The 576,716-nt window shown below is 37.7% G+C and overlaps 3 protein-coding genes across 7 annotated transcripts in view; 1 reads left to right on the top strand and 2 right to left on the bottom strand.

The window, feature by feature from the left end:
* LOC150077431 (uncharacterized) overlaps positions 1-258,689 on the bottom strand; it is a 284,193-nt gene extending 25,504 nt beyond the window's left edge. The window contains exons 1-13 of one of the 5 annotated variants that reach the window (XM_090386306.1): positions 258,472-258,689; positions 249,592-249,696; positions 209,188-209,253; positions 198,710-198,825; positions 170,556-171,035; positions 142,812-142,984; positions 120,995-121,078; positions 109,455-109,677; positions 81,943-82,100; positions 67,838-68,019; positions 56,556-56,699; positions 23,021-28,559; positions 2,275-2,403 (exon numbers count right to left, since the gene is read on the bottom strand). In XM_090386306.1, the coding sequence (XP_090242432.1) occupies positions 2,275-2,403; positions 23,021-28,559; positions 56,556-56,699; positions 67,838-68,019; positions 81,943-82,100; positions 109,455-109,677; positions 120,995-121,078; positions 142,812-142,984; positions 170,556-170,979 (7,056 nt within the window). In that variant the 5' untranslated portion in view covers positions 170,980-171,035; positions 198,710-198,825; positions 209,188-209,253; positions 249,592-249,696; positions 258,472-258,689. Of the gene's footprint in view, positions 1-2,274; positions 2,404-23,020; positions 28,560-56,555; positions 56,700-67,837; positions 68,020-81,942; positions 82,101-109,454; positions 109,678-120,994; positions 121,079-142,811; positions 142,985-170,555; positions 171,036-198,709; positions 198,826-209,187; positions 209,254-225,784; positions 226,067-249,591; positions 249,697-258,471 lie in introns of all 5 variants that reach the window. The other 4 variants (XM_090386304.1, XM_090386307.1, XM_090386305.1 and 1 more) reach the window with 4 other exon arrangements.
* A 9,814-nt stretch (positions 258,690-268,503) lies between these two features.
* LOC150077430 (irregular chiasm C-roughest protein-like) lies at positions 268,504-269,220 on the bottom strand. Its single transcript, XM_090385902.1, has one exon. It carries the CDS (start codon positions 269,218-269,220, stop codon positions 268,504-268,506), a length of 717 nt encoding a protein of 238 aa, XP_090242028.1.
* A 33,620-nt stretch (positions 269,221-302,840) lies between these two features.
* Positions 302,841-568,431, top strand: Cndp2 (Cytosolic non-specific dipeptidase 2). Its single transcript, XM_090386709.1, has 12 exons — positions 302,841-303,108; positions 381,391-381,514; positions 391,208-391,378; positions 401,001-401,156; positions 434,776-434,930; positions 462,583-462,657; positions 493,019-493,163; positions 519,272-519,371; positions 522,733-522,904; positions 539,315-539,400; positions 558,946-559,112; positions 568,226-568,431. Exons 1-12 carry the CDS (start codon positions 303,074-303,076, stop codon positions 568,271-568,273), a joined length of 1,434 nt encoding a protein of 477 aa, XP_090242835.1. The 5' UTR covers positions 302,841-303,073; the 3' UTR covers positions 568,274-568,431.
* The last annotated feature ends 8,285 nt before the right edge of the window (positions 568,432-576,716 follow it).

Raw genomic sequence — 576,716 nt, 5'->3', positions numbered from 1 at the left:
AATATACCACAATATACAGTACTTTCTATATGTAATTATTATATGATCAATAGCAATCATAAGAAATAATTTATGATAACGTATTTTATTTTCAATTTTACATAGCTAAATAGGCCCAAATTTTATTGTTTATGAGGTCTACACAATTCAAGGCAAAGTTGCATAAATGGGATAGATGTAATGCTTAGTGAATTTATATATTTTAGCAAATAGAAAATATTAATAATAAATAAAATGAAATCACTGAAAAAAAATCAAACTGCTAATGGGTTGTCAGGTTTGTTACAATGGGGTTTCCCAGCTTCCCTTTCATGAGATTAAAAAGCCACTGAAAGAGCAGGCTGAGGACACCTTATTACAAATAAATGGCAGCAATGCTTCTTGAAATGTAAATGAAATACTAAGGCAACCTGCATCAATAATATCACAATATTAGAAATCAATGATATTTTTTATAGCATTAGGGGAAAAAAAAACAAAAAAACCCAACTGATGTCTCTTTCTGTTCCAAACTTTTTCTTGAATGGATGTATTACTTAAAAATTGGATGTAAATATCCTTACTGATTAAAATGCACTTCACAGGTAGAAAGCCTAAAAATATTGACATACAGGTGACCCCCGCTTAACGCTGATCATTCGTTCCGGAAAAACAGAGCGCTAAGTGAATCCGCGCTAAGCGAGCGCTGCTTTCCCATAAGGTAACATATGTATTTATGAGCTGCGGTCCGTGCCATAGTATATTTCCTAATCAATAATAAACAGTAATGAAAAGATGCACAAATGTCGGTCAAAATATTTAATATTCAAATATTTGCACATATAAAATATTCTGCATTACATATGTATAATTATGTGGTAACTACTTGCGTATCAAAAGTAAACTTAAAATTCCAATTAAAATAATGAATTTAATTGATTTAATTTAATGGATGAATTTAATCATGAAAAATGTGTGGATTTTGAGTTGAACTTTGGCCCTCTTCCAAATAAACTAAAAGGGGTATTAATTTTAAATGGCCCGCAGCATTACCACCCAACAATGAAGTCAACTGATCCTTCGCCGCTTTGAAACCTGGCATGTTTTTTTCTTCTTTCAATATGAAACTTCTTTTAGGCATTCCTTTCCACAGAAGTCCTGCTTCATCTATGTTAAAAACTTGAGAAGTATAACACACAATACCCCTTTTCAATAATTTTAACAAGATCTTTTTTGAAAGTTTTGGCTCCTTGATCTGCACTGGTGGCTTCTCCCTGGATTTTAAATCTATTCAATCAGCCCTTACTAGTTTTAAATGGTTCCACATTTTTTTTTTTTTTTTAGGTGAGTTTTCTTCAGATCATCATATTGGCTAATCTTTTTCTCTTTCTCTCTCTATTTTTTTTTTTTTTTTTTTAATATTTAACTTAACTGAATTCTGCATTGCATATTATCTTCAATAAAATTAGTTAGTCTTTCCATTTCAATCCTAATAGCCGGCCTAGTCCTAGTTGCTTGCAGTGGAACAGTTATCTTTCCCGCTGCTAAAATTAATTCTTTATTTTTTTCTAATTGTTCTTACAGTTAAACTTGCAAGTCCTAAATTATGGCATGCATCCGCTTGTCTTTCACCGGATCGATTCGCTTCAAAACGTCTAATTTGATTTTCAAATTCAGTCTTTTTCTTACATTTATAGTCTTCGTACTGCGCCCAGACGTTGCTTTTTCATTCCTATCGGTCATTATTAGCTCTTCGAAAATGTAACCGCGTTGGTTGAATTAATTATGATACAATGTTCAAGTAAACTTTCCGTTACGCATGATGTCTAATACCGTACTGAGTGATGAGTAGACTTCGGATAAATGCATATAACGCAAATATTACAAGCAATATACTTGATCATTTTTAAAAATGTTGATCTTGGAACTACGTAACAAGTCACTGTACTCCAATTAAATTGGCGTGCGAGAAAATTTCACTGAGTGTGGGAAAATTTATCAAGTCGGCGTGGGAAACCAAACGTTTTAATGCTGTTTTGCTATTCATTTTCAAGCTATCGACTCCATCAAATGAAACGATTTCGTTAAATATGCCAAAAATGCAATCTGTAAAAGAGCGTTATAGTGATCTGTGACAGCGTTATAGTCAGATACGGGTTATAATATAAGAACAGCGTTATAGCGAATCCGCGTAAAGCGAACCGCGTTATAACGGGGGCCTGCTGTATATATATTGCAAAAATTATATACTATTTCACAGTAATTTTATTAAGAGTAATTAAAAACGAAACATACCTTTGGAACAGACTTTCTTAAAATCTCTTTATATTCATCTTTATTTATATCTCGTTTTGTGTAATATGGCTTCAAAGCCAACTTAACTTCTTCTACTACCCGTTCCTGGCGATTCAGTTTTTTCAAAAACTAAAATATAACAAAATTAAGATATATTAAATAGTTCATATATGATTCATACATATCACATCACATCAATTTCGAAGATTTTTTTCATATGCTATGTAATATGCCAAAAACATTACTGTTGAAAAGCATACAACAGTTAAAGGAATAAGACGTATTCTAATTTTTTTCAAAATATAATAATTATGCGGATTCAACATTATCAGCAATGAACCAATTCTGATTAGTTTTTCATATTCGGTTTCAAGCATTAAAAGGGATGTAAAATTTTACACTTTTTAAAACAAAATCATAAAATCTACCACACACCACCTCCTTTAATAATAAAATTTAAGGCAACCAACTTACTAGCATCCTATTTTTTTTTTTTTTTTTTTCTAATTTATGTGTTTATGACTTTGGTAAACCACTTCCTACTCTTCTCAGTACACTCCACTTGATGCATCCTGCCATCTTTCATCAGCAGAATCGGATGGAAAACAAAGAATTTGCAAACTCTGATATCAATTTTTCCATTTGTTCTTGAAACCTGCTCATGTTCTATGTTGCCTTTTTACACTTTCTTATTTGAATGGTGTTTTTTCTTCTGCTTGGAAATTTAGTCACATCCAGCCAGTACCTAAAAGGGTGACAATCCCTCCTATCCAATTATCACCAACTGCAACTTCCCTGCACTCTTTTCAAAGATGGAGAAAACCATCAATTGTCAACTCCTAAACTATCTCAAAACCTTCCATCTTGTAGATCGCCACTATGGATTCCTTTAGTGTCAATCCACTGGTGATATATTAGCTTATGTTACCTATCTGTGATCAAATTCAATGGCAAAGTTTGGTGAAACTCAAGCAACTTGACATCTCTAAAGCCTCTGATTTGAGTTTCTCATAAAGAGCTTCTAAACAAGCTCCAATCTTATGGACTGCCAACTTTTTTGCAAATGAATATCCAGTTTTCTCTGTGGGTAAAGAACTGAACTCCAAGGTTCAGTTCTTTTCCAATCTCCCTTCCTCTTGTATATTAATGACCTTCTTCCACTGCACTCACCTTCTAATTTGTGAAACTTTTGCTCTGCACAAACTGCTTCTTGTTTGTCCTTATACTGGCAGCTAATCATTCAGTAATGGCTGAAGGAACATAAGTAACAACAATACAAACATAAAACTATTAATTGTAGAAAAATATACTTTTATGCCTTATGGGTAAATATACAATGAAATAAGTACTTTTCTCCAAAATAACAGCATGTTACTTATGGTTCATATAATAAAAATTCTATGAAAGCAATGATTTTTTTTCATCACTTTGCTCATACTAGAATGACAGGCAGCTATTAACCAAAAAACACAACAAAATGAAAACTAATATTTTGTTGGCTCACCCCTTGCTTTGATGACTGCTGCACATCATCATGGCATCAACTGGATAACTTTCTGGATGTATTCCTGGGAAATCTCATGGTACCAAACACGGATTAATGTCCCCTGCAGCTCTCTAATTATTTTCGATTTCTTTTGCATTACTGAACACCCATTTTTTTCCAACAATTTATTGAGGTCTGGAATGTTCCCAGGCCATGTTACTGTGCAAATTGATTTATCCTTCAACCAGTTTTGCACATGCAGACAGTAAAGACAGCAAAATAAATTACATTTATTTAAGCAAGAGTGCAACATTTCACAAATTTTAAACTTTTGCTAATTTTATGAAGTAGTACTTATCATTTTGGCTCTATGACATGGAGCAGGTTGTCCTGAAAAATGCAGCTGGCAACATCCCCACAATGATCTCTAATTACAGGAAGTAATTTTGTCTCAAGAATGTCCTCGTACACCTCAGTATTCACTGTACCCTTCACAAATTCAAGATGACAAACTCTGCTACATGAAATACAGCTCCCATATCAATTGAGATTCAGAACGTTTCCATAGGGACACATTCTGCATCTCACACTTTCACAATGTTTCATTGGGAGACGATACAGTCAGGATGAAAATCTCCTCTTCTTCATCTAACAGTCTGCTGGTTGTCCAAACCACACAAGTTGAATTTTGATTCATCAGAGAAAATAACACATTTTATTTGTTACTGAGACCAACTAGCATGCTCTTTGCCCACTTTAGATCTTGGGTTTTCATTTTTTTGCATGAAATGTGGCTTTTTTCTTGGGTGACATGCTACTAATACTGATGACAAGTATGCTACAGTACTCGTCTACGTACAGAACTTCCCTTACTCCTATATCCTCCTCCCATGCTGTTTTGAGATCTGTCAATGAGGGTCTTCCGTTTCAAGTGCTAGCTTCTTGGAAATATCATAATTTAATAAATGGAAGAGATTTCATCCACGTGAAGAATCATCACCACAAGTAATACCAGCATCTGTTGTTTGTAGCGTTCTAACATCAACAGATGCATTTGAATGAGATTCAGAATTCTATTTCAGAAATTCTATTTGAATGAGATTAAGAATTCTATTTCAGAAATTCTATTTGAATGAGATTCAGAATTCTATTTTAGTATCACATGACATATTATAAAGAGCTGATCTCATCAGCTTCAACATACCATCCATCACCAGTGCTTTTTTGGTCCTGATATCTCATGGTGTGGATCCATTATAACAATCCATCAGGGTAAAGTTTTATAGGAAAACACTTTCTACACAAAGTTTTATCAGTAGACATACAGTAAGGATGATGTTTTGTTTTTTGCAAACTAAAGAATTAAAATTCAGCAGTCATAATCTTCAAAAATATTTACCTTTCTTCTTGTGGGAAATACTAAACTAGATAAAATAACCTCAATGTAAGCAAAGAGCATATGAAACTGTGAACCAGGTATACAGCTTTTATAGTGCTCTCTAAACAGTGCAATTGACATTAAGCAAAATCCCAGTTGTAATGCAAAATAGCCCACAGTTCAATCAGTGTACCAATATCGATCAGTTGTTCTTTTCATGTGCCTTTCCATTTATAGCACTCATTTAATGATTGCAATTGAATGGACACATATTTACATTAAGGCAGTGAACATGTTAAGTGGTATAAGTATGGCTACCACAGGGTTCAGCGTTGAGTCTATTGTGATTAATTTTTACTGATGATAGTGATGTTGATATTTCAAGTTTGGTGTCCAAGTTTGATGATGAGACAAAGGTGGACAGGGAGGTTAATGCCTTAGAGTATGCTACTTCAAGAAGTAGATATATAGAGTTGGCAACTGAGATTTAACACAGAAAATGCAAGGTCATCTGGGTAGAAGTAATACCAGAATAATACAGTAATACCCCGAAGTTACGCGATAGGTGGGTCCGACGAAAATCGCGTAAGTCGAATTCGCGTAAGTCGGGGTAAAACTTTGCATATAAATACATATAAATTTTGCTTAATTCGGACCAAGGACTAACAAAAACACTAGTTTAGAAGAAAAATATTAATAAAATTGCAGTTCTTTATACATATTAATACAAAATATGTGTTAAAAAAACAAATGACTTACGTAAAAAAGTTATTTCGATGTCGATGGCTTCATAAAATCTAACAAATTCGTCTGACGACACAGCGCCTTTTTTTCACGCAGAATTTCTTCGTAGCAAGCTAATAATTTTTTTATTCCTTGCTTTGTAGCTATAACGCGTTCTTCGTTGGAATCTATGTTTTCTAAAATTTTTAAGCCCTTTACAATTGAGTCCTTTTCAATTTTCAACCTGTCAAGTTTGCAATTGTCATATGCTTTTCGCCGTTGCTTCATTTAGGCCTGTAGCACGTGCAATATCACATGGTCTTTCATTTTGCTCAAAGCGTTTCACAATTTCATATTTTTTCTCTCGACAGAGGCGGACTGGCCATAAGCCTTACCGGGGAAACCCCGGTGGGCCAGTGTGATTTTGGCCATAAATCATAGTATGAGGCCACTATAAATTTTCCAGGGTAAGAATTTTTGACCCAGTCCGCCTCTGTTTATCGATAATTGCTTTTCTTTTTCTCTCTGAATCTGCAGTGTCTTCACCAGGACGCTTCCTTTTCACACCTTTTAATTAAGTATTTTACTAATTTTCAGGGAATAAAGCACAATTACAAAACGAGGAGGCACGCTTGATACGCATAAACAAAGCTGCGCGCATGTAGCAACTGAATAAACAACACCATAAAGGCAGAGATACGCTATTAACACCTCACATTTCTAGGGGTTACTACCATAAAACAATAAAAATCCAGTTGCGTTTCTGCTAGTGAAATCTGTTATAAACTGGTAGTAAACTTGATCTAATTGCATTTGCGATTATACCGATAGCTGGAATTGTGTTATTTTTTACGTTATTATGGTGAAATGTGTTTCTCCTTCACTGATATAAAAAACATAAAAGCAGCAAAGTTGAATTTTGTTCGTCTTTCGCTCTCATTCTCCGCCGTCGCACCGTATATCGATAACATATGAAAAACGACCTTGAAGATAGTGTGCGGCAGCGTTGCCAAACGAAAAAATCAAGAACCGCGTAACTCCGAGTTCGCGTAAGTCGGGGTATTACTGTATATCATTTGGTAGCAACAAACTCAAAGGAGTCAGTTGATAAGGAAAAAGACCTAGCACTAATTACACAATCTGGCATGAAATTCTCTGAGCAGTAGAGACAAACCTGATTTGATTTATTTAGATTTTACACAGAAATTTAATTTTTACTGAGATTTAAAACAGAAAATGCAAGGTCATCTGGGTAGAAGTAATACCAGAATAATATATCATTTGGTAGCAACAAACTCAAAGGAGTTAGTTGATAAGGAAAAAGACCTAGCACTAATTACACAATCTGGCATGAAATTCTCTGAGCAGTAGAAACAAACCTGATTTGATTTATTTAGATTTTACACAGAAATTTAATTTTTACTGAGATTTAAAACAGAAAATGCAAGGTGATCTGGGTAGCAGTAATACCAGAATAATATATCATTCTGGTAACTAATATAATATAAATATCTGGTAACTATTAAACCACCCATTGCTTGCCACGAACTCAAGTTCGTGGCAAGAAATGGGTGGTTTAATAGGTTCAAGCATTGAGCTGGTTTCCACAATGTTAAAGTATGTGGCGAAGTCGCCAGTGCCGATTCTGCAGCTGCAGAGAAATTTTGTGAAGTGTTGGAAAAAATTATTGATGAAGGCGGCTATTCAACGCAGCAAATTTTTGATGTTGACAAGACTATTCTGTATTGGAAAAAATGCTGGATCGAACATACATTGCTAAAGAGGAAAATATAAAGCCAGGTTTCAAGGCATCAAAAGATAGGGTCACGCTCTTGTTTGGGGCTAATGCAGCTGGAGATTAGATTAAATCCACTGTTTGTGTACCATTCTGGAAATTCTCATTCATTTAAGGGCATCAAGAACCAGATAACAATATATCTCTCTTTGAGGATTGGTTTAAATGCTGCTTCATTCCCAAGGTTGAAAAACATTGTAAAGACAACGATTTTGCTTCTATTAGATAATGCTCATGGACATCCTATGCATCTAGATGATCCTATGCAACAAAACCATGCTGTGTCCGAGCTATAACTGAAGTCTTGTCTAGATGATCCTGCAGTGCTTCTTTAACCAGTGTCTCCATTAATTTTCCTGGAACAGATGTTAAACTCACAGGACTATAATTACTTGTGTCAGCCTTTGATCCTCCTTTATGAATTGGGGTCCCATTTGCACATGTCCAGTCTATGGGTACCTCCCCTGAGTCCAAGGAAGCTCTCATAATTATGGCTAAGGGTTTTCTTACTTCCTTTGCGGCCTCCTTTAATATAACTGGATAGATCCCATCCACCCCAGGTGCCTTTCTTGTGTTTATCTTCAACAATTTCTCCTTCACTTTACTCTCAGTTATTACAAGATTATCTAGCTTACTGCCAGAGTTGAATATACCTCTGGCATTCCCCTTGCTGAATAACTCCTCATGTGTGAATGTCAATGCAAAATATTCATTTCGTTTGTTAGCTACCTGAGAAGGATCATCAACAGTTGAACCATCGATATCAAGTGGACCAACCTGATTCATCCCCTTCCTTCTAGAGTTAATATCAGTAAAGAACTCCTTGCTGTTTTTCTTTGCATCCTTTGCCAGAGATTTCTCGTAATCTGCCTTGGCCTGCCTAACCTCCTTTGTAACTTGGTCAACTTATATCTATCGTAGGCTTCTGTGTCACGTGTTAATTTATATGTATCCCAAGCATTTTTCTTCTCTGTCATATGTCTCATTAATTCATCTGATATCCATTTAGGCCTAAACCTTGAACAATATTTCTTAGTTGGTATGTAAAGCCTAGTATCTTCCAAGATAAGTTCTTTGAATGCTTCCCATTTTGAATTTGCTGTTGGTAACATCATCAGTTGGTCCCACTGTATAGAATTTAAATACTGTCTCAGACCATTGTAGTTGCCTTTACGAAAGCAATAACCCTTCCCTTTACCCCGATGGTAGTTACCTCTTTGAGTAAATCCCACTTCAGCACACTGTGATCACTGCCACCTAGTGGTTCCTCTATCTGCAGATTCTTAATGCATGAAGAATCACTACTGATAATCAAATCAAGAGTATTACTCCCTCTAGTTGTCTCCCAAACATGCTGATGTAGAAAACAATCATTCAATAAATCCACAAAAGCCTTGCTAGTGTATGAGTGACCAACCCACAAATTCCAGTCAATATCCAGGAAATTAAAATCCCCCATTATAAGACTCTCGGATTTACTGGCCCACTATTTCCCTGTACAGTTTCTTATTATACTCATCAGATCCATTAGGCCTAAAACACATACCTACTCTCATTTTACCTTTCCCAGTGCTTATGTCACACCAAACTGACTCGACACTGCACTGTCCAGCAATGTCGACTGGCTTCACTTCCTTGGATTTTATGTGTTTCTTAACTAATAGCATAACCCCTCCTCCCTTCCTATCCTGTCTATCCTCTCTGTAGACGTTGTACTCCCCAAATTCCAGTTCTGCATTCCTTATAATTGTGTGACACCACGTCTCTGATATCCCAACAATATCCGCCTTTGATGCTATGAGCAATACCTCAAATTCATCAAATTTATTTACCAAACTCCTAGCATTGGTGTACACGCAAGTATACATGCACCTGTTCTTTTTCTTAGTTACCCTAACACAATCCATGTGTTTACTTGTACCACAATGACTCCCAGCAGTCTCTGAAATATCCTGCATCTTGTTTTCCAGGCTTCTGCTCATTCCAATAGAAACAGTGCAAGAATCATTTTCACCTCTGCCAGTGGCTACTGTTAATGTATTAGTCCTTGTATCCCCCCCCAAGCTAGCAGTTTTCCGACCCACCTAACACTGCCTCGATAGCATCAGCAAATATTCTTGCACCCTTTCTATTTAAGTGTATTGCATCCCTGTAGAAGCAGTCCATTCTGTTAACAAGAATTGGTAGCAGAAGGGACTGCTTCCTTGAATAACTCCTGTGTGAATATAGAAGCAAAATACTCATTCAGTTTATCAGATGATCCCACTGCTTGAGTGGGATCATCAATAGTCCAACCATCTATGTTAAGTGGCCCAATCTGATTCATCCCCTTTCTTCTAGAGTTTACGTAAGTAAAGAACTCTTTGCTGTTTTCCTTTGCATCCTTTGCCAAAGATTTCTCGTAATCTGTTTTTGCCAGCCTAACCTCCTTTGTGACTTGATTACAGACTAGTTTCTATCTGCCGCAAGCTTCTGTGTCGCCTGATAATTTAAATGCATCCCATGCATTTTTCTTCTCTGCCACGGGCCTCTTTAATTCACTGACATTCATTTAGACCTTGAACAGTATTTCTTAATTAGCATGAAAAGCCTAGTAGCCTGCAAGATTAAGTCCCTGAAGGCTTCCCATTTAGAATTCACCGTTGGTAACATCATCAGTTGATCCTGCTGTACAGAATTTAAAAATCGTCTGAGACAACTGTGGTCACCTTTACGAAAGCAAAAACCCTTCCCTTTACCTTTGATGGTAGTTACATCCTTAAATAATTTCCACATCAGTACACTGTGATCACTGTCACCTAGTGGTTACTTTATCTGCAAATTCTTAATGCATGAATAATCACTGCTGATAATCAGATCAAGAGTATTATTCCCTCCGGTTGCGCTCAAACATGCTGCTGTAGAAAACAATTCTTCAATAAATCCACAAAAATCTTGCTAGCGTGCGAGTGACCAACCCACATGTTCCAGTCAATATCTGGAAAGTTAAAATTCCCCCATTACACGACATTCTGATTTACTGGCCCACTCTATTTCTCTGCACAACTGTTAGTTGTACTCATCAGAGTCATTAGGCCTATAACACAATCCTACTCTGATTTTTCCTTTCCCAGTGTTTATGTCACACCAAACAGACTCAACATTGCACTGTCCACCCATGTCAACTGGATGCACTTCCTTCGATTTTATGTGTTTCTTAACTAACAGCATAACCCCTCCTCCCTTCCTACCCTGTCTATCCTTTCTGTACTCCCCAAATTCCAATTCTGCACTGCTTATACTGTGTGACACCATGTTTCTGATATCCCAACAATATCTGCCTTTGATGCCTTGATCAGCACTTCAAATTCATTTACTATACTTCTAGCATTGGTGTACATGCAAGTATACATGCACCTGTTCTTATTCTTAGTTAACCTAACACAGCCCATGTATCTACTTGTTCCATGATGACTCCCAGCAGCTCTTGAAATCCCCAGAAACTTGCTCTCTAGGCTGCTGCTCATTACAATAGAAGCAGACCAAGAATCATTTTCGCCTCTGCCTACTGTTAATCTTTTAGTCTGTGAATCCCACAGACTAAAACTAGCGGTTTTCGACCCACCCAACACTACCTTAATAGCACCAGCAAATATTCTTGCACCCTGTCTATTTAAGTGTATCCCATCCCTGCAGAAGCAGCCTTTCTTGTTAGCAAGTACAGACCACGCTGAAGAAAATTCTATCCTGTGAGCCTTGTACAATCTCGCCAGGATCAAACTGATTGTTAAGGCTCTCATCACATACTCCCTCCTATCGTGCCTGGGCAGAATTGCAGACACTTTCAAATTTAACCCAACTGCAACTTCTTTTCAGCATTGGCTAGTTAAATAAATCTGAAGATCTCTTACTCTTAAAGTCATTAGTGCCAATGTGTACAACAACATCAACCGTTTCTGCCCTTAAAAGATGATATCTGCCCTACAATGTCATCAACTTTTGCCCCTGGCAGACATACCCTGCTGTTCCACCTATCCTTTTTACATAATACATTTGAATTTGGTTATAACGAGCATAAAAATAATAAGATCAAGGATGTAATGAGCAAAAAGTCATAATGATTTTATCTTTCATGTATTCCTATACAGTTGCTCACTGTTATAACGAGTGTACTACGTGGATATACCAAACAAATTTTGGTAACTATGCAAACATTCTTAATTGCTAGGGTATTCAGAAAAACCAAATTCTTGTAAAAGACAAAAATGAAAATGGTGACTTAGCTTTATGACTTTGACTTCCGGGGATGTGGGCTATACAATACTGCATTGGCATTCCACTTGTTGCATTACCCCAGTGGTTTTCAACCGGGGTGCCGCAACACCATTCCAGGGGTGCCATGTAATTTGGGTTTAAGTTACTTAAACTTATTATTATTTTTTAAAATTTATATTAAATGTTATTTCATTATAAAAAGGTGTACAGTATCTTTTTTTTGTGGTTATCTATAATTGATGCTTACTTAGTATCTCTATATAAAGAATAAAATTATTACAATTATATTATTGTAATAACTATCATATAACATATATTTTTTAATATTAGATATATACTCATATAACACACACACACAATAACTCCTGTGTGAGAGAGAGAATCAGATCTAACAGGCTGAAAATTGAGTAGGTGCTGCAAAATAAAATAAATTACTTAGGGGTGCTGTTATTAAAAAAAAAAAGGTTGAAAACCACTGCATTACCCTATTTACGGATTGTCTTGCATTCCACTGAACCATATATTTATTTCGGGACTTCTAAGAACTTTGTATGCAGATTGCTTTATCATTTTAAAGTAAAATCAGCTAGAAACGAACCCTTCCTTCGGAAACAAGTCTACTAACAAAAGAAAGTGTCTCTTGATTCGCGAAAAAGTTGAAATTATTCGTGAGTTAAATCGGTGCAAAAAATGTTGAAGCGTGTAAAAAGTTTTCTTTGTTCTTTTCAAGTGTATCGACATTGTGGAAGAATAAAGATGTTTACATATTGGCACTGGAAAAGAACATAACCAAAAAACACCTTTAGAAAGTGCGAGGTTACAAACGTTGAGGAAGCATTTGCTTCACCACACAAATAAGTGCTGGATTTTTAATAGAGGGTCTGATCTTGAAGGCTCAAGTGGAAAAATCTGCTAAACAATTTGGACACGGCAATTTTCTGTGTAACAACTGTTGGCTGGATCGATTTAAAAACCGACATAACATTGTTTATGCAAAAATTAGTGGAGAATCTTGAAGTGCAGATCCAATAATGGCAAATGAAGGGATTGACCGTGTTTGGGCAGAAATTAGGAGAGACTTCAATGATGAAGCAATCTACAGCAGTAGTGCTACTGTAATAGGATCTAGAAAACTTGGGCAGATGGGCTGAAAAGTGGCAACTGAAGTTTAACATTGACAAATGCAAAGTACTGCATATGGGTAGAAGTAACCCCAGAGGAACATACCAAATGTGTGGTACTACAAATTTGGTACATTTCTCTGTTCCAGGGAAAATAATGGAGTCACTTGTTATGTTGTTGTTGTGGTGGTAGTATTTTCTGGTGCAAGGACAACTTAGGCCATATTGCTACTCCCAAATCAAATGAATTTACATATAAGAACTGCTTGTACAGCAGTTAGAAGCAGTTATACATTTGAATTTGTTTTAAATAGAAAAAAGAATTCAGAGAGATTTGCTTCTTTAACTATGATGCTATTGAGAGATAGAGGTTGTTGTAGATCTGAAATGAAACTAAAGGCCGTTCGTCAGGTGTTGTTAAACAAGCTACATTCAAGTAGTATATGTTTTACTGTAAGTTGTTGCGAGCATTGCGCACACTGAGGAGGATCATTCCCTGTAAGCAGATATAGATGTGCGAGGTGAATGTGATCTATTCGGATTCTGGATAAGATTACTTCTGTTCTATTTTTACAAAGGCTAGAAGTCCATAATTGTGGTTCAGGTTTTATTTGGAATAGCTTGTTATTTGTTTGCATTTTCCACAGAAGTGTCCATTGTTCCATGCATGTTCTCCGTATATTGTGTCTATAATCAGGATATGGGACTAGATCATTTGTTGAAGCTATGTTGGAAGGATGCTTTGCAGTATCATCTGCACATTCATTTCCTGGAATACCACTGTTATATCCTCTATATCAAGGCATATCATGATGAGATGTTGATTTCTGATGAATGCGTTTCTTATGATTGATTCAGCTTTTGTCTTATGACAAAAGCTGAATCAATCTAGGGAAGATCTATTGTTTTGAAAACCAAACTGATTGTTACTGATTATGTTTTGGGATTCAAGATACCAGGTGAGATGATGGTGAACCACTTTTTCCAAAGTCTTACTCAAGCAGCTGGTTAGAGAAATTCGTCTATAATTGTGTGGAATCGAATGATCTTTTACAGGTTTCAGTATAGCTTTTATATAAGAATGTTGCCAGGAAGTGGGGAATATATGTTCTGAGAATATCCGATTGTAAAATTTTAGCATTGACGATAGTGATTTCTGATTAAGATGTTGAAGCATCATATAGTAAATTCCATCAGAGCCAGGAGCACTGTTTCTTGAGGTACATATAGATTCTTTCAGTTCATATATTGTAAATGGTTGGTTATAGAGTAAATGGCATGTAGCTTTGAAGTTAAATTTCCTTTTTTCAGCTTCATATTTAATTTTTTAGAAAGGCTGTTGATATGCACTTGAGGCGGACAATTCACAGAACATAGTTCCTAAGGCATTGGCAATCTCTTCAAGAGAAGAGATCTCTTTCCCATTCCAGTTAATAATAGGAGAAGGTGAAACATTATATTTCCTGCTTAGCTTCTTTATTTTTTCCCAGATTATTTGGGTATCACTATCTTTGTTGATTGGGGAGGCAAATTTTACCCATGAATCTTTTTTAGCCTTTCTCTGGATGAAATGAGCTTTGGCTCTCAGTCTCTTGAAGTTAATAAGGTTGGCAGTGGTGGGATATTTGCGGAAAGTGTTCCATGCTGTGTTTTTCTCCGTTTTCGCTTTATTGCAATCACCATTCCACCAGTGATTGATATGTCAATGGTTTCTTATTTGAGACTGTGGGATGGTGGCTGTTGCAACTGTTAGTATCTGCTTTGTGATATATTTGGTGGCAGCGTCAATAGCAGAAGATGTAATGACATCTTCATCAAAAGATACATGATTGATAAATTTTGTCCAGTTCGCTTTGGAAAATTTCCATTTCGTTTTTGTTTCTGTTTGTTTGGCCTGGGTGGTTTTAATGCTACAAATCAGTGGATAATGGTCACTGTTTAGAGGATTGTCGTGCACTGTCCACTCTATAGTTGGGAAGAGGATCGGAGAGCAGATTGAGAGATCTATAGCAGTGCTTGACCCAGTAGGAAAATGGATGTAGGTGGGTAAGCGAGTGTTCAACAGTGTCAGATTCTCTCTGTCAAGTAGCATTTCAATAAGCTCGCCACGTCCATCTGAGACCAGAGAAGACCACAATGGATGATGTCCACTGAAATCGCCTAATAGACAGATCGGAGATGGTAATTGAGAAATGAAGTTTTCCAGATCCTGAAATGTGCATGGACGGTTTGGCAGATGATATATCGAGACCACTGTCAATGTGATACCGATAACTATACGTGTAGCAACAGCTTCTAATGGTGTTTTCAAAGGAATGCGCCTGGACGGGACATGTGATTCCACGAGTACAGCTACTCCTCCATGGGGGCTGTTAGTTTCAGATCGATCTTTTCTGATGGTGAAATTTTTGACCGAAACGGAGATTTTTGGTGTTAAATTCATTTCTTGTAGGCACATGGCAGCAGGACTGAAATGGTGAATTAATTCATAGATATCGTCAATACTGCTGCAAAAACCTCTGCAATTACATTGTATGATTTGCTCCATAATTTAGTTTTGTGGGTGGAAGTTGAATCTGTCTGTTTTTGTAGGTGGCTTGTGGCTTGTTTACATCTGTCAAGTTTTGATTTTTCTTTTCTTGAAGAATTAGGACGTCCTGAGTCATTGCTTTCTTCCATATCGTCATCTGCATGTATTTCAAGCAGATCTTGGTTGGTTATGTAATCTGTGTCCATGCTTGATAGATGAGATTGCTTTGCCTCAACAGGATTTGATTTCTGCAAATTATCCAGTGCTTGACAACAGGGAAGTCTCTGGGATGGAACTGTCAGTGGTGTATTATTGCACTGGTCTACTACGTTTGGTGGTGATGGATGCTGGACTGAGAGGACTGATTGAGCCCAGTTGGAGATCGATGTGTCTGGAGGGATGGTCACTTCCGTCTGACATGCTATTGACTGGTGACTGTAAGTAGCAGAAGCATAGGTGTATTTGGCATACTTAAATTTATTTGTTTTCTTGACTCTTGGTAGGAAACCTTATTTTCAATTTTATATTTTTGTATTTTTTCCCCAACTTGCAGAGGTCGCAGTCTTTGGAATATGCCGGATGGTTGCCCTTGCAGTTTGGACACTGTGGAGTTGTTGCCTTACAATCTGTTTGTGTATGAGTTTTACACTCACAGTTTGCACCTCCATGGCATGCCATCTGGTAATGTCCAAATTTCTGGCATTTAAAACATCTTAGAGGGTTCGGGATATAGGGCCGAATCTGACAGTTTAAATATCCTGTCTTGACTGAAGAGGGTAGGTTTGGAGAACTGAAAGTTAAAATTATACTCCAGGTAAGGACTAAATTGCCATCTTTTTGGATCATGATCCTTTTTGCCTAAGTGATGTTTTGTTCTTTAAGTTCCTCAACTATTTCATCTTTGGTGACGTTCAATAACCCAGGGTCCTGAGCTGGATATCATCATTCTTCTCTTTCATGGTGATTCCCTTCTACTTCTGACTCTCTCTCTCTCTCTCTCTCTCTCTCTCTCTCTCTCTCTGTGGGTAATTCAGAAATTTTTTTTTTTTTTTTGCCTGGTACAGCATAAGCCTCAGGCTTCCTTGCACCATATGGCTGCTAATAATAATAATAATAATAATAATAATAGATCCCATTCAGTGATCACTCCCTTTGAAGAATTGAGTGTGGTATGTGGTGTGATTTGAACTGGGATTCCACTCAAGGATGTAAGGATGTCAGACATAGTAGTAGTTCAGAATGTCGAGAACTGGTGGTCTCTATTAACAAATCTCCAGATTGAAGACGTTTCACCATTTTTGGTGAACCTGTAGCATGTTCAAGGCATCTCTGAATGATGTAGGAGGAGAGCTTGCCAACAGGTTGCGTTGACAGAGAATATATATAATCACGAATGCTGGTAATTCCTGTCTGCCAGTGTATTTATTCATTCTCTTTGAGATAGAGAAGTCATGGTCAGCATCGTGTCAATTTATTGAGAGCTCTTTGGCTCTAAACATGGAAATTCATTTGTTTCCATCTCGGTTCCTTTTAGCCCTGAGGGTTGGTTTTTTCCCCAGGTTACCGGCCCCGCTATGTGGAGCCAGGAGCGGTATTATCAGTGACCAAGCGGTTGCTTAGATTAGTAGAGTTCATTAGTAATAAATATAAAGACTAAGAAAAGAAAGGTGGATGTCCTTACTTGGTTCTTACTTTTGACCTCTAAAGAGAAGAACCACTTCAAGTAAACAAAAGGATAAGCACACTAGAAAAGAAACAAAACTATATCACTTTAGAGAGCACTCTATTATCACAGTAAGAAAATTGCTTGGCACTTGGAGCCAGTCACTGGTTAAGGAGGTGATACAGGATCACCTAGACAAGACAGCAGCATGGGTTTATAAAGGGGAAATCTTGTCTCACCGATTTGATTGGACATTACAATGTGGTCACAAAGGAACTGGATGCAAAAAATAATTTCAATATCATCTACTTGGATTTCAGAAAAGCTTTTAATAGTGTTGCACATGGAAGACTGCAGTACAAATTGGAACGGTATGGCGTTAAGGGCAAGTTACTGCAATGGATAAAGGGATGATTGAGTGGAAGACGGCAGAGAGTGGTAATAAATAAACACTGCAGTACATGGACTAATATTATTAGCGGAGTCTCCCAGGGTTCAGTGCTGGGCCCATTGTTGTTTTGTGTATTTATCAATGATATTGATGAAGGTATATCAGGTTTAATGTCCAAGTTTGCAGATGATACAAAGGTTGGCAGGGTTGTTAATGACAGTAAAGACAGTATGCTACTGCAACAGGATCTAGAAAAGTTAGGCAGATGAGCTGAGAAGTGGCAATTGAAGTTTAACATTGACAAAAGTAAAGTACTCCATATGGGTAGAAGTAACCCAAGAGAAATGTACCAACTGTGTGGTACTACTCTCAGGGAGGTGGCGAATAAAAAAGACCTGGGGGTAATTGTGCAGTCAGATATGAAGTTCTCTGAACAGTGTAGATGAGCTGCCAGAGAAGGAAATGGAGTTTTGTCAATGATATATAGGAATTTTGCTAGCAGAGACAAGGAGGCATTATCTCTTTGTATAAGGCAATGGTCAGGCCACACCTTGAGCCCTGTATACAGGTCCGGAGATCTCATTTTAGGAAGGAGGTAGAGTTGCTAGAATGAGTACAGAGAAAGGCAACAAGATTGGCGAGAGGAACAAAGGGTGCGCTTATGAAGGCTTAAATTCTGCAAATTGTAGCTACTGGAGACTAGGCACCTGTGAGGTGATCTGATCGAGGTTTATAAGTCCTTGAATGGTTTGAGTAGGCTCAATGCTGATGGGATAATTCTGCCTGCTCAGATTAAGAACCTGAGGGGAGTATAGATTCAAATTGAGGAAAGACAGTTGTAGAATAGATGTGTGGAAGTTTGTCTTTAACCAGCTGGTAGTTGATTGCTGGAACAGACTTTCGTCTGTTGTTCAGGAAGTTGACAGCTTAAAGAAATTTAAGGCTGAACTAGACAAACATTTGGACTGACCAAATGGGAAGTTTTTTTTTTTTTTTTTTTGGCTGATGAGTTTGCTTTCTTGCATCATATGCCTCAACTAATGCTAGTGCTACACTTAGGGTGGTAGAAAATGAAAAGGACCTGGGAGTGATTGTGCAGTCAGATATGAATTTTTCTGAGCAGTGCAGACAGGCTGCCAAGCAGGTCATGGGTCAATTTTGCTAGTAGGGAAAAGGAGGTGATTATCCCTTTGTATAAAGCAATTGTCAGGCCACGTCTTGAGTACTGCATACAGGTCTGGACCCGACATTTTAGAAAGGATGCAGAGTTGCTTGAGTGAGTACAGAGAAGTGCAACAAGATTGGTTAGGGGAACGAAGGGGGTCCTCTTACCAAGAAAGGCTTAAGTTCTGCAAATTGTAGCTGCTGGAGACGAGGCACCTGCAAGGTGATCTGATTGAGGTGTATAAGGATATTTGAATGGGTTGAGCATGCTGAATTCTGATGGGATTCTTTCGCTTGCTCAGATTACAAACTTGAGGAGGCATAAATTCAAAATGAGGAAAGACAGTTGTAGAATAGATGTGTGGAAATTTGCTTTTAGCCAGCGGGTGGGTAATTGCTGGAACTAACTTCCATCTGTCGTTATCGAAGTTGATAGCATAAATAAATTCAAGGAGGAACTGGACAAACTTTTAGAGGGAATGTTTGTTGTGAAATCTTTTTTTTTTTTTTTTTGGCTGATGCTACATAAGCTCATATGCTTGCTTTCTTGCATCAAATGCCTCTATTACTCACCTGACAATTCATTTAAATTCAAAGGGGAAAAATGTGTTAGTGGAAAAAATCAAAGGCATGCTTGACAGTGCACGTATGCACAAACACGACAGGAACTGATAAAAAAAAAACCTGTCTGTTATCGGAAAATCGTAAAACCTCAGTGTTTAAAAAATGTAAAGAAACTTCCTGTAAATTACACTACAAACAAGAAATCTTGGATGATTTCGGATATTTTTTGGCAATACGTAAATGATTGGAATAAGGAGCTATTCACAAAGAATAAAAATATTTTATTGTTAGTTGGTAACTGCCCTGCACATCCCTAGCTTCAAAATTTGTCCAACATTAAGCTAGTGTTTCTGCCTCCTAATGCGACATCAATTTTACGACCAATGGACATAGGTGTAATCAAGGGTTTGAAAGGATTTTATAAAAGATTTCTAGCTATACATCTGATCAGTCAAAGAGAACAGAAACTTACCGAGTCTATATCGATATTGGATGCTATACATTTATTGAATGATGTGTGGAACAACATTACTTTGACAACCATATCAAATTGCTACAAGAAATCGAAATTAAATTCAAATGGAATTTCAATCGTAGATGAAGAAGATGGAAATGAAGAAAACAACTTAATATTATCCAAATGGTTGCTACGTAACAATGTTGTAAGTTTTAATACAGATAACACTGATGAATTTGTACAAGTCAACCACAAGTGGTCTTCCTAAAGAGAGTGACATTGCAGATGCTGTGCTCAACAAAGACAATAATGATGATGATTGTGATGATGATATGATGACAACTGAAAGTCTTACAAAATTAGTGACAACAGTCTCAAGGTGCAATGGACACAGTCAATTTTTGAGGCAAGTAATGAGACTTTTAAAATGTTGATTTTTTTTAAGGGGAAAACATTAAGTGTATGGTTTTAAAATTACAGACAAATAAATTGTCTTTAATATTACGTAAGTATATACATATATTATTTTTTTCTCTAATATTTCTTTTGTTTTTTGAATCTATCTTTTTATCAAGTTATTGAGAATTTAAAAAAAACAGGAGGTAGATTTAACTCATCACTGATATAAAGTGGTCATTGTTTAAAGGCCCCAGGGGTTCCCCACCTCCGCTCTCACTGATATAGCGGGTAACGGTTATAATGAGGAAAAAGCTGTTGGTCTCTTGATGCTCGTTATAACCAAGTTTGACTGTATATTCCCTGTCTCCCTGACAATAGAGACAACAGACCAACAATAACTACTTCCTGTGGGACTGGAAATTATAACCTTATGTGTGCACAATGTGCACACACAAGACAACTCACATCTGGTGAGTATGGGCTTGGCGCACCCAGGATCCTGAGCTGGATATCATCATTCTTCTCTTTCTTGGGGTTCCCCACCTCCGCTCTCACTGATATAGCGGGTAACGGTTATAATGAGGAAAAAGCTGTTGGTCTCTTGATGCTCGTTATAACCAAGTTTGACTGTATATTCCCTGTCTCCCTGACAATAGAGACAACAGACCAACAATAACTACTTCCTGTGGGACTGGAAATTATAACCTTATGTGTGCACAATGTGCACACACAAGACAACTCACATCTGGTGAGTATGGGCTTGGCGCACCCAGGATCCTGAGCTGGATATCATCATTCTTCTCTTTCTTGGTGATTCCCTTCTCTCTCTCTCTCTCTCACAGGGTAACTCAGAAATTTTTTTTGGTTGGTGCAGCATAAGCCTCAGGCTTCCTTGCATTATATGGCCTTGCATTATTATAATGCAATATAATAAGTTATTATATTGCATTATAATAACTTCCTCTTCATGATTCTCATGCAGACTTGCCATAACAGGATTGCAGGCTTAATCTTGAAGTCTGCCCACACCATGAATATTGCCACTGGAAAAACAACTTCATATTAATTTATAGTAATATAAGGGAATAGCAAGCAAAGCATACTTAGGGTCACTGTTGTTTTGACTGTGATGTCAGCCAGATCATTTCCCACTAAGTTTCTAAGCTGAAAGGGATCTAAGAGTACAAGCCAAGCAGTTTGGTACTGGGGACAATCAAGGAGGATGTATTGTACTACAAGGAGGGAATAACTGAAAATGATGAGGAGGGTTTTAATCTATTAATAAGTGGAAGCAGGTAAAAGGAGTGTGACCAATAGGCAGGCCTTTGCCAGGATAATCTATTTTCTGTGCAACCAGAAATAAGCTTGCCAGATTTGTGGAGCCTGCTTGATTTGTCACATTAATGTCCACTGGTTAGTACATGCTAGTGTTATTATTATTATTATCATTAGCCATATGGTGCAAGGAAGCCTGAGGCTTATGCTGTAACCAGCCAAAAAAAAAAAAATTCTGAGTTACCCTGTGTGTGTGTGTGTGTGTGTGTGAGAGAGAGAGAGAGAGAGAGAGAGAGAGAGAGAGAGAGAGAGAGAGAGAGAGAGAGAGAGAGAAGTAGAAAGGAATCACCAAGAAAGAGAAGAATGATGATATACACTCAGGACCCTGGGTGTGCCAAACCCATACTCACCAAATGTGAGCCCCTAGGGTTAACACAGCAAATGTGTACCAACACATTTGCTGTGTTATGGGTTTGTAATTCATACGTGGTACAAAGCAGCTTTTACCACGTATGAATTACTGTAAATTATTAGTAAATTAATAAGAGGAGTTTACCTCAATATAGTACGTGGAACACTTCCGTATGATACCCTCCAGATACGGAAGTGTTCCACGTACTATATTGAGGTAAACTCCTCTTATTAATTTACTAATATTATTATCAACGTAGAACATATTGAGTATTACAGCTCTGATTCATACTATCGAATTACTGTAAAATATTTTTTAAAGTGTTTTACCACGATATTCAGAGCTTTTTACTTATTACAATTTCACTTAATGCTGAATAACTGTTTGTCGAACTAATGGTTTTCAACACTTGAAAAGTATATTCTTTTGAAGGAGAAAAATTAACTGAAGTAAATTCACCCTTAACACAAATTTGTTATCAGGATCCAGATCAAGAAAATGAGTAAAATAAAAATCATTGGGGGGGGGATAAAAATCTCCCCACATAAATGGGAGAAGGGTAATGAAAAAGTTTGTGGACCATTAGCTTACTCTAGACAAATCAAGTAATCCTTGAACTGTTCTCAAATGCATAGCTTATCATTTACAAGGAATTTTTTCATGTGGCACTTTAAATAAAATTTAGTGCATATTAAGGCATGCACCATGTATACTCTAATACATGTTAGCCTTCCTTAATCATATTCAATTTAATTCACTTCCTCTCCCACCCACAACACAAACATACATTTAAACTTCCTGGGAAAATCATAATATTAATATTTGCAGCTTTATTCTACTGATTTCACACACATGAAATAATATTGCATGATGCTAGTATGAAAATACAGACTGGCACCTGAAATTAACACCTGTTGCCAAATTTAAAAAAAAAATGATATGGCTTTCAAAATTATGTCCTAAACAAAGAAAAAGAAAAAATTTGGGTTTAAATTCATATTTAAACCCAAATTTACAGTTTAAATATTAAGATCAATTTCATCCTTCTGAGTTAAGAATGTGACAAAACCTACAATATCCTAAATAAAGCTAAAAATTTTTTTCTGATGTGAAAAAGAGATAGGGAGATTTTACCTTTTCTTTCACTTGCATTTCTACAGCTGAACTTGGTAAATCATCAAGAATTTTCAATTGGCTCTCATCAAGTCTTATAATAACCTCTCTCTTTTCTGATGTTTTTGAGTCCTTCCTAGATGCTGTAGCTTTTGATTTTTCTGTTGTTTCCAGCCTTATGCTATGCTTGTTTTTATTTGTTTCCAACCTAGAATCCAATTTTTGTCTTTTGGCACCAGACGTTATGTTTTCTGTGGATTTTTCCCTATCAACAGATGATACAGAAATTAAGTTTTTTGCTTGCTGATTTCCACCAGCTGTACGTGCCTTTGATGCATTTTTATCTGTTAGAGGTTTAGCAAGTGAAAAGTCTTGGTTGCGTTTATCTGTGGTTCCTTGTCTTGTTCCAGCCAAAAGTGCATCGAAAGTATCTTTAGAACTGGTGGTTTTTAGCACTGGAGGTTGTGAAACTTTTTCATCAACTATACTGTCCAAGGAGGGTGAATCACCAGGAGAATATGGTGAATCCACATCCATGTCTACTACTTCATTTACATCTTGAGGGGTAGGTTTAATTATACTGCCATCTGTGGCAGCTGGAACTGTGGGTGGAACAGTAACAGGATGTGATGGCAATGGCAACTGGTTAGGGAGAGATATTGGCAAATGAGGTGGTGGCTGACTTAAATTAGGGAGAGGAATATGAGGAGGCAGAGGTATGTTTGGAGGTGGCACATTTGTAATTATCTGATTTGAAGGCAATGAAGAAGGTGCTCCTATAGGAGGAGGAGGAGGTCGAATCTGTGATAGAATGGCCATGGGAGTGGGTGGGGGCATAAGTGTGTTAATTTGTGACACAACAGATGGACTAGGTGCTGAAAAGGCTTGTGTTTGCATCTGTGATGGCACAAAACTTCCTCTCATCATAGATGGAACCTGAGAAGTAGGAAACATGAGAGGTGGAGGGTTCCCAACAGCCCAGTTGAGAGTTCTGATACCTGTAGTAGCAAGGGGAACTGTAACAGTGCTAACTGGGTTTCTAGGTATTGGCTGTGGAATAAAATTAGGTGGAGGGACTCTAATATTTGGCAGTGAAATAGATGGTACACCTGGAGCTTGACTGGCAAATGTCATTGTTTGTGGCATTACAGAACTGCCACTGGAGGCAATACAGAATTCAGGTGGACATAAACCCAGCTGTGCACCAGAAGGAGGAAATGCATTATGTATCATACCTTCTGCTGATGGAACAATTTCAGGTTCAGGTTCTGGAGGGAGAGGAGGTAGTTCAGGCGATGGTGGTGGCTTTGGTTTTTCTTGGCCGTTTCCAGATATACATGAAACTGGAAGAGAAAGGTGTGTTAAGGGTGATGGACTCATTGTAGGTTCACAAGGATCATAGCTATCATTATCTGGAGGTGATGGAGGAGAGGGTGAACGTGGGGTTCTCCTTAATTTTGAAAAGGAGCCCATTTCTTTGGACACACTGTTTTCATTTTCTATGGTAGAAATATTTCTTTCAGATTTTGGAGCTTTTTCTTGCAATTCCTCATCTTTACGCACATTTGTATTGTGTTGAGATTCATCAAGATCGCTATCAGATGAAACACAGTCATCTGCACCAAATATATCCATTGGATGATCATTATCATCATCGTCGTCGCTAAGATCTTTTCCTGCTTTGTCATCACTCGTCTGTGATTTTATATCACTCTCTTGCCAATAGCTTTCACCTACACATAATTTCTGTCCTAATTTTTGTTTTTCCTGTCTCTCAAAAGGAGGTGAAGCTGGTCTCTTAGAATTTAAAAGTTCCAGTTTCTCAGTTTCCTTTGAATATTTCTTTTTATCTGGATTCCTTGGATCATTTTTTTCCTCCAATTTATGTTCAATGCTGGATTTTTCTCTCAACCGATTAGATTTAGTTTCCCTCTGAAATGATTTCGGATCATCTGGAGTAATCACATCTTTGGATGTATTTCTGTTAAAATTTACATTAATTATAATGCTGTCTCCTTTAGTGAATATTTCTTTAGATTCTACTCCTCCTACTTCAGCATATGGACTTGATGGCAGGTCTTTTCTTCGATGCTCATGATGTCGATGAATCTCCTCACGATGTTTTTTCTCATGCTTGATGTCCCTCCGTTCTTGATGTTTTTCTGGTTTTTCCTTAGCTCTGTCTTTGTGTTCAACTACAATTTTTAGTTTGTCATCTATCTTTCTAACCTCTCTATCTTTTTGCTTATCAGAATAGCTATGGTCACGAGAATGGCTATGCCTGTGCTTATCTTTGTCTTGGACTCTTTCTTTGCTACTACTGCTGTCACTTTTGTATTCTTTGCTATCTTTGTGCTTGTATTTTCCATCCTTATAAGTTTCTTTATACTGTCGGTCATATTTTTCTTTATCTCTTTTTTCATGAACTCCCTTATCAAAGTTCCATTCCTTTGATTTTTCTGATCTTTCATAAACTGTATCTTTGGGTTTGTCATTTCTCTTTTCTCTGGATCGTTCATAATCACTTTTATCTTTTGCCTTTTCTGTTTCTCGCCTTCTTGAGTCATCTTTTCTTTTATCAGACTCAACTCTCCTTGGATCAGGTTCTGTTCGTCTTGCCCTATCATCTTTTTTATCTTTGCGAAATTCTCTTTCCCGGAATAAAACACGGTCATCTTTAGGTTTTCCATCACGGTAACTTCTTTCTCTTGTACTTTTAGAAAGTTTTTTCCAACTAATTTCGGATCCATTCCCCAGATCTACTCTACCTAACACACTGGTTCTTTTAGCTTCTAATGGAATTTCTTCAGTTGATTCTGTTTTCGATTTATCCCTCTTAATCTTAGGTATTCGAGGCAAATCTGATATATTTATTCTTGGTGTTAAATCTATATAATCATCTGGTTCATCTTGCGTGATTTGTTCATGTCTATGAACTTTATCTTTTCGTTTCATTGGCGGGATATCCTCAACAATTTCACCCTCTTCCCTATCATCATCTTGGATGATGTGGTCACTTTCTTTAGTTGAAATGCCAACTTTATTTACATCTTTACAAGTTTTATGTTGTGTTTCTTTGTTCATCTTTGATTCCAGTTCATATAATTTGGCATCTTTTGATTCACCAAATAATTTTGCAACTTTCTTTTCAACTTCATCCATAGTGTGTTCAGCACTGTTAAATTTTCCTCCCTGTTTTGAAGAGTCTTCTCTGCATATCAATCCTCCTTGGGTATCAACATCCATATCTTCACTTCTTTCAATGTGTTTCAAATCTTCACTGCCAGCTTCAGATATGTCTTCAATATCAAGATTTGATGTTTGTTCTTGATCTTCATTTGACACATATTCATTACTTGTATGGGCAGATTCACATTGGTCCTTTATTTTACTTTGGACTGTAGCAATTTCTTGAACAGGACTACTTTCAAAATAACTGTTTTCCACATTTGATCCAGTATCATAAGGTCTAAGCTGATGGTCATTTATATTTTCTTCTGGTTTTTCTAATTCTTCTTCACTCTGGTCCTGAATGATAAGTCTGTCCTTTTTTACTAAATTCTCTTCAGTCTGCCTTTTCTCGATAATAACTGATATTTCTTCAGATTGCCCCTCAATTATGTTCTTATCTTGATGGCTTAAAATTGTTTTATTAATGTCTCCATCAGTATCTTCCTCTTTTTCTAAATCTTCACTATCATTATCAATATTGTTTTCGCCATCATCATCCCCATCGTCATCATCATCATCACCATTATAATCATCATCTCCATCACCATCATCATCATCATCTTCATCACTTGGACCTTCTGCAAGATCTTGGTCTTCATTTCCTGGATTTTCATCACTTTGATTTTCAGTACATTCTTTATTAATACTTTTCACATGTTCATTTTGCTGAATTTCAACAGTATGCTTTTTCAGATGTTTTTCATTATTGTGATCTCTGATGACATCACTACTATTATCATCATCACCATCATCATCATCACCTTCTTCCCTATGACATTCTGTTTGCCTTTTTTTCCCTAGAGTGTCATCATCACTGTGATGTTTCTGAAGGCATGCATTACTTGCAATTTGCTTAGAATGGTTGCTAAACAGTTTATCTAAGCAAATTTCAGACTGTCCATTTCCATACTCATTATCACCTTCTTCATCTTCATCTTCTTCTTCAGAGTCACTCTGCTGTTTGATAGCTGATTCATCCAGTTCACTTTCATCTTTATTATCAGTATCATCATCATAATCCAACTTCTCTTGGATTTCTTCATCCTGGTGTTCAACTCCAAATTCCTCATCTTCATATTCTTCTACCTCTTCATCATGTTGTGCTCCATCATTGGATTTCCTTATCTCTTTTGGGAGTTGCTCTTCAGGATCTTCTATGGCCTGAGGTTGTTGAAATTCAATGTCATTATATGGACTACATTTATTAACTTTACTTCTCAGATAATTTTCTTCTTCTTCATCATCATCATCATCATCTTCTTCTTCTTCTTCTTCTTCTTCTTCTTCCTCAGACACACTATTTTCTTCTGACTGTTTTATTATATCAAGAGTTCTATCAACACTGTTATCTTCAACACTGGTATTTCCACCATCATCATCTAATTTATCACTGTTTAAATTCTGTACTTCAGTACATCTATCAAGGCTATTTTCTTCTTCCATAGCACCATAACTAAATCTATCTTCACTGTCCAAAGATTCGTGCAGTCCATATTTTGAAGGACTTTCGGATATTTCCTTATTAACTGGCAGTCCAGCATCGCTACTTCTGTCAGTGTCTTCTTCATCGTCGTCATCGTCTTCATCATCAGCAGCATTATCATCATCTGTACTACTGCTCTCTTTATGTATTTTATTACAAGTTGCAAGGATTTTAGTTTTAAATTTTTCACTGTTTTTTTTATTTTCATCATCATCTTCCTCAGCTTTGGCATCTTCATCAATTACTAATTCATTATCACTTGAATCACTGCCATCATCAAGGTTGTTCATGGGGGAACCACATTTAAAGATTTCCTTTGCTGCTTCATCTGGCGTGTCATCATCAACTGCATCTGGCACAGATTCGATATCACTATATATGTCTACTTCATCTTCACTATGACTTTTTTTTGTTTCTTTATTTGATGAAGCACTATGATTATTCTTCTTATTATAATCACTAAAAGAAACATTGCAATGGTTTTCAGACTGTAAAGCAGAATTATGACCATAATCATCTCCACTACTGCTATTGACTGCACATGGAGTGTAAGTACTATAGTTATGACTTGAACTACTCTGCCTGGAACTACTTGCAGCTCCTTCTGAATATGTTGAACTTTGAGTCGGAATGCTAGTTGTATTTTCTTGGGATGATGACGATGATGATGGATTTTGGGGCCGCTTATGAATTCCAGATGGAGTTTTCAAACCAAGAGAACCATCTCGATGGATAACGATATCTTGTGAATCAGAATGCAAAATACTTTGTGTTTCAAGAATGCTGCCAAGAAGATCAAATCCTTCAGGTAATGATGCCACTGGTGATGTCAAAGGTAATCCAGTCCTATGGAAATGAGAATGGGGATTAAAAAATTAAAAATGGAGGAGCTATTTATGATTCAGTGAAAGATAATAGTAACAAATTTATATATATATATATATATATATATGACTATTTCTAATGATGTTAAACATAATTATAATTACAGGATACAGTAACGAAATTAAAAAGAAACTTTGGTCATAAGACAGAACTGCTGGAAAAACACTTGTTGTGTGTACAGAATGATTAAATAGATCAGCAAGCAATAATACAAATATAATCTAAATGGAAAGCAAACTTCTGAGGGCGTATTTTCATTAAGAGATTTACTTTTGAATGGCTAACCACCAGAACTATGGGGGAGTGATTAACCAACAACAAAAGTGTATTTCAGAACTTATAAATAATGAAAGAAAAACTTCAAACAAGGTAGAGATCAGAATGACAGAAAACGTATCCATAAACAAACTGGGGTGCTTGTGACTCATGATTTCATGGTTTTTCCTATCTCACGAGCATATAGAAGACTGGTTCTACGCAAATTTTTTTTGCCTGTTCAATTGACATCCGAAAAATCAAGGATTTACTGTAATCATAATGAAGTAAGGACATGGAATAAGGAGAGAGTGTGTGTCAATCAGGTTAGTATTAAATGTGATTATACAAGTGATTATCAATAAACATCAAACAGTAAAATTAAAATTCAATTAACCCAAAATGAAAATCTTTAGTTAACGCATGTATCTATATGAATAAACATCACTAAAGGTGATGTTTATTCATTAACTAGTCCAAATTGTTGAAATAAAAAGATAAAGGAATTCACTAAGACAGAGAGAAAAAAACACTCATATGTGTAACTTACTTAACAGAGGAAAAGTTTGTTTTTGTTTTGTTTTATTTGGTTTTTTAGGAGCATTAGCAACTAAGGCCATATTGCTCCGGGGATATGCGGTGGTCATTCCCTGACCTTTCCGCATCCTCCGTATTTGGTGGTCATGGGCTCGAACCCCGGTCTAATCAAGAAGCATGTGCTTATAAATAATGAAGCTGCTGCTCCTGCTCACCTGGCTACGGAGGCACCACAGAGGAAAAGTAGTTATTGATTAACAAATACATTAAAGAAAAATGTCGTACAAAAAATTCTAAAAGTAAACAAAATGACTATTATAGAAGATTTTAATCTCGATTATGTATGGACTTTTTGCTAAATATCACAATTCTTAAGAAATCATGTTTCTTATTGCTCATCTTTCTTCTGATAAACTTACATTAATGTAACAAAGAACTTCAGGAATGAGTTCCTCATACGTAGACAATAAAAATATTTTATATCAACATAGTTCCGGAAATGCTTGGTTTCCGAGTTTTGAAGGTCTGTCTATGACGCTTAACTGTTCACATCACCTTATAGTAATTGTTCGAAATGTCCACCTTCTGCCTGAATACAGGCCTCACATCGACATCTCATGGACTTGCAAAGACGATGCCAAATCCCTGGCATGTTTCGTATTGTCTCATAACCTGGCAAAATTCGATTGCGGAGAGTTTCCACATCAGCTACTGGAGTTGAATACACATGACTTTAAATGTCCCCACAAGAAGAAATCTAGTGGGTTTAAATCAGATGAGTGTGGAGGATAGGCAGTTGGCCCAACACACCTATCCGCCGACCAGGAAACCTTCGATTTAGGTAATTGTGGGCTAGGTGGCTGAAATGTGCTTGTTGACGAATGATCAATGCCGTGTTGTCCAAGAAATCAGGCGTGTTGTTTTCCAGAAAGTTTCTGTACGCCCGTCCTGTGAGTCTGTTTGGAAGTCTGGTTGTTTTTTGGTGATAAATAACTTATCACCAAAAACAACCGCCCAGATGTTGAGGCTGGCTGAACCACTGTTGGTGATGTGGTGGAAGAATTGCATGTGGGTTTTCCTCAGCCCATACATGCTGATTGTGAAAGTTTTGGATTCCGTCTCGTGTGAACTGTGCTTCATCTGTGAATATCACTAAGGCAGGAAGGTGAGGAGTTGTACCACACTGCTGCAAGAACCACTGGCAGAACACTACTTGCGCAGGGTAATCTGCTGGTGACAAGGCCTGTACCCATCGCAGATGGTAAGGATACAGTTGGTGTTCTCGCAACACTCTCCAAATAGTCGAACGCTGAACAGCCAGATGCATTGCTATTCTGCGTGTGCTGATTCCAGGAGTGGCATGCACAACATCCAAAATCTCCTCCTCTACTTCAGGAGTCGTAGATCTTGGTCGTCCTCGGTCGGCAGTACAAGGTCTAAAGGTCCCATGTTCACAAAGGCAGTGATGGATACCTTCAAACGTTTTCCCATCTGGACATCTTTGTTCTGGGAACCTTTTGTGGTACAAACGACGAGACTCCAGAGTATTGCCGTCTGCCAAACCGTACATGGTCAGAATGGAAAACCACCAGATTCTGTCAGTATCTTGTGATGAAGGAAATCACCTGCAGGAGATAAGACATTCCGGTTAATAACTCAGGAACCAAGCATTTCCAGAACTATATTGATATAAAATATTTTTATTGTCTACATATGAGGAACTCATTCCTCAAGTTATGCCATGTATTTTTGAGACACTCTATATATATCCATTTTCATAATCAAATTTGCTGATTATTTATTTAATCACATATTTACATAGCTGCCAATTTTTGACACCTCTGAAAAGAAAAAGATTGGATAACTGCAAGCAGGAGTTTTGGAAAAAAGAGAAGGCAGATTTTTTCGAAAAATCTGCCTTCTCTTTTTTTCCTATCCACCAACCAGTACAGTATGCTTTTCACACATTAAATTACCTAGGATTTTTCCATATGTGATTTCTGTTAGGATTGTCTTTTACACATCAACTGATTATGATTGTTTCAAGAAAGATATTTCAGCAGCCTTTTCATTCGAGACTGTAACTAACCAATCTCAGGTAGAGGGAATAGGCTTTTTCTCCTGAGAGTTATTTCAGGCTTCTCAGCCTGCACAACATGCAAATTGGCATATGAACACACTTTTGTACAGGCACAATACACAATAGTGCAACATGGTCTAAGTTGCTGACCCAAAGCCAAACAGCATCAGCTGTTGCAGACTTTGCCCTCTACAGCAATGTTCAGTCCAAGTTTATTGATAATACTGACTAATTATAGCCCAATGATTTCTAGTTATTGTGCTTTACTAATCTAATATTAAAAAGAATCACTTGCTATTTTTAATATTAGTCCAAGTTTTCTTTACAACAACAGCCTTTCTGTCTAGACTTGGCTGTACAGAGTATTTCTAAAGTTTCATCAGGCACTACTATGAGGAATTGTTAAAATGCTAGGTATAAGTTGGGATAATTTATTATACTTAAAGCTTCCTAGTGCATGTATTGACTTCCCAACCAAGGACCATTGTACATCAATTTTTTTTCTTCCTTTGCACTAACATCTGGCAGACTCTTGCACTGAATTTGAGAAAACTGATGGCACAAAACATCTATTATTGGACACTTCTTTTAAGTTTTATTGCTTTTTAAACTGGGGAATGGTACCATCCTTGGGTCATGTTGTATGTGTTACACTGAAAATGAAAACCTGCAGAATAGTTGCTTTGTTTTTTAATTAGGTTTCTAACCTAACCTAAACAATTATGGAAATCTTTTCTCTGGTGTTTATTACTAATGTATTCATTATGTTTGCTGTTTTAATTATGTACTATATAGTTTTTTAATATTTTGATAAGTTCAACAGGCAAATGGGTACTGTATTAAATGTTTCCAAGCTACCGAGAACTTTGTTCTCAATTGCTGCTTCCCACCAAAGTTAAATAGCACAGTCAGACAATAGTATATGGAGGGTATCTGTACTAATTGGAAAGCTGGCTTGTCACATTCCATTTTAAGATAAATTTTTTGACATCTTGTAACAGCAAGAGTTTATGATTCTGCATTTTCAATAAAATGTATCATATTGCATTTTCTTCTCCAGAGTGACTTTTATTTTACTTAGAAGATTCTAGGGCAAGTGGAAAATGTTCTGACGAACATGTAACACTTTACCCATGATTGTAAAAATAATCTAAATGCATTTATATAGCTGCCAACTTTTGACTTTCAAAAAAAATTGAGCATGCTAAGTTTTGCAAATTACAGTATCTGGAGACTAGGCACCTGCGAGGTGATCTGATTGAGGTGTATAAAGCCTTGAATGGTTTGAGCATGCTCAATGCTGATGGGATTCTTCCTCTTGCTCAGAATAATCGCCTGAGAGGGCATAAATTCAAATTGAGGAAAGACGGTTGTAGGATAGATGTGCGGAAGTTTGCCTTTAGCCAGCTTGATTTCTTGCATCATGTGCTTCTCCTAATGCTAATGGAGATCAAGCAATTGTAAGCAGGGGAAAAACAGAAGATTTTTGGGTGAAAATAAATTTCACTGATATAACATACACATCTTATATTAAAATATACACACAGAATTGTTTACTAGTATAGTATATGCTTTTAAATATTAGCTTACCAACAATTTTTCTGTCTGTGAATTTCTATTTGGATATTCTGTTTGACAACCAATTTTGATTGCATCAAGAAAGACACTGTTGCAGACTCTGCCCCCTTCTGAAATGTTGAGTCAAAGTTTTCTTCATAATAATGGCCCTGATGTCTAGACTTGCATATCAGGAGCATTTCCAAAACTTCAACAGAAAGAGAGAAGCTGAACTCGGTTTTGTTTTTCAAACCAGGCTGAACATTCTCTCACACTTAACTATGAAGATTTTTTTTAATGCCAAGCATGACTTGGGATAACTTGTTATATTTCAAGCTTCTTGGTCAGTTCCTCAACCAAGGACCACTCTCATCAATATTCTTTCATAACAGTGTCTGGTAAGGTAAGTTCTCACAATGAACTGTTTAGGATTGCTTTCAAACCTTGGCAGCAGTAACTTTCTGGTTTAGCATGCTATGGTAATCAATTTCTAAATGGAAGTGGAAGATTTAAAAATTGCTGGTAAAATAAATTATCGCATAATGTTCTTCAACATATCCAGGAGTAATGATGTAAGTATGTGAATGTCAGATTAGGTTGGACTGAAGAGCTATGTTTGGATTTTTCAAGTTGGCATAGTATTTAAAAGTAACAAGGCTTGAATAAAGTAAACTGCTCATTCAAGCCAGAAGAGAGAAATACAAACAGAATTTCTGCACAAGCGAGGAAAACATGCCTAGAATTATCAGTTTGGTTGACCTGTTTAAGACTGCTTTCACCAGAAGTTTGTCATTCCAAAGTCTTTTTATTGAGTTTTGACTTCTTTCAAAAATTTCGGTCACAAACTGTATTTGTTCATAAATCAGTGCCACGTGATAGTGACTTTTGTTCTATTTTCAATTTGGTAACATGCTCATATAGTTCTAACCTCTTCTTTAAAACAGACCTAGTATTAGTAGTGGCAAAAGTGCAAGAAAACAAGCTTACACAGAATCAGCCAAAAAAAAAAAAAAAAAAAAGAAGAGAATCCCATATCACCTGTCCATCTTCTGTAATGGACACGTGATATGGTATTCTAGCTTTTGTCTAGTTTTTCTTGGATTTATTCAAACCATCCACTTCAACAACACCAGATGGAAGTTTTTTTTCAACAATCAACTACCCTCGTGTAGTCTGAGGAAGAAAGAGGATTTCATTTTTATTTAGCATACTCGATCCATTCAGTGCCTTAATCACTTCAATCAGATCTCGTCACAGGTGTCCAGTCTCCAGACGCTGCAATTTTCAGAACTGAAGCCTTTCCTGGTAAGAGTATCCTTTTCTTCCCCACACTGATCTTATTGCTCTTCTCTTCATCCACTCCAACAGATTTACATCTTCTGCAAATGAGGCTTCCAGACCTGTATGCAGTATACTCAAGATGTGGCCTAACCACTGCCTTATACAATGGGATAATCACCATCTCATCCCTACTAGTAAAATTTCCATGTATCATTGACAAAACCCCAAGGACTGTTCCAACAACCTGTCTGCACTGCTCAAAGAACTTTCATATCTGATCCCCAGACCTATTTATTCTTGACTACTCTGAGTGTGGTATCACACAGTCAGTACATTAATCTGGAATTACTGCTACCCATACAAAGTACCTTGCACTTGTCAATGTGAAACTTCAATTGCCATTTCCCAGCATATGTACTTAAATTATCTAAATCTTGTTGAAGTAGCATACCAGATTACTGTAATTAATCACCCTGCCAATCTTCATATCATTTGTAAACTAAGAAATTAGGCCTAATATGTCATTGTCAATATCATTAATAAATATTGATAACAAAAACAATCCCAGAATTGAAGGGATTCCATTAATAACATTTGTCCAAGAAGAGCAAGTGTCAATGATAAACACACACTGTCTTCTTCCACTCAACCATCCCTTTATTCACGGCAGTAACGTGCCCTTAATGCCACACTGCTCAAGTTTGTATAGCAGTATTTTACATCCAACAATATTAAAAGATTTTTCTGAAATTTAAGTATCTGATGTCAAAATTATTATTTTGCATCCAGTTCCTTTGTCACTGTGTCATAGTATCCAATCAGATTGTCAGACAAGACTGGCCCTTAAAAAATCTGCCCTGTGCAGGAACATCTAGCAGAAACACAGTATAAATACATTCCTGTCTAGTTGGCCCTGAAGTATACATTAAATTTACTATGATCACCATTAGCAGCATAGCATGTTAAAAGATGGCATTTTTTATTTCTTTTCCATTCATTGAATTGTAGTACTCACCGAATTGTTGCAGCCACCAACTGTATATTAACTGAATTTTGTAATAAATGAATGTTATGCAGAAAAGACTATCCTTTAACAAGGGGAATAATATGTGCTTTGTATAAATGAGGTTTTACTGTAATATAGCCAAAATAAAAGAAGGGGAGGCCCTAAAGTCATGTAACTGAACAACTGATACCACTGAATAGTCTTGAATGATATTCTGTCGAGGTGTACGATTGTACTCACATATTGGAGGAAAAAAGGAGCCTTTTCTGCTACATAATTTTCAACTAAATAAGTAGCCAGTTTTTGTATGACATCACCCTGGGGCCAAATTTCTCCAAACTCCAAACTGAAAGTCTCCAACTTCATGTAGCAGTAAAAAAAAAAGACAAATCAAACAAACAACACATCCATTTTCCAGCTTGGCTGTCTATATTTTTAAATTGCATTGGTGGTTCAAGATTTTGCATTTTACAAAATTATGTCTGTTCCAGAAGAAATCTACAGCCAATTACTAATGAATCTGGTTAAGACACTTGAAGGTGACTTTTTGATTGTCTGCAGCTACCACTTTTGGTGAAAATTTAAAATTTCAACACTTTTACATCCAGAAATATAAACATTTTGTAAGTCGCTCCTGTTTTTGTCTGGTAACAAATTGTACCATTAGAATATAGTGGCTGTTTTTTAATTATCTGCAGCATAAAACACTCCAAAAAATGTTTAGTGCAGTAATAAAAAGTACCTAAATAAATTCTTTTACTGGTGCACAGGTGTTTCACATTCTATCCACATGAAAAAAAATTTTCTCTGCTGTTAATAAAAGCTTTTCAAAATGACCTTGATAATCTTTTAATTTCTAATTTGAAAATTATTGGACACCAGTTGAATTCCAGGAAGAGTTGGTCTGCAATTTAGTGATACCCATAACCCTGTCACAGGGAAGGAAATTAAGTGACGATTATCAAACAATCATATATCTGCCTTAACTCCTTTAGGAGTTACTTCATGGAACTTGTGTGGAACACTAGTTTTCTTTTCTTATTGAACTTTCAAAATTTGTACATATGCTTTTAAGTTCTAATTTTTTTAAATTCAACTTGATTGCCCAATATTAGATTGAAATTATTGCAGAAAATTAAATCAATTTAAAAATAAAATTCTAATTAAAAAAAAAAATAAACAATATTTTAAATCATAAAAAAAAAATAATAATAATAAAAAAAAAAACTCTTGCCATAATTTTTTAACCATTTTCTTTTTAATGCCATAATGTAATTTGCATCTATTTATATATCAGTTGATTCAATTTCATCAACTACTAGATCTTTGAGTGAATTTTTATTTTTGTAACTCCAAATCACAAGTGGAAACAATGACTGACAAAGGTAATTTTTTATTATTATTATTTTTTTATGATTTCAAATCTGTTTTCTGTTGCCATCTATTACTAACTTTACATACAATTACTTGGAAACAGAGACAAAACACAGCAGTTTGAAACTGTCTTCAAAAACATTACACATGCATGCATGCATGCACATTTATGTATGTACGTACTCTATGGAGCTCAAACAAGATTTTGCAAGAAGCATATAATACGGTAAATTGAGTATAAAAGCATATATAAAAAAAGGCATTTGAGGCAGTTGAGTATAAAAGCATATATAAACTGCAGCCATTATCAACCCACTGCAGGATGGAGGCATCCATCCTGCAGTGGGTTGATCCATTATGATCCATTTCTCTCAACATGAATCATAATCTGCCACGCTGGTCCAGTGCAGGTTGGCAGATTAACCATATTTACTTAGCACTCAGGGGCCTGAACCCTGGTCTACTCATAAAGTGTGTGCTATGCTTCTGACCACTCGGCTACAGAGGCAGTTAAAATCATATATATGTATGCTATATATGTAGTAGTTGTTGGTGACTCCATTGTCAGGGAAACAGGGAACATGCTTTATAAAAAGGATAGGTGGAACAGGACCAGGGTATGTCTGCCAGGGGTAAAGGTTGATGACGTTGTAGAGCAGATAACATCTTTTAAGGGCACAAAAGGTGATATAGTTGTACACGTTGGCACTAAGGATATCAAGAGTAGGAGACTGGCAGAATTTCTTAACAAGTACAGGTCACTGTTGAAAAAAAGCCCAAATTCCGTGAATTAGGGTTGAATTTGAAAGTGTCTGCAATTCTGCCCAGACACGATAGGAGGGAGTATATGATGAGAGCCTTGTCGATCAATTCGGCCCTGGAAAGATTGTGCAAGGCTCAAGGGGTAGAATTTTTTTCAGCCTGGACTGTACTTGTTAACAGGAGAGATTGCTTCTACAGGGATGGGATACACTTAAATAGAAAGGGTGCAAGAATATTTGCTGATGCTATCGAGGCAGTGTTAGGTGGGTCGGAAAACTGCTAGCTTGGGGGGAGACAAAGACGAATAGATTAACAGTAGCCATTGGCAGAGGTGAAAGAGATTCTTGCACTGCTTCTATTGGAATGAGCAGAAGCCTGAAAAACAAGATGCAGGATATTTCAGAGACTGCTGGGAGTCATTGCGGCACAAGTAAACACATGGGTTGTGTTAGGGTAGCTAAGAATAGAAATAGGTGCAGAGGTGGTAGATGACTTTCATCAACCGGTGAAATACCACCACTTTGCTTATTGGAGACTTGAAGTGGCGAAATCCATGTTTAGTCTCTAGAGCAAAGTTTCCGGCACCCCCCCCCCCCCCCATACTTCTCCTTCAACCCATGCACGGTACTAAGTACTATAGGTTTTGATACCTTTCGTGTTCGGGGTTTTCATAAAAAAAAAAAAAAAAAACACCAATGCTAGGAGTTTAGTAAATAAATTTGATGAATTTGAGGTATTGCTCAAAACATCAAAGGCAGATATTGTTGGGATATCAGAGACGTGGTGTCACACAGATATAGCATTAGCATTAGTAGAGGCATATGATTCAAGAAAGCAAGCTTATTCACCATCAGCCAAAAAAAAAAAAAAAAAAAAAAACACACCACTCCCATTTCACCCCTCCGTTCGTTCGAAATACCTGTCCAGTTCAGCCTTAAATTTGTTTAGGCTATCAACTTCAACAACAAGTGATGGAAGTCGGTTCCACCAACCAACCACCCGCTGGCCAAAGGGAAATTTCCGCACATCTATCCGACATCCGTCCTTCCTCAATTTGAATTTATGCCCTCTGAGCTGATTATTCTGAGCAAGATGAAGAATCCCATTGGCATTGAGCATGCTCAAACCATTCAAAGCCTTATACACCTCTATCAGATCACCTCGCTGGTGCCTAGTCTCCAGACTCTGTAATTTGCAAAACTTAAGCCTTTCTTCGTAAGAGCAACCCTTTATTCCATTCACTAATCTTGTTGCCCTTCTCTGTACCCGTTCCAGCAGCTCTACATCCTTCTTGAAATGAGCCCTCCAGACCTGTATACAGTACTCAAGATGTGGCCTAACCATTGCCTTATACAAGGGAATAATCACCTCCTTATCCCTGCTAGAAAAATTCCTGTATATCATTGACAAGACACCATGAGCTACTCTTGCAGCTCATCTGCACTGCTGAGAACTTCATATCTGCCTGCACAATTACCCCCAGGTCCTTTTCATTCTCCACTACTGTCAGTGTAGTACCGCAGAGTTGATACGTTTCTCTGTGGTTACTGTTTCCCATATGTAGTACTTTACATTTGTCAATGTTAAACTTAATTTTCCACCTCTCAGCCCATCTGTTCAACCTTTCCAGATCCTGTTGCAGCAGCATAGCGTCAGTAGTGTCCTTAACAACCCTGCCAACCTTTGTATCATCTGCAAACTTGGACATTAAACTTGATATACCATCATCAAAATCATTCATAAACACCGAAAACAACAATGGACCCAACACTGAACCCTGAGGAACTCCACTAATAACATTAGTCCACGTTGAGCAGTGTCCATTGATTACCACTCTCTGTCTTCTGCCACTCAACCATCCCCTTATCCATAGCAGCAATTTGCCTGCAATGCCACACTGCTCCAATTTGTGCAGCAGTCTTTCATGTGCAACCGTATCAAAACCTTTCTAAGATCCAAATATATAATATCCAAGTTATTCCCTGCATCCAGTTCTTTTGTGACTACATCATAGTATCCAATCAAATTGGTCAGGCAAGACCTGCCCTTAACAAAACCATGCTGCGTCTGAGCTATAACTGAATTCTTGTCTAGATGATCCTGCAGTGCTTCTTTAACCAGCGCCTCCATTAATTTACCTGGAACAGAAATTAAACTAACAGGTCTATAATTACTTGTATCAGCCTTTGATCCTCCTTTGTGAATTGGGGTTACATTTGCACATCTCCAGTCTATGGGTACCTCCCCTGAGTCCAAAGAAGCTCTCATAATTATGGCTAGGGGTTTGCTTACTTCCTTTGCTGCCTCCTTTAATATAACTGGATAGATCCCATCCACCCCAGGTGCTTTTTTATGTTTATCCTCAACAATCTCTCCTCCACTTTCCTCTCAGTTATTACAAAATCATCTAGCTCACTGCCAATGTTTACTTTACCTACATCATTCTCCTTCCTGAATAACTCCTCATGCGTGAATGTAGATGCAAAATACTCGTTTAGATTGTTAGCCACCTGAGCAGGATCCTCAACTGTTGAACCATCAATATCCAGTGCACCAATCTGATTCATCCCTTTCCTTCTTGAGTTTAAATAGGTAAAGAACTCTTTTCTGTTTTTCTTTGCATCCTTTGCCAAGGATTTTTCGTAGTCTGCCTTTGCCTGCCTAATCTCCTTTGTGACTTGGTTACAGACCAACTTATATCTATCATAGGCTTACATGTCACCCATTAATTTGTATGTATTCCATGCATTTTTCTTCTCTGCCACATGTCTCATTAGTTCATCTGACAACCATTTAGGCCTAAACCTTGAACAATATTTCTTAGTTGGTATGTAAAGCCTGGTAGCTTCCAAGATTAGTTCCTTGAATGCTTTCCATTTTGAGTTTGCTGTTGGTAACATCATCGGCTGGTCCCACTGTATAGAATTTAAATACTGTCTCAGTCCATCGTAGTCGCCTTTACGAAAGCAATAACCCTTCCCTTTACCTCTGATGGTAGTTTCCTCCTTGAGTAAATCCCACTTCAACACACTGTGATCACTGCCACCTAGTGGTTCATTTATCTGCAGATTCTTAATGCATGAAGAATCACTACTGATAATCAGATTAAGAGTATTGCTCCCTCTTGTTCCCGCACGAACATGCTGATGTAGAAAACAATCATCCAATAAATCCACAAAAGCCTTGCTAGTGTGTGAGTGACCAACCCACAAATTCCAGTCAATATCTGGGAAATTAAAATCCCCCATTATAAGACTCTCTGATTTACTGGCCCACTCTATTTCCCTGTACAATATCTTATTATACTCATCAGAGTCATTAGGCCTATAGCACACTCCTACTCTCAATTTTGATTTCCCTATGCTTATGTCACACCAAACTGACTCGACACTGCCCTGTCCATTGATGTCGACTGGCTTCACTTCCTTGGATTTTATGTGTTTCTTAACTAATAGCATAACTTCTCCTCCCCTCCTGTCCTGTCTATCCTTTCTATACACATTGTATTCCCCAAATTCCAGTTCCGCATTCCTTATATCTGTGTGATACAACGTCTCTGATATCCCAACAATATCTGCCTTCGATGTTTTGAGCAATACCTCAAATTCATCAAATTTATTTACTAAACTCCTAGCATTGGTGTACACGCAGGTATATATGCACCTGTTTCTATTCCTAGCTACCCTAACACAACCCATGTGTTTACTTGTACCGCAATGACTCCCAGCAATCTCTGAAATATCCTGCATCTTGTTTTTCAGGCTTCTGCTCGTTTCGATAGAAGCAGTGCAAGAATAACTTCCACCTCTGCCAGTGGCTACTGTTAATTTATTAGTCCTTGTATCCCCCCCAACTAACAGTTTTCCGACCCTCCTAACATTGCCTCGACAGCATCAGCAAAAATTCTTGCACCCTTTCTATTTAAGTGTATCCCATCCCTGTAGAAGCAATCTCTCCTGTTAACAAGTACAGTCCAGGCTGAAAAAAATTCTACCCCTTGAGCTTTGCACAATCTTTCCAGGGCCGAATTGATCGACAAGGCTCTCATCATATACTCCCTCTTATCGTGTCTGGGCAGAATTGCAGACACTTTAAAATTCAACCCTAATTCACGGCTTTTTTTCAACAGTGACCTGTACTTGCTAAGTAATTCCGCCGGTCTCCTACTCTTAATATCTTCTACTCTACAACTGACTGGCATATAAGGAATGCAGAACTGGAATTTGGGGAGTACAGCGTCTACAGAAAGAATAGACTGGATAGGAAGGGAGGAGGGGTTATGCTATTAGTTAAGAAATACATCAAATCCAAGGAAGTGAAGCCAGTGGACATCGCTGGACAGTGCAGCGTCGAGTCAGTTTGGTGTGACATATGCATTGGGAGACCAAAATTGAGAGTAGCAGTGTGCTATAGGCCTAATGACTCTGATAAGTATAATAAGAAACTGTACAGGGAAATAGAGTGGGCCAGTAAATCAGAGAGTCTTATAATGGGAGATTTTAATTTCCCAGATATTGACTGGAATTTGGGGGCTGGGCACTCACACACTAGCAAGGCTTTTGTGGATTTATTGGATGATTGTTTTCTACATCAGCATGTTCGGGAGGCAACTAGAGGGAGGAATACTCTTGATTTGATTATCAGCAGTGATTCTTCATGCATTAAGAATCTGCAGATAAATGAACCACTAGGTGGCAGTGATCACAGTGTGCTCAGTGGGATTTACTCAAAGAGGTAACTACCATTAGGGGTAAAGGGAAGGGTTATTGCTTTCGTAAAGGCGACTACGATGGACTGAGACAGTATTTAAATTCTATACAGTGGGACCAACTGATGATGTTACCAAGAGCAAATGCAAAAGGGGAAGCATTCAAAGAACTTATCTTGGTAGCTACTAGGCTTTACATACCAACTAAGAAATATTGTTCAAGGTTTAGGCCTAAATGGATGTCAGATGAACTAATGAGGCATATGGCAGAGAAGAAACATGCATGGGATACATACAAATTAACACATGACACAGAAGCCTATGATAGATACAAGTTGATCTGTAACCAAGTCACAAAGGAGGTTAGGCAGGCGAAGGCAGATTACGAGAAATCTTTGGCAAGAGATGCAAAGAAAAACAGCAAAGAGTTCTTTACTTATGTACACTCTAGAAGAAAGAGGATGAATCAGATTGGTCCACTTGATATCGATGGGTCAACTGTTGATGATCCTGCTCAGGTAGCTAACAAACTAAATGAATATTTTGCATCGACATTCACACATGAGGAGTTATTTAGCAAGGGGAATGCCAGAGGTGTATTCAACTCTGGCAGTAAGCTAGAGAATGTTGTAATAACTGAGAGTAAAGTGGAGGAGAAATTGTTGAAGATAAACACAAGAAAGGCACCCGGGGTGGATGGGATCTATCCAGTTATATTAAAGGAGGCAGCAGAGGAAGTAAGCAAACCCTTAGCCATAATTATGAGATCTTCCCTGGACTCAGCGGAGGTACCCACAGACTGGAGATGTGCAAATGTGACCCCAATTCACAAAGGAGGATCAAAGGCTGACACAAGTAATTATAGACCTGCGAGTTTAACTTCTGTTCTAGGAAAATTAATGGAGGCACTAGATAAAGAAGCACTGCAGGATCATTTAGACAAGACTTCAGTTATAGCTTGGACACAGCATGGTTTTGTTAAGGGGAAGTCTTGCCTGACCAATTTGATTGGATACTATGATGCAGTCACAAAGGAACTGGATGCAGGGAATAACTTTGATATTATATACTTGGATCTTAGAAAGGCTTTTGATACTGTTGCACATGGAAGACTGCTGCACAAATTGGAGCAGTGTGACATTGGAGGCAAATTGCTGCTGTGGATAAAGGGGTGGTTGAGGGGGAGAAGACAGAGAGTGGTAATCAATGGACACTGCTCGTCGTGGACTAATGTTATTAGTGGAGTCCCTCAGGGATCAGTGTTGGGTCCATTATTTTTTCTGTATTTATAAATGATACTGATGATGGTATATCAAGCTTAATGTCGAAGTTTGCAGATGGTACAAAGGTAGGCAGGGTTGTCAAGGACACTACTGACACTATGCTGCTGCAACAGGATCTGGAAAGGTTGAACAGATGGGCTGAGAGGTGGCAAATGAAGTTTAACATTGACAAATATAAAGTACTACAGATGGGAAACAGCAACCCCAGAGCAACGTATCAACTCTGTGTTACTACACTGACAGTGGTAGAGAATGAAAGGGACCTGGGGGTGGTTGTGCAGGCAGATATGAAGTTCTCTGAGCAGTGCAGACGGGCTGCAAGAGTAGCTCTTGGTGTATTGTCAATGATATATAGGAATTTTTCTAGCAGGGATAAGGAGGTGATTATTCCCTTGTATAAGGCAATGGTCAGACCACACCTACAGTACTGTATACAGGTCTGGAGGCCTCATTTCATGAAGGATGTAGAGCTGCTGGAATGAGTACAGAGAAGGGCAACAAGATTAGTGAATGGAACAAAGGGGTGCTCTTACGAAGAAAGGCTTAAGTTTTGCAAATTACAGTGTCTGGAGACAAGGCACCAGCGAGGTGATCTGATAGAGGTGTATAAAGCCTTGAATGGTTTGAGCATGCTCAATGCTGATGGGATTATTCCCCTCGCTCAGAATAATCACCTGAGAGGGCATAAATTCAAATTGAGGAAAGACAGATGTAGGATAGATGTGCGGAAATTTGCCTTTAGCCAGCGGGTGGTTGGTTGGTGGAACAGACTTCCATCCCTTGTTGTGGAAGTTGATAGCCTAAATAAGTTTAAGGCTCAGCTGGACAGGTATTTCGAACAAACACAGGAGTGAAGTGGAAGTGTTTTTTTTTTTTTTTTCTTTTGGCTGATGCTGCATAAGCTTGCTTTCTTGCATCAAATGCCTCTACTAATGCTAATGCTAATGCAAAAACTATATATCAAAGGGCACAGGAGGCACTGTATGTACGCTTCTCAAGCACAGCATTTGAGAATCTTGTGGGAGAAGCCAAATATTTGCAGTTTTGCCTCAAATACGCTATTAACAATAAATGATAAAAAAAAAAAAAAATATATATATATATATATTACTATTGATAAGATGACGAATAATTTCAATATTTACTGCAATCCACTGCAATTTCAATAACAAAAGTTCATTATTGTGAAAGTAAATTTTGCGGCTTGCAAGTTGATCATGCAATCATACTTGCGTAATCAAACACTAACAGGGAGCTAAGGGATTTTGTAATAACAGAGAGCAAAGTGGAGGAGAAATAGTTGAAGTTAAACATAAGGAAAACACTTGGGGTGGATGGGATCTATCCAGTTATATTAAAGGTTGCAGCAAAGGAAGTAAGCAAACCCTTAGCCATAATTACGAAAGCTTCCTGGAATCAGGGGAGGTCCCCATGGATTAGTGATGTCCAAATGTGTCACCAATTCACAAAGGGGGGATAAAAGGGTGATACAGGTAATTACAGATACGTTACTCTACTTCTATTCCAGGGAAAATATTGGAGTCACTGGTTAAGGAAGCGATGCAGGATTATCTAGACAAGACGGCAGTTACAGACACAGCATGGGTTTAAGAGGAAGTCTTGTCTGACAAATTTGATTGGACACTGTGATGTGGATGCAAAGAATAATTTTGATATCATATAGTTGGATTTTAGGAAAGCTTTTGATACTGTGGCACATGGAAGACTATTGTACAAATTGGAGCAGTATTGCATTAATGGCAAGTTGCTACAATGGATGGTTGAGTGCGAAAAGACAGACAGTGGTTATCAATAAACACTGCTCTTCATGGATTAATGTTATTAGTGGAGTCCCCCAGAATTCCGTGTTGGGCCCATTGTTGTTTTCAGTATTTATCAATGATATTAATGAAGGTATATCAGGGTTCATGTCTAAGTTTGCAGACGATACAAAGGTTGGCAGGATTGTCAATGACAGTACACTACTGCAGGAGGATCTGGAAAAGTTGAGCAGATGGGCTAAGAGGTGGAAACTAAGTTTAACATTGGCAAATGTAAAGTACTGCATATGGGTAGCAGTAACCCCAGAGTAACGTATTAACTGGGTGGTACTACACTCAGGGTAGTGGAGAATGAAAAGGACCTGGGTGTAATTGTGCAGTGAGATATAAAGTTTTCTGAACAGTGCAAAAAGGCTGCAAGAGTTTGTTATTTGGTTTTTAGGAGCATTAGCAACTAAGGCCATATTTCTCTGGGAATATGCAGTGGTCATTCCCTTGACCTTTCCGCATCCTCCATATTTGGTGGTGACGGGCTTGAACCCCGGTCTAATCAAGAAGCGTGTGCTACGCACTGCTGCTCCTTCCCACCTGGCTATGGAGGCACCGCTGCAAGAGTAGCTCATGGTGTCTTGTCAATGATATACAGGAATTTTTCTAGTAGGGATAAGGAGGGGATTGTCCCCTTGTATAATGCAATAGTCAGGCCACACCTTGAGTACTGTATACAGGTCTGGAGGCCTTATTTTAGGAAAGATGTAGAGCTGCTGGAACGAGTACAGAGAAGGGCAATGAGATTGGTGAGGAACAAAGGGTTGGTGTTAGCAAGAAAGGCTTAAGTTCTGCAAATTGCAGCTTATGGAGACTAGGCACCTGTGAGGTGATCTAATTGAGGTGTATAAGGCCTTGAATGGATTGAGCAAGCTCAATGCTAATGGGATTCTTTCTTGTGCTCAGATCACTCACCTGAGGGGACATTCAAATTGAGGAAAGACAATGGTAGAATAGATGTGTGGAAATTTGCCTTTAGTCAGCAGGTGGTTGATATTTGGAACAAACTTCCAAATTAGGTGTAAACATTTAGGCGTAAATTTTGACCAATATTTCTTAATGAGTATTAAAAGCCTAGTGGCTTCCATGATTAGTTCCTTGAATTGGTCCACTTGATATCGATAGTTCGACTGTTGATGATCCTGCTCAGATGGCTGATAATCTGAATGGGTATTTTGCATCTTACATGAGCAGTTATTAAGGGAGGAAAATGCCAGAATTTTATCAAACTGTAACAGGGTGCTTAATGATTCTGTATTAACTGAGAGCAAAGTGGAGGAGAAATTGAAGTTAAACATAAGAAAGGTACCCGGGGCAGATGGGATTTATCCAGTTATAATAGAGGCGGCAAAGGAAGTAAGCAAACTCTGAGCTATAATTATGAGGGCATCCTTGGACTCAGGGGAAGTACCCACGGACTGGAGAAGTGAAAATGTACCCCCAATTCACAAAGGGAGATCTAATGGTGGCCAAGTAATTACACACCAGTTAGTTTAGCTTCTGTTCTGGGGAAAATAATGGAGTCACTGGTTAAAGATGCATTGCAAGATCATCTAGACAAGACTGCAGTAATAATTCAGACAGCATGGGTTTGTTAAGGGAAAGTCTTGTCTGACAAATTTGATTGGATACTATGATGTGGCTACAAAGGAACTGGATGCAAAAATTAATTTTGATATCATATACTTGGATTTCAGGAAAGCTTTTGACACTGTTGTGCATGGAAGACTTATACAAACTGGAGCAGAATGGTATTAAGGGTAAGATGCTACAATGGATAAAAGTGTGGTTGAGTGGGAGAAGACAGAGAGTGGTAATCAATGGATGCTAGTCTTTGTGGGCCAATGTTATTAGTGGAGTACCCCAGGGTTCGGTGTTGGGCCCACTGTTGTTTTGTATATTTATCAGTGATATCGAGGAAGGTATATCTGGCTTAATGTTGAAGTTTGCAGATGACACAAAGGTTGGTAGGGTTGTTAATGACAGTAACGGCAATGTGCTACTGCTAATACAATCTAGAAAATTTGGGCAGATGGGCTAAGAAGAGGCAACTGAAGTTTAACACTGTAAATGCAAAATACTGTTTATGGGCAGAGGTAATCCAAGAGAAATATACCAATTGTGAAACATACCTAACTGAACACTTAGGGTGAACACTTAGGTAGAAAATGAAAAAGATCTAGGAATAATTGTTAAGTCAGATATGAAGTTTTCTGAACAATGCAGACAGGCTGCCAGAGTAGGCCATGATTATTGTTAATGATATACAGTAATTTTGCTAGTATGGAAAAGGAGTTGATTATCCCTTTGTATAAGACAAAAAATGGTCAGGCCATGCTGTCAGTACTGCATACAGGTTTGGAGATCTTATTTTAGGAAAAATGTTGAGTTTCTTGAGTGTGTACAGAGAAGGGCAACAAGATTGGTGAGGGGAATGAAGGAGTCCTCTTACCAAGAAAGGATTAAGTTCTGCAAATTGCAGCGGCTGGAGACTAGGCACATGCGAGGTGATCTGATTGAGGTATATAAGGCCTTGAATGGGTTGATATACTGAATTTGATGGGATTTTTCCGTCTGCTCAGATTACAAATCTGAGGGGGCATAAATTCAAATGAGGAAAGATAGTTGTAGAATAGATGTGTGGAATTTTGCCTTTAGTCAGCGGGCTGTTAATTGCTGGAACAAACTTCCATCTGTCGTTATGGAAGTCAACAGCTTAAATAAATTCAAGGAGGAACTGGACAAACTTTTAGAGGAAATGAATGTGTGAAATTTTTTTTTTTTTTTGGACTGATGCTACATAAGTTTATACACTTGCTTTCTTGCATCATATGCCTCCATTACTACTACTGCTACCTAGGTGCCTTTCTTATGTTCAATTTGAATAATTTTTCCTCCACCTTGCTCTCAGTTATTAGAAAATTATTTAGCTCCCTGCCAAAGTTTGATAAGCTTCTGGCCTTCACTTCCCTACAGACTTCCTCAAGTGTGAATGTAGATGAAAAATACTTATTCAGTTTGTCAGCTACCTCAGCAGTTTCATCAACAATCAAAGCATCAGTGTCAAGTGGACCAATCTGATTCATCCCCTTCCTTCTAACCTCATTTGTGACTTGATTACAGACTAGTTGATATCTACCACAGTCTTCTGTGTCGCCTGATAATTTACATGCATCCCATGCATTTTTTTCTCTGCCACGAGTCTCATTAGTCCATCTGACATCCATTTACACCTAAACCTTGAACAGTATTTCTTAGTTGGTATGAAAAGCCTAGTAGCTTCCAAGATCACTTTCTTGAATGCATCCCATTTAGAATTTGCTGTTGGTAATGTCATCAGTTGGTCACATGGTATAGAATTTAAAAACTGTTTGAGACCACCATGGGCAACTTTACGAAAGCAAAAATCCTTCCCTTTACTCCTGATGGTAGTTACATCTTTAAGTAAATTCCACATCAACACACTGATCACTGCCACTTAGTAGATTTTATCTGTAGATTCTTAATGTATGAAGAATCATTGCTGATAATCAGATCAAGAGTATTACTCCCTCTAGTTGCTTCTCGAACATGCTGCTGTAGAAAACAACCATCCAATAAATCCATAAAAGCCTTGCTAGTGTGCGAGTGACCAATCTACAAGTTCCAGTCAATATTTGGGAAGTTAAAATCCACCATTACAAGACAATCTGATTTACTGGCCCACCATTTCTCTGTACAGTTTTTCATTGTACTCATCAGTCATTTGAACAATTTTTCCTCTACCTTGCTACTCCACACTCCTACTCTCAATTTTGCTTTCACAGTTCTTATGTCACACCAAATTGACTCAACATTGGACTGTTCACCCATGTCAGCTGGATGCACTTCCATAGATTTTGTGTGTTTCTTAACTAACAGCATAACCCCTCCTCCCTTCCTATTCTGTCTATTCTTTCTGCACACACTGTACTCCCTGAATTCCAATTCTGCATTGCTTATATCTCTGTTACACCATGTGTCTGATATCCCAACAATATTTGCCTTTGATGTCTTTACCAGCACCTCAAATTCATCAAATTTATTTACTAAACTCATAGCATTGGTGTACATGCAAGTACACACACACCTGTTGTTACACTTAGTTATCCTAACACAGCCCATGTATTTACTTGTTCATGATAACTCCCAGAAGTCCTGAAAATCCCCAGTAGCTTGCTTTCCAGGCTGCTGCTCATTTAAATAGAATCACTTTTACTACCTCTGCCAGCAGCTAGTGTTAATCTATTAGCCTATGAATCCTTCCAAGTTTTCAGTGGATTTGCCAAGTCAAATGTAGTGAGAAGTTAGTAAAGTTACTATCAATGATCAGAGTGGAATTTCAACCAGTAAAGTAACACTGACTGATTCAATTTTATGAACAAATATGTAGAAGACCTTGTTTGCATTTGATCACTTGATTAAACAATCAGATACCACTGCAACTCTAGTCATTTCTAAAGAATATGTTTTACACATTCTGCCTGAACTAGGGTATAAAAAGATATGTGTGCAAGTTGAATCGCCAAGAAGCTTGCAGAAAAAATAAAAAGAAAAGTGGAAGTTGTCAATCATTTCTGTCCCTGTATGAAAGTGAAGATGAATTTTTAAATGTTACTCAAAAAACAAGGTGCTCAAAAAGGTTTTAATTTTATCCAAAGTAAAAACCATCTGACTGAACGTACTTATTACACCTTTTTGAGTTTCTAAAAACAGTGAAGGTGCCTAAAGAGATGATGTTCAGTTTGTCCTTGTGAATTAATCACACTGTTTAAAAACACGATCACCATAGTCTTGATCTCGAACTTGATTTAAGTCCACTGCATGCTCTGACGCTTTGTCTCTAGGTTATATGGAAACACCCAACACTCATCTTCAGTGACAATTCACTCAAGTTAATTAGGATTGTCTTGAAAAGTCTGGATGAAGTATTTGGATGATGACACTGCATTGCTTCTGTTCACCTGTGAGGCTGTGGAGCACAAAGTTTGCACAGACCTTCCCCTTTCTCCAATTCATGCAAAATTTGACGAATTATTTCCTTATTCATATTCAACTCATCCGCCATCATTCTGAGGGTTAAACATTGATCTCTTGCACAATTTCTCGAACTTTTGCAACTCTGTCCTCATTTCGAGAGGTTGACAGATGTCCACTTCTTGGGTCATTGCAAGCATTCTCACGTCAGTCTTTGAATTACTTATACTGTTCAAACAAACTAGTATGACTCAACATTTCATTGTCATAAACAGTTTTTAACATTTTATACGTTTCTGTTGCAGATTTTCCCAATTTAAAACTAAATTTGATATTTTTTCATTGATCCAATGCAAAATCGTGACACAGAACATTAACGCTAAAGAAACTGGTTGTTATTTTCAATCTGTCAGCCTGCTGCACAATCTCTGTACCACCATTTGTTGGAGGAAGTCTGAACTACCATGTACCATTTTGGTTTATTTTCAAACTCATCGAATGTGACTGCAACAGGACAAGTCAGGGAACTTCCTTGCCACACCTCATATGTATATGTACATTTTTAAAGGTTGTTTCAAATAATGAAACACTTCCAATAGGAGCTGCCATCTCTTATCTGTGTTCCAAGTAATTGGAGACACATTTTACAATACAGTAAATTGCAAAATCTGGCACTTTACAATCTAGAATACTTTAAAATCCAGAAATATTAAGAAAGCAATCCAGCACTCCCGTATTTAAGATGGGATCTTTAAGAATCCATGTAAAAAAAGGTGATATTTCTCTCTTTATAAGATGCTTGCATTAGTGTTCTGTCCTTTAAATCTTTGACTGCAAAAACAGTTTAAGCATAGAAAATGAAATTATTACCTTAATTCTCAAAAAAATTAAGGCAATAATTTCCCAAAAAAAAAACCCAACACACTAGACTCAACAACAAGTTGCGCTGGTATTACTTTTAAACAGAAGGCCTCACCAATAAGTTAAATCGATCATTATTTTAAAAGAAAAGACTACTCTGCCAGCCTTTTTTGGGATGAGCTGGTCCCTGATTGCCAGTAAAGGCAACAAGCAGATAAAGCTAAAGCTATTTGTTTAGCTGTAACACAGCTAAAGCTATCTGTGTTCTGTTTTGAGTTTGGTCACTTCAAGCCATGTTCAGAAACAGACTGTCACAGCAGCCTCATCTTTTAAACAGTCAATCAAACTTTCAGCAAGGATGTGTGCTTAAAAGTAGTGCAATGTCAGGACAACTTGTTACAAAGGAAAGTTTGTTCTGCAAATATTTTATAATTATCTGAGGCCATACAGCTATATTAAAACTTGGTATCTCTCTTGTTTAATGGCATCTCTTATGCAGTAAACTTTATAATTTAGAGCGAATTTCTCTTGCAAATTACAGCAACATAGCTACAGGTCATACAGTACTTGTGTGAGCTGGTGACTTTGTCATCACTTTAGGACAACTATTAAGGAGAGAGATTGACCAGTGTGAGTACAGTGGAAAAAAATGTATGTGTCATTAAACTACAATTAATCTCTTCCAAAAGCAGCAACTTGCAGAAGTGCACCCGAGGTTAATTTTTTTAGTCTCCATTATAACTAGTCATGCAGCTTGTCAGTGTACAGCTAAAGCAGGGAATAAAAATAATGTGGCTCAAAGTCACTCACTCGGCTTCCAACTCCATACAAATACTATGGAAGAGAAGGCCTACTCAGTGACCTTGACCCGCCCGTTGTTTTTCACTCTGCTATAGTTAAACTGATGAAATAAACAAAACTTGGCAATCGATTTGATTACATATGAGAAATTGATCGAATTTCTTGATAATACATTATTGAAAGTAAAATATCATATAAATTGTGATAAAGACTGCCTTACAGTAATTATTCCTCAGGAAGAACAGTTAATTTTTTTATTATTCTCCACTGCAAAAGTACATTTTCTTTGAAGCACATCCACTGATATTCTGACAAACTGTTTTTCTAATATAAGTGGTTAAAATGTAAATAACAGTTCAGTTTAAAATTCAAATGTAACGAGAAGTGGACAACTACCTTTTAGTCAATATAAATGTTTACAGACGTAAATCAGTTCAGTTGTCCTTAACATTCAATTAAATCTCCAAAGCTGCTAAAAATAAGACTGGTGGACTTAAAAATGACACTTGAAGGTTAACACTGACAAATGCAAGGTACTGCATATGGATAATAATAAGCACAGATTAACATATCAACTGTCAGTCTGGTACTACACTAAACACAGTCAAAAATAATAAAAAAAAAATCCCCGAAATTCTCTGAGCAGTGCAGACATGCTGCCAGGTCAGCTCATGGGGTTTTGTCGATGATATATACAGGTTCTTTGCTAGCATGGATAAGGAAGTGATTATCCCTTTGTACAGAGCCATGGTTAGGCCACATCTTGAGTACCGTATATAGGCCTAAAGGCAGTGGTGGGATTCAGCTGGTTCGCACCGGTTCGGCATAACTGATACCTAATTTTTTGTTGAGTTCGGCGAACCGGTTGTTAAAAATGATTGTTATTAATTCAGCAAGAAATTTTCGTTTAGTATCGATAAAATGAATGTTCTGACTGATGTTTATCAATGGTATAAGCACAGTGCTTTGTTTATAAAAGTTTATGATATGACCACACGTGGACAGAACCAGTAAAAATATTCAAATATATAGGTACATATCCACTCCTGCTCTATAATATATTAAAATAAAACATTTTAAAAATTTTTTGCAGTAGTCCTTAAAAGGATGAAAAGGCAACAGAGTTTGAAAGATTTTTTCAATAAGAAACCAAAATCAGAATTTGTTGTATCAGAATTGGCCTTGGATGGTACAAAACAGTCACAAGCACAACCACTCCAACTTGAAGAAAGCAGCACATCAATTATTGAAATAAAAAACGATAACAACTCCAAAATTGAAAATAATCTTCCTGAATGCTGGACAGTGCAACAGTATAACAATTTTAATACAGTTTACAGCCTGGCAAAAAGATGTAAACCATTTTCAGACATAGAAGATGAGATAGAAGTGCAAATTAAAAATGGATTAGATATGGGAATAGGATTACATTCTCTTAAAACTGCTGTGAAAGTAGTTGATTTCATTGCAAAGGAAATTAAAAAAAAGAAATATTTAATAAAATTATTGAAAATAATCTGAAAATATGTTTGATTATTAATGAAGCTTCAATGATATCCTGCAAACCAATTATTATACTTTTCTTAAAAGTTGAGGATTCAGTTACATCACCAACAATTTTCGTTGAACTAGTTGAATTGGAAAAACAAGATGCAGAGACAATATGTTCTTCAGTTATGGAAAGTTTAAATAATGTTGGGCTTACTAAGAACTACCTAGAAAAAAATGTATAAATGTAATAGGATTTTGCTCTGATGGTGCCAGCGTTATGCTTGGGAGAAAATCTGGAGTGAGCACTAGGATTGCTGTTGTTGTTGTTGTTGTTTTGGTTTTTAGGAGCATTAGCAACTAAGGCCATATTGCTCCGGGATATGCGGTGGTCATTCCCTGACCTTTCCGCATCCTCCGTATTTGGTGGTGACGGGCTCGAACCCCGGTCTAATCCAGAAGCGTGTGCTGCGCACTGCTGCTCCTTCCCACCTGGCTACGGTGGCCCCCACTAGGATTGCAAAAGAGTTTCCAAACATAATAATATGGCACTGTTTAAATCATCGCCTCCATCTTGTTTTAGATGATTCAATAAAGGAAATAAAGCAAGTAAATCATTTTAAAATATTTATTGATAAGATATATACTATTTTTCATCAATCCAATAAAAACAAATTGAACTTTCCAAAATATCCGAACAACTTGGAATTGAAATTATAAAGATTGGAAGAATTTTGGGACCAAGATGGGCTGCCTGTAGTTAAGGTCAACCCTAGCTGTGTGGCATGCTTATCCAGCGCTACATCACTATTTTTATTCAAATAAAAAGTACTTAAGTATGGTTGCCCGTCTTGAAAATATATATTTTATAATTGATTTGGCATTGATGATTGATATTTTAAACGAAATTTCTCTTCTTTCAGATGCACTGCAAGCAAGAAATATAGACATAATAAAGGCTGAAAAACTCTTGATAAGATCTATTAAAGCATTTAAAATGCTTGGAAAGGAAAAGGGTATATACGAAAAAAAAGTTGATGAATTAATTACTTCAGAAACCTTCAAAAATATAAAATTTGTAGAAAATCATCGATTTGTCGGGCTTTCTCGGGAAATACGTTTAGAAAACATCGTAACGAATTTGAAAAAAAGACTAATGGATTGTGAACATTTAAAAGCAAGTTGTAGCCAATTTCAAGATAGGAATAAATTACAATGTCTCAATTTTTTGGAGCCAGGTTACTGGAATACTGAAGTACTACTAGTTCCATGGAAAGCAGCTGAAGAACATTGCACGTATTTAATGACATTTTTAATTACCAAATTGATATTAATGATTATCGAGATTTCATGGAAAACGTTTTAAAAAATTCCCAGAATTAAAAAGACCTAAAAATATTGTCAGAACAATTGCTGTAAGTTCAGCAGAAGCGGAAAGGGGTTTTTCAAAGATGAACATAATGTTCAGAGAAGAGAAGTCGCCTAACTGTTTCTAATATATCAAACACAATGACTATTAGTCTAATCGGCCCACCTCTAAAGGAATGGGATCCTACTCCTCCAGTGAAAAGATGGTTAAGGATAAATTATTCAACCGATGATGCTCGGATAAAAGCGAAGAAAATTGCAAGTAAGGATGCCAATCAAGAAGCAATATGGAAATATCTTAAATAACAGTTTTATTGTTTTTGTCAGGTATTATTTAATATTTTAAAACTCTTTCTTATAACATAATCTAGTTTTGTGGACCTCTTTTATTGTTCTTATTTAAGTATTAACTGCATGAAATAATAAACTACCTTTCGGTATATAGTTTTTTTATACTTAGAACGGTCATTAGGGCAGTGAACCGGTTGTTAAATTATTTGAATCCCACCACTGCCTAAAGGCCTCATTTTAGGAAGGATGTGGATCTGCTGGAATGTGTACAGAGAAGGTCAATGAGATTGGTGAAAGGAACAAAAGGGTGCACTTACCAAGAAATGCTTCAATTCTGCAAATTTTAGTTTCTGGAGATTAGACACCTATGAGGCGATCTGACTGAAGTGTTTAAGGACTTGAATGGATCAATTAAGTTCAATGTTGAGCATTCTTCCTCTTGCTGAGACTACACACGAGAAGACATAAATTCCAATTGAGGAAGGATGGTTGCAGGAAGTTTGCCTTCAGCTAGCAGGTGAAACAAACTTCCATCTGTTATTGTGGAAGTGGGCAGTTTGAATAAACTTAAGGGAATGGAGATGGGTGAGGTGTGTAGGTTTTTTTTTTTGACTGATGCCGTATAAGCTTGATTTCTTGCATCATTTGCCACTACTAATACTAACCACTAGGTATTCCTCTCTAAAATCCAGCACTTCCCAATCACTGGAGGTACGGGATTTTAAAAAATTTACTGTAGACAGCAACTTGAAAACAGATTATGCCTGTCAGCCATTATTGTTGAATTTTGGTTTACAAAAGCTGGAATTCAGATTTATAAGCTAAAAAAAAAGTAAAGTGCAGCCATTATCAACCCACTGCAGGATGGAAGCCTCCTCAACAACTCTGAGGGAAATGGACCATAATCTGCCACGCTGGTCCAGTGCGGGTTGGCAGATCGACCATATTCAGCAGTCAGGGGCTTGAACCCCGGTCTACTCAAAGAGCGTGTGCTACTGCACTCCCGCTCCTGCCCACTCGGCTACGGAGGCCGTATTACATTAAAAAAGAACTGATTTTTTTTATGTATTTGTTCATAATTTTTAAAAAATCTGATTTGATTTTTGATCATAATTTGTCACAATGTTAGGAAACCAAGTCAAAATAAGAAAAAAATTTTGTAAAGCATTCATGTACAAAAAGTTTTATTAATTTTTATGAATTTTCAAATTTTCACGAAGAAACTCGTTTCACAGAGCCCATCACTAGCAAAAAAAAAAAAAAAAAAAAAAAACCTTGATCCACAAAAACTAAATGCTTGAGATGTGTGCAATCAGAAGAAAGAGGCCTGAGGGAAGGAAAAATTTCTATGTGGCATTTCTGAAAGATGTTCACTGTACTGATAATTAATTTGAATAAATTATTATTTATTCAATTTAATAAATAAAAAAAAAAGAACACCACATATGCAATAATATCACATATTTCAATTACTGTATTACCTGTTGTCTAATGTTATCCTAGAAACAGAATTATCTGAATGGCTGGTAGAGAAAAGGAGTTCTTTATTATTATGAGCACTCATTCTTGGTGGTAATGCACTTGTTCTTACTGTTGATATCTCAGTTCCACTATCTTCTTCATAACTGGGGGAGAAAAAATTCAATAAATTTATCACCAACAAAAAATTTACATTCTTCAATAATTGTTATAGTTCAGAAAACTTCCAATAACTGGCACTATAGTCACTTTTGCAACTAATGCTATGAAAGATAAGCATTTATAATTCCGATGCATTTCAACATAAATTAATTTGATAATTTAAACAGTCAAGATACATCAACTATTTTTTTTTCTCTTTAATAAGAAGCTCTTAAGAAGTCTATAATATATTGTACTGTGTAACAGATCAGGGAAATTAGGGGTGTTTGTGATTGCAATTTAAGCAGATCACCATTGTTAAAATTCAAATGTAATGAGAAGTGGACAACTGACTGACACATTTGAACAGAAAAGATGCAAGTGTCCTTGCTGTTGCCACTGAACAGATTTCAAGGGTTCACAGACTGTTAGTAGGATGGATGGGAGAAGACAGAGGCATAAAAATGGCGGTTAATGGCATAGGTCACAACTGTGCTTGAACTCTTCTTGAGGGTTCAAAGTTCCTTAATTCACTTCTCTTATGCATGGAGAAGTGAATTAAGGTCCTAATGATCCATGGATAATCAGTCATTCATTTATTTTTGGAAGGAAGGAATAAAATTACTGCATGATAGGTTAGTGATGGCATAACATGTTTCAGAAGTTATAAGAGATGTATCGGGGAAGCGAATAACAGGCAAATACAAAGTTTCAACTATTTATACAGCAATGTAAGGAGTACTATTAATAAAATGGATGAATCTAAGCTACTGATCCACAGATGCTGATATGAAAAGGAGACTACTTACGGCCATCCTGATTTGAATGATAGGTTTAATTTTGGAACATATAATGTATATAGGAAGGATGGGTTAAGAACAAAAAGGGGATTTAGGATTCAGTTTTATTGGTACATCAGGGAAAAAGGCTATCGTGCACCTGACAGCTTTTTAAGGTTATAAAATGTTAAAAATAAGTACTGGTAACCAATGAAGGCAGTTACCTTCTCAAAAGGTTATATATGTACATATAAAGGAGTAAAAAGGCAATATATATAGATTAAAATAAATTTAGTGTTTTATATATGTGTATGCAAATCAATAAACTATAAAAATTTAAAAACATCTGATACACACTGTTATCAGATAAAAGTCTGATTAAGCATATAAAGCTTGGTCAGATGGTAAAAAGCAGTAAAATGTATATCATTAAAATGTGTACAGTTGACTAAAACACGACATACATTTTACTGCTTTTTAGGCATTTTAATAAGAACTTTTTAAGACGTCACAGGACTTACACATGGGGGAAGGGGGGGGGTCATCAGCCTTCAGAATAAAGGATTGTGTCAGATGACTATATCCTATGTGGACTCAAGAAAGAACAATTTCCTCTTTACGATTCCCGTGAAGAATACTGTTTCAATTATAGGCTCGATCTGATATAATTTATTTGTAGTCCGTTCAGCTTTAACAAGTAAAATACTTAAAATTAGTAAAAACGTTTGGGGTATAAAATCAAGTACATTAAAGCTATACTATACGTTTATTTTTGCCTATCATATGCTATGTGGCTTTAGAGTGGTTAATAGCATGCTGAAGGCCGCCGTAGCCTAGTGATCAGGCGTGCGGGTGCATAAGTACACGTGCCTTGAATGACCGGTGTTCAAGCCCGTGACTACTGAATACGGTGCTGTTTCTTGTATTCTGTGTATCTTGTAAACTCCTCTGACCGTTCGGTCGTCCCGGAGTATAAACAGAAAATTTATTTTTATCTTGCCATTTAGCAATATAATGAATTTTATTATTTGCCTGTAGTCTGTACATGGAACTACAGGCCAAGATTATTTGTGGAAACTGCTGATTTGGCTCAGGTATCAGCTAAACCATTTCCTCTAATCCCAACATAGCCAGAAACAAAGATAAAATTTATTCATAGAGAGAATGTATCACCCGCTGAATCCGAGATAGGATTAAAATTAGTGATTAGACATGAAAAACATGTCTCATTACTAATATAAAGTCTGCAATTAATGATGGGCATAATTGAATGATATAACTGAAATAATTGATTATCCCATCACTACCTGCACACACTCAAAGAAATGGTACATACACTCAGTGATTGCTCAATTATGACTACCTATCCAATACTGTGTTGAGCCACCATTCACATGGATAACAGCCGCTATTCACCTAGGCATTGACTCCACTAGATGTCTGTAGGATTTTGTAGCTATGTTGCCTACAAGGCTTTCCACATTGTTGGAGTAGATGAGTTGCTCGTCCATACACCCCACTTCGAGTTCCAAAACGCTCCACATGTTCAACCGGATTGAGGTCAGGCAAATGTGGAGGCCAATCAAGATGGGTGATATCTTCACTGTGTTCCTCAAACCGCTCGTGCACAGTGCAGGGCCAATAACACAGTGCATTACTGCTTTGGAAGATCCCATTTCTGTCTGGGAAAAAAAGTAAAATGGCAGGCAGACCTCACCAGTGAAATGTTGGTCCATACACAAGGTCCCTAATTCTTGCCAGAAAAACATGCCCCATATTAAGAAACCACTGCCACCTGCTGGGATAGCGGGTACCATGCACAATGGATTCATGGACTTGTGTTGTATCAGGTGTTTGAACTCATCTGACCAGCATTCTCAGTTCCAGTCCTCCAGTGTCCAACATGCTGTTGTCACCAAAGTATTCACAGTCAACGATGATCAGCAGTGAGGAGAGGGTGTCTCTTGAGTTGTCTGTGGAACCCCGTATATGTTTGAGTGTGTGGCATCATCATTTGGGATACTGTTCTTGCATTCCCCATATTGTATTGTGATGTCGACTCTCACACAGTGACCTGCTGTTGTGCCTGAACAATGAGATGCATTCTTTGCTCACCACGAACATCTACTTTATGTAATCATTTACAGTTCTGTCAGCAGGAACTTGTTCCACTCCTGTCCTGTATTTGTACACCTTAACCACGGTGGGCCCTGAGCAACTGACAAGACATGATTTTTGATAATGAAGCACCTGATGCACGAGCACTACAATCATGCTCTTCTCAAATTCTGTGATATCTTTACTATGTCCTATAACTGCTTCTTTATCACTTTGACTTGCATGACCAGATGCAAATTACCACTGTTTTGGTGTATGAAACTGTTCGGCTTTTATACTGTGCACTATATGTTATAATCTAATACAGATGACGAGGTGGTCACAATTCAGTGCTCACCGAGTTTATAATAATCTGTTGGTACTGATGAGTTTTTAAGTGATCCAAGGCTAACTCTACAGCATGGATCTGAGAAATGTATATGCTGTATTTCAGGGAGAATCTGTTTGGATATAGCAGTATTGGGAAAGACAGCAGGAAATCTTGTTCGTGTTTCTGACTTCAAGCTATCTGTGAAAACTGGCAAGAGGTCAGATTGTTCAGCTCTGTATACTGAATAGAGCTGAAGCAGATGGAGAATCAGACTTCAACCAGTTCTTAAGAGAGAAGTCACATGCTGGAATATGAGCATGTCAAGGTGGAAGGGTTTCCCTTAGGTGAATGGGCAACCTTGCCTTCTATGATGTGTAAATGTCAGCGTAGTTCTTGGACACATATACAGAAAGGAGGACTGGAAGTCTGATGGGTGTTATAAAAACTTCCAAATGTGGCCCGAAAAGAAATGGCCGCGTAGGATGGCCTGGCCTGCGATTTTTATTTAAAAGCATGCTGTAGAGACAACTGTTTCTACTGAAGTGATAATGATGGTTTATTTGCTTCCAAACATAGGCTCTGGACAGATGTTCAAAATGCTGCAACAGAAATATGAATAATCTGATGATGGATTGGATTAAGCCATCGAAGCACACTGTTTCTTGCTGTAATTGCTAATCACATGAGTAGGCCCTGCAATACCCTTGCCTCCAGTCAGGTTATTGTATGTCATAACATAAGCAATTTAAGAATCAATTCCACCTCTGCTTATGGCTGTCACCAGTCTGCATAGCCTCCATTAAACTCAATTTTCTTACACAACCAATACTGCCCCAATGGCATCAGCAAATATCCTTGCACCTTTTCTATTCAAGTGTGTCCCATCTCTATAAAAACAATCTTTGTAACAAGCACTGGCCATGCTGAGAAAAATTCTATCCCATCAGCCTGAACAATCTCTTCAGGGACAAAATGATCAACAAATCTCTCCTATTATGCCTTGGCAAAATTCCAAGTCCTTTTGACTTGTGACTTTTTCTCTACAATCCCCCCACACCTAATGCTTGTTAAGTGAAGCCTCAGATTGCCTGTACTTAACATCATGTGTACTTAAATGTACAACAATATCACCTTTTGCACTCTTAAAAGATAACTGTTCTATAATACCAACAACTTTTGTTTCCAGTCCTTTTCCTCTAATTCCCCTATTGCATAAAATATTTAGTTTCACTGACAATAGGGAGTTCAAGAATAACTCTGCACTGGGACTAGTACATCCTGCTTGTAGTGATCTCAACATGCAGCTGATTTATGAGGGTAGGCTCAAAAGTTGTGGGTGGCTCAGTACTATTTGATGGGTCTCTTATTTAATTCCTTTGAGGGCAATGACCCATTTCATCAAGCATTAGATAGAATTCATCCAAGAATATTAAATTTTTGTTTAATTTTCTCATCCTCTCTTTCTCTCTCTTTGGTGAAATTAAATTACATCCAATTAGTCAATGCTGCATACATACATACTATAAGTCCTGATTCATAAGAGAATTGCCTTTGGCCACTTTAGATAACTCATAAGTCATTTGCTTAACAGGATTCTTTCAAATGGAAATTGGTTCCATCAATCAACTGGTATAATCAAGAAATGAGCCCCTTATTTGGTTGGTGCTTCATTCGAGGCACTCAACCACTATGGACGTTGTTGTGCCAATACACAGCCATTCTAAAAGTTAAGTAATGACAAAAAATAATTTTGATATCATATACTTGGATTTCAGGAAAGCTTTTAACATTGTTGCGCATGAAAGACTACTGTACAAATTGGAGCAGAACGGTATTAAGGGTAAGTTGCTACAATGGATAAAAGGATGGTTGAGTGGGAGAAGACAGAGGTTGGTAATCAATGGTGCTGCTCTTCGTGGACTAATGTTATTAGTGGAATCCCACAGGGTTCGGTGTTGGGTCCACTGTTGTTTTGTATATTTATCAATGATATTGATGAAGGTATACCAGGCTTAGTGTCGAAGTTTGCAGATGATGCAAACATTGGCAGGGTTGTTAATGACAGTAATAGGACCTAGAAAATTTGGGCAGATGGGCTGAGAAGTGGCAACTGAAGTTTAACATTGACAAATGCAAAGTACTGCTTATGGGTAGAAGTAACCCCAGAGGAACGTACCAACTGTGTGGTACTACACTTAAGGTTGCAGAAAATGAAAAAGACCAGGGAGTTGTGCAGTCAGATATGAAGTTTTCTGAGTAATGCAGACAGGCTGCCAAGGCAGGTCATGGGGTTTTGTCAATGATATACAGGAATTTTGTTAGCAGAGAAAAGGAGATGATTGTCCCTCTGTAGGGACAATCATCTGCAGTATCAAATGTATGCAGTACCAAAGGCATGGTCAGGCCATGCCTTTGGTACTGCATACAGGTCTGGCGGCCTAATTTTAGGAAGGATGTAGATTTGCTTGAGTGTGCACAGAGAAGGGCAACAAGATTAGTGAGGGGAATGAAGGGATCCTCTTACCAAGAGAGGCTTAAGTTCTGAAAATTGCAGCAGCTGGAGACTAGGCAACTGCGAGGTGATCTGATCAAGGTGTATAAGGCCTTGAATGGGTTGAGCACGCTGAATTCTGATGGGATTCTTCCACTTGTTCAGATTACGAACCTAAGGGGCATAAATTCAAATTGAGGAAAGACAGATGTAGAATAGATGTGCGGAAATTTGCCTTTAGCCAGCAGGCGGTTAATTGCTGGAACAAACTTCCATCAGTCGTTGTGGAAGTTGATAGGTTAAATAAATTTAAGGAGGAACTGGACAAACATTTAGAGGGAATGGTTGTGTGAAATTTTTTTTTTTGGCTGATGCTACATAAGTTCATACGCTTGCTTTCTTGCGTCACATGACACTATTACTACTACTACATAATAACAATAATAATAATAACTAAGATGTTTTTTTTTTTTTTTTTTTTTTGATTTGGTAGTTGTTGGCGCATCGGCTTCTGTGGCCATATTGCACCTCCCAAGGTTTTTGCAGTACTTTGATCCAAGCCCGAGGCGGGAATCGAACCCGCGACCTTTGGGTTGCCGGGCAGGTACTTTACCCACTCGGCTAGCCCGGTCGGCAACTAAGATGTGCATTAGCTCTTACAGCTTAACAGGAGCAAACACATTCCATAAGCCTCTTGCTTGCCCTAACTCTTTTGGAAATTTCCCCTAACTTGAAGGAATTAAAAATGAGATACCATATTCCACAAACCATGCAAGAGTTAGCTGAAATCAATGAATCACTCACCGAGAATGATCTTAAGAATTATTCAGATCATTTGCTTTCTTTGAAAGGTGAAATGAAAAATAGATTTTTTTAGATTTATTTTCTTTTGAAGTGAAAGCCATGGATGCTAGATACAATTGGATGCGATGTAGGGTCTGCTAGTGAAGAAATTCAAGAACTCATTGAATTAAAATGTAATGGAAATATAAATTCAAAAAAGGTGGAATGGCTTAGTTGTGGGGATGAAAAAGAACTAAATTCTTTATTCAACAACGTGGTCTGAAATGGCCAAAGTACTTTTTTTTCCAACGCCTTATATGGTTGAGAGTTGTTTTAGTTCAGTAAAATGAAATATTAACAAAGGAAAATCAACAAAATTGATATATGTTCAAGAGAAGACATTAGAATTAAACTTACTAACATCATACCGAACATTGAACTTTTAGCTAAGAAGCATCAGGCTCTGGGATCCCACTGAATAAAAACAGTAAGTATAAAGTACTTTCTTGTTTAAAATTTCATGGGGAGCAAGTAGGGAAAAAAATTGTCTAAAAAAGCCCTTTAGGGGATAATAATTTAAAAAAGGTTAAGAAACACTAGTATAGTGGGACTCAGAATAATTTATTTTGAGTCCCACCGAGTCCCTCCTCGATGGTACCTTCATTCAGGTACCGTCACTGGTAGAGCCTCTTACATGAAACTAGCCATCATTGCTGACTAATTTCTCAGCAATTGGGTGAGCAGGAGAATTATCTAATAAAAGAAGAGCCTTTAAATCATTGGGAGCCACCTTTAAGACCTCTTGCTGATATCGACATACTTCGGGGACAAAATGCTTGAAAAACCAGTCAGAAAATATGCTGCCATTGAACCATGCCTTCTTTGAATGGTAGTAGATAACAGGCAACTGCATTATGTAATCTTTCAAAACATGTGGGCGTACTGATTTGCCTATGACAGCCAGCTTCAGGCGATGGAGGCCATCAGCACTTGCACAGTATAAAGCTGAAAAACTCCCCTTGCTCATTTTCTTTCCAGGAGTTTTGTCTTCGTTTCTGAAGGTGTGAATATTTTTTTGGTAGGGACCGCCAAAATAACTCGGTCTTGTTTCCATTATACACCTGAGATAAGAGCAGGAGTCTGAAAGGCTCAATTGAAAGTGTTGCAGCAGATCCAGCTTCACTGTGCTCTTTCCTGTTACACATGTCATGGTGATTTCTAAAATGGCACAGCCACCCATCACTAGCTTTGAAATTGTTAATGCCCATATATTTAGCTAGTTTCTCAGCTGCAGTATGTAAGGTAACACCAGTAACATTCACTCCACATGATCATTTCTGCATGTACCACTTGTAAACAGCTTCTTCTAGATCTTTATCATGAGTGATTTCTGACACTCATGGAACCCTTCAATCATGACATTCACAGAACCCATATTATACTTTAATGCAACGCTTGGGAGCTTTCCTTTGGTCTTGCGATTATCAGAAACAGTTTGCTTTTTAACTCCATACTGCGCATAAAGACTAGCCACTGAGGCACCACTCTCAAGCTTTTGACCAACACTCAAATGTACATTCTTTATTTTAAGACTTGTTTGTTTTGAAGCCATTACTGGTCACAAAAATGATTTGAAATAATACTAACAATGGATAAATGTTGATACAAAGTGCACTGTCCTCATGTGCACGGCAGCTAGGTGTAACAAAAACAATACTGCTGCTGTGCACGCTAACTGGTGAGCGTCTCGTGATTTACGGTCAGCATCCGGAAAATAGTACTAGGTGAGAAAAGAGTTTTTGTTATGAAAATTAAGTTGGTGCTCTGAAAATACTTGATAAAGGTGAGACAAAAAAAAAAAAAAAAAAGATTGCTGTTGATTTAGGTGTGGGTCAGACAACTGTAGAAGACTGGGGGGAAAAAATCATAAAAAAAAAAAAAAAAATTATGGAAGTATTTTACACTCAGTCTGTTTCTCAAGGAGCATTTAGTCCTTGCTCCACTTTAAAGAAACCAAAATTAGAAATGGTAGACAATGCATTATGGCTGTGGTTTATGCAAAAAAGACAACAAAGAACTTCAATCAGCAGATCCATAAAAGTAGCATAATAGTAGAGGCCTTGGCCTTCCAACAAAATATTAATAGTACACAAGTGACAAGTTTACAGCAAGCGACAGATGGCTTGTGTTAGAAAAACTGCCATGGTATTTGAGTGAATACCATGGCAGTTTTTCTAACTTACAAACCATGGTATTTGCATATTGAGAGGGGAGAGATTATCCACTGACCAGCCTGCTGCTCAAAAATTTACAGATTTAAGGTCATTTATCAAAAGAGAAAAATTGGTTGGAGGACAATCCTACAATATAATATGGCCAAAACAACTAAATTATAAAAATGTTAACTGCAAAAATGATGGGAAAAAAAAAAAAAAAAAACAGAGCCTGCTACAAAAATCCAAAGAGAGAATCACAAAAGCTGCATGCAGCAATATAACTAGAACTCATAAAATGATACAAATAATATAATTATAATGGTAATATAATTACACTTTTAGTAATGACCACTCATATACCACGTGAATATCAAGATAGTTTATTTAGTTAATAACTAAATTCCTATACATTAAGGTAAATAAACTATCTTAATATTCACATGGTATAAGACTGGTCATTACTAAAAGCATAATGTCCTTCCCCAACTATAATAAAATAAATTACAAAAATATGAATTGTGACTATGAACATGAAACATTTCCTACTCCTTGCAATAATCAGTTTGGATGGACACTGTATTAATTCAAAGAATGTTTTTTTTTTCTTGCCAGTTTTTGTACCTTCTGTAAAAGAAACACTTGAAGAAGATAAACATGTCTGAAAAAGGCTATTCTTTTTATGGATATGCTGTTTGACATCCCAACTGTAAGGAACTCAAAGATTTAAGGTCATAAAGGCTATGTTTTTGCCAGATAATGTAGCATCCTTGATCCAGTCTAGAGATCAAGGGAGGGAATTTATGAATGTCTAAAGAGACAACATATGTAAAAGTTTTTGAGTTAAATTTTTATGAAAAAAAATAGAAGACACAAATATAAGTCTTACAGAATTATTAAAAATCAGCAACATCAAAGATGTGTTTACCACACAGCACTAGCATGGAACAATATTCCAAGTTCAACATTTACTAAATCTTGGAAAAACTTTGGCTTGAGGTTGAACAGTGCTAATGAAAGTCAAACTAAAAGAAGACATAACTATGGATACAGCAATGTTTTCCAATAACTGGTGATGATTTGCTGGAAAACAAAGTTATGAATGAAGCAGATATCATACACACATTGTAATGGCAACAGGATCTAATTATAAATACTGAATCAAATGTAGGACCAAAAAAGCTTTAGATATAGTTTTTACATTATACTGAATAATAGCTTGATTATAATGAACAACAGTCAGTGATGTGAAATTTATAAAAAAATGGAAGGCTGACGCTGCAAAATGTCAATATTCATATAATGTATGACACATACAGGAATTCTTTACCAACCATGAGGATATATTCCTGAAAAGTACCACATTTGGCAAGAAGAAAACAAACAGGAAGTAACCATTTTATATACAGCCTGACCTCAATTAACGCAATTAATTCATCCCATGAGTGCATCGCGCAAAACGGTAACGTGTTGATTGAATATAATAATCAATTTTAAAAATACCTTTTTAACTGTATACCATGTAAAATATAATGAAAATAATTATGGAATTAAATGTTTATTGCATAAAACAGTGGTTACAAAACAGTGTGCCGCAGAATATTTTAAATTTTCGAGGGAAACACGACACTCGATATCTGTCGGACACCGTGTGAACTACTAGCTCGAGGTAGTTCACAGTTTCAACATTTCTTATTAAGTTGTTTGGACCTAACTACTTAATAAACGGAACTGTTAGATATTTCATTTGGTCTAGGTGCGCCATGAATCGAGAAAGTTCAGGAACCTCTGACATAAATTACACAATGAAGAAACAATTTGTTATGGAAATATTTGAACAGAGTCGTTTAAACAGTGTTGACTTTCTCTTTTCATCAATCAATTTCCAATAGATAACAACAATCTTCTCTGGGCCCTGGCAAAATAAATATCGCAGAGAACCTCAAACCTTTTGTTTGAGATTCTTTGTTATACGAAAGATTTCATCTAGTTCTTTTATCGTTATCTCCTTCGCGGTAACATTTTCATCTGGATCATTTAAAAATTAGAATTTTAAATTCAAATCTGCATTGGCTTTATTAGCGGGACACAAACAAGTAACACGTCTTCTTCCGATGGTTGATGAAACACATTGAGGCGAGCAGCAAGCAAACACTTCTTTATTGCCCGTCCGACGCTCAACGTGCGATTCAAATCTTTTTCAACTATTACATAAAAAAAAAAAAAAAAATCGCATTAACTGGAAATTTGCATCGTGCAGAGTAAAAAGTGGTATAATTTTTTCAAATAGCAGTAACTGAAAAACATGTTAATTGAACTCACGTTATGCGAGGCCTGGCTGTATTGTTGTTTGCAAGTTTATAAATTTGATTCATAAATTAAACATCCAAATCCATATTAGTTTCTATCAAAGTTTATAAAGATAAATAAAAACCTGCAGCAATCTTACCTATCATATAACAGTGGATACAATGTGCCATTGTATGTGGGACACATTACTGGAATATTCAGGTATTCACTCCCAAAAGATCTTGGTGCACTCTCATGATGTGATACAGACACTCTACAACTCGGCATTCGAAATCTTTCTTCCAGATGCTTTTTACCAGCTATGAAAGTTCTTTCCCTGACCTGTTGGGGGGGGGGAAGAAGAAAGATTAAATGCAATACTAATTAACTAAGAGAAGAAGCTTATGGTTTTCCTAAAATCTGTGTGTACTTTAATAAAAATTTCATAATTTAGGTTGCAGGTATGGCTGGAAAAAAAATCTATAAACCCACATTTTTATTATAGCAAATTTATTATATTTTAGGTCAATAAAAGTATACAATGCCTGACTTCAAAAAAACCCAAATTTCATGATGCTCTTCTCAAACCTATCATCCAATTTCTTCAATATGTTTTCCATCAGCAATTGAGTTATTGTACTTACTGCTTTAAGTTCCAAAGAACATGGGTTTGAAATAAAAAATAGTTTATAGGTCTAATAAAAAAAAAAAAAAACCAACGGCAACACAATAGGTGAATGAAGCAAATGTGAAGAGTGAATAGGCAGTCCACCCACCCATTCCTATCCCCTTTTTTGAGAAAACATCAATTAGCTTGTTAATTATAAATAAAGTCTAGCAGTGCAATCTTTGAACTATAATAAATTTACTTTTAAATGTCGCTTAGGGATTGTTGTTTCTGCCCTACCTACAACCTCAGTTATCAAATTTTTAAAGTGCACATGGACTTTATGAAGTCCTTGTATATAAACACACACACAAAAAAAAAAAAAAAAAAAAAATCTGAACAATATTGGTTTAATTAAAAAAAGTTCTGTTTATACACCAGCACAAGTACATAGGTCAGAGGAGCTTACAACTAATCATTTTAACAAGAAAAGAAGAAGACTGCCATATATGGCAAAACTCCTCTCAATTGATATAACCAGAAGCATCCCACCTCAGTGTCAGCCATTCACATTTGAGTTTATGCCAGTGGCCAAGTAATATCACTATTGTTCAAATATTACTATTACTATTGTTGATTTTGGTGAGATATGCTTGTCAAGAGAAAGCTCATATGAAACAACTGATGAATACTTCCAGCCAGACAACAATTTATCCCAAAAATTGCCTCAATTTTTAAACTATTCTAATTTTTGTCTCTCAGCCCAAAAATGTTATGGAAACAATTGAAAACCTGATAAAAAAAAAAAAAGTCCTACAGTAACTAGACATGACTTTTTTTTTTTTTTTTTTAATAAAAAAAATTTACTTCCATCATGATCTAGGGGAAAATGTACACAGAAGCAGATTATTTGCACATTATACGAATTCAAGTACATAAACTGCCATAAAAAGTATAATGGGCTGATTGCCAGGGAAAGGTGCAGGGCCCTGATTAAGTGTTATATCTATATTAACACTTAATATAGATATAACATTTTAATAGAGTTGTCTCCACAATAGTGCAGCTCAGTGTGGGTTTGCTATAGCACTCTGCATATTTCGACCCCCCCCCCCTCTGAGTTGCATGGTTCCCCAGGAATAGCACTATTTTCCGCTGAATGCCTTTGAAGAGTTACTCATTAGCAAGTATTTGGGTGACTGGAAGACCCAGCAAAAATTTTTTTTAATGCTCTTCAATCCAATTTTACAATGAACTATAATTCAAAATGCATGCTTTCAAAGGTATGTTCTTTAATTTTGCTATTAAAAATTGTACAATTTGTAAATGATGCTATGTGTGGTTATCCAAAGATTAATTTTGAAACAAACTACTCTTAGTTCAGGACACCCCAGAACAGTTAGACAAATTATGGTTAAAGAGCTGTTAATAGTCCTGTATGATCCAACAATAGGATTGAAGCAAGGATCCTGAAACACTACCTTTGTAATAAGTTTAGAAATTATGTCAAGAGCACTTAATTAATAAACTAACTATGTACTATCCACATGGTAAAAGAGAAGTTAATTTCAAAATTAATCTATTAAAAATTGAATTTTGACTAATAGTGTAATTAACATGAAAATGGAGGAATTATTGGCCAGCAAAGTTTTTTTCGTGTCTGTAAGTAATTTACATATCTCCATGTTAATTTTCTGTAGCTGTTTGTACTGGCACAAATTTCCTGTGTCCATAATTGTAAAAAATGCTATTTTCACATACACCATGTCTTGCATACCACAAAAATATTATTTTTTACATCCTCCCACTTGGTGGTGTTATGGGAAAGGGAGTGTCTGGTTGACAGTTCTAATTTACTGAAGTTTAGTGAAGTGTTGTTCATAAAACTTCTCTTTAGGAACTGTTGTTTCTTGACCAACAGTACGCTTCTACAGGGATGGAATACACTTAAATAGAAAGGGTGCAAGAATATTTGCTAATGCTATCGAGGCAGAGTTGGGTGAGTCGCAAAACTGCTAGCTTGGGGGGGGGGGTTACATGGACTAATAGATTAACAGTAGCCACTGGCAGAGGTAAAAGTGATTCTTGCACTACTTCTATTGAAATGCAATTGGGCAGCAGCCTGGAAAGCAAGGCAATGGGAATTTCCAGGACTGCTGGGAGTCATAGTGGAAAAAGTAAATACATGGGCTGTGTTAGGGTAACTAAGAGTAGAAACAGGTGCATGTATACTCGCATGTACACCAATGCTAGGAGTATAGTTAATAAATTCGATGAGCTTGAAGTGCTAGCCAAGACATCAAAGGCAGATATTGTTGGGATATCAGAGACATGGTGTCACACAGACATAAGAAGTGTAGAACTGGAATTTAGTGTAGAAAGGATCGACAGGACAGGAGGGGTTATGCTGTTAGTTAAGAAAAACAAAATCTAAGGAGGTGCATCCAATTAATGTTGGAGGACAATGCACTGTTGAGTCTGTTTGGTGTAACATAAGCACTGGGAAAGGAAAATGAGAGTAGGTATGGGTTATAGGCTTAATGAATCTGATGAGTATAATGAGTAATTGTGCAGAGAAATAGTGGGCTAGTAAATTAGAGTGTCTTATAATGGGGGATTTTAATTTCCTGGATATTGACTAGAATTTGTGGGTTCTTCACTCACACACTAGCAAGGCTTTTGTGGATTTATTGGATGATTGTTTTCTACAGCAGCATGTTCGGGAGGCAACTAGAGGGAGTAATTCTCTTGATCTGATTATCAGTAGTGATTCTTCATGCATCAAGAATCTGCAGATAAAGGAACCACTAGGTGGCAGTGATCACAGTGTGTTGAAGTGGGATTTACTCAAAGAGGTAACAACCATCAAGGGTAAAGGGAAGGGTTTTTGCTTTCGTAAAGGTGGTTACGGTGGTCTGAGACTATTTAAATTCTATACGGTGGAACCAACTGATGACGTTAAAAACAGCAAATTCAAAATGGGAAGCATTCAAAGAATTAATCTTGGAAGCCACTAGACTTTTCATTCCAACAAAGAAATATTGTTCAAGGTTTAGGCCTAAATGGATGTCAGATGAAATAATGAGACATATGGCAGAGAAGAAAAATGCATGGGATACATATAAATTAACAGGTGACACAGAAGCCTATGATAGATATAAGCTGGTCTGTAACCAAGTTACAAAGGAGGTTAGGCAGGCGAAGGCAGATTACAAGAAATCTTTGGCAAAGGATGCAAAGAAAAACAGCAAGGAGTTCTTTACTGATGTAAACTCTAGAAGGAAGGGGATGAATCAGATTGGTCCATTTGATATCGATGGTTCAACTGTCGATGATCCTGCTCAGGCAGCTAACAAACTAAATTAATATTTTGCACCGAAATTCACACGAGGAGTTATTCAGGGAGGGGAATGCCAGAGGTGTATTCAACTCTGGCAGTAAGCTAGATAATCTTGTAATAACTGAGAGTAAAGTGGAGGAGAAATTGTTGAAGATAAACACAAGAAAGGCAACTGGGGTGGATGAAATCCATCCAGTTATATTAAAGGCAGCAAAGGAAGTAAGCAAACCCTTAGCCATAATTATGAGAGCTTTCTTGGACTCAGGGGAGGTACCCATGGACTGGAGATGTGCAAATGTGACCCCAATCCACAAAGGCGGATCAAAGGGGGAGACAGGTTAAAAAAGCATTGTAGGATCATCTAGACAAGACTTCAGTTATAGCTCAGACACAGCATGGGTTTGTTAAAGGGAAGTCTTGTCTGACTAATTTGATTGGATACTATGATGTAGTCACAAAGAAACTCAATGCAAAACATAATTTTGATATCATATACTTGGATCTTAGAAAAGCCTTTGATACTGTTGCACATGGAAGACTGCTGCACAAATTGGCGCAGTGTGGCACTGAAGGCAAATTGCTGCTATGGATAAAGGGATGGTTCAGTGGGAGAAGACAGAGTGGTAATCAATGGACACTGCTCTTCGTGGACTAATGTTATTAGCGGAGTCTGTCAGGGTTCAGTGTTGGGTTCATCGTTGTTTTCTGTATTTATAAATGATATTGATGATGGTATATCAGGCTTAATGTCCAAGTTTGCAAACGATACGAAGGTTGACAGGATTGTTAATGACACTAATGACAGTACACTGCTGCAACAGGATCTAGAAAAGTTGAGCAGATGAACTGAGAGGCGGCAAATGAAGATTAACTTTGACAAATGTAAAGTACTACATATGGGATGCAGTAATCCCAGAGAAATGTATCAACTCTGTGGTACTACACTGACAGTGGTAGACAATGAAAAGGACCTGGGGGATAATTGTGCAGGCAGATATGAAGTTTTCTGAGCAGTGCAGACGATCTGCAAGAGTAGCTCATGGTGTCTTGTCAATGATATACAGAAAATTTTCCAGCAGGGATAAGGAGGTGATTATCCCCTTGTATAAGGCAATGGTCAGGCCACACCTTGAGTACTGTATATAGGTCTGGAGACCTCATTTTAAGAAGGATATAGAGCTGTTGGAACGAGTACAGAGAAGGGCAACAAGATTAGTGAACGGAACAAAGGCACCTGTGAGGTGATCTGATTGAGGTGTATAAAGCCTTGAATGGTTTGAGCATGCTCAATGCTGATGGGATTGTTCCTCTTGCTCAGAGTAATCATCTGAGAGGGCATAAATTCAAATTGAGGAAAGATGTTGTAGGATAGATGTGCGGTAGTTGCCTTTAGCCAGCGGGTGGTTGATTGCTGGAACAAACTTCCATCTGTCGTTGTAGAAGTTGATAGCTTAAATAGATTCAAGGCAGAACTTGACAAACATTTGGAGAGAGTGGATGGGTGAAATAAGGGCGTTTTTTTTTTTTTTTTTTTTTTTGGCTGATGCTGTATAAGTTTGCTTTCTTGCATCACGTGCCTTTGCTAATGCTCTCAGCAATGCTGTTTTGTTTAATTTTGGTTTCTAGTCAGCTTTCTATTAGGCAAGGAACATGCATATTATATAGTATGTATGTGCCTTTCCCCCCATCTCTACAGGGTACTTCTGTTTTTCAATGCAACAAGAATAAAGAAATAAAAATAGCAGTTAATTGAGTGCAATGTTAAAAGACATCATGAAATTTTTTTAAGAACTAAAATAAATACAGTAATTAATACAATGATCTCTGCATATAATTCTGACATTTGATTTTAACTGGTGCAATTCATTTAATACATACACTGCCCATCTGTTACATGTTTGGCATCTGCTCATGCAACTCTCTCTGATAGCTGACACATGCAGGTTTATTTACATATATGAGTACATCCTAAACTGTCACACCCCCACACTTCCCTTCTGGGTGGTTTGACAGTGGGTGATGTGATCCCAAAGACTTAGTTCCTAGGGGCTACAAGGCATTTTAATTTATCACTATTTTTCATTGCAGTCCATTGTAAATCTGTAGCGTTTATTGTCTAATATATTTTAAAGGCAGAGAATTTCAACATTGATGGAGGTAACTGAACTGTGAGCCTTCAAAGCCTCTATTTGATATGGAAGATCATATTCATTCCCAATTAACAAACTCATTAATTTTTTTTTTTAAAACATTATCAGTTTACTTAGTATTTTTTCTCTTGTATCTTCAGGGATGGTTGAAAATTGAACTTCTAACTGAATTTTCTCTACCTCTTCAATTGCACTACTCAAAGAAAGTCCTCATCTTTGAAGTTTGATTATAAAATTAGGTAACCAAACAAAATGAGCCTCAATGAATGGCAAATGTTTTCTAAGGAAAGAATCAGAAGAAAATACTGGCTGGTGCTTTGGATACCACAGATGCTGCAGCTATTGGCACTGCCAGTATTTAAAGCCAATGTCAATTTTTCTTTATAGAATCAGAATTTTTGCATAATACAGTACTGCATGTAATGATGATGTCTCTGTCTTATCAAAAGCGGCTCTGGTGAAAAAGGAAGACCAGGCTGCATATCTTTGTAAATAGTATGTGCATAGGAACTTTTATAGGGATCTTTTTACATGCAAGAAAAAAAAAAAAAAAAAAGCCCCACAATAACTAGACAACTTTTTTTTTTTTTCAAAAATTCAATATAAATATTTTTTTTATATATAAAAAAATTTAGTTTAATCATGATCTGGGGGAAATGTACACAGAAGCAGATTTGCACATTATACACGTTCAAGCACATACATTGCCATATAAAGTATAATGAGCTCATTGCTGGGGAAAAGTGCAGGGGCTGATCTATCTTAACCTCACATTTTGATAGTTGTCTCCATGATAGTACAGCTCCATGTGTGTTTGCTATAGCACTCTGTATGTTGGATACAAGACAAGATATAAAACAAGACTGAGTTTTAGAAGGGCTGAAAACAACTAAGTTGTCTTTGCCCCACTGGAGAATTACCTGAAGATCGGCATTTAAGGAACTGGTAGCAGATTGAGCAGGACAAGGTTTCTCAAAATGGAAAGTTGAATGCAATGTGCTATCATCGGCAAAGCTATGGATAGGATTTCCAGTCAATGGAAGAAGGTCATTGATATACAAGTGGAAAAGAGTGGGGGAAAGAACTGAATCTTGGGGGACACCGGCATTAGTGGAGAAGTTAGAAGACAGAGAGCCATCTACCATCACCCTCGGTGAGCGATCAGAGAGAAAACTGGATAACCAATTACTAAAAACAGTTGGCAAACCATAAGATGGAAGCTTGTTTAGAAGACCTTTATGCCAAACATGATCAAAAGCCTTTGAGATGTCAAGAGCAACTACTTGTGTTTCACCGAACCTTTCCATTGAATTAGTCCATAAATGGGTAACATAAGCCAGAATATCACCAGTGGATCGACACTGACAGAATCCATACTGGCGATCATTGATCAGACGGAAGGTTTCTAGGTAGTTTAAGAGTTGGCGGTAAATTGATTTCTCCATTACTTCAGAAAGAGTAGAAGTAATTGCAATGGGACAATAATTGGATGGGAGGGATTTGTCACCCTTTTTAGGAACTGGCTGGATATGAGCAAATTTCCAAGCAGAAGGGAAAAACACCTTTGGAATAAGAAAGTGAAAAAAGGCGGCAAAGAATAGGAGTAAGTTCAGGAGCACAGGTTTTGAGGACAAGTGGAGAAATACCATCAGGACCTGGAGCTTTCTTAGCATTAAGATTCATCAAAATCCTTCTGATATCCTTTTGATGGAAGACCACAGGGGGCATTAAATGGAGCGTGTTGGGAATGGTGGGAGGTGTTTTACCAAGATCATTAATACATGAGCTGGAAGAAAAATGGGATGCTAGCAGGTCAGCTTTATCCTTAGCTGAAGTGACAACAGAACTATCTGGTTTGGACAGAGTTGGGAGCAGAGATGGGCAAAAGTTACGACCAATGGCTTTGGCAAGAGGCCAGAATGCTCAGTTACGATTAGGGCAAGAAGCAAGTTTTCTACTCTTAGCCTGTTCAAACTCTAGTTTGGACTAATTAATAACTGCTTTACAATTGTTGCGAGCTTTGGTGTAGGTAGAAAATGAAACTGAAGAATTAGAAACAAGCCAATTACGATATGCAACATTCTTCTCTTGGACAGCCTTAGCACATTTATTGGAAAACCATGGTTTAGATAAAGGACGAGATTTTAAAGTGGAGTGTGGGATAAAGGATTCGATTCCTGCAAGAATAATTTCACTGACACGATCTGAGCAAACGTTGACATCAGAAGTTTTGAAACAGTATTCCGACCAAGGAAAAGAAGAAAAGAAGTCTCACAGGTCATCCCATTTTGCATTCTTGTAATGCCAAACAACACGAGGTTGGGAATAGCCATGAGATAAAGGTTCCATTGGAGAAGAGACAATCACCAAGCTGTGATCTAAAGTGCCTAAAGGACCTCTCACTTCGACCGTGTACTTAGAAGGGTTGTTTGTGAGAAAAAGATCAAGGGCTGTATGATTAGGATTGTCTGGTATTCTGGTAGGTAAATGAACAATCTGTGCTAGGTCATTAGTAATTGCAAAAGCCTCAGCATCTCGACCTGCTGGGTCGGTGTGACTAGAAAACGGAAGCCAGCTGGAGTTGTGAACATTAAAATCACCAAGGAAAATTACCTCACTGTTAGGAAAATTGGACTGGAGAAAGTCAAGTTGCAAAGAGAGAAAGTCAAAGAGCTCCAAGTGATTAGTGGAGTTGGGAGAATGGTAGACAACAGATGAATTTGACACAATAAGGTAGAGAGATTTTAGGCCAGAGAAGATCAAAGAGAGGAGATTCCAAATTGTCAAGTCTCTGACAGGGAATATCAGAACGGACATATGCACAAGTACCACCTTTGAGGCGAAAGGAATCATACACGAATAATTTGGGCATCTGAGATGAGCAGTAGTTGAATCAACCGATAACTGAGATTCTGTCGAAAAAGTACATGGGGTTTGGCGGACTGCAAGTGGAAATGGACATCGTTGAGATTAGAATTGAGACCACGTATATTTGTGAAATGAATTAGGAAGTCCTTGGGAGGTTTAGATCTTTTCGCAGATAAGCTTGCTCTATTAGTTTGACAATTCATGGTGTATTCAATAGTAAGAAAAAGTGGGTGAGACATGCTGTATGAAGTAATGAAATTTTAGGATATGGTGTACATGTGGTAAGAATATACCCAGATCCTTGACATAACGTGGCCTCGACAATGCTCCCAGCATACACACTACTCGGACTCCCTCCAGTCACTATCTGGCAGAGTAGAGGTAGCAAGATTATACACTAGCTGATCCGGAAGCCTCCAAAGAGTTACCAATAGGTTCGGTCCAGTGTACTAACTAGCGGCCGGCCTGCGAACACCCTTTTAGAGCTGTACCCTCGAAATGTAAGGAATATTGGATCTCGCCACAACGTTCATCATAACCTCAGAAGTCATCAATCATACTGCATGATGGAAGAGATAGGGAAGGGTTGACCGGAACTTTGCTCTAGAGACTAAACATGGGTTCTACCACTTCAAGCCTCCAATAAGCAAAGTGGTGGTATTTCACCGGTTGATGAGAGTCATCTACCACCTAGTACTGCCTGGTAACATAGAGGGGCGACATTCCTCCATGTGGTGTGGGCACCACACCTCGACCCCTGCTTACGTTGGTTCACACCTGGGTGGTCACCCACCATGTACTTGTGCATGGAGGTTATACCCAGGATTACTAACAGTTCCACCATCATGAAGGTGCAAGCAGAGGATTAGGCTGTCACAGACCGTCCAGACTTCGCCAAAATTGGGTCCACTTGACTTGAGTGTCACCCGAATATCAGTTCCATCAGCGTTTAGACTCCCAGATAGCAAGTACAGCTTGTCTGGCATATCTGAGAGAATGTCTGTGACAACCTCAAGGAGCCTAATTGCTCACGAGAAATAAAATGTAGTAAGAAGAAAAGCAGAAAGTAACAGAAATGGAGGTGAATAAAGTAGTGCTTGGGCAGTCCGGGGTTGCAAGCCCATACCACAGATGGTCCCTGGAGGGATGACTGGAAAATTGCCTCATATGTTTAAGTGAATAGTGGCAATGTTAAAGAAATTAAAATCAAAATATGAAAGATAAAAATACACATATACATATTGCTGTGGCTCCTACGATTTTCGCTGCCGACCCCTTGATGAAGTGGTTAAAGTCCTAGGACCCACAGCGTTAGGTGCTTACAATAATTATTAATTGCATTTTATTTTTATTTCAGTTAAATTGATTTTTTACTTACAGGTTCTTCCTATTCTTCCATGGTTATTACACCTGATAGCTTAACTCCCCTACCATATACACAAATATACTGATATTTACCCTTTTGCCTATTATTCATTATGGTTGCCGGTCCTTTCTGCATTTACTGTAGTACCTGGATCCATAACCTAGTCTTATATATATTTTATAAATTTTTGCATAAACTCTAACAGCTCATTCCTGTTTGATAAGACTTTCGTAATTTCATTGCATCTTTATTATTTTATATATATTTATTGAGATCAGTAGTAATATTAATGAATGTTACAATGGCCACTGATTAAATGCCCATTTCTAAAAGTTTTTGGTTTCTGTTCTGTTTGAGGCTGTTTCAATGATGATATTAGTGGTTCCTAGTAATATTTGTGTTATTTTCATTTGCATACAAAGGTGTATAATCTGATTTAGTGATCAATATTATGCAGATTATCCAGTACTCCCTCACTTTATAATGGGTATAATTTATAATTTATAATGGGTATAGAGTAGGAAAGCAGATAAAAAAATATATGGCAGAAGTTTTTTCCTGTGGAAAAATGCATGAGTATGCAGAGATGTTCTACTAGCCACCCTCTTTCATTTATTTGTGAAGATCCCCACAAAACGATGTCTATTAAAGTCACCCAACAAGCATAAAGGAGATGGAGTCGGTGATACGAGAACATCAGTCTTTAAGTACATTGAAATGACAGAATTCAAAAGATACCTGGTTCCCGGGAAATGCGACACTGTCACCCCCTCTCGGTGGGTTTGTCCACCCCAAAAGGTGGATGAACCCACCGCTTGGCAGGTATATAGGTACAGTGCACCACTGCATTCACATAGACAGTAATTCGATGTCAGTATGGATAAATGTTAACCGACTTTGAAAGAGGGTTGATAGTGGGTGCCCAACACATGGGTCACTCTATTGCAGAGGCAGTACAGAAATTGCACTATCCCTGTTCAACAGTATCAAGAGTGTATCGGGAAAATGCCATTTCCGGATCGTGGACAGTGCTGTGGGCGGAGAAAGTGGTGGATGAATGTGGCCGTCGAAGTCTGTCTCGCATTGTTTCAGCCAACTGGAGAGCGACAGTAGTACTGTAGGTGGTAGATGACTTTATCAACTGGTGAAATACCACCACTTTGCTTATTGGAGGCTTGAAGTGGTGAAGCCCATGTTTAGTCTCTAGAGCAAAGTTTCCGGCACCCCCCCTCCCCCCATACTTCTCCTTCAACCCATCCACGGTAAAAGTACTAGAGGTTTTGATACCTTTCGTGTTTGGGGTTTTCATAAAAAAAAAAAAAAAAAAAATCACTGCGACTTCAACGAGGGAGGTGCCAGAAATGTCTCCACCAAGACTACCAGGCAATCATTAGCCACAATAGGTTATAGTAGCTGCTGACTCACCAGAGTCCTATTGATAACACCATGACACATGACCTTGGATGATTGGAGACAGGTCTCCTGGTCTGATGAGTCCCGTTTCCAGTTATTTCAAGTGGACTGGAGAGTGTGTATCTGGGGAAAACTGCACGAAGCTATGCACCCGTCATGTCAACAAGGATCTGTTCAGGCAGGTGGATGGTCGGTAATGGTGTAGGGTGTGTTCAACTGGCACATGTTCGGACCTCTGGTACGTCTTGATGCATTGCTGAACGGTCCATCCTTGCAGACCATCTGCATCCCGTCATAGTCATTATGCACCCACAGGACAATGGACTCTTCCAGCAGGACAATGAGCCTCCTCACAGAGCCGTAGTGACTAGAGCATGGTTCAAAGAGCAGTCTGATTTTACCACCATGAAGGGCCTCCCCGTTCACCGGACATGAACCCTGTGGAACATTTTTCGGATGCTGTGGAAAGGTCTGTTCAAGCTTTGGATCCTCCACCCAGGAATGTGAAGGAATAACAGACAGCGGTGCAGCAAGCACGGATGGAAATACATGTGGAATGCTTTTGAACTAGTGGACTCAATGCCTTGTCATGTGACTGACCTTATCCAGACGAAAGGTGGGCCTATCCGTCACTAGGTAGGTATCCCAGATTTCTGTCCACTCTGTGTACATATTTGGTGGCAGATATATGGAGAGACAAGTGATAATTTTATTCCAAGTACTATTCAAATAGCAATGGCTTCTAATGTGGTTTGTAAAGAGATTTATAAACAAATGCCTGTTGATCAAAATTAAAAATTAGGTCACATAGTTTATTTGTATTAGTACATAGTTTTAGACAGTTCCAATTTAAGATACTCAACACTCTTTTGTTTTTGAAGAAAAATGGTGTTTCCTTTTTGAAGACAGATGATTAATGGCAATCTATTTTTGATTTTACTTTATTAGGAAAGACTGGGCGTCCATATTAACTTCAGAAACAGAATAAATTTTGTGAATGACAACAGCTGCCTATGCATGTTTTGTTGTATCTTGCATCATTTGTAGTCTTGATAAGTCATTTTATGTTCTACTTTATATATTTTTTTTATTTTCCTAAGTTTCCAGAGGTTGTAATTTCTGGAGTAATTGCCTGCAATTTCCTCTGCAATTTGCTGCAGAGGAAATTGCAGGGAAAATTTCCCTAATCTGCAATTAGGGAAATTTGTTCTGCAATTTCCGTAATTGCAGAGCAAATCTCCAGATTTGCTCTGCAATTAGGGAAATGTGATGATATTGCAAGGCAATCTGTGATCCTCAGATCCATACTTTTGGAGAAACTGTGTTTCCTTTGCAAGTTTGAGTACATTAGAATTACTGGCATTTATAGAATCAAAGGAGATTTGGGATATAAAGACAGAAATATAAGCCAAGATAATCCGGTTTTTACAGTACTTGACAAGTTTGCTGCATTAAAGGTCAGCATTATGCTATATGTTGGAATCAGATTATCATCTCTCCATGTCATAAATTCTCTTGGCCTGCATGGATTTCTGATCTTTATATATTTAGGGTTGTATGGGGTGAGAATTTAACAGAGATTCCTTCAAATGATATAGGTTGCAACAGTAATTCTGAATGTGGTTGCTAACAGCAAATACCCGGCTGTAATCTTACCAGCATTTTTAAGTAATCCAGCACCATTTTCTAAATATCACTGTATTACAAATGTAGAGTGTAATCACAGACTTGATTAGTACAATGTGGAAGGAAAGATATTGTCAATGTATGTTCTTTTCCAAGTGCTTAGGCTGAGTAATGTTGCAATCAGTTTTACAGTGGTCTATGGTTTAACAAGCCCTGAAAGCCTAATGGCACATATGTTTCATTTTACCTTTTTTCTTCTTCTGCTCCTGGGGATTATCTTTTTCACAAGGTTACCAGTTCTGTTTATGGGGAAGCAGAAGAGCAGCTACTTAGTGTTCATGCACAGTTAGTGGTTAGTAGAGTTATTAGAAATAAATGAAATTAAAGAAAATGATGCTTTCTTTTTTTCAGGCTTCATAGTACTTTTAAGTAAGCAGAGCTATGATTTATAACTGAACAAGGCAAAAATCAGATGCTGAAGAGAAAACACATATATGTATGCAGTGATCACTTGGCCTTGGAAACATTCAGCAGTACCTTAGAAGCTGCATTCAATTTGTGGTGTAACTTTTCCTAAATATCAAAATGTAATATATAGTGCGATTGACAATTTGATTAACATGTTTACTTTGCCATGCAAAGTAACAAGCCACCGAAATCAAAAAGGGCTAATTTCAGTGGCCTGTACACCCACTGGGTATAACAGATTTGGATGATGACAATGATCATAATTTAACTTTCCCTGACTAAAACAAAAAGAAAACCTATGTTGATGACTTATTAATTGCTAACAGATGCTTGACCGATTATCAGTACATAAAATGATTTTGATGCACAGAATCTGATCTAAACACAGCATTATGATCAAGTCATATCACAGTATCCATTTACTTACATCAGTAGTTTCCAACCGAGCTGCTCTGTGTCGCTGTATTCTACATCTCACTGTTTCACTTGCATGTGTACGTGCAAAACTCCTGTGTTGTACTCCTGGCCTGAAACGAGTCCTAAGTAATTCCTGAAACTCTGTGAGTACATCAACAGCCAAATATCCTATTAAAAAAAAAAAATGCTGAAGACATGTAGGCACACTGTGTTTGTAGTGTTTATAAAATTATGTTTTTTGTATGTTGAAATGTTCTAAAATTAACAAAAAACAGTTGAAAGTTTCAACACAACAACAACCTACATGCTTTTTTTAAGCATAATATATCACCATTAATGCTTGCTGATTCCAGAAAAAAAAGAAAAGAAAAGTTTCACTCGAAAGGGATAGTCTTTAATTCCTAACAACCAATATAAATATGAGTTTGCATACTCCATACAAATACATCCCCCTACTGTTTATGCTAGCTCCTGTCAACAAATAACTTCCGTCCATCCTTCATCTGCAAATCTATATCGATATCAGCAAAACTCATATTGATATCAACTTGTTTTACTAGTTTATAAATACTTGAATATTAATTATTTATATTAAAATAATTTAATTATATTACATTATTTAATTATAAGGGGCATTTGAAAAGTCTGTGGCTTACCAAAGAAAAACAAAGCAGTTTTTAAAAATGAATCAAGTTACTCAATTATCACATCTAAGAGCTACACTCTTGATGCAACGTTCCTTCATTTTTTCTAGACTCATATAGCAATCATTGCCTTAATCCTCTAACCACTCCTCAACAACTTGAATAACATCATTATTTGTTCTGAAGTTCCCCCCATTCAAATGTTTCTCAGTGCGGGTGACGGGAATTATCAGAAGGAGCCACATCTGTGTTGCTTTGTAAAAGCATATTGTGGAGTACAAATGTAATTAATTTAAACTCATTTCTCAATGAAAATAATTCATGAAAAAATGATTCTTTTAAAGTTTAATTAACTTAACATAATAGTTGCACAACAAAACCAGATATTTCAGGATCTACATTCCTATCTATGAAAAACATCTTAAACAACAATATTAAACTGCAAAAACTGTCCATAATTTGGAATTGCATATCGCTTCAGACAAAAAACAAAGGTCACTGAGAAGTTTACAACTGATGTAGTTACAGGACAAATGGATCACATTTGTCCTGTAATGGAGGTAGGCTGTGACTTCAGAACTGGCCGCCATTGTAGTTTGTCAGAGAAGCCAGAGCACTGCATGAGCTGACTCGGCCAGTAACTTTCACGGCTGTAGATGTAAAATGATTGCTTCTTCCTTGTGTACTCCACCAGATTGCTGGTTTTCTCCAATCAGGCGGAGTATGTGAGGTGTTATGGAAGAGGTGATCGATATTATTATGAATCACTTTCTTCCATATTATAGTAATCCCTCAAGGAAAACTTCTGTAATAGTAGTCGATTACATTCAGCATCCTTCAACTGGGCCCACAGTTATAGTGTAACGAACATTTCATTTGCATCCCATATTGTGCTCATCATTCATAACGAGTTGCCCATGTATTGCACTACCTCGAATAAGTAACACTTCACCAATAAAGAAAACTTGTTACTTATTCTCGGTAGCCACCATCCAGACGGCACCGTTTCAAAGCCAGTTGGCTTTTCATTGGTGGGTGGGCAGGTACCCTGGTATTGCAAGTGAAGCGTTACTTATTCGAGGTAGTGCAATACATAGGCAACTCGTTGTGAAGGATGAGCACAATATGAGATACAGATGAAACGATGCCTTTCACACTCTACCATAGTTTTTCTTTAAGAGTTGCCTATGGTGTATCTACACCAATATTATATAGATACAGAATCTTAAAATATTATGCCTAGTTGCATTTAGTTTTATTTAAATAAACATTACGAAAATTTGGTCCCCGTTTTAAGCGAAAATTTCTGGAACCAATTATCCTCGGATAACGAGGATCCCTTATACTTGCTATTGCAACATATCTAAATGCCTCTGGAAAACGGTGTCCATTGAGGTACCTGATACTTGTGACCCTTGTCTTTATTTTCTCAGATTTTTTTAGCTTTCGTTGTTGCTCAATACTCTCGAGAACACTTTGCACTTCACTTTGGCATTGTTGAATACTCAAATTTTATTTTAAAAAATTACTGACGTGTAAACATCTATAAAGGTAAAGTGCAGCCATTATCAACCCACTGCAGGATGGAAGCCTCCTCAACAATTCATGCTGAGGGAAATGGACCATAATCTGCCACGCTGGTCCAGTGCGGGTTGGCAGATCGACCATATTCAGCAGTCAGGAGCTTGAACCCCGGTCTACTCAAAGAGCGTGTGCTACTGCACTCCTGCTCCTGACCACTTGGCTACAGAGGCCTTAGGGGAACCTAACAATGGAATGTAACAAAAATGTAAAAAAAAAAAAAAAAAATTATCGACAAATATTTGTATTGTTGCAGTTATATGACATATATAAATCTGTTGGCATTCATAATGAGCAGACGTGATTTTGTAATGTTCTGGGATTAAGTGCGGATTAAGAGAGCATAGTGATTAGAGAAGTTAGATAATTGCATTTAGCTAATTTCTTTAATACATTGTAACGTTTATTATGATATATTTTTTTTTTTCTGTAATAGTTTGTAAATTTAATTTTTATAATGTTATAAATATAATTTTTTAAAAGTTACTTTCTTTAATATTTAGTAAATTTAATACAATGGTTGTGACAAGATCCACCTCGAATGCTTCGTTGGAGCGTATCACGACTCATACGAAAACAGTCGATGGTGATTTCCAGGTGAGTCATGATTTCATTGCAGAACCTGTGGCATGTATTTTAAGGTCGACCTAGTGGATAATTATAGCTCATCTTGTGATTCTTTTCTTTGTCACCATGGTATGGAGTGTACTGATCTAAAGTTAAAATTTGGTGCACTGCCAGAAGAATTTTAGTTACTGAAAAAAAAGGGGTGCTTGTCCTCGAGAATAATGTAACTGGGAACTCGTCAGGGACTCTAGTAAACCACCAATGATGCACTCCCAATTCGGCCCCAGAACAGAATAACCAAGTGCAAACTGCTCAGGTTCAAATGGACATAGTTCTATTAGGAGACTTCATTGTTAGGGAAACGGGAAATATTTTTTGTAACAAGGATAGGTAGACTAGAACCAGGGTATGTCTGCTGGGAGCAACAATTAATGATGTCACCAACAGATTGTCAGATTTTAAGGGGATAAAGAGAATATTATTATTCATATGGGGACTAATGGATACATGATCTGATAATTTGTTAGACAAACACAGGACCATGCTGAAGGAATGTCGTGAGTTAAGTCAGAATGTCTACGTGTCTGCAATTCTGCCCAGGCACAACAAGAGGGATTATATGCTGAAAGCCTTGTGGATTAACCCAAGACTTGGATTCTGCAAGGCTTTTGGGGGGAAAATTTTTATCAGCTTGACCCACACTTGTTGGTAAAAAGAATCTGTTTTGTAGACAGGATACATTTAAACAAAGGTGATGCAAGAGTTTTTGTCAGTATCACTGAGGATACCTTAAAGCAGTGGTTTTCAACCGGGGTGCTGCAACAACATTCCAGGGGTGCCACGTAATTTGGGTTTAAGTTACTTAAACTTATTATTTTTTTTAAAATTTATATGTTTATTTCATTATAAAACGGTGTATGTTTACTTAGTACCTCTATATAAAGAATAAAATTATTATATACTGTACATATAATAATTATAAAATGTAATTTTTATACATTTCATAATGCAATGTAATTTTTATAATCGCATGCACACACACACACGTGCGCGCACACACACACGCGCACACACACACACACGCGCGCACACACACACACGGACCTAGTTGAGGGAGGGGGAAGGGTAATATAGACAAGCGTTTATCTGATAATATTGGTCAAAGTAATGCTTGCACTTACTGCAAAAGTTCTTGTTTGTTACTGCAATAGATCGTATTAGCAAGGTGTTCTGAGTGCAAAAACCTTTCAAATGAGAGGGCAGCCAATGCCAGGGTAGTTAACTATACAAGAACAATAAGTTTTAATGGTTTATATAGTAATGTCGGAAGTGTCATCAATTAAATTAGTTAATTCGAACTACTGGTTAGGACAAGTAACGTTGACATAATAGGGCTTAAGGAAACCTGGTGCCAACAAGAAATAGGAGATGATACGTTTTAGTACGGTACGTACAATGCATTTAGAAAGGACAGAGAGGATAAAAGGGGTGGTGGGATTATGCTTCTTATCAAGAGCAGCCAGAGCACAATGAAAGCTTACCTGGATTCAGACATTTCACATGCTAATATTAGCATTAGCATTAGTAGAGGCATATGATGCAAGAAAGCAAGCTTATTCAGCATCAGCCAAAAAAAAAAAAAAAACAACCACTACTCCCATTTCACCCCTCCGTTCGTTCGAAATACCTGTCCAGCTGAGCCTTAAATTTATTTAGGCTATCAACTTCAACAACAAGCGATGGGAGTCTATTCCACAAACCAACTGCCCGCTGGCTAAAGGCAAATTTCCGCACATCTATCCGACATCCGTCCTTCCTCAATTTGAATTTATGCCCTCTCAGGTGATTATTCTGAGCAAGAGGACGAATCCCATCGGCATTGAGCATGCTCAAGCCATTCAAAGCCTTATACACCTCTATCAGATCACCTCGCCGATGCCTAGTCTCCAGGCTCTGTAATTTGCAAACCTTAAGCCTTTCTTCGTAACAGCAACCCTTTGTTCCATTCACTAATCTTGTTGCCCTTCTCTGTACTCGTTCGAGCAGCTCTACATCCTTCTTGAAATGAGGCCTCCAGACCTGTATACAGTACTCAAGGTGTGGCCTGACCAATGCCTTATACAGGCATTGGTCAGGCCACACCACATAATATAAACCAATGAGCCAAAACTTTATGACCAGCGAGTGGTTATGCAAATCGAAGCAAATGCAGGTGAACTACGGTGCATGCGCAGGTTGGGACACGGTATAAAAAACACCTGATACTGAGCTCCGTTAATCAGTGTTACTCTTGTTCTTCAGATGGGAAAGGCAGTGGACTTAAGCAAGTTTAACAAAGGCCAAATTGTAATGGACAGATGACCGGTTCAGAGCATATCCGAAACGGCATGGCTGGTGGGATGCTCATGGTCAGCCACGGTTGGTACCTACCAAAAGTGGTCCGAGGAGGGGGAACCCAGGAACCGCTGGCAAGGTGTTGGACGACCATAGCTCATCAATGCTCGAGGTGAGTGAAGGCTCTCCCAGATGGTACGTGGCAACAGAAGGGCAACTGTGGCACAACTCGCCATTAATTGGAATACTGGTTAAGGGAGTAATGTGTCACAACACACAGTACATCGAACCCTGCTGGCGCTGCATAGCCGCAGGCCACTATGAGTGTCCATGCTAACCACGGTTCACCTGTGACAGCGCCTACAATAAATAGGCATGCGAGCATCGAAACTGGACCCTGAGTGATTGGAAGAAGGTCGTCTGGTCCGATGAATCACGTTTCTGGTTGCACCCCCGTGGAAGGCCGGGTACGTGTGTGTCATTTACATGGGGAAGTGATGGCGCCTGGATGCACCATGGGATGAAAACAGGCCAGCAGCGGCAGTGTCCTGCTTTGGGCGATGTTCTGCTGGGATACCGTGGGTTCAGTCATCCACGTGCTGGGCACTCTGACATCTACCACCTACCTAAACATCAGGAGTTAAAATGGCTGCCTTCTTGGTAACACGTGCTGTAAATCGCTCCATGCATATTGATATAGTTTTAATCAGTTTAAAATAGTGCCAGCTTTTGGATTTGTGCCATGCAAGGGATCTTAAGGAAAAGGAATTCAGTGGTGAGATAAGTTTTTCGTTTTTCTGGGCCATTTTCATGCATTTCAACTTGTTCGTATCCAACGCTAGTAACAATGTGTCTGCCCACCTTAGCGGCATTGTTCTAGAATTGGAGAGTGTGGCGAACACATAAATCTGTTGCTACCACGGTTGAACTGCACTACTGACTGGGGAGGGTGACCCCTTGTGTGAGTGCAATCATAGTTGAAGGTCACTTGTTGCTTAAACTTCCCTTTAGTGAGCGATACCTAGTCGCACTCTACGCTTCTGGCAGTAATTGCCCTCTCACGACCACCTGCTTCTCACAGCATTCATCTCCCTACTACACTCAAATGAGAAAACAAAAACTTAAAAGATGTTACTGAATGTCGTGTGCCTCTGCATTACGACAAATACAGTTTCTCTTGTGACAAGGAAGTTGTCGGCGACACATTTGCACTGTGCCAGGATACTGGATGTGAACGGTTAATTTTGCCCCCACAGTTTCAGCAGAAATTAGAATTGTGCCACTTGATATAAATAATTTTGCAAGCTATAAATAATAATCACTGGTCTAACTTAATACCATTACAGAACCATGCTGAGGAAATGTCGCGAGCTAGGCCATAATGTCTATGTGTCTGCAATTCTGGACAGACACGATAGGAGGGATTATATGTTAAAAGCCTTGTGGATTAACTCAAGACTTGAAGGAATCTGCAAGGCTTTAGGGGGTAAATTTCTATCAGCATGGCCCACACTTGTAGGTAGAAGGAATTTGTTTTGTAGAGACGGGATACACTTAAACAAAGGTGGTGCAAAAGTTTTTGCCAGTATTATTGAGGATACCTTAAAGGTTCAGGGAAACTGCTAGTTAGGGGGGATGTGGGTAATACTGACATGCGTTTATCTGATAATATTGGTCAAAGTAACTCTTGCACATACCTCAAGAGTTCTTATCTGTTACCCCAACTGGACGTATTATCTAGATGTTCTGGGGGCACAAACGTTTCACGTGGGCGGGTAGCTAATGCCAGGGAAGAGAGCCTAAAAAACTTCAAGGGTTGTGTTAGGGTTGTTAAATATACAAGAACAGTAAATCTTAATTGTTTATACAGTAACGTTAGAAGTGTCGTCAATAAAATGAGCGAATTCGAACTGCTGGTTAAAACAAGTAACGCGGACATAATAGGGCTTACAGAGACGTGGTGCCACCCGGAAATTGGGGATGATGAGTTTCAGTACGGCTTGTATAATGTATTTAGGAAGGATAGGTTAGATAGAAGGTGTGGTGGGGTAATGCTTCTTATCAGAAGCAGCCTGAGTGTGACGATAGCTTTCCCGGATTCAGACGTTTCACATGCTAGTATAGAGACTGTATGGTGTGAGATAGTTGGAAACAAAGGTATAATGCGAGTAGGAGTAATCTACAGACCAGGTGATTGTGAAGATTATGACAAAAGCCTCTACATGCAAATGGAATGGGCAAGTAAGCGTCAATGCCTTATTATGGGTGATTTCAATCTGCCTCTAATTGATTGGAGTAAATGGGAAGGAAACTCGACATGGGGAACAAAATTTTTAAATCAACTAGATGACTGTTATTTGTATCAACATGTCAGGGAAAATACTAGAGAAAAGAATATCCTAGACCTCATCATCACACATGAATCAGATGACATAACAGGGCTGACAGTAGAGGAACCAGTAGCAGGAAGTGATCACGGAGTTCTACGGTGGATGATGACGAGAGAGGTAGCAGAAGTAAAAGGCAAAGGAATGGGTTTTAATTTCAGAAAAGGAAACTACGATGCCTTAAGGTACTACATGGCCTCTATTAACTGGGTAGATATCGCGCAGAGAATGAATACGATTGAACTGTGGTACGCTTTTAAAACATTAATCACAGATGCCTTGAATGCGTATATACCATTAAAAAAATACTCCACGAGGAGGGTTCCAAGTTGGATGACTAGTGAAGTTGCCGCATTACTTGAGCAGAAAAAGGTGGCATGGAAAGGTTACAGAACAATAAAAAGTACTGAAGCCTATAACAGCTACAAGGTGATGTGTAATAGAGCCACAGAAAAGGTTCGACAGGCAAAGGCAGTTTATGAGAAATCACTAGCAAACAGAGCAAAGAGGGGGGATAAAGAATTCTTCACATATATAAATGCCAAGAAGAGCAGGACAAACCAGATCGGACCTTTATGTAAGGGAAAGGGGATAGTAATAAATACACCAGCTGCCGTTGCAGATGAACTCAACAGTTATTTTGCATCGATATTTACAAATGAAAAGCCTTTTGTGGCAAAGGGAAATTGTGGGAGCGAAGTTAAAAAATATGTAATTAATGATATTGAAATTTCCCAAGATTATTTAATGAAAAAACTTTCGAGCCTACAGACCAGTAAGGCTCCTGGAGTTGATGGAATATACCCTATAATCTTAAGAGAGGCGGCAAGCGAGTGCATTGAACCATTGAGGCTAATTATGCGAGCATCATTAGACTCTGGGGAGATTCCCTTGGATTGGAAAAGTGCAAATGTATCTCCCATACATAAGGGTGGCTCTAAAAGTGAAGTTGGAAATTATCGACCTGTCAGTCTGACTTCAGTAGTAGGGAAAATCATGGAGGCAATGATCAAGGGTGGAATTCAGGATCATTTGGATCGAATTGAAATTCTCAAGGATACTCAGCATGGTTTCGTAAAGGGAAAATCATGTTTAACAAATCTGGTTCGCTATTTCGAAAGGGTCACTCACGAGCTGGATTTAGGGAATAATTTCGACATTGTTTATTTAGATTTCAGCAAAGCTTTTGACTCAGTCCCACATGAGCGGTTGCTTTATAAGCTGGAACAGGTTGGAATCACTGGGAAAATCCTTAGATGGATAGAAGGATGGCTTCAGGGCAGGAGGCAGAGGGTTGTGATAAATGGCTATTCCTCAGATTGGGTTGATGTAAGAAGTGGGGTTCCCCAAGGATCAGTATTAGGACCACTGTTGTTTTTAATTTTCATAAACGACATTGATGAAGGGATAGAGGGCGTGATGTCTAAATTTGCAGATGATGTTAAAATTGGGAGAGTAGTTAATGATCACTGTCAAGCTGAGCTTCTTCAGAGAGACCTAGATAGACTTCAGGAATGGTCAGAAAAATGCAGCTGTGCTTTAATCCAACAAAGTGTAAGGTATTACACCTGGGAAACAGTAATCCCAAAAAAACTTATTCACTTGGTGGAGTTCAACTAAAGCCAGTACTGGAGGAAAGGGACTTGGGTGTTACGATACGGTCAGACATGAAATTCTCTGAGCATTGTAAACAGGTTGCAAGGAAGGCCCATGGTGTCCTATCAATGATCTATTGAACTTTTGCAAGTAGAGATAGGGACGTGATAATCCCATTATATAAGGCTTATGTTAGACCACACTTGGAATACTGTGTTCAAGTATGGAGACCGCACCTAAAGAAAGACATCGAGCTTCTTGAAAGGGTGCAAAGAAGGGTAACTCGCCTGGTGAGATCGGCAAAAGGGCGTCCTTATGAAGAAAGACTTCGAATATGTGGGTTGCAGAGTTTGGAAACTAGACACCTTAGAGGAGATTTGATTGAGGTGTTTAAGGCTCTGAGAGGCATCAGTAAAATGAATGAGGACAAAATTTTCAAGATTATAAATGATGCTAGAACTAGGGGACATAAATTCAAGTTACGGGGGGAAATGTTTAGATTGGATTGCAGGAAGTTCTATTTTAGCCAGCGAGTTATAAATTACTGGAATAAGCTGCCTTCATGGGTGGTAGAGGCCGAGAGTTTGGGGAAATTCAAAGGTCATCTGGATAGTACTTTCGGGTAAGGGAAGCACATAGGATGATAGGTTTAATTTCCTTTTTATTATTTTTTATTTTATTAATTATTATTATTTAGTTATTTATTTTTATTTTTTTGTTTTTATTATTGTTTTGTTCGGATTTATTTTTTTATTTATTTTTTTTTGGCTGGTGCAGCATAAGCCATAGGCTTTCTTGCACCATGCGGCCGTTACTAATACTAATAATACTAATACTAATAATGACCATATGGATGTCATCCCAGGGCAAATAGCATGTGACTTATATTGTCAATCCTATTGGTGGTAGCTGTTCTTGTGTAGCACTTCATAAGTTGATTCACCTACTAACTTGCAGTGGGTATCATTTGCCCTCATTTTCTGAGCTCCTGTGAGACTGTCTTGCCACTCGCTCATCCGCAGTGAACTCGCCAATCCGTATATGCTCAAAATGGAGGGTAAATCGAGGAAATCAGCTGCAAACACAACCCTGCCCCAGTGACCGATAACCCTAAAATAGCAGAGCAACATGAAGAACATGAGGGGATCTCAAACCCCACATTAAGAACAAAAAACCAATCGGTACCAAATTTGACCGGGAAACCAGGTCAAAATCTCAAAACAGAGGGAACATGGAACACCCCTCTCCCAAACCGAGTACACAGACGAGACAACCTGACCTCCCCCTTGACCCCAACATGCCCGAGGGGACAGTTATCCAACAATCGCTACAACTCAAAGTAGCACTGGAGAACTTGCTCAAAGAGTCAACTAAGAGAGTTACAACATTTACAACACTCTTTAGGGCAGAAATCGTCACCCTATGGAATAAGCTGGAATCACTACTTATCCAGACTCACCTGGAAAGCGAAAAGGCAACTGCAAAATTGGAAGCCTACACTGACTGTGGAGTAAAACAAATGCGATAGTGCAACTCCACACATGCCCAAGTGCTGAGGAAGCCGCCACCGGACTTTATTCCTGAATCCCCGGAGCTGGGCTACCAGACAAACAATTCGGGTGCCAACCTACGTACTACACTGAAGAAAACGCTATCACCCAGACCTAACCTAGTTGTACTTAAACCCCTTACCAATGAAGGTCGTATGTCCAGTGAGGAGGTCAAGAAGACCATTGGACTCCTTGACAGATGACTTAAAGAACACTAAAATCAAGTCAATTAGCAAAATGTGAAATACAGGAGTAATTGTAGAAACAGCCACAAAAGAGGATGCTGAACTGATTGTTAAGAACCCTAAAATACCATCACTGGGACTCCTGGCCGAGCCCCCCCACAGACAAAGGGACCTTTGTATACTGGTACTAGGCATGGACAAGGATCTGCCTCCAGAGGACTTGCAAAGCGAAATTTTCCACAGAAACTTAAAAAAGGAACTCCCAGATGAAGAACTGACTTCTCACATAATCCCTAAATTCCAAACAAAAACCAGAGCTGGGCACACCACTAACTGGGTCTTTGAGCTATCACCCAAGGCCTGGAAGATCCTCTCCCAGCAAACAAGAATTTACATCAACTGGGGCAGCCACCGCTTTAGGAAGCATGTAGCCCTCCCCAAATGTTTCAGGTGCTGCCATTTTGCCCACACCATGCACACCTGTGGCCACTGTGCCAAAATGGGGCATGAGTACGCTACATGCCCAAAAAAGTCTCAACCTTCCACATGTGCCAATTGCAAGGCCCTAAAGGTGCCAGCCAACCATTCACTCCGTGACAGCAGTTGCCCAGTTTATCTCAAAGCCGGAAGCACTCAACAATCAAGAATAGAATATGGGGAGTAACAGATCAAACCTAAATATCCAAACCGTGAAAACAGCACAACATAACACTCAGAGGTCCAAGGCTGTTGCTGCACAACTGGTCAAAAAGGCAGATGAAGAGAACTTAGATGTGCTGTTCCTTCAGGAGCCATACACTCATAACAAGGAGGTAAAAGGCTACCCCTTGAGATTTAAAGTGGTCCAGGTTGATGATGACACACCCTGGGCTGCGATCGCCGTTTGCAATCCCGAACTGACTGTCACCAAAATCACTGATCTGTGTACTAGCTGGGCTGTGTGCGCCCATGTAATTTCACCATTGGGGCAATTCTACTTAGTTTTGATATACTGTCGACCGGGGGAAGATATTCTTCCTGTCACCCGATATCTACAGACTATCCAGCTACAAATGCCAAATGCAAAACTCATTGTAGGGGCTGATGTTAACTGCAGGTCTCCAGCCTGGCACAGCCGAACTCAAAAAATCACAGAGGAAATAGAAATGGCCAACGTCTTGAAGACTACTTGTCTAACAGCAACCTGGTTATTCTAAACAAACCTAACTGCCTGCCAACTTTCTCCAGCACCCTGTGGGAAGCTACCATAGATGTCACCTTAGCCTCAAGCTCCATTGTTCAGCACCTTGCTCCCAGGACAGTCTGTGAGGACTGGACAACCTCTGACCACAGGGTACTAACATTCCAACTACACCGTTCACTAGTCACTCAACCAACCAACTGAACTCAACGAAGAAGATATGCCCTGAATAAGGCTGACTGGAACCTTTTTTAAGGAGGAATTGACCAGTGCAGCCAGCCGCTTCAATCCTAGCTGCCTCAGCCCAGACCAGCATCAATGCGCAATTACACAGCTCATCACTAATGCTGCAAACAAGGCTATCAAAAAGAAGAGATTCACACGTGGTCCTGTCCCCTGGTGGTCACCAGAACACCAGGCTCTTAGACGCGAAGTCATTTACTGACGAAAATGCTATCAACGTGCAAGAAGAACATGGCCTCCTGAAGAAACAGAGGCTTTGCAGGAACCAGTACACCACAACAATAAAACAGTGCAAAAGGCGCTCATGGGAAGCCCTGGTAAGCACTGGAGGGAACGCCGACCCCTGGGGGATTGTGTACAAAGTGACCACTAACAAGCTTCCCAGAGGCGAGGTCGCATCAACCACAAAATTACCGAATGGACTCTACACCAGATCGTGGCAAGACACTATCAATAATATTCCAAACGCTACATTCCAGCAACCACACACAACGGAACAACTACAGCTCTGCATGGAAAATGAAACATATCGCACAACTGCAATTGAAGAACCCTTCACCCCAACCGAGTTCAACTTAGCTGCATCTAGAATCAGAAACAAGAAGGCTCCGGGCAGAGAGATGTTCGATTCAGAAATCGTCCAGATTGAACTTATTCCCACTACCATACTCAATCTGTTAAACCACTGTCTCCACCAAAGATTCTTTCCCGTACACACTACACCAGATCGTGGCAAGACCCTATCAATAATATTTCAGACGCTACATTCCAGCGGCCTGTTGACCCACACACAACGGAACAGCTACAGCCCTGCACGGAAAATGAAACATATCACACAACTGCAACTGAACAACCCTTCACACCCCAACCGAGCTCAACTTAGCTGCATCTAGAATCAGAAACAAGAAGGCTCCCGGCAGAGACATGCTTGATCCAGAAAGCCATTGAACTTATTCCCACTACCATACTCAATCTGTTATACCACTGTCTCCACCAAGGATTCTTCCCCACACACACACAGTAGAGGACCACAACCATTAGACTTATATTGAAGAATGCAACCAAACCACATGATCTGCCACAATCTTACCGGTCCATTGCACTGCTGCCAATCTTCAGCAAACTTTTTGAACGGATGATCTCCCATAGAATAGAAGCCCACTATAATGATGCTGGTCTCTCCTCGCCTAACCAGTACGGTTTCCAGAAAGGACGCTCCATGGTAGATGCACTGGAAACAATCATTGAGGCTACTACCAATTGCAACTCCAAATACTTTCTACTAATCTCCTTCAACTTTGCTGGTGTCATCGATTCCCTCTGGTGGCCCAGCGTCCTGGGCAGGTCCGGAAGGTGCAAGTCCCAGAAAACTTATATAAATGCATCAACACCTATCTCCAGGACCAACGAGTTATCGTGTCTGCTCCCCACTGCAGCATCTTCAGGGATGCCCTCAGGGGTCTGTCCTGGGGCCTCTCCTCTGGAATTTGGTGCTGGATGATTGAACACTAAACTCAATAATGTACAGACCCAGGCCTATGCAGATGACCTGGTCATGCTCTTTTCTGCCAATAACAGAGCCCAACTGCCAACTGGGCCATCCCCACCCTTCAAGCTTGGGCAGAGCATAACAACCTAAAGATCTCCCCAGAGAAAACCAATTCGATCCAAATACTTTCCACTAATCTCCTTCAACTTTGCTGGTGTCATCGATTCCCTCTGGTGGCCCAGCGTCCTGGGCAGGTCCGGAAGGCGCAAGTCCCAGAAAACTTATATAAATGCATCAACACCTATCTCCAGGACTGGCGAGTTATCGTGTCCGCTCCCCACTGCAGCGTCTTCAGACCAGTCTTCAGGGATGCCCTCAGGAGTCTGTCCTGGGGCCTCTCCTCTGGAATTTGGTGCTGGATGATTGAACACCAAACTCAATAATGTACAGACCCAGGCCTACGCAGATGACCTGGTCATGCTCTTTTCTGCCAATAACAGAGCCCAACTGCCAACCGGGCCATCCACACCCTTCAAGCTTGGGCAGAGCATAACAACCTAAAGATCTCCCCAGAGAAAACCAATTCGATCCTACTAAAAGGTACCCTTGATCTGAGAAGACCACCCCAAATCAAGGTCAACAGTGTTACAGTAAAACTAAAAACAGAGCTTAAATATCTAGGTTTGATCTTAGAAAAAAATCATTCCTTCACCTCTCATCTAGACTAACTCAGGATTAAGATCAGGAAGTATGCTGCCCAAGTCTCAAGAGTTGCCCGGAAGGACTGGGGCTTAAAGAAGAGAACGCTCTCCCTCTTCTATAAGGCAGTTTTCATCCCGGTTATCATCTATGCCTCTGGAGTCTGGTACAAGAAGGCCAATACAGTTGTAAACAGATCGTGCCTAGGAACTATCCAGTACTCTCTTCTCCTTCTGTCCTCGCATGCCTGTCGCACTGTCAGTACCCATGTGCTCCAGGTTCTCACTGGATCTCTTCCACTGGACCTGGAGATTGTTCTTCATGGGTTGCTCTACCAATTAGCCAAAGGAAGAGCAGTTATCTGCGCCGGTTTCACCACTGACCCAACAAATAATAGAAGCGCTGAAAAGACTTAATGAACATCTGACACCTGGCAAGAAAGATGGCAGACCTCAATTAAAGGCGCTGTTACCAAAATATTACTCCCGGATGACAGGGCCTCCTACTCCCTCACTGGACATGGCTCCTTCCAGAAAAAAAACTATGTGACTTCATAATTTCAGACTCACCCCGCTGTGGAGAGGACCAGACATGGGAGCACCTTGCCCAGAGCTGTGAAATCTAAGAGGACTTCAGGAAGATTCTAATAATGAAACTACGCTTCAACTACCAAAATCAAGAACACCTCACCCTACTGAATGAAGAAACTTACCGAGCCCTGACTCAATTTGCAATGAACCTATTTACCAGACAGAAAGCGCCACCACCACCACCATAGTATCCGAATCAAAGGTCAAAACAACCATGACTGCCATTGTTGGCAGTCAGTGATTGCTGCACATCACTGAGCCATGGATGCTAATGCCTTGGACCAGATGGTTTGTTGGTCAAGACTTGACCAACAAACCATCTGGAGTACAGAACCCAACTTGATCCCTCACATCTCAAGTAGTCAACTGGTCTCCCCACTTGGTTGGGACAACACTAGCAGTGCAATCAAAGACAGGGTCCACACACACCTTGACAAATTCCTCATCACTGATTCCTAGACCAACTTCTCCCCACCGGACGTGACACATCTCATTAAGAAGAGATTTATCATCGATCCCTGGACTTGACCATCATATCTTGGACTTCTGGTTTTGATCACTCCACTATTCGTTATCATGGACTACTGGACCAGCCTTCAGTCTGAATGTGACACAGGCTCACCAAACGGAGTCCCAATGATGACACCTGGACTAGACCTTCCCGAACATGACCCATCCACCATAGCAGCACTCAATGCTGCTGAATTTCCACCAAGTTGTCGACTCCTACTGACTGGCCGTGCTGGCTGTACCTACCCTGCACTTGTGAGGTACCTCTCGCTTTCTCTCTTTTTTTTTTTGGCTTCTTTCTTGTTTCCTACTATCTGTTCCTACTATATGTGCAGCAATCACTGACTGCCAACACATTGTTGGCAGTCAGTGATTGCTGCACATCACTGAGCCATGGATGCTAATGCCTTGGACCAACTTACACAAGACTTGACCAACAAACCATCTGGAGTACAGAACCCAACTTGATCCCTCACATCTCAAGTAGTCAACTGGTCTCCCCACTTGGTTGGGACAACACTAGCAGTGCAATCAAAGACAGGGTCCACACACACCTTGACAAATTCCTCATCACTGATTCCTAGACCAACTTCTCCCCACCGGACGTGACACATCTCATTAAGAAGAGATTTATCATCGATCCCTGGACTTGACCATCATATCTTGGACTTCTGGTTTTGATCACTCCACTATTCGTTATCATGGACTACTGGACCAGCCTTCAGTCTGAATGTGACACAGACTCACCAAACGGAGTCCCAATGATGACACCTGGACTAGACCTTCCCGAACATGCCCCATCCACCATAGCAGCACTCAATGCTGCTGAATTTCCACCAAGTTGTCGACTCCTACTGACTGGCCCTACTGACCTACCCTGCACTTGTGAGGTACCTCTCGCTTTCTCTCTTTTTTTTTTGGCTTCTTTCTTGTTTCCTACTAAAAGGTACCCTTGATCTGAGAAGACCACCCCAAATCAAGGTCAACAGTGTTACAGTAAAACTAAAAACAGAGCTTAAATATCTAGGTTTGATCTTAGAAAAAAATCATTCCTGAGTTAGTCTAGATGAGAGGTGAAGGAATGATTTTTTTCTAAGATCAAACCTAGATATTTAAGCTCTGTTTTTAGTTTTACTGTAACACTGTTGACCTTGATTTGGGGTGGTCTTCTCAGATCAAGGGTACCTTTTAGTAGGGAACAAGAAAGTCCTTCCCCCCCCCCCCAATTTTTCTCTTACACAATGATTTTTTTTTTTTTTTTGTGTGTGGGCGGTGGTTTTTTGTTCACCTGCCACTCCACTCTTCCCTCTGGTGAGGCACTGGGCATGCCACACTGTCATCAGGGGCCATCTTCCCTGTCGGTCTCTTCCTTCTGTTTCCTACCTAACAGTCTTCCGCCTCCCTCCCTTACTTTTCTCTTACACAATAGTGTTTTATATATATATAAAATATTTTGTATAATATTGAAGATAATAATATAGAAGGTAATTTAAGCAGACAATACCATGTTGGATTCAAAGAAACGCAAAGGATATATATATATATATATAAAAAAAAAAATATATATATATATATATATATATATATACACACACACACACACAGAACTTATCATTATCTACCCACAATCTAGATGACTTCAACTAGGGCCAACCACCCAGACTGAAGGCAAAAAATCACAAGGAGTTCTCTGTTTCTGTAATGATCAATATCTACTAAGATATATAAAATATAAAAAATCCAGAGATTAAGTAATTTGAATCTAAATCAAAAAAACGTAGCTAAAAATTTTTGAATCAAAAGGAAGATATTATAAATGTAATCATATATTGAACATTGTTGACCTGACAGAGAACATAATAATTAAAATAAGAATAAATGTAAAGTATAGGGCATATCTACCGTATCCAGAACATAATGTAACAACTAGTCGTTATGAAATAATAATCCCTCTAGTGAGTATATATGTGGTGACCCCTATGTGATGGATATGGTAAAAATAAATAAATAAATAATTAATTAATTAAAGTTAACGCAAAGACAAACATGCAGTTAGTAGGAAGAATAAAAACTAATAGCGTAGGAATAATAGAACCTGAACTGCATAAAGACAAAAATATAGTAGTACAAATAAGAAATAGTTTCTCCCACAGCCTCGGATTACCCTAATAATTTCAGAGAAATAAGAACGAAGGGTGTAGGACAGCTTAAAGACAATACAAGATATAAGTTGTAGCTCGGGTATGTCCAGGATCGCAAACCCAGACTTCTGTTCTGACTGACAGGTCGTATGTCAGCCATATATTTATTAACAGTATTTTTTAACCTTTCTAAACTTTTTATCATCTTTATAATTTATTTTTATAATCTTTTAAATTTTTATCATCTTTTATTTTTCAATACAGTAATGTTTTTATCTTTTACTTAGCGATACTGTACATACCTTCGTTTCTATGCCTAGGCTAACTCTCTCTATGAGGTTAAATTCAAACGTTCTCTGCATTTTAAATGGTTTATTATTCATACTGTTTATAAAAATACAAAACTACAATCTATAATTATATTATACATACAGTGAAAAATAATACTGCACATAATGTACTGTAAACACAAAATTACAATCTAAAATTAATGTAAAAATTAATACAAATGAAATTTACAAAATAAATTTTTAATCTTTGCTTGTGCTGGGTTGTGGATCGTCAGGGTCATGTTCTTGGGTTGAGGTAGGAGATGCTTTCTTGATGAGAAACATGCTGAGCTTTGTTTAAACAGTTTGTTTCTTTTTTTCTTCATATATCTCACGACAGCAACGCACAGCATCTTGAATGATATGTTCAACCTTTGTAAATCGTTTGACATTAGAGTCCATTGCTCCGAAATTGGCGAGAGCTTTATTCGGTTGCGAAAAAGAATCTGATAAACCCTTTGCAATGAATTTCTTTTCTGGCTCCTCTTCTTCCTCTCTCGCTTTTTCTTGTGCCACTCTCTGTGCTTCCAATTTAATCAACTCTTCATCTGAAAGTTCTTTTGTCTCACAATCTAGCAACTCCTCTACGTCTTCTATTTCTAAATTCCCGACATACAATTCTTTGCTACACATTCCCATGCGGCCGAAATATTCTTGATACACTGAAGAATGTTGTACTGCTTTCAAATGTCTCGCAAAGATAAATCAGCATCAGAATCTATCACTTCGATGGCTTGTGAGATAGTGAGCCTTGAATGCTGAAATAACCTGATCCATTGGTTGAATAAGAGCGGTTTATGTTAGGTGGCATAAAAACCACTATAACATCATGATGAAGGTTGTCCAGATGAGGGGGGGGGTGTAGTTATGGATAATGCCCCTGGCATTGTCCATAACCGCACAATATTCACGAGCCTGGGGAATGAAGCAGTTCATGAACCAGTCTTCGAACAGTGCTTGAGGCATCCAAGCTTTAGGGTTCGAATGGTAGTAAATGGGCAGTGTGTGCTTGTTGATGTGCTTAAATGCACGAGGGGTTTTCTGAATGATAAATGAGATAAGGCTTCAGCTTAAAACCCGCAGCATTCCCACCAAGCAACAAAGTTAACCGATCCTTAAAAGCTTTGAATCCTGGCATCCTTTTTGCTTCTTGGTGTATGTACATACGATTAGGCATGCGTTTCCATTGCAAGCTGGTTTCATCTACGTTGAATATTTGTTCCGGTAGATAACCTTCTTCTTTGATTAAAGAGTCGAAACTATCAACGAATTTTTTGGCTCCATCTTTATCTGCACTTCCTGCTTCTCCTGTGACATGTACATTATGCAAAGCAAATCTTTTTTTAAAACGCTTAAACCACCCAGTACTAGCCTGAAAATCTTCTGCATAATCGTCTCTGGCACGTGATTTTAAACTCTGAAACAAACTTCAAGCCTTCGCTTCCACTGTGTGAAGGCTCATGGGTGTATTTTTTTGTATTAAACCTTCCATTCACATAAACAACAATTTCTCCATTTCATGGATGGGTCCCTGTCGTTTGGTTAAAATTGTAGACTTAATAAGTGCAGGACCTTTCACAGCTTCCCGAATTCTTTCTTTGTCCTTAAATATCGTCGATACCAAAATATGATAAAGTAGATATCGAAATATGCTTCGCCGACTACACTCACTCCTCAAAACCATCTGGTGCACTGAACAAATTCCGTTAACATGGAGGAAAGCCATTATCGTACCAATCCACAAGAAAGGTGATAACCGGGACTGCAAGAACTACCGTGGCATCAGCCTCCTTTCCATCATTGGAAAGGTCTTTATGAAGATTATCCAGTCAAGACTGCAAAAACATCGCGAGCAAACCAGTCGAGAAGAACAGGCAGGATTTAGACCCGGGCGAGGATGCTGTGATCAAATCTTTGCCATTCGTCAGCTGATGGAGGAGAGGATCCGGTGTGGACAGCGAACCGTCATTGTTTTCATTGACTTTAAGTCTGCTTTCGACTGTGTCCACCGGCCTGCCTTATGGAAACTACTAGAGGTTGAACATGTACCTCGAAAAGTCATCACACTCCTCCAAACTGCATACAACGGTTTAACCAGCCAGGTGCGCATCCAGAACGATTTATCTGAGGAATTTACCATCCAAACTGGAGTCCGCCAAGGGGATGTAGCCTCCCGTTGCTTTTCAACATCGTGGTCGACGCCATTATGAGGCAAGCATTCAGAAACAGACAGGGCATACAATATGACAAGGATCACTATGTGACTGACCTGATGATTGCTGATGATAGTGCTATCCTTGCCGGTAACGACGCTGAAGCCACGGAAATCCTCTACGACATTGCCCGCATTGCCCGGCCATACGGTTTGAAGATCAATGCTGGTAAGACAAAGGCCCTGACAACAGATGGGTCGCAAGCCACCATCTATCTCGAAGGCGTCCAGATCGAGCAAGTGCAGAACTTTAAATACCTTGGGTCGCTGGTCCAGGAGAAGAAAGTTGCATCCACCATGGAAATTCACAGCAGAATTGGACAGGCGGCCACTGCGTTCGCCTCGCTCAAATGGTGTCTGTGGAAGAGGACCAACATTTCCACAAAGACTAAAATCCGACTCTTCCGGACTTTGATCCTGCCCATTCTTCTTTACGGATCGGAAACATGGATTTGTCTCAAGTTAGATTTGAACAAACTTGAGGTATTCCAAATGCGATGCCTGCGGCAGATCTTGGGCATCTCTCTTCGTGACCGCATCACTAATGATACCATCCGCGCCAGATGCCAACAGCAACCAACCATTGCCGACCAAATCCAGAAGCGAAGGCTCAGATGGTTTGGCCACGTATGTAGAATGGGCACGAACAGAATACCATCCACACTCCTTTGGAGACAACGACCCACCCAATGGAGCATCCAACGGACCGCACCTAGGAAATCGTGGGCCAAGCAAGTGGAAGATGACTTGAAGAGCCGACGTCTCGACCTTAACCAGGCCAGGACTGAAGCCATGGATCGTAAGGTATGGAAGAACATCACAGAGCAAGTCCGAAACCCTGCGGCACCTACAGCAGCATACTGGTTGCGTGGCCAACCGCCTCCCCCAGCTGCCAGCTAAGGACCAAAGAAGAAGAAGAATCGTCGATACCATGGAATGTGATAACTTCAAGTCACGTGCTATTGTATTCACTTTCTTTCCACCTTCATACTGCTGGATAACTTTAATTTTACACTCTAAATCAATAGTTTTCCTTGACTTCTTAGCTGGCATATATGTAGATGAATTCATTTTCCTTTAACTAAACATTTTATGGGTATTTCAGTAGAATTTTAATTAATACACCACACGCAACAGATGCTTGAAAGCGACTGAGTGTATGTGAGAGAGAGCAACTGAGTGTATGTGCCTAGTGGTGTCCTCAGGCCTCCGGTCATCGATGTGCTTCCTCACCTGGGTTATGGGTGTCCTCAGCAGTGACTTCCTGATTTATTATTAATTTATTTGTTTATTTATTATTTGTTTTTTTTTTTGTAGTCGTAAGTGCGGCCGGTCATACGTTGACGACCAAGTGTATGTGTGTTTTTCTGGCACAACATTCATATGTATATACCCCACAGGTCTAAATCTAAATACATCAAAGTTATTGCCCAACCTATTTGGTCCTAGAACAAGTTACCAGTGAACAACCCTACGATCTGTTAAAATTACAACTGTTGCTCAAGAAACAGCAATCATCTTATTCTCAAATCTGGTCCTAGCCACTGAAATCCCAGGAAAGTAGGTGGCAGGACTCGCCAGAGTACTCGAGCATCAGTGGTACACCCGGTCAGCCTCCCCATGGTACGGTGTGGTAACGCCAAGCCCCTAGTGGGACCCGGCGGCTAATAGATCGGAGGAACAAAGGGCACAACCCCCACACACTTCAAATCTCTAGCCCCGATATAATGTACACCCGCGGAGAGGGGAGAAATCCCAGGAGCCGCCAGACACTAACATACCTTACACCTTACCTAAACATCATTGCTAACCAGGTGCACCCTTTCATGAATGGTCTTCCCCTCTGGCGGTGGTATCTTTCAGCAGGATAATGTGCCATACCACTCGCCTGAGACTGGTTTGCAGAACATGAGGAAGATTTCTAGGTATTGCCTTGGCCTCCAAAATCCCCAGACATCAATCCCGTCGAGCATCTGTGGTCCGATCTGCGGCGTCTCAACCACAGACCTTACAGAAGTTAAAGGATCTGCTGGTTATGCGTTGGTACCAGATACCACAAGACACATTTAGAAATCTTGCAGTGTCCATGCCTTGCCAGGTACGAGCTGTTTTGGCTAATATGACCTACCTAATATGACCAACATCATATTAGGTAGGTGATCACGTTTTGGATCATCGGTGTAGAATCTGTATGGTGTGAGATAGTTGGAAACAAAGGTATAATGAGAATGGGAGTAATCGACAGGCCAAGTGATTATGAAGATTATGATGAGAGCCTCTACATGCAAATGGAATGGACAAATAAGTGTGAATGTCTTATTATGGTGATTTTAATTTGCCTCTAATTGATTGGAGCAAATGGGAAGGAAACTCGACATGGGGAACAAAATTTTAAAATCAACTAGATGATTGTTATTTGTATCATGTCAGGGAAAGTACAAGGGTAAAGAATATTCTAGACCTGATCATCACCCATGAACCAGATACTGTTAAAGATTTCTGTTGATTTAAAGGTAGAAGGGTGATTAATGACATAAACCAGGCCATTCTACTTCAAAATGACCTAAATGATCATCTGTCAGGAATATTGGCACAACATTTTTCTGGGATTCAAAGAGGATTTTCTTTGTTGACTACATGCTCCACAAGACTAGTGCCTGGTGAAGTTTATGTCTTACACAAGTTTGATTCTATTAAATGGCAATTGCAATAAGTGAAAATTGGAGGAATATTATCCACGGGCTATAAAAATGAAGATATAAAGTACAAATTTATACTTTTATTTTACCTTACCAATTAACAAAATTAAATGATACATGAAAATCGGAAGAATATTATCCACAGGTTAGCAAAATAAAAATAATTTATGCTTATGTACATACCTTAATTAATATAGATACAGTACTAACTAAACATAACACTTTGTAATCTGATATTTCTGTTGCCTGACATTTTTTTTTTTTTTTGGGTTGTAAAATCTAAAACAGTAAAAAAGATAAGCGTCAATCAATAACAAAGAACATGGCACACAGAAATTGCAACTAACACAATACAAGTGAGATACGGAGTAAAATGTTTATGAAGTTTGGATATAGGAATGAAGATTCTGAACATTTAGAGTTTTATTTTACAGTACTGTAGTTATGGTCTTCTTCTTCTTTGTCTTTAGCCAACAACTAAAGCCGTCTGTAAATTGCGTGTTCTGTGGTCAATTTTCTGTTTGCTGGACAAAAAAAAGGAAGCAGAAATTTTTAAAAATTAAATCAAAAATTGAGATTGTTAGCAAAATTTTATGAGGTTGGAAAGTCAACCATAACAGAAATTAAAAACAACAAGGAAAAATTTTTGAAGTTTACATCGAAACTTGATTCAGATGATGGTGCAAAAAAAAATTCACGAGAACAGCTAATGACCCATCCCTCGAAGATGGTTTGTTGTTGTTGTAGTTTGGTTCTGGGAGCATCAACAACTAAAGCCATATTGCTCTGTGTATACTGTCTGTAAATTGCGTGTTCTGTGGTCAATTTTCTGTTTGCTGGACAAAAAACCTGAGTTTCGGGGAGAAAACCAATCTAAACCTCACCTCAGACCGATTAATTAAGCCACCTTGTGAAAAAGGCCCATAAAAATTCCTCCTTTATCGACGGGACTTGAACTCAGGTCTTTTAAACCAGGGGTGGGGATGACGGTGATTCTACCAACTGTGCTACCCATGAGGGCTAGCTACAAGCAACAAGCTGAATACCGTCCAACTCAATTACTCTTGCTGAAAAGAGAGAAAGAGAGATCTGGCAACCAAGAAATGAAGTTTGAAAATGGTGCAGGAAAAAATAAGTAATTATTTTCCGTTAAAAGCCTATATATATGTGTTATTGTGGCTGAAAGTTCCATTTGTTTTGTTACCTATGAATAAAAATATGTAAGTACAACTTAGTGTTTTTTATTTCTAAACTTACTAAACCCTTTTTTTAGTCTCCAGAACTGTATATTTGATAAGTTTGAAAATCCGAACAAATTAGAAGCCCAAACTACCCTTGGTGCCAATTAGTTCCGATTATTGACGCTCTACTGTAATTAATGAAAGTAAATCAGAACTAAAGAGAGCATCTAACAAAATTCACACAAGGGAGAAGAGTATGGCTTGATATTAGACGTGAGCAAAACAAAAATAATGGCATTCAGTGAAAAAGAAAATTTAGAATGTAAAATTAGAAAAACTGGAAAGTTAGTAGAATAAGTGAGAAAATTTAGATACCTAGGAAGTTTGATAACAGTAGATGGAAAGAGCAGCAAAGAGATTCGTTCAAGAATTGGAATGGCAAAGGCAGTTTTTTGGAAACACAAAGCGCTGATGAGAAAGACTGTAAGCAGGGAAATAAAACTCCTTCAACTCACACCACTCAAATACTCATAAACTCTTTGAATAGGCAATGCTTCCCAAGTGGGGAAGACTGTTGTTACCTATTCTTGGAAACTCCGGACATCATCATCAGGCTCCCCCTGATGCCGTTTCAGGGCTATTTGGCCCTTCTTCAGTGGGTGGGTGGGTACCCAACGTTTTATTTCCAAACATAACTTTTCAACACAAATGTTGAAAATTTGTGTTTCAAAATGTTTAGTCTGTCTTCCTATATGGATATATAATTTATGTTTGGTCTGTCTTCCTATATGGGTGTGAAACTTGGATTCTGACAAAAGAAAGCAAAGTTAAGATAAATGCTTTTGATATGTGGCGTGCTAGAAGAATGCTGAAAATTGAATGGCTGATAAAATGAGGAATGAAATTTGGAGAAGAATGGGAAGTGATTACAGCTTATTGAAAGAAGTGATGAAAAGGTGGTGGTGTATGCTGGACACATTGCGAGAGGATCCTCTGGAAACAGACTAGTTACCCCAGGACAGAAAGCTCTGGGAATCACAGAGCAATGCAGTGACTGTGAACCTTTGACTTGAAGACCAGACCTGATAATGATTCACACATCAAGAATTCTTTAGGGAAAGGGATGTCAAAGTTTATTATTATTATTATTTTTATTGTATTACGGATCTATATTTTAATAATCCTTTATTAAAATCCTTAATCATTTAGCTCCCTTAGTAACAGGAAACTAAATGATTTTGTGATAACTGAAAGGAAAGGGGAAGATATATTGTTGAAGCTAAACATAAAAAAGGGACCTGAGGTGGATGAGATCTATCCAATTATATTAAGGGAGGCAGCAAAGGAAGTAAGCAAACCCCTAGTCATCATTATGAGAACATTTTTGGATTCAGGGGAGGTCCTTATAGACAGGAGATGTGTGAACATATCCCCAATTCACAAAGGGCGATCATGAATAATTATAGATCCGTTAGCATAACTTCTGTTGCAGGGAAAATAATGGAGTAAGCGGTTAAAGAAGTATGTAGGGCCATCTAGACAGGAATGCAATTAACTGCAGTCAGATCATGGATTTTTTAAGGATCAACGTTGTCTGATCAATCTGAGTGGATACTCTGATGCATTAACAAAGGAACTGGATGCAAAAAAATAATTTCAATATCGTGTACTTGGATTTCAGGAAAGATTTTGACACTGTTTCACACAAAAGACTTCTGTACAAATTGGAGCCATATAGCATTAAGGACAAGTTAATGCCATGGATAAAGTGATGCTTGAGTGGGAGAAGACAGAAGAGTGATTATTAATGAATACTGCTCTTTGTGGATTAATGTGTTCATTAGTGGAGTTATTAATGTGGTTATTAATGTGATTATTAGTGGAGTTCCCGAAGGTTTAGTGCTGGGCCCATTGTTGTTTTCTATATTTATTAATGATACAGATGAAGGTATACCACGCTTAATGTCTAATTGTGTAGATGATGCAAAGGTTGGCAGAGTGGTTAATTAGAGTAATCAAGGTATACTACTGTAACAATATCTAGAAACATTATGCAGACTGGCTGAAAAATGGCCACTGACATTTAACCCTGAAAAATGCAAGATACTGCATATGGGTAGCTGTAATCCTGGATTAATGTACCAACTGTGTAATACTACACTCAGGGTATCGGAAATTGACAAAAACCTGGAGCAATTGTGCAGTCAGATATGAAGTTCTGCGAGCAATGCAGACAGGCTTCCAGGACAACTCATTGGGTTTTGTCAATGATATACAGGAACTTTGCCAGCAGGGAGGAGGTGATTATCCATTTGCACAAAGTAAAGGTTAGGCTGCATCTTGAGTACTGCATATAGGTCAATGCAGAGAAGGGCAATGAGATTTTTGAAGTGAATGTAGGGTTCTTACCAAGAAAGGCTTCAGTTCTGCAAATTACAGCATATGGAGACTAGCACCTTCAAGGTAACCCGACTGAGGTGTTTAAGGCTTTGAACCGACTGAACAACTGAATCCTGATGGCATTCCTTCTCTTGCTCAGATTACACACATGAGAGCCATAAATTCAAATTTAGGAAGGATGGTACAGATTTTTTTTTTTTTTTTTTTTTTTTTTGATTTGGTAGTTGTTGGCGTATCGGCTTCTGTGGCCATATTGCACCTCCCAAGGTTTTTGCAGTACTTTGATCCAAGCCCGAGGCGGGAATCGAACCCGCGACCTTTGGGTTGCCGGGCAGGTACTTTACCCACTCGGCTAGCCCGGTCGGCAGGATGGTACAGGACAGATGGCAAAGATCAGTCAGCAGGTTGGAATAAACATCCATCTGTTGTTGTTGTACAAGTGGGTAGTTTGAATAAATTCAAGGAAGAACTAGACAAATTACTGAGTAGATGGACAGGTGACATGGGAAGTTTTTTTCCTTTTTTTTGGCTGATGCTTTATAAGCTTGTTTTCTTTCATCATATGCCATTACAAATACGAATAATAATAAAAAAAAAAGTTAGTTGTTTTTTTTTGTTCCTTCAACTAGTGAGCACATGGTAATAAACATAATACCAGTGCTTCATATACAATGCATGGCATATGGATAGCGATATTTCAAGAGTTATTTGGAATTTTTTGCAGTATTTCTAAATTTTTATTTATCTATGCCATGATTTTTCACGGAATCCCTGACGTTCTGCAGAACCCTGGTTGAGAAACACTGCATATGTACGTGGATAATATAGATGTTAAACAATTTCCAGTGTCGGCAGATGTTTTACAAAAGCAAAAGCAGCTATTTGAACACCTACCAGTACATAGTAGTATAGTATATGCAAAGATTTCTATTTTTTTTTAATGTGTGAAAATTGACTTATATGTAACCAAATATCATATTTAATAAATGTAATGACGTAACTTACTTTCTCTTCTCATACTGACATCACAATCTGGACAATACCATTCATGCAATGGAACGATATCAAGTGGTGGGTCTAGACATTCACAGTGATAGCCCAGGTCACATGCATCACAAAGAAGGAGATGGTCTTCACGATCACTTTGACCACAGACTTCACAATATGTAGGACTTTCATCATCATCTTGGGTAGCAGTTTCTTTACTTTTACATTTTTCTATAGGAATCTAATGATAATGCAATAAATATAATTTTGTGGCATCGCTATTTTATTTAGTTTATTTAGACTAACTTTTTTTTTTTAATTTTATGGTGTCAAGCATAATTATTATCAAAACTGCAAACTGAAATCTTTGATACCAGCTTTTGTGAATAATACCAAATATTCCCAAATTTTTAGCACTCTAAAAAAGAAAAGAACAATAGTAATAAAAAGATCTTAAGAGAGAGAGTTTGAGTCCTTGCATGTATAATTACTACTCAATAAAACTGTACCATAATTTCATCATAAAATGTCGGTGTTCTTTGAAAAGTGCTATTACAAGTTTACATCCAGCACAGACATTACCGTTTGTGCTTGGGAATTTACACAGAAACAAGAGCAAGCATTCCACCATAACAACCAACATTCTGTAGAAATAACAGCATAAATTTCACAGCCAATTCTAAGTTATTCATGAAGAAATTAATAATGATATTTTATCACTTGAATATTTGGTAAAAAGGTAAGAGGTTTACAGATAACACAAAACAATTTTCTCACACTGCTCCCTCAATATTGAATGCTAAATTGACTCTAGGGTAAAACAGATGAAAAATCACAGAGAAGTTTAACACTTTCACTACAGAGTGTATTACGCAACATACTCACAATACTGATACATTTGCGAAACATGTATGAGAATCATAAATTTATTCCCCCCCCCCTTTCTCCAGTTCATGTAATTAGATATAACTAAACACAAATAAAGATATTAATATTAAAAAATATATATTTTATTATAAGAAATACATACCTAACAAATATATATTGAATATATACGTAACACAAATTCATGTAAAATAAAAGAATATTCAGTTCTAATAAAGCAGGAAACATTACTTAAAATTATAATCAACGAAATAGTCTACTAAAAAGAGTCCTGGGAAAGTTCAGCATGCAATTCATTCATAAATAGTATTTTTTATTTATTTTTTTCAATTCTTGTATATCCATTCCTCTTTATTAGGTTCAAATATACACTTTTTTCTGTAGCCTTTATTTTGTTGCCTCTTTCTTCTTTTTTGAGATTAGAAACTGTTTTATGAGTTCATGATGGAATTCAGAATGATATCTTAATACTTGAATATCTTAAAAAGATAGGAGTTATTCAGCAGTAAAATCTGAATGATATCAAGCTCAATTTTTTTTTTATTACATGGAACTGTTTGCAGAATAAATTAATATTTGCAAAACAGTTCCACCTGGCTCTGCCAACATGCACATTTTAATGCCATATCTGTAACATTTTCCTTTGATACTGCTTAAAGAACAGACAATAACTATATTGTCTTATCCAAGGACAGCTCTTTTTCAGCTGCATTCATGGTATTTAGTTTCATGATGAAATAATACTGGCCAACAAATTTAAACATTTTTTGTTCCTGGAAGGGGTTTCACGCTTGTATCACATACCCTATTCACAATTTTAGTTTTACGCAAGAGGTTTGTGGACATCACACATATCCAAATAAGAATTCTCTTGGTGGCTGTTAGTATCAGCCCATTAATGATAATTTAGCTGATTAGAGAAACTATGTTCTAGATTACAGTTATAGAAACCTTGCCCTGCAGAAACAGCTTCAACTTTTCAAATATCCACCACCAATGCTTCCCCCCCCCCCATCTCCAACAATCAAGAAATTCTCCAATGGGGTAATATGGGGAAGAAAATTTTATTAAATTCAAATCCTTCTAAAACTCGGTTCTGTGAAAAAAAAAAAAAAAAAAAAAAGAGTAGAGGCATCTTTGATCTCACACAATTTATAGACAGGATTGCATATCTCTATTAGGGATTACCTTGACTTCTAATACCTCTTGGCAAATGCAGATCACAAATACTGCTTCCTTTGCATAAAAAAACAAACAAAAAAAAAAAAAAAACAACAACCGGGTTTTCATTTTTACTCTCAATGTTACTTTTTCTTCTAACAACTATTTACCCTGTAAAATCAAATTTGTAGAGAGTAAGCATTAGTTCATTCAACAATTAAGTCAGGTGGGGATATATCTGCAGCAATTTTTCTGAAATTTAGTTAATAACTGTTAACAGGGCATCTATCTAGCTTTCTTATGAAATTTGGATGCTGAATTAGATACTATTAGTTACTTCCATTTTCAAAGTTATTTCAAATTTCTTGTGATGTGAAGTCAGCAAAATTTCAAAATTATGCATATTTCAAAATGTGCACATTTTTGATTATGTACTGAAGGTAAAACATACACACACACATGCAATATAAATATTACATATATAAATTAAAATAGGTCTGTAAAACCTGCCACCTTTGCAGACTGAGAGGTGCTAAATGTTAAAATTTTCCAGATTTTAGAGAAGAATATCTAGTGGTTGTGCAGTTTTAAAGGAGCACACTTCAATGAATATTAAGCACAACTGAATTTATTTACATCTGAAAAAATTTGACTATCTTGTCCTTTTATCTGTTTTTACAAGCAGGATTTAAACTGTATGAATATTGCAATGTTCTGAATTCTCACAGCAGAGCAAAATTGTGTTTTGTAATAAGTTGAGCTAGTGCTCCATTAGTTTCAACAGACAGTTAGAACTACTGCAACTTTTAAAACTGATTTTTGTATACATGATAATTCACATTGAAATGCACTGTGTGTTATCACTAGAGACCACCTACTATCAGATGAGGGTTAAGTTAGTTCTGAAACAGGCTATCATAGCAGTCTCATCTTTTAGTTTTAGTATTAGTATTAGCAATGGCCACATGGCACAAGGAAGCCTATGGCTTATGCTGCACCAGCCAAAAATAATAATAAAATAAATAAATAAATAAATAAATAAATAAATAAAATAAAATAAAAAGAAGAAAATTGAAAAAAAAAAAAAAAAAAAATTAATAAGAGAAAAAGAAATAGACAACCTATGCGTTTCACTTCTCCTGTAGGTAATTATCCAGCTGACCTTTGAATTTCCACAAAACTGTCCACCTCTACCACCAATGTAGGTAACTTATTCCAGTAATTTATAAATCGCTGGCTAAAATAAAACTTCTTGCAACCCAGTCTAAACACCCCCCCACCCTCATAACTTGTAATTATAGCCCCTAGAATCATTTATAACCATGAAAATTTCGTCCTCATTCATTTTACTTATGCTTCTCAGAGACTTAAACACCTCAGTCGTCTCCTCTAAGGTGCCTATTTTCCAAGCTCTGCAACCCATAAGTCTTTCCTCTATGGACACCCTTTGGCCGATCTCACCAGGCAAGTTATCCATTTTTGGACCCTTTCAAGAAGCACAATGTCTTTGTTTAGATGCGGTTTCCATACACACTATTCCAAGTGGTCTAACAATAGCCTTATATAATGTGATTATGACGTCCTTATCTGTACTAGTAATTGTTCGATAAATCATTGATAGGACACCATGGGCCTTCCTTGCAACCTGTCTATAATGCTCAGAGAACTTCATGTCTGACCGTACTGTAACACCCTTTCCTCCACTACCAGCTTTAGTTTGACTCCACCAAGTGTATAAGATATTTTGGGGTTACTGTTCCCCAGGTGTAATACCTTACACTTTGCTGGATTAAACATAGCTGCCATTTTTCTGACCATTCCTGAAGTCTGTCTAGGTCACTCTGAAGAAGCTCTGCTTGGCAGTGATCATTAACTACTCTACCTATCTTTACATCATCTGCAATTTTAGACATCCCACCCTTTATCCCTTCATCAATGTCATTTATGAAAATCTAAAACAGTGGTCCTAATAGTGATCCTTGGAGAAGCCCACTTCTTACATCAACTCAATCTGAGGAATAACCATTTATCACAACCCTCTGCCCCTGTGCAGGTGGATAGCCATCCTGCTATTCATCTAGGGATTTTTCTGTGATTCCAACCTGTTCCAGCTTATAAAGTAACTGCTCACATGGGACTGAATCAAATGCTTTGCTGAAATACAAATAAACAATATAAAAATTATTCCTTAAATTCCAGCTCATGAAGCTGGATTTAAGGAATAATTTTGACAGTGATCCTGTCAAAATGGCTAACCAGATTTGTTAAATATGATTTTCCCTTTACAAAACCATGCTGAGTATCCTTCAGAATTTCATTTCTATCTAAATGATCCTGAATTCCACCTTTGATCACTGCCTCCGTGATTTTCCCTACTACTGAAGTTAGACTGACTGGTCAGTAATTTCCCACTTCACTCTTAGAACCTCCCTTATGTATTGGAGACAGACTGTCCTGCAAGCATTATTGTTGTTTATTGTTATTTGTTTTTTAGGAGCATTAGCAACTAAGGCCATATTGCTCCGGGGATATGCGGTGGTCATTCCCTGACCTTTCCGCATCCTCCGTATTTGGTGGACACGGGTTCGAACCTCGGGTCTAATCAAGAAGCGTGTGCTACGCACTGCTGCTCCTGCCCACCTGGCTACGGAGGCACCTCCGGCAAGCATTTTAAAAAGAAAGAAGTGTCACTCTTTTTTGCACGGTTTCTTAAAGACAAATGTTATTGTTTCTAAGATTGCTTTGTTAATACAGGGTGTCTATAAATGGTGGGAACACCTTCAATAATTTATTACACATGGAGCATGAGAGATACCATTTGCTTATTTATACCAGGTGAAAGAGAAAACATGAAAGTTTCCCAGTTGTTACTGCCGAGATGTGTAGTTCCATCATTCACCACCAGTTGGCATTACCTGTCATACCGCTACCACTGTAACTGGGCAATTCTACCTCGATATGCTGTAGCAATGGTTGATGCCTCAAGAGCTTAAAATGCCGAAAGTTAAGATGGAATATATGCACTTTAGTCAAAGCTTAAATAAAACCGACACTCACCCCATGATCCGTTTAGTTGCATGAATTATATATATAAAGGGGGGGGTTATGAGAAGATCTCAGATTAAAAACTAAAATCATAAGTTAAAAATTAAAATTAAGCTCAGAGGAGTAAGAGGTGCACTGCATCATCCTCTAGTTGTCATTTTTAAATCTTCAGTTGGCACTAGGGAAAAATGCATTTTTCCTTAGTGCCAACTGAAGACGTTTTTAACGAAAGTCTATCATTCACGACTATTGGCCTTATTCTCATTTAAACATAACTTTACTGTTTTATGTTTTAAAACTGACAACTAGAGGATGATGCTGTGCACTTTAACCCAAGATTTTTAACTTATGATTTTAGTTTTTAATCTGAGATCTTCTCATACCCCCCCCCCACATTTTTTTTATATAATTCATGCTACTAAACGGATCACGAGGTGAGTGCCAGTTTTATTTAAGCTTTGACTAAAGTGCATATTTTCCATTCGGGAAGAAGTGGTTACTTTATTTACCAGCAAGACAGGAGCCCTCCGCCACTTCCATAATGACGTTCGGGCCTACCTTAACACTGAGCTACACAAGCGCTGGATTGGATGTGCTGGAGAAAGGGACAAAAATTTCTTGAAATGGCCGCTGAGATCACCAGACTGAACTCCGTGTGATTTCTTCTTGTGGGGCTACATAAAGGATTGTGTTTATGTACTACCTTTGCCACATGATGTCCATGAACTAAAGCAGAGAATTGAAGAAGTTACCACCACGGTCACACAGGATATGCTGGACAGGGTATGTCAAGAGTTTGATTACCGTGTGGACATTTGCTGTGTCACACGTGGTTCCCACATTGAATCATTGCGAAGTGATGTGAATTAAAAAAACTTTGACATTTTCTCTTTCACAAGGTATGTATATGACACCACTGATATCTGTCCTAGTCTTTGTGCAATAAATCACTGAAAGTGTTCCCACCATTTATAAACACCCTGTATATCCAAATTGTAAAATGTTAATTTCAATTTTTTAAAATCCAGCAAATGTGCTGGATTTTAAAGTATTCCAGATTCTGAAGTGCTGTATTTTACAGAGTATATATAATAATAATTGAACAGAAAATTATTAATAGATGTGTGACTATACAGACACTTATACGGTTATAAAATATAAAGGAAATAAAAGTAACACCAAATAGTTAAAGTTAATTGCCTGGGGATAAATGAATAATTTAATAGCTTCAAAAAAAAAAAAAAAAACAATGCGGCTGAAATAAAAGAATTTACCCAGCTACAATGATGTTGGGATCAAAAAATGTTGAAGTTTGCCATAGCCTAAAAGGTTAGTTTATTTGCTTGCTTGAGAATTTTTTTTGGGTGCAATGCCTTTTCATTTTTTAACCTGTTTTTACCTTCTTTCTCTAATTCTCCAAGAAGAATCCTCTGAAGTTAAAACAACATTCTTGCCTTTTTATCTAGCCACCATTCATACAGTTAGATGAAACTCCATTTATGACATTTTAGATGTTCATTTCCTTACAAAATGTTTTACAGTTGGAGTCTGGCTATTATTTGCAGCAGTAAGGGGAAAAACAAACATCCAAATCAATGTGTTATTTTCTGATACTCTCAAAATGAAAATATTTATCTTTACAGCACTGTGCATATTTCATTATCTTGTTTATTTCTGTAAGCTGATGATAACTCAACCAGTATGATCAGTTGTCATCAGCTGTTTCACTGGATGTGTAAACAAAAATACAGAAATGAGGGCAATGTTAATCAGGTAATACTTGTACAATTTTTGGAAAATGTTTTTTTCATTCACCAGTTTGTTGTTTTTAAAATAACTCATTTTAATATCTAAATAAATATCTAAGTAATTACACTATCTAATTATCTTTACCTTATTATCTAAATAATTTGTTATGATCTATTTTGTATACTTTAAATTTGACTTGCCTTTTATCCAGAATAGAAGACTGTTTATGCCTTTGGCAGCAGGCTCTTTGTTAGCGCTGAATGTCCCATCGATAAGACGTGTGTATTTGCCCCCCCCACCCAAATACACACGTCAATATGCAATTGTGAAGGAACTGAGCTGTCCTTTTTTTGGAAAATAAACAAATGAGTGAGACTGTTTCTCTGAAATGAATTTTCAGTCATTCACCTGACAGTAGCCTTAACCACTATCCATTTCAGTTGTGCTAATTAATCACCTTGATTCCTTTCACTTCAAAGGAAAATGTACCTATGCATATATCTGCTCTAATATTCCTTGACAGAGACTACCTACTTTGGAATCTCATCTGGTTTAAAACTATCCATCCCATTCTGTCAAATTCATCTGTTGTCTCTACTACTCTTCCAACTTGAAACTGACTGAACTCTACTCACTAAGAACTGATTCCCCTTTCTATGAAACTTGACTTTCTCCAGTCTAACTTTCTAACATGCAATTTTCTGAGGCTTTTCCAATTATTAATGACCTCACACTCACATACCTACAAGAATACCAGACAATCCTAATGGCATACCTAAACACACTTGATGTTTTTCTCATGGACAGCCCTTCAAAGTACCACAGTCAATGTTAGTGACTTTGTATATACTTTGAAGGTGACCTTTAGGCACCTCAGTTCACAATTTGATAATGGTCTCTTCTCTAATGGGGCCTCTCTTGCTCATGGTCATTCCCAGCCTTGTGTCATTTGGCATTACAAAAATGTAAAATGGGATGACGCATGATTTCTATTCCACTTTTCCTTGGTTGGATTAGCATTTTAAATCTTCCAGTTTTAATGTTTGATCAGATGAAGGCAGCAAAATTATTCTTGTAAAGAAGAAATCCATTAATCCTCATTCCAACCCAAAATTTGTGACCTTTGTCTAAACCTTGGTTTTCCAATAGATGTGTTAAGGCTGTAAATAAAAAGAAAGAAGGGAAAAAAAAACAAAAAAACAAAAAAAAAAAAAAAAAACAGTACATTGCACTTAGATTGTATTCAAATCTCAAGCTTTACCTTCTGCCTACAGCAAAGCTCACAACAGTCATAAAACAATTATTAATCGATATCAACTTGATTTTTAATTGACTAAGGGAGCTTGCTTCTTTTCCAAATGGTAACAAGCTTTTTGGGCAGCAGGCTTTAATCCACCTATACCTCTGCTTCTCTTACAACCTAATAGTCTTATTGAACTCTCAGCTAAAGACAGAGACAACTTACTAGCATCTCACTTTTCTTCTAATACTGGTAGAACTAATAGACAGTAAACTTAAAAGAGCAAACGTATCTGAAAAAATGTATAAATTTCTCTCAAAACTTTGTCATTTATTTCACAAATATATGTGGTCTCAGTTCCAATCACAGTGAAGTCCATTTGCACCCACAGTCTGCCATGAGACATCACTTTTTCTGGCAGAATCCTTAACCACTACCCACCACAGCTATCCTAATTATTTGTTGTACAATTACTTTCACTTCAAAGGTGGGAACTGTTGTCTTCTCTGATATTTTCTGTGAAAGTATTAGTAATCTGCAATCTCCTCTGGCTTAAAATCTCTCTCTCTCTCTCTCTCTCTATACCTCATACTGTCGAATTCATTCAGAATTCCTTGACTTCCTTTCTTTTAAAGTCAACTTTCTCCAATCCAATGTTGCTAACAGTGAGATAATTTTACTTGGAGATGTTGAGGCTTTTGCTTTTGCAATTACTAATGACTTTGCACAATTGTTCATTTACCCACCAGGACCCCAAACACAAATCAAACATGCTTAATCTTTTTCTCACGAACACCCTTCAAGTGAGGTGAGTGGCCTTCTAGGCACCCCACATCACAACTTGGTGATGGCCTTCATTCAAATGGAGCCTTTCTCTCTTAGCCATTCTCAGCCTCGCAATGTTTGGCATTTCAAGAATGCTCAGATTGTGCCAGTGAAATTATTTTTGTAGGGATGAAATCCTTTATTCCACATTTCACTTTAAAAACTCATCCTCTGCTTCCCAATAAATGTGCTAAGGCTGTTCAAGAGAAGAACGTTGCATATCGTAATTGGCTTGTTTCCAAATCTTCAGTTTCATTTTTTGCCTACACCAAAGCTCACAATCAATTAATCAGTCCAAATTATATTTTGAACAGGCTACGAGTAGAAAACTTGCTTCTCTTCCAAATGGCAGTTGAGCATTCTGGTCTCGTGCCAAAGCTAATTGGCTGAAAGTTTTGCCCATTTATACTCCCGCACCCATTAAAACCTGATAGTTCTATTTTCTCCTCACCAATAACTCTTGATGAGGTTGGTAAACCACCTCCTACAATTCCCAGTACGCTTCACTCAATGCCCCACCTTGTGGTTTCCCATCAAAAGGATGTTGAATTTTGTAAAATCTTGAAGCCAAGAAGGTTCCAGGACCTGATGGTAATTATTTGTTTATTCTCAAAACTTGTGCTTCTGAACTTGCTCTTTTCTGTCACCTTTTTACATTTTCTTATTATACTGATATTTTTTTTTTCTTTTTGATAGGAGTTCCTAAAAAGGTTGAAAAATATTCCTATTTAATTAACATCTCATTGCACTCACTTATCACTATTCATTCCAAAGTAGTGGAGAAAACCATTAACAACCAACTCCTAAATTAAATTGAAAATGACCATCTAATCAATGATTCCAAACATGGATTCTGTTACTAGCATTATACTGGTTTATGTTAACTAACTACTGGAAAATTAATGGAAAAGTTTGCAAAACTAAAGCAGTTGCTCTTGACATTTCTAAGGTTTTTGATAGTGTTTGGCATAAAGGCCTTCTAAACAAGCTCCCATCTTATGGACTGCTGACTGTTTTTTTGAAAATGGGCATCCAGTTTTCTCTCTGCTCCCTGTTAAGTGTTGGTAGATGGCTCTCTGCTTCTAACTTCTCCACTAATGCTGGTGTTTCCCAAGGTTCTTTCTCCCACTCTTTTCCTCTTGTATATTAACAACTTTCTTCCACTGATTTTCAATACAATCCATACTGGATGTATGAGAAACTTAGCTGCACAAACAGTTTCAGCTTTTTGAATATCCACTGGAATTGATATTCTAGTGGATATTCAAGAATATCAATTCTTTAGATGCTGATCTTCAGGTCCAATGGGGCAGAGTTAACTTTATTTCAATACTTCTAAAACTCAGATCTATTTTTTATCACAAAAAGGTGTCTATTGCTCCTATGCTTTTCTCATGACACTCAGGTTTCTACACAAGATGACGTATCTCTATTAGGGATAACCCTGACTGCTAATTTTCCTTGGAATAAGAACATCACAAATATTGCCTCTTTTACATCTAAACAGAGGGTTTTCTCTTTTGCTCTCTGTATTTTATTTTTGAATAACTACCCAGTTGTACAAATTTCAAATCCACCACACCACACCACATCACACCATACCATGGAATATTGTTCAAATCTAGAGTTGTGTCCCCAAAACTTCTCTCCATCTTCTAAATTCCATCCAAAAGAGGGCAGTCAGGTTAATTAATAACCATCTCCCAAACTTTCTGCACTGTTTCAGACATTCTATTTCTGCTTCATGCCTTTTCTATAGATACTTCCATGGGCACTATTCTTTTAAACTGGCATCTATAATTTCCCCTCTCATTTCCAACTTTTCTTTTTTCTCATTTATTTCTTCAACTGCCATTTTTAGAACAACCTTCCTTCACATGTATTTTCTGAAAATTACAATCAGCAGAAATTCAAGTCCAATGTAGAATATTGAGTATTCTGGGTTCTAATACCTTTCACGTTCAGGGTTTTCATAAAAAAAACCCAGCCTTATAACCCAGCCAATACTTCATTCAATGCCTCCTGTAGTTTTCTGATTAAAGAATGTCAGAAGAATTCTGAACAATCTTGACACCAAGGAAGCTCCAGGTCGCCTCCACTCCTCAAAACCCTAACTCCTGTTCCATTCACCTTTGTGCACTTTCTTATTCCACAGGTGTTTTTCCTTCTTTTTGGAAATTTGATCATATTTAGCCAGTCCCTAAAAAGCTGTCTTTTTATGGACTGGCTTTTTTTGTCTGGTTATGCTTTAGGACCAGAGATGGTCCTAAAAGCTGAATGTTTCAGCACATATTATTCGCTTTTCTGTAAAGATTATTTGTAGATATGAGTGTTTGGGTATTAATGGTAGGGCAGTGTATTTGTCACAATATACAGACTATGGTATAATTATATATATATAATTTTTCTGGGGAGGGGGAGAGGCTTGCAGCTCTCAGGAATCCATTTTTTTTTATTATATTTTTCATGATTAATGTGTTAACTGCAGTTTGGCCTTCATCACAATTTGAAACAGTTTACCTTATCCGTTTATGATATTGGTATATGCTACACGGTGATTATTTGTGATGAACAACATATTTTTAAAATATGGAGCAGTTTATATACATAGCATTTATTAACTATTTAAAATAATAATTAAAAATGATCTTACCCTATATATAATTTTTCCTTCTAGTTCCTGTCGAACCATAATTAAATTAAACACTAGCCTGTCTACTGGACAAGTGTTCACTTTCTGCAAAACAAAAATGGAAAAAAATGTATATTTTTTAAATATCCAGTAAAATATACTAATCATATTATTCAGACTTGATGAAAAAGGTTTTAAAATAAGAAAGTATAACAGGAAATCACAGTTCCCGTTAATTGTATAAGAATTGTATTTCCATATGAAAAGAAAAAAAAGAAAAAAAATCAAAATTGTTTTAAAGTGAGAAAACTAAAATAATACATTTGACTCAGACCACTTATGCTTGGAGGAATATTTTGCTTGTAAATTTTTAACTGCAGAATAAAAAGAAAAAAAAAAAAAAAAAAATTTCTATCAATAGTATATAAGTGTATATCAACTGAAATGTGAATAAATTATATTATTTTCATTTTACTCTATAATACATATAAATTAGGCTTCAATCTGTTGTATTTATTTATAAATGACACATTCTAGAGAAAATACTTTCTAATATGGATATCCCTCAGGTTATGATTAATGTATTCCCTGAAATCAGCATTAGAATTAGCAGAGGCATATGATGCAAGAAAGCAAGTTATGTAGCATCATCCAAAAAAAAAAAAAAAAAACCTCTTCCCATTTCACGCATTCATTCACTTGATATGTTAGCATTAGCATATGCAAGAAAGCAAGCTTATATAGCATCAGCCAGGGGAAAAAAACAAAACAAAAAAAACCCTTATTTCACCCATCCACTTGCTCCAAATGTATGTCAAGTTCTGCCTTGAATCTATTTAAGCTATCAACTTCTACAATGACTAATGGAAGTTTGTTCCAGCAATCAACCACCCGCTGGCTAAAGGCAAACTTCTGCACATCTATTCTACTATCGTCTTTCCTCAATTTGAATTTAGGCCTTCTCAGGCAAATATTCTGAGGAAGAGGAAGAATCCCATCTGCATTGAGCATGCTAAAACCATTCAAGGCTTTATACACCTAAATCAGATAACCTCGCAGGTGCCTAGTCTCCAGACACTAATTTTCAAAACTTAAAGCCTTTCTTTGTAAGAGCAACCCTTCGTTCCATTCACCAATCTTGTTGCCCTTCTCTGTACTCGTTCCAACAGCTCTACAACCTTCTCAAAATGAGGCCTCCAGACCTGTATACAGTATTCAAGGTTGGCCTGACCATTGCCTTATACAAGGGGATAATCACCTCATTATCCCTGCTAGAAAAATTCCTGTATATCATTGACAAGACACACTGAGCTACTCTTGCAGATCGTCTGCACTGCTCAGAAAACTTCATATCTGCCTGCACAATTACTCCCAGGTAATTTTTATTCTATAACAGGTCCTTTTCATTCTCTACCACTGTCAGTGTGGTACCACAGAGTTGATACGTTACTCTGGGATTACTGCTTCCCATATGTAGTACTTTACATTTGTCAATGTTAAACTTCATTTACCACTTCTCAGCCCATCTGCTCAACTTTTCTAGATCCTGTTGCAGCAGTGTACTGTCATTAACAACCCTGCCAACCTTTGTACTGTCTGCAAACTTGAACATTAAGCCTGATATACCATCATCAATATCACTTATAAATACAGAAAACAACAATGGACCAACACTGAACCCTGAGGAACTCCACCAATAACATTAGTCCACGAAGAGCAGTGTCCATTGATTATCACTCTCTGTCTTCTCCCACTCAACCATCCCTTTATCCATAGCAGCAATTTGCCTCCAATGCCACACTACTCCAATTTGTGCAGCAGTCTTCCATGTGCAACAGTATCAAATGCTTTTCTCAGATGCAAATATATGATATCGAAGTTATTCTTTGCATCCAGTTCCTTTGTGACTACATCACAGTATCTGATCAAATTAGTCAGACAAGACTTCCCCTTAACAAACCCATGCCATGTCTGAGCTATAACTGAAGTCTTGTCTAGATGATCCTGCAATGCTTCTTTAACGAGTGCCTCCATTAATTTTCCTGGAACAGAAGTTAAACTAACAGGTGTGTAATTATCCGTGTCTCCCTTTGATCTTCCTTTGTGGATTGGGGTCACATTTGCACATCTCCAATCCATGGATACCTTCTCTGAGTCCAAGGAAGCTCTCATAATTATGGCTAAGGGTTTGCTTACTTCTTTTGCCACCTCCTTTAATATAACTGGATAGATTCCAACCACCCCAGGTGCCTTTCTTGTGTTTATCTTCAACAATTTCTCCTCCACTTTACTCTCAGTTATTACAAGATTATCTAGCTTACTGCCAGAGTTGAATACACCTCTGGCATTCCCCTCCCTGAATAACTCCTGATGTGTGAATATCGATGCAAAATATTCATTTAGTTTGTTAGCTACCTGAGGAGGATCATCAACAGTTGAACAATCGATATCAAATTGACCAATCCGATTCATCCCCTTCCTTCTAGAGTTTACATAAGTAAAGAACTCTTTGCTGTTTTCCTTTGCCAAAGATTTCTCGTAATCTGCCTTCGCCTGCCTAACCTCCTTTGTAACTTGGTTACAGACCAGCTTATATCTATTATAGGCTTCTGTGTCACATGTTTGTCTAGTTCTGCTTTCAACTTATTTAAGTTGTTGACCTCCACTACAACAGATGGAAGTGTGTTCCAACTATCAACCACCCACTGGCCACAAGCAAATTTCCACACAGCTGTTCTAAAATTGTCTTTCCTCAATTTGAATTTTTATCCACTAAGGTGAGTAATCTGATCAAGAGGAAGAACCCCATTAGCATTGAGCCTGCTCAAACCATTCAAGGCCTCAACTTTTCCCTATCTCTTCCATCATGCAGTATGACTGATGACTTTTGAGGTTATGATAAACATCATAGCTAGATCAAATCTTCCTTACATTTCGAGGGTACAGCTCTAAAATGGTGTTTGCAGGCTGCCTGTTAGTACACCGGACCGAACCTATTGGTAACTCTCTAGGAGGCTTCCGGATCAGCTAGTGTATAATCTTTCTACCTCTACTCTGCCACATGGTGACTGGAGGGAGTCCGAGTAGTGTGTATGCAGGGGGCATTGTTGACGCCACGTTATATCAAGGATATGGGTATATTCTTACCACGTGTACGCCATATCCAAAAATTTCATTACTTCATACAGTATGTTGTCCCCCCCCCACACTTTTTCATACTATTGAATATACCATGAATTGTCAAACTAATAGAACAAGCTTATCTGCGAAAAGATCTAAACCTCCCAACTTCCTAGTTCATTTCATAAATATACGTGGTCTCAATTCTAATCTCAACGATGTCCATTTCTACTTGCAGTCTGCCAAACCCCATGTACTTTTTCTGACAGAATCTCAGTTAACGGTTGATTCAAATACTGCTCATCTCAGTTGCCCAAATTATTCGCTGTGATTCTTTTCGCCTCAAGGGTGGTACTTGTGCATATGCCCGTTCCGATATTCCGTTAGAGAATTGGTAATCTGGAATCTTCTCTGGCTTAAAATCTCTACCTCATTGTGTCAAATTCATCTGCTGTCTCTACCGTTCCCCCAACTCCACTAATCACTTGGAGTTCTTTGACTTCCTTTGCAACTAGACTTTATCCAGTTCAACTTTTCTAACAGTGAGGTAATTTTCCTTGGTGATTTTAACGTTCATAACTCCAGCTGGCTTCCGTTTTCTAGTCACACCGACCCAGCTGGTCGAGATGCTGAGGCTTTTGAAATTTCTAATGACCATGCACAGATTGTACATTTACTTACAAGAATACCGGACAATCCTAACCATGCAGCCAACATGCCTGATCTTTTTCTCACGAACAACCCTTCTAAGTACACGGTCGAAGTGAGTGGTCCTTTAGGTACCTCAGATCACAACTTGGTGATTGTCTCTTCTCCAATGGAGCCTTTATCTCATGACTATTCCCAATCTCGTATTGTTTGGCATTACAAGAATACAAAATGGGATGACCTGCGAGATATCTTTTCTTCTTTTCCTTGGTCGGATTACTGTTTCAAAACTTCTGATGTCAACGTTTGCTCAGATCATGTCAGTGAAATTATTCTTGCAGGAATGGAATCCTTTATCCCACACTCCACTTTAAAATCTCGTCCTTTATTTAAACCTTGGTTTTCCAATAAATGTGCTAAGGCTGTTCAAGAGAAGAACGTTGCATATCATAATTGGCTTGTTTCCAATTCTTCAGTTTCTTTTTCTGCCTGCACCAAAGCTGGCAACAGTCTACAGAAGTTCAAGTCCAATTTCAACAAATATCTTCTTTCATCTTCTCAACCTCCAACCCAAGCAAGGTACTAAGTACTATAGGTTCTAATACCTCTCGTGTTCGAGGTTTTCATAAAGGAAAGAAAAAAAAAAAAAAAAAAAACACTTCAATTAGATCACCTAGTCTCCAGAAGCTGCACTTTGCAGAAAATAAGCCTTTCTTGGTAACACCAACCCTTTGTTTCACTCACAAATCTAACTGCCCTTCTCTGTACTAATTCGGCAGCTCTACATTATTCCTAAAATGAGGCCTCCAGACTTCTATGCAATACTCAAGGTGTGGTCTGATCATTGCCTTATACAAGGGGGCAATCACCCCCTTATCCGTGCTAGCAAAATTCCTGTATATCATTGACAAGACACCATGAGATACTCTTGCAGCCTGTCTGCACTGTTCAGAAAACTTCATATCTGACAGCACAATTACTGTAGGTCCATTTCATTCTCCATTACCCTGAGTGTAGTACCATCCAGTTGATACATTATTCTGAGGTTATTGCTACCCACATGCAGTACTTTACATTTGTTAATGTTCAACTTCATTTGCCACCTCTCAGCCAATCTGCTCAACTTTTCTAGATCCTGTTGCAGTAGCGTACTATTATTACTGTGATTAACAACCCTACCAACCTTCATATCGTGTGCAAACTTAGACATTAACCCTGACATACCTTCATCAATATCACTGATAAATACTGAAAACAACAATGGGCCCAACACCGAACCCCGGGGGACTCCACTAATAACACTAGTCCATGAAAAACAGTGTCCATTGATAACCACTCTATCTTCTCCCACTCACCATCCTTTTATCTATTGTAGCAACTTGTCGTTAATGCCATACTGCTCTAATTTGTACATTAGTCTTCCGTGTGCCACAGAACCAAAACCTTTCCTAAAATTCAAGTATACAATATCAAAATTATTTCTTGCATCCAGTTCCTTTGCAACCACATCATAGTATCAAATCAAATTTGCCAGACATGACTTCCCCTTAAAAAATCCATGCTGTGTCTGAACTGCAGTGTTGTCCAGATGATGCTGCATCGCTTCCTTAACCAGTGACTCCAATATTTTCCCTGGAACAGAAGTTAGACTAACAGGTCTGTAATTACTTGTGTCACCCTTTGGTCCCCCTTTGTGAACTGGGGACACATTTTCACATTTCCAGTCCGTGGGGACCACCCCTGAGTCCAATGAAGCTTTCATAATTATGACTAAGTATTTGCTTACTTCTTTTGCTGCTTATTACAAAATCATTTAGCTCCTTTCCACAGTTTGACAAGCTTCTGGCCTCCACTTCTCTACAGACCTCCCCATGTGTAAATGTAGATGCAAAATACTCATTTAGTTTGTGAGGCTACCCCAGCAGGTTCATCAACAATTGAACTGTCAATATCAAGTGGACCAATCTGATTCATTCACTTCCTTCTAGAGTTTAGGTAAGTAGAGAAGTCTTTATCTTTTTTCTTTGCTTTGTTTTCCAAAGATTTCTTGTTATCTGTTCTTGCTTGCCTAATGTCCTATTTGGCTTGATTACAGACTATCTTATATCTATCAGAGGCATCTGTGTCTTCTGATAATTTATATGCATCCCATATTAAACATATTTCTTCTCGGCCACGAGTCTCATTAGGTCATCTGACATCCATTTAGGCCTAAACCTTGAACAGTATATTTTAGTTGTTATGAAAAGCCTATGAACAGCTTCCAAGATTAATTCCTTGAATGCTTACCATTTTGAATTTTCTGTTGGTAACATCATCAGTTGGTCCCACTGTATAAAATTAAAAAAAATCTCTGAGACCACTGTAGTCACCTCTACAAAAGCAAAAATCCTTCCCTTTACCCTTGATGGTAGTTACATCTTTAAGTAAATCCCATATCAGTACACTATGATCACTGCCAACTAGTGGTTCCTTTATCTGCAGATTCTTAATGCATGAAGACTCACTGCTGATATCAGATCAAGAGTATTACTCTCTCTAGTTGCCTCTTGAACATGCTGATGTAGAAAACAATCATCCAATAAATCCACAAAAGCTTTGCTAGTGTGTGAGTGATCAGCCTACAAATTCCAGTCTATATCTGGAAAGTGAGACAAAGAAGTGAATCCCAGAAACAATGATGTAAAAGGCAGGGTTGTCTAAATCAGCCCGCCAGACTGTCCTACCCCTCCTAAATATATACTTCATGTTGATGTTTTATGAGTCTTTTGAACATTTAATCTGTATGTTTAATGTAATCACAGTACAAGTGACATCAAAAATAACTTAATATGTTATGTACTTCCTGTATATATTAAATATAATAATAACTCAAAAATCATGCAAAAATAGATTACTTTTAACAATAATGCTCAAACACCATGATTAATATGAAGGATGCAACAGCATTTAATAAACAAAATCAGGATAAAACGTGTGCATTCCAAGATGACAAAACTCAACAAATGCCTGAAGATGAGCAATTTTGCATTTCCAAAAAATCTTCTTTTCCTCCTGTAACAATTCAAAGCATTCTGGCACCTCCATAGCTCTGCCACTTCTGGACATCAGTAAGAGAATAGGGAACTATTCTCTTACTGATGCATATGGGAGTTTTATTTCTGAGTTGCTCAAATCAGTAACACTATTGCTGAAGCACAACCAACCACAACACTGCCTAACTGAGATTGGGAGTAATATCTTCATATCCAAATAACCTTATTTGGATATGAAGATATTACTGTGGTAGGTAACGGAAAATCCTTGAGCATAACCTCCCCTGCTATTCCCAGGACATGAGGCCTTGTGACTTTTATAGCAAAATGAAGAAACCATTCAGATAACACAAGGCATACTGCAAGCAACAGACTGCAGATAGTACTATCATCTGCAGCCTGTTTGGCCATGTCACCTGCAAAGCAGCAGCACATTGTGCAGTGGGTCCACTGATGAGTTAAGTGGATTTGGTCAGGCGCACAGGCACTAATGACTGGGAAAATTCTGTGCTGCTATGAGCAGAAACTTTAGTGAAATAAGAAATTCACTGTAATAAAAAATTACAAATACAAATAATAAAATGAAATAACACCAGGTTGTGCCATTTCATTTTCCTTCTTTCTGGGAAACTCTGTATAAAGACAGCTAAATTTATCTGGTATGATTATCATCAGAACTTTGACAGTAGTCCTTTAAAACAGTGCTTTGGCCAAAGTTAAACTTTAAACAACTTGCAAATAAAATTAAGGTTCTCTTTTATTTGTTATTGTTATTTGGTTTTTTTTTTTTTTAGGAGCATTAGCAACTAAGGCCATATTGCTCCGGGATATGCGGTGGTCATTCCCTGAATGACCTTTCCGCATCCTCCGTATTTGGTGGTGACGGGCTCGAACCCCGGTCTAATCAAGAAGCGTGTGCTACACACTGCTGCTCCTTCCCACCTGGCTACGGAGGCGCCATTCTCTTTTATCTCTCACTTAATTTATGTCTTGACAAACATTCAAATTGATCCCTATTGTGGAATTTGCTCAACTGCATGCATTAATCATAAATTTGGTAAACTAATATTGTATATGCCCTTCAGAAAATTTAAACACTTGCTGCAGTTATCATGGTTATTATGGAGTAAGCTCATGTTTACATGATATTTAGTTTTTCCACTTTGCTGATATATATTTTGATCTTGTGCATAAAAAATGTGTTCTAAAACCTGGATATAGGAAGATGTAATAGAATTTGTTTATTTATGGGATTCAACAGATGGAGAGACAATTGCACAAACTAAATACTAATCAGGAAAAAATGGAAAACTAGTTAATAAAATAAAAATTAATTCTTGAAATACTTTTATTGGGATATGCAGCAACTAGAAAGCATGGTGTAGGGGATTACAAGGCCTGTTGGGAATTCTCCTGTTAAGCAAATATATGGGCTGTGTTAGGGTTACCAACAGGCATACCCATTTGTTTATTTTTGATTTTCTATAGTTTTGTTTATTAAATAAAAGTTCTGCCTTTTTAATAAACACAAATACAGTTACTACATGGGTAACAAACCAACCAAATACATAAGCCGAGTCACACATACATAAGTTTACACAGCTTACAAGTGAATAAAATAAAATTCCCTTAAAAAACAAATCAGCAATTATTAAAAAGTTATTAATAATTATTCTATTAAAAAGTGTTATGAAATTTCATGTCAGCTGCATGGGGAAATATCACTTAATTTTAAATAAGTAGAAAGGCTTACATTAGAAATGTATCCTAAAGAAGGAGAATAATCAAGATCTGTAGTTTAGTTATTATAGCAATTTTAATAATTTCACTAAGCTTTTTAGAAAATTTCAATGAGAGAGAGAGAGAGGGGGGGGGGGAGGGGGGGATATAAAATCTGTATGCTTACTATGTTTAATTTTCAATCATGGGGTGCATTCATATCCCACCAAAGGGACCAAATACTTAGCATTAAGGTGCTTGGGCTTGTAGTCAATTTAGATGCAAATACCATTTCCTACAGTTCTGCCTAAGTTGTTGATATCTTTTTGAAGCTTACAGCATTACCAGAAAAGTTGAACCCACTGTACAGTTAAAAATATAAGATGACAAGGACAGTTGTTTCAAAGCTTACTGGCTTCTCATCAGTTGGCAGGTGGCCTCTATTAGCAAAATTATTTTGTCTAAGTGAACAGCCAAGAAGCGTATGGAAGTAAAACTTCAAACTAACAAAGGTGAAGAATCTTATGTGTGCCTTCAATCCCAAGAACTGGGCTGTGTTTTCACTATGCCATACAATGCTATACTAAGGGAGGAGTGGTATTTCATGCAACAGTTTGAACATCATGAGCAATTTTTCTGCTTATGAAACTTATTAATGATTTTTTATATATAATAATAAATTATATATAATTTATTATTATATATAAAATATAACAGTTTTTTATAACAGCTCTTTATAACAGTTCTTATAATTTATACTTTGTATGTAATTAATACTTACTCTCTGCTCTGTTGATCATCTGTTATGATGAAAGAGTGTTTTAACTCAGATAACTCACAAAATGAATAAATAATTAATAAATAAATAAATTTCAGAAGAGATTTATCTGCTAATGGAGGATCTAATATGCAACATCATTTTAATATGGTTTTAACAGAGATTGTTTCGCTCAAGCTTCAAATGTATTATATATTATTTCTACAAGTAGAATCCAAGGAAATTAAGGGAACAAAAGAAAATAAAATGTAGCATGTATCCTTTGATGGAAGTTTTTGTCAAACTTAGAGAGAATTTTTTTTTTTTTTTGAAGGTAGCCAACAAATCAAATTTGCTTAGGCTATAGAACTTATAGTTGTCAAAAAGAAAGTAACTGTAATTTAATGTACACTTATATTGAAGAATCTTAATGTAAAATATTGAATCGACTTATTTTCTAAAATATAATCCATTCAGGCTAATTTATTTGAAAAAAAAAAAAAAAAAAACTGTCTTGTACGCAAGAAAGCCATAGTTTTTAGGAGCATTAGCAACTAAGGCCATATTGCTCCGGGGGTATGCGGTGGTCATTCCCTGACCTTTCCGCATCCTCCGTATTTGGTGGTCACGGGCTTGAACCCCGGTCTAATCAATAAGCGTGTGCTACGCACTGCTGCTCCTGCCTACCTGGCTACGGAGGCACCAACTGTCTTGTGTTTTATTCTATACTAAGACAAGACAGTTTTTTTTTTTTTTTTTTTAAATTAGAGATGAAGTTCCAAAATGTTATTTGGAAACCCATTTTTGGCAAAAGTTTGGTTATTCTTGAATGAGGAATATTTGGTAAAGAAATTTTCTTATCCAATTTATATTAATTTAAATTAGTACTAGTATCAGCCACAAGGTGTAAGTAAGGAAGCCTGAGCCTTTCGTTGCATCAGCAAAAAAAAAAAAAAATAAATAAAATAAATAAATAAAATAAAAATCAAATAAAAATAAATACAAAAGAAAAAATAAAATCACATAAAGATTACAAATAAATTAAAATAAATTACCCATTTGACTTCTTTCTCATGAAGGTAGAACCCAAGTAGAATCCAGCTGACATTTCAATTTCCCCAAGATATCAGCCTGAACAGCTCATGAAGGCAACTTATCCCAATAATTAACTCACTGATTAAAAGAAAACTTCCTGCAATCCAGTCTAAATCTCTTCCCCTCTAATTTGAATTTATGGCCCCTAGTTCTGAAATCATTCAATAACAGTGTTCACCCTCATTCAAATCTCCTTGGTAAGGTGCCTCCTTAACAAGCACTATAGCCCACATATTTGAAGCTTTTCCTTGTATAGATGCTCTTTTGGTGTGTTGCCTATCTTTAGATCCTTTTTAAAACATTGATGCTTTTTAGGTGCAGTCTCCATATAATTTCAACATAGTATTCCAAGTGCAGTATTTCTTTTGCTGATCTCACCAGATGTGTTATGTATTGTTGGATCCTTTTAAAAATCTTGATGTCATTTTTTGGTGCAGTCTCTATACTCAACACAGTATTCCAAGTGCAGTCTTATTACTGCCTTATACAGTGGGATCATGGCCTCCCTCTACATCTACAAGCAAATGCATAGGCCATCCTCGCTGCCTTTCTACTCTGCTTGGAGAACCCTACATCAGACCACATTGTAATACCCAAAATCACTTTCTTCCTCAACCGTTTTTAATTCAACCCCACCTGTGTAATTCAACCTTGATAATTCCCAAGTGTAAAACCTTGCATTTTGCTGCAAGAAAACATAGCAGCCACTTTTCTGATGATTTTGAAGTTTATCTAAGTGTCCTGAAGAATTGCTGCTGCCGGGCACTAATCATTCACTATTCTACTGCTCTTGACATCATATCCTGTATTACTCCAGTAATTTTAGTAAATTAAAAACAACTGTGGTCACCACAATACCAATCCTTTGAGATGCCCACTTCTTAAGTTAGCCCATTCTGAAGTGTAACCATTAACTAAGACCTTCTGTCTCCTACTTGCAGCCACCTTGGAGTCCATCTACAGATTTTCCCTGCAATTCCAACATATCCAGCTTATACAGTAAGCTCTTCTGCAGGACTGAATCAAATCTTTGCTGAAATTATTTTCTACATCCAGCTTATGGGTTACTACATTAAAATAGCTAAGGTTGATTAAACATGATTTTCCCTTTACAAAAACTATGCTATGCTTTTAGAATTCCAGATCATTAGATCATTTCTATCGTTTGTTTGTTTGTTTTTTTGGTTTTTAGGAGCATTAGCAACTAAGGCCATATTGCTCCGGGATATGCGGGGTCATTCCCTGACCTTCCCGCATCCTCCGTATTTGGTGGTGACGGGCTCGAACCCCGGTCTAATCAAGAAGCGTGTGCTACGCACTGCTGCTCCTTCCCACCTGGCTACGGAGGCGCCCATCATTTCTATCAAAATGATCCTTTACTGCACTCTTTATCATTGCTTCATAATTTTTTCTACAACAGAAGTCAGACTAGCTGGTCAGTAGTTATCACTTCACTCTTAGAACCATCTTTATATATGGGTGATAACGCTGACACCTCTACAATCCAATGGAATCTCTCCTGAGTCAAACGATGTCCTTGTCATTAATCTTAATGGTTAAATATATTCTCTTGTTGCTTCCCTTAAAATTATTCAATATATGCTATGCAATCAACCCAGGAGCCTTTTTTGCAGTTAAGCTGTAAACTATTATAATAAATTATCTTCTGAAACTTCAATGCCGCTAATTTTGATTCCCTGTTTCACTCGTTTTTCTTCACCAAGAAGGGCCTTTTGTCTGTAAATATCGATGCAAAGTACCTGTTTAATTCATCTATAAGATAAACTAGGTTATCTAAGGATTTCCTGTACCCATTACAAAGACTGCAATCTAATTCATTCTTTTCTTCTTCTTTGTAATCAAGTATGTGAAAACTCCCTGCTCCCGTTGTTTACTTTCTTAACCCAGTAGCAGCATTCTGTCCACTCATAAGACCAGCAGAAAAATATTTACTGTTCTGTTTGGGAATTAGTAGTTGTTACTTTGTGTACCTCCTTATTGGTATCTTTAGTCTAGTCTAATTTATATTATTTTTCACTTTGTGTAAACTGTGTTTTCCTGTGAGAGACTGCCAAACCCTTTATACTACCCAGTTTTGGCTCACTACATACAGTTTGTCAGTAGTGGAACCCGTTCCTTTGTCACAATGCTAAGTTACATATCTTCACTTTTAAGTTTGAATTATTACATTAAAATGATATTATTATATAAATTATTATTTATATAATATCGGTGTAATACACCATAGTTTACCCATAAATTTAACTACATGAGTAGTGTAACGGCATTGTTTGATTTTATCTCATTGTGGCTACCTTCACAGCGAGATACAAGGTATTGCACTACTTCGAATAAACAACGCTTCTCTAGTAGAGGAGACTACTGTTATTTATTTTCAGTGGGCACCACCACCACCACCCAGATGCTTTTCAGAGCTTGTTGGCTCACTCATCGGTGGGTGGGCAGAGAGGTACACTGATAATGCAGACATGCCATCACGGTTGCGAAGTATGGTGTATTTACACCGATATTATATAGTTAATTTCAACCCATAACATATTATGCTTTGTGCATTTAGTCTTCAAAATATTATCATTATCTTCACCATTTGGCACCTCTCATATTGTGGAATTAACTTTGCAACTGTGATGGCATGTCTGCATTATCAGAGTACCTGCCCGCCCAACGATGAGTGGGCCAACAAGCTCCGAAACGCACCTGGGTGGTGCCCACTGAGAATAAATAACAGTAGTCATCTCTACCAGAGAAGCGTTATTTATTCGAAGTAGTGCAATACCTGGTATCTTGTTGTGAAGGTAGCAACAATGAGATAAAATCAAACAGTGTCGTTACACTACTTATGTAGTTAAATTTATGGGTAAACTATGGTGTATTTACACCGATATTATATACAGGAAACCCTTGATTAGTGCGGTTAATGAATCCTTGAAATATACCGCACATATTAAAACCACACTAATCAAACTTAAGAAACAATGGGAATAATTATAATGAATCCTTGAAAATTATAAAATTGTAAAAACATATTTTTTATTACTCAGTACGTACCTATAATGCACTGCATAGTTCTTAAATTATTAAGGAATAAATTTAAAAAAAGATAGTATGATTTAAATTTTATTTTTTGCAAAAAAACTTATCTAACTTCGATTGAACAGTGTGGTAGCTTTCTTCCTTTCCTCCATGATTTTGCGATAACAATCAATTTGCTTATCTAACCCTCGACGAACGTTCATGCTTCTCTCTGCATCTGGATCAATCTCTAGTATGAGTTCTTTTGCTTTTTCAAGTGTATTAAATGAAATTTCTTTGGGAGCAAACTGCTTTTCTTCTGCTTCATTTTCATCTTCTTCCTTGTATGCATGTTGATGTTCAATTTCAAGAAGATCGTCTTTTGAATGCGATTCCAATAATTCTCTAATGTTTTCTGAATCTACTTCCTCAAAGCCAAGGTCTTTTCCAATTGTAGTAATTTCATCAATAACTTTGTTGACAGGATTAATGAAACCACAAAAATCATTTGCACATTCAGGCAAAAGATTCTGCCAGACTGCTCTCATGCAGCTGTTTGTAATTTCTTCCCACGATTTGTGTATGTTCTTAACTGCTTCTTTAATATTGTATTTTTTCCAAAATTCATCGAGAGTGATTGCGTCATCTCCAGATGTAGCTTGAATTGCCCGAGCAAAAGTTCGTCTCAAATAATATGCTTTGAATGTAGAAATAACTCCTTGATCCATTGGCTGGAGTAAAGAAGTCGTATTTGGTGGTAGAAATATAACCTTCACATTGTTATTTAAATCAGTGAGTGAGGTAGGATATCCAGGGGCATTATCTAAAATTAAAAGAACTTTGAAATCTAAATTATTTGCCTTGCAGTATTTTTCGACTGCAGGACAAAAATGCATAGTGAACCATTCTTCAAACAACTGCTTTGTCACCCAAGCCCTTTTATTGATTTCCAAATTACTGGAAGGGATTGCTTTTACAGCCTTTTAACGCTCTTGGGTCCATTGTACGATAAATTAGCATCGGTTTCAATTTGCAATCTCCTTCAGCGTTACCTCCAAGTAGAAGTGTTAATCTATATTTGGATGCTTTATGAACTGGTGCGGTTGCTTCTTTTCTTGCCAAAAATGTTCTCGTTGGTATTTTTTTCCATAAAAGGCCAGTTTTGTTGACATTGAAAATCTGACGATAATCATACCCATTTTCTTCAATTATTCTCTTCAGTTCAATGGGATATTTGGCTGCTGCATCTTTATCGGCACTGGCTGCTTCACCTGTTAATTTAATATTTTTTATGCCAGATTGAGCTTTGAAATTTTCTAGCCAGCCTTTACTAGCCGAGAATGTTGAAGTATCCCCTTGATATTTGTTTTCTTTTAATGAAGAAAAAAGGCTCAAAGCTTTAATCTTGATGTTATTTCCATCAATAGGAATGCATTTCTGATTACAATCTTCTAACCAAATAAAAAGCAAATCTTCCATTTCAATCATTAATGGACTTCTATTCCTAGTGCATTGCATACTTAAAGATGCAGATGCCATTTTGCCTTTTTCCCGGTACTCACCTGCTTTGTTCAAAACGGCGAGTATGGTTGACTCGCCAAAGCCTAGTGCCCTACCTATGTTTGCTTTGCTTTCGCCATTATCAAATCTCTTAATGATATCAAGTTTAGTATCCAAATTGATGAATTTTCGTTTATTACCCTTTTTCCTGTCCATGGCTATGAAAGGTAATTTAAAAAAAAAATTGTTTTGGTAGGATGAGCGATAAGCCTGCCGCACTTCTACACTCGTCGAGGATTGCTGAGGAACTGCCCAGCAACTAGTGAGAACTTTACAGAGCACTTTCACACAGCTTTCATACAAGATGAAATTCGCGCCAGATCCTCGCTACTACACAGGAATCACTAAAATTGAACAAACTGCGAAAAATCAGAGCAAAAATAATACAGAATCAAACATACATCATGTACTACTTAAACTACATTAATTGTACATTTAGCATGATGATGTAATATCTGTGTTAACGTTAAAATTATATGAGTTACCAGAGTGTTTCAGAGTGGTATGGGGGCTGCTGTCGAGCGTTTCGGAGTCGATTCCAATGCATTTAAGTTGGAAGACCCTGGTGAGTGCGTGTCACGTATTTGCCGCTTCAGGTGCTGTTGTGAGTTGCCAAGCACCGCAAGAAAAAAAAAAAAAAAAAACAGCGCACTAATGAAATTTGATAACGCATTATTAAGGGGATAGTATCAAAAAAATTTTGCGCACTAATTAAAATCGCATTGTTTAAAACCGCATTAATCAAGGGTTTCCTGTAGTTAATTTCAACCCATAACATATTATGCCTTGTGCATTTAATCTTCAAAATAAATTATTATTATGCAAATATCATTATTATTATACATATAATATCTAATTTTCACGGGGCTTAGAGGGGAACAGGTATCCTGTGTGTTATCAGACACTCAGCCTAAAACACTGATGGATCCAATATCTCTCTATTACAGAAGATTTAGGAGAAGTCCGGTTGGCCTGCCTCCCTAAAATCCACTCATGCACACCTTCTCGATGGTAAGCCCTGTTACGTCACTTAGGTGGCAACGAACGTGTAGAGTGGTTCTCTTCAAGACGCCTGGTCAGCGTGAAGAGGAAAAGACCAAACCCTCCAGCAATGAGAGCACAACAATACAAATGGCCCTCAGTCCCCAGCAGCTTTCACTCTCCCTCTTATGGCAGCGAGAGGATCAGAGTGGAAGCAGAGGGTGCTAAGAATCTCTGGGTACAACCAGGCTGCCATGCACGGAAATTGAACTTGGCCTGTTATAACGTACGATCACTCATCGGTGAAGACAGGATATTAGAGCTGGAAAAGGAATTAGAAAATGTGAATTGGAATATCATCGGTTTGGCTGAAACAAGAAGAAGAAATGAATCACTTATAAGTTTATCAAGTGGAAATCTGCTGTACACCAATGGAAACAGTGAAAGGAGTGAAGGTGGAGTTGGGTTTCTGGTCCATAAAGATTTTAAAAACAACATTTTGGAATTCAAAGGTACATCACCAAGGGTGTCAAGACTAATACTCAAGATTTCTAAGAGGTACAAGCTAAAGATTATAATGATTTATGCACCAACATCGAGCCACGATGATGAAGAGGTTGAAGAAATGTACACTGAAATTGAGAGTCTTCTAGATGAGCAGAAAACCCACTACACTATTATTATGGGAGACTTCAATGCTAAGGTTGGAAAAAGGCAAAACAGCGCAGAAAGAGGAACTATAGGAAATTTTGGAATTGGTGAAAGAAATAAAAGAGGTGAAAGACTTGTGGAATTTGCAGAATCTCAAGGAATGTCAGTAATGAACACTTTTTTCAAGAAAAGGGTGAACAGAAAGTGGACATGGAAGAGTCCAAATGGATTAACAACTAATGAAATCGACTTCATCCTCACTAACAGAAGATATATTGTGAATGATGTTACCATCCTGAATAAGGTAAATGTTGGAAGTGATCACAGAATGGTAAGATTGATATATGATATAGAATGATATAGATGTAGGAAAGGAAAAAACTGACTCGAGTAAATAATACAAAGGTCTTTGAAATAACAGAGGAGGAGGAGAAAAAGCAGTATGTACTGGAACTTAAGAACAGGTTTGAGCTTCTGCAGACTGCTCAGGACCAAGATATCGACGAGGAATATTACAACTTTCTGAAAGTGATAAAGCCCAAGAAACCTATAGGGAAACAGAAATCCAAAGAAGAAAAAATTAGTCAAGAAACACTTGTCATGATGAACCGAAGACGACAAATGAAGAGCAAGAAAAACACTGACAGGGAGAAAATTGAGTATACTGAGTTATGCAAAGCCATTAGAAAGAGACTCAGAGAGGACATAAGAAGATTTAACACAAGAAAAGTAGAAAAAGCATTAAGGGAAAACAAAGGATTTAAATCAGCAGCCACGAGCAGTAATACAGAAAGACAAATGATACTGAAACTGAAGAATAGCGATGGTGTACTTATAAACAGCAGAGAAGGCATAATTCAAATAGCAGAAGACTACTATAGAGAATTATACAAGGAGCGAGGGAAAGATACCAGCAGTGGGGAAGATGGATTGCAAAGTAGCAACACATATGACATACCCGATATTCTTCCTGATGAGGTAGAACATGCATTGAAGAAAATGAGGAATCGGAAAGCCCCGGGGGAAGATGAAGTTACTGTAGAGTTGTTAAAATTGGGAGGAAGAGACATAACACAAAAACTGGCAAGGCTCTTCACAAAGTGCATTAGAAAAGGTGTGATGCCTAAGCAGTGGAATAATGCAATCATAGTTTTGCTGCATAAGAAAGGAGATAAATCAGAAATTGGAAATTATAGACCAATTAGCTTGTTATCCCATATCTACAAGTTGTTCACAAGGGTCATTACTAACAGATTAGAAAGAATACTTGATGAGAATCAACCGAAAGAGCAAGCTGGCTTTAGGACAGGATTCTCAACTATGGATCACCTTCACGTAATATCACAGCTAATGGAGAAAGCAAATGAATATAAAATACCATTATGCCTGGCATTTGTGGATTATGAAAAGGCATTTGACTCCATACAGCATAAGGCAATGTTTCGGGCACTGGAAAGACAAGGTATAGATACTCCATATATTATGATTTTGAAGAAAATATATGAGAGTGCTACATCCTTTATTAGACTAGACAAAGACGTTGTTGTTGTTGTTATTTGGTTTTTAGGAGCATTAGCAACTAAGGCCATATTGCTCCGGGATATGCGGTGGTCATTCCCTGAATGACCTTTCCGCATCCTCCGTATTTGGTGGTGACGGGCTCGAACCCCGGTCTAATCAAGAAGCGTGTGCTACGCACTGCTGCTCCTTCCCACCTGGCTACGGAGGCGCCTAGACAAAGACAGTAGCAAATTTAAAGTCGAGAAAGGAGTTCGACAAGGAGACACAATATCTCCGAAGCTGTTTACTGCTGCCCTTGAGGAAGCTTTCAGAAGATTAGACTGGTCGCAGAAAGGAGTCAATGTGAACGGAGAGTACCTAAACCATTTACGATTTGCAGATGACATTGTGGTCATAAGCCACGATCCCAAAGAATTAGAGGAAAATCTTAATCAGTTATGCACAGTTAGTAAGGATTTTGGACTAAAGATGAATATGGCTAAAACAAAAGTAATGATGAACAAGTATGCCATGGAAAGGGAAATAATGATTGAAGGAGCAGTAATTGAAAAGGTGGAGTCATATACTTATCTGGGACAAGTTATTAGCTGTAATAATGATAAATGGCTGGAACTCAAGAGAAGAATAAATTTTGGATGGATAGCATTCAGGAAATATAGTTACATACTGAAGAGCAATATCCCAGTTTGTCTGAAACGTAAAATAATGAATCAATGTATACTCCCCACCATGACTTATGGAAGTGAAACTTGGGCACTTACCAAAAGAATGGAAGAGAAGCTAAGAACTACAGAGCGAAGAATGGAATGAATTATATTGGGAATCAGACTGTTAGATAAGAAGAGAAACACATGGATTAGGCAGCAAACTCAAGTAAAGGACATTCTTATCAAAACTGAAGAACTAAAATGGTCTTGGGCAGGACACATAGCTCGAAGACATGATGACAGATGGACTAAGAAAATAACAGAATGGTACCCAAGAGGAGCTAGAAGAAAACCTGGAAGACAAAGGCGGAGATGGATAGATGAAATTCATGAGTTTTTGAGTAGTAAATGGATGGCCAGTGCTCAAAACAGAGGGAACTGGAAAGTTGCTGGAGAGGCCTTCATCCTGCAGTGGATTGAAAATGGCTGATGATGATGATGATGAATATCTAATTTTCATGCAATAAATAGCAACCACACATTAAAGTTTTAAATAATTATCATTTATAACTTTAAAAACTGAAAATTAAAATTTTAAAATATTTTCATTTATAGCAAGCCACACACACACACAGGCAGTTTTATCAGTGATTTTATCTTGCAGATCTGGACTGTGGTGGTCCAGGTCTGTGGGGAAAACCACCCTTACGTCGCTGCCAAATGTCACATGAACCTTGAAAAGAATATAAATTAATGATTTTATGTGATTACTTCAAGTTTACAATTTAGTTCTACACAGGAATAAATAATAATAATTTACTGTTATTATTTTCATTGAAAATTATTAATTTATTTTCCTGGATTAATTGTAGTGATGTAATAATGTCAAAGTTTTCTGACAATAAACATCTCTATAAATTTATATTTGGCAGTATTTAATAGTTTGTTTCTGTTTTGTGGTACCAACCTATTTTTAAAATTTTAAGCATAATTAGAAAACTTTTTATTTCACTAAAATTACCAAGTATTTCTAGTGGCCAAAAAACAGCATTTAAAAAAAGCTGATATATTAAAAAATAACAAACATACTTGAGTATTGCAATATACTGATAAAAGATCAAACATTAATGTAATAAAAGCACAACTGAAAATATTGAATACTTTTCTCAAAACTCAGGTCTTGTCAGACTCGGTTGTTATTTGATTTTTAGGAGTATTAGCAACTAAGGCCATATTGCTCCGGGGATAAGTGGTGGTCATTCCCTGACCTTCCCACATCCTCCGTATTTGGTGGTCACAGGCTCGAACCCCAGTCTAATCAAGGACCGTGTGCTACGCACTGCTGTCAGACTCGGATGAACTAGTGATTTCCCATAATTTGCCTTTGCCAGCCTAACCATTTCTATTGGGAGAGGGGTTAAAGCAGGTGAGACAACTAGGTCAGTATTATTCCAAAGAAACTCGTAGCTGTTATAGGCTTCAGTACTTTTCATCACTATCATTATCCCATGCCATTATTTTCTGCTCTACTAAACTGGCTAGCTTATTATTCATCCATCTGGCACTCTTCCTTGTGCTATATTTTCTTAACAGTATGCATGCATTCATGGCTTCTGTGACTATAGCTTTATAAAGATGTACCATAATTCTAATGTATTCATGCTCCGTATTTGTCTGTCTCCCAGTTGATAGAGGCCATGTAGCAATTAAACTATCATAATTCCCTTTTCTGAAATTTTAGCAACTGCCATCCCTCTCAGAATCAACCAACTTAGAACGCTATGATCACTCCCTGTGCTTAAGCTATCCAAACTTCTAGTCTGTCTCCTCCTACCCTTTCTATCTTCCCTATTCTTCCTGAACACGCTGTACACACACACACCACTCATCATCCCCAATTTATGGGTGACAACATGTTTCTGTTATCCCTATTGTTACTGTATATGTGTTCTAACCAGGAGTCTGAATTCACTCATTTGACTGTCAACACATCTCACATTATGTGTACACAGTTAAGGCTAGGGTGTTCTTGTATAGTTTGCTACCCTCAGAACACCTTGCAAATATTGGCTGTTATGGTAACAAATAATTCTTGAGATGTGTTTCGGCATTACTTGGACCATATTATCAAATAAAAATATCTATATTACCCTTCTCCTCACCCCTTAAGTAGAAGTTTCTCTGAGCCCTAAAGGTATCTTCCATGATACTAGCAAAGACCCACCTTTTGTTCAAATGAATCTCATTTTCAATTGAATACTGTTTCACCTATGATGCTCACTGTTTTTATAAGTTTTTTTTTATGAAGATGGATAAGGTGATATGCTAGGAAATTGTTAGTTAGTTATTTAGTTTTTAGGAGCATTAGCAACTAAGGCCATATTGCTCCGGGATATGCGGTGGTCATTCCCTGACCTTTCCACATCCTCCGTATTTGGTAGTGATGGGCTCGAACCCCGGTCTAATCAAGAAGCCTGTGCACTGCTGCTCCTTCCCACCTGGCTACGGAGGCGCCTTAGGAAATTGTAGTGTACATTTGTACTTTTGGTTTTTTTTTTTTTTTTTTTTGGTAGTTGTTGGCGTATCGGCTTCTGTGGCCATAATGCACCTCCCAAGGTTTTTGCAGTACTTTGATCCAAGCCCGAGGCGGGATTCGAACCCGCGACCTTTGGGTTGCCAGGCAGGCACTTTACCCACCTGGCTAGCCCGGTCGGCCTACTTTTGGTAAATCAGAGGTTTTATTTTATCAAACAAGATACAATATACATTACATAAATCAAACTTAAGTACATGCAAACACCTCAAAGCAAAAAGGATAAGCACCTACAATAAGATGAAATCAAATAACTGTACTCCCCGAAGACCGAGGCAAAGTACTTGGCATTAAGGCTTGGGCTTGTGTTCATCTCAGAGAGAAATACTGTTACTCACAGTTCTGCCAAGTTGCTAATATCATACAAATTTTATTTAAGCTACCCACATAGTAATAAAATCAATAAAAGTATAGTATTTGTTAAACAACTGCTAATGTGGAAAATGCACACATGAACTAGACAATTAAAAACACTTACCCGGGCCCATTCCTGAAGACATTCAAGACAAAATGCATGGTCACAGCTTTCTGGAGTTGCAATGTCTTGTCCTACAAATTTACTTAGGCAGATTGGGCACTTCTCACAACTGTTATTGCTGTTATCACTTTCACTATCTACATTTATACTGTCTGTTGTACTTAGACACTTTCCTGTATAATTAAAAAATAAAATTCAAGAAAACAGAACTTCTTATAAATACACTACACTCTTAAAAGTATTTGAATGCCTGTACTTTTTTTTTTTTTTTTTAAAATGGATGCATATTTGGGAAACTAATAACATGGGTCCATCATTGTCCTTAATGACAAATGTGATCCTTTTGGGAATACTTCTGATCAATTTATAACAATAGATGAATAATATTTTGTTCATCTACTATTATATAGTAGATGAACAAAATAAAGTAGTCCATCTACTATTATATAGTAAATAGCTAATATTTTGCTCCATTTTTACTTTAAAACAGTTGTTAGTTTCACAGTTAAGGAAGTCTATGACTATGGCCTAATAATGTTACAGCTTGTCCCAAGGATATATGTCAAATTCAGTTCAGAAATGCTAGTCATGCTACATTGACTTTTCTTCAGACAAAGTGATTATAAACCCTGCTTTATAGAATCATGAATTGGGGGGGAGCAATAAAAATTTCCTGAAGAATCATGTATGACCAAATAGAATAGCAGTTGAACTAACAAAGTTAAGTGTTTGCAATTTGAAAATACTTTTTATAGCTTCTGACAACAGCGCTGAATTATTTCTGCTTATTACTTTCAAAAGTGGAGAATTTCCTGTAGTAATTATAAGGTGGGTAAAGTAAAAAAGAAAAAAAAAAAAACCTCGATTAGTTAGAATTTCGAGTAGCAATACCAAAAGTGGGACAAACAGAAAGATTTTTGGTGATCCATAAAAAAAAAAAAAAAAATGTATTAATGGTTAGAATAAGTTTCTAATCAGAAAAAAGCAATTCTGATTGATTTTGTGATTTCTTTATCTCAATTACTCCAAAAAAATACTGAATAATAATAATATACAATAATGAATGTTTTCCAGCAATGCATTCCTGCCAATTCTTAGAAATTAGAATCCAGAAAACTTTCAATACAAATATATTTCAGCTAGAACATTTTTTTTTTTATGGGGTTATTATTATTATTATTAATATCCATATGATGCAAGGAAGCCTGAGGCTTATGCTGCACCAGGAAAAAAAAAAAAAAAAAAGTTCCCGAGTAACCCTGAGTGAGAGAGAGTCCTAAAACCCCAAGTGCCTATAGTACTTAGTAACATGCATTAGACTTGAACTTCTCAGAGTGTAATTATCAGGAAATAGGTATGAGGGAAAGGCTTTTCCAAAAAATTGACCTTGAATGAATAAATGACGAAAAAGAAAAGTTGGTTCTGTGAGTTTGAAGTTGGATAGTAAAAGGATGTCGAGTGGTGAGGGAAAATTATGCAGTCATTCTGAAATACAATAAGCTGTATTTTAAAAGCTATTTCTTTGTTTATATGTTCTAAAAGTACTTTAACCCTCCCCACCACCCCAATGTTCTATTATTTAGTAATGGCTACTGAAAAGCTTTGCATTTTTTTTCATTAGTGGGGAAAAAAAAGGAAAAAAAAAATGTAAATATATACTGTATTTGTCAGATAAGATCCAGAATTTCAGGAGAATTCAAGAGAAAATATTTTATTGCATACATTTGATATACAAATTAACAAGTAAAGATATCATTTTCTTGGGTAAGAGGATGATCAAAACGTCTCTTTCAGCTGTCCCTATTTTCACATCTTCCATAATTTAAAACCTTCAATTTGAAACTAACAGTACATGAAAACCTCTTTTAGCTTGTATTTCACCAGAATTACAAGTTCATAACAAATTAAACTACTATACTGCATGAAACACAGAAATGTGAGGGATTACTCATTCTGCAAGGTCATGGATAAGGTCAATCAACTGATTAATAACAATGGTAATTTTTGGACTGACTGTGCTGCTTATTGATGCATGCATAGATAAAGCAGCAGGATGGGGAGGGGGGTTGATGTTTCATATACTGAAGGTAAGGAAGGGCTACATGGTAATTCTCTATATATTTTCAGAAAAAGATTTCGATAAAGAAATACTGTTTATTGAGTCTTTTCATAGAAATAAAGGTTGAGTTCTAGTGATATATGTCTCACTATAACTCATCCTTTATTTCCATGAAATTGGCACATGGCTGCGAAACACATCAATTTTTTCTGCTTATCATGTTTTAAAAGTACGTACATCATGTGACATCCAGGGGCATGTGCATAAGCTACTGGAATCATTACTTCCCCCAACACCGATCAGTGCTACCAAATGTTTTTGCTAGATGTGTAACGGAATTATATATATGTAAGTGTTTGTAATAAAAAAAATTTAAACAATTTTATGTTTAAAATAAATTTAATATATAGGTCAATGAATAAATGTTTGTTTACGAAACTGGTGTAATCAGGAGTTCACTCACACTTTCCATGCAATAAATTAATAATGCTAAAAGTTGTAAATATGAAACTGTGGATTTTTGGTTGAAATCTGGGTTATAATTTTTGGCAGTAAAAGGTGAAATTTAAATTGTATAATAATTTCTGACTATTTATATTTCCTTTTTCACGTTACTTATGTCACTGGCAAGAGCTCCAGCAGGGTTGGCCAGACTTGTAATATGATTTGACCTGTTTTTAAAAAAAAAAAAAAAAAAAAAATCACTGCATGTAACATGGGAATTTTAGGCAAAATTTTCTGAGAGGGGCAAATCAAGGGCACCTTAGAGTCTGGCAAATATGGTATACAGAATGTAAAAAGGTGAAATGATTCACTGATGATAAATCCTTATTCAGTAAACTTTATTTCATAAAATGAAATCCAACATAAGCATGTAACATATTATTAAAACATGCAAAATATGACACTTGTTTCCTTACACTGTTTTGAGGTGAAACACTATAAATTGGTAACTGTAGTCATCACTCTTTTTTTATGAAATCTGCAGCACCAAACATTTATTTACAGGACTCTGAACCATAAAAGTCATGATTTGTAGAGATCTTCTAGAAAAATCAGAAAAGTTGGCAGGTATGGTAATTGTTCCTTTTGCTATATGGAAATGAGTTTAAAAAAAGTAAATAAATAAATAATTCAGATTACTGCATGTGTTCTGTGAACAATTTAATTATGAGGTTTGCAGCTTCTGTAAATAGATGTGGGGAGGAAGGGGAACAACTGGTCATGTAAACTTTGAGAACTAATTGGGACCCATACAATGATTTGGCAATGTGTTAGCAAAGTATAAGGTGTGTTAGGGCAGTGAGTTTAAATGACTTTATGCCAAAGTTAATAAAATTCCTTCATTATAACAATGCATCAAGTATAACATTAACACTCAACAACAATGAAAAATTTTAGTTTTTAGTTTCAGGTACTTAGATTTTTTGGTGCACTATTATAGTTGGCATGCTGACTGAGTAGTTCTAGGGTCAATAATTTTCTAGATTGTTCTGCAGTAATCTGTTTCTCAAAGTTCCTAGAGCAGTGATTTTCAACCAGAGTGATGCAACAACATTCCAGGGGTGCCGTGTAATTTGGTTTTAAGTTACTTAAACTTATTGAGGTGAAACACTATAAATAAAACGAGTACAGAGAAGGGCAACAAGATTAGTGAATGGAACAAAGGGGTGCTCTTACGAAGAAAGGCTTAAGTTTTGCAAATTACAGTGTCTGGAGACTAGGCACCGGCGAGGTGATCTGATAGAGGTGTATAAAGTCTTGAATGGTTTGAGCATGCTCAATGCTGATGGGATTCTTCCTCTTGCTCAGAATAATCACCTGAGAGGGCATAAATTCAAATTGAGAAAAGACAGATGTAGGATAGACGTGAGGAAATTTGCCTTTAGCCAGCGGGTGGTTGGTTGGTGGAATAGACTTCCATCCCTTGTCGTGGAAGTTGATAGCCTAAATAAGTTTAAGGCTCAGCTGGACAGGTATTTCGAACGAACAGAGGGGTGAAGTGGAAGTGGTTATTTTTTATTTATTTATTTTTTGGCTGATGCTGCATAAGCTTGCTTTCTTGCATCAAATGCCGCTACTAATGCTATTTTTAAAAAAAAATTATATATTATTAACTTATAAAAATTCCACTTAACATTATTAAAAAGCTCTGCGAATCACACCAGGCACAAACATCTCGTTAAAGTTACGTAAACCAAGTGTTTAAATACCTTCCATTGTACGATATCTTTTTAATTTTGTGGTGATCTATAACTGATGTTTATTTAGTACCCCTATATAAAGAATAAAATTATTATATAAGTATATATAATTTGTATTATGAATTGTAATTTTTTTTTATAATTATATTATTATAATAACTATAATATAACATTTTTTTAATATTATATACAGGGTGTTTCAAAAGTGATGGTCAATAATTTAAAGGTGAACTGTACAGACTTCAATATGCAAAAAAAAGCCTAGTAAACATGGGTCTTTAAGTGAACTGTTTTCGAGATATTGCACATTTCTAGTTGGGATCCACAACTGACAAGGTGAACTGTACAGTTGGGATCGACCACTGACTTGTTCTTTTAGGTTAGGTTATGCCATTCTCTCCATTTCCCCTCTCTCAATGCTCTGGGATGTAGCAGGAATACTAGTACTTGTCAAAGGATAGTCAACATGGAAAGAGGTTACAGCAACAAAGAGCATGCGGATATGCACTTCATGTATGGTAAAGCCAACAGCAGTGCATTCAAGGCTACATGTTTGTATCAAGAAGCATTTCCCTGCAAAAGGCAGCCCAACAGGCAAACATTCATTAGGGTACATCAACGCCTTAGAGAACATGGGTGCTTTGCACATGGAGTACGAGCAGGTAGGCCCAGAAGAATAACACCTGATGTTGAGGAAAGGGTGTTAGAAAGAACATCCTGTAACATGTAACGTCTGTAAAATCCTGTGGTGTTGAAACCAAAAATTCAAAATGTATTATCTTATGTTTAATAAAACCACCCTTAGCAAAGGATTCACAGCTTTTTATTAAACTAGTGCTCTCATAGTCAGTGACGGATCTTAACAGAAAATGTGCATTATCTCGAAAATGGTTCATTTGTGGCCCGATGTTCACTGGGACTTTTTTTGCTTATTTTAGTTATGTATGTACTTTTCACCTTTAAATTATTGACCATCATCTTTGAAACACCCTGTGTATGTACACACACACACACGCACGCACAGAATCAGATCTAACAGGCAGAAAATTAAATAGGGGTGCCACAAAATAAAAGAAAAAACTTAGGAGTGCCATTATTAAAAAAGGTCGTAAACCACTGTCCTAGACTATTCTATCCCCCACATGCTCCTTGAAAGTCAGACAGATATATAAAGCAAAAAACAATACAGATCAACCAGTCAGAGTTATAATTGTGAGTTAACACTGTTATATATTAATGAACTGATGCTCTTTAAGCATCAGTTTTCAGTATGTTTTCTTTTTCAATTCTTAATAAATACAGATAAATGTGCATTTAAAATATCACATCAATGCACTAATTCACCAGATAGCTTTTGATTTGTGTGTGTAGTAATTCAATCTCAAAGACAGTATTTGTAGCTTAGTGTCAGCATTATTATTAGCAAATAATGCAAGAAAGCAAGCTTATATAGCATTAGCAAGAAAAAATAACAACACCTTCCCATATCATCTGTCCATCCCCAATCTGTCAGTTCTTGAATTTATTCAACTTACCAATTTCTATACATCAGATGGAAGTTTATTCCAACAATCTAATAATCATGGGTTGAAGGCAAATTTTCACATCTCTATCCTGAAACCAACCAACCTTCCTCAATTTGAATTGATGTCTTCTTGTGTACAGTCTGAGCAAGAGGAAGGATTTCACCACAATGCATTTATTCAGTCCACCCATTTGCAGATGATGAGGCAGAAGGAATCTATTTTGTGGAGATGGTATTCATTTGAACAAAGGTGGTGTAAGGATTTTTGTCAGTATCACTCAGGAACTCCAAAGGATCAGGAAAACTGCTACTTATGAGTCTGCACTCGCTTCATAAATTCTTGTTTGTTGCCACAACAGCTGATGTTGATAAAATGAGGGGGAAGATAAAGCTTGGGATACAAACCTAAATAACTTCAAGGGATGTCAGGGTAGTAAACTATAGAAGATTACTTAGTATCCCCTGTGTCTTTTTAAATACTCCTGACAGTAATGTCAGGAGTATTGTCAATAAAATAGCTGAATTTTAACTTCTGGTTAGGACAATTTATGCTGATATAATAGGGCTAAAAGAAATGTGGTTCCACCCAGAAATTGGTGATGACGAGTTCCACTATGGTATATATAATATATTTAGGAAAGATAGAAGGGGTGGAGGGGCCATGCTTCTTATCAAAAGTACCCTGAGCACAAAAAGAGTTTTTGTTGAGTCTAAAGTTACATCTGCCAGCACAGAATCTGTGTGGTGCGAGTTAGTCGGAAGCAAAGGAACAATGAGAGTGGAAGTAATCAACAGACCAGAAGTTGTGAATAATATGACGAGAGTCTTTACATGTAGATGGAATGGGCAAGCAAGTGCGAATGTCTTATTATGGGCAACTTTAATCTGCCCCAGTTTGAAGAACAAGTGAGAAATCATGAGGAAAAACTTTTTTTTAAAATAAACTAGATGATTATTACCTGTACTAGCATGTTAGAGAAAGTACTAGGGGGCGAGAATATTCTTGACCTTGTTATTACTAATGATTCAGATTTTTTTTAATAATTCCTGTTAACATGTTGTAATAAATAACAATCAACGGGATAGCAGTTTCCTAATAGCATACTGCCCATCCATGATGTAGAATCTACAAGGAAGGTTAAAATTGCCATTAATGAGGTAGTCACATTTAGCTGCTCATTCAAGTTGCCTATAGAAATTTCTTTGTACTCCTCAGAATTATTTGCTCTGTAACATAACCCAATGCATTAGAGCAGATTACTTTCAGAGTGATCTGCTCTGATGGGTGGAGGTGGGTAAAACTTCTTTTGAAAAGAAGTTTTACCCACCCCCACCCTTCCTATTCCTTCTGAACACACTATACTTCAAAAATTTCTCGTCCACAAAGTGGAGGAGAAATTGTTGAAGTTAAAAAAACGAAAGGCACCTGGGGTGGATGGGATCTATCCAGTTATATTAAAGGAGGTGGCAAAGGAACTAAGCAAATCCTTAGTCATAATTATGAGAGCATCCTTGGATTCAGGGAAAGTCCCCACGGACTGGAGATGTGCAAATGTATTCCTATTTCACAAACGGGGATTGAAGGGTGACAATTACAGACCTGCAATTACAGACCGATTAGTTTAACTTCTGTTGCGGGTAACATAATGGAGTCACTGATGGTTAAAGATGTATTGCAGGATCATCTAAACAAGATTGCAGCAATAACTCAAACACATCATAGGTTTGTTAAGGGAAAGTCTTGTCTGACAAATTTGATTGGATACTATGATGTAGTTTACAAAGTAACTGGATGCAAAAAATAATTTTGATATCATTTACTTGGATTTCAGGAAAGCTTTTGACACTGTTGTGCAGGGAAGACTTGTACAAATTGGAGCAGAATGGTATTAAGGGTAAGTTGCTACAATGGATAAAAGGGTGGTTAAGTGGGAGAAGACAGAGGGTGGTAATCAATGGATGCTGCTCTTCATGAACTAATGTTATTAGCGGAGTTCCACAGGATTCGGTGTTGTCTCCACCGCTGTTTTATATATTTATCAATGATATTGATGAAGATATATCAGGCTTAGTGTCGAAGTTTGCAGATGATACAAAGGTTGGCAGGGTTGTTAATGCCAGTAATAGCAGTGTGCTACTGCAACAGCATCTAGAAAATTTGGGCAGATGGGCTGAGAAGTAGCAAATGAAGTTTAACATTGACAAATGCAAAGTATAGACGTGAGGAAATTTGCCTTTAGCCAGCGGGTGGTTGGTTGGTGGAACAGACTTCCATCCCTTGTGGTGGAGGTTGATAGCCTAAATAAGTTTAAGGCTCAGCTGGACAGGTATTTGGAACGAACAGAGGGGTGAAGTGGAAGTGGGTTTTTTTTTTTTTTTTTTTTTTTGGCTGATGCTGCATATAGGTAGAAGTAACCCCAGAAGAACATACCAACTGTGTGGTACTACACTTAGGGTGATAGAAAATGAAAAAGACCTGGGAGTAATTGTATAGTCATATATGAAGTTTAGTGAACAATGCAGTCAGGCTGCCAGAGCAGGTCATGGGGTTTTGTCAATTATTATTTATTTATTATTATTATTAGCCATATGGTGTAAGGAAGCCTGAGGCTTATGCTGCACCAGCTGAAAAAAAAGTTTCTGAATCACCCTGAGAGAGAGAGAGAGAGTCAGAAGTAGGAGGGAATCACCAAGAAAGAGAAGAATGATGATATCCAGCTCAGGATCCTGGGTGTGCCAAGCCCATACTCATCAGATGAGAGCCCCTGGGGTTAATGATATACATAAATTTTGCTAGCAAGGAAAAGGAGGTGATTATCCCTTTGTATAAGGCAATGGTCAAGCCACACCTTGAGTACTGTGTGTACAGGTCTGGAGGCCTCATTTTAGGAAGGATATAGATTTGCTTGGGCATGTACAGAGAAGGGCAACAAGATTGGTGAGGGGAATGAAGGGATCCTCTTACCAAGCGAGGCTTAAGTTCTGCAAACTGCAGTGGATGGAGACTAGGCACCTGCAAGGTGATCTGACGAGGTGTATAAAGCCTTGAATGGGTTCAGCACGCTGAACCCATTCAAGGGGGCATAAACCGAGGAAAGACAATTGTAGAATTGATGCGTAGAAATTTGCCTTTAGCCAGCAGGCGGTTAATTGCTGGAACAAACTTCCATTTATCGTTGCAGAAGTTGATAGCTTAAATAAATTCGACGAAGAACTGTACAAACTTTTAGAGGGAATGGTTGTGCATTTTTTTTTTTTTTTTTGGCTGATGCTACATAAGCTCATACGCTTGCTTTCTTGCATCACATGCCTCTATTACTATTACTAATAAAATCCAAATTCGTTTAATTTATTTACAATACTTCTGGAATTACTAGATACATAAATTAAATTCTGTATCTTTTGGCTTTTTACAACCAGGATGCATCCCTTATAGTTGCGTAAAAAAAAGTTTGGTGATTTTTGCACTTATTTCAATGCTTCTTTCTATGCATAAGGCAATTAAGTCTGGCAAAAGAACTCATAAGAAATGTGCAATTGTGATTTTGGCCTATATCACTAACCTCCCAAAATTAGCAGTTTCCCTAAGCTCTTAAGGAACTTCAATAACACTAACAAAAATCCTTGTGCCTCCTCTTTTCAAATGAATTCTGTTTTTACAATACAAATTTCTTCTGTTAACTAGATCAGGCCATGTTGACAAAAATTTCCCATAAACCTTTAGGAGTCCCCACAAGTCTAGAGTTAATCCACAAGGTTTTAATCATATATTCCCTCCTACTATGCCTGGGCAGAATTGCAGGCACAAGCATATTTTTTCCTTTCTCACATTTTACATGACCTTATATATAGTGACCACATCATCAGTTCCTTTTATGTTTTAAGACATCAGTGCCCACATGAACCACTGTACACTGTTTAGCACTCTTAAAAACTGATAACTGGCGTTAGTCATTAGAAACATAACACTTCCACAGGATGGTGGTTTTGTCGCAAATTTGGGGAAGTGAAGCCTTCATTGTCTTTGAACTATATACAATGGATTCTGGTTATCTGGGCCACCGGTTAATCGGGGCAGCCGTTTATTTGAGGCAAATCTTAAAAAAAACAGAACCCAATAGAGAAAATAGCCAGGGTTTACTTCGCTTAATTGGGACAATATGCCGTTTAATCGGGGCAGGAGACCACAGCACTGGAGATTACCCTACAATTGTCTCCGACCGTACCATGTGGTTCGGATGGATTTCTGGAGGTCACAACCATAAAACAATAAAAACAATTAGCAGTCTCCTGTTCACTGGGCTTTTCTGTTAGTGCAATCTATCATAAACGGATAGTAAACTCAATCTTATTGAATATGCTATAATACTGACAGCTGGAATTCTGTGGGTTATTATGGTGAAATGTGTTTACACTTCCATGAAATCTTCAATCATATAAAAAAAATAATTTTCAGAATCTTTTCTTCATTCCTATTTTTAAATCTTCGTAACTTGTTACTCCATTCTCACTTGTACGTATTGTGTTACTTGCAATTTGTGTGTGCCGTGTTCTTTGTTATTGATTGCTTATCTTTTTACTGTTTTAAATTTTAACCCCATCCACAAATGTCAACTAATTAGTATGTATATATTACAGTACGTATTAATTATTGCGATTATCACGTATATTCTTCCGATCTTCACATATCATTTAATTTTTTAATTGATAAGGTAATAAAGGGTAAATTTATGCTTAATATAGCTTTACTTTTATAGCCTGTGGATAATATTCTTCCTATTTTTGCCAATTAGAATTGCTATTTAATAGAATTAAAATTCAATTCACAAAGTGATCACAATGACCGGCAATTACTACACATCGTATAGTGAACGGTAAAAGTATGGGAAATCTATCGTAACGTGATTTGATTGTAAAGTGGGGGGGGGGTCCCCCATCGTATTTTTAACTATTTATGTGAAACTTCGGATAACTGGGACAGCCGCTTAATTGGGCCAAAATTCATTAGCCCTGATGTGTCCCAAATAAACGGAATCGGCTGTACATTCATTTTTGGACTTCCAGTACTATTTCAAAGTTGCATTGCATTGTTTGAATATCAAATGTTCAGCCACCAGTTTGTTTAAACTTTGAATTATGAGTATTATTTCATTTTAAACTAACAGCATCTTTTATCAGCAAAAATTCTAATTCAACTATAGTACGTGATTAATTATATATGATGAAAATGTGCATACATCTTTTTTGAGACATTTGATATATATGTCAGGGTAAAAGACACTCTCAACAGTTTATACCAGGGGGTTCTTAACCTTTTGCTATAAGTGAGAAAGATTTACAATAAGTGGAAGAACCATATATTAAAATATAAATTTTTGGGTGCTAATATTTATTATCTTATCAGTGTAAACCTTGACTTTGAAGAGATGATGCCAAACATTTTAAATTAATTTCTCCATTATGAAGAGATAATTGCAAGTTTTCTTCCAAATGTGATGTCAACAATCTTGTCCTTTTTTTGTTTTTGATACTGTTCATTAATGAAAAGCATTTTTACATGTGTATGTTGATCCAAACATAAAGTACTATGAACGCTTGTCTTTGTGATAAAGGAAATTTTTTGCAGTAGGAAGAATCCCAGAATTTTAAAATAGTTTTGTGTTGGAAAAGACATTTAAGAGCTAAAGACGACTGCATATCAACAATTTCTAACTCGGCAACTGCTACTTCATTTTGATTGAAAATTTGTTCCAAGTTACTGATTTCAAATTTCTGTAATTTATCGTTAATTCAAATTTTTGGATGTGCTTTTTCAAGTATTTAAATCTTTCTTGGAATTGGTCACTAAGGTCTTTAATTACATTCATTACAAATGTTGGGCACTCCTTAGTAGTTTCCTCCAGACATTTTTAATGAGTAGGAAAATAAAGCAAATTTCCCTTTAAAACTTGATTCTGAAACACTTGAAGTTTTTTTCTCAAATGCAATAATCTCCTCGTATAAAACTATCACAAATTTATCTTTTCCCTGTAGCCTCAAATTTAATTCATTTAAATGGTGGAAGATGTCAACCATGAATGAAAGTGTAATCTTGAAATCATCAGTAAAAATTTCACTGAAAAGGTTTTCTTTATTGTTTTCGATTAGAAAAGCTTTTAGTTCTTCACACACCTCCCAAATTCTGGAGAGTACCTTTCCACAACTGAGCCTATGAACCTCTGTATGGGTAATAAGATCAGAATGAGGTGCTTGAAGATCTTCCAAAAATATTTTTAGAAGTCACTTATTTTAGAAGTCACTGTAGAAGCCTCTTCTACACGTACTTCCATGGGTACTGTTCTTCTGAATTGGCTTCTATAATTCCCGCTCTCTCTTTCAAAACCGTCCGAACACGTGCTGCCACCAGCCAACACTCATTTACTGTCCAACTTCAAACCCACAGAACCAACTTTTCATCTTCCTCATTTATTCATTCAACTGCCGTTTTCTGGAACAACTTTCCTTCATACGTATTTCCTGAAAATTACAATCTACAGAAGTTCAAGTCCAATGTCAACAAATATCTTTTTTTGTCTTCTCAACCTCCAACTCAAGCACGGTACTAAATTCTAACACCTCTCGTGTTTGGGGTTCACATAAAAAAAAAAAAAAAAAAATTTCGGGATTTAGCAATAAAATGGTTGATGACATTGAGACATCCTATAATTTATTTTTGATCTTTCATTTGTGAACACAAGGCCTCAATATGAATCAAACAGTGATAATGCACAAAATTAGGTATCATCTCATCTCTATTAAGATAAGCAATAAGGCCTTTGTTTTTACCTATCATGGAAGGTGCACCATTGGTAACAATTGATACAAGTTTACTCAGATCAATTTTGTGCACTGTGAGGAATTTCATAAGTGCGTCATATACATCTTTCCCAGTTGTATGTTGACCAGTAAGTTGCAAAATAGCCAAAAAATCTTCTTCACAGCTGCCATCGTGTTGAATTAAATGAACAAAACACGAGTTGTGATGATATGTCTGAAACATCAGTCGACTCATCAAGTGCCAGTGAGACAACTTTCAATTCTAATTAATAATTCACTGAATATTACATCTACCATTTGATGAACTTGATTTGAAACTGCATCATTACTCAAAGCGCCGACCGGGCTAGCCGAGTGGGTTAAGTACCTGCCCGGCAACCCAAAGGTCGCGGGTTCGATTCCCGCCTCGGGCTTGGATCAAAGTACTGCAAAAACCTTGGGAGGTGCAATATGGCCACAGAAGCCGATGCGCCAACAACTACCAAATCAAAAAAAAAAAAAAAAAATTACTCAAAGCTACCTTGACTGGTGGAGCTAATCAAGGTAGCTTTCTGTTTTTATGGCAAGATGTTAGCAAGCACTTCTAACACTACACAATTTTTTATTATTTCACCACTAGTGTAAGGCAATGAATTCTTTGTAATTATATTTGATAAAATAAATGAAACTTCATTCGCTAACACTTTACTACTATTAGCTTGATCTAAATTTAAAATATTTTTCTGTCTTTCAAGTTTCTTTTTTTCTTCTTGAAGTTCAGCTTTTCTAATATCACTAAATTTGGGAAAAGCTTCGTGAAAATTCCTTTGGCATGTTTGGTAATGTCTTTCACAATTTGACTTCCGATAGCCAGCCAAGCACGCCTGACATAATAAGCAAATCACACCAATTCCACTACTATTATCCATTACCAAATAATCATATTCCCAAGAGGATTGAAATGCATACTTATCAATTTTTTGTTTCTTTGCATTTTAAACGTGTATGTCTAAATTAGACAACTGCGAAGTTAGTGTTAATGCATAATTTTTTCTTTATCATGTTCATTTTGGGTTCTTTTTAAAAACGTATCTATTTTGAAAGGGTTTAGTAACTTGAGTTAAATCTGTTAAAAGAAACTACATTTAAGCATTTGACCACAAAATCAAAAGATTTCTTACTATAACACTTTCATCATATTTAAAGTCAGCACTCAGCACTACACATATATGGTACCTATTGCAGAAATGCAACTGAGCAAAACCCGACAAAAACCTGTTCTAACTATAAACTGAGAATAGCATGAGGCAGCATCCGCGGTCTACAGCGACACTACAGCAACAATGATTGTACTCTCAACAAAGTATTTTGTAAAAATTTTTCTTACTAAATAAATGTAAAATTAACAATAATCAATAAGAAAAAATTTTAAGAATAACATCAGTGTCAAACTCTGACCATTTTTGAGATTAAAACATTGCATAATATAAAGTTTTCCTCTAATTACTAAGAAAAGAAACAATTTTATAGCGAAGATTGCCATAGATTTTTGTAGAATATCACAGAAAGTTGAGAAATAGAAAGCACCTTTTTTAAATACAAAGATTTATATATAAATTTTTTAACTTAAGTGAAGGTGCTCGCGAGCACCCAATTTAGGATCGGTTGTGAGTGAAATTTATTTTTTGAAGAGCACAATGGTGCTTGCGAGCACCAGATTAAGAATCCCTGATTTAGATGAATAGTATGCATCTTCAAAATGCTTCGCTTTTGTAAAATCTTTACAAGTAGTTATTGATATTATGAGTGAAATTAGCTGTGTTTTGGTTCATAAGAGCTATGCTGTACGTAAAAAATAGGATGGTGTTTTCTGATGGGAGAGAGAAACCATATCAATATTATAGAAGGGCATTCCATTGAAACCAATGTGAATCACAAGAATGTAGCATTTTAAGCACCACTGATTTCAGTTGATGTAGCCAGAATTTTCTCTCTCTCTCTCTCTCAAAAACAACTTTTCTAGGATTGGAAGCCATTTTAAATTTGAAAAAATTCTTTTTATTGTGTGTAATTTGAAGGAAATTTATGTGCTGTGGTTTAACAGGAACATTGTAATAGTATTTTAGGAATATAAAGATTTTTTTCAAGTACTAAAGATTGGTACAACATAAATCCACAAAACGCCTTTTCTTGAGTTTTATACCTAATTTTGAATTCTTGGCATGAATTCAAAATAAATTCATGCAAAATATGATTTTGCATGAATTTTTTAACTACTGATTCCATTGCTTTCCCTGTTACAGAAATTTGAGCATCTGTAATTACTCACTTCATCCTTTGAACTACCTTTGTAAGTCAACATAAAAAAATTCAAGCAATTTATTTTTCACTTCGTTACTTCTGTAATTTTATGGCAGAGACATTTGTACATCTCCATCTATATGATTTCCCCTGACCTCAAGAATAATCTCATTATAGCTGAAGGTTTGATGTTTGTTTGTTATTTGGTTTTTAGGAGCATCAACTAAGGCCATATTGCTCCAGGATATGCGGTGGTCATTCCCTGATCTTTCCGCATCCTCCGTATTTGATGGTGACGGGCTCGAACCCCGGTCTAATCAAGAAGCGTGTGCTATGCACCGCTGCTCCTGCCCACCTGGCTACGGAGATGTCTCCCCCATCTGTGCACCGACCTGGAGTCAACCAAAACAGTACCTGCCGCCGCTACTGTTTTGGTGGCGTTGGTTGCAGCATCAGCTGTTGGCGCGAACTCATAAACACTGGCAAGCTATTCCTACTTGTTTTTGTACATTTATTATCATAACCTGCTCACATTTAGCCCCAGCCATGGTTCCAATGCATAAAGGAAGTGCCTCTCATGGTGTAAAGTGCAAACACCGTACATTGTCCATAACAGATAAAGTCGAACTGCTGGAAAAAAAAAAACTCGACAGCGGTGTGTCTGTGATAAGTTTAACTCCGCTTAGTTGTAAATTCCAGCAATTTCTCTCAGTTCCTCTTATTTTAATAATTTTATTTTAGCCATTCCTTTTTAGATTTATTTTATTATTTTTTTTTTTTACAACACACTTGTACAAACTTTCAGAAAAACACAACACAATATGATGGATAATACAGTGTGCTAACGAACTTGTTTTCAAAAACAATACTGACAAACTTATTGCAACGCTGGGGGTTTAATTTATCGTAATTAGTTTTATTGCAGCACTCGCCATGCATGCAATAAACTAATCACAAACAATCTTCATATGTATGCCGTAACAGCATCACACATATGTGGCTGACCGTCGCCAACGTAATAATATGCACATTTACGGTGGTGATGGGCCGACACGGCTTCTCAAGAAATAAAGTAATCTAATGGGTCATGTCGGCCACATATATATGAGGGGAAAAAAAAAAAAAAAAAAAGACTTTCTTAAAATTTTAAACGAAAAAACGACAACACTGACATTACAATATTTATTTTAGAATTACTAATCAAATTATTTGCTAAATATTTTTTGGCTCTCGGGGAATTTTTTTTCTTAAACTAGCTTGGCAGTCAAGGTAGGATGAAGTGGTTAGCTGTTGGATAAACTGTATGTGCTAATATTTTTTTTTTTTGGTAGTTGTTGGTGCATAGGCTTCTGTGGCCATAATGCACCTCCCAAGGTTTTTGCAGTACTTTGATCCAAGCCTGAGGCGGGAATCGAACCTGCGACCTTTGGGTTGCCAGGCAGGCACTTGACCCACCCGGCTAGCCCAGTCGCATGTGCTAATATAACCACAGGTGATCCGGCAAACTCACTAACCTGGCACTCCGCATGTCCCAACGCTGCTGAATTAGTGATGGTTGACCTGTATTTTCTTCCCACTCTTTCAGTTGTTGTTGTTGTTTTGGTTTTTAGGAGCATTAGCAACTAAGGCCATATTGCTCCGGGAATACGCGGTGGTCATTCCCTTGACCTTTCCACATCCTCCGTATTTGGTGGTGACGGGCTTGAACCCCGGTCTAATCAAGAAGCGTGTGCTACGCACTGCTGCTCCTTCCCACCTGGCTACGGAGGCGCCCCACTCTTTCAGTGACAGCTGTCTTTGCAAAATCACCATCCCAAAAGATCACTTCAGTCACAAGAACAACAAGTTCTTGTGACCATATAAACAACACGGTCAAGTGTGCCCTGACATACTACAGTAAAATCTCGTTAATACAAACTTGTTTTATACAAAGAAATAAATAAATTATATATATTTCGTTTATATGAAGCACATACCATTCCCCAGTGAAAGGATAGGCTTTTCTATGTAAATATATTCGTTTATTACAAAATTTGGTTAATATGTATTACAAAGTTATTTTTCACCCCGTGAGAAATAAATAGTCATTTTGTATGTATAATACAAATCTTGGCAGAGTTGTCTGATTATTGCCTATTATTAGAGGCAATAATCAGACAGTGCCATCCTACTTCCCGAAGGATGGCACTGATTTGTTAGAAATTAGTTTTGTGTAAACAAAAGCAGTTTATGGTATTTACAACGTCAAGTGCACTCTGAAAAGCATCTTTCTGAATTATGAGTTGTTAAATTAACAAAAGAATAAAAAGTTTTTCTAAGCTGTTTACATGCACTCCCTCGCTCTCCACAAGAATAAGGTCAGTTGCAATTGTTACCCCAGTTCAAAGAGTCTTTTGCTATCACATACAGCAATCTATTTTTTGTGCCATTTTATCTGAGCTGATATCTTTTTTGGAACTTGTGTCTTCCAAGCTGTGTGTAATGCGGTCAGCAATGCAAGTATGGAGGTGATTGGTGTATCCAGATGCCCGATATGCTTTTCCATCGTGTCCCACAAGTTCTCTATGGGATTGATATCAGAGGAGTTCGGAGGCCAATCAATATGCTTGAAGTCAGAACTGTGTTTCTCAAACCATTCCTGCACAACAAGTGCCCAGTGGCTTGGCACATTGTCATCTTGGAAGGCACCATCGCCATTCGGGGAAAAAGTGTAACATAGCGAGGTGTACACAGTCAGCAGGAAGCAATTGACAATAGCGAAGACCACTGATACGTTGTTCAACATGCACCAGGGGTCCAAGTTCCTGCTAGTGAAACATGCCCCACACCATACAACCGCCTCCACTTTTGATACCATACATGATGGATGAAGAGCCTCATGTTGTTCATGCCAAATCCGTACATGACCATCCACGATGTGGAGTAAATAACATGAGTCATCCGACCAGCACACCTTCCAGTCTTCTAACGTCCAACTTGCATGCTCTTTGCACCAGGCGAGTCTTTTACGCCGATGAATCTTGATTAGGAGAGGATGCCATGGGGGTTGTCTGCTGGTATAGCACATATGTGAAATGCATGGTCATGCCAGATATTGTTCTGGGTTGGCCTATGTTGTTTTGGGTAGTTAACTCTTCAACAGTACTGCGCCTGTTCGCGTCGTCGGACTCGGCGCTCACTTCTAATATCAACCTTTCACTGACCTTTGCAATTTTGCCGTCAGGTCGGTGTTTGACCATTTTGACACCAGTCCTGGTACACTTTAACTGCAGTGGCTCTTGAACACCCAACCAGTTCAGCAGTTTTGGAAATCGAGCGAGGCACCAGCTTGTCGAGCATCCACAATCTGTCCTTTATCAAAGTCAGATAAATCCTTTTTACCTACCACGCTCGGAATTTTACTACCTACTGAACCATTCACACCTTATCTATGCTACGTAGGCTGACTAACTGACCATTCTTGTACCTCACGTGGTCAACGGGGCACATTCCGTTTTCATAGGGGTAGTCGTAATGCAGTGATCACCCAGCGTATTTAGCAGTGTTATGGCGACAAAATGTAAATGGACAGAATTAAGCCTGGAAATTAAACCAAAAATTATACAAGTGGCTGATAGGATGGAAAGAAGCAAAAGGGACATTGCAAAGGAATACAACATCTCTACTTTATCTACAATACTGAAAAACTGAAAAAGACTTGAAGTGCATGACACTGGAGCAGCGATGAAAAACAGGAAACGAATTCGTGGTACAAAACATGAGGAGCTTGAAACAAAACTTTTTGAGTGGTACCAACAAATGCATGCATCTAATTTGTCAATATCAGGTCCAATTTTGCAAGAAAAGGCAAATTATCCAGCTCAGCAACATAGGATTAGCAACTTCAAATGCAGCAGTGGCTGGCTCCAAAGATTTAAAGACAGGAATAACTTGGTTTCGTGAAAGGTTTGCGGTGAGTCTGGATTAGTCGACAAAGAAAAGGCTACAGACTGGTTGTGTTCTGTACGGTCCATTCTTGAAAAATATGAGGCAAAGGATATTTTTAATCTTTTTGAGACAGGTTTATTTTAAAATTTGCTACCAAAGAAAACATTTGCTGTTTGATGAAAGCCTTGTCATAATGGAAAATTTTGTAAACAGACTCACAGTTCTGTTATGCTGCAAGTGAGATGGCAGTACAAAACTACATCCACCCGCGATTGGTAAGTTTTCCAAGCTAAGATGTTTTAAAGCAGTTAACCAACTTCCCTGTGATTATGAGGACAATAGAAGTGCTTGGCATATGGTCAAAATTTTGCAGTCTTGGTTATCAAAAGTGGACAGAAGAATGGCTTCAGAAAAAAAAGGAACATTCTGACGATTCTAGATCATTGTACAGCACCTGCCGAAACACTTAAGTTGACAAACACATATAAGGCGGTTGTTTTTACCCCCTAATACTACCAGCTTAATGCAACCACTGGATCAAGGCATTATGTATAACCTCAAGAGAGCATACAGAGCCTGTCTGGTAAGGTACTTGAAGAGTACCTCATCAGACAGGCTCTGTATGCTCTCTGATAAGGCAGCTCTCTGATAAGTTCCCTCCTTCTATGTTGCCTTATCAGAGCCTTATCAGGCTCTGATAAGGCAACATAGAAGGACGGAACAATTTGCAGCCAAATTGGAATGTCTCGATGGTGTTTTTGTTACCAGCGACGTCAAAAGTGAAGAAGCACAGATACACTGCCATCTAAAAAAATGCCCAAAATGCATTTAATAATGTGTTGGCCTGCAGTAATGTTGATAAAGAAACAACTATTGCGTTTGATAATGTCTGTTGTTGTTGTTGTGGTTGTTTTGGTTTTTAGGAGCATTAGCAACTAAGGCCATATTGCTCCGGGCATATGCGGTGGTCATTCCCTGACCTTTCCGCATCCTCCGTAATTGGTGGTCACGGGCTCGAACCCCGGTCTAATCAAGAAGCGTGTGCTACGCACTGCTGCTCCTGCCCACCTGGCTACGGAGATGCCCGATAATGTCTGTGCTGTAGTTAAAAATGCATATAGGACAAAAACTGCAAACAACATTGGATTATATCTTTAAATTATATTAATTTATTAAAAAGTTAATGGTTTGTATGCCTCCTTTTATATTAAGATTGCAATTCTTTTTACTGTGATACTAAAAGATTGTATATATCAAAATATGTATTGTACAATATTTTCATTTTCGTTAATTGCTTTTTTCTTAGTTTATCTTACAAATATATGGTTGGTAACTTGGGAGAATTTTGGTGAAATTAACAAACTTATTTCTTGTATAAAAAAGATTTTATCAAAAGCACCTTTGAGAATAGCAACTTACTGAAATATGCTACCTACTCTTCTTCTTCCACCTGATCTTGTTCTCACAAGATGGAAATGGTTAAAAGAAGAGCACATTTAAAAGTGGCATCGTTTTCTACTAAAAATTTTTATTCTATAAAAGAATTGTTGATTCCTTGGATAGAATGCATTCAGCAGCTATTGGTAGTGCTAAGGCAATGCTTTCTGAGTCTTTGACTAGAAAAGATTCATTGTTCATCCAGACCCATTTCAACTGGTTACCTAGATGTATAACCGAACTTGAAACGTGCGGGAACTGGAGATATGGAAAAAGCTGAATTGTAAATTTCAACCATAGTTGAAATTTACAATTCACCTTTTTCAGCAGTTCAGCTGGAAGCATAGGAGAAGAAATAAGATGAAAATACAATAATGTTTTAGAAAAGAACTCAAGATTTCACACTAAGGAAAATAGATGAATTTTTTAATGGGAATGAACTTATATTTCAAGTAGTGGCTTCAAAATCTCAGATTTTAAATACAGCCAAGACAGTTCCAATTAAGTAAAAAATCATTCTCTGCATACAAAATGATCTTGGATACAACAAATTTACAATGGTCCACTTTGAGAAATATATTATTGTGTATTGTAACAAAAATTATTCCAGGTGTGAGTTTGAAATGGAAAACTTTTAATTAAAAATTAAGGAATATAGATGAATTTTTTAATGGGAATGAACTTATATTTCAAGTAGTGGCTTCAAAATCTCAGATTTTAAATACAGCCAAGACAGTTCCAATTAAGTAAAAAAATCATTCTCTGCATACAAAATGATCTTGGATACAACAAATTTACAATGGTCCACTTTGAGAAATATATTATTGTGTATTGTAACAAAAATTATTCCAGGTGTGAGTTTGAAATGGAAAACTTTTAATTAAAAAAAGATGTTAAAAACTTTTCATAAATGCTTTTATTACTTTAACATGTGAATACAAAAAAATTGTGGTTCATCTAATCGTGATAAACAAGTAATAAATGTAAAAACAGTAGTGAATATACAGTGGATTCCGGTTATTTGGGCCACTGGTTAATAGGGGCAGCCGTTTATTTGGGACAAATCTTAAAGAACAGAACCTAATTGAGAAAATAGCCAGGGTTTACTTTGCTTAATTGGGACAATATGCCATTTAATTGGGGCAGGAGACCGCAGCAGTCGAGATTACTCTACGATTGTCTCCGACTGTACCACGTGGTTCGGTGGAATTTCTGGAGGTCACAACCATAAAACAATTAGCAGTCCCCTGTTTATTGGGCTTTCCTGTTAGTGCTTCAATCATATAAAAAAATTTATTTTCCAAATCTACTCTTCATACCTATTTTTTCAGCTTCCTAACTTGTTACTCTGTTCTCATTTGGGCGTATCATGTTACTTGCTATTTCTGTGTAGCGTGTTCTTGTGTGTGTGTGTGTGTGTGCTTATTTTTTTTACTGTTTTAAATTTTAACCCTCACCCACAAATGTCAGTGAACAGAAATGCCAACTAGTAAGTATGTACATATTACAGTACTAATCTTAAAATATATGTGAAAACCTCATACCTTTGAGTAGAACTGTTAATCTCTCAACACTCAATCGCGAATGATTATAATATGAATTTACCCACCCCATGTCCTGTCATAAATGAATCAAGTTAAAATAACTATTAATTAAAATAAGCATGTATTCAACTCTCATATCACGTCAAGGGAATCGGAAAGAATCATGGAAAGGCGGCAGCCACCAACCTCCAAAAACCAACCAACACCACAAGCCATCACGAGAATTGAAAAACAATTGTCGCGAAATTCTAAAAACGATGACACTAATAAATTAATTTATATATAAGTTAAATTTTAAAATCGTTATTAATTTCTTTTAAGAGACCACCTTATTCAGTTTGTTACTGTGTTCACAAGAAGTACAAAAGTGATTCGCGAATGCCATCTCCCCGGTTTTATATCAAATTAACGATACCTGACACGAGATTATTTATATAAACCAATGTATTAATTGCTATTCATGCATTCGCGTAAGAGTCCATGAGTCCAAAATATTATAAGGTCTACATACATTAATAGAATTAACATTTAATCTCATTTCTAATGTTTCAGCAATTAATAATTTAAAATATTCACGCTGTTTATTAAGAACCTTGGATTCATTAAAAAGAAACACGTCCATCAGTGATTGCATGAAATGCAAGCTCAGATGCAGCCGTCCTACCTGCTCTAACTGATGCCAAATGCTGCTGTATCCTTACTGAAAGTGAATTTTGGGTCGAGCCAATATAAGTAGAATTGCATCCACCACAAGAAATATTGTAAACAATATTGTGAGCTTCCATGGTAGGAATTACATATGCCCTATATTTCAAGATAGCATGGAGCTTACTCATAGGTTGTTGTTTTTTTTTTTTTTTTGGTAGTTGTTGGCGCATCGGCTTCTGTGGCCATAATGCACCTCTCAAGGTTTTTGCAGTACTTTGATCCAAGCACGAGGCGGGATTCGAACCCACGACCTTTGGGTTGCCTGACAGGCACTTTACCACCCGGCTAGCCCGGTCGGCCCTCATAGGTTGTGGAACAATCTTAAATTCAGTGTTCTTAAATATGTTAATAAATTGTGTATACCAATGTTGTGTATATGGAACTTTAATAAAATTTTGTGATCCGGCCCTATCATTTTTTGTACTCATCTCTAATTTATATTTCGCCCGTTGACTAATCTGCATAATGGTACCTAATGAATAACCCCTATTTAAAAATCTTTTGGTCAGTTCCGTGAGCTCATCCAATAAGGATTCTTGACTAGAGCTGTATCTATATGCATTATGAAACTGGTTAAAAATAATGCTCCTTTTACATGTAAAAGGGTGTAGCTCGAATGGTGCAAGAATTTTCCCATTTTCCCATATTCGTTGACTTCCTATAAATTTTAAAAAATATGTTTTCATTAATTCTGGTTAAAGTAAAATTTAGAAAATTTATGGATTTGTGATGCGGGATTTCCATTTCTAGAGTGAACTTAAGTCGAGTATGAATGTTATTAAAAGTATCCAGGACCTTCTGTACTATATATTTATTAATAATTATTAAGATATCATCACGATATCTGCCATGGAATATTATATTAGGGAGATGTGGTGTTAAGTGTACCTGCTCGATCTTATTTAGATAAATTTCAGCCACCAATCCACTCAAGTTGGTAACCTGAATATCTGCTTGTAAATTAATGTAATTGGTTTGTACAAGAAATTTAATCAAATAAAATTCATTTCTGGGTTTGACATGTTTAAACAGATTGTCTGATCATTAATAAGGTCCCATATTACGTCTAGGACATATTCTACACGTACGTTGGTGTACAAGGAAATGACATCTAAAGAGAATAATTCGTCATCTCCATTTAGCATTTTTTCTTTTAAATGGTTGATTTGAATTCTTTAGACTAAACTTTAATGTTAAATGCAAAGGTTTAATAATGTTGTAAAGATACGCCACGAGTGATGCAAACACTGTGTTTCTGTAAGAGACAATAGGTCTAATAGGGTATCCTATTTTATTATGTTTGACTTGTCCGAAAAGAATTGTTACCACATTAGTCCTAGCCTTAAGGGATTTTAAAGTGGCCATCGAATTATAGTCTTTTTTTCTGTACTCAGTTAACTCACTATTAAATTGTTTAATTAAGTTGTCAAACACCACTTTCTCTACAACCTGGTATGTAGAACTATCAGATATAATATTACTAAGTTTGCCTATATAATCTATTTTATTTAAGACTACAACTGTATCACCCTTGACAGCTTTCTGTACAATAATATTGTTGTTCCATCGTAATTTTTGGAGACCAATGCTTTCTTCTTTTGATAACCTAGGTATATATGGGTCCCTGTTCTGATTGACAATTCCATTAATTTATACGGGTCTCTGTTCTGATTGATAATTCCATTAATCTGCTGTATGAACCCTTCCTTATTTTTAGAGTTCCTTAAGCCAAATTCGAATTCAATAACTGTTTGCTTTTTTGGAAGACGTCTGGGAGGTAAATTATAATTGAGCCCTTTACATAAAAGATTAATTTGTGGAATGACAATTCATAGGAAGATAAATTGACCACACCATGGTTGATAATATTCTCTTCTGTATGTGTTACACTAGATTCTGTCATGTTATGTTGTGTCAGCCTCTTGATAACCATACGCTGTAAATTTAACCCCCCCAAACCTTGTCTTGTATTATTCCCCCTACGCCTAACCTCTACTGCTGTGTTATTATTCCTCATATGAAGTAAACGTTATAGTTTATTAGTATGTCTCATGTTTATTTCAATTGCTTGCACTTGTTTCCTTAATTCAATATTCGATTTTAGATAAGTCCAATCATTAATATGTAAATAATCCTTTATCTTATTACGTAAACATTGTAGTTGACAAAAGTAACTATTCTTTTTGCAGACTCTGAAATCCAAGGTTAACTAACAATTTTTTGTGAAACCACACGTGCTAATTTTTTGATGCCCACTACCCTTTGTCTTAATGACACCCTTGCAAATTTTGGGATGATATTCTTGCTAATGCATAATTTTAAAAATTTAATGTGAAACTTCTGTGCCTCATATTGCAAGGTAGTATCAATGTATGCGTGGACCATGTTATGTAAATAATCTCTCATATTTACGAAATTAACCTAAAAAACCTGTAACGAATTAAAAATGTGAATGGAATGTCTCAGGTGAAGGAGAGAAATGTATGTTAAGTCAAATTTAATAATATATATTGTTTACTAATTCAAATCAAAAGGGACTATGAAACCCAATAAGTCCTATTATTATTATAATAATCTTAAATTATAGGTTTGAGTAGGCCTGTTAATCTCTCAACACTCAATCGCGAATGATTATAATATGAATTTACCCCCCCCCCCCGTTGATTGTCATAAATGAATCAAGTTAAAATAACTATTAATTAAAATAAGCATGTATTCAACTCTCATATCACGTCAAGGGAATCGGAAAGAATCACGGAAAGACGGCGGCCACCAACCTCCAAAAACCAACCAACACCACAAGCCATCATGAGAAGTGAAAAACAATTGTCGCAAAATTCTAAAAACGACGACACTAATAAATTAATTCACATATAAGTTAAACTTTAAAATTGTTATTGACTTCTTTTAAGAGACCACCTTATTCGGTTTGTTACCTTGTTCACAAGAAGTACAAAAGTGATTTGCAAATGCTACCCCTCCTGTTTTATATCAAATTAATGACACAAGATTATTTATATAAACCAATGTATGAATTGCTATTCATGCATGCACGTAAGAGTCCACGAGCCTATGGAGCTTACTCATGGGTTGTGGAACAACCCACGAGCAAGCTCCATGGAACAACCTACAAGTAAGCTCCATGCTATCTTGAAATATAGGGCATATGTAATTCCTACCATGGAAGCTCACAATATTTCTTATGGTGGATGCAATTCTACTTATATTGGCTAGACCCAAAATTCACTTTCGGTAAGGATACAGCAGCAATTGGCATCAGTTAGAGCAGGTAGGACGGGTGCAGCTGAGCTTGCGTTTCATGCAATCACTGATGGACGTGTTTCTTTTTAATGAATCCAAGGTTCTTAATAAACAGCGTGAATATTTTAAATTATTAATTGCCGAAACATTAGAAATGAGATTAAATGTTAATTCTATTAATGTATGCAGACCTTATAATATTTCGGACTTGTGAACCCTTACGCGCATGCATGAATAGCAATTCATACATTGTTTTATATAAATAATCACGTGTCAGGTGTCGTTAATTTGATATAAAACAGGGGGGATAGCATTCGCGAATCACTTTTGTACTTTTTGTGAACACACTAATAAACCGAATAAGGTGGTCTCCTAAAAGAAGTTAATAACGATTTTAAAATTTAACTTATATGTGAATTAAAATTAATTTATTAGTGTCGTCATTTTTAGAATTTCACAACAATTGTTTTTCAATTCTCATGATGGCTTGTGGTGTTGGTTAGTTTTTGGAGGTTGGTGGCTGCCGTCTTTCCATGATTCTTTCCAATTCCCTTGATGTGATATGAGAGTTGAATACTTGCTTATTTTAATTAATAGTTATTTTAGCTTGATTCATTTATGGCAATACATGGGGGATAAATTCATATTATAATCATTCGTGATTGAGTGTTGAGAGATTAACAGTCTCTTAAAAGAAGTTTTTAAGAGACTTAGCCCGTAAGCGTAAATTTATTTTTATTTTGCTAACCTGTGGAAAATATTCTTCTGATTTTCACGTATCATTTAATTTTTTAAAAGAAGAACTCAAAGGTATGAGGTTTTCACCTATAATTTAAGATTATTATAATAATAATAAGACTTATTGGGTTTCATAGTTCCTTTTGATTTGAATTAGTAATATTACAGTATGTATTAATTAAGCTAGCACGTAAGCGTAAATTTATTTTTATTTTGTTAACCTGTGGAAAATATTCTTCTGATTTTCACGTATCATTTAATTTTTTAATTGATAATGAAGTGTAAATTTGCACTTAATATGGTATATCTTTACTTTTATAGCATGTGGATAATATTCTTCCTATTTTCACTAATTATAATCGTTGTTTAAAAGAATTAAACTTTAATTCACAAACGTGATCACAATGACCTGTGCTTACTACATATCGTATAGTGAATGGTTTGTTTGTTTGGTTTTAGGAGCATTAGCAACATTAGCTTCTTCAACTAGAATATGCGGTGGTCATTCCCTGACCTTTCTGCATCCTCCATATTTGGTGGTGACGGCTCGAACCTCAGTCTAATCAAGAAGCGTGTGCTACACACTGCTGCTCCTTCCCACCTGGCTATGGAGGCGCCATATAGTGAACAGTACTTTACTATGGTGAGTCTATTGTAATGTGATTTGATCATTCAGAAAATCAATCATAAAGCTGTATTTTTAACTATTTAAGTAAAAATTCGCATAATTGGGGCAGCCACTTAATCGGGCCAAAATGAACTAGTCCCGATGTAACCCAAATAACCGGAATCAACTGTATTAGCATTTTGGTGCATATATTTTGATGTCTACTAACAGCTTCATCTTTTTATTTTATGCCTATAGCAGTTCTCTTTTAAATAATAAATTTTTTTTATTAAAAACTAAAAAAAAAAAAAAAAAAATTTTTTTTTTTAAAATGCATGTGGTGAGTATTACAATTCAATAAGAAAAGATGGAATCTTGGCATAACCCAAGCAGAATTCAAAAAATCCATGAATTTTTTAAGAAATTAAAAAGGAAGTTTACACCTGCAGGTAGTTCCATCATGTTGGTAACAATTACGGGGAGCCAAAACTGTAGAGTTAATAAGTTCACTTAATAAATAAGTAATAATAAGAAATTTAATGTATTAATGAATTTATAAGTAATTAATTAATATAATTATTGTTCGTATTATTGCCAGTAAACAGTAATTATGCTTAACTAAGAAAAAACTTAATTACCTTTTGAAAGCTGCCCCAAAATACTTCTTGCACTATTGTTAGTAGTGCATGTCATATCTCTACAAACACCAGTGACACTTATGCAGTTTTTATTCTCTGAGTTGGATGACTCTGTATCACTTGCTTTCAGTGGCCTTGCAACTTTTTTTTTCCTTTGCTGTATTTCCTGTTCACTACTACTACTACTACTACTACCCCAATCTGAATCAGAATCAATAACAAGGGCTGAATTTTTTCTACGTCTAGTAACAGCCTGGATTTCTTCTTCGGATGATGATGAATCAACACCATTTGTATTCATACAAGCTGTTCTTCCTGCAGGCCTAATATCTCTTAACCTCCTGTGCCTCTGTTTGCTTCTCTGTCTATGGGGAGTAAGGGGGAAATTTGTAGAACAGTCTTCATCTGAACTCATTGTAGACATTATACCTTTAATCTTAAAATATGCACTTATGCATAAATGCCTCTCATCTACTTTCCCTATAAGAATGAAAACATTATACACATATAACACATCCATAAGACAGAGAGCAATTCTAAAACTAAGTTTATAATCATATGAATCATGAGGATATATATTTTGTTTTCAATAGTATGAACTAGAGCTATAATGTTCAATATGTTCTATATTGATAACAATATTTGTAAAAGAATAAGAGAAGTTTACCTCAATATGATAGTAGAAAATTTCTGTATGATACTCTCCAGAAATTAAAACGAAAACAATTAAAAAATCGAAAATCTTACATTACAGTAAGAAATAATTAGCAATAATTAAAAATCAATTTAACGCAATTAAAATTTTAAATTAATTTTTGACTTAATTTTTAATTATTGTTGATTATTTTTTATTGTAATGTAAGATTTTCGATTTTTTAATTGTTTTTGTTTTAATTTTTGGAGAGTATCATATGGAAGTGTTCTACATATCATATTGAGGTAAACGTATTCTTTTACAAACATTTTGTTTTCATAAATCCTCCCTATATTTTGTATGTGTGTGTGTGGAGAGAGAAATAATCAAAAGTTAAAAAGGATGAGAAATAATAATAATACATGAAGAAACTAAATATTAAAAAACCACCAACTAAATACTTGTTACAATATGTGCCTAATGCCTTCACCATGTCTGCCCTCAAGTAACAACTCAACTCCCAGTGGATGGATTTTCAAGAAATTTTATAATTTGATTCATTTAGGAATTAATGCCATCCCAAATTTCATTAAAATTACATAAATAGATCTGACAGTTATTATTTATTTTTTTATACATCTCACATAGGCTATCATAGCATATATTGTGTATCGTAACTGCAGCAATGGGCAATAATGGTGGAAGCACAGAAAAGTAATGTTCTTGGTTTGATGACATTCACTGGAAGAAGCCATTTTTTTGTTCAATCAATCAATTTACTAAAGACAAATTTAACCAAGGACATTAGATATTTACTTTTCACTTCTACTAATTGTAGATGGAAAAAATTAAATTAATGTAAATAAAAAAAATCTAACGTGTTTGGAAATGTAACTTAATTTGTTAATGGACAGTAAGATAAAACTTGGATTCTTTGTAAATGTAAAACAAATTAGCACAAAGACATCTCAGGTCTCATGGGAGGAGGACAAACATAATGATTTGTATATTGTGTGTTCCAAGTTTTTCTTCTGCCACAATGCATAAATCTAGGAGTTAGTATACTGCCTAAATAATAAATAAATAGTAAATTCTAGAGAATAAACATTAGAACTTTCTAGAACAATGCACAGTAGATCCCCGATGTCACACGGTGCCACTACAATGTCCAGTTCCACGTTGTTCATCACAAGTGGCAAATACTGCTACACAAATTGGAGCAGTGTGACATTGGAGGCAAATTGCTGCTATGGATAAAGGGGTGGTTGAGGGGGAGAAGACAGAGAGTGGTAATCAATGGACACTGCTCATCGTGGACTGATGTTATTAGTGGAGTCCCTCAGGGTTCAGTGTTGGGTCCATTATTGTTTTTTGTATTTATAAATGATATTGATGATGGTATATCGGGCTTAATGTCCAAGTTTGCAGACGATACAAAGGTTGGCAGGGTTATCAAGGACACTACTGACACTATGCTGCTGCAACAGGATCTGGAAAGGTTGAGTAGATGGGCTGAGAGGTGGCAAATGAAGTTTAACATTGACAAATGTAAAGTACTACACATGGGAAACAGCAACCCCAGAGCAACGTATCAACTCTGTGGTACTACACTGACAGTGGTAGAGAATGAAAGGGACTTGGGGGTGGTTGTGCAGGCAGATATGAAGTTCTCTGAGCAGTGCAGACGGGCTGCAAGAGTAGCTCATGGAGTATTGTCAATGATATACAGGAATTTTTCCAGCAGGGATAAGGTGGTGATTATTCCATTGTATAAGGCGATGGTCAGGCCACACCTAGAGTACTGTATACAGGTCTGGAGGCCTCATTTCAAGAAGGATGTAGAGCTGCTGGAACGAGTACAGAGAAGGGCAACAAGATTAGTGAATGGAACAACGGGGTGCTCTTACGAAGAAAGGCTTAAGTTTTACAAATTACAGTGTCTGGAGACTAGGCACCAGCGAGGTGATCTGATAGAGGTGTATAAAGCCTTGAATGGTTTAAGCATGCTCAATGCTGATGGGATTCTTCCTCTAGCTCAGAAAAATCACCTGAGAGGGCATAAATTCAAATTGAGGAAAGACAGATGTAGGATAGACGTGCGGAAATTTGCCTTTAGCCAGCGGGTGGTTGGTTGGTGGAACAGACTTCCATCCCTTGTGGTGGAGGTTGATAGCCTAAATAAGTTTAAGGCTCAGCTGGACAGGTATTTTGAACGAACAGAGGGGTGAAGTGGAAGTGGTTTTTTTTTTTTTTTTTTTTTTTGGCTGATGCTGCATAAGCTTGCTTTCTTGCATCAAATGCCTCTATTAATGCTAATGCTAAAATGCTAATACTCAAGAAAGTTGCCTAGCGCAGTGATAAGGCGAATAATGTGACTTTAGATGTTAAAACAGAGGTGATTAAGTAAAGTAGCAGTGGTGAAAGAGCTGCTGATATTGCTTGGTGTCTTGACTTACCACAAACAACAGTGCATAAGATTATCAAATATGCAGGGGAGATAATGAGCAAAGCAGAGTATATAACTCACTACAATTAAAATTACCAGGCAGAGGAGTAGCATTATGAAAAAAATGGAGAAATTGCTTTCAACGTGGCTCGAAGATTTGCAGGAGCAAAATACTCTAGTAAGTTTTGCTCTTATTCAGGAGAAGGCCTCCACAGCTTTTATGATTTTGTTAAAAGTGAGGGGGAGCATGTCTAGCTTCAGCAAGTGAAACTTTTAGTGCGAGTCGTGACTGGTTTCATAGGTTTCAATCCCATTAGGGATTTAAAAATGTGAGACTACAAGGTGAGGCAGCAAGTGCAGACACTGAAGGGGCAATCTGCATTTGCACAGACTTTGTCCAGGATTGTAGAGGAAGGTCACGACTCTAGACAAGTTTTTAATGTGGGCGAAACTGCCTCTTACTGGAAGAGAATCCAAAATGTACATTTTAATCCATGAAAAAAGTGCTCGAGGGTTTAACTTAATACTTTTTCTTGGGGGAATGCAAATGGGGGAAGGAAGCTCAAGCCACTACTCGTGTATCACAGTGAAGTGTAAAGTGTGTTAGTTGTCTGGAGGCACCAGGGTTTTCTCCCATCTCTGCATTGAGTACTGTTTGTATGATAGAGAGCTCTGTGGAGGCCAGAGATTTAAAAAGTGTGTGTGTGTGGGGAGTGGTTTGTTGTGTAGCGTTATGTTCTGTTATGTAGCATTATGTCGTTATGTTCTGACCATTTAGCCTTTGGGCCTCTGCTGGGACTCACCATTACCCACACTCGTGTATCACAGTAAGATTCCTAGGGCTATGACAAATTATGTGAAATCTTGCTGTTTGTTTGTTTGAGGATTTATTAGGTGCATCGACAACTATGGCCAGTGAAATCTCACCTCCCTGTGGCCTGGAAATCGGAGTGAAAGGCTTGGATTAAAAAAAAAAGCAAATCATTAGTGACTGGTTTGTAGAAAGCCTTGTTCCTAAACTAAAACTATTGCCAACATGAAGATTTGTCATTTAAGATTCTTCTGTTGTTGGATAATCCCCCAGCCAATGACATCGACTTTGAAGTTTTGTGTCCAAACATCAAAGTTGTGTTTCTGCTAACACGAACACTACTTCACTCATTCAGCATATGGACCAAGGTGTCAAAGCAAATTATAAAGCTTACTATTTAAGAAGAACATTTAGAAAGCAAATACATGAGACTGATGGATTAACACCTTCACATTCAAAAAGATAGACAGACCAGGTCCAATGTGAAGGGCATTTTCTGATAGTGAGGGAACTGTTCGTCAAGATTTTGTTCCTGTGGGGGAGAAACCTTATATCAAAAGTACTTATCAATTGTCCAGGAGTTTTGGAAGAGATTTAATATCAGGGATGCAGTGTACATTATTGGTGAGGCATGGAGTGAAGTGACAGATGTATGAACAGTGTTTGGAAGAACATTTATCCTGAAGCTGTGCATGACTTCACTGGTTTTGAAACTTCTGAAGACGTTCATGCTTCATGGGGGAGCTGGTGTTTTTGTAAAGGCAAGTTTTTGATAATATCGAGGAGGAGGAGGAGGATGTTCACAGCCCTTAACTAATGAAGAATTGGCTGAACTGAATAGGCAGGCATTTGATGAAGAGACCATGGAAGATGGAGACAGGCACAACAGAAGAAAACAGCTTAACAACAAAGAATCTCAGCAACATTTTTAACCTTGCTGATGAATTAACAGGCATTCTGCAGAGTAGTGATCACCTGCCTGATCGTTCTGCTAAGGATTGACTCATAAATGACAGTTTGTCTTGCTATCATGAGATTTATGATGCAAAGATTCATTGTGGCAAGCAGATGAAGTTAAGACTCCTTCTTCAAGAAAAAAGTCACAGAACCTCAACTTAAAGTGCTAAGGAGGAGCAATTGTAATAGGAAGAATAATAAAAATTTTATTTTTATGTTTTATTAATAATTTCAGTGTATTTTCTAATTATTATTTAGCAATTACAATAAATTATACTGTATTACAGTTTAGTGTACAATAAAATAAGTATTTCCTATTCATATGCCTATACTCTGCCATATAAATTCAAATTTTTTAGTTGGTCTGGAATGTATCTCTCACATAATACATTAGTTCAATGGAAAATTGATATCCAATAAACATCATTTCGTCATAAGTTGTGTTTTTTGATGCATATCAAGCCCCATGTAATGGTATTTTCACCCACCTGTGTAATTCAGGTTTACTGCATGGTGGCTGTTCTAGAAGGAAACTTTTTTTTTTTTTTTAAGCATGCTGTCTCCCACATCCAGCTGATAACTACCTATTGAACAAATCTCCCCTTCTGGAGTAGGATTAACTGCTAACCCTTAAGGGTAGGATAATTTCTGACCCCCTTTGGGATAGGATTAAAACTGCAAACTCCTCCAGAGTTTCCCCCTGAATACTTAATATGGGACAGGGCTTTGGCACCCCTGCTGACCACCAAATGGTGCTCCACTTCACAGGCTCTTAGTCCTGCATTTCTCTTTTGCTGGGTTGGGTGGGCTCCCCAACCCAGGAGTTCCCCAATTCTTCTCCTCTTCCCCTTTTCCCTTTAGTGGAGAATGCATCTTTCCCCTACTTTTCCCTTACTCCCAACTCTACTCCTATCTCCTCCACTCATTTTTTATTTATTTTATTTATTATTATTAATTATTATTTTTTAAAAATTTTGTTATTATTCTTATTTTTTTAAACTTGGCCTCTGTCAGGAAGCTCAGGCAACTCTGGCAGAGACCAGTCAGAGTATAATGGGTATCCTGACTCACCTCCCAGTGGTGTGACAGACAATGAAGGGTCCCACTAGAGGCCCCTGCAGCCAAGCAGCTAGAGACATAACAGAACAAAACACAATACCACATAAACCAGACATGACACTTTTTTCTGGATTTAGCATTCTGCATTCCATCACAGAGTACATAAGGTGCAGATGTGGGAAAATACTGGTGGCACCTGACCCTACAAACTATTCCACTATTGAACAAATCAAAGCCTGGTTACCACTAAGAAACAAAGCAACAGTCATCCCAGCAGAAGAGTCCTTCTTCACATTCAAAAAGATAGACAGACCAGGTCCAATGTGAAGGGCATGTTATTTGAATTTTCTGATAGTGAGGGAACTGTTCATCAAGATTTTGTGGGGGAGAAACCTTATATCAAAAGTACTACTTGAGGGTTCTTAGGGCAGATGCTAAGTAGTGATGGAGATAATCAAACATGGTATTTTCATAATTTATTATATGCAAATTAGTTGATTATGAAATATAACAACAATAACTGAAAAAGGGAATAAAAAGGACAGTAGATTTGATGTGTGTTATCAAAACTCACTAAAGATAAAGTGCTGAAGGAGGAGGAGGAGTTGTTTTCCCCCTCTTTAATTTTCTTGTTGTTGATATCATAACTGATTATTAATCATTCAATTATGTCCATCACTAAAAGAAGTACAATCGGAACTGGTGGTTGCTGCAATAGACTTAAAAGGGTTATATCAACAGTAGAAGGGATTGAATCACACTGGGCCACTTGATGTCAATGGGTTAACAGTTGATGATCTCGCTCAGGTTGCAGACAAATTGAATAGATATTTTGCATCTACATTCACACGAGGAATTCTTTAGAGAAGGGGATGTCAGAAGTTTATCAAACTCCGGTGGGGAGCTAAATGACTTTGGGATAACTGAAAGGAAAGTGGAAGAGGAATTGTTGAAGCTGAACATAAAAAAGGCACCCGGGGTGGATGGCATGTATCCAATCATATTAAAAGAGCAGCAAAGGAAGTAAGCAAGCCTTAACCATAATTATGAGAGCATCCTTGAATTCAGGTTGTTGTTGTTGTGGTGGTTTTCTGGTGCATAAGCTGCTTTGGCTATAATGCACCTATTCCTTTATTGTAATAATATATGAGAATTTCTTGTTATGTCAGAAGAGGCAAAAATCAGAAATGACTAAAAACTCCAATTTTCTTCAGAAAGTTCAGAAAATTCAGGGATATTTGCATTGTCACCAATGACATTCTCAAGAGTTATTGGTTTGCGTAGGTTAACCAAAGATAGCAGGGTTGCATTTCTGTCTTGATTATAGTGTGGGCATTCAATGAGAATGTGTTTCACAGTTAGATTTAGAAAACAATGTGGACGGACACTGTGGTGGATCATCTCCTGTGAGTAAATGAAGGTGAGTCAAATGTGTATGGCCTATTCTTGATCTTGAAAGGAGTACCTCTTCTCATCTTGATGAACGGACACTGGAATGCCAAATTCTAGGATCCTGTTTAAATTGAAAAAGTTTGTTATGTGTTTGAGAGTGCCAGAATGCTGTCCATTCTGTTAGGCATGTATCACGAATGATTTGTGGGTAGTCTGATGCTGGAACAGGGATAGTGGTTAAATCTAAGGTAGATGGATGTTTTGCGGCTTTATCGGCCAGTTCATTACCAGAAATTCCAGAATGTGCTGGAATCCAGCAGAAGGTGATCATTTGGTGGCACTCTTCAATCTGCAGTAATAATCTACTAATTTCATTTAGAAAAGGGTGAACTTTATCTGTGGAGTTAGATAATGCCATAATTGAGCTGAGGGAATCAGTGTAAATAACAAATTTTAATGAGCAGTCAGAACAGAGATTTTCTAAGGCTAGTTTAATTGCATATAATTCTGCTGAGAATATACTGAATTCAGGTGGAAGGGCTGCTGAAATAGTGGTATTTAGGAACACTGCTGCTGCTCCAACATTTGAGTTAGATTTAGAGCCATCTGTATAAATTGGAGAAAAGTCAAAATATTTGTGAGTGTGAATTGCATGAAGTTGTTTCACATTTGATGCTTGAAGAACATTTTTTCCCCACTGGCAAAGGTAAGTGTCACAGGTGGGTAGAGGAGTAAGAGTCCATGGTGGTTGAGTGCATGTTACTACTTCTTGTACAGAATGAATGGAAACTTTCCAAACTTGCATCAGTTCAAGAAGGCGAAGACCAGCTGGTTTTACTATACTAGGCTTACTTCTGTAGAGGTTTTCTAATGGTGGATTAAATAAGTATGACTGAATTGGATGTGAAGCACAACTTTGTATTTTGACAGCATACTTCAGTAGCAGTGTTTTCCTACGTAGTGTTAACGGGGGCTCATGAGCGTCAATGTAGAGGCTATGTGCTGGTGATGTTCTGAAAGCTCCAAGTGCAATCCTCAAAGCACTGTGTTGAACTGGATCAAGCCAGTGCAAAACACTTGCTCTGGCAGAATCAAGACAGGAGCACCATAATCAAGACGGGATCGGATTAATGCCCTGTATAGCCGAAGTAAGGAGGTGCGATCTGCACCCCATGTTATGAATTTATCAGATTGGCGGATAAAGCCCTGAGTATATTTAACTTTTTTAAACAGCAAGTACGTACATTTTTAATATGGTCTAAGAAATTTAATTTGTTGTCAAGGATTAATCTTAGAAATCTGATGTTACTATTGACTGGGATGGAGAAGTTGGAAATTTGGAGTTCAGGATCCAGATGGAGTTTGCGTTGTCGACAAAAAAGGATAGCAACTGTTTTCTGTTGTGAGAGTCGATAGCCGTTAAGGTTGGCCCATTGTTGTATTTTATTCAGTGATATCTGAAGCTGCCTTTCAATTGATCTCATGCTTTGGGAATGACAGGAAATGGAAAGGTCATCCGCGTAAAGATATGACTCAACTGTGTTTGGAAGCTGTTTAGTGATGGAATCGATTCTAAGAGCAAAAAGAGTGGCACTCAGCACAGATCCCTGAGGAACACCTTCTTCCTGAATGAAAGTTGTAGAGAGAGGTCATTTTGGTATTTTACTTGAAACGATCTAGTGTATAGGAAGTTCTGTATAAATATGGGAAGGTTTCCCCGTAGACCGAGGGAATAAAGATCACTAAGTATGCCATGTCTCCAGGTGGTGTCAAAGGCTTTCTGTATATCTATATAGTAACCATTACCAGATGCTCGTGTTTAATAAATGCATTGCGAATGGCAAATTCAGCCTTGATCATGAGATCTAAGCATGATCTGTTTTGTTGAAAGCCATGCTGACTATTGCTCATGAGATGTTGTGACTCTATGATCCAGACGAGTCTATTGTGGACAATTTTTTCAAGGATTTTGCTGAGGCAGCTTGACAGAGATATAGGTCTATAGTTATGGGGATTGGTTGGATCTTTTCCAGGCTTCAGGAACGCCAAAACAATAGAGTGGTGCCAAGAAGCTGGATAAGTTTTTTCTAAAAAAATACGGTTGTAAAAGACCAGGAGGAGGCGCAAAGCTTTGTCATCAAGATGTTGCAGCATGATATAATAGATCCCATCTGGTCCGGTGGCACCATTACGAGCTGTTTTAATGGCATGCAATAATTCAGAATATTGTAGAGGTTTGTTATATGGCAGAATGAGGGCAGTTTGGAAGTTAATAGAATACCGTTCTCGACTGTTTTTAATTCGTTGGAAAGATGTAGTATAAGCTGATGTTGCTGAGATCTCAGCAAAAGTATTGCCCAAAGCGTTAGCTATATCCGAGGGACTAGTTAAATCTCGCCCATTTCAGGAGAGGACTGGAGAGGGTATGGTTGGAAACTTACCAGAAAGCTGTCTAATTTTTTTCCAGATTAATTTGTTGTCAGTATTTCTGTTAATTGTTGATGCAAAACGGGTCCAGGATTCTTTTTTGGCTTGCCTCTGTATGAAGCGTGCTTTTGCCCTTACTTTCTTATAATTTATCAGATTGGCTGTGATTGGATATTGCCGAAACAAATTCCACGCTTTATTTTTTGCTTTTTTTGCTTTGGTGCATTCCTCATTCCACCAATAATTATAGTGCTTTCGACCCGGTGGATTTGATAATGGTATTGTATCTTTAGCCACGTTTAAGAGATGCGACGTGATGTAATCTGTCACATCATCAATACGGTGGAGACGGATTTTTTTCTCATCGAAAGAGATTGATGACTGAAATTTTGCCCAGTTTGCTCTTGTAAATTTCCATTTCCTGCAGGGTTTAGTTAAAGGAGTCTGTGCTATCAATACCTTGCATACGATTGGGAAGTGATCACTGCCCATAGGATCGTTTATAACATACCACTCTATAGTTGGGACCAAATGGAAAGATCTATTGCTGAAGTATGTCCAGTTGGGAGTTGAATGTGAGTGTGCGTGCCAGTATTCAGTATGGTGAGGTTTAGTGCATCTAAAAGTCTTTCAATGAGTCGACCACGTATATCCAATTTAGAAGCACCCCATAGGGGGTTGTGCCCATTAAAGTCCCCTAATATACAGAGAGGTGGAGGTGTCTGTATGAAGAGGTCTTCAAATTCTTTTAAACAATAAGTATGGTTTGGCTGTAAATAGATTGAGACTAGTGTTATTGCAATATGGAGAGTTATACGAACCGCAACAGCTTCTATTTCAGTTTGAAGTGGGATATGCTTAGTTGGGATCTTTGAATTTATCAGGATTGCTACACCACCCTGGGCAGTATTTGCTGTATTGCGATCTCTTCGATAAAGGCAGTAGTTCTTTATCGATGGAGAAATTTGCGAGGTTAAGTAAGTTTCTTGGAGACAGAGAGCAACTGGAGAATACTGGTTAATTAGATTATGGATATCATCTGTGTTGCAACGAAAGCCTCTGCAGTTCCACTGTACAAAGAAGGCCATTATTTGTGTTTAATTGTTTGAGATGTATCTGACTGCTTTTTGAAGGTGACTGGTTTATGACGTTCCAATTTTTGTCTGTCTTTTTTTAGGAAAACTGGCCGACCAGTGTCCATTTCTTCTTCTTCGGCATGAATTTCTAATATTGGATCTTCCGGTAGAGTAGGAGATGTCGCTGGTATTGTAAGAGGAGTGTTACTTGCCTGGTCTGAATGCTTGGGATTACTGGACTGTTGCTGAGAGAGGACAGCTCGAGCCCAGTCAGAGATTGATATGTTTGAGGGGACGGTACCTTCAGTTTGGGTGGATACTGTTTGTTGTTTTTGTGCAACATTTGCATAGGTACGTTTGGGCATGGTAGGAGCAATTATTTTCCTTGCTTCTTGAAAGCTTACCTTATTCTCAACCTTATATTTAACAATTTGTTTCTCAGTTTTCCATCTCTCACAAGTTCTAGAATATGCAGGATGGTTACCTTTACAGTTGTGACATGTCTTTTCTGTCGCCAAACATTCAGACTGAGTATGATCGGAAGATCCACAGTTTGGACAAACTGGGTTTCCTCTACATGTTGTCTGAGAGTGACCATACTTTTGGCACTTGTAGCATCTCAAGGGATTGGGTATATACGGGCGAACACGGCAAAGTAGATAGCCAGCTTTTACTGTTGATGGTAGGTTTGGGGAATTAAATGTAAGAATGATATTCCTGGTAGGCATAAGGTTATTGTCTTTTTTAATCATGATTCTTCTTGATGCAATAACATTTTGATCCTGAAGTTCTTGGGTTAATTCATCCTCTGTCACGTTCAACAAATCCCAACTAGAAATCACACCTTTGGATGTTTTTAAGGTAGCATGGGGAGATACTTTAATTGGTATCCCAGCAAAATTTGAAAGTTGTAAGAGTTTCTCTGAATGTCTACTTTTTGTTGTTTCTAAAAGAAGGTCTCCAGATTGCAGCCTTCTCACAGTCTTCGGAGATCCTGCAATACTCTCCAGGTGTTTCTGGATGAGGAAAGGAGAAAATTTGCTGAGAGGTTGTTCTGAAAGTGAATGTAAAATTAAAAAGGAAGGAAACTCTTTGGTTGTTGAATTTGTTTTCAACCTCTTGGGTTGTGAAATGTCATAATCAATTTCTGTATGTGGCCGAGAGCTTGTCGGCTCTAAAGATGGATAATCATTTTGCTCCATCTTTGCTCCTTTTTGCCCTTGGCAGATGAGCTTTTCTGCCAAGGTTTCCGGCCCCGCCACGGGGAGGCAGGAGCAGTGCCTGGTGTGACCAAGCGAGAAGTAGTAGGGGGTTAGTAATAAGACTATGAAAAAAGAAAGGTGGCTTGCCTTTCTTACTCTGTACAGGTACTTTTGTAGCAAGAGCAGTTATAAAATAAATAGATTACTTAACGAGAGGAACGCAAAAGAACTATATATCACTTTTAGGAAATCGCACTCTAAGGCACAGATAAACCGCTCAGTCACAATCGCTTGGCACCCGGGCCCTTGAATTCAGAGGAGGTCCCTATGGACTGGAGATGTGAAAATGTATACCCAATTCATAAAGGAGAATCAAAAGGTGACATGAATAATTAGAGACTTGTCAGCTTAACATCTTCCAGGGAAAATAATGGAGTCACTAATTAAAGAAGTAATGCAAGACTATTTGGACAATTATACTGCAGTCATAGCATGTATTTGTTAAGGGGCAGTCTTGTCTAACCAATCTGATAGGTTATTATGATGCAGTGACTAAGGAACTGATGCAAAAAATAATTTTGATATCATATACTTGGATTTCAGAAAGGCTTTTGATAATATTGCACATAAAAACTGCTGTATAAACTGGAGCAATCTGGCATTAAGGGAAAGTTACTGTTATGGATAAAGGGATGGTTAAGTGGAAGAAGACAGAGAGTGGTTATCAATCAACAGGTACTGCTCTTCGTGGACTAATGTTATCAGTGGAGTCACCCATGGTTCAGTGCTGGGCTCATTGTTGTTTTCGGTATTTATTTAATGATATTGATGAAGTTATATCAGGCTTAATGTCTAAGTTTGCAGACGATATGAAGGTTTGCAGGGTGGCTAACAATAGTCATACAGGTTAGCTACTGCAAGAAGATCAGGAAAATTGGGTCAACTGGCTGAGAAATGGCAGTTGAAGTTGAACACTGACAAATGACACGTGGGTAATCCCAGAGTAACTTATCAACTGTATGGTACTACATTTAGGGTAGTGGAAAATGAAAAAGACTTGGGGGTAACTGTGCAGTCAGATATGAATTTATCTGAGAAGTGCAGACATGCTGCCAGAACAGCTCATGGGGTTTGTCAATGATATACAGAATCTTTGCTACCAGAGATAAGGAAGTGTTTATCCCTTTGTACAAGATCATGGTAAGGCCACATCTTGAGTATTATATACAGGTCTGGAAGCCAAACTTTAGGAAGGATTTAGTTCTGCTGGAACAGGTACAGAGAAGGGCAACCAATGGACTGAGTAAGCTGAACGTGAACGGCATTCTTCTTCTTGCCGAGACAAAACATATGAGGGATGTCATAAATATAAGTTGACGAAGGATGGTTGCAGGATAGATGTGTGGAAGTTTCTTTCATTCAGCAGGCGGTTGATTGTTGGAAAGCTTCTATCCTTTGTTGTAAAGTGGATGATTTGAATAATTTTGGAAGAACTAGACAAATTCTTGGAAGGTATGGATTTGAGAAGTGTGTAATTTTTTTTTTTTGGTTTTTTTTGGCTGATGCTATATAAGCTTGTGTTCTTGCATCATTTGCCACTACTACTGCTAATACTACTACTACTACTGTACACTCTGGGCAGAAGTTTTTAACAAAGAGTAACTTAATAATGGTTCCTCCACAGTCCAATACTTCTTGATCTTCAAAATGAAACTGTTCAAAGGATGGGAATCTGATGACATTTATGAGATCCAAACAAAATCACAGGATCTCAAAGTAAGAGTTCCTTTAGTGCACTCAGCAGTGGCAGAAACGATGGACATGTAGAGCTCCAAAATGCACTTGTGGAATACACACAATTAATTTATAGCAGGCTACAGACCTACAACGAAGTACTGATTTTGGTCGAATGGTCCCTTAGCAACAGCAGGCTACAGACCTACAATAAAGTACTGATTCTGGTCAAATGGTTCCTTAGCAATTCCATTTTTATGTTCAAAGAATTATGCATTAGTCCTTTAAACATGTTATAGCTAAGCAGTACCTATGATAGGAATACCAAAATTATCTAACTGCAAACAGCAGTGTGTCTACTAAGAATTTTAGTAGAAAGTATGTTATGATTAGGAATATATTTTCGATCCTAATGTCATATTATCTGGTTCTTTCCTTGGCTAAAAAAACAACCAAAAGACATGGCTAATATTTTGAGATCTAGGTGCTACCTGAAAAAGTTGAGTACCTCATTTAAAGTACAAAAAAAATAAATTAATTAAAAAAAAAATAATAAATAATAAAATAAAATAAAAAAAGAGCTTGGCATACTAAAAAAAAAAAAAAAAGAGCAAATTATTTACAATAATGAAAATTTAACTATGCTACTTGATCCATGTTTCTGCCTTCCTTACTGTAAAATTTTTGAAGTTTTCTGTCCAACAAATTGGCATCCAATATCTGAAGCATATAAATTCCAAGTCAATTGTAGTTTCAGAAGCACCTTTAACTACAACTGGTCACTACAGACAGAGAAACCATGTTCTTAATTTGTTGTTGTTATTTGGTTTTTAGGAGCATTAGCAACTAAGGCCATATTACTCCAGGATATGCGGTGGTCATTCCCTGACCTTTCCGCATCCTCCGTATTTGGTGGTTAACAGTTGATGATCTTGGTCAGGTTGCAGACAAATTGAATAGATATTTTGCATCTACATTCACACGAGGAATTCTTTAGAGAAGGGGATGTCAGAAGTTTATCAAACTCCGGTGGGGAGCTAAATGACTTCTTGATTAGACCGGGGTTCGAGCCCCTGTCTAATCAAGACAGGGGTTCGAACCCCGGTCTAATCAAGAAGCGTGTGCTACACACTGCTGCTCCTTCCCACCTGGCTACGGAGGTGCCTCGCTCTTAATTTGTGACAGCATTGCATCCCTGGGGGGGGGCAGAATTTATAAAATCCATACTCCAATATTTTAATTATGCTATTAAATTTTGGATGTTGCCCCTTGCATACTGTCAAAAACTCAGAATACTAGTAAGCAATCTGTTTCTCTGCTGACAATGAGAAATTTATATATATGCTAATTCCTTGATAGCACTATGTTACTTCTAAGTATGTGTGAAAATTTTAGTAATTATGTTCTCGAAAACCTTTAGGTGCAATGTAAAATATGATTACCAAAGAAAGATGCACAATCATGTTTGATTATCAGCAAACTATCAAATAATAGCATAGCATGAATTTGACTAATGTCAGCAAAAAATTCTGTTTAAGGAAATGAAAATTTGCTTGCCCAGTGAAGCAGTCTACACCTAACTGGAAATTTATGGCAAAAGCCTAAGTTTTGTGCACAGCAACAGGCAAACTAGGTTTGTAAGGGAACGTATCAATCTCATATTGTAGAAGCACAAGACCACAAGTTCCCTTGGTATTGCACTGCACTGCATTTTGAGTAATGGCATACATTAACAATATACTGGCCCCAAGGGAGAAGTATAAATATTGTTACTCAGGCTGCAGTTTTGCATTAGCTCCTGTCTCATCAGTGGATGAGTAAGCGATGAGTGAAAAAAAAAATGGGGAAGAAAAAACTTTTTTCAAATAAATAAGATATATTTGAATGGCAGTAGCTGTCAGTCATGATTGGGAGCAACCAAGGAGAGCTACACAATCATGGGATAATTACACTACTCTGCATTTTTTAAAAAATTCACTGATGTTTTCTTAGCAAAGGGTGTTTCTGAATCATTTTCTAATGCTGATTTCAAAAATGATTTCTGTTTGCTCTATCACATCAGGTTTCTTCAAAAATCAGAAGAGAAAATTTGATTGTTCACAAATTTTTATTAATAATAAAATGCTACTTTTACCAGAGTTTTTTTTTTTTTTAAAAATACATGTTGAAAACACTATTAAAAAAGGCAGGGTGGTAAAGATATCCATTAAACGCACCTCTTGTTTTAAAAACTGATCTACAACGGGTCGGGTCAAATTTTTTTTTCTTTGATTTTCTTGCAGATCCTTCTATTTTACAGTCCCTCTTCAGTATCCAGCAATAATTAGCCTTCATGTCTCCTGGTATCCCTCATCTCTATGTCTTTAATGTCTTGGTGAAACTTTTCACCCTCACTTCACTACCACTCTGTAAATTTTCTGGAAAGAGTCGATGTGGGAGTGTAAAAAATGTACCTTGACACTCATGTTGCATATTTTCAACTACATTCTTGCAGTCTGGATCCTTGTTGTTCCCTAAGCAGTTCTCAACAATAGACCCAAAGCTAATCCACACCTGTTTTCTTTTATTTGGTTTCCTCAAAATCTCAGTATCTTATCTGCAAACTTGAGGCCTAACAAAAATACCTCATTTCAGCTTCTCTTGGATGATCAATGGGAATTTAATACAAAGGTAGTTGAAGCAAGGACCTTCCTGAGGTAAAGCTTTCACAAACTGTTTCATCAAACCCAGTTTGATGTGCAAGGGTAGAGAGAGAGAGAGAGAGAGGCCAGTTTTAGGGTATAGCAGTGGTTTATGAACTATATTCTTTCGTCCAGGTAACAAACTGCCCCTCTTTGGCCAGACTGATATTCCGGTGTTTACTCCTTGCCCAACAGTTCCACTTACACAAAAAGCAAGGCATTTTTGTGTAGCCAGACTGCTGTCCAAGTAACATGCCTATCATTTTAAAGTCAGCACAGACAAACCAACCATGTTGTAAAATCCTTGAATGTCTTAAATTTAAGAAAAAAAATGAGCACTTTTCCTTGTATTTGGCAAATCTGTAATAATAATAATGATTTTTTCAAAATAACTTTCAGCAATATTCATTAGAATGAAATTTCATTGCAGCAAAGTTATTTGTGTATTTCCTAAAAAGTTTAACAGGATTTTACTATATGTATATACATACAGCTAGGTTGCGATTAGTGCAACTAACGAATCCCATGAAGTAGTCGCATTATTCGAATTCGCACTATTCAAAGTTATAATTATGTGTAAAATACGGTAATTGGTTCCAGCTCGACGGAAATAGGTAATGAAAAATTTTAAAAATAAGTTTTTATATGTTTATTAACGAAATATTACAGTAAAGGATAAAAAGAATACAGGAACTCCCCGACTTAAAAGACTTACATAGCAGAACATTTCGTAAGTCAGAATTTTCCCCATGCTTGTGCAGCACTTGCAACTGTGTTCGCTGAATTGATTAAATCAAAAAAGAAATGTTCGACAAACATGTAAATAGAATTATTTATTGTATTTATTGAATTTTTTATCTCATGCACAAGAAAAATTACAAAAGTGTGCAATTTAAAAAAATTTCAAAATTACAAAAAAGAGGAGACAGGCATAAGATTTACCTCTCGAGCATCGTTGCCAGAATCGACGTTTTCAGCTGATAAGTACGCTGCTGCGGAGTTTGAGGGCTGTGGAGATTTAGAATGGGTTGGCTGCTCAACTTTATGAAAGAATATATTAATGGATGACTGAATAGTGGCTTTTTTCTTTTCATCGTAGATTTCTTTGTAGAAAGCAAGCATATCATTCACCTCTCTGTTAATTTTTAAGAATTGTTTGCTGTCATGATCAATCTTCTCAAACCTCGCCATTGCCGATGCAATTTCACAAAAAGCCACTGCCATCTCTCTGGTGATGAAGCGTCTCGGCTCCTCATTTGTTTAATCTTAAGCTTTGTCAGCATTTTCTTCTTTCACTATCGCTACCTGCAAGTCAATAAGTTCTTTGTTAGATAATTCCTTCTCTTCTTCCTCAATTAACTCTTCCACGTCTTTGGCATCAACCTCCAACTGAAGTAGCTCTGCAACCTTAACAATCTTATCTGTAACCTCTTCATATAATTCATCTTTTTCAAATCCTTCGAAGCCTTTTACGTGCTGTGAGCATATTTTCTTACACGCGCCATTTAAACAACTTTTAGTAATTTCTGCCCAGGCCTTATTAATGTTTAAGATGGCATGGTAAATATTTTATTATTTCCAAAAGTCTCTTAACGTAAAATTTTTCTCATCATCTACTGCAGACAATGCCTGAACAAATGTTGTGCGTAAATAGTATGCTTTTAAATTCAAAATAACATCCTAATGCCCTTAAATGCACGAGGATTTCCAGAATGGTACACAAGCAGTGGTTTTAATCTGTAATCTCCCGCTGCATTAGCCCCAAGCAAGAGCGTGGCCCTATCTTTTGATGCATTGAAACCTGGCATTGTATTTTCCTCTTTGGCAATGTACGTTCAATCAGGCATTTTTTTCCAATACAGAGCAGTCTCGTCAACGTTAAAAATTTTTCTGCGTTGAATAACTGCCTTCGTCAATAATTTTTTCCATCACACAAAATTTCTCTGCAGCTGCAGAATCGGCACTGGCAACTTCTTTAACATTGTGGAAACTAGTGCAATGCTTGAACCTATTAAACCACCCGATGCTTGCCACGAACTTGGGCTGGGGTTTGCCGTACTTATCCTTAATATCTTCATAAATACTTCTTGCTTTTGCTTGAATGGCGATTGGACTCAGAGGCACTTGCTTCTGAATCTGATTTTCCATCCATATCATTAACAGCTGTTCCATCTTCGATATAACACCTGAACACTGTTTTGTGATCACTGTTGATCTTAAGTGCATTGATCCTTTAACGTGTTCTTTTATAAGCACACTGACCTTTAAAATAGTATTCGCTGTTGAAGCAGCGAGACCTAATTCCCTTGCAATAGATGACAAACTTTGTCCTGCTTCGTAACTCTCAATCATTTTCATCTTCATTTCTAAATCAATTTTGTTTTGTTTCCTGGCACTACCACCTTTCTTTCACTTTCTGTTGCACTTTCACTTTCTGTTGGTCGCTTTTCCTTCATCATTGTAATATGTAAATAGGAGTGAAGAGAAGTTTCAGTGAAGGGGAACACATTTCACCATAATACCATAAAATAAAACCCACACAATTCCAGTTATCGAGATTATTGCAAATGCAATAAGATCGAGTTTACTACCCGTTTATAATTAGATGCACTAACAGAAAAGCCCAATAAACTGGAATGCAAATTGTTTTTTGGTCGTGACCTCCAGAAATGTGCTTTAGAAAAATATCACAAAGGCAAAATTGATTCTTATAATGGGAACATATGATAATGATAGAAAGGTAGTGCAATTTCCATTATAAATATGACCTTTTAGAGAGATAAATAGCTTAGTAATATAGCGAAATTGTCAGCTTCCAAGGACTTGGAACGAATTACGAAAAAAAAAAAAAAAAAAAACTCCAACAATGTGTTGTTCGGTTCACATTATATTTTCACGATATCTCCATTTATTCTTACAGGATGCAAAATACGTTTCCACTGGCCAGCAAAAACTTATGTAATGTGGAATTTCCATATGTCGGGGAGTTCTTATATAAATTTAAATTTATTATTAACAAAGTCATATAGTACTGTAATTATAGAAAGCAAAATAAAACAAAAAAAATTCTAAATATCATTCCTAAAGGCAAACTTACATTGATGAAAACATCTTTATTGTCTTTCAAAATATTGTAGCAGCGTAGACTGAACTGTTTTCTCCTTCTTTAAATCTTCATACATATGTTGGTAGATGCAGAGTGTTTATCCACATCTTGGCGAATTTGCATGCTTTGATTGAGGTTAGGGTCAGCATGCATAATTTTTTGCTTCACGACTTCTACAGCTCGAAAGATATCTTCGAATTCCTTGAGAGTGAACTCCTTCACTTGCACATTATCTCGTTCTTCGACATCATTGCCGGCTTCTTCAAATGATCTTTGTTGATCTTAAAGTAGGAGATCATCATCAGTCAATTCTTCCGAGTGTGAATTGAGCAGTTCCTGAACATCATCATTTTCTAGTTCATCAAATCCAAGTTCTCTTCCAATATTTATTTCTCCTATAACAGTTTCTTCGAAACCACTACTATTTGCACAATGAGGCAAAATGCGCTTCCATACTCCACACACATTGTTTGCAGTTATTTGTTGCCAAGCATGCTGAATATTTTCTATTTCATGTCTGATGTTATAATTTTTCCAGAACTCTGTTAAGGAAATTGCATCGTCTCCTGTAGTTTTAGCAACTGCCTGTTAAAATGTTTTTCTTACGTAGTAGGTCTTAAATGTTGCGTGGTCCCTTGATCCACAGGGTGCAACAAAGATGTTGTGTTTGGTGGCAAAAAAATTATTTTTAATTTTTCACATAATGAACCAAGTGCAGTTGGATGACCTAGAGCATTATTCAAAATTAGTAGAACTTTAAATTCGATGTTGCTTTCCTTGCAATATTTTTGAATAGCTGGACAAAAATAGCTTGAAAACCAGTCAGTGAACACAACTTAGGTCACCCATGCTTTCTTATTTGATTGCCAAATAACTGGAAGTAATCTATAGCTGTAGCCTTTTAAAGCGTGAGGATTTAGAGACCGATACACAAGCATCGGTTTCAATTTAAAATCGCTTTGAACATTGCCTCCCAATAAAAGTGTTAGGTGATTTTTATACACTTTAAATCCAGGTTGAGCTTTTTCTTTCTTAGAAATGTAAGTTCTTGAAGGCATCCTTTTCTAGAATAAACCGGTTTCATCCACGTTAAATATTTGTTGATTAGTGTATCCATCATCTTCGATTATTTTTTTTAAAACATCACGATATTTAGATGTTGCATCCTCATCATGCACTGGCCACCTCACTGGTAATTTTAACATTATGCAGCTGAACTTGATTTTTAAATCGATCAAACACTCGCACTAAACGTTCCTTCTACTTCATTATTTTTTTCTTTCATTCTCTTAAACAAATTTAAAGCTTTTGTCTGAATGGATGCTCTGCTAAGGGGGAATACGTTTTTGATTGCAATCCTCAACCCATACAGTTAAAAGACACTTCATTTCTATCATAGTAATACTTCTATTCCTTGTAGATGTTTGCAAATCACAAAAAGCTGATGCAACTTACATTTTTCTTTTATTCCCTGCGTGTTTTATAATATTCTGCACCATAAATTCAGGCATTCTGACATCTCATCCTATTTTAGAGTTGCTATGACCACATTCATGTCATTCAATCACATCAATTTTTTGCTCTAATCTAATAACGAGCCTCTTCTTTTTTTGCACTCGTAGTGTTTTTATCTGAAGGAATCTTCCTTTTGTCAATTTTGTTAAGGGCCCTTCTTAAAACGATTAAAAAAACCACGAAAACTAACGTATATTATGACAGACAGTAGCACATGCACATGAGAAGATAAACAAGTGTAGCAGCGTCTAATGTGAGATTAATCATCTAATACGAGGCTAGCTGCGCTAGCCTCGTATTAGATGACAGACAGACAGACAGACAATCTAATAGAAATCTCTTTTTATTCTATTTGTATGAAATATATATCATTTATATAACTTACATCAAAGAAAATTACCTCAAGTTATTCTGAAACTACAGTTTATCACATTTTCTTTGGATATCCAAATGCCTCAAACTTTGGTACTGAAGTAAAAGTGATTCGTTGCTTTTCAAGTGTTGAATTTTTGTGTTAAAGGTCCATTAATACCGATTTGCATCAAGTCATTTTGACACTGCTGTCACAGAGGACCAAATTTGCATTTAATTGCTTTCACCTTGCTGTAACCTTGTTCATAGAAAGCTGCACAGACAACACTAATAAAATGCACGGCCAGTTTCCTGACAGATGTTAGCATTCCAATTATACTGTTCTCTGAGACTACTGTTTTAACATCTCACAAAGTCTGTGTTGCCAGATGAAAGTTGTGTCAGCAGTGATATTTCCTCCACCTCAACTTTTCTATTACTAGCTCATATTCTTTTGCCAAGTGAAAGTATCAAACATTAAGAACACATTTTAAAGCTAACTGTATTGTTAAAAATCTTTCCCTTAAATTAAATATTTAAATTTGCCCACCACAAAGTTTCCTTGTTGCTTTGGGCTGATACAGTGTTTGTAAATAGCCCATGCAACTGCACATCAAAATGTTTTCCTGCTAGATCTCTGTCACTAGGTGGTTCCTGCTCACAGAATTGTGGAAGATTCTTCAATGAAGAAAATCAACAGTATTTTGAACACAAAGTTGAATAATTGGTATAAGATTTTGCTTTTGAAACAAAAGAAAATCTGCTTTAGAGTACTGGAGTAATCTCGAACAAATGTATTGTGTGAGCAAACTTGTTAACTTTCGGTTTTCTCCAAGTTCCCTTAGCAACTGCAGTAACATTAATTTCCCTGTATCAGTAATGGTTTCAAGGTGCAGTGAACCATTTTCCAATCTTTAACTAGTGTGTCTAGAGCACTAGCTATACAAAGAATCTCTGATTTACGCTGTTCTGAATTGTCATTCTGATATAACATCATTCATAACTCAAACATTTTGAATTCTAAATTTAAAAACGTTTGCTTCTTCTTCTTCTTCTCTCCCCTTGTTAAGCAGTATTGTTAGGAACAAATTTCAAAAACAGTCTTGCTTATTTTTGACAATGCGCCTGACCATCCTTTTAACAGTGAAGACATGGATGACAACACACATGCCAACAAGTACAACCAACCTTTTTGTTGCAACTGATGAATCAATTGCAACAGTGATATTCAAAGCCTATTATCTCTGAGGGACCTGAAACAACCATTCACTGAGATAGATAACAAAAACTAGCCATCTGAGGACCACAATCTGAGGCTGTAAACCACTGGCTTTATGGCCGTGAAGGGCAATAAAGATTATTTCTCTCTCCATCATTTCAGGAATTCTGGAGGGTACAACATATCAAAAAGGCCACAGATAACATGTGGCATAATGGGAAGAAGTCACTCGGGCTACATTGAATGGCATGTGGTACAATATATGGATGGAGTGTATTCATGGTGTACAGGAACTTGCAGTGCTCCTGAAATTCCATGACAGATTGTAGAATTGGCAAATGGGATTGGCTTTGATAAAGCTAAAGTTACCTAACAAGAAGGTGATTAAACTGGAGTAAAAAAGGGTAAGGAAGAGGATGTGCAACTAGAACTACAAGTAAAAGAGCTCGGGGATTCAAGGTGCTGTTATTTCGATTTTTCCGTTATCTAGAAAGTTTTATTTTTAACGTATTTAATGTAGAAATAATGAATGCAAGAATGCAATTTTATTAACTGCACATAAAAAAATATACACATGTTGACGATCCAATGTTATATTCTGCCATTAATACACTTCTGCTTACGTCCCATTCTATCTTCTTTATTATATCAAGTTTAGTCTGCGTGGGTAGCACAGTGATATCATAACTGTCCTCTCCACACTGGGTGGAAAAGGCTCGGGTTCAAATCCCATTGTTGATGTGAGGAACTTTTATATGCTTTTTTCACTCTGTGGCTAAGTCAGTGGGTTTCAGGTGTAGATAGCAAGGTTTCCCCCTCAGAAACTGTGGTTTTTCATCCAGCAAAACAGGCAAATTGAACAGAGAACACACGCAATTTACAGACACAATACACATGGGTATATGAATTAACATTCCGGGTGACCCTAATGTAATAGTTTGGATTATATCAAGTTTGTCACTAAGCTTTAATGTTGTTCTTCTTTTCTTCTCTGTATGAGATTTATTAACTTTAGGAGCCACAGTGAGGGGGTTTTTAATTTAAAGTAAAACAGCAGTATAATCCATGACATCAGTACAGAATTCACTTTGAAAACGGCGAACGTAAACAAATACAGTAATCACGAAACTTGCCATTTTCTTTTTTCGGCACTGCAAGACATTTGCATTGTATGTATGCACCCAATCTCAATGTGCAGTTATCTGGGGTGCCATTATTTCGACAGTCTACTGTATATGACCTGAAATGACCTTGATTGGTGGAACAGACTTCCATCTTTTGTTGTGGAAGTTGATAGCCTAAATAAATTTAAGACTGAGCTGGACAAGCATTTGGAACAAATGGAGGGGTGAAATGGGAAAGTATTTTTTTTTTTTGGCTGATGCTGCATAAGCTTGCTTTCTTGAATCGTATGCCTCTACTAATGCTAATGCTAAATTTTACACTGCACGTACTCATTCTGTATCTTATGAAAGACATTGCTAATTAGCTTCACACTACACAAGTACTATGAAATGAATGTACATAACAGAGAACAATACTATTATCTCACATTTATATTTTGCAATGTAGACTACAATATACACCTGATGAGCAATTCAATAATGAAAATAATTAAAAATGTGCAAAAAAAAAAAAAAAAAAGACAGAGAATAATTGAGTTTCTGCAAAAAAGATGGAGAAAGTTTGTTGCCAATTATAAACAATGGCAATATTCAAATTGAATAAAAAACGAAAAATTAGTGGCTAGTATACTCATACAATTTGAATAAGCAGCACTTCTCTAGAAGAGTACATTTGCTATTTATTCTCAGCTGAACACTACTATCTATAAGGCACTATTTTTGAGATTGTCTCTCACCAGTGAGTAGCCTGAGTTGTACTCCGTGTGTAGGAGATGCCGTCCCAGTTGTGATTTGTTGGTTAAACAGTGTGAGAGATGGCAAAAGTTCTAACACATTTAAATTCCAAACCATTTTAGAGCAAGTTCCGAAAGTAATGGAAAAATTATACAACTTTCATATGGTTAGTATAAGGCGTCTAACTGTATGTAGCTGTGATGAATACAAACCAAAGTTTATATAAAACTGCAATATTATACATCTTATGTTGTGAATCCCTTCACAATCAGTTGTCCCACTTGTGTAACTTCAAATAAGCATGAATCCACCCCCAGAACAGGAGTACATTGCTTCTGGACAAATGTTATTCTGCTAGCTTTCCGAGACCTCTCTGAAGATAAGAAAGTATAATTTTCTGCACTTTATTGATGTTTTCCAGAGTTATAATAGAAATGGGTCCTGATGACCTTTTGTCATCTTTAATATCAAAATCCACCCTTATGAAATGAGCACACTAATATTATGAATATTATTTAATGGCTGAATAAGAAAGACTGTTTCTTCAATATTTTTGACATTTAATGTATTTCTCTTGTAAATAATCCCTTCATGATATGATATTTTATGACAGTTTTTCGTTTTTAATCCCCCCCACCCCCGAATTATGGAATTTTTTTTTCTTCTGGAATTATGGCAAACAGGATGTTTCCAAAGTCTAGAAAGGTTCAAATTTTAATATACAGTGGAACTTCTCTATTACGAACTTCTATTTAACGAATTTCTCTATATTACGAATTTTTTTGCGAAACACTGCATCTTGAAACGAAATTACATGTAAAATTAACTCCATACAACGAAGTGTTAGTCTCTCTATAACGAATTTTTAAAAAAATTAGTAAAAGCATTTTTGAAGATTTTCAAGCATTTACTGCTAAACAGCCGCTCAAATATACTGCCTCCTTCCTTCCGAAATTGCACATTAGCATCTGGAATTAAATAATAAACCTTTTAGTGAACACTTGTGGCCATTGACGCTCGTAGGAGGATCTTTGTTTCATTTTTGTTAGTTATTAAACCAAATGGGTTTTCTTAAAAGTGGTCGTAAACTTTACAATAAATAGGGTAGATTTGTAAATTGATGTTGGCTCAGGGGAAAACGAAATTCGCTGCGGTAAACTTGAGCATGTTGCGGCGGCAATACATAGAATGCTACCATAGTCGGTTTTTAGTAATGCTTACTGAGTGACATTCACTTCTCACCTCAATTGTACCACGTGACCTTCATGTCAATCATTATGATATGTCCGTTCTCGCCTAACTGGACTCCCAGTAGATGGTTTTCATGATTTTTTTTTTATTTTTTTTAAATTTCGTTCGTCATCAATCACATAGGCTATATGCTCTTGTATTTTTTTTTTCTGAAAAGCATACATTAATCATAAATTTTATTTCGGGTATATATGAATGAAAGCAGAATAAAAGAAATTCACAAAGTCGTATATTTCTTCACAGTGAGTGATACTGTTGAATTGGCAAGCGAACGTCATTGAGTAGGAGGTACCTGTACTAACAATTCACTATATGGCCAGTGCAGCGAAGTTTGCGGTGTATGTATCGGCAAGAGCTGCAGTCCAGTAATTTTTACAATTGTGAAAACAATGTCGAAGAAAAAGTGTTTAAGTATTAATGATAAAGCAAAGATTGTTATGATATTGACCAAGGTTTTAAGAAAAAAAGATGTTGTGGAGAAATATGGCATATCTGCAAGCAGTTTAGCTACGATTTAAAAAAAAATCGAGAATCAATTTTAAATGCAATTGAAGGGGGAGCAGACAAGAAGCGAATTAAATTGTGTGTATATACGAAGATGTTGATAAAGCTGTTCTAAAATGGGTGCAAATGATACGTGAAAAGAATATTGGGCCTAATAATTAAGCAACAAGCTTTGAAATTTGCACAGTCCCTTGGACATACAGAATTTAATGCAAGCACTGGGTGGCTAGATAAATTTAAGGCCGACCGGGCTAGCTGGGTGGGTAAAGTGCCTGCCTGGCAACCCAAAGGTCGCGGGTTCGAATCCCGCCTCGGGCTTGGATCAAAGTACTGCAAAAAAAACCTTGGGAGGTGCACTATGGCCACAGAAGCCGATGCGTCAACAACTACCAAAAAAATAAATAAATAATAAATAAATTTAAGAAGTGCCACAGAATTGTGGAAAAGGTTATTTGTGGAGAAAGTGTTAATGTAAGCAAAGAAGATTGCAACAGTTGGAGGAACAATACCTTAAAGAAGATTTTGGAAGAATGTGAGTGTAAGGATGTTTTTAATGCTGACAAATTGAGTTTATTCTTTAAATGTTTACCGAATAGAACACGTGCCTTTAAGGATAATAAATGTTTTGGCGGAAAACAAAGCAAAGAAAGAATCAATGTGCTAGTTGGAGCAAATATGACAGGAAGTGAAAAAAGACTTTTAGTCATCGGAAAATCAAAAACCCAAGATGTTTTAGAGGCACAAAATCTTTGGAAGTTGACTACACTTTTAATAAAAAAAGTATGGATGACAAGTGATATTTTTGAAGAATGGATATTAAAACTAGACAAGTGTATAACAAAAAAAAAAAAAAAAAAAAGGAAAATCGTGTTGGTAACTGACAACTGTTCGGCACATCCTGCCAAACTTAAAAGTGTGAAGTTGTTTTTACCACCAAACGCAACGTCAAAACTCCAGCCAATGGACCAAGGCATTATTAAAAATTTTAAATTTCATTATTGAAAGAGAATAATAATGAAGATTGTCAATGCGTTATCAGAAAATAGAAACTTGGAGGTTACAATTAACCTTAGAGAATACAGAAGTCGAACAACGACTGGACGAACAAGATGAACTGCCTCTTTCACAACTGAAAAACTTTTGGACATTATTAGAATCGTCCGGAAACATCGAAAATGAAATAACACTGGATAGTTATGTTTATGTAGATCACAGCAGAACATCCAAATGAAGATGAAATACAGCTGAACAGTGCTAAACGCGACCATGATCACGAAGAAATTAGCGATGACGCATCAGAACAATCCGTAGAAAAGCCAACTCGCAAAGAAATGATTAACACTTGATTAACGGTTCGTATGGGTCTACAGTTTTGTGAAAAGGTTCCTGATGTTTTTAATGCTCTGAATAAATGTGAGGTTTTCTTTGAGGATCAGACAATTTTTTAATTGTACTGTGCAAACAAAAATTACACATTTTTTTAATTTGTGATACTTACCGGCGAAAATTGTGTAAACGTAATTTAAATAAGTATGTTTTTGAAATAAAATACATTAAAAATAAATGTAGATTCGTTTTCATTTTCTAATTAGATAACAATTTCTAATAAAAAAAGATATTCTCTGTATAATGAAATTTCTCTATAATGAATTTTTTCGCTGGATTTATCAAATTCGTTATAGGGAAGTTCGACTGTATTTCTATCAAAACTTGATATAACAATCATGTGGGACAGACAAAATTTATCAATACCCCTCTCCCTCACATGATCCAACAGCAACAGCTCTGAAATATTTTTACAATTGTAGCCACAAATATAAAAAAGATTACTTATAACCTTCTGATGAAGTTATCTTTCAAAATAAACTGTCACTAAACCAATTTATAAGTAGAAAAAAAAAACCACTGTTATATGTTGTTAACGTATTACCTGGATATCTGTGCTGTCATTTTTTTATTAGCTAAGTCATCTCTGATATTTATATATATGTATATATATATATACACACATCTGAAAACTGGTGGAGCTATATCTCACATGGTTACCTAGAAAATAAGTGAATGAAATCACATGAGAGAAAATATATATATAATACAGATAAGGGGAAAAAATATATAATTAGTAGGGGTTAAAATTTATTATTTTTCCATCTTAAGTCAAAACTATTTTATAAAATAAAAATAAACTGAACTGTTTTTGTCTCATAACAAATCCAAACATTGTTATGAATGAGGAAATGAAGTTAAAATACAATTGTAGATGGCTTGTCAAAATACTAAAATTTGTTCGAGGCAATAACAAACCTGATTCAAAAATATACTGTATTTATTAAATTAATATATAGAGTATATTAATTGAAGTAAATTTGTATTGTGGAGCATATAACAGTTTTGGCAAAATGTTCCCTTCACAATTGTAGCTGCACTTAGCTATATTCAGGTTTTAGCACAATCAGAATTCAAGTATCCTACAAATGACTGGAAATGCACATTGAACACCACATTTTTGAAAATGAATTGGAATATTATTTTATAGAGAAAAAATGTTGGTTGTGAAAGAAGTTAAATAAATCAGAAATAGTTGTGCATAATAAAAAAATATGACCTAAGTAAACATTGTAACAAAGAGAAAAAATTCACATTCCTATATATGAGGAAACTCAAAGTTTGATTTCACGATCTTTTCAGTAAAAATTTATTTTAAAGCGCTAAGAATTTATTTATAATTGCATTAAACTTCATTTCCTTAGGATGACAGAATTTCCAAAATTCGTATAGATGGTGCTAGAATAACTAAAATAACTTGTTTTAAAAATTAAGCCAAAGGGTAAGGTACAAAAACTGTGATAAAGTTTTAATAGTAAAGGATGAAACACCAAAGAATATTAAAAACCATCCAAAATATGGTTACTGGGGTGTACACTAATGATAAAACCATACTGCAATGATGGGTCAACTAAAGTTAATGACTTAAAACAAGAAAAAGGTTATTCCCATGATTAACTGTACAACAGCAGTCACCTAACTTCAGCATTAACATCAAATGGCATGTTTCATATTCATAATAACTGCACAATCCTACACCAACCGTTATTAAATAAAATAAATAAATAGCATTGTGTTATATTAAAATAATAATGATACAAATAAAATGAAATAAATAGAATTTATAGAAAACAGAATATAAATATAATTACACCGGATAAAACTGATAAAAAGGTAACCGTCTGTACAATAAAATATGAAATTTAAACCGCAATGATTAAATTTCAAAAAACAATGTAGATAAAACACAAGATAATAAAACCGATAAAAACGCTAAAACACCGTAGCTTTCAGCACATCCTTAAATATCAGCAGACTCACGGTTCACAGTACATGTTTCTACAGGAGCATTTGGCATGATTTGCACCATGAAGATTTGGCATGTTTCATACAGTAAGTTGTAACTGCAGCTCAGAATTAGTAATAGCAGTGCTTTTTTTTGTAAAAAAACAGGTGCCGGTACTCATTCTTTGCTATCAAGAAAAATTCCGTACCGGCACGGGTGACATGGCTGGCACACAGTGGGTGCCAGCCATGCCAGCTGCTTCCGTCTGTTAAGGATCACGTGATACTGGGCGGAGTCAGCACCCGTCAATCATGGCCGTATCGCTAGCAGTTGGTACACTATATCCGATACTGAATTTCGACCATTAATTTTATTAAGCATAAATTTATTATACAAGTATATTAAAAATAAGTCAAAGGTGAGTCTTATTTAATAAATAAAAAATAATAAGTAAAATGTAAAAATACGGTAAGTACCCAGTAAAAAAATAAGTAAAAATAATTTCATAATGAAGTTTTGGTCGAGATTCAGAAACGGGTATCCCTTCCAGACTGCTAGCGATACGGCCGTGATTGACGGGTGCTGACTCCGCCCAATTCTCACGTGATCTCTTTAATAGATGGAAGCAGCTGGCATGGCTGACACCGACTGCGTGCCAGGCGTGTCACCCATGCTGGTATGCTGTAAAAAAGGTGCCGGTATGTCGTACCGTCACAAAAAAGCCCTGAGTAATAGTAATGGAAAATAATACAAGGAAGCAAGTTTATACAGTATCAGTCAAAAAAAAAAAAAAAAAAAAAAAAAAAAAACCCCTCTTGAGTTCAGTACTATATGAGGAATCACATAAAAATGAGACAGTTATTTATTTAACAACTTGACAATTTTTATCCCCCAAAACCTTACATGAATGAAAGAGTATTTCTAAAGATAAAATAGAAAACTATCATGTCTGGTTTCCCCTCGATTATTGGACAAGTTGAAGAATATGATTTTCCTATGAAAAATGCTTTGCTATGTGACTATGTACCATAAATTTTTTTTATACTCGTAAAGTTGACAGCTTGTAAAATTTAAAGTTAGATATACTGTACACAATATTTACAAGGTAAGAATCTGAAAACAGTACAGGTAACCCCCGTATAGCACGGTACTTCTACAACACAGTTTCGCTCTAACATGATTGATAAATTGCGGAAATCCTTGCAAAACATGGTACTTATATAACACGGTTTCGCTCTAACATGGTTAGAGAATTTCGGTAAACCTCACATAACAAGGCATTTTTAAGCTTTTGTGCAGGGAAAGCCCTGCTATTATGTTGGATGTAATTTTTCAACATTTCCACTCTTTTTGAATCCCCGCTGTTGATTCGCTAGTTAAAAAAAAAAAAAAAAAAAAAAAAAATATCGAGAAATCCCTGTCTTTTATTTTATTGGGAAATTCCCATGTTATGTTCTGTGCTATTGAACTTGTGGAAAAATCTAGATTTCATAGTTTTATTACTATTGGATAGCACACCAGGCCATCCAAACACCAAAGTTATGTTCCTACTGCCACAGTTGTACCCAAGTACAACTGTGGCGTACTGGTTACTGAATGAAACTTCTTTCATTTAGCCATTAGATCAAGGCATTATATCAGAAAATCATTATAATGCATTTTGCAAAAATATTGATTCCGAATCTATTGAAGTAATGGAAGAATGGAAACATTTCTCAATTGTGGACTGTATTAGAATCACAGTTATATCGCAGAAATAAGTAAAACTGTCAATGTTAAATGCGTGTGGAAAAAATGTATGGCCAGAGTCAGTTCATTCAGTAAATATGACTGAACGGGCAGAAAACGGAATCAGTGCGATAGTAGAACTTGCTACATTGGTAGGAGGGGAAGGTTTTGATGATATGACTACTGAAGCCCTCCTGGGTAGCACAGACTTTGAAAAGGCTTGAGTTCGAATCCCATTGATGAAGGGAGGAAATTTTATGGGTATTTCATAACGTGCCTGAGTTAGCTGGGCTCCGGTGAGGGTAGCATGGTTTTTCTTCCAGAAACTTGGGTTTTTCGTCCAACAAAACAGAAAATTGACCTCAGGACACACACAATTTATAGACAATATACACGGAGTAATATGGCCTTAGTTGCCGATGCTCCTAAAAAAATAAAAAAAGACACGATTACTGAAGTCGTTCAAGAATTACTGGTAGAAAAAGAGGCTGGCATAGCGGATTTGGTGCAAATGGTATTGGAGGTAAAATCAAATCAATTCAGATGATGATAGCGCAGATGAAAATTCTAAACTTCCAAATTTTACACTAAAAAGTATAGGGGAAGGCATAAAGTTAGCCGAGCAATTAGAATCTTATTTTTTGAATGCAGATTCTTGAATGAAAGGAGCCCAAAGTTCAAAAGGGAGCTTCAAAATGCTTAGTTCCATAAGATGGAACTAAGCATTCACAAAGATTTATAAAGCAAAAGAAAACAAACCCAGATTACTGATTTTTTAAAGAGAACAGAAGATACACGAAATCTAGAATGGTGTATTTTTGTTAACATTTTGTTAGCGAAATAGTGTATTTTTGTTAGCTTTGTGAACGTAATCCCCTCTTTTTGTACTTTTTCTTAGCCCCTTATAACACGGTTTCGCACAACACAGCATTTTATAGGAACTAATAACCGTGTTATACAAGGTTGTATATGCAAAAATATATAGGCATTATAGATCTCTAAACTCTAAAAGAACTATAACACTAAAAGAAAATTTTTTACTCTACTGGTGGCCACCTCACAATTAAATTCTAAGCCTTTGGTAGACCACAACAGTTCCGATGCTATACTTGCAGTTCCTTTCAGATTAAATTATTCAGTTTCTCTCCTACCTGTTCTTTCCTCAGCAAATCTGTACTATTTCAGATACTAAAATTTTGACTGATAACCGCTCTTTGGATGCATTCTAATTTTTTTTTTTTTTTTGTTTTGCTGGTATTAAAGAGAACTAAATTCATGTTTGAAAAGTATAAGGATTCTTTTTCAGTTTATGTTAACAATGCAAGGGTTTAGTGTTAAGTAAATAATTGCATTTTTGTTTTTAGACAATTTCGGTTTTACTTTGTACAAATAACAATGTATACCATAACAAACAGCTATATCTCTCTAGTACTTTACAAGTTATCTTGGGCTATAAGCACATTTCCAGTAAACAAAGAAAATGCCAAATGACTTTTTCTTGGTTAATTACAAAAACGTTTACTACAAAATGATTTTGTAGTTAATGTTGTTTGACACTAAACCCTCAAATATGTATTCATCTTTCTTAGAATCTATCTGTATTAAAATAGAACATATCCTTATCCAATATACTAATTACTTCCTTTCTGTTGTGTGATATTTTCTCTTCCCTTTTAAATATAATAAAGCACAACAATCAATTCTTTATTCCTATTTCTCTCTCTCTCTCACTGTGATATGCTTGCGATTCAAGCATATCACAGCTTTATACAAGTGAAAGCGACTGTTTACAACAGCAACAATGTTTAAGCATAAATGAACAGATAATACATTTAATCCTAAATGTATTATCATGTGAATGAGTTTAAACAAATAAAATAGTACAGTAAAAGGATAAAGATAATGCATTTTGGCTCTAACAGTTCCAATAAAGATTAACATTTTCTGAAAGCAATGAATTTTTAGTTTCTCTATTAGAGTTCATATATATATATATGCGAAATTGAAAGTTGAATAAATAAGCATTCAAATTCTAATATGCATTAACTCTCCACAACTTATCTGTACATTCCCTCTAACAATTTATGTAATAATCCATCCTTAAGTTCATTCAAATTAGTAACTGTAACAACACCAGAATGGAAGTTTGTTCTTACAATGAATTATTTTCTGGCTGGAAGCAAATTTCTGCACATTTATCCTGCAACTATCTGTGCATCTGAAATTTTGGCTTCTACAATGCTACAACCCTTTTGTTTTTTGCAGAAGAACACTGGCTTCTAAAATAACTGAACTTTAAATTTTCAGCACACCAAATTCTATATACGTCTATGCACTACATTAAAAATGACGATAGGTCATACAACTCCCCAAAATCTCTGGGAGTTTTGCCACTGGTAGAGTCCCCCCCACCAACAGAGTTACACTATCCCTTAACTCAAATACTGAATTGCCTACTACTCAAGCAGCACAAGGTGAAGATCTAAAACACTTTGCAGAGGATAGCCAACATAGGTGGAGTTGTCCTAGATTTAATTGTGTAAAGCTGCTCACTGTGTTCAAACCAAAGTTAAATCTGCTAGTGAGTGAAATAGTTTATGCTACTGCAATTGCCTATCAGGAGAAGAGCTAGTTATCAGAACTGGCTTGGCAATGAGTTAACTGATAAGAACCTGTCTTGTTGATTTGCCTATTCTTTATATTTTGTTTGCATTTAGTCTGTTAGTCTGTGAATGCCCTGCTTTTTGTAAATATTCCTGTATTCTTTATTTTAATAAGGTATTTATGTTAATTTCAATTTCTTTATATCATATATAGATAAGTAGAACACCAACTGTTATTTTGTAAAGCTACACAGTTGTGATAGTATTAATATGCATACATAACTGTACAATAAAGATTGTACAGTTATGTATGATTGCTAATGTAATTCATTCAATGCTTAGAATTTTAGTTCAGTTATTTTACAAGGACTAATAGATTAACAGTAGCCACTGGCAGAGGTGGAAGTGATTCTTGCACTGCTTCTATTCAAATGAGCAGAAGTCTGAAAAACAAGATGCAGGATATTTCAGAGATTGCTGGTAGTCATTGCGTTACAAGTAAACACATGGGTTGTGTTAGGGTAGCTAAGAATAGAAACAGGTGCATGTATACCTGCGTGTACACCAATGCTAGGAGTTTGGTAAATAAATTTGATGAATTTGAGGTATTGCTCAAAACATCAAAGGCAGATATTGTTGGGATATCAGAGACGTGGTGTCACACAGATATAAGTAATGCGGAACTGGAATTTGGGGAATACAATGTATATAGAAAGGATACACAGGACAGGAGGGGAGGAGGGGTTATGCTATTAATTAAGAAACACATAAAGTTAAAGGAAGTGAAGCCAGTTGACATCGATGGACAGGGTAGTGTCGAGTCAGTTTGGTGTGACATAAGCATAGGGAAATCAAAATTGAGAGTAGGAGTGTGCTATAGGCCTAATGACTCTGATGAGTATAATAATATATTGTACAGGGAAATAGAGTGGGCCAGTAAATCAGAGAGTCTTATAATGGGGGATTTTAATTTCCCAGATATTGACTGGAATTTGTGGGTTGGTCACTCGCACACTAGCAAGGCTTTTGTGGATTTATTGGATGATTGTTTTCTACATCAGCATGTTCGTGAGGCAACAAGAGGGAGCAATACTCTTGATCTGATTATCAGTAGTGATTCTTCATGCATTAAGAACCTGCAGATAAATGAACCACTAGGTGGCAGTGATCACAGTGTATTGAAGTGGGATTTACTCAAGGAGGTAACTACCATCAGAGGTAAAGGGAAGGGTTTTTGTTTTCGTAAAGGCGACTATGATGGTCTGAGACAGTATTTAAATTCTATACAGTGGGACCAACTGATGATGTTACCAACAGCAAACTCAAAATGGGAAGCATTCAAGGAACTAATCTTGGTGGCTACCAGGCTTTACATACCAACTAAGAAATATTGTTCAAGGTTTAGGCCTAAATGGTTGTCAGATGAACTAATGAGACATGTGGCAGAGAAGAAAAATGCATGGGATACATACAAATTAATGGGTGACATGGAAGCCTATGATAGATATAAGTTGGTCTGTAACCAAGTCACAAAGGAGATTAGGCAGGCAAAGGCTGACTACGAAAAATCCTTGGCAAAGGATGCAAAGAAAAACAGAAAGGAGTTCTTTACATACTTGAACTCGAGAAGGAAAGGGATGAATCAGATTGGTCCACTGGATATTGATGGTTCAACAGTTGAGGATCCTGCTCAGGTGGCTAACAATCTAAACGAGTATTTTGCATCTACATTCACGCATGAGGAGTTATTCAGGAAGGAGAATGATGTAGGTAAAGTAAACATTGGCAGTGAGCTGGATGATTTTGTAATAACTGAGAGGAAAGTGGAGGAGAGATTGTTGAGGATAAACATAAAAAAGGCACCTGGGGTGGATGGGATCTATCCAGTTATATTAAAGGAGGCAGCAAAGGAAGTATGCAAACCCCTAGCCATAATTATGAGAGCTTCTTTGGACTCAGGGGAGGTACCCATAGACTGGAGATGTGCAAATGTAACCCCAATTCACAAAGGAGGATCAAAGGCTGACACAAGTAATTATAGACCTGTTAGTTTAACTTCTGTTCCAGGTAAATTAATGGAGGCACTGGTTAAAGAAGCACTGCAGGATCATCTAGACAAGAATTCAGTTATAGCTCAGATGCAGCATGGTTTTGTTAAGGGCAGGTCTTGCCTGACCAATTTGATTGGATACTATGATGTAGTCACAAAAGAACTGGATGCAGGGAATAACTTTGATATTATATATTTGGATCTTAGAAAGGCTTTTGATACTGTTGCACATGGAAGATTGCTGCACAAATTGGAGCAGTGTGGCATTGGAGGCAAATTGCTGCTATGGATAAGGGGATGGTTGAGTGGCAGAAGACAGAGAGTGGTAATCAATGGACACTGCTCAACGTGGACTAATGTTATTAGTGGAGTTCCTCAAGGTTCAGTGTTGGGTCCATTGTTGTTTTCGGTGTTTATGAATGATACTGATGATGGGATATCAAGTTTAATGTCTAAGTTTGCAGATGATACAAAGGTTGGCAGGGTCGTTAAGGACACTACTGACGCTATGCTGCTGCAACAGGATCTGGAAAGGTTGAACAGATGGGCTGAGAGGTGGCAAATGAAGTTTAACATTGACAAATGTAAAGTACTACATATGGGTAACAGTAACCCCAGAGCAATGTATCAACTCTGCGGTACTACACTGACAGTGGTGGAGAATGAAAAGGACCTGGGGGTAATTGTGCAGGCAGATATGAAGTTCTCTGAGCAGTGCTGTTGTTTTTTTTTGGTTTTTAGGAGCATTAGCAACTAAGGCCATATTGCTCCAGGATATGCGGTGGTCATTCCTTAACCTTTCCGCATCCTCCGCATTTGGTGGTGACGGGCTCGAACCCCGGTCTAATCAAGAAGCGTGTGCTACGCACTGCTGCTCCTTCCCACCTGGCTACGGAGGCGCCAGTCTCTGAGCAGTGCAGACGAGCTGCAAGAGTAGCTCATGGTGTCTTGTCAATGATATACAGGAATTTTTCTAGCAGGGATAAGGAGGTGATTATTCCCTTGTATAAGGCAATGGTTAGGCCACATCTTGAGTACTGTATACAGGTCTGGAGGCCTCATTTCAAGAAGGATGTAGAGTTGCTGGAACGGGTACAGAGAAGGGCAACAAGATTAGTAAATGGAACAAAGGGTTGCTCTTACGAAGAAAGGCTTAAGTTTTGCAAATTACAGAGTCTGGAGACTAGGCACCGGCGAGGTGATCTGATAGAGGTGTATAAGGCTTTGAATGGTTTGAGCATGCTCAATGCCAATGGGATTCTTCATCTTTCTCAGAATAATCACCTCAGAGGGCATAAATTCAAATTGAGAAAGGACGGATGTCGGATAGATGTGCGGAAATTTGCCTTTGGCCAGCGGGTGGTTGGTTGGTGGAACCGACTTCCATCACTTGTTGTTGAAGTTGATAGCCTAAACAAATTTAAAGCTCAACTGGACAGGTATTTCGAACGAACGGAGGGGTGAAATGGGAGAGGGTTTTTTTTTTTTTTTTTTGGCTGATGCTGAATAAGCTTGCTTTCTTGCATCATATGCCTCTACTAATGCTAATGCTAATTTAGTTATTAAATACGACAAGCACGACATGAAATATGTTTCATTTGATGAATTCAAAAACTTTACAATAAATTTCAGAAGCCTTCCTTATTCAAGAAGAAGTGTTCTCAAGACTTTAAAATATTTTACTAATTGAATGATTGTTTGGTATAACTTGAATTTCTGAATGCATCAATAACTTGTTATATGTTGCATTGTCTAAAGAACAAAATTTTCAAAATTACAAAGTTAAAAGTAAAAGTAATGAAAACAACATAGCATCAAATCAATGAGCCCCAATGTACTGGAGGTCATAACACTAAAATTTTACCTGGGCTTCAAATCAATTCTAAGAATATTTCTGGAGCATGGAATTCTGCCTTTTAACAAGAGGGGTGCTCTACAGATGGCACATCAGGTGTACTCATTACTCACCTGCACCACTAAAACTGCTTGTAGATAGAACAGAAGGAAGAGAAATATATGCCTGCCTGTCATCTTCATTTTCTCAGAATCAGGTCATGGTGAACTGAACATGTGCACATAAGTGATTTTTCCAGCACTAATGCCTCTTACGAAGTTGCATTTGATAGATAGTTTAGAAAATCAGAGAAAATGGAGATGACAAAAGCTGCCACTAAACCATTACGTTTCTAAAATTTTTGGAAAACTGGCACACCCCAAAAGAACAGAATAAAAAAAAAAAAAACTGACACTGATCGAAAATTTCCTTCTTGGGTAATGCCCAAACAACCTGAAACACTCATTATACAGATTTTTTTAAAGATAAGGTACTGGAGGAGATACTATTAAATCTGGACTGAGCCTAAAACTTTCCAGGGACTAAGAGAACACTACATGAAAATTTGGTATTGATCCAATACTTCTTTATCAAATAATGCATTAATATCTGCAAACACACACATATATATATATATACAAATAACTCAAGATATTAGTATTACAATGACTAAAGAATGCAAGGAAAGCAAACTTATTTTTTTTCAGTCGGAAATTTCCCAATGCCAGAAAGTGTCAATCCAGTTCCATGTTGAATTGTTAAACCTGCTTAGACTTTTTATATTTCTTAAATTATTGTATTAAAATTAGTAGTCAGTTATTATTTGTGTTTATTTGATAAAGTAGGTGAAATTGCTTCTTACCTGGGCTTGGAAATTGCTCAAAAATGAGGGTCAAAGTAGGAGAAAATTCCTGCCTCCACTGTTCTGCTTTTATAGCATTGTTATGTAAGAACAACATAAATATTATTTAATTTTTTTTTTCATGTAACTCCATAGGAGTATAATTAACATCACAAGTGTTCAGTTTGTAAACTCTAAATTTATAACAATATGTATTGTAATTTAACAGCATAGTATGTACTACTGTCACATAACTTGGAAATAGTGTAGCATTATTATTACATATTGTGGTTTAACATGGTAATTTTAATTAAATTTTCAGCTAAAATAATGTCAGACTAGAGCAGTGAAACAGAGTGCTCTAAGTAGTGGGAATACTTTAGCTTGAGAGAACTGCTGAGGGCAGTTCTTCTGGGAATCATGGCTTTATTCAATGCACCACATGTTGCTTATTTGCAAAGTTATCTGTAGATGTGAGACATAAATTATCTGTAGCAGAACAGCCAAAGAAGATGCCTTAATTTTTGTTTCCAAGTGTGTGAGAAGATTAAGTGGAAATTCAGCACTGTGACAAATGAATACGAGAGCTTGAAGAATAAGATTAATGCCCTCAAATAAATTAAAACAAGTAACCCATTAATCATTCAGCTGCCCAGCTCACAGCCAAGAACTTTTCTGAGCAGTGCAGACAGGCTGTTAGCACAGCCCATGAGGTTCTTCAATAATGTACAGAAATTTTGCTAGACAAAGAGATAATTATTCCTTTGTATAAAGCAATGGTTAGATTGAAACTTGAGTACTGCATACAGAATTGAAAGTCTCATTTTAAGAAGGATGTGGAATTGCTGGAACAGGTGCAGAGAAGGGAGCCCAAGATTAGCCAAGGATACAAAAGTATCACTACTAAGAAAGATTAAGACTCTTTTTCAGGAAACCCATATAAGGGGATATAAACTTAACCTAGGAAAGGATGGCTGCAGGTTAGATGTGGGAAATTTTGCTTTCAGCCAGAGAGCAAGTGATTGTTATAACAAAAAAAATGTAAGGCAAATTATTAGAGGAAATAGACAGACGAGGTGGCAGTTTTTTTTTTTTTTGCTTATAATACTGTATAAGTTTACTTCCTTGCATAATTTGCCACTATTAATACTAATGCTATGCCTTGGTCAACTTGAAAGCTAATTAACTTGGAATATTTGTGAAAAAAAAAAAAACAATTTTTATTCATCTGATTTTAATAGCATTGGCAATGGCTCAACAAATTTTTATAAAAGAAAAATTTGTCCAGATTTATATCTGGACTCCAGATTATATCTGGAGCCATTTAAAAGAAAGACTGAAATATAAAATGTCATGAAAATCTGTCCACCAGGAAATGAGTTATTACAATGTAGCCAGAAGGACAGGGTGATAATTGGTGCTCTAAGCATTTCTGACCTAAAATTCAGAGGAAGCGAAATTTGCTTGAGGATGCACAACATATGGATAAATGTGGTAAGAATTGTAAGTACATGAAAAGACTTTACTGGTAGGCATGGGTCTCCATGTTCACAAGCACAGTAACAAATTAGGAAATGTTACACATTACACTGTATTTCAATATTTGCATTTTATTATTAATTTTTCATTTTATTAACACTGTGAATAATATCTGACAAATAATACTTAAGAACTATTTACGAAAACTTCATATGATAGGTGGGTATGATGTCGGGTTTGTGTAGCGGTACTTCTTAAGAGGGGATACATCTGTATAAGGGAAAATGGATCACCCTAAGACATGACATTTGGCACAGAGAGCCAACGAAATAAGCAACGAAATTTTGCAATATTTGCAAAATCAGAATTAGACTTAAACTTTCCCACACACCAACACAATATATGCTAAAAATTTAGTGCAGATCTGACTTTTCCCACTGGATGGCTAGACATCCAAAACATATTTTCATTTACAAGTACACAACTCAAGATGTGTATGGGAACTCAATAAATCTTTTCAAAAGTGCCGAATATAAAATTTAATGAAAATAATCTATTCATATGCATAGTATGCACATGTGCAAATGCAGCCAAAAATTAAGGATGACAATAAATTCTACTTAGAGTCTAGAACATTTTATATATATATATAAGCTGAGAATGGGCAATCCTATTTCATGACAAATATCTTTAAGAAAAAGACTGAGAAAGAAATGAACAGTCCTACTACTAAATCGAATACATGACTGTGATACCTTGAAGATAAATCAAATATAATAAATAAATAAATAAATTTTCTGTTTATACTTCGGGATGACCAAACAGTCAGAGAGGTTTACAAGATAGATAGAATACAAGAAACAGCACCGTATTCAGTAGTCACGGGCTTGAACCCCGGTCACTCAAGGCACGTGTACTTATGCACCTGAGCGCCTGACCACTAGGCTACGGCAAGGTTATGAAATCACTAACTCTGTTTCCCAAACTGTGAGGCATGATCCCTAGGGGGGGGTTGCATCTTAAAGGGGAGGAGGATACAGCTAGATATGGTTGAAAATTGTAACGTATAAAAAATGATCTTCATTTATAGTAAAATTAGGGTTAAATCTAAGATATGCTATTAACATTTGCTTCATTAACCAAATCATAAGATTCCTTTCCCACTCACATGCTTTGTATTATGTTTTGTTTCTATTTTTATCAGTGTTCGCAGATGTAGTCATCGTAAAAAAATCTACGGTTAAGGAAATTTTATTTGATGTCTGTTAATTAGTTAATTGTATTTACATTTCTTACTATAGGATTCCAAATTTGATATTTTTTTGTTTATTTCCAATAAAATATTAGCCATTAAAGTTATTGGGATATTTATTTATTGCACAAAATCTTAAACTCAATGTAATGTAATCGTGTCAGTGAAATTATTCTTGCAGGAATGGAATCCTTTATCCCACATTTCACTTTAAAATCTCGTCCTTTATCTAAACCATGGTTTTCCAATAAATGTGCTAAGGCTGTTCAAGAGAAGAATGTTGCATGTCGTAATTGGCTTGTTTCTAATTCTTCAGTTTCATTTTCTGCCTACACCAAAGCTCGCAACAATTGTAAAGCAGTAATTAATCAGTCCAAACTAGATTTCGAACAGGCATAGATTAGAAAATTTGCTTCTTGCTCTAATGGTAGCCAAGCATTCTGGTCTCTTGCCAAAGCTATTAACAGCAACTTTTCCTATCTCTGCTCCCACCTCTGTCCAAACCAGATGGTTCTGTTGCCACTTCAGCCAAAGATAAAGCTGACCTGCTAGCATCCCATTTTCCCTCCAACTCGTGTATTAATGCTCTTGGTAAAACACCTCTCACCATTCCCAACATGCTCCATTCAATACCTCCTGTAGTCTTCTGTCAAAAGGATGTCAGAAGGATTTTGACGAATCTTGATGGTAAGAAAGCTCCAGGACCCGATGGTATTTCTCCACTTATTCTCAGAACCTGTGCTCCTGAACTTACTCCTGTTCTTTGCTGCCTTTTTTTCACTTTCTTATTCCAAAGGTGTTTTTCCTTCTGCTTGGAAATTTGCTCATATCCAGCCAGTTCCTAAAAAAGGGTGAGAAGTCCCTCCCATCCAATTATCGTCCCATTGCAATTACTTCTACTCTTTCTAAAGTAATGGAGAAATCAATTAACCGCCAACTCTTAAACTACTTAGAAACCTACCGTCTGATCAACGATCGCCAGTATGGATTCCGTCAGTGTCGATCCATTGGTGATATTCTGGCTTATGTTACTCATTTATGGACTAATTCAATGGAAAAGTTCAGTGAAACACAAGCAGTTGCTATTAACATCTCAAAGGCTTTTGATCGTGTTTGACATAAAGGTCTTCTAAACAAGCTTCCATCTTATGGTTTGCCAACTGTTTTTTGTAACTGTTTATCCAGTTTTCTCTCTGATCGCTCACTGAGGGTGATGGTAGATGGCTCTCTGTCTTCTAACTTCTCCACTAATGCTGGTATCCCACAAGGTTCAGTTCTTTCCCCCACTCTTTTCCTTTTGTATATTAATGACCTTCTTCCATTGACTGGAAATCCTATCCATATTTTAGCCGATGATAGCACATTGCATTCCACTTTTCATTTTGAGAAACCTTGCCCTGTTCAATCAGCTTAAACTTCTCGAAAATCTGCTACCAATTCCTTAAATGCCGATCTCCAGTGGGGCAAAGACAACTTAGTTGATTTCAATCCTTCTAAAACTCAGTCTTGTCTTATATCTCGCAAAAAGGATTCTTCTGCTCCTATACTTATCTTTGGTGACACTCCGATTTCTAGGCAAAACGATATATCTCTTTTGGGGATTACTCTGACTTCTAATCTCTCTTGGCACAAGCACATTACAAATATTGCTTCCTTCCTCTGAATCTAAAAAACTTGGTTTTCTCTTTCGTTCTCAGCGTTACTTTTCTTCCAAAAAGCTGTTCACTATGTACAAATCGCAAATCCGCCCTACCATGGAATATTGTCCCTACATCTGGGGTGGTGTTCCCCAACACCTCTAGCTTCTAGATTCCATTCAGAAGAGGGCAATTCAGTTAATTAATGATTCATCTCTAACAGAGCCTCTCCACTCGCTGTCTCATAGGCGTACTGTTTCTGCTGCATGCCTTTTCTACAGATACTTCCATTGGCACTGTTCTTCTGAATTGGCCTCTATTAATTCCCGCTCTCGCTTTCAAAACAGTCCAAACACGTGCCGCCGCCAGCCAACAACCATTTACTGTCCAACTTCAAACTCACAGAACTAACTTTTGATCTTGCTCGTTTATTCATTGAACTGCCATTTTCTGGAACAACCTTCCTTCATACGTATTCCCTGAAAATTACAGTCTACAGCAGTTCAAATCCAATGTCAACACAAATATCTTCTTTCGTCTTCTCAACCTCCAACCCAAGCACGGTACTAAGTACTATAGGTTCTAAAACCTCTCGTGTTTGGGGTTCACATAAAAAAAAAAATATATATATATATATATTAATTTCATTCATGGAGGAAGGGATAGGGTCACACAACATTTAGCATTTTAGGGGGGTTGCAGTAGCACAAAGTTTGAGAACCCCTGACTCAACTGGCTGTTTTTAAAAATAATTTCTAAATTACTGGAAAAAAATTGTTATTAAAAATCTGTGTACCTGTCTGATTCTCTAGATCACGATTAAATAAGTCGGCCTGTTCAGGCCCTATTAAGCACAACGAACGGGAAAAGGTAAATACTATGATTTTTTAGTGTTTCTCACCAACCATTGAAGTAAAAACGAAAGACGGAAAACCAAATTCTTAAAATTTTAATATTTACAATAAATTTATTTACAAACAAAACAAAATACCATATTACTGATGATAGTAATTTTAAAATAAGACAACTGTGATATACAGTAAATATACAAATACCGAATTTAAAATACAATAAAATATACTAGGTTAAAAGCGCTAAAATACTAACTGAAGCTTTCAAAGGCTTCAGTTAGTATTTTAGCAGTGTACTTCTCAACAGTGTACTTCTATTCTGCGGTGCATGATTAAATACCAGCAGGTTCACGGTGCGTCTCACGTAAACGTATACTGTTCCCGTCGGAACCGGAAGTGGCTCGGGAGCGTTTCAGGCAAAAACGTTCATCCCCTCCAAGGATTACCGCCTCAAAGAGGGGATGTATGCGTGTGCCCCTATCTCTATTTATATTATTCTCAATAGAACTAATTCATAAGCTCTCGAGCCACTTGCGGTCCCAAAATCTATGCGCCCAATCGGTGATGACAATTGGCTTACGAATTAGTTCTATTGAGAATAATATAAATAGAGATAGGGGCACACGCATACATCCCCTCTTTGAGGCGGTAATCCTTGGAGGGGATGAACGTTTTTGCTTGAAACGCTCCCGAGCCACTTCCGGTTCCGACGGGAACAGTATACGTTTACGTGAGACGCACCGTGAACCTGCTGGTATTTAATCATGCACCGCAGAATAGAAGTACACTGTTGAGAAGTACACTGCTAAAATACTAACTGAAGCCTTTGAAAGCTTCAGTTAGTATTTTAGCGCTTTTAACCTAGTATATTTTATTGTATTTTAAATTCGGTATTTGTATATTTGCTGTATATCACAGTTGTCTTATTTTAAAATTACTATCATCAGTAATATGGTATTTTGTTTTGTTTGTAAATAAATTTATTGTAAATATTAAAATTTTAAGAATTTGGTTTTCCGTCTTTCGTTTTTACTTCAATGGTTGGTGAGAAACACTAAAAAATCATAGTATGAATATACCCAACCCCAGAGGCCTATTTGAAGAGGGAAAAGGTAAAGCATGGTCTGATAAATGACCACAAGAAAGAAACCTTCATCAACCTGTATGGAGTTATGGCTTGTCTCTCAACAAGAAAGGTAGCATTTAATAATTTCTGAAAGGTGATGCTGTTTTGGCTCATATTTCTAAACTGCCAACCATGAGCTATATGAATAAAACTTTTACAGGCCATAAGTTTAGAGATTGAAAACATGACACCATTTACTGACAGTCTGGTACACACAGTAATAGTGATAGTAATCATGGCATGCGATGCAAGAAAGCAAGCTTATGAGCTTATGTAGCAACAGCAAAAAAAAAAAAAAAAAAAATCACACAACCATTCCCTCTAAATGTTTGTCCAGTTCCTCCTTAAATTTATTTAACCTATCAACTTTCACAAAGACAGATGGAACTTTGTTATGGCAATTAATCACCTGCTGGCTAAAGAAAAAATTTTGCTCATCTATTCTACAGCTGTCTTTCCTGAATTTGAATTTATGCCCCCTTAGGTTCGTAATTTGAACAAGTGGAACAATCCCATCAGAACTAAGCATTCTCAACCCATTCAAGCTTATTCACCTAAATCAGATTCACTCATAGGTGCCTAGTCTCCAACTGTTGAAATTTGCAGAACTTTCTTGGTAAGAGGATCCCTTCATTCCCCTCACCAATCTTGTTGCCCTTCTCTGTACATGCTCAAGAAATCTACATCCTTCCTAAAATGAGGCCTCCATACTGTACGCAGTAATCAAGGCGTGGTCTGACCATTGCCTTATACAGAGGGACAATCACCTTCTTCTCAGGCGCCTCCGGAGCCAGGTGGGAAGGAGCAGCAGTGAGTAGCACACGCTTCTTGATTAGACCAGGGTTCGAGCCCGTCACCACCAAACACGGAGGATACGGAAAGTTCAGTAATGACCACTGCATATTCAAGGAGTAATATGGCCTTAGTTGCTAATGCTCCTAAAAAAATATATATATATATAACAAATATATAACCTCCTTTTCCCTGCTACCAAATATCCTGTATATCACTGACAAAACCTCATGACCTGCTCTGGCAGCCTGTCTGCATTGCTCAGAAAACTTCATATCTGACTGCACAATTACTCGCATGTCTTTTTCATTTTCTACCACCTTAAGTGTAGTACCACACAGTTGGTACGTTCCTCTGGGGTTACTTCTACTCATATGCTGTACTTTGCATTTGTCAATGTTAAACTTCATTTGCCACTTCTCAGCCCATCAGCCCAAATTTTCTAGATTCTGTTGAAGTAGCACACTGCCATTACTGTCATTAACAACCCTGCCAACCTTTGTATCATCTGCAAACTTCAATACTAAGCCTGATATATCTTCATCAATATCATTGATAAATATACAAAACAACAGTGGACCCAACACCGAACCGTGTGGAACTCCACTAATAACATTAGTCCATGAAGAGCAGCACTCTCTGTCTTCTCCCACTCAATGATCCTTTTATCCACTGTAGCAACTTAATACCATTTTGCTCCAATCTGTACAGTAGTCTTCCATGCGCAACGGTGTCAAAAGCTTTCCTGAAATCCAAGTATATGATATCAAAATTATTTTTTGCATCCAGTTCCTTTGTAACCACATCATAATATCCAATCAAATTTGTCAGACAAGACTTTCTCTTAACAAACCCATGCTGTGTCTGAATTATTGCTGCAGTCTTGTCTAGATGATCCTGCAATGCATCTTTAACAAGTGACTCCATTATTTTACCCAGAACAGATGTTAAACTAACTGGTCTGTAATTACTCATGTCACCCTTCGATCCCCCTTTCTGAATTGGGGATACATTTGCACATCTCCAGTCCATGGGGATCTGTTCTGAGTCCAAGGATGCTCTCATAATTATGGCTAAGGGTTTGCTCACTTCCTTTGCCGTCGCCTTTAATATAACTGGATAGATCCCATCCACCCCAGGTGCCTTTCTTATGTTTAACTTCAACAATTTCTCTTCCACTTTGTCTCAGTTATTACAAAATCATTAAACAACCTGCCACAATTTGATAACCTTCTGGCATTTTCAATCCTTAATATTTCCTCATGTCTGAATGCAGATGAAAAATACTCATTCAGTTTGTTTGCTATCCGAGCAGGATCACCAACAGTCAAACCACTGATATCAAACACGATATACATCGATATCAATACACGAATGATCCCTGCTGATAACCAGATCAAGAGTATTACCCTCTCTGGTTGCCTCTCGAATATGAAGTTAAAATCCCTCATAATAAGACATTCGGATTTACTAGCCCACTCTATTTCTCTGTACAATTGCTCATTGTACTCATTTGAGTCATTAGGCCTATAACACACTCCTACTCTTATTTTCACTTTCACACCAAACTGACTCAACAGTGCACTGTCCACCAACATCAATTGGATGCACTTCCTTAGATTTTGTGTTTCTTAACTAACAGCATAACCCCTCCTCCCTTCCTATCCTGTCCATCCTTTCTATACACATTGTACTCCCCAAATTCCAATTCCGCATTCCTAATATCTCTGTGACACCACATCTCCGATATCCCAACAATATCCACCTTTGATGTCTTGACCAACACTTCAAATTCATCAAATTTATTTACTATACTTCTAGCATTGGTATACATACACCTATTCTTATTCTTAGTTACCCTAACCATCCCATATACCCACCTGTTTCACGATGACTGCCATCAGTCCCTTAAACCCCCAGCACCCTTCACTCCAGGCAGCTGCTTATTCTAATAGAAGCAGTGCAAGAATCACTTTCACCTCTGCCTGCGGCTACTTTTAACCTTTTAGTCTGTGAATCCCCCCCCCCAAGCTAGCAGTTTTTCGATCCACCTAACACTGCCTCGATAGCATCAGCAAATATTCTTGCACCCTTTCTATTTAAGTGCATCCCATCCCTGTAGAAGCAGTCTCTCCTGTTAACAAGCACAGACCATGCTGAAAAAAATTCTACCCCATGGGCCTTGCATATTCCCTTCAGGGCCGAATTGATTTACAAAGCTCTCATCATGCACTCCCTCATATCGTGTCTGGGCAGAATTGAAGAGACTTTCAAATTTAACCTTAACTCATGACTTTTTTGCAACAGTGACCTGTACTTTTTAAGTAAATCTGCAGATCTCCTACTCTTAATGTCATTGGTTCCAACGTGTACAACAATATCACCCTTTTTGCCCTTAAAAGATGATATATGCATCACAACATCATCAATTTTTGCTCCTGGCAGACATACCCTGGTCCTATTCCATCTATCCTTTTAACACAATATATTACCAATCTCTCTGACAATAGAGTTACCAACAATAACTAGTTTCTTTGGGACCAGCACATTCTGGAGATTGCCGCTGTGTTGCCTGATGCACAGGAGTGAGCTCTGGCATTGAGTTGTGCAGCTGAGAGCTTGACAGGCCCCTCATATTAATTTCTTTGAGGGCATCTACCCTACACCTCAAGCTCCAATAGACACCCAATTAAACATAAAACTTACAACTTGCATAGAAGAAAGTGGATCAGCTTCAAGAGCCCAAATTTTGCGAAGGGGGATCCAGATCTTGGAAGCTATTACATATTAATTGCTATATTTAAAACCAAAGTAATGGGCCATGCAAGCTTGCTAGAATGGGTATACAGTAAACCCCCGCTATTTGCGGTTTCGCGATCGCTGATTTAATATAAAATGAAACCTTAAAAAAAAAAAAAAAAAAAAAAAAAAAAATGTGAATTTTAAAGCACCGTGAATATTTTTCACCATAAAAAAACATGGGCGTGGCTAAAATTATCTTTTCCGGTCAAAACAGTGCTCAGTGGGGGGGGGTGACAAAATTGCGAGCGTGGATGTTTCTCGCTAATCCTTGTTCAGTATGTGTTATGCGCTTGTCATGGAAGGTTTCGTCATTTGCTTTTAATTTATATGCTTATAAATTGAATAAATTTATAATTTTTAAATTGATATGCTTACAAATGCTTTAAAGCTACCGTTTTGCAGTGTAAAACAGACTTTTTCGAGTGTGTTAACGAAGGAAACTGACTTTATTGTGGACAAGTTCTTTCTAACCCGTACAAAAATATGGCTACGAATAACAAGGGAAATGTGAAAAGATCAAAGAAGGTGATGACATTAGCGAGTAAAATTGAGTTATTAGACAAAATTTCTAATGGTGAAAGTGTCTCCTCAGTGGCAAAACATTATAAAATCAATGAGTCTACGGTACGATCAATCAAGAAATCGAAAGAAAAAATCCGCCGTAGTCCGTGAAAACGTGCTAATTGCTTCAAAATTTTGCTCTGTAACTCGTGATGTTAAATTAGAAAACATGGAAAAAGCTTTAAATCTGTGGATAGAAGACCAAACTCAAAATAAAATTCCGTTAAGTTCACTCATCATTTGTGAAAAGGCACCCAATTCTCCTTTATCAACTCCTTTATCAACACTTTAGCGAAACTGGTGATAGCACTGGCAGGATACGTTTTTTTGCTAGCAAAGGCGCTGGTTTGAAATTTCTAATAAATATTACATTTAATATTAAATCGTTTCTTATTTTCATTTTGATGCCATATGCTTGCATTTCACTATGTACTGTCTATGTACGTCCTTTGTCAACCAGATTGACAAAATCAGTACCAGATTTTCTCGTCTACAGTGGATCTCAAAGCAGCAGCTGCTACACGACCAACATCCTGTCATTGTTAAAAGGTTCATCACCAACACCGTCTACCCCGCCATTCTCTATGGTGCAGAAATATGGGCCTCCGCTGCACATACAAACCTCAAGCGGGTGTACACCGCCGAATGCTGGTTACTGAAATGGGCCAAAAACAAGCTTCGGCTACCTCCCGCTACCACAACCACCATGATGGCACAAGCACTCGACATCCCAAGGATGAAGTTCCTGATCGTAGAAAAGAGGCTGGTCTTCACAGCCAAACTCATCACAGGCCAGATATCATCTCCAAATATTTGGAACGCTTGCTCTTTGAGGATTCCACAGCCAAGCCTAAGGTTGGTACCAGCACTCGTGGCTCACCACAACAGGCTTGTACTCACTGAGAGATTTCTTCCCAAGCAGATGCTCGCCGCCCTCAACCGTGTGGACACCGACATTGACAGCATAATAAGTAAGAAGAAGGACAGACACAACTTTATCAAAGCCCTTGAACCCTGATATATTGTAAAGTTGTATTTATTTCTATATTTGTGTCTAACTCTGTGTTTTTATGCTGTATTTGTATTTCTTTTGCATTCATGATCGGTATTTTGTACCCTTTTTATATGTGTTCGCTTTATTTTGTAGCCTTATGTATTTGTACGCCGTACTTATCTTATCTATATGTGAACCCCTGGCGCTCGTCGCCGTGATGGGATATTGTGCTGTAACTCTACTTCACAATAAAGATTTATTTATTTATATTATGAAGGTACATATAATACATACATAGACAAAATTTTAGACTAGTTTTTCTTATATATTTCATACTTTGGAACGGAACCCCTTTATTACTATGGGAGCCATAACTCAGTATTTGCGTTTTCTGTATTTGCGACATTTCTCAGGAACGTAATCCCAGCAAATAGAGGGGGTTTACTGTATTTTTATTGAAATTAAACCTTGCTTGTTATGTGCATTCTTTCTTTTATTTCCAGCAGTTGATTAGAGGTGAGCCCTGTTTTGGATCCGTCCCAATATTGCACTTTTTTTTTTTTACTTCATTCCAGTAGCATGCAATAAAACTAAACAATGTACCTAACTGACTTGGCAGTTTGCTTGCTATCTGTACTTGTTGAACACTTACAAAAGTGAGCCTACATGTGGCAATAAACCACTCTAGCCTCCTCCTGTGTAATTTTAACCAAATTTGGGAAATCTCGGTGAAAACCAACAAGTGAGATATCTTTCTTGAACTTTTCTAGAATCCCAGGGTAATGAAAGGTCTGTCTGTCTGTTCAGAAAGTATCCAGGTTATGCTCATTGTTTAAGCTTGAGAAACACAGTGCACCTGGCAAAGCATAATGTTAATCATAACTTTAAAAGAGTTGTTTATTTTGCAGACTAATTCCATTAAGAGATAACCCGATTAGCCACAGAGGAGTCAATCCCTCTCTTACTTTCCTGGACAGTCTGATCACTCAGAGGACTGGTGCATCTGGCCCCAAGAACTAGCAGAGGTTTTGGAACATGATGGAATAATAATCTAAAAGCATAACATGTTTAGACATGTCTCATCCTCACCTACATGCAGTAAACTGTTCAATTGTCTATACCAGTCTGTTACTGTGAAAAGATGCATTTTCAGATCTTATCATACAAAGGGCACTAGGAAAGTTTTGCAATATAGCTTTGTTTATTTAATTTTTTCAAAGTAATTTCCTCTACATTCAATACACCTCTCCATCCTCCGAAACCAATCTTTAAACCAGTTCTGCCAAGTTTCACTAGGGAGTAAAGCACACTCGTTGTCCCAAGCCCGTAGAAGGTCCTCATCACTGGAAAACCGCCTCCCTTTTAGCTTCATTTTCATATGCGGGAACAGTGCAAAGTCGCAGGGAGCAAGGTCTGGACTGTAGGGAGGGTGCTCGAGAAGTTTCAGTCCTGTCGTGGTCAAATATTCGGTGCAGGCTTTGGCGCGGTGAGCTGCAGCATTATCGTGATGGAGGTACCAGGTGTCCATTCTTGACTTTGGCCACAGGTTCTTCATAGATCCAATGACTTTAGGCAGGCATTGTTCAGTATACCACTTAGCTGTGACTGTCTTCTGCGTGTTCCACAATTCCACTCGATTTGAAAAATACAGCTATCATTTTCTTCTTTACAGATCGGGATTTTCTGACAATTACGGGTGTGTCGTCATCATCAAAGACCCAAACTTTGTTTGGAGTCTTGGTCGGCAGATCGTAATAGTACAGCCAAGTCTCGTCACCTGTCACGATGTTGTTCACATACCGAGATTGTCCCTTATCAAACTTTTTTAACATCTCCCGGCACCAAGTCACACGTCGTGTCATCTGCTCTTCAGTCAGTTGATGCGGCACCCATAGAGAACAAAGTTTCTTCACGTGTAAATGATCTTGCAGAATCGAACGAATTGCTGGTGCATTTAGGCCCAACGTATCCTCTATCTGTTGGTAGATCACTCGCCTGTTTTCGTCAAGCATTTTCCTCACAGCAGTAACGTTTTCCTCCGTAACTGACGTTCGTGGCCTTCCCGGCCTCTCAGAATCCTCCAGAGTGAAATTTCCCCTTTGGAATTCTCTATACCACCTGAATATCGTTGTACGATGTGGACAATCATCATCTAGTGCAAGAGTCATTTCTTCTAAGCACTGGTCTATGGTTAAACCACGCACGAAATTATACCGCAAAACTGTCCTTATCTCATTTCGTGACCACGATGCCATCGCAAGCACTTTACACTCTCACTACTAATGAATAACTGAGCCCATCGACTTGGCGCGGCGGCTACTATGCACGTATGAACATGTCTCAACATGCAGCAACAAGCAGCTTCCTGTGATTCATTGTTGCGTAATATTGCAAAACTTTGCTAGTACCCTTTGTATTTCAAAATGCTACAAACAACGTGTTAAATTTTGCTTTTAAAATTGAAAAACTGCAAATGAAATACGGGGACTCTGCAATGGGCTGTATTCCACTGTTATTAACCTCTGATTAACAGAAGCAATATTTGTTGTGTTTATGGCAGGAGAGATTCATAGTCAGGATAATATACTATCTTGTCCAGAAATCTGAGTGTAATTGAAGATAATCACAGGAGATATATTTCTTGTGAGAAATAACATGGTACTGAGTTTAGATTAATTGAAGTTAACTAAATTTCTACGTTTCGCTGAATAATTACTTATAAATTGGCATTTAATTAATAAGTACTGGATTTTGAAAGGTTGACCTGTTTTTGTGCATAGCGAAGTTTTTAAAATAAGATGGAATATAATATGTTATCATGAGAAAAATTATGAATAGATTTCCAGTCATTGGAAGAATGGCATTAACAAAAAAAGAAAAAGAAGTGAACCCTGAAGAATGACAGCATTAGATAAGAAGTAAGAAGACAGAGTTATCTACTATTACCTGCAGTAAGTGATCAGAGACAAAAACTGGCTACCAAAGTGCAAGGTACACCATAATATGGAAAACTGTCTAAATTTTTATGCCAAACATGATCAAAATCCTGGAAATGCCAAGAGCAACTGCTTGACATTTCCAGGCTTTTGGTCATGTTTCACCATGAAGTTTTCCACTGGATTTAAAGATGAGTAACATACTTTGATTGAATCTATATTGCCAATTGTTGATCAGATGGAAGGTTTAAAAGTAATAAAAGAGTTGGTGTTGGATTTCTCCATTACTTTGGAAAGAGAACAGTGGGATGATAATTGGAGGAGAGAGATCTGTCACCCTTTTTTAGGAATGGGCTTGATATCTACAAATTTCTAGGAAAAATGGCAGTGGAAGAAGGAAAAACAGCAGTGGAATGGGGGGAAGGGAGAACAGAAAATATCAGCAAGCTCTGGAGAATATGCTTGCTTTCTTGCATCACAATCCGGAGACTGCTTGGATTCAAGACTGTTCGGGAGACATTGAATAGAATTTGCAATAAGGTGGAAGAAGTTTTCCCAATATAATGATTAGTTTTTCTCATTATTAAAAGTAGATTATTGGAGCTCATGAGTGTTTTTGCTATTAAAAAAACCATATTACGATTTCTTTGTACGTTTTTAAGGTTAGGTTTCCTAATCTAACCTTACTTAAAGGGATGGTTAGGATAAAAGGAAAAGGTTTCTTTATTTTTCGTTATATTTCATAACCTGACCTTAAATGTTAGGTTAGGAAATAATAGGAAAGGGTTTCCTTACCTAACTTTAAAGGTTAGGTTATGAAATAATAGGAAAATGTTTCCATATATTTCCTAACCAAAACTTAAAGATTAGGTTAGGAAATAATAGGTAAAGAAAGAAAGATTCTTTATATATATACGTATCATAACGTCAATGAATCACTTAATGCTATGATGTTATTGTCTGTCACACCTACATGCCAATCAATATATTGTTCTTGGCTTCTACTGCCAATACTATCTGTTTAACGAGATTGCAGGGAGACACTCTGGTAGTGGCAAACTAGTTTGCCATGGTTCTCGTGTTGGCATTCTTTACCTTTACCAAAATGTTTTCTGGATACACTGGCATACTCTTGTTATATAAAGACATACAAAAATTTCTTGATTTGTAAATAAGCATTAGAGTTAATGGCTAAGGGTAGCATCTTGCTGGTGAGCAATAAAGCAGGAGATAGTGCAGTCTCAAGAATTGGGAAATTATTTTGGAGAAAATAATTTGTGTAACAAAAAAAAATTAAATTCTGTATAATTTTTCTGGTTTCATAATTTTAATTTTCAGTAAACTTGTAAAAAGAACAGTTACATGTCTAGTTTTATTGTGCTATGATAGTATTTATTTGTGTTTTAGTATTAATAATGGTAAGGACAATAATAAAATATTTTATCAAATCATGACTATCTGTATCTGCAAGCTCATTATTATTATTATTTATAACAAGCTTTACAATCAGATGATCAGTCTTGTATGAACAAGAATTCACATAATCAATGCTAATAATAATGGTATATACATCGAGTGGCCATATTACAATTTTGCAATCGCTCCAAATTGATATAAGGAAGCAAGCTTATATACAGTTTCAGACATATATATATATATATATATATAAAAAAAAAAACTTCATTTGCCTCACCCCATCCACTGATTTGTCTAATCCATTTTTGCATTTATTCAAACTACCACTTCCACAACATCAGACTGAAGTTTATTTATTATTGAAATTTGCTCTCTGCTGAAGACAATCTGTCCTGCAACTATCCTTTTTCAATTTAAATTTATGCCCCTTGTGGATATCATCTGAGAATAATATAATATAAACAAAGAGGTGTACATACACATGCATAATTTGAAATCTGCATGTTTAATGGTTTTATAAACTTGAAATGAAGTGACTAATATATTCATGTTCATATTTTCTGTTTATAGATTTTTTCCCCAGCAAAATTAATGAAAGTTCTCCTTCGATAAAAAACACATTTCTAAATTTTAAAATTTTTCATAAAAAAACTCCCACATTTAACGGGTACTGCAATCCATTAGCAAAAGGTTCAAGTATTGGTATACTCCAAACAAATTTAAAAAAAAAAAAAAAAAAAGAACTTTTTCCATAAATAAAAAAGTTGGGCACCTGTCGAGTTCCATGCAACTGTTTGTGTCACAACTGGTGGCGCAACCAGTGCTGGGTTAAAACCATCCTCTGTGGAATATTCAGGTATTGAATGATATCCCTCACAATGCAAATGCTGAAACTTGATGTTGAAGCAATTTGGGATATTTCCTCAGCTGTCTCATCAGGGGTTTAGGCTCGCGACCTTGGAGTCAGTCAAGGCCAAAGCAATATAGCCGCTCTGACGTCATCAAGGCTTGTGCTGCTTATCGAGAGCATATGCTTCCTTAGCTGAAGGATTTCCTACATGTGTAGACACAGGTAATGTTAGTTGCAAATATATTAGTTGTGTGTGCAAGATTTCTTAAATTTAGATATTTTGTTTAATTATATTTTAAACAAACTATGACTGACTCACTATTCCTCAGTCCAAACTGTAAAGGTAACTACAGGAACAGAACTAAGGTTGCTGAATTCATTGATCCAAAAGATGTAAAACTTGCAAGAAAACTGTGTCATGCCAACTTAGCAGAGGTGGTGGCTCACCGTTGGAAATAATAATCCTCTGTTAACAGTTAATTAGTGATCAAAAACCTGAAAACATTTTTTTTTATCCTCCTAAATATAGACTAACTTTTACAGCAATTGTCTCAAGAGAATTTTCAGTTTTTGCAGAGTAACTGAGCGAGAGAACCTGTCAGGCAACACACCACCTTTTATTATTATTGGTGTGGTAGGTTACCTGACAGGTGACCTGCCACAAAGTTTCAAATTAGGTGTTTGTATATACGAGGGTGGTTCAATAAAGAATCACCCTCACTTACTTCCACATATCACAGAGTCATATGATATTTTGTGTGTAGCATCATACATATCTTTGTACTAAAGGCGTAAAATTTCAGCCCTGTGTCTTAATTTTTGTTTTTCTCTTACAGAGCCGAACATGTGATGAAGTAGCATCATGGACAAAGCTGAAGCCAAAGCTGTAATCCGGTATCTGTTCCTAAAGAAATCCATGAGGAGATGACTGCTGTATATAATGCTGTATAAGGTTGAAGCCCCATCCTATGGCATTGTGAAGTATTGGCATAGACAGTTTAGGTGTGGTCAGACTTCAGTAGAATCTGAGCCCATTCCAGGTTGTCCCCATTCAGCCACTGATGACAGCACAATCAGAAAAGTGGAGTCGTTAATCATGGAAGGTCGCCGGATATCTGTGCGTGAATTGTCCCAGGAGGTGAAGATTAGTGTGGGCTCTGTTGAAACAGTCCTTCACAACCAACTCCATTTACGGAAATTGAGTGCAAGATGGATTCCTCAATTATTGACTGGTTTCCAGAAGGCTGATCGACAACAGAAATCACAAGTGTTGTTAGCACTGCGGAAAAAAAATGAGGAAGACTTTTTCTCTCTTCTAATAACTCAAGAAGAAAGTTGGATATGCCATTTCGACCCTGAAAGTAAAAAGCAGTCCATGGAATGGCGACATCATGGTTCCCCATCCCCCCAAGAAGGCAAGGGTCCAAGTGTCAGCAGGAAAGGTTTTGCTGACAGTGTTTTAGGATGAGAAAGGCATAATAATGACTGATTACCTGCTGAAAGGTAGAACAAATGCAGGTGCCTATTATGCCAACTTACTCACAAAATTAAAGGAGAAAATCAAAACATGTAGGCATGGCATGCTGTCCTAAGGTGTAAGAATGCTTCAAGACAATGCCCCAGTTCACACTTTTGAAATTGCAACAACACAAGCGGCCACTTGTGGGTATGAAATATTGCCCCATCCAGCCTACTCATGCGATCTTGCACCATCGGACTTCTTGTTTCCTTCCCTCAAATCATTTCTTCAGGGGACCCACTTCTCTGACAATGAGACACTCATTTCTGCAATGACCAAACTCACCACTTCTACAAAAATGGTATTCGTAGCCTCATCCATTGATGAGAAAAAGTGTAAATCTGCACGGATGACTTTTTTTTTTTTTTTTTTTTGATTTGATAGTTGTTGGCGCATCGGCTTCTGTGGCCATATTGCACCTCCCAAGGTTTTTTGCAGTACTTTGATCCAAGCCCGAGGCGGGAATCGAACCCGCGACCTTTGGGTTGCCGGGCAGGTACTTTACCCACTTGGCTAGCCCGGTCGGCACACGGATGACTACGCAGAGAAGGACTAAAACCTGATGACGAGACACTCATTTCTGCAAAAGAGTCATGGTTCAAAGACCAAACTCACCACTTCTACAAAAACGTGTAAATCTGCACGGTGGCTATGTAGAGGACTAAAACCTGTGCCAAGAAGCAACAGGCTAGCACCTCTGCAGCTAGGTCAGGGCGATTCTGTATTGAGCCACCCTCATAGTTTCAGATTACTTGACAAGTGACCTGCCACAAAGTTTCAAATTAAGTGTTTGTACACAGTTTCGGATTACTTGCTTTTACTCTTACACTAGTTCAACCCCAGTTGTTTTTGAAAGATTTATTACTTGTTTTCACATATGTTTATAATTTATATCTAACATATATATATATATATATATATATAAGTAATGACATTAAAAATAAAATAGATAAAAAAAAATAAATAAACATGAAGTATTCATTAGAGGCAGTAAAATACAAATGCCCGTAGTAAGGCAAAACCGTAGAGCGAAAATTTAACATAAACCTAACAATTAATCGTAATAGAGGGCAGAGAAGGGGTAACAAGACAGAAACTGTAGCCAAAAGCCTCCAATAATTTAGAATATAATTTAAATCCATTTTAAAATTTAAAATATAGAACCAATTGTATGACAATTTAGCGGCACCCCCTTGTAAGTAAGGTAACAGTTCCGAGAAACGTGAAATATCGCCAAAAGAGACTAATCAAACTGCTAAATGATATTTCACATTTCTCGGAACTGGTACCTTACTAGGGGGGGGTGCCGCTAAATTGTTATACAATTGGTTCTATATTTAAAATATATTCTAAATTATTTGGAGGCTTTCGGCTACAGTTTCTGTCTTGTTACCCCTTCTCTGCCCTCCCTAGTACGATTAAAGTTTATCAACATTTGTATTAATTTTTCAATACATAATTTTAGTAATATACATACATACATACACATATATATATATATATATCTCCAAATATGTAAAAAGAAATTAGGATTGTTAATTTATATCTATTTTATAATATTATTTCTAATATGTAATATTATTTTGTCACAGATCTGATTAATGCTATCAAAAATGATTAAACATTATATCCGTCTGTATATTATTTGAGGTAAGTTGTTGTTTGTTTTGTTGGTTTTTAGGAGCATTAGCAACTAAGGCCATATTGCTCCGGGATATGCGGTGGTCATTCCTTGACCTTACCGCATCCTCCGTATTTGGTGGTGACGGGCTCGAACCCCGGTCTAATCAAGAAGCGTGTGCTGCGCACTGCTGCTCCTTCCCACCTGGCTACGGAGGCGCCTGAGTTAAGTTGTAATGTATAACACGAATAGTTAAGTTGTAATGTATAACATGGCTAGTAAAATAGCCACTCAAGCAAAACCAAAAACCTATACAGGTGCTAAATGTAGCCTGGAAAAAAAAAAAAAAAAAAAAAAAAAAAAAATACATATATGCCAAAAATAACATAAAATAAGCAATACAAATGTACAATTAAAAAGTTAATTATAGGCGATCAGATATCATAATTATATATATATATAGAGGAACTCTCCGACTTAAGTAATACTCAACTTATGGAAATTCGACTTTACATAAGTTTTTGCTGGAAAACGTATTTTACATCTCGTAGATAAATGGAAGTATGTGAAGATATCATAAGGTGAACTCAATAACACTGTTTTTTCTTTTCTTTTTTTTTTTGTAATTCGTTCCAAGGCCTTGGAAGTTGAAAATTTTGCTATATTACTAAGCTATTTATCTCTCTAAATGGTAATATTTATAATGGAAATTGCACTACCCTTTCATCGTTATCATATGTTCCTGTTATAAGAATCAATTTTGAACGCATTTGTGATATTTTTCTAAAGCACATTTTAAAGGCCACGACCAGAAAACAAAAAACAAAAAAAAAAAAAAAAAAAAAACAATTTGCACTTACCAGTTTATTGGGCTTTTCTGTTAGTGCAAGAAATTATAAATGGGTAGTAAACTCGATCTTAATGCATTTGCAACAATACCGTAACTGCAATTGTGTGGGTTTTTACGCTATTATGGTGAAATGTGTTCCCCTTCACTGAAATCTTCACTCATATAAAAAAAAAAAAAATTTTCTGAAGCTTCTCTTCACTCCTATTTATGTATTACAATGATGAAGGGAAAGCGACCAATGAAAACTGTAAGTGGTGGTAGTGCCGGGAAACGAAAAAAATTGATTTAGAAATGAAGATGATTAAGTACGAAGCAGGACAAAGTTTGCCATCTATTGCAAGGGAATTAGGTCTTGCTGCTTCAACAGTGAATACTATTTTCAAGAGCAGTGCGCTTATAAAAGAACATGTCAAAGGATCAATGCACTTAAGATCAACAGTGATCACAAAACAGCATTCAGGTGCAATATCGAAGATGGAACAGCTGTTAATAATATGGATGGAAAATCAGATTCAGAAATGAGTGCCCATGAGTCTAATGACCATTCAAGAAAAAGCAACAAGTATTTATAAAGATACTAAGGATAAGTACAGCAAACCCCAACCTAAGTTCGTGACAAGCAACGGGTGGTTTAATAGGTTCAAGCATTGCGCTGATTTCCACATGGTGAAGTTGCCAGTGCAAGTTCTGCAGCTGCAGAGAAATTTTGTGATGTGTTGGAAAAAATTATCAATGAAGGCAGCTACTCAACGCAGCAAATTTTTAACGTTGATGAGACTGCTCTGTATTGGAAAAAAATCCTGGATCGAAACGTACATTGCCAAAGAGGAAAATACAATGCCAGGTTTCAAGGCATCAAAAGATGGTGCACCGCTCTTGCTTGGGGCTAATGCAGCGAGAGCTTAAAGATTAAAACCACTGCTTGTGTACCATTCTGGAAATCCTCATGCATTTAAGGGCAACAATAAAGCCACCCTACCCGTGCACTTCCGATCGAACCAGAGAGCAAGGATAACAATATCTCTCTCTGAGGATTGGTTTAAATGCTGCTTCATTTATAAGACAGGACAAAACTTCATAAGACAAGACTGAGTTTTAGAAGGATTGAACTCAACTAAGTTGTCTTTGGGGAATTACCCACTGGAGAATTACCTGGAGATCGGCATTTAAGGAATTGGTAGCAGATATTCAAGAAGGTGAAGCTGTTTGAGCAGAGCAAGGAACTGGAAACTTTCCAGTTTCTCGAACTGGAAAGTGGAATGCAATGTGCTATCATCGGCAAACCTATGGATAGAATTTCCAGTCATTGGAAGAAAGTCATTAATATATAAGAGGAAAAGAGTGGGGGAAAGAACTGAACTTTGGGAGGACACCAGCATTACTGGAGAAGTTAGAAGACAGAGAGAGAGCCATCTGCCATCACCCTCATGAGTGATCAGAGAGAAAACTGGATAACCAATTACAAAAAACAGTTGGCAAACCACAAGATGGAAGCTTGTTTAGGAGACCATTAGGAGAAAGGTTACAGAACAATAAAAAGTACTGAAGCCTATAACAGCTACAAGGTGATGTGTAATAGAGCCACAGAAAAGGTTCGACAGGCAAAGGCAGTTTATGAGAAATCACTAGCAAACAGAGCAAAGAGGGGGGATAAAGAATTCTTCACATATATAAATGCCAAGAAGAGCAGGACAAACCAGATCGGACCTTTATGTAAGGGAAAGGGGATAGTAATAAATACACCAGCTGCCGTTGCAGATGAACTCAACAGTTATTTTGCATCAATATTTACAAATGAAAAGCCTTTTGTGGCAAAGGGAAATTGTGGGAGCGAAGTTAAAAAATATGTAATTAATGATATTGAAATTTCGCAAGATTATTTAATGAAAAAACTTTCGAGCCTACAGACCAGTAAGGCTCCTGGAGTTGATGGAATATACCCTATAATCTTAAGAGAGGCAGCAAGCGAGTGCATTGAACCATTGAGGCTAATTATGCGAGCATCATTAGACTCTGGGGAGATTCCCTTGGATTGGAAAAGTGCAAATGTATCTCCCATACATAAGGGTGGCTCTAAAAGTGAAGTTGGAAATTATCGACCTGTCAGTCTGACTTCAGTAGTAGGGAAAATCATGGAGGCAATGATCAAGGGTGGAATTCAGGATCATTTGGATCGAATTGAAATTCTCAAGGATACTCAGCATGGTTTCGTAAAGGGAAAATCATGTTTAACAAATCTGGTTCGCTATTTCGAAAGGGTCACTCACGAGCTGGATTTAGGGAATAATTTCGACATTGTTTATTTAGATTTCAGCAAAGCTTTTGACTCAGTCCCACATGAGCGGTTGCTTTATAAGCTGGAACAGGTTGGAATCACTGGGAAAATCCTTAGATGGATAGAAGGATGGCTTCAGGGCAGGAGGCAGAGGGTTGTGATAAATGGCTATTCCTCAGATTGGGTTGATGTAAGAAGTGGGGTTCCCCAAGGATCAGTATTAGGACCACTGTTGTTTTTAATTTTCATAAACGACATTGATGAAGGGATAGAGGGCGTGATGTCTAAATTTGCAGATGATGTTAAAATTGGGAGAGTAGTTAATGATCACTGTCAAGCTGAGCTTCTTCAGAGAGACCTAGATAGACTTCAGGAATGGTCAGAAAAATGGCAGCTGTGCTTTAATCCAACAAAGTGTAAGGTATTACACCTGGGAAACAGTAATCCCAAAAAAACTTATTCACTTGGTGGAGTTCAACTAAACCCAGTACTGGAGGAAAGGGACTTGGGTGTTACGATACGGTCAGACATGAAATTCTCTGAGCATTGTAAACAGGTTGCAAGGAAGGCCCATGGTGTCCTATCGATGATCTATCGAACTTTTGCAAGTAGAGATAGGGACGTGATAATCCCATTATATAAGGCTTATGTTAGACCACACTTGGAATACTGTGTTCAAGTATGGAGACCGCACCTGAAGAAAGACATCGAGCTTCTTGAAAGGGTGCAAAGAAGGGTAACTCGCCTGGTGAGATCGGCAAAAGGGCGTCCGTATGAAGAAAGACTTCGAATATGTGGGTTGCAGAGTTTGGAAACTAGACACCTTAGGGGAGATTTGATTGAGGTGTTTAAGGCTCTGAGAGGCATCAGTAAAATGAATGAGGACAAAATTTTCAAGATTATAAATGATGCTAGAACTAGGGGACATAAATTCAAGTTACGGGGGGAAATGTTTAGATTGGATTGCAGGAAGTTCTATTTTAGCCAGCGAGTTATAAATTACTGGAATAAGTTGCCTTCATGGGTGGTAGAGGCCGACAGTTTGGGGAAATTCAAAGGTCATCTGGATAGTACTTTCGGGTAAGGGAAGCACATAGGATGATAGGTTTAATTTCCTTTTTATTTTATTTTTTTTATTTATTAATTATTATTATTTAGTTATTTATTTATTATTATTATTTTTTTTTTTTGTTTTTATCATTGTTTTGTTCGGATTTTTTTTTTTTTTGGCTGGTGCAGCATAAGCCATAGGCTTTCTTGCACCATGCGGCCGTTACTAATACTAATAATACTAATACTAATACTAATACCATTATGCCAAACACGATTGAAAGGCTTTGAGAAGTCAAGAGCAACTGCTTGTGTTTCCTCGAACTTTTTCCATTGAATTTGTCCATAAATGGGTAACATAAGCCAGAATATCACCAGTCAATCACACTGGCAGAATCCATACTGGCGATCGTTGATCAGATGGAAGGTTTCTAGGTAGTTGAAGAGTTGGCAGTTAATTGATTTCTCCATTACTTTAAAAAGAGTAGAAGTAATTACAATGGGACGATAATTGGATGGGAGGGACTTCTCACCCTTTTTAGGAACTGGCTGGATATGAGCAAAGCAGAAGGAAAAACACCTTTGGAATAAGAAAGTGAAAAAAGGTGGCACAAAACAGGAGTACGTTCAGGAACACAGGTTTGAGAACAAGTGGAGAAATACCATCAGGACCTGGAGCTTTCTTAGCATCCAGATCAATCAAAATCCTTCTGACATCCTTTTCACAGAAGACCACAGGAAGCATTGAATGTAGTGTGTTCGGAATAGTGGGAAGTGTTTTACCAAGATCATTAATACATGAGTTGGAAGAAAAAGCAGGTCAGCTTTATCCTAGGCTGAAGTGACAAAGAAGCATCTGGTTTTGACAGAGGTGGGAAAAAGTTGCGACCAACAGCTTTGGCAAGAGACCAGAATGCTTGGCTACCATTTGGACAAGAAGCGAGTTTTCTACTCTTAGCCTGTTCAAAATCTAGTTTGAACTGATTAATAACTGCTTTACAATTGTTGTGAGCTTTGATGTAGGCAGAAAATGAAACTGAAGAATTGAAAACGAGCCAATTACAATATGCAACATTCTTCTCTTGAATAGCCTTAGCACATTTATTGGAAAACCAAAGTTTAGATAAAGGACAAGATTTTAAAGTGGAGTGTGGAATAAAGGATTCCATTCCTACAAGAATAATTTCACTGACACGATCTGAGCAAACGTTGACATCAGAAGTTTTGAAACAGTAATGCGACCAAGGAAAAGAAGAAAAGAAATCTCGCGGGTCATCCCATTTTGCATTCTTTTAATGCCAAACAACATGAAGTTGGGAACAGCCACGAGATAAAGGCTCCATTGGAGAAGAGACAATCACCAAGTTGTGATCTGAGGTGCCTAAAGGACCACTCACTTCGACCGTGTACTTAGAAGGGTTGTTTGTGGGAAAAAGATCAAGTGTGTTGGCTGTATGGTTAGGATTGTCCAGTATTCTGGTAGGTAAATGAACAATCTGTGTAAGGTCATTAGTAATTGCAAAAACCTCAGCATCTCGACCAGCTGGGTCTGTGTGACTAGAAAACGGAAGCCAGCTGGAGTTAAGAACATTAAAATCACCAAGGAAAATTACCACACTGTTAGGAAAGTTGGACTGGAGAAAGTCAAGTTGCAAAGAGAGGAAGTCAAAGAGCTCTGAGTTATTAGTGGAGTTGGGAGAACAGCAGAGAATAGATGAATTTGACACAATGAGGTAGAGAGATTTTAAGTCAGAGAAGATCGAAAAGAGGAGATCGATCTTCTCTGGCTTCTCTGTCCGTTCCGATATTCTCTGCCAACAAGTCTCTGACAGGGAATATCGGAACAGATATATGCACAAGTACTACCTTTGAGGCGAAAGGAATCATACAGCGAATAATTTGGGCAACTGAGATGAGTAGTAGTTGAATCAACTGATAACTGAATTCTGTATGAAAAAGTACATAGGGTTTGGCAGACTGCAAGTGGATATGGACATAGTTGAGATTAGAATTGAGACCACATATTTGTGAAATGAACTAGGAAGTGTTTGGGAGGTTTATATCTTTTCGCAAATAAGCTTACTCTATTAGTTTGACAATTCATTATGTATTCAATAGTGAGAATGCACGTTGACAATATATATTATTTAACAATATAAAAGTGATATACAGGCAAGGCCGGTGCTATCATCAGGCCAACTAGGCAGCTGCCTGGGGAACAGTGCTGACCTTTGAGGGGAACAGTTTTATATAGATTAGTTTTTCTAACCCATATAAAAAATGCACCTGACAATTTATATTTTTTATTTTAAGATGAATACCACAACAGTGCTAAGACCATAAGTCTTATAAAAAATTTTCCATACTCCGTTCTTTTATTTATCCTTTTTATATGTTCTATTTTTCTTTTTGAAATTTAGTTATTTTTTGGCTAAGAAAAAAATCTCTTATTCTTCTTAGTTGGCAAATGTGTTGTCTACAGCTGGATATGTCACTGAGTGAGTAACAGCGAGTTTGTGCAATTTTCGTGTCATTTTTTTGAGCCTGAACTTGAAACTTTTAAGAGACTTAAATTTTAACATCACAATTCACAAGATTATTCAAAATGATTTGTGTGCTAAAACATTTTCTTTTGTATTTAAGAAAGATAATCAAAGATTGTTGTATTACTTATTCTTGCAATTTACAATAAATTTAGCTGTTTCAAGTTTTGTGCTTTTAATTTTTTCTACAAGACATCTGTTTTTTTTTTGAAATTGAAGTCGGCAATTTTTTTTTGGGGTACATTGTAGTAGTTAACCTTGCTAGGGTGCTGCTGGGCACAAAATAGCCTGGCACCGGCATTGTATACAGGGTCAAAACTAGGTAAACAAAACTAGGTATCTGAAATATCAATACTTTGATATTTCAGAAAGTGAGTAAACATGAACAAAAAAAGGGCTTCAGATATGTTAGAAATGGGCTGCATCATGGAATTTACATAAGACATTCAAAATGTATGCCACAAGCATGCATACATGAGTGGCTTTACTTCTCAACAGTCTCACATATGGTGGGAGTCATGCCAGCTGCAATTTTGCCTGCTTCCTGTTGTACTATCACTCAAAAATCCTGCAAACACTTTATCTTTCAGCTGTCCCTTCAACAAAAAAGTCTAAGATCTGGACATCTTGGAGGATATATAAAAGCATTCCCCACTGTGAACTATCCAGGTAGGCACGAACATAAGTAATGCTAATACTGAGTAAATGAAATATGTTCGATACCTGATAACATGGATGGGATGATTAGACCTTGCACTGAATCTATCAGGTCTAATTATCCCATGAAAGCAGAATCCCATCCACAAACTGATCCGTCAGGTTAACAACTTTCTGCAGCATGAGATGCGGATCACTGCTAGCCCAGTAAACAGTTATGATGATTGACATGACCATTTAATTGGAACATTGCTTCATATGACCATACGATTATATCCTGAAAATTACCAGTATCACAGTTTTTCTGACAGTATCTAATGTCATTAGTGGAGTCCCTCAGGGTTCAGTGTTGGGTCCATTGTTGTTTTCTTTATTTATAAATGATATTGATGATGATACATCAAGCTTAATGTTCAAGTTTGCAGATGATACGAAGGTTGGCAGGGTTGTTAACGACACTAATGACAGTATGCTGTTGCAACAGGATCTAGAAAAGTTGAGCAGATGGGTTGAGAGGTGGCAAATGAAATCCAACATTGACAAATGTAAAGTAGTACATATGGGAAGCAGTAACCCCAGAGTAACGTATCAATTCTGTGGTACTACACTTACAGTGGTAGAGAATGAAAAGGACCTGGAGGTAATTGTGCAGACAGATATGAAGTTTTCTGAGCAGTGCAAACGGTCTGCAAGAGTAGCTCATGGTGTCTTGTCAATGATATACAGCAGGGGGTGGCCAACGGGTCGATTGCGGATTTAATTTCAGTCGATCAATGAATTTTAAATATACAGTCATCCCTCGATTTATGAACCTTGTGCAATATAATTTTTGAGATGGTAGATCGCAGCACATTTTGAAGGAAAAAAGTAGATCACAAATTAAGTAGGCCACTCCTGATATACAGGAATTTTTCTAGCAGGGATAAGGAGGTGATTATCCCCTTGTATAAGGCAATGGTCAGGCCACACCTTGAGTACTGTATACAGGTCTGGAGGCCTCATTTTAAGAAGGATGCAGAGTTGTTGGAACGAGTACAGAGAAGGGTAACAAGATTAGTGAATGGAACAAAAGGTTGCTCTTACGAAGAAAGGCTTAAGTTTTGCAGATTACAGTGTTTGGATTAGGCACCTGCGAGGTGATGTGATTGAGGTGTATAAAGCCTTGAATGGTTTGAGCATGCTCAATGCTGATGGGATTCTTCCTCTTGTTCAGAATAATCACCCAAGAGGGCATAAATTCAAATTGAAGAAAGACAGTTGTAGGATAGTTGGTTGCCTTTAGCCAGCGGGTAGTTGGTTGGAGGAACAGACTTCCATCTTTTGTTGTGGAAGTTGATAGGCTAAATAAATTTAAGGTTGAGCTAGACAAGTATTTGGAACGAACGGAAGGGTGAAATAGGAGTGGTTTTTTTTTTTTTTTTGGCTGATGATACATAAGCTTGCTTTCTTGCAAGCTTATGTCTCTACTAATGCTAATGCAAAAAAAAATGCTAATTTATCACTTATGACCAGGATTATCTACATGAATCACATGCAATATGAAAGATTTTAACTTTATGTCCCTTAAGATTCATATAATACTGAAATACTGTCTTCTTGATTTCTTTGGTCACTGGTCATATGCACTTCTAACAGCTTTGATATTTTCAGCTCTTCTTGATGTCCTTTTTCTCCCACAGCTTTCCTTATTAAATGCTGTGAATAGTATAGAGGTGGATTACTGTCAGGTGCATTGGCACCTTTATTCCATACTGATGAATCCCAAACACCAGGGGTTCTTAACCTATGGGTCACCATGATCTTCTAATATAATTGAAATTTCTTCCTACACAAGTGTTTTTTGGCACTTGGTGTGATGGATTGAAGTATGCTGAGCTGACAGTGACTTTGAGCAAGTAAGTTTCTAATACCTTTGAGAGTTACTGTCCTCACAGTTCCTACTGTCTATCTCTCCCGTTCCTACTGATTATTGGCCTTGCTTAGAACATTTTAACAATCATAAAATCAGCTTTATGATTGTTTTGCATCAGATAGTCTGCAAGCAGCAAATTTTGTTATATTTATTAAAATTTCATACTATAATCCTCATAATACAGCAAAATGTCAGTACAAATATGAGTTTGAAGATAAAGGTTTTACACCTATCACTGAACATGGAATAGTTAAGCCACAATGTTGTAATCTGTGGAGAAGTACTCAAAAGTTCTTGGTTTCGCTGAAGCAAAACCAAGAACTTTTGTTGGCAAAGACTGGAGCTCCTTTGAAATGAAAAAAACAAATTAAACTTGATTCAATACTCCAGCCAACAGATTTGTGTGTTCTCTGTAACAAGCTACTCTGGCTTCTCATCACATCACTTGGCAGACTACAAAGCAAAAGAGACTTTACCACTGGAAAGGGACTGGTGAAACCAGCAACTATAGACAGTGCACATTAACTGTGGGAATGACTTTGCCAAGAAAATTGAAAGATGTTGTTGTCAAATGACATCATTCATATATGCATTTATGATATGAGAGTGAAACCTTTCTGTCTGAAAAAGAAATTATAACCTGGCTCTAAAGTTTTAAATTCCAACTGGATGTTTAAAACTACCATATCTTTCAGATATATCTATGGTACTTTGTGGAATGGTGCTATATAAACTGAAAGATGTAGATGTTAGTATTTCTAGAAAGAGCTTAAGACGGAATGTAGGCTGACTAAAAGATTGGAGACAGAGGGTTGTCATGAATGGTTGGTCTTCAGAGTGGACCAGCATAACAAGTGGTGTCCCTCAGGGATCAGTGTTGGGTCTAATGTTAGGTGGGTATCTGAGGTAAGCTGTCAAACTTTGCTGATGATTTGGAGGTGAGAATGGTGGTTAATAATCCGAATGAGGCCATGTTGCTTCAAAAAGACTTGGAACAGTTGCATACATGGTTTGAAAAATGACAAGTAAAATTTAATGCTTTTAAATGCATTAAACTTTGGGGAACAGAAATCCTGCAGTCACGTATAAGCTACCAGGAGGAGAACTAAAAGTGGTTCAAGACAAAAAACTAAGGTGTTATGATTCAATCTGACGTGAAATTTTCCATGCAACGTAGACAGGCAGCTAGGAAGTCATTATTCCCCCTTTAAAGGTGATGATTAGAAAACATTTAGGATACAGTATTCAGGTCTGGATACTGCACCTAAAAAAAGGTACAGGACTTTGAAGAAAGTTCAGAGAAGAGAGATCAGATTGGTGGTGAGCTCAAAGAGATGTACTTATGAAGGCTTAGGTGTGAAAAGCAAAGTTTTACAACTAGACATTTAAGGGATCTAACTGAAGTGTGCAAGGCACTGAAGGGATTGCATAAAATGAATGAGAAAGGTTTTTCTCATCATGGTTGAGACACAAACTAGGAGACACAAATATAAGATTTCAGAGAACAGAAGATTGGACTAAGTTCACCTATATGCAGCAGATTCCTCCCAATGTGGTTGAAGCAGTGGGTGTGACTAAGTTTAAAGCAGAATGGAAATAGCATGAATATTTTTTTAAATTTAATTTTTTTATTATTATTATTGTCTGAGGCAGAAAAGGTTTGTTTGTTCCATTATTCATCCTTACTAATACTATAATTGCTGAAATCAATAAGTTGAATATAATTTGATGCAAAGCCATGATCAGACAGTGATTGGGCAAACAAAGAAGTTGACAGTTTTTATGGGAAATTTGATGAAATTGAGGAAGAGGAAAATGATGAATTTTCTGATGTAAAAAATGTTATTATGAAACATTTAAAAGAGTTAACTCTTGATTTCAATGCCACATCTTGGAAGATATGACTAAATATAGTTGGATGAGCAGCCTGTTTAACACTGACTTGAAGATTTTGTTTATGAAATTTTAAGCACTGCTGGTCATCCAAACAAAGAGGAACCACTCAGTGTGTTCCGGATCAAAGTATAAAAGGAAAAACTAATTTTGAAAAATGATGCTCTTAAAGTTTTACTATGTCTTTTCACAAACATAGTAAAATTTCTTACTTGTGTGAAGGAGATTTTCACATCTGCTACCATAAAAAAAAAATAAGTTATGAAGCCAAATGCAATTAGAGCATGAATTAAGATACAGCCTTTCAAATACACAACCACAGTTTGAAGAACCTTAAAAACTTATGCAAAGTCAAGGTTCACATTAATATACTGATTGTAGCTTTAATTTTGGGCTGTCCTATTATTCATACTTTTGCAAAACTAGTAACAACTAAAAAACTAATTATTAATTACATTTTATAATTATATTTAAATTAAATTTACAATTATATTATATTTTAATAACAATAACACAATTTGTTGAAAACAGTAAAGTAATTAAAGGAAACACATTATTAATTCAAAACTGAATGATGGGTCACGAAGCAAACCCAACAAACTAATCAGAGTCCTGGCTGCAAAAGGTTGAGACCCCCCACCTAATGCCTGCATACTTACATTTCAGCATTCACTTCCTTTCTTCAAATGTTAGTTGATGATTCCCTATATTTAATGGGTCACTTAATCGATAACATAATGAAAACTTAAAAACCCAGGTGTTTATTTTACTTTTAAAACGAACTTTTTATTAAAATTGGTATTTCCCTCTACAAAATATGGGTATTTAAATAAATATCTATTTTGCAATTCTGTCCAGTTCTTCACTGAAAGAGCAAATAGATGGTATCATTTTTAAAAATACATTAAATACACATTTAGCTATCTGAATTCATTAGATAAAAATGCAATTTTTATGGTGAATGAAATACACATAGAACCATATGGCTCAGCTTAATTTTCTGTGCTTAAGGTAGACATCTTAGAGCATAAATTCAAAAACTGAAGATGTATGCAATAATTTTTAATTGGAGTTTATCATCTTTGTAAATCATTTCTCATGCTTTGGGGTTCAAATAATTGGTGTGTGTGTGTGTGTGTGTGTGTGTGTGTGTGTGTGTGTGTGTGTGTGTGTGTGTGTGTGTGTGTGTGTGTGTGTGTATTTGAAAATAAAGGAATATACAGTAAAATCTTGTTAATACAAACTCAGTTTATACAAAGTACTAGTTTATATGAAGCATATACCCAACATTCCCTGTGAAAGAATAGGCTTTTCTACGTACATATATTAATTTATTACAAAATTCGGTTAATATGTATTACAAAGTTTGTTTTAACCCTATGAGAAATAAATATTGTTATTTTGTACATTTAATACAAATCTTGGTGCAGTTGTCCGTTATTGCCTCTTGCCACCCACTTCCCTGCTTCCCAAAGGATGGCACTGACTTGTTAGAATTTACTTTTGTGTAAACAAAACCAGTTTACAGTAGCTACAACTTAAGCACACTCTGAAAAACATCATTGTGAAAGATGAGAAGTTAAATTAACAAAAGAATAAAAACAGCATTTCTAAGCTGTTTACATACACTCCCTCGCTCTCCATGGGAAAAGGTCAGTTGCAACTGTTACGCCAGTTCAAAGAGTCGTTTGCTACAGTATAATCTATGTTTTGTGCCATTTTATTTCAAACTTTAAAATTAATTTAAAGTTTGTTTATACTACTCACCTAGTAGTGTTATGGCAACAAAATGTAAACTGACGGAATTAAGCCTGAAAATTATACAAGAGGCTGACAGGATGGAACAAAGTAAAATGGACATTGCAAAGGAATACAACATCCTTTTACCTACTTGATCTACAATACTGAAAAACAAAGAAAACTTGAAGTGCTTAATACTGGAGCAGCGATAAAAAAAAACGGGAAACAAATTTTTGGTTCAAAATAAGAGGAGCTTGAAACAAAACTTTTCGAGTGGTACCAACAAATGTGTGCATCTCATTTGCCAATATCAGGACCAATTTTGCAAGAAAATGCAAATTACCTAGCTCAGCAACATGGAATTAGAGACTTCAAATGCAGCAGTGGCTGGTTCCAAAGATTTAAAGACAGGAATAACTTGGTTTCGCAAAATTTAAGGCAGCAAGGCAGATTAAGGCATATTAAGGCAGCAAGTCTGGATTAATAGAAAAGAAAAAGCTACAGACTAGTTTTGTTCTATGGTCCATTCTTGAAAAATATGAGGCAAAGGATATTTTTAATCTTAATGAGACAGGTTTATTTTATAATTTGCTGCCAAACAAAACATTTGCTGTTTGAGGAGAGCCTTGTCATGTTGGAAAATTAAGTAAACAAAGACTTACTATTCTGTTATGCTGCAATTCAGATGGCAGTACAAAACTTACACCCACTTGTGACTGTTAAGTCTTCCAAGCCAAGATGTTTTATAGAAGTTAACCAACTTCCCTGTGATTATGTGGCCAATAGAAGTTCTTGGTTTGTTATCAAATTTTTTCAGTCTTGGTTATCAAAAGTGGATAGAAGAATGGCTTCAAAAAAAAGGAACATTTTGATGATTCTAGATTGTTGTACAGCACATTCTGCCGAGACACTTAAATTGACAAACACATATAAGGCTGTGCTTTTACCTCCCACTACCACCAGTTTTATGCAGCCAATCTGGATTAAGGAGTTATTTATAACTACAAGAGAGCATATAGAGCCTGCCTGATAAGGTTGTTTACATTTGGTTTTTAGGAGCATTAGCAACTAAGGCCATATTGCTCCCGGGATATGCAGTGGTCATTCCCTGACCTTTCCGCATCCTCTGTATTTGGTGGTCACAGGCTCGAACCCTGGTCTAATCAAGAAGTGTGTGCTACGCACTGCTGCTCCTTTCCACCTGGCTATGGAGGCACCCCTGATAAGGTACTTGATCCTCAACAGAGGGAGGGAGGGAACAATTTGCAGCCAAATTGGAATGTCTTGAATGCTATCCATAATCTTGTTATTGCTTGGGACAGTATTGCATCGTGTAATATCAACTGCTTCAGAAAGAGCGGCTTTGGAGAGAACATCATTGAAAAACATGGTCCAGCAAACAAATTGATAGCCACATTGAGGAGTGGGGGAATTTGAAGGAGCATATGGATTTTTTTTTTTTTTTGGCAAATTTGAAGAGTTTATGAGATACATGATGTAGTTAAGACAGCAATGCAACACCAGAAGAGTGGGCGCCTCCGTAGCCAGGTGGGAAGGAGTAGCAGTGCGTAGCACACGCTTCTTGATTAGACCAGGGTTCGAGCCCATCACCACCAAATACGGAGGATGCGGAAAGGTCAGGGAATGACCACCACATTTCCCGGAGTAATATAGCCTTAGTTGCTAATGCTCCTGAAAACCAAATAACAACAACAACCAGAAGAGCTGCTGAGCACCAAGCAAAATGATGATGTTTTTGTTATCAGCAAACAGCGAAAGTGAGGAAGCACACACATTGCCATCTATAAAAGATGCCCAAAATGCATTGAGCATAACAGATAATGTGTTGGCCTACAGTAATAAAGAAATAACTATTTCATTTGATAATGTCTGTGCTGTAGTTAAAAATGCATATAGGGAAAAAACTGTGCAAAGAACATTAGATTCTTTCTTTAAATTTGATTAATTTATCAAAAAGTTAATGGTTTGTATTTCTTCTTTTATATTAAGATTAATTTTGTTTACTGTGATACTAAAATATTGTAGATATCAAAATATATATTGTACAATATTTTCATTTCTGTTAACTGCTTTTCTCTTAAAACATTTTACAAATAAAATAAAATTTTTAAAAAGTGTGTTATTCCTATTACTAGTAAATTTATAAGAGTTTATATTATCAACGTAGAACATATTGAGTATTACAGCTCTGATTCATACTATTCCTATTACTATATCGTTAGACAGGTTTTTTTAAACAAGGTTTTTGTTTTTAACTATTTTTTTATTTTTATTATTTTATTTTATTATTCTGAGATATACAGTATGTGCCAAGAAAAAAAAAAAAAAACAGTAAAATTTTGACACTTTTGGGGATCTTGTTACTACAAACCTCATTATTACAAAATGTGAAAATTTAGGTCCCCTGAACTTTGAGATTCGACTACATCATTATTACATTTTGATTATAAAAGGAGGTAACAAAGCAGGAATGGCATATGCAAACAGAAAAAAAAAATCCTTCTAGTGCATAAGTGCTTATGACTGGAAGTGTTACTTTCATATATAAAACAAAATGTATATATTGCCAGTGAAAAACAGCTTTTTGCTGTGTTTTTATTTTATTTTATTTATTTTGTTGAAATTAATTGTTTTATTAAGAACATAATTTTAGGGCTAGAAGAAATATTTTCATGTAGTAGATGTTATTTGTGATAACACTTGATTAACCAAAAAAGCAATATCAGTCTATGATTCCACTAGAATTTAAAACTGTGTGTCCCATCCCACAAACAGCTGTGGCCTTTTCTGTTTCATTATTCAGTACATTTGTTTAAAAATATATAACATTAAATCAAAATAATTCTGAAAAATGCATCCCCACCCCCTCACAATTCTGAAATTTTATGCAAGACTGGTAAAAACTTGGAAACTGCAGCATTTTATCATTAAAACACCTTTATAACTATGAGGTTGATAGCTTGGCTAAATACATTATAACTTATCACTGAAAGTCTTATCACCATCAATGCTTGAAAGGCAAAATGTAAATCCTGTATTCAAAACATTCATTGTTCTAGCTCTTTTAGAAACAGCTTAAAAATAATATAGAATAAGTCCTCACCATTCATCTCCCTGATTTCTATCGTTTTGTTAATTTTGCTATTTGTCTTTCATGGGCACACCATGGTTCATGATAGCCAAGATCTTAATTAGTATACATTGTGCTTTGTGTACTGATTGAGAATTTCTCAAAATTTCTTATAAATTTCATTGCAACCTTAATATTACTTTCAATTATTTAAATATTTTCAAAGATAATTTAAAAATTCTAAAAAAATCTTCAGGTGTTTTAATATGTTTCTTACTATTATTAATGAAATCAACATAAGTAATGCAGGTGATGAATCCACTGCTGTAGATGGCTAATATATTGCCAATGATTTGTGTATGATTTCATGAAAGCACTTCTTTTTAATGAAGAAAAATCTGAAGTCCTAAAGCAAAGTACTTCCATAATATTTAATGAATTCATTACAAGCTTTTTTAAAAACAGTCTAACAATAACATACACTATGTCCTCGCTGTTCATTGACACTAGTCTATCACATGCACACTACAGTCCGTGATAGCTCACGTTGGGTCATACTGCTGTTAACTCAGTATTATTGTACGCCATCAGGCATCTCTCATAATGTGGAGTTATATTTCATAATAGTTGTCGCTGTTGCAACACCAGGGTACCTGCCCAAACACAGAGGAAAGCCCCAAAAGCCTTGAAATGCTGCCATTTCGGTAGTGGTATCTGCCGAGAATAAGTAACAATAGTCTCCTCCATTGATGAAACATTACTTATTTGAGGTAGTGCAATATCATGGCAACTTGTTGTGAAGACACTCACAATATGAGATATAATTAAAACGATGCCAATTCATCTAACTTGGTAGTTTACTGCATATAAAAATGATGCAATTGCACTAACCCATACATCAGTCTAAGGCTCTAGCTCCTTCGCAGTCTAAGACTCTAGCCATAAAGATATCTCTTAGTCTATTTCTTAATATTTATTAATAAAACTAATAAATGTGATGCAGGTGAAGAATCTGCACCAGAAAAAAATCAAAACATGAAAAGTACATTCATATGATAAATCAAACTATGAAAATCACCTCTTAAAACAATCTTAGTGTGGAATTATAGCAGTACCATTACAAGATTTAAGACCGGAGAAGAAATTTGCTGTTATAAAGAACTTTATAGAGAAAAAGAAAAGCAAATTATATGAAAGTTCTTTCATAATAGGAAAAAATGGTCAGAGGATTTGCATTCTTGTAGAAATAAAATGGTGAGATGTCTAATTATAGCTTATACAGGGTGTCTCAAAAATACACGGCATAACTTCAGGAATGAGTTCCTCATATGTAGACAATAAATATATTTTATATCAACATAGTTCCGGAAATGCTCGGTTTCTGAGTTATTAACCGGAATGTCTTATCTCCTGCAGGTGATTTCCTTCATCACAAGGTACTGACAGAATCTGATGGTTTTCCATTTTGACCATGTACTCAAGTCAGGAGCAAGCGGATATGCACTTTATGTACGGTTTGGTGGACGGCAATGCTCTGGAAGCTCGTCGTTTGTACCACAAAAGGTTCCCAGAACGAAGATGTCCAGACAGGAAAATGTTTGAAGGTATCCATCGCCGCCTTTGTGAACATGGGACCTTTACACCTCGTGCTGCTGACAGAGGACGACCAAGATCTACGACTCCTGAAGTAGAGGAGGAGATTTTGGATGTTGTGCATGCCACTCCTGGAATCAGCACATGCAGAATAGCAATGCAACTGGCTGTTCAACGTTCGACTATTTGGAGATGTTACGAGAACACCAACTGTATCCTTACCATCTGCAATGGGTACAGGCCTTGTCACCAGCAGATTACCCTGCGCGAGTAATGTTCTGCCAGTGGTTCTTGCAGCAGTGTGGTACAACTCCTCACTTTCCTGCCTTAGTGATATTCACAGATGAGCACAGTTCACAAGAAACAGAATCCAAAACTTTCACAATCAGCATGTATGGTCTGAGGAAAACTCACATGCAATTCTTCCATCACATCAACAAAAGCGGTTCAGTCTCAACATCTGGGCGGGTGTTTTTGGTAATAAGTTATTTTGGCCCCATGTACTTCCAAACAAACTCACAGGGCAGGTGTACAGAAACTTTCTGGAAAACAACATGCCTGATTTCTTGGATGACACGCCACTGATCATTCGTCAACAAACAAACTTCATGGATGATGGCGCTCCCGCACATTTCAGCTACCTAGCCTGCAATTACCTGAATCGAAGGTTTCCTGGTCAGTGGATAGGTAGAGGTGGACCAACTGCCTGGCCTCCACTCTCACTGATTTAAACCCACTAGATTTCTTCTTGTGGGGCCATTTAAAGTCATTGGTGTATTCGACTCCGGTAGCTGATGTGGAAACTCTCCGCAATCAAATTGTGGCAGGTGGTTGTTGTTTTTTGGTTTTTAGGAGCATTAGCAACCAAGGCCATATTGCTCCGGGATATGCGGTGGTCATTCCCTGACCTTTCCGCATCTTCCGTATTTGGTAGTGACGGGCTCGAACCACGGTCTAATCAAGAAGCATGTGATACGCACTACTGCTCCTTCCCACCTGGCTACGGAGGCATGGCAGGTTGTGAGACAATACGAAACATGCCAGGAATTTGGCATTGTCTTCAAGAGTCCGTGAGATGTTGATGTGAGGCCTGTATTCAGGCAGAAGGTGGAAATTTTGAACAATTACTATAAGGTGATATGAACAGTTAAGTGTCATAGACAGACTTTCAAAACTCGGAAACCAAGCATTTCTGGAACTATGTTGATATAAAATATTTTTATTGTCTACTCATTCCTGAAGTTATGCCATGCATTTTTGAGACACCCTGTATTATAGTGAATAGAACAAAGGGGTGCTCTTACGAAGAAAGGCTTAAGTTTTGCAAATTACAGTGTCTGGAGACTAGGCACCAGCAAGGTGATCTGATAGAGGTGTATAAAGTCTTGAATGGTTTGAGCATGCTCAATGCTGATGGGATTCTTCCTCTAGCTCAGAAAAATCACCTGAGAGGACATAAATTCAAATTGAGGAAAGACAGATGTAGGATAGACGTGCGGAAATTTGCCTTTAACCAGCGGGTGGTTGGTTGGTGGAACAGACTTCCATCCCTTGTCGTGGAGGTTGATAGCCTAAATAAGTTTAAGGCTCAGCTGGACATGTATTTTGAACGAACAGAGGGGTGAAGTGGAAGTGGGGTTTTTTTTTTTTTTTTGGCTGATGCTGCATAAGTTTGCTTTCTTGCATCAAATGCCTCTACTAATGCTAATGCTAATGCTAATTACATTACATGAAGCTTATACAGCATCAGCCAAAAATAAAAAAAAAAAACTCACTCACTCTAAAAGTTTGTACAGTTCTTCCTTGAATTTATTTAAGCTTTCAACTTCCACAATGACGGAATTTTCTTCCAGCAATCAACCATCCGATGGCAAAAGGCAATTTTTCATATATCTATTCTACAACTGTCTTTCCTCAATTTGAACCTATGCCCAATCAGGTGCACAATCTTGGTTATTGCATCATAGTAACCTATCAGATTGTTGTTGTTTGTTATTTGGTTTTTAGGAGCATTAGCAACTAAGGCCATATTGCTCCGGGATATGCGGTGGTCATTCCCTGACCTTTCCGCATCCTCCATATTTGGTGGTGACGGGCTCGAACCCTGGTCTAATCAAGGAGCGTGTGCTACGCACTGCTGCTCCTTCCCACCTGGCTACATAGGTGCCCTATCAGATTGGTTAGATAAGAGTGCCCCTTAACAAATCCACGATGTGACAGCAGTATAATAGCATTCCTGTTCAGATGGTCCTGCATTATTTCTTTAACCACTGACTCCATTATATTCCCTGGTACAGATGTTAAGCTAACAGGTCTGTAATTACCATTGTCAACCTTTGGTTTTCCCTCTTTATGAATTGGGGATACATTTGCACATCTCAAGTCCATATGGACCTCCCCTGAATCCAAGGATGCTCTCATAATTGTGGCAAAAGGTTTGCTTGCCTCCCTTAATATGATTGGATAGATCCCATGTGCCTTTTTATGTTCAGCTTCAACAATTTCTCTCCCATTTTCCTTTAAGTTATTGAAATTCACTTAGCTTGATAAACTTCTGGCATCCCCTCCCCTAAAGCATTCCTCGTGTGTGAACGTAGATACAAAATACCTACTCAATTTTTCAGCAACCCAAGCAGGGTCATGTAATCAACAGTTAACCCACTGACAGGAAGTGGCCCAATGTGATTCAACCCATTTCTTCTACTGTTAATATAAGGATAGAAGTCTTTGCTGCTTTTTCTTTGCATGCTTTGCCAGAAACTTCTTATAATCTGCCTAACCCCCTTTGTGACTTGATTACAGACTAATTTATATCTACCATAGGCTTGCTCTATCACATTACCTGATAACTTCTATGCATCCCATGCACTTTTGTTCTCTGCCACATGTCTCAATTTATTTTGCCATTTAGAATTATCTTCATTTTATATATAATTTATCAAAAAAAGAATACATTTAAATTATAAAATATAAATATTCACTTACTACTTATCCAGATGAAAAACGATGTTTTAAAATCTGTTTTTGGATTGGCTGAATGAAAAGATGAATTGAAATGTATCACTGGAATGTTACGTAAGCAAACCCATCCTGAATTGAGAATCAAAACACACGTTAAATATTGCTTTAGCTGAAAATCTGAACTTGGTTTTTACTACATATTACAAGGACAATTTCAAACTGATAATTCAGAAAGCACAATCAATTTATGCAGACAACCAGACAGATCAATGAAAATGAAAATGAAAAAATAAATAAATAAAATAAATACAATCATCCATGAAATTATATAATCTTTCTTTGAATATGCATGTATATACTATTTACATTTTTCACGGGTGCCTCAAGTACTTTTCAAATAAAGCATATGTTTATATAAAAGCTGTCTTGAAATTTTTCCAGGATGTGCTGAAATCTCTAATCTGTTTCCAACTAGCAGATACAATTTTAATATAAAACAGAACCTGCTTAAAATTGGAGGAGAATATTACATCTGTTACATTCAGTTGTCTAATTTGGCCTCACAAAAAGCTGAAATTGAAATTCTCTGGGATTTGTTTGTTTGTTTGTTAGTTATTTGGTTTTTAGGAGCATTAGCAACTAAGGCCATATTGCTCCGGGAATATGCGGTGGTCATTCCCTGACCTTTCCGCATCCTCTGTATTTGGTGGTGACAGGCTCGAACCCCTGTCTAAACAAGAAGCATGTACTACGCATTGCTGCTCCTTCCCACCTGGCTACAGAGCCGCCCTCTGGGATTTAGATTTAGAAATTTATTAAATAAAATTAAGTGATACCAAATAGATGTGTAATGGATATTACTGCTACAAAAAAAAGTAATGAAGAGCTTATTTTTTTTAATGAATTTATTTTTTAAAAAATACAAATCTTTTCGTATTTTAAAAATCTTTACGACTACTGATTAGATGAAAACCGGGATGAAATGAATAAGAATATAGAGAAAATTTTTAGTTATTACTGTTTCTGAACCAGATATAGAAAATGGTCAAATAAACAGACAGAAAATGCAGATACAGCATTTGTGCTGTTACAAAAAAGTATGAAGTTTGTAAAGGTATACTCTTTAAATAAAAATTTTGAACCAGATCAAATGTTCATATTATTTCCTACATATATTGTCACATAAGTGTACAAAATAATATATAGGTACAATTTCTGAGGGCTGAAAAATCAGAAATGACTTGCTAGTATTATTACAACAGAGAGGGCCAGAATTTAGGCCATGGACACTCTCATAATTGTAGGCCGACAAACAGTTTTAGGGGTCCCATAATATAATCATAAATTTATATAATAATGGCCGTGATACTATGATTATGATGTGTTGTCTTTATTGTTTATACATATATAATTTGAAAATATCTGATGGACATATTTCCAAGGGTTCTTTGAAAAAAAAAAATAACAAATAAATAATTTATATATATGACCAGAGATTCAATCAGATAAATATAAATGTGTAAACATTTACGTTTGTTATTTGGTTTTTAGGAGCATTAGCAACTAAGGCCATATTGCTCCGAAGATATGCGGTGGTCATTCTCTGACCTTTCCGCATCCTCCGTATTTGCTGGTTTACGGGCTCGAACCACAGTCTAATCAAGAAGCATGTACTATGCACTGCTGCTCCTGCCCACCTGGCTACGGAGGTGCCTTGAACATTTATAGATTTATTATTATAATAACAAAGTTTTTAGCATTGGCAATAGTAGAGGCATATGATGCAAGAAAGCAAGCTTATGCAGCATCAGCCAAAAAAAAAAAAAAAAAAAAAGCTCCCATTTCACCCCTCCATTCATTCCAAATACCTGTCCAGCTGAGCCTTAAATTTATTTAGGCTATCACTTCCACAACAAAGGATGGAAGTCTGTTCCACCAACCAATTACCCACTGGCTAAAGGCAAACTTTTGCACATCTATCCTACATCTGTCTTTCCTCAATTTGAATTTATGACCTCTCATGTGATTATTTTGAGCAAGAGGAAGAATCCCATCAGCATTGAGCATGCTCAAACCATTCAAGGCTTTATACACCTCAATCAGATCACCTCGCAGGTGCCTAGTCTCCAGACACTAATTTGCAAAACTTAAGAAAATAATTCAAATAAAGAAAATTATTTAGCAGTTTTTATTTCTCATTTCTAAGTCACCTGAGCCTTTTTTGGGGGGCTTAATCTTTTTTGTAGACCCTGGGCTTGTGCCCATTGTCAACAGAAAACGTAATCATTAATGACGACATGTTTCATGATGAAAGTTGTCTAAACAGTCATGATCCTATTAAAACAGCTGAAATAATAGTTTGGTCAGCCACATATTTTTAAAAGTAAGTCCTACCTCACAAAAGTGAAAAATAACTGAAAATGTTTCTGTTCAAAATGAAAAGAAAATTACAGATATTTATAAATTTATACTTTGACTATGTTAAAATTCATTTATGCTAATAAAGCTGTAATGATTTTTAAACAGAATCCAATTGTTTATACTATCCAAACAGTCAACATTCTGTAAAAAAAAAAAAAAAAAAAAAAAAAATATATATATATATATAAAACCTTATTTTAGTTTTTAAAACTTAATGCCAACTGGATAAATTGCATACAACTGCAGCAATTTAATAAGAATTTAGAATATACATATTAGGGGTGAAGGTATTTAGGTAACCTAAGTTGGACTTCTTTGTTGTACCCTATAAATAAACACATAGATTATAATAAAATAGTAAAATTAAAATGATGATGTAGCTAATTATTGATATTAGGATACATTGAATGGAACTTTAACCAGGGCTAGCTCCACTCAATATATCCCATCAATAAATTAGCTGAGGCTATCTGTTTCTGTTTGTCATTTGCCAGTTTTTCTAGGAACAAATATACTGAGAATTTACTGCGAATATTTTATCAATTTAGTTTTCTTTAATATACATTAAATTTAGCAGAAAACTGGCTAAATAACCACTAGCCTGACAGATAGCAGTGAAAATTATTAATAAAAAATAATGGAGGTGAATCTAGAATAATAATAAAAGAGAGTACCAACTATTAATTAGTGCAATTTATTTATGTAGTGAAAAGGAAAAGCTTATGCCAAAATTAAGACAAATAGGAAGAGGAAAAAGGATAGTAATAGACCTCAAACTCCCTCGAATTACTCTAATAGATTTTGAGGTATAAAAATTTAGAGGCAGAAAGCAAAAGCATAGAAACAGTACATTATATAGATACTTGGAATTTTCAGGGAGCGTAACTGCCTGACCTTTCAGTAAGGATCCTGGTATTACAGTATGTAGTGATATTTGTTGTAAATTAGCAGAAATTTTAGAATACCCAATGTTTCATAAATCCAATAATGAATAGAAAAATTACCTGATATGATAGAAGTTTTATGAATAAGATAAAAATAAAAATATTATGAATAAGATAAAAATAAAAATATTATGAATAAGATAAAAATATAGATCTTACTAGCAAATGACAAACAGAAACAGATAGCCTCAGCTAATATTAATAATTAGCTACATCATCATTTTATTACTATAATCTATGTGTTTATTTATAAGGTACAACAAAGAAGTTCAACTTAGATTACCTAAATACTTGGCCTTTTGGCCTCATGGGTATAGTTTTCACCCCTAATACTTATATTCTAAATTCTTATTAAATCGCTCCAGTTGTATGCAATTTTTCCAATTTCTCCAGTTGGTATTAAGTTTTAAAAAAATAAAATAAGGTTATATACAGACTGATGTAATGTTCAATCATTATTTTGATGACATTAATCTGTTCTGATACTCTTTTTCTATTTCTTATATTCCATATTCTTCTACATAATTTCATATATATATTTATTTATTTTAATTCAAATGTAAAAAATAAATTTTAATCCTATGTTTCACATTCATATATCAGAATAGCCTTTGCTAAATATAATATTAAAACAAAATAATGATAATGTATTTGGGTAATAATATCCTACTGAAATGCAGAACAACCATTAGATATAATACAGGAGTAAGTATTTCAGGTTGGTAATACTACTCAAAATCAATATCATCATAATATTAGATAGTGCTATTCTGATATATGGATGTTAAATATAGGATTAAAATGTATTTTTCACATTTGCATTAAAACATATATATACACAAATACATGAATGTAGTAATGTTAAATTGTAACAGCGGCACTAGGTATTGTAAATAGATTGTTAAATTCAAATTATTACAATATATGGTACTAAGGAATAAAATAATATGTAATGTATTATGAAGAAAAAGTGAGAAAGAGAAAAAAAATTTTTTGTATGTTTAGTGTAGATTTACTTGTTTCCTGCCACTTTAATACAACCTTTTAAAACTTTCCAATTTTTATGTATATAAACTGTGATACAAAATAAGGAACTGTATGAATCACTCAAGCGTTTAGGGCATAAGCCTCAAGCTATGAAGGAGTCTAGACTATGTATAAATATAGTGCAAATGCATCAGGAATACATAGCTATATCTGAATAAATCAGATTATTAATAAAAACGGCATCGTTTTAAGTTATATCTCATATTGTGAATACCTTCACAACGAGTTGCCATGATATTGCACTACTTCGAATAAGTAACGCTTCACCTAAGGAGAAGACTAATGTTACTTATTCTCAGATGGATACCACCACCCAGACGGCACCGTTTCAGGGCTATTTGGCCCTTCTTCGGTGGGTGGGTAGGTACCCGAGTGATGCAATAATGGCAAAACAGTTATGAAGTATAACTCCACAATATGAGAGATGCCTGATGGTGTATCATATATTTAGACTCAAGCGTTAACATTAGTTTAGACTCAAGCGTAACATTAGTCTTCTCCTTAGGTGAAGCGTTACTTATTCGAAGTAGTGCAATATCATGGCAACTCGTTGTGAAGGTATTCACGCTTGAGTCTAAATATATGATACACCATCAGGCATCTCTCATATTGTGGAGTTATACTTCATAACTGTTTTGCCATTATTGCATCACTCGGGTACCTACCCACCCACCGAAGAAGGGCCAAATAGCCCTGAAACGGTGCCGTCTGGGTGGTGGTATCCATCTGAGAATAAGTAACATTAGTCTTCTCCTTAGGTGAAGCGTTACTTATTCGAAGTAGTGCAATATCATGGCAACTCGTTGTGAAGGTATTCACAATATGAGATATAACTTAAAACGATGCCGTTTTATTAATAATCTGATTTATTCAGATATAGCTATGTATTCCTGATGCATTTGGAACTGTATGAATTGTTAAGTTTCAAAATGCAAATATTGGAGAAAAGTCTGTTGATACTTGATGTCATGTCATTGCAATGGCCTGGGCAAACCTCTAATGGTCACACTGGGTTGGCACTTCTAGAGGCATTATGTTAACTTCCTTTCATTTCCAATCTTTTAACAAGAGTAAAGAGCATCCAGGATGTAGTCGTAAAAAGGGTACACTGTCGGTAAATGTAAAATACCCACTTCAACAGCATCTAATCAAAAGACAAGGGCATATGCTATTTGTTTGGTGGGGGGAAGAGTATACAGCATATTCCACTATGCCCTCCAGTAGAACCCTGATGAGTAATTGAACTGTGGCCAGTCAGTCTCTCTTCTATCAGTTTTAAGGTATTCCAGGATGAAGAACTATTTTATATAACAAATGAGAAAAGTAATAGTGTTCTTTAAAATGGAGATGGGCATATACCAAGGACTTTTCTTGGGGGGAGCTCAATTGCTGGTAATTATCCTCCCCCCTTTTAAATTTTGATTGAGTCTATTGGGGTCAAATCTGAACCCCCCCCAATGCGCCCTTGGTTGGAGTCACTTCTGAGCCACTGTTCATTCAACAGTGGACAAGTCAATGTAATGAATACATCCTTGTCTCAAACATAAAATATATATTTCATGGATTGTTACATAATACTGACTCAAAAAATATAAATTTATCACAGAAAATTACTGCATCCTTACCCTGTATTTCATAAAAATTTATTTTTTTTATTCATTAATCTTCATAATACCATATCTAATACAGAGAAGAGTAATAATATTAATAATAATAATAGAATATTGCTTCTACTGACTTCAAATGGCCTATTAAAATAAGCAATGATACAGAATTAGTAATTAAAAATAAATAAAATTACAGTATGTACAAGAATTTAAAATCATTGACTAGGTACAAAAAAATAAAACGAGGTTATATACAATTAAAATATAAGATGAAACAACTAAATAAAAAGTGCTAAAATATACATACACTACATATAAGATAACAAGCTTAAGTAATAATATCATTTAATTTTTATAGAAAAAAATCCTTCAGGCAATTCCCAAACTTTTCCTATCTGTGGAAAACTTCCCTATAGCTAAAGATCCTGTGAACTCCTCCTCTTGAAATTATTTCAAATAAATTACAATGTATGTTACAGTTTGTGAAATAATAAATTCCTGTAGTTAAGAAAATGTATAAAACATTCTGGATAACTTAATTTTTAATAAGTAACTCAAACTCTTATAACTTCACTAATGTAACAGATGTGCCTAGTCTTTGTGAATAAATTTCAGTGAAGTTAAGTACAATGGTTTTAAGCTTTAGTTTTCTAGTTATTTATATTTATAGTTACTTTAAAAAAATAATTCTACTTCTAACACTGTTGTTTTCATTTGCATTATTATATTCAAATTACAACTCTTAAATGATTCTCAATTTTTAAAGTTAGTTAGTTATTTGGTTTTTAGGAGCATTAACAACTAAGGCCATATTGCTCAGGTATATGCGGTGGTCATTCCTTGACCTTTCTGCATCCTCCATATTTGGTGGTGACGGGCTTGAACCACGGTCTAATCAAGAAGTGTGTGCTACACACTGATGCTCCTTCCCACCTGCCTACGGAGGCGCCCTCGATTTTTAAAGCAACCAATATGTGACAATCGGAACCAAATGATTTTTTGCAGCTTCTCATAAATGCCAAAAAGAAAATAATGTACCACATTCTGAGCACCCCTATCCTAGGTTAGAGCAAAACAGAAACCAGAAAGATTAGTTTCATTTAATGGGGCAACATTTGTGTATTAGCAACATACTGAGAGGGCAGAATCATCATACACTGCTGCTGACTGGAGGGAAAATACATTAGGCAAAGATATTAATGGTCTCTGATGCCCACTGTCATAGTGATTGGGCATCAGAGAGCAGTAATGGCTTTGAATTCATTTTCTGTGTACAACTGTCTGTGTGTTTTCGTTGATATTTATTGTCTGTGATTTTTGATTGACTTATGACAATCTCATTGTGCAATGTTCATCTCTCACCAATCATGACTGCCAACTTAATTCTGTTGTCAATTCAAATGTTATTACAGACAGCTATCATATATTAAACGTTACATGAAAACTTCCACATTATTCTATTTAATCCACTGTAGGTAAACTAACTTTATTTAATAACCTTGCGTTTCTTAAACATCCTACTTGTTCTGAACAGTGTAATGATCCTATTTTTGCTAATCTAACATTATTAAATAAGGTCAGGTTACCTAAGACAGTAATTTGTGGCTAAATTTGGATTGAATACCTAAAATGAGTTATAGAAAAAGCTTCCAAGTTTTTCGTGTAAATTTTGATTTACAGTAGTTGTCAGTGATGCTAGTTTGATTGACCAACAATTGTTCAGTGATGACAGTATGATTGATAGCACTCATCAATCTTGTCATGCATGAAATTGAAACAATCAGTCTGTAGAAAACAAATGAGAGAGAAACATCATGCAGTGATACCATCAAGCTATTGGCTTATTATATAGAAATTACATAAAAGTTAGATTTAGCATTAAAAGGGCCTATTTTAGCTAATTTTTGTCCATATTTATAATTAGCTGTGTGCATTATTATACCAATTAAAATGGAAATCGCTAATGAAATTTAAAAAAAATAAAGAAGTAAAATAGTTCAACTTCAATTCAGCTTTCGATCAATTGCCAACTACCTCAAAATGTTTATTACTTGAAACACACACACAAGAAAAAGTAAAAATCTATCATACAAATGATAAAAACATGGCACACCGTTTTTTGATTTTTCTTCTCCAAAACCAAACCCGAATAACTAATTCATGATCTCTAACCACGAATTAATGTAACCTTTGTCCTCTCTAGTTTTTAAAAACTTCGTGTTTTAACAGAGTACTGGCAAAAAATAAACTATGAATTCTCATGAGTAATTATATCATGATAATAATTACTTTATTTTGCTGAACAAAATAATGATGCACAGAGATGCAAAGGTCAAAGTTCGAAATTGCAATTAATTCTACAATTCAGTTTTTAAACATTACATACAAACAAGCAAATATATATATATATATATATATACACACACACTAATGGTATTAAATGCAAAGTTAGATGATGTTTCTATAAGAATGCTAAAAAATTCAAGTGATAAAATGTAACAAAAAAAAATTAGTATGTTGATCATAAGTGCTTACATTCATTAAATAAGTACGACACCGAAAAAATGTCAACACTAAAACAGCGATGAAATATACAAGTGTTTTCTTCCAGCCATGCACATATAAAGGATGTTGTATGAAAGTGAACAGCTGTGCGACCCCTAACACTACTGAAAAAATAAATGTAATCAGAGTCATAAATAAGATATAAAAAAAGGAACGGGTCAATAGCGGCAAATTATCCTTTAAAAATTTTTTTTTTTGGCAGTTCAGTTACGAAAGAAATTAATGAATTGATGAAATATATATTCAAGACCAGTTTTAGACACCGGGTGTATATTATATTTCAATGCAAAAAACAAAACCAAATTTGACTTCATACTCACCATTAAAATGGAGTGATTACTGAATTACTTGTTCTAAACTACGTTTATGCCAAGTGTTGACAATAACATGCCAGTGGCATTAACTATTTATAAAGGAAGCCGGCGATATCCAACTGATACATTTAAAACCACTTCTGGATAAATATCTACGTCGTAAGTTAGGAAATCAAAATTATCTCCAAATAATTTTCGTATATCTTTACTTTAACACTCAAAATTTCAACATCTACATGTATCTTAATTGAATGTACCAACACATAAAAAAAATCTTTGATATTGCTTATTTCCCGACTACAACCAATTCCCTTGTTCATTGACTTTTCTCCACCATTTTGGTCTGTACACTAATTCCTAGGCTACTCTCTCCCTTGTGAGACCCGGATGTATCTGAGTATTTTAAAATTTACCCGCTAGATGGCCATTTAAAAATAGAATATATCATTTCATCATTATTGTCAGAAAGACGAAGAACTAAAATTAGCCAATTATGATTCGGGTAATAAGCAATAACTGTACAAAAGTGTGGTGATAGATGATATTATACAAATGAAACAGTGAAAAATGAGGTGAATAAAAGCACATCAGTGCAATACTTTTCAGGTTGTTATTGATACTTAAATCTTATTACATCATCATCTGACATAACCAATATATTCAACGCAATGCTTCCTGCGAGTTTTATTACAAGGGAGATTAATATTTGACGTATGGTGCAAGGAAGCTTGAGGCTTTTGCTGTAACAGCCAAAAAAAAAAAAAAAAAAAAAAAAATCTCAGTTACCCTGAAAGAGAAAGAGAGAGACAGAGAGAGAACAAAAAATCAGAAGTAGAAGGGAATCACCGGAAAAGGGAAGAATGATGATATCCAGCTCAGGAACCTGGGTGTGCAAAGCCCATACTCACCAGATGTCAGCCCCTGGGGTAAAATGTTTGAAGATTTCTAAACCACATTGCACTATATATGGACAACAGCATAGCATTAGCATTAGCATTAGCATTAGTAGAGGCATTTGATGCAAGAAAGCAAGCTTATGCAGCATCAGCCAAAAAAAAAAAAAAAAACCCACTTCTGAGCCTTAAACTTCTTTAGGCTATCAACCTCCACGACAAGGGATGGAAGTCTGTTCTACCAACCAACCAACCACCCGCTGGCTAAAGGCAAATTACCGCACGTCTATCCTACATCTGTCTTTCCTCAATTTGAATTTATACCCTCTCAGGTGATTATTCTCAGCTAGAGGAAGAGTCCCATCAGCATTGAGCATGCTCAAACCATTCAAGGCTTTATACACCTCTATCAGATCACCTCGCTGGTGCCTAGTCTCCAGACACTGTAATTTGCAAAACTTAAGCCTTTCTTCGTAAGAGCACCCCTTTGTTCCATTCACTAATCTTGTTGCCCTTCTCTGTACTCGTTCCAGCAGCTTTACATCCTTCTTGAAATGAGGCCTCCAGACCTGTATACAGTACTCTAGGTGTGGCCTGATCATTGCCTTATACAAGGGAATAATCACCTCCTTATCCCTGCTGGAAAAATTCCTGTATATCATTGACAATACTCCATGAGCTACTCTTGCAACCCGTCTGCACTGCTCAGAGAACTTCATATCTGCCTGCACAACCACCCCCAAGTCCCTTTCATTCTCTACTACTGTCAGTGTAGTACCACAGAGTTGATACGTTGCTTTGGGGTTGCAGTTTCCCATGTGTAGTACTTTACATTTGTCAATTTTAAACTTCATTTACCACCTCTCAGCCCATCTGCTCAGCCTTTCCAGATCCTGTTGCAGCAGCATAGTGTCAGTAGTCCTTGACAACCCTGCCAACCTTTGTATCGTCTGCAAACTTGGACATTAAGCTTGATATACCATCATCAATATCATTTATAAATACAGAAAACAATAATGGACCAAACAATGAGCCCTGAGGGACACCACTAATAACATTAGTCCACGATGAGCAGTGTCCATTGATTACCACTCTCTGCCTTCTCCCCCTCAACAACCCCTTTATCCATAGCAGCAATTTGCCTCCAATGTCACACTGCTCCAATTTGTGTAGCAGTCTTCCATGTGCAACAGTGTCAAAAGCCTTTCTAAGATCCAAGTGTATAATATCAAAGCTATTCCCTGCATCCAGTTCTTTTGTGACTGCATCATAGTATCCAATCAAATTGGTCAGGCAAGACTTCCCCTTAAAAAAACAATGCTGTCTCCGAGCTATAACTGAAGTCTTGTCTAAATATGGGGGATTTTAATTTCCCAGATATTGACTGGAATTTGGGGGCTGGTCACTCACACAGTAGCAAGGCTTTTGTGGATTTATTGGATGATTGTTTTCTACATCAGCATGTTCGGGAGGCAACTAGAGGGAGTAATACTCTTGATTTGATTATCAGTAGTGATTCTTCATGCATTAAGAATCTGCAGATAAATGAACCACTTGGTGGCAGTGATCACAGTGTGCTGAAGTGGGAGTTACTCAAAGAGGTAACTACCATTAGGGGTAAAGGGAAGGGGTATTGCTTTCGTAAAGGCGACTACAATGGACTGAGACAGTATTTAAATTCTATACAGTGGCATCAACTGATGATATTGCCAACAGCAAATTCAAAATGGGAAGCATTCAAAGAACTTATCGTGGAAGCTACTAGGCTTTACATACCAACTAAGAAATATTGTTCAAGGTTTAGGCCTAAATGGTTGTCAGATGAACTAATGAGGCATATGGCAGAGAAGAAAAATGCATGGGATACATACAAATTAACACGTGACACGGACGCCTATGATAGATACAAGTTGATCTGTAACCAAGTTACAAAGGAGGTTAGGCAGGCGAAGGCAGATTACGAGAGATCCTTGGCAAGGGATGCGAAGAAAAACAGCAAAGAGTTCTTTACTTATGTAAACTCTAGAAGGAAGGGGATGAATCAGATTGGTCCACTTGAGATCGATGGGTCAACTGTTGATGACCCTGCTCGGGTAGCTAACAAACTAAATGAATATTTTGCATCGACATTCACACATGAGGAGTTATTCAGCGAGGGGAATGCCAGAGGTGTATTCAACTCTAGCAGTAAGCTAGAGAATCTTGTAATAACTGAGAGCAAAGTGGAGGAGAAATTGTTGAAGATAAACACAAGAAAGGCACCTGGGGTGGATGGGATCTATCCAGTTATATTAAAGGAGGCAGCAAAGGAGGTAAGCAAACCCTTAGCCATAATTATGAGAGCTTCCTTGGACTCAGGGGAGGTACCCATTGACTGGAGATGTGCAAATGTGACCCCAATTCACAAAGGGGGATCAAAGGCTGACACAAGTAATTATAGACCTGTGAGTTTAACTTCTGTTCCCGGAAAATTAATGGAGGCACTGGTGAAAGAAGCACTGCAGGATCATCTAGACAAGACTTCAGTTATAGCTAGGACACAGCATGGTTTTGTTAAGGGGAAGTCTTGCCTGACCAATTTGATTGGATACTATGATGCAGTCACAAAAGAACTGGATGCAGGGAATAACTTTGATATTATATACTTGGATCTTAGAAAGGCTTTTGATACTGTTGCACATGGAAGACTGCTGCACAAATTGGAGCAGTGTGGCATTGGAGGCAAGTTGCTGCTATGGATAAAGGGGTGGTTGAGGGGGAGAAGACAGAGAGTGGTAATCAATGGACACTGCTCATCGTGGACTAATGTTATTAGTGGAGTCCCTCAGGGTTCAGTATTGGGGCCTTTATTGTTTTCTGTATTTATAAATGATATTGATGATGGTATATCAGGCTTAATGTCCAAGTTTGCAGACGATACGAAGGTTGGCAGGGTTGTCAAGGACACTACTGACACTATGCTGCTGCAACAGGATTTGGAAAGGTTGAGCAGATGGGCTTCGAGGTGGCAAATGAAGTTTAACATTGACAAATGTAAAGTACTACATATGGGAAACAGCAACCCCAGAGCAACGTATCAACTCTGTGGTACTACACTGACAGTGGTAGAGAATGAAAGGGACCTGGGGGTGGTGGTGCAGGCAGATATGAAGTTCTCTGAGCAGTGCAGACGAGCTGCAAGAGTAGCTCATGGTGTATTGTCAATGATATATAGGAATTTTTCTAGCAGGGATAAGGAGGTGATTATTCCCTTGTATAAGGCAATGGTCAGGCCACACCTAGAGTACTGTATACAGGCCTGGAGGCCTCATTTCAGGAAGGATGTAGAGCTGCTGGAACGAGTACAGAGAAGGGCAACTAGATTGGTGAATGGGACAAAGGGGTTCTCTTACGAAGAAAGGCTTAAGTTTTGCAAATTACAGTGTCTGGAAACTAGGCACCAGCGGGGTGATCTGATAGAGGTGTACAAAGCCTTGAATGGTTTGAGCATGCTCAATGCTGATGGGATTCTTCCTCTAGCTCAGAAAAATCACCTGAGAGGGCATAAATTCAAATTGAGGAAAGACAGATGTAGGATAGATGTGCGGAAATTTGCCTTTAGCCAGCGGGTGGTTGGTGGGTGGAACAGACTTCCATCCCTTGTCGTGGAAGTTGATAGCCTAAATAAGTTTAAGGCTCAGCTGGACAGGTATTTCGAACGAACAGAGGGGTGAAGTGGAAGTGGTTATTTTTATTTATTTATGTTACTTTTTTTTTTTTTTTTTTTTGGCTGATGCTGCATAAGCTTGCTTTCTTGCATCAAATGCCTCTACTAATGCTAATGCTAATGCTAATGCTAAATGATCCTGCAGTGCTTCTTAAACCAGTGCCTCCATTAAATTTCCTGGAACAGAAGTTAAGCTCACAGGTCTGTAATTACTTGTGTCAGCCTTTGATCCTCCTTTGTGAATTGGGGTCGCATTTGCACATTTTCAGTCTATGGGTACCTCCCCTGAGTCCAAGGAAGCTCTCATAATTATGGCTAAGGGTTTGCCTACTTCCTTTGCTGCCTCCTTTAATATAACTGGACAGATCCCATCCACCCCGGGTGGATGGGATCTATTTCTCCTCCACTTTACTCCCAGTTATTTCAAGATTCTGTAGCTTACTGCTAGAGTTGAATACACCTCTGGCATTCCCCTCGCTGAATAACTCCTCATGTGTGAATGTCGATGCAAAATATTCATTTAGTTTGTTAGCTACCTGAGCAGGATCATCAACACTCGACCCATCAATATCAAGTGGACCAATCTGATTCATCCCCTTCCTTCTAGAGTTTACATAAGTAAAGAACTCTTTGCTGTTTTTCTTTGCGTCCCTTGCCAAGGATTTCTCGTAATCTGCCTTCGCCTGCCTAACCTCCTTTGTAACTTGGTTGCATATCAACTTGTATCTATCATAGGCATCTGTGTCATGTGTTAATTTGTAAGTATCCCATGCATTTTTCTTCTCTGCCATATGCCTCATTAGTTCATCTGACATCCATTTAGGCCTAAACCCTGAACAATATTTCTTAGTTGGTATATAAAGCCTAGTAGCTTCCAAGATAAGTTCTTTGAATGCTTCCCATTTTGAATTTGCTGTTGGTAACATCATCAGTTGGTCCCACTGTATAGAATTTAAATACTGTCTCAGTCCATCATAGTCGCCTTTAAGGAAGCAATAACCCTTCCCTTTACCCCTAATGGTAGTTACCTCTTTGAGTAAATCCCACTTCAGCACACTGTGATCACTGCCACCTAGTGGTTCATTTATCTGCAGATTCTTAATGCATGAAGAATCACTGCTGATAATCAAATCAAGAGTATTACTCCCTCTAGTTCCCTCCCGAACATGCTGATGTAGAAAACAATCGTTCAATAAATCCACAAAAGCCCTGCTAGTGTGTGAGTGACCAGCCCCCAAATTCCAGTCAATATCTGGGAAATTAAAATCTCCCAGATTCTCTGATTTACTGGTCCACTCTATTTCCCTGTACAGTTTCTTATTATACTCATCAGAGTCATTAGGCCTATAGCACACTCCTACTCTCAATTTTGATCTCCCAATGCTTATGTCACACCAAACTGACTCAACACTGCACTGTCCAGCGATGTCGAGAGCATACCAACAAATAACCTTTATTTAAAAGAAACCTCATAATGTAAAGCGTCGCCATCATCTTGTGGATGGCCCTGTTCTCTTTGGTTACGTGGCACGTCTTGATTGGGTTGGTTCTCTTGCTCGATTCAAGGCGCCATCTTGTTTCCTCTCGTTTCTGTGGGGCGACGCCCTCTTTCCGTCTAGTCACTCAACTCACTATCTTTTAGGACAAAATCCCCGCCCTCGGTCTCCAGAAATTATATAACCCCTGTGACTGCAGCAAAGGATTAGCGTTGTGTTTAAGAATCGACCAATCACAATGCGTTGATTCGATTCCCCGCAATAACTTATTTTAGTTGGTTCTTACCTGTGCTGGTGTGATTGGATATGGGCAGAGAGGATGAGACTTAGTAAAACACGTAACAATATTTATTATCACAAAAATAAACTAAATATACAACACTTGCACTCTACTTAAGTGATCAGTTTAAATAGTGGCATTCAGGCATTAGTTACATTTCATAATGACAATGTGTGAATCAGGTATTAAGCTAGTACATTCTGCTCTTCATAGAAATTCTGTAATTTATCTTGCAACATTAACTCTTCACAATTCTTACCTTTTGTAGTGTACTAGGTTATTCTAGGTTAATCATCCAGAATACTGATAGACCCTTTTTGGTACTCCTCATATTTTGAGGCTAAACGCGGGTGGGTGTGTTTAAGTCTCCTGGCTTGTTAACTCTCAGTGCATCATCCTCCGGAGCTTAGCGCTTGATCACGCTCGATTATCCTGCACTTTTCTTATGGACATCAGGATGGGGATTTTCGTGTCTATGGGAGCATTCTAGTCGTTTAACCTACAGTGTATTAACATGTAATTCATTTGTGGTTAGGAAAGAAGCATTGAACAAGTTATCATTTTAGTTTCGGTTTTTGATTCTTACATTCACACGAATAATATAATTGCTTACCAGTTAATTCGCTCGCTCCTAGAATTCAGTGATACGGCCTCCTTCTCTCCGGCGAAATCTGGGCGGGGTCCTCTACTGGTTTTCGGGTGACTTTTTCTGGTGGCCGCTCTGCTTCTTCTCCGCCTTTTGTCTCTCGCTGCTCTGGCGATCTTTCGACTAGATGTTCGTCTGTGAAGAGCCAACTCTCCTCCCTTCAGTGTCCTCTCTCTGTCTCTCTCTGCTTCTCAGTCGTGACTCTCCGCCTCTCTCTTCTCTCCTTCTATCTGCTCCTCCCTCTCCTGACTCAGTCCTCCTGTATTTATCTTGGACTTGGGTGCTACTTTCCCTCTTTAACTTTTTTCTTTGTTGATTACTCAACAATGAGGAACAATGAGGAATTTGCTCCCTCCCAATGACAGTGGGGAAAGTCGTAAATATGACAGAGTCCTGTTCTTTTAGTTGCCCAGGTCTGCATCATAGGCAGGTGTGAGCCTGGTTTCGCTATCAATCTAAACCTTGCTTTTTGTTTATTATCGTTAGCGCGGGGCCGAAGTTCTCGCTGACTCTTTCTACCCCCGTTACGATCCCCTGTTCAGAACGAAAGTAAGTTTGTGTTAGTCATGGGCTCTTGCCTTCTCATAGGCTCGCACACATCTTCTCTTCAATACTTTCGGTTTGGCTTTCCCTAGCTTGAATATTACAAATTCTAATTGAAAACTGTTTTTCGATAACTTCGCCCTAATACCCTAAATATCGGTTTTATTTATTGAACAAAGAATTAGATTTATCCGATCGTCGTGAGCTGAGAATTTATCAGTCTCACCCTCTCCCCTGCTCTCACTAACAGAATCGCCGGATCCGGGACAATGGCTTCGCATCCGGAGATTCTCTCCGTGCGACGTGAAGACATCCACTTAAAATTTCCTCATGCTTCTTTCCTTTACAAATCGTAATCCAAATTGTCTATGTTATCGTAACATAAAGGTGTGCACAAAGAAACTACTAAAGGTGTCAGGCTAGTAATAAACTAAGCCTATTACCTTCGTGTAACCTTGAGAAAAACTAATCTAGAGTAATCTGAGAATATAAATTACTGGTCTAACATACAGCACAAGATAAACACTTTAACGACATATAAGATAACACTTGATTGTCATAGGCGCTAATGTATATTTGCCTGACATATAGAAGAAACATGCTTCTAGAATATAAGTGAAAATTACGTTAACAATATAAATGCTACAATACTATATGTGATACATATTTGGTTAATTGATAAATGCCTGTGCACTGGAGTAAGTTCAAATAGAGTATGTGTGATCCCATCTCCACTTCTTCTAGCTGTGATACACAAAGTTCGATATTCGCTAGCTCTTGATTGGTGGGTTTATGGTATTACACTTTCTCTTTCCTGGTATGAATTCCTGGCACAGGTGCACATGTTCTTCATTTCCACAAATTTCTCCGGGTGTTCCCAGGAGTAGACATGAAATAAGAATAAAAGTATTAGTATATATTCTTATCATTTTACTAGATATATAAGCATAAATTAATCTAACAAGTTATATTTCAATTCTCTAATACAAAGGTTAACATATGTCAAAGCTACGTACAATCCTAAAACTACAGATAACATTCATCTAGGCATTGATAATCACAAAAACATTCACTTTATCAAATAATTCTAAGCTAATTCTACACAACATTGATTCTGAGAACAACTATTACATTTTTGATACTATAATATTCATTGTTCTTTTTCTTCTGGTGCCTTGGCCACTCAAATGGGCCTCCATCTGAAAGGCTACCCCTCTGCAATACTCTGCATCCTTCCAGGGAAACTGTTTCCCGTACTATCGATCTCATCGAAGATGTGATAATCTGGGTGTTTCCTTATGGCTTGGCGAATCTCCTGTTGAATTTTCACTTTGGTGTCGAAAACTTCAGGTGAATAAACATGAAGATCGCGGCTTGGCAACGCACGCTAATATCACTGCACACAGAAATAGACACAACACACACATGAACTACTGTAGGCACTATATTTAAGAGCTTGGATGTTTCAAGGGATAAAGTGAAGACGATCTTATCTTCTCTTCTTTCCTTATTCTACATGATTGACGTCATCTTCGTACAGATTTTCGTTGTAATATACCTGGTAGGTATTGTATGTGGTATCCGTGTCACTTGCGTTATTATTTTTTTTCAGAGCATAAGTTCCAGATCACTCCTCCTAATGACACTACGATTAGGAAGACAGCAGGTATTCCTAGAATAGCATACATGATCTCTTTGGACCAATTCCTTTCCATTTGAAGTGTTAATATTGACCTCTCCCATGCATTCCATGCATGGCATTCATATGAGCCAAATTGATTCGCTTGAATCGAAGTAATGGTTAAAGTACTACTGATTTCTCTGGGATTCCATTCCTCTGTGTGTTTTTCAAATAATTCCTTCTTTATTGGGCCTTTCCAAGATACATTTCCCAATGGTGGTACATGTCTAAAAATGCACTTCGCTCGAACTGTGTCTCCCAAATTGTGCTGTAGATGATCTGCAGCTTCCTTTTGGCGGTCCCTTTACAAAGACTAACGATTCACTTTTCACAATGGGGTATCCAGAGATTTCCCCTATACATGTGTGATGACCTGATGTCTCGTAGGATATGTTTCTAATTGAAAGAGTAGAATTGATACTACTTTGAATTAGCCGATCTTCAAAATACCATTTTATCACGGGAAGGGGATTTCCCTTTACATCGCATTTCAACCGCACTGAGCTTCCTTTGAACGTGGCAATGTCGGTCAATGCCGTTTGAAGCGTGGGACCATATGATACTGCTATTACTAATGAGGCTTGGGCTGAACCCAATTCATTTCGAACCACACAAGTCTAATTGCTATTATGGTCTTCACGGAGAACCTTTCTAATTACCAGAGTACTATTCCCTTCCTTCGTTAGTTGTTCATTATCTTTAAACCATTGGTAAAGAAACACATCTGGGTTTGCGTACGCTTCGCATTTCAATTTGCACCGGTACAGTTCCCTAATAACTTTCGAAGTCGCTTTCAAGGACTAGGTGTGTACTTTACTATTATCCTTATAGAAATCATCATTGGATGAGGATATGAAACATGATTTGCTATGCAAGTAACTGCTTTCTTGTTGTGTTCTGGAGAAAATGTAAAGATCCACTTTAGGTACGTATTTATTCTGATTTGGTCTGACCATAGATCTTGACTAGACTGCGTCGATCTTACTACCGAGTTACCATCAAAGCTAATCCAGCGTAATATGGCGGGTGGTTTTCTTGCTAGGGATTTACACATGAGAGTGGCTTGGTCTCCCTCAATTCCACTCAGGAAAGACCCTTCTCCTATTAAAGGTGGTAACAGTGTTGCGTAAACAGTCACTGTAGCAACACTGGATCGGTATTGATGTTCATCTGTGGTTTGTACTTGACAGTAATATTTCCCTTCATCCATTAATTGTACCTGAGAGATTTGCAGTGCATAGTCATTTTCTTTAGACGATCCTATGATTTTATAATCTGGAAGACCTCGTGGTCTGTAGTAACTGTCAATATTCTTTCCATCAAAAACCCATTTTACCGTAGCGGTGATATTTGTTACCAATTTACATGGGAGAGTAACGGTTTGTCCTGCTATTGCTTCTTTATCTAGTGGTTGACGAACAAAAAGTCTCGAGTATAGAATTGAGCTTTGAAACAATAGTGCAACTATCATGATTTGTAGGATTATCGGAATTCCTATAGCTATATCCATTCTGGCTAATTACGTGCTTTGATTTTTTTTTTCTTGTTCTTCTCTGGCCTATCAGAGGGTAAGAAAGAAGTGAAATAGTAAATATCTTTTGTGGTATAGTATGAACACAGTATAAAGATCTAGATCCTGAGCTCCTTTCGTTCTTTTTTTTTTTTTTTTATTTAATAGTTATGTAATTGCTCTGTCTTGACCTTCATATGCTAATGCAACATCAATAACTCTGTAATTTCCTACATGATAGAGTTAGAGTTAGTAGATAAAGTTCTATTTGAAAATTATTTGTAGGACTAAAGTTCTGATTTAGATCACTCCAAACCTTTATCTGAGATTAGGATTGGGTTTCTTTTCTCTTTTTTTTTCGAAATAGCACAAGAAGAGAATCTCCGTATCTGGACCTTGGAATTCAGATGTTATCTCAATTTCCCTTTTAACTCTTTCTTTAAAGAGAATAATAGAAACAAGTAGTGACTGGGAGGAACCAGCCGACCCCAGGCTAATTGCCTCTTCTCATCTCCAAAAACAAATATTAATTTTCCTTACTTTTTTTTTTCTCAAGATTCTCTCCTTGAACTTGGATTTAGACATGCAATGAGAGAGAGAGAGAGAGAGAGAGAGAGAGAGAGAGAGAAAACAAAGAGTAACTAGGGTGGTGCCTATTAAGTCCTAGACCATTTGCATCCTTCCTCTCCTGCTTTAAATTTTGTATACTCGAATATATATTTTTTTTTCCGGGAAAGAAAAATTTTAATATCAGCTCAGTAATAGTGGTTGTTCAATATTAACTAATCAAAAGTTCTGATACTATCGCCCCCTTTTTTTTTTTTTCTTCTAAGAATAATTTATGCTTCCACCTGCAATCTATAATTATGATAAATTAAATCCTCTTCCCTGTGTTTCTAACTACACTATTTTGATACTCTTTGCTCTTTGATCTATGCAATAACATAACTGTTGACAAAACATAATTTTTTTTTTTTTTTTTTTTTATGTGAACCCCAAACACGAGAGGTATTAGAACCTATAGTACTTAGTACCGTGCTTGGGTTAGGGTTGAAGGAGAAGTATGGGAGGAGGGGGATGCCGGAAACTTTGCTCTAGAGACTAAACATGGGTTTCACCACTTCAAGCCTCCAATAAGCAAAGTGGTGGTAATGATAGAGTCCCATGAAATCTATCCTTTCTCCTTCTCTTCCACTAAAGTAACCTTCTCGATGCACAGTGCCATATTAAGCCAGTAAGTAGAATACAAGAAAATGCTAATTCTTGGGGGTTAACCATAAGCTCATTTTAATGCATCTATCAACTTAACAATATAATCATATCCATCATTCGCCCAATTTCGTTCTGAAGTTCCTTCCTGTGTTTGTTCATTGTCAGGAGTTGTGACCCAATCCACAAATCTTTCTACTAGTTCTGGGTTATCTGAAGGAGGCATTGGTGCTTCTGCTCCTCCTTGTGCACAGGTTTGTACTGGTTGAGACTCAATGTCTGCAGTACCAGCAGAGTTATCTTGTTCTGTATCTTCCTCAGAAATTTGAACTTCTTCAATGATAACTGGCTCGGTCGGTGACTGAGGAATCATAGTCACTTCATCTTTCTAGGAAGTGGTATGGAGACTTGAGGTTCTCGACTTCTGCTACGCAGGTTATACTGATGTGTAGGTTGAGCATGACCTCTCTCTTCCCTTCGACCACGTGGAACTGTCTGTTGATCTGTTTTCACTATTGACTGCTCTTTCACACCTCTATTTGGCAAGAGTGCCAGAGGAATGGACACTGGTAGGCTCGTTGGAAACCTGGTTGTTGGCAGGTCTTCATCAAACCATAGCTCTTCTTCTTCTTCTTCTGGCTCTTGATAAGCCTCCCTCGGTTTAGTGTGTTCCATGGATGGTTTGTGGGGTGTATCAGTCTCAGGCTGTTCGATCCATAGTTCTGGAAAAGGTCTACGATTTATTACTTTAGTAAGCCTATCTACATGAACCAATTGTTTGTCTCTGTGTTTGTATATGTGCTGAATTTGATAATTTACCGGAGAAGTTTGTGCTATTACCCTATAGGGTCCTGTACTCTGCCGTGCCAATTTGCGTGTCTGACCTGGTCTAACTTTCGGTGTATATAAATATACCACACTGCCTACTCTGATCTGTTTATCCACAGCTCTGGTGGAGCGATAACGTTCTTGCCCAATTTCGTTCTGAAGTTCCTTCCTGTGTTTGTTCATTGTCAGGAGTTGTGACCCAATCCACAAATCTTTCTACTAGTTCTTGGTTTTCTGCTGCCTCTTGAAGATGTTGTTCAACAATATCATACGTGCGTGGCATCCTTGCCACCATTTGTTCAGAGTAATGTTCTAAAGAAGCGTAAGTCGGCTGGTTTTGAGATGTCCAAATGTGTTGAGGTAGGATCAAATCTCTGCCATATAACAAATAATTAGGCGTTTCCTGTGTAGATGAGTGAACACAGAGTGATAGGCTGCAACGGCTAGCGGTGTGCACAGATGCCAATCTGACTGTGTGGTATTTACCACATGCGACAGAATTGCTGCCAATGTCTTGTTCAGACGTTCTACTTTTGCATTGCATTGCGGATGATACGGAGTTGTCTCGAGCTTCTGAATCCCAAGGCGTTTGTAAATACTTTTCATTAGTTGACTACAAAAATTATTACCCCGATCTGTTAACAGTACTTGTGGAATTCCGTGTCTTGCCACAACAGAATTAATAAATGCAGTTGCCACTTCTTCAGCTTTTTGTGTCTTCAAAGGTACCACTTCAGCGTATCTTGTGAAGCAATCCACCACTACCAGAAGATATTTGTATCCGTCTAGACTCGTGGGTAATGGCCCAAGTATGTCCATGCTTACCCTGTACCAAGGTATTGTCTCAGCTGGGACTCGCATAAGGCTTGCCTTTGCTTTAGGATTATATCCTCTTCTCTCCAAACATGAGGCACAGGTGTCCACGTAACCTTTAATGTCAGTAAACATATTCAGCCAGATAAAATCTTTTTTAGCTCTTTGTAATGTCTTATCAAATGCCAGGTGACCACTCTGAGGAAGATCATGACATGCTCTCATGATTTCCAATTTTAATGCATGTAGAACAACTAATTGTTCTAGAGGTCCCTCTCTAGTAGATCTTGCATCAGGAAGAGTATAAAGATATAGTATTCCATCGTTCAGATAGTACGAATCTGGAATCTTCACTGATGATTGGGTATTATTCTCTAGTTGTGTGATTAAGAGGTTTAATTTGTCATCTTGTCTATGTAATGATCTCACCAGATCCTTAGTGGCATTTTTTGGCATCACTAATGCTTCTAGGGTGATTTCAGTTGATAAGGGTGCAACTGTCTTTGTGACATTTCTCCTGCATGACTTAGGCTCAGACTCCTCTTCCAGCACTGGTCGAGATAGGAAATCTGCATTTGAGTGTAGGCGACCTGGACGGTACTCCACTGAAAAATCATACCCTTGCAGCATCAAGTTCCATCTAGTTAAACTAGGTGTAGGATTCTTTTACTGAAGTAAATACTTCAATGCGGCGTTGTCTGATATTATGACAAATTTTCTGCCATATAAGTAAGGTCTGAACTGCGAAATTAAATACAGAACAGCTAGGCTCTCCTTTTGCACAGTGCTATATGATTTCTCAGCCTGCTTCAGCAATCTACTTGCGTATGCAATTGGCTGCCTGGAGCCATCCTTTGTAATCTGTTCTAATATGCTTCCAATTGCAAAATCACTCGCGTCAGAACTCAAATAGAACATCTGAGAAAAGTCTGGATAGATCAACAACGGTTCCAATATCAATGCTGTTTTTAACTTTTCAAACGCTGCCCACGTCGCTTCATTCCAGACAAAAGGAGTATCCTTCTTCGTAAGATTAGTTAATGGACGAGATATTTCTGCATAATCCTTAATAAACTTTCTGTAAAACCCAGTCATCCCTAAAAATCTTCTCACTTGCTTAACAGTTCTAGGTGCCAAGCACTTTTTGATGGCCGCTACGTTCTCCACGTCTGGAAGAACTCTGTCTGAATTGACTCTATGACCCAAATAAGATATTTCCTGCTTTAGTAATTCACATTTCGATGGCTTGAGTTTAAAGTCATATTGTCTCAAGCGTTGAAAGACCATTTCCAATCTTTCCATGTGAATTTTGAGGTCGGGGCTTGCTATAATTATGTCATCCAGGTAACAAAATATTGGATTGGCTCTTTAGGCCTTCAAGGACAATAGACATGGCTCTCACGAACGATGTTGGACTATTTTTTAAGCCAAATGGGAGATGTCGGAATACATACAAAGCTTGGCCAGTAGTGGAAGCTGTTTTGTATCTGTCCGCAGGGTGGACTGGAATCTGCCAAAAGCCGGCCTGTAGGTCCAAAGTGGAATGATATACCGAGCTTTCCCAAGGATGTCCAAAATCTCTTGAATTTGAGGGATAGGGAAATTATCTGCCATCGTCTGGGCGTTCAGTTTATGGTAGTCAACACAAAAACGTAAATTGCCATCTTTTTTCTTGACCATCACAATGGGTGCTGAGTAAGGTGAGAAACTAGGCGTGATTATATTAGCGTCCAAAAGTTCGTTGACTTGATCTTCTACCTGAGATCTTAGAGCATAGGGAGTACGATAAGCAGATTGCTTAATTGGAACACTAGAATCTAATTTTATTCTATGTTGCACTACATTGAATCGACCCAACTGGCTAGGTGACTTGGCGAAAACATCTTTATATTTATGTAACAGTTTAACAGTTCTCGATGTTCACTAACAGTCAAATGTTCCAGATCGAAATCTTTGATTGTCACCGGAGACAACTTTTCAACCCTCCTTTGTTCACCTGCAAAATTAACTTTGCGCATATTAATAGGTTCAATATTTGCTAATGCCATTCCCTCTGTGAGGTGTAACGGCTCAGAGGATGTGTTGGCTACGGAAATAGCCACTTTCCTGTCTTTCGACAATCTGTCTAAAGAGTTCCCAACTGCTAATTCACTGCTAGTGAGATTATAATTGGGTTCAGCGAGAACCAACTGTCCTGGGTGGTATGCGTTTGCACACTGAACTGTCAAAACCGTTTCTGTGTTGTGTGGAATAATGTGCTTGGAGGTCAGTTTCCCGATGCAGGGCTTTTGGTTGCCCATAATTCGTTCTCTCACTCCCATTTCTCTTATGCAAATCCCAAGTGGTACTGACTTTAAAATTCTTTTCCCTGCGTCTAGTACAAACGAGAATTTCCTTAAAACATCAGAGGCTAAGATAAATTCGTATCACGGACTTAATCTATCAAGAGCTACAAAAGCATCTACTTTAAAAGATTTCCCATCCAGAGTTAACTCTACAGTAATCTTTGTATTGAGAGGCACAATATTCCCAGCAATCCGACAAACAGTAATATTGGGAGGCCTCTGTCTTAAACATCTAATATGTTTGATTTTGTCAAAAATTCCTGCACTACAAAGGATAACTGACGTTCCACTATCAATGAGAAACCTTGTTTTTATGCCCTGTATAAAACCTTCCACCAGGGGTAAATCTGTGTCATTATCTGCTGTATATACCCCGTGTTCTGCACTATTCCTTCTCATACCCTTTTGAAAAAATTTTTGTTGTCAACTTGGCCTATCCCTATTCTGCCAACGTGAAGAGATCCCCAAATGATTTATTTGTCTCAGGTTCGTTCCCCTAGGTTGTCTATATTCCGCATATCTACCCTGGAATGCTTCCCTATATCCTGTGTTAAAATTATTTGCATTTATTCTAGCTGGAACACAGTTATTATTTCTACTATAAAAATACCTCCCAACTTTGGTGAGGGAGTGTACACGTTTCTCCCCGCTATTCTCTGCCGGTAAAAGTTGCCTCTCCTCGGCATAAAAGTGCGTAGTCTGCCTGCCAAATAATCACTACCGTCGCTCCTTTCCAGTCCCTGAAACGGCGCTTGCCCCCTGTGGAGACCCAGGTCATGTGATACTCTCTGACCGTAACTGTCTCCCTGCCTGCTATAGCGTTCTCCCTGCGAAGCGCTCCCTCGTATTGGCCTCCCAGCTGTGTGTCCACTAACTTCGGGCAGTCGCGAGTAGGAAGAGCAAGGTTCGCGTTGATCGCGTCTTATTTCTTTTAGTTGTCGATCTATTCCCATTGTGTAATTTTGAAATTTGTTATCAAGTGCCTTTCTAAAGCATTAAAATTAACATCATTAGTTGACAAACGATCAAAAGACTGTTGTAAAGAAGAGATTTTCTCCTCCATGGGGGTCTCATTCTGTTTACATTTGTTATGAGTGGCATCTGCCAAATTAATAGTAGTAGTGTGTTGCCTTGCATGTGTTAACTTCTCATTTTCCTCCTCTCTTATCGCCACTTCTAGAGCCTGTTGAAAGGTAGTTGGATTCTGACTCAAAACTAATCTTTTCAACTTGATGTTTAACCCGTTTATGAAGTGGGCCAGTAAAGTTTGGTCTCTTAATACCGCCACTTCTTGTGTTTCATTCCGACTTTTGAACGCAGCCCTGCATAAATTTCTTAAACGTGTTCCAAATTGTATTACAGCCTCGCCTGCCTCCTGTTTGGCGGTGCTAAACAATTGTAATTGAGAAATTAAAGGTGTTGGTCGTTCAAAGCGTTTAACGAAGGCTTCTTTAAAGCGTTCATAAATTTTCTCCGCTCTTACCTCGAGCAAATGTGAGAAAAATTCGGCCGCTGGACCTCTAAGTCTAGACCGAATTACTGCTAATTTTTTGCGATCCAACCAATTTGCAATTTCGGATATCTCTTCAACAGATTCAAAAAACAAGGATACAGGGGGTCCTTCATCTTTACCTAGATATATCGGTATTAGGTTTAGGTAACCCGCGATCGAGGCTGGTTGAACACTTACTTGTTCTTGAGGTGGTTCTACTTGCATTGGGAACAATGTTTCAGATATAGCTAAACTTGCCCCATCTATATTCTGGCTCTCCATGTTCAGTTAATATTTTAATTTTACTGTTATTTGTACAAAAAATAACCTTGAATTTATAGTATAATTCTTCCCACTGAAAAAGAGCGCCTGTAATATTTCACTATATCAATACAAGTATATTTTAGCTACACTCATATCATCAACACAATAGAGACTTACCTTTTTGAAGTTCTCATGCCTGTATATTCACCTTAAAAGCCATTAAAAGATATAGTATAAAATGCTTATGCTAGCAATAAGCAGCAACTTAAATTTTACCTGTTTTCTATCTTTTGTTTAGTCTTCTCTAGACTGGTTTATGAAACAGTTGCTACTTCTTGCTGTGCGTACTTAAATAATGTTAATAATGACATCAACAATATAGTGTTATTGAATGTAGGAAATGTGGAAATAATATAGTATTTTATTCTGCCAACATTCCAATAATACCAGCGATCATTGTTTAATTTCTATAAATCTCATTTTATTTCATCCTTGGTCACGGACACCATTTTGTAGAGCGTCGCCATCATCTTATGGATGTCCCTGTTCTCTTTGGTTATGTGGCACGTCTTGATTGGGTTGGTTCTCTTGCTCGATTCAAGGCGCCATCTTGTTTCCTCTCGTTTCTGTGGGGCGACGCCCTTTTTCCGTCTAGTCACTCAACTCACTATCTTTTAGGACAAAATCCCCGCCCTCTGTCTCCAGAAATTATATAACCCCTGTGACTGCAGCAAAGGATTAGCGTTGTGTTAAAGAATCGACCAATCACAATGCGTTGATTCGATTCCCCGCAATAACTTATTTTAGTTGGTTCTTACCTGTGCTGGTGTGATTGGATATGGGCAGAGAGGATGAGACTTAGTAAAACACATAACAATATTTATTATCACAAAAATAAACTAAATATACAACACTTGCACTCTACTTAAGTGATCAGTTTAAATAGTGGCATTCAGGCATTAGTTACATTTCATAATATCAATGTGTGAATCAGGTATTAAGCTAGTACATTCTGCTCTTCATAGAAATTCTGTAATTTATCTTGCAACATTAACTCTTCACAATTCTTACGTTTTGTAGTGTACTAGATTATTCTAGGTTAATCATCCAGAATACTCATCGACCCTTTTTGGTACTACTCATATTTAGAGGCTAAACGCGGGTGGGTGTGTTTAAGTCTCCTGGCTTGTTAACTCTCAGTGCATCATCCTCCGGAGCTTAGCGCTTGATCACGCTCGATTATCCTGCACTTTTCTTATGGACATCAGGATGGGGATTTTCGTGTCTATGGGAGCATTCTAGTCGTTTAACCTACAGTGTATTAACATGTAATTCATTTGTGGTTAGGAAAGAAGCATTGAACAAGTTATCATTTTAGTTTCGGTTTTTGATTGTTACATTCACACGAATAATATAATTGCTTACCAGTTAACTCGCTCGCTCCTAGAATTCAGTGATACGGCCTCCTTCTCTCCGGCGAAATCTGGGCGGGGTCCTCTACTGGTTTTCGGGTGACTTTTTCTGGTGGCCGCTCTGCTTCTTCTCTGCCTTTTGTCTCTCGCTGCTCTGGCGATCTTTCGACTAGATGTTCGTCTGTGAAGAGCCAACTCTCCTCCCTTCAGTGTCCTCTCTCTGTCTCTCTCTGCTTCTCAGTTGTGACTCTCCGCCTCTCTCTCTTCTCTCCTTCTATCTGCTCCTCCCTCTCCTGACTCAGTCCTCCTGTATTTATCTTGGACTTGGGCGCTACTTTCCCTCTTTAACTTTTTTCTTCGTTGATTACTCAACAATGAGGAATTCTTTGCTCCCTCCCAATGACAGTGGGGAAAGTCGTAAATATGACAGAGTCCTGTTCTTTTAGTTGCCCAGGTCTGCATCATAGGCAGGTGTGAGCCTGGTTTCGCTATCAATCTAAACCTTGCTTTTTGATTATTATCGTTAGCGTGGGGCCGAAGTTCTCGCTGACTCTTTCTACCCCCGTTACAATCCCCTGTTCAGAGCGAAAGTAAGTTTGTGTTAATCATGGGCTCTTGCCTTCTCATAGGCTCGCTCACATCTTCTCTTCAATACTTTCGGTTTGGCTTTCCCTAGCTTGAATATTACGAATTCTATTTGAAAACTGTTTTTCGATAACTTCGCCCTAATACCCTAAATATTGGTTTTATTTATTGAACAAAGAATCAGATTTATCCGATCGTCGTGAGCTGAGAATTTATCAGTCTCACAATAACGCACTGAAACCTTTAGCCTTTATGACAGTCTCTGGTATCCATGGAACACACTCCAATAGAGTCTTTAAATGTCCTCCGATATTTTCAGCCAATGAGCATTCAACAAATAAGTATGTTTCTGTTCTTGCAGTCTCTCCTCGCTTACATCCAAAGATCTAATTCTTAAAAGAGGTTCTCATAGGTATCGTCGGAACACACTCCAACAGTTTCTTTAAATGTAGAAGTAGTAGAGGAATGTAATACAAGAAAGCAAGCATATGAGCTTACGAAGAATCAGCCAAAAAAAAAACAATTTCACACATCCAGTCCTTCTAAACGTTTGTACAGTTCCTCCTTGAATTTAATTCAGCTATCAACTTCCACAACGACCAATGCAAGTTTGTTCCAGAACAATCAATTGCTGCTGGCTAAAGGCAAATTTCCGCACATCTATTGTACAACTGTTTATCCTCAATTTGAATTTAAGACCCCCTCAGATTCGAAATCTCAGCAAGAGAAAGAATCCCAAGCATTGAGCCTGATCACTTGATCAGGTGCATAGTCTCCAGACGTTCCAACGAGCAGAATTTAAGACTTTCTTGGTGAGATCACTGTTTCGATTCCCTCACCAATCTTGTTGCCCTCTCACGTAATCGTTCCAGAAACTCGACATCCATTTTAAAATGAGGACCCCAGACCTGTGTGCAGTACTCAAAATGTGGCATTACCATTGCATTATACAAGGGGACAATCATCTTCTTTTCCCTACTAGCAAAATTCCTGTATATCAATGATAATACCCCATGACCAGCTCTGGCAGCCTGTCAGCTCTAGTCAGAAAACTTCAAATCTGACTCCACAATTACCCCCCAAGTCTTTTCCATTTTCTATCACACTAAGCGCAGTACCACACAGCTTGTACGATTCGCGTAGGTTACTTCTACCCATATAGGCAGTACTTTGCATTTTTCAACGTTAAATTTCAGTTGCCACTTCTCAGCCCATTTGCCCAACTTATCTAGATCTGGTTGGATTAGCATACTGTCTTCACTGTAATTGACAACCCTATCAAACTTTGTAACATCTGCATTGATAAATATGGAAAACAACAATGGGTTCAACACCGAATCCTGGGGACTCCACTAATAATGTTAGTCCACACAGAGCAGCGAAAATTGATAATCACACTCTGTCTTCTCACACTCAACCACCCTTTTATCCATTGTAGCAACATGCCCTTAATATCATAATGCTCCAATTTGTACAGTATGCTTCCATGCGTAACAGTGTTAAAAGTTTTCCTGAAATTCAACTACATGATATTAAAATTAATTTTTGCATCCAGTTCCTTTGTAACCACATCAAATAAAATTTGTCAGACAAAAGTTTCCCTTAACAAACCATGCCGTCTGAATTATTACTGCAGTATTGTCTAGATGACCCTGCAATGACTAGTGACCAATGTTTTCCCCAGACAAAAGTTAAACTAACAGGTCTGTAATTACTCGTGTCACCCTTTGTCCTCCTTTTCGAATTGGGGATACATTTGCACACCTTCAGTCCACGTGGAGTTCCTCTTAGTTCAGGGATTCTCTCAATTATGGTAAGGGTTTGCTTATTTCCTTTGCTGCCTTCTTAATATAACTGGAGAGATCCCATCCACCCCAGGTGCCTTTCTTGTGTTTAACTACAACAGTTTCTCCTCAACTTTGCTCTCAGTTATTAAAAAATCATTAAGCTCCCTGTTAGAGTTCAATAAGATTTTGTTCTACACTTCCCTAAAGAATTCCTCATGTGTGAATGTAGATTCAAAATATTCATTTGGTTTGTTAGCTATGTGAGAAGGATCAATAAGTGGACCAAATGATTCATCCCTTTCCTTCTAGAGTTTATATAAGTAAAGAAAAATTTCTTTTTTTTGCAGCATCTTTTGCCAGAGATTTCACCTAATCTGCTTTCACTTGCATATCCTCCTTTGTGACTTGGTTACAGACTAGCTTATATTGGCAGAAAATGTCCTCCAACCAGTCTTCAACCCTGTTTCTATCTTGAGCAGTCTATCCTCGCATACATCCCAAGATCTAATTCATAAAAGAGATTCTCATAGAACTAAGGTCAGGGATCTTGGCTAGACAATCGAACTTTTCGAATCTTATGTTCCCAGAGAAGTCCGGCAAAACACCAGCAGTACAAAATGTATTGTTTTCATGTTGATAGAACCTACCCCAAGTGCTGCTAAAACATAGAAAACCAGTCATTGTACTGTTCCACAGGTGTTTCTGTTGTAGCGTGTGCTTGCCTAACAACGTTTTCTGTGATTCACTCGGCTTCTGGCAAGGCTGCACGCTAATATATCTTGCGCCCTCAAGTCTCATTCAAATTTAACTAAGAGCAAACTCGCTGAGAAAACATGAGCAAACTAAGAGCATAATTCACTGAGTAGATTATGAACTATAGTTCATAATCTACTCAGTGAATTATGTGTAACAGAGAATTGTCACGAGGCAAAATGATCAACAAAACAAGGTTTATTAAATATTTAAGTCATACAAATGAGAACAAAAAACTGGTCCAAGCTTTAGATTAATTGGTATGGTATGGTTGCTTGGTAAATTAATTGAACAGCAAGTGTAATCTTGCTGCTAAGAGTATTAGTTTTGTTTGTGTGTTCTTCATGTGGCTCTTCCACTATTTCTCTCGCGAGAATTCACAATCAATGGTTGGAGTCATGCCATACAATTTTTCTACTATTAGAATAGGGATATATGTCAATTCACAATTACAATGAGTATTATAACAACTAACTTGACAGGTAGGTACACAATTGTCAGAATGATTTTTTGAGAAGAGAGGTCAGTGGGTGCAGATCAATTAAAGGCAGGGTAAAAGTATGATTAACTTCAAACAGTTGGGTTTGAGTTATTTTAGAAAAGGCTATACGATTGATCAACAGAATGTATTTTTTTCTCGGCACTTCTTGATCTTAAGTACGACTTTGGGCTATCTTCCTCGATTTTTTTTATCTGCTGATCTTCACCACTCTCTTTGCTACTTTCGGCTCTAGAAAGGCTCTACAAATACTGGAAAACCTCTTGGATATCTTCAACTGCTCTCTAAGTTTCTCCAATCCGCTCTCTGGCTCTTACCACTTCAAATCCTCTGAAATCTACATTAAGACTGCCAAAAGCTCCCGTTTTCTACCCCCATTTCATATATATACTTCTGCATCCCCCTATCTGAGTTTCTCATGATCTGTTCTGATCTCACAGGTCAATAATGTAGGGCAAAGAATTACACTTGGCGACTGTAAACTGTTGGGATTTGACACTACTAAAAATGATATGTTATATGGAGAAAGGAAATCTCATATATGTGTAGGGCAGTTTCTTTTGTTTTACAATTGCAGTCATCGAACATAAATCGATACACTTTTATGAACGGAATTGTGAAATGACAGTTAGTGTGTTTATAAGATTTGGTTGCATAAGAAATTATGTCTCTTGTTAAGTCGCCTTCTCATCTTATTGTTCCTGGGGCAATCAGGAGTTTGGTCCCAGCCCGTTGCCATCGTGAGAGGGAGCTGACATCACAATTTGACTAGGCACTTAATGGTGGTATATTGTTTCACTGGCCGCACCCACTGGGGCGGTGACTGATTGCACGTGCCAAAGCAAAAGTAAAAACGGATTTAATTCCGATGGGGAGACGCTACTTAGTTGTACAGGCCGTGGAAAAAGTATTGGGTACTATGAGGAATAAATGCTTCTAAAAAGTGGGCAAAGGGGATAAAATGATAGCATTTTTATATCCCTCCCATCTACGGTCATAAATTTTGAGTAAGGGGGGGGGAATAAATTTTCACACACTCAAAATTTATATTTATTTTTTTCTTTTTGAATTTTACTGTGGAAACATGAAATCTTATGCTTGGGGGGGTAGACACAAACATCTCTTCTCTTATATAACTAAGTTGATCTTAAATAGACGCATAATATCAAAAGTAATAGGTGTTGACCTAATAATTTTTGTATCTCCTTAGTCATCTGATAACAAACAATGAAAATTTTTGTGTAAATTGTGACATCCAACGACCTTACCTTGGTTGAACAGACAAATCGGACTCTCTCAGACCTTAAACAAAAATCGCATGCAAGAAAGTATATTTTAATAGGAGTTAAGAGGTCTAATGTCCTGTTTATCACATGTCCAATGTCTACAGTGTAACAATGTTTTTCTTTTTTTCAATGGATTAACACATGTTGTTTTGGTATCGTTGCACTGTATGTTCTCCTGGCTGGAAATGTCAAGACTGGAAATTTGAAGCACTGGAATACTGATGAGACTGTCCATTGTTGGTCATGGGAAACACTGGAACTTTCTTCTCAAAGAATTCTCTGGACACATCTCCTTTATCGTACTTTTGACTAGACACATATCTGTTCTTGTTTAAACATAATCAGTATACATAACACTAGACATACTATTCATTGTGACAGTTAACATCTGAGACAACACAAGTATAGAAAAGACGAAAAATACACACGCCATTATCTTATGGTGAATGTATTTATGTATGTATCTAGTAAAGATCATTTTTACAACACATGACGAGTTCTTTTTTTTTTTTAAAGGAGAACTTAGCAAACAACAAACACTAAGTGATTATATAATATAAATTCTCAAATATAATTGCAAATTCTATATACTATATGCAAGAAGACAAAGCCAATCAATTTAAGGAATACATTTGAGTAAATATGGTTGCAAGTTTCTACATATGACTTAACTTGCAATGTTCCAAGACTACACATACAACTTTAAAAAAAAAAATTCTTGGCAGTTGTAAGAACTAACCAATTGAATAGTTTAACTGTTCAACACCTTCTGGATGGTTGGTTGGTTCTTGGGTTTAATTTCCACATTAGCAACTAAGGCAATAATGCACCAACACCTTCTGGAGGTGCTATCAGTCATCTGCGAGGTATTTCACTACCTCCGGATAGAGAGAGTTCTCTACTTTACAAGACCTTTGCGTTCGAGCCATTGCGTACACTTTTCAGCTATGAAGCCAGCACAATGTTCCTTTGGGTGATTCCATGGACATTCATGGGGTTAATCTTTCACAGCAGGCATGAATGTCATGTCGGGGCAGGAGAAAAATTCAATGTTCACTGCAGTTCTGAATGGGAGAACTGCTTCTACACATTGTACATTACTTTTTCCCTTGGTCAGGATCGTGTGGTACGGCTCGGCTAAACCATGCTCCGAAGCGTGGTGAGGAGAGTGCATCGGACTTTGGGAGAAAGACAACAAACTGACTATCCCAAGTGAGCCAGGGAACTTCTTCTATGGAGAGTGAAACTTCGATACTGTTGGAAAAGACGAAATCAACAAACATCCAATTGTTGACTGGTACAGGACACAGCTGCTGGGAGCGTCATGAAGACGGCATCTGCCGGAAACCGGTCCAGGTTGGTTGACAGAGGCACTGAGTTTTACCCAGGTGGGTTGAGGAGATTTCCACTTCCCCTTTCCAGTTTAGGAAGTCTCGTCTGCCCTTAGTCGATGTGCCACGGGGAAATTGTATGTCTTAAAAGCTCTCCGTTTTGGCTTCACATTCCAGGGACTGAACTTGTCTTATTCCCTTTTGCTGTTGCCAGGGTCTAAACAAACGCTGGTGAGTTAAAATTATCTCCTCTCTGGGTGTCTCCTGGTGGGTTTTCATGGGCTGACTGGACACTGGGATCTCTTCAGTCTCCAAAGGGGTGGTCCTTGGATGCTCAGTGCCTTGCATCCAATTCAAAGGCATCCAGAAGAAAGTCAACAGCCGTGCAAAGAAACCTAAGACATCTGCAAAAATCTCGTTGAAGCAACTGTGAGGAAAAAGAGTGTAAGATGTTAAGCGGAAAAATGATCTCATTTGCTCACTCTTTCTTTCCATTCAACATGTTCAACTGACAGATTTGCAACATTTACCCATCTTTTCGTTTTTTATTTTGTATTAAAGGAGAGGGGGGTGAGGTCTCATGTCATTTACACTTCACATTTACACTTTCCACTCACTCTTCTTGTTCTCGCTCACATTCAAAACTGTCATTTTCCTGCTGTCCTTTCATTTCTTTTCAAAAATGGATCTCTCAATTTATTTGCGAAAAAGAAACACCCAAGACACGCATGAAAGATTAACAAGATTCCCATAAAAAGGAATTGGAAACCATTTTCTTAATCTGAAAATGAGCTCTTTTTTTCTATCTGTGCACTGTTTTAATTATCAGCTGTCTGAATTTTTGAAAGCATGAGCACAAGTGAGATACTTCAGCAGTTTTCCTTTCGTTACAGTTGATAATACCCATGTATTTGTACCATCTAAACCTTCTTTACATTAATGCATTATCACTCAATTCTCTAATTTCATACGTGATAAAGTTATAATTAATAGATAAACTTCTTTTCAAAAAATTATTTATGGAACTCAAATTCTGATTTGCATTCTTTCAGAACCTTAACATAGGATGAGGCTGAGTTTTATTTTCAAAAATGGCACAAGAAAAGATCCTCTTATCTTCATCCTGAAATATGTGTGTTACTACTTCTTTCACTCTACTTTTCTCTTTGGAGAAATGACAAAACAAGCAGTGACTGGGCGGAACCAGCCATCCTCAGGCTACTTATTTCATTCAATCTTCAAAAGAAAAAGTCTAAATATATATATATTTTTTATTCTCGCTTAGGATCCTTTTTCTTGACCTTAAATTTTTGCCATGCAATGAGAGAGAGAGAGAGAGAAAAAACAAAAAGAAACTAGGGGGTGCACCCATGAGGCCCTAGTCCCATCTGCATCCTTCCTCTCTACATTGGCCTATATAATTGAAACATGTTTTGTGAGAGGAGGGTGATAATATAGGTTTCATAAAAATATTTTCTCAGTGGTGATATTTGAATAGGATTCTGGTACTAAATCTCTGTTTTTTTCCATATTCATTAAAGTGATTCGTGCTTCTGAATCACTTTATTAAAGTGATAAAGAAAAGATGAATTACTTTCTATTTTCCTACCTGTGCCATTTCATAACCTGCACTTGTTTAGCCATCCATTTACACAACTGCTGATTACACTCAGTTTAAATGCAGAAAAAGAAATGTCATTCTCATATGCTTCTCCTGTTCCAAAAAAAGGTCGTTTCCTTCAAAATAGAGGAAATATAATAATGAAACTTCCCTTCATACTGTTTTCTCGTTCTTTGAATTTTCAACATACGATTTCCTCTTTTTTTTTCAATCTCTCCACACATCTCTGAAAAGACCTGCCAAATCAAAGACTTTGTCATTACTTGGTGCATCAAATCTCGCAGCAAGTGGACCTCCCAACATCCACTGAATAGTCCTATCTATTCTACTCGGCTCTTCAACCGGATCTGCACTTCTTCACTATTTTGATCTGGAGGTTCACTCCTCCAAACCTCCATTCTTACGGTGTGATAATTTTGTTCTATCTCCTCTCTTCTAACCGGAACTGACTCAGAATTATCAGTTCATTTTGTGATGAAGGAATAAGGGTTACCACATGTGGGGTATGAGTCACCCGACTATGACTGCGCAAATTATAGTCATGTGTCTGTGCTGGCCTATGGGTGGACTCAACTGACTCCTCAGACTGTTTTATCATGGATGGCCTATTCCGGCTCTTATTTTGAGATGTCGTCAAAGGTTCTGGAATAGGTCTAGTTGGCAGTTCTAGTTGGCTGAAAATACACAGGTTGGGGTCTATGGGTGGAATCAAAGCACATTCTTCCACAATGGTTCATCAAATATCCATGTCTCCTTAGGCACTGTCTCTGTACAAGATTGATCTTGTAAGTCACTATCCTCCGAGTCCTCTGACTCTTCTACTCCAAGTTCAGGAAAAACTTTTCGATCAACCACTTTTGTCAATTGGTCTACATGCACTATTCGCTTGTCTCTTGAGTTATACAAATTCTGTATTTCATAGTTTACTGGTGAACTCTGACTGATCACATGGTAGGGACCTGAGCTAAGACGCGCTAGCTTCTTCGTGGTACCGACTTTCACCTTAGGGGAAAAAGATAAACGAGATTTCCTACATGGATATCTTTATCCACAGCTACTGCTGCTGCTCTTCGTTGTTCCTGTTTCTGCACTGCCCTTTCTAAATGCTCGGAGACAATTTCATAAGTTCTCTTGAGTAGTGCATACATCTGTTTCGAATAATTCTCCAATGATGAATATGTTTGCCTCTCCTTAGAATGCCATATGTCTGAAGGTAATACTAAATCTCTGTTGTATATTAAAAAGTTGGGGAATTCCTGTGTTGCACTATGAGTGGCAGTATGGTATACAGCCACTGCCAGTGGAACCATCAGATCGCAATCCGACTGAGCATCATTAACCATATGGGACAAAATATTTGCTAAAGTGTGATTCAAACATTCAAATTTATTATTATTATTATTATTATTATTATTATTATTATTATTATTATTATTTTATTAGTCATATGGTACAAGGAAGCCTGAGGCTTATGTTGCACCAGCCAAAAAAATTCCCAAGTGACCCCTGAGAGAGAGAGAGAGAGAGAGAGAGAATTACCAAAAAAGAGAAGAATGATGATATGCAGCTCAGGACCCTGGGTTTGCCAAGTCCATACTCAGCAGATGTGAGCCCCTGGGGTTAGCATTGCACAGGGGGTAAAAAGACAAAGTGTGAAGCTGATGAACTTTTCGTAGCAATGAAGACTTAATATTCGTACCCTGATCTGTGAGAATGTATTTAGGTATTGCATTTCTGGAAATTACATTGTTTATAAAAGCTGTAGCCACTTCATCGGCCTTCTGAGTTTGGAGTGGAATTACTTCAGCATAAAGGGTGAAATTATCTACTGCCAACAATAGATATTTATGTCCTCTCAAAGTCATCGGAAGAGGTCGTAAAATATCCAGGGACACTCTTACCCAAGGAGAGTTTTCAACTGAAACTCTCATCAGAGACGCTTTAGCCTTAGGGTTGTATCCCTTACACTCCATACAAGACGGGAATGACTCGATGTAATTCTTGACACCAGTGTACATCCCAATCCAAAAGAAATTTTTCCTCAATATCTCTAACGTTTTCTGCCATGCCAAATGTCCTCCACTGAGAACATTGCCATGACATGACCTTAACACTTCTGTCTTCAAGCCATCTGGGACTACTAACTGTTCAATGGGCTCTTCTCGCGTATCTCCAGGGTCAGATAAAGTGTAAAGATATAGTATTCCCTCTTTAGTTAGACAGAAGGAATCTGGGATTTTCGCTGATGCCTGGGGTATTCCTTCCAACTGTTCAATTAACTTTTGCAAAATTGGATCTTCACTTTGCAGGGGTTTTAATCAAAGTACAGGTTTGTTGCTGGGGCATCACCAGTGATTCCAAGGTTACATCAGCTGATATGGGAGCAACTAACTCAGTTCTTTTAGGTTTTCTTGGCCTTTTCTTCTTCTTCTTCTTCTTCTTTTCATCCTCTTCTAGCACTGGTCTTGAAAGAAAATCTGCATTTGAATGTACTTTACCCGGACGATACACAATTTTAAAATTGTACTCTTGCAAAAATGCCGACCGGGCTAGCCAGGTGGGTAAAAGTGCCTGCCTGACAACCCAAAGGTTGCGGGTTCGATTCCCACCTTGGGCTTGGATCAAAGTACTGCAAAAACTTTGGGAGGTGCATTATGGCCACAGAAGCCTATACGCCAACAACTACCAAAAAAAAAGTCTTGCAACAACATGCCCCAATGAGCTAGGCGTGGTGAGGGGATTTTCAGATGTAGTCAATGGTTGATGATCTGTTATCAGGGTGAAATGATTGGACACTAGAAAAGGTCTGACCTGTATCACTGTAAAGATAATTGCCAGAGCTTGTTTCTCCGTAGTAGTACTATAGTTCAATTCCGATTTCTTCAACAGCCTAGAAGCAGGCAACTGGCTGTCTTGAATTTTCATCCACCTGGAGTTCCAAACAGGCCGCCACACAAAATGATGAGGCACCTGTTGATAGGACAAAAGGTTTAGTGAAATCCAGATAAACCAACAAAGATTCAGTTGTCAAGGCAGTTTTTAGTTGATTGAAAGCATGCTGTGTGGAACAGTCCCAACAAAAGGTGTTTCCTTCTTTGTGAGCAAGGTTAGGGGTTGAGCAATCTCCGAAAAATTTGGAATGAACTTCCTATAGAAACTTGCCATTCTGAGAAACGATCGGACTTGTTTAATTGTTCTGGGTTGTCTACAGTCTCTGACTGTGGCGACATTAGCGGGATCTGGACGAATACCGTCCCTGCGTCGATGCGAATCCCAGTCGGCTGACGCAGCGATTATGTCATCAAAGTATGCGAATATTGTTTCCTTCTTCAGATCGTGGGACACTAACAACATAGCTCTCACGAACGAAGACGGAACGTTTTTTAGCCCAAAAAGCATTTTTAAAATTTCAAATAAAGTTACACTGGTGGTGAAAGCTGTTTTATGACGGTCTGCTCGGCGCCCCTCAATTTGGTGGAATCCAGTTTGCAAATCAAGAGAAGTAAAATAGCGTGACTGTCCGAAAAGTTGCAGGATTCTTGCCATATCCAGAATAGGATAATTATCAGAAATCGCTTTACAGTTCAACTTCCGAAAATCAATACCAAGACGATATGATTTGTCCTTTTTCCGTACTAAAACAATTGCCGCTGAATATGGTAAGTTACTCTGTTGGATAATGTTTGACTCCAAAAGTTCATTCACCTGCCTTCAGACTTCATCTTTTAATAAAAAGGGAACTCTATAGGCTGATTGCTTCACTGGTATCTTGTCCGTCAATTTAATTCTATACCTTTGAATTACCTAGCTGAGATGGAGATTTAGCAAAAACATCTCTGTACAAGTCTGATAGTCTGTTCCTTTGATCACCTGTCAAGTGATCGAGGTCAAAGTCTTGTATGGTCACAGGAGATGTCTTATTCTCCTCTACTTGCTTACCTGCAAAAATAACTGGACTATTATTAATATCTTCCAGGGTAGTGATTCCCATTCACTTTGGAAGGTGTAGAGGCTCAGTCATCAGATTTGCAACAATGACTGAGACTCTCCGATCTGGACCCATTTTATCAATTGAACACCTGATGGCTAGGTCTTCATGACCTAGGTTAGAATTAGGTTCTGTTAACACTAGTTGTTCGGTGGAAACAGCAAGCTGGTTGCAATATGCTGTCACTACCCTTTCTGAAGATGCTGGTAGTAAATGTTTACAAGTGAGTTTAGCTACCATGGGTTTAGAACTCATGAACTGTCCCAAATACCCTCCTCCCTTAAACAGACCTTCAACAGAACTGAGCGGATCATTCCTTTGCCTAAGTCTATTATGAACGAAAAACGTCTTAAAACATTTAATCCTAATATCACATCATATTGCCCTTTAAAATTTCCTGAGGCTACCAATACATTTTCCAGAAAAGTTGCATTATTTAATTTAAGATTCGCTGTAACCTCCATATGTATCGGAACTACATAGCCTGAAACACCTGTTCTGGGGTTCTTGGTTTTAGAGATTTATCATGCTTAATTTTATTAAATACTTTCGTGGATATCAGCGTCACACTAGTTCCTGTATCGATCAAAAACTTGGCCTCAATGCTCTGAACATAACCAGAAATTAATGGTAATTTCGCATCATTATCTAGAATACTCCCTGTTGTATGTTTTTACCATTAACCCGGTCAAAGTCTGCCCTGTTTTTGTCTAATTTTTAACCCTAACTCGAAAGTTGCTCCCCCCGAAGAAAACTAATAATTTTCATAATTTCTACTCAATTTTCCAAATTGAAACTCTCAATATACATAAACAGAAGTATATTCTTTGATTTCCTACCTTTAGCGCTCAGCAAAAACTATTAATTCACTCTAAAACAGCAAAAATGTACGATTACATTTCGATTTATTAAATTTGATGTCGGCAAAACAAGATCCAAGCTTTGAAAATAAAACGCGTTACTTCATTAGTTCAAAAATTCGCGCGTCAGCTCAGCACCTCTGGCTAAAATGAATCAATGCACGCAGAGAGATAATTGACTGGTCAAGCTTACATCATTAATGTTACCAAGGTGATCCCAGGAGAAAATGAAACTGTAAACAACTTTCGTGGAAAACAAACAGTTGAGCATCATTACTTGCGAACACTAATTTGCATGGCTCACTCACAACAGTAGCTTTATTGCTTTTCGTAATTGTTGTACGAAAGAATTGCAACGAATTGGTTTTGAAAAACTAAAATATTGCATTTCCTTTCTTCAATATGTATTATCTACTAAAAAAATCAAGGAAATTCATCTACTGGAAGCTATACTGGAAACGGAAAGAAAAAAAACTGTCGTAAAACTGATCACTACAAAGCGCATTTCATAAAAAAAAGTTCGCTTTATTGTAATTGTTTCTAGAGGACTAAATCGGAAAGCAGTTTCATGGATGTATATTTGATCTTCTTACGAAATTTCAAGAAAATATTTCTATTCATAGCTGCGTTATAAACTTCGAAAACTGATATCGAAGGAACTTCACATGCATCTCACCTGGTGTACAAACGAAAAAAAAAAAAATGCGCAGCTAGTAACAGATTGTGAGAACAATCCATTACTCGTAGTGAGGATTGGGAAATTGTAAGTAATTGTTATTGAATACTTCAATATTTCCTTGATATGCATTTGATATCATCAAAAAATTTCCAGAGAAAAATCGAATTTTCATTATCACACAACACTCGAAAAATTCACCATAAAATGTCATGTGTTTCAATGTTTGAATTCCATTCTGAGCTGCAAATGTAATTTCACTTCTCTTGCGCTGACAGAGTAGCTGTTCATCGAATGAAGAAAAGCAGGGTTCATTTTCATGAAATTTCCAATTCCCTTCTTTCACTTGAGGGAAAAAACTCCTTAGGGGAGGGAGTCCACCCTTTCTAGTCCAACCCTGGAGAGAGAGAGAGAGAGAGAGAGAAATAAAAAATACCCTTTTGGTGGGGAGAAGGCCAAGAGATTGTCAAAGGTCCAGAGCGCTAACTTTCATTTATTTTATTTATTATTATTTATTTATTTTATTTTATTATATTATTATTATTTTTTTCTTGTGTTGTTCTAGCAATCCATCCTGGATTGTGGCTTCCCTGGGCCGGGATAGTGCTTCTCCTCTTTTCTCCTTCCCTCTCTTCATCTTATACAAGTTTTTCTTTCCTCCCTGGGAAACGTTTTTTTTTTGGCTGATGCTGCATAAGCTCATACACTTGCTTTCTTGCATCACATGCCACTACTACTACTACTACTAGTTCCCCAGGGAGAAGGGTGTGCAGTTAGTAGGGGAGATCTTGCCCTCCTGCTAGGGATGAGTACCTGGAGGCAGTCGTCCAGGTGATCGCTGCTTCCAGGTAGCCAGAATGCCCAAAAACAACATCACAATACAGAACACACACATAAGCTCACAAACAGTTTTTCTTTCCTGTCACTTTCTCCCGTGCGGGATGAAAAATTTTTTTCTCTCTCTCTTGCCTTCCTTTTCATCTGTCTTCATCCAACATTTGATATTCCTAAGCGGGATGATTTTTTTTTCACGACACACACTGGCCTTACCCTGACAATGCGTAAAAACTGAACAGAGCAACGAGGCCGAGATGAACTTTTGTTCTAGGAGCCGCCCATACAAAAACAAAAAAATAAATAAAGAAAATAAATAATAATAATAAAAAAAAACAGCATTGCTGCTCTAAGTCAGCTTCATCCTAGGATGCCAAAACTGCAATTGTTTTAGAGAACAATATTTTGCATTTTTACTTTCTAACATTATTTTGCATTATAGCTCTGTTACAATATTTTGCTTCGTTTCTTTATATTATTGCTGTAGCAAACAATATCAGTGTGCACGACGTTTCATCACAGATGCTGGAGTTCTAATTAGTCAGTTCATCCTGGGATGCGGAATTACTAATTAGTCCGATTTTGGTCTGGGGATCATTTGATAAAAAATCCAGAATAATTCCTCTGGAAACATTAGCTAGTGAACTGCATTATATATTTCAAACATCGTTGTATTGCTTATCCTTTGAGTGATCGCATGTTTTCACCTTGTACAATTGTTTTTTTGTGGAAACTTTCTTCCAGTCAGTAAAATCATTATTATACCTATAAAGTAATTCATTATGTTGGGGGAAACCATTTTTGCTCCTAATTGATGTAGCGCTTTCGAATTTTGCAAAGTGGATTATTTGAACACAACATACATTAGAAGGTCGGTAAAAGAGTTGATAATTGATGGGCAGCATTCCGACAAACAAATTTTCTGTTTATATTACGTGATGACCACACGGTCAGGGATCCCGAAATAGAAGAGAGGAGAGAGAGAGAGAGAGAGAGAGAGAGAGAGAGAGAGAGAGAGAGAGAGAGAGAGAGAGAGAGAGAGAGAATACAAGAAACCGCACTGCATTTAGCAGTCACCGACTCATCTGCCAAAAACCACAGTAAAACAATAAAAGTGATAGGGAGTAAGTCTATTTGTCAGTGGAGTTTATCTGTTTATTGCAGTTCAGAACAGCATTATGACCGTGGATAGTGAATTTATTCGGCTTCTGAGCTAAAACAGAATTTCTCCCTTTGCGATGACATCAAAACGTAACAAGCAAATATCTTCTAATGATACTTTTTGAGCAGCTGTTAGTCGTAATCTGTTAGCTTTGTATTGTTACAAATATTGCAGTTTTGTGAATAATACACATTTCAAGAAAGAAAGAAATTCATAGCGGACGATTTTTTTTCTTTCTTTTGATGCACCAGTTTCGAAGTTTATAACGCAGCTATAAATAGAAATATTTTCTCGAAATTTGGTTAGAAGATCAAACCCAGGAAACTGCTGTTCTGATATTGTTTACTAAAAACAATTACAATAAAGCAAACTTTTTTTTTTTTTTATCAAATGCGCATTGCAGTGTTATCAGTTTTACACCAGTTTTTCCCGTTTCCAACAGATGAATTTCCTTGATCTTCTGTTCGTAGGAGCAATACACTGTTGAAGATAGGATATACGATCTGTTCACCTTCCATAAACTGTTATTGGCACTGTATGGCTTTATTGCTTCTTATGTCAAAAACAGTAGCTCCTGTTCGTCTTTTGTTTATTTACACTTCTCCCTTACCGTCTCGATTGTAGCTGTACAGGTGACGTGATATATACTTCCCATGCTTCGCTCGTATTCACACGGAGTTGTTTATCAGAACTGCTCCTCTCTGTAAAAAGAAATTCGCACGCTTTACACCAAGAAACGAATCAAGTGTCGGGTTTCATAAGCTCTAGGCTGGTTAGGGTGGGGGTAAAAAAATTATTTGAAAAGGCCTAAAAAATTGCATACTTGATGTCACATTTTTGTCATTTGCGTGAAATTCAATAGAAGGTTTTGAAAATTTAAGTGGAAAAATTCAAGAAAACAGTTCTGGCTGCAACTATAGTGAGTTTCAGCTCTGTAATTAGAGTAAAAATTATACAATTAACTTGCTGAACCCAGTTGGGGCTGGTACGTACCCCAACGGTTAACGGTTAACATTTGATTCGCTAACTTTGTTCAAGTTTTGACAGGGCGAAACAGTTTTATGATGATAATTCCCTTTATTCTGTCTCTGTCAGAAATACTTATATCTATTTCGCTTGTAACAGGCCTGATTTACTGCTCTTCCCAAAATCGGTTTAGGGTGTGTCTGATCACAAGCAGACTCATTTCTATATATTCCCCTCCTTTCCCTTGTATAGGAGTTCAAAATACCTCTGTTCTGTTCATTGTAATACGTTTGTTTGCCTTATTACCCCAATGTCCATTAAAATTACAACCTTGTCTGTTAGTATGGGAAGCCCAATTTTTTGGTAACGGAGTGTATTCGCACATTCCGTGACTCGAGTACTGGCTAGGAGAAGGATTTGGTCTCGGCCGAGAGCTATAAAAGCAGCCACAACAAATGTTATCGTTTTCCCCACGCTCTGCAGTATTGTGGGGAATTTCGAGTGATTAATTCCTTCCATAACACGGAACAAGAGAGCGCTATTACGGAGGTCACTGTCCTTTGGTCTGACATTACTGGCAATGCTTCGCCTGTCGGCCGGTGAGTACTGAACGCCGTGCACTTCATGGGGAGGGAGAAAATGATTATTGTTCTGCCGCTGTCTTGTCATATTAACTGCCTCAACTGTCCCTTCTGAACAATTATGGGTAGCAGTGTCTGCTGTTAATGTGTGAACGGATTGTTGTAAACTTTCAATTTTGTCTTGCAAAGGTTTTAAAATATTTCTAAAATAGTTTTCTTGCCGGAAAAAGTCTTTGCTGCTGTGATTTTGACTAGATATAACGTTAATTGGTCTGTTTTGTGTCTGTGAGAAGATTGATCATTTCCTCACATCTTGTGAAATGCACTACTTGTGAGAAGGTTAAAGGGTTGTGATACAGAACCAATCTCCTAATTTTATTCGAAAATCTCCTGAGAAACTGAGCCAGCATCGCTTGGTCAAGAATATTAAGTGCTTCCGGGGAGTTACTTTCTGTTTAAAAAGCCAAACGTGCTAAGTTCTGGAACCTAGCACTAAAGTTTGCCACACTTTCTGTAGAATTTTGGACAGCAGTTGAAAACTGGTGTAAACATGTTACAATTGGTTCTCTTTTCTTGAACTGTGCAACTACTACATTTTTGAACACACTAGAATTCTTTTATTTGCTTAACTCAGACGATTGTGCAAGGAAATCAGCTGCTGCAGACGAAATTTTGCCCAACAGATAGCTATGAGCTCCGGATCATGCCCAAAATGCTAGTTCCCCTACGCTTTCTAAAGTTTCAAAAAAATATTGGACAGATGGGCCTTCATTCGATTTGCAGAAAAAAACTGGTACAAGTCCAAGGTAACCCGCAACATTTGCCAAATGAAGCCTACTAGGTTCGGACGAAGACTGCTGCTGAGTCCCAAAAAGTAGAGCTGAATTTTCAAAACCTATAGTGTGTGGACTCTGCTCTTGCATCTTGCATTTATTAGTCTCTGTGTAAGATTAATGTCCACCAAAATGGCGTGAACTTACTTTTCCATCGAGCTAAAACCAAATATATATCGTCAGTACTCAGCAATTCAAAAACAAAAAGTGTTTTAACATATGGCAACTCGTTTGTTTTTTAATTTTGGAATATTTACAAGGTCAAAACATTACAAGTTGCTGACTGTTGTTCGAAATGTGTGCTCCTGAAGTCGTCTGTGTTATTTGTATTGCTGAAAAACAAAAAGAGATGCCTATAACTATTCTCTGCACACATAAAATATCAGCGTTATCCCTACTCTTTCTACAACCGCAGAAGCTCCTTAGTTTCGTTTTCTGTTCTCTGATTCTACTGCCACTTTGCTACTCAGTCTACAACGATCAGGGTCCTTCCTTGGCATTCATGAAATATGGTTTTTCATCCCATAAAAACCCGCATCAATCCTGGTCACGATTAAACACCAGTGTTCCACAGGTGTTTCTGTTGTAGCGTGTGCTTACCTAACAACGTTCTCTGTGAATCACTCGGCTTCCGGCAAGGCTGCACGCTAATATGTGTATTCAGAAGACCTGGGTTTCGTATGATAGTCCAGTAGTTTGGATAAGGACAAAAATCTTGCGCCCTCAAGTCTCACTCAAATTTAATTAAGAGCATGTTCGCAGCATCAAGATTACATTGTGATTAAACTCAAAAGTTCTTCTTAATTCGACCGTTGAGCCCCGCTTAACTATAGTTCATAATTTACTCAGTGAATTATGTGTAACAGAGAATTGTCACGAGGCAAAATGATCAAAAAACAAGGTTTATTAAACATTTAAGTCACATAAATGAGTACAATAGAACTGGTCCAAGCTTTAGAGTAATTGGTATATAGTTGCTTGGTAAATTAACTGAATAGCAAGTGTAAACTTGCTGCTAATAGTATTAGTTTTGTTTGAGTGTGCTTCATGTGGCTCTTCCACTATTTCTCTCGTGAGAATTCACAATCAATGGTGGCAGTCATGCCATACAATTGTTCTACTATTAGAATAGGGAAATATGTCAATTTACAATTACAATGAGTATTATAACAACTAACTTGACAGGTAGCATTAACTGTTAAATTCTAATTATGACAGGTAGGTACACAATTGTCAGAATGATTTTATGAGAAGAGAGGTCAGTGGGTGTAGATCAATTAAAGGCAGGGGAAAAGTATGATTAACTTCGAATAGTTGGGTTTGAGTTGTTTTAGAAAAGGCTAGACGACTTACCGACAGAATGTCTTTTTTCCTCCGCACTTCTTGTTTTTACTCTTTGATCCATAAGTACTAGACTTTGAGCTATCTTCCTCGATTTTCTTTATCTGCTGATCTTCACCTCTCTCTTCACTATTTTCGGCTCAAGAAAGCTCTACAAATACCAGAAAACCTCTTGGATATCTTCAACTGCTCTCTAAGTTTCTCCAATGCACTCTCTGATGCTTACCCCTCCAAATCCTCTGAAATCTACCTTAAGACTGTCAAAAGCTCCCATTTTCTTTCCCCTTTTCATATATATACTTCTACATCCCCTTCGTGAGATTCCCATGACCTGTTCTGATCTCACGGGTCAATAATGTGGGGAAAAGAATTACACTTGGGGACTGTCAACTTTTGGGATTTGAGACTACTAAAAATGATATGTTATATACTGCCCTACACAAATATGAGAAATCTCATATTTGTTTAGGGCAGTTTCTTTTGTTTTACAATCGCAGTCATCAAACATAAATCGATACAATTTTATGAATGGAATTTTGAAATGACAGTCAGTGTGTTTATCAGATTTGGTTGCGTAAGAAATCATGACTCTTGTTATGTTACCTTCTCGTCTTATCGTTCCTGGGGCAAATAGGAGTTAGCTCCCTATCCATTGCTGTCGGGAGAGGGGGCTGACATCACAACTTGACGGGCACTTAAGGGTGGTATATTGTTTCATCCGCTGCATCCCCTGGGGCGGGGAATGATTGCGTGCCAAAGCGAAAGTGAAAAAATGGAATTAATTCCGACGGGGAGAAATTACTTAGTTGTACAGGCCGCGTAAAACCTATTGGGTACTATGAGGAATAAATGCTTCCAAAAAGTGGGTGAAAGGGATAAAATTTATAGCATTTTTACAGTAAGTTCATGAAGGAGGAATTTGGGATTCATGAGCATTAGCATTAGTAGAGGCATATGATGCAAGAAAGCAAGCATATGCAGCATCATTCAAAAAAAAAAAAAAACAAACAAAAAAACCACTTCCTTTCACCCCTTCGTTCATTCGAAATATCTGTCTATCAGAGCCTTAAATTTATTTAGGCTATCAACTTCCACAACAAGTGATGGAAGTCTGTTGCACCCAGCAACCAACTACCTACTGGCTAAAGGCAAATTTCAGCACATCTATCCTACATCTGTCTTTCCTCAATCTGAATTTATGCACTCTCTGGTGATTATTTTGATCAAGAGGAAGAATTCCACCGGCATTGAGCATGCTGAAATCATTCAAGGATTTATACACCTCTATCAGATTACGTCGCCGGGGCCTAGTCTCCAGACACTGAAATTTGCAACACTTAAGACTTTCTTCGTAAGAGCAACCCTTTGTTCCATTTGTTGCCCTACGCTGTACTCGTTCCAGCAGCTCTGCATCCTTCTTGAAATAAGGCCTAAAAACCTGTATACAGTACTCAAGGTGTGGCCTGACAAGGTAAAAATCACATCCTTATCCCTGCTAGAAAAATTCCTGTATATCATTGACAAGACACAATAAGCTACTCTTGCAGCCCGTCTACACTGCTCAGAGAACTTATCTGTCTGCACAATTACCCACAGGTCCTTTTCATTCTCTACCACATTCAGTGTAGTACTACAGGGTTGGTACATTGCTCTAGGGTTGCTGTTTCGGATATGTAGTACTTTACATTTGTCAAAGTTAAACTTCATTTGCCACCTCTCAGCCAATCTGCTTAACCTTTCCAGATCCTGTTGCAGCAGCATACTGTCAGTAGTGCCCTTAACAACCCTGCCAACCTTTGTATTGGCTGCAAACATGGACATTAAGCTTGATATACCATCATTAATATCATTTATAAATACAGAAAACACGATGGACCAAACACTGAACCCTGCGGGACTCCACTAATAACATTAGTCCACGATGAGCAGTGTCCATTGATTACCACTCTGTCTTCTCCCCTTCAACCATCCCTTTATCCATAGCAGCAATTTGCCTCCAATGCCTCACTGCTCCAATTGGTGCAGCAATCTTCCATGTGCAATAGTATCAAAAGCTTTTCTAAGGTCCAAGTATATAATATCTAAGTTATTCCCTGCATCCAGTTCTTTTGTGACTGCAGCATAGTATCGAATCAAATTGGTCAGGCAAGACTTTCCCTTAATAAAACCATGCTGTGTCTGAGCTATAACTGAAGTCTTGTCTAGATCATCCTGCAGTGCTTTTTTAATCAGTGCCGCCATTAATTTTCCTGGAACAGAAGTTAAACTCACAGGTCTATAATTACTTGCCTTGTCCTTTGATCCTCCTTTGTGAATTGGGGTCACATTTGCACGTCTCCAGTCTATGGGTACCTCCCCTGGGTCCAAGGAAGCTCTCATAATTATGACTAAGGGTTTGCTTACTCCTTTTGCTGCATCTTTTAATACAACTGGATAGATCCCATCCACCCAAGGTGCCTTTACTGTGTTTATGTTCAACAATTTCTCCTACACTTTACTCTCATTTATTACAAGATTATCAAGCTTACTGCCAGAGTTGAATACACCTCTGGCATTCCCCTCGCTGAATAAATCCTCATGTACGAATATCGATGCATATTATTCCTTTACTTTGTTAGCTACTTGAGCAGGATCAACAACACTTGAAGCCTTTATATCAAGTGGACCAATCTGATTCTTCTCCTTCCTGCTAGAGTTTACATAAGTAAAGAACTCTTTGCTGTGTTTCTTTGCATCCTTTGCCAAAGATTTTTCGTAATCTGTCTTTGCCTGCCTAACCTCCTTTGTAACTTAGTAACATATCAATTTATATATATCATAGGCTTCTGTGTCACGTGTTAATTTATACGTGTCATGGGCTTCTGTGTCACGTGTTAATTTATATGTGTCCCATGCATTTTTCTTCTCTGCCATATGTCTTATTAGTTCATCTGACAACCATTTAGGCCTAAACCTTGAACAATATTTCTTAGTTGGCATGTAAAGTCTGGTAGCTTCCAAGTTAAGTTCTCTGAATGCTTGCTATTTTGAATTTGCTGTTGGTAACATCATCAGTTGGTCCCACTGTATAGAATTCAAATACTGTCTCAGACTATCCTAGTCGCCGTTATGAAAGCGAAAACCCTTCCCTTTACCCCTGATGGTAGTTACCTCTTTGCGTAAATCCCACTTCAGCACACTGTGATCACTGCCACCTAGTGGTTCCTTTATCTGCAGATTCTTAATGCCTGAAGAACCACTACTGATAATCAAATCAAGAGTATTACTCCCTCTAGTTGCTTCCCGAACATGCTGATGTAGAAAACAATCATCCAATAAATCCACAAAAGCCTTGCTCGTGTGTGAGTGACCAGCCCCCAAATTCCAGTCAATATCTGGGAAATTAAAATCCCCCATTATAAGACTCTCTGATTTGCTGGCCCACTCTATTTCCCTGTACAGTTTCTTATTATACTCATCAGAGTCATTAGGCCTATAGCACACTTCTACTCAATTTTGATCTGCCAGTGCTTATGTTACACCAAACTGACTCGACATTGCATTGTCCAGCAATGTCGACTGGCTTCACTTCCTTGGATTTTATGTATTTCTTAACTAATAGCATAACCCCTCCTCCCTTCCTATCCTGTCTATCCTTTCTGTAGACATTGTACTCCCCAAAATTCCAGTTCTATATTCAAACATAAGGATATATCTTTATCCTTATGTTTGAGAATAAGGTGGAGGAGTAATTAAAGGAAGGAGATCAAATTGTTAGGGAGGTTTAATGGGAAAATTGGCATAGATAAAAGAGGATGAAAAGAGTTTTGCGTTCGGAAAAGAGAGAACTAATGAAGAGGACAAAAGAATGTTGGACCCATGCTCGAGGAACGGACTAAGAATTGTGAATGGGTAGTTCCAGAAGAAAGATAGTCACAGTTAAACGAGACATAGTTGGGACGGGAAATGGAAGTGAATAATTGACTACATATTGATTGGTAATGACCTATGGCTGAGAGTGATGGATATTAAGGTGCTACCAGGAGTAGTAATGGTCATTCATTCATTCAAGTCGCCTCATGCTTCGCTAGCTGTCATAATTGTTTCCGTCCCCGTGTCGTAATACATGTTGGCATTTATTACGTAGTGTTATGGATAGTCATAGATAATATATGACAAGACAGTAGAGGTGTTGCTTTTATCAGAAAATTTGAGCACATATACAATATTTTGTTCAATAAACATTCGAAACAAGGTACAGTCAGTCCTCGTATAACACGTGTTTACACTATACGAATTCGATCATAGATTATTTAAATAGGGTAACGATATCGTATATAACACGAAGCGAATTCGCTTATTCACAATTCGCCTTTGTGTTTACAAGAAATGGCAGTCGAACGCGGAATCACTCCAACTGAAAATGTATTTATGTTTTTTATATCAGTGAAGGGGAAACACATTTCACCATAATAATGTAAAAACCCACACAATTCCTGCTATCGGTATTATCGCAAATGCAATTAGATCGAGTTTACTACCAGTTTATAACAGATTCCACTAGCAGAAACATAACTGGAAATTGTTTTATGGTAGTAACCCCCAGAAATGTGAGCTAATGAGATGTAATAGTGTGTCGCTGCCTTTACGGTGTTGTTTATTCAGTTGCTACATGCGCGCAGCTTTTATTATTATTATTAGCCATAAAGTACAAGGAAGCCTGAGGCTTATGCTGCACCAGCCAGAAAAAAAAAAAATTCGGCATTACCCCGAGAGAGGGAGAGTCAGAAGTAGAAGGGAATCACAAAGAAAGAGAAGAATGATGATATCCAGCTTAGGATCCTGGGTGTGCCAAGCCCATACTCACCAGATGTGAGCCCCTGGGGTTAATGTGTATCAAGCGTCCTTCCTCATTTTTTTAATTGTGCTTTATTTCCTAAAAATTAACCCAAGACAGGGCCGAATTTACGTATAAGCAAAATAAGCAGTAGCTTAGGGGGCCCCGGAAAAAATACAGAGATAATAATAAGTGTATTTTTTAGATTTTTTAAAATTAAACTTTTTTTTTGGGATGGGGGCCCCAAAAATTTTGTGCTTAGGGGTTCCGCAATACCTAAATCCGGCCCTGACCCCAGGGACTCACATCTGGTGAGTATGGGCTTGGCACACCCAGGTCCTGAGCTGGATATCATCATTCTTCTCTTTCTTGGTGATTCCTTTCTACTTCTCTCTCTCTCTCTCTCTCAGGGTTACTCAGAATTTTTTTTTTTGCCAGTGCAGTATAAGCCTCAGGCTTCCTTGCACCATATGGCTAATAATAATAATAATAATAATAATAATAATAATAATAATGAGTAAAATACTTAAAAGGTGTGAAAACGAAGCGTCCTGGTGAAGAAACTACAGATTCAAAGAGAAAAAGAAAAGCAATATAGATAAACAAGAGCTGGAGTGGCAAAAGCATTAGCAATATTTGGTTACAAATGGATCAAAAATTCTTACCCGGGAAAATTTGTAGTGGCCTCACACTAGCGTTTATGGCCAAAATCACACCGGCCTCCGGGGTTTCCCCGGTAAGGCTTATAAAAAAGCAAATAGTGAAACGCACTGAGCGAAATGAAAGACCATGTGATATTGCACGTGTTACAGGCCTAAATGAGTCAACGCCGAGAATTAGAAAGAATGCAAAGAAAATAAAAACAACTTTCATTGCAGGAACAACTCGAAGTGTAATCAGTTAGATCAAGACACAAAGAATTGAAGAAATGGAACGGCTGTCATCTGTTTGGATAGCAAATCAAACAAAAAACAAGTTTGCTTATGATAGAAGCAAAAGCATTAGCAATATTTTATTAGCATTAGCATTAGTAGAGGCATATGATGCAAGAAAGCAAGCTTATTCAGCATCAGCCAAAAAAAAAAAAAAACCACTCCCATTTCACCCCTCTGTTCGTTCGAAATACCTGTCCTACGTAATAGTCGTAATAAAACAGTAACGTATTTTATTACGATTATTTATTTGTGTTTGGTAATGTTTTGGTTACAAATGTGTTCAATCTTGAGTGGTCGGAATCTTACCCTATTTTTCTCATAGGGCTTGTTGTTTATATTGCACGATTTTGCATTGCACGAGGTTTTTTAGGAACACAATTATCGTGCTATACGAGGACTGCCTGTGTAAATAAAATGGTTATCCGATGTGGAAGTACAGTAACAGAATTGATACAGAGACTTCGCTTCATGCATATGACGTCATGTTTACTCCTTCTTATTCGTTCCTGCAGCAATGTTTATCATGCGTTAGTCAAGAAGTGGTGGGTCACATGTGTCAGAATTCGGTCTCATAGCATTTTTGGGGCATCTTAGTGAGCACATTCTGTGGTAGTAAGGTTCGAGTTGCTTTTGAAGATGACATCGAGAGAAAGCCTAGAGCCAATTTTCAGGCACGTTATTGCTAGCGGTTTAGAAATTATTTAAGTATAGTTTCAGTTTGGAGCTATTAGTTTACTGTTAATTAAAATTCTTTGTAGTGCATATTTTTCTACCGAGCTTAGCGCTGTATTACCGCTAGCTTGCATGTATTACTGTTAGTTTTTGTGTATTATTCAATGCATAAATTATTTAATATTTAAATTTATAGTACGATACTTTTCATTACATATTATATGAGGAAATTCATATACCTTAGGTAATGAATATAATAAAGTAAAATTATATATTTCTATGATTTTATTTTTATTTTTTCTTTTTATTAATAACAAGATACATACATAGCCATAGTTTCAACTCCTCCCCAATTCATGAAAGTAATGAAGTTACTATATTAAAAAACAAAAAAAAAAAAAAAGGGGCGTTACTTTTAACTTTCGTTATTTTGGTCTGTTGAACTGACGACAATCAGCTGTAAAAGTATGGAGCCGAAGATTTTAAAACGTAAAACAACAATTCCATAAACGTGTATTTCGAATTAAAAAAAGAAAAAAAGTTAATAAATAAATAATTGGGCCATCAGTATATTTTTAAAATTAATTTAGTCGGTTGTTACAGGTCATTTGGCCAGTTTGGAGAATTTTATTAATCATTTCCAATAGTGATTAATTCAGTTTAGTAATAATAATAAAAAAAAAAAAACTTTCAGTGGTTAAGTGCAAATTAAAAATCCTCCTAACCAGATTGGCAGTGATCCAGGCCCTTGATTTCTTGATAAGTAGATGGAGGGAATAGTAAAATCAATTGAGGTGTGGCACCCACGCCACATGGAGGAATGCTGCCCTTCTATGTTACCAGGCAGTACTAGGTGATAGATGATTCTCATCAACCGGTGCAATACCACCACTTTGGTTATTGGAGACTTGAAGTGGTGGTGAAATCCATGTTTAGTCTCTAGAGCTAAGTTCCTGTCAACCTTTCCTTATCTCTTCCATCATGCAGTATGATTGATGACTTTTGGGGTTATGATGAACATCGTGGCGAGATCCAATTTTCTTTACATTTTGAGGGTACAGCTCTAAAACGGTGTTCCCAGGACGGCCGCTACTTAGTACACCGGACCGAACCTATTGGTAATTCTAGGAGGCTTCCGGATCAGCTAGTGTATAATCTTGCTACATCTACTCTGCCAGATAGTGACTGGAGGGAGTCTGAGTAGTGTTTATGCGGGGAGCATTGTCGAAGCCACGTTATGTCAAGGATCTGGGTATATTCTTACCATGTGTATGCCATATCCAAAAATTTCATTACTTCATACAGCATGTCCCAACCCACTTTTCTTACTATTGAATACACCGTGAATTGTCAAACTAATAGAGCAAGCTTATCTGCGAAAAGATCTAAACCTCCCAAGCACTTCCTAATTCATTTCACAAATGTACGTGGTCTCAATTCTAATCTCAATGATATTCATTTCTACTTGCAGTCTGCCAAACCCCATCTACTTCTTCTGACAGAATCTGAGTTATCGGTTGATTCAACTACTGCTCATCTCAGATGCCCAAATTATCCGCTGTATGATTCCTTTCGCCTCAAAGGTGGTACTTGTGCATATGTCCATTCTGATATTCCCTGTCTGGAACAGGACCAGGGTATGTCTGCCAGGGGCAAAGGTTGATGACGTTGTAGAGCGAATATCATCTTTTAAGGGCACAAAAGGTGATATAGTTGTACACGTTGGCACTAATAATATTAAGAGTAGGAGACCGGCAGAATTACTTAACAAGTACAGGTCACTGTTGAACAAAAGCCGAGAATTAGGGTTGAATTTGAAAGTGTCTGCAATTCTGCCCAGACACGATAGGAGGGAGTATATGATGAGAGCCTTGTCGATCAATTCGGCCCTGGAAAGATTGTGCAAGGCTCAAGGGGTAGAATTTTTTTCAGGCTGGACTGTACTTGTTAACAGGAGAGATTGCTTCTACAGGGATGGGATACACTTAAATAGAAAGGGTGCAAGAATATTTGCTGATGCTATCGAGGCAGTGTTAGGTGGGTCGGAAAACTGCTAGCTTGGGGCGAGACAAAGACCAATAGATTGACAGTAGCCACTGGCAGAGGTGAAAGAGATTCTTGCACTGCTTCTATTAGAATGAGCAGAAGCCTGAAAAACAAGATGCATGGTATTTCAGAGACTGCGGGGAGCCATTGCGGTACAAGTAAACACATGGGTTGTGTTAGGGTAGCTAAGAATAGAAACAGGTGCAGGTATACTTGCGTGTACACCAATGCTAGGAGTTTAGTAAATAAATTTGATGAATTTGAGGTATTGCTCAAAACATCGAAGGCAGATATTGTTGGGATATCAGAGACGTGGTGTCACACAGATATAAGGGATGCAGAACTGTAATTTGGGGAGTACAACGTCTACAGAAAGGATAGACAGGATAGGAAGGGAGGAGGGGTTATGCTATTAGTTAAGAAACACATAAAAACCAAGGAAGTGAAGCCAGTCGACATCGCTGGACAGTGCAGTGTGGAGTCAGTTTGGTGTGACATAAACATTGGGAGATCAAAATTGAGAGTAGGAGTGTGCTATAGGCCTAATGACTCTGATGAGTATAATAAGGAACTATACAGGGAAATAGTGGGCCAGTAAATCAGAGTGTCTTATAATGGGAGATTTTAATTTCCCAGATATTGACTGGAATTTGGGGGCTGGTTACTCACACACTAGCAGGACTTTTGTGGATTTATTGGATGATTGTTTTCTACATCAGCATGTTCGGGAGGCAACTAGAGGGAGTAATACTCTTGATTTGATTATCAGCAGTGATTCTTCATGCATTAAGAATCTGCAGATAAATGAACCACTAGGTGGCAGTGATCACAGTGTGCTGAAGTGCGATTTACTCAAAGAGGTAACTACCATTAGGGGTAAAGGGAAGGGTTATTGCTTCCGTAAAGGCGACTACGATGGACTGAGACAGTATTTAAATTCTATACAGTGGGACCAACTGATGATGTTACCAACAGCAAATTCAAAATGGGAAGCATTCAAAGAACTTATCTTGGAAGCTACTAGGCTTTACATACCAACTAAGAAATATTGTTCAAGGTTTAGGCCAAAATGGATGTCAGATGAACTAATGAGGCATATGGCAGAGAAGAAAAATGCATGGGATACATACAAATTAACACATGACACAGAAGCCTATGATAGATACAAGTTGATATGCAACCAAGTTACAAAGGAGGTTAGGCAGGCGAAGGCAGATTACGAGAAATCCTTGGCAAGGGATGCAAAGAAAAACAGCAAAGAGTTCTTTACTTATGTAAACTCTAGAAGGAAGGGGATGAATCAGATTGGTCCACTTGATATTGATGGGTCAAGTGTTGATGATCCTGCTCAGGTAGCTAACAAACTAAATGAATATTTTGCATCGACATTCACACATGAGGAGTTATTCAGCGAGGGGAATGCCAGAGGTGTATTCAACTCTAGCAGTAAGCTACAGAATCTTGAAATAACTGGGAGTAAAGTGGAGGAGAAACTGTTGAAGATAAACACAAGAAAGGCACCCGGGGTGGATGGGATCTATCCAGTTATATTAAAGGAGGCAGCAAAGGAAGTAAGCAAACCCTTAGCCATAATTATGAGAGCTTCCTTGGACTCAGGGGAGGTACCCATAGACTGGAGATGTGCAAATGTGACCCCAATTCACAAAGGAGGATCAAAGGCTGACACAAGTAATTATAGACCTATGAGCTTAACTTCTGTTCCAGGAAAATTAATGGAGGCACTGGTTAAAGAAGCACTGCAGAATCATTTAGACAAGACTTCAGTTATAGCTCAGACACAGCATGGTTTTGTTAAGGGGAGGTCTTGCCTGACCAACTTGATTGGATACTATGATGCAGTCACAAAAGAACTGGATGCAGGGAATAACTTTGATATTATATACTTGGATCTTAGAAAGGCTTTTGATACTATTGCACATGGAAGACTGCTACACAAATTGGAGCAGTGTGACATTGGAGGCAAATTGCTGCTATGGATAAAGGGGTGGTTGATGGGGAGAAGACAGAGAGTGGTAATCAATGGACACTGCTCATCGTGGACTGATGTTATTAGTGGAGTCCCTCAGGGCTCAGTGTTAGGTCCATTATTGTTTTCTGTATTTATAAATGATATTAATGATGGTATATCGGGCTTAATGTCCAAGTTTGCAGACGATACAAAGGTTGGCAGGGTTGTCAAGGACACTACTGACACTATGCTGCTGCAACAGGATCTGGAAAGGTTGAGCAGATGGGCTGAGAGGTGGCAAATGAAGTTTAACATTGACAAATGTAAAGTACTACACATGGGAAACAGCAACCCCAGAGCAACGTATCAACTCTGTGGTACTACACTGACAGTGGTAGAGAATGAAAGGGACTTGGGGGTGGTTGTGCAGGCAGATATGAAGTTCTCTGAGCAGTGCAGATGGGCTGCAAGAGTAGCTCATGGAGTATTGTCAATGATATACAGGAATTTTTCTAGCAGGGATAAGGAGGTGATTATTCCATTGTATAAGGCGATGGTCAGGCCACACCTAGAGTACTGTATACAGGTCTGGAGGCCTCATTTCAAGAAGGATGTAGAGCTGCTGGAACGAGTACAGAGAAGGGCAACAAGATTAGTGAATGGAACAAAGGGGTGCTCTTACGAAGAAAGGCTTAAGTTTTGCAAATTACAGTGTCTGGAGACTAGGCACCAGCGAGGTGATCTGATAGAGGTGTATAAAGCCTTGAATGGTTTAAGCATGCTCAATGCTGATGGGATTCTTCCTCTAGCTCAGAAAAATCACCTGAGAGGGCATAAATTCAAATTGAGGAAAGACAGATGTAGGATGGACGTGCGAAAATTTGCCTTTAGCCAGCGGGTGGTTGGTTGGTGGAACAGACTTCCATCCCTTGTGGTGGAGGTTGATAGCCTAAATAAGTTTAAGGCTCAGCTGGACAGGTATTTTGAACGAACAGAGGGGTGAAGTGGAAGTGGGTTTTTTTTTTTTTTTTTGGCTGATGCTGCATAAGCTTGCTTTCTTGCATCAGATGCCTCTACTAATGCTAATGCTGTCAGAGATTGGCAATTTGGAATCGCCTCTTTGATCTTCACTGGCTTAAAATCTCTCTACCTCATTGTGTCAAATTCATCTGTTGTGTCTACCGTTCTCCCAACTGCACTAATCACTTGGAGCTCTTTGACTTCCTGTCTTTGCAACTTTACTTTCTCCAGTCCAACTTTCCTAACAGTGAGGTAATTTTCCTTGGTGATTTTAATGTTCACAACTCCAGCTGGCTTCTGTTTTCTAGTCGCACCGACCCAGCTGGTTGAGATGCTGAGGCTTTTGAAATTACTAATGACCTTGCACAGATTGTTCATTTACCTACCAGAATACCGGACAATCCTAACCATACAGCCAACACACTTGATCTTTTTCTCACAAACGACCCTTCTAAGTACACAGTCGAAGTGAGAGGTCCTTTAGGCACTTCAGATTACAACTTGGTGATTGCCTCTTCTGCAATGGAGCCTTTATCTCATGGCTATTCCCAACTTCTTGTTGTTTGGCATTACAAGAATGCAAAATTGGATGACCTGCGAGATTTCTTTTCCTTGGTTGGATTACTGTTTCAAAACATCTGATGTCAACGTTTGCTCAGATCATGTCAGTGAAATTATTCTTGTAGGAATGGAATCCTTTATCCCACACTCCACTTTAAAATCTCGTCCTTTATCTAAACCTTGGTTTTTCAATAAATGTGCTAAGGCTGTTCAAGAGAAGAATGTTGCATATCATAATTGGCTTGTTTCTAATTCTTCAGTTTCTGCCTACACCAAAGCTCACAACAATTGTAAAGCAGTTATTAATCAGTCTAAACTAGAGTTTGAACAGGCTAAGAGTAGAAAACTTGCTTCTTGCCCTAATGGTAGCTGAGCATTCTGGTCTCTTGCCAAAGCTATTGGCTGTAACTTTGCCCATCTCTGCTCCCACCTCTGTTCAAACCAGATGGTTCATTTGTCACTTCAGCCAAGGATAAAGCTGACCTGCTAGCATCCCATTTTTCTTCCAACTCATGTATTAATGATCTTGGTAAAATACCTCCCACCATTCCCAACCATTCAATGCCTCCTGTGATCTTCCGTCAAAAGGATGTCAGAAAGATTTTGACGAATCTTGATGCTAAGAAAGCTCCAGGTCCCGATGGTATTTCTCCACTTGTTCTCAAAACCTGTGCTCCTGAACTTACTCCTATTCTTTGCCACCTCTTTTCACTTTCTTATTCCAAAGGTGTTTTTCCTTCTGCTTGGAAATTTGCTCATATCCAGCCAGTTCCTAAAAAGGGTGACAAATCCCTCCAATAAAATTATCATCCCATTGCAATTACTTCTACTCTTTCTAAAGTAATGGAGAAATCAATTAACCGCCAACTCTTAAACTACCTAGAAACCTTCCGTCTGATCAATGATCGCCAGTATGGATTCTGCCAGTGTCGATGCACTGGTGATATTCTGGCTTATGTTACCCATTTATGGACTAATTCAATGGAAAGGTTCGGTGAAACACAAGTAGTTGCTCTTGACATCTCAAAGGCTTTTGATCGTGTTTGGCCTAAAGGTCTTCTAAACAAGGTTCCATCTTATGGTTTGCCAACTGTTTTTAGTAATTGGTTATCCAGTTTTCTCTCTGATCGCTCACTGGAGGTGATGGTAGATGGCGCTCTGTCTTCTAACCTCTCCAGTAATGCTGGTATCCCCCAAGGTTCATTTCTTTCCCCCACTCTTTTCCTCTTGTATATTAATGACCTTCTTCCATTGACTGGAAATCCTGTCCATAGGTTTGCCGATGATAGCACATTCCATTCCACTTTCCATTTCGAGAAAACTTGTCCTGCTCAATCAACTTCAACTTCTCGAATATCCACTATCAGTTCTCTTAAATGCTGATCTCCAGTGGGGCAAAGACAACTTAGGTCATTCCAATCCTTCTAAAATATCAGTCTGGTCTTATCTTGCAAAAAGGATTCTTCAGCTCCTATGCTTATCTTTGGTGACACTCCAATTTCTAGGCAAGATGATATCTCTTTTGGGGAGTACCCTTCTAATCTCTCTTGGCATAAACACATTGCAAATTATGCTTCCTCTGCATCTAAAAACTTTGTTTTCTCTTTCGCTCTCAGCGTTTATTTTCTTCCAAACAGTTGTTCACTCTGTACAAATCATAAATCTGCTGTACCATGGAATATTGTCCCACATCTGGGGGTGTTGCCCCCAAAACATCTAGATTCCATTCAGAAGTGGGCAGTTCGGTTAATTAATTACTCATCTCTAACCGAGTCTCTCCACTCACTGTCTCATAGACGTACTGTTTCTGCTGCATGCCCTTCTACAGATACTTCTATGGGCACTGGTCTTCTGAATTGGCTTCTATAATTCCCGCTCTTTCTTTCAAACAGTCTGTACACATGCCCCCAACATCCATTCACTGTCCAACTTCAAACTCACAGAACCAGCTTTTCATCTTCCTTGTTTATTCATTCAACTGCCTTTTTCTGGAACAACCTTCCATCATATGTATTTCCCAAGAATTACAGTCTACAGATGTTCAAGTCTAATGTCAACAAATATCTTCTTTTGTCTTTTCAACCTCCAACCCAAGCGCGGTATGTATTGAGTGCTATAGGTTCTAATACTTCATGTTTGGAGTTTTCATGAAAAAAAAGATTATGTAGCAACAGCCAAAAAAAAAAAAAAAAACCACCCTTCCCAGTTCACCCATCCCTTCACTCCAACTGTTTGTCTAGTTCTGCTTTGAACTTATTTAAGTTGTTTACCTCGAGTACAGTAGATGGAAGTTTATTCGAACTATCAACCTCCTGCTGGCTAAGGGCAAATTTCTGCACATCTATTGTACAATTGTCTTTCCTCAGTTTGAATTTATGCTCCCTCATATGAGTAATCTGACTAAGAGGAAGAATCCCATCAGCTTCGAGCTTCCCTAAACCATTCAAGGCATTATACACCTCAATTAGATCATCTCGCAGGTGCCTAGTCTCCAAACACGGCAATTTGGCTAACTTAAGCCTTTTGTGGTAACAGCAACCCTTTGTTCCTCTTGCCAACCTCATTGCCCTTCTCTGTACTCGTTCCAGCAGCTCCACATCTTTGATAAAATGAGGCCTCCAGGCCTGTATGCATTACTCAAGGTGTGGCATGACAATTGCCTCATATAAGGTGACAATCACGTCCGTAACAATTTTAGAAAAACTCCTGTATATCATTGACAAGGCACCATAAGCTACTCTTTCAGTCTGTCTGCACTTCCCAGAAAACTTCATATCTGACTTCACAATTATCCAGGTCATTTTCATTCACCACTACCCTGAGTGTTGTACCACATAGTTATGTTACTCTGGGGTTACTGCTACCGATATGTAGTACATTGCATTTGTCAATGTTAAACTTCAGTTGCCACCTCAGAGCCCATCTGCCTAAGTTTTCTAGATATTGTTGCAGTAGTGTACTGTCATTAACAACCCTGCCAACCTTCGTATCGTCTGCAAACTTAGACATTAACCGTGATATACCATTATCAATATCATTGATAAATACAGAAAACAGTGGATCCAACAACAAACCCTGGGGAGCTTCACTAATAACATTAGTATACGAAGAGCAGTGTCCATCGATTACCACTCTGTGTTATTAGCATTAGTAGAGGCATATGGCCGACTGGGCTAGCCGGGTGGGTAAAGTGCCTGCCTGGCAACCCAAAGGTCACGGGTTCGAATCCCGCCTCGGACTTGGATCAAAGTACTGCAAAAACCTTGGGAGGTGCATTATGACCACAGAAACCAATGCGCCAACCACTACCAAAAAAAAAAAAACCACTTCTGTTTCACCCCTCCGTTCGTTCGAAATACCTGTCCAACTGAGCCTTAAATTTATTTAAGCTATCAACTTCCACAACAAGGGATGGAAGTCTGTTCCACCAACCAACTACCCACTGGCTAAAGGCAAATTTCCGCACATGTATCCTACATCTCTTTCCTCAATCTGAATTTATGCCCTCTCAGGTGATTATTCTGAGCAAGAGGAAGAATCCCATCGGCATTGAGCATGCTCAAACCATTCAAGGCTTTATACACCTCTATCAGATCACCTCGCTGGTGCGTAGTCTCCAGACACTGTAATTTGCAAAACTTAAGCCTTTCTTCATAAGAGCAACCCTTTGTCCCATTTACTAATCTTGTTGCCCTTCTCTGTACTCGTTCCAGTAGATTTACATCCTTCTTGAAATGAGGCCTTCAGACCTGCATACAGTACTCAAGGTGTGGCCTGACCATTACCTTATACAAGGGAATAATCACTTCCTTATCCCTGCTAGAAAAAAACTTCCTGTATATCATTAACAAGACACCATGAGCTACTCTTGCAGCCCATCTGCACTGCTCAGAGAACTTCATATCTGCCTTTACAATTACCCCCAGGTCCTTTTCATTTTCTGCCACTGTCAGTGTAGTACCACTGAGTTGAGACGTTGCTCTGGGGTTGCTGTTTCCCATATGTAATACTTTACATTTGTCAATGTTAAACTTCATTTGCCACCTCTCAGCCCATCTGCTCAACCTTTCCAGATCCTGTTGCAGGGTTGTTAAGGACACTACTGAAGCTATGCTGCTGCAACAGGATCTGCTCAACCTTTCCAGATCCTGTTTCAGCAGCATAGCATCAGTAGTGTCCTTAACAACCCTGCCAACCTTTGTATCGTCTGCAAACTTGGACATTAAGCTTGATATACCATCATCAATAACGTTTATAAATACAGAAAAGAGTAATGGACCCAACAATGAACCCTGAGGGACTCCACTAATAACATTAGTCCACGATGAGCAGTGTCCATTGATTACCACTCTCTCCTCCTCCTCAACCATCCCTTTATCCATAGCAGCAATTTGCTCCAATGCCACACTGCTCCAATTTGTGTAGCAGTCTTCCATGTGCAACAGTATCAAAAGATTTTCTAAAATCCAAGTATATGATATCAAAATTATGTTTTGCATTGAGTTCTTTTGTGACCACATAGTATCCAATGAAATTTTTCAGACAACACTTTCATTTAATAAACATATGCTGTGTCTGAACCATAACTGAAGACTTGTCTAGATTATCCTGCATTTTTTCTTTAACCAGTAACTCTTTAACCATTATTATCCCTGGAACAGATGTTAAACTTACAGGTCTCTAATCATCAATTGATCCCCCATTAGCATTAGTTGAGGCATATGATGCAGGAAAGCAAGCTTGTATAGCATCAGCCAAAAAAAAAAAAAAAAACCCCTTCCAATTTCACCCATCTGGTCTCTCCAAATGTTTTTCTTGTTCATCTTTAAATTTATTGAAGCTATCAACTTCCACAACAACAGATGGAACTGTTTTCCAGCAATCAACTACCCGCTGGCTAAAGGCAAATTTCCGCATATCTATTCTACAAGTATCTTTTTTCAATTTGAATCTATGCCCTCGGGTTCATAATCTGAGCAATTGGAAGTATCCCATCAGTATTGAGCCTGCTGAAACTATTCAAGGCCTTGTATACCTCAAACAGGTCACCTCTCAGGTGCCTAGGCTCCAGATGTTGCAACTTGCAGAACTTTAGCCTCTCTTGGTAAGAGAAACCCTTTGTTCTTTCACCAATCTTGTTGTATTTCTCTTTTCTTGTTTTAGCAACTCTACATTCTTCCTAAAATGAAGCCTCCAGACCTAAAAGCAGTACTCAAGGTGTGTCCTGACCATTGACTTATACAAGGGGATAATCACTTCCTTGTTTCTGCTAGAAAAATTCCTATATATCATCGACAAAACTCCATGACCAGCTCTGGAATCCCATCTGCACTGCTCAGAGAACTTCATATCTGACTGCACAATTACACCCAGGTCTTTTTCTTTCTCCACCTCCCTGAGATGTAGTACCACGCAGGCCGACCGGGCTAGCCGAGTGGGTAAAGTACCTGCCCGGCAACCCAAAGGTCGCGGGTTCGATTCCCGCCTCGGGCTTGGATCAAAGTACTGTACTGCAAAAACCTTGGGAGGTGCAATATGGCCACAGAAGCCGATGCGCCAACAACTTCCAAATCAAAAAAAACAAAAAAGTACCACGCAGTTGATACTTTTCTGTTGGGCTACTGCTACCCATATGCAGTACTTTGTATTTGTCAATGTTAAACTTTAATTGCCATTTCTCAGCCCATCTGCCTGACTTTTCTAGATCCTGCTGCAGTAGCATACTGTCATTAACAGCCCTGCCGACCTTTGTATCTTCTGCAAACTTGGATCTTAAGCCCGATATATCTTCATAAATATTATTGATAAATACACAAAGCAACAATGGGCCCAGCCGAACCCTGGGGGACTCTGATAATAACATAAGTTCTTGTAGAGCAGTGTCCATTGATTACCACTCTGTCTTCTCCCACTTAACCATCCGGCGCCTACGTAGCCAGGTGGGAAGGAGCAGCAGTGCGTAGCACACGCTTCTTGATTAGACCGGGGTTCGAGCCCGTCACCACCAAATACGGAGGATGCGGAAAGGTCATTCAGGGAATGACCACCGCATATCCCGGAGCAATATGGCCTTAGTTGCTAATGCTCCTAAAAACCAAATAACATAACAACAACTTAACCATCCCTTTATCCATAGCAGCAATTTGCCTCCAATGCCACACTGCTCCAATTTGTGCAGCAGTCTTCCATGTGCAACAGTATCAAAGGCCTTTCTAAGAGCCAAATATATATTATTGAAGTTATTCTTTGCATCCAGTTCCTTTGTGACTACATCATAGTATCTAATCAAATTAGTCAGACAAGATTTTCCCTTAACAAACCCATTCTGTGTCCGAGCTATAAGTGAAGTCTTGTCTAGATGATCCTGCAATGCTTCTTTAACCAGTGCCCCCATTAATTTCCCTGGAACAGAAGTTAAACTAACAGGTCTGTAATTACCTGTGTCTCCCTTTGATCCTCCTTTGTGGATTGGGGTCACATTTGCACATCTACAGTCCATGGGTACCTGAATTATGAGAGCTTCCCTGAGTCCAGGGAAGCTCTCATAATTATGGCTAAGGGTTTGCTTACTTCCTTTGCTGTCTCCTTCAATATAGCTGGATAGATTCCATCTGTCCCAGGTGCCTTTTTTGTATTTAACTTCAACAATTTCTCCTTCACTTTGCTCTCCTTTATTACAAAATCATTTAGCTCCCTGTTAATTTAGTAAACTTGTCTTCTCCCCTTCCTTTCAGAATTCCCGGATGTATGAATGTAGGTGCAAAATACTCAGTTTGCTAACTGTCTGAGCAGTATCATCAAAGGTTGAACCACCAACATTAAGTGGACCAATCTGATTCATCCCCTTCCTCCTTTGTGACTTGTTTACAGACTAGCTTATGTTTGCCATAGCCTTCTGTGTCACATGATAATTTATATGCATCCCAAGGATTTTTCTTATCTGTCGCAGGCCTCATTAGTTCATCTGACATCCATTTAGGTCTAAATCTTGAACAGTATTTCTTAGTTGGTATGAAAAGCCTAGTAGCTTCCAAGATTAATTCTTTGAAGGCTTCCCATTTGGAATTTGCTGTGTTTAACATCAGTTGATCCTACTGTATAGAATTTTTAAAAACTATGAGACCAGTGTAGTCACCTTTGCGAAAACAAAAACCCTTTCCTTTACACTTGATGGTAGTAAATCCCACATCAGCACACTGTGATCACTGTCACCTAGTGGTTCCTTTATCTGGAAATTTTGAATGCATGAATAATCATTGCTGATAATCAGATCAAAATTATTACTCCCTCTGAACATGTTGCCCTTCGAACATGTTACTGTAGAAAACAATTCTCCAATAAATCCCCAAAAGTCTTGTTAGTGGGTGAGTGATCATCCTGCAAGTTCCAGTCTTTATATGGAAAGTTAAAATTCCCCATTACAAGACATTCTGGTCCACTCTTGCTTTTCTGCACAATTGTTTGTTGTACTCAGAGTCATTAGGCCTATAACACAGTTCTACTCTCATTTTACCTTTCCCAGTTCTTATGTCACACCTAACTGACTGAACATTACACTGTCCACCATATCAACAGGATGCACTTCCTTAGATTTTGTTTCTTTCCTAACAGCATAACCTTTCCTACCCTGTCTATCCTTTCTGTACACATTGTACTCCTCAATTCCAATTCTGTACTTCATATATCTGTGTGACATCAAGTCTCTGATATCCCAACAATATCTGCCTTTACTAGGTCGTTATATGTAAACTAGGTTATTATATTTAGTTATAAAAGTACAATTTAATTGACAATGAAATTTATTAAGATTAGTAAATTTTACTGATTAATTGATACTACTATACTCACTATGTAGTTTTCCTTTAATAATATTGTATCTGGTTTTCTCTCAGGGCACTGACTGCAGGCGATGGCAGATGGCTGTCTTCTAATTTATCTCTTAATGCTGGTGTTTCCCATGGTTTATTTCTTTTGCTCTCTTTTCCTCTTGTATATTAATGACCATCTTTCATTGATCAGAAATCCCATCCATAGTTTTGATGATGATAGCAAATTAAACTTTATCCTTTCAGTTTCAGAAACCTTGCCGTTCAACTTCTTGAATATCCACTACCAGTATTCTTAATTGTTGATCTGCAATTAATTCTACTATGGAGCAAAGAGAACTTAGTTGATTTAAATACTTTTAAAACTCAGTCTTATATTTCACAAAAAAGGATTCTTTCTGCTCCTATGCTTATGACACTCAGATTTCTAGACGAGATCACATCTTCGTTAGGGATACCTTGTAATCTCTCTTGGCATAAGCACATTACAAATATTGCTTTCTTTGCTTCTACAAACCGGATTTTCTTTCGCTCTCAACATTACTTTTCTTCCAAGTAGCTGCTCATTCTGTATAAATCTTGAAATCCACCTTACCATTGAATATTGTTCCCACATTTGGGACAGTGCTCCCATAATCCCCCTTGGAGTTCTACACTCTATTCAAGAGAGCAGTTAGATAAGTTAATAACCCCTTTCTAACAGATTCTGTTCTCTCTCTGTCTCATAATGTTCTGTTTCTGCTGTATGCATTTTCTATAGATACTTCCATGGGCACTGTTCTTCTGAGTTTGCTTCTATAATTTCTGGTGTCTCTTCTAAACCAGTCTGAACAAATGCCACAGCCAGTTGTCAATCTTTTACTGTGCAATTTCAAAACTACAGAACCAACTTTTTATCTTCTAATTTAATTCTTCAACTTTTGTTTCTAGTATCACTTCTCTTTATATGTATTTCCTGAAAACTGTAATGTACAGAAATTTAAGCCTGATGTCAACAAGTAGCTTCTTTCATCTTCTCAACCATTGCTTATTAAGTACTCTAGGTTCTAATACCTCCTGTTTGGGGTTTTAATAATAAAAAAAAGTGTGTGCGTGCTGCACCAGGGCCGGATTTCCCATTAGGCACTGTAGGGCAGTGCCTAGGGCCTACAAAGGAAGGGAAAAAAAAACAGAATAATGCAACCAAAAAAAATTATTTTGAAAACAATAATTCCACAATGTCTAGGCTACATTTCCTAAGAAAGTTTTCTTTTTCAACTTCTCATTGCAGCAAAGCCTTTCATAACGTAATCAAAGTCCATATTGCCAGTAATGTCATTCAAATGCACAGAAGAGCCAAAGATGATAGGTGATCTTCACTCAGTGTTGAGTGCATACAGATCTTGATTCGCTTAAGTTTAGAAAATGATCTGTCTCCCTCTACATTTGATCCAGTTATCAATAGATAAATCCTCAGATCAGTGTGCACATTTTAAAAACTTATAACAAATTTATCTTTTAATTTGGATTTTATCAGTTCCACTACACACACTTTGTCCTTGTACAATGCAGAAAACATCACCATTTCATCAACAGTCAGACTTCCAAGTCTGATGAATGGATGTTGACTAACTTTCTGGTTTTGGATTCAACTGTATCTTTTGATAGAAATTTGTCTGCAAGAAACCTGAAGGTAACGTGCTGTATGCAGCACACTTTTTTTTTTTTTGACTAGTATGTCTAAAATACGATAAACCTGAATTCAAAATGCATCTTTTGCACTATAGTTCTTGTACCAATTCCTCTGGTGTTTCATAAAACAGTCTTCTTTTTCCGCTTTCAGTCTTCGTACTGTCTGTAATCAGAATTTTGAACAAAGTTTTATGCCTTTTTTTTTTTCAAAATCATCAAATTTGTCTTCATCTTGAACAGCAACCAAATAATCCAGAAGGGTATTATATAATTTTGCTATTAGTACAACTAAATTCCAATTTCTTGGAGTGCTTTATTTTCTCTATCAGTATTTTTCAGCAGCTTAGCATTAGCAGAGGCATATGATGCATAAAGCAAGCTTATACAGCATCAGCCAAAAAAAATACCAGAAAACTCCTTCCCATTTCACCTATCCATTCGTTCCAGATGTTTGTCTAGTTCTGCCCTGAATTTATTTATGCTGTCAACTTCTATGACAGATGGAAGTTTGTTCTAGCAATCAACCATCCACTGGCTAAAGGCAAACTTCTGCAATTCTATTCTACAACTGTCTTTCCTCAATTTGAATTTGTCCCCTCAGGCGACTAATCTGGGCAACAGGAAAAATCACATCATGCATTAAGAATCTGCAGATAAATGAGTGGCAGTGATCACATTGTGCTGATGTGGGATTTAGTCAAAGAGGTAACTACCATCTGGTAAAGGGAAGGGTTTTTGCTTTTGTAATGGTGTTTACGGTGGTCTGAGACAGTTTTCAAATTCTATGCAGTGGGACCAACTGATGTTACCAATAGCAAATTCTAAATGGGAAGCATTCAAAGAATTAATCTTGGAAACTACTAGGCTTTTCATAACACCTAAAAAAATATTGTTCAAGGTTTAGGTCTAATGACCAACCCACAAGTTGCAATCAGTATCTGGGAAATTAAAATCCCCCATTATAATACAATCTGATTTACTGGCACACTATTTCTCTGTACCGTTGTTCATTATATTCATCAGAGTCATTAGGCCTATAACACACTCCTACTCTCAATTTTGCTTTGCCTTATATCACACCAAACTGACTCGGCACTGCACTGTCCACTCATGTCAACTGGCTGCACTTCCTTAGATTTCGTTTCTTAACTAATAGCTAAACCCTTCCTATCCTGTCTATCCTTCCCATACACATTGTATTCCCGAAATTCCAATTCTGAAATCTTTATATCTGTGACACCACATCTCTGATATTCCAACAATATCTGCTTTTGATGTTTTGACCAACACCTCAAATTTATTTACTAGGAGTATGTAAATAAATTTACATACTCCTAGCATTGGTGTATGTGCACCTGTCCTGTTTTTTTTTTAGCTACTCTAACACAGCCCAGCCCATGTATTTACTTTTTCCATGATGACACCCAACAGTCTCTGAAATGCCCAGCACCTTGTTTTCCAGGCTGCTGCTGATTGCAGTAGAAGCAGTGCAAAAATCAATTTCACCTCTGCCAGTGGCTACTGTTAATCTATTGGTCTGTGTATCCTCCCAAGCTACTAGTTTTCCAATCCACCTAACACTGCTTTGATATCATCAACAAATAGTCTTGCACCCTTTCTATTTAAGTGTATCCCATTCCTGTAGAAGCAGTCTCTCCTGTTAACAAGCACAGACCAGGCTGAGAAAAATTCTACCCCATGAGCCTTGCACAGTCTCTCCAGGGCTGAATTGATTGATAAGGCTCTCATCATATACTCCTCCTATCGTGTCTGGGTAAAATTGCACACACTTTCAAATTCAGTTGTAACTCGCGGAGTATTTTCAAAATGGACCTGTACTTTTAAGTAATTCCACCGGTCTCTTACTCTTAAGATCTTTCCAAATGACTGTCATTAATGTCATTTCTAAGCCATTCAGCCTTTTTTTTTTTTTTTTTTTTTATATCAAAGCTTGGTTCATGAACCACTGTTAGTTTTTGTTCTTCACATTCTCAGATATTTCTTAGTACTGCACAGGTTTTATTTAATTTATTTTCAGTGATCTTTCAGCATCCTAATGTGATGACCATCTTGTAACTTCTGATTTCTGGCTGAGATTGTATTTTTCCTTGGTCTCAGATCATCTTTGTGGAGAGGCTGCAAAGAACATATAAAGCGATTGTAAAATGTTTAAAAATTAACAGCAGCCCAGCAGCTTTATGCACACATGGTCCTTACTAAATTATGGCTGTGTGCAGCACATGTGATTTTTGATGATTTCTTTGAATCTCGTTTGGAGTCCAGAATACATCCTGTTCATGTTAGCAGCATTGTCGTATAAGTGAGATCTGCAATTTGCTACTTCTATTCCATGTTTGTCAAGAAAAGCTACCCTCTCAAAAAATATTTTTAATCCTGCTTTTCAATGGGAACAAATATTAAGAAGCACTTTTACTTCTCCATCGTTTGATACTTAACAAATAATGACCAACAACTGATCTGCATGACTTGCATAAGGGGTTGAATCTATACTGATGCTGTAATATTTGGCTTCTTTAAGTGATCAGTGCCAACACTTCATATAATAAATTGATAAATTCTTCATATGTAGTAGGTGGTAGATGACTTTCATCAACTGGTGAAATATCACCACTTTGCTTATTGGAGGCTTGAAGTGGTGAAACCCATGTTTAGTCTCTAGAGCAAAGTTTCTGGCATCCCCCCCCCTCCATACTTCTCCTTCAACCCATGCTAAGTACTATAGGTTTTGATACCTTTTGTGTTTGGGGTTTTCATAAAAAAAAAAATTGTGGTAAGGAACACGTCTGCTTCCTGGATCTCCATAATTTCTTATATGTTCTTTTAAAAAAGGAGACAGAAGGAAGTTGCAATTGTTAGGATTATGTGTTTCATTATTATTACGAAAAGCATTAGCATTAGTAGAGGCATATGATGCAAGAAAGCAAGCTTATGCACCATGAACCAAAAAAACCACTCATTTCACCCCTCCGTTTGTTCGAAATACCTGTCCAGCTGAGCCTTAAATTTATTTAAGCTATCAACTTCCACAACAAGGGATGGAAGTCTGTTCCACCAACCATCTATCCGCTGGCTAAAGGCAAATTTCCGCATATCTATCGTACATCTGTCTCAATATGAATTAATTTGAATTAATTAATTAATTTATGCTCTTTCAGGTGATTATTCTGAGCAAGAGGAATAATCCCATCAGCATTGAGCAATGCTCAAAACATTCAAAGCTTTATACATCTCTATCAGATCACCTCGCCGGTGCCTAGTCTCCAGATACTGTAATTTGCAAAACTTAAGCCTTTCTTCGTAAGAGCAACCCTTTGTTCCATTCACTAATCTTGTTGCCCTTCTCTGCACTCATTCCAGCAGCTCTACATCCTTCCTAAAATGAGGCCTCCAGACCTGTATACAGTATTCAAGGTGTGGCCTGACCATTGCCTTATACAAGGGGATAATCACCTCCTTATCCTTGCTAGAAAATTTCCTGTATATCATCGACAAGACACCATGAGCTACTCTTGCAGACCATCTGCACTGCTCAGAAAACTTCATATCTTCCTGCACAATTACCCTCAGGTCCTTTTTGTTCTCTACCACTGTCAGTGTAGTACCACAGAGTTGATATGTTGCTCTGGGGTTACTGTTTCCCATATGTAGTAATTTACATTTGTCAATGTTAAACTTCATTTGCCACCTCTCAAGCCCTTCTGCTCAACCTTTCCAGATCCTGTTGCAGCAGCATACTGTCAGTAGTGCCCTTAACAACCCTGCCAACCTTTGTATCGTCTGCAAACTGGGACATTAAGCTTGATATACTATCATCAATATCATTTATAAATACAGAAAACAACAATGGACCAAATACTGAACCCTGTGAGAGACTCCACTAATAACATTAGTCCACGATGAGCAGTGTCCATTGATTACCACTCTATCTTCTCCCCTTCACAATCCCTTTATCCATAGCAGCAATTTGCCTTCAATGCCACACTGCTCTTTTGATACTGTTGCACTTCCATGTACAACAGTATCAAAAGCCTTTCTAAGATCCAAATATATAATATCAAAGTTATTTAGTTATTTTGTGACTGCATCATAGTATCCAATCAAATTGGTCAGGCAAGAGTTTCCCTTAACAAAACCATGATGTGTACGAGCTGTAACTCTAGTCTTGTCTAGATGATGCTGCACTGCTTCTTTAACCAGTGCCTCCATTAATTTTCTTTGGAACAGAAGTTAAACTCACAGGTCTATAATTATTTGTGTCAGCCTTTGATCCTCCTTTGTGAATTGGGGTCACATTTGCAAATCTCCAGTCTATGGGTACATCCCTTGAGTCCAAGGAATCTCAAATAATTATGGCTAAGGGTTTGCTTACTTCCTTTGCTGCCTCCTTTAATATAACTGGATAGATCCCATCCACCCCAGTTGCCTTTCTTGTGTTTATCTTCAACAATTTCTCCTCCACTTTACCCTCAGTTATTACAAGATTATCTAGCTTACTGCCAGAGTTTACTTCACCTCTGGCATTCCCTTTCCTGAATATGTGAATTTAGATGCAAAATACTTGTTTAGTTTGTTAGCCACCTGAGTAGGATCATCAACAGTTGAACCATCAATATCCAGTGGACCAATCTGATTCATCCCTTTCCTTCTAGAGTTTACATAGGTAAAGAACTCTTTTCTGTTTTTCTTTGCATCCTTTGCCAAGGATTTCTCATAATCTGCCTAATCTCCTTTGTTACTTGGTTACAGACCAGCTTATATCTATCATAGGCTTCCAAGTCACCCATTAATTTATATGTATCCCATGCATTTTTCTTCTCTGCCACATGTCTCATTAGTTCATCTGACATCCACTAAGGCCTAAACCTTGAACAATATTTCTTAGTTGGTATGTAAAGCCTAGTAGCTTCCAAGATAAGTTCTTTGAATGCTTCCCATTTTGAATTTGCTGTTGGTAACATCATCAGTTGGTCCCACTGTATAGAATTTAAATACTGTCTCAGTCAATCGTAGTCGCCTTTACGAAAGCAATAACCCTTCCCTTTACCCCCTAATGGTAGTTAGCTCTTTGAGTAAATCCCACTTCAGCACACTGTGATCACTGCCACCTAGTGGTTCATTTACCTGCAGATTCTTAATGCATGAAGAATCACTACTGATAATCAAATCAAGAGTATTACTCTCTCTAGTTGCCTCCCGAACATGCTGATGTAGAAAACAATCATCCAATAAATCCACAAAAGCCTTGCTCGTGTGTGAGTGACCAGCCCCCAAATTCCAGTCAATATCTGTGAAATTAAAATCCCCCATTATAAGACTCTGATTTAGTGGTCCACTCTATTTCCCTGTACAGTTTCTTATTATACTCATCAGAGTCATTAGGCCTATAACACACTCCTACTCTCAATTTTGATCTCCCAATGCTCATGTTACACCAAACTGACTCGACACTGCACTGTCCAGCAATGTCTGCTGGCCCCACTTCCCTGGATTTTATGTATTTCTTAACAAATAGCATAACCCCTCCTCCTTCCTATCCTGTCTATCCTTTCTGTAGACATTGTACTTCCCAAATTCCAGTTCTGCATTCCTTATATCTGTGTGACACCACGTCTCTGAAATCCCCACAATATCTGCCTTTGATGTTTTGAGCAATAACTCAAATTCATCAAATTTATTTACTAAACTCCTAGCATTGGTGTACACGCAAGTATACATGCAGCTGTTCTTTTTCTTAGCTACCCTAACACAACCCATGTGTTTACTTGTATCCCAATGATTCCCAGCAGTCTCTGAAATATCCTGCATCTTATTTTCCAGGCTGTGGCTCATTCCAATAGAGGCGACTCTGTAGCCAGGTGGGAAAGAGCAGCAGTGCATAGCACACGCTTCTTGATTAGACCGGGGTTCGAGCCCGTCACCACCAAATATGGAGGATGCGGAAAGGTCAGGCAATGACCACCGCATATCCCGGAGCAATATGGCCTTAGTTGCTAATGCTCCTAAAAAAACAAACAACACAATTCCAATAGAAGCAGTGCAAGAATCACTTTCACCTCTGCCAGTGGCTACTGTGAATCTATTAGTCCTTGTATCCCCCCCAATCTAGCAGTTTTCCGACCCACCTAACACTGCCTCGATAGCATCAGCAAACATTCTTGCACATTTTCTATTGAAGTGTATCCCATCCCCGTAGAAGCAGTCTCTCCTGTTAACAAGTACAGACCAGGCTGAAAAAAATTCTACCCCTTGAGCCTTGCACAATCTTTCCAGGGCTGAATTGATCGACAGGGCTCTCATCATATAATCCCTCCTATCGTGTCTGGGCAGAATTGCGGACACTTTCAAATTCAACCCTAATTCACGGCTTTTTTTCAACAGTGACCTGTACTTGTTAAGTAATGCTTCCCATTTTGAATTTGCTTTTGGTAACATCATCAGTTGGTCCTACTGTATAGAATTTAAATAATGTCTCAGACCATCATAGTTGCCTTTACGAAAGCAAAAACCCTTCCCTTTATCCCTGATGGTAGTTACCTCTTATAGTAAATCCAACTTCAGCACACTGTGAGCACTACCACCTAGTGGTTCCTTTATCTGCAGATTTTTAATACATAAAGAATCACTACTGATAATCAGATCAAGAGTATTACTCCCTCTAGTTGCCTCTAAACATGCTGCTGTAGAAAACAATCATTCAATAAATCTACAAAAGCCTTGCTAGTGTGAGAGTGACCAACCCATAAATTTCAGTCAATATCTGGGAAATTAAAATCACCCATTATAAGACTCTGATTTACTGGCCCACTATTTCCCTGTAAAGTTTCTTATTATACTCATCAGAGTCATTAGGCCTATAGCACACTCCTACTCTCAATTTTGATCTCCCAATGCTTATGTCACACCAAACTGACTTGACACTGCACTGTCCAGCAATGTCAACTGGCTTCACTTCCTTGGATTTTGTGTTTCTTAACTAATAGCATAACCTCTCCTCTCTTCCTATCCTGTCTATCCTTCCTGTACACATTTTACTCCCCAAATTCCAGTTCTGCATTCCTTATATCTGTATGATACCACGTCTCTGATATCCCAACAATATCTGCCTTTGATGTTTTGAGCAATACCTGAAATTCATCAAATTTATTTACCCAGCTCCTAGCATTGGACATGCAAGTATACATGCACCTGTTCCTATTCTTAGCTACCCTTTTTTTTTTTTTTTTTAATGAGAACCCCAAACACGAGAGGTATTAGAACCTATAGTACTTAGTACCGTGCTTGAGTTGGAGGTTGAGAAGACGAAAGAAGATATTTGTTGATATTGGACTTGAACTTCTGTAGATTGTAATTTTCGGGAAATGAGTATGAAGGAAGGTTGTTCCAGAAAACGGCAGTTGAATGAATAAATGAGGAAGATGAAAAGTTGGTTCTGTGGGTTTGAAGTTGGACAGTAAATGGATGTTGGCTGGTGGTGGCACGTGTTCGGACTGTTTTGAAAGAGAGAGCTGGAATTATAGAAGCCAATTCAGAAGAACAGTACCCATGGTAGTATCTATAGAAGAGGCATGCAGCAGAAACAGTGCATCTATGAGAAAGCGACTGGAGTGACTCTGTTAGAGATGAATCATTAATTAACCTAACTGCCCTCTTCTGAATGGAATCAAGAAGCCTGAGAGAGGTTTTGGGGGCACCACCCCAGATGTGGGAACAGTATTCCATGGCAGGGCGGATTTGGGATTTATACAGAGTGAGCAGCTCTTTGGAAGAAAAGTAACGCCGAGAGCGAAAGAGAAAACCAAGTTTTTTAGATGCAGAGGAAGCAATATTTGTAATGTGCTTGTGCCAAGAGAGATTAGAAGTCAGGGTAATCCCCCAAAAGAGATATATCATACTGTAGTTTTTAGTGTTTTGCACCAACCTTGCGTAGAAATAAAAATAAAAACACCAAGGAAACTGAACTTTTGATAACTGTGTTTATAATAAATTACAATAACCTGTATTTACAATAAATTTAACTTTACAATAAACTATACATATGAATTATTAAAATCTGCTACATTACAATCAATAAAATGCATTAAAATATACTAGATTAAAAGCGATAAAAATCGTAGCTTTCAAAGGCTCCAGCCTTCTTCTTCAGCGGTGTTTTCTTGTTCTGCAATACATCTTTAAATATCAGTAAGTTAATGGTACTCCTCACGTGTTTTCATTCACACGTGTTCCGTTCTCTTGCGTTGTGGAACCGGAAGTGGCTCGAGCGGAAGTCATACGGAACCGTTCGTCCCTTCTGAGGATAGTGGTCTCAAAGATGGGATGAATCCGCGTACCTCTATTAATGTTAATTGTAGAACAAATCCGCAAACTCTCGAGCCACTTACGGTCCCAGAACTTATGCGCCCGATCGGTGATGATAGCATCGTCCGGGGAGATCTGGTGTTGCTTCTCCCAAAAATGCTCGGCCACGGCGGACTTGCCATATTCCGCATTTCTTATTGCCTTAGTGTGTTCCCCCAGACGATCTTTAAGACGGCGTTTTGTTTCCCCTACATAACATTCCCCACAATCCGGGCATCTAATGCTATATACGACCCCACTTGTGTTCTCTTTTTGAATGGGGTCTTTAACCTGAGACACGATTGTGTGCAGCCTCCGCCCTGGAAGCTGCACACAACGTGTCTGGTACTTTCTTAGTATTCTAGCTATATGATCAGTCAAACCCGGATAGTAGGGAATGTATGCAGTGGCTATTGGTGTAAAAGGCTCGCCTCTCCTCTGATTTCCTTTAACATATTTCTCTATAATCCTCTGGGGGTAACCACATTTTGCAAGATCCGTCGTGACCCGTTCATACTCTAACTTTCTATCATCGGAGGTACTGCAATGTGATTTTGCTCTATCAACTAAAGTTCTTATCACACTGTTCCTATGATGGTTGGTCTGAGCTGAGCTGTAATGCGAATACTGCCCTTTACACATGGACTTCCTATATACCCTAGTCTTTAGCTGTCGATCTTCCCTACAGACCAACACATCTAGGAACGGCAAAACCCCTCCTTCTTCCACCTCCGATGTAAATTGTATGAATGGGGAGAAGTCATTTAAGATGTTCAACACCTGATCTTCACTCCCCTTCCGAATAATTGAAAACGTATCATCCACATACCTTTTCCAGGGGCGCATAGGGAGAATACTAGCATTAAATATTCTGGCCTCGAGCTCCTCCATAGCTAAATGAGCTATAATTGCGCTAATGGGGGAGCCCATGGCTGTACCATTAACCTGCTTATACATAGTATTGTCAAACACCATAGTGGTGCTTGAGAGGCATAACTCTATTCCTTTCTCAATATCCTCCAGCTTTAGCTGCGTTCTAGTATTTAGGGTGGTGTCCCTCTGTAACGTCATGTGTGCACACCACACCCCATGCTCAATCGGAATACATGTAAATAGCGATTTCACGTCGAAAGAGATCATGATTTCATTCTCTTCTATGGGTTGGCTTCTAATAAACTGCACAAATTCTTTACTATCTTTAATACTGTATTCTGAAAGTCCCACTAGTGGGGATAATAATTTGGCTAAGAAACCAGAAAGTGCATAGGTTGGACTGCCTATAAATGAGACTATGGGTCTAAGTGGCACATCTACTTTGTGAATTTTAGGCAAGCCATAAAATCTTGGCATTTGGCTACCTGTAGCGTGCAACATCCAATATTGTTCCTTAGAAATTTTGTTAGACTTAAGCCAACCCTGCACCATTCTGTTTACTTGCCGTTCCAAACTAAGAAGTGGACTTTTCTGAATAACTTTATAAGTCATCTGATCTTCCAATAAACCCAACGCTTTAATTCTATATGCTTCCTTATCAAGAACCACAGTTGCTCTGCCCTTGTCCGCGGGTAGGACTACGATGCTATCATCTTGTTTAAGGCTTCTTAGCGCTAATTTTTGCTTCACATTAAGATTGGAGGGGGCATCTTTAGCTTGACTTAGGATCGCTGCTACTTTTACTCGAACTTCATTAGCTGTAGCTTCGGGAAGTATGTTTATAGCCCTTTCCACGCCCATTGCTACTTCTGCAACGGGTAATCTGGGCGGTACCATGGCAAATTTCGGTCCTAAATATGCCTTAAACAAGATGATAGCATCGTAGTCCTACCCGCGGACAAGGGCAGAGCAACTGTGGTTCTTGATAAGGAAGCATATAGAATTAAAGCGTTGGGTTTATTGGAAGATCAGATGACTTATAAAGTTATTCAGAAAAGTCCACTTCTTAGTTTGGAACGGCAAGTGAACAGAATGGTGCAGGGTTGGCTTAAGTCTAACAAAATTTCTAAGGAACAATATTGGATGTTGCACGCTACAGGTAGCCAAATGCTAAGATTTTATGGCTTGCCTAAAATTCACAAAGTAGATGTGCCACTTAGACCCATAGTCTCATTTATAGGCAGTCCAACCTATGCACTTTCTGGTTTCTTAGCCAAATTATTATCCACACTAGTGGGACTTTCAGAATACAGTATTAAAGATAGTAAAGAATTTGTGCAGTTTATTAGAAGCCAACCCATAGAAGAGAATGAAATCATGATCTCTTTCGACGTGAAATCGCTATTTACATGTATTCCGATTGAGCATGGGGTGTGGTGTGCACACATGACGTTACAGAGGAACACCACCCTAAATACTAGAACGCAGCTAAAGCTGGAGGATATTGAGAAAGGAATAGAGTTATGCCTCTCAAGCACCACTATGGTGTTTGACAATACTATGTATAAGCAGGTTAATGGTACAGCCATGGGCTCCCCCATTAGCGCAATTATAGCTCATTTAGCTATGGAGGAGCTCGAGGCCAGAATATTTAATGCTAGTATTCTCCCTATGCGCCCCTGGAAAAGGTATGTGGATGATACGTTTTCAATTATTCGGAAGGGGAGTGAAGATCAGGTGTTGAATATCTTAAATGACTTCTCCCCATTCATACAATTTACATCGGAGGTGGAAGAAGGAGGGGTTTTGCCGTTCCTAGATGTGTTGGTCTGTAGGGAAGATCGACAGCTAAAGACTAGGGTATATAGGAAGTCCATGTGTAAAGGGCAGTATTCGCATTACAGCTCAGCTCAGACCAACCATCATAGGAACAGTGTGATAAGAACTTTAGTTGATAGAGCAAAATCACATTGCAGTACCTCCGATGATAGAAAGTTAGAGTATGAACGGGTCACGACGGATCTTGCAAAATGTGGTTACCCCCAGAGGATTATAGAGAAATATGTTAAAGGAAATCAGAGGAGAGGCGAGCCTTTTACACCAATAGCCACTGCATACATTCCCTACTATCCGGGTTTGACTGATCATATAGCTAGAATACTAAGAAAGTACCAGACACGTTGTGTGCAGCTTCCAGGGCGGAGGCTGCACACAATCGTGTCTCAGGTTAAAGACCCCATTCAAAAAGAGAACACAAGTGGGGTCGTATATAGCATTAGATGCCCGGATTGTGGGGAATGTTATGTAGGGGAAACAAAACACCGTCTTAAAGATCGTCTGGGGGAACACACTAAGGCAATAAGAAATGCGGAATATGGCAAGTCCGCCGTGGCCGAGCATTTTTGGGAGAAGCAACACCAGATCTCCCCGGACGATGCTATCATCACCGATCGGGCGCATAAGTTCTGGGACCGTAAGTGGCTCGAGAGTTTGCGGATTTGTTCTACAATTAACATTAATAGAGGTACGCGGATTCATCCCATCTTTGAGACCACTATCCTCAGAAGGGATGAACGGTTCCGTATGACTTCCGCTCGAGCCACTTCCGGTTCCACAACGCAAGAGAACGGAACACGTGTGAATGAAAACACGTGAGGAGTACCATTAACCTACTGATATTTAAAGATGTATTGCAGAACAAGAAAACACCGCTGAAGAAGAAGGCTGGAGCCTTTGAAAGCTACGATTTTTATCGCTTTTAATCTAGTATATTTTAATGCATTTTATTGATTGTAATGTAGTAGATTTTAATAATTCATATGTATAGTTTATTGTAAAGTTAAATTTATTGTAAATACAGGTTATTGTAATTTATTATAAACACAGTTATCAAAAGTTCAGTTTCCTTGGTGTTTTTATTTTTATTTCTACGCAAGGTTGGTGCAAAACACTAAAAACTACAGTATGAATATACCCAACCTCAGAGGCCTGTTTGAAGAAGAGATATATCATTTTGCCTAGAAATTGGAGTGTCACTAAAGATAAGAATAGGAGCAGAAGAATCCTTTTTGCGAGATATAAGACAAGACTGTGTTTTAGAAGGGTTGAAATCAACTAAGTTGTCTTTGCCCCACTGGAGAATTACCTGAAGAACGGCATTTAAGGAACTGGCAGCAGATTTTCGAGAAGTTGAAGCTGATTGAGCTGGACAAGGTTTCTCAAAATGGAAAGTTGAATGCAGTGTGCTATCATCGGCAAAACTATGGATAGGATTTCCAGTCAATGGAAGAAGGTCATTGATATTCAAGAGTAAAAGAGTGGGGGAAAGAACTGAACCTTGGCGGACACCAGCATTAGTGGAGAAGTTAGAAGACAGAGAGCCATCTACCATCACCCTCAGTGACCGATCAGAGAGAAAACTGGATAACCAATTACTAAAAACAGTTCGCAAACCATAAGATGGAAGCTTGTTTAGAAGACCTTTATGCCAAACACGATCAAAAGCCTTTGAGATGTCAAGAGCAACTACTTGTGTTTCACCGAACCATTCCATTGAATTAGTCCATAAATGGGTAACATAAGCCAGAATATCACCAGTGGATCGACACTGACGGAATCCATACTGGTGATCGTTGATCAGACGGGAGGTTTCTAGGTAGTTTAAGAGTTGGCGGTTAATTGATTTCTCCATTACTTTAGAAAGAGTAGAAGTAATTGCAATGGGATGATAATTGGATGGGAGGGATTTGTCACCCTTTTTAGGAACTGGCTGGATATGAGCAAATTTCCAAGCAGAAGGAAAAACACCTTTGGAATAAGAAAGTGAAAAAAGGCGGCAAAGAATAGGAGTAAGTTCAGGAGCACAGGTTTTGAGAACAAGTGGAGAAATACCATCAGGACCTGGAGCTTTCTTAGCATCAAGATTCATCAAAATCCCTCTGATATCCTTTTGACGGAAGACCACAGGAGGCATTGAATGGAGCGTGTTAGGAATGGTGGGAGGTGTTTTACCAAGATCATTAATACATGAGCTCGAAGAAAAATGGGATGCTAGCAGTTCAGCTTTATCCTTGGCTGAAGTGACAACAGAACCATCTGGTTTGGACAGAGGTGGGAGCAGAGATGGGCAAAAGTTGCGGCCAATAGCTTTGGCAAGAAACCAGAATGCTCGGCTACCATTAGGGCAAGAAGCAAGTTTTCTACTCTTAGCCTGTTCAAACTCTAGTTTGGACTGATTAATAACTGCTTTACAATTGTTGCGAGCTTTGGTGTAGGCAGAAAATGAAACTGAAGAATTAGAAACAAGCCAATTACGATATGGAACATTCTTCTCTTGGACAGCCTTAGCACATATATTGGAAAACCAAAGTTTAGATAAAGGACGAGATTTTAAAGTGGAGTGTGGGATAAAGGATTCCATTCCTGCAAGAATAATTTCACTGACATGATCTGAGCAAACGTTGACATAAGAAGTTTTGAAACAGTAATCCAACCAAGGAAAAGAAAAAAAGAAGTCTCGCAGGTCATCCCATTTTGCATTCTTGTAATGCCAAACAATACGAGGTTGGGAATAGCCATGAGATAAAAGTTCCATTGGGGAAGAGACAATCACCAAGTTTTGATCGGAAGTGCCTAAAGGACCTCTCACTTCGACCTTGTACTTAGAAGGGTTGTTTGTGAGAAAAAGATCAAGCGTATTGGCTGTATGATTAGGATTGTCCGGTATTCTTGTAGGTAAATGAACAATCTGTGCTAGGTCATTAGTAATTACAAAAGCCTCAGCATCTCGACCTGCTGGGTCGGTTTGACTAGAAAACGGAAGCCAGCTGGAGTTGTGAACGTTAAAATTACCAAGGAAAATTAACTCACTGTTAGGAAAGTTGGACTGGAGAAAGTCAAGTTGCAAAGAGAGGAAGTCAAAGAGCTCCAAGTGATTAGTGGAGTTGGGAGAACGGTAGAGACAACAGATGAATTTTACACAATGAGGTAGAGAGATTTTAAGCCAGAGAAGATCAAAGAGAGGAGAAGATCTAAATTGCCAAGAGAGAAGATTCAAATTGCCAAGTCTCTGACAGGGAATATCAGAACGGACATATGCACAAGTACCACCTTTGAGGCGAAAGGAATCATACAGCAAATAATTTGGACATCTGAGATGAGCAGTAGTTGAATCAACTGATAACTGAGATTCAGTCAGAAAAAGTACATGGGGTTTGGAAGACTGCAAGTGGAAATGGACATTGTTGAGATTGAATTGAGACCACGTATATTTGTGAAATGAATTAGGAAGTCCTTGGGAGGTTTAGATCTTTTCGCAGATAAGCTTGCTCTATTATTTTGACAATTCATGGTGTATTCAATAGTAAGAAAAAGTGGGTGGGACATGCTGTATGAAGTAATGAAATTTTTGGATATGGCGTACATGTGGTAAGAATATACCCAGATCCTTGACATAACGTGGCCTCGACAATGCTCCCCGCATACACACTACTCGGACTCCCTCCAGTCACTATCTGGCAGAGTAGAGGTAGCAAGATTATACACTAGCTGATCCGGAAGCCTCCTAGAGAGTTACCAATAGGTTTGGTCCAGTGTACTATCTAGCGGCCGGCCTGCGAACACCGTTTTAGAGCTGTACCCTCGAAATGTAAGGAATATTGGATCTCGCCACGACATTCATCATAACCTCAAAAATCATCAATCATACTGCATGATGGAAGAGATAGGGAAGGGTTGGCCGGAGGGAAGGGATCCTAATACCACCCATGCGTTTACTTGTACCGCAATGACTCCCAGCAGTCTCTGAAATACCCTGCATCTTGTTTTCCAGGCTGCTGCTCATTCCAATAGAAGCAGTGCAAGAATCACTTTCACCTCTGCCAGTGGCTACTGTTAATCTATTAGTCCTTGTATCCCTCCAAGCTAGCAGTTTTCCGACCCACCTAACACTGCCTTGATAGCATAAGCAAATATTCTTGCACCCTTTCTATTTTTTAAGTGTATCCTATCCCTGTAGAAGCAGTCTCTCCTGTTAACAAGTACAGACCAGGCTGAAAAAAATTCTACCCCTTGATCCTTGCACGATCTTTCTAGGGCTGCATTGATCGACAAGGCTCCTATCGTGTCTGGGCAGAATTGCAGACATTTTCAAATTCAACCCTAATTCACGGCTTTTTTTCAACAGCGGATTTACTTGTTAAGTAAATCTGCTGGTCTCCTACTCTTAATATTATTAGTGCCTACTTGGACAACAGTATCACCTTTTGTGCCATTAAAAGATGATATCCGCTCTACAATGTCATCAACCTTTGCTCCTTGCAGACATACCCTCGTCTTGTTCCACCTATCCTTTCACATACCATGTTCCCCATTTCCCTGACAATAGAGTCACCAACCAGCCCTACCAAAAAGCCATACCTCTTTCTGTCAGAAATTTAATTACTGTAACTACTCTTCTTTAGACTTCAGTCCCATATATACTTGCTTTTTCCTTCATTTTCAATTCTGTGTCAATTCGAGCAAACATTGGAACTGTAGCATAGTAGATATGGAAGTGAAATGTTCATTTGGTTTTTCATGCACCGTGATTTTTGCATGTGCAATTTTCTAGTCAAATCTAGTTTGAAATTGATGAAATAACTGATTAAGCCTGGCTCTAAATAATATACACACATTACAATACACTTTTCCTGTAGATTCTGAAAATATTAGCCAGTCTCTTTTAATGACCTTGCCATTACTGATTTTTCTATAAAAAAAATTCTTTAATTTTCAATTGCATTCCAAATTTTGAGATGGCACGTTTTGTGCAAAGTAATGAATGAGATCTGGTTCATTTTCCTATTAGTTGGATCAGTGCTGAAGCCGGGTGTTTTTTGGGTGCCTAAATCACTCACAGGCTCTGATTATAGCTACCATCATGAGTAAAGAGAAGGTTTTTGCTTTTGTTAAAGGTTACTATAGTGGTCTCAGACAGTTTTTAATTTCTATGCAGTGGGACCAACTGATGAAGTTACCATCAGTAAATTCTAAATGGGAAGCATTCAAAGAAATAATAATGGCTTTTCATGCCAACTAAGAAATACTTTTCAAGGCTTAGTTTATATTTACCTATTTTATAGATATAAACTAATATATATATATATATATATATACAGCAGGCCCCCGTTATAACGCGGTTCGCTTTACGCTGATTCGCTATAACGCTGTTCTTATATTATAACCCGTATCTGACTATAACGCTGTCACAGATCACTATAACGCTCTTTTACAGATTACATTTTTGACATATTTAACGAAATCGTTTCATTTGATGGAGTCGATAGCTTGAAAATGGATAGCAAAACAGCATTAAAACGTTTCCCACGCCGACTTGAGCAATTTTCCCACGCTCAGTGAAATTTTCTCTCACGCTAATTTAAGTACAGTCACTTGTTACGTAGTTCCGAGATCAACATTTTAAAAAATGATCAAATATATTGCTTGTAATATTTGCATTATATGCATTTATCCGAAGTCTAGTTAGTCATCACTCAGTACAGTATTAGACATCGTGCGTAACGGACAGTTTACTTGAACATTGTATCATAATTAATTCAACCAACGCAGTTATATTTTCGAAGAGCTAATAATGACTGACAGGAATGAAAATGCAACAACGTCTGGGCGCAGTACGAAGACTATAAATGTAAGAAAAAGACTGAATTTGAAAATTAAATTAGACGTTTTGAAGCGAATCGATTCCGGTCAACGACAAGCGGATGTGTGCCATAATTTAGGACTCGCAAATTTAACTGTAAGAACAATTATGAAAAAATAAAGAATTAATTTTAGCAGCGGGAAAGATAGCTGTTCCACTGCAAGCAACTAGGACTAGACCGGCTATTAGGATTGAAATGGAAAGACTAATTTTTTTGAAGATAATATTCCAGTGCAGAATTCAGTTAAGTTAAATATTAAAAAGAGAGAGAGAGAGAGAGAGAAAGAGATTAGCCAATACGATGATCTGAAGAAAACTCGCCTAAAAAAAAAATGTGGAACCATTTAAAACTGGTTGAATAGATTTAAAATCCCGGGAGAAGCCGCTAGTGCAGATTAAGGAGCCGAAACTTTCAAAAAAGAACTTGTTAAAATTATTGAAGAGGGGTATTATGTGTTATACTTCTCAACAAGTTTTTAACATAGATGAAGCAGGACTTTTGTGGAAACGAATGCCTAAAAGAAGTTTCATATTGAAAGAACAAAAAACATGCCAAGTTTCAAAGCGGCGAAGGATCGGTTGACTTTATTGTCGGGTGGTAACGCTGCGGGCCATTTAAAATTAATATCCCTTTTAGTTTATTTGGAAGAGGGCCAAAGTTCAACTCAAAATCCACACATTTTTCATGATTAAATTCATCCATTAAATTAAATCAATTAAATTCATTATTTTAATTGGAATTTTGTTTACTTTTGAGACGCAAGTAGTTACCACATAATTATACGTATGTAATGCAGAATATTTTATATGTGCAAATATTTTAATATTAAATATTTTGACCGACATTTGTGCATCTTTTCATTACCGTTTATTATTGATTAGGAAATATCCTATGGCACCGACCGCAGCTCACAAATACATATGTTACCTTATGGGAAAGCGGCGCTCGCTTAGCGCGGATTCACTTAGCGCTCTGTTTTTCCGGAACGAATGATCAGCGTTAAGCGGGGGTCACCTGTATATATATATATATATATATATATATATATATATATATATATATATATATATATACACAGCCACATCTCGATTAAAGTAAGGGTTGCGTTCTGTGTAAGTCGGAATTTCCCCATGCCTTTTGCAGTACCGCAACTGTGCTAGCTGAATTGATTGAATCAAAAAAGAAATGTTTGACGAACATGTGAATAGAATTATTGTATTTATTCAATTTTTTTTATCTCATGCACAGGAAAAATTACAAAAGGGTGTAATTTAAAAAATTTTTCAAAATTATAAAATTACAAATAAAGAGACGAGACAGGCAAAATGTCAGTAAGTTTTTCCTCTCGAGCATTGTTGCCAGAATCGACGTCTTCAACTGAAAAGTATGCTGCTGCAGAGGTTGAGGGCTGTGGGAATTTAGAAGGGGTTGACAGCTCAACTTTATGAAAGAACATATTAATGGATGACTGGACGGTGGCTTTTTTTTCTTTTCATCATAGATTTCTTTGTAGCAAGCAAGCATATCATTCACCTCTCCGTTAACTTTTAAGAATCGTTCACCGTCAGGATCCACCTTCTGAAACCTCGCCATTGCTGATGCAATTTCACGAAATGCCATTGCCATCTCTCTGCTGATGAAGTATCTAGACTCCTCATTTGGTTCATCTTGAGCTTCATCAGCATTTTCTTCTTTCACTATTGCTGCCTGCAAGTCAATGAGTTCTTTGTTAGATAATTCCTTCTCTTCTTCCTCTATTAACTTCACATCTTTGGCAACATCCTCCAACTAAAGTAGCTCTTAAACCTTTAAAACCTTCTCTGTAACCTCTTCATATGATTCGTCTTTTTAAACCCTTTGAAGCCTTTTACATGCTGTGCTGTGGGCATATTTTCTTCCATGCACCATTTAAACAACTTTTAGTAATTTCTGCCCAAGCTGTATTAATGTTTAAGATGGCATGGTAAATGTTGTACCTATTTTATAGATATAAACCTATTTTATAGATATTTTGTAATATTTCCAATAGTCTCTTGACGTAAAATTTGTTCTCACTGTCCACTGCAGACAATGCTTGAGCAAAAGTGTGTAAATAGTATGCTTTTAAATTCGAAATAACACTCTGATCCTTAGGTTGGATGAGCGAAGTCGTGTTTGGTGGTAGAAATGACTGTCGCGTTCGAATTGAAATCATCTAGATGTGTAGGATGTCCAGGAGCATTATCTAATAGAGATCTAATAAAATCTTGAAAGGAACGTCATTGTCTTTACAGTATTATTCTACCCCTGGGATGAAGCAGCATTTAAACCAGTCCTCAAAGAGAGATATTGTTATCCATGCCCTCTGGTTCGATCAGAAATTCACGAGTAGGGTGGCTTTATCGATGCCCTTAAATGCACGAGGATTTCCAGGATGGTACACAAGCAGTGGTATTTATCTGTAATCTCTTGCTGCATTAGCCCCAAGCAAGAGCGTGACCTTATCTTTTGAAGCCTTGAAATCTGGCATTATCTTTTCCTCTTTGGCAATGTACGTTCGATCTGGCATTTTTTTTCCAATACGGAGCTGTCTCGTCAATGTTAAAAATTTGCTGCGTTCAATTGCCATCTTCATCAAGAATTTTTTCCAACACATCACAAAATTTCTCTGCAGTTGCAGAATCGGCACTGGCGACTTCACTGCACACTTTAATGTTTTGGAAACCAGCATGATGCTTGATCCTATTAAACCACCTTTTGCTTGCCACGAACTTGGGTTGGGGTTTGTCGTATTTATCCTTAATATCTTCATAAATACGTCTTGCTTTTGCTTGAATGGCAATTGGACTCTGGGTGGGGGGGGGCACTTGCTTCTGAATTTGATTTTTCATCCGTCTTATAGCTGTTTCATCTTTGATATAGCATCTGAACACTGTTTTGTGATCACTGTTGATCTTAAGTGCATTGATTCTTTGACATGTTCTTTTATATGCATACTGTCCTTTAAAGTAGGGTTCACTGTTGAAGCAGGGAGACCTAATTCCCTTTCAATAGGTGACAGACTGTCCTACTTTGTACTTCTTAATCATTTTCATCTTCATTTCTAAATAAGTTTTGTTTTGTTTCCTGGTGCTGCCAATAGAAACGTTTCTGAAAATTTGTTTTTTTATATGATTCAGTGAGGGGAACACATTTCACCCTAATACAGTAAGGTAAAAACCCACAGAATTTCAGTTATCAGTATTATTGCAAATGCAATAAGATCGAGTTTAGTATCCATTTATAATAGCTTGTGCTAACAGAAAAGCCCAATAAACCCCAAAGTGCAAATTGTTTTTGTTTTTTGGTTGTGACCTCCAGAAACATGCTTTATAAAAATATCACAAAGGCATTCAAATGTAAAGTTGAATTTGGGTAAGTCGAGGAGTTCCTGTACTAGTTTATATCTACCGTAGTCTTTTCTATCACCTGATAATTTATATGCAGTGGCGAAGCTATGGGCCTGCACCCCCACGACTGCAGGTGGCGGAGGAGGTTTGGAGTGATTTGGGGTGCAATGCTTAAGAGGCTTTTTTTTTTTTTTATGTGAACCCCAAACACGAGAGGTATTAGAACCTATAGTACTTAGTACCGTGATTGGGTTGGAGGTTGAGAAGACGAAAGAAGATATTTGTTGACATTGGACTTGAACTTCTGTAGATTGTAATTTTCAGGAAATACGTATGAAGGAAGGTTGTTCCAGAAAACGGCAGTTGAATGAATAAATGAGGAAGATGAAAAGTTGGTTCTGTGGGTTTGAAGTTGGACAGTAAATGGATGTTGACTGGTGGCGGCACGTGTTCGGACTGTTTTGAAAGAGAGAGTGGGAATTATAGAAGCCAGTTCAGAAGAACAGTGCCCATGGAAGTATCTGTAGAAGAGGCATGCAGCAGAAACAGTGCGTCTGTGAGAAAGCGAGTGGAGAGACTCTGTTAGAGATGAATCATTAATTAACCTAACTGCCCTCTTCTGAATGGAATCAAGAAACCTGAGAGAGGTTTTGGGGGCACCACCCCAGATGTGGGAACAATATTCCATGGCAGGGCGGATTTGCGATTTATACAGAGTGAGTAGCTGTCTGGAAGAAAAGTAACGCCAAGAGCGAAAGAGAACCAAGTTTTTTAGATTCAGAGGAAGCAATATTTGTAATGTGCTTGTGCCAAGAGAGGTTAGAAGTCAGGGTAATCCCCAAAAGAGATATATCATTTTGTCTAGAAATCGGAGTGTCACTAAAGATAAGCATAGGAGCAGAAGAATCCTTTTTGCGAGATATAAGAAAAGACTGAGTTTTAGAAGGGTTGATATGTAATTCTCCACTGGAGAATTACCTGAAGATCGGCATTTAAGGAATTGGTAGCAAATTTTCGAAAAATTGAAGCTGATTGAGCAGGACAAGGTTTCTCAAAATGGAAAGTGGAATGTAATGTGCTATCATCGGCAAAACTATGGATAGGATTTCCAGTCAATGGAAGAAGGTCATTAATATACAAGAGGAAAAGAGTGGGGGAAAGAACTGAACCTTGGGGGACACCGGCATTAGTGGAGAAGTTAGAAGATAGAGAGCCATCTACCATCACCCTCAGTGAGAAAACTGGATAACCAATTACTAAAAACAGTTGGCAAACCATAAGATGGAAGCTTGTTTAGAAGACCTTTATGCCAAACACGATCAAAAGCCTTTGAGATGTCAAGAGCAACTACTTGTGTTTCACCGAACCTTTCCATTGAATTAGTCCAATAAGCCAGAATATCACCAGTGGATCGACACTGACAGAATCCATACTGGCGATCGTTGATCAGATGGAAGGTTTCAAGGTAGTTTAAGAGTTGGCGGTTAATTGATTTCTCCATTACTTTAGAAAGAATAGAAGTAATTGCAATGGGACGATAATTGGATGGGAGGATTTGTCACCCTTTTTAGGAACTGGCTGGATATGAGCAAATTTCCAAGCAGAAGGAAAAAACCTTTGGAATAAGAAAGTGAAAAAAGGCGGCAAAGAATAGGAGTAAGTTCAGGAGCACAGGTTTTCAGAACAAGTGAAGAAATACCATCAGGACCTGGAGCTTTCTTAACATCAAGATTCATCAAAATCCTTCTGATATCCTTTTGACGGAAGACCACAGGAGGCATTGAATGGAGTGTGTTGGGAATGGTGGGAGGTGTTTTATCAAGATCATTAATACATGAGCTGGAAGAAAAATGGGATGCTAGCAGGTCAGCTTTATCCTTGGCTGAAGTGACAACAGAACCATCTGGTTTGGACAGAGGTGGGAGCAGAGATGGGCAAAAGTTGCGGCCAATAGCTTTGGCAAGAGACCAGAATGCTCGGCTACCTTTAGGGCAAGAAGCAAGTTTTCTACTCTTAGCCTGTTCAAACTCTAGTTTGCACTGATTAATAACTGCTTTACAATTGTTGCGAGCTTTGGTGTAGGCAGAAAATGAAACTGAAGAATTGGAAACAAGCCAATTACAATATGCAACATTCTTCTCTTGAACAGCCTCAGCACATTTATTGGAAAACCAAGGTTTAGATAAAGGACGAGATTTTAAAGTGGAGTGTGGGATAAAGGATTCGATTCCTGCAAGAATAATTTCACTGACACGATCTGAGCAAACGTTGACATCAGAAGTTTTGAAACAGTAATCCAACCAAGGAAAAGAAAAGAAGTCTCGCAGGTCATCCAATTTTGCATTCTTGTAATGCCAAACAACACGAGGTTGGGAATAGCCATGAGATAACGGTTCCATTGGAGAAAAGACAATCACCAAGTTGTGATCTGAAGTGCGTAAAGGACCTCTCACTTTGACCGTGTACTTAGAAGGGTTGTTTGTGAGAAAAAGATCAAGCGTATTGGCTGTGTGATTAGGATTGTCTGGTATTCTTGTAGGTAAATGAACAATCTGTGCTAGATCATTAGTAATCGCAAAAGCCTCAGCATCTCGACCTGCTGGGTCGGTGTGACTAGAAAACGGAAGCCAGCTGGAGTTGTGAACATTAAAATCACCAAGGAAAATTACCTCACTGTTAGGAAAGAGAAAGTAAAGTTGCAAAGAGAGGAAGTCAAAGAGCTTTAAGTGATTAGTGGAGTTGGGAGAACGGTAGACACAACAGATGAATTTGGCACAATGAGGTAGAGAGATTTTGAGCCAGAGGAGATCAAAGAGAGGAGATTCCAAATTGCCAAGTCTCTGACAGGGAATATCAGAATGGACATATGCACAAGTACCACCTTTGAGGCAAAAGGAATCATACAGCGAATAATTTGGGCATCTGAGATGAGCAGTACTTGAATCAACCGATAACTGAGATTCTGTCAGAAAAAGTACATGGGGATCATCAGAAAAAGTCCATTTCCACTTGCAGACTGCAAGTGGAAATGGACATCTTTGAGATTAGAATTGAGACCACATATATTTGTGAAATGAATTAGGAAGTGCTTGGGAGGTTTAGATTTTTTCGCAGATAAGTTTGCTCTATTAGTTTGACAATTCATGGTGTATTCAATAGTAAGAAAAGTGGGTGGGACATGCTGTATGAAGTAAATTTTTGGATATGGCATACACGTGGTAAGAATATACCCAGATCCTTGACATAACGGTGCCTCGACAATGCTCCCCACATACACACTACTCGGACTCCCTCCAGTCACTATCTGGCAGAGTATAGAGGTAGCAAGATTATACACTAGCTGATCCAGAAGCCTCCTAGAGAGTTACCAATAGGTTCGGTCTGGTGTACTAACTAGTGGCCGGCCTGCGAACACCATTTTAGAGCTGTACCATCGAAATGTAAGGAATATTGGATCTCGCCACGACGTACATTATAACCTCAAAAGTCATCAATCATACTGCATGATGGAAGAGATCAGGAAAGGTTGACCGGAACTTAGCTCTAGAGACTAAACATGGATTTCACCACCACTTCAAGCCTCCAATAAGCAAAGTGGTGGTATTTCACCGGTTGATGAGAGTCATCTACCACCTAGTACTGTCAGGTAACATAGAGGGGCGGCGTTCCTCCATGTGGTGTGGGCACCACACCTCGACCCCTGCTTACGTTGGTTCACACCTGGGTGGTCACCCACCATGTACTTGTGCATGGAGGTTATACCCAGGATTACTAACAGTCCCACCATCGTGAAGGTGCAAGCAGAGGATTTGGCTGTCACAGACCGTCCGGACTTCACCGAAATAGGGTCCACTTGACTTGAGTGTCACCCGAATATCAGTTCCATCAGTGTTTTAGACTCCCAGGTAGTAAGTACACCTTGACTGGCATATCTGAGAGAATGTCTGTGACAACCTCAAGGACCTCAAGGTTTGTAGGGGTGCTAGTTTTTAGAGCTGTTGGGGAGTCACAGACTGTTCTAGATTGGGTCAAGAGTACTATTTAAGACAGGCCGTTGTGTGGGAACAGTTTAGTTCAGTTTTGAATAGTGATAAGTTAATTTCTTTGTGTGCTGTGTTCTTGTACAGATGAGTTTTTCCTCTTTCAGTGTGAATTTATGTAAATATTACTAGCTCTTATTATTGATTGTGACAGTTATGTTAGTTTATATATAACTGTGGATATTTAACATCATTAATTTATTATTGCTTATGTAACTGAGACAGTATTTAAATTCTATACAGTGGGATCAACTGATGATATTGCCAACAGCAAATTCAAAATGTGAAGCATTCAAAGAACTTATCGTGGAAGCTACTAGGCTTTACATACCAACTAAGAAATATTGTTCAAGGTTTAGGCCTAAATGGTTGTCAGATGAACTAATGAGGCATATGGCAGAGAAGAAAAATGCATGGGATACATACAAATTAACACGTGACACGGACGCCTATGATAGATACAAGTTGATCTGTAACCAAGTTACAAAGGAGGTTAGGCAGGCGAAGGCAGATTACGAGAGATCCTTGGCAAGGGATGCGAAGAAAAACAGCAAAGAGTTCTTTACTTATGTAAACTCTAGAAGGAAGGGGATGAATCAGATTGGTCCACTTGAGATCGATGGGTCAACTGTTGATGACCCTGCTCGGGTAGCTAACAAACTAAATGAATATTTTGCATCGACATTCACACATGAGGAGTTATTCAGCGAGGGGAATGCCAGAGGTGTATTCAACTCTAGCAGTAAGCTAGAGAATCTTGTAATAACTGAGAGCAAAGTGGAGGAGAAATTGTTGAAGATAAACACAAGAAAGGCACCTGGGGTGGATGGGATCTATCCAGTTATATTAAAGGAGGCAGCAAAGGAGGTAAGCAAACCCTTAGCCATAATTATGAGAGCTTCCTTGGACTCAGGGGAGGTACCCATTGACTGGAGATGTGCAAATGTGACCCCAATTCACAAAGGGGGATCAAAGGCTGACACAAGTAATTATAGACCTGTGAGTTTAACTTCTGTTCCCGGAAAATTAATGGAGGCACTGGTGAAAGAAGCACTGCAGGATCATCTAGACAAGACTTCAGTTATAGCTAGGACACAGCATGGTTTTGTTAAGGGGAAGTCTTGCCTGACCAATTTGATTGGATACTATGATGCAGTCACAAAAGAACTGGATGCAGGGAATAACTTTGATATTATATACTTGGATCTTAGAAAGGCTTTTGATACTGTTGCACATAGAAGACTGCTGCACAAATTGGAGCAGTGTGGCATTGGAGGCAAGTTGCTGCTATGGATAAAGGGGTGGTTGAGGGGGAGAAGACAGAGAGTGGTAATCAATGGACACTGCTCATTGTGGACTAATGTTATTAGTGGAGTCCCTCAGGGTTCAGTATTGGGGCCTTTATTGTTTTCTGTATTTATAAATGATATTGATGATGGTATATCAGGCTTAATGTCCAAGTTTGCAGACGATACGAAGGTTGGCAGGGTTGTCAAGGACACTACTGACACTATGCTGCTGCAACAGGATTTGGAAAGGTTGAGCAGATGGGCTTCGAGGTGGCAAATGAAGTTTAACATTGACAAATGTAAAGTACTACATATGGGAAACAGCAACCCCAGAGCAACGTATCAACTCTGTGGTACTACACTGACAGTGGTAGAGAATGAAAGGGACCTGGGGGTGGTGGTGCAGGCAGATATGAAGTTCTCTGAGCAGTGCAGACGAGCTGCAAGAGTAGCTCATGGTGTATTGTCAATGATATATAGGAATTTTTCTAGCAGGGATAAGGAGGTGATTATTCCCTTGTATAATGCAATGGTCAGGCCACACCTAGAGTACTGTATACAGGCCTGGAGGCCTCATTTCAGGAAGGATGTAGAGCTGCTGGAACGAGTACAGAGAAGGGCAACTAGATTGGTGAATGGGACAAAGGGGTTCTCTTACGAAGAAAGGCTTAAGTTTTGCAAATTACAGTGTCTGGAAACTAGGCACCAGCGGGGTGATCTGATAGAGGTGTACAAAGCCTTGAATGGTTTGAGCATGCTCAATGCTGATGGGATTCTTCCTCTAGCTCAGAAAAATCACCTGAGAGGGCATAAATTCAAATTGAGGAAAGACAGATGTAGGATAGATGTGCGGAAGTTTGCCTTTAGCCAGCGGGTGGTTGGTGGGTGGAACAGACTTCCATCCCTTGTCGTGGAAGTTGATAGCCTAAATAAGTTTAAGGCTCAGCTGGACAGGTATTTCGAACGAACAGAGGGGTGAAGTGGAAGTGGTTATTTTTATTTATTTATGTTACTTTTTTTTTTTTTTTTTTTTTTTGGCTGATGCTGCATAAGCTTGCTTTCTTGCATCAAATGCCTCTACTAATGCTAAATGCTAATGCTAATGCTAATTATTATTGTGTAATATTGTGCATAGAAGAAATTTGTTCACCCAATAAGAAAATGTCAGATAAAAGAAACTCAGTGGGGCCGAGTTTCGCAAGAGTAAAAAAGAAAAAGATGAGCTAATTGCAAAACTTCCAAATATTAGTGGAAGCCTCCTACCACCTAGTGCTGTCAGGTAACATAGAGGGGCGGCGTACTTGTGAAGTACGTCGCCCCTCTATGTTACCTGTAATATGTAAAAAAAGATGTCAATGGATCTTCAGTAAGATTAACTGTTGCTCTTGAAAATAAGACCGATTCACTTGATACCATTGTTCCTACTGCAATAACCACAACTGCACTCTTGTTTTATACTTCTGCCAAAACAACTACCATTATGTTAACATACCAGGCTCATCTGCTATACTCTCACAATTTCGATTTCAAGAGGAAGAAGTAAAAGAATGTTTATGTGTTGTAGCAAATGAAAAATATCAGTGATTGAGGACACTTGCTGGTTGTTTGCTGACAGGATAAAATTGAGTTCTTATGCTTGGATTGATGGTATAAATGACTGGAAAGGTCTGAGTAAGAAAATAAATATGCATGAATTATCAACATTGCACCTAGAGTTATGCTGTTTATGATTCTTGGAAAAGAGGGAACACAGTTGATGATGCACTAGAATCCCAAATAAGAAAAGAGGCAAACTTTTGGAGGCAAGTTCTTCATCGTTTAATAAGTGTGTCCCTTTTTCTTGCTCATCAAATTTTGTTATTTAGAGGTCAACGGAACACGTTGGAGTTTAAGTGGAAGGAGGTAACTTTTTTTTTTTTGTCTTTGATTGCACTTTTAGCAATGTATGACACAGCACTGAAGGAGCTCATAGAAAAACCTGAAAGAGAAATCAAATACTCGATTCACAATGTGCAGAATGAGCTCATTAATCTCATTTCAGAACGTGTTAAAAAAACATTGTTGGGTGAGCTCAAAGATGCTTCATTTTTTTCAATACTACTTGACACTACTTCGGATATTACCAAAATTGACCAGTTAAGCATTGTTTTCCAGTACGTTAAAGTTATGAAGGAAGGAAATACAGTTGACCTGAAAGTAAAAAAAAAAAAAATTCTGGGTTTTTTTTCCCCCCTGTGTGTGTGACCATTCAGCATCCAGACTAAAAGATAATGATGTTAATTTTTTTGAAAAACATAGTATAGGCCTAAACAAGTGCAGGGGACATGCCTATGATGGTGCAAGTGTTATGGCACCTGCCATAACACTTGCACCGTGGTAAGCATGAATCTTGTTGTGAATGATGCTGTAAATGGAGTTCCTGAAGTCACTGCTTTTTTTTTTTTTTTGACACTCTGGAGTGTTTATACAACTTTTTTTCATGACAGTGTTAACAGATGGGGATTACTTAATGAAAATGATGTTCCTTCATGGAATCTCAAACGGTTGTGCTAAAGAAGATGGACTTCAAGAAAAGGTACAAAAATGTCATAAAATTATTTTAAAATCAAAAAAACCATGAAAAAGAAGCGGAAGCCTGAGGTCTCGAAAGCCAACGTGAGAATTTCAGTTTTATTTCTTTAGTTGTATTGTTTTCTAAAATATTTTCCTTCTTAACCCCACTGAGTAAGTATCTTCAGTGAAAGTCTGTTGATATAAAAGACGCTGAAACCTACCTCAACTATGTTTATGAAGAGCTAAGACAATTAAGGGATTCTTTTTAAGAAATTGACTCAAGTATAGAACTTGCACTTTCATGGGGAATAGATCCCAAGTTTCAAAAGAAGCGACTCTGTTTAGTAAAAAAGCACTTTGACGAACTTAGTCAAGACGAAAGAATCAAGATAGTGAAAAGAAGTTCAAAATAGAGCTTTATTTTAAAGTGTTGGACATTCTAATTTCCTGAATGAGAGAACGTTTTGAGTCCTCCAGACAAATAATGGACAAATTTGAGGTTTTGAGTCTTAAAATTTTAGAGAGTTAGTGATGACGAGCTTTACCGCTTATTAAAATGTTCAAGTGACCAATATAATAGGAATCTGATGGATTCTTTTCATCAACAAATAGTTAGCTTCCATTCAATTACGAAAAAAGAAATTAAAAATGCTGAAAATATTAGACAACTGGCTAAAGCCATTATTTGTCAAAATTCAACTTTGTCTGCCAGCGTCCCTGTACAGCTTACGTTTTATTCACCACATTGCCTGTGACAGCTGAGAGATTGTTTTCAAAACTTAAGTTAATTAAGAGCTGTCTTAGAAGTATAATGTCACAGGAGAGACTCATTGGACTTTCTATTTTGAGTGTTGGAAACGAGACTGCTTGGGAAATTTTAATCTGATTATCGATTCATTTGCTGCAACAAGATCCCGAAGAAAAAAAGTTTTAGATTTTATGTAAAAATCTATATTTTTATACAATTTTATAGAGGCTATGTAAGTATATTGCACAATTATATTTTATTGTACATTTTGATTTTACCTATTCCAGACATTTATTCCAATCCTATCCTTTTTGATTCTTTTCTTTAAACTGTTGCCTAATAAGTAGACATATTAGAAATAAAAATTAAAACATTAATTTCTTATTTAACCTTTTATATTAAAACAATATTTATGTATAAAATAAATAATACAACTCTCTACATTTAAAAAAAAAGTGGAAGTTTCTTAGCAATAAAGTGGCATGATAACTATGACTCAGAGCAGCAAAGCAAAAGGCTCAAGCTAATGGGAGTGCTGTGGCTCAGAGGAGAACTGAGGGGGTGTAGTTGCCCTCTGAATCACAGCCTCTTAAAGTGCACTGCTTGCATGATGTTTGTGGAGCAATCGGGTACAGGACATGATATTGCCATGGGGGATGTCTTTGTGTGTGCGCAATACAAGGAGTATAATGAAATCAGGCGACAACTCAGCTTTGTTATGGACCTATATGAGAGCTTGAAGAATAGGGTGGATGCCCTCGAAGGATCTAAATTGAGGGGCCCATCAAGCTCTCAGCTGCCCACGTCAACACCAGAGCTTGCACTTCGTCATCATGCAACATAGCGGCAACCCCCAAGGCAGAATGCGCTGTTCCCACAGGAACTAGTAGTTGTTGGTGACTATTGTCAGGGAAATGGGGAACATGCTTTGTAAAAAGGATAGGTGGAACAGGACTAGGGTATGTCTGCCAGGGGCCAAGGTTGATGATGTTGTAGAGCGGATATCATCTTTTAAGTGCACAAAAGGTGATATAGTTGTGCACGTTGGTACTAATGATATTAAGAGTAGAAGACCGGCAGAATTATTTAACAAGTCACTGTTGAAAAAAAGCCGTGAATTAGGGTTGAATTTGAAAGTGTCTGCAATTCTGTCCAGACAGGATAGGAGGGAGTATATGATGAGAGCCTTGTCGAGCAATTCGGCCCTGGATAGATTGTGCAAGGCAAAAAGGGCAGAATTTTTTTTTCAGCCTGGTCTGTACTTGTTAACAGGAGAGACTGCTTCTACAGGGATGGGATACACTTAAATAGAAAGGGTGCAAGAATATTTGCTGATGTTTTCCGACCCACCTAACACTGCGAGGCAGTGTTAGGTGGGTCGGAAAACTGCTAGCTTGGGGGGATACAAGGACTAATAGATTAACAGTAGCCACTGGCAGAGGTGAAAGTGATTCTTGCACTGCTTCTATTGGAATGAGCAGAAGCCTGGAAAACAAGACGCAGGATAGTTCAGAGACTGCTGGGAGTCATTGCGGTACAAGTAAACACATGGGTTGTGTTAGGGTAGCTAAGAATAGGAACAGGTGCAGGTATACTTGCGTGTACACCAATGCTAGGAGTTTAGTAAATAAATTTGAATTTGAGGTATTGCTCAAAACATCAAAGGCAGATATTGTTGGGATATCAGAGATGTGGTGTCACACAGATATAAGGAATGCAGGACTGGAATTTGTGGAGTACAATGTGTACAGAAAGGATAGACAGGATAGGAAGGGAGGAGAGGTTATGCTAGTAAATAAACACAAAATCCAAGGAAGTGAGGCCAGTCGACATCACTGGACAGTGCAGTGTTGAGTCAGTTTTGTGTGACATAAGCATGGAGGTCAAAATTGAGAGTAGGAGTGTGCTATAGGCCTAATGACTCTGATGGGTATAATAAGAAACTGTACAGGGAAATAGTGGGCCAGTAAATCCGAGAGTCTTATAATGGGGGATTTTAATTTCCCAGATATTGACTGGAATTTGTGGGATGGTCACTCCCATAGATATGGTTGTAAAAAAAATTAAAACATTAATTACTTATTTAGCCTTTTATAATAAAACAATATTTATGTATAAAATAAATAACACAACCCTCTACATTTAAAAAAAAAAGTGAAAATTTCTTAGCAATAAAGTGGCATGAAAACTCTGACTCAGATAACCCTATGACTCAAAGCAGCAAAGCAAGAGGCTCAAGTGAATGGGAGTGCTATAGCTTAGAGGAGAACTGAGGGGGGGGGGCATTTGCCCTCTGAATCACAGCCTTTTAAAATGCACTGCTTGCATGATGTTTGTGGAGCAATCGGGTACGGGACATGATATTGCTATGTGTGTGCGCGTGTGTGTGCGCGTGAGATGCAAGAGTGTAACGAAATCAGGCAACAACTCAGCATTGTTATGTGCCTATATGAGAGCTGGATTTATTGGATGATTGTTTTCTACATCAGCATGTTCAGGAGGCAACTAGAGAGAGTAATACTCTTGATTTGATTATCAGTAGTGATTCTTCATGCATTAAGAATCTGCAGATAAAGGAACCACTAGGTGGCAGTGATCACAGTGTGCTGAAGTGGGATTTACTCAAAGAGGTAACTACCATCAGGGGTAAAGGGAAGAGTTATTGCTTTCGTAAAGGTGACTACGATGGTCTGAGACTGTATTTAAATTCTATACAGTGGGACCAACTGATGATGTTACCAACAGCAAATTCAAAATGGGAAGCATTCAAAGAACTTATCTTGGAAGCTACTAGGCTTTACATACCAACTAAGAAATATTGTTCAAGGTTTAGGCCTTAGTGTATGTCAGATGAACTAATGAGACATGTGGCAGAGAAGAAAAATGCATGGGATACATACAAATTAACACGTGACACAGAAACCTATGATAGATACAAGTTGATCTGTAACCAAGTTACAAAGGAGATTAAGCAGGTGAAGGCAGATTACGAGAAATCTTTGGCAAGGGATACAAAGAAAAACAGTAAAGTGGAGGAGAAATTGTTGAAGATAATTTTATGTGTTAACAGGAGAGACTGCTTCTACAGGTTTAAATGTTTACATAAGTTCTTTACTTATGTAAACTCTAGAAGGAACTGGATGAATCAGATTGGTCCCCTTGATATCGATGGGTCAACTGTTGACGATCCTTCTCAGGTAGCTAACAAACTAAATGCATATTTTGCATCGACATTCACACATGAGGAGTTATTCAGCGAGGGGAATGCCAGAGGTGTATTCAACTCTGGCAGTAAGCTAGAGAATCTTGTAATAACTGAGAGTAAAGTGGAGGAGAAATTGTTGAAGATAAATACAAGAAAGGCACCTGAGGTGGATGGGATCTATCCAGTTATATTAAAGGAGGCAGCAAAGGAAGTAAGCAACCCCTTAGCCATAATTATGAGAGCTTCCTTGGACTCAGGGGAAGCACCCATAGACTGGAGATGTGCAAATGTGACTCCAATTCACAAAGGATCAAAGGACAACACAAGTAATTATAGACCTGTTAGTTTAACTTCTGTTCCCGGAAAATTAAAGGAGGCACTGGTTAAAGAAGCACTGCAGAATCATCTAAACAAGACTTCAGTTATAGCTCAGACACAGCATGGTTTTGTTAAAGGGAAGTCTTGCCTGACGAATTTGATTGGATATTATGATGCAGTCACAAAAGAACTGGATGCAGGGAATAACTTTGATATTATATACTTGGATCTTAGAAAGGCTTTTGATACTGTTGCATATGGAAGACTGCTGCACAAATTGGAACAGTGTGGCATTGGAGGCAAATTGCTGCTATGGATAAAGGGGTGGATGAGGGGGAGAAGGCAGAGTGGTAATGAATGGACACTGCTCATTGTTGACTACTGTTATTAGTGGAGTCCTTCACGGTTCAGTATTGGGTCCATTATTGTTTTCTGTATTTATAAATGATATTGATGATGGTATATCAAGCTTAATGTCTGAGTTTGCAGACGATATGAAGGTTGACAGGGTTGTCAAGGACACTACTGATACTATGCTGCTGCAACAGGATCTGGAAAGGTTGAGCAGAAGGGCTTGAGAGGTGGCAAATGAAGTTTAACATTGACAAATGTAAAGTGCTACATATGAGAAACAGCAACCCCAGAGCAACGTATCAACTCTGTGGTACTACACTGACAGTGGTAGAGAATGAAAGGGACCTGGGGGTGGTTGTGCAGGCAGATATGAAGTTTTCTGAGCAGTGCAGACGGGCTGCAAGAGTAGCTCATGGTGTATTGTCAATGATATATAGGAATTTTTCTAGCAGGGATAAGGAGGTGATTATTCCCTTGTATAAGGCAATGGTCAGGCCACACCTAGAGTACTGTATACAGGTCTGGAGGCCTCATTTCAAGAAGGATGTAGAGATGCTAGAACGAGTACAGAGAAGGGCAACAAGATTAGTGAATGGAACAAAGGGGTGCTCTTACGAAGAAAGGCTTAAGTTTTGCAAATTACAGTGTCTGGAGACTAGGCACCAGCGAGGTGATCTGATAGAGGTGTATAAAGCTTGAATGGTTTGAGCATGCTCAATGCTGATGGGATTTTTCCTCTTGCTCAGAATAATCACCTGAGAGGACATAAATTCAAATTGCGGAAAGACAGATGTGGGATAGACGTGAGGAAATTTGCCTTTAGCCAGCGGGTGGTTGGTTGGTGGAACAGACTTCCATCCCTTGTCGTGAAAGTTGATAGCCTAAATAAGTTTAAGGCTCAGCTGGACAGGTATTTCGAACAAACAGAGGGGTGAAGTGGAAGTGGTTATTTTTTATTTATTTATTTATTTTTTTTTTGGCTGATGCTGCATAAGCTTGCTTTCTTGCATCAAATGCCTCTACTAATGCTAATAGACCTGTGAGTTTAAATTCTGTTCCAGGAAAATTAATGGAGGCACTGCTTAAGAAGCACTGCAGGATCATCTAGACAAGACTTCAGTTATAGCTCGGACACAGCATGGTTTTGTTAAGGGAAAGTCTTGCCGGACCAATTTCGATACTATGATGCAGTCACAAAAGAACAGGATGCTGGGAATAACTTGGATATTATATACTTGGATCTTAGAAAGGCTTGATACTGTTGCACATGGAAGACTGCTGCACAAATTGGAGCAGTGTGGCATTGGAGGCAAATTGCTGTTATGTATAAAGGGGTGGTTGAGGGGGAGAAGACAGAGTGGTAATCAATGGACACTGCTCATCGTGGACTAATGTTAGTGGAGTGTCTCAGGGTTCAGTGTTTAGTCCATTGTTGTTTTCTTTATTTATAAATGATATTGATGATGGTATATCAAGCTTAATGGCCAAGTTTGCAGACGATACAAAGGTTAGCAGGGTTGTTAAGGGCACTACTGACAGTATGCTGCTGCAACAGGATCTGGAAAGGTTGAGCAGAAGGGCTTGAGAGGTGGCAAATGAAGTTTAACATTGACAAATGTAAAGTACTACATATGAGAAACAGCAATCCCAGAGCAACGTATCAACTCTCTGGTACTACACTGACAGTGGTAGAGAATGAAAGGGACCTGGGGATGATTGTGCAGGCAGATATGAAGTTCTCTGAGTAGTGCAGACGGGCTGCAAGAGTAGCTCATGGTGTCTTGTCAATGACATACAGGAATTTTTCTAGCAGGAATAAGGAGGTGATTATTCCCTTGTATAAGGCAATGGTCAGGCTACACCTTGAGTGATGTGTACAGGTCTGGAGGCCTCATTTCAAGAAGGATGTAGAGCTGCTGGAACGAGTACAGAGAAGGGCAACAAGATTAGTGAATGGAACAAAGGGTTGCTCTTACGAAGAAAGGCTTAAGTTTTGCAAATTACAGTGTCTGGAGACTAGGCACTGGCGAGGTGATCTGATTGAGGTGTATAAAGCCTTGATTGGTTTGAGCATGCTCAGTGCTGATGGGATTCTTCCTCTTGCTCAGAATAATCACCTGATAGGACATAAATTCAAATTGAGGAAAGACAGATGTAGAATAGATGTGCAGAAATTTGCCTTTAGCCAGCGGATAGTTGGTTGGTGGAACAGACTTTCATCCCTTGTTGTGGAAATTGATAGTCTAAATAAATTTAAGGCTCAGCTGGACAGGTATTTCAAACGAACGGAGGGGTGAAGTGGAAGTGTTTTTTTTTGCTCTCTGCTAATGCTAATAACATTGAGGGATAAGTGAAGGAGAAATAAAAGGGCACAATCTTTTAAGCAGTGTAGGGTGTAGCCAAACCAACCTTCTCTACTGTTTATATGCATCCCATGTGTTTTTCTTTTCTGCCATAATTCATCTGACATCCATTTAGGTGAAGTAATTAGACTTATGGCAGAGAAGAAAAATACATGGGATGTACAGCAGGCCTCCGTTATAGCGCAGTTCGCTTTATGTTGATTCGCTATAATGCTGTTCATATATTATAACCCGTATTTGACTATAACGCTGTCTCAGATCACTATAATGCTCTTTTACAGATTGAATTTTTGGCATATTTAACGAAATCGTTTCATTTGTTGGAGTTGATAGCTTGAAAATGAATACCAAAACAGCATTAAAACGTTTCCGACGCTCATTGAAATTTTCTCGCATGCTAATTTAATTGCGGTACTGTGACTTGTTATGTAGTTCCGAGATCTACATTTTAAAAAATGACCAAGTATATTGCTTGTAATATTTGCGTTATATGCATTTATCCGAAGTCTAGTCATCAGTCAGTACCGTATTAGACATTGTGTGAAACGGACAATTTACTTGAACATTGTATCATAATTAATGCAACCAACGCAGTTACATTTTCGAAGAGTTTAATAATGGCCAATAAGAATGAAAAATCAACAATGTCTGAGCGCAGTACGAAGACTATAAATGTAAGAAAAAGACCTGAATTTGAAAATTAAATTAGATGTTTTGAAGCGAATCGATTCTGGTCAAAGACAAGCGGATGTGTGCCATAATTTAGGACTTGTAAGTTTAACTGTAAGAACAATTATAAAAAAAAAATAAAGAATTAATTTTAGCATCGGGAAAGATAGCTATTCCACTGCAATCAACTAGGGCTAGGACGGCTATTAGGATTGAAGTGGAAAGACTTTAACTAATTTTATTGAAGATAATATCCAATGCAGAATTCAGTTAAGTTAAAAATTATTAAAAAAAAAAAAAAAAGCGAGAGAGGGAGATTAGCCAATATGATGATCTGAAGAAAACTCACCTAAAAAAAAAAAAAAAAATGTGGAACCATTTAAAACTGGCAAGGGCTGGTTGAATAGATTTAAAATCCAGGGAGAAGCTGCAAGTGCAGAAGGAGCCGAAACTTTCAAAAAAGAATTTGTTAAAATTATTGAAGAGGGGTATTATGTGTTATACTTCTCAACAAGTTTTTAACATAGATGAAGTGTAAACGAATTTGTGGAAATGAATGCCTTTAAGAAGTTTCATATTGAAAGAAGAAAAAAACATTCCAGGTTTCAAAGCAGCGAAGGATCGGTTGACCAAAATTAATTATTTAAAATTAATACCCCTTTTAGTTTATTTGTAAGAGGGCCAAAGTTCAACCCCAAATCGACACATTTTTCATGATTAAATTCTTCAATTAAATTCAATTTAGATCAATTAAATTCATTGTTTTAATTGGAATTTTAAGTTTAATTTTGATATGTAAGTAGTTACCACATAATTATATACGTATATAATGCAGAATATTTTATATGTACAAATATTTGAATATTAAATATTTTGACCGGCATTTGTGCATCTTTTCACTACCGTTTATTATTGATTAGGAAATATCCTATGGCACCGACCGCAACTCACAAATGCATATGTTACCTTATGGGAATGCGGCGCTCGCTTAACGTGGATTCACATAGCGCTCTGTTTTTACACAACGAATTATCAGCGTTAAGCGGGGGTCACCTGTATATAAATTATCAGGTGATAGAAAAGCCTATGGTAGATATAAACAAGTCTGTAATGAAGTCATAAAGGAGGTTAAGCAAGCTAAGGCAGATTATGAAAAATCTTTGGCAAAGAATACAAAGAAAAACAGCAAGCTATGTATGTAAACATTAGCAGGAAGGAAATGAATCCCTTTGGTCAACTTCATATTGATGGTTCAACTGTTTGATCCTGCTCATGTTGCTGACAAACTGAATAAGTAATAGTATTTGCCATATAATGCAAGGAAGCTACAGGCTTTTGCAGCACTGACAAAAATAAAACAACCCTCAGACAAGTAGATAAGAAAACAAATTATATGCTTCTCTTGTTACACAGGTATGTATCCAATTGACCTTTGAATTTATTCTAATATTCAGCTGCCTGTGAGGGCAACTCGTTCCAGCTATCAACAACTCACTGGCTAAAAAAAACTTCCTGCAATCTAATCTAAACCTCGAGCCCTAATTTGAATTTTTACTCCTAGTTCTGGAATTTAGAACAGTGAGAATTCCACCTTCATTCATTTTACTAATCCTTCTCAGAGTCTTATAAGCCCCAATCAGGTCACCTCTGAGGTGCCTTGTTGACAATCTCTGTAGTCTACATAATTGGAGTCTTTCCTCATATGGTTGTCCTGCAGATCTCACCATTCGAGTTGCCCGTCTTTGGACCCTTTTAAGAAGCTGCCTTTTTTTCAGATGAGGTCTCCATAACACAGTATTCCAAATATGGTCTTACAATTGCTTATACAGTGGGATTATAACCTCCCTATCTCTACATGCTAGTGTTTGATAAATCATCGATAGGACATCGTGGTTTGATAAATCATCGTTAGGACATGCTAGTGTTTGATAAATCATCGATAGGACATCGCGGGCTTTCCTGTGTGCTTGTTGGCAAGAGAGACTGTTTTTACATGGAAAGGATGCACTTAAGTAGAAGAGAGTGCAAGAATAGTCCCTGATGCTATCAAGGCAGTGTTAGGTGGATCGGAATACTGATAGTTGGGGATACATAGATTGGTACATTAACTAGAGCTGCAATCAGAGGTGAGTGTTTCTTGCACTGCTTCTGTTGGAAAATGCAGTCCAGTAAGCCACTGTGTGGTCAGTTGAGTCAGTCTGGTGTGACAAGCAGTGGGAAAACAAAAACGAGAGTATGAGTGTGTTGTAGGACTAATAATGGTGATGAGTATAACAAAGAAATAGAGTAGACCAATAAATTAGAATGTATTATAATGGGTGATTTTTTAATTATTATGATTAGCCATATGGTGCAAGGAAGCCTGAGACTTATGCTGTACCAGCCAAAAAAAATTTCTGAATTACCCTGAGAGTGAGTGAGTGAGAGAGTTCATCAAGAAAGAGAAGAATGATGATATCCAGCTCAGGACCCTGGGTGTGTCAAGCCCATGCTCACCAGATATTGACTGGAACTTGTGGGTTGGTAACTCACACACTAACAAGACTTTTGTAGATTTATTGGATGACTATTTTCTACAGCAGCACGTTAGAGAAACAACAAGAAGAAGCAATACTCTTGATGAGATTACCAACAGCAACTCTTCATGCATTGAGAACCCGCATATAAAAGATCCTCGGGGATCTTTTATAGGTGGTGATCACAGTATGCTGATGTGGGAGTTATTAAAAGAAAACTACTGCTAAGAGTAAAAAGAAGGGCTTTTCCTTTCATAAGAGTGAATAGTGGTCCTAGTTTTTAAATTCTATACAATGGGACACTATCTGACTGACCGACCGGGTGGATAAAGTGCCTGCCTGGCAACCCAATGGTCGCCGATTCGAATCCCTCCTCGGGCTTGGATCAAAGTAGAAAATGCAAAAACCTTGGGATGTGCAATATGGCCACAGAAGGCAATGCACCAACAACTAACAAAAAAACAAAAAAAAAAACTCACTGTTTTCCAGCAGCAAATGCTAAATTGGAACAGTCAGGGAAATAATTGTAGAAGCTGCTAGGCTTTTCATACCAACTAAGAAATACCTTTCTAGGCTTAGGCCTAAATTGATGTCAGATGAACTGATAAGACTTGTGGCTGAGAAGAAAAATGCATGGGATGCATATAACTTTTCTGGTGATACAGAAGCCTATGGTAGATATAAACTAGTATGTAATCTAGACTATGGAAACTGAACTTGGCCTGTTATAACGTAAGAACACTCCTCGGTGAAGAGAGGATATTAGAGCTGGAAAAGGAATTGAAAAATGTGAATTGAAATATCTTCAGTTTGGCTGAAACAAGAAGAAGAAATGAATCACTTATAAGTTTACCAAGTGGAAATCTGCTGTACACCAATGGAAACAGTGAAAGAAGTGAAGGTGGAGTTGGGTTTCTGGTCCATAAAGATTTTAAAAACAACATTTTGGAATTCAAAAGTACATCACCAAGAGTGTCAAGACTAATACTCAAGATTTCTAAGAGATACAAGCTAAAGATTATAATGATTTATGCACCAACATGGAGCCATGATGATGAAGAGGTTGAAGAAATGTATACCGAAATTGAGAGTCTTCTAGATGAGCAGAAAACCCACTACACTATTATTATGGGAGACTTCAATGCTAAGGTTGGAAAAAGACAAAACAGTGCAGAAAGGGGAACAATAGGAAATTTTTGAATTGGTGAAAGAAATGAAAGAGGTGAAAGACTTGTGGAATTGTGCAGAATCTCAAGGATTGTCAGTAATGAACACTTTTTTCAAGAAAAGGGTGAACAGAAAGTGGACATGGAAGAGTCCAAATGGATTAACTACTAATGAAATAGACTTCATCCTCACTAACAGAAGATATATTGTGAATGATGTTACCGTCCTGAATAAGGTAAATGTTGGAAGTGATCACAGAATGGTAAGATGTACACTTGATATAGATGTAGGAAAGGAAAGAAAAAAACTGACTCGAGTAAATAATACAAAGGTCTTTGAAATAACAGAGGAGGAGAAAAAGCAGTATGTACTGGAACTTAAGAACAAGTTTGAGCTTCTGCAGACTGCTCAGGACCAAGATATCGACGAGGAATATTACAACTTTCTGAAAGTGATAAAGCCCAAGAAACCTATAGGGAAAAAGAAATCCAAAGAAGAAAAAATTAGTCAAGAAACACTTGCCATGATGAACCGAAGACGACAAATGAAAAGCAAGAAAAACACTGACAGGGAGAAAATTGAGTATACTGAGTTATGCAAAGCCATTAGAAAGAGACTCAGAGAGGACATAAGAAGATTTAACACAAGAAAAGTAGAACAAGCGTTAAGGGAAAACAAAGGAATTAAATCAGCAGCCATGAGCAGTAATACAGAAAGACAAGTGATACTGAAACTGAAGAATAGCGATGGTGTACTTATAAACAGCAGAGAAGGCATAATTCAAATAGCAGAAGACTACTATAGAGAATTATACAAGGAGCAGGGGAATGATGCCAGCAGTGGGGAAGATGGATTGCAAAGTAGCAACACATACGACATACCCAATATTCTTCCTGATGAGGTAGAACATGCATTGAAGAAAATGAAGAATCAGAAAGCCCCAGGGGAAGATGAAGTTACTGTAGAGTTGTTAAAATTGGGAGGAAGAGACATAACACAAAAACTGGCAAGGCTCTTCACAAAGTGCATTAGAAAAGGTGTGATGCCTAAGCAGTGGAATAATGCAATCATAGTTTTGCTGCATAAGAAAGGAGATAAATTGGAAATTATAGACCAATTAGCTTGCTATCCCACATCTACAAGTTGTTCACAAGGGTCATTACTAACAGATTAGAAAGAATACTTGATGAGAATCAACCGAAAGAGCAAGCTGGCTTTAGGACAGGATTCTCAACTATGGATCACCTTCATGTAATATCACAGCTAATGGAGAAAGCAAATGAATATAAAACACCATTATGCCTGGCATTTGTGGATTATGAAAAGGCATTTGACTCCATACAGCATAAGGCAATGTTTCGGGCACTGGAAAGACAAGGCATAGATACCCCATATATTATGATTTTGAAGAAAATATATGAGAGTGCTACCTCCTTTATTAGACTAGACAAAGACAGTAGGAAATTTAAAATTGAGAAAGGAGTTCGACAAGGAGACACAATATCTCCGAAGCTGTTTACTGCTGCCCTTGAGGAAGCTTTCAGAAGATTAGACTGGTCGCAGAAAGGAGTCAATGTGAACGGCGAGTACCTAAACCATTTACGATTTGCAGATGACATTGTGGTCATTAGCCACGATCCCAACGAATTAGAGGAAAATCTTAATCAGTTATGCACAGCTAGTAAGGATTTTGGACTAAAGATGAATATGGCTAAAACAAAAGTAATGATGAACAAGTATGCCACAGAAAGGGAAATAATGATTGAAGGAACAGTAATTGAAAAGGTGGAGTCATATACTTATCTGGGACAAGTCATTAGCTGTAATAATGATAAATGGCTGGAAGTCAAGAGAAGAATAAATTTTGGATGGATAGCATTCAGGAAATATAGTGACATACTGAAGAGCAATATCCCAGTTTGTCTGAAACGTAAAATAATGAACCATTGTATACTCCCCACCATGACTTATGGAAGTTAAACTTGGGCACTCACCAAAAGAATGGAAGAGAAGCTGAGAACTACACAGCGAAGAATGGAACGAGTCATATTGGGAATCAGACTGTTAGATAAGAAGAGAAACACATGGATTAGGCAACGAACTCAAGTAAAGGACATTCTTATCAAAACTAAAGAACTAAAATGGTCCTGGGCAGGGCACATAGCTCGAAGACATGATGACAGATGGACTAAGAAAATAACAGAATGGTATCCAAGAGGAGCTAGAAGAAATCCTGGAAGACAAAGGCGGAGATGGATAGATGAAATTCATGAGTTTGTGGGTAGTAAATGGAGGGCTAGTGCTCAAAACAGAAGGAACTGGAAAGTTGCTGGAGAGGCCTTCATCCTGCAGTGGATTGAAAATGGCTGATGATGATGTAATCAAATCACAAAGGAGGTTAGCAAGAGAAGGCAGATTACGAGAAGTCTCTGACAAAAAATGTAGCATACACTTTACTTATATTAGCAGTGGAAGGAAGGGCTTGAATCATATTGTTCCACTTGACCATGGGTTAACTAATGATGATTCTGCCCAGATTGCTGAAAAACTGAATATGTATTTTGCATCTATATTCATGCACAAGGAACTCTCTATTGAAGGGAATTCCAGAAGTTCATCAAAATCTAACAGGAAGCCAAATGATTTTTTGATAAGAGATGGGAAAGTTGACGAGAAATGAAGTAAAGTGTTTTGTGTCAGGCGGCACCAGGGGTTCCCCCCCCCCATCTCAGCATTGCTTGCTTTGTGATGGGTGTGCCAGTTTGCTGGAAATGCCAGAGATTTCCAGCAAATATCCTCCTAATATCCAGAGAACCCCTCGATGATTGAACTTGTTTTTTCCGGCGAAATTCTGAGCTGGTTCTCTTGGGTCCAGTGCAGCAGTGTTGATGGCTCGATTTGCTATTCATTATCAAAGCAACATTAAGCATCATTATCAAATCATCGGCGTAGGCTTGTGTTTTACTGTATTCAGGTCAAAGTTTAAGAACTCAAGGACCAGATTCCACAGAAGGGGTCCCAGGACAGAGCCCTGCAGGCAATCCATGAAGACTGGTCGTGACCCCTGGCAGTAGGGAGTACAACTTATACTGACGAATGCATCAGTATAAGTTTTGTATGTTTGCCTTCCGGGGCCTGCCAAGGACGCTTTGCCACCATAGTGATGAGAAAGGAAGTGGAACATAAAGGTGCTGTGGTTAGATGTAATCTGTACTGTAATATAATTATGGGAGGCAGCAAAGAAGGTAAGCAAACGCTTAACCATAATGGTGTGTGTGTGTGTGTGTGTGTGTGTGTGTGTGTAATACACACACACACATACCATTATAGGAGCATCTTTGAATTCAGAAGAGGTCCCTTTTGTCTGGAGATGTACTAATGTGTCCTCAATTCACAAAGGGGATAAAAGGGTGACATAAGTAGTTACAGACCCGTTAGCTTAATTTCTGTTCATGGGAAAATAATGGAGTTTGGCCATCTAGACAGGAATGCAATTATACGGCAGTCACAGCATGGATTTAAGAGGTAATCTTGTTTAACATATTTGATTTGGATATTGTGATGTAGTAACGATATTATTTGATTCAAAAAAAAAATAATTCTGATGTCATATACTTGAATTTCAGGAAAGATTTTGATGTATTGCACATTAAAGACTGCTGTATGAATTAAGGGCAAGTTACTGCTTTGGATAAAGGGAGAGGCTAAGTGGGAGATGACAGGTAGTGGTTATTAAAGGACAATGCACTTCATGGAATGATATTATTAGTGGAGTTCCTCAGGGTTCAGTGCTGGGCCCATTGTTTTTTTATATATTTATTTGTAATATTGATGAAGGTATATCAGATGAATGTTGACATTGTGGTTAATGACATTAATCAGGGTAAGCTGCTGAAACAAGATCTAACAAATTAAGCCAGTGGACTTAGAAATGGTAGTTGAAATTTTATATTGATAAATGCAAGCTCTTGCATAATGGTAGCAGTAATCCCAAATCCTGCTCTTGTGTAGTACTGTGTGGTACTACACTCAGAGCAGTGGAAAATGAAAGAGCCCTTGTGATGTGCAGTCAGATATAAAGTTCTCTGAGCAATGCAGGCTGCCAGTGTAGCTCATGTTTATGCTATACAGGAATTTTGCTAGCAGAGACAGAAGTGATTAACTCCTTGTATACTGGAATGGGTGCAGAGAAGAGCAACGAGATTGGTGAAGGGGAAAGAGCGGTTTTACCAAGACAGGTTTCAGTTTTGCAAATTGCAGCACCTTGAAACTAGGCATCTGAAAGGTGAATTGATTGAGGTTTTTAAGGTTTTAAATGGATTGAGCAAGCTCAGTGATGTTGGCATTCTTTCTCTTTCTTCAAGCAAAAGAAAGAAAGAATGCTGGTGATATTCTTCCTCTTGCCTGAACTGTACAAATGAGGTAGCATCAATTCAAATTGAAAAAGGATCAGTGCAGGTTTAATGTGATGAAGTTTGCCTTCAGCCAGCTGGTGGTTGACTATTGGAACAAACTTTCATCTGGTGTTATGGAAGTGGGCAGCTTGAATGAAATTAAGGAACAACTAACAAATTATTGGATGTTTACAAATTATGTTGTGGAAGTTTTTTTTTTTTTTTTTAATGATGCTTTACGAACTTGCTTCCTTGCATCATGTGTCACTATTAATAATAATAAACCCACACCATGCTGAAGCAGGGACCCAACAGAACTGTGTGGCAGAACACAGATCACTTCAATAGGCAAATAATACATGATTACTTCAACAACAATGACTAACATTTAGACACCATCCGCACAACTATTTACTGTGCTGTTGTAGAGGCCACCAGGATGAACGGAAAAGAGACGAGCAGAATACAAAATGCAAAGACAAGGAACCACCAGCCTGGGAAATAAGGCTATAGCAGAAGATAGAAGACATAAGATTGAAGATAGGTCAACTGACCCAGTACTATGGGGTAACATAAGAAGTTGATCAGAAAAGTGAAGACCATCCTCAAGAAAGACCATGTCCACAGCAAATACAAGATGGATAATCACAGGATCAAAGAATACTTTTACACCTTCATGCAGAAACTTCTGGCACTCAGCAAGAGACTTTGCTGTTACACGGAGAGTACCCAGAGGAAAATATACAACAGGGTACTTGATGACAACCAGAGTGCCTTTTACAGGAAAATTGGGTATAAGGAGAAGGAAGGCAAATAGACCCTCCAGCCAGAAGATGCTTGAGAAATTCTGAAGCAACCTGCAGAGCAGTTTAAGTTTGCCATAACTGCTGTGCCCCCTGGAAGCATCTAGAAAGGAAGAAAACCAAGAATGTACAAGAGATAATAGAATGGAAGATTTGGGAGGAAGAACTAAAACAGTTAATCATGAAGTCCCACAACTGGCAAATCCTTAGGAATAGATAATATCCACAACTATTGGTACAAGAAGTTCATCTGTACACACAGGCAAATAGCAGAGCAATTCACTTAGATAATAAGGCACCCCGACACAATTCTCAAGTCTCTGACTTGAGGAATCACTTGCCTGAAGGCTAAGGACAGACTCCACAAACCTGGCTAAGCCCAGACCAGTCACTTGTTTCCCAACAGTATACAAGATCCTGACCAGCTGCATAACTAGGAAGATATCAGACCACTTGAAGAGCCAGAACATCATGGCCAGCAGCAGAATGGATGTAAGTAGATGAGCAAAAGATGCAAGGAAGGAGAAATAGTAACTGCAGCATGAGTTGACCATTGATTTGCAGTTATGGAGCAAGCCTACAAGAAGCACTGCAACCTGTACACAGCCTACATCAACTATTGCAAAGCAAATACAGATATATTGTAAAAGAAGGAAGAACTGTACACACACACACACACTCACTCTCTCTCTCTCTCTCTCTCTCTCTCATTAATGAACAATGATGACATCAAACTTTATGCCACAACCGAAAATCAACTCTAACAGCTATTCTGGATCACCAAAGAGTTCAGCACTGACATCAGGATGAAATTTGGCCTAGACAAATGTAAGACCCATGGATTGAATCAAGGACATCCAGTTGGACGAAACTACCAGGTGAAGACTGGTGAAGAGATTAAAGCCATGACAGTGCAAGAGACCTAGAAATATCTGTGGATGATGCAAGCCCACACAAAGTTAGTACACAAAGAGTTCATGGTCCACCTGACTGAGAAATACCATCGGAGACTGCTAAAATCAAACTGAATGGTGGGAACATGGCCACAGCCATAAACACCTATGCAGTCCCAGTACTAATGTACTCTTCTGGGATCATAGATTGGACCAGTGCTGAGCTAGAAGAGATTGAGGTTGACCAGGATAATACTGACCAAAAAGCTGCCAATACCATCCAAAGTTGGCCATCGAGAGACTGATCATAGCCTGTAAAGAAGGGGATAGGGAATTGACTGACCTCATTGAACAAGAGAAGGCAATTAAGAACTTGCGAGAGTGCATACAGCACCAATTTACAGAACCATAAGAAAGATAAACGGCACACAACACAACCTTAACAAGGAGACGACATTACACAGACAGAAGAAACAAAGACAGAAAGATGAGCAAAGAAGGCACTCTATGTGGTCTCCACCAAGATAAGATTACATAGATAAGTTTGCTTCCAGTGCATGGCTCACGAACGGGAAGCTCTTCCCCAAGAACAAAGGATTAATGCTTGCCACCTGAGACCAGATAATCAACACCTGGAACTGCATTGCCCATCGCCCACAAAGTGACATGATACATATCATGATTCCACGAGGCCTCAGAACAATCCAGCACATAACCGTAGGATGCTGGGTGATCACGCAGACAGAGTACATTCACAGACATGACCAGTTAGCCAGGATAATACCTCAGAAGCTAAAAATACCAGCCGATCAAAGAAAGTTTACCATATTACAAGTATGAGCCTCAGGCCATACAGAGATCTCTACTTCCAGATTATACTGGGAACATGCCACCACAATGGACCAGGCATAACCCTAATTGACAAAAACGAAATGAAATGCCTATCTACCTGATTAACATAGAGGGGTACCCAACACTGGAAACCTCCAGGAATTATACAAGGGAAAAATGAAGTACTCAGACCTAAGACAAGAAGTCAAAGATATGTGGGATATGGAACAAGTAATGATCATCCCAATCATCGTGTCAACCCCCGGCATGGTGCCATAAAAGCCTAGCATCAATAGTCCTCTCAGAGAACACGTACGTGGAACTCCAAAAAGTCTCGATCCTAAACACCTTTAGGAATGTAAGAGTTCCATGGCCAACAGTAATAATAATAGTAATCAGACACAACCAACCACCCCATGCATTTGGTACCACTAACCATTACTGGGAAGGAAAAAAATCTTATCAAAGAGAAAAAGTTGTTTTATAATAATTAATTTGATTTTTGCTTCTGCTAGATTCCTAGCCACATTGGGATTGTAGCATTAGTAGAGGCATATGATGCAAGCTTATGCAGCATCAGCCAAAAAAAAAAAAAAAAAAAAAAAAAAAAACACTCCCATTTCACCCCTCCGTTCATTCCAAATACTTGTCCAGCTCTGCCTTAAATTTATTTAGCCTATCAACTTCCACAACAAAAGATGAAAGTCTGTTCCTCCAACCAACTACCTGCTGGCCAAAGACAAACTTCCACACATCTATCCCACAACTGTCTTTCCTCAATTTGAATTTATGCCCTCTCAGGTGATTATTTTGAGCAAGAGGAAGAATCCCATCATCATTGAGCATGCTCAAACCGTTCAAGTCTTTATACACCTCAGTCAGATCACCTCGCAGGTGCTTAGTCTCCAGACACTGTAATTTGCAAAATTTAAGCCTTTCTTCGGAAGAGCAACCCTTTGTTCCATTCACTAATCTTGTTGCCCTTCTCTGTACTCGTTCCAACAGCTCTACATCCTTCTTAAAATGAGGCCACCAGACCTGTATACAGTACTCAAGGTGTGGCCTGACCATTGCTTTACACAAGGGGATAATCACCTTATCCCTGCTAGAAAAATTCCTGTATATCATTGACAAGACACTATGAGCTACTCTTTTAGACCATCTGCACTGCTCAGAAAACTTCCTATCTCTGCCTGCACAATTACCCCCAGGTCCTTTTTGTTCTCTACCACTGTTAGTGTAGTACCACAGGGTTGATATGTCACTCTGGGGTTACTGCTTCCCATATGTAGTAGTTTACATTTGTCAATGTTAAACTTCATTTGCCACCTCTCAGCCCATCTGCTCAACTTTTTTAGATCCTGTTGCAGCAGTGTAGTGTCCTTAACAACCCTGCCAATCTTCGTATCATCTGCAAACTTGGACATTAAGCTTGATTTATCGTCATGAATATCATTTATAAATACAGAAAACAACAATGAACCCAACACTGAATCCTGAGGGACTCCACTATTAACATTAGTCCATGATGAGCAGTGTCCATTATTACCACTCTGTCTTCTCCCACTCAATCATCCCTTTATCCATAGCAGCAGTTTGCCTCCAATGCCACACTGCTCCAATTCGTGCAACACTCTTCCATGTGTAACAGTATCAAAAGCTTGTCTAAGATCTAAATATATGATATCAAACTTATTACATTTCATCCAGTTTCTTTGTGACTATATCATAGTATCCAATCAAATTGTTCAGGCAAGACTTTCCCTTAACAAAACCATGCTGTGTCAGAGCTATAACTGAAATCTTGTCTAGATGATCCTGCAGTGCTTCTTTAACCAGTGCCTCCATTAATTTTCCTGAAACAGAAGTTAAACTAACAGGTCTATAATTACTTGTTGCCCTTTGATCCTCCTTTGTGAATTGGGGTCACATTTGCACATCTCCAGTCCATGGGTACCTTCCCCGAGTCCAAGGAAGCTCTCATAATTAAAAGTTTGCTTACTTCCTTTGCTGCCTCCTTTAATATAACTGGATAGATCCCATCTGCCCGGGTGCCTTTTTTATGTTTATCTTCAACAATTTCTCCTCCACTCTCTGTTATTACAAAATCATCTAGCTCACTGGTAGAGTTTAATTCAAGTCTGGCATTTCCCTCCCTGAATAACTCCTCGTGTGAATGTAGATGCAAAATACTCATTTTGTTTGTTAGTCCCCTGAGCAAGATTATCAACAGTTGAATCATCAATATCCAGTGGACCAATCTGATTCATCTCTTTCCTTGGAATAATACTTTGAAAGAGGAAAGATACACTCCCATTGGCAGGATTCATGGGATAGGCAGATAAATTACAAATAAATTACTTCAGATAAAGCCTGTAATCTAATAATGTCAGTCTTGTCTTCAAGAATTGTAAAAAAGGATTTATTTTTGCTCATCTCCACGTAGGACACTGTCTTCTGATGCAATCCTTTTTGTCTGAGAGGCCGATGACCCTTCCACGTGTGAGTCCTGTGAGACTTTTATCAACATATTTTACTTGACTCTAGGGTTTTAATGTACATTTAACTGCTTTTATGCATATGACTGAGCCTTTATATACTCAGTCAGATTTTTTTTCTGACAATGGTTAGATGTTTTTAAGTTTTTATAAATTTTAATTTATATACAGGTGTGTGTGTGTGTGTGTGTGTGTATATATATATATAAAATTCTCCCTATTTTTTAATCTGTATATTGCCTTTTATCTTATATTTATTCTGTCATTTGACAAGGTAACATCTTTCAATTGTTTTCAGATCTTATATTTTTAACATTTTATTACTATTTTGTCACATAATGGTCTTTGTTGGTAATGCACCAAAGAAACTGTAAACATAACCTCCTTTACAATACAATGCTGCATTTTCTTCAGAATACCATTTCTTTCTAGGTTCTTCAGTATGGCTTTCTTAATTGTTGTTTTGCTTCATTACTTTTCTTACCACTGAAGTCAGTTGACGTGTCTATAGTAGTTCACTTAGTCATTAGAACTACCTTTAAGGATGTCACTAGGCAGGCACCTCTCTAATCAAAGTAATTCCCCCCCCCTCCCCCAAATCCAGAGATGCTCTTAATTGATCAGTATAATCACTTTACACATATCTCTCTCAAAGTTACTTAGCATATGCTACCATTCCAGAGGACTACTTTCCTTTAGGCTTGAAAGTTTTTCTAATAAACAATCTTGTGTAATTTTACTATTACTAATTTCATATTGCATAGTTTTACTCACACAGTTTCTCCTTGCTGCAAATGGTAATGTACCCATTCAGTTCATCAACAATATCAGTCTACAATTTTCTTGTATCCATTATGTAATAATTGGATCTGATTTATTCTTTTCTTCTTTGTATTGTTAAATGAATCTCCTTGTCTGTGTTCTGGCTTTCTTAGCCATTGATTTCTTATAATCAGCCTGTGGTATCATTACAGATTGCCTTATAGTTTTTGTATGCTTCAGTACTTCTGGTTGCTCAGTAAACCCCCCCCCCCATATTTTTCTTCTGTTTATCCACTTGACAACCTAACCTATCACTGGTAGGTGGGGAGCCCTGGGCACTGAACCAAAACAAAATTTTCATGACTCCTGATAAAGTAATTTCTTCTGGAGCCCTAACTTGGTTCCTATCTGAAAAATTGTGTATTGACCCAGGTAATGTCACTTCTGCTAAAAGACAAACAGAAGTCATATCAGGCCCAACACCAAATTATTAGTGAGAAACCCCTAGGAAACATGTCACCCTTCTTTATCCAGAAGGGTTGGCAAGCTTTCCTAAATCTGTCAAACAGCTTTGCATAGGTGACATACTTGGAGAGAACAGAAGTGACAAACATTCCTCCAAGCCATATCTCTGAGGCAATGCCAGTCAGTTACTCCCACAAGACACTGAACGCGTCTTGTGGTGTCATCACAGCATGGGATATCCTTGAAGTCTGTGCGGGTCTACATTTTTTTTTATTTTTAATCAGCCGAGTCTGAAGTATAAATGACCTAACCCGAGCCCAAATTTGTTTTTCGAATTCATTACCCATACCCAACCCACCTGAACTGATTTTTATCCCAGCCCTACTGAAAGTTTTTATATAAATAAAATTGCTAGTATTAGTTCTGAAGTTATTCATAATAATAGATAAATAAACTTTCAGATTCAACTCAATATTAATAATTACTGTGGTGTTTGCCCCCTGCTCACTGTGCTTACTTCTTTTGATAAAATAAAATACTTACAGAAGCTTTCGACACTGTGTCTCTTCCACAGCTATGAATACATAAATAAGTTATATATGGAAATCAAGAATGGTACCACATGGTCATGCTAAATAAACAAAGTGCATGCATGAGGTTTATCTATCTAGCGTGACCACACTTAATATCCCTAGGGGTTCACATCTGGTGATTATGGGCTTGGCACACCCAAGGTCCTGAGCTGGATATCATCATTCTTCTCTTTCTTGGTGATTCCCTTCTATTGACTCTTTCTCTCTCAGGAGTAACTCAGAATTTTTTTTTTTTTTTTTTGGCTGGTGCAGCATAAGCCTCAGGCTTCCTTGCACCATATGGCTAATAATAATAATAATAATAATAATAATAATAAAGGAGTGTGATGGCCCAGTGGTTAAGACACTGGACTACCAGCCCGATGGATCCGGGTTCGAATCCCACCGTGGTGGAAGCAAATGCGGCACAATTACGCTGGGAGACTGATATAATAAAATAATAATAAAAAAAAATTGCAAAAGTTGTTCCATTGGACTTACCTTCCCCAAGGTTGGAGTGACGGCTGAGCAGATAGTGCCACCATCTGGTGTCACTCGTGAGAACTAAAAAATATAAAAAAAAAAAAAAAAAACCCACTGGACAAAAGGCGAAGCCAAACTAGTGCACCTCAATAGATGGATGATATTGCAGAGAAATGTAGGCGCCTCCGTAGCCAGGTGGGAAGGAGCAGCAGTGCGTAGCACACCCTTCTTGATTAGACCGGAGTTCGAGCCCGTCACCACCAAATACGGAACATGCGGAAAGGTCAGGGAATGACCACCGCACCGGAGCAATATGGCCTTAGTTGCTAATGCTCCTAAAAAAAACCAAATAACAACAACAGCAGAGAAATATTAATTGTACTGCCTAGAGTGTGGCACAGGATAAAGTCATTCGTGTTCAGGCCTTAGGCAGAGGGGTTGGTTCGAAAAATTGGAGACTCCCGAACAAGACAGTGGAGCAAGTGGCGCTGTCCCCCATATGGCTACCACAAGAGAAGGGCAAGACCATCCAGCCCCACCAACTGGGAGTGGTTCCTCCCATTTGGTAGGGCTGGATTGTCAACAGTGCTAGTGACCACCCAGAAAGGAAGACACCACCAATGCATGAAGTGGAGCATCGAAATGAATATGTACATCATGTGTGAGTGTGTGTGGTATGGTTGTTTATTGGCGCATTAGCTGCTATGGCTATAGTGCGCCTATTTGTAGGAATATTAGAAAATAATTAATAATGAAGCCAGTTTAAATTAATTTCAGTTCTGAAATGTACATCATGCAAGCATACTATGAAATAACCAAGCTAGAGTCCGATATGACAATGTACAGGTCGCAAATACATATGAAGTGGTTGGATCGATTCCCAGTTATTCAGGTCACCGGACAGCGATTAGCAGACTAAAGAAGGACCATCACAAAGAACCTAATAGCTCCTGCCATCTTGGAAAAATCAAGCAGGATATGAGCAATCAACTACAAAGAATATTTTCAATATGGAATCAGAAGGAACAGCATACTACGGAACCAGAGGAGGAAGAGCTAGAAGAAATACAACCCAGAGTAGTCGAAGTGCAAAGAGACGAAGGCATGATATCCAGAATAGAAGAAGAGTGGAAGAAGGCTCTAACAGAATTCGAAGGAATGGACACCACAAGAACCCACGTGATAGAGAGAGCAGAGGTAAAATAAAATCCTGTGGAGAGTAACAGACCACCTAAATCGACAAATAATACCACATTACCTTGACAACAGTGGTGCAATGCTGGAGGCTATCCACACAGCCGTATACTGTGCTGCCATAGCAGCCACTAGGATTAATGGAAAAGAAACAAGAGACCAGCAGCAGAAGAACTAAAAACAGAAGAAACCACTAGCTTGGGAAAAAAGACTTCAGCAGAAGATAGAAGAATTGAGTCAAGATAGGTCAGTTGACTCAGTACCAACAGGGTAATAGAAGTAAGAAATTGATTGGAAAGGTGAAGAGCATCAGAGAGAGAGAGAGAGAGAGAGAGAGAGAGCCACAACAAACATGATACCAGAAATCAGAGAATAGGAGAATACTTGGACACACTGAAGCAGAGACTACGGCGATACAAAGAGAGCTTCCAGAGGAAAATAAACAACCGAATCTTTGAGGACCAAAGAGCCTTCTTCAGGAAACTGGGAGAAGATGAAAAAACAGGAAATGGACCACTGGAGAAGATGATCAAGGAGTTCTGGGGAAATATCTGGAGCAGTGAAGTAAGACATAACAGCAAAGCCCCCTGGATAGAAGTAGAACAGAAGAAAACTACAAGAGATGAGAGAGAGTGGGAGATTCGAGAAGTAAAACAGTCGATCAGGAACATAACATTCAACTGGGAATCCAGGAACTGATAACATTCACAACTACTGGTACAAGAAGCACACATGAGCACCTAGCAGAGCAGTTCACTCGAATGATAAGGCACCCAGAGACAATCCCAAAGTTTCCCACTCAAGAGTCGCATATCTGAAGCCTAAAGACGAAGATACAAGAAACCCAGTGAAATACAGGCAATCACCTGCCTCCCAATGATGTACAAGATCCTGACCAGCTGCATAACCAAGAAGATATTAGACAACTTAGAGTCAGAACATAATGGCTGAACAGCAGAAAGGATGCAAGGAGCAATGAACCATAGATGCTGCAGTTATGGAGCAAGCCTACAAGAAGCACCACAACCTATACACGCCCTACATCTATTACCGCAAGGCCTTTGACTCCGTACCTCATAGCTGGCTAATAGAAACCTTGAAGGTCTACAAGGTCAATCTGATAGTGACAAACTTCCTAGGAGCAACAATGGCGAAATGGAGTACCACCATTAAGGTCGAGAACATCACAACCAGACCAATCCCCATCAGAAGAGGAATCTTTCAGGGAAATGCTCGGAGCCTACTGTGGTTCTGTCTAGCACTCAATCTGCTATCCAGCATGCTTTTAAAGGCAGCAAGTACGGATATAACCTCAAAGAAGGAAGAAAGAACCTGTACACCCTCACCCACCTGATGTACATGGAGGACATCAAGCTCTATGCGGCAACCGAGAAGCAACTCCAGCAACCGAGAAGCAACTCCAGCAACTATTCCGGATCACCGAAGATTTCAGCAAGGACATCAGGATGAATTTGGTCTAGACAAATGCAAGACCCACACACTTCACCAGGGAAAATTAGTCGGCTGAAACTACCAGCTGCTGACTGGTAAAGAGATCGAAGCAATGACAGAAGGAGGGACCTACCTAAGGATGATGCAGGCTCAGCAGTTAGAAGTGCCTGACCAAAAAATAACAACAGAGACTCAGAAGCCCTGAAAGCAAAATTGAATGGAGGAAACACAGTTGAAGCCATAAACTCCAATGCAGCTCCAGTACAGTCGGTCCTCGTATAACACGATAGTTGCGTTCCTAGAAATCCTCGTGCAATGCAAAATCGTGCAATATAAATAGGCCCTATGGAAAATATAGGGTTAGGTGCCGACCACCCAAGATTGGACACACATTTTTAACCAAAACATTACCAAACACAATAAATAATCGTAATAAAACAGTTACAGTTGAAAAATGTAAAATTAATAATTTAATCATTTGAATTTAGATTCTTACCTTAAAAGTAAATGAAGACAGCTTGAGGGAAAGGGCTTGAGAAAGGGTTGAAGCAGCGTAATTATGGGGAAAGTGGCGGCAGGTTGTCATCATTATCGGAATTGGGAGGTGGAGGAGATGCCGATGAAGACTTTGACGAAATGTGGTCACACCAGAACTAGAGGGCTGCGGCTCATTTTCTGTATTTTTCTTGGGTGTTTTCATAAAAAAGACATCTAGTTTCTGTTGTTTCGCAGTCTTCCTCCTTTCACAAAGCAGCTGCTTATATGGCTCCAAAGCAGACCGAATTGTATAAAGTGCTCTTCTGCTTCTTTCTGCATTATAATCGTTATCTTCTAGCCATTGCATACTTTTCTCAAATGAATTTAAAACTGAAGATAACTCTGAAGTACAAAGCGGTTTTATGGTGGTGTTCAGGCATTCAACTTTGTCGTCTTTCTCATCTTCCACCTGCCCTCCAGCAACAAGTTGTTGCAGTTCTTCAGTTGAAAGTTCTTCATGAGACTGAAGCAACTCTTCTAAATCATCTTCCTCCAATTCCTCAAAGCCAACCTGCTTTGCGAGGGCAACACAATGTGCTTTTAATTTAGGAAGCTCATTTACAGGATCAAAGCCTTTAAAATCACGAATAAAATCTGGTAAAAGTGGCCGCCAAACACCATGTAAGCATTCTTTTGTCACTTCGTTCCAAGCCTCCACAATTATGTAAATTGCATTCTTAATGTTGAATCGCTTCCAGAAGTCTTTAACTGTTGATGCATTTTCGCCCTCTGTTTCTGCTATCAGCATCTTAAATGTCCGTCTTGTGTAATAGTGCTTAAAAACAGCAATTACTCCTTGGTCAAGTGGCTGGATAAGAGATGTGTTAGGCGGTAAAAACAGGATTTTGATGTTTGGTGACAGTTGAGCAAGGGTTGGAGGGTGACTTGGTGCATTGTCCAAAATAATTAAAATCTTAAAATTCAAATTTTTCTTTTTGCAGTAGCTTCGAAACACATCCTCAAACACATGTAGTAGAAGTTCAGTGAAGATCTGCCCTGTCATCCATCCTCTTCTGCTGTTCCTAAAGTAAACACCCAGGGTAGTCCTTGTGATCCCTTTTAATGCTCGTGGATTAGCTGCATGATAAACAATAACAGGCTTCAGTTTCAAGTCGCCACTTGCATTTGCTCCTAACATAACGGTAAACCTATCCTTAGCAGCCTTGAAGCCTGGAGCTCGTGCTTCCTCTCTTGAGATATATGTTCGTGTTGGCATTTTTTTCCAATACAGTCCAGTTTCATCAAAGTTGAAAATTTGGTCCAGTGTATAGCCCTCTTCCTCAATTAGTTTTTTCAGTATCGGCGGAAATGCCTTTGCTGCTGCTTCATCTGCACTCGCAGCTTCACCTGATAATTTCACATTATGGAAAGCGTGACGTTTCCTGAAATTGTTGAACCAGCCACTACTGGCAGTAAAGGGAGGCACTTCTTGAGGGTTTTCAGCTTAATTTCTGAGGTCTTCAAATATTGCCAATGCCTTTGCTTTTATCGTAAGCAAACTTGTTCCTGATCTCTTCTTTGTTTGATCTTCTATCCAAACAGATAAAAGACGTTCCATCTCTTCCAGTTCTTTGTGTCTTGATCTAACTGATTTTGTTACACTTTGTGTTGTTCCTGCTATGAAAGTTGCTTTTATTTTTTCTGCATTCTTTCTAATTGTTCTCAGCATTCCCTCATTTAGGCCTGTAGCACGCACAATATTGCATGTTCTTTCATTCCGGTCAAAGCGTTTCACAATTTCATATTTTTCTTCTATTGATATTGCTTTTCTTTTTCTCTCTGAAGTATTTTCACCAGAACGCTTCCTTTTCACACTTTTTTTCAAGTATTTTACTCATTTTTTTGAGAATAGAGCACAATTATAAAATGAACAAAAATGAGGAGGCAAGCTTCATATACATAAACACACAGCAAACAAGTAGCAACTGAATAAACGATGCAACGCCTGTGTACAACTGAATAAATGCAGTAAAGGCGTAAACACGCTATTCTCACATATTACATGCTTATGTTTTACTAAAGCACATTTCTGGAAGTCACTACCATAAAACAATAAAAACAATTTGCAGTTTCCTTTTATTGGTGGTTCCTGCTAGTGGAGTCGTTATAAACGGGTAGTAAAAGTCGATCTAATTACATTTGCAATAATACCGATACAGTAGCTGAAATTCTGTTGATTTTTACGTTATTATGTTAAATGTGTTTCCCCTTCCACGAAATCATAAAAACAAATTTTCAGAATCCTCTCTTCATTCCTACTGTGTTGTTTTCAGTTGTGGTGATTTCGCCGCGTTCGACTGTCATTTATTGTAAACACAAAGGCGAATCGTGCATAAGCGAATTAGGTTCGTGTTATATGCGACATTGTTCCCCTATTTATAAATCGTGTATGATCGAATTCGTGTAATACAAACACGTGTTATACGAGGACAGACTGTACTAACATACACCTTCGGAGTCATAGATTGGACTAACACCGAGTTAGAAGATATCGTGCGAAAGAGAAGAACAATGATGACCAAGAGTCGCCACTATCACCCGAAGTCAGCAGTGGAGAGAATAACAATACCTCGGAAAGAGGGAGGAAGGGGCCTGATAGAACAACAGAAAACAGCGATAGTTAACCTGAAGGATTACTTCAAGAATAACACAGCACCACTCCACCAGGCCATAAGGAAGATAGATAAGTGGTACACCCCACTCAACCTAAGTGAGGGGGCCCTCTCCTGCCCAAACGGCACAAGAAATGAAGCTAAAAATATGGGCAAAGAAGACACTCCATGGCAGACACTACAATGACCTCCATCAAGATCACATCGATAACATTGCTTCCAATGCATTGCTCACAAGCGGGATGCTCTTTCCTGAGGCTGAAGGATTCATGCTGGCCATCCAAGACCAGGTAATCAACACCAGAAACTACAGAAAATACATCGCAAAGGACCCAGAAATGTCAGATGACATATGTCGACAATGCCACTTGGCCTCAGAAATGATTCAACACATTACCGTGGAGTGCAGGGTGATCACCCAGACTGAGTACACTCATAGACACGACCAGGTAGCCAGGATAATACATCAGAAGCTAGCGAGGGAATACCAGTTGACCAAAGAAAGAGTACCATACTACAACCCCAGGCAGTACTAGTGACCTCAACCCACAAGCTGTACTAGGACCACGCCATAATAACGGATAAGACCATCCTGCACAATAGACCAGACAACCCTTGTGGACAAGATGGAAAAGGCTACCTACCTGATTGACATAGCTGTGCCCAACACTAGCAATGTCCAGAAAATCACTAGGAAAAAAAATTAGGAAGTACACAAACCTGAAACAAGAGGTCAAGAAATGTGGCACATGCAAGGAGTAACGACCATCCTGATCATTGTGTCAACCACCAGTATGGTGCCAAAGACCCTACGTAGCAGTCTAGCAGCAATAGCTCTCCCAGAGAACACCTACAAGGAACTCCAGAAAGTTGCAATCCTGAACACCTGTAGGATAGTCGTTGAGTTCCTAGACCAACAGTAACACCAGACATTACAACCACCCTGTGTACTTGGTAGCAGTACCCATTAGAGTGGAATCCTCCAATCAGGGAGAAATAATATAAAAGCAACAACAATAACAATACATTATAATGCAATAATAATATAGTGCATTACTTACTGGAAAATTAATGCACATTATAGTACATTAATGCATTTTTATTCAGAATGCAGGCTTGTTGGTCATAATTCTCCAATACAGTCATACCTCGGTTAACATTACCTCTGATAACGAAGCTTTGATATAATGAAGTCCGCAATTTCAAGCCGTATTTAACATAAAAAAAATTTAAGGCCAATGCCCGACAATCATCCAATTGGTGGCTGATGGCAACTCATTACGTGCTCCCGAGCTGTGGGTGTGTCTGTTATAACAGTTTTGCGCGTCATTCGCCTAATTTAGTTGTCGTTTACACTTCATAGGGTGTGTTGCAGTGTGGTGCATTGCAATACATGATTGACGTTGTTTCAGTGTGGTGCATTGCAATAACTGACATAGGTTCTTTGATAGCATTACATAATGTTGATTTTGTAAATTTTAATAGAAATTTTTTTTAGTTAAAATGTCAGAATCAAAGAAAAGAAAAGCAATTTCTTTGGAAACTAAACATCGTACGACGTGTTGAAATGGGGCGAAAGAAAATCCGATGTGGCACATTCTTTAGGATTAGCACAATCAACTTTAACAACCATACTAAATCAATCAGAAAAAATAAAACAGTCTGCTCAGAATTGTACAGATGTTACAGCGGCAAAATTAACTCGCTTAAGGAGTCCAATTTTAGAAAAAATGGAGAAAATGTTAAGTTTCTGGATAGATGATATGTCACAACATCATATGCCTTTAAGTCAAATGGTGATTCAAGAAAAAACATTATTTTTGTTTAATCACCTGAAATCTAAACAAACTGAAGAAATTACGGAAACTTTTGGGCTTCTCGTGGTTGGTTCGAGAAATTTAAAAAACAGGCCAGGATTCATAGTGTAAAATTAACAGGAGAAGCTGCAAGTGCAGATGTTGAAGTTGCGAATAAGTTTCCAGAAAAACTAAAGGAAATAATTGAACGTGAAAAATTTCCACCAAATTTGGTGTTCAATGTTGACAAAAGGGAAAAACAGCTACCATCAAAAAGCTTCATTTCTATTTGAAGAAAAATCAGCTGCTGGGTTCAAAGCAGCCAAAGACCGTTTAACATTACTCTTTGGATCAAATGCCTCTGGCGATTATAAATTAAAATTGTTATTAGTTTACCATTAAAATCCGAGGGCATTAAAAGGTAACATAAAAACGAGTTACCTGTAATATGGAAAGCAAATAAAAAAAGCGTGGGTTACCAAGGAGTTATTTACTGATTGGTTTGTTAACTACTTTTGTCCTGAAGTAAAACGGTATTGTCAAAAAAATAACTTTTGTTGTTAGACAATGCTCTGGGACATCCTACTGATCTTAACACGTTGGACCCGTGCATTCCTGTCAAAGTTGTTTCTTCCAGCAAACACAACTTCCCTGATTCAACCATTGGATCAAGGAGTATTAGCATCATTTAAAGCTTATTATCTGCGTCGAACATTAAGCAATTTAACTGAACCAGAGGATAAAGAGGAAATGACAGTTAAACTTTTTGGAAAAACTACACCATTAAAAACGCAATTGAAAACATTGATAGTTCTTGGAAAGAAGTCACTAAAAAATGCTTAAATGGAGTTTGGCGCAAAATATGGCCAGAAGTTGTACTAGAAGAAGAAAATAACATCCACGAAATTAGAAATGAAGTTATCCAGATGGCTCAATCAATAGGTTTCGAAAATGTCGATGAAGAGGATGTTAGAAATTTGTTGAATGCAGAAGATGATGATTTTTCAGTGGAAGATTTAGAAAACCTTGTTAGAAGACTAAGTTAAAGAAGTTCCTGCTGAAAAAGTGTTAACAACCAAAGATTTAAAAAGGTGCTTAAATGACTTGAAAACGTTTTAAATTTTTTTTGTGAAAATGATCCTGATTTAGGAAGAAGTGTTATTGTTAAGCGATCAGTGTTAAATGCAATAACTCCGTATAGGCAATTGTTAATTGAAAGAGAAAAAAAGCATAAACAATCAGCTTTAGACCCATATTTTAAAATGTGATTTCACTTTGTAAGTTGACTGTTTATTTAAGAAAACTTTTCTTTGTTCGAAAAAAAGCTTTTCATTTTCTTTACTTAGGAACATATTCCTATTCTGGACATGGTATTTTTACCTCTGAAAACGAAGTTTCGCTTAACGAAGTAATTTCGTGGAATGCATCCTATTCGTTAATCAAGGTATGCCTGTATATAATTTGCATTTTACTGTTGCATATCCTGCATATGAGATGAGACTCTTTGATGATAAAGACAGACAGAAAACATTTGAAGAAAGAGAAGCAAGATTAGAAATGAGAAGATGGGCAAAATGCCAATGGACTAATCAAATAGAAGTACCGGATGCAAATAATCAGCAAGCTGTAATTAATGTGGAAGAGCATGATATAGGAACTGTGTTACAACAGTGAGTATTGTAATGCAAGATATGGGATGCACGAGTTAAACACATTGAATAAATACTAAATGCTGTCATGACGGAAAGGTTTCACCTGACCCACTGTCTGGGACACCTACTCTATTACAAGAGCTGCTTACAAGGGGATACATGTGAAGCAAATAACTACACTGAACATATGTGAGAGTACATCTCAGCAATGGCGTTCACATCAATGGGTGCAGAGATTAAATCACTGCCTGGAAATGGTCCATACTGTTTTAGAATACACGACAGATTTACCATTTGGGCTCACCGCTATATCCAAACGAGGCAAATAAGACAGGATATAGACAACTTTATATTTTCGATTCTGCTGAAACAACAACAAAATGGCTTGAAAAACAATCAAACTAAGGGTGTGGCCGAAGTAATGCAACATTTGGACTAGATGATGCACCTATATCCAAAACGAAGGTTGCTGCAATATTTGTTGGAGAAGATGGGGAACCACCTGCAAATATAGACATATTGCATATATCCCACAGGTGACTGCTGTAGAATTATCACCACTAAACAAGAATAGTGAAGACTGAAGGATCTAAAACTATTTATGTCATAATCAGAAAGATGGCATACATTATGGTGGGTACATCTAGTTTACTTAAAATATTTAGTACAAATATAATGTATAAAAAATATTTTCCATAATAAACATCTTGATGTTATTGTGTGTGTGTGTGTGTGTGTGTTTGCTTGCTTGCTTTCTGAATATGTCTAGCTCTCTGCTCTTATTACAGTAGGATATTACCATGTCAGAAAATAATTTATGCCTCCAACTAAATTGTTGAAGGCTGGACTTCAGTGTTCAATAAATTTGTTTATGAAAGTGGCTGTTTGACATGAACTTTCAAATCCGATGAGTGCATAGCAGAGATTAAGTTGGCAAATGTTTTTTTGGGAAGTGGTGTAAAGTTATGTATTGCTGCTGCATCTTACAATATAGTCTCTTTTCATCTGAGTATGATGGATCTATGTTATTAATTTAATATTATTAATATTAATTTCAGAAGCATAATATAATTAAAATTATATTAGGAGATTGTAGACATTAAGTTCAGGGCAAAAGCCTCAAGGTATGAAAGTTATAAAAAGCTATTGTACATCTTGTCATTGCTTTCTGTATAGCTGCATTGCTTCTTTCTATAGCTGTCTATAGATTTGCTGCTTTTTGCATCAATCTCATATTGTGGAGGCACTTCCAGTTGTATTAGTATTTCACTCTAAATAAAAAGCACTGCTCATATGGAAGTATATTGCATTTTATTTAAAATGCAATATACTTCACCACCCAGTCCTGGTTTTTGACTCTAATTGGAGTCTCATCATTGGGGCTAGTAGGTATTGTGAAGACCTGAGCAAATCAGTGACAAGATATATCCACAGTATGTGAGGTGATGCTGTAAGTGAGATAGTCATTAAGTTCTGCAAAAGTCTCAAGTTACAAAAACTATGCAAAGTCACTGTACATGTTGGGCATTGCCTCTTTCTGTGTAAGGTGCCTCCGTAGCCAGGTGGGAAGGAGCAGCAGTGCATAGCACACGCTTCTTGATTAGACCGGGGTTCGAGCCAGTCACCACCAAATACGGAGGATGCGGAAAGGTCAAGGGAATGACCACCGCATATGGCCTTAGTTGCTAATGCTCCTAAAAACCAAAAAAACAACAACTCTTTCTGTGTATAGTTACTGGCAAACTGGGTTTGGTGCTTAGTGCATTGATCTGATATTGTGGCGGCACTTCAGCATGAGTGTTTTTGTAGTTGCCGACCTACCCACCAGTGAGACTCTAGTTATTATTATCTTTATTTCTCCTAGGAGACTCCCAGTTACAGCCATTGACTAGGGGGTGTAGATACATATTCTGTTATGCAACAGAGAAAAATATTATATCAATTTTACATTATATGTAATGCTCGTTACTAAATTATACAATACATGTAGTACTTATCGGAATTGTATGATATATTAATAACTTGTAATCTGCTTAAGACTTAATAAATAAATGAGAAATTTTATACTGCTGCGTTTAAAGCATTACATTAGCATGGATATTCACAGCAGAACAGTATACAGAATATAATATAATACAGAGTAAAAGTGTAAAAAGTTCATTTTTGCTGTTTTCAGCAGTCTGTTTCTTCTGTGGGAGTAGAGTGGAGTAGGTGAGGCATATCCAGGAGTGTGTTTCCAGATGAGGTTGGGATTCCTGTCAGCTACTGTAATTGAGGTTCTTAGTGCTGTTTATTTTTTCATACATCTGTAGTTAAGGTTGAAACCTCTTGCTAGGTAGTGGAATACACTTTAAATAAAAAGATTTCTCCATTGGGGCATTGTATTACTCTAGATACTTCATTGGAGTATTTCTGGTGCAAATACCAAGGTTACTCGTGAAGTGGTTCCACTTCACAAGAGATCAATGCACTAAGTAGCAAACCAGTTTACTTACAGCTAGGCACAGAAAGAGGCAATGCCTAACATGTACAATGACTTAAGAGACTGTTAATGAGAGAGAGAGAGAGAGAGAGAGAGAGAGAGAGAGAGAGAGAGAGAGAGAGAGAGAGAGAGAGAGAGAGAGAGAGAGAGAGCAAGCAAGCAAGTGCAATTTTAAGAGTATTAATGAATAGGCTTTTATTGTTATTTTATATAACCTATAATTTTATTTTTTTTTCTCCAGGTATATTGATGATCACAAGAAAGAATATGTGGAGGCACTCAGAGAAGCTGTAGCAATTAAAAGTGTATCTGCTTGGCCTGAGACTAGAGAAGAAATTGTAAAGATGGTTAAATGGGTGGCTGAAGTTAGTATTGTTCAGAAATATCTTTTAAGTAATTTGATGATTTTTGTATGTAAAGTAAAAAAAGAAAAAAAAGTGCTATAGGGCGAGGCAGGGAAATGGTTGATTTTATAAACCAGTTTTCTGGGTACACATGTGGTGGGAAGATTGAATCGCTCAACATATTCTTGTCCACACCATGGCATTTAGTAAACATGGAACAGTGGAGTGCTGTGCTGTTCCATGTGCTTTCACCATTAAGGCATTTGGCAAAAACAACAGTTACAAAGCTGCCTGGTGTTTATTTCATATTCACTTAAGTGTGAAGTTCATGTAATATCCGCTCATGCTATTAAAATATGGGTATGTAATTTTGAAGAAACTGGTTTTGCTTGAAAAAAAGAAGACTTTGGGTGGAATATGAAGCATCCATATGTCAGAAAATATTACAGCTGTCAGGACTGCTCTCATATGGAGTCCAATGCATTCTATATTAACATAGGCATTGAACTTATCCATTAGGAGTATGATGAATATTGCACCAGGACTTAAATTTCTATTCTTACAAGGTACAGGAACTGCAGAGTTTAAAACTTGCAATTTCCTTACCTGTAATTCATTATTGGTTGGAAGAAAACTCTTGGCAATTTCACCAGCAACCACTGTACAGTAACTGGGTGTAACAGTGTGGTGTGCAATTTCATCTCAAAACATTAGCTGCCCATGTTTTTTTTTTTTGAAGATGATAATTAGCATTAGTGGAGGTATATGATGCAAGAAAGCAAGCTTATGCAGCATCAGCCAAAAAAAAAAAAAAAAAAAACTTCCACTTCACCCCTCCGTTCGTTCGAAATACCTGTCCAGCTGAGCCTTAAATTTATTTATGCTATCAACTTCCACAACAAGGAATGGAAGTCTGTTCCACCAACCAACTACCTGCTGGCTAAAGGCAAATTTACTCACATATATCCTACATCTGTCTTTCCTCAATTTGAATTTATGCCCTCTCAGGTGATTATTCTGAGCAAGAGAAGGATCCCATCAGCACTGAGCATGCTCAAACCATTCAAGGCTTTATACACCTCTATCAGATCACCTCGCTAGTGCCTAGTCTCCAGACACTGTAATTTGCAAAACTTGAGCCTTTCTTCGCAAGAGCAACCCTTTGTTCCATTCACTAGTCTTGTTGCCCTTCTCTGTACTCGTTCCAGCAGCTCTACATCCTTTTTGAAATGAGGCCTCCAGACCTGTATACAGTACTCAAAGTGTGGCCTGATCATTGCCTTATACAAGGGGATAATCACCTCCTTATCCCTGCTAGAAAAATTCCTGTATATCATTGACAAGACACCATGAGCTAATCTCGCAGACCGTCTGCACTGCTCAGAAAACTACTTATCTTCCTGCACAATAACCCCCAGGTCCTTTTCGTTCTCTACCACAGAGTTGATACGTTACTCTGGGGGTTACTGCTTCCCATACGTAGTACTTTACATTTGTCAAAGAAATGTTCATCGAACATTTCTTTTTTGCTTCAGTCAAATTCAGTGTACTTAGTTAAAATGTTGAATAAGCATTTAGGGAAATTCCAACTTATGTAAAATTAGACTTACGTAGAGTTCTGCGGTACGCAACCCTTCCGTAAGTCTGAGAGTGGCTGTACTTATAATTATAATTCACTGCTCATTTTGAAACTTCATTAACAATTCAGATTGTTTTCAGGTACGGATACAAATATATTTAGTTTATTACAGTTTTTATGTGTCTTGGATTTTTAAAGTACCTTTTCATCATGAATCTACTTATTTTTCTAAAGTTCATGGTCTACACAGCACATACTACTATTCCTTTTTAATACCAAACTGCTCTTGCTCTGGCAAATATTATCAACCAAGAATTTTATAAGTTCATGACTTATAATGTTTTATAACTATTTGACCACCTTTGGATTTATTCACCCTCTGTTACTATTGGGTTTATTATTAGTGGAAATATCTTCTATAACTGGCCACTTCCAACTAGGTGAATAGTTTTATCTTGAATTTTCAATTTAATATTTACTTACCATAGTAAGTCCTACTTTAGACTTTCTTTTTTGTCCTTTCCATCAAGGATTAATTGAAGCTCTTTTCTTGTTACTAACTAATCACATTGAACCAGGTGATTTTCTGACCTTTTTTTTTTTTTTTTTCAGTATACTCTACAGTCTCCAAAAGATTTGGTATCTAATAATCTTACCACTTGGTCTTCAGTCATCTATTTATTGCCAGTTTGTCATTATCCACTTTTGGATTTATGCTGCATTCTGTCACCATTGGATCTTGTCCTGGTAGTTCAGGCCAACACAAGAGTGTCACTAGAAGCAAAAGCAAATACAGTTCTGGAAAAGCTCCAAAACTGGGCAGCACTCCCCAACCTCAATTTCTGGTGAAAAAACAAAATAAATTCTCCTCAGGGAAAGCTACAAATACGCAGGCCTCTAACAGTGAAGTTAAATAACATCCCCATCCATCTCTACACAGAAATCAAATACCTGGGATTCTACATTGACACTGGTCTTACCGTCCACTCTCATCTGAAGTACTTATCCACGAAAATCTGAAAGTATACAGCCACGATAAGAAGAGTCAGCAGAGTGGACTGGGGTTTGAAGCATAAAACTTTCTCTCATCTATAAAGTGGTGTTTCTCCCAATTGTGTGTTATGGAGCCTCAGTTTGGTGTACAAAGGCCACCCTGGAAAAGAACAAGCATAAACTTGACTTAATACAGAAATTCATGCTGTTGTCTATCTGCAGGGCATGCTACGCTGTCAGCACCCCTGCTTGAAAATCTGTAGAGGTTATCACTGGATTCTTGCCGCTCTATCATGAGGTGATTAAAAGGGGACTTTACCATTGATTAAAGAAGGGAATTCTGATACAGTTGTTAAATATTCAGCTGGAGCTTACCAATGACCTGAAACAAGAAAGAAAACATATTTTTAAACACCTTCAAGGACTTTGGCAGCATTCATGAAAAACCATGCCAAAAGGAGAAATTACCAGAAGATTCCTCCCATCCATTGACACGACTTTCCCAAAGTCCCTTTCCTGGTTTTCACCTGGTCTGCAAGTTACATTCCTGATCACAGGACACGGGCCTTTCAACAGAAATTGATAGCAATGGGAATTGAAAGAAATCTATTCTGCCACTGTGGTGAAGAGGAGTCATTTGGGCATCTCATGTATGAGTGCTCTAATTGTAGGCTCAAATTTTTTACTGAAATCCAGGTTAACCCTCGTAACCATGAAACATACCAGTTTAGGAATGAAACAACATACAAAGCCCTAACGAGTTACACGCAAGCTGTCCTTATCATCAGACAGGCAAAGCTTGCTGAACTTAGAGCTGCTCAGAACAACGACCCTCAAGTGCAAACACAAACTGGGGTCGGATAGCATTTTCCCAACTGATAAAAGAGTAAGACAAAAGATTACTTAATGCTGGCATCATCATGGTTGGCACTCCTTAGAATGCCAACTCCCAGAGAGTGCTTGGCCTTTGGCACTCACATAATGGCGTCTGCCCCTGTGACTTTTGATCCCTCTCCCCAACCCTTATTTTGCCTTACTCAGGTGGACTGCCTTCTCTATCTGTCCACTTTAGCCTTTTCCCCACATTCAGACCTTTCCTCTTGTTCCCCAGGCCTTCTCTTCATATTTTTTAAATTATTTTTTTTATTATTAAACTTGGTCTTCGTCCAGGATGACCCTGGTGGAGAACAGCCAGAGAATAAAGGGCAGCCTGGCTACCTTCTAGCAGTGTGTGCGGGTAACGTGGGGTCCTACCAGGGGCCTGCGGCCAAATGCCAGGACACCCAACAGAACCTGATACAATGTCATATACAACAGACAACACTTTTTTGGTGGTTACAGTAGTACTGTATTTCTTCACAGCGTACATATGGTGCAGATGTGAGAAATCACAGCTGGTGCCTGACCCTAACACTATGTACCTAACACTAAAGCTTTTGATACTGTTCAAATAAAAGACTACTGTACAAATTGGAGCAATATGGCATTATTGCTGTAAACCCCTGGCTTGTAGCCGTGAAGGGTATTGTGTACGGCATGTGCATTTTGTATGCAATAAAGAGTTCTTCATTAAGGGCAAGTTGCTGTTATGGTTAAAAGGATGGTTGAGTGGGAGAAGGCAAGAGTGGTAATCAGTGGACATTCTCTTCGTGGACTAATGTTATTAGTGGAGTCCCCCAGGATTCAGTGTTGCGACCATTGTTGTGTTCTATATTTATCAATGACATTAATGAAGGTATATCAGGCTTAATGTCCAAGTTTGATGCTACATAGGTTGGCAGGGTTGTTAATGATAGAAATTTTGGTACGCTGCTGCAACAGGATCTAGAAAAGTTATGCAGATGGGCTGAGAGGTGGCAACTGAACTTTAACATTGACAAATGTAAAGTACTGCAATGGGTGGCAGTAATCCCAGAATAATGTACCAATTGGGTGGTACTACATTCAGGATAGCAGAGAATGAAAAGGGCCTGGGGGTAATTGTGCAATCGGATATGATGTTCTCTGAGCAATATAGACAGACTGCCAGGACAGCTGATTGAGTTTTGTCTATGATATAGGAACTTTGCTACCCAGGATCAGGAAATGATTATCCTTTTTTATAAGGTAATTGGAGGCCACATACAGAGTACGCATACAGATTTGGAGGCTTCATTTTAAGAAGGATGTAGAGCTGCTGGAACATGTGCAGATAAGGGCAATGAAATTGGTGAGGGGAACAAAGGGATGCTCTTACAATGAAAGGCTTAAGTTCTGCAAATTGCACGTCTAGAGACTAGCCACGTAGAATGGTTTGAGCAAGCTCAGTGCTGACGAGATTCTTCCTCTTGCTTAGATTCTGCACTTGAGAAAGCACAAGTTCAAATTGAGGAAAGACAGTTGTAGTAATGTGCGGAAATCTATACTGGGAAACTATGTTATGTCATCCAATCTCCGCACTTAAACCAGCCTGGAAACCTTCCAACCTGCAGCAGTACCCTCTGGGAGAGCACCATCGATGTGACATTGCCTCGTTATCCATTGGAAGTAAATTTACTAATTAGAAAGTTAATGATGCATGGATGACCTCTGACCACAGAACACTCACTTTCTCCTCATGTCGCTCTGTTGGTCATGTCCCCCCATTCCCCGAGTTGTCATCAGGTATTGTATCAAAAAAGTGGATTGGAACTGCTTTTACCAAGTTCTTGAAGACTTGCTACCTACCGACCCTATCTTCCTGACCCAAACTGCTCCTGAGAATAATGCAATAACATTAACCAAAAGTATCCAGCAAGCTTGCTCTATTGCTATACCAAAACTTAGACCTTTTCATGCTGTTGTCTCATGATGGAACCCTGAATTGGACAGCCAGAGAAAAGCAGTGCATCATGCCCACAAGGCCTTCCATAAGGCTCACACTTCACTACCTCTCCCTGAAATTGATGCTGTCAGAGAAACCTACAGATTGCTCCGAAATGCCTACACAGATAATATCAAAAAATCCAAGAAAAAGTCCTGGCAGGAATTGGTTTCTTCATTGGGTAACTTGGGTAATAGTGATCCCTTGGGAGTGGTATACTGTATCATGACCAGCAAACTCCCCAGGGAAGAAGTCCTGTGTTCAACATTGAAACCAGATGGTTCAGCAGCCCAAACTTGAAAAGAATCTGTCAACAATATGTTGTATTTCATCTTTCCGAATGACAGTGACCCCACGTCTGCTAATCAACGATGTATTATTATTATTATCAGCAACAAGGAATGTGCAACCGATCACACTGAAGCACCCTTTTTATTGGATGAACTTCAAGCTGCTCTGCTGAAAACCAAAGACAAAACTCCTGGAAATGATATTCTTGAGGTGGATGTCTTTAAAAAGTTTGCTGAAAGATTTCCACCTACTAGCTACCTTTTTTAACTTTCCCAAAATCTGGAAATCAAAGGTCCTGAAAAACCTCCAGAAATTCCAAACTCTTACAGACCAATTGCCTTGCTTCCTGACCTCTCCATACTGCTTGAAGGCTTCTACACACTCTGATGGAAAGACAAAATCAAATTTACACAAAACAAACCCGGCATCCGCCTACCAATTTGGATTCCAACACAGAACTGGTATGGAGGATGCTTTTTGGTACCTCTTTGCTTCAGCGAAAAACAGTCCTGTAAAAATACTCCCTTGCCATCACAGTGGATTTTGCTGGTGCTTTTGATCGCCTGTGGTGGCTGAGAGGCTTAGACATGCCAAAACTCCTATCAACCTTTACATATGTATTTCCTCATACTTCAATCAGCAGAAGATCATGCTTGTCTCCAAATACCAGCAAGTCTCCAGGCTGGTCACCTGGGATTATTATTATTACTACTAACCATATGGTGCAAGGAAGCCTGAGGCTTATGCTGCACCAGCTAAAAAAAAAAAATTTCCAAGTTACCCTGGAGAGAGAGAGAGAGAGAGAGAGAGAGAGAGAGAGAGAGAGAGAGAGAGAGAGAGAGAGAGAGAGAGAGAGAGAGAGAGAGAGAGAGAGAATGAATCACCAAGAAAGAGAAGAATGATGATATCCATCCAGCTCAGGACCCTGGGTGTGCCAAGCCCTTACTCACCAGATGTGAGCCGCTGGGGTTGCACTCAGGGATTGGTCCTTGGATCATTCTTCTGGTCCATTGTCTTGGACGAGTTCCTGGAGATGGACCTTGAGTGTGCTGTCTTTGGCCCTTGCTGACGACTTAGTCTTGGTTATCCATGCTTGTTCTTGAGCCCAGTTGGAAGTCAATGCCAATCTGGCCCTCAGAAAGCTCCAGAGCTGGGCCTCCACACACCATCTCACTATTTCTGGTGGGAAAACAGTCTGTTTTGCTAAAGGGATCGCTTCAACTAACCAGACCACCAACCATAAAAATTAATGGTGCACCCATAAAATTGTTCCCTGAAATAAAGTACTTAGGCATCATCCTCAATACGATGCTGAAATCCCGACACCCTCATCTTGTTCATGTCACAACCAAAATGAGGAAATGCACTGCGCTGATTGTCAGAATTAGTAGGGCAGACTGGGTCCTTAAATGAAGGGCACTTGCACTAATATATGGAATCATCTTCTTGCCAGTTGTCTGCTATGGTGCGGTAGTGTGGTGTACCAGAACCAACATTCACTTACCCTGGCCCTTCAAGTCCTCACAAGATATCTAAGTTGGAAGTCAATACCAATCTGGCCCTCTGAAAGCTCCAGAGCTGGGCCTCCACACACTCATGTTACTTGAAGTGATCAAGAGAGGCCTATTTCAAAGACTAAAGAGGTATTCCCTCTGAGATCCTCGTCATCCATCTTGATCTGGCCAACGATCCCAAAAGAGAGAGAAAATGTATTGCATACAAACTAGTCAATTTGGCAAGTGCATGGGATAACACAAGCAAAGGATTTATTGCCAAACTTTTTCTACCTTCTGTTGCCTAAACGTACCCACAGTCTCCTTCCTGGTTTTCACCGGGCCTCCAAGTAACATTCTTACTTCCTGGATATATGGACCCTTCAAGAAAAAATTAACAGATCTGGGCATCGAACAAACCCACTTTGCACATGCGGACAACCTGAAAGCACGGAGTATGTAATGTACTATTGTCCTTGTTATGAGGATTACAGGACAAGACTGATCACAAAACACACAAGGACACCTACACCATCAGGCACATCTATTTCTGCAAGATGAGCTCTACTATCATGCCCTTACCGAGTTTGCTGAATCAACCTTCCAACTCAGACATTAATCTCCTAGGCAACATTTGACAGTATTACAAAGGGAATCCCATCTAAATGGGGGTAGGATAAACTAGTGCCTCTGCCAGGGTACAATATGCTGCAAACCCCTTCCAGGGTAAGTACCCTGCTGACACCTTCTGGTGTGGGATGAATTTGCACATGTATACCAGAAGGTGGGTCAGGTGCTACAAATGCCTTAGTGTTAAATGCCATATGGTGCCTCTTCAGGGTAACTCATACCCTTCAACCTTTTTTCTTTCCTTGGCCCTGGGTGAGTGGGTCCTTAGGCCAGGGGGCTTCCAACCTTCATTCCCTCCCTACTTCTGTCATCTGGAGGACGCTTCTTTCCATGTCCTTCTTCCTTCCACTTTAACTTCCCCCTCTTTAGCCATCTCCCTCGTTTTCTTCTTCTTCATTTTTTTTTTTTTTTTTTTTTTTTTTTTAACTTTGTCAGGAAGCTCAGGCTACCCTGGCAGAGGCCAACCAGAGTATTATGGGCAGCCTGGCTCCACCTCCCAGTGGTGGTGGTGGGCAATGCGGGATCTCATTAGGGGCCCCTGCAAGCCAGAGACAGAACATAACACTACTCTGACACAAACCAGACATTACACTTTTTCTGGCTTTTACTCTGTACTTTTTCACAAAGTACCATGGTGCAGATGGAAACCCAGTGGCACCTTCCACAAAATACTATGCCACTATGTACAATTTTCATATCCTGGGTCTTTCTGGCTTAATTTACAGTGGATTGAAAGTTTCTACATAATTTAGCATGTTTGATAAGTCACAACTATGTAGCCAACTTTCTCACTGGGGGGGGGGGGGGCTGTCTACTCATCTGATCAGTAAGGAAACAGTTATCTCTGAATGGTGTTGTCTGGATAATGGCACTCCACTGAGAATAAGTAATATTATACTTCTAGGATAGTGATACTTATCTTAAATTTAAGAGTGATTTACAGTATGAGATGCAATATATTGATGCATTTGTGCAAACTTTGTTTTCCTTAAATTGCATGTAGATATGCACTACATTAGTGGTTTTCAATTGGAGTACCGCGGCACCTTAGGGTGCCGCAACAACATTCCAGGAGTGCCACGTAATTTGGGTTTAAGTTACTTAAACTTATTATTTTTTAAAATTTATGTTCATTTCATTATAAAAAGGTGTACGGTATCTTTTTAATTTTGTGGTGATCTATAATTGATGTTTACTTAGTACCTCTATATAAAGAATAAAATTATTATATACCGTATATATGTAATTTGTATTATGAAATGTAATTTTTATAATTATATTATTGTAATAACCCATAACATATATATTTTTTAATATTTTATATATATATATACAGAGAGAGAGAGAGAGAGAGAGAGAGAGAGAGAGAGAGAGAGAGAGAGAGAGAGAGAGAGAGAGAATCAGATCTAACAAGCAGAAAATTGAGTAGGGTGCTGCAAAGTAAAGTAAATTACTTAGGGGTGCCGTTATTGAAAAAAAGGTTGAAAACCACTGCTCTACATGTATCATAGTTACATGTAAATTTAATGGTTAAGTGTTCTGCATGAAAGAAATTGTTGCATTGATGTTATGCAGAGTGGATTGGTGATGGTTTCCTAGATGCTATTCAAATTTGAAGGATATGATGCTGTATAAAATAATCATTACTCAGTGTAGAGTTTTAATTTTAAAAGCAACAACACAAGCTAACTTCACAGTAGAGTATAATTATGGAGACCACTACTGCCAGTAGTTAATGTTCTCCATAGCAAACTGGCAGGCGTACTGTTCTCCGTAAAGACGCATCAAACTGGTTTTCAAAATAACTAGTGCTGTAGTATAATGTTTGATATTTTATCTTTTAAAATAATAATGCAAGAAAAGTCTATTTAAATGTATTTGTTTAGCGACTAAAAGTTGAAGGTACAACATGTGAATTAGTGGATGTTGGGACACAAGAACTTCCAGATGGCAGTACTATTCTGTTACCTCCTGTAATTTTAGGAAATCTAGGCAGTGATCCCAAAAAGAAAACAATATGCATCTATGGCCACTTAGATGTTCAACCTGCTGTCAAGGTATGCTATATATATTTATTTATTATTTTGCATAATTAGTTTTCTGATAATTACCAGTGTTCTAAGCTTTAATTGGAGAGGGGGTGCTGATGAAGTTAACAACTAGTATTAACATGTTTCTTTTGATTACTTTTTTCTCACTTGTTAGGTGTTTGTATATATATCTTCATGTCTGTCCATCCATTCATTTGTAAAAGAGGGATTTCTTTTTTGAATGAAAAAAGAAATTCATTTATTAAATGTAGTTTTAATGCATTATTGTTATCTTTAGATGTCCATGTGTATACTTCTTATATTGTTATGTAAGACTTGAGTGTGTGTGTGTGTAGAGAGAGAGAGAGAGAGAGAGAGGAGACTTTAAAAAAGTGTGTAGGAGGAGAGTAATAAATATTATACAGTTGAAATTAAACTGAATGGTTGAGTTTAGGGACCATCACTATAGTTTTAATAAGTATTCTATCAAGTTATCTTAGTAATTAATTGATAAGGAGATACTGTATGTATTGTTCACATCTATTATTCATGAAAAAAGAAAACATTTAATTAAAGGAAAAAAATCAAATGTGCCTGAAATGTAATGCACTGCACTGCATACATTAACTAATTTGTTAATTTTATTGCCATAAAATTAATGGGCGAGGTTTAATGACCTTATTTATTAAGGTCAATAAACCTTAATACAAAAATATCTTTAGTATTTGTTGGTCTTTTCATAACCTTTAGATGGCCCAAGAGGAAAGGAGTATTATTAGATGTATTTGAATTTTCTAAGATTTAGTTTTTAGGGCACATATAAAAGAAAGGCTATTGCAGAGGGCAGATGTGACAAGGATGAAAGAAGAAAAAAAAATTTTGTAGTTCAACATTAAAAAAAAGTTGGATTGCTGCTATTATCAAATAGATTTAGAAGAAATTGGAGGTAACAGGAGAGACAGACTTCTCTTGATCAGGCACACTTTTAGCTTTTTATATTGTAAAGTGCATGCAAGTTCAGTTATGAAGATATATTATCAGTAGTATTTAATTGACTTTTTATGTTACAGTTATGTTACTAGTGATGATATAATTTTAATGATCCTTTAAATTTTGATTCTGAGTGATATGAAGCTATCATACCAGGAGGAGATCTCTATGCATCTTAAGCTGGGGGGGGGGATGTTGGGGTGTGGTGCTTTCAAGGGGATTTGCCCTAAAGAGCATTAAGTGAAAAAGCATTATATGAAGGACCACAATTTTTGAAGGCTATTTTTTTTTTTTTTTTTTTCATTAGTAGTTTGCTAGAATTTTTTTTATTTTTAATAGCTTCATTAGCATTGTTTATGAGGTAGTGGTTTATATTAAGTTGAAAACCTGCACACTTAACATAATTGTGATTATTTTGTTTTGGCATCTTCATTTTTTGTGCAGAAAAGTGAAATTTTTAAAGATATTATCAAATTTAACTAAACATGTAGTCTGTTACAGTATAAATGTGTTAAAAGTGTAATATTAACATAATACTACAGGAAATAATGATAACGTATATATTCAGTAAAATATCTAACTTTAATTATAAATACTTTGGAGCCTTAAAGGCTGAACTCTGTGCCTCTTTATCAACAAATAGAATGGAAACTTTTTGAGATAAAAATTATTTTAATGGACACAGAGTTGTGTGTGCAAGGGCACAAGGTAGGCCATTCAACCATTAAACTGGTGTTCATTGTTGCTGCATGAACGTGCATAGTTTTGTCTCCAGCGCTTATCTGGACTTAAAACAGTTGCCTCCAAGATGGGGTGTAGTCTCATGCCTTTGCAGCGGTTCATGGCTCTCGAATTACACAATATATTAAGTGACTCTAACCAGAGGCGGTGTTGGGAGTGGTCAATCACTTCGTAGTCACACTTGGGATTGAGGTCATGGTGGGGCGACCAGAAGTGTTCCACGATTGTGGACTGGTCGGTCTCAGCAAGGCGAATTGATCTGTCGTGTTCTGCAAGGTGGTCTTGAAGACGTCTCGAGGTCTCTCCTATGTAGCATCTGTCACAATCTTTGTAGGCTCTGCGGTATACTACACTGCTGCGTAAGAGAGGGATGACCAGAGTCTTTACGTTGGAAACTAGAGAACGTAAGTTTCTACCAGGCAGCTGCATGCATTTTATATGGTATTCTCGGAGGGTTTTTGGGATCCGGCCCGACATGCCCATGATCGATGGGCTAAAATTCTACACCTTGAGGGGTAGAATTTTAGGACAGGATTCTCAACTATGGAGAGGAATTTCACTCTATACAGCATAAAGCAATGTTTCCAGCACTGGAAAGACAAGGCATAGACATCCCGTACATTGATTTTGAAAAAAATTTATGAGACTGCTACCGCCTTTATTAGACTAGAGAAAGACAGTAGCAAATTTTAAATGGAGAAAGGAGTTCAACAAGGGGACACAATATCTCTGAAGTTGTTTACTGCTGCCCTTGAAGCTTTCAGAAGATTGGACTGGCCACGAAAAGGAGTCAATGTTACTGGTGAATACCTAAACCATTTACGATTTGTAGATGACATTGTGATCATAAGCCATGATCCTGAAGAATTAGAGGAAAATCTTAATCAGTTATGCTGAGTTAGTAAGGATTCAGACTAAAGATGAATATGGTTAAAACAAAAAGTAATGATGAACAAGTATGCCACAGGAAAGGATATAATCATTGAAAGAGCAGAAAGTAAAAAGGTGGATTCCTATATTATTATTATTAGCCATAAGGTGCAAGAAAGCCTGAGGCTTATGCTGCACCAGCCAAAAAAAAAAAAAAAAAAAAAAAAAATCCCCTGTTACCCTGAGAGAGAGAGATAGAGAGAGAGAAAGTAGAAGGGAATCACCAAGAAAGAGAAGAATGATGATATCCAGCTCAGGACCCTGGGTTTGCCAAGCCCATACTCACCAGAATGTAAGTATTAACTGTAATAATGATAAATGGCTGGAAGTTGAGAGAAGAAAATTTCGGATGGATAGCATGCAGGAATATAGTCACATTACCGAGGAGCCGTATCCCAATTTTTCTGAAACGTAAAATAATGAACCAATGTATACTTTTCACCATGACTTATGGAAGTGAAACTTGGGCACTCGCCAAAAGAATGGAAGATAAGCTGAAAACTACACAGTGAAGAATGGAACAAATTGTATTAGGAATCAGACTGTTGGATAAGAAGAGAAGCACGTGGATTAGGCAGCGAACTCAAGTAAAGGATATTCTTATCAAAACTAAAGAACTGTAATGGATTTTGGGCAGGACATCTGCCATCATGTCTTCGATGCATAGTTCGAAGACATGATGGCAGATGGACTAAGAAAATTACAGAATGGTACCTAAGAGGAGCTAAAAGAAAATCTGGAAGACAGTGGAGTTGTACAGATAATTTAAGTTTGTGGTCAGTAAATGGATGGCCATTGCACAAAACAGAGGTTGCTGGAAAGGCCTTCATCCTGCAGTGGATTGAAATTGGCTGATGATGATGCTAAGTGGCAAAAGATGCAATAAAGCAAGCTTATATAGCATCAGACAAAAAAAAAAAAAATAAAATAAAATAAGGTATCAACTTTAACAACAAAAGAGGGACGTTTGTTCTAGCAATCAATCACCCACTGAAAATAAGAGATATATTCTAGCAGAGATAAGGAGATGATTATCCCCTTATTTAAGGCAATGGTCAGGTCACACCTTGAGTACTGTATACAGGCCTGGAGGTATCATTTTAGGAAGGATGTAGAGCTGCTGGAATGAGTGCAGATAAGGGCAACAAGATAAATGAATGGAACAGAGGGTTGCTCTTATGAAGAAAGGCTTAAATTTTGCAAATTAGTGTCTGGAGACTAGGCACCTGTGAGGTGATCTGATTGAGGTGTATAATGCCTTGAATGGTTTGAGCAAGCTCAATGCTGATGTGATTCTTTCTCTTGCTTAGATTAATTGTCTGAGGAGACATAAATTCAAATTGAAGAAAGACAGTCATAGAATAGATGTGTGTGAAATTTGCCTTTAGCCACTGGTTGGTTGATTGGTGGAACAAACTTTGATCTGTTGTAGAAGTTGACAACTTAAATAAATTCAAGGCAGAACTAGACATTCATTTGGAATGAATGGATGGATGAAATGGGAAAGTGTGTTTTTTTTTTTTTTTTTTTGGCTGATGCTGTTATAAGCTTGCTTTCTTGTATCATATGCCTCTTCTAATGCTAAATTCTGGTAGTTTGTGGCCATAAACAGTAAATAATTTAAGTTTGTGGTCAGTAAATGGATGGCCATTGCACAAAACAGAGGTTGCTGGAAAGGCCTTCATCCTGCAGTGGATTGAAATTGGCTGATGATGATGCTAAGTGGCAAAAGATGCAAGAAAGCAAGCTTATATAGCATCAGACAAAAAAAAAAATAAAATAAAATAAGGTATCAACTTTAACAACAAAAGAGGGACGTTTGTTCTAGCAATCAATCCAGTGTATTTGCATTACAGGATGGCGTCACAAAAATATCTTATTGCCAAAGAAGGCCATTTCTGACAGGTAGTGTATCATGACAATAAAATTGATTCTTTAAGAGGACAGAGGGAATACCCCCCCCCCCCCACACAGATGGTCACATTTTAGAAAAATGGTGATGTGGGGGGGGGGGCTGACAACTGTATGAATTGTATGCATGATATCAGCTGGAATACTGTATGGTGGTCTGTGGCAATTTTTGCTTCCCTGATGAATTAAGAAGGCATCAATTTGCAAGTGACATTTTGGTGGTAATATGCAAAGAAGACCGTTCATAAGAAAAATAAAAAGAATTGTGAAAAAGATGGGCACACAATGTGATGTTTTGCAATTGTTTCTGCATAGCTGAAATATTTGTTACCAAAATTTTTTCTGAAAATTTAAGCTTAGTTAACCTTTTTTGTTTCATTAAAACTAATTTTTAAAATAAATAAATGCACAAGGCATAATACTTTAAGAGTTTGGTATCTATATAATATCGGTGTTTAGATACACCATAGATAACTCTTAATAAACTACAAAGTAGTTGTTGTAGGCATCATTTGCTGTTTCTCATATTGTGCTCTGCCTTCACGACGAGTTGCCATGATATTGCACTACTTCGAATAAGTAACTCTTCACTAATAGAGAAGACTATTGTTACTTATTCTCAGTTGAGTACCACCACCCAGACAGCACTGTTTCACGGCTATTGGCCGATCATCAGTGGGTGGGCAGGTACCCTGGTAATGCAGACATGACGACCCAGTTGTGAAGTTAATCACACAATATGAGAGATGCCAAGAGGTGTAGATGTCAATATTTAAAATAAATAAAGAGTTTAAAATACTTTAAGAGTTTGGTATCTATATAATATCGGTGTTTAGATATTGGAGTTTATTAAGAGTTATCTATGGTGTATCTAAACACCGTGAAGTTCATGGTTCATTCTGATCCTCCAGAATCCATCGTCTCGTATGGGCCCAAAGACTTTTTGCAAAATTCTATGTCTGTTCCGATATTCCCTGTCAGAGAATTGGTAATTTGGAATCTTTTCTCTTCGTTCTTCTCTGGCTTAAAATCTCTCTACCTCATTGTGTCAAATTCATCTGTTGTCTCTACCATTCTCCCAACTCCACTAATCACTTAGAACTCTTTGACTTCCTCTTTTTGCAACTTGATTTTTTCCAGTCCAACTTTCCTAATAGTGAGGTAAATTTTCTTGGTGATTTTAATGTTCACAATTCCAGCTGGCTTCTGTTTTCTAGTCACACCGACCCAGCTGGTCTTGATGCTGAGGCTTTTGCAATTTCAAATTAACTCACACAGATTGTTCATTTACATACAAGAATGCTGGACAATCCTAATCATACAGCCAACACGCTTAATATTTTTCTCACAAACAACCCTTCTAAGTACATGGTCGAAGTGAGAGGTCCTTTAGGTACCTCTGATCACAACTTGGTGATTGTCTCTTCTCCAATGGAGCCTTTATCTCATGGCTATTCTCAACCTCGTATTGTTTGGCATTACAAGAATGCAAAATGAGATGACCTGTAAGATTTATTTTCTTCCTTCCTTTGGTCGAATTACTGTTTCAAAACTTCTGATGTCAATGTTTGTTCAGATCGTGTCAGTGAAATTATTCTTGTAGGAATGGAATCCTTTATTCCACACTCTACTTCAAAATCTCGTCCTTTATCTAAACCTTGGTTTTCCAATAAATGTGCTAAGGCTGTTCAAGAGAAGAACGTTGCATATCGTAATTGGCTTGTTTCGAAATTTTCAGATTCATTTTCTGCCTACACCAAAGCTCGCAACAATTGTAAAGCAGTTATTAATCAGTGCAAACTAGATTTTGAACAGGCTAAGAGTAGAAAACTTGCTTCTTACCCTAATGGTAGCCAAGCATTCTGGTCTCTTGCCAAAGCTATTGGCCGCAACTTTTGCCCATCGCTGCTCCCACCTCTGTCCAAATCAGATGGTTCTGTTGTCATTTCAACCAAGTATAAAGCTGACCTGCTAGAATCCCATTTTTCTTCCAACTCGTGTATTAATGATCTTGGTAAAACACCTCCCACCATTCCCAACGTGTTCCATTCAATGCCGCCTGTGGTTTTCCGTCAAAAGGATGTCAGAAGGATTTTGACGAATCTTGATGCTAAGAAAGCTCCAGGTCCTGATGGTATTTCTCCACTTGTTCTCAAAACCCGTGCTCCTGAACTTCCTCCAGTTCTTTGCCACTTTTTTTCACTTTATTATTCCAGAGGTGTTTTTCCTTCTGCTTGGAAATTTGCTCATATCCAGCCAGTTCCTAAAAAGGGTGACAAATTCCTCCCATCCAATTATCGTACCATTGCAATTACTTGTACTCTTTCTAAAGTAATGGAGAAAACAATTAACCGCCACCTCTTAAACTAACTAGAAACCTTCCATCTGATCAATGATCGCCAGGATGTATTCCGTCAGTGTTGATCCACTGGTGATATTGTGGCTTATGTTACCCATTTATGGACAAATTCAATGGAAAAGTTCAGTGAAACACAAGCAGTTGCTCTTGACATCTCAGAGGCTTTCGATCGTGTTTGGCATATAGGTCTTCTAAACAAGCTTCCATCTTATGGTTTGTCAACTGTTTTTTCCCAAGGTTCAGTTCTTTCCCCCACTCTTTTCCTCTTGTATATTAATGACCTTCTTTCATTGACTGGAAATCTTATCCGTAGTTTTGCCGATGATAGCACATTTCATTTCACTTTCCATTTTCAAAAACCTTGCCCTGCTCAGTCAGGTTCAACTTCTCAAATATCTGCTACCAATTCCTTAACTGCCGATCTCCAGGTAATTCTCCAGTGGGGCAAAGACAACTTAGTTGATTTCAATCCTTCTAAAACTGTCTTGTCTTATATCTCGCAAAAAGGATTCTTCTGCTCCTATGCTTATCTTTGGTGATCCTCCGATTTCTAGGCAAAATGATATATCACTTTTGGGGATTATTCTGACTTCTAATCTCTCTTGGCATAAGCAGATTACAAATATTACTTCATCTGCATCTAAAAAACTTAGTTTTCTGTTTCGCTGTCGGCATTACTTTTATTCGAAACAGCTATTCACTCTGTACAAATCGCAAATCTGCTCCACTATGGAATATTGTTCCCACATCTGGGGTGGTGACCCTAATCCCTCTCTCAGGCTTCTAGATTCCATTCAGAAGAGGGCAGTTAGGCTAATTAATGACTCCTCTTTAACAGAGTCTCTCCACTCTGTCTCATAGATGCACTGTTTCTGCTGCATGCCTTTTCTACAGATACTTCCCTGGGCACTGTTCTTCTGAATTGGCTTCTATAATTCCTGCTCTCTCTTTTAAAACAGTCCGAACACGTGCTGTCACCAGCCAACATCCATTTACTGTCGAAACTCACAGAACCAACTTTTCATCTTCCTCGTTTATTCATTCAACTGCCGTTTTCTGGAACAACCTTCCTTCATTTCCTGAAAATGAATCTACAGAAGTTCAAGTCTAATGTTAACAAATATCTTTTGCCTTCTCAAACTCCAACCCAAGCATGGTACTAAGTACTCGAGGTTCTAATTTTTTTTTTGTAATATCTTTTGGGGTTTTCATAAAAAAAAAAAAAAAAAAAAAACCAAGCTGAGTATCTTTCAGAATTCCATATCTGTCTAAATGATCCTGAATTCCACCTTTGATCATTGTCTCTATGGTTTTCACTACTACTGAAGTTAGACCTAACCAGTTGGTAATTTCTCACTTTAGTCTTATAACCACCCTTAAGTATTGGATATACATTGGCACTTTTGCAATCCAACGGAATCACTTCAGAGTCCAGTGATGCTCGCATAATTAGCCTCAATGATTTAATGCACTCACTTGCAGCCTCCCTTAAGATTATATGGTAAATGATATCAACCCCAGGAGCCTTACTGGTCTTGTAGGCTCAAGTTTTTTTATTAAATAAACATGTGAAATTTCAACATCATTAATTACATTTTTTTCAACTTCACTCCCAGAATTTCTCATTGACATGAAGGGTTTTTCTTCTGTAAATATTGATGCAAAGTAACTGTTGAGTCCATCTGCAACGTCAGCTGGGGTATCTAATACTATCCCATGTCCATTACAATAAGAGTCCAATCTGGTTTGTTCTTCTCTTTGCATTTGTATATGTGAAAAATTCCTTATTTCTCCTCTTTGCTCTCTTTGCCAGTGATTTCTCATAATCTGCCTTTTCCAGCCTTACCTTTTTTGTGGCACTATTACACATCAATTTGTAGCTGTTATATGCTTCTGTACTCTCTATTGCTCTAACTTTTCCATACTGTCTTTTTCTGCTCAGGTAATCTGGCAACTTCATTATTCATCCAACTTGGAATCCTCCTTGTGGAGTTTTTTTCTTTAATGGTATATACACATTCAAGGCTTCTGTGATTAATGTTTTAAAAGTATACCATAGTTCAATTGTATTTGCTCTCTGTGAGATTTAATAGAGGTCATTTAATAGAGGCCATTAGCACCTTGAGCCGTTGTAATTTCCTTTCCTGAAGTTAAAACCCATACCTTTTGCCTTTAACTACCACCATCTCTCTCTCTCTCTCTCTCTCTCTCTCTCTCTCTCTCTCTCTCTCTCTTCATCGTCCACTGTAGAACTCAATGATCACTTCCCGTTACTGGTTCCTGTAATGTCAGTCCTATTATGTCATCTGGTTCATGGATGATGTCTAGAGTATTGTTTTCCCTAGTACTTTCCCTGATATGTTGATACAAATAGCAGTCATCTAGTTTATTTAAAAATATTAAATATTAGGATGAAAGGGGCTTAGAGCTGAAATTCTAACAAGAATTAGATTAGTATGAAGAAAACAGTGAGTGGAAGGCTGGTAATCTAGATGGACTGTTTTGTACTTACTGTAGTGGCCTGTGTTTGCACTATGTATAGTATGTTTGGATGATCATTCACTTCCAATTATGTTTTTAGATTTTTTTTTTTTTAAAGGAGTTTTTAATAACTGATACATATGTTTTGAATTAATTTATTTTGATGAATTTATTTTAAAAATTTATTCAAGACTAATAGAAACACACAGACTAACTCGTTGCTTTACTTTCTTATAGGATGATGGTTGGAATTCAGAGCCCTTTGTTCTAACAGAAAAAGATGGAAAATTATATGGACGTGGTGCTACAGATGACAAAGGACCAGTACTTGCTTGGCTTCATGCTATTCAGGCTTATCACAAAACAGGCCAAGAATTACCAGTAAATTTGAAAGTAAGTTTAGAAAGCACAATTTTTCAGTTATATATAAATTTGTATTTTTAATGCTTATAAATTAAAACAACATTTTAAATTATTATAAATACCAAAAATGAAATATGTAAGGTTTTACTAAAGTTCTGTGGCAGAATGTTAATATGATAACCGATGCCACTCTACATTTTTTTTTTTTTTTTTTTATCATCCTGTCTGGAGAAGCTTTATTCCCTCCATTGATATGACTGGCTTAAGCTTATGCTTTCTTTAGAAACATAATTATCCATCAGTCAACCTAAAAATTATTTGTTTTTAATTCAAATAGTATTTCCAAAAGAGGCAAATATGCTATTCAGTAAAAACTGAGACACTTCCATAGAGTAAGTAAATGTCAATGTCAATTTTTTTTTTTTTTATATTAAATATATATATGTAAAATATATACACACACACTTTTTTTGTTTAGAAATCGCGAAAATGATGGGTAAACGCACGAGTTTTTTTTGCTTTCAGTTAAACAAAGACTTGAAATTATTCAAAAGTTTGAAAATGGTGCATCCGTTAAATCTCTAATGAACCGTTATAATGTTGGTGACCAAACCATACGCAAAATTTTAAAAAATAAAGGGAAGCATAATATTGGACACAAGAGTAGTACGTGGTAAGTTTTTTTTTTTTTTTTTTTTTATCATCTATCGGCATATTTTTTGCATAGGTTGCTGAACATTTTTTGATTATTGCCTCTGGCTGTACGGTTCCCTGCTTCCTGAAGAATGGCACTGACTTTTTAGACTTGTGTAAACAAAACTAGTTCATGGTAGCTACAACGTAAGTGTACTCTGAAAAACATTGCGAAGGATGAGCTGTTAAATTAACGAAAGAATAAACAGTTTTTCTAAGTTCTTTATACACTCCCTTGCTCTCCACGGAATTAAGATCAGTTGCAATTGCTATGCCAGTTCAACAGTACAATCTATTTTTTGTACCATTTTATATGAGCTGATACCTTTTTTGGAACTTGTGTTTAAATTAATTTAAAGTTTTTTTATATTAAATCTCATCTAGCAGTCTTATGGCAACAAAATGTAAATGGACGGAATTAAGCGTAAAAATGAAACTGAAAATTATACGAGAGGTGATAGGATAGAACGAAGCAAAATGAACATTGAAAGGAATACAACATTCCTTTACTCAGCCAAAAAAAAGCATCAGCCAAAAAAAAAAAAAAAAAAACCTTCCCATTTCACCCATCCGGTCACTTCAAATGTTTGTGTAGTTCAGCCTTAAATTTATTTAAGCTATCAACTTCCACAACAACAGATGGAAGTGTTCCAGCAAGCAACTACCCACTGGTTAAAGGCAAACTTCCGCACATCTATTCTGCAACTGTCTTTTCTCAATTTGAATCTATGCCTCCTCAGGTTCTTAATATGAGCAAGAGGAAGTATCCCATCACCACTGAGCCTGCTCAAACCATTCAAGGCATTATACACCTCAATCAGATCATCTCGCTGGTGCCTTGTCTCCAGATGCTAAAAATTGAAGAACTTAAGCCTTTCTTCATAAGCGTACCACTTTGTTACACTCACCAATCTTATTGCCCTTCTCTGTACTCATTCTAGCAACTCCTCATCCTTTCTAAAATGAGGCCTCCAGACCTGTACACAGTACTCAAGGTGTGGCCTGACCATTGCTTTATACAAAGAGATAATCACCTCCTTGTCTCTGCTAGCAAAATTCCTATATATCATTGATAAAACTCCATGACCTGCTCTGGCAGCTCGTCTGCACTGCTCAGAGAACTTCATATCTGTCTGCACAATTATCCCCAGGTCTTTTTCATTCTCCACCTCACTGAGTGTAGTACCACACAGTTGGTACTTTTCTCTTGGGTTACTGCTACCCATATGCAGTACTTTGCATTTGTTAATGTTAAACTTCAGTTGCCACTTCTCAGCCCATCTGCCTAACTTTTCTAGATCCTGTTGCAGTAGCATACTGTCTTTATTATCATTAACAACCCTGTCAACCTTTGTATCATCTGCAAACTTGGACATGCTTGATATGGTTTATGGAAAAGTGGCCCCTCCTGCATTTCTCCCCTGGCACATTTTGCCCCCGGCACATTTTTCCCCCAGTAGATAATGAGTTGGCTACAGAAATGTAAATACTGTACAGTCAACTCTCGATAACTCGAATTTTTATTGAAGTCCCAGCCCCTTTAGTGGAGATTCCATGTTAAACTCTCTCGATTACTCGAACTGAACTTCCGATAACTCTAACTTTTCCGAACAAATTTTCAAAATTACATTCGTGTACAAATTGTCACGTAGCTTTTAAACTAATTTCTCCCCTTTTGTATGTCTTCAGGGTTCTCTTTCCATTGTGAAAAGATTAACTGGAACTGTTAATCCTTTCACAATGAAAAGAATACATACTTGACCACGAGGGCAATAGTTACGTAGTTAGTGACGGACATGGGGGAGGGAACAGTGACTAATCTTAAGGGAGTCTTTTCAGTAACAAGTGAATCTTGTTCTGATTTGTCTAAATTCAAACAATAAAAGTTCCTGCATCTGGCTCTCCTCACATTTCGTGGCGCAGTCGACAACACGCGTTTGCTGTTTTCGCCACCTCCACAGAGAAGTAAGATACAGAGTGGACTCTTGCCCAATTCAAAAACGTTCCACCTGCAAAGGGCGTGTTTGGACTTTCACAACTGGCCCTTCCAAAGGGTTTGGAAGGCCCAGTTGTCAAAGTCGTAACTAAACATAACCATGCAGCTCAAGCTGCAAGGTCGGAAGCATTGCAATTGATTGGTCAAATATGGCAACATGCAACAACCACGAATGAACGGCCACAGCAAATTGTTGCATCAGTTATTGCAGAGGCTCGTACCAATGTCACGACATTACTTCCTAAAAAGGGATTCACTTAAACGAACCATTCGTCATGTTCGATGCAACAGTGGTACTCCTGCTTTACCGAGCAATCTCCAGGACCTAGTAATTCCACAAAATTATCAAGAAATTATTATCGATGGCAATGTACAAAAGATTAACTTTTGTTAATCTTTTGTACATTACAACAAAAGATTAAAGATCAACAAAAGATTTTGTACAACAAAAGATTAGAGTTTTTAATTATGTTATAAATCAACAGGGATTACCTTTATTTTAGATATAGGAAGCTTCTTTTCCAACTCTCTTAGTCCAACTCGCTAATAATTCTTGAGGATGGCGATATCAATGATTAATTGCGAGTTGCTCTATTCCTGTGAACATGACGCCCGAAAAGTTCTAGTCCAACTTAAGGAATGTAGAGAATAATTCCCCCCATATCCAATTTTATTAGACCCTTAAATTTAACTCTAAAGTCCAGCTACAGGACCAAAAGAAATAATCGGTCCATATTTATTAAACAGTTTAGACCTTCAAAAATCTAATTTTATGCCAATCCACGTAATGGTTTCTTTACTGCCAGAGGTATGGTGTTTGAAGACAGAAGTCTTGAGCGCTCATTGTTGAGACCGCACGGTCTGAACACTACGGTTCTGACAGTGGGGAAGATGTCCCACTTGTTTTGCAAAATTGATATCACCATCCTCAAGAATTATTAGCAAGTTTGACTAGGAGAGTTGAAAAAGAAGCTTCCTATATCTAAAATAATGGTAATCCCTGTTGATTTATAATATAATAGAATATAGGAATTATCGAGCACTTAACAGCTCTCAATTATCAAATCTATTAAACAATTTTTAATGTATGATTCTCAGGATGAACTGCTCCCGGGTTGCATGCTTATTTTTTCTACTAGTAACAATCTTCAGTTATTGGCGCATAGCCAGGAGTGGTTTTCTGATGGAACAAGGAGAATGCTGCAATTTCTACTAGAATCAAAAGAATAGTCCAAGATTTTCAAAATCGTAATGTGATTGATTACTTTAGAGGCAATGCATACAACTTCGAGTTTTAAACAATAATATTGTGCATTTATTCTATGATTGATTAGCATTAGCATTAGTAGAGGCATTTGATGCAAGAAAGCAAGCTTATGCAGCATCAGCCAAAAAAAAAAAAAAAAAAACCACTTCCACTTCACCCCTCTGTTCGTTCAAAATACCTGTCCAGCTGAGCCTTAAACTTATTTAGGCTATCAACCTCCACTACAAGGGATGGAAGTCTGTTCCACCAACCAACCACCCGCTGGCTAAAGGCAAATTTCCGCACGTCTATCCTACATCTGTCTTTCCTCAATTTGAATTTATGCTCTCTCAGGTGATTTTTCTGAGCTAGAGGAAGAATCCCATCAGCATTGAGCATGCTCAAACCATTCAAGGCTTTATACACCTCTATCAGATCACCTCACTGGTGCCTAGTCTCCAGACACTGTAATTTGCAAAACTTAAGCCTTTCTTCGTAAGAGCACCCCTTTGTTCCATTCACTAATCTTGTTGCCCTTCTCTGTACTCGTTCCAGCAGCTCTACATCCTTCTTGAAATGAGGCCTCCAGACCTGTATACAGTACTCTAGGTGTGGCCTGACCATTGCCTTATACAAGGGAATAATCACTTCCTTATCCCTGCTAGAAAAATTCCTGTATATCATTGACAATACTCCATGAGCTACTCTTGCAGCCCATCTGCACTGCTCAGAGAACTTCATATCTGCCGGCACAACCACCCCCAAGTCCCTTTCATTCTCCACCACTGTCAGTGTAGTACCGCAGAGTTGATACGTTGCTCTGTGGTTACTGTTTCCCATATGTAGGACTTTGACAAATGTAACGTTAAACTTCATTTGCCACCTCTCAGCCCATCTGCTCAACCTTTCCAGATCCTGTTGCAGTAGCATAGTGTCAGTAGTGTCCTTGACAACCCTGCCAACCTTTGTATCATCTGCAAACTTGGACATTAAGCTTGATATACCATCATTAATATCATTTATAAATACAGAAAACAATAATGGACCCAACACTGAGCCCTGAGGGACTCCACTAATAACATTAGTCCACGATGAGCAGTGTCCATTGATTACCACTCTCTGTCTTCTCCCCCTCAACCACCCCTTTATCCATAGCAGCAATTTGCCTCCAATGTCACATTGCTCCAATCTGTGTAGCAGTCTTCCATGTGCAACAGTATCAAAAGCCTTTCTAAGATCCAAGTATATAATATCAAAGCTATTCCCTGCATCCAGTTCTTTTGTGACTGCATCATAGTATCCAATCAAATTGGTCAGGCAAGACTTCCCCTTAACAAAACCATCTGTGTCCGAGCTATAACTGGAGTCTTGTCTAAATGATCCTGCAGTGCTTCTTTAACCAGTGCCTCCATTAATTTTCCTGGAACAGAAGTTAAGCTCACAGGTCTATAATTACTTGTCAGCCTTTGATCCTCCTTTGTGAATTGGGGTCACATTTGCACATCTCCAGTCTATGGGTACCTCCCCTGAGTCCAAGGAAGCTCTCATAATTATGGCTAAGGGTTTGCTTACTTCCTTTGCTGCCTCCTTTAATATAACTGGATAGATCCCATCCACCCCGGGTGCCTTTCTTGTGTTTATCTTCAACAGTTTCTCCTCCACTTTATTCCCAGTTATTTCAAGATTCTGTAGCTTACTGCTAGAGTTGAATACCCCTCTGGCATTCCCCTCGCTGAATAACTCCTCATGTGTGAATGTCGATGCAAAATATTCATTTAGTTTGTTAGCTACCTGAGCAGGATCATCAACAGTTGACCCATCAATATCAAGTGGACCAATCTGATTCATCCCCTTCCTTCTAGAGTTTACACAAGTAAAGAACTCTTTGCTGTTTTTCTTTGCATCCCTTTCCAAGGATTTCTCGTAATCTGCCTTCGCCTGCCTAACCTCCTTTGTAACTTGGTTGCATATCAACTTGTATCTATCATAGGCTTCTGTGTCATGTGTTAATTTGTAAGTATCCCATGCATTTTTCTTCTCTGCCATATGCCTCATTAGTTCATCTGACATCCATTTTGGCCTAAACCTTGAACAATATTTCTTAGTTGGTATGTAAAGCCTAGTAGCTTCCAAGATAAGTTCTTTGAATGCTTCTCATTTTGAATTTGCTGTTGGTAACATCATCAGTTGGTCCCACTGTATAGAATTTAAATACTGTCTCAGTCCACGTAGTCGCCTTTACGGAAGCAATAACCCTTCCCTTTACCCCTAATGGTAGTTACCTCTTTGAGTAAATCCCACTTCAGCACACTGTGATCACTGCCACCTAGTGGTTCATTTATCTGCAGATTCTTAATGCATGAAGAATCACTGCTGATAATCAAATCAAGAGTATTACTCCCTCTAGTTGCCTCCCGAACATGCTGATGTAGAAAACAATCATCCAATAAATCCACAAAAGCCTTGCTAGTGTGTGAGTGACCAACCCACAAATTCCAGTCAATATCTGGGAAATTAAAATCCCCCATTATAAGACTCTCTGATTTACTGGCCCACTCTATTTCCCTGTACAGTTTCTTATTATACTCATCAGAGTCATTAGGCCTATAGCACACTCCTACTCTCAATTTTGATCTCTCAATGGTTATGTCACACCAAACTGACTCAACACTGCACTGTCCAGCGATGTCGACTGGCTTCACTTCCTTGGATTTTGTGTGTTTCTTAACTAATAGCCCTCCTCCCTTCCTATCCTGTGTATCCTTTCTGTAGACATTGTACTCCCCAAATTGCAGTTCTGCATCCCTTATATCTGTGTGACACCACGTCTCTGATATCCCAATAATATCTGCCTTTGATGTTTTGAGCAATACCTCAAATTCATCAAATTTATTTACTAAACTCCTAGCATTGGTGTACACACAAGTATACCTGCACCTGTTTCTATTCTTAGCTACCCTAACACAACCCATGTGTTTACTTGTACCGCAATGGCTCCCAGCAGTCTCTGAAATATCATGCATCTTGTTTTTCAGGCTTCTGCTCATGCTAATAGAAGCAGTGCAAGAATCTCTTTCACCTCTGCCAGTGGCTACTGTCAACCTATTGGTCTTTGTCTCCCCCCAGGCTAGCAGTTTTCCGACCCACCTAACACTGCCTCGATAGCATCAGCAAATATTCTTGCACCCTTTCTATTTAAGTGTATCCCATCCCTGTAGAAGCAATCTCTCCTGTTAACAAGTACAGTCCAGTCTGAAAAAAATTCTACCTCTTGAGCCTTGCACAATCTTTCCAGGGCCGAATTGATCGACAAGGCTCTCATCATATACTCCCTCCTATCGTGTCTGGGCAGAATTGCAGACACTTTCAAATTCAACCCTAATTCTCGGCTTTTGTTCAACAGTGACCTGTACTTGTTAAGTAATTCTGCTGGTCTCCTACTCTTAATATTATTAGTAATTTGATTACCTTTATCTTTGATTGATTCATTCTATTAAAACAAAATAAATTAGAATTAATAAAAAATTAAGTGTATTATTTACATTTCTATAGCCTATTCATTATCTACTGGGGGCGAAATGTGGGAGACTAAATGGGGGGGTGACATGTGCCGGGGGCGAAATGCGAGGGGCAACTTTTCCGGATCCCGCCTGATATACCTTCATCGATATCATTGATAAATACACAAAAAAGAAAAATGGGCCCAGCACAGAACTCTGGGAAGACTACTATTAACATTAGTCCATGTAAAGCAGTGTCCATTTATTACCACTGCTGTCTTCCACTCAACCATCCATTTATCCATTGCAGCAACTTGCTCTGAATGCCATACTGCTCCAGTTTGTATAGCAGTTATCCACGTGCAACAGTATCAAAAGTTTTCCTGAAATCCAAGTATTTGATATCAAAATTATTTTTTGCATACAGTTCCTTTGTGACCACCTCATAGTGTTCACTCAAATTGGTCATTTAAGACTTCTCTAACAAACCCATGCTGTGTCTGAACTGCAGTCTTGTCTAGGTGATTCTGTATCATCTCTTTAACCAGTGATTCCATTATTTTCTCTGGAACAGAAGTTAAACTAACAAGTCTATAATTTTTTGTCACCTTTTGCACCCCCCCCTTTATGAATTGGGGACACATTTGCCCATCCCAAGCTAATTGGGACCTCCCCTGACTAAGGATGCTCTCATAATTATAGCTGTGGGTTTGCTTACTTCTCTTCTGCCTACTTCAATATAAGTGGATAAATTCCATCTGCCCCAGTTGCCTTTTTTATGTTTAACTTCAAAAATTTCTCCTCCACTTTGCTCTGAGTTGTTAGAAAATCACTTAGTTCCCTGTTAGAATTTAATAAATTTTTGGCATTCCCCTCCTTGAATAACTCCATGTGTGAATGTAGATGGAAAATACTCATTCTGTTTATCAGATACTTGAGCTGGAGCACCAATAGTGGAACCATCTATGTTCCACTATTGATCAATCTGATTCATCCCCTTCCTTACAGAGAACTTTTTTTAATAAGTAAAGAACTTTTTGCTGTTTTTCTTTGCATCCTTTGCCACAGATATCTTATAGTCTGCCTTCACCTGCCTAACCTCCTTTGTGACTTGATTACAGACTGGCTTATATCTGACATAGGCTTCTGTGGCACCTGATAATTTATATGCATCCCATTCATTTTTCTTCTCTGCCACAAGCCTCATTAATTCATCTGACATCCATTTAGGCCTAAACCTTGAACTGTATTTCTTGGTTGGTATGAAAAGCCTAGTAGCCTCCAAGATTAAGATGAAGACTTCCCATTTAGAATTCCCTGTTGGTATCATCATCAGTTGATCCCACTGTATAGAATTTAAAAACTGTCAGAGACCACTGTAGTTACCTTTACGAAAACAAAAACCCTTTCCCCTTACCCTTGATGGTAGTTACATCTTTAAATAAATCTTGTATCAGTACACAGTTTTCACCGTCACCGGGTGGTTCTTTTATATGCAAATTCTTAATGCATGAATAATCACTGCTGATAATCATATCAAGAGTATTTCTCCCTCTGGTTGCCCCTTGAACCTATTGCTGTAGGAAACAATCCTCCAATAAATTCACAAAAGTTGTGCAAGTGACCAACCCACAAGTTCCAGTCAATATCTGGAAAGTTAAAATTCCCCCATTACAAGACATTTCTGATTTACTGGCTCACTCTGTTTCTCTGCACAACTGTTTGTTGTACTCATCAGAATCATTGGCCGTTTTCCATTCCCCAGTGTCCATGTCACACCAAACTGACTCAACATTGCACTGTTCATACATGTCAACTGGATGCACTTTCTTAGATTTTATGTTTCTTAACATTCGAGTGTTGGCATTCGAGGTGAGCTGACACGCTTCGTCAGGGCTCTTCAATTTAGTGGATTGGATTACTGTTGATTATTGCTTTTAAATATTTGATGTATTAGTATATTGTTGGATTATTTTGTTATAGGTTTTCCTGTAACAGTTTGATTTTTATAATATTATAGATATTATTTTTTTAAAGTTAATTTTCATTGATATTTAGCTAATTTTATAATGGTAATTACGAGATCTGCCTTACTTAAACCATTCACAGGGTATCGTGACTCACACGGAAATAGCTGATGGTGATTTACATGCGAGTCATGATTTAATCTGTTGCGGAACCTGTGGAATGTTTTCCAAGGTCGACCTGGTGACTAATCATAGCTCACCTGGGGATTCTTTTCTTTGTGATCGATGTAAGGAGTGCACCGATCTTAAATTACAATTTGGTGCACCGATGGAACAATTTGAGTCACTGAAAAAACGGGTGCTTGCCCTCGAGAATAATGCATCTGGGAGCTCATCAGGGACTCAAGATTCCGGCAATCTACTAAGTGATGCACTCCCGATTTGTACCTCAAAACAGAAAAACCAAGTGCAAACTACTCTGGTTAAAAAGGACTTTGTTTTATTAGGAGACTCTACTGTGAGGGAAATGGGGAATATTTTTTGTAATAAGGATAGGTGGAGTAGAACCAGGGTATGTCTGCTGGGAACAACTATTAATGATGTCACCAACAGATTGTTAGATTTTAAGGGGGGTAAAGAGAATATTATTATTCACGTGGGGACTAATGACATTAAACGTACATGATCTGATGATTTGTTGGAAAAATATAGGACCATGCTGAGGAAATACTGCAAGCTAGGCCACAATGTCTGTGTTTGCAATTCTGCCCAGACACGATTAGAGGAATTATATGTTAAAAGCCTTGTGGATTAACTCAAGACTTGAAGGACTCTGCAAAGCCTTTGGGGGGAAATTTCTATCAGCTTGGCCCACACTTGTAGGTAGAAGGAATTTGTTTTGTAGAGACGGGATATACTTAAACAAATGGTGCAAAAGTTTTTGTCAGTATTATTGAGGATACTTTAAAGGTTCAGGGAAACTGCTAGTTAGGGGGGGATGTGGGTAATACTGACACGCGTTTATCTGATAATATTGGTCAAAGTAACTCTTGCTGTACCTCAAGAGTTCTTATCTGTTTCCGCAACTCAACATATTATCTAGATGTTCTGGGGGCAGAAACGTTTCAAGTGAGCAGATAGCTAATGCCAGGGAAGCGAGCTAAAAAACTTCAAGGGTTGTGTTAAGGTTGTTAAATATACAAGAACAGTAAGTCTTAATTGTTTATATAATAATGTTAGAAGTGTCATCAATAAAATGAACAAATTCGAACTGCTTGTTAAAACAAGTAACGCGTACATAATAAGCCTTACAGAAACGTGGTGCCACCCGGAAATAGGGGATGATGAGTTTCAGTACGGCTTGTATAATGTATTTAGGAAGGATAGGGTAGATAGAAGGGATGGTGAAGTAATGCTTCTTATCAGAAGCAGCCTGTGTGTGACGATAACTTTCCCGGATTCAGACGTTTCACGTGCTAGTGTTGAATCTGTATGGTGTGAGATAGCTGGAAACAAAGGTATAATGCGAGTAGGAGTAATCTACAGACCGGGTGATTGTGAAGATTATGACGAAAGCCTCTACATGCAAATGGAATGGGTAAGTAAGCGTCAATGTCTTATTATGGGTGATTTTAATTTGCCTCCAATTTATTGGAGAAAATGGGAAGGAAACTCGACATGGGGAACAAAATTTTTAAATCAACTAGATGACTTATTTGTATCAACATGTCAGGGAAAGTACTAGAGAAAAGAATATCCTAGACCTCATCACCCATGAATCAGCTGACATAACAGGGCTGTGACAGTAGAGGAACCAGTTGCAGGAAGTGATTAGAGTTCTATGGTGGATGATGGAGAGAGAGAGAGAGAGAGAGAGAGAGAGAGAGAGAAATGGGTTATAATTTCAAAAAAGGAAATTAGGATGCTTTAAGGTGCTACATGGCCTCTATTAACTGAGTAGATATCGCACAGAGAACGAATACAATTGAACTGTGGTATGCTTTTAAAACATTAATTACAGACACCTTGAATGCGTATTTACTACTTAAAAAATACTCCACAAAGAGGGTTCCAAGTTGGATGAATAGTGAAGTTGCCACATTACTTGAGCAGAAAAAGGTGGCATGGAAAAGTTAGAGCAATAAAAAGTACTGAAGCCTATAACAGCTACAAGATGACTCTAATAGAGCCACAGAAAAGGTTTGACAGACAAAGGTAGTTTATGAGAAATCGCTAGCAAGCAGAGCAAAGAGGGGGGGGGGGAGATAAGGAATTCTTCACACATATAAATGCACATATAAAAAGAAGAGCAGGACAAACCAGATTGGACCTTTACGTATGGGAAAGGGGATAGTATTAAATACACCAGCTGCAGTTGCAAATGAATTCAACAGTTATTTTGCATCGATATTTACAGAAGAAAAACCTTTTTGTGGCAATGGGAAATTGTGGGAGCGAAGTTGAAAAATATGTAATTAATGATATTGAAATTTTGCAAGATTATGTAATGAAAAAACTTTCGAGCCTACAGGCCAGTAAGGCTCCTGGAGTTGATGGAATATACCCTATAATCTTAAGGGAGTTGACAATGAGTGCATTGAACCATTGAGGCTAATTATGTGAGCATCACTAGACTCTAGGGAGATTCTGTTGGATTGGAAAAGTGCCAATGTACCTCCCATACATAAGTGTGGTTCTAAGAGTGAAGTGGGAAATTGACCTGTCAGTCTGACTTCAGTGGTAGGGAAAATCATGGAGGCAATGATAAGGGTGGAATTCAGGATCATTTGGTTAGAATTGAAATTCTCAAGGATACTCAGCATGGTTTTGTAAAGGGAAAATCATGTTTAACAAATCTAGTTCGCTATTTTGAAAGGGTCACTCATGAGCTGGAGATAGGGAATAATTTTGACATTGTTTATTTAGATTTCAGCAAAGTTTTTGACTCAGGCCCACATGAGCGGTTGCTTTATAAGCTGGAACAGGCTGGAATCACTGGGAAAATCCTTAGATGGATAGCAGGATAGCTTCAGGGCAGGAGGCAGAGGGTTGTGATAAATAGCTATTCCTCAGATTGGGTTTATGTAAGAAGTGGGGTTCCCCAAGGTATTAGGACCACTGTTTTTAATTTTCATAAACGACATTGATGAAGGGATAGCGGGCGGGATGTCTAAATTTGCAAATGATGTTAAAATTGGTAGAGTAGTTAATGATCACTGTCAAGCTGAGCTTCTTCAGAGAGACCTAGATAGACTTCAGGAATGGTCAGAAAAATGGCAGCTATGCTTTAATCCAACAAAGTGTGAGGTATTACACCTGGGAAACAGTAATCCCAAAATAACTTATTCACTTGGTAGAGTTCAACTAAACCGAGTACTGGAGGGAAGGGACTTGGGTGTTACGATAGGTCAGATATGAAATTCTCTGAGCATTGTGAACAGGTTGCAAGGAAAGCCCATGGTGTCCTTTTGATGATCTATTGAACTTTTGCAAGTAGAGATAGGGACGTGTTAATCCCATTATATAAGGCTTTTCTTAGACCACATTTGGAATATTGTGTTCGTCTATGGAGACTGCACCTAAAGAAAGACATTGAGCTTCTTGAAAGGGTGCAAAGACAGCTAACTTGATTGGTGAGATCGGAAAAAGGGCGTCCTTAGGAAGAAAGACTTCGAATATGTGGGTTGCAGAGTTTGGAAAGTAGACACCTTAGAGGAGATTTGATTGAGGTGTTTAAGGCTCTGAGAGGCATCAATAAAATGAAAGAGGACAAAATTTTCAAGATTATAAATGATGCTAGAACTAGGGGACATAAATTCAAGTTACGGGGGGGAGATGTTTAGGTTGGACTGCAGGAAGTTTTATTTTATCCAGAGTTATAAATTACTGGAATAAGTTGCCTTCATGGGTGGTAGAGGCTGACAGTTTGGGGAAATTCAAAGGTCATCTGGATATTACCTTCTGGTGAGGGAAATGCATAGGATGATAGGTTTAATTTCCTCTTCTTTTATTAATTATTTTTTTTTTTTGGCTGGTGCAGCATAAGCCATAGGCTTTCTTGCACCATGCGGCCATTACTAATACTAGCTAATTGCATACCCCCTTTCCTGTCCTGTCTATGCTTTCTGTACACATTGTTCTATCCCAAATTCCAGTTCTGCACTGCTTATATCTGTGTGACATCATGTCTCTGATATCCCAATAATATCCATATTTAATGTCTTGACCAGCACTTCAAGCTCATAAAATTTATTAACTATACCCCTAGCATTCGTGTACATGCAAGTATACATGCACCTGTTTCTACTCTTAGTTATGCTAACACAGCCCATATATTTACTTGTTCCACTATGACTCATTGCAGTCCTGGAAATCTCGAGCACCTTGCTTTCCGAGCTACTTCTCATTCTAATAGAAGCAGTGCAAGAATCACTTTTGCCTCTGCCTGCGGCCACTGTTAACCTTTTAGTCAGTGTATCCCCCAAAGCTAGCAGTTTTCCAATCCACCTAACAATCTTTCGATAGGATCAGCAAATATTCTTGCACTCTTTCTATTTAAGTGTACCCCATCCCTATAGAAGAAGTCTCTCCTGTCAACAAGCACACACCATGCTGGTAAAAAAAAAATCCTACACCATGATCCTTGCCCAATCTCTCCAGGGCCAAATTGATTGACAAAGCTCTCATCATATACTCCCTCCTGTCGTGTCTGGGCAGAAATGTAGACACTTTCAAATTTATTCTTAACTCGTGACTTTTTCACCATTGAACTGTACTTGTTAAGTAAATCTCCTGATCTGTTACTCTTAAGGTCATTAGTGCCAGCAATGTGCACCAATATTACCTTTTTGTACCCTTAAAATATTATGCCCTACAATGTCCTATGTTGCAATCATCATGTAGTCAAAGAAAATTCTAAATGTGATATCATTTTCACTAACTTCCTAATTCTGAGACATATTGGAATATTAGCATTAGTTGAAGCACACAATGCAAGAAAGCAAGCTTATGCAGCATCAGCCAAAAAAAAAAAAAAGACCTTCCATTTCACCCATCTCTTCACTCCAAATGCTTCTCAGCTCAGTCTTAAATTTATTTAAGCTATCAACTTCCACAACAAGAGATGGATGTCTGTTCCAGCAATCAACTGCCTGCTGGCTAAAGGAAAACTTCCGCACGTCTATTCTTCAACTGGCTTTCCTCAATTTGAATCTATCGGTTCTTAATCTGAGCAAGTTCCCTCAGGTTCTTAATCTGAGCAAGATGAAGAATCCCATCAGCATTTAGCCTGCTCAACCCGTTCAAGGCCTTATACACCTCAATCAGATTACTTCGCAGTGCCTACTCTCCAGACACTGCAATTTGCAGAACTTAAGCCTATCTTGGTATGACACCCCTCCTGTTAACAAGCACAGACCATGCTGAGAAATTAACAGGAGAGATTGCTTCTACAGGGATGGGCTACACTTAAATTGAAAGGGTGAGAGAATATTTGCTAATTCTAATCGAGGCACTGTTAGATGGGTCAGAAAACTGCTAGTTTGGTGGGATTCACAGACTGATAGATTAACAGTAGCTGCAGGCAGTGGTGGAAATGGAAAGTATTATTTAATATTTAAATATTTAAATAAAACTAAATGCAACTAGGCATAATATTTTAAGAGTTTAAACTTCTATATCAATATAATATCTGTGTAGGTGCATCGTAGACAACTCTTAAAGAAAACTATGGTAGTAGTGAGAAATTCATCATTTCCTTTGTATCTCATTGTGATTATCCTTCACAACGAGTTGCCCATGGAATGCACTATGTCGAATAAGTAACACTTCACTAATAGAGAAGACGTGGCCTGTTACAACGTAAGATCGCTCATCGGTGAAGACAGGAATAGCTGGAAAAGGAATTAGAAAATGTGAATTGGAATATTATCGGTTTGGCTGAAACAAGAAAAAGAAATGAACCATTATAAATTTATCAAGTGGAAATTTGCTGTACATCAATGGAAAACAGTGAAAGGAGTGAAGGTGGAGTTGGGTTTCTGGTCAATAAAGATTTAAAAAACAACATTTTGGAATTCAAAAGTACATCACCAAGGGTGTCAAGAATAATACTCAAGATTTCTAAGAGCTACAAGCTAAAGGTTATAATGATTTATGCACCAACATCGAGCCATGATGATGAAGAGGTTGAAGAAATGTACACCGAACAAAATTGAGAGTCTTCTAGATGAGCAGAAAACCCACTATACTATTATTATGGGGAACTTCAATGCTAAGGTTGGAAAAAGAAAGCATAACTCGGAACAATCTCAAGAAATTGTTCTGAGTTATGCAAAGCCAGTCATTACAACATCGCAGAAAGGGGAACTATATAACAAATTTTGGAATTGGTGAAAGAAATGAAAGAGGTGAAAGACTTGTGAAATTTGCAGAATCTCAAGGATTGTCAGTAATGAACACATTTTTTTTTCAAGAAAAGGGTGAATAGAAAGTGGACATTGAAGAGTCCAAATGGATTAACAACTAATGAAATCGACTTTATCCTCACTAACAGAAGATATATTGTGAATGATGTTACCGTCCTGAATAAGGTAAATGTTGGAAGTGATCAAAGAATGGTAAGATGTACACTTAATATAGATAAAGGAAAGGAAAAAACTGACTCGAGTAAATAATACAAAGGTTTTGAGATAACAGAAGAGAAAAAGCAGTATGTACTGGAACTTAAGAACAAGTTTGAGCTTCTGCAGACTGCTCAAGACCAAGATATCAACGAGGAATATTACAACTTTCTGAAAGTGATAAAGCCCAAGAAACCTATAGGGAAAAAGAAATCCAAAGAAGAAAAAATTAGTCAAGAAATACTTGTTATGATGAACTGAAGGCAACAAATGAAAAACAATATAAACACTGACAAAGAGAAAATTGAGTATACTGAGTTATGCAAAGCCGTTAGAAAGATACTCAGAGTACATGAGAAGATTTAACAGAAAAAAGTAGAACAAGCATTAAGGGAAAACAAAGGACTTAAATCAGCAGCCATGAGCAGTAATACAGAAAGACAAATGAAACTGAAGAATAGCGATGGTGTATGTATAAATAGCAGAGAAGGCATGATTCAAATAGCAGACTACTATAGTCTGCTATTTGAATCAAGGAGCGAGGGAATGATGCCAGCAGTCGGGAAGATTATTTTTTTTATTATTATTATTATTACTATCCATATGATGCCAGGAAGCCTGAGGCTTATGCTGCACCAGGAAAAAAAAAAAAAAAAAAGTTCTCGAATAACCCTGAGAGAGAGAGAGAGAGAGAGAGAGAGAGAGAGAGAGAGAGAGAGAGACAAAAGTATAAGGGAATCACCAAGAAAGAGAAGAATGATGATATCCAGCTCAGGACCCTGGGTGTGCCAAGCCCATACTCACCAGATGTGAGCCCCCGGGGATGGATTGCAAATTAGCAACACATACCACATACCCGATATTCTTCCTGATGAAGTAGAACATGCATTGAAGAAAATGAAGAATCAGAAAGCTCCGGGGGAAGAAGAAACCTAACACAAAAACTAGCAAGGCTCTTCACAAAGTGTATTAGAAAAGGTGTGATGCCTAAGAAGTGGAATAATGCAATCATAGTTTTGCTGCATAAGAATAGAGATAAATCAGAAATTGGAAATTATAGACCAGTTAGCTTGTTATCCCACATCTACAAGTTGTTCACAAGGGTCATTACAAACAGATTAGAAAGAATACTTGATGAGAATCAACCGAAAGAGCAAGCTGGCTTTAGTATAGGATTCTCAACTATGGATCACTTTCACGTAATATCACAGCTAATGGAGAAAGCAAATGAATATAAAACACCATTATGCCTGGCATTTGTGGATTATGAAAAGGCATTTGACTCCATACAGCATAAGGCAATGTTTCGGGCACTGGAAAGACAAGGCATAGATACCCCATATATTATGATTTTGAAGAAAATATACGAGAATGCTACCTCCTTTATTAGACCTAGACAAAGACAGTTGGAAATTTCAAAATCGAGAAAGGAGTTCGACAAGGAGACACAATATCTCCGAAGCTGTTTACTGCTGCCCTTGAGGAAGCTTTCAGAAGATTAGACTGGTCGCAGAAAGGAGTAAATGTGAATGGAGAGTACCTAAACCATTTACGATTTGCAGATGACATTGTGGTCATAAGCCACGATCCCAAAGGATTAGAGGAAAATCTTAATCAGTTATGCACAGTTAGTAAGGATTTTGGATTAAAAATGACTATGGCTAAAAGAATGGGGGATTTTAAATTCCCAGATATTGACTGGAACTTGTGGGTTGGTCACTCACACACTAGTAAGACTTTTGTGGATTTATTGGATGATTGTTTTCTGCAGCAGCAGCATGTTTGAGAGGCAACCAGAGAGTGTAATACTCGTGATCTGGTTATCAGCAGTGATCATTCATGGATTAAGAATTTTACAGATAAAGGAACCACTAGGTGGCAGTGATCACAGTGTACTGATGTGGGATTTTTTTAAAAGATATAATTACCATCAGGAGTAAAGGAAAGGGTTTTTGCTTCCGTAAAGGTCAGTACAGTGGTCTCAGACAGTTTTTAAATTCTGTACAGTGGGATCAACTGGCGATGTTACCAACAGTAAATTCGAAGTGAGAAGCATATAAGGAATTAATCATGGAAGCTACTAAAAGTTTCATACCTATTAAGAAATGTTCAAGATTTAGGCCTAAATGGTTATCAAAATGAACTAATGAGACTCATGACAAAGAAGAAAAATGCGTGGGATGCATATAAATTATCAAGCGACTCAGAAGCCTAGAGCAGATATAAGATAGTCTGTAATCAGATCACAAAGGAGGTTAGACAGGCTAAGGCAGATTATGCAAAATCTTTGGCAAAAGATGCTAAGAAAAACAGCAAGGATTTCTTTACTTTAATAAACTCTAAAAGGATGGCGATGAATCTGATTGGTCCACTTGACATCAATGGTTCGACTGTTGATGATCCTGCTCAGATAGCAAACAAACTGAATGAGTATTTTGTATCTACATTCACACATGAGGAGTTATTAAGGTTTGAAAATGGCAGAAGGTTATCAAATTGTAGCAGGGTGCTTAATGATTTTGTAATAACTGAGAGCAAAGTGGAGGAGAAACTGTTGAAGTTAAACTTAAGAAAGGCACCTGGGGTGGATGGGATCTATCCAGTTATATTAAAGGAGGCAGCAAAGCAACTAAGCAAACCCTTAGCCATAATTATGAGAGCATCCTTTGACTCAGGGAAGGTCCCCACAGACTGGAGATGTGTAAATGTATTCCCAATTCACAAAGGGCGATCGAAGGGTGACACGAATAATTACAGACCAGTTAAACTTCTGTTCCGGGTAAAATAATGGAGTCACTGGTTAAAGATGCATTGCAGGATCATCTAGACAAGACTGTAGCAATAATTCAGACACATCATGGGTTTGTTAAGGGAAAGTCTTGTCTTACAAATTTGATAGGATATTATGATGTGATAACAAAGGAACTGGATGCAAAAAATATTTTTGATATCATATATTTGGATTTCAGGAAAGCTTTTCACACTGTTGCGCATGGAAGATTTTTGTACAAATTGGAGCAGAAGGGTATTAAGGGTAAGTTGCTACAATGGATAAAAGGTTGGTTGAGTGGGAGAACACAGAGGGTGGTAATTAATGGGCGCTGCTCTTTGTGGACTAATGTTATTAGTGGAGTCCCACAGGGTTCTGTGTTGGGTCCTATGTTGTTTTGTATATTTATAAATGATATTGATGAAGCTATATCAGGCTTAGTGTTGAAGTTTGCAAATGATACAAGGTTCGCAGGGTTGTTAGTGACTGTAATGGCAGTGTGCTACTGCAACATGATCTAGATAATTTGGGCAGATGGGCTAAGAAATGGCAACTGAAGTTTAACCTTGACAAATGCAAAGTACTGTATATGTGTAGAAGTAACCCCAGAGAAACGTACCAACTGTGTGGTACTACACTTAAGGTGGTAGAAAATGAAAAAGACCTGGGAGTAATTGTGCAGACAGATATGAAGTTTTCTGAGCAATGCAGACAGGTTGCCAGGGCAGGTCATGGGCTTTTGTCAATGATATATAGGAATTTTGCTAGCAGGGAAAAGGAGGTGATTGGCCCTCTGTGTATAAGGCAATAGTCAGGCCATGCCTTGAGTACTGCGTACAGGTCTGGAGGCCTCATTTTAGGAAGGATGTAGATTTGCTTGAACGTGTACAGAGAAGGGCAACAAGATTGGTGAGGGGAATAAAGGGATTCTCTTACCAAGAGAGGCTTAAGTTCGGCAAATTGCAGTGGCTGCAGACTAGGCACCTGCGCAGTGATCTGATTGAGGTGTATAAGGCCTTGAATGGGTTGAGCATGCGGAATTCTGATGAGATCCTTCCACTTGTTCAGATTACGAACCTAAGGGGGCATAAATTCAAATTAAGAAAGGACAGATATAGAATTGATGTGTGGAAATTTGCTTTTAGCCAGCGGATGGTTAATTGCTGGAACAAACTTCCATCTGTTGTTGTGGAAGTTGATAGGTTAAATAAATTTAAGGAGGAACTGGACAGACATTTGGAGGGAATGGTGTGTTTTTTTTTTCGGCTGATGCTGCATATGCTCATACACTTGCTTTCTTGTATCACATGCCACTACTACTATTACAAAAGTAATGATGAACAAGTATGCCACAGAAAGGGTCATAAGGATTGAAGGAGCAGTAATTGAAAAGTTGGAGTCATATACTTAACGGAGGCGGCTCATCCGTAGCCAGGTCGGCAGGAGCAGCAGTGCGTAGAACGTGCTTCTTGATTAGACCATGGTTCAAGCCCACGGGTAAGCACCAAATACGGAGGATGCGGAAAAGTCAGTGAACGACCACCGCACATCCCCGGAGCAATATGGCCTTAGTTGCTAATGCTCCCAGAAACCAAATAACAACAACAACCTATCTGGGACAAATTATTAACTGTAATAATGATAAATGGCTGGAAGTCAAGAGAAGATTAAATTTTGGATGGATAGCATTCAGGAAATATAGTCACATACTGAAGAGCAATATCTCAGTTTGTCTGAAACGTAAAATAATGAACCAACGTGTACTCCCCATGATGACTTATGGAAGTGAAACTTGGGCACTCACCAAAAAAATGGAAGAGAAGCTGAGAACTACACAGCGAAGAGTGGAATGAATTATATTGGGAATCAGACTGTTAGCTAAGAAGAGAAACACATGGATTAGGCAGCAAACTCAAGTAAAGGCCATTCTTATCAAAACTAAAGAACTAAAATGGTCTTGGGCAGGACACAGCTCGAAGACATGATTGCAGATGGACTAAGAAAATAACAGAATGGTATCCAAGAGGAGCTAGAAGAAAACCTGGAAGACAAAGGCGGAGATGGATAGATGAAATTCATGAGTTTGTGGGTAGTAAATGGATGGCCATTGCACAAAACAGAAGGAACTGGAAAGTTGCTGGAGAGGCCTGCAGTGGATTGAAAATGGATGATGATGATGAATAGAGAAGATTATTGTTAATTATGTAGGTGGGCACCTCCAACCAGACGGCACTGTTTCAAACTAGTTGTATATGTGTGGGTTAATAACTCTACTATCCACTTGTCCCTTTTACACTTAGAAATGGAAAAAGTAGAGGCAAAGTTATAGTAGGAGAGGAAGAAGAAAAGTAACGGTGTAGAAAGATGAAAGCACTAACTCCTTCAACTCACACCACTCAAACTCTTCGAATAGGCGACAACCACTGCTTATTGGAGGCTTGAAGTGGTGAAACCCATGTTTAGTCTCTAGAGCAAAGTTTCCGGCAACTCCCCCCCCCCACCCCCCATACTTCTCCTTCAACCCATGCACAGTACTAAGTGCTATAGGTTTTGATACCTTTTGTGTTTGGGGTTTCATAAAAAAAAAAAGTCTTCCCCAGGGGGAAGACTGTTGTCGCCTGTAGATACACCATAGACAACTATAAAAGAAAAACAACACCGTAGATACACCGTAGACAATGATCAAAGAAAAACACCGTAGATACACTGTAGACAACTATAAAAGAAAAACACCATAGATACACCATCAACCATTTTCAATCCACTGCAGGATGAAGGCCTCTCCAGCAACTTTCCAGTTCCTTCTGGTTTGAGCACTGGCCATCCATTTACTACCCACAAACTCATGAATTTCATCTATCCATCTCCGCCTTTGTCTTCCAGGTTTTCTTCTAGCTCCTCTTGGATACCATTCTGTTATTTTCCTAGTCCATCTGCAATCATGTCTCCGAGCTCTGTCCTGCCCAAGACAATTTTAGTTCTTTAGTTTTGATAACAATGGAATTTACTTGAGTTTGCTGCCTAATCCATGTGCTTCTCTTCTTAGCTAACAGTCTGATTCCCAATATAATTCGTTCCATTCTTCGCTGTGTAGTTCTCAGCTTCTCTTCCATTTTTTTGGTGAGTGCCCAAGTTAAACTTCCATAAGTCATGGTGGGGAGTATACATTGGTTCATTATTTTACGTTTCAGACAAACTGGGATATTGCTCTTCAGTATGTGACTATATTTCCTGAATACTATCCATCCAAAATTTATTCTTCTCTTGACTTCCAGTCATTTATCATTATTACAGCTAATAACTTGTCCCAGATAAGTATAGGACTCCACCTTTTCAATTACTGCTCCTTCAATCATTATTTCCCTTTCTGTGGCATACTTGTTCATCATTACTTTTGTTTTAGCCATATTCATCTTTAGTCCAAAATCCTTACTAACTGTGCATAACTGATTAAGATTTTCCTCTAATTCTTTGGGATCGTGGCTTATGACCACAATACCATCTGCAAATCGTAAATGGTTTAGATACTCTCCATTCACATTGACTCCTTTCTGCGACCAGTCTAATCTTCTGAAAGCTTCCTCAAGGGCAGCAGTAAACAGCTTTGGGGATATTGTATCTCCTTGTCGAACTCCTTTCTCAATTTTAAATTTCCTACTGTCTTTGTCTAGTCTAATAAAGGAGGTAGCACTCTCATATATTTTCTTCAAAATCATAATATATGGGGTATCTATGCCTTGTCTTTGCAGTGCCCGAAACATTGCCTTGTGCTGTATGGAGTCAAATGCCTTTTCATAATCCACAAATGCCAGGCATAATGGTGTTTTATATTCATTTGCTTTCTCCATTAGCTGTGATATTACGTGAAGGTGATCCATAGTTGAGAATCCTGTCCTAAAGCTAGCTTGCTCTTTCAATTGATTCTCATGAAGTATTCTTTCTAATCTGTTAGTAATGACCCTTGTGAACAACTTGTAGATGTGGGGTAACAAGCTAATTGGTCTATAATTTCCAATTTCTGATTTATCTCCTATCTTATGCAGCAAAACTATGATTGCATTATTCCACTGCTTAGGCGTCACACCTTTTCTAATGCACTTTGTGAAGAGCCTTGCCAGTTTTTGTGTTATGTCTCTTCCTCCCAATTTTAACAACTCTACAGTAACTTCATCTTCCCCCGGGGCTTTCCGATTCTTTATTTTCTTCAATGCATGTTCTACCTCATCAGGAAGAATATCGGGTATGTGATATGTGCTGCTACTTTGCAATCCATCTTCCCCACTGCTGGCATCATTCCCTCGCTCCTTGTATAATTCTCTATAGTAGTCTTCTGCTATTTGAATTATGCCTTCTCTGCTGTTTATAAGTACACCATCGCTATTCTTCAGTTTCAGTATCACTTGTCTTTCTGTATTACTGCTCATGGCTGCTGATTTAAATCCTTTGTTTTCCCTTAATGCTTATTCTACTTTTCTTGTGTTAAATCTTCTTATGTCCTCTCTGAGTTTCTTTCTAATGGCTTTGCATAACTCAGTATACTCAATTTTCTCCCTGTCAGTGTTTTTCTTGCTCTTCATTTGTCGTCTTCGGTTCATCATGGCAAGTGTTTCTTGACTAATTTTTTCTTCTTTGGATTTCTGTTTCCCTATAGGTTTCTTGGGCTTTATCACTTTCAGAAAGTTGTAATATTCCTCGTTGATATCTTGGTCCTGAGCAGTCTGCAGAAGCTCAAACTTGTTCTTAAGTTCCAGTACATACTGCTTTTTCTCCTCCTCTGTTATTTCAAAGACCTTTGTATTATTTACTCGAGTCAGTTTTTTTCTTTCCTTTCCTACATCTATATCAAGTGTACATCTTACCATTCTGTGATCACTTCCAACATTTACCTTATTCAGGACGGTAACATCATTCACAATATATCTTCTGTTAGTGAGGATGAAGTCTATTTCATTAGTTGTTAATCCATTTGGACTCTTTCATGTCCACTTTCTGTTCACTCTTTTCTTGAAAAAAGTGTTCATTACTGACAGTCCTTGAGATTCTGCAAATTCCACCAGTCTTTCACCTCTTATTTTTCACCAATTCCAAAATTTCCAATAGTTCCTCTTTCTGCGCTGTTTTGCCTTTTTCCAACCTTAGCATTGAAGTCCTCCATAATAATAGTGTAGTGGGTTTTCTTCTTATCTAGAAGACTCAATTTTGGTGTAAATTTCTTCAACCTCTTCATCATCATGGCTTGATGTTGGTGCATAAATCATTATAATCTTTAGCTTGTATCTCTTAGAAATCTTGAGTATTAGTCTTGACACCCTTGGTGATGTAGTTTTGAATTCCAAAATGTTGTTTTTAAAATCTTTATGGACCAGAAACCCAACTCCACCTTCACTCCTCTCACTGTTTCCATTGGTGTACAGCAGATTTCCACTTGATAAACTTATAAGTGTTTCATTTCTTCTTCTTGTTTCAGCCAAACCGATGATATTCCAATTCACATTTTCTAATTCCTTTTCCAGCTCTAATATCCTGTCTTCACCGATGAGTTAACTTACGTTATAACAGGTCAAGTTCAGTTTCTGTGCATGGCAGCCTCGTCATACCCAGAGATTCTTAGCACCCTCTGCTTCCACTCTGATCCTCTCGCTGCCGTAAGAGGGAGAGTGAAAGCTGCTGTGGACTGAGGGCCATTTGTTTTGTCGTGCTGTCATATGTTGGAGAGTTTGATCTTTTCCTCTTCACGCTGACCAGGCGTCTTGAAGAGAACCACTCTACACATTCATTGCCACCTACGTGAAGTAACAGGGCTTACCATAGAGAAGGTGTGCATGAGTGGATTTTAGGGAGGCAGGCCAACCGGATACACCATAGACAACTATAAATGAAAAACACCGTAGATACACCATAGACAACTATAAAAGAAAAACACCGTAGATACACCGTAGACAACTATAAAAGAAAAACACCGTAGACAACTATAAAAGAAAAACACCGTAGATACACCATAGACAACTATAAAAGAAAAACACCAATATATAGATAGAATCTTAAAATGTTATGCCTAGTTGCATTTAGTTTTATTTAAATATTATCACATAAACCTTGTGGCATCTCTCATATTGTGTGATTAACTTTGCAACAGGGTTGTCATGTTTGCAATACCAGGGTACCTGCCCACCCACCGACGAAAAGCCAACCAGCTTTGAAACGGTGCAGTCTGGGTGCCCACCAAGAATAAGTAACAATAGTCTTCTCTGTTTGTGAAGTGTTACTTATTTGAGGTAGTGCAACACATGGGCAACTCATTGTGAAGGATGAGCACAATGTGAGATACAGAGGAAACACCTTTCACACTACTACTGTAGTTTTTCTTTAAGAGTTGTCTATGGTGTATCCACCTATATTATGTAGATATAAATATTTACAACATATGTATATGTTACAAACAAATCAGTATATTTATGGATGTTATAATAAGAGAATGAGAAAACAGAATAGGAAACAAAGGAAATATTTATTATTTAACCTCTAAATACTAATAGTCAGTTCACAAAAAACCACATTACTGACAATAATCACAGTTTAATAATATGAAAATCACCGATTAAAATTTGCAAAAAAATCATACAAATTATAATCAAACATGCAAGTTTTATAACAATCTTATTCTTCTTTGCATATGTATCAATCACTTCACTGATTAATTTTTCTGATAACCATAAAGCAAAACTGTCGAAGATTGAAATAGTGGCTGCATAGACTCTTCTCTCTGTTTAGCCCTTCTCCTGAAAGCTGCAGGACACTAATTATAGTATTCTGAAGAACCAGTGAGGAACCAATTCAGGCAAACCTATTCATGGCCTGTGATCCAGTCATTCTCATGTGTATGATATACAAACAAAGAATTGGTCACAACTAGACCATTTGTGTGAAACACTATCAAGAGATGATTTGTTTGAAAATAAAGGGAACCTGAAAACCATAAAAAGAAAATGCCGACACATTTAAATAGTGGCTTTTAGTTACAATTTGTATACCTAGAAATATTGCCCATTTAATTATTTTGAAAATTGTCTTTTGAATTTTAGTGATTTATTTTTGCTGTGTATCCCATAACAAGTACTACACTTAGTATGTAGGCACCTCCGTAGCCAGGTGGGAAGGAGCAGCAGTGTGTAGCACACGCTTCTTGATTAGACCGTGGTTTGAGCCCGTCACCACCAAATACAGAGGATGCGGAAAGGTCAGGGACCTCATATTCCCGGAGCAATATGGTCTTAGTTGCTAATGCTCCTAAAAACCAAACAACAACAACAATTTAGTTTGTGAATTTTTGTGTTGCTTATTTGACATAAATTTATTGAATTTGTTGTTTATAATTAGAACATTGTGTAGTAGGTAGTAGTAGTGGCATGTGATGCAAGAAAGTAAGTGTATGAGCTTATGCAGCATCAGCCAAAAAAAAAAAAAAAAAAATCACACCATTCCCTCCAAATGCCTGTCCAGTTCCTCCTTAAATTTATTTAACCTATCAGTTTCCACAATGACAGATGGAAGTTTGTTCCAGCAATTAACCACCCGCTGGCTAAAGGCAAATTTCCGCACATCTATTCTACATCTGTCTTTCCTTAATTTGAATTTATGCCCCCTGAGACAACTCAATGTAAACTGAGTTGTCTCAGGGGGAAAACTTTTTTCTTTGCATATATTAAAATAAAGTAACAACACTAATCTAAATTGGCCTGTTTTGGTCAAATGGCCCAATATGGGATAGTTGCCGACACTGAGATTGGTGCTGTCTCTTGCCTGCATATCTTTCCAGTCATAATTCCTGCCCCATCATTCTACACCCACTGCACTACCTTTCCTTAAAGGACACTCTGTTCCTCTAACTTTGATCTGTTTTCCTTTGTGGTGAGATGGGCTTCCCGCTATTCTCCCAACCACCATTAACCTTATCCCCTCCCTGGCACTTGCTGTTCAATCCAACCTAACTTCTCTTCCCCATTCATTCCCCCTCTTCGTAGTCCTTTTCAATAAAATAGGAAAAATAGGACACTGCTGCCTTCCCTTCATATGCTGCTCTACTTCCTCTACAGAAAATTATCCCCAGCATCTGCTACCACCATGACCTTCCTAGACCTATTCCCTCTTCCCCAGTCTCCCTTACAAATACTTTCCATAATTTAACTCCCCTATTTACTACCTTTAGTTACCTGTAATTCTCTAACTCTTTTTGCATCTTTTTAATTGTTTGCCCTTTAACAACTATCCAGGATTTTTCTCATCTTGGGGACCTAACCTATCCTACTCTTGTTCTATTCTGCTGTGTCCCCCTCATCACAATTCTTCCTCTCTCAAAACCATCCTTTTTCCTAATTTCCTTGTATACCACCGACATAACCCTGCTCTGACTCATTTACCTTGCCTTGTTACCCTCAGTCAGCATTATATTACCCCCATTGTGTTCAGGTTCCACTGATTCTCCCCACCAAGGACTTAGACATTGCATTTTCAGTCCTAATTTGTGAACTCATTCCACTTTGAGATCTCACTCCTCCCTTGATGGATGTCTTTGCCTTATGCCCACCTCTGTCTTAAACAAAAAAAATAATTTCAGATGCTTCCTCTCTCCCGTCCATCAGTTAATTACCCCTTCATTGTTACCCCTTTCCTTCTCTCTCTCTCTCTCTCTCTCTCTCTCTCTCCCTCCCCTCCCTCCCCAGTTCTCTCCTTCAATAAAAATTCTTTATTTCATGGCCGACCCAGTTTGCCCAGGCAAGCTTGGTCAGCCTGTCATAGATGGTCCATGTCACTGGAATGGATGCTAGGGAGGTTGCTTTCCAGGTGATCACAACCTCCCATTAACTGAGACGCTGGTCACACAACACAAACAACACACCCCACACATTATTGCACACGTGACATAACACACAATGACCGTTTTTAGAGTCTGTATCAACACATAGACATCATTTGGAGTAGAGAGTGACTTTCTAGTGCTTCCTATAGAAGTAAGTATACACATTACACAGTATTTTACTTCGGATGTATATTGAAGATGTGCCACATTCCACTAAATTCACAATCTTCAAGTTCAAATCAGCAATTTGAACTTGGTCAGTTCAAATGAAAATGGGAATAAAAATGAAAAGATACTCATACATAAGTTAAAGATCATTTTTAAGTACTATTTCAGAATTTATAAATATTTTACTCTGCCTATGGGGAAACATTTTTAAACTGATGATTTCTAATTACTTATCATTCTATTCATTAAACTTATTACCAAGTTGGAAGAGCTTCCAAACAAATGGAATTTGGAGCCCATTCCAAAGAATGGGCTCCTTTGGAGTTTCAACATACCTTAAAACGTCACAATTACAATAAGACAGAGAAACAATCCACTAAGTAATTCAGAATTGTTCACAACCATCAGAACTTAACGCTTATTTTTATTTAAATCAGAATTAGGTGTACACCTTACTCCAGAAACGATCTGCAATCTAGCGTTTCTTTCTAATTTATGAGCACAGTTTACATTTAAGAAATTGTCTTAAGTTCAACAGACATAAAAATTAACAATATTACATAAATGAATATTAGGAATACATAAACAGTTAAATATCCACACGACATAGCCGAGTGGTCACAAGCAAGAGTTAAATAGCACATGCTCTTTTGAGTAATAGTCACGGGCTGGCTCCTTTGAGCAAGCCTGTGACTGTTACTCAATCCAGGTTTGACTGAAGGATACTTCTAGAGGTGGTGGTAAATGACTTTCCCAGATAACAGTTTAGCCACCTCAGAATCCAGTATTCCACAGTTAGGAACCTCTTGAGATGATCAGAAGGCATGGAAGCCCATACAAGAGGAGGCATATAGGGCAATGGGGGAACCATTCTCATCGCAATGAAACCATTCTCATCGATATCCACAATTGGATAATTGTGGATATCAATGAAAACAATTGCAATATGTCACTTCAATTATATCAAATTGTTTATATTAGAAAGGTTTTAGTACTGAAAGCCTCTCACTATGAAAAATTCATTAATCGAACAAGTTAGCACGTAGTATCTTTTAAGTTTGTGGTAATCACTGAAATAGGTGAAATGGCATTGTTTTTGTTATATCTCATATTGTGAATGCCTTCACAATGAGTTGTCCTGATATTGAACTATCTTCGACAGTGGACCACCACAATGAGTTGTCCTGATATTGGCGGATACCACCACCCAGGGGTGGTGGTGGTGGCGGTTATATCCGCTGAGAATCCACTGGTGAAGTCTTACCTATTCAAGAATCCCCTGTCGAAGGTAGTTCAATATCAGTGCAATTCGTGAAGGCATTCACAATATGAGATTTAAAAAATTATGCCATTTCACCTACTTTGGTGGTTTAATATGAATAAAATGATGCAATGTGCTAACTTGTTTGATTACCAAAATGTTTGTATTGTTTTATATTTTTTTAATATAAAAATAAAGAATTTTTATATTTAATAACATTAAGCAGGAAAACTTTATTATAATAATATACAGTGTATTCTTTATCATGTACATGTACTACAACTAGACAATATATAGAGTTGAAATTGGGAATTAAGAAACCAAACCTGTTACTGGGGGAAACTTATGTGGGAATTTCTTATCAGAGTTCTATTGTATATCATGAGGTACATGTTTTATTATTTTCACGCACATTGTTTGCATGTGCTTTGACATAATTATTTTGTTTTTGCTTGTTGCTTCTTCAACTAATGCTGACATTAGCATTAGTTGAGGCATATGATGAAGAAAGGAAGCTTATACAGCATCAGCCAAAAAAAAAAAAAAAATATCCCTTCCCATTTCACCCATCTGGTCACTCTAAATGCTTGTCTAGTTCAGCCTTAAATTTATTTAAGCTGTTTACTTCCACAACAACAGATTGAAGTCTGTTCCAGCAATCAACTACCCACTGGCTAAAGGCAAACTTCTGCACATCTATTCTACAACTGTTTCTTCAATTTGAATCTGTCCCCTCAGGCTCTTAATCTGAGCAAGCAGAAGTATCTCATCAGCATTGAGCCTGCTCAAACCATTCAAGGCCTTATACACCTCAATCAGATCACCTCACAGGTGCCTAGTCTCCAGATTCTGCAATTTGCTGAACTTAAGCCACTCTTGGTAAGAGCACCCTTTTGTTCCTCTCACCAATCTTGTTGTCCTTTTCTTTTGTTCAGGGTATTCAATAGATTGTTTAAATACCAATTTATTTAATATACAAATACAGGTAAGCCTCGTATAACATGGTAATTAGGTTTCTATAAAATATCTTAGTGCAAAACTGTTATACGGGACTAAGAACCAGTACAAAAAGGGGGTTACATTTCAAAAACTAACAAAAATACACTATTTTTTTTTTTATAACTATCAGAAACTTAATTTTATTAAAAATAATAACTGAACAAACATCTTAAACTGTGATACATATGTCAGATAATGTACGTTCATTTAATTTTCCTTTTCATCGTTGCAGCGATGAAAAGGAAGAGCATCATTGTAGCAATAGCAGTTCTAATTTTCTATTTAGTTTTCTTTATTGTCTCTATTGTTGCTTCATTTAAATTTAAACTTTTTGCAACGTATGGCACATTTCCCTTTTTAAAGACATTCAAATTTTCTCAATGAATTGAAATTCAAAAAAAGACATTCAAAATTTCTCAATTTGAATGTCTTGAGAAACTATTTCTCAAGACATTCAAAATTTGTATTTTTCATTCTAGAGAAATAGCTTCTTTTGAGCAGTGCTTTTTACTTTCCTTAGGCTTAATTTTGAGTTGGAATTTAATTCATAACAAAGAAATTATTCCAATACTGTTCTTAAGAATAAAGTTTAGTAATACATACTTGGAAAAATTTATGAACGATCAAATAAAAACCAAAATAACCTTAATAGCCACAAACTGCATGCTTGAAGTTGCAATTTTTTATGGTCTCAAACAAGCACAAATTCAATAACACAGAACCTAACACCGGGATTTCCCAACAAAATAAAATACAGGGATTTCCCAATAATTTTTTTTTGCATAACGACTAGTCAACAGCAATTCACAAAAAAGAATGGAAATGTTGAAAAATTACATCCAACATAATAGAAATGTTTTCCAGGCACAAAAGCTCAAAAATACAGTGTTATGCAAGGTTTGCTTCAATTCTATAACCATGTTAGAGCAAAACTGTGTTGTTGAACTACTGTGTTATATGGGGGTTGCCTGTACATTAGAATATATGCTAATTTGAAGGGGGTGCCTCCGTAGCCAAGTGGGCAGAAGCAGCAGTGCATAGCACACACTTCTTGATTAGACCGGGGTTCGAGCCTATGCCCACCAAATACGGAGGATGCGGAAAGGTCAGGGAATGACCACCGCATATCCCCGGAGCAATATGGCCTTAGTTGCTAATGCTCCTAAAAACCAAATAACAAAATAACAATTTGAAGGTAATAAAGCACTCAAACCTATATTGGTTTAATTGTGTTTATTTCCTAAAGGAGTCAAATGTGGTATTTTCTTACCACTTCTTCAGTGACAGCTGTATTTGCAATATCACTGTCACAAAAGATCACTTAAGTTACAAGAATTTTTTTTAAGTTCTTGGAATAAATTCTTGCAACCTAAGTGATCTTTTGTTGATGGTGATATTGCAGAGGTAGCTGTCACCAAAGAAGTGGTAAGAAAATTAGCATTAGCATTGATGCTAATGCTATTTCAAAATACTATGAAACATTTGACTGTTTTATTCCTCAAATAACAGTTTATCTGCACACTGTGCTACTCAAGGAGTATATAAGATTATTCTTTTAATGAACTGTATTAAGTTATCATACCATAAACAAAATGTAGTTAGCCGCCCCCATAGTATTGCAAACAAAACTGAAGTTTGAATTTCACCAAAAATGTAAGTTTTTACAGTTTACTCCATGCTCAGCTGTTAAACTGACATTAAAATTTTAGAAAAATAGTTCATGTTTGACTCCTGCCATAAGAGAGATTTTCCAAGATACTTTATGGTAAGTTTTGATATTATTGGTCCTAGACTAGGGCAGAGATAATATTCTTGGACTTTACACATGCACACACAAAAACCATTCATATGTAGTATTTAAGCAACTGCATATACAGGGTGATTCAGTAAGAGTGCGACAAACTTGCATGGGGTGTAGGGGGCGCAGAGACGAATCAGAATCACATAGCATTGCAGGGTCCGAAATGCCTTTGTCTTGCGGTAGAGGACGTTGAACGGGAGATCGCGTGAACAGCGATCCCGCTGGAAGTCAGCATTTGCAAACCGGTTCCTGAGGCAGTAGGATGGACGAATATTCAAACGTTGAACTGGCCGACATGCACCTCGCGTATGGAGCTACGGACTGTAACGGGCGTGCCGCTCTGCGCTTGTACCAGGAACATTTCCTGCACAGGCGTGCTCCTCATCATACGATTTTCGCACGTGTGCACAGAAGGTTACGTGAGACTGGTTGTTTCACGAGAGGTACCATGAATCAAGAGCGAATGACGAGGACGCCAGACAGAGGAGAATGTCTTACGCCTTGCAGAAGACAATCAGAGTATGAGTACTCGAGCGATAGGCCAGAGATTGGGTATTTCCCAATCCACTGTATGGAGGATACTGTCAACAAACCAAATGAATTCATACCATCTGCAATGCGTCCAATCATTGGAGCCTGCAGATTATCCACTCCGGGGGACGTTTGCTACTTGGTTTCTTCAACAGAAACGGTTTGCAAATGCTGACTTCCAGCGGGATCGCTGTTCACGCGACCTCCCGTTCAACATCCTTTACCACATGACAAAGGCATTTCAGACCCTGCAATGCTATGTGATTCCGATTCGTCTTTGTGCCCCCTACACCTCCAGCAAGTTTGTCGCACTGGTAGTGAATCACCAGGTGCCTCTGTAGCCAGGTGGGAAGGAGCAGCAATGTGTAGCACACGCTTCTTGATTAGACCGGGGTTCGAGCCCGTCACCACCAAATACGGAGGACGCGGAAAGGTCAGGGAATGACCACCGCATATTCCCGGAGCAATATGACCTTAGTTGCTAATGCTCCCAAATAACAACAACAACTTTCTTAAGTGAATCACCCTGTATATCGGGGATATTGTAGTTCAGGGCAAGATGTTAAAGTATATTAATGCTTGTATTTAAAGATGAAATGCACAAGGCATAATTAGATATGGGTTTTTAAGTAATTTACTATATAATATCGGTTTAGATACACCATGTTTACCTATAAATTTTAACTATGTATGTAGTGTATAAGGCATTGTTTTAATTGTATCTCATGTGGCTGCCTTCACAATGAGATACCAGGTATTGCATTATACCTGGTATCTCGTGAAGGCAGCCACAATATGAGATACAATTAAAACGATGCCTTTTACACTACATACGTAGTTTAGATTTATGGGTAAACTATGGTGTTTATACACTGATATTATATAGTTAATGTTTGTAGGAATGGTGTTTTTTTTTTTTGGTAACCAGAAAATTAATTTGAGCGACAATCTGTGTATATGGCAGGTTGGTAAATACCCATGGTAGTACACATCCTCATATCAGGCTGAGTACTAATGATAAGATCCTTATCGTTAGTACTCACCTTTAGACTAATTCATCTTTAGTCACTGTAAGGGAGGTCTTTGAATTGTTGAGTCAAAAGAAGTAGAGGAGTTTTTTGTAATTAAAATAGTAAGTTTAAATTTATATAATTTATATCACATTAGTTTTTCTGGGGACTTGTTTGTGTGAATATTTTCATTTAATTCTGATAATTGATTTCCCCCCCCCCCCCCCAAGTTTTGTTTTGAAGGTATGGAAGAGTCTGGTTCTGAAGGACTTGATGAGTTAGTATTTGCAAGGAAAGATACTTTCTTTAGAGATGTTGACTTTGTTTGCATTTCTGATAATTATTGGCTTGGAAAAAAGAAACCCTGTATCACGTACGGATTACGGTAAGCATTTTAGAAAAAAAAAATAAATCCCAAATCCCTTTTCAATTTTTTGTCTATCTATCTGTTGTGTGTATTTGTATTGTAATATTTCTGAATATGTTACATTAGGCGTGACAGAAGACCACTACAAAGCTTTGTTTACCATTAAAATTTTGGTAGGAAGAATTTTGTCATGGGCCAATGAAAAAATAAGATTTTTGCCTCTAGGAAAAAAAAAGAAAAATCTGCATATATTAAAATATGTAAGAATTAATTATATTCTTGGAATGGCATTTCTTCCTTTCTGGAATTAGTGATTAAATATTGGGTGAAATTTCCTTAGGAACCTTGCTAAGAATATCATGTTAGAAATTGAAAGCATTGCAGACTGGGAATACCATATGACATTGTCTTATTCCATAGTATTTTATGCCTTTTAATTCTTAACCCTGAGAAGTTAGATTGTATTAGGTTTGAAAAGACTGACTTTTCTCTCTTTTCTTTTTTTTTTTAAATCTCATTTTTACTGGAGGAAATTTTGTAATGTATTGCTTATGGTTGTTTACTATAGGGATTCATGGAGCTAACTGCTTCAGGGATAGTGACATGGCCACTGGTATATGATCACTAGGGACAATCCACACCCTTGTGGTGTGGATTGTCTCACATTTAATTTTACATTTTACCTTTTTATTCCCCTCCCACCCCCAACTTTTCCAAAGCTACAGTTTTGTTCATTTGTACTAGTTTTCTTATGTTCCCATTAATTAATAGTAAACTTAGTCTTATGAATTTTAAGTAAGTTTCAGAATGGAAAACCACTTTTTTTTTTTTTTATTAAACTAACATACTAACTTTTATACTGCTTGATCACTCTAGTGGCACTGTTCCTGCCTTCCCATGGTGGGACTGGTAATCTGGGAGAAGAAATCTACTCTCCCAGGGCTGAAAGGACCAAAGATAGATAACACTATGTTCCCACCTTTAGAGACATCAAGCTTAAGACTAGCTACAAATGACACCGAAAATGACTTTTCTCAACCCAGGAGGTTGAAAACAACACCTCAAGAGGGGATACCAACATTCCTTTTATTGCACTCTGTACCAGACCAGCATTTGATTTAGTTATCACCATTCTGCATTGAGTTTGTTGCAAGTTCACCAAAAACAGTAAGGTGACTCCTGTCTGGGGATATTCTGATAGAGACTATGAAATTCCAACATTCTACAAAGTTATTAAAGCTGACTGTTTGGCAGACAACTAATAAAAGTTACTCCCCATGCTACCTTAAATTCCTTGAAGGGAGTCATCACAGAATGGGACTTATTAACTGTATCAGAGGAGGAAATTGTCCAAGAGCTAGGTGAACAAAGAGTCGTCCAGCCAAGGAGAATCATGACCCAGAAAGACAGTATTCTTGTTTCCACAAGGAGCATAATCCTCACTTTTAGCTCTCCCATTTTACTGACATCTGTTGAAGCAGGCTATCTCCATTGCCGTGTCTGTCCTTACATTCCAAAACCAATCAGTTGCTACAAGTACCAAAAATATGGGCACTCCCAAACTGCATGGCAAGGTCAGGCAATATGTCTTAATTGTGGATCAAAGGCACATAATCAATTTGATTACACTGCTACCACTTCTCATTTCCCAAACTGTAAGGTTAATCATCCAACTTTCTATAAAATGTGCAAACTATGGAAGCAAGGAAAAAAAAAAATCTAGAAATTTTAAGTGGAGAAAAAGTCACATATTCAAAGGTGAGGAGATAAATAATCAAAACAGAGTCAAAGCGTATACAGTAGGCCCTTGTTATAACATGATTTGGTTTATAATGATTTGCTATAATGCTGTTCTTATAACCCATATCTCAATATATGTTGTCACTAATTACTATAACACTCTTTTACCAGCATACAGATTGAATTTTTCGATGTTTAACAAAAATGTATTATTATTATTAATAGCCATATGGTGCAAGGAAGCCTGAGGCTTATGCTGCACCAGGAAAAAAGAAAAAGTTCCTTAGTTACAGAGAGAGAGAGAGAGAGAGAGAGAGAGAGAGAGAGAGAGAGCGAGTCAAAAGTAGAAGGGAATCACCAAGAAAGAGAAGAATGATGATATCCAGCTCAGGACCCTGGGTGTGCCAAGCCCATACTCACCAGATATGAGACCCGGGGTTAAATTCATATGTAGTTCATAGCTTGATAATGAATAACAAAACAGAATCAAAATGTTTCCCACACCCATTTGAGAAATTTTCCCACGCTAATTTAATTGCAGTACATTGATTGTTATGTAGTTTCGAGATCAAAATTTTAAAAAATGAAGTATGTTGCCTGTAATATTTGTGTTATATTCATTTATCCGGAGTCTAGTCATCATTCAGTACGGTGTTAGACATAGTCTATAATGGACAGTTTACTCAAACGTATCATAATTGATGCAGTTACATTTTTGAAGAGTTAATAATGGCGGATAAGAATGAAAAAGCAACGTCTGGACACAGTACAAAGACTATAAAGATAGTATGAACCAGAGCTGTAATGCTCAATACGTTCTACATTGATATAAATATTTGTAAAATAATAAGAGAAGTTTACCTCAATATAATACATAACACTTCCATATGATACTCTTCGGCAATTAAAATGAAAAAAAAAAAAAAAAAAAACACGAGAGCTCAATCAATTTGGTTTGCCGATGGGCTTAAGATCGGAGGTATATCTCTCAACGATTGAGCGTATCAATTTAACGCCTTTTCTACCCCATATCACTTATTATGAGAGGTATTTAGACGATGTTCTAGTTATTACTGATAGTAGTATTATCCAAGACATTTTACATTCGTTTAATAATATTCACTCTAGACTCAAATTTACATCGGAAAGGGAGGGTACAGATACAAAGTCATTAAATTTTGCGCTTACTCGGGACTCGAATAAAATCCAATTTAACATCTATCGTAAACCTACAAATACTGGCATGCTTCTACATTATAACAGCTATCACCCGTTCTCCTAAAAGAGATCTATTATCTTTAATCAATTTCTAAATGCCTATAAATATTTAATGACGGAATCTGCTTTGGGCTCAGAAATATACAAATATTAACCAGCAGATTCTTAAACAGGGGTTATCCTTTTACTACAGTAACCTGAATTAGGGTAGAAGCTAGGGATAGGATACAAAATACTACATCAGCCAACAATCATAATATTAAAAAATACTTTATTTCTGTCCCATATGTCGAACAGTGGCACAAACAGCTTAACAGATTCTTTAAAGATACAGAATTTAAAATTGTCGCCAATCCAATATGGAAACTACACACTATACTGAAAAATTGTTCAGTCCTTTCCTTGTTTGCAACATAAATAAATGACCTGGTATACATTTCTTGTTGTGATTGCAACTCGTCGTACCAAGATTCAAAGAGTTCAAAATTTCTTAGGTCTTGGTGAATCAGAATGCTCACTCGACTGTTTTGTCTCTTGTGAAAAAATCATGGTGAAAAATCCAAATTTCATCACATCACTATTCAATTTTTGAAGTTTTGACCCTGCATTTCAAAACAATCAAGCATTTCTTTGCACAGGTCTACTCTTTGCTGTTTTTCTTCTTGATTCAAATTGTGTGGCATCCAGCAGGCACAGATTTGCAATAAATTCAGGTGATATTTCACAATATTGTGAGCACTACCACAATACAGGCAAATTACACTTCACAAAGTGTAATTTGTGAAGTGTAATTACACTTCACAAAGTGTAATTTGCCTGTCTTTGTCCAAGGTTTCCTGGGCTTTTGTGATTTGCTCAGGAGTTGTTGAAGAGGAAGGCTGACCTGGTCTTGGGTCATCTGTAACAGACTCATGGCCTTCACTGAATTGCTTGTGCCATTTTAATATGGCCTTCCTACCAAGACACTCAATACCATACACTTCATTCATCTCTTTAACTGTTTCCGACTTTTTAACCGTTCAGTCCGTATGTCTGATATGATACTTGCTTCAAAATGATCATCAGTGGCACACACCAAAAAAAAAAAAAAAAAAAAACCTCTCAACACTAGCTCGACAAGTACTGGCATGTGCACACAGTCTGCTCAGTAGCAATCAGGGATAGTGCCTCTAGTGGCAGTTAGGGAAAGTTCTCGTGATAAACATAATCGTGCACCAGTCTGTGAATAAAATGATCACCCCTCGTATATTCCTCCTAATTTCTCATTCTCTTCAGATGACCTAGAAAATCTAATAGACTAACCACCATTTCCGTTCTGCTTACTCGGAGACTTCAGTGTTCATCCACTGTGGGGATCTCCAACAATCAACAAGAGAGGTAAACTTATAGAATCCTTTCTTGATGCTTATCAACTTGCCCTTTTGAACACTGGTGAACCTACCTATATTCATTTTTCAACAGGACCCACAAGTGCAATAGACTTTGAATCTGTTCTCCCTCCATATATACCAATATGGAGTGTTCTGTTCTTGAAACCTCACTAAATAGTGATCATCAGTCGATTCTCTTTAAGCCCTAAGCACTGATAAACTCCTTCACTATGTCGCTCTACTTGGAAATTTTGTAGGGCACTCCTGGAACAAATATGCCTCTCATGTCTAGTTGGATGATGATATAATCCAATCCCAGCCCATAAATAATATCACAGAACATATAACTAATCAAATATTATAGGCTACTACCTCCGCAATACCAAAATCTTTGCCAGGGAAACAAAAACATGGTAATTATTAGTGGGATCAGGATTGTACATACACACTAAACAGGAAAAAAATAGAGCTTTGAATTTGTTTTGCAAATCCCCTACAACTAGTAACCTAATTAATTTTAAAAGATTGAAAGCCAAGCAAGGCCGGATTAAGGATTAAATAGGTCCCTGGCCATATATAAATTTGAGGTCCCTTTTATTTATATATATATATATATATATATATATATAGAGAGAGAGAGAGAGAGAGATAATAAATTGTATAGTCTAAGGAACCAGCAGCCAAAACCATAGGAAAAAATGCCTGTATAAGTACCTGTAAATAAAATATGAATTATGTTATGTAAAAAGTACTTAGTGATGCAATCGTGATGATTTCGACATTTTCTGTAGGAGTCAGCTGCCAAAACTTAGGCAAATGCATCAAAAAGTAAGTTTTGAACACGAGATATACTGAGTATGTTATAATTACAGATTTAAATAAAGAAAAGAAAGAGTATACAGTAATGCCCCCGAAGTTATGCGATAGGTGGGTCCGACGAAAATCGCTTAAGTCGAATTCGCTTAAGTCGGGGTACAACTTTGCATATAAATACAGTCGGTCCTCGTATAACACGTGTTTACATTACATGAATTCGATCATACACGATTTATAAATAGGGGAACATTATCTTATATAACACGAACCGAATTCGCTTATGCACGATTCGCTTTTGTGTTTACAAGAAATGGCAGTCGAACGCGGAATCACCCCAACCGAATGCAACACGATAGGAATGAAGAAGATTCTGAAAATGTATTTATGTGTTTTATATCAGTGAAGGGGAAACACATTTCACCATAATAACGTTAAAACCAACACAATTCCAGCTATCGATATAATCGCAAATGCAATTAGATGGAGTTTACAACCAGTTTATAACAGATTCCACTAGCAGAAACGAAACTGGAAATTGTTTTTATTGTTTTATGGTAGTACCCCCAGAAATGTGCTTTAGTAAAATGTGGGGTGTTAATAGTGTATCTCGGCCTTTATGGTGTTGTTTATTCAGTTGCTATACGCGCGCAGCTTTGTTTATGTGTATTAAGCGTGCCTCCTCGTTTTGTAATTGCGCTTTATTCCCTAAAAATTAGTGAAATACTGTACTTAAAAGGTGTGAAAAGGAAGCGTCCTGGCGAAGACACTGCAGATTCAGAGAGAGAGAGAGAGAGAGAGAGAGAGAGAGAGAGAGAGAGAGAGAGAGAGAGAGAGAGAGAGAGAGAGAGAGAGAAAAAAAAGCAATAACGATAAACAGAGGCGGACTGGGTCAAAAATTCTTACCGGGGAAAATTTATAGTGGCCTTATACTATGGTTTATGGCCAAAATCACACAGGTCCCCGGCCCACCAGGGTTTCCCCGGTAAGGCTTATGGCCAGTCCGCCTCTGTCGATAGAGAAAAAATATGAAGTTGTGAAACGTTTTGAGCGAAATGAAAGACCGTGTGATATTGCACGTGCTACGGACCTAAATGAGGCAATGCCGAGAATTACAAAGAATGCTTAGAAAATAAAAACAACTTTCATAGCGGGAACAACTCAAAGTGTAATTAAAATCCATTAGATTAAGACACAAGAATTGGAAGAGATGGAATGCCTGTCATCTGTTTGGATAGAAAATCAAACAAAAAAACAAGTTTGCTTACGATAGAAGCAAAAGCATTAGCAATATTTTATTACGTAATAGTCGTAATAAAATACGTAAGCATTTAATTACAACTTAAGTATTATAATTTATACTTACGTATTATAAAATACGTATTTTATTACGACTATTTTATTTAATATAATAAATTTTTTAGTATTAAAAAATACTAAAAATACTTTATTATAATATAATAAAAAATTTTTATTATATTATAATAAAAAACATATTTTTATTACGTATTTTAATCGTTATAAAATACGTAAGTATTTTATAACGATTAAAATTACCCGATTATTTATTGTGTTTGGTAATGTTTTGGTTCCAAATGTGTGTTCAATCTTGGGTGGTCGACACCTAACCCCACTTTTCCCATAGGGCCTGTTGTTTATATTGCACGATTTTGCATTGCACGAGGGTTTCTAGGAACACAACTATCGTGCTATACGAGGACAGACTGTACATATAAATTTTGTTTAATTGGGACCAAGGACTAACAAAAACACTAGTTTAGAAGAAAAATATTTAATAAAATTGCAGTTATTTATACATATTAATACAAAATATGTATTAAAAAATAGAGTTACGTAAAAAAGTTATGTCGATGACTTCATAAAATCTAACAAATTCATCAGACAACACAGTGCCTTCTTTTTTTCACACAGAATTTCTTCGTAGCAAGTTAATTTTTTTATTCCTTGCTTTGTAGCTATAACGCGTTCTTCGTTGGAGTCTGTGTTCTAAAATTTTTAAGCCCTTTTCAATTGAGCTCAGACCTTCTGTCAAACTTGCAATTGTCATGTGATTTTCTGGTGGAACTGGGTCTGAAGTGTCGGATACTTCAGTGATGTTTTGCTCACGCATCTCTATGAGCTCATTCATTGTCAGCTCCTGACTATGTGAATCCAACAGCTCGTTGACATCATCACCATTGACTTCCAAATCTAATTGCCTGGCAAGGTTAACAACTTCTTCTATCACATGAGCGACATGATCAGTTTCTGGCATTGTTTTCGTCTCGTTTTTGAAAAAAAATGAACAAAGTTTTTTCCAGAGACCATTCAATGTTTTTTTTTTGTGAATTTCATCCCAAGATTCTTCAGTGATTCTTATGTCATCTAAAACATTGAATTGTTTCCAAAAGTCTGTAACAGATGTCTCACTATTTTGTCTCATAGCTTCATTCAGACGTGCAAACGAACGTGTAGTAAGCCTTGAATGTTTTGATGACTCTCCGGTCCATCGGTTGAAGCAAGCTGGTTGTGTTTGGAGGCAAAAACACAACTTTCACACATGGATTGAAATTAATTAGGGTGGCAGGAGGGTGACCGGGTGCATTGTCAATAAGAAGCATTACTTTAAATGGAATCTGTTTAGACTTGCAATAACGTTCGACTTCGGGGTATGAAGTAGTGACCAAACCAGTCCTCAAAAACGGAAGCTGTCACCCAAACTTTATGATTTGACTTCCAAATCACTGGTAAGCTAATTTTAGATATACACCAAACGAATAAATCAAGAACCGTGTAACTCCGAATTCGCATAAGTCGGGGTATTACTGTATAAGTGCTGATGTATATTTTGTGGCTGACCCTACAGAGGCAGAGATAAAAAATAAAAATAGGAGTTAAAAGTATAAGGCTTAACTCCTATTTTTTTAAAAGTATAAGGCTTTTAACTCTTATTCCTAGTTAAAAGTATAAGGAAATAATACCTAAAATGTTTTGAAGATAGAATGAAGGAAAATAATATGTCAGAGGGTTGTTGTGGTACTTACTAACATATCGTGTCAAAGCTGGAATGTAGACTACGTGGCGTATGCCAATACACTGTGTGGGTTTAGAGGTAAGAAAGCATTTGCCGCTAGGTATGATAAAGTATAAATATGGTGAGTTCAAGCGACCTCATTGGAATGAATAAGAAGTGACCATGTAGATTGAATGAGAAGTAAAGTACGATTGGGTAAGAACAAAAATTAAATGTAGTATGCCTCCCAGAATAGTGTAGAAAAATTAAGTGGCAAAGTAGCGTAATACAGACGCTGAACTTTGTGCAAGGCAAAAACAGCAATTATAGTAGAAAAACAGCATCTTTATATTGCTTTCGAAACCTAATTGCACACAAGAAGGAATGATATACAGAGTATTAGAAAAGTGGATAGATGTAAGAGTGACAAAGGTTGTGCTCGTGCAGTTCAGGGTTGCAATTCCCATTCTTATAGTAGGACTCTGAACATAGATTTGGAAGTATACTAAGTGCGTTTAAGTCAGTTGTGCTATAATGGTAATAAATACCATAGGAAATATACCACTTAGAGTTAGTATTTAAAGTGTATGGAGTAAAATTATTAATTCATTTAAATTATTAAAGATTGTAAAGTAAAAAATTAAAATTGAAAAATATACAGGGTGTTTCAGTTAAACGTTTCAGAACTTCTAAGAGGGGTAGGGTACATCCTGACAACTCGAAATCATATAGCAATGTGGGGTCGGAAATGCTTTCCTGAAGCGGTGTTGTACACAGAAGCACCATAAAGAAAAGAGACCGTAAGTGAGAAATCGTTTTAATAATACATGAAAAGAAGCAAAAGGTACATGGATTAAAGTAAGTGTTCGAAGTTTCTTCCACGGGCTACAATGCACACCTCACATCTCCGACGCATGGACATCCGAACATTCTGGAATACTCCAGGCGAATTTCGAATTTCTTCGGCAGCTACTGCGATTCTTTCAACCAGCTCCTCAGCATTGTCAACAGGGGTGTCATAAACTAGCGATTTCATATGACCCCAGAAATAAAAATCAAGACATGATAGGTCGGGTGACCGAGCAGGCCAACGCACGGGACCACCACGTCCGATTCACTGTTGACCAAATGTGACATCCAGGTAGTTACGAACATCTCCGCTATAATGGGCAGGGGCTCCATCATGTTGGAACCACATTGTCTGTTGCGTCGATGCAGAAATCTGTTCATCTCTCAAAAGTTGTGGCAATACTTGCTGCAGAAAGATCAAGTAGATAGGTCTGGTTAGACGACACGGTAACAGGTAAGGTCCGATGAGGTGATCTCCCATAATACCGGCCCATACATTGACCGAAAATCGAATCTGTGCTGCACGACGTCGCACGACGACTTCTGTGTCCAATACCGCTTCAGGAAAGCATTTCCGACCCCACATTGCTATATGATTTCGAGTTGTCAGGATGTACCCTACCCCTCTTAGAAGTTCTGAAACGTTTAACTGAAACACCCTGTATATACAGGCACTCCTTGACTTACATACTTAATTGGTTTTTTTTCATGTACGTAAGTCCAACTTCGGTCTTGTAGATACAAAATACATCTACAGTACAGTACAATGCACTGAGATTATAACCCCCAACAAACTTCATGTACAGCATTTTACGATTTGTAACTGAATTAAATGAGGCTGAAAAAACATAAAATTAATAATAATTTAGAGTACAGTATTTATTCAAAGCTAATTTAATCTAAATTTGATACATAATTTAATTTAATCTGTGATCAAATCACTTTATGACGGACTCTCCAAAATAAAATACTGTTCGCTATACGATATGTAGTAAGCTCCGGTCATGTTTGCAAACTGAATTTTAATTGTATTAAATGACTATTCTAAGTGAAATAGGAGGAATATTATCCACAGGCTATAAAGGTAAAGATATAGAACACAAATATACACTTTACTTCCTCCAGTTAACAAAATTAAATGATGTGTGAATATCGGAAGAATATTTCCCACAGGTTAGCAAAATAAAAAATAAATTTCCGCTTATGTACATAGCTTAATTAAGTGTAACTAATTGATATTTCACTGACACTTTTTTTTTTTTATTGTTGTAAAATTTAAAACAATAAGAAAAAAAAAATTTGGAGAGCACTACTGTACATACTGATCTTCTCCATAACTACAAAACTATCTTCACACAGTTCTCTCCCTACCTGGCAGTACATACTTCTTCAACATCAAAATCCACTTAGTTGAGTTACATAAGCATTTTATCATCACTACTATAGACAAAGCTACAAATAACTTTGAATTTATCTGCAAAGCATTTAACTATCAAACCATAATGGCTGAACACAACTCCAGTACTACCTACAAACCAGTCACCAACAACAGTAGTATTATTGCGAAGAAACTTGAGGCTAATGCCTCAAGTTTCAAAGCATTAGCATTTGTAGAGGCATATGATGTCTCTACAAATGTATAAACAAGGACACTGACATCAGTCCCCAGCTTTAATACTAAACTGGGAAGGGAAGGAGTTGTCTTCACTGAGAGAAATAGCAAATGCTTTAGCAGAATCAGTGAAGACAACTCCACTTCAACTCAAGGTGGATATTGCCAATATCCACCTTGAGTTGAAGGTGGATATTGGCAATATCCACCCTCAACTCAATCTTTCAGCAAATTAAAGAATCTGTAGAACAGCATAAGAAATTGTTCCATGATAGTTTCACACCCATAAACCAGCCATTCACATTAACAGAACTTTTAGGGTCTCAAGAAAACATCCAATAGTGCTGCTAGTACAGATGGGATCTGCTACATAATGTTAAAACAACTTAACAACAACGGAGTAAAAAGAACATTATTAAAATACAGTACAGGTCGACCCTCACTAATCCGGCAGCGTTGGACCTGCGGGGTGCCAGATTAGTGAGTTTTCCGGATCACCAGTGGTTATATTAGCACATACCCAACAGCTAACCACCTCCTCCTACCTTTAACACGTTGACTGCTAGGCCAGTAGTTTAAGAAAAAAATTCCCCAGGGACCAAAAAATATTTAGCAAATAATTTGATTAGTATTTCTAAAATAAATATTGTAATGTCAGTGTTGCTGTTTTTTCTTTTAAAATATCAACAAAATAGTTTTTTTTTTTTTTTGTGTCGTATATATGTGGCTGACGTGGCCCAGTAGGTTATTTCTTGAGAAGCCGTGTCGGGCACATACATGTGATGCTATTACGGCATACATATGAAGGTCGTTTGTGATTAGTTTATTGCATGCGTGGAGAGCACTGCAATAAAACTAATTGTGATAAAATAAACTCTCAAACGTTGCAATAAGTTTGTCAGTATTGTTTGTGAAAACAATTTCATTAGCGCACTGTATTATCTATCATATTGTGTTGTGTTTTTCCGCAAGTTTGTACAAGTGTGTTGTAAAAAAAAAAAAAAAAAAAAAAAAAAAAATCTAAAAAGGAATGGCTAAAAGAAAATTACTAAAATAAGAGTAACTGAGAAAAATTTTTGGAATTTACAACTAAGCAGAGTTAAACTTCTCACAGACACACCGCTGTAGAGTTTTTTTCAGAATTTCAACTTTATCTGTTTTGGACAATGTACGGTGTTTATGCACCACGAGAAGCACTTCCTTTATGCATTGGAACCGTGGCTGGGGCTAAATATGAGCAGGTTATAATAATAAATGCACAAAACCAAGTAGGAATAGCTTGCCAGTGTTTACGAGTTCGTGCCAACAGCTGATGCTGCCACCAAAACAGTAGTGGCAGGTCGGTGCACTGACCGGGGAAATTTGAAAATACGTTTGCGGAAATTATGTCCGAATTAGGTGGTGGAACCGGATTGCCGGTGGTTGTATTAGTGATGGTCGACCTGTATTACAATTGAATATTCTTAGAAAATACTTACCCAGACTCCTGGCATCACTCAATTGTTCTAGCCTACCCGAAGCCATGAAAGGATCATACCTTTACACTTAACTACAGGTAAGTTTCACTGACTACTTGTTTAGGAAAAGTCATGGAAAAAATGGTTCATAGGCAGGCTAATATGGTTTCTGGAAACTAACAACTTGCTAAATAGTAACCAGTATGGGTTTTGAAATAATCTGTCCAGGCTAAATGTAATGATAAAAGCAGAAGCAAACATCCACAATGCCTTTGTAAGGAGACATCTTGTCAGTGATTAATCTCGATATTGAGAAAGCCTTTGATACCACCTGGCGATATGGTGTAGTTCAAAATCTTCATTCTATCGGCTTGAGAAGTCAGTTACCCCAAATTATTTGAACAATACCACAGGGATCCATCCTCAGTGCAACATTATTTGCAATAAGAATTACCACAGGGATCCATCCTCAGTGCAACATTATTTGCAATAAGAATTACAAACATGGTACAGGATGTACCAAATACAGTAGAATCGTACATGTTTGGTGATGACCTCATATCTTGTTAATCCCAAACTATGAATACCATTGAAAGACAACTTCAAATTTCCATAGCTAAAATAGAATCATGGGTAATGGTTTCTCCTAATGGTTTCTCCCTTGCAGAAAATAAATCCACTGCAGTCCATTTTTGTAAAAAATGCAAACTACATCTGGATCCAGAAATATTTTTTAAAAACAGCCTGATCCTTCTTATCAACAATTTTAGTCTTTTGGGGTTATATTTAGATAATAAACTTAATTTTGTTTCCATACCTTTGGACGACTTGTCTTAAAAAAAAAAATGAACATCCTGAGAGCCATCTCTGTTATGTCCTGGGGTGTGCTAATAGAAGCTCCATCTTACATCTCTACAGAACCTTAATTCAGCCATGCTTGGATTATGGATCACCCGTCTATGACTCCGCTAGGAAAAATTTCCTATTACGTCTGAACACCATCCACCATAGTGCCCTCAGGATAGAAAATTTTTATATATCACCTGGTTGTGGCGCATTATAGCCTTAGTTGCTAATGCGCCAATGAAACCCAAGAACCAACCAGCCCTCAGGATAGCTGTGGGAATCTTCAGAATATCTCCGGTCCAAAGCATGTATATTGAGGCAAATGACTACCCTTTACATATCAGGAGAAAACTTATTGTGTAACTATGCAGCAAAGATTAAAAGTATTCCATCCCACCCCAGCTGGTAGTACCTATTTGACCCTCTATGTCATGCTATATCACAATAAACCTAACAGAAACTTCCCCACAGGGCTTCTACTGCAAGAGCTCATGGCCCAGTTGGGACACTAACTTCCAGAATATCTTCCAAGACTATTCCTGATCTTCCCTGGACTTAGTTTGCACCTCTTTGCAACTATTTCTTTTTAAGATGGGGAAAATCCTCCCTGGCAAACACCAACTTTCAACACCTATATAAAGCTCATGCCTTGGAAAACTCAAAGAAAGTACTTATCTGTACTGATGGCTCCAAAACAGATGCAGCTGTAGGTGCTACAGCAGTTTCTTCCTTTTTAGTAGCTGTGCCTCTTCTTACTGAATGCAGTATCTATACCATAGAACTCTGCAATAAAACTGGCCCTACATAACATAACTGCCATATCAAGAAATCTCTGATATATACAGACTCCTTAAGTGGAATCACTGCCATTCAGTATACTTTTTCTCCCTCTCATCCCATTCTTAAAGAGATCTGATCTAAATTATGTTGTTATCAAAAAGAAAAGTTTTGGAACAGGACCAGGGTATGTCTGCCAGGGGCAAAGGTTGATGACGTTGTAGAGCGAATATCATCTTTTAAGGGCACAAAAGGTGATATAGTTGTACACGTTGGCACTAATAATATTAAGAGTAGGAGACCGGCAGAATTACTTAACAAGTACAGGTCACTGTTGAACAAAAGCCGAGAATTAGGGTTGAATTTGAAAGTGTCTGCAATTCTGCCCAGACACGATAGGAGGGAGTATATGATGAGAGCCTTGTCGATCAATTCGGCCCTGGAAAGATTGTGCAAGGCTCAAGGGGTAGAAATTTTTTCAGCCTGGACTGTACTTGTTAACAGGAGAGATTGCTTCTACAGGGATGGGATACACTTAAATAGAAAGGGTGGAAGAATATTTGCTGATGCTATCGAGGCAGTGTTAGGTGGGTCGGAAAACTGCTAGCTTGGGGGGGGAGACAAAGACCAACAGATTGACAGTAGCCACTGGCAGAGGTGAAAGATTCTTGCACTGCTTCTATTAGAATGAGCAGAAGCCTGAAAAACAAGATTCATGATATTTCAGAGACTGCTGGGAGCCATTGTGGTACAAGTAAACACATGGGTTGTGTTAGGGTAGCTAAGAATAGAAACAGGTGCAGGTATACTTGCGTGTACACCAATGCTAGGAGTTTAGTAAATAAATTTGATGAATTTGAGGTATTGCTCAAAACATCAAAGGCAGATATTGTTGGGCTATCAGAGACGTGGTGTCACACAGATATAAGGGATGCAGAACTGCAATTTGGGGAGTACAACGTCTACAGAAAGGATAGACAGGATAGGAAGGGGGGAGGGGTTATGCTATTAGTTAAGAAACACATAAAAACCAAGGAAGTGAAGCCAGTCGACATCGCTGGACAGTGCAGTGTTGAGTCAGTTTGGTGTGACATAAGCATTGGGAGATCAAAATTGAGAGTAGGAGTGATTATACTCATCAGAGTCATTAGGACTATAGGCCTAATGACTCTGATGAGTATAATAAGAAACTGTACAGGGAAATAGAGTGGGCCAGTAAATCAGAGAGTCTTATAATGGGGGATTTTAATTTCCCAGATATTGACTGGAATTTGTGGGTTGGTCACTCACACACTAGCAAGGCTTTTGTGGATTTATTGGATGATTGTTTTCTACATCAGCATGTTCAGGAGGCAACTAGAGGGAGTAATACTCTTGATTTGATTATCAGCAGTGATTCTTCATGCATTAAGAATCTGCAGGTAAATGAACCACTAGGTGGCAGTGATCACAGTGTGCTGAAGTGGGATTTACTCAAAGAGGTAACTACCAGGTAAAGGGAAGGGTTATTGCTTCCGTAAAGGCGACTACGATGGACTGAGACAGTATTTAAATTCTATACAGTGGGACCAACTGATGATGTTACCAACAGCAAATTCAAAATGGGAAGCATTCAAAGAACTTATCTTGGAAGCTACTAGGCTTTACATACCAACTAAGAAATATTGTTCAAGGTTTAGGCCAAAATGGATGTCAGATGAACTAATGAGGCATCTGGCAGAGAAGAAAAATGCATGGGATACTTACAAATTAACACATGACACAGAAGCCTATGATAGATACAAGTTGATATGCAACCAAGTTACAAAGGAGGTTAGGCAGGCGAAGGCAGATTACGAGAAATCCTTGGAAAGGGATGCAAAGAAAAACAGCAAAGAGTTCTTTACTTATGTAAACTCTAGAAGGAAGGGGATGAATCAGATTGGTCCACTTGATATTGATGGGTCAACTGTTGATGATCCTGCTCAGGTAGCTAACAAACTAAATTAATATTTTGCATCGACATTCACACATGAGGAGTTATTCAGCGAGGGGGATGCCAGAGGTGTATTCAACTCTAGCAGTAAGCTACAGAATCTTGAAATAACTGGGAGTAAAGTGGAGGAGAAACTGTTGAAGATAAACACAAGAAAGGCACCCGGTGTGGATGGGATCTATCCAGTTATATTAAAGGAGGCAGCAAAGGAAGTAAGCAAACCCTTAGTCATAATTATGAGAGCTTCCTTGGACTTAGGGGAGATACCCATAGACTGGAAATGTGCAAATGTGACCCCAATTCACAAAGGAGGATCAAAGGCTGACACAAGTAATTATAGACCTGTGAGCTTAACTTCTGTTCCAGGAAAATTAATGGAGGCACTGGTTAAAGAAACACTGCAGGATCATTTAGACAAGACATCAGTTATAGCTCGGACACAGCATGGTTTTGTTAAGGGGAAGTCTTGCCTGACCAATTTGATTGGATACTATGATGCAGTCACAAAAGAACTGGATGCAGGGAATAGCTTTGATATTATATACTTGGATCTTAGAAAGGCTTTTGATACTGTTGCACATGGAAGACTGCTACACAAATTGGAGCAGTGTGACATTGGAGGCAAATTGCTGCTATGGATAAAGGGGTGGTTGAGGGGAAGAAGACAGAGAGTGGTAATCAATGGACACTGCTCATCGTGGACTAATGTTATTAGTGGAGTCGCTCAGTGTTGGGTCCATTATTGTTTTCTGTATTTATAAATGATATTGATGATGGTATATCAAGCTTAATGTCCAAGTTTGCAGACGATACAAATTTTGGCAGGGTTGTCAAGGACACTACTGACACTATGCTACTGCAATAGGATCTGGAAAGGTTGAGCAGATGGGCTGAGAGGTGGCAAATGAAGTTTAACATTGACAAATGTAAAGTACTACACATGGGAAACAGCAACCCCAGAGCAACGTATCAACTCTGTGGTACTACACTGACAGTGGTAGAGAATGAAAGGGACTTGGGGGTGGTTGTGCAGGCAGATATGAAGTTCTCTGAGCAGTGTAGACGGGCTGCAAGAGTAGCTCATGGAGTATTGTCAATTATATACAGGAATTTTTCCAGCAGGGATAAGGAAGTGATTATTCCCTTGTATAAGGCAATGGTCAGGCCACACCTAGAGTACTGTATACAGATCTGGAGGCCTCATTTCAGGAAGGATGTAGAGCTGCTGGAACGATGACAGAGAAGGGCAACAGGATTAGTGAATGGAACAAAGGGGTGCTCTTACGAAGAAAGGCTTAAGTTTTGCAAATTACAGTGTCTGGAGACTAGGCACCAGCGAGGTGATCTGATAGAGGTGTATAAAGCCGTGAATGGTTTGAGCATGCTCAATGCTGATGGAATTCTTCCTCTAGCTCAGAAAAATCACCTGAGAGGGCATAAATTCAAATTGAGGAAAGACAGATGTAGGATAGACGTGCGGAAATTTGCCTTTAGCCAGCGGGTGGTTGGTTGGTGGAACAGACTTCCATCCCTTGTAGTGGAGGTTGATAGCCTAAATAAGTTTAAGGCTCAGCTGGACAGGTATTTCGAACGAACAGAGGGGTGAAGTGGAAGTGGTTATTTTTTATTTATTTATTTTGCTTTAATTTTTTTTGGCTGATGCTGCATAAGCTTGCTTTCTTGCATCAAATGCCTCTACTAATGCTAATGCTAAGTTACCTTCTGCTGGATTCCTGGTTGTGTCAACATCCCAGGTAATGAATGTGTGTGGATGATGCTGCTAAACATCTGGAAACTGGATCTTCCAGTTAATTGAAAGTGCCTATGCTTGACTACAAATACATTAAAAAATATACATTAAAAATATTAAAACATGTAGGAAACAATGGTCTGAACTCTGGCAAACTTAAGTAATAATAAATTCTTGCAGATATAAAAAAAAAAAAAAAAAAAAAGCCACAGTTATGGGCATCTAGTAAACAGATGAGAAGTGATTCTGGCAGACTCTGCATCAGTTTTTAACATCCAACTCATCTGTATTTGCTTATGGGTGAGAACCTGCCTTAGTGTTTTTTTTTTTTTTTTTTTTGTCAATCCCAGCTAACAATAAAGCATATTCTCATTGACTGCCCTCAACATTCAACTGTCTGAAAATCCAGCTTTAGCATCCTATCCAAATTGCACGAATCCCTAACTCTATCACACATATGCTTGGCAATGATGAATTTAAAAGAACTGTTTAAAATGGTTAAATCTGTGTAATTATCTGTGATCATAATAGCATGCTGAAATAGTCATAAGTAAATCGTCAACAGGTACAATATGGTCCAAGAGGCCCTTGTTTCAAATACATTGACTTCTTACTTTACGTGTGTTTAAATTATGCAAATTTGAAATAACGTGTGGAAAAAGTATTTATAGAAAGTGCCACAAGAGACCAGTATGATAACCCATCATTTGCTCATTTTGTTTTGCTGAGGATGTTGATTGATTGTCTGTTGGAAGTGCATAATTTTTCCCCCCCTTTGTACTTATTTTGTTTTTATTATTACCTTTTTGGCTAGTAAGCATCCTCGTAGTTCTAGTGGAAGTGATGGTAAGCGCTCAAGGAAATGGCCGCCTTAGTTGAGTGGTCAGGCACTAGGGAGCATAAGTACACGTGCCTTGAATGACCAGGGTTCAAGCCAGTAATTGCTAAATAAGTGATGTTTCTTGTATTCTCTCTACCTTGTTGAACTCCTGACCATGTGATCATCCCGGAGTATAAACAGAAAAATTGTTTATTTAAACTCCTCTGATCATATGATCTGCCTAGTATAAACAGAAAATTTATTTATTATTAAATCTATTTCACTTGATATGAAACTGGAACTGTTTTAAGTGCTATGAACGAGGTGAGAGCACGACATGCATTAGACACTCTAAGTTTGAGTGATACATTACATACTATTTGAGATAGTGCTGATAAAATTAAAGAAAATGTTAAGAGTGGTGTGGAAATTTCTGCACATCTATTCTACAACTGTCCTTCCTCGATTTGAATTTATGCCCAGTCAGGTTCGTAATCTGAGCAAGAGGAAGAATCCCATCAGCATTGAGCCTGCTCAACCTATTCAAGGCCTTATACACCTCAATCAGATCACCTCACAGGTGCCTAGTTTCCAGATGGTGCAGTTTGCAGACCTTAACTCTTTCTTGGTAAGAGGACCCTGTTGTTCCCCTCACCAATCTTGTTGCCCTTCTCTGTGCTTGTTCTAGCAATTCTACATCCTTCCTAAAATGAGGTTTCCAGACCTGTGCTCACTACTCAAGGTGTGGCCTAACCATTGCCTTACAAGGGGATAATCACCTCCTTATCCCTGCTCACAAAATTCCTAGGCACTTCTGTAGCCAGGTGGGAAGGAGCAGCAGTGCGTAGCACACGCTTCTTGATTAGACCAGTGTTCGAGCCCGTCACCACCAAATACGGAAAGGTCAGGGAATGACCACCACATATTCACGGAGCAATATGGCCTTAGTTGCTAATGCTCCTAAAAACCAAACAACAAACAACAAAATTCCTGTATATCATTGACAATACCCCATTACCTACTCTGGCAGCCTGTCTGCACTGCTCAGAAAACTTCATATCTGACTGCACAACTCCCCAAAAGTCTCTTTCATTCTCCACTACCCTGAGTATAACACCACCCAGTTGGTACATTTCTCTGGTGTTACTGTTATCCATATGCAGTACTTTGCATTTGTCAACGTTAAACTTCAGTTGCCACTTCCCAGCCCATCTGCTCAACTTTTCCAGATCCTGTTGCGGCAACATAATCATTACTGTTATTAACAATCCTCCCAACCTTTGTATTATCTGCAAACTTTGACATTAAGCTTGATATATCTTCATCAATATCATTGATAAATATAAAAAAAAAAAAAAAAAAAACAATTAGCCCAACACCCGAACCCTGGTGACACCGCTAATAACATTAGTCCACAAAGAACAGTATCCATTGATTACCACTCTGTCTTCTACCACTCAGCTGTCCTTTTATCCATTGTAGCAACTGGATAAAAGTATGGTTGAATGGGAGAAGACAAAGTTGCTCTCTTAGATTGTACCCATTCAGCAAGCTATTGATACAAGAGGAAAAGAGTGGGAGAATGAATTGCAACTTGGGGAACACCTGCATTAGTGGAGAAATTAGAAGACAGAGCCATCTACCATCGCCTGCAGTGAATGGTCAGAGAGAAAACTGGATACCCAGTTACAAAAAAATAGTTGGCAAACGATAAAAAGAAAACTTATTTAGGAGACCCTTATGCCACACATGAACAAAAGACCTTGAAATGTCAAGAGAAACTGCTAGAGTTTCTGCGAACTTTTCCACTGAATTTGTTCATAGATGGGTAACGGATATAACCAATGGATTGACACTGATGGAATCCCTACGGTCATTGATCAGATGGAAGGCTTCTAGATAGTTTGATTTGACGGTTAATAGATTTTTCCATTACTTTGGAAAGAGTATAAGTGCAATGTAGTGTTAATTGGATGGAAGGGATTTGTCATCCTTTGGAAAAACTGGCTGGATATGAACAAATTTTCAACCAGAACAGAAAAATGCTGATGGAATAAGAAAGTGTAAAAAGGTGACACGGAACAGGCGTAAGCTCAGGGGCATGTGAAATGTTTGCCGAACTCTCTGGAATAGAACATGATCTAGCCAAGGAGGATGTTTTTGTGTGTGCCAGGTGCAGAGAGTGTCTAGAAATTAGGCATCAACTCGGCGTTCTACTGGGCGCCTATGAGAGCTTGAGGTGTCGGGTAGATGCCCTCGAAGAAATTAATGAGGGGGCCCATCACGCTCTCAGCTGCCCAACTCAACGGCAGAGCTCACTCCGGGGCATCAGGCACCACTGCGGCAATCTCCAAGGCAGAATGCGCTGTGGTCCCAAAGGAACTAGTTATTGTTGGTGACTCTATTGTCAGGGAGATGGGGAATATATTGTGTAAAAAGGATAGATGGAACAAGACCAGGGTATGTCTGCCAGGGGCAAAAGTTGATGACGTTGTAAAGCATATATCATCTTTAAGGGCACAAAAGGTGATATAGTTGTACACATTGGCGCTAATGACATTAAGAGTAGGAGATCTGGAGATTTACTTAACAAGTAGAGGTCAATGTTGCAAAAAAAGTCGTGAAATAGGATTAAATTTTAAAGTGTCTGCAATTCTGCCCAGCCATGATAGGAGAGAGTACATGATGAGAGCCTTGTCAATCAATTTGGCCCTGTAGGAAATGTGCAAGGCTCTAGGGGAAAATTTTTTTTTTAGCCTGTTCTGTGCTTGTTAACAGGAGAGACTGCTTCTACAGGATGGGATACACTTAAATAGAAAGGGTGCAAGAATATTTGCTGATGCTATTGATGCAGTGTTAGGTGGGTCGGAAAACTGCTAGTTTGGGGGGGGGGATTTGCAGACTAAAAGGTTAAAAGTAGCTGAAGGCAGAGGTGAAGGCGATTCTTGCACAACTTCTATTAGAATAAGTAGCGACCTGAAGCGAGGGATGCTGGGGATTTCGGGGACTGATGGCAGTCATCGTGAAACAGGTGGGTATATGGGATTTGTCAGGGGGAATAGGAATAGGTGCATGTATGCTTGCATGTATACCAATGTTAGAAGTATAGTAAATAAATTTGATGAATTTGAGGTGTTGGTCAAGACATCAAAGGCGGATATTGTTGGGATATCAGAGACATGGTGTCACACTGATATTAGGAATGCAGAATTGGAATTTGGGGAGTACAATGTGTACAGAAAGGATAGACAGGATAGGAAGGGAGGAGGTGTTATGCTGTTAATTAAGAAAAACATAAAATCAAAAGAAGTGCATCCAGTTGATATAGAGAACAGTGCACTGTTGAGTCAGTTTGGTGTGACAAGCACTGCAAAAGCAAAAATAAGAGTCGGAGTGTGTTATAGGCCTAATGACTCGAATGAGTACAATGAACAATTGTACAGAGAAATAGAGAGGACTAGTAAATCAGAATGTCTTATAATGGGGGATTTTAATTTCCCAAATATTGACTGGAACTTGTGAATTGGGCACTCACACACTAGTAAGACTTTTGTGGATTTATTGGATGATTGTTTTCTGCAGCAGTTCAAGAGGCAACCAGAGAGGGTAATACTCTTGATCTGGTTATCAGCAGTGATCATTCGTGTATTTAGAATTTGCAGATAAAGGAACCTCTAGGTGGCAGTGATCACAGTGTACTGATGTGGGATTTACTTAAAGATATAATTACCATCAGGAGTAAAGGAAAGGGTTTTTGCTTCCGTAAAGGTGAGTACATTGGTCTCAGACAGTTTTTAAATTCTGTACAGTGGGATCAACTGGCAATGTTACCAACAGTAAATTCGAAGTGAGAAGCATATAAGGAATTAATCATGGAAGCTACTAAAAGTTTCATACCTATTAAGAAATATTGTTCAAGGTTTAGGCCTAAATGGTTATCAAATGAACTAATGAGACTTGTGACAGAGAAGAAAAATGCATGGGATGCATATAAATTATCAAGCGATTCAGAAGCCTATGGCAGATATAAGCTAGTCTGTAATCAGGTCACAAAGGAGGTTAGGCAGGCGAAGGCAGATTACGAGAAATCTTTGGCAAAGGATGCTAAGAAAAACAGCAAGGATTTCTTTACTTATATAAACTCTAAAAGGAAGGAGATGAATCTGATTGGTCCACTTGATATCGATGGTTCGACTGTTGATGATCCTGCTCAGATAGCAAACAAACTGAATGAATATTTTGCATCTACATTCACACGTGAGGAGTTAAGGTTTGAAAATGGCAGAAGGTTATCAAATTGTAGCAGGGTGCTTAATGATTTTGTAATAAGTGAGAGCAAAGTGGAGCAGAAATTGAAGTTAAACATAAGAAAGGCACCTGGGGTGGATGGGATCTATCCAGTTATATTAAAGGAGGCGGCAAAGCAACTAAGCAAACCCTTAGCCATAATTATGAGAGCATCCTTGGTTGGACTCAGGAGAGGTCCCCACGGACTGGAGATGTGCAAATGTATCCCCAATTCACAAAGGGTATCGAAGGGTGACACGAGTAATTGCAGACCAGTTAGTTAACTTCTGTTCCTGGTAAAATAATGGAGTCACTGGTTAAAGATGCATTGCAGGATCATCTAGACAAGACTGCAGCAATAATTCAGACACAGCATGGGTTTGTAAATGTGAAGTCTTGTCTGAAAAATTTGATAGGATATTATGATGTGGTTACACATGAACTGGATGCAAAAAATAATTTTGATATCATATATTTGGATTTCAGGAAAGCTTTGGACACTGTTGCACATGAAAGACTATTGTACAAATTGGAGCAGAATGGTATTAAGGGTAAGTTGCTACAATGGATAAAAGGATGGTTGAGTGGGAGAAGACAGAGGGTGGTAATCAATGGGTGCTGCTCTTCGTGGACTAATGTTATTAGTGGAGTTCCACAGGGTTTGTTGTTGGGTCCTCTGTTGTTTTGTATATTTATCAATGATATTGATGAAGGTATATCAGGCTTAGTGTCGAAGTTTGCAGATGATACAAAGGTTGGCAGGGTTGTTAATGACAGTGTGCTACTGCAACAGCATCTAGATAATTTGGTTAGATGTGCTAAGAAGTGGCAACTGAAGTTTAACCTTGACAAATGCAAAGTACTGCATATGGGTAGAAGTAACCCAGAGAAACGTACCAACTGTGTGGTACTACACTTAAGATGGTAGAAAATGAAAAAGACCTGGGAGTAATTGTGCAGTCAGATATGAAGTTTTCTGAGCAATGCAGACAGGCTGCCAGGGCAGGTCATTGGGTTTTGTCAATGATATATAGGAATTTTGCTAGCAGGGAAAAGGAGTTGATTGTCCCTCTGTATAAGGCAATGGTCACGCCATGCCTTGAGTACTGCGTACAGGTCTGGAGGCCTCATTTTAGATTTGCTTGAGCGTGTACAGAGAAGGGCAATAAGATTGGTGAGGGGAATGAAGGGATCCTCTTACCAAGAGAGGCTTAAGTTCTGCAAATTGCAGTGGCTGGAGACTAGGCACTTGCACGGTGATCTGATTGAGGTGTATAAGGCTTTGAATGGGTTGAGCACGCTGAATTCTGCTGGGATCCTTCCACTTGTTGAGATTACGAACCTAAGGGGGCATAAATTCAAATTAGGAAAAGACAGATGTAGAATAATGTGTAGAAATTTGCCTTTAGCCAGTGGGTGGTTAATTGCTGGAGCAAACTTCCATCTGTTATTGTGGAAGTTGATGGGTTAAATAAATTTAAGGAGGAACTGGACAGGCATTTAGAGGGAATGGTATGGTTTTTTTTTTTTTTGGGTGATGCTACTCATACACTTTCTTTCTTGCATCACATGTCACTACTACTAATACCATAAAGACCTGGCAATTTCTTAGTATCAAGAATGTTTGAAATTCTTTCCTTTTGATGGATGACCAGAGGAGGCAATGAATGGAGTGTAATGTGAATGGGAGGTGGTTTACCAAGATCAGCAGTATATGTTTGTTAGAAGAAAAGTAGAATGCTAGCAGGTCAGTTTTATCTTTGACTGAAGTGGCTATAGAACCATCTGGTTTTGACAGTGGTGAGAACAGATATGGGCAAAATACCCCAAACCTTTTGTTTGTGAGAGTGAGCTGCTTATTGTATCCTTCACTTGCTGTAGTAATAATTAATATTGTAAACTCCTGGCACTGATTTGCCATTATGGGTAAAATTGGATGAAGATTTATCTCTTCTGACAAAGATTTTATTAATCAGCTGAAATCATATTTAAAACCTGTCTGTCCTCAGAACAGAACTTGATTCACACCTCGGATTCTACTTGCCTGCTAAAGTGAAGAAATTGTAGTATTAATACAATCTATTGATGAGTGGATATATGATAGGAAAAAAAGAATGGGAAAGACATGAATAGGATGAAGAGTTTCTATGAACACAAAGAGGTTGACCAGTGCAACTTCTTGGAATGCAATGGAGTAAAGGTTTTCACTGGTCAACTTCTTTCTATTGGATGATTGTTTTCTACAGCAGCATGATCGTGAGGCAACTACAACAGGGAATAATACTCTTGATCTGATTATCAGTAGTGATTCTTCATGCATTAAGAATCGGCAGATAAAGGAACCACTAGGTGGCAGTGATCACAGTGTGCTCAAGTGGGATTTATTCAAAGAGGTAAATAAAGGGAAGGGTTTTGTTTTCGTAACGGCAACTACAGAGGTCTGAGACAGTATTTAAATTCTATACCATGGGATCAACTGATGATGTTATCAACAGCAAATTCAAAATGGGAAGCATTCAAAGAAATAATTTTGCAAGCTACTACGCTTTTCATACCAACTAAGAAATATTGTTCAAGATTTAGGTCTAAATGGATGTTAGATGAACTAATTAGACATGTGGCAGAGAAGAAAAATGCATGGGATACATATAAATTAATGGGTGACAAGGAAGCCTGTGATAGATATAAGCTGGGCTGTAACCAAGTCAGAAAGGAGGTTAGGCAGGCAAAGGCAGATTACGAGAAATATTTGGCAAAGGATGCAAAGAAAAACATCAAAGACTTCTTTACTTATGTAAACTCTAGAAGAAAGGGGATGAATCAGATTGGCCCACTAGATATCAATGGTTCCACTATTGATGATCCTGCTCAGGTAGCTAACAAACTAAATGATTATTTGGCATCAACATTCACACATGAGTAGGCATTCAGGAAGGGGAATGCCCGAGGTGAATTAAACTCTGCCAGTGAACTAGAGGATTTTGTAATAACTGAGATCAAAGTGGAGGAGAAATTGTTGAAGATAAACATAAAAAAGGCACCTTGAGTGGATGGAATCTATCCAGTTATAATAAAGGCGGCAGCAAAGGAAGTAAGCAAACCCTTAGCCATAATTATGAGAGCTTCCTTGGATTCAGGGGAGGTACACATGGACTGGAGATGTGCAAATGTCCCCAATTCACAAAGGAGAATCAAAGGGTGACAAGTAATTATAGACCTGTTAGTTTAACTTCTGTTCCAGGGAAATTAATGGATGCACTGGTTAAAGAAGCACTGCAGGATCATCTAGAGAACACTTCAGTTATAGCTTGGACACATCATGGTTTTGTTAAGGGGAAGTCTTGTCTGACCAGTTTGATTGGATACTATGATGTGGCCACAAAGGAACTGGATGCAGGAAATAACTTTAATATTGTATATTTGGATCTTAGAAAGGCTTTTGATACTGTTACACATGGAAGACTGCTGCACAAATTGGAACAGTGTGGCATTGAAGGCAAATTGCTGCTATGGATAAAGGGATTGTGAGGGGGAGAAGATAGAGTGGTAATCAATGGACACTGCTCATCGTGGACCAATGTTATTGGAGTCCCTCAGGGTTCAGTGTTGGTCCATTTTTGTTTTCTGTATTTATTAATGATATTGATGGTGGTATATCAGACTTAATGTCCAAGTTTGCAGACAATACAAAGGTTGGCAGGGTTGTTAATGACACTAATGACAGTACGCTGCTGCAACAGGATCTAGAAAAGTTGAGCAGATGGGCTGAGAGGTGGCAACTGAAGTTTAACATTGACAAATGTAAAGTATGGCATATGAGAAGCAGTAACCCCAGAGTAACGTATCAACTGTGTGGTACTACACTGACAGTGGTAGAGATTGAAAATGACCTGGGGGTAATTGTGCAGGCAGAAATTCAAGTTTTTTGAGCAGTGCAGATGGTCTGCAGGAGTAGCTCATGATGTCTTTTCAATAATATACAGGAATTTTTCTAGCAGGGATAAGGCGGTGATTATCCTTTTGTTGGAGGCAATGGTCAGGCCACACCTTGAGTACTGTATACAGGTTTGGAGGCCCCATTTTAGGAAAGATGTAGAGCTGCTGGAGTGAGTGCAGAGAAGGGCAACAAGATTAGTGAATGGAACAAAGGGTTGATATTACAAAGAAAGGCTTTAGTTTTGCAAATTAGTGTTGGGAGACTAGACACCTGTGAGGTGATCTGATTGAGGTGTATAAAGCCTTGAATCATTGTGCATGCTTAATGCTGATGGGATTCTTCCTCTTGCTCAGAATATTCACCTGCGAGGGCATAAATTCAAATTGAGGAAAGACAGTTGCAGGATAGATGTGCAGAAGTTTGCATTTTGCCATTGTGTGGTTGATTGCTGGAACAAACTTCATTTGTTGTTGTAGAAGTTGATAGCTTAAATAGACTCAAGGCAGAACGAGATGAACATTTGGAGCGAGTGGATGCGTGAAATGAAAAAATTTAGGTGTTTTTTGGCTGATGCTATAGAAGCTTGCATTCTTGCATTATGTGCCTTTACTAATGGTATCGTGTTCATAGCCAGTGAGAAGCTTCACCTGCATTTTTTGCTGATTCCAGGCAAGTGGTTAACTTGGTTCTACATGTAATCACCCTCAGGGTGCTTACACATTGAAGTTATGCTGGTCAACTGTGTTTTGTGTGTTCATACCGAGAAGTTGCACTGGTCAACTGCGTTCAATGTGTTCATAGCCAGTGAGAAGCTTCTGCGTTGTCGCTGTTGATTTCCAGTAAGCGGCTACCTGCTATATGTGTAAGCACCCTTAGAAACAATGCAATAGAATTTATTTGAACAAATAATAGATATTTTAATATAATTATAATTGATGTTAAGAAGAATAAATTTTCACTATAGTGAAATGATTTGTGCTCTCCTGACAAGTCTGCTGTCATTAGATTTTCTCTACTTTAGGAACTCAGCCCATCAAATCAAACTGATTTTGGGAAATTAATTTAGTTTCAGTGATATTAGATACTTGAATCAAAAAAGAGTAGTTTCTTATAGCCTGATGAAGACATGGTAAATTTTATTGTCGATAATATATTACATCCATTTATAGTTTACCTATGTAATTTTTTTTTCCTCCCTTTATATAGGGGAATTTGCTATTTTTTTGTTGAAGTGGAATGTGCTTCTAAAGATCTTCATTCTGGTGTTTTTGGTGGTACAGTGTGAGTATAATTTTCTTGTTCATTATTTTAGACATTATTAAAATTATTTTAAACAATTGTAAATAGTTTTTTGATTTATTTTATAAAGTTTTTAATATTGTTGCAGAAGGCATCATTATGAAGGCTGTGATGATAATAAAAATTTAAATATATATTTTTTAAATTTGCAATCTAATATTTTGCTGAAGTTCTTCATTCTTAGTACGTTCATTTTCACTTATTTTTTATGTAATGTTGTTTTTTTAACTGCTTATTATATATGAACTGTTTTTTATATTAGATCTATCTTTTATAATGTAGTTTAGTTAATTCAATAATGTTGTTCATTATTTTTTTCCAAGCTAGTCTTGCATTATATAACTAATTCTATTGTAGTATGCATATGCTTATATTAACAGTAGAAGGAATGGGTTGAATCACATTGGGCCACTTGATGACTGTGGGTTAACTGTTGATGACCCTGCTCAGGTTGCGGAAAATTTGAATAGGTATTTTGTATCTACATTTAAACATGAGCAATTCTCTAGGGAAGGGGATGCCAGAAACTTAAGAACTCTAACGAGGAGCTAATGACTTTGTGATAACTGTAAGGAAAGTGGAGAAATTGTTGAGGATGGACATAAAAATTACACCTGGGTAGATGGAATCTATCCAGTTATATTAAGGGAGGCAGCAAACCCTTAGCCATAATTATGAAATAATACTTGGATACAGGGGAGGTCCGTATTGACTGGAGATGTGCAAATATATCCCAAATTCATAAAGGGGTGGGGATCAAAAGGCAACATGAGTAGTTACAGACTTGTTAGGTTAAGGTCTGTTCCAGGAAAAATAATGCAATCACTGGTTAAAGAAGCAAGGACCATTTGGACTGACATGCAATTATACTGCAATCACAGCATGGATTTGTCAAGGGATGGTCTTGTCTAACCAATCTGATAGGTTACTATGATGCAGTGATCAAGGAACTGGATATCATATACTTAGATTTCAGGAAGGTTTTTGATACCTGCACATAAGACTGCTGTGTAAATTTACTAGCAATGTGGCATTAAGGGCATCCATTTATTACTGCTGTGAATAAAGGGATGGATAAGTGGAAGAAGACAGAGTGATTATCAATGGGTATTACTCTTTGTGGACTAATGGTATTAGAGGAGTTAAAGTTTCAGTGCTGGGTCCATTGTGGTTTTGAATATTTATCAGTGATATTGATGATGGTATAACAGGCTTAATGTCTAAGTTTATAGATGATACAAAGGTTGGCAGGGTGGTTAATGACAGTCATCAAGATGAGCTACTGCAACAACATCTAGGAAAATTGGGTTGATGGGCTGAGAAATGGCAGTAGGATAGGTGTGTAACCTTCACAAATGCAAGGTACTGCACATGGGTAACCCCAGAGTAACTTTTACTCAGGGTAAAAGATGTGGGGTTTGAATATTTATCAGACATGGGTCACTATGGCCATAGATGCTGATGGGCTAAAAAATCCCCAAACAAACAAACAGTCAGATATGAAATTCACTGAGCAGTGTAGATATGCTGCCAGGATAGCTCATGGGGTTTTGTCAATGATGTACAGAAACTTTGCTAGCAGTGATAATGAAGTGATTATCTCTTTGTATTATGCCATGGTTAGTTGGCATCTTGAGCACTGTATACAGATTTGGAGGCCTTACTTTAGGAAGGATGTAGATCTTCTGGAATGGGTGTACAGAAGGGCAACCAGATTGGTGAAGGGAACAAAAGGGTGCTCTTACCTAGAAAGGTTTCAGTTCTGCAAATTGCAGCGTCTTGAGACCATGCACCTGCAGGGAGATCTGATTGAGGTGTTTAAAGCCTTGAATGGATTCTGTAAGCTGGATGTTGATGATATTCTATCACTTGATAAGACCACTTAGGAAGGGGCACAAATTCAAGTTGAGGAAGGATGGTTGCTGGAATAGATGTGCAGGTGGTTGATTGTTGGAACAGGCTTCCATCTGTTGTTGTGGCAGTGGATGGGTTGAATGAATTTAAGGGAGAACTAGATAAATTCTTGGAGGGTATGGATGGGTGAACTTTTTTTTTTTGGGCTGATTTTTAGCTTGCTTTCTTGCACCTTATTCTGTTACTACTACTTTCGTTCAGGATAGAGTCATGAAGTCCAAATAGATGTAGTAATAGCAGAAACATGTGATGCAAGAAAGCAAGCTTATGTGGCATCAACTAAAAAAAAAAAAAATCATCCTATTTTACACATCCATTCCCTCTAACCGTTTGTCTAGTTCCTCCTTGAATTTATTTAAGCTATTACATGCAGTTATTACTTTACATACTATTACATGTAGCTTCTGAGTGACTTTTTCAAGATAGCTGAGTAGTTTAATTTAAAAAATATATATACAGTGAAACTTCCCTTTAACGGACAGCCATGGGGAACGAAAATGTGTCCGTTAGAGAGAAGTGTCCGCTAACAAGAAGTCTGAGGGAGAAAAAAAAAAAAAAAAAAGAAAAATCGTTAAACGTTTAATGTAAAATTAAATTAAATATATACAGATTTTGAACAATCTTTTTGTAAATAATATACAATTACATATACAAGAGATAAAGAAAAATCGTTAAACTTTTAATGTAAAATTAAATTAAATTATATACAGATTTTGCACAATATTTTTGTAAATAATATACATACAATTGTGCTATGCGTACTATGACTTTATCTTAAGAAAAATACATACAGTAATCACTTATTTTCTTCTGCACCTTCTTCCGGCTGATAATTTTGTTTTCAACATTTGTTTGAAGTGAAGAAACCATCGAAAATCCTTCAGTATCTTCTTCAGCGGCGAAAAACATTTTTAAGTGATTGATTTGTATGAGCGCTTCTTCTATTTTCATCGGTGGTTCGTCGTTAATATGTTCTTCTACAGAATGACCTCTTTCCTTTTCTTCATCCTCATGAGGAACTTCTTGAAAAATATCGATGATAATGTCGTTGATATCTAGAGCACCATCTTCTGTAGTGAGGTTCGAGTCTATATCTTTGTAGCCAGGGTCACTTGTAGCGGAAGTATCGTACATTATCAAAATAAATGTTGAAGTTCTTGTTCTTCTTGGTGCTCCACATTGCTTGTTCACAACTTCAATTTTTGCGTTTGAGAAGCCAGACTTTACAAAACAGTTCACGACAGTTTGTTTTCTAAATGCGTTTACTGAAGAGGAAATCCATTGAATCGCATCTAGGATGCTGATTTTCTTTGCAAGGTCACTCGCACATGTTACATCGTTCATGTTTGCAATGAGATGTCTTAAAACACGTTTTCTGTAGTGAAGTTTAAAATTTTTTATTATCCCTTGATCCAAGGGCTGACACTCTGCAGATGTGTTTGGTGGCAGAAAAACGATTTGAATGTTGGACAATTCAATGTGCGGGTGAGATGCAGCATTATCCATGAAAAGAATAATTTTTCTGTTTTGACGAATCATGTTTTGGTTAAAGTGACTTATCCATTCGCTCATGATATCTCGTGTCATCCACGCTTTTTTATTAGACTTCCAGTCAACATTCAAAAGATTCAACTTTATGCCCTTGAAACAACAAGGATTTTGTGGTTTTCCTATAACAAGAGGTTGTTCAAAGTCTCCCAGCATATTTGTACACAATAGTACAGTCAAGCGTTCCTTAGAAATTTTTCCGCCCTGGCACTTTTCGTTTTTTAGACTCATTGTTTTTTCAGGAAGAGCTTTAAAAAACAACCCTGTTTCGTCACAGTTGTAAATATCCTTAACTTCAAAATCACGACATAAATCTTCCAATTTGACGGTCCACTCTGTTACAACCCCAGTATCAACAGATCCACCTTCACCACTTACGGTTTTCCAAGAAATTTTATGCCGAGTTTTGAACTTGTCTAGCCATCCCACAGAAGCTTTGAACTCATTTACTCCCATAGATTTTGCAACCTCCAAAGCCTTTTCCCTAATAATAGGCCCATTAATGGGAATTTTTTTAGCACGTGCGCGACAAATTTGAAATCCAACAATTTTCGGGAATGATTTTTGAACCTGATCATTTCCGTGTTGCCAAAATTGTTTGAGCAGTTCATTTTTTTTCCTTTAGGATGTCGCTTACCTGCATCTTCCCAATTTTGAATTTTTCAGCGAGATTGCGAACACTATTTTTTTGCCGATCATACACATTAATGAGTTCGACTTTATCTTTTAAAGTTAAATGTTTACGAGAAGACATTGTGCACTTCACACGACACTGAACAAAACTGAAAACTGAAACTGGAAAGACGAAAGGCCGACCAAATTCCCCTCCCCCTGCACACACCGAATTCATCAGAAGTTTTACCCGTGCCTTAAAATTCTTGAAAAAGGATTTAGAACCGCAATGTAAACCTTGATAAAATTCAGAGAATTGGAAATAGAAAATAAACACACGATTGAGGCAATACGTGGAAGAAACGTTCCTAGAAAAAGGGCCGTGAGCTCTCCCGCAGTCCGTTATGAGGAGATCAAATTAAGTGCTAATCTAAACGAAACAGTGCAGATTGCCTTTCAGCGTCCGTTACAGAGAATGTCCGCTAGACAGAAGCTGCAAACACGTTAAAACCAATGGAGGTGAGTTGGGGAATTTGAAAATGTCCGTTGTAGAGAAATGTCCGTTAACGAGAGGTGTCCGTTAGGAGAAGTTTCACTGTATATATTTTTTTCAAAACTGTGAATACCATTTCTATTGTTTTGTGTTTCTATTTGCAAAACTGTGAATACCAATGAAGTCAGACTTCACTGGTCTGTAGTTACCCACTTTACTCTTGGACCACCTTTATGGATTAGCAATAGCAGTGGTACCTCTGCAATCTAAAGGAAACTCCCCTGAATCCAATGATACCTCTGTAATTAATCCCAATGGATCACTGTACTCTTTTGCTTCTCCCCTTAAACTTATGTCATTAATCCCAGGGTATATGTCATTAATCCCACTTAACTTGAGATTTGAGATAGTGTACTAATAAAGTTTTCTGTAATTGAAATATTACTAATTTCATACTGTACTTTATAATTTCTCACACAGTGTCTTCTTTATGCTGAAGGTCTTTCATTTGCATAGATGGGTGAAAAGTATTTGTTCTTTTTATCAGAAATACAAACATTATCCGCAAGGTTCATGTATCCATTAAATAATGGTCCAGTCCATTATTTATTTTTTTGACATGCATGAAAAATTCCTTATCCCATTCTTTGCTCTCTTAATTGGCAGTTTCTCATTATTGGCTTTTGCCACCCTTGTGCAGTGGCATAACTAGAAAAAGTGGGCCCTGCTGAACATATTTGTTTTGGTTAAAGCGACCAGATCCTTATTTCAATGCAGCACATAGATTTTACAAACCCCCCCCCCCCCAAAAAAAAAAAAAAAAAAAAAACAATATACACATATATTTTTAAAAATTTTTTTTATAGCTTATATATATTTTTTTCACATATTTGTTTTATTTCACATTTCACAGAAATACCTATATTATATAGGTATTTCTGTGAAATAATAATAATAAAAATACATAGTTCTTTTAACAATAAGAACAATAGAAATTAAATAATATAATTTTTCTTAATTCTTCATTATGTGCTATTTCTTCACAAGAATTAACAAAATTGCACTTAACTTGTAGTATTGCTTTCAGCATTTCTATGGTCAGTTGTGTGTTTTTTGACATCTACAACTTTTTTACTACTGAAAAAACTCTTTCCATTCGTTCCCAGCAAACACAATGCAAATGATTTGCATTATGTTTGCAATTAAGGAGGGAGGCTACATGTCCAATCCGGAACATTTTCCGGGACAGTTTTGTGGGGCAAACAACTTAAATTTGTGATTATGTCCCGCATAATCAGGGATGTCTGGTCACTTTAATTTTGATAAAAATAAAAAAATTAACAATACAGTGGTAAATGTGTATTTAAAATCTTTATCAATAGAATATAAAAACAAAAATATTAAATTATATAAATATGAGAAATAAATTCTGAAAATTAAATGAAGTAATATATTGACTTACCTGATTTAGAATGGTTTTAGTCTAGATTTGGCATTGAGGAAGTCATTAATTAGTCATAGATTAAGTCATAGATTAAGATTGGATTAAGTCATAGATTAAGAAATGTCCATTCTTTCATCTTCTTGTGCTTCTATGCTAAGCAGTGCTAGCCCTGATAGATGTTGTTCCATGGTGTTTCTCAAATAATTCTTAATTTCGAGAAAGTGTTTTGCGGTTGATACAGTAACCGGAATTGTCAAAAAATAATATCAATAAGGAGCACACTTCTGAAAAACTAGTACTCATATTGTAGTATTTTACTATGACTAGTTCTGAAATTCACGAATAGTTTTAATTTTTGCAATTTCATTTTTTAGTGACTTTATGCAAAGTAGTAATTGCATTGAAAACGATTCTGAAAAGTTACTTAAGTTTCTTTTGCACCTTCTCTGCATTTTTTATAATGAAACTGTCATTTATTTGGATTGAGTGAGTTGGAGTAAGAAATGCAGAGAAGTCAGAAAATGTATTTAGTCCTTGAAACCTTTTGTGCAGTTCCATTGTCACTAAGTCAATTACATGATAAAAAATGTTAGCTTTAAAGAACAGTTCTGCATTTTGAAATTGATAGTCCTTTGCCAGTTCATCAAAATGTTTCTTAACAAATCACCTCTGTTTATTTGCAAATTGACAAAGTATACACAATTTCTGTGCAGTGGATGATACTTCCTTGATGATATTTTCAAATTAATTTCTTAATTTTTCACTTGATTATAGGATGTTTCTATGCCCAGTGCAGCTCAACCGATATCCATATTCGTTCTTTGCAAAATGTTGAATTAATACTTGATAAGATTTTTTTCTATCAGTATGGTGGTTAACATAGTGAATGTTTTACCAATATTATTTTTAATCCGGACAGCTTTCGACTTTTCATCGCTTTTTGACGATTGTATGATAATTTTATTTAATGCCTTAGCAAATTGGGAAATATCAATTTTATAGCAATTTTATATGCAAGCTGACTAGACCAACAAGTTGGATTTAATTTCTTTAATGCAATATTTAATTCACTTGTAATTAGAGATAAGTCCCAGCAGTTGATACTGTAGCCAAAAAACACACATATATTTTGAACAATGCTGAAATAGTTGGATATTTCTGGTACTGCATTTACTGCATCATTAATAATTAGATTGAGATTGTGCGCTGCACAATGTAAGTACAACACATTCGGTTTTAATTCTTTTAGGCGGGATTGTACTCCTGAACATGCACCACTCATTGTGTTTGCTCCATCGTACCCTAGCATTAACATTAGTAGAGGCATACAATGCAAGAAAGCAAGCTTATGTAGCATCAGCCAAAAAAAAAAAAAAAAAAAAACCTTTTCCCATTTCACCCCTCTGTTTGTTCCAAGTACCTGTTCAGCTCAGCATTAATTTTATTTAGGCTATCAACTTCCACAACAAAAGATGGAAGTCTGTTCCACCAATCAACTACCAGCTGGCTAAAGGCAAACTTCCACACATCTATCCTACAACTGTCTTTCTTCAGTATGAATTTATGCATTCTCAGGTGATTATTCTGAGCAAAAGGAAGAATCCCATCAGCGTTGAGCACGCTAAAAACCATTCAAAGCTTTATACACCTCAATCAGATCACCTCTCAGGTGCCTAGTCTCCAGACACTGTAATTTGTAAAAATTAAGCCTTTCTTCGTAAGAGGAACCCTTCGTTCCTTTCACAAATCTTGTTTCCCTTCTCTGTACTCGTTCCAACAGCTCTACGTCCTTCTTAAAATGAGGCCTCCAGACTTGTATACAGTACTCAAGATGTGGCCTGACCATTGCCTTCTGCAAGGGGATAATCACCTCCTTATTCCAGTATATCATTGACAAGACATCATGAGAGCTACTCTTGCAGGCCATCTGCACTGCCCAGAAAAATTCACATCTGTCTGCACAATTACCCCAGGTCCTTTTCATTCTCTACCACTGTCAGTGTAGAACCACACAGTTGATACATTACTCTGGAGTTACTGTTTTCCATATATAGTACTTTACATTTGTCAATGTTAAGCTTCATTTGCCACCTTCATTGAGAGGGCGCTGAATCTCTTTAAAAGTTACAGCTGACAGTTACAGGCTCCGCAAAAACGATAAGTGTTTGCCTTTTATTTACATGATTGTTATTTTATATTGTACTTAATACGTAGTCATATAGTTATAGTTACGCTGGTTATTTTTTATTTTTAATTTAGATAAAGAGTTTTTGTGGATTTTACTTACGATAGGTAAAACCGTTATTTCGTTCCATTTTGTAGCCATTGTTTTTGGATATAGTGGTAGGGAATTCAAATTTTTTAATTGAGGTAGCTAGGTAGCTCTAACGCATAATTATATAGTAATACGCTTCACTGTTTCTATTTAATAGTTTCTATTCAAATACTATTGATATTTAATTTATTGATTTTATTAATTTAAACTAACATGCCCCAGACTAGAGCAGCAAAGCAACGGGCACAAAGTGGCAGGAGTGCTGTGAATCGGGGGAGAACTGAGGGGGGCAATTCTCCAACGCATCACAGCCTAAAAAAATGTGCAACTTGTGAAATGTTTGCCGAACTCTCTGGAACGGAACATGATATTGCCATGGGGGATGTCTTTGTGTGTGCTCGATGTAAGGAGTGTAAGGAAATCAGGCGACAACTCAGCGTTGTTATGGGCTTATATGAGAGTTTGAGGGACAGGGTGGATGCCCTCGAAAGATCTAAATTGAGGGGCCCATCAGGCTCTCAGCTGCCCACCTCAACGCCAGAGCTCACTCCTGGGCATCGGGCAACACGGCGGCAATCTCCAAAGCAGAATGCGCTGGTCCCAAAGGAACTAGTTATTGTTGGTGACTCTATTGTCAGGGAGACGGGGAATATATTTTGTAAAAAGGATAGGTGGAACAGGACCAGGGTATGTCTGCCAGGGGCAAAGGTTGATGACGTTGTAGAGCGGATATCATCTTTCAAGGGCACAAAAGGTGATATAGTTGTACAAGTTGGTACTAATGATATTAAGAGTAGGAGACCGGCGGAATTACTCAACAAGTACAGGTCACTGTTGAAAAAAAGCCGTGAAATAGGGTTGAATTTGAAAGTGTCTGCAATTCTGCCCAGACACGATAGGAGGGAGTACATGATGAGAGCCTTGTCGATCAATTCGGCCCTGGAAAGATTGTGCAAGGCTCAAGGGGTAGAATTTTTTTCAGCCTGGACTGTACTTGTTAACAGGAGAGATTGCTTCTACAGGGATGGGATACACTTAAATAAAAAGGGTGCAAGAATATTTGCTGATGCTATCGAGGCAGTGTTAGGTGGGTCGGAAAACTGCTAGTTTGGGGGGATACAAAGACTAATAGTTTAACAGTAACCGCAGGCAGAGGTGAAGGTGATTCTTGCACAACTTCTATTAGAATAAGAAGCGACCTGGAGCGAGGGGTGTTGGGGGTTTCAGGGACGGATGGCAGTCATCATGGAATAGTTGGGTATATGGGATGTGTTAGGGTAACAGGGAATAGGCATAGGAGCATGTATGCTTGCATGTATACCAATGCTAGAAGTATAGTAAATAAATTTGATGAATTTGAAGTGTTGGTCAAGACATCAAAGGCGGATATTGTTGGGATAGCAGAGACGTGGTGTCACAAAGATATAATGAATGCAGAACTGGAATTTGGGGAGTACAATGTGTACAGAAAGGATAGACAGGACAGAAAGGGAGGGGGTGTTATGCTGTTAATTAAGAAAAACATAAAATCAAAGGAAGTGCACCCAGTTAATATAGATGAACAGTGCTCTGTTGAGTCAGTTTGGTGTGAGATAAGCACTGCGAAAGGAAAAATAAGAGTAGGAGTGTGTTATAGGCCTAATGACTTGAATGAGTACAATGAACAATTGTACAGAGAAATAGAGTGGGCCAGTAAATCAGAATGTCTTATAATGGGGGATTTTAACTTCCCAGATATTGACTGTAACTTGTGGGTTGGGCACTCACACACTAGTCAGACTTTTGTGGAGTTATTGGATGATTGTTTTCTGCAGCAGCATGTTCGAGAGGCAACCAGAGAAAGTAACACTCTTGATCTGGTTATCAGCAGTGATCATTCGTGTATTAAGAATTTGCAGATAAAGGAACCACTAGGTGGCAGTGATCACAGTGTGCTGAAGTGGGATTTACTCAAAGAGGTAACTACCGTCAGGGGTAAAGAAAAGGGTTTTTGCTTCCGTAAAGGGGAGTACAGTGGTCTCAGACAGTTTTTAAATTCTGTACAGTGGGATCAACTGACGATGTTACAAACAGTAAATTCTAAGTGGGAAGCATTCAAAGAATTAATCGTGGAAGCTACTAGACTTTATATACCGATTAAGAAATATCGTTCAAGGTTTAGGCCTAAATGGTTATCAAATGAACTAATGAGACTCGTGACAGAGAAGAAAAATGCATGGGATGCATATAAATTATCAGGCGACGCAGAAGCCTGTAGCAGATATAAGCTAGTCTGTAATCAGGTCACAAAGGAGGTTCGGCAGGCAAAGGCGGATTATGAGAAATCTTTGGCAAAAGATGCTAAGAAAAACAGCAAGGATTTCTTTACTTATATAAACTCTAAAAGGAAGGGGATGAATATGATTGGACCACTTGACATCGATGGTTCGACTGTTGATGATCCTGCTCAGATAGCAAACAAACTGAATGAGTATTTTGCATCTACATTCACACGTGAGGAATTATTACAATTTGAAAATGGAAGAAGGTTATCAAATTGTAGCAGTGTGCTTAATGATTTTGTAATAACTGAGAGCAAAGTGGAGGAGAAATTGTTGAAGTTAAACATAAGAAAGGCACCTGGGGTGGATGGGATCTATCCAGTTATTTTAAAGGAGGCGGCAAAGCAACTAAGCAAACCCTTAGCCATAATTATGAGAGCATCCTTGGACTCAGGGGAGGTTCCCACGGACTGGAGATGTGCAAATGTGTCCCCAATTCACAAAGGTGGATCGAAGGGTGACACGAGTAATTACAGACCAGTTAGCTTAACTTCTGTTCCGGGTAAAATAATGGAGTCGCTGGTTAAAGATGCATTGCAGGATCATCTAGACAAGACTGCAGCGATAACTCAAACACAGCATGGGTTTGTTAAGGGAAAGTCTTGTCTGACAAATTTGATTGGTTATTATGATGTGGTCACAAAGGAACTAGATGCAAAAAATAATTTTGATATCATATACTTGGATTTCAGGAAAGCTTTTGACACTGTTGCGCATGGAAGACTACTGTACAAATTGGAGCAGAATGGTATTAAGGGTAAGTTGCTACAATGGATAAAAGGATGGTTAAGTGGGAGAAGACAGAGGGTGGTAATCAATGGGTGCTGCTCTTCGTGGACTAATGTTATTAGTGGAGTCCCACAGGGTTCGGTGTTGGGTCCACTGTTGTTTTGTGTATTTATCAATGATATTGATGAAGGTATATCAGGCTTAATGTCGAAGTTTGCAGATGACACAAAGGTTGGCAGGGTTGTTAATGACAGTAATGGCAGTGTGCTACTGCAACAGGATCTAGATAATTTGGGCAGATGGGCTAAGAAGTGGCAACTGAAGTTCAACCTTGACAAATGCAAAGTACTGCATATGGGTAGAAATAACCCCAGAGAAACGTACCAACTGTGTGGTACTACACTTAAGGTGGTAGAAAATGAAAAAGACCTGGGAGTAATTGTGCAGTCAGATATGAAGTTTTCTGAGCAGTGCAGACAGGCTGCTAGGGCGGGTCATGGGGTTTTGTCAATGATATATAGGAATTTTGCTAGCAGGGAAAAGGAGGTGATTGTCCCTCTGTATAAGGCAATGGTCAGGCCACGCCTTGAGTACTGCGTACAGGTCTGGAGGCCTCATTTTAGGAAGGATGTAGATTTGCTTGAGCGTGTACAGAGAAGAGCAACACGATTGGTGAGGGGAATGAAGGGATTCTCTTACCAAGAGAGGCTTAAGTTCTGCAAATTGCAGTGGCTGGAGACTAGGCACCTGCGCGGTGATCTGATTGAGGTCTATAAGGCCTTGAATGGGTTGAGCACGTTGAATTCTGATGGGATCCTTCCACTTGTTCAGATTACCAACCTACGGGGACATAAGTTCAAATTAAGAAAGGACAGATGTAGAATAGATTTTCGGAAATTTGCCTTTAGCCAGCGGGTGGTTAATTGCTGGAACAAACTTCCATCTGTCGTAGAAGTTGATAGGTTAAATAAATTTAAGGAGGAACTGGACAGGCATTTGGAGGGAATGGTGTGATTTTTTTTTTTTTTTTTTTTTTTTTGGCTGATGCTGCATAAGCTCCTACACTTGCTTTCTTGCATCATGTGCCACTACTACTACTACTACCTCTCAGCCCATCTGCTCAACTTTTCTAGATCCTGTTGCAGCAGTGTACTGTCATTAGTGTCATTAACAACCCTGCCAACCTTCGTATTGTCTGCAAACTTGGACATTAAACCTGATATACCATCATCAGTATCATTAATAAATACAGAAAACAACAATGGACCAACACTGAACCCTGAGTGACTCGACTAATAACAGTAGTCTACGAAGAGCAGTGTCCATTGATTACCACTGTGTTCTCCCACTCAACCATCCCTTTATCCACAGCAGCAATTTGCCTCCAATGCCACACTGCTCCAATTTGTGCAGCAGTCTTCCATGTGCAACAGTATCAAAAGCCTTTCTAAGATCCAAATATGATATTAAAGTTATTCCCTGCATCCAGTTCCTTTGTGACCACATCATAGTATCCAATCAAATTGGTTAGACAAGACTTCCCCTTAACAAAACCATGCTGTGTCCGAGCTATAACTCAAGCCTTGTCTAGATGATCCTGCAGTACTTTTTAACCAGTGCCTCCATTAATTTCCCTGGAACAGAAGTTAAACTAACAGGTCTATAATTACTTGTATTGTCCTTTGATCCTCCTTTGTGAATTGGGGTCACATTTGCACATCTCAAGTCCACAGGTACTTCCCCTGAGTCCAATGAAGCTCTCATAATTATGGCTAAGGGTTTGCTTACTTCTTTCGCTGTCGCCTGTAGTATAATTGGATAGATCCCATCCACACCGGGTGCGTTTTTTATGTTTATCTTCAACAATTTCTCCTCCAATTTGCTCTGTTATTACAAAATCATCTAGCTCACTGCCAGAGTTTAATTCACCTGTGGCATTCCCCTCCCTGAATAACTCCTCATGTGTTAATGTAGATGCAAAATACTCATTTAGTTTGTTAGCCACCTGAGCAGGATCATCAATAGTAGAACCACCAATATCCAGTGGACCAATCTGATTCATCCCTTTCCTTCTAGACTTTACATTTGTAAAGAACTCTTTGCTGTTTTTCTTTGCAACCTTTGTCAAAGACTTCTCATAATCTGCCTTTGCCTGCTTAGTTTCCTTTGTGACTTGTTTACAGACCAGCTTATAGCTATCATAGGCTTCCATGTCACCATTAATTTATATGTATTCCATGCATTTTTTTCCTCTGCCACATGTCTCATTAGTTCATCCGACATCCTTTTAGGCCTAAACTCTGAACAGTATTTCTTAGTTGGTATGTAAAGCCTAGTAGCATTCCAAGATTAATTCTTTGAATGCTTCCCATTTTGAATTTGCTGTTGGTAACATCATCGGTTGGTCCCACCATATAGAATTTAAATACTGTCTCAGACCTCCGTAGGTGATTACGGAGGTCTGAGACAGTATTTAAATTTTCCAGTATTTTGAGACAGTATTTTGCTTTCATAAAAGTGACTTTACAAAAGCAAAAACCCTTCCCTTTACCCCTGATGGTAGTTACCTCTTTGACTAAATCCCACTTGAGCACACTGTGATCACTGCCACCGAGTAGTTCCTTTATTTGCAGATTCTTAATGCACAAAGAATCACTACTGATAATCAGATCAAGAGTATTACTCTTTCTAGTTGCCTCCTGAACATGCTGATGTAGAATACTGTCATCCAATAAATCCACAAAAGTCTTGCTAGTGTGTGAGTGACCAACCCTCAAATTCCAGTCAATATCTGAGAAATTAAAATCCCCCATTATAAGACACTGATTTACTGGCCCACTATTTCTCTGCACAATTGCTCATCATACTCATCAGATTCATTAGGCCTATAATACACACTCATTTTTTCCTTTCCCATTGCTTATGTCACACCAAACAGACTCAACGTTGCATTGTCCACCAACATCGTAGCCAGGTGGGCAGGAGTGGCAGTGTGTAGCACACGCTTCTTGATTAGACCGGGGTTCGAGCCCGTGACCACCAAATACGGAGGATGCGGAAAGGTCAGGGAATGACTACCGCATATCCCTGGAGCATTATGGCCCCTTAGTTGCTAATGCTCCTAAAAACCAAATAACAACAACAACCACCAACATCAATTGGATGCATTTCCTTAGATTTTGTGTTTCTTAACTAACAGCATAACCCCCTCCTCCCTTTCTATCCTGTCTATCCTTCCTTCCTGTACATACTGTATTTCCCCAAATTCCAGTTCTGCATCCTTATATCTGTGTGACACCAGATCTCTGATATCCCAACTTTGTTGCCCACAACATTTTGAAAGATCCAGATCATTTGAATTTATGGAGTCGCAAATAATTGACGTTATTCCAGCAGCTGATCCATCAGTAACGGTGAGAAAACCAAGGAATGTTTCTCTGATATCTATACGTATAGGTCTATCGTCACACAGATCTTTTACAATATGGGCATATGGTACACCAAGCTTAGTTGATCCGTTTTTGAGATAACTTGCATTGATTCAGCAATGATGGGAAAATATGGGGCTTCTTTAATATTCTTAGTTAATTGTTTTCTTAAATGTTGTCCCAAGCATTCAATAACTTCATTCTGGATTTTGGGACTTAAATAAGTAACGCTTCCAGTCAGTAAATCCATAACCTGTCTCATAATTGGGTCATTCTGCTAACAACTTAACATCTGACAAAAAATTTCCAATGTAGGTATCACTTAAATTTTCTTGAAGGACCCCTTAAAGCTAATTAATTTCTCGACAATGTTAGGATTATTTTAATCACCCGTTCTAATATTTTTGGAGTAGCACAACTATTGCCTGTTCATTTTTAATCCAGATTTACTAGTGATTGAGTAATATTTTACAGTAAATGATCAAATTTTCTCTAAAAATTACATTGTTCAAGTAAATTTTCTTCCATAATTCTATCAAGTGCTGTATTTCTTTCCATGTTTCTTTCATGATGCATGCTTCTACGTGCTTACAGCTGTTTTCATGGTCCTTAATTTTAGTAGACAAATTTTGCCAATCATTGATGCATTTTGTTCATCCAGTTACATCTAGCATTAGTAGAGGCATATGATGCAAGAAAGCTAGCTTATGCAGCATCAGCCAAAAAAAAACAAAAAAACAAAACAAAAAAAACCCACTCCCATTTCACCCCTCTGTTCGTTCGAAATACCTGTCCAGCTGAGCCTGAAATTTATTTAGGCTATCAACTTCCACAGCAAGGGATGTATGTCTGTTCCACCAACCAACTACCCACTGGCTAAAGGCAAATTTCCACATATCTATCCTACATCTGTATTTCCTCAATTTGAATTTATACCCTCTCAGGTGATTATTCTGAGCAAGAGGAAGAATCCCATTTTTTTTTTTTTTTTTTTTTTTTTTTTAGCTGGTGCAGCATAATCCTCAGGCTTCCTTGTACCATATGGCTATTAATAATAATAATAACAACAACAACCCTGCCAACCTTTGTATTGTCTGCTAACTTGGACATCAATATCATTTATAAATACAGAAAACAACAATGGATCCAACGTTGAACCCTGAGGTACTCCACTAATAACATTTAGTCCGCGATGAGCAGTGTCCATTGATTGCCACTCTGTCTAGAACTCCCCCTCAACCATCTCTTTATTCACAGCAGCAATTTGCCTCCAATGCCACACTGCACCAATATGTGCAGCAGTCTTCCATGTGCAACAGTATCAAAACCCTTTCTAAGATCCAAATATATAATATCAAAGTTATTCCCTGCATCCAGTTCTTTTGTGACTGCATCATAGTATCCAATCAAATTGGTCAGGCAAGACTTCCCCTTAACAAAACCATGCTGTGTCCGAGCTATAACTGAAGTCTTGTCTAGATGATCCTGCAGTGCTTCTTTAACTAGTGCCTATATTAATTTTCCTGGAACAGAAGTTAAAGATCCAGAAAATCTAGTTCCAGAAAACATCCAGCATGGCTTGCAATATACGGAATCCAGTTTATTGGAGTAGCAAAACTATTGCCTGTTAATTTTTAATCCAGATTTACTAGTGGTTGAGTAATATTTTACAGAAAATGATAAATTTTTGTTATTTTTTGGAAATGGTCCTTTTGGTTTGCAAGCACTGTATTTTATAATAAATGTCTTCAATATCGTCTGCTGTTAAATTCTCTGGATAGTTTGCAATGTTAGTGTGGTAATTCTCTTTTTTTTTAAGATTTTCGATATTGATATTTTCAGTTTCTTTCAACATTGAAAAAACTTCATTTTCTTCCCCCGAAGGAGATGGTCTACTTGAAGATTCTTCTTCAGGTAGAATGCCTTTCTTTGCTTAACCTCAGTTGATGGCTCTTTTTCCATTTCTTAGGTATCAAAAGTTGTAGATTGACTTGTTATTGATGCTAATTCTGTTTCTGGATGAGCAAAATAAGAAGTCAATTTTTGAATTTTTTTAACTTCTTTTACTAGAGCTTCATCAGCAGCATGTTTTATTTTTGTTTAAAAGCATCACTTTTATGCTTTTTCTCCCTGGTTAATTCGAAAAATTATAAAATTTTTATACTGAACTAAATAAGAAAATACTAGTGAAAAATAAAATAACACTGAATATTAGCACAAATCTAAAATTACACTTATATTTCAGCACAGTTTACTCCGGTTATGTTGTCGCCCATTACATAGCAGAATATAGAAGAATACATCACTCCTCATCTCAATAACCTACACTTTACCACCACTAATGCTGATCTGTTACTGTTTTAAAAATGGATGTGCATTACCATGTGAGTTATAACGTCATGAATCATTTATGAGACTATTGGGGGAAAGTAAATAACAAAGGAAACTGCAACCTTTAGATGCTTTAGTTTCGGTTCAGATTTGGATCTAACTGAAACAAACAGCAGTATTATTAATCGCTTTTCCCTTTTTTGGTGAACTTAATGATTTGACCTTTTTTTATATAAATAAAAACTGCACTGGCAGGATACTGGGATATGTCTATATAAACATAACACTTTGAGCAAAAATCATGAATCCCCTACTTTACTATGGGAGAAAGTTAAAAGAAAGAATAAATGGACGTAATGTTGGCCCAATAACTTTTTTTTTTTTTTTTTTTTTGGTAATTTGTTCCAAGACTTCAAAGTTAAATTTCTATATATAACTAAGCTATTTATCTCTATAAAAGGTCATTTTTATAATGGAAATTTTATTAGTTTTATATAAATTTATGTTAAATAAGCACAACACAAAAATCACTTAACTCAAGGATGCAAAAACAAAATATGTGGCCGACATGTTTACAAACACTGCTATTGGCTGAGAGGAAGAGCTGCGTAGTCTGGTCGGAGACAGTTGTAAGCTTGTCATAACTTAAAATAAGTAGGCGCTGGTTAATTTATAGAATAAAACTTCAAAAAACCAATTTAAATAATTAAAATGCATTACACTTTCATCATTATCATATGTTCGGTTATAAGAATCAATTTTGAATGCTTTTGTGATGTTTTTCTAAAGCACATTTCGGGAGGTCACTACCATAAAATAATAAAAACAATTTGCACTTTCCAGTTTATTGGGCTTTACAGTTAGTGCAATCTATTATAAACGGGTAGTAAACTCGATCTTATTGCATTTCTAATAATACTGATAACTGGAATTCTGTGGGTTTTTACATTATTATGGTGAAATGTGTTTCCCCCTTCACTGAAATCTTCAGTCATATATGAAACATAATTAAATTTTCAGAATCTTCTCTTCATTCCTATTTACTTATTACAATAATGAAGTGAAAGCAACTAAAGAAAAGTGCAAGTGTTGGCAGTGCTAGGAAACGAAATATAATTGATTTAGAAATAAGGGTGAAAATGATGAAGTAGTATGAAGAAGGGCAAAGTTTATCATCTGTTGCATGGGACAACTGAATATTATTTTAAAGGACAGTGTGCGTATAAAAGGATATTAAAGGATCACCAGTGATCATAAAACAGCATTCAGATGCTATATCGGAGATGGAAAGCTATTAATGATAAGGATGGAAAATCAGATTCAGAAGTGAGTTCTCCTGAGATGTTTGTACTGGCACTTGTCTTAATCTTTTCATTGTATGTTTTTAAGCATACTTCTGTAATTTTTCCTGTGCGTGAAATCAAAAAAATCAAAAAAAAAAAATTCTATTTACGTGTTTGTTGAACATTTCTTTTTTCCTTCAATCAAATTAAGTAAACATAGTTTTGAGTGTTGTATAAGCATTTAGGGAAATTGTGACTTCGTGTAAAATTCGACTTAGAGTTCCGCGGAATGCAAACCTTAACCTGATTCGCATAAGTCAGGGAGTGGCTGTACTCAATAATATTTTCCCCCAGTAAGTGGGCCCGTTTTTGACTTTGCCCCCCCCCCTCCCCAGCAGTCACAAATCCTTAAAAATTGCCCTGGTATGCCTAGCTATGCTAATACCATTTCACCTCTATTCACTGCAGCTAGCTAACAATAAACATGCTTAGTGTGAAAAAAATTATTGTTTATAGAGAGTAAATTTTATCATAAACATAACTAAAAACTTGCATTTTTACTAATTTTTTTTCTGTTTTGGACAAGAGGACCCCTTTTGGTTGTGGACCCAATGCACCGCATTGGCGTATTTACGCCACTGCCCTTGTGATATTATTACACTTTATTATTATTATGTATAAGAAAAGAAACCTTTAGGTGTCACACTCTGCTTTATCCCTTAATATAAATATAGTGGAAGTGATGACAGTTTCCAAAGTTGTATAGAATGAGAAAAATGTCTCCCCTTTTGTATGCATAAGTCAGAAGAATAAGCATCTGTAATAACCTGTGAAAAAGTTAAGCGAAATGGAAACTAACTTGTATCATTGGCAAACTGATTATCTGTCCTCTTTAGGGGGGAAAAAAAATTCTGTTTTCTGGCTTTGCATATGTTACTTGTAATAATGATTCTTGTCTTTAAGCATGGAAATATCAAGAAAATTCTCACTAACATTCCCACTCCTCATTAAATATAAACAATGCAAGGAAAAAACAAATTTCTCTTCTCTATACTTTAATAACATGTAAACAAAATTACTTATCAAAACTCTTTTCAAAACAGCCTGTTTGTTTCAAAACTTATAACTGTTTGTTACTCCATTCTGTTCCCAAAGAATGGCAGCATGAACTACAGTATAGCAGTGAATTTCCCAAGCATTCACATGTGTACCATCTAATATGATGTAGCATTGTTTCACTTGTGCTTGAATTGATCAAACAAAATATGCAAAGCTTAATATAAATATATACTGAATGTTATACATACCTAAAAGGTAAGATCATCTCTTTTCCTACCATAATTGCAGCTTTGGTGAAAGCTAAGTTTTTAATTATATTTAGTTGTTTTATTGACTTAATTGTTATATTCAATTACTTTATATAAGTAGCTTATATCCTAGTCAGGCTCCATGGTTTTTTTGAATTTAGATAGTGATTTTGAAAGTTAATACTTAGTGTCCGTAGATTTTACCGTTCGTAACTTGCCCCCATTGTTATATAATACATAATAGCGTAATGTATATCCCAAATTAGATAGGGTAAGGTTTAACATAAAACTACATAGCGAAACACATAGACGTTACGTGTTTCGCTATGTAGTATTAGAATAGCACTGTATTAGAAATCTGTTAGCTTATTATTATCAGCAGTTAATCAGTAAAATTTATTAATTTCATTAAATTGTTAATTAAAATGGTATTTAAATGGATTATGACACAGACTAGAGCAGCAAAGCAATGGTCACAAAATAGCCAGAGTGCTGTGGCTTAGGGGAGAAATGAAGCAGGGATTCTCCAACACATCAGTCAAAAAAAATGTGTGAAATGTGAATTGTTTGTGGACCTGTCTAGAACAGGACATGATCTAGTCAAGGAGGATGTCTTTGTGTGTGCTAGGTGCAGAGACTGTGAGGAAATTAGGCACCAGCTAAGTGTTCTGTTTGGCATCTAAGAATTTGAGGGATAGGGTAGATGTTATCAAAGAAATTAATGAGGGGCCCATCTAGCTCTCAGCTGCTAAATTCAGTGCCAGAGATCATTCCTATGCATCAGGCAACACAGCGGCAATCTCCAAGGCAGAATGTGCTGGTCCCATAGGAACTAGTTATTGTTGGTGACTATTGGCAGGGAGACGGGGAATATATTGTGGATAGATGGAACAGGACTGGGGTATGTCTGCCAGGGCAAACGTTGATGACATTGTAGAGCAGATATCATCTTTTAAGGGCAGAAAAGGTGATATTGTGTACATATTGGCGCTAATGACCTTACGAATAAGTGATCTGCACATTTAATTTAAAGCATAGGTAAATGTTGAAAAAAAGTTGCGAGGTTTGAATTTGAAAGTGTCTGCAATTCTGCCCAGACACGATAGGAGGGAGTATATGATGAGAGCCTTGTCGATCAATTTGGCTCTGTTGAGATTGTGCAAGGCTCAAGGAGTAGAATTTTTCTCAGCCTGGTCTGTGCTTGTTGACAGAAGAGACTGCTTCTACAGGGATGGGGTACACTTAAATAGAAAGGGTGCAAGAATATTTGCTGATGCTGTTGAGGCAGAGTTAGGTAGATTGGAAAACTGCTAGCTTGGGGGATACATGGACGAATAGATTAACAGTAGCTGCTGGCAGAGGTGAAAGTGATTCTTGCACTGCTTCTATTGAAATGAGCAGCAGCCCGGAAAGAAAGGCAATGGGGATTTCCAGGACTGCTGGAAGTCATAGTGGAACAAGTAAATACATGGGCTGTGTTAGGGTAACTAAGAGTAGAAACAGATGCATGTACACCAATGCTAGGAGTATAGTTAATAAATTTGATGAGTTTGGAAGTGCTGGTCAAAACATCAAAGGCTGATATTATTGGGATATGTACAGAAAGGATAGGCAGGACAAGTTTGTGCTTGCTAACACGAGAGACTGCTTCTACAGGGATGGGATATCCTTAAATAGAAAGGGGGCAAGAATATTTGCTGATGTTCTCAAGGCACTGTTTGGTGGGTCAGAAAACTGCTAGTTTGGGGGGGGGATTCACATACCAAAAGATTAATGGTAGCTGCAGGCAGAGGCAAAAGTGATTTTTGCACTGCTTTTATTGTAATGAGCAGCAGCAGCCTAGAGAGCAAGTTGCCGGGGATTTCAAGGGCTGCTGGGAGTCATCACAGAACAAATAAATACACGGGCAGTGTTAGGTATAAGAATTGTAAGCAGTGGTGAGCTATAGTGGGCTTGCGAGAGCCCATTGTTATTTTTTTTTGAAAATTTGTGAGCCCATTGTTGAGATGATCATTTATTTTCCAAATGAAATCCTGAATGCAATTATTGAGTATCCAGAGCCGAAACTACGGTGGGGCAAGTGGGCCCCCATTCCCAGCATTTTAATGGCACAATCGATCGGTTATGTATTTAAAAATTGCTTCATTTTTTGATTTAATTACAGTCGGACCTATGTTTAACGAACTTCTTTATAGTGAATTTTTTTGATTACCCTTGGTAATTACATTTAAAATAGTTTCTGTTGAACGAAGAAAATTTCCATGTAACGAACGGATTAGGAGAGACAACTTTGTATGCATCGTTCTCACCTCTGGCCTTTAGGCAATTTACATAATTAGAAAGCGCGAATTAAGGATGAAAGGGATTACTGTTTCACAGTGTTAGTGGTGTCCATAAAAACTATGCAGTCACATACAGAGAAGTTAGCATTGAAGTCCCCCATAATAATAGTATAGTGGGTTTTCTGCTCATCTAGAAGACTCAATTTTGGTGTACATTTCTTCAACCTCTTGGCTCGATGTTGTGCATAAATCATAACCTTTAGCGTATACCTCTTAGAAATCTTGAGTATTATTCTTGACACCCTTGGTGATGTACTTTTGAATTCCAAAACGTTTTTTAAATCTTTATGCACCAGAAACTCAACTCAACTCCACTCCTCTTACTGTTTCCATTGGTGTACAGCAGATTTCCACTTGATAAACTTAAGTGATTCATTTCTTCTTGTTTCAGCCAATCCGATGATATTCCAATTTACATTTTCTAATTCCTTTTCCATTTCCAGCTCTAATATCCTGTCTTCACCGATGAGCGATCTTAAGTTGTAACAGGCCAAGTTCGGTTTCCGTGCATGGCAGCCTGGTCGTACCCAGAGATTCTTAGCACCCTCTGCTTCCACTCTGATCCTCTCGCTGCCGTAAGAGGGGGAGTGAAAGCCGCTGGGGACTGAGGGCCTTTTATTTGTGCTGTCATATGCTGGAGGGTTTGTTCTTTTCCTCTTCACGCTGACCAAGCGTCTTGAAGAGAACCACTCTACACGTTCGTTGCTACCTAAGTGATGTAACAGCGCTTACCATCGAGAAGGTGTGAGTGAGTGGATTTTAGGGAGGTAGGCTAACCGGACTTCTCCTAAATTTTCTGTAATAGAAAGATATTGGATTCATTAGTGTTTTAGACTGAGTGTCTGATAACACACACAATGCCTGTTTCTCCTCTAGGCCTCTCCCTCTATTGATAAGGTATATCAGGCTTAATGTTGAAGTTTGCAGACTGTATGAAGGTTGGCAGGGTTGTTAATGACAGTATGCTATTGTCAGTATGCAAATTTCCATACATCTATTTAGCAACTGTCTTTCCTCAATTTCAGTTTATGCCCCCTCAGGTTTGTAATCTGAGCAAGAGGAAGAATCCCATCAGCATTGAGCCTGCTCAATCCATTCAAGGCCTTATACACTTCAATCAGATCGCAGATCCAGATCCATTTGATGCAATTTGTAAAACTTAAGCCTTTCTTCATTAGAGCAACACTTTGTTTCCCTCACCAGTCTTGTTGCACTTCTCTGTACTCATTCTAGCAACTCTACTTATTTCCTAAAATTAGGCTTTCAGACCTGTGTGCAGTACTCAAGGTGTGGCCTGACCATTGCCTTATACAAGGGGATAATTACCTCCTTAACCCTGCTCGCAGAATTCCTGTATATCAGGAGTGGCCAACTTAATTTGTGATGCGATCTACTTTTTTCATTCAAAATGTGCCGTGATCTACCATCTCAAATTTCATTGCACAAGGTGCACAGATCGAGGGATAACTGTATATTTAAATGTCGTGATCGACCGAAATTAAATCCGCAATTGACTCGTTGGCCAACCCTGCTGTATATCATTGACAAAACTCCATGATCTACTCTGCCAGCATGTCTGCACTGCTCAGAAAACTTCATATCTGACTACACAATTAACTTCAGGTCTCTTTCATTCTCCACTACACTGAGTCTAACACCACCAGTTGGTATGTTACTCTGGTGTTACTGCTACCCATATGCAGTACTTTGCATTTGTCAATGTTAAACTTCAGTTTCCACTGCTCAGCGCCTCTGCTGAACTTTTCCAGATCCTGTTGCAGCAGCATGCTGTCATTACTGTTATTAACAACCCTGCCAACCTTTGTATCATGGCACCTCCATAGCCAGGTGGGCAGGAGCAGCAGTGCATAGCACACTCTTCTTGATTAGATCCGGGTTCAAGCTCATGACCACCAAATACGGAGGATGTGGAAAGGTCAGGGAATGACTACTGCATATCCCTGGGGCAATATGGCCTTATTTGCTAATGCTCCTAAAAACCAAATAACAACAACTTTGTATCATCTGCAAACTTTGACATTAAGCTTGATATACCTTCAATAATATCATTGATAAATATACAAAACAATGGGGCCAACACTAAACCCTGGGGATTACCACTCTGTCTTCTCCCACTCAACCATCATTTTATCCATTGTAGCAGCTTTCCCTTAATGCCATACTGCTCCAATTTGTACAGTAGTTTTCCATGTGCAACAGTATCAAAAGTTTTCCTCAAATCCAAGTATATGATATCAAAATTGTTTGCATCCAGTTCCTTTTTGACCATGTCGTAGTATCCAATAAAATTAGTGAGACAAGGCTTCCCCTTATCAAACCCATGCTGTCGGAATTATTACTGCAATCTTGTCTAGATGATCTTGCAGTGCTTCTTTAACCAGTGACTCCATTATTTTCCCTGGAACAGAAGTCAAACTAACAATTCTGTAATTACTCCTGTCACCCTTTGATCCATTTGTGAATTGGAGATACATTTGCACATCACCAGTCTGTGGGGGCTTCCCCTGAGTCTAAGGGTGCTCTCATAATTATGGCTAAGGGTTTGTGCTGACCGGGCTAGCGAGTTGGGTAAAGTGCCTGCCTGGCAACTCAAAGGTCACGTGTTCGAATCCTGCCTCAGGCTTAGATCAGAGTAAAGTAAAACTTTGGGAGGTGCATTATGGCCATAGAAGCTGATGCGCCAACAACTAACAAAAAAAAAAAAAAAACAAACCTAAGGGTTTGCTCACTTAGTTTCCCACCTCCTTTAATATAACTGGATAGATTCTATCCACCCCAGTTGCCTTTCTTACGTTTAACTTCAATTTCTCCTCCACTTTGTTATTATAAAATCATTTAACTCCCTATTAGAGTTGGATAAATATCTGAACCTCTCCTCCTTGAATAACATTCTCATTTATGAATGTAGGTACAAAATACTCATTTAGTTTGGCAGCTATCTGAGAGTGATATACAGTCAACCTATTGATATAAAGTGGACCAATTTGATTCATCCTCTTTCTTTTATAGTTTATATAAGTAAAGAAATCTTTTCTGTTTTTCTTTGCATCCTTGGCCAAAGATTTTTCATAATTTGCTTTTGATTGCCTAACCTACTTTGTGACTTGATTACATACAGACTAGCTTATATCCCTGTGATTAAACTGAGATTTGCTCAGCTTAATCTTTCTGATTCCAATCTTTGTTTTTGTGACAAGGCTGAGATTTCTCAGCTCGTTTTATTTACCTGTTCTTTTTATGTTTTTCGTCAAACCTTTTTTCTGTCAGTGTCATAATTTTACAAAATCAAGGATCTGTGTTTCTTTTAAACTAGACTAATTTTATTGCCTTTCAAAATTTTGCTTCGACCACTTTTCGTCATCAGAAGTCGCTTATGAAATGCTAATAGTGGTTTTGATTTCCTATAAAGAAATATTTTTATTTTTTAAAATTATTTTTATTTCATTTTTTAATTTTTTAAAATTGTTTTAGTTATTTTTTATTTCATTCAGTTTTAATTTTTTTATTTTGTTTTAGTTATTTTTTATTTCATTCAGTTTTAATTTTTTTATTTTGTTTTATTTATTTTTTATTTCATTTTTTATTATTTTATTTTTTATTTTATTTTTTATTATTTTATTTTTTTCATTTTTTTATTATTTTATTTTTTATTTCATTTTTTTAATTATTATTTTGGTGAGTAGGGTTTGGGCTACTTTGGGTACAAGATTTATTACTGGTACCCACTGGTATAGTACTACCTCCAGTGGGTGCATGATTTTGCCATTTAAGGTGGACAATGATTTTAGTGCTTGAGGTTCATCAAGTTTTGCACTTAGTTGTTGCCCATCTCCTTGTGGTGTAGACAGGCACAGGGCAGGCTTTCTAGGTGATTCTTTCTGGTGGTAGAGTGGCCAGAAACAACTAAATAACACACAAACACTGCACAAACATAAATTCACATACAGTCTGTCCTCGTATAGCACGATAGTTGCGTTCCTAGAAACCCTCGTGCAATATAAACAACAGGCCCTATGGGAAAAGTAGGTTAGGTGCCGACCACCCAAGATTGAACACACATTTGGAACCAAAACATTACCAAACACAATAAATAATCTGGTAATTTTAATCGTTATAAAATACTTATGTATTTTATAACGATTTAAATACTAATAAAAATATTATATTATATTATATTATAATAAAGTATTTTTAGTATTTTTTAATACTAAAAAAGTATTTTTTACGGATAAAATACGTATTTTATTCGTAAAAAATTTATTATATTAAATAAAATAGTCGTAATAAAATACTTACGTATTTTATAATACGTAAGTATAAATTATAATACGTAAGTCGTAATAAAATATTGCTAATGCTTTTGCTTCTATCGTAAGCAAACTTGCTTTTTGTTTGATTTTCTATCCAAAGAGATGACAGCCGTTCCATCTCTTCCAATTTCTTTGTGTCTTAATCTAATGGATTTTAATTACACTTTGAGTTGTTCCCGCTATGAAAGTTGTTTTTATTTTCTCTGCAGTCTTTGTAATTCTCCGCGTTGCCTCATTTATGTCTGTAGCACGTGCAATATCACATGGTCTTTCATTTCGCTCAAAGCGTTTCAAAATTTCATATTTTTGCTCTATCGACAGAAGCGGACTGGCCATAAGCCTTACGGGGGAAACCACGGTGGGCCTGAGGCCGGTGTGATTTTGGCCATAAACCGTAGTATGAGGCCACTACAAATTTTCCCGGGTAAGAATTTTTGACCCAGTCCGCCTCTGTTTATCGATATTGCTTCTTTTTTTTTTTCTCTCTGAATCTGCAGTGTCTTAGCCACGACGCTTCCTTTTCACACCTTTTAAGTATTTTACTAATTTTTAGGGAGTAAAGCACAATTACAAACGAGGTGGCACGCTTGATACACAGAAACAAAGCTGCGCGCGTGTAGCAACTGAATAAACAACATGGTAAAGGCCGAGATACGTTATTAACACCTCACATTTTGCTAAAGCACATTTCTGGGGGTTACTACCATAAAACAATAAAAACAATTTCCAGTTGCGTTTCTGCTAGTGGAATCTGTTATAAACTGGTAGTAAACTCCATCTAATTGCATTTGCGATTATATCGCTGGAATTGTCGGTTTTTACGTTATTATGGTGAAATGTGTTTCCCCCTCACTAACATAAAACACATAAATACATTTTCAGAATCTTCTTCGTTCCTATCGTGTTGCGTTCAGTTGGGGTGATTCTGCGTTCGACTGCCATTTCTTGTAAACACAAAGGCGAATCGTGTATAAGCGAATTCGGTTCGTGTTCTATAAGATAACGTTCCTCTATTTATAAATCGTGTATGATCGAATTCGTGTAATGCAAACACGTGTTATACGAGGACCGACTGTATTTCTGTCCTTTTACAGGATTCTGTATTCATGTACCAAGGTGGAATTAAATTGGTGTTCAGGTGCCACCCTATATAACATTCTATGTATATATATCTATATTGACCAGAAGAATAGCAGGGTAACTGCAGTAATCAAATAACATACACACACACACACAGAGAGAGGGAGAGGGAGAGAGAGGGAGAGGGAGGGAGGGGGAGAGGGAGGGAGGGGGGGAGAGAGAGAGAGAGAGAGAGAGAGAGAGAGAGAGAGAGAGAGATTCATTCCAGCTTTTTTTGAAAATTTTCTTAGGAACATTAAACACAAAAAATTTAACTCAAGACAATTTATACATCATTTAAAAGTATTTATCAGAACGAAAGCAAAATATTAAACAGATCCAAGAGCATTTGTCTGTGTACCAGATTGGTAACCAATGAGATAATGGCATTTTTCTGGATGGTGCTGTTACTTCCCATTGCCATTACAGCTTATTCCATGAGTGATTGCTTTAGTATTATTAGTAGTAAATGATTTATTCAAGCTTATATAGCATCATCCTTTAAAAAAAAAAAAAACCCTTCTCACCTCATCTGTCTATCCCCCTCTATTAATTCTTTTAATTCTTCCTTAAATTTATCTATCTTATCCACAACACTACTGTAGAAAACAGTCATCCAAAAATCAAACACCTTGCTACTGCATGAGTGGCCAACCCAGATCATTTGGTCTATAAAAAGTATGTTATAGGCCAAATGGCTGAAGATTAATTTATATTCATTTTCATATTAATTTCAAAATCATTTAACAACTTTAACAAAGCAAGAATTTTTTTAGAGCATAAAATGTTTTGAGCTCAGATTTTTGCTTATCAGCAAGTGGTTCAGATTGCATTTGCCTTCATACTGTTTTTCTCTGCAGGCAGTGTTCTGACGAATTCTTTTCCTCCACGTTTGTCCCCAATATCCCTAATTCTGGGGGTCAGAATTAAGATTCAAATTTAGAAATTGAATTTCTGAGTTCATACCCAGCTTTTTGTTACACTTGCAGGTGTTGATCAACAAGTTCCTCATTGTTTGCAGATCTTTAATTTCCCAAGTTTTCTTAGAATCATTTGATAGCATTCCATGCTTCTTTTTTGCATGCATTGTGGATGTTGCCAGAGAACTATTTTTTCGATGTCTTGACTTGTGGATAAATGAATATTCCCCCTTATCTTCACATCACTAAGTGTATGAAATTTTTGTTTCAAATATTGGAAGCTTATTTTATTTATGAAATTTTTTTATTAGGCTTGAGTGGGAGTAATAAGATCTTTTCCCTGTCAACTAGTGCTAGATGTATGTTGTTTGAGAAGACAAATTCTTGACTGTAGCAGAAACCTGTGTCTTCCCATTTATATAAGAAAAAAATTTGTGAAACCAAGTTGCAAACACTCTAAGATCTAAACACAACAGTTTCCATTTATATCATGTAATTAATTAATTTGAGGAGCATTTCCTTATTTATATACATCCCAAAAGGATGCCATGTCCATTTGGTATAGATGGATAAGTGTTTCTATTTTGTATTTCTATTACAAAACAGCATATCTGTTAATCTATGTTTTGATGAATTTGAAAAATATCTCCAGTCTTCAGGGTTATGATTTGTGGCCTAGAACATCCATTAAGCCATTGGTATTACTGCAGAAAGTGAGATATCCTGTCATAAGGAAAATTTGAATTTTTGGCAGTTGTGATATCTAGGGATTGTTGTTGTGAGCAAGTTCCATCTGTGCCATCTGAAACCCAAGATTTGAATCAGGTCAGTTAATTCCATTTGAGTAATAAAATTAGGTTGACTTTTTTTGGGTTGGTATATATCCTTTTTTTTTCTTGTTGGATGCTTCCATTTGTTTGCCACCTTCACAAGATGATGTATTGGATTGACATGTCATCAGAACGAGTTACTGGCCACATTGTGAAAGGCAGGTTGACTTGGTTCTTTTTACATTTATTTGAAAAGCCAACATTTGTGTTCAAACAAAAGTAGTAATTCTCAGAGTAGTCTTTTTGTTCTTACTGTGTTTTTACTGAAGTGTTTTTCACTTCATAAGGCATGCATTTAATTTTCCATTTGACCTTTCCTGAGGAGTTTCTGCAAAATGTGCACAACATATGTAAGGCCTGAACTACATTAGGTAAGCTTTTCTGATTGAAGAAGAAATGGTAGCATTTATAAATGCACCTATGCAACATTTCATTTATAAATATACACAGAAATAAGTGTCTTAAAGTTGTTGTTATTTGGTGTTTAGGAGCATTAGCAATTAAGGCCATATTGCTTCGGCGATATGCGGTGGTCATTCCCTGACCTTTCCGCATCCTCCGTATTTGGTGGTCTCAAACCCTGATCTAATCAAGAAGTGTGCACTATGCACTGCTTAAAGTTATGTTATCCTCTTTGGCAGTTTAGGGGTTTCACCAAAAGTTACTCATTTAGAGAGGTCTGGGCTCTATTCTTGTTAACACCCAGAGGATTTTCTAAAGACCTGATGTTAAATGCAAATCACTAATTTTGCAGGTGGAATCTATTGCTAGTACTGTCCACTTTGTATCTTAGCACTTTATATTATAACTTAACACAGCAGGTTAGAACTTGTCATGGTGGGTCATGACCTGTCACATAGTAATAGGTGTTATCTAGCATCTTTAATAATTAAATGATTTAAGTTCTACAAGTGCTGCTACCCTTAAGGGAAATTAAATTTTCAAATGTAATTATAATTTGTCAAAAGTGTAGCTTGTAATATAAAATAATGAAATTTTTCTAAAATATGTAATTAAAGGACTTCTATATAACTTATGTAATTATATTTTCATAATACAATAGTTAACTTATTAATATATAAGCATTTTTTATGTCTTTTCTTCTCTCCCCATTAGTCATGAAGCAATGACTGATCTCATAGCTTTAATGAATAGCTTGGTGGATTCCAAGGGAAAGATTCTTATTCCAGGTATCATGAATGATGTTGCTCCAGTAACAAAAGAAGAATTGAAACTATATGATGATATTGATTTTGATATGGTAGGAAAATAATGCCTGTATGATTTTGTTTAAAAAATGCTGTATACCTGAACCAATCTAATTTTTATAATCTTGGCATTTATTTTTTTTGAGTTTGCTTTCAAATGGTGTGAGTTAAGAATTCTCAACTGGAAATTTTTTGCACCCAGTTGTTATAGCAGAATTAAAAATTTGTGATGAATCTGATGGTTACTGCAATCTTGCAAGAGTGATACGTGCTTAGAATGATAGAAACAAAATGAAAACAGGATATTAATAATTATAATTGGTAAAGGACATTACATGAGAATAAGTATTTTATGTGAGGCAACGTTTAACCCATTGTGCTAGAAGGTACAAACCCTTGGCCTAGTATTCTCAATTTACTAAAACTTCATAGGATACATTTTGAGCCCTCCATGAAATTCTTCTCTGAGCTAAATGGGGAGGGCACTGACATTAAGAAAGTACATACCTTGTCAATATAGAATGTTAACTATTTGCACAGTGAAGGCTTTATCCCACTTAAATAATTTTATACAAATGAAGGTACATTCTGAATACAAATGTGGAAGATACAGAATGTATTGTCATATGTACAAAGTTATTTATTTCAGATCTTACTTAACTTGGTATAATAAGAAGCATATATTTTCAAAATGTTGGAACTTCCATTTTGCGTAAAGGATTCCATAGAAGACTAAACATATAGCCTATAAAGTTTCGGTAAACTGGGAGTGCTGTATCGAGGGATTTGTACTTCTTAGTGTGCTTCAATGAGAGTACAATTTTGGTGTAGGTTAAGTGTCTATTCATTTAGAAAAGATATTATCAAAGTAATTTAAGGTCACAACGGGCTTTAATATATGTTTAAATTTCAATCCAGGCTGTAAATGATATTAAGAGTAGGAGACCGACGGAATTACTTAATAAGTACAGGTCAATGTTGAAAAAAGCCGTGTTAGGGTTGAATTTGAAAGTATCTGCAATTCTGCCCAGACACGATAGGAGGGAGTATATGATGAAAGCCTTGTCGATCAATTCGGCCCTGGAGAGATTGTGCAAGGCTCAAGGGGTAGAATTTTTCTCAGCCTGGTCTGTGTTTGTTAACAGGAGAGACTACTTCTTCAGCGATGGGATACACTTAACGCTGTAGCCTAGTGGTCAGGCGTGCGGGTGCATAAGTACATGTGCCTTGAGTGACCGGGGTTCAAGCCCGTGACTACTGAATACGGTGCTGTTTCTTGTATTCTATCTATCTTGTTAATTCCTCTGACCGTTTGGTCGTCCCGGAGTATAAACAGAAAATTTAAGAGGCCGCTATAGCCTAGTGGTCAGGCGCGCGGGTGCATAAGTACACGTGCCTTGAGTGACCGGGGTTCTAGCCCGTGACTGCTGAATACGGTGCTGTTTCTTGTATTCTGACTATCTTGGAACTGCTCTGACCGTTTGGTTGTCCCGGAGTATAAACAGAAAATTTATTTATTTAAATAGAAAGGGTGCAAGAATATTTGCTGATGCTATCGAGGCAGAGTTAAGTGGGTCAGAAAACTGCTAGCTTTGGGGGATACGTGGACTAATAGATTAACAATAGCTGCTGGCAGAGGTGAAAGTGATTCCTGCACTGCTTCTATTGAAATGCAGTTGATCAGCAGCTTGGAAAGCAAGGGTAATGGCCATTTCCAAGACTGCTGGGAGTCATAATGGAACAAGTAAATACATGGGCTGTGTTAGGGTAACTAAGAGTAGAAACAGGTGCATGTATACTTGTGTGTACACCAATGCTGGGAGTTTAGTTAATAAATTTGATGAGCTTGAAGTGTTGTCAAGACATCAAAAGCAGATATTGTTGGGATATCAGAGATATGGTGTCACACAGGCATAAGCAGTGCAGAATTGGAATTTGGGGAGTACAATGTGTACAGAAAGAATAGACAGGACAGGAAGGGAGGAGGGGTATGCTGCTAGTTAAGAAACAAAATCTAAGACAGTGCATCCAATTGATGTTGGTGGACAATGCAATATTGTGTCTGTTTGGTGTGACATAAGCACTGGGAAAGGAAAAATGAGAGTAGGTGTGTATTATTGGCCTAATGAATCTGATGAGTATGAGCAGTTGTGCAGAGAAATAGTGGACAGTAAATCAGACTTTCTTATAATGGCAGATTTTAATTTCCCCCAAGATTGACTGGAATTTGTGGGTTGGTCACTCACACACTAGCAAGGCTTTTGTGGATTTATCGGATAATTGTTTTCTAAGGCAGCATGTTCGGAAGGCAACTAGAGAGAGTAATACTCTTAATCTGATTATCAGTAGTGATTCTTCATGCATTAAGAATCTGCAGATAAAGGAACCACTAGGTGGCAGTGATCACAGTGTGCTGAAGTGGGATTTACTCAAAGAGGTACCTACCATTAGGGATAAAGGGAAGGGGTTTTGTTTTCGTAAAGGTGACTACAGTGCTCTGAGACAGTATTTAAATTCTATATGGTGGGACCAACTGATGGAAAATTTAAAATGGGAAGCATTTGAAGAAATAATCTTGGAAGCTACTAGGCTTTTCATACCAACTAAGAAATATTGTTCAAGATTTAGGCCTAAATGGATGTCAGATGAACTAATTAGACATGTGGAAGAGAAGAAAAATGCATGGGATACATATAAATTAATAGGTGACACAGCCTATGATAGATATAAGCTGGCCTGTAACTAAGTCACAATGGAGGTTAGGCAGTCAAAGGCAGATTACGAGAAATCTTTGGCAAAGGATGCAAAGAGTTTTTACTTATATAAACTCTAGAAGGAAGGGGATGAATCAGACTGGTCCATTTGATATCGATGGTTCAACTGTTAATGATCTTGCTCATGTAGCTGATGAACTAAATAAATATTTTGCATCTACATTCACACATGAGGAGTTACTCAGGAAGGGGAATGCCAGAGGTGAATTAAACTGGTTGTAAGCTAGATAATCTTGTAATAACTGAGTAAGGTGAAGGAGAAATTGTTGAAGGTAAACATAAGAAAGACCTAGGGTGGATAGAATCTATCCAGTTATATTAAAGGAGGCAGCAAAGGAAGTAAGCAAACCCATAGTGATAATTATAAAAGCTTCCTTGGACTCAGGGGAGGTACCTGTGAACTGGAGTTGTGCAAATGTGACCCCAATTCACAAATGAGGATCAAAGGGAGACACAAGTAATTATAGACCTGTTAGTTTAACTTCTGTTCCAGGGAAATTAATGGATTTCCCTGGAAATCCATTAATTTCCCTGGAATAGAAGCATTGCAGGATCGTCTAGATCATCTAAAGCATTGCAGGATTGTCTAGACAAGACTTCAGTTATAGCTCGGACACAGCATGGGTTAAAGGGAAGTCTTGTCTGACCAATTTGATTGAATACTATGATGTAGTCATGCAGGAACTGGATGCAAAGAATTTTGATATCATATATTTGGCTCTTAGAAAGGCTTTTGATTCTGTTGCACATGAAAGATTGCTGCACAAATTGGAGCAGTGTGGTATTGGAGGCAAATTGCTGCTATGGATAAAGGGATGGTTGAGTGGGAGAAGACAGAGTGGTAATCAATGGACACTGCTCTTCGTGGACTAATGTTATTAGTGAAGTCCTCCAGGTTTCAGTGTTGGGTCCATTGTTGTTTTTCTGTATTCATTAATGATATTGATGATGTCAGGCTTAATGTCCAAGTTTGCAGATGATATGAAGGTCAGCAGGGCTGTTAAGGACACTACTGATGCTATGCTGCTGCAATAGGATCTAGAAAGGTTGAGCAGATGGGCTGAGAGGTGGTTAGTTAGTTAGTTATTTGATTTTTAGGAGCATTAGCAACTAAGGCCATATTGCTCCGGGATATGCGGTGGTCATTCCCTGACCTTTCCACATCCTTCATATTTAGTGGTGACGGGCTGGAACCCCGGTCTAATCAAGAAACGTGTGCTCCGCACTGCTGCTCCTTCCCACCTGGCTACGGAGTCGCCCTGAGAGGTGGCAAATGAAGTTTAACATTGACAAATGTAAAGTACTACATATGGGGAAACAGCAACCCCAGAGCAACGTATCAGCTCTGTGGTACTACACTGTGACAGTGGTAGAGAATGAAAAGGAACTGGGGGTAATTGTGCAGGCAGATATGAAGTTCTCTGAGCAGTGCAGATGGGCTGCAAGAGTAGCTCATTGTGTCTTGTCAATGATATACAGGAATTTTTATAGCAGGAATAAGGAGGTGATTATCCCACTGTATAAGGCAATGGTCAGGCCACTCCTTGAGTACTGTGTACAGGTCTGGAAACCTCATTTTAAGAAGGATGAAGACCTGTTGGAACGAGTACAGAGAAGAGCAACAAGATTAGTGAAAGAACAAAGGGTTGCTCTTACGAAGAAAGGCTTAAGTTTTGCAAATTACAGTGTCTGGAGACTAGGCACCTGCGAGGTGCCTAGTCTGATCTGATTGAGGTGTATAAAGCCTTGAATGGTTTGAGCATGCTCAATGCTGATGGGATTCTTTCTCTTGCTCAGAATATTTGCCTTAGAAGGCATAAATTGAAGAAAGACAGTTGTAGGATAGATGTGCGGAATTTTGCCTTTAGACAGCGGGTGATTTGATTGCTGGAACAAACTTCCATCTGTCGTAGAAGTTGATAGCTTAAACAGATTCAAGACAGAACTAGACAAACATTTGGAGTGGGTGGATGGGTGAAATGAGGAGATTTTGGGTTTTTTTTTTTTTTTTTTGACTGATGCTATATAAGCTTGCTTTTTTGCATCATGTGCCAATGCTAGACAAGGAATTGATACAAACAGAAGTATATAATTCATTTGGCTGTGAGCTTTGTTAAACTCTTGATTAACTGAAAGTCATAAGGCAAAAATGCTGTGTTTCTGAATCAAACATGAATAAACAAGAATTATTTTCTCAATTTTACTTGCTCATTGTAATTGCTAAGTGTTGCTAATTATCTTTTTTTTAATTGCTAATTGCAAGTAAAGTTTTTTAGAAATTTTTTACTGAATAGTTTATATGTCAGAGAGCAGAAGACTTGTAGTAGTGGCAAATGATGCAAGAAAGCAAGCTTAAACAACATCAGGCAAAAAAGGAAAGTATTTATTAAAAAAAAAAAAAAAAGCCAACACTTCCTATTTCACCTGTCCATCCCCTCTCACAGTTTATCTGGTTCTTCCTTGAATTCATTCAAACCATCCTCTTTCTCCTCCTCTGCAACACCAAATGGGAGTTTGTGCCAACAGTCAACCACCTTCTGGATGAAGGTGGTTGACTGTTGGCTGTGAAGGCCAGTTACTACACATCCAACCTGCAACTATTCTTCCTCATTTTGAATTTGTTCCCCCCCCCATTTGTGTAGTCTGAAAAAGGGGAAGGATTCCATCAGCATTGAGCTTACTCATTCCATTCAAGGCCTTAAATATCTCAATCAGATATTCTAGCAGATGCTTATTCTTCAGATGTTGCAATTTGCAAAACTGAAGCTTTCCTGGTAAGAGCACCTTTTTTTTTTTTTTTTTCCTCCCCTTACCGATCTTGTTGCCCTTCTCTGCATTCATTCCAACAGATCCACTTTCTTCCTGAAATGAGGCTTTCAGACCTGTATGCAGTATTCAAGATGTGGCCTAACCATTGCTTTGTACAATGGGATAATCACTTTATCCCTGGCAAAATTCCTATATGTCATTGGCAAAATCTTATGAGCTCACCTGGCAGCCTCTCTGCACTGCTGCAGAACTTCATATCTGACTGCACAATTACCCCCAAGTCTTTTTTATTCTCCACTGCCTTGAATGTGGTACCACACAGCTGGTACATTAATCTGTGATTAATGTACCAGCTGTGTGGTACATTAATAACCCTTAGTAACAAAGGGTTGCTCTTACGAAGAAAGGCTTAAGTTTTGCAAATTACAGTGTTTGGAGATTAGGCACCATAAAGCCTTGAATGGTTTGAGAATGCCCAATGCAGATGGGATTCTTCCTCTTGCTCAAAATAATTGCCTGAGAGGGCATAAATTCAAATTGAGGAAAGACGGTTGTAGGATAGATGTGCGGAAGTTTGCCTTTAGCCAGCGGATGGTTGATTGGTGTAACAAACTTCCATCTGTCATTGTAGAAGTTGATAGCTTAAATAGATTCAAGGCAGAACTTGACAAACATTTGGAGCGAGTGGATGGGTGAAAAAAGGTTTTTTTTTTTTTTTGGCTGATGATATATATAAGCTTGCTTTCTTGCATCATGTGCCTGTGCTAATGCTTCTGTGTCACCTGATACTTTATATGCATCCCATAAATTTTTCTTCTCTGCCACGAGCCTCATTAATTCATCTGACATCTATTTAGGCCTAAACCTTGAACAGTATTTCTTAGTTGGAATGAAAAGCCTAGTAGCCTCCAAAATTAAGTACCTGAAGGCTTCCCATTTAGAATTCAACATTGGTAACATCATCAGTTGATCCCACTGTACAGAATTTAAAAACTGTCTGAGACCCCCTGTAGTCACCTTTGCAAAAGCCCTTCCCTTTAGCCTTGATGGTAGTTACATCTTTAAGTAATTCCCACATTAGTACATTGTGATCACTGTCACCCAGTGGTTCCTTTATCTGCAAATTCTTAATGCATGAATAATTACTGCTGATAATCAGATCAAGAGTATTACTCCCTCTGGTTGCCTCTCGAACATGTTTCTGTAGAAAACAGTCATCCAATAAATCCACAAAAGTCTTTCTAGTGTACGAGTGACCAATCCACAAGTTCAGTCAATATCTGGAAAGTTAAAATCCCCCATTATAAGACATTTTGATTTACTGGCCCACTCTATTTCTCTGCACAATTACTCATTATACTTATCAGATTCATTAGTCCTCACATCTGGTGAGTACGGGCTTGGCACACCCAGGTGACAACAGGGGGGATCATTCTTCTCTTCCTTGGTGATTCCTTTCTACTTCTCTCTCTCTCTCTTCCTTCCCCTCTCAGGGTAACTTGGGAATTTCTTTTTGGCTGGTGCAGCCTAAGCCTCAGGCTTCCTTGCACCACATGGCTAATAATAATAATAAATAACACACACACCGACTCATTTCCCAGTGCTTATGTCACACCAAACAGACTCGACATCAATTGGATGCACTTAGTTAGATTTTGTATTTCTTAACTAACAGCATAACCCCTCCTTCCTTCCTGTACACATTGTACTCCTCAAATTCGAATTCTGCACTGCTTATATTTGTGTGACACCATGTCTGTGATATCCCAACAGTATCTGCCTTTGATGTCTTATCTAGCACTTCAAGCTCATCATATTTATTAACTATACTCTTAGCATTGGTGTACATGCAGGATACATGTATACATTATTGAATATATAATTCATTTGCATGCCATTATTATAGATCTAAATTTTACATATACACAAGCTTGACTCTAGGCCCAAACTTCCATAGGAAAGGTATATCACTGAACCTCAAAAATCTGGCAACTTTGGGACCTGAACCTTTCTGGATTTCAGTTGGTCATATTATAGTCATAGATTTAAAAAAAATACTGCAATTCTATGATGCATTTTGTTGTATGTAGTATTGCATGATACTCTGTAATGTATTGCACAGTGTGCAATACATTACAGATCCTATATAGAGAGAAAAATAATATGCTGTATTCTTTGGCATTCTTTTCTGGTTAAAGAAGAGTAAAGAAGCAGATTACTTTTCTGTTTTTTAACTATTGTGACCCCTTGATGTGGGCACTTGTACATGGTGAGGGGGACCTTCTGGTGATGATGCTAGTTTTTCAGATTAGCATCACTGGAATCCAGCACATTGGGATGCCCACTGTCTAGATCCCAGGTTACCACCAAACAAGCTGGTGTGTGTGCTGCAACCCACGGAAACTTTGAAAGGGGGGATGAAGCATATATTGAAGCTGGGTCCTTGATCACCAGGTTGATTTCCCAGCTTAAGCACAACACTTTGACCCCTGCTTCAACAACACTGATAGTCTCTTGGGATGGCCTGCCCGGGATCAGTCAATCATTGGATTTGCCTGCAAGGATCAATAGTGTCAATGCCATTCTCTTATCCTCATTCTCTGAGGGACAGAATTCATGCTGTGGTGATGTGGGTATAATGTCTGTATAACCCCGATGTCCCACTCCTGAACACATTTATTGCTTGCCAGGTAGTGGGTGTTCCGTTGGGCTCTGTGATGGATGCGGTAATGAAACTAAAACCAACTATGAATCTTGATAATCAGATCTCTTCTTCCGGGATCCCAATGTGGTCTCTACCAGAAAACTCAGTTAATGATCTGGATAAACTCACTTTGTTAAAGAGACAGCAAACTAAAGGATATCATGTCCAATATCTCAATACTTGATAATTCACTCTGCTAGTGAGAAGCCATTAGGAAATATGTCACCCTTCTTTATCCAGAAGGGTTTTGAAGGGTTGGCAGACTCTCCTAAATCACTCAAACATTTTTGCTCAGGTGATATTTCATAGAGACCAGAAGTGAAAAGCATTCAGAACAGCTCCACCAAGCCACATGTATTGGGAGAAATGCTGATCATAGTACCCCCCCCCCCCCGGCGCCTCCGTAGCCAGGTGGGAAGGAGCAGCAGTGCATAGCACGCGCTTCTTGATTAGACTGGGGTTCGAGCCCATCACCACCAAATACGGAGGATGCGGAAAGGTGAGGGAATGACTACCGCATATCCCGGAGCAATATGGCCTTAGTTGCTAATGCTCCTGAAAACCAAATAACAAACAAACATAGTACCCCCACAAGACACTGAATTCATTTTGAAGTGCAATCTCAGAATGACCTCCTTGAAGTGTTTGAGAAGTAAATCTGTTAATTAAAATCTCAAGGAGTGAAATCTGTGAAATGAATGTTTGTGCATAGGGATGGGAATATTGTTCCTAGAAGCATCATCCTTATGTTTAATTCAGTCTCTTGATGAAATCGAGGCTGGATATCTTAACTGCATGGTACATCTGTATGTAGCAAATCCTTTAAGGTGCTTTAAGTGTGACAAATATGGACACTCACAAATGGCCTGCTGTGGCACTCCTGTATGTGCTCGATATAGTGCTACGTGGAGGCTGAAGGTATTATACCAGGGGGCATGAAAAGTGGCAAAACCAGTGCCAACAAACCTTTATGCACTCAGAAGCAGGGAGATGTTCCATCAGAACACAAACCAAAATGACTGAAGAGTTATTTACTCCCATCATGCTACTTACCAAGCTTGCAAAAACCCACACAGAAGGACCATTCAACTGCTGCTCCCATATCTGTATGTCCCAATGCTTCACTGATTACAAAACAAAGCAGCAGTGAAAAGCCGAAAAAAAAACTTGGTGTCATGTGAAACACAAGAGAAAATGGACATCAAGGTGAAGCAGGTACCAGATGGTTCACTATTGGAACTCTTTGTGGAGGAAGAAATGGAAACAGGGCAGTGTCCATACCTCCCAAAAAAGATAAATCCGAGCCTTGGCAATTCACCAATCCCAAATAATGGCTAAATTCCTACAGTGGGATTGTGGATTCTGGCAAAAACTGAAGACATTATGGCAGTTCTGCAAAAGTAGGAAGCAATTTGCTTTACTTACAGGTGATATACCTGAGGCAAATGAAAACCCTTTCTTGCATAATATTACAATCACACATAAGGATAGAATTGGCGATGGACCTGTCCACAGAGGATTCCTCTTGGGCAACCATATTCCATTTCCAACTATAACCCTTACCCCAAACTTAGAAGTGGTAGCAATCTACCGTATGGAATGGTTTCCAATAGTTCTGTTCCATCTATTTGCTGCTTGGGTCTGACATCCCCAGACAGACCTTGATTTTATTTTGCAATTACCTTACCTGTCTTGCTTCTCAAGAATTTCAGTAGCTATACTACCCTGTTGGGTAGTGCTGACATTAATGGAAGGAGGGGTGGACATGTCATAGAGCATATGCTCTGACAGTGACCTCTTTCTCTTCTAAATGCTGGAATCTTCTTCTAAATCTTCTTCCGCATGCCTTCCGATACATTCTCTGTTTGTTCCCCATTTTTCCTTCCTGTTCTTACTTAGGAGGTGGAGGAGAACCCATATGGAAGTGATCACTTCCCTGTGATAACCACCCTACTTAACCATATCATCCTTTTAGGTTACCTCATTGGAAAATTGAACAGGCTGACTGGAATGCCTTTAAAACACCTGGCAGAGTTTAACATCACTTACAAGCAGTCAGGAACCTATCAATGAGGCAGTGATGTACATCACAGAAAATATTATTCATGCAACTACCATTCAGAAGACATCTGCCCAGCAATTCAGAATTAAATGCAGAATGCACAGCAGCAAAGCCTCAAAACAAATCTTGGGGATATTCCAATGATATCCTACCATGGCTTAATCTCATAGTCTTTACATGTGCATGAGTTAAGAAATTGCCATTCTGTTCAATGTAAATGGCAAGATAGTTCCACTGAGCTAAATAAATTCTCAGGATTGAAAATCAGTCAGAAAATTTTTAAAAGGAATCAGGTCAAAAGATTGTTTGTGTTATTCAAGTTGAAAGAGTTCTTGACAGAGGGACACAAGCAAATAGCGTTCTTTGAGTGGATTCAAAATGTGGTTTAAGCTTGACTACTAAATATAATTAATGCTTATATTCATGATTTATTTTACTCCTTTTTTCCTGGTGGTCATACCGAAGTATAAACAAAAACTTTGTTTATACTTCGATTGGTTGGTTGGTTATTTTGGTGTTTATTGGTGCATCAACAGTGGAGATTATAATGTATCATTACATTAAATAATAAAAGTAACAAAAAAAGCTGAGTTAAACTGCAAATTTATGATCAAATAAATAAATCTTTATTGAATGTGTCATAGCCAATAAATAACAAATTAAAATGTACATATATCCTCCATCACAGCAGGAAGCCAGGAACAAAAAAATAGAATGTTTGGACTAATAAAATTTTTTTGCTAATAAAATAAAATCATGGAATAAAAAAATTTTACTTAAATTTTAATTAGTATTAGTAATGACAAATGATTCAAGAAAGCAAGCTTGTAGAGCATCAGTCAAAAAAAAAAAAAAACAAACTACCCACCTCATCCACCATCCCCTCCAAAATTTTAGTTCTTCCTTAAATTTATTCAGACTACTCACTTCAACAGATGGAAGTCTGTTCTAATAATCAATGACCTGCTGGCTAAAATCAAACTTCCACACATCTATCTTGAAACCATCCTTCCTTCCTCATTCTGAATTTATGCCCCATTGTGTGTGGTCTCAGCAAGCGGAAGAATGCCATCTACATTGAGCTTACTCAATCCATTCAAGACCATAAATATCTCAATTAGATCTTCTTGTAGATACCTAGTCTCCAGATGTGCTGTAATTTGCAGAATTCAAGCTCTTTCTTGGTAAAAGCACTCTTTTGTTCCCTTCAATCAACCTTGTTGCCTTTCTCTGCACCCATTGCAACAGATCTAAATCCTAAAGCAGTTCGGCCTCTAGACCTGTTGAACAGTACTCAATATGTGGCCTAACTATGACTTTGTACAAAGGGATAATCACTTCCTTATCTCTGCTAGCAAAGGCCCTGTATGTCATTGACATCAGCTGCTCTAGCAGTGCCTCTGTACTGCTCAGAAACTGTCTGACTGCACAATTTCATTTTCCACTATGCTGAGTGTACCATACAGCTGATATGTTGGTCTGAAGTTATTACTACCCATATGCAGTACCTTTTTTCTGTCAACGTTAAAATGAACTGCCATTTCTCAACCTATATGCCTAATTTTTCTAGATCTTGTTGCAGTAGATCTAGATCTTACCCTGATTGCTGTCATTAACCATCCTGCCAATCTTTGTATTATCTGCAGACTTAGACATTAAGCCTGATATACCTTCATCAGTATCATTAATAAATGAAAACAACGAGCCCAGCGCTGAACTCTGGGGGAGGAGACTCCACTAATAATATTAGTCCACAAAGAGCAGTGCCCATTGACAACCACTCTGTCTTCTCCCACTCAGTCATCCTTTATTCATAGCAATAACTTGTCCTTAAACGCCTAGCAATGAGATCATCTTTGGATTCAGGGGAGGTCTCTGTGGACTGGAGATCTGCGAGTGTGTTCACAAAGGGGATGAAAGGGTGACATGAGTAATTACAGACCTGTTCGCTTATGTTCCAGCAAAAATAATGGAGTCGCTGGTTAAAGATGTACTGCAGGATCATCAAGACAGGAGTGCAGCTATTTGTCAGTCACAGCATTGGTCACAGTCACGGGCAGATCTTATGTGACCAGTTTTATTTGGATATTATGATGCAGTGACAAAGGAACTGGATACAAAAAATAATTTTGTTATCATATACTTGGATTTCAGGAAAGCTTTTGCTATTGTTGCACATAAGACTGCTGTTCACACTGGAACAGCAGTCCTATTGCCCCCATTGCAAGTGTTCAAGTGATTTAAAGTGATTCTATAGTGTGCTTCTACATTATATTTAGTTTATTACATTTATAGTGATCTTTATTTTCTGTACTTCATAAGTAGGTTTTGCTAAAAGGACCTAGCAAACTATCAGAAAGGAAAGCCACCTTTATTTTTTTCTTATTTTCAAACTAACCACTAACTCTACTAATTTATAGCTGCTGCTTGGTCCCTTGGTGTCACAGCTCCTGCCTCCTTGTGGTGGGGCTGGAAACCTGGAAGTTAGCATTTACACTTCTAGGGCTAAAAAGAGCAAAACATGAGTTGTAAAGTCACTACTTCCCAAGGGACTTCAGAGAAGATCGTGAAAATACTGCCAAAAGGCAAAGGACAGACAGTTCAAAACCAATTCCTAATCATTCACTCTACTGGAGAGGAGACATTAGGGAAGAAATCCTCATTTTTCATCCGAAAAGTCTCGGAAGGACTAGCCGGAACACCAAAAATGGTCAGGCAACTCTGATCTGGGGATTTGTTAATTGAAACATCCAGTACCAGACAATCAGAAAAGTTACTGAATGTATCAAACTTCGGAGGTATACCAGTAGTAGTCACCTCCCATAACGCTTTAAACTCTTTGCGGGGAGTAATCTCCGAATGGAATCTCTTACATGTTACTGAAGAGGAAATCAGCAACGAACTTCAAAATCAAGGAGTGTAAGATGAATGAATGTAAGATGAATTTCTATTCGGAGAGATGGAAATATAACACCAACCAAAACTCTAATTCTGAAATTTAATACACCAAAAGTCCAACTGTAAAAGCAGGATATTTGAACTGCCAAGTAAAAGCATATATCCCCTTGTGCTGTTTCAAATGTCAAAAATATGGATACTCGCAGACTGCACGTAGAAGTACACCAACATTTTTTTTTTTCCCCAAAACCAAACTGGTTTTGGGAAAAACCAGTCTTTCCCAAAAGAGATAGACTAAGGACAGAAAAGCAAAAGACTACCACCCAACAAAAACAGCTCGAGGGGCTGAGCAAATATAAATAATGGATAAAATTATTCAATGGAACTGTTGAGGACCCTACACCAATTTTGACGATGCCCAATATCAAATCACAAGTACACCCCAATCTGTATCTGTCTTCAGGAAACGCACCTTAAACAATAAGATACCCTGAATATCAGGAACTGTTCAATGTACAGGAGAGACTGAATAACTGATGGTATAACCCATGGAGGATGGCTATATTAGTAAATGACCGAATACCAACACAGCAAGTGCATATAAATAGAAGATTAGAGGCAGTAGCAGTTCATACAATAGTAGGATCTCTATTAACCATATGTTCAGTATACATACCACCAGCAGAAGATGTCTCTTATCAAGACTTAGATGCATTAATACAACTACCTCCCCCTCTCTCTGTTTGATGGGAGATATGAATGGACATAACACTTTGTGGGGATGCTCAAACTACAACAGAAGAGGACGTATCATTGAACAACTATTAGATAATCACAACCTCTTACTTCTTAATAGGGGTAACTGCACTTACTTCCACTTTCCAACTCTAACCACTACAGCAGTAGACCTCACCATATGTACTCCTACGCTTTACAAAGCATTTAATTGGGAAGTATTTGAAGATCCTCTTGGTAGTGATCACTATATATATATAACGACTTAGAGTACAAACGTAACAAATAATTAATACATACTTGATACTCGTTCGTGAATTCCCGCCATTTTTACACGATAGCATAAGCTTAGTGTAGTATAGTGCATAATATAATATTGTCAATTATTCAGTAAATCTATTAATCTTGATAAACTTTATTGTCAATTAAATTGTATTTTTAACTCTATAAATATATATAACGACTTAATCGTAACAAATAATTAATACATAACTATAGTGGTACACGTGATACGGAAGTTGTATAAAGGGAACACTAGATACCGAAAAAAAAAAAAAAAAAAACAATATATATATCCATATATATATATATATAATATAACTTAAGGATTTAATTTTTGTTTTAAATTTTATTGAATTACATTGGAATCATGACTCTAACCAGAGCAGCAAAGCAAAAGGCTCAAGCTAATGGGAGTGCTGTGGTTCAGGGGAGAACTGAGGGGGCCAGTTGCCCTCTGAATCACAGTCTATTAAAATGCACTGTTTGCTTGATGTTTGCGGAGCAGTTGGGTACGGGACATGATACTGCCAAGGGGGATGTCTTTGTGTGTGCACGATGTAAGGAGTGCAAGGAAATCAGGCGACAACTCAGCGTTGTTGTGGGCCTTTATGAGAGCTTGAAGGAGAGGGTGGATGCCCTCGAAGGAAATAAATTGAGGGGCCCATCAAGCTCTCAGCTGCCCACATCAACGCCAGAGCTTGCACTTGGTCATCAGGCAACACAGAAGCAGCCCCCTAGGAAGAATGCGCTGGTCCCACAGGAACTAGTAGTTGTTGGTGACTCTATTGTCAGGGAAACGGGGAACATGCTTTGTAAAAAGGATAGGTGGAATAGGACCAGGGTATGTCTGCCAGGGGCAAAGGTTGATGACATTGTAGAGCGGATATCATCTTTTAAGGGCACAAAAGGTGATATAGTTGTACACGTTGGCACGAATGATATTAAGAGTAGGAGACCGGCGGAATTACTTAGCAAGTACAGGTCACTGCTGAAAAAAAGCCGTGAATTAGGGTTGAACTTGAAAGTGTCTGCAATTCTGCCCAGACACGATAGGAGGGAGTATATGATGAGAGCCTTGTCGATCAATTCGGCCCTAGAGGGATTGTGCAAGGCTCAAGGGGTAGAATTTTTTTCAGCCTGGACTGTACTTGTTAACAGGAGAGATTGCTTCTACAGGGATGGGATACACTTAAATAGAAAGGGTGCAAGAATTTTTGCTGATGCTGTCGAGGCAGTGTTAGGTGGGTCGGAAAACTGCTAGCTTGGGGGGGATACAAGGACTAATAGATTAACAGTAGCCACTGGCAGAGGTGGAAGTGATTCTTGCACTGCTTCTATTGAAATGAGCAGAAGTCTGAAAAACAAGATGCAGGATATTTCAGAGACTGCTGGTAGTCATTGCGTTACAAGTAAACACATGGGTTGTGTTAGGGTAGCTAAGAATAGAAACAGGCGCATGTATACCTGCGTGTACACCAATGCTAGGAGTTTGGTAAATAAATTTGATGAATTTGAGGTATTGCTCAAAACATCAAAGGCAGATATTGTTGGGATATCAGAGACGTGGTGTCACACAGATATAAGTAATGCGGAACTGGAATTTGGGGAATACAATGTGTATAGAAAGGATAGACAGGACAGGAGGGGAGGAGGGGTTATGCTATTAATTAAGAAACACATAAAGTCCAAGGAAGTGAAGCCAGTCGCCATCGATGGACAGGGCAGTGCCGAATCAGTTTGGTGTGACATAAGCATAGGGAAATCAAAATTGAGAGTAGGAGTGTGCTATAGGCCTAATGACTCTGATGAGTATAATAAGATATTGTACAGGGAAATAGAGTGGGCCAGTAAATCAGAGAGTCTTATAATGGGGGATTTTAATTTCCCAGATATTGACTGGAATTTGTGGGTTGGTCACTCGCACACTAGCAAGGCTTTTGTGGATTTATTGGATGATTGTTTTCTACACCAGCATGTTCGTGAGGCAACAAGAGGGAGCAATACTCTTGATCTGATTATCAGTAGTGACTCTTCATGCATTAAGAACCTGCAGATAAATGAACCACTAGGTGGCAGTGATCACAGTGTGTTGAAGTGGGATTTACTCAAGGAGGTAACTACCATCAGAGGTAAAGGGAAGGGTTTTTGTTTTCGTAAAGGCGACTATGATGGTCTGAGACAGTATTTAAATTCTATACAGTGGGACCAACTGATGATGTTACCAACAGCAAACTCAAAATGGGAAGCATTCAAGGAACTAATCTTGGAGGCTACCAGGCTTTACATACCAACTAAGAAATATTGTTCAAGGTTTAGGCCTAAATGGTTGTCAGATGAACTAATGAGACATGTGGCAGAGAAGAAAAATGCATGGGATACATATAAATTAATGGGTGACATGGAAGCCTATGATAGATATAAGTTGGTCTGTAACCAAGTCACAAAGGAGATTAGGCAGGCAAAGGCAGACTACGAAAAATCCTTGGCAAAGGATGCAAAGAAAAACAGAAAAGAGTTCTTTACATACTTGAACTCGAGAAGGAAAGGGATGAATCAGATTGGTCCACTGGATATTGATGGTTCAACAGTTGAGGATCCTGCTCAGGTGGCTAACAATCTAAACGAGTATTTTGCATCTACATTCACGCATGAGGAGTTATTCAGGAAGGAGAATGATGTAGGTAAAGTAAACATTGGCAGTGAGCTGGATGATTTTGTAATAACTGAGAGGAAAGTGGAGGAGAGATTGTTGAGGATAAACATAAAAAAGGCACCTGGGGTGGATGGGATCTATCCAGTTATATTAAAGGAGGCAGCAAAGGAAGTATGCAAACCCCTAGCCATAATTATGAGAGCTTCTTTGGACTCAGGGGAGGTACCCATAGACTGGAGATGTGCAAATGTAACCCCAATTCACAAAGGAGGATCAAAGGCTGACACAAGTAATTATAGACCTGTTAGTTTAACTTCTGTTCCAGGTAAATTAATGGAGGCACTGGTTAAAGAAGCACTGCAGGATCATCTAGACAAGAATTCAGTTATAGCTCAGACGCAGCATGGTTTTGTTAAGGGCAGGTCTTGCCTGACCAATTTGATTGGATACTATGATGTAGTCACAAAAGAACTGGATGCAGGGAATAACTTTGATATTATATATTTGGATCTTAGAAAGGCTTTTGATACTGTTGCACATGGAAGACTGCTGCACAAATTGGAGCAGTGTGGCATTGGAGGCAAATTGCTGCTATGGATAAGGGGATGGTTGAGTGGCAGAAGACAGAGAGTGGTAATCAATGGACACTGCTCAACGTGGACTAATGTTATTAGTGGAGTTCCTCAAGGTTCAGTGTTGGGTCCGTTGTTGTTTTCGGTGTTTATGAATGATATTGATGATGGGATATCAAGTTTAATGTCCAAGTTTGCAGATGATACAAAGGTTGGCAGGGTCGTCAAGGACACTACTGACGCTATGCTGCTGCAACAGGATCTGGAAAGGTTGAACAGATGGGCTGAGAGGTGGCAAATGAAGTTTAACATTGACAAATGTAAAGTACTGCATATGGGAAACAGTAACTCCAGAGCAACGTATCAACTCTGCGGTACCACACTGACAGTAGTGGAGAATGAAAAGGACCTGGGGGTAATTGTGCAGGGAGATATGAAGTTCTCTGAGCAGTGCAGACGAGCTGCAAGAGTAGCTCATGGTGTCTTGTCAATGATATACAGGAATTTTTCTAGCAGGGATAAGGAGGTGATTATTCCCTTGTATAAGGCAATGGTTAGGCCACATCTTGAGTACTGTATACAGGTCTGGAGGCCTCATTTCAAGAAGGATGTAGAGCTGCTGGAACGGGTACAGAGAAGGGCAACAAGATTAGTAAATGGAACAAAGGGTTGCTCTTACGAAGAAAGGCTTAAGTTTTGCAAATTACAGAGTCTGGAGACTAGGCACCGGCGAGGTGATCTGATAGAGGTGTATAAGGCCTTGAATGGTTTGAGCATGCTCAATGCCAATGGGATTCTTCATCTTTCTCAGAATAATCACCTCAGAGGGCATAAATTCAAATTGAGGAAGGACGGATGTCGGATAGATGTGCGGAAATTTGCCTTTGGCCAGCGGGTGGTTGGTTGGTGGAACCGACTTCCATCACTTGTTGTTGAAGTTGATAGCCTAAACAAATTTAAAGCTCAACTGGACAGGTATTTCGAACGAACGGAGGGGTGAAATGGGAGAGGGTTTTTTTTTTTTTTTTTTGGGCTGATGCTGAATAAGCTTGCTTTCTTGCATCGTATGCCTCTACTAATGCTAATGCTAATTACCCAGTAATTTCCACACTGGTGGGTTAGTATCCATGTCATACCAGCAGGACTTCCTGCTGGAAGATGGATAAAGCTAAATGGGAAGCATTTAGGGGGAAAGCAGTTTTTAACACTAATATCATTGAGCACGAAACATTAGATGTTGCACTAGCACATGTCTCAGAAACCATACAGAACGCAGGCGAACTAACAATTCCGAAGACTTCAACACATTTCCCTAACCTTCTGAAGACATGGTGGAACACTGATTGTACTGGGAAAAAAAAAAAAAAAAAAAAAAAGGGCATGGAACAGATTTCAGATACCCCACCACAGACAGTCTAAATCAGTACAAAAGAATGTGGCACCTCTGTAGCCAGGTGGGCAGGAGCAGTAGTGTGTAACACACGCTTCTTGATTAGACCGGGGTTTGAGCCCATGACCACCAAATACAGAGGATGCGGAAAGGTCAGGGAATGACCACTGCATATCCCCAGAGCAATATGGCCTTAGTTGCTAATGCTCCTAAAACCAAATAACAAACAAACAAAAGAATGTGAGCTATAGCAAGATTTACTAGGAAACAGAGCTGAAGAGCAACATGGATCCAATTCACTTCTACAATAAACATGACAACGAATAATGCTCATATAGTCTGGAATAAAATAAGAAAAATGACAGGTAAATATAGAAATAGGCCATCACCAATACTGGTCTGCAATGGAACCAGTTTGACTGACCCTACCTTTATTGAATACATTAGATGAGACCTTCACAAAGGTATCAGTGAAAGCTTCATCAAAAGGTAATTTAATCAAATCAAAAAGTAATGAACTTTTTAATCAAAAGGTAATGAATCCTAAATCAAAAGGTAATGAACCCTACAATCACAATAAATTAACTGCACGAAGTTTTGTCCACAGCCAGACCAAGTGCAGTAGGTCTAGATGACATACATTACGATATGATCAAGCACCTTAACAAGACTGAATTAGAAAATCAATTGAAACTGTACAACAGAATATTCCAACAAAATGTATTTCCAAACATGTGGTACGTTGCAATAGTACTAGCTTTTCCTAAACCTGGCAAAGACTTAACAAACCAAAGTAACTATCAACCAATAGCTCTCACTAATTATTTAGGAAAGCTACTAGAAAAAATAAGAGATATGGTATTTAGAAGAAAATAACTTCTACACAAATACAGTGTTGTTTTAGACATCACAGGTGTACAGTAGACCACCTAGTTAAGATAGAAGCCAACATCAGAAATGCATTTATCAGATCACGACATATGGTTACAGTATTTTTTGACATTGAAAAAGCTTACAATACCACTTGGAGATATGGGATCCTAAGAGATATGCACCATGCTGGACTCGGAGGCAGTCTTCCTACATTTATCCAGAACTTCCTTATGAACAGAACCTTCCCAGTCAAAATACAAATTGCTTTCTCCAAAATCCACCAAAAGGAAGGCATCTCACAGGGCTCAGTCTTGAGTGCAACTTTGTTTGCCATAAAGATTAATTCTATCACAAATCAACTCCATCCTTCAGTCTCACGTTCACTTTATGTCAGTGACTTTAGTATCTCTAGTCAGTCCCAGAACATGAGAACAATCGAGAGGCAGTTACAATGTGCAATCAACAATATAAGTGGGCACTAGATAATGGATTCAGATTGTCAACACAAAAAACAATGTGTACAGTTCTGCCACAAAAGAAATCTCCATCCTGATCCTGAATTAAAACTAGAAGGCCAGAATATACCAACACAGCCGAAAGCAAAATTTCTTGGCCTAATCTTAGATAAGAAACTCGCATTTGTGGAGCACATCCAAGAGCTACGTAAAAGCTGTACTAAACAGTTGAACATACTTAAAATCCTTTCATCAACAGATGTTCAGCAGATATTCAACAGATTTCATCAACAGATGGGGAGCAGACAGATATTCCTTATTAAACCTATACAAAGCACTAATTAGATCAAAGTTGAACTATGAAGCCCCAGTGTACGATTTGGCACAGAAAACAGCTTTGAAATAGCTGGATCCAGTTCATCTTAATGTGCTATGTATAGCTAATGGCACCTATTGTACCTCTCCCCTATATAGTCTCTATGCCAAAGCCAACAAACGAACTTTAACTCTTAGGTGACAACAACTGGCATTGGATTATACATTTAAAATAAAATCTATGCCTGGACACCCTATTGGGAGACCCTCTGATCCACATTGCAGAAATATCTACCAGAATCTCCAACAAGCAAGTTGACCCCTGGGAATCAGAATGAAAGACTTTTTAGCAGTACATACCTTAATATAAACAGTGTAGCACACCTGCCAGTTCACACTCCACTATGGGATTTGCATATTCCGATATGTGACTTCTCCTTTCAAAAATAGAATAAAAAAGCAATTCCTGCAACGATCTTCCAACAGTTACGTGCAGTGCACAGACTTCAATTTCCTGACTGTATTCCAATATACACAGATGGCTCGAAAACAGACACTTTAGTGAGAGCAGTAGTATTCCCAGATATTACTTTAACACATCTACCAAAAGAGTGCAGCGTTTACACGGCAGAATTATACGCAATAAAAATAGCCTTAACTCATGTACAAGTAAGAGTTACACGAGAAGTGTAATATATACAGATTATTTGAGTTTCTTGCAAGCCATGCAAAACATAGGTGGTACACCCAAACACACAATCCTTTGGCACATTCAACAAATACTAACTGACTGTTTGAGAAATGAATAGGATACGCTTTTCTGCTGGATCCCAGGATATACAGAGATTGCTGGAAATGAAGCAGCAGACAAGTCAGCAAAAGAAGCCATCATACAGATTGGAGAAGGTATATCAGTGCTGTATTCAGATTACAAGCCTGTGATATGGAATCCTTTTCAGTTGCAATGCCAACTGGAAAGTTGCCATTGCAAATATTGAAAACTGGGTTTCTAGCACGCGAAAGTTGAGAAAAGAAAACTACTGGCTAGACTAAGAATTGGACATACCAATATTACGCATTTTCTTGTTGCGAGCAGAAGAATTGCCACGATGCCAGACTTGACACTATCCAGTCAGTCCAACACATATTAGACTGTCCTCTTTATGTAAGTGAACGCAAACAAGCCTTCAAAGATACTTATAGCACACATCACATCATTACCCTAACGGACCTCTTGAATGATAGAGTTGACTTCACAGATGTTTTCACCTTCCTTAAAGCTATTAATTTATACTATCTCCTATAAGGAAGTAAACACAAGCAACAGACAAACCCAATGAAGTACGAATCAGGTTAAAAGGAACAATTTAAATCCAAAGTAAACACCTCTGAAACACATCATACAAAATGAACTGGTGCATTATGACCCACGTAGTTCATGTGCCACTAAACCCCGATACAAACCAAACCTATCACATTAGAATAGTGTGGCATTAAGGAAAAGTTTTTGCTATGGATAAAGGGATTGTTCAGTGGAAAAAGACAGAAGGTTAGCAATGGACACTGATTTTCGTGAACTAATGTTTTTAGTGGCATCTCACAAGGTTTGATGCTGGGCCCATTTTTGTTTTCAGTATTTATTAGTCAAATTGATGAGAGTATCAGGCTTAATGCCTAAGTTTGCAGATGATACAAAGGTTGTCAGTGTGATTAATGACAGTAATGAAGGTGTGCTGCAGTAACAAGATCTAAAAATATTAGGATGATACTCTGAGACATGGCAATTGAAGTTAAACATTGACAAATGCAAGGTATTGAATATGGGTAGCAGTAATGTATTGACTGTGTGGTTTTACACTCAGGGTAGTTGAAAATGAAATAGACCTGGGGGTAGTTGTGCAGTGAGATATGAAGTTCTCAGAGGTACAGATAGGCTGTCAGGAGAGCTCATGTAGTTTATTAAATGATATACAGGAACTTTGCTATAAGGAATAAGGAAGTGATTATTCCTTTGTACAAGACCATGGCTGAGCCACATATTGAGTAATGTAAAATAGGTCTGGAGGACTCATTTTAGGATGGATGTAGATCTGTGGAATGGGTGCAAAGAAGGGCAATGAGATTGGTGAAGCGAACAAAAGGGTGCTGTTACCTAGAAAGCTTTAGTTTTGCAAATTGGAGCATCTGGAGATTAGGTATCTGTCAGGAGATCTGATTGAGATGTTTAAGGCTTTGAATGGATTGAGTAAGCTTAACATTGATGACATACTTTCTCTTGGTGGACTACTCATGAGGGGGCATAAATTCAAACTGAGGATTGCAGGATAGATGTGTGAAAGTTTGCTTTCAGTGAGTGGGTGGCTGATTGTCGGAACAAGCTTCCATCTTGTGTTGTATAAGTATAGTCTGAATAAATTCAAGGAAGAGCTAGACAAACTATTTGAGGGGATGTGTAGGTGAAATGGGATTTTTTTTTTGCTGATGCTGTATAAGTTTTCTTAATACTAAATATTAATTATCAGGTATTAATACTAATACTTAATGCCACATTGTTCCAGTTTGTACAGCAATCTTTCATGTGAAACAGTATCAAAACCTTACTGAAATAAAAGTATATATCAAAATTATTTTTTGCATCCAGTTCCTTTGCGATCACATGTAGCCTATCAGATTGGTCAGACAATTTTCTCGTGACAAACCCATGCTGTGTCTGAAGTATCATTGCAGCCTTGTCTAGATCATCCTGCATTACTTCTTTTACCAGTGATTCCATTATTTTCCCTGTTAGTTTCCTCATAGTTAAACTATGAGGTCTGTAATTACTGATATTACCTTTCGATCACATTTGTGAATTGGGGATACATTTGCACATCTTGTCCATATGGACCTCCCCTGAATCCAAGGATGCTCTCATAATTATAGCTAAGGATTTGCTTACCTCCTTTGCTGCCTCTCTTAATATAATCAGATAGATCCCATCTATCTGATTATATGCATTATGTTTAGTTTCAATTTCTCTTCCACTTTCCTTTCAGTTATCACAAAATCATTAAGCTTCTGGTTAGAGTTTGATTTACTTCTGGCATCTTCTTCCCTAAAGAATTCCTCATGTTTGAATGTAGATGCAAAATACGCATTGTTTGTCATCAGCCTGAGCAGGGTCATCAAAATAATTACAATCAAGAATACTGCAGTGCTGTATTATTAGTACAGTTAACCCTTGTATAACACGGTAGTTTGGTTTCTACAAAATCAGGTGTAATGTGAAACAGTGTTATACGGGACTAAGAACCAGTACAAAAGAGGGGTTACGTTCCAAAAGCTACAAAAGTATATTTTTATAACTATCGGAGACTTAATTTTTATAGTAGTAATAACTTAATATTTTAACTTTATTTTTATAATAGTAGTAACTTAAATAGTAATAACTGAACAAACGTCTTACCTTACAAACTGTGATACTTACATGTCAGATAATGTATGTTCATTTAATTTTCTTCCTCTTCATTGCTGCTAAGCACAATCTCTTCTGCAGCATCTAGATTTCGTGTACTTTCTGCTCTCTTTAAAAGTCATGAACTGCACTCTTCAAAGTCAATTTTTTATCGTCTCAAACAAGCAAGCTCAATAGCACAGAACCTAACTTAAGGGATCGCCCAACAAAATACAGTGGATCCCCCGCTTTAAATGATAAGTGAAAATTGGAAGAATATTTTCCAGTTAGCAAAATAAAAATAAATTTACGCTTACATATACATAGCTTCATATGTACTGTAATATGTACATACTAATTGATATTTCTGTTCACTGACTTTTTTTTTCTTTTTTTGGTTGTAAAATTTAAAATAGTAAAAATGATAAGCAATTAATAACAAAGAACACGTGCAGGTTGCAACAAACACAATACGCACAAGTCAGATACAGAGTAATGAGTTTCTGAAAATTTGTTTTTTATATGATTGAATATTTCATGGAAGGGGAAACACATTTCACCATAATAATGTGAAAACCAACAGAATTCCAGCTATCGGTACTACAGCAAATGTAAGAAGGTAGAGTTTACTACCCGTTTATAATTGATTACACTAACAGAAAAGACTAATAAACCAGAAACTGCAAATTGTTTTTCTTTTATTGTAGTGACCTCCAGAAATGTGCTTTAGAAGAAGGCGATGATGGCTAGCGAGTCAACAGCAGTGATTCACAAAAAAGGAATGGAAATGTTGAAAATTACATCTAACATAATAGCAGGGTTTTGAGTTTTCCCAGCACAAAAGCTGTTATGCAAGATTTCCCACAATTCTCAAACTGTGTTAGAGCGAAACCTTGTTATATAAGTACTGTGTTTGCGAGGATTGCTGCAATTTATCAATCGTGTTAGAGCAAAACAGTGTTGTAGAAGTACCATGTTATACGGGGGTTGCTTGTGTTATTAATTCTAGAGCCATCAGAAAAACTAAGACTATTAGTATGTGTATACCTTAAATGTTTCAGTATGTCATGTTTAACACTCTTTGGCAAATGGCATGAGAAAACTTATTCCTCATTGTTTGAATGCATATAATATTGTCTCTTTGTAAGTGTAAATGTCTGTATATATATATATATATATATAGTTTTTTTTTTTTAATTAAAAGGCACTATTGATTTTTTCACCATATTTATGCAACCATTCTATTTATTTTGTTCTTTGTTTCAAATAAAATTAGGTTAAGATGACATTTTTTACTAAACCAAGGACACGGAAATACTTCTCTATTGAGAGAGAGAGAGAGAGCAGTTAATTAAGCAAAACTTAAATTAGAAAATCTAAACTGTAAAAATTTGGCCACTATTAACGTAATACGGTGTCTCCGTAGCCGAGTGGGCAGGAGCGGGAGTGCAGTAGCACACACTCTTTGAGTAGACCGGGGTTCAAGCCCCTGACTGCTGAATACGGTCGATCTGCCAACCTGGACCAGCATGGCAGATTATGGTCCATTTCTCCCAGCATGAATTGTTGAGGAGGCTTCCATCCTGCAGTGGGTTGATAATGGCTGCAATTTACTATTTTTACTAACGTAATATTAAATTCAATATATTTCATTCCAAATATAAATGAAAATGTCAAATTCAAAAATTCAGCCAATACAACTACAAATAGTCCAAACTAAAAATAAGTAAGATAGTGTCTCTTTGTGCCTTTCAATTGAAATGCCCTGTACAGACATTTGTACTTATACATTATATATATACATATTTACACACATGCAATGGCCTGATATTGCCAAGGGTCAAACATCAGTGTGCAGAAGTGCATGGTTTTGAGTGGACTATGGTACAAGTTCATATGTCTGCTAAATGCTGTTAATGATTATAGTAATTATTGAAATGATTGTTAACTCCTCTGCAGCATCCAGTTCTGTTGGAGTATAAGCAGAATTTGTTTCCTCACCCTAGGGGGATCCCACCAAGAATTTATTTCAGATAAAGCTGTTTCTGGCCTCCTCTTATATGAGCTGATTGCAGATGAAATAACCAAAATGTAAGATTAAAGTATTTCTTACATTTGTTCTTATTTTATTCTCCTGCTTCCATATTTTTGCATTCATACTCCTAATTTACTTGTAATATGAATAATAATATCAGTTATACATTTTTAAATTAATAGTTTTCATCTGAAGCTGTTTAAATTTCCAGGAAGAATACAAGTGTGATGTTGGTTGCAAATATCTTGTTCATGTGGAGAAGTCTGCTATTTTAATGCATAGATGGCGATTTCCTTCTTTATCACTCCATGGTATGTGTTAATTATATATATTTTTAAAAGGCTAATATTTTAAAATATACTGAGTGTTAAATAAAATCCTACAGAGGAGTGAAATCTCAGGGACCTGTGATGCTACAGGTGCAGATGATGGTGTATTATAAAAAAGATTTGTTTGATATGTGAAATTGAAGCATTTGTTGCAGTGTATGTTGGAAGTTAGCAGCAGTAACTTCATAACTGTGTCAGAGAGTGAAAAAAGGAAATTGCGAAGGTGGAGACCAATGATTTGGTGGGAACTAGCAGTCACTATACCAACAGTAGAGACCATTCATGGCTACACACGCACGTGAATGAACCGACACCCAAGACAGACTAGACCTGAAGGCTGGACACAGGGCACCCTTGCATTAATCCCAGTGGCATGCCAAAATGCTAACAATGTTAGTGTATTGTTAGCATAGCAGCAGAACTGTATGGGTACCTCTAACTGTGCATAGAATAAAATTTTTTGTGACCAGGGCTTTTTTCCTGCTGGAATAGCATTCCAGCAGAGGTTAAAAATAAATTATATCTTAAAAATAAATTAAAAAATATAGTGGATGTTTGATTTTTGGAACAAGCTTCTGTTTTTTGTGGAAGTAGATGGTTTGAATAAATTCAAGATAGAGCTACAAAAATTTTTGGAAGGTATGGAAGAGAGGTGTGGAATTTTTTTTTTTTTTTGGCTAATGCTATATAAGCTTGCTTTCTTACATCATTTGCCACTACTACTACTACTAATGAATCAGTAAAAGATATAAATGGATATAATAGAATATGATGTATCACAAAGCTCAATAAACATGGTCACCCTTGTCTGTAGGTATTTTACAGGTAACTCTAGTAGCCACTAGTATTCATTGCTAGTTCTTTGTTTAATGATCACTGTGCTCTGTTTTTTAAAGATTGGCATAACTTTTAACAGCAGTACAGTGTGATGGACTCTTAGTGTGGACACTAAACCGTTGACAGCATTTTATGGAATGAATCTCACAGGTTTAAGGAACATTTGGCCCCGAGTGACAAGCGATTTTCTCTGAGATGTATAGTGTGCTCTTTCTATGATAAAGCTTAGAAAGAGCACTCTACATATCACAGACGAAATTGCCTTTTCTCCATTTTTTTTTTTTTTTCCCTAATGCCTTTTCCTCTTTTGTTTACTTCAAGTGGTTCTGTGCTTGAAGTGTTAAAGAACCCAGAAAGGAAAACTACCTTTCTTTGTTTAATATATATATATTAATCACTAACTCACTCTACTACAACTGCAGGGTCACTAGTGGCACTGCTTCTGCCTCCACATGACAGGGCCAGTAAACTGGGAGAAGACAGTCCCTCTCCCAATCGAAAAGGAGCAAACATGGAATTTGATAATTCCCCTCCAATTTGAGCCTCAATGCTCATGTTCAAAAGTACATGACATTGACTATGACACATCACAGTTGACAAGATTGCACACTGACAGAGAGCAACAGGAATTCCCATCCTTCCTTATCTTCCACTCCTAGTCAAACAAATGCATGAGTACGCCCTCCCCATTTCTTATACAGAAATGCTTGGAAAGCTCATCAGGTTCACCTAAAATGGTGAAAAGACTTAGATCCGGAGATTTACTAATAGAAAGTGCAAGTTGTAAGCAATTGGAGACTTTACTGAACCTCTCAACCTTTGGTAGTATTTCCATGCAAGTTACCCCACATGCAACACTGAATACCTCCAAAGGGGTAATTACTGAGGCCTAAAATTTACCTAATGTTTGGCCCACAAAATTTACCATCGAGTGTTAAAGCTGGCTGTCTCAATTGCTGTGTAAGACCCTATATTCCTAATCCCATCAGGTGTTGTGCTAAAATTTATCGCACTCTGACTTGCACTCTCAGACTGTCTGTTGAGGGGATGCAGTCTGCCCAAACTGTGGGGCAAAATCCCACACACAAACTGGATGTAATGCTGCGAAACACCACATTGTCCAAACTGTCAAGGCCAACACTTCACTTATTCAAGAACCTGGGAACTTTGGAAAACAGGGAAAAAGATCCAAAAATGTAAAGTAGAGCAGAAAGTGATCTACCAGGAGGCAAAGAGTAAATTATGCTTACTACACCAAAATATACCTCTGCAACAGCAGCAAAGAAATTCCAGTCAGCAGCCACTCAAACTGACGTGTCAGTTCCCCCAACCACATCTATTGCAGATTGGTCCCGAGAAATACTCTCAATCTCACAGCAATCTAGCATGCGATAGATCGTGCCAACAACACACCAATTACAGTACCACCAACTGCATCAGTCTTCCTCAGAAACCATAAAAACTAAAACAGCAGTCCCAAATATCTTCTGTCCCAGAAGATGTTTTTTCAGTATGCCATTTTTAGTATCCCTTTCTCATCTGGCAGTGGTTACTAGATCTTGAATAAATTCCTTGAGGCCGATGTTAAATGCTGAAGCAACCTGTCTTAATCACAGTTTTAGATTTCTTTACATATTAAAAGAGATGAATGCAAATTCATCTCCTATGTGCCATTCGTTCATAACTGAGTAAAGTGTAATTGGAATCCCATGTGAAACTGCAAAACAAAAACCAAAGGCTTACAACAGATTTGTTTTACATGACTTAATGTATTCTTTTATTTCTTTATAGTTATTCTTTTTTTGGTTAACAGTAAGATTTGTGTGTGGGGGGGGGGGGGGGGGGATGTAGCATATCCCTCGTATGTCTGTTTAAAAATTGGAATAGTGAAATTATTATATTTGAATTTTTTTTCCCCCCTTCAGATTTTTAAACAAAGGTGTATGAGGACAAAACCTATCAATCTTGAACTGAAAAAATCAAATTATCCCACTTTACATTTAAGAATATTTTGTTTCATTCATATTTTTAAATTCAAAAAAAAATTATTTATTCTGTACAACTTATGTACTTTAAATAGAGGAAAAAAACCAATAATCATTAACATGAGTGTTATTCAGTGCTGTGCAACAAAATATTTTTGAATGCAACTTTTCCAGTTATTCCATATTTCTCTATTCATGTAAACTCTTCTCAGTAATTTGCAGACACAGTTGCCCCACAAATATTATTGAATTGTTCAGTCAGATTGAAAAAAAATTATGGTTGTAGCTCGTTCTGCTAGCATGTATAACTAGCTTAGCATTAATGGTGGTATGAAACAGAATGCATAATGATGTTATACATTCTTCATGAATACATTTTTTTCAAGCTTGACATTACAATAATTTTTATGTTGCATAAAAAAAAAACCTGGTTATGAGTTTGATGAAAATTGTGTGCATATAAAAATTAGTGACTTTTTTTTCCATTCTGAGTAGCTTTTCTATGATAACTTTCCTTTTAGGCATTGAAGGAGCATTTAGTGGGTCAGGATGCAAGACAGTGATTCCCAAGAAAGTTATTGGTAAATTTTCCATTCGTATTGTACCAAATCAAGAGCCAGAGAAGGTAGAGAAATGTGTTGTGGATTATCTAAATAAAATTTATGATGAAAGAAAAAGCCCAAATCATATGAGGTAAGCAGCTTTATTTAATCCAAATCCCATAAATAAGTAGCAGAGTTCTTAGTTAACACAAGTTAAGGCCGTACTCCAGTTAACATAACATAATGTTAACATAGTTAACATTTGTATGAACTAAACAGAAACAAGTTTCTGTTGCTTGCTTTGTCCAATAGTTGTAGTACTTTTGTACCCTTTCAATCCCACAGCTGAGTACCCTAACCACTCAGCTGTGGGAGTATAATAATAGTGCGGGAAAACATGTCAGCTGTGCATAGCTTTTAATTGTGTGTCATCAATGATATTGGATGAAACCTGAACTTAAAGGACTAAATTGGTACAAGGTCTGTCCATTGAATTTGAAAGAAATGCGTGCAAGTCTTCTGCAGTTGCCAGAATATTATGAAAATTGCTGTACTATGGGGGGTGGGGAATTAAGCGTTGTAATATTGGATTTTACTGCACTTATTGTGCAGAGTAAAAGAGCTTGAAATTTTGTTGTGTTATATATATTGGAAATTCTAACTTAAGCTTATTTGGAGTTCGAAGAGCTCGAGTACCCCTGATGGAGGCATAAATGCCCTACTTTTTCAGTCTAACATGCTTTGCAAGGTGATGGAGGGTGATAACGAGGAAAATCCTGGTTCCTTGCTTTCTACTTTAATGTGAAAATATTTTTAATGATGATAAATATACTCTCAGACTGAGGTAGTTATATCACAGAGTCCCATATGGATGAAATGATGGGTATAGCAGACAGTCTGTTATTTGTGAAGCCTGTTAAATTGAGATTTTACTCCACATTCTTTTTACAGGTGTAATTATAGTTGTTTTGCATATAAAAATATGCAGAACAGGTAATTGGATCTTTCATTCAAAGATCCAATTATGTGTTGATGCATCAGATGCTAAAGATTAAAAAAAAAAAAAAAAAAAAAAAGGATACTACAGATGCTGCAACCACTTGTTCTGTTAAGGGGAAGTCTTGCCTGACCAATTAGATTGGATACTATGATGCAGTCACAAAAGAACTGGATGCAGGGAATAACTTTGATATTATATACTTGGATCTTATAAAGGCTTTTGATACTGTTGCACATGGAAGACTGCTGCACAAATTGGAGCAGTGTGGCGTTGGAGGCAAATTGCTGCTATGGATAAAGGGGTGGTTGAGGGGGAGAAGACAGAGTGGTAATCAATGGACACTGCTCATCATGGACTAATGTTATTAGTGGAGTCCCTCAGGGTTCAGTATTGGGTCCATTATTGTTTTCTGTATTTATAAATGATATTGATGATGGTATATCAAGCTTAATGTCCAAGTTTGCAGACGATACGAAGGTTGCCAGGGTTGTCAAGGACACTACTGACACTATGCTACTGCAACATGATCTGGAAAGGTTGAGCAGATGGGCTGAGAGGTGGCAAATGAAGTTTAACATTGACAAATGTAAAGTACTACATATGGGAAACAGCAACCCCAGAGCAACGTATCAACTCTGTGGTACTACACTGACAGTGGTAGAGAATGAAAGGGACCTGGGGGTGGTTGTGCAGGCAGATATGAAGTTTTCTAAGCAGTGCAGACGGGCTGCAAGAGTAGCTCATGGTGTATTGTCGATGATATATAGGAATTTTTCTAGCAGGGATAAGGAGGTGATTATTCCCTTGTATAAGGCAATGGTCAGACCGCACCTAGAGTACTGTATACAGGTCTGGAAGCCTCATTTCAAGAATGATGTAGAGATGCTGGAACGAGTACAGAGAAGGGCAACAAGATTAGTGAATGGAACAAAGGGTTGCTCTTACGAAGAAAGGCAGTGTCTGGAGATTAGGCACCGGCGAGGTGATCTGATAGAGGTGTATAAAGCCTTGAATGGTTTGAGCATGCTCAATGCTGATGGGATTCTTCCTCTTGCTCAGAATAATCACCTGAGAGGGCGTAAATTCAAATTGAGGAAAGACAGATGTAGGATAGACGTGAGGAAATTTGCCTTTAGCCAGCAGGTGGTTGGTTGCTGGAATAGACTTCCATCCCTTGTCGTGGAAGTTGATAGCCTAAATAAGTTTAAGGTTCAGCTGGACAGGTATTTCGAACGAACAGAGGGGTGAAGTGGAAGTGGTTATTTTTTATTTATTTATTTTGCTTTAATTTTTTTTGGCTGATGCTGCATAAGCTTGCTTTCCTATTCTTGTGAACAACCTGTAAATGTGGGATAACAAGCTAACTGGTCTATAATTTCCAATTTCTGATTTATCTCCTTTCTTATGAAGCAAAACTATGATTGCATTATTTCACTCCTTGGGTGTCACGACTTTTCTAATGCATTTTGTGAAGACTCTTGCCAGTTTTTGTGTCATGTCTCTTCCTCCCAATTTTAACAACTCTACAGTAACTTCTTCTCTCCCCCCCCCCGGGGGGGGAGATGAAGTTACTTTGATTCTTCATTTTCTTCAACATGCGTTGAAGAAAATTTTACCTCATCAGGAAGGATATCAGGTATGTCGTATGTATTACTAATTTGTGATGCATCTTCCCCACTGCTGGCATCATTCCCTCGCTCCTTGTGTAATCCTCTGTTGTAGTCTTCTGCTATTTGAAATATGCCTTCTCTGCTATTTATAAGTACACCATCTCTATTCTTCAGTTTCGGTATCATTTGTGTTTCTGTATTACTGCTCATAGCTGCTGATTTAAGTCCTTTATTTTCCGTTAATGCTTGTTCTACTTTTCTTGTGTTAAATTTTCTTATGTCCTCTCTGAGTCTCTTTCTAATGGCTTTGCATAACTCATTATACTCAATTTTCTCCCTGTCAGTGTTTTTCTTGCTCTTCATTTGTCGTCTTTGGTTCATCATGACAAGTGTTTCTTGACTAATTTTTTCTTCTTTGGATTTCTTTTTACCTGTGGGTTTCTTTATCACTTTCAGCAAGTTGTAGTATTCCTCGTAAATATCTTTTGTCTTGAACAGTCTGCAGAAGCTCAGATTCGTTAAGTTCCAGTACATACTGCTTTTTCTCCTCTTCTGTTATATTCTGTTGTTCCCCTTTGTATTATTTACTTGAATCAGTTTTTTACTTTTATTACATCTATTCAAGTGTGCATCTTACCATTCTGTGATCACTTCCAACATTTACCTTGTTCAGGACGGTAAAATCATTCATGATATATCTTCTGTTAGTGAAGATGAAGTCGATTTCATTGTTAATCTATTTGGGCTCTTCCATGTCCACTTTCTGTTTACCTGTTTCTTGAAAAAAAAGTATTTGTACTGACATTCCTCGAGATTCTGAAAATTCCACACGTGTTTCACTTCTTTCATTTCTTTCACCAATTCCAAAATTTCTTATAGTTCCCCTTTCTGTGCTGTTTTGTCTCTTTCCAACCTTAGCATTGAAGTCCCCCATAATGATAGTGTAGTGTGTTTTCTGCTCATCTAGAAGACACTCAATTTCCGTGTACAATTCTTCAACCTCTTCATCATTGTGGCTTGACGTTGGTGCATAAATCATTATAACCTTTAGCTTGTACCTCTTAGAAATCCTGATTAGTCTTGAAACCCTTGGTGATGCACTTTTGAATTTCAAAATGTTGTTTTTTATATCTTTATGGACCAGAAAGCCACTTGATAAACTTGTGATTCATTTCTTCTTGTTGTTTCAGCCAAACTGATGATATTCCATTTCATATTTTCTAATACCTTTTTTACAACTCTGATATCCTATCTTCACCGATGAGCGATCTTGCATTGTACAGGCCAAGTTCAGTTTCCGTGCGTGGCAGCCTGGTCATACCCAGAGATTCTTAGCATCCTCTGCTTCCACTCTGTTCCTCTCGCTGCTGTAAGAGGGGCGGTGAAAGCTGCTGGGGACTGAGGGCCATTTGTTTTGTTGTGCTGTCATGTGCTGGAGGGTTTGGTCTTTTCCTCCTCTTGCTTACCAGGCATCTTGAAGAGAACCACTCTACACGTTCGTCCCCACTTAAGTGACGTAACAAGGCTTACCATCAAGGTGTGCACGAGTGGATTTTAGGGAGGCAGGCCAATTGGACTTCTCCTAAATCTTCTGAAACAGAAGGATCCATCAGTGTTTTAGACTTGAGTGTCTGATAACACACAATGCCTGTTTCCCCTCGAAGCATTCCTCGAAATTAGAATATATATATATATATCTAAAAATATACTGAAATTATATGTTTCTAAATATATGTTAATATAATGCAATTTTTACAAAAATAGAAATCACGTATGCACATGCTTAGATCGATATGAATTGACATAATATTACTTAGTGAGTTGGTTGTTTAGTATATCATATAAGCATTACAACAAATGTGATACGATATTCTTGCCATCTGACCAAACAGGAAATACACGTTGTGGCTAATAAATAATGAGACTGTGCCACCACACACCAAGTGCCGCCTGTGAAACAAAGTTTTCCCTAGTTGTTTACCAGGTCATGTTCCAGCACTCTCATTTGCTTTGTAGTGAGACAGGTTTTCATTACCTTGTTTTTTTGTAGTTTGCTAGAAAAATGACAGACAAAAGAATTGAATGAAGCATCAACTTCAATCTTTAATAAAACTAAAGAAAACACCAGCTGAAAGTTGAGTTATGTCAAGTTTTTTGGAGAAGATACTGTTGAGAGCTCCCATGTTTGAATGGCATAAGACTTTTAGAGTGGGGGGGGGGGAGAGAGAGAGAGAGAGAGAGAGAGAGAGAGAGAGAGAGAGAGAGAGAGAGAGAGAGAGAGAGCGCACGGAAAGCTATGAACCACCAGGCCATCCAGTATCCACGAAAACTGATGATAATATGGACCAGTTAATGACATTGATTAGAAGTGATCATTGTTTAAATATAAATATTAGAATGGTTGCATCAGAACTCAATATGGACAAATTTTAACTGATCTAGACTTTCTGAGTATTGGAATTACTTGCAATGAAAGTTGGTTGTTCCAGTACCCAGAAACTAAAAGACAGTAAATGCAATAAAAGACAACAATTCCCAGCAATAAAAGCAAGAATGTCAAAATCAAAAATATCACCAAATCAGTCAAACATACTACATTGAGGTTCTGACAAGGCTGCACAAAAAAATTCAAAGAACGAGATCGGAATTGTGGAAGGATGGTTGGGTTCTCCAGGAAGGCAGTGCTCCAGCACTGCCAGTTTCTGGCCAAAAAACAAATTCCTGTGTGTGAACATGCACTCTACTTGTCAGACCTTTGTGAATTTTTTGTGTTCCCTAAACTAAAAAGTGTACTTCAGGGAACACATTTTTAGTCCTTTGAAGACAGTCAGGAAAAAAATGACCAAATGTTTAAAAAGGTTTACAGAAGATATCTAGTAATGTTTCTATGTAAGGCAGAAATGGATGGAACAGTGTGTGTGTGCAAGCCCAAGGCAATTGTTTTGAAAAATACTTGTAATATTGGAATACTTATAAAAATATGAAATATTTTATTATTTATTTTATTGCAACAATCTCGTTAATTAATAATCACACCTTCACATCTTGCATTCTCATCTTGTTAGTAAATTAATAATTGTGGAACCCAGTATCCAACGAACCAACATATCAACAGGTTACAAATCTTTCCTCATGTACACTATCGCAGGACCAGATTTCACTTTTATCCAAAGGATTAAATTATAATTTACCACCTCGAAAGCTGCCAAAAAAACAATGTGTAATTGATATTGAATTTGGACTTCGTAGTGTCCCACAAAAAGATGTATTTATTCAACAAGTTAACCAAGTAGTGAATAACATAAAAGAAACGCGACTTCCTAAATTGAATACACATGACAGTTCAGCTTTACGAGAACTTCGAGAAAATAAGGACATTATTATACAGAGGGCAGATAAAGGAGATACTGTGGTAATACTAGATAAACATGATTATATTAATAAGTTAGATTCAGTTGTATCTGATACCTCCACTTATCGTGAAGTGGACCCGGCACTGTTTACCAATTTGGTAAATCAATACAATAAAACGTTAACCACATATCGTAAAAACGACTACATTACTATGGTTCAGTTGAAGGAATTGAAGGCCAGAACATACAATATTCCTGCACTTTTTGGTCAGGTAAAATTACACAAGCCTGGATTTCCGATTCGACCTATTGTTTCCTACAGGAACTCGGCATTTTCAGCCTTAGCCACACATGTATATAACATTATAAAACCTTTTAGACAGGTTATACAATTTGGGATTAAGAATTACGATACATTATTTAATAATCTTAAAGACTGTAGACTCGGCGTCAATGACAATTTATTCTCATTAGATGTTACCTCATTATATACGAATGTAAACGTCGAATACACATTAGATATTATTTGGGATATGTTAAATAAAAACTCGACACCGATTAATTATACGAAGCTGCCTATTAAGGAAATTTTTCACTTAATTAAACTATTAGTTGAGGCCAACTACATCACCTTTCGAGACAAGGTGTACAAACAAATTTTTGGATTTCCAATGGGTTTGAGCCTGAGTGGCTTAATGTCAGAGATCTATCTCTCAACGATTGAGCAGATACATTTGACACCTTTTCGTCCCCGTATCACATACTATGGGAGGTATTTAGACGATGTTCTAGTTATTACCGATAGTAGTACTATCCAAGACATTTTACATTCGTTTAATAATATTCATTCTAGACTCAAATTTACATTGGAAAGGGAAGATACGGATACTAAGTCATTAAACTTTCTAAATTTCACGCTTACCCGGGACTCGAACAAAATACAATTTAGCATCTATCGAAAACCCACAAACACCGGTATGCTTCTACATTATAATAGCTACCACCCGTTCACCTACAAAAGATCGATTATCTTTAATCAATTTCTAAATGCCTATAAATATTCAACGACGGATTCTGCTTTGGACTCAGAAATACAAATATTAACTAGCAGATTCTTGAACAGGGGTTATCCCATTAACACAATAAATCAAATTAGGGTACAAGCTAAGGATAGGATACAAAATACTACGCCAATCAACAATAGTAATATCAAAAAATACTTTATTTCTGTCCCATATGTTGAACAGTGGCACAAACAGCTTAACAGATTCTTTAAAGATACCGAATTTAAAATTATAGCTAGGCCTATACGGAAGTTACACACTATACTGAACAATCGCTCGGTTCTTTCCGCGTTCGCAACACAAATTAATGATCTTGTATACAACATTTCTTGCGGTGATTGCGACTCGTCTTACCAGGGTTCGACGCGGTTTTCTCTTAATATTCGTGTAAATCAACACGAAGCCTCAGTTCGTGCTTCTCGTTCAGCAGCGTCAGAATTAGCCTTTCATGCCATTAACGAAAAACATACTTTTTTATTTAACGAGGCCAAAATACTTAACGTTCAACGTAATTATACGCGACTATTAATTGCAGAAACCGTTGAAATTAAATTACACGAGAATTCTGTTAATGTTCGGCGGCCATATTTGATCTCCGATGCGTGGACCTTTACGCGCATGCGCGAAGACATATAATCACTATTTAAGTTGCAGGTTTAGCCTGATTCGGTAATTTTCATTCCTGTGATCACGACAGTCGGTCGAAAAGCATTGTCAGCTTCAGGAAGGAAAATCGTTTTGAATATTTTCGTTAGATTCTTTTAATTGCGTTAATTTGAATTTTAATTGTTTTAAATTGATTTTGAATTGTGTTAAATTGATTATTTAATTATTTATATTTTACTTTAATGTACTGGTAAGTTGCCAATTTTTTCGTTTTTTCCGTTTTAATTTCTGGAGGGTATCATACGGAAGTGTTCCACGTACTATATTGAGGTAAACTCCTCTTATTAATTTACTAATATTATTATCAACGTAGAACATATTGAGTATTACAGCTCTGATTCATACTATCTAATTAATTCTCATCTTGTAAAGCTTGAAAAAGTCAACCAAGGCAGTTTGTCTCTCCATGTTGACTTATACAAATTTTAAAGAAATAAGTGGTCTGCTCACGTATAAAACAGAGTAATTAGAAAAAAAAAATAGGGAAACTCAGATGTTAGCGAGATGGTAGGTCTCTTTTCAGGCATGTCACAAGAGAAGTGTACAAAATGACAAAAAACTTTCAGAAGTTAAACCCTGGAAAGCTAGTGAGATGACATAATATTCTTCTTTACTGGTCTAAAGTTATCACAAGTTGAATGTAGGGAGAAATAAAATGTCTGGCCTAATAGAATGAGAATGGAAGTTGTGTGGCATATTTAAAGAATAAATGGAAAATACCAAGGAAGATGCAGAAAGATAAATTTGGCGACTAATGCCAGTGTCTTCGGAGGAAAGCTACAAGGCAAAGAACAGACAAAGAATGAATGTAGTGTTTTTGATTATCCCTCAACCTAGCAAGGACTGAATGAGTGGGCTTCTGCACTATGTAACTAGTAAACAAATATACTGTCCTGTTATTAATAGTAGAATACCTGTGTATCCACAAATTTCCTTTATTTACAGGAAAACTAATAATGTGTTGAAATCGTTAATGTTTATGACAGCCTTTAGTGTCCGTGGAACACTTTAGCTGATATATATATATATATATATTTTTTTTTTTTGTAAATGTCCTGCCATTCAGCCTTAAAAGTGGCAACCATTTCAGCTCTGTTTTTTGGACACTGTCTTCCTACATGCACCTGACAATCCAGTTTGTTCCAGAGGTCGTCTATAGAACTGAGGTAGGGCTCTGCATTGGCCAGTCCAACTTTTTGATGCTCATGTCCTCAAACTAGTCCATAAAAGTGTGAGCAGTACGACATGGAGCATTGTCCTGCTGATATAGGTATGAGCCTTCCTCAACATGCTGCCACAATATAGGTAACTCATCATTGTCCAGGATGCCTAGATATACATCAATATTCATAGTTTGGTCTGAACTAAAACAACAAAAAACAATAGGCCAAACCACGAAAAACACTGCCTCCAACAAATTCAATTATTGGAATGATAAAGTCTGGCAAGTAGCTTTCTCTGGGCATCTGCCACACCTTGGCATGACTGTCAGAGTGGAGACCATGTACTATGATTTGTTACACCAAAGCACAGTTTTCCATTGGGCTATTGTCTAAGAACGGTGGGTCTTACACCAAGATAGATGATATCTGGCAATAATCAGTGTGATTAGTGGCTTGTATATACCTGCACCACCATGGTAACTTGTATTGGGCAGCATCTTGCATTCTATATTGCCTTCTTTTCCAAAATATTTTCTATTCTGATTATTATTTATTTATTTATTTTTATTAATTAAGTAATTTATTTATTTTTATTATTTAATTAATTTATTTTTATTTTTTTGAAACAAAATGTCTTCTGTTCTAGAGTGTGTTGTTTTGAAACCCCTTTTTCGGCAGTTTTTAAAAACAGTTTTGTTTATTAGTGGCTGAGAAATAATTTAACTAAGACATTTTCGTATCCAAGTTTTATTAATTTAAATTTAAATAAGTGGCATACTTGGCTGCATTCAGTCTTAAGTAACCAGATTGCTCATATGCAAGCACTGTTCTTCACCAATGATAATTGTCTACCTAATGTTTTGTACAGGAAGACAGGTATTCAGATATGTTATGGAACTTTATCATTATGGATCCATTCTTTTGGTAAATCAGAGTTAACTACAAAACAAAATGCAAACTATCATAAAGGAGAATATCCCCAACTTACATCAGTCTCACACAAGTATATGCAAAGGACAGAAAGTTAAGAGGACAGGCATCATTTACATTTAGTAATGCTCACCATATGACTAATAATAATAGCATTAGCATTAGTAGAGGCATTTGATGCAAGAAAGCAAGCTTATGCAGCATCAGCCAAAAAAAAAAAAACCCACTTCCACTTCACCCCTCTGTTCGTTCAAAATACCTGTCCAGCTGAGCCTTAAACTTATTTAGGCTATCAACCTCCACCACAAGGGATGGGAGTATGTTCCACCAACCAACCACCCGCTGGCTAAAGGCAAATTTCCGCACGTCTATCCTACATCTGTCTTTCCTCAATTTGAATTTATGCCCTCTCAGGTGATTTTTCTGAGCTAGAGGAAGAATCCCATCAGCATTGAGCATGCTTAAACCATTCAAGGCTTTATACACCTCTATCAGATCACCTCGCTGGTGCCTAGTCTCCAGACACTGTAATTTGCAAAACTTAAGCCTTTCTTCGTAAGAGCACCCCTTTGTTCCATTCACTAATCTTGTTGCCCTTCTCTGTACTCGTTCCAGCAGCTCTACATCCTTCTTGAAATGAGGCCTCCAGACCTGTATACAGTATTCTAGGTGTGGCCTGACCATTGCCTTATACAATGGAATAATCACCTCCTTATCCCTGCTGGAAAAATTCCTGTATATCATTGACAATACTCCATGAGCTACTCTTGCAGCCCGTCTGCACTGCTCAGAGAACTTCATATCTGCCTGCACAACCACGCCCAAGTCCCTTTCATTCTCTACCACTGTCAGTGTAGTACCACAGAGTTGATACGTTGCTCTGGGGTTGCTGTTTCCCATGTGTAGTACTTTACATTTGTCAATGTTAAACTTCATTTGCCACCTGTCAGCCCATCTGCTCAACCTTTCCAGATCCTGTTGCAGCAGCATAGTGTCAGTAGTGTCCTTGACAACCCTGCCAACCTTTGTATCATCTGCAAACTTGGACATTAAGCTTGATATACCATCATCAATATCATTTATAAATACAGAAAACAATAATGGACCCAACTCTGAGCCCTGAGGGACTCCACTAATAACATTAGTCCATGATGAGCAGTGTCCATTGATTACCACTCTCTGTCTTCTCCCCCTCAACCACCCCTTTATCCATAGCAGCAATTTGCCTCCAATGTCACACTGCTCCAATTTGTGTAGCAGTCTTCCATGTGCAACAGTATCAAAAGCCTTTCTAAGATCCAAGTATATAATATCAAAGTTATTCCCTGCATCCAGTTCTTTTGTGACTGCATCATAGTATCCAATCAAGTTGGTCAGGCAAGACTTCCCCTTAACAAAACCATGCTGTGTCTGAGCTATAACTGAAGTCTTGTCTAAATGATCCTGCAGTGCTTCTTTAACCAGTGCCTCCATTAATTTTCCTGGAACAGAAGTTAAGCCCACAGGTCTATAATTACTTGTGTCAGCCTTTGATCCTCCTTTGTGAATTGGGGTCACATTTGCACATTTCCAGTCTATGGGTACCTCCCCTGAGTCCAAGGAAGCTCTCATAATTATGGCTAAGGGTTTGCTTACTTCCTTTGCTGCCTCCTTTAAAATAACTGGATAGATCCCATCCACCCCGGGTGCCTTTCTTGTGTTTATCTTCAACAGTTTCTCCTCCACTTTACTCCCAGTTATTTCAAGATTCTGTAGCTTACTGCTAGAGTTGAATACACCTCTGGCATTCCCCTTGCTGAATAACTCCTCATGTGTGAATGTCGATGCAAAATATTCATTTAGTTTGTTAGCTACCTGAGCAGGATCATCAACAGTTGACCCATCAATATCAAGTGGACCAATCTGATTCATCCCCTTCCTTCTAGAGTTTACATAAGTAAAGAACTCTTTGCTGTTTTTCTTTGCATCCCTTGCCAACAATTTCTCGTAATCTGCCTTCGCCTGCCTAACCTCCTTTGTAACTTGGTTGCATATCAACTTGTATCTATCATAGGCTTCTGTGTCATGTGTTAATTTGTAAGTATCCCATGCATTTTTCTTCTCTGCCATATGCCTCATTAGTTCATCTGACATCCATTTTGGCCTAAACCTTGAACAATATTTCTTAGTTGGTATGTAAAGCCTAGTAGCTTCCAAGATAAGTTCTTTGAATGCTTCCCATTTTGAATTTGCTGTTGGTAACATCATCAGTTGGTCCCACTGTATAGAATTTAAATACTGTCTCAGTCCATCGTAGTCGCCTTTACGGAAGCAATAACCCTTTCCTTTGCCCCTAATGGTAGTTACCTCTTTGAGTAAATCCCACTTCAGCACACTGTGATCACTGCCACCTAGTGGTTCATTTATCTGCAGATTCTTAATGCATGAAGAATCACTGCTGATAATCAAATCAAGAGTATTACTCCCTCTAGTTGCCTCCCGAACATGCTGATGTAGAAAACAATCATCCAATAAATCCACAAAAGCCCTGCTAGTGTGTGAGTAACCAGCCCCCAAATTCCAGTCAATATCTGGGAAATTAAAATCTCCCATTATAAGACTCTCTGATTTACTGGCCCACTCTATTTCCCTGTACAGTTCCTTATTATACTCATCAGAGTCATTAGGCCTATAGCACACTCCTACTCAATTTGATCTCCCAATGCTTATGTCACACCAAACTGACTCAACACTGCACTGTCCAGCGATGTCGACTGGCTTCACTTCCTTGGTTTTTATGTAATGGATAGGACAATCCTGCACAGCAGACTGGACATAACCCTTGTGGACAAGAAGGAAAAGGCTACCTATCTGATTGACATAGCAGTACCCAACACTGGCAACCTGCAGAAAACCCATGGGGGAAAAAATCAGGAAGTACACGAACCTAAGACAGGTGATCAAAGAGATGTGGCATATGCAACAAGTAACGACCATCCTGATTGTGTCAATCACAGGTATGGTGCCAAAGACCCTACATAACAGCCTAGCAGTAATAGGTCTCCCAGCGAACACCTACAAGGAACTCCAGAAAGTCGCAATCCTGAACATCTGTAGGATTGTCAGAGAGTTCCTCTACCAACAGTAGCACCAGACATAACGACAACCACCCTGTGTACTTGGTAGCAATACCCATCACTAGGTGTAACCCCCAATCAGGGAGAAATAATATAGGAGCAATAATAATAACACATAGCAGCACTCCACCAGGCCATAAGGAAGATAGACAAGCGGTATACCCACTCAACCTAACTGAGGAGCCCCCCCAACCAGGAGGTACAAACGAAGCTAGAAAGATGGGCAGAGAAGACACTCCATTGCAGACACCACAAAGATCTCCAGCATGATCACGTATGTGCATGGCTCACGAGCAGGACGTTCTTCCCCGAGACTGAAGGATTCATGCTCGCCATCCAAGACCAGGTAATCAACACCAGAAACTATAGAAAATACATCGCCAAGGAGCCCGGAGTGTCCGATGACACATGTCGACGATGCCACCTAGCCTTAGAAATGCTCCAACACATCACCGCGGGGTGCAAGGTGATCACCCAGACTGAGTACACTCCTAGACATGACCAGGTAGCCAGGATAATACATCAGAAGCTAGCAAGGAAATACCAGTTGATCAAAGAAAGTGTACTGTACTAAAAGTATGAACTGCAGGCAATACTAGAGACCTCAACCCACAAACTGTACTGGAACAGTGCCATAATAATGGATAGGACAATCCCGCACAACAGACCGGACATAACCCTTGTAGACAAGAAGGAAAAGGCTACCTATCTGATTGACATAGCAGTACCCAACACTGGCAACCTGCAGAAAACCCATGGGGAAAAAATCAGGAAGTGCACAAACCTAAGACAAGAGATCAAAGAGATGTGGCATATGCAACAAGTAATGACCATCCCAATCATCGTGTCAACCACATGTGTATGGTGCCAAAGACCCTACATAACAGCCTGGCAGCAATAGGTCTCCCAGCGAACACCTACAAGGAACTCCAGATAGTTGCAATCCTGAACACCTGTAGGATAGGCAGAGTTCCTCGATCAACAGTAACACCAGACATAACAACCACCACTCTGTGTACTTGGTAGCAATATCTGTTACATGGTGGAATCCCCAATCAGGGAGAAATAATATAATAATAATAATAACTCCCCAGTCCCTGTAGATGCTGGATAACTGAGCTTATATTGTATAGTGTGTCCAGTGTTCATCTTTGCTGCAAGTGCAATATAGAAAAGTGGTGATAATAATCAAATAGTATGAAAACTTGTAAAATAAAACTCACAAAATCTAAAGCTGATAAGTCGTGGAAATTTTAAAACCAAAATTTGAACACCAGGAGTCTCCATCTAATCGGAGGCCTTGCTGAACAAAGGATTTAACATTTCAATAACCCCTAACCTCTGAAACCTATCATTGGACTAGTTTGAGAGGCTGTGATACTATGCTACTGCTAACTCAACTGAAAGGTATCCACTGGAATGAAGAATTGAAAATCAAAGGAGGAAAGCTTTCAAACAAATACTCTGTACCTAAGAAAATGCTGTCTTTATGGAAACTTAACCTGGCATCAGTTTCACGGGACCTGCAGGCCTGTGTACAGTTTTTTTTTTTTTTTTAAGTTAAAGGTTAATGACTGAATTTCTCTACCTTCATAAATATATATTTAGTTCTAGTCAGGGTGTGTTTGAAGCAATATTTTCCATTTTTGTTTTTTCACAGAATAATTGCATTAAAGAATCTGACAGGTCCAACATGCCAAGTTTTTCAACTTATAGTTTTCACTGGTACCCACTCCCTCACAGGTGGCACATCTGTTTTTCTGCCATTCTAGTTCATCTCTTTCCTAGAAAAAAGCAGCATAATTAGTTTAATCCATTTTCTAGAAATAAATAAAAACCTAAATGATTTAAAGAAAGTAGTGTCTATGCCAGTGATTGGCAACCTTTTTCTACAGCAGGTCACATCTTGCTTTTCGAATATTTTTGATGGTCGTAACAGTCAATTGGTAATGGAAACTATGTAGTGTAGATATTATAGGTTATGTAGAATGTAATTAATAAATAAAAAAAAATTCATGAATCTTTTATTTTTATATTCAGTTCTAAATAAATTTATTTATATACATTTAGTAATAATATTTAATGATAAACTTTTAAATATAATTTTTAGCAATGAAATGTAAGAATTTAATGGCTTCCTTGATGCTGAATTTCTTTAGAAAGGTTTACTGAATCTAGTTGGTATGTTTTTACTTTTAACCATACACATGATTATGAATTGTCTCTTGTTAGCGGCTTCATAATGTATTTAACACATTTCATTTGAGAAAATATTTGTTTGCACATATAGGAAGAGCCAAATGCAGATAGAATGGTGATTGTTACATGGGTGTTACATGCAGTGTATTCAATATATCAGGAAATACAACATGCCACCACATACTTCAACCATGCTTGTGAGGGGCTCGAATTGAAATTGCATCGCAGATTTTTAATTTTTTTAAAAATGAATTAAATGTTCAGCTACGGATCAACCAAATCATGCTGGTGGGTCACCTTCTGACCCATGGGTCATAGGTTGCCAATCACTGGTCTATGTTATTCAAGGAATTGCACCAATATGGTCTCTAATCACACTAATTTTCTAAAAATAAAGCATAGTCTTATCTTTTGGAGGGATATTTCAGGTTTTCTCAGAATGAATAATTACCCTTAAACATGTGATCACAAAAATGTGTCAAAACTATAAAAAAGTTTACTCTTTGGCTGCCATCATTCTTGTAATTATTTTTGTAAAGAGCTTCATCTTGATGAGAAATACTCAGACCAATTTTTCATTTTTTTTTTTTTTTTTAATATGGTACTGAATTTTTTTTTATTTAGTAATTCAAATTATAATCATTTTACATTTCATTTATTACATAAGAATAGTTTTATTTATCATTTATTTATCTAATTTGTAAAAATAATTTATGGATAATATTGGCAATTGCAGTGTATGAGTATTGGAGAACTGTAAGAAATACAGCAATGCCAGACATAAAAAACATTATTATTGTGTTACTGAATTTGAATATTTTGAATTAGGAAATATTGCTGAATACATATTGGAATCTGTAGACTTCTGCTGGTAGTATACTAAACTGAATATAAAGTATAAAAAAGCATGCAAGCATAATTATAAGCAGAAATATGTGTGCATTCATAACTTTGAATTTATGCATGTTGAATGATTTCATCAAATCTGAATTTGAAGTGCTTAATACATTGCTGTTTGTATTTTATGGCTGCAACTTTTTTTTTTTTTTTTTTTTTTTTTTAAGTAGAATTAATAAAATTTGTTGCATATGTTTGTACACACATATATATATATATATATATATATATATTACCCCCCCCAACTAAATCTGCAAATTGTGCAATATGAATTGTTCATATTGCAGATGAATTGTTCTTTGAACTTCAGGCCCATTACTCTCTCTCTCTCTCTCTCTCTCTCAGGGTAAATCAGGAATTTTATTTTGGCTGGTGCAGCATAAGCCTCAGGCTTCCTTGCACCATATGGCTAATAATAATAATAACCATCTGTCACTTCACTTTGTAGTAAAACAGGTGAATCGCGGCTTGTGTTTTTGTACAACTGGTATATTTTTTACTTTTAAAATAGTTTCCAGATTTTGCAATACAAATAAATGATATAAATATTCATGTTTCTGTAGAGCCTATATGTATCATGGTGGAAAACCATGGATGAGTGATCCTAGTCATAGTCACTATCAGGCTGGCTGTAAAGCAATGAAAACAGGTCAGTCAGATTCCCACTATCAGAAGTAATTTTGCAAGAAAAAATTGTGTATTGTTTATTTGTTAACAGTGTTCTCCATATTTTGATATTCCATCTATTTATTTGCACATATTTAGATACTGCTTATAAATGTTATCTGATGTGTCACTTATTATCTTTAATTTGTGTTTAGCTTTTTTCAAGTGAGATATGAAAAATGTTTCACTTCAGTAAAATATCAAAAACCAGGAAGGTAATTAGTTTGTTGGCCTTATTCTCAGCTTAAAGAAGTTTAAAACATATGTGACCTTACATAGTATTAGTGTTAGCACAAGGAAGCAAAACTTGTACAGCACCAGAAAAAAACAGCACCACTTTCTGTCCATTCCTTCTAATAATATGGACATATTATTAGAAGGAATGGCAAACAAAATGTTTTTTTTTTTTTTTTTTTTTTTTTTTGCAACACTGGAAAAATTACTTATGCTGAATGTAAATTTTTACACAGTCATTTTTATAACTGTGCACTTTCTCATTAGGAAGGACATAAATCTGCTGGAATGCATACAGAGAAGAGAAAGTTAGTTGGGGACACAACAGGGTATTACTAACAAAGACTTGGTCTCTGTAAATTGCAGTCTCTCTCTCTCTCTCTGGAGTCTAAGCATATCTGCAGTGAGTTAATAGAAGTTAATAGGCTTTAAAAGGATTAAATAAGCTAGTTTGAAGTGCTAATTATGTCATCAATGTTGACTTTATAAATATTATAGAAATCTGGTGCCACTGTTTATTGGGGATGGTGAATTTGAATATAATGATAAGGGAAGGTGATGCTTTTGGTTAAGAAACACATAGAATTTAGAATAGTATAATCAGTAAATACAGGTTGGCATTGTAATATTGAGTCATTCTGGTGTGACATAAACACTGGGAGAACAAAAAAAAAAGTTGGAGTATGTTATAGGCCAAGTTATTGTGATGAGTATAATAAACAGCTATACAGACAATTAGTGTGCCTGCAAATTAGAATGTCATTTCATGGGAGGGATATTAAATTTCAGGACTCCCAATTGCATCTACAATAATGTCAGGAGTGTTGTTAATAAAATGGCTGAATTTGAACTCCTGGTTAGGACAACTGATGTTGATATAATAGGGCTAACAAATGTGGTGCCACCTGGGAATTGGTGGCACCACAATTCTGTCATTGGTGATGACGTAGTTAAAGGTAAAGGCTCAGGTTTTAACTTCAGAAGAGGGTACTTTGGCAGTTTAAGGTGCTATATGGCAATCTGCGAAATGGGCAGATTGCTGACAGATGATGAATACATTTGAATTATAGAATACTTTTAAAACAAAAATCACTGAAGCCATGAACGCATATGTACCTTTAAGAAAATATTGCAGGAGGAGGATGTCGAAATGGATGACTGTGGAGCTGGCTGGTCAAATAGAGCAGAAAAGGATAGCCCGGGCCAGTTACAGAGCAGCGAAAAGTGCTGAAGCCTATAACAGGTGCAAGTTGATCTGTAATAGCTACCACAAATAAGGTCAGGGAGGTCAAGGCTGTGTGCATGAGAAAGCATTGGCTAAGAGAGAAAAGAATGGGGAACGAGGAATTTTTAACATATGTGAATACAATGAAGAAAGCTAATCAGATCGGACCCTTGTGCATTGGGTGTATGAAAGTCTAAGACAATTCAGCCGATGTTGTGGATGAATTGAACAGGTACTTTGCATCTGTCTTTACTGATGAAAGACCTTTTTTACTGAGAAGAGGCTGTGTGAGTGAGGCTGAACCATGAAATTAGTGATGTCATCATTACAGATAATTGTTTATTAGAAAAACTTGAGCATAAATAGAAGGCTTCTGGAGTTGATGGCATATACCTTGTAGTTTTGAGAGGGAGTGTATATGAACCATTGAGGTTAATTCTGAAGGCATCTTTGGACTCAGGAGAGATTCCTTTTGATTTGAGAAGTGCCAAGGTATTGTTCTAGGAGTGAAGTTGGTAACTACAGACCGGTTAGTCTGACTTCAGTGGTAGGAAAAATCTTAGAGGCAGTGATTAAGAGTGCAATCTAGAGATATTTAGATAGATATGGCATTCTGAAGAACACACAGCATGGCTTTAAGGGTAAATCTTCTTTTCCTTGGTCGGACTACTGTTTCAAAACTTCTGATGTCACCGTTTGCTCAGATCATGTCAGTGAAATTATTCTTGTAGGAATGGAATCTTTTATTCCACACTCCACTTTAAAATCTCGTCTTTTATCTAAACCTTGGTTTTCCAATAAATGTGCTAAGGCTGTTCAAGAGAAGAAGGTTGGATATTGTAATTAGCTTGTTTCCAATTCTTCAGTTTCATTTTCTGCCTACACCAAAGCTTGCAACAATTGTAAAGCAGTCATTAATCAGTCCAAATTAGATTTTGAACATGCTAAGATTAGAAAACTTGCTTCTTGCCCTAATGATAGCTGAGCATTCTGGTCTCTTGCCAAAGGTATTGGCCACAACTTTTGCCCATCTCTGCTCCCACCTCTGTCAAAACCAGATGGTTCTGTTGTCACTTCAGCCAAGGATAAAGCTGACCTGCTAGCATCCTATTTTTCTTCCAACTCATGTATTAATGATATTGGTATAACACATCCAACCATTCCAAACATGCTCCTTTCACTGCCTCCTGTGGTCTTCCGTCAGAAGGATTTTGACGAATCTTGATGCTAAGACAGCTCCAGGTCCCGATGTTATTTCTCCACTTGTTCTCAAAACCTGTGCTCCTGAACTTACTCCTATTCTTTGCCACCTCTTTTCACTTTCTTATACCAAAGGTGTTTTTCCTTCTGCTTGGAAATTTTATCCAGCCAGTTCCTAAAAAGGGTGACAAGTCCCTCCCATTCAATTATCATACCATTGCATTACTTCTACTCTTTCTAAAGTAATGGAGAAATCAAGTAACGGCCAACTCTTAAACTACCTAGAAACCTTCTGTCTGATCAACGATCACCAGTATGGATTCTGTCTGTGTAGATCCACTGGTGATATTCTGGCTTACGTTACCCATTTATGGACTAATTCAATGGAAAAAGTTTGGTGAAACACAAGTAGTTGCTCTTGACATCTCAAAGGCTTTCGATCATATTTGGCATAAAGGTCTTCTAAACAAGCTTCCATCTTATGGTTTGCCAACTGTTTTTTGTAATTGGTTATCCAGTTTTGTCTCTGATTGCTCACTGAGGGTGATGGTAGATGACTGTCTTCTAACTTCTCCACTAATTCTGGTGTCCCCCAAGGTTCAGTTCTTTCCTCCACTCTTTTTGTCTTGTATATTAATTACTTTATTCTATTGACTGGAAATCCTATCCATAGTTTTGCTGATGATAGCACATTGCATTCCACTTTCCATTTTGAAAACATTGCCCTGCTCAATCAGCTTCAACTTCTCGAATATCTGCTACCAATTCCTTAAATGCCGATCTATAGGTAATTTTCCAGTGGGGGCAAAGACAACTTAGTTGATTTCAATCCTTCTAAAACTGTCTTGTCTTATATCTCGCAAAAAGGATTCTTCTGCTTCTATGCTTATCTTTGATGACACTCCGATTTCTAGGCAAGTTGATATATCTCTTTTGGGGATTACTCTGACTTCTAATCTCTCTTGGCACAAGCACATTACAAATATTGCTTCCTCTGCATCTAAAAAACTTGTTATTCTCTTTCACTCTCGGCGTTACTTTTCTTCCAATCAGCTGTTCATTCTGTACAAATCGCAAATCCACCCTACCATGGAATATTGTTCCCACATCTGGGACGGTGCCCCCAAACCCTCTCTCAGGCTCCTAGATTCCATTCAAAAGAGGGCAGTTAGGTTAATTAATGACTCCTCTCTAACAGAGTCTCTCCACTTGCTGTCTCATAGACATACTGTTTCTGCTGCATGTCTTTTCTACAGATACTTCCATGGGCACTGTTCTTCTGAATTGGCTTATATATTATCAACTCTCTTTCAAAACAGTCTGCATGCGTGCCGCCACCAGCCAACATCCAATTACTGTCCAACTTCAAACTCACGGGACCAACTTTTCATCTACCTCGTTTATTCAACCAACTGCCGTTTTCTAGAACAACCTTCCTTCATATGTATTTCCTGAAAATTACAGTCTACAGAAGTTCAAGTCTAATTTCAACAAATATCTTCTTTCGTCTTCTCAGCCTCCAACCCAAACACGGTACTAAGTACTATAGGTTCTAATACCTCTTGTGTTTGGGGTTTTCATAAAAAAAAAAAAAAAAAAATCATGCTTACTAACATAGGCTATGTTGACACAGTTAACGTAACGAAACAGGCCTACGCGCTCTGGATTCATTAAGAATTTATTATAGTTATACACAGAGCGTACAAATAAAGAAGAAATATATGAGCTTTCGGCTATATGGTAGCCTTCATCAGAATTAAAAATACATGAATGGCAGTTGGAATGAAGATGTGCACTGCCAGGTGCGTGAGACGCGAGGTTTAATTGTTTGTTGACGTCTGTGGCTGTGACGCATGATGACGTGGCCAGCGCTTGTCCAATGATAGAACTACTGACTCTGTGATCGGGTTGACTTGGCAACCACTGTTCCTGTTCAAGGATTTATCCGAAGATTTTATATTTAACGATTCCAACCAGGTACGTTTTAGGTAATGGTGGGATCTGTCTACCACCACGACATCGCGGTGTGGGTCGATGTCGTGGTGGGTAAACGTCTCTCGGAGCACAAAAGAGCGATCCGTTTAGCGGATATAGAACACTCAACTATCGCCGAACATGTCTGGACACCCACCACGACATCGACCCACACCGCGATGTCGTGGTGGTAGACAGATCCCACCATTACCTAAAACGTACCTGGTTGGAATTGTTAAATATAAAATCTTCGGATAAATCCTTGAACAGGAACAGTGGTTGCCAAGTCAACCCGATCACAGAGTCAGTAGTTCTATCATTGGACAAGCGCTGGCCACGTCATCATGCGTCACAGCCACAGACGTCAACAAACAATTAAACCTCGCGTCTCACGCACCTGGCAGTGCACATCTTCATTCCAACTGCCATTCATGTATTTTTAATTCTGGTGAAGGCTACCATATAGCCGAAAGCTCATATATTTCTTCTTTATTTGTACGCTCTGTGTATAACTATAATAAATTCTTGACACAGTTACTCATGAACTGGATTTAGGGAATGATTTTGATATATTTGGAAATGTTTATGAAAATGAGAAAGAACAGTGGTCCCTCAAGGATTGGTTCTTGGACCACTGTTGTTTCTCATCATAAATTACATTGACTATGGGATAGAAGGCATGATGCCCAAAATTTGCAGAGGACTTAAAGATTGGCAGAGTTGTTAATGATCAGCACCTGGCAGTGCTCCTTCAGGATGACTTGAACAAACTTCAGAGATGTTCAGAGAAGTGGCAGCTACGTTTAAATGCAAGGTCTTACACCTGGGGAATAGCAACCCACAAATAAGTTATAGTTTGGTTGGATTGAATTAAAACATTGGAAGAGTAAAGTGATTTGGGAGTTACAATACTGTCAGATATGAAGTTTTCTGAACAGTGTACACAGGCAGCCAGAAAGCCCATGGTGTCCTATCAGTGATTTATCGAATGCTATCCTGTGGAGATAGGGAGGTTATAATCCCACTGTACAAGGCAATTGTAAGACAACATTTGGAATACTGTGTTCAAGTATGGAGATATATGAAAAAAGATAGAGCTTCTTGAAGGGGTCCATAGATGGACAACTTGAATGATGATTGGATGAAGGATGACTGCATGAGGAAACTGAGATTATGTGGGCTACAGATCTTGGCAACTAGGCACTTCAGATTGAAGTGCCTAGTTGCCAAGATCTGTAGGTGATCTGATTGAAGTTTATAAGGCTCTGAGAGGGATTAGTAAAATGAGTGAAGGTGGAATTCTCAGTGTTCTAAAGAATTTCAGAATAAGGGTCATTAATTCAAATTACAGGGCTTGAGGTTTAGATTAGATTGTAGGAAGTTTTCTTTTAGACAGCAAATCATTGATATCGGAACAAGTTGCCCTTGCAGGTAGTGGAGGCTGACGGTTAGAATAAATTCATAGGTCAACTGGATACTTAGATGTGTGAGGAGGGAAGCATATAATTTGTGTTTTCTTATCTACTTGGTTGGGTTCCCTCCCCACCAGTCTAGCAAAAGCCTGTGGCTTCCTTGCACTATATAGTAAATACTATTATTAATATTACTTATTCAGTCAGCAACACAAGTAGGATCATCAAACAGTTGAACTTTCAAAATCAAGGTGACCAAAGAGATTCATTCTATTCCTTCTAATGTTTACGTTAGCAGTGTTTGCTGTTTTTCTTTTCATGCTTTGCCAAAGATTTTTCAAAATCTGCCTTAGTTTGCCTAACCTGCTTTCTGACTTCATTACAGACTAGTTTATATCTACCATAGGCTTTTCTACCACCTGATAATTTATATGCATTCCATGCATTTTTCTTCTTTGCCACAAGTCTCATTAGTTCACCTAAATGGATGTGAGATGAACTAATGACAGAAAAGAAACACTTTTTTGCCAGTGCAGCAAAAGCTAGTTGGCATCCTTGCATAGTATGTCAAATACTATTACTATTACTGAAATTGCTTCCATTTTGTCAAAGTCACCCACTCCAGAAAAATAAAAGCTATCCCATATCTCACACACTAGTAAGACTTTTTTGGATTTATTGGATGATTGTTTTCTGCAGCAGCATGTTCGAGAGGCAACCAGAGAGGGTAATACCCTTGATCTGGTTATCAGTAGTGATCATTCATGTATTTAGAATTTGCAGATAAAGGAACCACTAGGTGGCAGTGATCACAGTGTACTGATGTGGGATTTACTTAAAGATATAATTACCATCAGGGGTAAAGGAAAGGGTTTTTGCTTTCGTAAAGGTGAGTACATTGGTCTCAGACAGTTTTTAAATTCTGTACAACTGACAATGTCCCCAACAGTAAATTCTAAGTGGGGAGCATTCAAAGAATTAATCGTGGAAGCTACTAAACGTTTCATACCTATTAAGAAATATCGTTCGAGGTTTAGGCCTAAATGGTTATCAAATGAACTAATGAGACTCGTGACAGAGAAGAAAAATGCATGGGATACATATACATTATCAAGCGACTCAGAAGCCTATGGCAGATATAAGCTAGTCTGTAATCAGGTTACAAAGGAGGTTAGGCAGGCGAAGGCAGATTAAGAGAAATCTTTGGCAAAAGATGCTAAGAGAAACAGCAAGGATTTCTTTACTTTACTTGATGGTTCGACTGTTGATGATTCTGCTCAGATAGAAAACAAACTGAATGAGTATTTTGCATCTACATTCACACATGAGGAGTTATTAAGGTTGGAAAATGGCAGAAGGTTATCAAATTGTAGCAGGGTGCTTAATGATTTTGTAATAAGTGAGAGCAAAGTGGAGGAGAAATTTTTGAAGTTAAACATAAGAAAGGCACCTGGGGTGGATGGGATCTATCCAGTTATATTAAAGGAGGCGGCAAAGCAACTAAGCAAACCCTTAGCCATAATTATGAGAGCATCCGTGGACTCAGGGGAGGTCCCCACGGACTGGAGATGTGCAAATGTATCCCCAATTCACAAAGGGGGAATCGAAGGGTGACACGAGTAATTACAGACCAGTTAGTTTAACTTCTGTTCCATGTAAAATAATGGAGTCACTGATTAAAGATGCATTGCAGGATCATCTAGACAAGACTGAAGCAATAATTCAGACACAGCATGGGTTTATTAAGGGAAAGTCTTGTCTGACAAATTTGATAGGATATTATGATGTGGTTACAAAGGAACTGGATGCAAAAAATAATTTTGGTATCATATATTTGGATTTCAGGAAAGCTTTTGACACTGTTGCGCATGGAAGACTATTGTACAAATTGGAGCAGAATGGTATTAAGAGTAAGTTGCTACAATGGATAAAAGGATGGTTGAGTGGGAGAAGACAGAGGGTGGTAATTAATGGGTGCTGCTCTTCGTGGACTAATGTTATTAGTGGAGTCCCACAGGGTTCGGTGTTGGGTCCTCTGTTGTTTTGTATATTTATCAATGATATTGATGAAGGTATATCAGGCTTAGTGTCGAAGTTTGCAGATGATACAAAGGTTGGCAGGGTTGTTAATGACAGTAACGGCAGTGTGCTATTGCAACAGGATCTAGAAAATTTGTGCAGATGGGCTGAGAAGTGGCAACTGAAGTTTAACCCTGACAAATGCAAAGTACTGCATATGGGTAGAAGTAACCCCAGAGAAACGTAACAACTGTGTGGTACCACACTTAAGGTGGTATAAAATGAAAAAGACCTGGGAGTAATAGTGCAGTCAGATATGAAGTTTTCTGAGCAATGCAGACAGGCTGCCAGGGCAGGTCATGGGGTTTTGTCAATGATATATAGGAATTTTGCTACCAGCAAAAAGGAGGTGATTGTCCCTCTGTATAAGGCAATGGTTAGGCCACGCCTTCAGTACTGCGTACTGGTCTGGAGACCTAATTTTAGGAAAGATGTAGATTTGCCTGAGTGTGTACAGAGAAGGGCAACAAGATTGGTGAGGGGAATGAAGGGATCCTCTTACCAAGAGATGCTTAAGTTCTGCAAATTGCAATGGCTGGGGACTAGGCACCTGTGCGGTGATCTGATTGAGGTGTATAGGGCCTTGAATGGGTTCAGCATGCTGAATTCTGATGGGATCCTTCCACTTGTTCAGATTACGAACCTAAGGGGGCATAAATTCAAATTAAGAAAGGACAGATGTAGAATAGATGTGCGGAAATTTGCCTTTAGCCAGCAGGTGGTTAATTGCTGGAACAAACTTCCATCTGTCGTTGTGGAAGTTGATAGGTTAAATAAATTTAAGGAGGAACTGGACAAACATTCAGAGGGAATGGTTGTGTGAATTTTTTTTTTTTTTTTTTTTTTTTTGGCTGATGCTGCATAAGCTCATACACTGCTTTCTTGCATCACATGCTACCACCACCACAAGTAGACAAGTTATGTTATATTCATGGTATATGTGTTTAGTGAGATAGGAAGTTTGTATCTAGTAAGTATATATTGTCAGTTTCGGGATGAACTGCAACCCTACCTGAATTATATAGAAAAAGTAATGAATGTGTTGTGTGGAAAGAGAATTGTGATAGGCATTGACTCTAATACAAACTCAATAACATGTGGGAATATGGAGTCAAATGCTGGAGGAGAACAATTGGAGGGAAATTGAATGTAGTAAATGAGTTAGGCCAGCCTAACTTTCATAATATTCAAACTACCTTTCATAATATTCAAAGTGAGTTAAATATTGATTTAACAATAGTATCTAATGTGTTAGTGGGAAGAATTAGGAATTGGAGGGTTAAAGAAGATTGGTCTACAAGTGATCATAGATGTATTTGCTATGGAATTCAAGATATTAATATAGATAGAAGGGATGAATTTGAGAAGGGGTTTGCAGTGAATTCCATATGCTGGAAAAAATTTGAGTATATTGTAAATAGGAGGTTATGTGAAGAAAGGAATGAATTAGATTGCAGCTTGGCTGAAAGAAATTGTGAGATTTCAAATAAAATAATTTGAGAGTTGTTGTGGGTCTACGAGGAGGAGAGTTAGTTTACGTAGGGTTGTACCTTGGTGGAATACAGTTCTGATGGATATGAGGAGGGTGAACAGTTCAAGGAGGAGTTACCAAAGAGCAAAAAGGAGGGGAATATTAGAGGAGGAGGAAGAGGCTTTGAAAAGACAATACTTGCCGTATAGAAGGGAGTATGCTGTTAAAGTACAATATGAAAAAAGAGAAACATGGAAGAAATATGTTAAGGAGGAAATGAACAAGGATGTATGGGGGTTGCCATACAAAATATTGTTTGAAAAATTGAAGGCGGAACAGGTATTTCATATTATGCAAGTAGGAGAGATCAGTATACTATTGATTAGGAATCATCTGTGAGGTGTTTGCTGTCGTCGTTGTTTCCAAGGGACCGCCCAAGTATTGAGAATAGGGAACAAAGATGAATTAGGAGTTTGAATATTGGTTATGAAGGAGAACAGGAAGAGGAAAGAGTTTGAGCAGGAAGAATTGCGAAAAGCTTTGGAGAAGGTGAAACTAAGAAAGCTCCTGGAAATGGTTTATTACCTGAGGTGATTAAGAAGTTTGGAAAGAAATGGGAAAATGAACTTCAGGTATTATTTATTAAATGTTTAAAGGAAAAGACATTTCCAAAGAGATGGAAGGAGGCCCATATAAAGGTGTTGAAAAATCTAGATAAGGTAGTAATGGACCCAGGCTCGTATACCATCCAGTGGCTTTATTGCTAGTAATGGCAAAGTTATTGGAGAGATTGCTAATGAATCGATTGGAGGAATACTATGGAAAATGTGGAATGAGTAGCTCTAGGCAGTATGGCTTTAAAAGGGGTAAATATACTGAAGATGCCATTGATAAAATGGTGACATATGTTCAACAGGCTCCAGAGAAGTATGTACTTGGTATATTTATTGACTTTAAGGGGGCATTTGACAGAACGTGGTAGCAGAGGGTTTTTTTTTTTTTTAAGCAAGGCTGAGAGAGATGAAATGGTCTGGGCAGTACTATGGTGTGTTAAAGTCTTATTTTAATCAGAGGAGTGTAACAATAGTTACAATATATGGTAAAATCTCACAAGAAGTGGATAGAGGAGCCCTGCAAGGGTCAATTATTAGCCCGTATAGCTGGAATGTGGTGATAGAAGAGCTACTGGCTCAGGAGTGCGATGGCTGTGAGCCAGTGGCTTATGCAAACTACCTATTAACACATCGACTGCCAACTATGAGTTAATTCATATTTGATGACCTGGCCCAGGACACCGCTTAAGAGTTAACTCTGACTAGTATGACTTGCCTTTCAGGTGCAGCTACGAGTATATTTGTAGCAAATATGTGCAACTGATGGATAGTGGGCTTCTGGGATAAGAATGAAAAATCAACCACGGCATCAGAAAACAAATTTATTCACAAAAAAAAAATAATAATAAAAAAAAAAAAAAAAATATATATATATATATATATAAAATATAGAAAATTAATAAATAACTTATGTAAAGTTAACTAAACAAGAACTAATTAGTGCCAACTATACATATCTAGATAGAACATTACATCAGTCTTATTATATATTTTTTGTATAGTTTAAGTACAATTAGTAAAATAGGTAAGATATATTTCATATAGGATAAGCTGGTAGCTACTTAATCCTATAATAGCCATAACTGGTCCACGAGGCCAAACCTAGTAAAGGATGATCATTAGTCAAAGTAAAAATAAAACAATTAATAAACATAATAATAATATATATCAAGTCAATTATAGGTAATAGGACACATTGAAAGGGACTTTATCGAGGGCTAACCCCTTTCAATATGTCCCCTACAATTAACCCGGCTATCAGTTTCTGATATCATCTGCCTGTTTAACACGGTCAAAAGGTAATTCATGCGATAAATGGATAAGTATAATTTATCCATTACAGCTAAATTAATATGTAATTGGCATTATCCTAAATTTTGTATAGTTTTTGTTAATTGGATTTAAAGTTCAAAATTATACAAGGGTTTCTGGGCTACTATTTATATCTATTCTTTCTTTTTGTTCGTTTGTTTATTTGGGTTATTTTTATGTTAATTTTCGCTCTACAGTTTTTGCCATACTACTGGCTTATGTTTTATTTAATTTAAAATATTGGATGTATTTCAGCTTCATATGGAGGAATTGCATGTCGCTGCCTCTAATGAATGCATAATTTATTTATTTATTCACTTTATTATAATTTAACTAATGTTAATATTTAATATAATTCAATGATAGTGTATATATATATATATATATATATATATATATATATATATATATAGTTTGATTGCTTAGATGAATTAAACTTTAGTGTCTATTTTCCATTGGGTATTAGGGTGTATCCTGAACAGGAGATTTTGTTAGCATTTCAAGTCTAACATATTCCTAGGGGTCTGTGGTGGCGTTCAAATTATATAATAAACAATAATAAAAAGTTAGTTCTAATACTAATTATTTAATTTTAATTAATGTTATTAATCAATACTAAACAATACTAAATACCATTCCCTTATCTGGTCATCTATCCGCTACTTCTTCAGGGGCTTTGAGCGGATCGATAGCCAGTTTTAAAGGAATGTCTCATAATTACCCGTTTCTGTTAACTCCTTATCAGTTTGGCCTTTTTAGTGAGATTTTTTAACTCCTTTAGATTATTTAATTTATTAAATAATGATATTTTTATGCTAATTTGTCTTTCAGTTTATTTTTAAATTTTTGAATATTTTTAATACTTAATTTAGGAATTCAGCAAACTGGTATAGGAGAAACAAAGCCCAACGGGTAATTATCGGAATAAGCGAGTGGAGCTATACTTATCTGTCCGGTGGTGGTGGTGGTCCTTCAGTAAAAGAGGGGTTAGCTCTTGTTCACTGTTTGTTTCATCCTTGGTTTGGTTTTTATTGCGCATTCGCGTCTATTGTTGCTTGATATTGTTGTAAGGTGATATTTTAGCAAGTCATCCGATAAGTGGGTTGGTTCCTACGTCAGCCGGGGTGCGGCCTGGGTGGGGTTTTTTTTTTTTTTTTGTTTCCGTTTTTAAACTCCGTGGTGAACATTAATTTGAATAAAATGTGATATGTTTGTATTATATTTACAAGCGTTATTTATTGTTATTTACATAAGTTGGTTTGCTATCCCTTTGGACTGGGCCGGTATAGCTTTTCTAAGGCATAACAGCCCGTTTTGTCCTCGGGGATAGCTATTTACATATTTACAGCCTCCTGTAAAGTGAATTTTACCTTGCGAATGGTTACCCATAGATTAATTTTTTATTTTTATTTTTTATTCTGATTTTGAAGGGTGGGTTAATATAGGAAACCGGATTATAGTGCGGTCAGAGGACGAGCCTCCTCTGAGCGTAAGAGATCCGGACCTTAATTTAGGTTTTGGTATTGCTTTGTGATTTAGATATTAGATTTTTGTTATTAATAAGTGTGGCCGCTTTTATGTGGTGTTTGCTGTAATTGTAGGGTATATTGTTTTTTGTGAGTGTTTTTATCAGTTTGTTAATTGCTTTTGTTGTGTTTTCTGCATTACTGCATATTTTTATTATTCTGGTCGTTTGGTTCCTAATTGTGTTTCCGTATATGTGTTTTGCAATGTTGCTATCCCAGTGGATGAGTTTTATAGCTGGGAATTTGAAGTGGTCTCTTTTGTCATAATGTTTAGTTTCGATTTTGTTATTTTTGATAGTAATCTGGCTGTCTAGGTAGTATGCTTGTAAGTTGCTGTTTTGGTTGGTACGTTCTATGCTGAGGTCGGTAGGATATATTGCTTGGGCTAGTGTTTCAAAACCGTCGTGGTTGATGATTAGGACGTCATCAATATATCTGAACATGTTAATTTCTTCTGTTATGTTATTTTCGAAGTGGTGTAAATATAGGTTGGCAATCGCACTGGAGCAGCAAGATCCCATGGCTATTCCTTTGGTCTGTAATATATATATATATATATATATATATATATATATATAAATAAATAAAATACTCTCACTAGTTGATGCGGCAAAGGTAAAGAAAGCCAACATGAGAACCATGGGAAACCTTGGGAAAATTTACTGGGCAATTACTTTCCCGCTACCGCAGTTTCTCTCTGCATTCTCAGTAAACAGATGGTGTGTGTTATCGGTAGTCATAGTAGAAGTCGATAACAATTCTGCTGCCCACATCAGTGCAACTCTCCAAGGCAGAATGCACTGGTCCCACAGGAACAAGTAGTTGTTGGTGACTTTATTGTCAGGGAAACGGGGAACATGGTATGTAAAAAGGATAGGTGGAACATGACCAGGGTATGTCTGCAAGGGGCAAAAGTTGATGACATTATATCATCTTTTAAGGGCACAAAAGATGATATTGTTGTACAGATTGGCACTAATGATATTAAGAGTAGGCGACCGGAGGAATTACTTAACAAGTGCAGGTCACTGTTGAAAAAAAGCCGTGAATTAGGGTTGAATTTGAAAGTGTTTGCAATTCTGCCGAGACACTATAGGAGGGAGTAAATGACGAGAGCCTTGTCGACCAATTCGGCCCTGGAAAGATTGTGCAGGGCTCAAGGGGTAGAATTTTTTTCAGCCTGTTCTGTACTTGTTAATAGGAGACACTGCTTCTATAGGGATGGGATACCCTTAAATAGAAAGGGTGCAAGAATATTTGCTGATGCGATCGAGGCAGTGTTAGGTGAGTTGGAAAACTGCTAGCTTTGGGGGGGGGCAAGGACTAATAGATTGGTCCTTGTCCCCCACAAGGACTAATAGATTAACAGTAACCACTGGCAGAGATGAAAGTGATTCTTGCGCTGCATCTATTGGAATGAGCAGCAGCCTGGAAAACAAGATGCAGGGTATTTCAGAGACATCTGGGAGTCATTGCGGTACAAGTAAACACATAGGTTATGTTAGGGTAGCTAAGAATAGAAACAGGTGCATGTCTATTTGCACATACACCAATGCTAGGAGTTTGGTAAATAAACTTGATGAATTTGAGGTATTGCTCAACACATCAAAAGCAGATATTGTTGGGATATTAGATGTGGTGTCACAGATATAAGGAATGCAGAACTGGAATTTGCGGAGTACAGTGTGTACAGAAAGGTTATTTGGTTTTTAGGAGCATTAGCAACGAAGGCTATATTGCTCTGGGGATATCCGGTGGTCATTTCCTGACCTTTCCGCATCCTCCGTATTTGGTGGTCACGGGCTCGAACCTCGGTCTAATCAAGAAGCGTGTGCTGCGCACTGCTGCTCCTGCCCACCTGGCTATGGACATGCCTGTACAGAAAGGATAGACAGGATAGGAAGGTAGGAAGGGTTATGCTATTAGTTAAGAAACACATAAAATCCAAGGAAGTGAAACCAGTTGACATATTTGGACAGTGCAGTGTTGAGTCAGTTTGGTGTGACATAAGCATTGGGAGATCAAAATTGAGAGGAGGAGGAGTGTGCTATAGCCTAATGACTCTGATGAGTATAATAAGACAATGTATGGGGAAATAGTGGGCCAGTTAATCAGAGTCTTATAATGGAGGATTTTAATTTCCCAGATATTGACTGGAATTTGTGGGTTGGTCACTCACACACTAGAAAGGTTTTTGTGGATTTATTGGATGATTGTTTTATACATCAGCAAGCGCAGGAGGCAACTAGAGGGAGTAATACCCTTGATCTGATTATCAGTAGTGATTCTTCCTGCATTAAGAATCTACAGATAAAGGAACCACTAGGTGGGAGTGATCACAGTGTGCTGAAGTGGGATTTATCAAAGAGGTAACTGCCATCAGGGGTAAGGGGAAGGGTTTTTGCTCTCGTAAAGGCAACTATGATGGTCTGAAACTGTATTTAAATTCTATAAAGTGGGACCAACTGATGATGTTACCAACAGCAAATTCAAAATGGGAAGCATTCAAAGAATTTATCGTGGAAGCTACTAGGCTTTACATACCTACTAAGAAATATTGTTTATTTCTTAGTTGGTATGTATGTCTTAGTAGGTCTATTTCTAAGGTTTAGACCTAAATGGATGTCAGATGAACTAATGAGACATATGGCAGAGAAGAAAAATGCATGGGATACATATAAATTAATGGGTGACATGGAAGCCTAAGATAGCTATAAGCTGGTCTGTAACCAAGTCACAAAGGAGTTTAGGCAGGCAAAGGCAAATTATGAGAAATCCTTGGCAAAGGATGCAAAGAAAAACAGAAAAGAGTTCTTTACAAATGTAAAGTCTAGAAGGAAGGGGATGAATTAGATTGGTCCACTGGATATTGATGGTTTGACTTTGATGATCCTGCTCAGGTGGCTAACAAACTAAATGAGTATTTTGCATCTACATTAACACATGAGGAGTTATTCAGGGAGGAGAATGCCAGAGGTGAATTAAACTCTGGCAGTGAGCTAGATGATTTTGTAATAACAGAGCAAAATGGAGGAGAAATTGTTGAAGATAAACATAAAAAAACGCACCCGGGGTGGATGGGATCTATCCAGTTATACTACAGTGGCAGCGAAAGAAGTAAGCAAACCCTTAAGCCATAATTATGAGAGCTTCATTGGACTCAGGGGAAGTACCCATGGACTGGAGATGTGCAAATGTGACCCCAATTCACAAAGGAGGATCAAAGGACAATACAAGTAATTATAGACCTGTTAGTTTAACTTCTGTTCCAGGGAAATTAATGGAGGCACTGGTTAAAAAAGTACTGCAGGATCATCTAGACAAGGCTTGAGTTATAGCTCGGACACAGCATGGTTTTGTTAAGGGGAAGTCTTGTCTAACCGATTTGATTGGATACTATGATGTGGTCACAAAGGAACTGGATGCAGGGAATAACTTTGATATCATATATTTGGATCTTAGAAAGGCTTTTGATACTGTTGCACATGGAAGACTGCTGCATAAATTGGAGCAGTGTGGCATTGGAGGCAAATTGCTGCTATGGATAAAGGGATGGTTGAGTGGGAGAAGACAGAGTGGTAATCAATGGACACTGCTCATCGTGGACTAATGTTATTAGTGGAGTTCCTCAGGGTTCAGTGTTGGGTCCATTGTTTTCTGTATTTATAAATGATATTGATGATGGTATATCAAGCTTAATGTCCAAGTTTGCAGATGATACAAAGGTTGGCAGGGTTGTTAAGGACACTACTGACACTATGCTGCTGCAACAGGATCTGGAAAGGTTGAGCAGATGGGCTGAGAGGTGGCAAATGAAGTTTAACGTTGACAAATGTAAAGTACTACATATGGGAAACAGTAACCCCAGAGCAACGTATCAGCTCTGTGGTACTACACTAACAGTGGTAGAAAACGAAAAGGACCTGGGTGTAATTGTGCAGGCAGATATAAATTTTTATGAGCAGTGCAGACGGCCTGCAAGAGTAGCTCATGGTGTCTTGTCAATAATATACAGGAATTTTTCCTGCAGGGATAAGGAGGTGATTATTCCCTTGTATAAGGCAATGGTCAGGCCACACCTTGCGTACTGTATACAGGTCTGGAGGCCTCATTTCAAGAAGGATGTAGAGCTACTGGAACAAGTACAGAGAAGGACAACAAGATTAGTGAATGGAACTAAGGGTTACTCTTACGAAGAAAGGCTTAAGTTTTGCAAATTAGTGTCTGGAGACTAGGCACCGGCGAGGTGATCTGATAGAGGTGTATAAAGCCTTGAATGGTTTTAGTATGTTCAATGATGGGATTCTTCCTCTTGATCAGAATAATCACCTGAGAGGGCATAAATTTAAATGGAGGACAGATGTAGTATAGATGTGCAGAAATTTGCCTTTAGCCACTGGGTAGTTGGTTGGTTGAACAGACTTCCACCATTGTTGTGGAAGTTGATAGCCTAAATAAATTTAATGCTCAGCTGGACAGGTATTTCGAACGAACGGAGGGGTGAAATGGGAGTGGTTTTTTTTTTTTTTTTGGATGATGCTGCATAAGCATGCTTTCTTGTGTCATATGCCTCTACTAATGCTAAAACAATGTATTGATTAATTTTTTCTCGTTATTAAAAGCAGATTATTGGAGTTCATGAGTATAATGCCTTCGTGGCTCGAATTTACTTACAGGTCTACCCTCCAGACTGCCTCACTCTTAGTGTGTTTATCCCCCACTTCCCACTGTTTTAAAATTGGAAAACGACAGATGATGTGTGTTATCGGTAGTAGCAGTAGAAGTTCATTTCCTATCGGAGAAAAAAACAGCGGGAAGGAAGGGGGGTAAACACCCTAAGACTGAGACAGACTGGAGTCTGTAGTAGTAGTAGTGGCATGTGATGCAAGAAAAGCCAAAGAAAAAAAAAAAATCACACCATTCCCTCCAAATGCCTGTCCAGTTCCTCCTTAAATTTATTCAACCTATCACTTTCCACAACTACAGATGGAAGTTTGTTCCAGCAATTAACTACCCGCTGGCTAAAGGCAAATTTCCGCACATCTGTTCTACATCTGTCCTTTCTTAATTTGAATTTATGCCCCCTTAGGTTCGTAATCTGAACAAGTGGCAGGATCCCATCAGAATTCAGCATGCTCAACCCATTCAAGGCCTTGTACACCTCAATCAGATCACCGCACAGGTGCCTAGTCCCCAGCCATTGCAATTTGCAGAACTTAAGCCTCTCTTGGTAAGAGGATCCCTTCATTCCCCTCACCAATCTTGTTGCCCTTCTCTGTACACGCTAAAGCAAATCTACATCCTTCCTAAAATGAGGCCTCCAGACCTGTACGCAGTACTGAAGGCGTGGCCTGACCATTGCCTTATACAGAGGGACAATCACCTCCTTTTCCCTGCTAGCAAAATTCCTATATATCATTGACAAAACCCCATGACCTGCCCTGGCAGCCTGTCTGCATTGCTCAGAAAACTTCATATCTGACTGCACTATTACTCCCAGGTCTTTTTCATTTTCTACCACCTTAAGTGTAGTGGTGCTAAAACAATGTATTGATACGTTTGGTACGTTTCTCTGGGGTTACTTCTACCCATATGCAGTACTTTGCATTTGTCAAGGTTAAACTTCAGTTGCCACTTCTCTGCCCAAATTATCTAGATCCTGTTGCAGTAGCACACTGCCATTGCCGTCATTAACAACCCTACCAACCTTTGTATCGTCTGCAAACTTCGACATTAAACCTGATATACCTTCATCAATATCATTGATAAATATACAAAACAACAGTGGACCCAACACCGAACCCTGTGGGACTCCACTAATAACATTAGTCCACGAAGAGCAGCACCCATTGATTACCACCCTCTGTCTTCTCCCACTTAACCATCCTTTTATCCATTTTAGCAACTTACCCTTAATACCATTCTGCTCCAATTTGTACAATAGTCTTTCATGCGCAGCATTGTCAAAAGCTTTCCTGAAATCCAAATATATGATATCAAAATTATTTTTTGCATCCAGTTCCTTTGTAACCACATCATAATATCCTATCAAATTTGTCAGACAAGACTTTCCCTTAACAAACCCATGCTGTTGTGTCTGAATTATTGCTGCAGTCTTGTCTAGATGATCCTGCAATGCATCTTTAACCAGTGTACCCATAAGCAAATTTTATCCCACTCATGAGCTTCAATAATCTGCTTTTAATAATGAGAAGAAAAGTAATCAATACATTGTTATCGACTTCTGCTACCACTATCAATAACACGCATCATCTGTTTACCAAGAATGCAGGGAGAAACAGCTGTAGCGGGAAACAAGTTTGCCCAGTAAATTAAGCAAAGTTTTCCCTGGTTGTTGTGTTGCCTTTCTTTACCTTAGCCATTGATGCTTGTTTTTCTTATATTCCTGTGTAATTTATTTAATTATTTCAAAATATTAAATTAGTTTAATAGTTTGATATTTAAACTGGTACGATTTACAGTGTTTGGAGTAGATCCAGATATGACTCGTGAAGGAGGAAGCATTCCTGTAACATTGACGCTCCAAGAAGCGACAGGAAAAAATGTAATGTTACTTCCTGTTGGTAGTGCAGATGATGGTGCCCATTCTCAGAATGAGAAGTTGGATATATATAATTATATCCAAGGGGTAGGTAGTTTTATTTCAAGTTTTTTTTCACTATTTTTAAATTACCTTTTGATTTCTAGTTGTTTCTAGATTAGAAGATAGTTACATTTATTTTACAAAGGCTTTGAAAATTAAAGAAAAGTAGTTTGAGTAATGTACTTACCTGGCCTTTGTGACAAAAATTGCAGAAACCTTGATTGCTATCAATATGACATAAATATTTATGATGTCATACTTATAGCACTACACTGAGCAGAAATAATGTATTCTTGTTAAAGAAAGATGTGTTAAACTTAGTGAATTGTATAGTATCTCTCTCTCTCTTGCAATATAATGGCTTTGCCACTTTTTTGTTAAAAAAAAAAAAAAATCTTTATTGTCATTTTTAGCAAGGTGCAGTAGAAGATAGAGGCAGCTAAAATAGTTTTTTCTTTTTTCACTTAATTCATGACCTGGACTTAACTGCCTTTAGCCTGCCATTACGTTTTTTTTTTTTCTTTTATGTAAACCCCAAACACGAGAGGTATTAGAACCTATAGTACTTAGTACCGTGCTTAGGTTGGAGGTTGAGAAGACGAAAGAAGATATTTGTTGACATTGGACTAGAACTTCTGTAGACTGTAATTTTCAGGAAATACGTATGACGGAAGGTTGTTCCAGGAAACGGCAGTTGAATGAATAAACGAGAAAGATGAAAAGTTGGTTCTGTGAGTTTGAAGTTGGACAGTAAATGGATGTTGGCTGGTGGAGGCACATGTTCGGACTGTTTTGAAAGAGACAGCTGGAATTATAGAAGTCAATTCAGAAGAACAGTGCCCATGGAAGTATCTGTAGAAGAGGCATGCAGCAGAAACAGTACATCTATGAGGGCGCCTCCATAGCCAGGTGGGAAGGAGCAGCAGTGCGTAGCACAGGCTTCTTGATTAGACCGGGGTTCGAGCCCCTCACCACCAAATACGGAGGATGCGGAAAGGTCAGGGAATGACCACCGCATATCCCGGAGCAATATGGCCTTAGTTGCTAATGCTCCTAAAAACCAAATAACAAACAACAAACAAACATCTATGAGACAGCGAGAGGAGAGACAGCAAGTGGAAAATCTATTGCTCAGCAGGGAGTTTTGATTTCAGTTTCTTTATTATTTTGTTTTAACTTATCAAACTTAGATAGTATTAAAGGAGCTGCAATTACTCTGGAAGTAATGCGATTGTTTTTTGATACCGCAACAGTACTATTACACAATAAACAAACACATTTAACTTTGATTTGGAAAAACAATGTTTCTTCCCATATGGCATTGAAATTATAAGTCTATTTTGTCGAACCATTTAGTAGCACAGTTAGTGTAGAGAACTTCAAATATAAACCACAATACAGATGTGCAAGTACACAGGAAAATTACACTATGGAAGGAAAACCCATGTTTCAAGCATTGTTATAATGTTGGTACAAGCTTTCTAGTAATAGAATGGCAAGCAATATTATCCATCATATGCACACAAGCACAAAGAGAGGTCTTGTAAATTGAAGAGGTGACTTCTTTCTTATCTCAAGATAGGTGGGGGATAAGACTACCTCTGCCTACTCTGCAATCTTCATGTGCCCTCCCTTTCCTCACTAGTTGTATAGTGCATGTCACATGATATATTTCTTGTTTTTTTATGTAAACCCCAAACACGAGAGGTATTAGAACCTATAGTACTTAGTACCGTGCTTGGGTTGGAGGTTGAGAAGACGAAAGAAGATATTTGTTGAACTTGAATTTCTGTAGACTGTAATTTTCAGGAAATACATATGAAGGAAGGTTGTTCAGAAGATGGCAGTTGAATGAATAAACGAGGAAGATGAAAAGTTGGTTCTGTAGTTTGAAGTTGGACAGTAAATGGATGTTGGCTGGTGGCGGCACGTGTTTGGACTGTTTTGAAAAAGACAGCGGGAATTATAGAAGTCAATTCAGAAGAACAGTGCCCATGGAAGTATCTGTAGAAGAGACATGCAGCAGAAACAGTACGTCTATGAGACAGCGAGTGGAGAGACTGTTAGAGATGAATCATCAATTAACCTAACTGCCCTCTTCTGAATGGAATCAAGAAGCCTGAGAGAGGTTTTGGGGGCACCACCCCAGTTGTGGGAACAATATTCCATGGCAGGGCAGATTTGCGATTTATACTGAGTTGAGCAGCTGTTTGGAAGAAAAGTAACGCCGACAGCGAAAATGAAAACCAAGTTTTTTTAGATGCAGAAGAAGCAATATTTGTAATGTGCTTGTGCCAAGAGAGATTAGAATTCAGGGTAATCCCCAAAAGAGATATATCATTTTTGCCTAGAAATCGGAGTGTCACTAAACATAAGCATAGGAGCAGAAGAATCCTTTTTGCGAGATATAAGACAAGACTGAGTTTTAGAAGGGTTGAAATCAAGTAAGTTGTCTTTGCCCCACTGGAGAATTACCTGAAGACCGGCATTTAAGGAATTGGTAGTAGTATCGAGAAGTTAAAGTTGATTGAACAGGGCAGGGTTTCTTAAAATGTAAAGTGGAATGCAATGTGCTATCATCAGCAAAACTATGGATAGGATTTCCAGTCAATGGAAGAAGGTCGTTAATATACAAGAGGAAAAGAGTGGGGGAAAGAACTGAACTTTGTGGGACCCCAGCATTAGTGGAGAAGTTAGAAGACAGAGTGCCATTTACCATCACCTTCAGTGAGCGATCAGAGAGAAAACTGGATAACCAATTACTAAAAACAGTTGGCAAACCCTAAGATGGAAGCTTGTTTAGAAAACCTTTATGCCAAACGCGATCGAAAGCCTTTGAGATGTCAAGAGCAACTACTTGTGTTTCACCAAATCTTTCCATTGAATTAGTCCATAAATGGGTAACACAAGCCAGAACATCACCAGTGGATCAACACTGACGGAATCCATACTGGCGATCGTTGATCAGACGGAAGGTTTCTAGGTAGTTTAAGAGTTGGTGGTTAATTGATTTCTCCATTACTTTAGAAAGAGTAGAAGTAATTGCAATGGGACGATAATTGGATGGGAGGGATTTGTCACCCTTTTTAGGAACTGGCTGGATATGAGCAAATTTCCAAGCAGAAGGAAAAACACCTTTGGAACAAGAAAGTGAAAAAAGGTGGCAAAGAATAGGAGTAAGTTCAGGAGCACAGGTTTTGAGAACAAGTGGAGAAATACCATCAGGACCTGGAGCTTTCTTAGCATTAAGATTCGTCACAATCCTTCTGACATTCTTTTGACGGAAGACCATAGGAGGCATTGGATGGAGCGTGTTGGGAATGGTGGGAGGTGTTTTACCAAGATCATTAATATGAGTTGGAAGAAAAATGGTATGCTAGCAGGTCAGCTTTATCCTTGGCTGAAGTGACAAAAGAACCATCTGGTTTGGACAGAGGTGGGAGCAGAGATGGACAAAAGTTGCGGCCAATAGCTTTGGCAAGGGACAGAATGCTCGGCTACCATTAGGGCAAGAAGCAAGTTTTCTACTCTTAGCCTGTTTAAACTCTAGTTTGGACTGATTAATAACTGCTTTACAATTGTTGCGAGCTTTTGTGTAGGCAGAAAATGAAACTGAATAATTAGAAACAAGCCAATTACGATATGCAAATTCTTCTCTTGAATAGCCTTAGCACATTTATTGAAAAATCAAGGTTTAGATAAAGGACGAGATTTTAAAGTGGAGTGTGGGATAAAGGAGTCCATTTGTGCAAGAATAATTTCACTGACACGAACTGAGCAAATGTTTTGAAACATTTTACATCAGAAGTTTTGAAACAGTAATCCGACCAAGGAAAAGAAGAAAAGAAATCTCACAGGTCATCCCATTTCGCATTCTTGTAATGCCAAACAACACAAGGTTGGGAATAGCCATGAGATAAACGCTCCATTTGAAAAGAGACAATCACCAAGTTGTGACCTGAGGTGCCTAAAGGACCTCTCACTTCGACCGTGTACTTAAAGGGTTGTTTGTAAGAAAAAGATCAATCGTGTTGGCTGTATGATTAGGATTGTCCTGTATTCTTGTAGATAAATGAACAGTCTTTACAAGGTCATTAGAAATTGCAAAAGCTTCAGCATCTCGACCAGCTGGGTTGGTGTGACTCGAAAATGGAAGCCAGCTGGAGTTGTGAACTTTAAAATCACCAAGGAAAATTACCTTGCTGTTAGGAAAGTTGGACTGGAGAAAGTCATGTTGCAAAGAGAGGAAGTCAAAAAGCTCCAAGTGATTAGTGGAGTTGGGGGAACGGTAGAGACAACAGATGAATTTTACACAATGAGGTAGAGAGATTTTAAGCCAGGGAAGATCAAAGAGTAGATTCCAAATTGCCAAGTCTCTGACAGGGAATATCAGAACGGACATATGCACAAGGTACCACCTTTGAGGCGAAAGGAATCATACAGCGAATAATTTGGAAATCTGAGATGAGCAGTAGTTGAATCAACTGATAAGTGAGATTCTGTCAGAAAAAGTACATGGGGTTTGTAAACTGCAAGTGTAAATGGACATCGTTAAGATTACAATTGAGACCACATATATTTGTGAATTGAATTAAGAGGTGCTTGGGAGGTTTAGATCTTTTCGCAGATAAACTTGTTCTATTAGTTTGACAATTCATGGTGTAAGAAAAAGTGGGTGGGACATGCTGTATGAAGTAAGAAAATTTTTGGATATGCCGTACACATGGTAAGAATATACCCAGATCCTTGACATAACGTGGCCTCGACAATGCTCCCCGCATACATACTACTCAGACTCCCTCCAGTCACCATCTGGCACAGTAGAGGTAGCAAGATTATACTCAAGCTGATCTGGAAGCCTAGAGAGTTACCAATAGGTTCAGTCCAGTGTACTAACTAGTGGCCGGCCTTCAAACACCGTTTTAGAGCTGTACCCTCGAAACGTAAGGAATATTGGATCTCGCCACGATGTTCATCATAACCTCAAAAGTCATCAATCATGCTGCATGATGGAAGAGATAGGGAAGGGTTGACTGGAACTTAGCTCTAGAGACTAAACATGGGTTCCACCACTTCAAGCCTCCAATAAGCAAAGTGGTGGTATTGCACCGGTTGATGAGAGTCATTTAGCACAATGTGTACTGTTACTCATTAACCAAAAAAAAAATTTCACAAGCCTTTCATTTCTTTCACCAATTCCAAAATTTCCTATAGTTCTCCTTTCTGCACTGTTTTGTCTCTTTCCAACCTTAGCATTGAAGTTCCTCATAATGATAGTGTAGTGGATTTTCTGCTCATCTAGAAGTCTCAATTTCGGTGTTCATTTCTTCAACCTCTTCATCATCATGGCACGATGTTGGTGCATAAATCATTAGAACATTTAGCTTGTACCTCTTAGAAACCCTGAGTAGTAGTAGTCTTGACACCCTTGGTGATTCGAGCCCGTCACCACCAAATACGGAGGATGCGGAAAGGTCAAGGAATGACCACTGCATATCCCGGAGCAATATGGCCTTAGTTGCTAATGCTCCTAAAAACCAAATAACAAACAACAACAACCCTTGGTGATGTACTCTTGAATTCCAAAATGATTTTTATATTTTTATAGACAAAAAAAAGCCAACTCCGCCTCTGCTTCTTTCACTGTTTCCAGTGGTGTACAGCAGATTTCCACTTGATAAACTTATAAGTGATTCATTTCTTCTTGTTTTAGCCAAACCGATGATTTTCTAATTCCTTTTCCAGCTCTAATAACCTGTCTTCACTGATGAAATGGGCCAAGTTCAGTTTTCGTGTGTGGCAGCCTGGTTGTACCCAGAGATTCTTAGCACCCTCTGCTTCCATTCTGATCCTCTCACTGCCATATGAGGTGGAGTGAAAGCCGCTGGGGACTGAGAGCCATTTGTTTTGTCGTGCTGTCATGTGCTGGAGGGTTTGGTCTTTTCCTCTTTATGCTGACTAGGTGTCGTGAAGAGAACCACTCTACACCTTCTTTGCCACCTAGGTGACATAACCATGCATCTTATATGCCATCATTACTAAAATTTCACCATTGGTATAGCTACCTAAAAGTTCATATACAGGTTGCTATTATACAGGTAGATATTTTAGATAGAAATATGGCCGAAGGGGCTAACATTCAGGACATCAGAAGAGAGTAGTTCATGGTTGTGTTTCATGCATGAGGAGTTGCTCTTTGGTTCTCAAAACAGCAGGGATGCAAGAACTAGAAGCACAGTGAGTTGTTATATTAGTTTAACAATATAGGAACAAGCAGCACAAGGAGCTGCTTTGGAGCCAGCATCACATGTAGGCACTAACCAAATGGTAAGTTTTGATCTAGCAGAGATTAGTAGTTATCCATCATCCAATTAAGTGTGGAAAAGAATATTTCAATATCAGTTTACACTCCTTTGACAGTAATGCACACCTCATTTTAAAATCTTGAGCAAATTCAGTAAATGCAGCATATTTCTCTGCTTCCAGACTCCCATTTTACCAACTAAGATATTCCTCACATCTGAGTGATTTGTGCAGTCATGCAGGACATGAGCCCAGCTCTCATATCTGCTGGAACAGTGTGGCTCCTTAGCCAGGCCAAGACTGGCCAGCCTATTGTTGAAAGGACATGTCCTGTGATAATAAATCTCATGTAGAGACTGGGAGAAAACCTTGGATATACCTTGAATGAAGTCATAGCAACCTGCTGGATAAACTTCTTAATAACAGAACAGAGACTTTCCCATCTTTCCTGCGAAAGTAGGTGGGAAGGAGCAGCAGTGCGTAGCACACGCTTCTTGATTAGACCGGGGTTCGAGCCCGTCACCACCAAATATGGAGGATGCGGAAAGGTCAGGGAATGACCACCGCATATCCCGGAGCAATATGGTCTTAGTTGCTAATGCTCCTAAAAACCAAAAATAACATAACATCCTGCGAAAGTGCTTGAAGCTTGAGTGTGGTCTTTGCAATTAGTATATTATTCTGGGATTGATGTTACTCATATATAGCACATTACATGTGTCAGTGTTAAACTGTAATTGCCAAATCTATGAATTTTTTTTTTTAATTACTTCTCAGCCTATCTGCCTAATTTTTCTAGATCTTGTAGCATACCCTGATTACTTAAACCATTCTGCCAACTTTTGTGTCATCTGCAGATGTAGACATTAAGCCTGATATATTGTAACCTCATCAGTGTCATAAATATTTAAAACAACAGTGAATCCTGGAGTGTTTTACTAATAACATTAGTTTAAGAAGAGCAGTGCCCATTTATAACCATACACTGTTTTCTATGACTTAACCATCCCTTAATCCATAGCAGTAACTTGCCCATAATGCCTCAGCACTATTCCAGTTGGGACAGCAGTCTCATGTACAACTGTGTTTTCAGAAAATTTTCTGAAATTTAAGTATATTTATCATTTATTTTTTTTTTACATTCATTTTTGTTGTTACTGCTTCATAGTATCTAGTTAGTGGTCAAAGAAGATTGCTCACTAACAATCCACTCTGTGAAGTATAGGTACATTCATATTTTGTATCTAGATTTTCTTGCATTACTTCCTTAAACCACTGATTCCATTATTTTCCCCTGAACAGAAGTCAATCTTACAGGTCTGTAATTATTCACTTTACCCTTTGATCTGCTCCTTTTTAAACTGGGGAGACATTTGCAAATCTCCATAGGTCCATAGGAACTTCCCCTAAATCCAAAGATGCTCTCATAATTTTGACTAAAGGTTTGCTTATCTTTTGCTGCCTCCCCTAATATGATTTTATAGATCCCATCAGTCTAGGTGCATTATTTACTTTTAGCTTGAACAATTTCTTTCAGATTTCCTCTCCAAATCATTTCAGTTATCACCTAATCATTTAGCTCAATGTTAGAATTTGACATACTTCTGAAAATAGCCTATCTTTAAATTTCTCGTGTGTGGATGTAAATGTGAAATGTCCATTTGCTTTGTCAGCATCCGGAACTTGATCATCATTGTCTTGACATTCATATCTAGTGGACAACATTCATCCCTTTACTTCTAGTGTTAATATAAGTAGTGAAGTTTTAGCTATTTTTTTTTTTTTTTTTTGCATAGAGGAACAATTCTGGAGATAACTTAAATCTTTGTTCAGTAGTTATAACAGACTCTGTTGATGAGCACTGACATAGTGCATATAAATTTTGCAAAGACTTGTACATTAAGTAAAGTAATGCATAACTCCAATGACAGTGTTGGATTTGACACACAAAATAAATATAAGAAACATTTAATTATGAGCATTTTTTTTTTATTTTATTACATGGTTTTACAGAGTTTTATCTCCTGACAAGTTTTGTTTTAATGAACCTGATTAGAATATTGCAGTCACCAGGATAAGATTTGTTTTGAACCTACTACATTTTAACCTTGTGTTATGTTGACTGCACTATATTTCTGTGTATTTGTGAAGCTATAGCAGTATTATAATAATACTGTTATGCCTTCTGTCAGCATTTATGCTCAGACACAAATGCCAGCTGATGATTTTTCAAGCTATGCTAGATGTGTTTTATATGTATGAGCATTTTCAGTTTGATGTAAAATATCTCTGCTAACTTATTTCTTGTATGTAATGTCCAATGTGGCCTGCTTCAATTTCTCTAAAAGGAAATGACAAAAAAAAAAAAAAGGGAAAAGAGGAGAAAAGGACAGAAGAAAAAGATATGACTGCTATGGATGTTACATTCTTGCTGATTTTGAGTCCCTCAGAATCAGTATCTTCAGCTGGCTGAATTGTTGCTTTTTATTAATTCAAGCTGAATTAGTTTTTGGGTATACACAGACAAATGGACATAGTGATAAATATAAAAGCATCTCCCATGTTGTGAGATGCCTAAAAATGCTACAGTTTTTTTTTTCAAAATTGTTAGTGAGGGTTGAGATAATTATGCTGTTATTTCTGTTATATATTGTTAATTAGATAATAATACAGAGATAAAAATAACTTAATATCCCTTGAAGGAATTTTACTTTCCCTTTGAACTAAACAATCTGGCAAGTGTATTGATTTATTTTAGAAGTAAAGATGATTATGACTTTGTTTTTTTTATTATTAATCAAAAAATGAAGGAAACTGTTATATAATTTTAGTACTTTTAAATACATTTCTTGCAGACTAAAGTCCTGGCTGCTTACATGTATGAAGTATCAAAACTCTCATGAACAGCATTTCAGTTTTTAGAATGTCTGAAATCCAGAAAGATTAAATAGCTCTACAGGGATCCAAGGTTAATTTTTATACCAATTTTATTGATGTTAATGAAGATGCCATATTGTGGACTGTTAATATTCATTTGCAACCAAGATCTTTGATTGTAATAATGGGGATGATATTTAATGACATATTTTTTGAAAAGCCTTAATCTTTTACGATTGTCAAGCTTTACTGATGTACAGTTTTTCATAAATAAATTAATTATATATAAAAGATTTGATTCTGTTTGGTTATGTTATTTTAGATTTTTAGAAAAGTAGTTATTGTGCAGTTTTAACTAATGTGTGTAATCTATGATGTTAAGGAAGAAGTATATCATGACTACCTAACCTTAAGAGGCCTTCTTCACTCCTAAGTCAGGCTTGTAAGGTACTACATCCCCCAATCTAGGTGAAGTATATATTAATTTAAAGTATGTATACCAGGGGTCCCAAACTGTGGCCCCAGATAGAATTTTCTGGCCCGTGGATATTTCAATTAGATTGTAAAATTTAATGTTTATATTAGATCACAATAAAATTTATGAACAACACATTTTACAAATTATTTTAACACTCGTTTGGTGATTAATAGCATTAACATCTATGTGTCATCAGCTTAGTCTTGTTACATATTAATTCTGTTATTTCCACTCAAAGCTATTCTTTGAAACATCATTAAAATAATTTGTTAAGCCTTTGTGGGTAGCACAGTTGGTAGAATTGCCATCCTCCCCACACCGGGTGGAATTGCCATCCTCCCTACACCGGGTGAAATTTTACAATCAATTAGATTGTAAAATTTAATGTTTATATTAGATCACAATAAAATTTATGAACAACACATTTTACAAATTATTTTAACACTCGTTTGGTGATTAATAGCGTTAACATCTATGTGTCATCAGCTTAGTCTTGTTAGATATTAATTCTGTTATTTCCACTCAAAGCTATTCATTGAAACATTATTAAAATAATTTGTTAAGCCTTTGTGGGTAGCACAGTTGGTAGAATTGCCATCTTCCCCCCCACCGGGTGGAAAAGATCAGAGTTCTAATCCCGTCGATAATGGGAGGAATTTTTATGGTTTTTTTTTCACAGGCTGAGTTAGTTGGTCTCAGGTGAGAGTAGCATGGTTTTTCTCCCGGAAACTGGTTTTTCGTCCAGCAAACAGAAAATTGACCTCGGAACACACTCAGTTTACAGACAGTAGTAGTAGTAGTGGCATGTGATGCAAGAAAGCAAATGTATGAGCTTATGCAGCATCAGCCAAAAAAAAAAAAAAAATCACACCATTCCCTCCAAACGCCAATTTATTCAACCTATCAACTTCCACAACAACAGATGGAAGTTTGTTCCAGCAATTAACCACCCGCTGACTAAAGGCAAATTTCCACACATCTATTCTACATCTGTCCTTTCTTAATTTGAATTTATGCCCCCTTAGGTTCGTAATCTGAACAAGTGGAAGGATCCCATCAGAATTCAGCGTGCTGAACCCATTCAAGGCCTTATACACCTCAATCAGATCACCGCACAGGTGCCTAGTCTTCAGCCACTGCAATTTGCAGGACTTAAGCCTCTCTTGATAAGAGGATCCCTTCATTCCCCTCACCGATCTTGTTGCCCTTCTCTGTACATGCTCAAGTAAATCTACATCCTTCCTAAAATGAGGCCTCCAGACCTGTACGCAGTACTGAAGGCGTGGCCTGACCATTGCCTTATACAGAGGGATAATCACCTCCTTTTCCCTGCTAGCAAAATTCCTATATATCATTGACAAAACCCCATGACCTGCCCTGGCAGCCTGTCTGTATTGCTCAGAAAACTTCATATCTGACTGCACAATTACTCCCAGGTCTTTTTCATTTTCTACCACCTTAAGTGTAGTACCACACAGTTGGTACGTTTCTCTGGGGTTACTTCTACCCATATGCAGTACTTTGCATTTGTCAAGGTTAAACTTCAGTTGCCACTTCTTAGCCCATCTGCCCAAATTATCTAGATCCTGTTGCAGTAGCACACTGCCATTACTGTCATTAACAACCCTGCCAACCTTTGTATCATCTGCAAACTTTGACACTAAGCCTGATATACCTTCATCAATATCATTGATAAATATACAAAACAACAGTGGACCCAACACCGAACCCTGTGAGACTCCACTAATAACATTAGTCCAAGAAGAGCAGCGCCCATTGATTACCACCCTCTGTCTTCTCGCACTTAACCATCCTTTTATCCATTGTAGCAACTTACCCTTAATACCATTCTGCTCCAATTTGTACAATAGTCTTCCATGCGCAACAGTGTCAAAAGCTTTCCTGAAATCCAAATATATGATATCAAAATTATTTTTTTCATCCAGTTCCTTTGTAACCACATCATAATATCCTATCAAATTTGTCAGACAAGACTTTCCCTTAACAAACCCATGCTGTGTCTGAATTATTGCTGCAGTCTTGTCTAGATGATCCTGCAATGCATTTTTAACCAGCGACTCCATTATTTTACCCGGAACAGAAGTTAAACTAACTGGTCTGTAATTACTCGTGTCACCCTTCGATCCCCCTTTGTGAATTGGGGATACATTTGCACATCTCCAGTCCGTAAATATGGAGCAACATGGCCTTAGTTGCCAATGCTCCTAAAACCCAACAACATAATCTGTTAATCTTTAAATAAATCTATGTAAATAATTTTGTTAAAATCAGGGCCATCCAAAGGTACATGGGGGCCCAGATGCAAAAGGAGTTAAGAGGCCTCGTTTATTTATGTTGAGAGTTTGATGGCTTCCTTGATTGGGGGACCATCCCCAATCAAGGGTACAATGCATCCCCAATTTGCATAAAATTTTAGGATGCATCAGGGCTTGCTTACTTTAATATTTGAGTATTTTTTTTTTTTTTTTTTATTCCAGTGTTCCCATAAATATGTCGAAGTTGATGCTGAGTGTAGTGTTTTTAATAAGCGGTGGCCAGTTAATTACTTTTTTGTACCGCTCGATGATACTTGCACTTGTCATTATTTGCAATGAAGCCTTGTCAGTGTTTAAGGAATATAATGTGAAATGTCACTACACAACAAAACATGCCTCAAATTACGATAAATTTCAAGGAGTTTTGCAGCAGAGAAAACTCGAAGAACTAACCCAGACTTTTCAAAGTCAACAATGGAAGATTAGAACTCATCAAAAACTATCTGCAGTTATAGCTAGTTTTCGAGCCTACCAAATTATTGCCGAAGAAGGAGAGAGCCTTTACAGATGGAGAATTTGCAAAAACGAATTTTTTTGGCAATTGCGGAAGAAGTATGTCCTGAGAAAGTAAAGAATTTTGCTTCTAAAGTTTATCATCAACTGTGACGAGAAGATTTGAAGATTTAGCAGCCGATGTTCAAAATAAACTCATAGAAAAAGTTCGTGAATTCACACATTTTTTAATAGCAATTGATTTGAGTGAAGATACAAGCCATATGGCTAAATTACTAGTTTATATCCAAGGTGTAAATCAAAGTTTTGAAGTAACCGAAGAGCTAGTTGAATTAAAAAGCTTGAAAGATACAACAAGTGAAAATATATTTTTGAGTGTGTCAGAAGCAATTAACGGCTCAAATTAAATTGGGATTTCCTATCAGCATAACCACTGATAGTAAATCCCAGCGGATGCTCTAAAAATGTGGTCAGTACTAAAATTGGGTTAACAGATCAGCTTTATAAATATCTTGACAGGAAAAATATTAAAAAACCAATGCAATTTCATTGTATAATTCACCAGCAGTCTTTATGCAGAAAATTTTTGTGAAAAATTCAGTGATGTCAACAATAATATCAAGAGTCAATTTTGTTTGCAAGACTGGTCTGAATCATCGGCAGTTCAAAAATTTTTTTGATACAATTGAGGCTGAATACAGTGATTTGTTATACCACACTGAAGTATGATGGTTGAGTTATGGTAATATGCTGAAGTGATTTTTTGAACTTAGGATTGAAATAGATCTATTTATGAATGAAAACTTTGAAACTTGTTCCAGAACTGTCAGATCTCAAATGGTTGTGGAACCTTGCCTTTTTAACAGATATATGTGAACACCTGAATTTTCTTAATATGAAACTACAAGGATGAGACAAACTTGTCAATGAATTGTATTATAATGTAAAAGCATTTGAAACAAAACTAGAGTTATTTAAAAGTCAACTACTTTGGAATAATTTTTCACATTTTCCATGTTGCGATAATGTATCTAAAAATATGCCTAGTTGTAATTGTTCCACTGAAAATTTTGTTCAAAATGTTAGTTTGTTGCAGGAAAATTTTGCAGATAGATTTTTCTGATTTTAAAAATAATTCGGGGGTGTTATGAACTTTTTCAAAATATGTTTGACGTACCCATCAATGATGTTGATGAGAATTTACAATTAGAGTTGGTAGGTCTTTAATCTAATGATGCACTGAAGACAATATTTAAAATTAAAAATCTAATTCAATTTTATTCAACATTATAAGAGTTAGATTACCCAAAAATTAAAAATTTTGCAAGAAAGGTTACATCAATTTTCAGAAGTACATATATACTGTACATATATATACTGTGTTGAGCCTCCTTTAGCCTTCAGAACAGCCTGAATTCATCTAGTCATGGATTGAACAAGATGCTGAAAACATTGTGCAGGAATGGAGTACCATGCAGACTTGAGTGTCACGCAGTTCCTTGAGATTTGATGGAGGTGTAGGCCTGCAGCGAACAGCACTTTCCAGCTCATCCCAGAAATGTTCAATAGGATTGGGATCCATGGACTGAGCGGGCTACTGCAGCAAAGAAAAGTCATTGTCATGTTCCTGGAACCATTCCATAGTGATTCGGGCTTTGTGCACTGGTGCAGTAACCTGCTGGAAGTAACCATCTGACTAAGGATAAACTGTCAACCTGAACGGATGCACTTGGTCAGCAGCAATGTTTAGGTATGATGTGGCATTCAGATGTGAATCTGTGGGTATCAATGGACCCAACATGTGCCAAGAAAACATTCCCCACACCATAACACTGCCCTAACCACCTTGCACAGTAGTCGTTAGACATGACAGGTCCATGGATTCATGTTGTTTTCGTCAAATTCTGAGCCTTCCATCAACATGCTGCACCAGAAACTTCAACTCATCAGACAAAGCAACTGTTTTCCAATCCTAAATAGTCCAGTGCTGCTGTTGCTGTGCCCACAGGAGGTGTACTCTCTTGTTCTTCATTAATAACAAAGGTACACGATGTGGCCGTCGGCTGTTGTAGCCCATTTGCGACAAAGTGCGACTAGTGGTCTGTTGCGATATTTTGTTCTGCACACCAAGGTTGTATTCTGACGTGATGTGCAACACTGTGGCCTGTCTGTTTGCTTGCACAATTCTAGCCCTCTTCCTTTGACTTCTCTCATGAACAAGAAATTTTGTTCCATAGGAGTGCTGTTGAGAGGATGTTTTCTGTTTGTTGCACCATTTTCGATATATCCATGAAACTGTGGTGCTTGAAAAGTTCAGGAGAACTGCCGTTTCAGAGATGCTTTGTCCAGCACGTCTTCCACCTACTACCATGCCATGTTCGAAGTCAGTTAGATCACTCCTTTTCCCCATTCTTGCTATGGTTTGTATGCTTAATTGATACTAGAAATGTTCTGCTGCATTTATATCCACAACTGTGGTCATGTGACTTGCAACGTTGTGGGACAAACCATTTGTGTGCACAGCAGGGGTGTACCTAATAAAGTGGCAGTACAGTGTATATATGTGAGCATACCTTTTCAAAAATTAAATATGTGAAATCAAAAATACGATCACTTATAACTGACCTGCATTGAATGACTTGTTAAGAATTGGAACTAGTACTTTAAAACCCAATATTGCGAAACTCAGTCGCACTGTCGATTGACAGTGCGACTGAGTTTGACATTCATTGCATTAATTATAATTTTGTTGTATTAATAACTGTATTTTTGTGATAGTACAATAAATACGTAATTAAAATTTCATATAAACAAACTGGTATATTTTATATTACATATCCATCGATTTTATTTTTGAATCTGTAGGTATAAAATTTGTTTTTTTTTTTTGGTAGGTATTAAATTTGTTTCTCTGCATAAATATGATCGAATATAGTATTCAATAATTACAAATTTTTTCTGGCCCGCCAAATATTCCAAAAATTCATGTGCCCACTTCTCTAAAAGTTTGCGGACCCCTGATGTATACCCAAAGCTAGATTATGTTGAATCTGTTTATTAGCACATTCTGGAAGATGTGATGGGGGGGGGGGGTATGAAGGGAACCTCTGTACTAGAGTAAAAATCAAGAAAGGTACCATATCAGTGTAACAGGTCATCATCATCATCAGCCATTTTCAATCCACTGCAGGATGAAGGCCTCTCCAGCAACTTTCCAGTTCCTTCTGTTTTGAGCACTGGCCATCCATTTACTACTCAAAAACTCATGAATTTCATCTATCCATCTCCGCCTTTGTCTTCCAGGTTTTCTTCTAACTCCTCTTGGGTACCATTCTGTTATTTTCTTAGTCCATCTGTCATCATGCCTTCGAGCTATGTGTCCTGCCCAAGACCATTTTAGTTCTTTAGTTTTGATAAGAATGTCCTTTACTTGAGTTTGCTGCCTAATCCACGTGTTTCTCTTCTTATCTAACAGTCTGATTCCCAATATAATTCGTTCCATTCTTCGCTGTGTAGTTCTTAGCTTCTCTTCCATTCTTTTGGTGAGTGCCCAAGTTTCACTTCCATAAGTCATGGTGGGGAGTATACATTGATTCATTATTTTACGTTTCAGACAAACTGGGATATTGCTCTTCAGTATGTGACTGTATTTCCTGAATGCTATCCATCCAAAATTTATTCTTCTCTTGACTTCCAGCCATTTATCATTATTACAGCTAATAACTTGTCCCAGATAAGTATATGACTCCACCTTTTCAATTACTGCTCCTTCAATCATTATTTCCCTTTCCGTGGCATACTTGTTCATCATTACTTTTGTTTTAGCCATATTCATCTTTAGTCCAAAATCCTTACTAACTGTGCATAACTGATTAAGATTTTCCTCTAATTCTTTGGGATCGTAGCTTATGACCACAATGTCATCTGCAAATCGTAAATGGTTTAGGTACTCTCCGTTCACATTGACTCCTTTCTGCGACCAGTCTAATGAAAGCTTCCTCAAGGGCAGCAGTAAACAGCTTCGGAGATATTGTGTCTCCTTGTCGAACTCCTTTCTCGATTTTAAATTTGCTACTGTCTTTGTCTAGTCTAATAAAGGATGTAGCACTCTCATATATTTTCTTCAAAATCATAATATATGGAGTATCTATGCCTTGTCTTTCCAGTGCCCGAAACATTGCCTTATGCTGTATGGAGTCAAATGCCTTTTCATAATCCACAAATGCCAGGCATAATGGTGTTTTATATTCATTTGCTTTCTCCATTAGCTGTGATATTACGTGAAGGTGATCCATAGTTGAGAATCCTGTCCTAAAGCCAGCTTGCTCTTTCGGTTGATTCTCATCAAGTATTCTTTCTAATCTGTTAGTAATGACCCTTGTGAACAACTTGTAGATATGGGATAACAAGCTAATTGGTCTATAATTTCCAATTTCTGATTTATCTCCTTTCTTATGCAGCAAAACTATGATTTCATTATTCCACTGCTTAGGCATCACACCTTTTCTAATGCACTTTGTGAAGAGCCTTGCCAGTTTTTGTGTTATGTCTCTTCCTCCCAATTTTAACAACTCTACAGTAACTTCATCTTCCCCCGGGGCTTTCCGATTCTTCATTTTCTTCAATGCATGTTCTACCTCATCAGGAAGAATATCGGGTATGTCGTATGTGTTGCTACTTTGCAATCCATCTTCCCCACTGCTGGTATCATTCCCTCGCTCCTTGTATAATTCTCTGTAGTAGTCTTCTGCTATTTGAATTATGCCTTCTCTGCTGTTTATAAGTACACCATCGCTATTCTTCAGTTTCAGTATCATTTGTCTTTCTGTATTACTGCTCATGGCTGCTGATTTAAATCCTTTGTTTTCCCTTAATGCCTGTTCTACTTTTCTTGTGTTAAATCTTCTTATGTCCTCTCTGAGTCTCTTTCTAATGGCTTTGCATAACTCAGTATACTCAATTTTCTCCCTGTCAGTGTTTTTCTTGCTCTTCATTTGTCGTCTTTGCTTCATCATGACAAGTGTTTCTTGACTAATTTTTTCTTCTTTGGATTTCTGTTTCCCTATAGGTTTCTTGGGCTTTATCACTTTCAAAAAGTTGTAATATTCCTCGTCGATATCTTGGTCCTCAGCAGTCTGCAGAAGCTCATACTTGTTCTTAAGTTCCAGTACATACTGCTTTTTCTCCTCTTCTGTTATCTCA

This window comes from Mastigoproctus giganteus, chromosome 12 (assembly GCF_048544385.1).
Source record: "Mastigoproctus giganteus isolate SK-2022 chromosome 12, ASM4854438v1, whole genome shotgun sequence".
NCBI lineage: Eukaryota > Metazoa > Arthropoda > Arachnida > Uropygi > Thelyphonidae > Mastigoproctus > Mastigoproctus giganteus.
The sequence above is the reverse complement of the archived record's forward strand: the minus strand, read 5'-3'. Positions and strand labels throughout refer to the sequence as shown.

Bases quoted from the DNA above. Each gene is read 5' to 3' on its own strand.
- LOC150077430 (XM_090385902.1), bottom strand. From the start codon at position 269,220: ATGGATATAGCTATAGGAATTCCGATAATCCTACAAATCATGATAGTT.
- Cndp2 (XM_090386709.1), top strand. From the start codon at position 303,074: ATGACATCGAGAGAAAGCCTAGAGCCAATTTTCAG. The intron at 401,157-434,775 runs GTAAGTTTAGAA...CCCCCCCCCAAG, and splicing joins AATTACCAGTAAATTTGAAA to TTTTGTTTTGAAGGTATGGA. The intron at 462,658-493,018 runs GTGAGTATAATT...TCTCCCCATTAG, and splicing joins GGTGTTTTTGGTGGTACAGT to TCATGAAGCAATGACTGATC.